Raw genomic sequence first — 576,716 nt, 5'->3', positions numbered from 1 at the left:
GTCTTGCTTGGAATTGTGCTTGAATCAGAAGACTTTCAGAGTTCCTTTGAGTCTAAATGCTTCTGTTATCCTATGATCTCAGTTATTCCACAAAGTGATAAGTGATCAGGAATAATAACTGGATTTTCTGAGAAAAGACATGGAACTGCAAGAGTATATGAGGATTGAACAGCAAAATCTGTTGCATCCTGAAAAGAAAGACTGAAAGAGAATAGAAGAGGGAGCATGTTGTAGCAATGATGGCTGCTGAGTTCAGAAATACATGGAAGTATTTCACATGCTGTGGATGAATGTGTGGAATTTTCTTCTCTGGGAAGTCAAGATATAAATTATTGAGTTGAAGCAATATCTAGATAGCTGTATAGAAAAGTTGTATTTGCTTCTGCATAATCTTATCAAGGTGTGTTCCAAGATTTACATTTGAAGGTACAAACTGATTACTTGCATCACCTTCTGCATTTAAGACACTAAATATTAGCCCAGATGCTTTTAGATATAAATCAGCAGAAGCTGAAGCGATGTGACTGTGACTGTGGTAGTTTAGCAGGGCTCTTGAGGGATTCAGGATTGTTTCCACACTGTAAGGGCTGATGATACGGAAATTCTCTTAAAATGAGTATTTCTGGGGTTATAGCATTTTTTCAGAAGTCAGTGGGCACAACATTCTCTCTTTTTTCTTCCAACTTGTTCAGAAGTGTCACATTTGAGAGAGATATCTGAAAAAGCTCTTGTGGTGCCAGGAGACATTTTTATTTCCAGTTCTGTGATAACATTTCTGGAAATAAATTCTGCCAACAACAGTAATTAAACAGACCTTCCAACTGTGCCTCAGGCTGCCCTTTCGTGTTTGTTTTCTGCTCAGGCAACAAAACTGGTCATGACAGTAAAATATTCTGCTGGCAATTCTCAGAGGCATATGTTCAGCAAAAAGCCTTGCTCAGTTTCTAGGTTCCCAGCTCAAATAATTAGCAGCATTTGCTATTAAACCAGAAAGAGCTGAAATTTATAATTTCACTTCAGATGTTTAAGGAGTGTATATTAAAAAGGGCATGTCATACATCCAACCCTAGTACAACACTTTCCCTGGGAACACCTTTTTCCCCCATTTCTGGCAGATCAGTGTGGCTGTCCTCACTGCCTAAGACGACATTTCAAAAAACTTCCAAGCTTCTAGAGTGGGAGCAAGTGCTGTGCCTTTTCCTCACTCTCTTGAGAAATAGACACCTTCTCTTCTCACTGAACTCCCTTGAAAGTATCCCAAATTATGATCATCCTTACCCTTCTCACCTCATGTCTTCTCACTGTGCACCCCTTTCCAACTGCTTCCCTTGATTATCTTAATTTTGCCTGGTAGTGACTCTAAACCCAACTGGAGCAAAGCAGAGAAGCAGACATTCATTAAGACTTGCTTGTTTCAACCTCAATTTCCATGACCTCTGTTAGAAACAACTGAGCAAAATTTAAAAAATAAACAAACCCACAAACAAATCCCAACACCATCACAACCAAAACTAAAACCAAAAGCAACAAAGCAAAAAAACCTCAAACAAAATCAAATCAAAACAAGCAAAAAGAAAAAAAAATCCCAAAAAACAACAAAAATCCCACCCAAATCCCAACACATATGTTTTTAGTACTGTGTGTGAAGTTAGGGTCAAAATATAATAAATCCCATTTCAAGAAAGAAATTTGTAAAATGAAGTTTTAAAAATAAAGTTTTCCACACTTCCTGATATTAGTTCTATACCTTGCTAATGCGACAGAAAGCGGTACAGGTTTTCAAGAACATCCTTTCAGTTCCCCTGAGACCTTTTTAAAAAATCTGAAATGTTAGCAGTAGAATAAATGTTATGTGGTCTGCATTTCAAATAATGATCAACACCAGGAGTAGTCCAGAACACCTTTTTTATACCCTTGAGGAGCACACGCAACAGCCAATGTCTTAACTGAGCAGCTCAAAAACAGATTGTGTAGGTTCAGCACAAAGTTTGAGACTTAATATATACAGCTGAGAACAAAATTCTGAGAGATGAAGTAATCTCTTCAACAGCTCTAATTGAAGCAGAGAAAGAAAACAAGAAGGAAAACAAGTTCAAAGCTGAGAGTTTTTAAATAATCAGAAACACAAGGTTATTTGCATAATGTTTGACTGGTTCCTTAAAAATGTAACAGAACAGAATATCTAAAAGATGATGCGTGCTGCAAGGTCAGCACTGATAGCAACTGTTTTCTTTAATATATTTAAAGCCATTTAAATCAATTAGCATTACTTAGAACTGACTTACAGAAATAAATATCAATATATTTTCAACTTTATACCATGGGAAAAATGACTAATGAGGTGTCTGTGAAATACAGTGGCCTTGTATGGGTGATTTATGTAATGGATATTAATTTAAAATAGCAGTTAAAAATAAGCTGTAGTTTTACTCTTTCTTCTGGAAGGAAAGACTTTGTTCAAAAAAAAGAAGAGAAAAATGAGATGGTAGGACTGTAGGAAAATTCAGTGTGAAAGGAAACTCAGGAAGTCATCCAGTTGAACCTCCACCTCAAAGAAGGGTCAGCCAGGCTTTTTCCAGTTTGACCTTAAAAATCTCCAAAGATGGAAACTGAAAAACTCTCTGGGCGGACTCTTCTACTACATGACTGTCTTTATGGTAAATAAAGTTCTCCTTTTAGCTATTTTGAATACCTTTCATTTTAACTTCTGCACTTTTTTTCTTGGCCTCCCAGCACTCAACACCATGAAAAGCCTGGCTTTATCTTCTTGTTGACTTCTTCAGAAGTTGTGTCAGCTCTCAGTAAAACATTTGTCTCAGCAACACTTCTTTGTTAGTGAATAGCAGACCCAACTGTGCACCACCCTTGTTTGCCACAGCAAGTGCTTTAATGAATAAATTATCCTTGACACACACCACGAATTTCCTTAACAGATTGCATCCTGCCATGTTGCTACTCCAACAAGGATCTGCAATTTATAGAGTTACTGGAGTCATTTAAGAAAGGCTTCTCTGCAAACTGTTCCAAGTTAACTGGCTCTCAGTGCATGTTGGTGCAGAAGGTTATTTCTCCGCATGTGCAGAGCTTTCATTTCCCTCTCTTAAAGTGTATGAGGTTTCTCTTTGCAGATTTCTCCAGCCTCTCAAAGTCCTTTTGAAAGGCAGCACAACCAACCACCTGGTGTATTGACCACTCTTCCCAGGCTAATTTCGTCTATGAGCTAGCTGAGGGTGGGCTCTGTCCCATTATCCAGGTCATTGCTAAACAGGATTGGACCCAGCAGCAATGCCTGGGGCACCCTGCTAGTGAGTAGCTCCTGTAGAACTCTGTGCTACTGATCACAATCCTCCTGAATTTTGCCAGTCCAGCCAGTTTTCTGTACACTTTCCTGCATACTTAACACATACCCTATGTCAGGACGTTATGGTTGGTTGACTGTGCCTCTGTGCCAGGTGCCCAACAAAGCCACTTTGTTGCTTCCCTCCTCAGCAGGGCAGGGGAGAGACAATAAAACAAAATGCTTGTGTGTTGAGATAACGGCAGGGAGAATTCTCTTACCAATTGCTGTCACGGGCGAAACTGACTCAAGTTGGGGAAATTAATTGAATTTATTGCCTGTCAAATCAGAGTAGGGTAACGAGAAATAAACCCAAATCTTAAAAACACCTGCCCTCCACTCTGCCCTTCTTCCCAGACTCCACTTCTGATTTTCTCTCCCTCCTACCCCTCAGGGGAACAGGGGCTGTGGTCAGTTCATCACATGCTGTCTCTGCCATTTCTTCCTCCTCAGGGGGAGGACTTCTCCCACTCTTCCCCTGCTCCAGCATGGGATCCCTCCCACAGGAGACAGACCTCCATGAACTTTTCCAACGTGAGTCCTTCCCATGGACTGCAGTTCTTCATGAAGTGCTCCAGTGTGGGTCTCTTTCCATGGGCTGCAGTCCCTCAGGAAAAGGCGTCTCCAGTGTGGGTCCCCTGCAGGGTCACAAATCCTGCCAGCAAACCTGCTCCAGCATGGACTCCTCTCTCCATGAGTCCACAGGTCCTGCCAGGAGACTGCTCCAGTGTGGCCTTGCTGTGGGGTAACAGCTTCCCTCAGGCATCCCCGTTATCTGGAGTGTCCTCCATGGGCTGCAGGTGGATCTCTGCTCCACCATGGACCTCCATGGGCTGCAGGGGGACAGTGGCCTCACTGTGGTCTGCACCATGGGCTGCAGGGGAATCTGAAGAACCTCCTCACCCCTCCTTTCCCACTTTGGTGTTTGCAGGGATGTTCCTCTCATATATTCCAGCTCCTCCCTCTGACTATAGTTGCACAGGTTTGTTCCTCCTTCTTAAACACTTTATCCCAGAGGTGCTGCCACCATCGCTGGCAGGCTCAGCCTGGACCTGTGGTGGGTCTGTCCTGGAGCTGGCTGGCATTGTCTGTGGGACATGGGGAAGCTTCTGGCAGCTTCTTACAGAAGCCACCCCTGTAGACCTCCTGCTACCAAAACCTGGCCACACAAACGCAATACCGGTTATTTTGGGAGGCTGTACTGAATGCTTTTCTATAGACAAGGCAAACAGCATCCACTAATCTCCCCACACCCACCAAACTTGTCATCTCATTGGAAAAGGTTGATTAAGCATGACTTTACCCTCATAAATCCATGATGAATACTCCAAAACACCTTCTTCTTTTTCATCTGTCTAGAAATGATTTCCGGAATTAGTTGCTCCATCACTTTCTCAGTGAGACTGGCAGATCTGTGTCTCCCTGGGCCCTTCTTTTTGCCCTTCTGGATGACTGGAGTGACATTTTCTGTCTTCCAGTCTGAAGAAGCTCCTCTGATTGTTGCAGCCTTTCAAAGGGAATTGAGAGTGGCCTTACAAGTATGATATTATCATAACATCAGCTGTTATGAAGTGTGTCATAACAGAAGAGCTGTAATGGTGTTATATAGGCTATAGCTTTTTTCTTTCTTTCTTTTTCTTTCTTTCTTTCTTTCTTTCTTTCTTTCTTTCTTTCTTTCTTTCTTTCTTTCTTTCTTTCTTTCTTTCTTTCTTTCTTTCTTTCTTTCTTTCTTCTTCCTTCCTTCCTTCCTTCCTTCCTTCCTTCCTTCCTTCCTTCCTTCCTTCCTTCCTTCCTTCCTTCCTTCCTTCCTTCCTTCTTTCCTTCTTTGCTATTTGCTCTTTAATTATTGGATTTTTAGACAATATTTTCAATACTTTTTGATGTGGTTGTAAGAAATGTATTGTTTTTAAAAAAAGAAATCGAAGATAATCTCAGACCTGTATGCAATCAAGGAAAAGTGGTTTCAAACTCTGTGTCATGTATTGTTATAGTTTGATGAAAACTTGAGTTCTGACATTGCTACTGCTTCACAAGTCAAATATAAGACTTCCCATTCACCCAAACTGGAAATTAATCTTTAGCACATTTATAATCTTTTCTCATCATTAAAACATCTGTTATTCAGACATAATATTGAGTTCACAGTAAAAATTCCATTCTAAATACTTTGAGATGTGATACTTAGACACTGCCTTTTATTCAGATATTTTTGAATAGTTTAAAAAGTAATCACATTTTATTGTGCTAACTGCTCGCTTTGAGCTCATCTAAATGGTAATAAGGGAGAAAATGAATGACTTTTTTCATTAATTTTTCATGGTTTCCATAAGTATTGAACCATTTCCTTAAAACTTTTCTATTGATTTGTGCACTCATTTCTGTGGATCATCACCATCCATGTATTGAATTAATTATCTTTGCAAAGTAGCTTTTTCCTAGAGGAAAATCTCAAAACTTCCTGGACTTTTCATATCAGTGAAGAGCAAAGCTGGCTTTTAGCCTCTTCTCTGAGATCATCTTCCTGTAAAATCTGCTTTCTCAGATTCCTAAGATAAAGCATTCACTATGCCTAATTTTGTACCATGTACCTTGTTAGTTTTAATGCCAGAGAAATACTTCTGATTATTAGCATCTCCAGTCCACTTAACTGCTAAATTGCCACTTCATTAAATCTTTTGCTCTTTGAGTCAGAACTATGGGAATTTGTGGCAAAACCCATTCAATTTTGAAATCTCTTTTTAAGAAGCAGTCTGAGATGGTATCTCAGAGATGCAGCTGGGGTTTTTCACACACGAAATAATGACTAATATACCAGTCTAAAATATCAACAGTGTTAGTTATAAAGTAATTACGATTGCCAAGCTCATCCAGCACCATCTCTAGCAGAGCACCTTTCAATAGCTGCCTCCCAAATTAGCAAAATTCCTGACTCTGCTAACCACACAGAGTAGCTGTGCATTTTCCGAGTGAGATCATTGCAAACAGTAAAGCATTGTGGCCCTTGGTAGGCCTCTGGAAGGGGTTTCGCTTTGGTAGAAGGAAAAGAGTAGAGGCAGAGGGCAAAGCCTCTTTTTGAAAAATCTATTTTTATCAGCTTGCTGAAGAGCCAACTTCAGAACAAGGTGAAAGGCTTGCTTCAAAGCTGACCTTTCTGAGATGAGATGTCATGGCTCATTGGGGAGCATAGATGCTTTGCAATTTCAGCATGGTTTTACAGAAAATACTGGGACATCTACAGGAAAGCAAGAGAAAAAAGAGTGAATTGCAGTATATGTGTATATATATATCACCTGGATTTAGTGAGAATATCACCAAGCTGTAAGCAGAGATCTCCACAGGCAGCAGAAGGAAGAGAACAGACCCATGAAACTCTTGTATGGATACTGAAGTGACAAACACTCTTGTATATGAGGCAATTCAAGCCAGAGAAGAAGCATGTAAAACCAGATTCCTGCAGTTCAGCAAAGTCACTACACTTCATCTGGGAGGCAGTGACTGGCTGCTGACCCACATTCAGTTCATAACCTTAGGCACCCAGAGAGATTTAAGACAATACGTTGAGCACCACAAATATAATAAGCTAAAAAATGGATTTATGGACTGTTTTGAAGCATTGAATGACAAGTGATGCATTACTGATTAAGTGAACTTGATCACTTTCTTGTGGTGACATGCCTGTGGTAAAGTGTCAGGCAAAAAAAAAAAAATCTTTGAACCAAAACATTCTTGTGGTCTTCCCAGAACATTTTTGTCCTTTGTGGAAGACCATCTTTGCAGACTGTTTTATTTGCACTGAAACCTGAGGTATTTATTAACATAGAAATTGAGTTAAATACAAATGGCTTAGCATATATTTTGGATTTTTTCCTATTCTAGACAATTTGGAACCTGATAGATTAAATTAACAATGAGGAATGACAGAAGAAACCATCTTAAATCACTATGGGAATTCAGTTACTACGATGATGTATCAGTCTTATGAAAACATGTATAATAATGGGTGCATTCTCTGAGACAGTTGCACGTAACTCTGGGGCTATGATTTGTTCACCATTTAACTTCTTCAAAACATTTGATTTGACCTTGGGGTTCTTTCACACTTTAAATATTCTTGCGTACAGTTCAAGTGATAAATTTATTTCAAAATTTATTTAAATTAAAGCATTTGGAAAAATGTGAAATATAACGTTAATACACTATTTCAAATAAATTTTATGTCATGTCTGTTAATTGATAAAGAAATTGAGGAAAGTTGGAACTATAAAAAGGAAATGTTTAAAACTGTTTTTAAAATTAAATTGAAAAATCTTAAATATGACTTCCAGACATATTTTGGAATGCCTAAAGAAAAAAAGGTAAGGCTTTCTGAACACTTAAAGAAAAAAAGTGAGCTCTACTGGGAAGCATGTCTCACAGATGTGTTGCATCAATTGGATCAAATTGGATGAATGGGCAAATAGAATCTATGCTGTAGATTACAAGGATAAGTAATGATAAATATCCTAGTTTCCTCTGAACTGTTTAAACAATGTCTAACATTTTGATATTGAGAAATAATAGGAGCTAGGTATACTGTAACGTACTTGCAGTGTACACTTCTCTTTCACTGCCTGCAGCTACATTGAAACATTCAGTCTACATTTATACCATTTCCACTGTGTACACAAACAGGTTCTTGGATCAGATGGGATAGAATTTCTCATAGCTATCCTTTTCATCATGTAGAGAGCCCTGACCAGGACTACAGAATCCTTTGTGCCATTATAGAAGAGAATGCCAAAAATATGTGCATGTATTTTAAACTCTTTTAGAAAAGGGCTGATGCAGCTTGCTGAAAGGGAAGGCATGGCAAAGTTGCAACGTTTGCCTGTTCAATGGTTCTGCACCTTCAACCACGCCATTTTAATTTCTTAAGTTTAAAACAGCATTGCTGGTGCCATGCTGGGAGCTAGCAATGCTGAACTGCCCAGCAGGCTTTTCGTGGGGCTGCCAGCATAGCCTTATGATACAGCTGAGTTCTGGCTGAGAACAAGTTCTTTGCAAATGCATACCCTGATTCCTGTCCCCTCTGGACTACAAGATATTTTCTCCTGGTCCTAAGCCATCACAATTAATAAGCACAGCAGTACATGTAACAGGAGTGCAATTTGCAGCCTGCCAAACTTGAAGTTTTACAGCCCAGTGACAAGAACATGGCATGTTCATAAGGGCATGGCATAGACTCTGAGCACAGAAGACATCACTGGCTATCTTAGAAGACTGCATTATGAAGAAGAGGACAATTTGGGACCAAACTGTAAAGCAAGGACCTTGGCAGAAAGCATCTTGGCAGAAAACACCCATGTTTCCCCACAAAAAGAATTAGCTGGCTTGGTACAAGTCAGAGCAGTGTGGGTGACCAGAAGATTAAGTGTCCAAACTGAAACAGGGAATGAATTAAATTGGCAAACAGATCTGAACAATTATAAAAATAATCTTCATTTTGAACACTAGCATTCGCAATCTATGTAAGCTTGGACTCCTGAGTGTACCTTGATCTGGAGAGAGAGGGGAATGCATGTGCACCTGTTATGATTCTAAACCAAGGTCAGTTCTGCTCAAGTCTCCATGGACACAAAATTAAGCATGCTTAAAACCTAGGCCCTACGTACTCAGGAGGTTTTTAGCTCCCTTACACCTAGCTTTTGGTGCTGCAAGTGACATTTTGGCATAATTATCAGTTGTCATTTAGGAAGGAGGAACATTATGTTTCTGTGCTTTCCTAGTTTGAAGAAGGTTGAACCACACCCTTTACATTCCAAGGAACTCATACCTTCATTTCAAGGATCTTGAAGTTCTCACTGTCCACAGATATGTGTATAAGAGTCATGACACTAAAGAGAAAAAGAAATTAAAAAAAAAACAAACATGGAACATGACTCAGGCAAAAAGAAAATTTCTTTCCTGGAGAGAACTGTGACTTGCTCTAGTTAAAGTATTGTTATAAGATATATCGTACATTGAAGTATAAAATCACTCATGAAAGAAAATGAAAAACACAAGAGTAAAATGTTTGAGAAACAAACACCTTATGGATTATCCTTACCTCAAGATCTGGAGAAAGTTATGGAGATTTCAGATTTCTTTTAATCCTAAGCAAAGACATGTGTGTTTTGATCATTGCTTTGGATATTTCATCCCTCTCACTTAGCTTCTTCATCCTTTAGTATTTCTATCCACTTTTACATAAACAAAGTATGCTTAATTAGATTACTGTAACAGCGAACTAGCCATGAAAAACCTCATTGTCAGAATTACTAAAAGATACTGTGACTTTTTAAATAAAAGAAAATTATTCTTTTTTTTTAACTTTTAATAAACATAGAAGTCAGATTAAATTCATTCACATGTTGCAAAAGTAAATTCTGATAATAATTAGGATTTTAAGTTGCTTTATTTCCATGCATTTATTTCCTCTCATCTGGAAACATTCCAATGTACTGATTAATTTAGTATAAAAATCTAATCTGGAATAGTCATGGAAGGAATTATAAAAATAAAGCTAACTATCATGCCCTCATGTAACATTAATTACAGTTGAAACATACCAGTTATGCCTATTAGCATGTAAAAATTCAATAATTCAAAAATACTTTAACATTGCAACATTTTGAACTCAATCATTATTTTCAACACAGAAAATTTTAGACAAATCTTTCCATATTGAAAGCAATGAAAAGCAGTTCCGTGCCCAAGGCAGGAATCAAAAAGTTGGTACATTTTTCTCATATGAACTATTTAATCTCTTAAGCTTAGAATTCACTTGAGAAAACAGTTATGAGTATAGCAAGCATCTTTGTCAATTCATGAATTTTGGATGAAATGGAACATATCAGAGTATGTATCTCTAAACCCAAACCCCTTCAAAATGGAAATGTTCTGCAAGTTTTCTGGTTAGAAACAAGTACATCACTAGGGATATTAAAAAAAAAAAAAAGTGGTGAATGAATTCTTTTTATTCTGCTCTTGTACGCAGCTTTTGCTTCAGTCATTAAATGATACTGTTGTGATCCATGAGTCTTCTTTCTTTCCTTCCTTCCATTTTCTTTCTTCCTCATGGGAGAGGGGAGTGGATGAGGGACTGGGTGGGTGTTTGGCTGCTGACCAGGGTTAACCCAACACAGTAGCCAGAGAGCCAATACAGCTCAGCACGCTGGAGGTGTGCACACTGAACTGTGGTCTGTATCCCAAACTTTTGCTCAAAAAAATTCCAGCTTTCCCTATTAAACTGTATTGCTGAAAAGGATTTTTCTTGGCAGAACCAGAATTCTGTGCCTTCTTTTCCAGTTGTAACTGGAGATGCTGCTTGCAGGGAAGCCCCAGGTAAAGAATATGTACATACAGAGGCCCCTCACTGATCTGTTCATGTCCCAGGAGGCCTCTGGGGCCCTGTACTACTACTTCTTTCCCACAAAAAGGCAGAAGAGTTGGATATTAAGAAAGCTGATTTACAGCCTACTACACCTGTGGCTATATACCAAATCACCCAATTGGTTCCCTACAGGAAATACCTCAGGAGTGACTATCATCTGGACTAAAGCCATAACACTAAATATGCCAACTGCATTTTGGTTTGCAGATACCCATATTCTGGATTGCATTAAAAAAAAACAAAAACATGACCAGCAGAGGTGTTTCCACCCCTCTGCTCTTGTAAGACCCCACCTGGAGTCTTGTGTCCAGCTCTGGGGACCCCAACATAAGTATATGGACCTGTAGGATTGAGTCAAGAGGAGGGCCACAGAGATCATCAGAGGGCTGGAGTATCTCTCCTGTGAGCACAGGCTGAGAGTTGCTGTTGTTCAGCATGGAAAAGAGAAGTCTCCCAGGAGACCTTTTAGCAGCCTTCCAGTACCTGAAGGGAGCCTAAAAGAAAGATGGAGAGGAAGTTTTTACAAGGGCATGGAGTGACAGAACATGTGAGAATGGGTTTAAACTAAAAGAAATTAGGGTTATATTGGATATGAGAAGAATTCTTCACTCTGAGGGTGGTGAGGCACTGGAACAGTTGCCTGGAGAAGTTGTGGATGTCCCATCCCTGGAAGTGTATTAGGCCAGCTGAATGGGGCTCTGATCAGCCTGGTCTAGTGGAAGGTTTCCCTGCCCATGGCAGGGAGGTGGTAACTACGTGATGTTTAAGGTCCCTTCCAACACAAACCATTCAGTGATTCCATGATTTTATGACTATGACTTTGAAGGCAAACTGGGAGCAAATCTCAATGATTTAGTGATACACACACTCTAATGGTATCTTCTGTTTGGAATATCTGCTTCTGTGAACTACTTAAAGATTTTACATTATGGTATCTCTATTTCAATTAGTATATTGCTGATTAAATTTTAGTGCCAACAGAAAAAAAGAGCTTTATGTTTATTGTTCTCTGGGTAGCACTTCAGGTTGAAATATGCTATAAAAATTGTGCTGAGGTTTCCAGGCCAAAAGAGGAGACAGAAATAGCAAAAAAGGGGAAATCCTGCCAGTCTGAATTTAGCAAAACTATTTGATCAACTACTGTCATCAACATATAAATTTTAATTCAGGACTTTGAAAGCTATTCAGAAATTCTGCTATATGAACAGTCACGTGGGCAGGAAGGAGTCCTTACACCTCCATCCTCTAACAGGGATCTGCTCCTCTTCAACACACAGGGTCAGCTGCATAATAATGTTACTGAAATAACAGTACATTTTCATATATCAAATTGATACACAACAGATCCTTGGAAACCAGTCAGAGATTGTTATTTAGACACAGCATTTGTTTTATTCTGATGTCATAACTGATGCTTTTGCAGAATGTATCTGTTCTCTAGGGTGAAGACCTTGGTAGGAATGAAGTATCTGGTGTACCTTTCACTCATCTCCTGCCCCTAGTTATTCAGGAAAATGCTTATGCCATTTTGAAGATTATATGTTTCAAAATTAAAATCTAAGTAAAAAAAAGCCTAAGTATCACATTAGGACACAAACAAACAAACAAATAAATATTACATGTGAATACAAGAAAGTGGTGTCACAGTTCGTTGAGGAAATTCTACTCAAATCAAGCTGTACAAATATGAGTTGTACAATTTTTTTGTTCGTTTTTCAGGAGAAAATCCTCGCTTTTCCTCTTGAAATGCCAGGACAGATAATTATTTCGGTGATCTACCTGAAGCGAGGAGCTTGAAGCTGAGGAACTGAACAGAAATGCACCTGTGGTTCCTGCCCCAGGGCTGCAGCATCCTGGCAGTGCGAGCAGGTGAGAGCTCTCTTGCTATCGCAGCACTCCTCCTGCTGGAGAGAAACCACCCGAGTGGGGCTGCATCACACTGATGGTGCAGGAGCCAACTTTCGAGGAGAGGACTGGGAAAAATGGCCTCATCAGGGAGACTGAAGCTGGGAAAAATCCAAAGAGTGTGGGGAAAATGGGAATAAAATGAAAAAGAGTTAGGTAGAGATGGGAGGAGAGCTTAAGCAGGAGGAGGTCATGGCCCAGAGGATAACAGCAAACGACAAAGGTGAGGAAAAGTGAGAGACTGAACAAGACTTAAGATCTCTAACCATGATAACTCAAGTCTGTCAAAACAGGTGTAAAGTCCACTGGTTGAGCTTGCCTTTCCAGTGGTTAAGTCAAAAAAAGAGGAAAACTGTTTTTTCTTGCCAGTCACTATTTTGGGACAATTAAAAGGGACCTCTGAAAAAAATCTAAAATTCCAAATCTGTTATCACCCAAGTTACTAAAGACATATCACAAGATACTAGAAAAGAAATTTCACAGTGAAGCTGTTTCAGCAGTGGAACAGCTTGCCAAGGGAGATGGTGAAATTTCCCTCATTAAAGATGTCAAAGATGTCCTCGTTTGGATGTGGCCGTGAGCTACCTGTTTTAGCTTCAACAGTGCACTTGCTTGGAGCAGAAGGATTGATGGAAGACCAGCAGATGTCTCTTCCAATCTATATCATTCTGTAAATATAATATGAATTTTCTGGGGGAGCTTCCAGTTTCTATCGGAAGAGAAGAAAACCTCAAAGTTGCACGCACAACAATCAGGCAGACAAAAGTTTGTCTTAGTCCTGGCATTTCTTATCTTCACAGCCTTGGTTTGATAGCTTCTAGCAAGAATTTTTGTAGACCCTTTTCAGTCACAGCCTTATGCTTCAGCCATGTGATCTGTGCTTTATTTAGGTGTTGGGTTGACTTGGGGCTGTGCAGCAGAAAATGCAGCATTGTCAATACCCTGTCCTGATTCATTGCAGCTACTCAGGTCAGTGAAGAAAGCTTTGTAGGAAAAAAAGAAGTTTCATTGAGGCCTGGAGAACTAGAGCTTATTCATGCTAGTCTCACTGACCTCAACACACTGCCTACTCAGGGTAAATTTTTACTTTCTTAGTTTTCAATACATACAGCTTCCCATCCAGGATATATTTTATGGAAGTGCTGGGCACGGGGCAACAAAGCAAGTGCATCTAAGAGTTTTTACACAAGGAGAAATTAAGTGAATTTAGTATCATTCAATATAGAAAAGAAATAATTGTGTGAGACAGTATAACAATGTCTGGAAAGTCATGATGCCCTAAAAGAGGTAAATAGGGAATAATTCACTATTTTCTACAAGAACCATAGTAAGCATCAAAAGAAATTATCAAGCTGCAGATCAGAAGCAAGCAAAGGACTCTTCCAAAAAAAGTGTAATTAAACTATAGAATTCTTTGTCCCAGAAAGCGCCCTGGAAAGCCATACATGCCCAAACTATATATAATCCATGGAAGTGATTAGACAAATCCAGAGAAGATCATCCATCAAAGGTTATTACAATGAAAAAGGCAGGTATAATCTTTGACTTGGGAAGTCCCTCAAAGAAGTGATTTAGCATGAGAATATCCATTTTGCCTGTTGACTTGAGTGCACCCATGCTAAATTTTGTCATCTATTCACAAGTGACTACATAAACAGTCTGGGCTGATAACAACTGGCATGTACCTAACAAATAGCAATGTTATCTCCTTTGACCAGATGCAAAGATAGATCCTATGATTTAAGTGCCCCTTCACTTTACACAAGGGATATGACATGTTGCAAAACACACTTACTGTATTGCCATAAATCCAGTCATACTGAGGACCAGCCCTTGGAATCCTGGAGCAGAGCCAGCAATAATGTTAAAAAAAAATACATGGAAATGTGTAATCAAAATAGAAGTACCAGATTAGGGAGATTGAAATTACCACTGCATCCAAAACATTTCCTGCTCTTTTTTTTACTGAAGTTACCACTTGGGTTTGGCTTTTTTATTTAGAGTGATATAACTGAAAGATAATGAAAAATGTAGTTTGTTTTCACATAACAAGTGGGTTTCCTAGTATTTGACAGAACAGTGTCACTCTGTGCTAGCCCTGTTCTTATTCTCTTTCCCCAAACTTTCAGTACTGGTTGCTGATGTATGTGAAACACATTTTTGTCTTCACAGTTGGAACAGTACCTGCCAGTTTTACTGAGGGTTTTCCATTACCACTAATCAAAGATTTACTAGCATCTCACAGAAGCAATTAAAATGCCTTCTCCTAACTATTTCTCTTCTATTTTGGGGTGGGAGAAGTATTGTTTTGCCTAAGCAAACATAGTTTTCCACAACTGCAAAAGCTTTTGCAACTTCAATATATTAAATTTTAAAAATTCCCATATTATTATAGATTATTTGGTATTCTGATATCACATTCAGCACTCTTGGTGCTACTTTGAATCATTGCATTGCACTGTCTCCCCAGCTCAGCAGCAATATTCCTCTTGAAGATGCTCAGGCATAACTGGGCTGTAGGGGTTAACAAAGCCAGAATATCTGGGACCTAACAGCTGCAGAAAGAACCTAGAGGGAGTCCGTGTCTCTACTCTGAGGTGTAAGGACTGCTTTTTAAAAGGGCGTGGGACTGTGGATGGAGGTCCATTGTCCCTCTTATTAAACAGTAATGCGAATTGAACATCTGACAAAGGAACAAAAATGAATCCCAGGAGGTACCCTTTTACATTTTTGGGCTCACATACCTTCTTGTGAGTGTAGCCCTAGGTGGCAAAAGGGCTCATCCCTGGCACTGGCTGTTCAAAAGTAGACAGATGTAACACATTGGAGAGACATGCATCCCACACAGGGATCTATAGCAAGCCAAGCACAGTAATCAGCACATCAATGACATCCCATTGTGCTGCTGACTGCAGTGCTGCTTCTCCTGCCATGCTTTGCACCCTGGCAATCTCCTTCCAGTGACATACAGATCTGGGGTCCTGCACAGAACCTGTTGCAGTGAGTGCACAAGAGGCTGCCAAGATGAATAGAGGGATGAAGTACCTCTCCTATGAAGAAAGGTTGAGAAGCACCTCTCCTATGAAGAAAGGTTGATAGAATTAGGATTGCACAGCCTGGAAAAGAGTAGACTTTGAGGTGACTTAATTGTGGCCTTCCAGTACCTGAAGCAAACTTACAGGAAAGTGGGGAAAGACTATTTATGAGGGTATGCAGTGACAGGACAAGGGAGAAAAGACTGAAAGAGAGGAGGTTTAGATTAGACATCAGGAACATTTCTTTGCTGTGAGGATGGTGAGGCACAGGAACAGGTTGCCCAGGGAAGCTGTGGATGCTCCATCCCTGGAAGTCTTCAAGGCCAGGCTGGGTAGAGCTCTGAGCAACCTGACCTAGTAGAAGATGTCCCTGCCCACAGCAGTGGGGTTGGAGCTAGGTGATCTTCAAGGTCCCCTTCCAACCCAAACCATTCTATGATTCTAAGATATGTTGCATTTTCTCTATTTAATTAAGCCATAATTAAGACGGACAGTAAACAAAAAAATATTATGTTAACAGCGGGAATGAGACAAACAATTTACATGTTACAAACAATTGAAAACATATACTCTTTTTGGTAGACTGTAGCCTAGGCAGCAAACTGTTGGTTGTAACACATTTTCTATTATTCTGTAAATTATCTGAACCTACAAGAGTACAAAATGTGATCCTCCAGTCTATGAGTAGAAGCTCTCAGGTGGAAATCTACTTGGATTCCCATTTTTTATGCGAAAAACACTTGCTGTAAAATACTTAAACTTTTATCAGAGCAGCTATTAAAACCATGTGAGCAATCTAACCAAGTGGAGTAATTGCTGCTCTCTGTAGATTGACAGTAAGTTTATTAAAGAGTCTTTTCATGTGATCAGAACTCCTTCCATAAAACCACTGTTATCACCTTAACATGATAGATGTGCCAATGTAGCTCTTCCTCAAGGAAGGCTGATGTACAGGAAGAGCTGAAAATCCTGATTTCGGTGCACTGTTGAAGAGTTAATTGACTAGGCACTCCCAGAGCAGGTTCTGAGAAAGCCAGCTCTTAGATTATAGCAGTTCCTGGTGCTTACTGGGTGGCACAGGATAAAATCTACCCAGGAAGGGTGCTTATTCCTACTTATCCTTACCCCAACCTAAATGAGCCCTTTGGACCATTACTAGTTAAAATCAAATGATGAGTAAATCTGACTGTCAAAATATTGTAGAAAGTTAGGATGAAACCAACAAAGAAGTTCAGGTATCTCAGCAGTTCAGCCTATTGTTTTGTAGGTAGCAGGGCTTCCTGAAGAGTTTGTCAGAACTGGGCTTAACTGCTTATGGCACACATTTCCAGAGCCTAATTCCCCATTAACCAGAGGAAAAAGGCAATGAAAAGAACCATTATAGAAGAACAAAACAATGACCATGGCCTCAGGCACAGGAAAACTGTGTGGCCCTGAGACATAACTCTGCCTTTGAAGCTCCAGAGCTGTCAGCAAATAAACTAAATTAGAACTTTTGCAGTGCAAGAAAACAAAATTATGTGCCATTTTGAGAGATATTTTCTTAAAAGGATATGATGATTTCCATCATTATTTTCTCTGTCTAAACCAAAATGAACAGCATGTAGAGCCCCAAATATTGACTAAATACTTAGGTCTACTAAAGTTAATATTATGGTCCAAATGTTTCACTTGATGCAATTAAAGCACCTGATGGAAGTTCACAAATCAATAAAATGTTATTGTGTTTCAAAGACACAAGGCAAAAAGAAATTCTCTAAGAAACATTTTACTTTGGAAAATATATATTAAGACACTCTGTTCCCAGTGCAGAAATAAATACATAAAGACAGACATATTCTGTTTTATTGGCACTAATTACTTATAGCTCATTTTCTAATTCAATAGGACATTTTCTGAGGACCAATTTATATACAAATATATGAAGTATGCAAACACAATCTAAAATGCAAGAGCTTTCAAGATAGCTTTAAGTATCACCCCTTCCCTTTTGCCTGGTGATTAGAAGTAAACCAGAAGTTAACAGACATGAATACAGGGTCTGCTCTGTCACATATGTTTAAAATAGGTTCTTCCTGAATAGATCGGGGATGGGATGCAAAATTTACTGAAATCCACATCATTGTCAGAAATTTAAAACTGAGCAACCCGCATCATAACAGAGCAAGTAAAACTGCTAAATGTTTTATATTAAGTGTTTTGTGGCCAACTCTCCAGTTAAAGGAACTGGGGAATGGCTGACATTTTTAATAGACTTTTTGGTCACTGTTGCTGACATCTCAAACTAATTGTGCACTTACTATATTGAAATCTCAGGTCTTGTCTGTTTCTATGGATCTTCACTCAGGCACCTGAAAACTAACAAGTGTATTTAAAGGAAACTGACAAGCACATTCAAAGGAATATACAAAAAATAACAACAACAAAACCCACAATACCACCACCAAAAAAAACCTTCCAACAAAACAACAAATCTCTTGTTGCATTCTTGTTGGTATAATAGCTGCTAATTATCTGCATGCATAAATGAATATCTATTCAAAGCAGGTACAAATATATCACATTAGTATGCCTTACTTAATGCAAGTTTTATATAAAATATACACTGTAGTGATCAAGACAACACTTCCTTAAGAGCTTCTGACTGTTCTCCAAAAATTAATTAATAAACACTGAAGAATAAAAGCAACAAAGTGAGACTTTTTTTACTCAATACCAAATTGATATTTAAAGTTTTCTGTCCTTTGATCAAGAGGATTCTGGTTTTATTACCCTTCACCTTCAGCTCCTAAGTATTTGCTATCAGATTTTGCCAGTTCTGCAATACAAAAGTTACAGACAGAGCTTGTATGAAACGATGTGACAAAAGAAGTAAATGTCACAGAAAACACAACAGAAGGAGAATCATTGCTGTCTTAGAAAAATGTTTGTTGTAGTAGAGGGTGACACCAGCAATTGTTTAAGTGCTTGTGTCCCAGCTAACAGCAGTGCCTGTGACTTGACTTATCTATGTAACCAGAGGCTCAGTTCATAAAGTAATCACAAAGTATCACTCGCTGATAAAGAGTCAGATGGACTTGTTATAACCAGTAAAACAATGTGATAGCACAGAATCATATTCTTTGGGACAATAAAATAGGATGTGGGTTTGGCTGCAGGAATACCTCAGCATGGATATGAAATCACAGAATAACTGCTGGACACTGAGCAAATGTGTACAAATGCCTTTTTTCAAAACAGTCTAGTCTTCTTACTTGGTTCCCTGCATGAAACACAGATGACTTCTTACCCCAGCAGATCTAGTTTTCAGAGGATAAACAATCCTGTGTTTTGTGAAAGTGCTCATGGCCAAAATCCTGTAGTGAATATACAGAATCATAGAGGAATGCAGAACAGAGGGAAATTCTAGACATCTGCAGTCTAGCCCCTGCTCTAGGCAGTACTGGAGTTTATCCAAGCATCTTCTGAAAAGTTCCAGGCATACAGATTCCCCATCTTCTCTGGGCAACCTGTGCCAGTGCTCACACTTGTGGAAGGGAAACCTTTCCTTCTATCCCTATGGAATTTTCCTTCTTCCAGCCTGAGCATTGTCTTCACTCCTTTCTTTGTATCCCATTGGGCAGCATAACACAGCAACTGGATTCCCTGACTGTATATCTGGATTCCCTGACTAATATTCCCCTCACTGTATATCAGGTGCTCCAGCCCCTCAGCCATCTCAGTCTGGCCCCTTGGTAGATTCGCTGCAGTTCTGTTGTGCTGCAAAGTCTACAGCAACCATCACCTTTTGATTTATTTCTGCCTCTTTCACTATCCAGCTGTGCAACTCTGAGAACACCAAACCACAGCAATTTTTCTTTTTCTCTTGCCACATTGTTAACTATGTCCTTTTGGGATGTGAATGCTTACAAGCAGGAATTGCTTCTACCACTTGTATGTACCAAGTGTGTTCCAAATATATCAGGATTCTGATCTCTGTTGGCTTCTGGGCATTGCTACAATAGAAAAAGCAATAATATTTATCCACAGTAAGCACAAAGGGAAAAATATTGCAACAGGACAAAAAGAAAAAGATTTTGCCATAAAAAGAAAGCTAAAGCATGAAATGAGGAATGATGATTTTTTTATTGTGCCCAGATGGTTATTTCACAGAGCAAAAGCAGAAGTCATAGAAGTTGGAAAAAACACCCATTTTTGCTTCACTATCTGGAGGCCCCATCCTTGTACCTTCCACAGTCACTGGACAAAGGTGTAGACCTTGGGAATCGTGTCTCCCAGTTCCTTTACACTGGAGTGCTTTCTGCAGGATGGGTTCCACCAGTGTCTCTCTCTGGTTTTATGCAAACAGAGCTTCCCCAAAATGTTGGCATTGTGCTGTCGTGGGGATAATGGCTGAAGATAAAATTAGGCTGTAGATGTGAAGTGTCTTTCAGAAGGTTCCTGGGATGCCAGATTTCTTTATCTCACTGTGCAAAATAGTGTGTCTCCTTTTTTCAGTGGACTCACTGAATGCAGAGTAAATCCAATGTTTCTCAAGTCCAGGCAGGATATCTGGGTAGTTATTCGTGTTGTTACACAAGTGATAGTGATAATCTCACTCATGTAAAGGAGTGGCCAATTGAAGAATATAATATGCCATTAAGTGGAAGTTAATGTTCCTCACCATATTGTTCAAGGTTAAATGAATTTTTATCACTAAATGCAACTTTACCTACATTAATAGTAATTTAGAATTTTTATAAGCATATTTATTTCCAATTTCTGAATGGAGTGAGCGTACAAATTCACAGCACAATGAATGGGAATATTGTTAGGTGTCACCAAACTTTTTCTCCCCTATTTTTTTTCCCAAAACTGTCTTTTGCTCCAAAGTGTTAAAGGCAGTTTTCCCATTTCCAGTTTTTAAATGAAATTTTGGAAGCATATTCTGTTTTTTATTTCCCAGTTTTGGAGGGTTGAAAATGCAAAAAGAAATTGTTGAAGAATCATTAGTGAAAATGCACAGGAATAAACCATCAAAATTACTGCTGATATAGAAAAATTTTGTTCACTTTCATTTTTTCCTCTGTTTCATAAATAAATGGCTTGGACAGTCTCTATGACTAAAGTCACAGAAGTGATTAAACAGTCACCCTCCATGTTGGAGTTCAAAGCCCAAGTTCTTGCTTTCTCTCATAGAGCTAACATATATTTAAACCAGTAGATTAAAAGACATAGAAAAATAATAGAATTCTCCTGGAACAAAATTGAAGATCAAATTACTGAAACCAAACAAACACAAAACCCAAACAGAAAATCCCATGCAATTCAATTTATTTGCTGTTGAGATTCTCTTAGGCAAATTCAGAAAATATGATTCTACTTCTGCCTATTTTAAATGATACAGTTCCATGGAATAGGGTAAAAATGATCTGTGGAGTCTCTAGGTCAACTGTCTTCCTCACAGCATTTCTTGACACAAAAAAGTACAGGATTCCTGACTTTCCTAATCTGAAAATTTTGTTTGCAAAATTTTCCTTAGTGTCTGGATAAAACCCTGCAGCTTTTCCTTCAATAAATAAATAATATCATACAGCATTTTTCCCCCTGGAATTATCTAGATTGCTCTAAAAAATTCCATTAACATACAGCAGTCCCTTTTAAATTAACAACTTTTAATGCTTCTCTGGTATGCATATGATAGAGTTGTCTGTTTCGTGAGATAAATAGTTCCATGGAAACATCAAATCCGTGCCCAGTGATGGCCAAAATCCATGGTAAGGGCTGGTAAATTATTAGAGAAAGAATAGGGAAAAAATGATACTGCTATGTTACTGCCATGCAGTTCTAAAACTGTTCCTTGCCAACTTCCTCCTCTATACAACTCAACTGCAAAAAAGGCTCTAGCAGGATTGGAAAACATATGGACAAGGTCAACAGTGGAGATAAAAGGTGTGGGAAGCCTCTGTATGAGAATGATTTGACAATAATTCTTCCATTTAGTCTGGAGACGACCGAGGTCATGGAAAACATACAAAAAAAAAAGCCAACAAAATCAAAAGTGCCCAGGAAGAGAGAGAGGATACAGGTCACAGCTTCTACCAAAAAAGCCTAGGAGCCATGAAATAAGCCTAGCAAGTGGCAGGTTCAAACCAATCAAAGGAGGAGATTCTTCACACGGTACTAAACTATAGAACTCCTTGCCAGCTGCTGGTGAGGACTAATTGTTTGCAAGGCTTTGAAGGGAGAAGAGATAGTGTAAAAGAGATACATCCAAGAAGTGGTAAAATACAGAGAAGTCACTTCTGCACTGGTAAGTTTCCAAGCTGTAATTCCTTGATGCTGGAAAAGTATTTGGGGCATTTATCACTATCTGCTTTCTCTTTTTGTATATTCTTTCCCTAGGTATCTGAGAAGGCCACAGGGAAAGCAGAGGGATGAGACCATCCATGCCTGTGTGGCAGTGGCCAAAGAGCTCCACTTCCTGCATAAGCATCCATGACCTTCAATCTTTCCTCATAGCTGAGGGTTTTCTCTGCCTTCTTCCAGCCACTGCCAAGGCAAACGTTTATCCCTGGCCAAGTTCATCACATTTTGACTTTCCCTGCATTCTGCATTATTCATGGGTTTGTACCAGCCATGCAGAGTCTCTCTGCACACTGAATTTATGCAGCTCCAATTCATCCTCTTCCTCTGAGCGTTGTTTAGAAGCCAACTCAGAGCTTTCTACACTTGCCCCAAATCTACCACTGCCATCTGTCTGTGCTGTCTGTCTGGCTCAGCAGGGCAGCTGAGCCTCAGGAGCACCTCAGTGGGATACTAGAGATCCTGCAGGTGCCATTGGGAAGAAAACAAAGGCAAAGTGAAGGGAAGGGAGGACATTTATTATAATCATGCCCATTGTGTGTGATCTTGCCAAGCTCAGACTGGTCCTTACTGGTTAGTGGAAGGCTCTCAGAAGTGAGTGTGATGTTGCCATTGTGTGCATTCCACATGCCAAGCACAAAGGCACTCTTAGGGCTCTGTGGACCCTGGCCAGAGCAGCAACTATAGCTGATCTCCCCAGGCCAACACCGTGGGTACAAACTGCCATCCCAGATTTTTGTCATTGACGTGATACAAATACTGAAATAACGGTCACTTCCTCCATCTGGAGTCACAGAATCATGGATTCATAGAATAATACTGGTTGAGAGTCACCTCTGCAAGTCATCTTGTCAAGAATGACATTCCTCATCTTCCTGAGAAAAAAAAACCCAACTGAATTTAGGCTCCAAGGTGTCATCACTCTCCTTGGCATTTCTTGCCAGCTCATCAAAGTTACTTCTGGCTTAGAGCTCTGGCTTCTGTTAACATTTCTCAGGTGCACAATGCTGCCCACGCATTGCATGGCTAAGCTCATATCTAATTCAGATTTGAAAATTCATTTGAATGGTAGAGCAGCCAGTGAGTTTCTGTCATAAGAAGGTTAAGGAGTGGATTGCAAAATGGTGAATGCAGAGTGTGTAATGCCCACATGGAGACAGGCTCTCGTCCAAGCAGAAAAGGCTATTAAATCATTTTAACACAGCAATATTTACAGCTATGGAAGGAAAAAAATATTCATCTCAATAGTTTTCCAATAATAGGAAGCCAGAAAGAATGCTCTGTGTTTTCTCTATAAGAAAAATACAAGAGCTCTTTTATAACATAAATTTATTTTTAAAAGCTCAATCGATCACATCATATGTGGCCTAACTGTAGTCTTCATAGACTACAGATTTTCTCTGACATCATATATTTTCTAAAAGGATTTTGCACCATATTGTGTTATTTCTATCTTCTATTCCATGTTATTTTTTTACCTTTTCTGATGGTTCATCTGGTGAAATTTTTACTTTTAAATCTGTGTTATTTTAAATGAACCTTACCAGTGAACCTTACACAATGTCATTTGTTACTTGTCTATATTATTGAGCTAGAGTGAATAAAATAAATTGAAATGCAGACCATCTCATTAATTTCTGCCCTTATGTGTCTTGTGTGAAGTGATACAGTACATGAAGGAAGGATGGGGAGGCAGAGTGATGTTCAGATAAAACAGGTGTGCTTTGGTTCCAGTGCCATATGGAAAGAACAGCCCAAAGTTCCTCAGACAGTACTGGGTTCCAAATTTTGTGCAGTCTTTGCACTCATTGAGTGAAAGGGACTGCAATTTATGGTTAAATAGGATTCCAGAAGTGTAATGAGAATAAGTAGAAAAGAAAAAATAGGGGGTTAAGTTGACCTATGCTGTAAATTTGCATTTTCAAAAGATGTTATTACTCTAAAAGTAAAAATATACATGATTTATTCTTACAAGAAGGTAATAATAGACAATCCTTCCTGGTGACTTTTGCCAGCTAGCTGGTGGTTCCCACTGGGAATGAGCATGAGAACAGAAGAGAACAAAACCACATCCTGTGTGTGGTTGTAGGGGTGGGAAGGAGTTGAGTTTAAAGCTCCTGGTTTATTCCAAAGGACTGAAATGTAAGTCTGAATGGCTGAGTATAGAGGAAAAGATAAAGGGACACTATCATGTTTTCTTTGTGAAGGGGAAGTACCTTAGCTGTTTGCTTTAGTCTTACTGACTGGAAATTTTCTATTTTCTGTTAATTCCTTTATCCAGGATAAATGATGTACACTATCAAGGTATTGTTTGCTAACTTACCTGCTATGGATATGTCATTGTATTTAGACTCAACTCAGCACCTGCAAGTCTGATGATATTCTGGGACATCAGACTTAAGCAGCAACCAGGTAAGTGCCACAATGTACAGAGTTATTTCTTTTATTTATAGATTTGATTATTTATGTTATTAAAATTAAAAGTATTGTAAAGAAAGCCTATCATAAAATGAAAGGCTACATTGAACTAAGATTACTGGATGCTGATTCTTGTCTACTTGTCACTCTGTCAGTTCTGATATATCTATACACTTTGGGAAAGAAAGTACACCAAAGAAAACTGGTCAGTAGATACCATACTGAATTTGTAATTTAATAATCCTGTTCAACTAACTCAACCCAATACATAACACTCCTTTCAGAAGTTTCCTGCCACTTATTCCCCTCTTATTCATTTTTACCTCCTGTATCAGACTGCCAGGATTGCTCCAAGGAGAAAATAATCTTCAGGTTATACAAATTGGTTGTAAACTTCCATGCTGATTAAAACATTAACAGCATTTATCAGAAGACATTACAACTTAAGTTTGGTAAACCATTACAACCTCACCCATAGTGTTACTATTTTAAAAACACATAAATGCTTTCATACATAGATACTACTAAGTTTCATGAATAATGATGTTCATGTTTATTTATTCTTTTTTTATTATTATTATTATTATTATTACTGAACAGCTTCAGCATAGGAAATTTCCTAGAATTCTTTCTTTTTTTCTTGTGGCACAGAAATGAGGCTATCTCACAGCCTGTCTGCATTCAGGTGTGAAAGACAAATTGTTTTGTAAAAAGGGCATTTATTCCACAGAAAAAGCACATGGGATTTAGATCTGCTTTTAACTGAACAATTTTACATTCTTCGTTTTGCATTCACTTGTCACATATGTTGTGCCAAGACATGGTCTGAAAGCTCATTTTAGCCAAGCATATGTTGGTTCCATGTTTGTTGTTTCAGATGCACCATTTCCCTCCTTTTATTATTAAATTATATTGTTTCTTTTGCATTTTTACACACTTCTGCCACAAATAACATTGATGGGAAGTAACACCATTAACTTGAATGCCTACAGGTCTGTACCTGAGAGTGGCTGCAGAATCCAGCATCCTTGACATGCTCAAGGGCAGGGCTAACATTCAGGGGAACTTGACAGAAGAACTATTCAGAAGACCTTGACAGGGTGCAGGGAGGGTCTGGAAGGATTCAACAACTGCTGTACATGGGAAGGAAAAACAGCTGGCAACAGCACAGGCAGGTGATGTTCTGGCTGGGGGAACAGCTTTGCTGGAATGGGAGTCCTGGTAGCAGCAAGCTGAGCATGAGCTAGCAGTGTGCTCTGGCAGCCAAACAGGTCAACTCCACCAAGGAGGGTATTAACAGGAGTGTAGCTGTCATACTGAGGAAAATTGCTGTCCCTTACTCCTCAGCGTCCATCAGACTGCATCCCAAATTCTGCACTCAGCCTTGGGCCCACTTATGCAAGAAGGACCTTGACAAGCTGGAACACTCTGCAGAGGCCACCAGGTCAGTCAAGGGATAGGAGGATCTGCTCTGGGAGGAGAGACTGAGGGAACAGAGCCTGTTTGCCTGGAGAGAAAAAGGCTTGGGATGGGACACATACTGCATAGCAGCCTTCTAAAACTTACAAGGATGTCATCAAGAAGATGGAGGAAGGCTTTCCACAGCTGTGTGTGCCAGAGAGAACAGACAAGACGTGTAAGTTGAAAGAACAGAGATTCAAACTGGATAGAAGGAGATACTTTTCCAGCATGAAGACAGTGAAGCAGTGGATTAAGTTGCCTAGAGAGGGTATGCAATCTTCATTCTTAGAAGTCTGGATAAAGTCTTAAATAATTGGTCTGACCTCATACTTGACTTTTTTTGAATAATGGGAAAGACTGGATCACCTCCCGAGGTCACTCTTGATGAGAATTTTCCTATCATCCTGTGATCAACAGAGAAACCTTCCTGAATTTCCAAAAGCGCAAATAAGTAATTCTTGCCAATTCTAACACTGTCCTAAATACAGCTATTAACACTATGCAAATAAGTAATTTCCTTTTGCACAAAAACTTTTCCTGTATAATCAGCTTCAGGGACTCTGTAACTCTTGGTCTACATCTAACAAACTATATTCAGTACTTTCTCCATGTGCATTCAGAAACAGTATGACAAAAACTATTAAAATTAATTCCTGTGAATCTATTTTACAAACTACTGTGGCTTCTGTTCTCCAAGAATGATCCACAATTTTTAATTATATTTGTCAGAGAAGGAAAATTGGTTTTGTGTTTACAGGCATTCTGGAGGAAATGAAATGTATTATTCAGCTCAACAGTTAATGCTTAATGATGGAATGGCAAAGTTGGTTTTTTGGTTTTTTTTTAAATTTGTTTGGTTTTGGGTTTTTGTTTGTTTGTTTGTTTATTGGTTGGTTTGGTTTGGTTTTTGGGTTTTTTGGGTTATTTTGAGAGGATTTTAACACACATATATCTTTCTCTATAAAATGTTTCCCACCCAGATCCTATACCTACACTGCAATAAGAAGGCAAAACTTTCAGCTGCATACTAATCAATTCTACGTGAAGTGTCAAACTTGAGTGTTCATTAATTAAATACATGTAATAAAGAGAAAAAACTATAAACTTATGGTAACGATGTTCATTCAGAAGACTGGACTTAGAGACATCAGTACTCATTCCAGAGATGTTGCTTCATAGAAGGTGGATCAGGTTCATTGAAAGAAATGGGTAGCCCCATCCTCCCCCAGAATAAAATGCTGGCCATTAAAATATCTTTCAAGGAGGTTGCAGATGTAGGATGATGTCCTGTGAAGAAATCATGGGTCTTCTAGTGAATGCTCTCATTCTTGACCTGCCAGCAGACACCAGCTCTTCCGTTTGCTCTGCTTTTTTGCTTCACTTATTATATTTCTTATTAGACCTCTCAGCTTTTTTAAATCTATCCCAGATAATTTATCTCTGGAAGTTATTTTTACCATTATTTCCAAACACCAATGCAATTCCTACATAGAAAAAGATAAAAGAAGTGTACAAACAAACCCAAGATAATTTCACAGTGTAATGTGTTGTGGAATATGGTCAGTCGGAGTCAGTTGTCCTGCCTGTGTCCCCTCCCAAGCTCTTCCCTGCCCCAACACTCACAGACTAAGAAACAGAGGAAGCCTTGATGCTGTGCAAGCACTGCTCAGAAGCTGCTAGATCCTTCAAACATATGTGATGAACTCCATTGGTTCTGAAGAAGCCAACACATGTGACCAGCTCTTTCAATGAAAAATATTCCAGGATGTTTCAGATCAGGGATGATTTCTTTGAAAGAACTGTCCTGACAGAAATGTCTTCAATCATGCTGAAACAGAAATAAGGTTTAAAGAAATAAATCCAAAAAGTAAATAGATACACATTTTCAGAAGCTCTATGCAAAATATTTGCCATCATAAACCAAAGAAAGTAAAAAAATTAGTACCATGCATGATCTATATACTTCACTCAGTTTCACAGATCATTCCTTAAAGCAGAAAGAAACTGTGGATTTTATGTAAATAAAAATCCACCCTCAGTACATGAGCAATAACTGTGAGTACTCACTGGAGAATTACTTGTAGTACAGGAATATAAAATTCAAAAATTAAAACTAACTCATGAAGTATTAATAACTTGATATCAAATAGCAAGAAAAAACATAAGAGTGAAGTAGTTATTTGTTCTTTGAAGAACTACATCATTCTAAGCACAATATCTTATTTTTATAATTTTTCTGTCATTCTGTCTGTGATGATGATGATGGCAGAGATGTAGTGCCTGTGTCCCTCCTGCAGCTTTCACCCCCTACATTCACAAACAATAGCATTCTCAGACAGGCTTTTTTAACATTGTTCTCCTTTTCAACAAAACACTTCAGAATCCTGCATGTGAAGAGACACGACACAACATCAAAAGTGAACCATTAGCAAAAGCAGTCAGCCATTACTTGATAATCACCATGCAGCGCTGTGCAATTCTCAAGTATCCATAGTGCACACTCCCTTGCTGTAGATGAAGAAAGGCAATCATAATTTCCCTGAACAAAGTAGCTTGCTATCTGGGAGTACCTGCCTAGAACTCTCAAAAAGAAGGAAATGTTCCCTCTTTTGTGTACGTGTGTTTTGAACAAAGTTTTGAAGCTTCAAATGCACTAAAAGCCCAGGTGACTAAATTGCTACCTCAAAAACCAATCTTCCTTTCTCAATTTTCCTGCTGAATATGGAAGCCCATTTTGAATAGAGCTTTCCAGACTTTCAGACTTGCAATGGGATTGTGATCACACATGACATGATGAATGTACAGCGCAGAACTTGGCTATCATTTCAGAAGTTGCCCTTTATTTACACACCTTTTATCGTAGGCTTCAAGGGTTAAAGAAATCTCATGTCATCACAATTAGCATAATCCAGCATTTAAGTTGAATGCTTGGCCTTATTTCCTGATTCCAACACTCAGGTATAATGTCCAAATGGGAAGTTGCCTAGTGTGTCAGCCTTGTTATTGACAGCCACAAAAAATCACTGAGGGGGTCATGAAACCAGAATGACAAAATACCTTATCAAGTTTTCCATGGTGATGCACTGTTTGTTTAAGAACTCTTTGTCTGTCAAGAAGTGAAAAGAAGACTTTATTTGTTGCACATATACTTTTGTTATACAGAAGAGCAGAACAATTTCTCTGATGGTGCTACATGTGAGTCAGTAACTGTGCTAATAATATTGAGCTTTTATCAATGAAGATTCTTGTCATTGTAATGTATGTGATGCCCATTTGCAAATACTACCCACAACCATCTCAAATGGTTTGGTCCACACTTACTGCCCTCTAGGCATTCCTTGTTTGGAACTGCATCTGTCAGCTCCATCATTCCTAGATGGGGGATAGCTTGAAATTAGCCACTGACCCTGTAAGGCCATTCATCTCAAGCTACACTGGCATTAAAAAGGTAGGAAGAGGTTGAAATGATTTATTTAAAACAACTGCACAATGTCACACCTGAAGAAATGAAATAAAAAAGCATTTAATTTTTTTATGCAAAAAGGTGCTTGTCCTACTGCCCCTATTCATCAAAGAAATTGTAGAAGTTTTCTTAAGGTGATTCATCACATATGTAATCTTCTTACATTTTAAGTAGCATCAGCAGGAAGATCTTATCTGTGAACAACACCAACTTTTTAAGAAGTCTCTTCCAGTACTCCTAAAGAGTTTTCTCAGTCTTTTTCCTCAAATGTAAATTTTCTTAAAATTTATTGAAGAAATAGCAGGCATTCTTGTCATTAAATTAAAGATTGCTCTGTATCTTAAGGGTTATCTATCTTATATTGTTAAACTTATGCAATATATTTTTTAACAAACATTAATGAATAAGGACTCGATGGAGACAAAGTGCAACAGTAATTACCTATCTCTGGAAAACATGACTTTGAGGTAAAAGATTTTAGAAATAGGTTTTCCAGGTCTACTGTTAAATTGTCCACAGATTCATGAGATCTTGTGTCACTCCACTGTGCCTATCCTGTCACCTAAAAAGAGGAAGAAGAGTTTTGGCATAGTCTGCCTCTTCTCTAAGCTCTCTTAGTATAAGGCCACACTGGTGTCACACTGCTGGCCATCAGCTTGCCATTACCTTTCTTGGGATTATTTGTTTTGAACACTGAGAAGATTTTTCTTACTTATTTCATTCTTGAATGTAAAATCTAGTGCTGGTGTAACCACCTCAAGTACTAAGTTGGGCTTTGAGAAAGTGACAGAATTCTTCTGTGAGTGAAATTAAGACACATCACTTTTTAAAATAAGGATTCTCAATGGGGTTATTTCTTTCCAGAATTCAGAAAAAAAAAGCTCACATTTACAGATAATTTTAAATTCAACTCAGTTTACTTCATCAGAGCTAAAAAAAATACCAAATCTAAAACCACCTCCTCACCTGAATTTCTCTAAAAGCCTAAACATCTTTTAGAAAATAAGCTTTGGGAAGATCTAATTGCTGTGTTCTTCTACCCAAACGGCTGCTAAAGAGAAAACAGAGTCAGAGATGCATGAAGCAGAGTGGAGACAACACTCAGAATGAAAAAGGGAAATTCCAAGCAGACAGAAGCAAAAATTCAACTCCACAAGACTGTCTGAGCACTGGCACAGGCTGCCCAGAGACAACAGGGAATCTCCATCCTTAGAAATTTTCAAAACATGCCTAAATAAATTCCTGAGCAAGACCTTTGAAGTCCATCCTGCCTGAAGCAAGAGCTAGACTCCAGATGACACTATTTATTTACTGTGGGGTTTTGGCCAGAAGAACATTCTTCCTAATACCCTAAATTCTAGGTCTTTTAGGGAAGAAAGATAGCCGTATTTCCGGCAGAACCAGGGGAAAACACAAGGTACCTTGGGACCAAAGCAGCCCTACGCATTTGCTCACCATCCACTGTCTTTTATTACCATGGCATTTCAATTCATTACAAACATGAATGCTTTTACCTCTTACTAGCCAAATATAATATTATCACCACTTCACAGACAGTGAATTAAACACACAAAGCAAAGCCCTAATTATCTTGGCCAAAGGTCAAATGAAGAAGCTATGGCAAATTCAAGAGCAGAAACAAGTCTTCTGAATACTATCCTAGAGACTTAATTTTAAGTATTCATTGTTTAAAAAGGATTTATTTAAGCTATTACCACAAAACGGCAAGGTAGTACCTGAGGTACCAAAGCATCCAAAGTACTGTTTGGTTCCTACTTCATGCCTTGTAGCATAAAAATGTGTTACTTGTGTTGGTAATGTGATTTCATGTGAAAACTAATACACAGTCCAGCTCTGCTGCTGGTCCCTCTCTTCCCAGCCCTCACCAAGTTTCATGACACTTGAAGCAGCTGCATATCTTTGGCTCTACCATCTTGTCAAACCAAGTTTAGAAAGGGATCAAAAACTTGTAGGACTGAATGAAAAGCTGAAAACTCACTCAAAATTCCTTAGAAAATTAGGAATCAAAACCATACTACTATTATTTTTATTTATATATTAATAACAATGCAGTGATTTAGAGGGAGTGTAGGATTTTATCCAGCTACACTGTATATTTTAATTAAAAGTAACACACAGAAACCCAAACAAGGCAGAAAATCTGTTCCCAGAATTCAGCCACTGGGAGCTTTAAAATGAATAGAAAGGCAGTACTGCTGCATCTAAAATAACTGTGGGACATCGTGATCTTACAGAATTTGAAGGATGAATGGAAAATGTGACTAAACCTTTTCTGGTTTATCTGATGGAAAAGAGACAAATGTATATACTGTTGATTAGAGTGCTAAATTCATTGAGGACAGCACAGATGTGTGAGTCATAATTGTCTACATGCTGCAAGCTTATGCTTTAAAGCCAATCTCCTAATCCCCTTGCTGCTGCATTTCCTCACATCAATATTTAGGAGTTTTTTAATGACTTCTCGCTAACAGCTTTTTGTACCAAGGAAAATTGTGCTTTCAGGAAAAACACTGCGTACAGATGAGTGGCCATACTCACCTGGTCCATTTCAATCTGTCTTCAGCCAGGGCATTTATTTTCTTCCATATTTTTTCTCAATAGACTAAAAGTCACTCAAAAATAAATGCGATTTTCTGAGAAAACTGCAGCAGAAAAATCTGGCAAAGTGTATGTGTGTGGTAGTGCGGGATGGTTTGGGGTTTTTTTGTGGTTTTGTTTGTTTGTTTGTTTTTTAATCTGACAGAATTATACCACATTATAATGGAAATATATATGAGCAAGTATAAAATGTAAAGAGTACACAAAACCAATAAATTTGCCTTCAAAACTGAAATGAGAGAAAGAAAGAGAATTTTTATTGAACAAATACCTAAAATATTTTTGCTCTAGGTATTAAAAGCAACCTCTTCAGGGAGGTCTTTGTCTTCAAGTGCACATTTACAAATAACCATCTACAAGGCCTCTTGTCCCCCAAGAGAGTCAACCCCTACCTATCCACTTCTACTCCTAATTAGCCACTTTTCCTATGATGGTGTCTACATGAATGGAATATGAGGACTTTGTGCACAAGATCCCCCACTTGATGATTAATATTTATTGTGTAAATCAGTGTTTGAAAATTATGTACTTGTGGAAGTCGTTTGTCTGGAACTAGTTTAAAATTGCACCTAAATGAGGTGGAGAAGAGATCAAGAAGGTCATTTTCATCACCCTGTCAAGAGCAGAATGATGACCTCAGTAAGGAGAGAATGAATCCCATATGGAATTTTTGCCTAAGGTCTCCTTGGGTATCAGATGGAGAGGAGCCTCTACCAGCTGTTTATAGGCCATAAGTGAATGCTTCTAGTCAGCTTTTTAAATAATTTTACATGTCCAGCTTCAAGCTGGCAGGCTGCTAAACACCACAGGGCTATTCACTCTTTTTCCCCCACCAGTGGTATGGGAGAGAAAATGAAAAGGGTAAAAGTAAGAAAACCAATGAGTTGAGTTAAAGACCATTTAATAGGGAAAGCAAAATCAGTGCATTCAAACAAAGCAAAACAAGGAATTCATTCCCCACTTCCCATGGGCAGGCAGGTGTTCACCCCTCCCCACAAAAGCAAGGCTCCGTTGCATGTAAACGTGACTTCAGAGGACAAACACCATGACTCAAAACATATCACACTCTTCCTTCTTGTCCTGGGTTTACACGTTGAGCATGATGCCATATGGTATAGGATATCCTTTTGGTCTGTCAGGGTCACTGTACCCCTCCCAACTCATTGTGCACCCCCAGTTTCCTCACTTGTGGGATGGAGTGAGCAGCAGAAAAGGCCTTGGCCCTGTGTAAAGGCTGCCCAGTGGTAAGGAAAGCATTCCTGTGTTACCAACACTATTTCCAGCACAAATCCAAACTGTGGCCTCATACTAGATACTGCGGAAAAAACTAACTCTATCCCAGTCAAAACGAGCACACTACACAAAGATGGAAGAAAACAAGGCAATAAACCTTTCCTTCCTTTCATCTATTGTTTAAAAAGTACAAATATTACAAACTCTGCCTTTTGAAAGTATTCAGCAATGTTGCACATCCAGGTGAGGTTTTGTGCCCAAATATCAGAGCACTTCCTATTGTGGACCATTTTTTATATATATATATATCTATTTATATATATCTCACAGAATCATATAATTATAGAGTGGTTTGGGTTGGAAAAGATGTAAAAGATCATCTAGTTCCAATGCCACTGCCATGGATAGAGACACCATCCAGTAGACCATGTCATGTCAGACCATGTCTGCTTAACACCAACATCTGATCAAATGTAAAATTACTTGGCCAAAATGGGGAGAGAGCATCTATCTGGATCACTATCTGTCTAGGAAAAAAATGAACAAATAATCTCAGCTGGATGGAACAACCAAGAAAGAACGAGGAGAAAAAATAAATAGACTGTGCAGAGACAGCCCAGTGGGGGAGAGCAGAAACAGTACCTGAGAGCACTGTGACATTTCTGTGTAACTTGTATTTAATTCTTGCTTTCTTATCCTCCTTCCACTTTTATTTCCAACTTTGTTGCCTAGCCACATATCCTTACATAAGAATATGAGACCTAGCTCACATCCCTAAAAATGCTCATCCCCTTTTTCTTTCTTGGAGCTCCTAATTCTTTTCATCTCCTCCAGATCTTCCCAATTCAAAGCTCAGCCACAGTTCGTCCCTGTTTCCCTGTCCCTCACTCTGTGAGTCACGTTCAGAGTCAGGCTTCTGTTGCTGGCTGCCTTCCACACATCTCTGCCTCCACACTGATTTGCAAACCCAGCCCCAGCTTGCCCAGCAGGTCCCATTCTCTTCATGGAAATTCAGCCCGGTGTTCTTCACACCTCTGCAGTGATATTCCTGCCCATGGCACACTTTTCTGCTTTTTTCCTGTTTGAATTGCATTAAAAATGCCTTGCTCTCAGCCTAACAACACTGTGTAACAACTCTGAAAGAACAAAACCCTTTAGTTTAAAGAAGAAGAGCAATATTGACAGTACTGTCTCTGAGGATTCTTATATCACTTTTCCAAATATACAAACAAAATGGTCTCAAATTTCAGCATCATTAAAGATGAAGGCTTGCAAGTACACCATTATCTTGTGTTTTACCACCATTTATGGCTCCATTAGACTGATGGAAGCTTTCTGACACTTTCTAGCTCTTTCCGACAACATTTTTTTCCCTTTTGTTATGGTGTGCTTGTATATAAAAGCAGAGGTTTAAAAAGACTGAATGGTTATCCCTGTTTTACATACTGGGAGCTATTATCAAGCCTCTCAAAGAGCTCTTTGTTAGCCACTCAATACTATGGAAGAGTGGTTAATTAATTGTAGTGATGTAGAAACACTTGGGAGCAGTAGGTTATGAGCAGCCCCATGAAGTTACTACTTGTGTTGGCTGTTTATGTTTTCTCGCAGCAGAGTGTTTCCAGGTATGCCATCTTCTCATATTCATTGTTTTAAATCCATTTGCACATTCACCTTTTGTTCTTTAGTCCATGCTCTGAAATTTCAAAGTGAACATGGAGTAACTGTGTTGTTTGAGCTATTTGGGCTGTGGAACAAAATTCTGTGCTCATTTGCACAGCTCAGTTTATGTATTTCCAATGACTGCAGATTTTACCACTGGAAAAATGAGTGTATCTCAAGAGTAACTGTGTGCAATGTGCCATGTGGTAAAGAAAATTGCAGAGTGTAAGTTTAACTTGGGCATCCACATCCCCAGAATAAAAACATAGCTCTTATTTCTGTTGTATTTCTGAAAAACCACATTCTTCCCTCCTTCTGGAGGATTAAGAATCCGAGTATTGGGTTCTTAATTACCTAGTATAAACATACTTCCCATTTCTATGTGAAAAGAGAGAAAAAAAATAGGAGTAAAACCTAAACCAGAAGATGTAAAGATTTTCTGGATCCTGACATATGGTATGTGTTTTGGTTGGTTGGGTGTTTTTTTGGTGGGTTTTTTTTTTGTTTGTTTTTTGGTTGGTTTTTTGTAGTTGGTTTTTGTTTTGTTTTGGTTTTTTTGGTTTTTGGGTTTTTTTTTACTTACATAGCTGTATTCCAAGATATCATTCTGTGGCAAAATGTAACAGCATTTTATTGTATGAAGGAAAATCTACTCAACTGTTCTTCTACCACACTTATTCCTCAAGCTTGCTGATAAATATTATTGTCTAATTTTATCTCTGGATATGTATCTAGTGATTTTATTTCAAAGCATGTTAATGGCTGTCTCAGTGTCAGATCAGCTACAGTCCATGCTACAGCAATAACCATTTTAACACTGTTGACCACTGTCATTACTGTCTCAGTGAACACTCTTAAGTAAAGAATGATAGCAATATACCAAATCAATATCTGCACCTTGTTCTTTATGGCTGCTTGGATATTGAAAAAGCATATTTCTTCTTGTCAGAATCAATAACTTTGATTCCTCTATACTTTAGCATTATGATTCAAGTTCCCAAGCTGTACGATGAGTAAAAACATATACCCACCAACATAAAAAAAATTCTAGCAAAATATGAGTTGGTATTGTGCACCCTTTATCTGAAATTGTGCTTAATTCCTGGGGGAATAATTCTTTATTTCCAAGAGAGTGTGTGAAAGGGAGACTCCATTTTCTCTATCACTCATGTCTCCTTGCCACAAAATAGCTTGTGCTTAATTAAGGGGAGCACAGTTTCTTATATGGGCAAGAGGCAAGGCAGAAAATACCAAGAGAAATAGAAATGGATGTGGATTGGAGAAAGAAAATGAGAAATGTAACACAGGAAGAAAAACACCAAATAAAACTCAAACCCACAAAAATAACCTTGGGAGAAGAGTTGGCTAGGGTGTAGTGATAAGTAGATGTCAGGATAGAAGAGACTAACCAAGAAGGGGCTGATGCAAAAGGTGCTCTGAGTGGAAATAAAACTTCAAGCAACAAAAAATGTGAGGATATGGTGGAGAGAAGACCAGGAACAGGATGAGTAATATGAAGACTGAAGTACAAGCATACAAAGACTACCTCTATTATGTCCTTATGATCTCCTTGACAAGCAATTACTTCTCTAGTAATTGTTTCGAACAGTGCATGTCTATCCTATCCATGGCTCCTCCCAAGAGGTGTGAAATGAGCAACTTCATGTTGCAGAACACCTGAAATAAGTTCCAGCTTGGTATCCGTTGCACAGGCCTTTGTATCTACTCACTTCAGAGGCTTATCTACAAAGCTATACTTCATGTTCAGCATGCATATGTTCTACTCACATTGTGTGAACACATTTCTTTAGCTTTATCTGGCCTGCTCAGAGTTATATTCAAAAAAACATTAATGGGAATTTTTCCTGACCCTTTCTTTTTAATTGGCAGGGAGATATCCTTGGTTGTGAAGAACTCCAAGTTCAATCCAGTATAATAAAAAGCACGCAGCTACGCTGGCCTCCAGTTTGCCTGTCTTTCAGCTTGAGACATTTTAAGGTGTTTAAGATTCAGTGTGTCTTTATAGGTCACTCAAAATAATCAGAGAATCAATTTTTTTTTTAGTTATCCTGGATTCTCATTTCTTTCTGCTGAGGATGTATGTTCAATGGACATGTTCTCTGCAGAGGGTATTAATATGCTATATAACATGTTGATAATAATATAATATCTACGCTTGGCATCTCTGCTTGGTATCTCATATATTAATTTAAATGTGATCATTCTTTTTGTCTTGACTGTTGTGTATCCCTTGGGACAGAAAGGATGTGCTAGGCTCACCTAGAATTTACTCCATAAAACCTTCTAGTGGTTCTAGCTCCAATATTTGCTTTCATTCACTTCCACTTTTAAGCAGACAGGAAATCCTTGTTCAGTGTTCAGAGAATAACTTGAATTTCATAGGTGTCATGAAGACTAAGTACTTGACATCTGTCTGAATATGGTGGATGAGGTTTTCTGGAAAATGTTCAGAAAGCTGAAATTGAAAGATGCCTTCTGAAGATAGGACTGTGCTAATAAAACCGTACAATACAAATGTCAAACAAAGGGATAAAGGAATTTCCATATATGTGTTCTCTGATTAACAATGAAACTCACAAAAAGCAGAGACAAAGACTGGTTTCTTGAGTGGAGAATAAGAATGCATATAGGGTTTACAATCAAGTTTTAATATTTGATTACCCACTTCATCAGGGCAAAGTTTTCATTATCCATACAAAATGCTCATGTTTCCCAATCTTTTTTCCACCCCTATTCCCAGCACTACAGTCTACCACCTGATAATGCACTCTCCTTCCTATCCTGGCTTGCAACATTGATACATGTTCAGCTCAGAAACCCATAGGAGTGGAACAGGCAAAATTGCCATCTTCTTGCTGACTTTAGGAACCCTCAAAACTTGGTCAAAGACTCGCCTTCGCAAGAGTTCCCTGGTTAGATGCTCTGATCAGGCTGCAGTGGTTTGAACTGGTGAAGTCTATGGGTACATTACTATTTTGGCTTAGTACAGGACAGTACTCTAAGAGTTACTGTGACAAAATTAGGCAGTAGTCACCACTTACTTTGCATTTATTCTGTTCACAGTGCAGTTTTCATAGACCCAAACTAGTTGCCTTTCAGAGCAATCTAAAATTGGAAGACCCTCTCCAAATGCATTACCAGGCAAGCCCCACCTCCTAAAGAGGAATGAAGATCCAAACCAATATGTTCATCACACTGAGCTGAACTACTTCAGAGTGTACAAACCATTTAACTATTAAAAACTCATGCAACATTCATGAAATTAATTTCAGCCACTGTAATATGCCAGATATCATACGCCTTCATATTTATAGAGGAATTCCAGCCTTGCATTATTTACAAATTCATTGCTTCTTTCTCACCTACCCACCCATCTTCTATTTCAAAATCCTTTCTCATCTTTACCTAACCTAACCTGTCTTTTTTTCCTGTGCCCTATCAAATATTCCTTTTACCACCTTCCATTTTCAGTGGTACTAGAAGAACTATAATTTCCTCCATTTTCTGTTGTTGTCTGCTGCAATGGTGTATCAAAACTAGAATAAATATGAAACAGAATAATTCGGGACAGCTTATTAATTCATGTGGAGTTTGGATGGAGAAAAATTGCTGCAAGAGCTGTGAGAAAGTCCATCTAATTCAGAAAAAAAGGAGCATAAGGAATAAAATAATCAGAAGGCGATCATAGGGCAATTCTCTGAGAGCAGCAGCGTGGATGCCAACAAATGATAGGGATACAGACCAGTAAATGACACCTCTGAAACCCTGTGTCTCTGAACTCGGTACCAGTGTGGACACCCTTATTCCCAGATTCACCAACCCTTTCACTCCAAGTAAATAAGAAAAGATTAGACAAGTATCTGTACAAATGATTTAGCTACACTTCATCTCCTAAAATGTAGAGAATAGACTATGAGACCCTTTGAGAGTCCCTCTGTATAACAGTGATACCTGAGTCAGTAGTTCTGATACTTGAGTCATATTATAATTGCCAAATATAATTGCTTTGCAAAAGAAATTACTGTTTAAATCTGAAATTTGGCAGATAAACTAACATAGGAAAATCAGAAATATTAATCAAATACGTTACTGTTGATACCTAAAGTGGTGTCTCTCTCTGTTTAGGAGGTTTCCTTTTCTTGTTTCTTTAAAATAAACACATGTGTTGACATAACAGATGAGACAAATAATACTTTTCTTTATATATGTGGATTCTGAAATTCTTAACCCTTCCTATTCAATTCAAATCCCATACATAAAAATGGCAAAATACCTCTCTTCCTATCCGGCTCACATGAATATAAATAAAATCCATGAAAACATCCCAACAGAAACTTTTCAACACCTTCTTTCACCTTTCACTTCTTAAGAGTGAGCAGCGTAGTAACAGTGAGCAGTGCAATAAAAAATAGCAGTGCAATAAACATCAGATGATTTTATTTTGCTCTTCTTTTTGTCCCTTCAGACTTCTGCCATAATTGGCAATCTCCATTGCCAATACAGATGTGTTGTGTGACATGAAAGATGAAATTTCAAGAGAAATTCGAGAATTTGGTAAACAGAATAACACATAGGCAGTGAAGATTAACATCTTCATGAGACTACTTACTTCATTGAGTTAAATTCTCTAAATATATTCAATATCTGTTCTGAGTTGATATGGAATAAATAAACCAGACCTGATTCTTTGATACAGTCTACTGAGCTCATTCCATTTTATGACTGAAAAGCACTTTGGTGACAACATTTCTTGTTTTCCCATCAGAGCAGTGTTACAGTAGACTGTGAAGTAAAAAGTATATTTTCTTCACACATCACTACTTCTTCCAAATGTTTTTTCTCTGAATGAATATATACTGCCTTCAGCACAAATGGTCAAGAACATTCCGTGTAGGAAAAGAGGCATATTTTGCTACCAATTAGCTACTTGTAACTAGCAGTTGAAAGACTTTTTTTTCTTCCTGAACCAGTATCTTTATCTGTTTAAGTGACTTGGCTAGAAGAAGGTTTCTGAAAATTTTGTGTTGTTTTTAGTAATTTGACATTTGCAAAGAAGCCATTATTTAGTTCCCCAAATGATTTCTTGCTATTTGACATTTTAGAAGCTGAAATTCCATTTGCATGCAACCTTTTGCATAATTAATATACTATAAATTATTATTTGAAAGAGGAGTGAACCTGCCTTCCCATACTATGACTGTGTAACTGAGGTCATAATTATCATTCATCTATTAGTTTTCCTCTATTCAATTTCACAACTCCTTACACAATGAGTCCCAGTTTCAGAGAAATGCTTTTTTGTTGTTTCTCTTTCTTTATCTGGTCTCAGGCTCTGACATGCTTCCAGTGTTAGTTTTGCTAAATGAGTTGTTTCAATAGCTTCAGTCATAAAAACTGAAGACAGGAGAAGAATGTTCCTACTGCAGATCAATCATTATAGATTTCAGGTTTAATACCTGTTGTAGGCACTGCATATCTATTTCTGAGGAAGAATCATTTAACTCTGCTTTGGCACTAAATTTCAGTAACAACAATGAATGCTGTACTTGATACCCAAGGCCCCTATGGAGAAATGGGCATAACATAGGAAAACATAGCATTGCTAGAGGTATTATCATTTGCCAGAGGGTTAAAGTAATTGTATGCATAACAATTATATTTTATTTATATCAATGCAAAAAAGACCAATGCAGGGAAAAAAAAATATTAAAGTTGAAAGTGTTAATCAGAATCATGTGGTATATATAGTATTTAGGCTCCTGGAAAACTTTGGGTACATTTTGAAGGGCTGTTCAATCAGCATTGTGTAGCCACACCTTAATCTGCGATAAGTAGTTTAGCAAATATTAGCTAGAGCTTAATGTTGAGCCTTTGTTATAGAATGTTTATCGAGGCAGAAAAAGTATAAACATCTCTCATGCAGAGCAGTGTCTAACCCAAAGAATATGACTCAGGGACAGAGCAAAGGAAAAGGCAGTAGATTGTTTTAAAGAATTTGTTGTACCTTTAATACCACCAGATATTCTAAGTTCTATTTGTAGATGACTAGGTTGTACTGTAGGACTCAATTCTAAACAACAACAAAAAAAAATTAAAAAAAGAATCACAATTCATAGCACTGAAGTATGTAACACCCTGTGAGTAATAATTACTCATTGATTAAATTTTTTTTCCTGTGTAAAACAATCTAGGAAAGGATTTTGATGATTCAGGACTGGGGAAGTAATGGAATAAATGGAAGCGGAATAGATGATAAACAATTCTTTACAATTGAAAGACACACAAGCAGTTCGAAGTTTAAGTTTAAACATAAATAGGTAAAAGGGAGATTTATAAAGACAAGGAAGAAAATTTCTTGCATTTCAGCATTCTATGATGTTTTTCTAGAATACAGAGTTCTTTTAAAACCAAAAAATTTTCTTTTAAACTCATGTCTGATTACTCCTTACCTTTTTTTCCAAAGTGTTAAAAATGTTGCTTTTAGAAAAGCCCTGGGCTTGCACTGAAACTGTGGTCTTCTGTGAGATGCATGAATGCCTGAGGAATGGGAATGTTGCAAAAGATATCTCACAAGACCAATGCCATTTCAGTTCAATTTCTTGCACCCTTGGCTTGCTGTTGGCAATCAGCCATCACTGTCAGAAGTGAAGCCCCAGAAAACAAACTATAAAAGAATATAGGGAAACAGGAATCCTCCTGAAAGCATAAAATGAATCAGATTTCTAAAGACAAGGAGAAAGAATAGCTACAAGAGGTTATTAAGAGAGTTAGAAAAATTAGGGCAGAACTAGAGAAACAGATAAAGGAAAGTGAAAAACTAATGATGTTAAGAACGCAAATGTGTTAAAAATCTTTTCTGTTTGCTGGTCTACAGTAAAATGATCACCTCGGGTTTATATAACTAACAAAGGCTTGGACAAGAATAGAAAGACAATAGGTTAGAAAGTATAAGTACTTGATGATTTGAAATAGGCATAATCAGATGGAATTCAGCTTCTGATACTTTGAGGATTTGGTCTAAGAGAAACAGTCTAGTTAATTCTGAGAGCGGATGAGTGGATGAAAGAGGTTCTGGAAGATTAGATATAGTGAAGTGGGAGTTTTTGTTTGTTTTTTCTTTGGGTGGTTTGCACCACGCTCTGCCACCAGATGATGCAGAGAATCTGAGTCTGATTCCCAAAAAACTGTTGAAACTGATGAGATAGGGAATTGAGAAAGGAATGTGACATGTGGCACAGCGTGGCATGAGAAACTTGGAGCTGGATTGGGGTGGTCAGGCTGGATATGAGAGATCAAGCACCAGAAGTGGACTTGAGGCCCCCAGTGTTCTCCATGGGCCTGGTCTGCTTCTGATGAAAAGGAATTTTGGAGGGGATAGAGAACATCACTTTTTTAGTTACTGGTGGTAGTGTTTCTTCACATTTACCCAATGTTGCAAAGCAAACTGCAAGAGACTCATCCACTATGTAATAAAAAAAAATTGAGCTCCTGCAATAAAACAGCTCAGATCAAGGATTTTTAAGATTTTCTGTCATACATGAACTTGTGATTGAATGACTTGTGATTTCAATAGCCTACTGACTCTGAGAAGATTTTGCTTTGGTGGGAGTCAAGAATCAGATGAAGTTCTGCCTGTGCCATGGCTTTGGTAGTTATTTGAAAGCCAACAGTAATCTAAGAAATGGGGATATCTGAAAACATGAGAGTTTCTTCTCTTTGTGTGAGGAACAGCTCACGGCAGTGACACACCTGAGCCTATCTGGTGGCTGAGGGAAGTTGCCCAAAATTAGATTCCATTTCAAAGTACACAGTTTATCAGTGTCTTCTTTTCATTTTTTTCTGAGGGGCCACAAGGTATGATGGGATAGAAAAAGGAACGTGGATTTTGACCTTCCCCTTCAGGGACTTGGCCACTCTCTGCTTCTGCTGCTTGCTTTTTGTGTTAGACTCTAACTCATGTGAAGGCACAGAGGAAAGAACACAGTCCACCATTTTTTTTTGTGCAAAGAATTTTAGGACGACAAGTAAGACCATTAAGCTCCATTTTGAATGTGGCTATGCCAAAATAAAGATTCTGTAACCATATTGGTTCAAGCTAGGGAGCATTTCAGTTATATAACAAATGTACAATGCACTGTGCCAAAAAATAGCATACAGTCATGTGGAGCTCCTCTTTGCCTGTTGATAATTTAGAAGACTGACACTAATGAGGTCCCTTGATAAGAAAAGGCAGAACTAAAAGCATCCTGACTTCAAAAGGATTTTGTGCTTCAAATATTAAAGGGATGCAGAGGAGAGAAAGGGCTCATAGTTGTGGAATCCCATGAGTTAAGTCAAACTGCTTGAAGATTAAAAGCCACATCTGACCTTGTATCACAGATATATAAATGATGGAAAATCTGTTCAGAGGAGATTATTGTCCCAATTTCTGTACAATTTCTAAGGGAACTTCCCACAGGGGACTGTGTGGCTGAAGTTTGATAAGGCCAGACATTGCTGAGGATCATGTGAATGATATGTATGACTTTGTGAGCCTCAGGCAGGAGTTTTTCCCACATGTAAAGCCTGGTAACCATCAATGGGGAAAAACATCAGTCATGCTTCAGTAAGGATTTTATGGAACTTGCAGGGACCATGATAATATCCTAAAAATTAAGCCATTGAAAAATTTAAGATACTAAACCAAAATAAAATACATTGGATTATATAAAAAACAAAGGCCAAGAAAAACAGAGTGATTTCCAGGGTGATATTTTACTACCCTAAAATTTCTCTGTGTTTCTAACTGCCTCTTTGCCTAATGCCAAGAAATCCTGGATGTTTATGCAGAATGTCTGGTCCCAGGGACAAGTGCTTCTTTGCAGGTATATCACTCATTCAGGTTACCTGAATTATCTTAGAAAAATATGGGCTTGGAGGAACCTTGGAAGGTCAACTTGTCCAGCCTCTATTAAAGCAGGGTTAATTTACATATCGGAAAAGACTGTTGCTGAATTCTTAGAGACTTCAGGATCCTGATCCAGGCTAGGGGAAGGTGTACAGATCCCAAAAGGGAAAGGCATGGGCTGAGCTGGCTCCTCACTACAACTTGCCATGCAGCAGGACATTAGCAGGAATTGGGAGTGTAGGGCACACCTCTTGCCTGAGTAGGTTTATGAGCTGTCATGGACACAGCAGGGATTACCCTTCAACTTCTATGCAAGTAGAATAAGGAGGCTGACTAAGACTATGGAAGTACACTTTTGCTAAACAGTTTTGAAAAACTTTATGTGGGAAAATATAATATAGAATAAATTAAGTACTGTGTTCAGCAGGAAGATGCCAAACTGATGGCGGAATTTTGAAAAGTTTGGCTGCCTCTGCACATCACCTGTTGAAAAATCATAAGCAATTTGGAGAAAAAAAATTCTAATTCCAGGGAAAATTCAACTCTGTTATTAAATCTTGAGTATCTCCCTTGGCTTCTTTTGAGGCTTCTCAAATTCACTTCTGTATCCAAGTTCCTGTTGATTTGTGTTGTGAACATATTTTATGAAGCTGACCAGTGTGTTGCTCGAATTAGAAGGAAATTACTGTTTCCCTGAAAGGGAATCAGAACATATTTTGGTTAGGTAGATAAAAACAATTTAAAAGAAACCCCCAAAAGACAAAGTATTAAGTGTTTTCTGGTAATAAAAGGTAGCTCTGATGTCCTAGATTTAGTTACCACATCAAAGAAACTTGAGGAGTGTTAACAATAGATCCTGAAGTGGTTTTGGTAATTATTTTCTTAAAAAATACAGATCAGTTAGCTACAATTTTCATTATAATTCTTCTGCCTCTATAGTAATTCTGAAATGACCTTGTCCTTAGAACATTTTCACTCCTGCTCACATAAAAATCTCGTACTTGAGAGTCCTGCAGACGATTGCAAATGGACAAAAATTAAGGGTTTGCACACCTACTTGTTCTATGTCTTTTCTTGGGAGGCCAGACTGCAGATGGAAAGGAGGCAGCAGCCGGGTGGGGGTCAGCCTCTTCTCCCAGGCAACCAGTGACAGGATAAGAGGACATAGTCTTAATTTGCCCCATGGGAGGTTTAGGTTGGACATTATGAGGAATTTTTTCACAGAAAGAGTGTTTGGGCATTGGGATGGGCTGCCCAGGGGGGTGTTGGAGTCACCATTCCTGGAGGTGTTTCAGGAAAGACTGGATGTGGCATTTGGTTCCATGGTCTAGTTGGCATGGGGGTGTTGGGTTGGACTCGATGATGTCAGAGGTCCTTTCCAACCCAACTGACTCTGTAATTCTGTGATTCTATGGCTAAGATGTCTCTAAATAAGCCACTTCTTTTTATGAGAAAGGAGTGGTTATGTGCTCAGGACTGGTCATAATGTTTAAAGGCATTAAAAGATGAAAGCCTCATGTGTTGCAGAAAGATAATGATGGTGCTCTATGCTCTGGAAGGAAACTATTTTTCTTGCTTTGTAGTTAGTTGTCAAAACCAGTGCACAGTTTTATTTCTTAGATTTGAGGAATTATTGTCAGTCATTTTTTAGGTTCTCATTTTTACAATTGTCTGTTTTTAATTTGAAAAGGGTAAAAAATAGAATTCAGAGTCTAAAAGCTTAGCATATATGGGTAGGATTTTCACTATTTGGAAAGTGCTAAATGCCTGGTTGAGGGTCAGTGTTTCCTTGGAGTTTGGAAAATCTTAATATCAAACAAAGAATTTAATTTCCAATAATATATGTGGCAAACAATATGAACAAGGAAATTCAATATCTAAGGGATCAAAGAGCTTGTGTATAGTGATAGATTTAGCTAACACATTGATAGCAAATTTGATTAGGGAAAATTATAATCACTGGATGAAACAAATGGGGCATAAACCCAAATAGAATTAGAAATGCTATGAATATTTGAAAATTGTTGTTACAACTTATTATATCTACTATTCACTTCTCCTAACCTCTGCTCCATCTCTTCTTCTTTCTGTATGAATAGAGGATTAGTATTCCAGATAAAGAAACAGACATGAACAAACTCACAGGAGTGGCAATAAACTCATATTTCCATTCAACAAATTGAGACAACTCCTGTTCAGCACAGCAAGAGCTTTTATTATTTAGTTAGTGTTGGCAAGTAGACATAAAATTCCTGCTTTTCTGAAGGACAAGGATCAGACCTCTAATTGGCTTCACAGTGGTCTTCCTCTGCAGACCTTATGTCTGCATCTGTGTGCTTAGTTTCTAACAAGAAGAGAAGGGAAAAAGAACTCCATGTAAGTAAAGAAACCCTTTTTCTTTTACTTAGTATTCACCTCCTGCAAAAGACCATGTTAATTCTTGCTGCAATGTTTCTGCTTCCACAGGAGGCAAGCAGGGCTTTCTGATTTTCAGACTGAATTGTTATCATACTGGGATCTCTTCAAGACATTACATGATGTAGCTACAGAATCTTCCTCTCTGATCTGAAATATCTGTTGCATTAGCACATCATTACCCCACAAACCAGAACACTGCTCTGTTTAATCATTGATATTGTAATTAAAAAGAAATAAAATTGTAGATATACCTATGCTAAAAAAAACTGGAGTGCATGTCTTTTTTTAAATGCCTGTTTTCATTAAACAAAAGGAGAAATAAACAAAAGTTTACTTCCCCCTCAGCATTTTCAAGTCAAGTATTTACTTTTATATATTTTTTAATTTCCACATTTATTAAAATAATTTCCTTTAATAAAAGCTTTGTGGATTTATGTTAAAAAATTAGTATTTACTTTTAATTATGCAATGAAGCCAAAATCCGGTTAGCTTTCCAGGAAAAAATCTCACTTGTTCTTAGTGTTAAACATTGTGTCTGTGCCACAGGAGAAATGCAATACCTTGATTTTCTGAACTGTATTATTTGCTGAAGGGAGGATAGCAGACTCTGTAACAAACAAACTCATTATGAGTGCAATAATAGCATAAATATACTCTAAAAGGATAAAAAAATATTATTTAACGTAACTGTTTCTGTCTTTGTAAAGAATATTGTTATAGGCATTAAGCCTTCCTTTCTCCGTCTCGGCATCTCCCCCAGTTTCTTTAGGATCAGACTTAAATTGTAGGAACTGAAAGAAAAGGGACATTGAAATATAGATTTGTTATGCCTGGGATGGTAGAAAGGAACACATTTGTGAAATAACTGAACTGAATTATAGCCTCCTTCTCTGCTGCTTGCATTAAGCCCTCTAGTTTATAAGTCATCACTGCTAAAAGTTGCAATCTAATAACAATGGTAATAACACTAGTACTAGCTCTAGAAGCTTCAAATGATGTTCCCTTCGTGTTAGGTATTTCACAAACACAATTGAAATGGAAAGATAAAGGGAAAAATAGATGCTATTATTTTTCCCATTTCACATCAATGAGTCACAATACATTTAAGCAAATAACCAATGTTCTCCTGAAACAGGGTTTCCTACTGGAGTGAGGGTTAGAGCATTCCAACTACATCTGAATTACTCTTTACTTGCACCCTGCACTGTCCCCTGTCTCCTGCTGCTTTGATTCTCCCTGTCAGCCACTTCTTGCAGTATGTGCAGGACAATGCCTAGCCTTTCTTTGAGAAAGAGTGTGCAGGAAATGGAAGAGGAGGTTGTAATCTTTGTGGTTTCACTTAAAATGGAAGAGGTTCAACAGGGAGCTGTCAAGGATTGAGTGCAGCTGTGTTTGTTCAAAGGTCCACCCAGAGCATCTCATCTCCAGCCCGTGATGAGAGGAAAGTGCTTATGGTGGAGTGCAAGAGCAGACAAGCACACTCCAAATAGTCACTTTGCTCTTCTAGCACAATTAACATCTCCTGTATTTCATAAGCAGTGGTGGTGTACTTCCCCCCCACACCAGAAAACTTTAAATGTCTTTTAAACCTTCAGGGACTCCAAAACCTCATCAATTCTTGGGGGAAGGAGCTATGCATTTTAGATCTACCTTTCTGTGAAGCATGTGGGGATTTTTTGGTTATGATTTTTAAAAATTTGTTCTGAAAGCCTTGCACCTAATTTCCTTTGATGCTCACTATTGTTACTGAAAGAGACAGAGAACAGCTTCCTAACTTCTGCAGGCCATGATTGATTGCATAGCTCTTTAACATATTTTCTCCTCAGTCACTTCTGCAACTACAAAAAAAATCATGCCATATTAGCTATTCATGGACAAAATCAAAGCAATATTCTGATAACGCTTATCTTTCTATTACGTTTTTTATTTATACCCTTCCTCAACCAGTTTGAACTTCACAAGTTTCCTGTTGGCTCACTTTTCTGGTTGTCATGGTCTCTCTGAGTGGGAGCTCTGTTTCTTAGAAATTCAACACTGCTTGCTCTTCCCAACACCTGCTGGCTCAGCATCATCCACAAGCTTATTAAGCATGCACACTGTCCTATCATAGAGACTGTTTATACAGATCAAAGCTGTTCAGTCACTTGTCCTCCTCTCCTAATTATTTTCAAAGTTTCAAAAGGTGTTTTCTTTTATCTTTCTCAAATACATAGAGACTTAGAGTTGTCTCGGGTGATTCTCTCTATAGTCTGCAATGGAATATTAAAATCATCCATATGTTGGAAGATTTTTCTATTTTATTTATCACCCAGTTGTAATTTTCATCGTAGTAAAGATGGAGGTGATGGAGGACAGTCCTTCCATTGACCAAAGGTTTGGATATGGCTTATCTTTCTGAGGTATACTGACTGAGAAATTCAGTAGAATGTAAAAGAAAATTCCATATCCTATATTAGGAAGTGGGCTCATACTCTATACCAGTATTGTAACCTCAGTTTTAAAGTGTGTTATTTTTATTATATCAGTTTTCTAGCAATGAAAAGAATAATTTGCTGCATTAGTTTGGAAAAATTAAAGGTATCTTGAGCTAAAAATTTCAGACCATTGAATTAAAATAATTGATGCATATTAAAAAGAAACTGAAAAAAGAAAATAAATATATGATACACTGAGAGATGTGCTTCCTTAAAATGTTCTTTGAATGTCCTCCAGTCTTCTTGTGCTCATCCATTTGTTTTGTATTATAAAAGGTCTTCTAACTACTGTACTAAACTCACTGATTGCCCCTTAATGTTCAAATGATCTTCCACCAAAAGAATCAACTTCTGGCACAAAGAATTTCTTGCTTTTGTTTACCACCCTTATATTTTACTTTTCTGCCAGCCTGTATCTTGTTAGACTCAAACCAATTTCTCAAGAAATAGAACAGAAAGGAAATCCTGTTATGTTGCTACATACATATAACAAAAAATAGATGAATTGAAGTGGGTGGCCAGAATTACAGCAATATCCCAGATGAGCTTGTACATAATAGCATTTGAATTAGAAAACTGGAAATAGTTTGCCTGATGCAGTTAAATTTTTACTTCCCTCTTCTATAACTTCTTCAAGCTGGTGGTTCACAGTCTGACAAACCACAGACAATTCTTTGTCCCATATCTTACAGCTAGTTTAAGATGAGGTATTGATGTTGGTTCACCAATAAATGATGTGAAACTGCTGTACTTTGACATTCAACACATTGTTGCATTTCTATTCATCTATTGTCAAACTCTTGCAGTTTGTTTTCCATTTCTCTGCTTTGACAAAGGGTTTTTGTTGACTCTTGAGACTTTCTCCTGGCCCCTGCTGTCCTGGAAGATCAGAACAAAAAAAAAAAATTGCTCTTTCCCTTGAGGACCAAGCAGGCAGCTCTGTATGCTCCACTCTACTCTGAAAATCTAGGTCTCTCACTTTCACTCTCCTTGGTTTTTACCTCCAATTTTTCTTTTCTCTTTTAATTTCTTCCCAAATCCATAGTTCTACCCCACGACTTTGCCAGAACAATGTTAAAACAAAGAAATACTCAAAAATATATCAGTTTTTTGTGGACTGTACTGTGCCTAGAATTGGCAGAAAAATGATTTCTTGAAGTACAGGAATTACTCTTTGTGATGACTACATACCTCGTGGCTTCCCTTGCAGAGCTGTGCTCACCAAAACCTATGTAGTCTATGTAAAGGTGGTTTTGTCTTGTGTTCTTTCATTAATCAACAGATTCAGAATTTGCTTGGTTTTTTTAGTTCAGTTTTTACTAAAATTTAAAACAACCCTGTATTGGTTTTTGCTAGCAGGTTCCTGACAGAAAACTCAGAAGTTCAATTTCAGCCAGTCATCCACAACAAAATATCTGCAGCCTGTAAGCATTAGCAATTTAAGTTGTACTTTTCACCTACAAAAGCAACATAACTCAGTCTAGGACTGAGGGAGCAAGCCTGAGCTTAAATGGAATTCTGGGACTAATGTGCAGAGCTTATGTAGGTGGAGATCAAGTGAGGCTGGTCAAAGCAATTTAAGTCTGTTAGTGCACTCACGGCCCTGCATTTATGAGTCACCTAGAAAGATTTCTAAAATTCTTCAAACAACCAATTCAAAATATTATTGATAAGCTGAAATTTTCTGCTCCATTTTGCCATTGCTTTTAACGTGCTCTTTTCATGCAAATTTCCTCTTGAATTTTCAGCTCCATTCATCTGATCTAAAATGAAGCATTAATCTGCATACATTCTAGAGCAGACACTGGCTGAAGTCACCACCTGCTTCTTGGCTTTACATATGATGTAACTTCAAAGTATGCTGTAAAAAGGGATTCCAAACCACAGTCCATTGTGGTAGCCAAGAGAGTTTTAGTAAAGCTGTCTCAGTCAGCTGCAGATACACATGACCTTGAAGGATCTTCCTCTGAGTTCATTGATGAGGTCAGATACAAGACACTTCCAAATCAGAAGCAACGTTGGTGCAATGCACTGGGAGTAATGGAAAAGCAACTCATCTGTCATGCTAAACTAGCCTGGAAGCAGTTTTGCTTCTGAAAGTATTCTCTCCTCTAGAAGGTGCTGATACTAGATTTTTCAATCTAGTAAATAAAGGAAGACAGGGTGCTCATTAAAAGCAGCGCTCCTTTCACCTTGACCATATGCTGTTTATAAGCAACTGTAGTGTATTATTATGCCAGTGACAGTAGTAAATCCTTGGAGAAATGTTCCTGTGAAAATACAGTCCCCATATGTCTGCAAAACTGACAATCTCTGCAGTGATTAACATACAGATACCCTTATGCTAATCCCTCAGTACAATTTTTATTGCATCAGTCTGCCTCCAACTCCGGAGAAACTTTACTTATGTATTAGTCTGAAAGAAAGCAAATAAAACCAATCATGTCTTATAAAAAGAAATGTTCCATTTCTAAAAAGAAGAAAGTCGGCAGAGTGCAGTTATTTGAGCTATACCAGACAGCTGATGGAATAATTTCTGCATGATGTAGGATCCACGTGCAGAGTACAGCTCAGTAAGCAGAACCTTGGCATGACAGATAATTTATGTCATTTGGCTCAGCATCAGCTGAGAATTGTGATAATTAGCTGGCTGGCCAGTCAGAATAAGCATGTTTCTGAGTGGCCAGCACACACCTTTCAGACTGTCAGCATGCCAAGACCCTTACCTGCTTTCTGTTTCCTGCTGCTTATAAAAGTGCATGTGTAGGATCTTGTCTCTCTGTGGGTTTGTCATGGTTTTGCAGGCAAACAAACCTGTTAGTCCATCGGAATATCACAATGCTGTGTTAAACAACCTTTTTTGTTTATTTGGATTGGGAAAAGGGACTGCAGATTTTGGTGTAAAGGGAAGTAGAAAATCATACTGTAGTAAAAAAAGGTGCTGCCCACTATGGATAAATTTAATAAGTTTAAAATTCACCCACTTGTTCTATTTGATGTGTGGGCTAAATTCATGCAGTTGTCCTTTCATTAGCTATAGATGGGTGACAAACAGGCAATTATTTCAGAGTTTAATAATTTCAGTTTTTAGATAAAGTGAGGAAACAGAATGTTTCTTGTCTTGACTTTCTGAACAACTTTGGCTACACCACTCATAACATTAGAAATTTCTTTCCTTTTCTCATCACAAAGCTTTCATTTTGATTAAATTCTTTCTTCTTGTAAAGAATGCACTTTTGTCATATGGAAATGTTAGAGAAAACATAATTTTTTCCAGTCCTTAAATATTCAAATGCATGCATTGCTATAAATATGGCTGCTCCAGACATGGTCTAATATGATGATTTTTGCAATTCAGCTCAGCTGTTCTTAATACATTCAGTGATACTTTAAGCAATCAGCCTTACATGGCCTACAATATGCTTGTGCATGGAGAAGAAAGAGTTCTGTTTTGGAACTTGCAAAAGCAATAGCTGATAAGAAGATATCATAGAATCATGGATTGATTGAATCTGTTTGAATCATAGATTTTTACAATGTCTGTGTTGGAAGGGACCTTTAAGTTCACTGGGACCACCTTCCACTAGACCAGGTTACTCAGAGTCTCATCCATCCTGGTCTTAAACACTTCCAGGGAGGGGTATTCACAACTTCTCTGTGCCTCATCACCCCACAGTAAAGAATTTCCTCCTAATTACTAATCTAAACCTAGCCTCTTTCAGTTTGAAGCCATTGCCCCTTTCCCTAACACTGCATGCCCCTCTAAAAAGTCCCTCTCCAGCTTTCTTGTTGGCCCTATTTAGGTACTGGAAGGTGCTATAAGGTCTCCCCTGAGCCTTCTCTTCTCTGGGCCAAACAACCCAAACTCTCTCAGCCTGTGCTCACAGGAGAGGTTCTCCAGCTCTCCAATAATCTTCATGGCCCTCTTCTGGACTTGCTCCACCAGTGCCACATCCTTATTATGATGGGGGCCTGACAGCCAGACACACTATTCCAGGTGGGGTCTCACATGAGTGAAGATATCCTCTAGCTGACATCTCCTACAGTCTTCATTTCCTCAGCACTTGGATGTATTTATTGTTATATCTGTATTTGGCATAATGGATGGCAGAAATCCCTGTCACGACACAGAAGATGGGAATGTGTATGTAGATGTAGACAAAAGACATAGTACAGAAATGAAAAAGAAGAGAGAAAAAAGTCATGATGAATGTGGTTAGGCACTAGAACAGATTGTCCAGAGAGCTGGTGGAATCTCTGCCCTTGGAGGTTTTCAAGACTGAGCAGGGCAAGGCCCCAGACAAGCTGATTTAGCTTAGGAGGTCAGCCTGCTTGGTGGCAGGGTCAGACTGGATGGCCTCTGGAGGTCACCTCCAGCCTAAGCCTTCCTGTGATTTTTCTGAATCAGGATAACCAAACAGTAACCTTCTACAGAAGTAAACTATCTTCTTCAGCAGAATCCCTAGCTGCTTCTTTCATCTCACTAGCTCCTAATGTGGTTCCTCAGTTATGCCAAATTAGCAAAATTAGCATTCCTTTGCACACAAAATTAGCCTTGTTCGTATGCCATAATTACTTTCACTTCCCACCTTGAAATTTAGGCAGACATCTCAATGATTAGATGTTATCATTCTGTTTATAGTGTCTGACTGTGCTTTTGAACATCTTCACGTCAAGGACGAGATATTGACTTCTTGTTCGCGGAACAATGCACAAGCATGTAGCTCAGTCTAGGGGCACTTCCAGTGAGTCAGGTTAATGGGAAACAGGAAAGAAAGCAATTTCCTCTTGCTCCTTGGCTCTTCTCCATTTTTCTTTATCTCCTCCTCCTCCTCCACATTTTTTATCAACTGCAGGCTTAAAATCAACCCCTAACCTCTTTGTTCTCGCTTTTCTTAGAAATTCTTAACCCTTTTTTCATTTCGGGGGCTCACTGTTTTGTTTTGCAAGATACACTTCCCAGAGGCAGCAGTAAAAATGAAAAAAAGATTCACAGTGATAATGCAGTTAGTTAAAAGGAATAAATCCTACTTAATTCAGTCAGGAGTTTTCTTGGGAAGCAGTAATGTCAGCTATCATATACAGCAATCTCTCAACTTCTTGCAATTCAATTTTTTCAGTTCTTGTTTTTTACTGAAAGACTCCAGATGGGTTTTTTTCTCCCCAATAAATTTCTGTGTGCTTACTCTCAGTCTACTGCAATCTACACAATTTTTGAAACTACCCACATTCTATAGATAATTGGGCTAATCAGAGATTTCAGATGAAACGACTAAATCTTGACAGTATGAATAAGGTTTCCTTCCACTACTAGATGCAAATGATAATTCGTGGGAGTCACAAGCCCAGTCAGAGCATTTTCCTAACTGATGGTATGTTTTTCACTGGTTTCCCATGCTGATAAACTCTATCAAATTATTTTTGTATTGTACAGTTATGTATGGCAACTGCATCATTGACACAAATGATGTTTTTAAACTCTACAGGTTGCACATCCTGGTGATCTGCTCCTGACATCCCTCCCATGGCAATCAATACAAACGTTCCCTTGTAAGTGACTGCTGAATGGAATCACTCTTAGAGTGCTTAACAACTCACATTTATAAGAAGACAATTTACAGGCTTGCAAATTCTATTTTATTGAATAGAATATGTTTCTATTGAAAGTGGATAGGATGAATGGGGTTGTTAGTCCTATATTTTCAGTTTCAGTTCACAGCTGGTAAAGCCTGTAGTTAGTGAAAATTCAGTCACTACATGAATGCTGCTCTTAAGCTCCCCAATATGAAGTCTTATGCTTTCTTTGACATTGGTCTGCTGTATAAATTGGGGCATCCTTCATATCTGCCTATAAAAATGTCTCAATTTCCAGTAAAGTGTCAAGGCCCAGAGCAGGCTTCCCTTGTTCTGGGAGTTCAGCTGACTGCACTTACGTCTGGCTCACTCATGGGAGTTGTACTGAAGAAACCAACAGCAGGACTCTACAGAAGTCTCCACTCCTTGCCTTGGGAGCTTCCTTCATGCTAAAAATCTCTGTCTTGTTCTCCAGCCCCAGAATTTTTAAGATTGATTTGTGCTTAACTTGAAGAGCCAGGGAAAACTCCTTTTTACCTGAAATGGAATGGGGAATTTACTTCAGTGTGGTCTTTAGGGCTCACCCTTTTCAGAGAGATGAGCTTTCAAAAGTCATGCAGATCGTGTTGTACTGACATGATCTATAAGCAAAACAAAAACATTTTAGTGTTATGTAATTTAGATTGCATGAAAATCAGCCCTTTGCACTAGTCACAATTTGTATGTTTGCCCTTATGTCCCAGCAGTGCCATTGGGTTTGTTTTTTCCTAGTTGCTGTGAGGTGTAATTCTTGTGCAGCCACTGGAAAAATTCAGCAGTTATATAAGACATTTAAAAAGTTTCTGTTTGAACTCTTTCTATCTGTCTTATTTTATCTGTTTGTAACTGGTAATTATGAGTTCATGCTGATCTACAGTTTCAGCTTCCACAGCAGTGCTTTTTAAAAGTCATTTGGTTTTAGTCTGTCTTATTCTTCTCTAGTAATATACTTCAAGTTTTGGGTGTAACACTGAAATATTCATAAAGTTCCTAACCAGTTGCAAATTTTTGGGCTGTATTATAGTAATGGAAGCTGCCTAAATGACAAATGAGGCACAACAGAGCAGAAAGAGGGGTGAAGGGAGAGCAAGAGAAAAGAAGGGGAAAAAAATACAAAACTGAGCACAAAGTAACAAGAGAAGTGCAGATTGTGACAAAAGAAAACCAGAATAAGGAAAGATCAAAAACAGTGGGAAGAGATAGACAGAGAAACATAAAAAATTTAGTATAATTCTTTGGTCACTGCCTAACAGATAGGTTAGCAAAATACCAATTTTTATATAATCTCATACCCATATGCTTGTCACACTACAGTTGCTGAAAGTCTAACATGCCAGTGTGATATTTAAGTTTCCGAGGAAAACAAAAAACTTGAGGTCAAATACCAGATGATAAAATGAGAAAAACTTGTTGTTGAGGAACTGCCACCCAAACAATTAGAGGAGTCATCTGAATGCAAATTCTTACAGATTAGAATTCACACTAGTGGAATTTTAAGAAGTGGTGGAGCCAGTACTTTCTTTAGGATCCATTTATTTGGATAACCACCCCAAACTGAATGGCCTGCTACGTTTGAAAATCAACTTTTTGTTGATTAACAGTTGTGTTTAGTAAGAGTTGCCTTCCTTCACAACCTGTTTATCAGCCTTAATGCTATTTCTAGTTTTCAGTTTCTGTGCTGTTGTATTCCATGGTTTCAGGGGCTTCGCTTCTATGTTTGTTTTCCCTCTGGGATTATTATCATGTAACCAGCCAATTGTTGCATCCGTTACCCTGTCTGGCTTTCTGCATTCCATGGTGGCACAACAAATGCACTCTCCAAGTCCTTGGAACTCCTTAGCTGCTGTGCCACTTATAATCAGCTGTAGCCTCCAGGCCCCAGCATAATGAAGGAAAAGTTTTGTATCAGTAGGGTAACACAGCTCCTTCACAAAAATTATCACTTCCTTTGTTCTGTCAGCATAAATTCACATGGAATATCCCTCTCTAAGACAGGTTTATGGAAACCATCCTAAGGATTTTTGACCCATTGAAAACAATAACAATTGAATTATTTAAGGTAAGGAAAAAGAGCTGGTTGCTGTGACTCCTTAGACAGCCAAAGTGGAGCCAGAATGTCACATCTTGGTGTGTTTTCAGGCTCCCCTAATGGTTAGTATTCCCATTTGAAAATTCTGGGAGCTGCACAAAGGATTTCTGCCTTTGGCATCTTCCTAAGAATTTAGGAGTAGGCTACTTGTTGAAAATTGCATCTGCCTCTTCGATTGAAACCTAAATCCAAGTGGCAGATTTATGATGTTCAGCCCTGAGATAACTTTATTATAGTGAAGAGTGCTTGTAACTACAGGGCAGTTTGCCTGTGTGTTCCTGTTTAATAGCCTTTTGGTTCTTTAGCTATTAGTAGTGAACTTCTGTGGAAACAGCACATTGTACTCACTTCACACATGTGATGTAGAACAACTTTGCCACATGATTTTGATCTTTGTGTCATATCAGACTTTTGCCTACCAGTGATCATGAATAAGACAGGAGGTAGATCCTAGATGACAGATATGCATTCATAGAGAAACAACTGTATAAAATGTCACTTGAGAATCTTCCTTCATATTTAGATGAACACCACTGTAATCCATGATTACCCCCAATAGCACAAAACTTTGAGTACCTCCAGAGAGCACCAACATACAATACTAACAGTACCCAGAGGTTTAGCTTATCTGCTAGAGTTTTGAAAAAATTGATAATTGATATTTCTCATGTATTTGTAAGCTCTGTGTGTGAATTTGTTTTTAAACCTCTAAGTCTAGGAATGGAAATGAAGGAATGGCAAAAAAAAATCCAGTTTGCTTTTTCTTTCCACATTCACTGGTGTAATGTTCTTCTCCAGAAGAATATGGATATCTGTGAACAGAACTTTTTTCCTCATTCCAAGCCTGCAATCAAAAGACATCATTGCAACTGGCTGGAAGTGGAGCAGTCAGTACTCACAGCCATGTTTTGCTTAAGCAGAGCATGGGAGAAGTGGCCATCCCAGGGCTGGCTCCAGTCTCAGAGATTGCCCTCCAGTAGTAGTCAGCTGGAAAATACTAAAAAATAGTGCTATCACTTGAATTCTACTCCATGTTCTTGATTACTAACTCAGGGTCATGGGTCTTGACCACTGTACTCTATCATCTCCTTAAAATAGGCCATCATGTAAGCTTGAAATAAACAGGGATCTCTCTTTTATTTTAAGAAGACCTCATTGGAAGATGACAAGCTATTATACTCCTGACCACTTTTCCCTACCCTCTCTCATCTCAGTCATTCATATATGGGAAAGCCAATCTGGTTTCCTTTCTCCCTGCAATCTCACACTCATATTTCTGTCTAGGGTTTAGTGTGTTGTGTGAAGAAGGAGGCACAGTTGGTCAAGAGAGCTGTATTCCCTTTCTATCGTCACTAGCTCAGCATGAACTTGTCCACACAGAACTGCTGCTGATCCAGAGACAGCAGGAACATCTTGTATTATATAGTTGAGAAACTCACTGGGGAAAAAAGGAGTCAGTTGCAGTCCTTTCAATGGAGGCAACTTATGATCTTTCACATAATGAAATACTGCCAATGGAACACAAACTAGAGACCAGGTCCTCTTCTCCCATGAGTACTGAATGTTAGAGATTTCATTACCTTGGCCAAAAATTTTTGAATGTGTCTGCGAAATGGGATAGTTTCAGCAAGAGTTGTTTCCCAGTCTGCTCTGGCTAATACTTTAGGCATCTTTTGGGGGCATACAATGAGCAGTAGAATCTCTTCAACACCATGCTGTGTACAGGAATGAAACAGACCTAGGTTTCTCACACTTGTTCTGAAAACTTAAAAAAATAATGTATATGTAAAAAGGACGAGGCGAGAGGTTTTTTTGTCTCCTCTTGTAGCTACAAGGAAAAAAATCCACTGCAAGAAATCCTCTCTTGCATATTAACAGAACTCAGACTGCATCTGCTTCAGCAAATCCTAAGACATTTAGAAGAACATTAGTCTTTTGTGTTAGCTACATACTGAACTGTTCAGATGTGTTAATGCTGAGGCATATCTAGACATGCCAAGAAGCAAAAATGTAGAGAACTGGGAAATACTAAGGGAAAAACAAACACAAGCAGTTACAGAGTTCTTATATTTCCAATAGCAGAAAGCAAAAAACCCAGAAATTTTAGGATTTCAATTTTGGCCATAAATAACTGCTACTTATGCCTTATTTCACAGAATCACTGAGTAAGTTGAATTGGAAGGGACCCTAGGGGATCATTGAGCTAAGCTCCTGGTGCTGCACAACACCATCCCAGGAGTCACACCATCTTCCTGAGAGCATTGTTGAAATGCTTCTTGAACTCAGTCAGGCTGTGCTGGGACCACTTCCCTGGGAAGCATGTTCCAGTGCTCAGCCACCCCCTGTGTGAAGAAACCAACCCAAACTTCCCCTGACACAACTTCATGTCATTCCTTCAGGTCCTGTCACTGGTTACCACAGAGAAGAGACCAGTGTCTGTCCCTCTGCTTCCCCTCACAAGCTGTAACTGCAGTGAGGTCTCCTCTCAGCATCCCTGAGACTGAACAGACCAGGTTCCCTCAGCTGCTGCTCATATGGCTTTGCCTCAAGGCCTTTCACCATGTTTGCTGCCCTCCTTTGGGTGTTCTCTAATAGTTTAATGTCTTTCTTATATTGTGGCACCCAGCTCTGCCCCCAGCACTCAAGGTGAGGTTGCCCCAGTGCAGAGCAGAGCAGAGCAGGACAATCCCCTCCCTTGCTCATCTGGCAATGCTGTGCCTGATGCACCCCAGGACAGGGCTGGTCCTCCTGGCTGCCAGGGCACTGCTGACTCATGTGCAACTTGCCACTGACCAGGAGCCCCAGGCTCCTTTCCAAGGCCCTACTCTCCAGCACCCCATTCCCCAGTCTGTCCATACCTCCAGGGCTGTCCAGTGCCAGGTGCAGAATCCAGCACTTTCCTTGTTATACTTCAAATGGTTGGTGATTGCCCAGCCTTCTAATTTGTCAAGGTCTCTCTTCAGGGCCTCTGCCTTTGAGGGAGTCATCAGCTCCTCCAGTTTTATAACATCTGTCAACCCACTCAGTATCCCTTCTGTTTCTGCGTCCAAGCCATTTATGAAGTTGTTGAAGAGCGCAGAATGGAGCCCTGCAGAACCCCACCAGTGACAGGGCACCACTCTGATGTCACCCCATTCACTATAACCCTTTGTGCCCAACCTCTGAGCCACTTGCTCACCCATCCCAGAGGGTGTTTTTCCAGCTCCATGCTAGACATTTTGTTCAGAAGAATCCTATTAACAGTATTGAAGGCTTTACTGAAATACGAACAGATCACATAAACTGGCTTTCCTTTATCAACTAGACCAGTTGCCTTGTTATAAAATAAAAATCAGGTTTGATAATCAGAACTTTCCTCTCATGGTGCCGTGCTGGCTGTGACCAGTGATTGCACTGTCTCTCAGGTGTTTTTCAATACCTCTCAGAATTATCTTCTGCATAACTTTAGCAGGCACTGATGTGAGACTGACAGGCCTGTAGTTTCTGGGGTCCTCCTTCTTACCCTTCTTGAAAACTGGGACAACATTTGCCAACTTCCAGTCAGATGGGACTTCTCTGGATTCCCAAGATGGATCAAAAATAATCAAGAGGGGGTTTGCTATGCCCTGCTTCTTGTTGTTTTAATCTGATGCTTTATCTTTTTAAGATTTAGTCCTATGGTTGATGATTCTTCTTGAAAATGTTTCTATAGTAGATTTTTAATAGGAATTTAATACATCTATTCTAAAGTCTTTGGGCTACAGCTTCTGAGATTTAGATGAATCTTTCAATATGCTCAGCAAGTTTCTTAGTCTATTCTGAAAGGTGAATTATTCTACATAAATTTTCCATGGAACAAGAAGACACTATTTGTTTCCATAGCAAAACCGTAGTTTCTTTTCCAGTAATCAGTTTACATATTTGTACTCATGACAATCTGTTTAAACGCATAAGAAATAAAGTGTGCTAGCCAAAATAAAAGTGAAGGACAGTCAAACTACAAATAGATTGCAGAAGATACAGAGGAGAAGGTACAAAGTAGGCTTTAAGTTTTAAAAACATCATAAGTGAGATTGTTATGATTTTTTTTAACTGATCAGTTTTTTTCAGAGAGAGACCAAGAATTGTCTGAAATAAACAGAATCGCTGATCTCATCCTTTGGGTGATTGTATTGTTTAAATCATTGCCACACTTTAGAACAATCACAGCCAAAAATTTTAAAGAACCACCCTTCTTTATGGAATGGAATGTAGCAAACTGTCGCTGTTGAGCCGCTAGCAGAGAGAAGAAGTCCAGGTTCTCAGTGAGGCATAAAGAGAGATTTTATTAATTAATTCCAACTTATATAGAATTTCAAAGGTCACCCAAATTGGTCAGTTTGAAGCCTCCCCCTAGGCCGATTGGCCAGGCCTGAACCGTCCACATCTCGAGAAACTGTTTTAATAACATCCAAACTTTATCTTTGTTTATAAAAACACAGGAAAAAGAGAGAAAAAATTCTCACAGGAAAGGTCTGTGCTAGCCACAGCAAACCAACACAGGCATTTTATTTTCAAAGTGAGTAAGTTCTCAGCAACTCTTCATTTGCCATAACTGTTGAATCTTTATTTCAAGATTTGTAAAATTTGAACATGATTATGAGCAAATAATGAAAGTTAGGGTCACTTAACCCTCCAAAAGCCTTAGAGCACCTGCTGTAAAGTACAAACAACAGGTACCCATTGCCAGCTTCTCAGAAGGAGCGACTGACAGCTCCAAAATGATATTTGACGTTACAGGTAACCCATGACAGATTATAACGTGATTCACCCCAGTCACACAAAAGACATTTTTTGAATAGTTACATTAGCTGAAATTTGCTGTTTTACAAGATGAAAAGCCCAACAGAAAAAGCCCCAGTGTGCAAGGATGCAGGCTGCACTAGCAGAGAACAGGCTCCGTGTTTGCAGCTGAGGGTAACACAGGCAATCTGTCACAGCTTTTGCAGCCAGCAGGTTTGCGTCAGGCTTGGCTTAAATTTACTGCAGGTCTGATTTAGGTCTGGTTTTGGGAGACCAGCTACCCTTTAGTTAGGAGATGTAGCACTTATTTAAACTATCTGCTTAATCCTTTCTTTTGAATTGTATTGTAACACACCTAGGAGGTGACTGAGGTGAGGATCCTAGCTTAGAGCACGACAGTAATGGATTTTTATAAAACACATTACAGTACATCAAAATAAAAAGCTTTGTAGGGCAGGAGAATGGGCTGGAGTCTCAGCCAGTTTGCTGACCTCCACTCACCCAAGCTACCATCAATCTTCCCTTGAGGCTATTACAAGTACAATCACTCTTATAATTGCTACAGAGATGTTTGTGACCAGACCATGCTTGAACAAACAAATGTGGAAGGAGGCCTCAAAGGTCAAGCAAGAAATAGTAATGATTTTATGGATTACTAAAATCTAAGGAAGGATTACAGGATCACAGGACTGGAAGGAATCTCAAGAGACCTTCTAGCCCATCCTGCTCCTCACAGCAGCTCAAAAGCTAAATCTAGGTCCCTCCAAAATTTTTTTCCCTAACCTGTTCTCAAGGAAGACCTGTCCTCTGCCTTCAAATGATGGAGATGTTATTTTGCAGTCTATCCCAGTTGCTTCACTATTGTGGTCACCAAAAGAAGTTTTTCTATCCTGAGTATTTCTTGCTACAGTTTACTTTGGTGCCTCTTTCCCATGGTATATTTATACAATTAATTATTCCACCCACAAAAGCCTTGTCCATATTCACTGTTACTTTGTAGTCCTGAGAATTAAGTATCTGATGGATTAGAACAAAAATATAACAAGTGTATCCAGTTTCCTTCATGCTGAGAACTTGTACTGCGCTGCTACCATTTATGCAGGAGTGACTCTAAGTAGCATATGCCTCCCCCATCTTCCCAGTGCTGTGCTTTACATTGGAAAAAGCAAGCAAACGAGACTCAGATGCATGAGTGAGGAAGTGGATCAGAGGAAATAATTTCAGGCTGATTAGATAGCAGCAACACATTGAATAGAGAAGAGGAAAAAAGAGGTTTTTTTCTACAGGCGTTCCAAAGACGATATCATTAAAATTGCAAAACATGATAGAAAAATATGATATATTTGAATTCACATAGGAGAACATCCCATCATAACGCAGGGATTGCCTGCATGTTTCATCACATGACAACCCAAATGATTCTATGATTCAGTGCCAATGGCAGTCCTTTCCTATGAATTGACATAAGCCTTTGCATGATTATTGTTCAGTTTCTTGTGGTGTGGGCAGGCAGGACAGGCACTGGTGCCAGTCAGTTCCTATAACTGTGGTGATTCCTGGTAACAGGAACAGGAGGATTAGAGCACAACAATTACCAGCCTGTTGTCACTTGTTGAATCGCACAACCAAGATCTTACTAGATCAACTGGAGTTTCCTGAGTAGCAGCCTTCCAGAACAAGTTGCGTTGATTAATGGGTTTTGCCATCTGTTGATCCCCAGGTATATGCACCTGCAAAATTTGATCAATGTGAAACTCAGGTTTTCTATAATTCTTCATACTTTATTGGGTCAATAGAGACATAAAGGCAAAGCATACATTCTGGGAAGACCTTGTTTCATCTTTTCAATTATTATAGGGAGCTTATAAGAAAGATGGAGACAGCTGCCTGTAGCAATCAAACAAGGGATAATGGTTTTAAACTGGAGGAGGGATGATTCAGACTACGTATAATGAAGAAATATTTTTTATGATGAAGGTGATGAAAGACTGGAAGTGGTTGCCCGATGCTCCATCCCTGAAACCTTCAAGGTCAGGTTGGATGGGAGTCTGAGGAACTTGAGATAGTTGAAGATGTCCCTGATCTTTGCAGAGGATTGGACTTTTTCAAAAGAAGTCCCTTCAAACCCAGACTACTTTATGACTCTATGATATTCCACAGTGGAAACAGATTTTATATAAAACCAAATAATATTATCATAATTTTTACCCAGCCGATATAAACCAAACAGCCAAGAGACAAAACTTTGGTGGTTCTTAGACTAAACAAGTCCTATGCCAATAAGTTTTCTGTCTTCCAAAACAGGGTTTCCTGACTCTGGTTCTTCACTTGCTTTTGCATGGATGCTTTATCACACTCTAGTTCCCAAAAGCCCTACGCTCTATGCATTTATGTTATCCGTTTCTGGGGCAGCACTGTGCCTCAGGATGTTGCCTGTGACTACAGGCTCACCTCGGGATGTTTCTTCTCATCCTGTTCTTGCTCTCTATGATCATGCCAGACAAGACTGGATGACTTCTCAAGTTCATGGCCACCGTGCCTATTCAGGGTGACATCTGGATTTCTGGCTCAGTTTTCATTTACTGTGATAAGACATTAATCTGAATTCATTTCAGGAGATTCTGAGTGAGAGATATGATCACCTTTCTTTCTAGGTAAAGTAAACTGTTGAAGTCAACTTTTTGTATCCCTAGGGAATTACATACACTCATGACAAATTAAATTAGATGCTCTCTTAACAAGAACTATTTAAATTCTGGTTTTTGTGTGCATGTGTGTGAATTATCTTTGTAGCTCTTATTATGCTTTTATATGTACTCTAGCAGTAAGACTGTTGCAAATGCTCTCTGACTGTCATCAGGGCTACTTTTCAGGTGTTTCGTACCAGCCAAACTGCAATATTATTTAATTTGTGCAAAAATGTTGATGGACTAACCCTATTTTTGAACCTGAGGCAGCAGGAGTATAAATTCTCAAATACATACACTCATACACCCTGGAAGGTGTTTTGTGTATTGTTGTCAAGCAGCACAGTGTATAAGTAATCAGGCAGTCGCAGTATCATCAATACTGAACTCCACAAATCTGATGATGTACAATTAATAGAGGACTTTTTCACATCTCTTCTCTGCTGACTTGACCCTCTTTCTTAATGTCTGTCAGATGTCTTTGGTTCCAAACACTGAAAACTCAATACATTTTTATTTTTCCAGACAGTAACGCTGAAGCAGGAACTCTTATAGGCCATGTTCAGCTTTCTGGTGGCAGAACATATTCTGTTGAATAGCTATGAAAATGTTCTATTGCTGTAGCAACTGTCTGAGAGGATCCTTTCAGAACAAAGAAACTCTACAACTATCCTAATCCTTAAAGCTGTGTGTTACCTCTCTCAGCCCAATTCTTGGCTAGAAACTGATAGCAGGAAGAAGTTACATGTAATGTAATTTCTTCATTCAGAAAAAATTGAAGTCTTCTTGGATTTTGTTGTTAAATTGAGAAGAGCAGAGATTAAATTTTCTGTTAGTTTTGAATAACTGTTGAGTAAAGCTATTCCTAACCTAGAATGTTTGCTATTTTTTAACTATTTGAAGAATGAAATATGCTGTTTCAAGCTTAGTAACCCTTTTTTTCCAGCACTGACTAGTTACAGATCCCTCACATATATATCAGAAAATCTTGTTTCCCCCCCAAATTTGTTTGTATACAACTGACCAGCAGCACCATCTATGCCCCTTTATTGCCTAAATCAGACTTCTGCTCTAAAACAGCTACCAGCTCCATTAACAATGCTTAGTTATTGCTAATAACTAGGGATTAGCAATAACTAGGCTGTCATTTCCTTAGGAAAGTATTATATCTGAGCTCAAGCACAGCCAGTGTTAGCATAAAGTCCTGCAGGCATGACTTTCTCCATGGAGGTTTATAAACGAGAAACTTGGTCTCAGCAGGTAGTTCATTTTCCATTAAATAATCTCTGCATGAAATGGCATCCTTTACTTCCAGGTTTTGTTCGTAGCTTGAGAGACTGTCTTAGCTAACTTGGCTATCTGTCAGGCAGACTGTCTGTTCACAAAAAGATATCATAGAAGTGTCACGGTTTAAAAAAACAAAAACAAACCAACCAAACAAACAAAAAAACAGCAAGAAAAACCTCCACAAGAAAAAACTGAAGAGAATCACTGCTCAGATAAATTAGTTTCCTGATCACTCCCTACTGATAGGAGCACTGAGGCAGGACAGTGCTATAACAACATGAGTTTTGATGACTTTGAGCCACCCTGGGATTCTATCTTGCTAAATTCAATTAAGTGGATTAGTGACATATACCCTAAAATTATTTCTTTGCCAGGGAAATCACTTATGGAATGAGAAAATTTGTATTGTGACTGACTATGTTAACAAGTTCCTTAGTAAGTAGGAAAAGGAAGGAACTCAATATAATCACTGCAGAAGTAGGCAAAAAAAAAAAAAAAAAAAAAAAAAGATGGTGGTGGTGCAGAACTAGACAGATAGCTCCATACAGAGCAGTTAATCAGACTTAGTCTGGCTGTCTTCGCAGAATGCTGTTTTGTGACTTCTGGTAAAAATATGAGACCAAGTAGTTTTTGTAGGGATGCAAAAGACTGAGGGCATAACTCAGAACCCCAAGACCCCAAGCAGAAAATTGCTGCTGTATGTTTAATAGCTATTATACGAAAGAGATCCATAACTCACTTGTTAAGTAAGTCTGTGGTCTTACAAGAATACTTGTTGAGTATGAAGCTGACGAGTCTCCATATCAGTTTAATTGCTGGATATTAATATTTTTATTTTGGTAACTGTGCCTACAGCAGTGATTATTCAGTCTAACAGAAAACAGATCCACTTTCACAGGCCCAGAAGGTGACAGGTACTAATAACTGTATTTAAAGGATCTTATTTCATGTTTCTTGTTATAAATGATATCATGTATTCCATTTTTTGCCATTTGCTGTTTCCCTTCCTTAAGAGGTCAAATTTCAAAATAGATAGGATATGTACTTGCATTGCCCACAAGTATTTCCAAGACTTTCAGCTGCCTACAGATTAAAATTCAGACTTTTTTGCAAAATTGCAAAATCAAACACACAGAGACTTTGCCTACTGATGATTTAGCTCCTATTATCCCAAAGCTAACAAGCGGAGAATAAAGGAATAAAATCCAAATCATGAATGTCCAGGTGCTGAAATATGTTTATATCAGCAGCTTTACCTAATTAGTTCAATTTAAAAGTCTCTATGTATGAGAGAGAATAAGAGTACCAAAGCAGTGTTTTATTAATTTTTTTTCTACTTGCTCTCCAATTAAGTCTTTGAAGCAGGACTAAGTATTTAATTTTATTTAGCATTGCACTAGAAGTTAAACCTCAAGGAAATTGCATGCAAAATGCAATTATAACTAGGTGTTAATAGGTTTCAGTAATCTTCAAAGAGGAATAGCCATGGATTTTCTTAGTTAAATATCATAAATAGTATTGAGGGATGGGAATGCATTACAAATTGCGTAAAGCTTAACAATGGAATCTGAATACTATGAACAAATTTTAAACAAACCCTTAGAAACCTAATGTTCTTTAGCGGAAATCTGTGTGTTACACGGGTCAATAACAGGTTTCAAAAAAACATTTACATTGTATCTTAGGATGTAACAATGTATATTCTTTAAAACTGAGTGAAATACAGTGCCTGTTTTACTTTACTTTCCTTCTTGTTATTAACAACTCCATATGTTTATGAATGATCACATTTTCAATGGCAAACATTCCAAGTATTTTGCAGACCCAAGAGTGCTGGAGTTGATGAATTATGTTATTGTATTCTGGGACATAGCTGTCCCACTGGGAAAATAAAACATCTGAGAATCATCCTGGCTTCTTCTCAGCCTCCTCAGAGAAGTGGGAGAAGAATCACGTCTGGACAGCCCCACTGGGCATGTAGAGTTCTAAGTTAGAGATGCAGAAGGAGGTGAGCAATCTAAGGACTCAGTACAAGTCCACAGACACAGCCTTTGTGCATCTTGCTCCTGCTGAAGGCCTACAAGGATCCAGAAGACAGGCAGATAGATGGAGCTGTGCTTATCCTAAGTTCCCAGCTCAGGAAGATGTTTAGGGTTCTCTCAGCACAAATTCAGGTCTCACAGCTGGCACTCCATCAGCAGTAAACAAAACACCTTGGGAAGATTCCACACACCCTCTTCCTAAGAGCTTTCAGTTTTGAGCACTTCTCTGGGTCCTACAACCTCATTCCTGTGCACAATGAATGGGTGGCACATGGCTGGGACCAGCTGTCTTGGAGTGTGTGCAGCTCTACTGGCGAGGCAGGCTGGAGAATTTTCAGTGATGCCAACTTTTCTCATTAGTCATTTGGGCCACTGCTTAGGTCTCTTTAATTGAGTGTCACGTCCTCTGTTGAATAACAGTGAACTATTAGAATCTGTGTGGGATTCTTATTGGAACTCTGTAATTTATATAAAACTCATACCTTGCAACTGGGATTGATTATATCAGGCTGCTCTACTTTTTAAGCTTCAGGGTTGATACAGAGCTCATGAATTAATTTATGCTACACTAATTATTTCCATACCCTCGATTCTCTACTAACTTTAATTAATTTACAAGGCTGATGGCCTTTAAGTATGTGTGCACACATACACACAAATATATTACATTTACATACACAAATGCACATCACTTCTTATGAAATAGTTTTTTCCAGCATCAAGTCTCATTTTTTTAATTCCTTCACCTATGCTAATATGTGTGTCTTTTACATACCCAAGACGAAAACAGACTATTCCATCTCAAACTAATCCTTACTTTGAATTTCCTACGTCTTTGCAATTTTCATTTTTTCCTTCTAGCATCTCTCTGTCCCCTCTCCTAAGGAAGTTTAGGTAAACATATTTGGAATATTTAATCTACTATAAAAATGGCTTTATTTTTTCTTAGCACCAAGAACAGTGCTGTAATCAAGTTTGATCTTGTCACTTGAATTACATGCTCCAGTGATGATGACTTACTTTCTGACACTGTATATGGACCGATCAACATGTAATATTCAAAAAGCTTGTTTTGTTTAGTCGGTACTTTAACAATGCAGAAATGTCTGGTTTCCTCCAAAGAATCTATACCATGCTCCTGAAAATGGACTTGATACTCCTCCATCATTTTTTTGGATGTGATACATGAATGTGTAATGTCTACCTGTTTTTTGTTCAGACATGAGATTTTTGATAACTCACTCTTTATCCCCAAGATGAGGGATGCCATGGTTCCCTTTTTTTTTTTTTTTTTGTGATTGGGAAGAGCTGTGGTAGAATAAACTCCGTCATTATTACCTGTGTCTTTGAAAGGGATGAAAAACCACTGTCACGCAACTGGTAATAGACAATCAATAAATGCAACAGAAGTTAACAGGAAATCCATTTTACGTTTTGTATCCAAGTTTCTTTTTGGTCTGTCAAGGGAGACAAATATCATGGATTGAATAAAGTTAGAAAGACAGAAATGGTTGGCAAGAGTAACAATACTATCAAATAGAGTAATGTATTATCAAGCAACCCACGTTTAGCGGAATATTTTAAACAAGTATCAATTAATTAATATTTAAACAACTATTTTAATCTTGAGTCATCTAAAATGGGATTTTGGGCTATGGCAAGCAGAACAGTCTAAAGTCAGGGAATTTTAGCTGAAGAGATCAATGACCACCTGTTGTCCTTTCCTTCTGGGTTTGTTCCTTCATTAAATATATCATCAGCATAGTGAAAAAGTTCTCCAGAGATATGGTTGCTAAGGTTTCATGGGCAATACCATGGCAGGTGGTAGGACTCTTTTCTTCATGGAGGCAGGTCATTCCCTGTGTAGAGCACACTGCTTAGGGAGAGGGAAAATGAGAATCTGGCTTCTCTGGCCAGAGATTTTAAAAACAAACAAAATAAAAAAGATATTTGCAACACCATTTGTAGCATAACAGGTATGTTCTTTAGCCTCTAGCTCCAAGAATGGTTGTACCACATCCAGAGCTACGGCACCTAATGGGTGTGACCTAGTTCAAAGGCAATTTTTAACCACTACCCTGCAATGTCCTTCTGAACAGGACAAACAGGTATAAGGCACACACATTTTGGACACAATCTGATGTTTTCTGAGAGAATCAGCTGATTTTGAAATTTCTCTGCCAGACTTTCAACTGGTTTGACACTACTTTGAAAAATGACTTGGTCTCTCAGTGATGTTAACTGTCTCTTCCTGAGTATACGTAGGCAGAAAATATATCACCTATTCCAAAGATCCAAACCAGTATTTTCTGGCATTTTGATTGCTTTGACCTCACGATTTGTGTGTGTGTGTGTGTGTGTGTGTGTGTGCATGTAATATATGTATATTCCATTATGTGCTAGCGCCAGTGAAATATAAGGCAAAAAGAAAACTTTGAATAGAATATAGAATTGCAGTAAGTGTGTGTGGAAAAGCTAGAAAAGTCAAACTTTTAAAGATTTCACTAAAAATCCCCCAACACCCATACAGCAAAAGGGATGTTTTCAACAGTGCCTGTGTATTTTTCTAGTTTGTGTAATGGACACTTTCACTCTCCTTTTTTAACATATTTTAGCTTTATTTTGATTGCCTCAGATTTCAAGGGTTTGTATCTGAGATAGCCGTTCTTTGCATCATTTGGAGGGAGCAAGAAGGAGAGTGTCCTACCCTGTAAGTGTGTCTACAATGGTCAAGAGAGTAAATCTCAGTGACAGCAGAACATCAGGGATAGTGGCTGTAGGTGCAGGGCTGCCAATCTCACCTATCCAAACCAAAGCTTTCTTCTTCCACAGTCAGACACTTCTTCCCACAGTGCTTGCCTGCCATGGGTCACAGCCCTAAGAGTGTGTCTCCAGCTTCCAGCAGCTTTCAGTTTCTTTTGGAACTGTGTTTGGGCAGGGACATGTGTGCCTGTGATTGGATAACATTTCTCTATGTAGTGACTAAAGTTTTGTATATGATTTTTGTTTTCCACCGTATTTTTTGTGTGCCTCAGGGTTGGCTGAATTGTTTCACAGCCTGTAACAGAGGCTCAGTTCCCTATGTCCCATGTCCCACTATTCCATCTTTAAAAGGAGAGGACTTAACTCTTCTATTCAAGCTAAATGTGTAAAAAAAATTTATATATATATATATATATATATACACACACATATTTTTGTGTGTGTGTATATAAAAATATAAAATGTATGCAATACAATTCACTGAATTTCACATCTATCTTGACCATTTAGGATAATACATCATATTCCACATTTCAGTAAAATGACTTCTCTGTTTCTCTTCACTTACAATCATCAATCAGTGCTCAGTTTTAAGGAACACATTGGAACTGATTTTCTCTAATGTTTGCTTGGGCAAGAGAAGGATTTTGCACCAGTTTAAGTGTGATTCAGTGTTTGGTAAAGATTTTTATAGCTGAGGTTTCTGGCAGTATTAATTAGAGCCAATTATTGTGTGATAGACAGGTTTTGCCAGTTTAAAATTCTTAACAGAACTCCCTCTGTCTCTTAAAAACCAAATGGAGATTTTGATTGCATTTGCATGCCTGAATTGTTAGACTCCTTGAATGTTAGACTCCATGAATACAATAGGATATATGAAAATTAAATAATCAGAAGTTTACTTCAGCAAATAACCAGATGTTCATGTGTGTGTATATAACATTCGGAATGAAAAAATATTAAACATAATAAATATTTTGGGGTTATTCTCCATGTCATTGTTGCTAACAGTGATTTTCAATCACAGTTTAAAATTTTCTGGTCAGACTTTCTATTATTAATACTTAAGTAATTTTTCAATTATTGCAGTTGGTAATTTCATGTTTCTATTTGATTGGAGTTGGTGCTAAGCTATTAATTGGAAGAATAAGTATATTTTTAATGAAGTATTTTCTGTCATTATCTGCTCCAGTGGCTTCCTAGATCCCAAACAAAGACAATTAGTGTTTCATTTTCTCTCTGGTCCAATAAATATTTTAATCAAACACAAGGAATAAGAGCCAGCAAGAAAAATTCAAAAATCAGCCAGCATATGTCCCTAAAGTACCTCATTACTTTGGTTACTTTCTCCACACACAGTTTCTTCATGGAAACCTAGTGTTGCAGGGTTTTTCTGAAACAGATGTCAAGAACTACTTTTTGTGTAAAATTGTTTTCTGGCCAACCCTACCACTAAATTACAGCTTCCAAAATTCACTTTCTTAAGTTAATCTTAGCACTATCTTATCATAATATCAGCAAGAGGAAATGTGAATTAGTTATCCAGAGAATCTTAACATACTTTTCAATAAAATAATTTCTTTTTCACATGCAAAGACATGTCCTTCAACCATGTATGGCATCTACCAGGGCCACAGAGTGACTGACATGCAGAGTGTTATGTCTGCTTTCTTCACATTCTAAAGGAAATGCTTATAACAAAACTCGTGCTAGACAGCATATGTAGACATAACAAGAATTATTCTAAACCAGTTTTCTGTGCAAAACCAAACCCAGATGACTAAAAATAGGCTTATCCACCTTCCTTAATTAAGCATTCTATTATTATTATTATTATTATTATTATTAATTGTTAATTATTACATCTTCTTAAACATGGTTAATCCGCTAATTTGACTTTGAATTTTTTGTATCCTGATCTTTTACACAGTTCCTGGGGTTTCCGAATCATCATGTTGAGTGTAGACATTGGCTGTTCCTGCTTCACCATGTGCACTGGAATACATTTCATCATATTCCATGAATGCCATCCCTAGAAGCCTCAGTATGCATAGACAAAAACTGGAATAATTAACCCTGTGCTTCTTCCATAATTTTCAATCTCGCAGGGCAGATCTATTTCTTGATGTCTCCTGATTCCTTGCAGATGCAAGGAATAGCTAAGCTTTTTTATATCAGTTCTTTTTTAGTGCAATTTACTTATTTCATCCACTGTACTATTGGTTTTAAACATGTGGACCCCTAATTCAGCTATAGACACGGATATTTGATTGATTTTTCATGGTCTCAAACCAAAAAAGTACTGTTTTTCATAGAGTTTATTCTTTGTGGCATTAAGAAACCTGGGCATTTGTTTCTTGAGATTTTAAATAGCTGGCCTGACCAAAACATTTGACCTATTTTTAATTCTGATCTTTGTCTATGTTTCTGACACAGGAATTTTAAAAAGAAATTCCTTTCTTCACTGACACACATCAATGGGATGCATTCAGGTATGTCAGATCCTTGGTTTCAACTTTTTACTGAGACACTCAATTCTGTCTGTGAATACCTTCAAAAGTGCATTCTCTTCTACTGGTCCAGTTGTCACCACATGCTTGATGCACATTATCGTGGAAATCACAACTACAAGACAAAGCCACTTCAGTGTAGAAAAACAGAGCTGCAGTCCACGTGGTAGCAGAGAATTTTCTTGAAAATGTTTGGTAGATCTCATGCACAGTATTATCTGTTCTACACTCATAACCTGCTCACCATCACAGTCCAGCAGTGCCCATGATCTCCTTCAGTCAGATCACTCACTGAAAGATCTCCTGGGAACATGGCAACACAGTGGAGAGCCAAAGTAGGAAAATGTGCAGTGTGGTTGAGGTGCTGGAGGCAGTGAAAATATAGTGACAATTATTGCCTGAGTGAAGCTTTCAGGAATGCCCCTTTACAGTCTGGGATCTTCTTAACCACTGGTGTTTCTCCCCCACCCTTAGACTGCCTTTGTTTCTTGTCCTTTCATGCCATATTTGACTATAAATCCTAGTGTGAAGCCCAAGTACAGAAACCTCTTTTTAATCTTTCTCTATCATGCACAGTAGGTCAGCACATTCAGCACATTCACATTACAACTGGACATTCAGCATTCACCCCTGGTATACCTACATTCAGAATTCTACAGGACTCATTGATTCTGTGCACTCTGTAAGCCAGGTGTAGATCTTACTGTGCATTTATACTTCTCTCAAACATCTGCATGAAATATTCCAGCCCCACATGCCCCATGATCTTGAACCAAGAAGGGTGAAATGCAGCTCTGCAGCAGAACTCCTTGTCGCGAATCTTCAGTCAAGGATGGAAAACACTGACTGAAAAGCCCATGCAGACCTGAGGGGCAGACTGTGTGCACAATGGAGCATTGTCTTGCATTTTGTGGTTTTGCTCCAGAGGCTTTCTGTGCTTTCCCTGAAGTAAGACTGCTAATTTACTGCCTGCATTACTTCAAAGGCGAAGAATAAATCAGACTCTCCTGATTGGGCTGCAATCTGAAATTCAGTATCAAAGAGCCACAGCTGAGAATTTTTACCCTTCACAATGACAATTTCACTCTTCCTTCATCTCTCTGCTTCTTTTTGTTTTGCAGACAAGTCTCTTTAAATAGTACAAAGCCACCACTGGCAAGCACACTCCCCTCCCCAAATGTAAGGGACTTTCATCATCTTCCCTCAATATTTCATCAGCCTGCCCCAATAATAAGAGTAGTGTCCCGCAAGAAAACCGAGAGCTGTATGAGAAGCACCACTCTGAGCTGCAGAAGCTGTACTGGAGTGACCTGGATGTCATCCCCACTGGGCCCTGCTTCCTTACCTCAGACATTCAAGAATTCACCAAGTAGTTCTGTAAATCTGTCATGCTATTTGCCACTCTTAAGGAGTCTTCTGAGGTGCGTCTGGCAGGACTACAAAGAGCAGTGAGATCTGAAGGCTGATTCATGAATTATTGGGTGGTAAGTTGAAAGAACTCCATACTTCTAAAACCAGGTTGGCTTCTTAATGAAACCTGTCACAGCTGTGCCCCAACTGCAGCAGTTATGTCCTCTGAGAAAAACATAAACAACAACAAAACCCCAACATATTTTTGGATGCATTTATTAGTACCTCTTTCTTCTTACAATGTGTTTTTCCTATTTTCCATGCAGATCACTAAGCTGTCTAGTATATTGCTTTAGGCAAGACAGACCATTCTTCCCACAGTTAGTTCCCCTCAATGACTTCAGATCTCCCATGGATTTTTCTTCACCAGTCTAAGGGAAAGAGCTGTACTGGTTTCTATTAAAAATACTAAGATTCTCCTGCCACCATCTAAGCTCAGGAATTGAGGCCTGATGTATGGGAATGAGCCAGTGCTTTAATCTCACCATGGCTGCATCCCATGCAGTTCCACCCATCCCTATTCTTCTCTGTGTCCTGAAGATATTGTCTTGGTCTTTTTAAGCTTCAAGGCTCGGTTGGCTTTCTGCAGTAGACATAGTCTGCTAAGAGGACATTTAAGGAAAGTGAAATGCAGCACTGAGTAAGCTTATGATATCTGGCTTTTGGGAGTCTATACAGATTGCCATGTCCTGACCACATGAAAAAATTATCTGTAAGGCTTTGAGAACTTGAAAGAAAAGAGATAAACAGGTGCAGGAACACTTTCTTAAGCCTCTTCTTTTACATGTCTGCAATATTCAGCCCATTGCAGGCTGATTTCTCTGGAAAAATTCAGAAGCCATAGTAATGTAATAATCAAATATTAATAATAATTGAAAAATGGGGAAGAATAGCAAACAGAAGATGTGGGTGCAAGTTTCCCAGTAAAAGAAACCTAGTGACCTATGTTTTTCACTGATATCCCTCCTATGACGTTCTTAGAAAGAATTCATTTGTTCCATTTACACAACTGTCCATCACAAGGAACTGCTGTGCTAATAAATCCCTGCCTCTCAAAGGAGATAAGATATATCTGTCATACAAATAATACTTGAAGTGAGTTAAAGCAACAGGAGGTTAAAAAAGGAAATTAAGCCAAGAGAAAACTTTAGAAATGTTAGAACAGCAAATCAGCATTGGAAGACTTCATCGTGTGCCTGGGTTAAAATTGATAAAATGGAAGAGTCTGTGGATTTGGGTTTTTCCTGTCAGATTTACTTCAAGAAAGCTTTCAAAAACATATTACTACTGGCAACAATAGGAAACTATATTTCATTTTGTTGTTAAAGCTGCTATGTTGCCGCCAGTGCAATGAGAATTATTTTAAGCTTCCTTTCAGTGCACAATGTTTTTAACTCTGTGGCACATGATTACAAGAGCAGGGATTGCATACCTCTTTGTGTGTGGATATGAAAGCAGGTAAGCATGTTGTCAGGGCTACGGTAGGTTCAAATGACCTCTCTAACAAACCTAGGATAAGCAACAAAAATACCATGGTCTCAACTGTAAAAGAGAGGTACCAAATTAGCTCCTGTGCTCTTCAGTGCTGTGCAATAGAAGTGGATTATATAGCTCATCTGTCCCCAAAACAGAAATGGGAATAACATAATGTAATTTTCATCTTTCTCTGCCTAAACACCCTGGTTCTTAAGTTTCCACTTCCTGAGTTCCAAGTTACTGTTTACAGCACAAACTCTCAAGTGTTCCCATCTCAAGTTCCCCAAATTTGAACTTCCATACTGTAACTATACTATCACTCTGCTCCTAGATTCAATGTCCTCCTAAGATTCACAGTCATAGGAGGGACCTTGGCAGGGACCTCTGGAGCTCATCTTGTCCAGCCCCCATTCAAGCAAGGTCCCCCAGTAGGTTGCTCAAGACCATGTCCAGACAGCTTTTGAATATCACCAAAACTGGAAAGTCCACATTCTCTCTGGACAACCTGTGCTTGGGCGCCTTCACAGTGAAAGAGTGTTTCCTGATGTTCAGAGGGAACCTCCTGTGTTGCAGTTTGTGCCCATCATCTGAAAAGAGCCTGGTTCCATCTTGTTTGCTCCCTTCCTTCGGGTATTTATATACTCTGATGAAATCCTCTGTGAGCCTTCTCTTCACAAGCCTGAACAGTCCCGTGTTTCTCAGCCTATCCTTGTATAAACAGTACTCCTGTCATTTAATCATTTTCATGGTACCTGACTCGACTCTCTCCAGTACCTCAGTCACTCCCTCATACTGGGGAGTCCAAAACTGGACCCAGGATTTCAGGTGTGCCCTCTGCAGTGCTGAGGAGAGGAGAAGGATCAATTTCCTTGACCTGCTGGCAGCACTCCCCTCCTAATGCAGCCCAGGATACTGTTGGTCACCTTTGCCCCAAGGGCACATTGCTGGTTTGTATTCAATTTGTTGTCCACCAGGACCCTCAGGTCTTTCTTCACAGCTATTTTCTGTCCAGTCAGCCCCCAGCATGTACTGGTGCATGCCCTTCTGACCACAGGGCTGCATACTCTTCCTCACCACCGTCCCTACATTTGTCCCATTATCTTGTCTCACCCCTCAGCTTGTGCTCCTCCATAGACCTCCCTCCTCGCCTTCACTCTCAGCCCCCATCCTCAGCCCACGTGTCTACTGTCTGCAGTTGCTCTGCAAATCTCTTTCTATTTTTAAATAGCTGACAATTCTTCCTTCCTCCCCCACCCCTGGACTCGGATTGCTCTCCAGCATCCATTTGTAATTGATTCCACCTCCATTTCTGACTTTCCCCACAAGAAAACCAGAAGCTGGATCCAGGCTGCAGCTATCAGAAATCTGCCTGGATGTATTCAGAGGAAAGAAAAAGAGCAGCTGTCTGGGGAATAAAAAAAAAATTAAAAAAAAAGATAATGTATGATAGCCTGTATTATACAAGCAGGCATTTTTTTACGAAGAAATAATTATTATCATCAAGGCAGAATCTGTACAAAACTGACTGGAACTCTTTCAATAAGGAATGAACGCCAACACAAAGTTTGAAACATTCAGAGATTTAATGTGATTTTGTTCATTTTGTCCTCTATCTATTCCTACAAATAAGTATTTATGCACTTGGACAAAAGCAGGAAACATTGCAGTATTTTTAACCAGCTTTTCTTTCTGTCTGAAGCAAATCCTGTCTGTCTCTTAAGCAGGGTTAGCAGATGTACTGTGTTACCTTTGCCTCTTTGCCAAATGAGCAAATCTCTCAACCCTGCAATTCACTTCTTCTCCAGCAGTCTGCCCAAGAATACTGCATTTAACATGAAAGCAAAGCATTACTGAAGGCAAATGTTCCTAAAGTTTAGGATTCTTCAGTTTCATTACATACTCCAAAAAATACAGATACTTTTCATTTAGCTGGTATGTTACTTCCATTTCAGTTTAAAAACAGGATGGTTTTCCAGACAAAAATAATCTCTCTTAAGCCAATTGGCTTAAGAAATTTAAAATACAGAATTCAGAAAAAGTATATTGCATATGGTCGTGATTAGAAAATAGCTTTTTCATCCAATTCTATTAAAAATGCAACAGTGGGCACAGGATTGTCAAGGATAAAACAGCCAAGGAAATTCCACAGAAAACCAGCAAATTTCACAGAGCAGTGCTGGCAGATCACAAGATTGTGAGTGAATTACGTTATATAATGAAAGGGCTGTTTGAGTCTTTCTCTTTTCGTGTTTTTCTTCTCTTGCGCAGGTCTAAGAAGCGCAGAAGGCAATATGGAAAGCAGAGGAGAGAACAGGCAGGAACAGACATGATGACTTCGTAAATGTCTGCAGAATGAGTTCCTAGCAAACCTTGAGAGCAGAGTGAGAAAGAGGCAGTGACAGGGAAAAGACTGAGGGACAAGATATGCTCGTAGTTGACAAATATATTTGACTTAGGCATATGTAGTGACTGAAACCAAGCAAGTAGATAAAATCAACAACAGATGATATGCAGATGGGAAAGAGGTAAGAGAACTTGGGAAGACTTGACAGAATAGAGAAAATAATGCTGAGGTTGGGGTCTGGCTGCAGAGGCACAAATAAGTTCAGAAGCAAGAGACCATAAGAAATTAATATATGTACCTTTCCTCGTTTAGTCACAGAAAAAATTGCTGACTTTTATAGGAGGAGACTAAAGCTCCTCCATTAGATGAACATGCATTGAGTGTTTTTGCAATATTTTATTTGAAAATTATTGAAATTACCAACTGCTTTTCTGTCTTTATTTTTAGATTGGCATTGAAAATGTTTACAAGGTGTTTCTTTGTCTTCCACACTTTCATGTCTTCTCTCTTCATGTAAACTCCACTGAAATAAGATTTCTTAAAAATGAAAATACTGTTGCCTGTTTGACATGAAGAAAATAGTTATGGAAGAAAACTGGTTACAGTATTTGATTCATCCCAAATCAATAGGTAAATGATATTTTTAAAGAAATCTTTTGATTTCTAGATACTCCCCATGTCCGTGAGATCTATTTAACTTTCTATGATGGATGCAGACTGAGCTTTCCAGTATGAATGCCTGTCATCAATCTGGATGATGCTCTCTTCTTCTCCTACACTCTGTTTTTAAAATAGAAAGTGTGATGATTGGGAAGAAGTAAACAATTCCAGTAATCATAGTCTCATAAAATCTCACGTCACAAAATCAGTGGCAATAACATCCACAAACATGCATAACCAGCACAATGACTGTACACAGGACCATTTTAAAATGTGAAGGTTTGTGTGTGTTTGGTGCTTCTGAAAAGGAGCACTTGCAGAGTTTGACATCTTCCATTTCTCTATAGAAGTGTTGCATGGCCACAGATGGAACACAGGAGCCTTAACAAAACTGACCCATTCTTGGATGCTGATTACCTGCTGTTCCCATCTTGGGAACAAGATCACATTCAAACTGAGGCTAAAAAGACACAGTTCTTTCATTTTCACCAGCATTGGGCATCTGGGTCTCTTCAGCATAGTACAGACATTCCCAGAGCTGCAGGCCTGCTGTGGTGATCCACAGTGTAACAGAACTGTCCAGAATCACTCAGGAGCAATAGCAGCAGAACTCTGGTTCATGCTGAACAGCACCCCTTATATATTTCCTTCACCATCATAACAGTGTGCTTTGCAAGTGTGACAGTGGTTGAGAATAAATCCTGTATACTTGATGCTTGGGGGGTTCCTGTAACTGGATGCAGACTTCCATACATGTTGGTTTGCAGTCTCGGTATAAGTGTTTGGGCAAGGAAAGGACAAATCTTCAGCTCCCTGAACATTGTGCTCTGCCCTCCTGCCTTGTGAGGAGACATACTGGCTCCTTGGAGGGAGAAGGGCTGTGCTTTGTACAGGAATCATCCCAGGGGCAACTGATTGGAGATCACCACTCCTTGTGGGTGGCATTCCGCCCAGAAGCTGAATTGCAGGAGTTAATCTAAACACACCTACATTCTCTAAAAGCTTTGAAAACTAACCTGCTTCTTCCTCCTCAGAGAAAGGCTTAAGTGAAAGGTAATAAATTACAAAAAGATATAACAAATGGGGACAACATAACCTTTTTTAAGATGATGCTTTGCTCAGCAGATCTGTTTTGAAACCCAGGTTCAGGAGCAACACTCAGCACATCTCTTTGCTGCCTGCTGCCTTTTTCACAATTACAGTGCTCTGCTGAAGAACTGCTGATGTGTGTTTCATTTTTCCCATTACTCCACTTCTATAAGGACAAATCTGACATATTCATTTGAATGTTAGGAGGTTAAAAAAAGAGTGAATTTGCTATTTATCAATAAGCTTAATTGAGGAAAGCAATTCCATAGCTTTTAATTCATCTGCTTCAACTGTGTTAGTTGTGATTCAAGATGTCATACCCAGTAACTGAAAAAAACACTTTATAATTTAAACAGTCAGAGATTCAAAAATATGATATACTGTGTCCTAATACAGAGGGTAAAAACAAGTGGATGTATCTGGAAAGCTAATGTTTTAAACTGTTTGACATAATACTGAAGAAATATTTAAAACTGGGTCATGAAGCTTGACACTTGAGTGCCAAAATGATTCAGTGTCCAGAAACTTCTGTTTTATAGTTTTGGATCCTTTCTTGTTTCATAATAGGGCTTTCTAATGCCTGTTCAGTGGTCTGTATTACTGTGAAAGATGCTGGAACAGTCCCATTTCTGTGCTCATGGTTTAATTTATGTGCACTCTGTGGTATGTCCTACTATAAAAAATGTGTCTCTGCTTCAAAGCAAGAGAGTGTCTCTTTGCTTTTTAGTGGCTGCCTTGCTCCAGACTGAACAGAGGCCTCCAGAGAGGAGGAAACACTGCTTCTCTTAGAGCACACAGAGCACAGGGAGGCTCCCAGCTTATTGCAAAGGGCAAGACCTTCAACACCACAGAGGTGTTGGGATGCTGGGGAGAATGGAGAGGAGAAGAGGGGTAAAGTCTCTTCTCTGAGCATAAGGTAGGCTCAGGCCAAGCTTAAGAGCTGGCTGCAAAGAAGAGGAGCTCTTAGAAATGCAAAGTGGTTGTGCATGGTGTGCTCAACCCAGTAAGATTCTGGAGAGAAGCTGGATGGCAAAACACAGCAGAAAGAGCTCCCTCACTCCACAGAGTGCCAGAGAAGGAAGTAGGTTCTGCGCCAGAAACAGTGTTTAATATTTTTGTCCACTATTGAAACCTAGCTTAAAATTTACAGGAATTTGACTTTTAGGTAACACCTTTATGGGAATGCTTCTGCCTCAAATTGATGCTCATCACGGCTAATTTACTTTCTGCTCCTGGCATGCATACTCATGAAACTGCATCTACATTATCAGGAGTATGATAATAGGAACATTTACTTGTCAGCTGAACAAAGTCAAAGGATTCAATGGATGTGAAAACTGAGCATGTTGTAAATGTAAATAAGGGCTGCAGAGGCTTGATGCACTGCTGGCATTTTGTGCCTGGCCAGCTGTAGCCATAAAGGGAATATTTGTGCAGAAGTACTATATTCACAGTACAAAATTAAATCTGAATGCATTTGTCCTAAAAAGTAAAATAGACTCCTCTTATTTTCTTTGCCAGAAAATCATGAGGGACAATTCTGCCTCTGAGAAGCTGAGCTGCCCTGAATGGCAGGAAGCTAAGGAAGGCTAAATTAATTCAGAAAGTGTTAGCTGTTTTAACAGTGGAGAGGATGGAGGGAAGGTAGCAGTGGTAGGCAGCAGGGAAACATGGTGCTGTGAAAGAAAGAATAGATTTGATGCGTGTAAACATCACAGATAGGAAGAGGCTTGTACATGCTCGTTGTAGAGTGTTCCTCACAGGAGATATTCAAGAACTGTCGGGACACAATCCTGTCCAATGTGCTCTAGGATGATCCTGCTTGAGCAGGGAGGTTGGACCATATGACCATTTTGGTCTCTTCCAACCTAACCCATTCTGTGGTTTATGCCTGCTGGCATGTCACAAGGTGTGTGATTCGTGGAGGGGTAACAGTGACATGGTTACCACCTGTGTGCTTGAAGGACTGTGTGCCATTGCACACTGCCATTAGTGATAGTTTCAATTAAGCTTTCCTTTGAGGTAGGGATAACTTAAACTCCCACAATTGCAGATCCTTGAATGGGGTGCTCCTTGAGACTGTCAGAAAGCAAATCACTGCACTAGTTCATCAAAAATGAAACAACGTAATGAAAAATCATACCTTTGCAAGCATTTCCCCAGTAGAGTACAGCCAAATATTCATTTTGCTATGTCTTCTGACAGCATTACTGTCTCTGTCCCAGAATTTTTAGGGGGCAATGAAGTTAGGAACAAGGAACTAAGATGAAAAGGTGTGTATTACAGAACCTCCTACTTTAAGAACATGAAATAAATTGTATTCTGACAGGACATTAGAAAATCATCTGAAGAATCTGCAGTAACCACTAACATTTGTATTCCTACACGAAGGGGCTCAGGGCTTAAATTCTTTATGCTACAATAGTATTTTCTCTCTTTTAACAAATTATTCCTCTATAAAGTCAAGAACATCCTTCCAACAAGACAGACACATATTCCAGGTTCCTTTTCCATTTTCTTTTTGAAGACAGCAAAGGAGTGAAACATGTAAATTAAATATTTGGCATCAGACAACCTGTTTGGGAAAACGGGGAGCCTTTGACAGACAAAACTCAATCTCTTTACAGGGACAATGAAGATTCTGTTCAGAAGTACACAGTTTTCTCATTTATCTCTTTCTCTTGTTATTCAAAAATAGAGCTGCAGAGCCATAGAAGAATTTAATTGGAAAGGTTCTCTGGAGGTGTCTAGTCCCACTCTACCTTTGAGCAGAACTAAATTAAAAGCTACATGGGGTTGCTTCAAGCCTTGTTCAGGTGACTTTTGAAACATCCTAAGGATGGTGACTGCAAAACCTTTCTGGATGACCTGACATTTACAAAGATACAGAAATAGTTTCCTTATTGGCATTAAGTGGAATAAATAATTGCACACTGATGCCATCACCACACCATTTCATTGTTTTTCTGATTCTTATTACTTACTTAACTAAGCATACTACTATTTTGATATATGAAATAGTTTGCAGATAAAAAATGAAGTAACCTTTTTTTCCTTTTTTAAACAAAATGAGATGTATCTGTGTCTTAGCTTTTACAAGTCTTCAGCTCTGCTTGAAAGAGAATTTTTCTCATAGCAGCATAGGTCACAGTGACAGATGGGCATTTTTTGAACAGTCTCAGATTTTCCAGATTTTTTTACCAAATCTTTTTCTTGCTGATGGTCCTCATAGGCCATCATTTGCCCTTGCATATGCTCTCCATATTTCTTTTCTTCTGGACAAGGGGCAAAGGTTTCAGTCATTTCCTTCTACCCTAGCCTATAAATAGAACACTTGTCCAGTTCTCTGGAAAAATTTGATTATTGTAAGTTATTTTATTTTAATAACATATCTTACACTTTTCCTGGTTCTTTTCTGCACTGTTTTATGGGTATAATATTTGTCAAAAAATGTCAATATTTGTCAACCAAACACAGAGACAAGAGAATGCCATTCACACACAATAGTTGGCTTCTCTCCTGTTTATTTGTGGAGATTCAAATACAACTCTTGAACAGATCTTCCACTTTCTAGACAATCAAGACAGATTTTTCTCCTGTCAGAAAATCCTTTGCAGCTGGAGCTCTCAAATAGCTGAAATTCTCCTTCCTGACAGAAAGAGTGGTGTCTGGAATGAGAAACACTCCTTTACAGTCTGTCTGAGATCCCAGTGGAAGGTTTCCAGGTGTATGCTGACCTGGATGTGCCATGATTTGAGCAGGAAGGGTTTGCATGGTTTATGACTATTTTCCAAAATTAAAAAAAATCAAGCCTCAGCTGGGCATACTCTGTTGAGATATACATAAACAAGCTTCTTTTCATTACAAACAGAATTACCACACAGTGTGATCTGTGATTTTTTTTTTTCAGGCAGGTCATTTTGAAAGTACTTAATGATCTTGACACAAAGATTGAACTGTAAATTGACACGATGTGTTACCAGGTGTAATTGGCTACAAGATGTCTTCTGAGACTGGAAGCCTGCAGGTCATTAGGCTGTGAATTCCAGACACTCTTTGTGACATCCATCATGTGCTAATAACAAGTTCTACCTGGGCTGCATATGATCTGTCGAGAGGTGCTAAAAGGGCCTGAGAGCTGGCAGCTGCAGATACCTTAGGTAAAAGGGAAAAAGTGTTTTATACTTATAAAAATTAGGCTACTAATGAATAAGGCTTTGTGAAAATGCATGACATTGAAGTTAATGTGTTTTGCTGAGCTTAACCTGACTTCAAAAAGGGTTGCTAAATCATTGAAGATTGCAGGGTTTTGCGACCTGCTATCTATATGCCATGTAAAACCATATTTGCTCATGAAGGTCACTATGTTCTCTTTTCTTGGAATTAAGGACAAATTATTCTGTTTATGGATGTTAGCATTTCCTTTAGTAAGGAATTGCTACCAATGCATATTCTTTCTGTTCAGACAATTGATCTTCATGCAGTGTCTCTGTCTCATACATTTATCACTCTGTTCTCCATTCTTGTGAGAGATGAGTTTCCTTCCTCAGACCTTGCCAACATTTACATTGTGAACATGCAGATTCTGTTAGTGCATCAGGTTAAAACTACATGAAGTTTTCCTTTTTATTTTGACAGAACAATCAAGTTGTATAATTTTAGAAGGAGAAGACATGAATTCTGTCCCAACCACCTACGTTTTGACAGAAATCCTGATGTCAAACAGGCACTCTGATTTGTGTCAAGATTGTTGTTTGTTTTGTACCATATGGAGAAAATTCAAATAATTTCACTTTGTAGTCATTTGATAGTTCTTGCATATTTTGCAATACTGATTCAGCGCTGAAACAAATGCCTAATTAAAATTTTAAGGGTGAAAAGTACATAATTATTTGAGTTCTATTATCTGTTATTAACTGAGTCCCATTTTTCCTTTCCTCTTTTTGAATGCTATTTATAATATTGCACATTTAAAAACCAGGATATTCATTTTTTTGTTCTGTTAGTAGAAAGAATGTGAAAAACCATTGATCAGACCTGTTTAGATAACATTTCCCATGACACATTTTACAAATGTGCATTTTAACAATTAACATCAGTTTTCAACTAGATTATGAGAAACTAATCAAAAAGAATTGTCTGAAAAAAGTTCTGCAATACTCCATTTCACAAAATTGTAATAACCATTTTAATTTTCAATTTTTTGCTTTATTATAATGCATTTAATATCCTAAGCCTTCAAAAGGAAATAAAGATGCATAAGGTAGAAACACCATTAAAACAGAGTTCTGTTTTCTTTTGAAAAAAAATCTCAATTCACTGTGAAATCAAGCAAATTATGAAATGAACCTTTAGGCAAATGCTTAAAATCAATTTGGTTGAATGGTGCCAACCAAAAATGTATGCATGTATTTCTATGCACAGAACTGTAGAATTTACAGGTAAGTGATATCAAGTTCTGGTGCTTGAATTTTCTTATTTTAATAGTCTATGAAAAGCTTCCTTCTATAATATAATAATTTCAGAGAAGGGGTCTGCAGAATCAGGACAAATGGCCAATTATGAGACACATGCACCATGATATTGTTCAGTCACCCTTTTGTAATTTCTTGTTGGGAGAGTTGGGCTCTGGTCTGACACAATAAATATGCACTCAGAGAAATCAGTGTTTGAGCTCTTCTCTTTTCCAATGTCAATACTGGTTCACAGGGACTGTTCTGGCTGACAGGACCACTGAAACACAGTGCATGTTAGTCAGAATGTATTCCCACCCCACTTTCTCTTAAGAGTTCATTGAACAAAATGAGGCCAAAAGCAGATGATAAAGAACCAACAGCCTCCTTATATACAGCACCTGGAGGTGTTGTTTCTACAGAGGAGTCAGTTGTTGACTGTTCGGGATAATTTTATTTTTGTATATGCTGCTTACCATGCAAGGTACAACTGAGGCAGAGCAGAGCCAGGTTCATGGCTGGTTGTTAATATAACTATTTGAAAAGTTCATGCCTTGCATTACACATTGCATCTATAAAGCAGGCCTTGAGAAAATATATTCCATAAAAAGACTTTTACTAGTACAAGGTGAAGGATGGTAAAAATAGCAAAGCTGTTCCTCCAGTAAGTGAACAGCCAAATACAAACCCTTCATTTCCTGGCTTTTGTATTCTCCAGTCCTTCTGCCTCTCTCCTTGGTTCTGCTGAAGCATCCAACGTGGTGCTATATAGCATGTCAACCCCTCTTCTCATGCCTCTCCATAAAAGGAATCTTCCAAAATCAGGTTTCTGAGCTATTCCAACAGGTGTCTAAATCATTGTAAACCTAATGTCTTAAGTTTAGAGAGAGTTCTGCAGTTTAGATGACACATAAATATTATTGTTAGTGTTGTTAATTTCAGGCAGCTGAATGATGTCACACTACTCAGAAAATTACTCTGTTATCTTCCCTCAAGAGGAAATTATCTTCACTACCTTACCAGGAATCATAGAATATCCTTAGTTGGAAAGGACCCAAAAAGATCATCAAAGTCCAGTTCCTGGCCTTGCACAGGACAGCCTCAAGAATCATGCCACGGCCCTGAGACTGTTGTCCAAATGCTTCTTGAACTTTGTCAGGCTGGTGCTGTGACCACTTTCCTGGGGAACCTGTTCCGGTACCCAGCCTCTGGGTGAAGAACCTTTTCCATGATATCCAACCTAAACCTCCCCTGACACAACTTCAGGCCATTCCCTCAAGTCCAGTCACTGATCACCACAGAGAAGAGATCAGTGCCTGCTCCTTTTCCTTCCCTCATAAGGAAGTTATAACTGCAATGAGGTCTCCCCTCAGTCTCCTCCAGGCTGAACAGACCTGAGCCACTTCTCATTCAGCTTTTTCTCCAGGCCTTTCACCATCTTTTCTGTCCTCCTTTGGACGCTCTGTAATACCTTAATACCTTCCTTACATTGTGTCACCCAAAGCTGCCCCCAGCACTGGAGGTGATGCTGCCCCAGTGCAGAGCAGAGCAGGACAATCCCCTCCCTTGTCTGGCTGGTGATGCTGTGCCTGATGGCCCACAGGACACAGCCCTGAGCAACCTTGCATAGCTATGAAGCTAGTCCTGTTTAGGGTAAATTTAGACTAGAAGACCTGCAAAGGTCCTTTTCTACATGAATTTTTCTATAATTTTTACCATACCACTTAACCATGGAAGACTGACACCGTCTGTCTATGTGATGTTAACAACATAATGCAAAACAGCAATGTGGAGGGGGAGGACTGTGAAAGGGCTTTGACAACTGCATAGGAATTGTACCAACTGTGCAGGCCTCTCTTTTAAAGTGTGTTCAGATAAAATTCAAAGTTAATTTTGCTAATGCTATTGTGTTCCTGGTATAGATATTACTATATTAAGGCTTGTAGTTAGGAAACTGTAAGGGACTAATGCAAATCTTTGCAGCTGGGGCATTCAGAATCATTTACTGGTTTATAATTACCGAAGTAAGCAATATGCCTTTTGTCAAATATTTTCAGCAACAATGAAAAACACATAAGCAAAAGAAAGGAGTTGAAGCTTTAAAGTCAGACAACTCCTATGTACAGCATTTGTTTAATGCAAAGAAACATATTGCTTCTCTGCAACAGATGCTATGGGGAAGAAAATAAGAATAAAAATATTCTCAGATGAGCAATAGCAGAGAGCTAAAATCGTATGTTCGAGGCAAAAATTATGCCCACAAATACAGCAATATCCCCTGAACATTGTGATCTTGTATAATTCATTGTAAATGTGGATAGGACCCTTTTTTTTCCTTTTACATACCCATATGAGCAACTAAGGTTCAACCCTAGTTTAGTGTCACTAATCATTAATAGGCAATGCTTTTGACACTTGAAGGCTAATTTCAGAGCATGTATTGGGCAGTAAATCTGTACTTGATGTTTAGAGATGCTCTCCATTATCTTCTCTTAAAAGGGTGCTGGGAAGGACAGCAGGGAGAAGTGTGGTTTCTTTCTCTGGATTGTTATGGAGGAGGGGGGAGTTGGGAGTCTGCAGCACAATGTGCACTAAGAAACTGCCTGGAAACAGAGGGCTGCTTCCTACACACCCAGAAGGTTAATGATGTTATCTACAACTGGAAATCTGATTAAATCTGTCTGGACAGTACTGGAAAGCTCAGTGAAAAGAGACAGTAGGTAGAGAGGAGGCATGTTTATAGACATTTTGTTTAAAAGCTATTTTGCTCTAGTTGCTCTTGTACTAGCCTAGCATCTATAAGTACTGTAGGTGCTCAGAGGAAGGAAATGGTGCATGTCAGAAGTCTGGCCAGTTCACTTTACCAGCGTGGGTAAGAAACAGTGTAGGGATTGCCCTAACATAACTGTGTTCCACTGGATGTCTCTGGAGTGCTGTGTGGTGCTTTACTAGCAGGGAAATCCCCTCTGTACTGCACTCCTCCATATCCATGGGAATATTTCAACATGTTGCTTTTGCCACAAGAAAGAAAGTAACCAAATGCATGAGCAGGAATGCAGTATTTGTGTGACCTTGTCCATGTCCTCTGAGAAGCATGTTCAAACCAGCCTGCAGGACAGAATTTATCACCTTTTTTGATGGAGTAAACTTTACCTTTGAATCTGCCTATAATCTTCTTCCGAAATCCTGTTTCCAATATACGTATTAGTGAATTAATTTTGTTTGCATTATTACATGATAAATAATACATTTCTCTATGCAAGTAAGTGGAAAGAAGAATCAGATTAGATCAAAATTCCACTAGAAAGACACCATCACTAAACCTAAACCATTTTTCCTCCCTTGTTCCTCAAAAGCAGGATAAAATTTCAAAAACCTCTCTAAAATCAGAGCTATTCAAAGACTTCATTCTCTGAGAAACCATTTGAGCATGGAATATACAACAACAGATCATCTTGGTGTCTCTCCTCTGGATTCACTCCAATGGCTTCATGTCCTTCCTGTGCTGGAGACCCCAAAAATGGAGGCAGTGTTCCGGGGGGGGGGGTCTCACTGGACTGAGGAAAGGGATCTTTTGTGTGTAGCTGTGCTGCAGCAAATTAGTTACAAATGTGAAATGCAACCTTCAGCTTTGTATAAAAAGGACCCAATGAGTCTGTAACATTGTTATGGTAGAGAAAAAAAAATCCTAAAGAGAATGACACTTAAAAGAGTGAAATACCAATGCTTCTTATCTCAATTGTTTTACTGATACAGTAAAGAAGGATAATTGAGCAGAAATCAGCAGAAACCGCAAGCAAACTGAGTTGAGATAATTTCATTCTCTCCTAGGATTTTATTTTCTTCTATAGCCTTGGTAGCAGCCATGAGTTTTTCTTTATATACATCTTGCAGATGTAAATATGTGATGGGCTAGTCTTAGTTAACACCCAAACTCTCACCCAGCTGCTCACTTACTCCAGCACTATGCTCCCAGTGGGACAGGGAGAGAAAATAAGAAAAAATAAGAGAAAAAAACAGGAATGGGAAAATTCACATGTGGCGATAAACACAGGGAGATTGCTTTTCAATTACTGACACAGGCAAAACAGACTTGACTTGCCAAGAGTTAATTAATTGCCAATCTATTTCACAGATTTAGGTGGTAAGAATCCAATCCCCAAACACTGAAACAACCTTTTCTCTCTCCCAAGGAGAACTTAATTCCTTTCAACTCCATTCCTTTAGACTCCTCTACCCCACCCACAGGCACAGGGGGATGTGAAGGATGCACAGGGGGGTGCCATGTACGCTCAGTAAATAACAGTAGGTCTGCTGTCTCCTCCCTCTTCACTCTTTTCCCCTGCTCTGGCTTGCAGTTCTCCACAGACTGACATGGATTTCTGTTCCACTCTGGAGCTCCTCCTTCTTGTCCCTGCTGCTCCTGGAGCTCCCTACCACCATCACCTCAAGACCTACATGCAATACGAAGTATCAAGGACATGGAGAATGCTCTTTAAAGAAACCAAGACAGAATGGAGGGTAACTGAGGGGTGAGCTAAAGACCAACTTTCTGATGAACAGAAGCTGTCTGAAAATTGTTCTGGATATTTGTATATCAGCCTTTTCACTGTCTCCAGCTGAGAGCAACACCTTGCCAGGAATTTCTGTGTTTCTCAGAAGCTGACTGCTTTTCCCATGGCTTTGCTTCAAGTTTTCAGGGAGAAAAAAAGAAATTTGGGAATTTTTGGTATGCTTTTAGCCATATTAATCAGGTAAAATCTAACTGCTGGGAGAGGGCTCTGTGTCCTTCACTGGTGCCATCGCTGCTGCAAATACAATGACAAGTCACTGTGTCTTTGGTGCTGCCATACCTGGCAGTGCTGAGCTGTGTGGCTCTGAAATAAAGAAGCATCCACTTCTGCTTGTGTTGGGAAATCATACCACTGTTTATAGCAATTGCCTTTCATTCTGTTGTTCTCCTGAAAAACTGCACAGGTGGGATGTGCCTTGGCATGCTGGTTGTGCTTGGGTCAATGGCTGCAGACATTGGCATCATCACATGGTCCTGGAGATACAGCATTTCTTCAATGTCACACCACTGAGTATTACTTTTAGTTGTCTTGTTCTTGGAGTGGGAGCTACAACCCCAAGTCAGTTGCCTAACACCAAGTCAGAGGCCATAAACAGGACATCCACAAATTTAGCACATCAAGGGATCAGTCGCATTCTCTGGGATAGGCACAGGCTGTCTCTTCAAATTTCTTCTGTAAGGCTGAAAACAAGATGAAAGAAAAATAATTTATAGGTTATGACAGAGAATAAATGAGATGCAGTGACTGAGCTGCTCAGCACTGGGTAGTCCTTGGGTTCTGTTGGGCCCTGGAGGATTTTCCTGGTGACAATTTAGTTATGGGTGGACTTGAATTTGCAAGTAGTGAGACCAAGTAAAGGGAATTCTTAAAAAGCCTAAGCATTAAAATCTTTTTCCTAGCAAGGCATTCAGCTGCCCAATATCTATCTTTAACAACACAAACCAAATTCTGGCTTCTCTCTGTAGTTAAAAAAGTGAGTTCTATACTTCCTAACAGTGACATGGAGGTGTACCTTATTGTATTTAGCATGGTCTCAAACATTCACTGTTGGCTACTACAGTATTATGTCCAATACGAAGTGTATTATTTCTGTCTTGGAATGAAAATTTTTAGGGAAATATGCCTAAATTTCTGCAAGACACAGCACAGGCTTACCTGTTGCCCTGCTAAAACAATGATGTACACAGTCAGCATATAAGTAGTTAAATAATGGTCTGCAAAAATAAATGTGAATTAGAAACAGCCATTTGAAAACCATGGCTCTAGTGAAATCTTGCAGAGGTAGGTTTAGCAGGGCTTCTTGAGTCCTGGCCTTGCCTTGCATAAGCACAAAATCTGATAATCCTCCTCCAAGACACTTGAAATTCTATTTGTAAAAGGAATAAATCTTGGGAACAGACAGATCTTTTTTAAAGGTGGTTCAGAATTTCACTGCTCTGATACTTGCTATAGACCTTCTTTTTCATCCAGTTACACTTACATATAGGCGGCTTTTATCAATTTGCTTTTATGGTAGTTTTATCATGTGGATTTTCTCTCTTTCTGGTATTAAACACTCTCCTCTATTAATAGAAAAAATTGCTTCAGCTAAGTCTTAATTTTGCAGCTTTAGGAAAAAAACAAGCTCCTCCAGTCTCCTTTAAAGGAATCTTTTCCCATGTCCACTTATGTCACTCAGTAGGAGTTTGTTCTGTGTTGGGGTGAAATCTGGATGGACACCCCTCTCTTTTCCCCCATTTCCTGAAAATGGAAAGTTCTTGGCTTGGGGTAAGCACTACTCAGCAACAACTGAAGCATCACTGTGTTATCTACATTATTCTCATCCTCAATCTGAAACACAGCACTGCCACAGCTATTGGGAAGAAAACTAACTCTACCCCAGCAGAAACCAGGACACTGCGAGAAAAAAATCAAGGCACAAAGGTGAAATGGAGCATCAATAGGATCCAGATGGTTACTCTTTTAGCAAGATGTAGGGAGAAAATATTAGGTCCCCATATCCACAACTTAAACATGGTTTTGTAGTTCTCTGTACATGTTTTGCACTCATATTTTTCAGCTCAGATAGTCAAGAGTTATCTTCCTGATGGAGTTGACCACTATCTGTTATCATGACATTAATATTTCCCCCTCTTTCCCTGAAATACTTTCCTCACACATAATAGAACTGCATTTGCTTTCTTTGGTGCTTAATCTTGATAGCTTGTAGTAAACCTGTAGCTAATTAGTTGAGATTACAGGTCCCATGTCTTGTCAGTTATTTCCAAGCAGGAACTCCCAATTTACACTGAGATGTGCAGTATTTTTCAAGTGCACTGCCTTGCATATAGCAATTCTGATTTTATAGTTATTTTCATTATTTCAGTCCTCCTGGTCTTTCAGTTATTGCAGTCCTCTTTTATGAGGACTCTGTCTTGCATCCTAGCCTGGCACATTAAGCATGCTGTCTTGGCATGCACCTTTGCTTTATGACAACATTGTTAAACAAAATATTGGAAAGTATTAGTTTCAGGTACTTAAAAAATACAGTACTTAAAAAAATACACCAACCACCTTCTGCTGGCATGGTATTTATTCTTTCAGCAGTATCTGCTCTAGTCACCCCTACAGTGAGCACCTCACCTGCCCTGCAGCTCGTGTGCTAACCCTCTAGTTCTGTTACTCATTCACATCTTTTTGAAACAGAGTTCCTCAAGAGAGACACACATCCATCTTGTATTTGGTACTTCTGGGAGAAAGAGAGGGGGAAGCATGCCAGTGAAAGATAAACAGACGTCTGCCAACCATTAAGTTGAAATCAGCTGTATAAATGCATAATCTTTGAAATGCTGTTGAGTGTTGTCTAAATTACTTCTATTTTTTTTTTCTGACAGTGAATTAATTCCATAGCTTCAATTCTATGTGGTATTTAAAGACACTACTCTTTTTTAGCGTCAACTGCACTATCTTTTAATTTAAAATTTCATATTCAGCATATCATGAACTCTTTTCTCCACATCATCATTCATAAAACGGATTGTTTATGACACATATAAACAGTCATTCACTTTTGCAAAATTTTCAGTAGAGAGAATCACAGACAATTCTATGAATCTTTCACAAATAAGGGACATACAGAAGAGAGAGAGGCTAACAGCCACTCTTGACAACATTTCTTTACAAATATAGACTGTAATTTGTTCTTTCATTTTTCAGAATTCTGAAAACTGCATGTAGTTAGTGGCCCCTTTGAAGCAGGAGACACTTATGTCAACTTCAAAATTAAATATTTTTGGATATTCAGACTTTTTTTTTGCTCAGAGGGATGTAAATTGGTGAAAGAAGATACGCCAAAACACAGTCCATAATCAACCTGTGAAACCTGCTGCTAAAAATATAATAAGTCCTTTACTGAGATGAAGAGCTTTGTTGGATTCAAGGCTGGCACATACCTGTGAATTCATGTTGGCCCCCTCTAATAGTCACTTCATGAAGTCAAAATTTCTTACTCCACTAATGTTTGGCAGCAATCTGAGCTGCTCAACTAAATAGAAATAAACCCTTAAGGGTTTTTCTGATTGCCCTCTCTGTCTCCCAGTTATCTCTGACAGACTCTTCAGACGGCTTTAAATTTTGACATTGCCTCTTAAACAATGAATGAAGTAGGGATTTGGATGGTCAGCTATCTCACACATTTTTCTCTAGTGGGCAGTTTATTTCTAAAGCAATTAACATCATTCACAGATGATAGAATATCCCAAAATCATTTCAGGATTTGTAAAAATGTCTGGGAAAAGCGAGTGCACAGAGAAATAGGCATATATTCCTTAACATGTCATGAGGGAGCACATGGTACCACCATCTCAGAATTGTAGCATGTCCAATTTGCCTTAGGGAACAGGGGGAGCTCAGAAAAGATTAGTGTGTATTGCAAATGGATCTGGAAATGCTTTCTAACTGGTTTCAGTAGGAACAGCTTTTTTGGTATACAGCCAAGGTACTAAACAACTGAATCTTCCATTGAACTTATTTTACCTGCCCTCAGTACTGGTTGGATTAGTAAAAGCTCTATTTGTGGCTGACAGATGTTCACACCCAAAGTCATCAGAGAGATGTCCCAGAGTCCTGCCTGCCAAAGAAAAATGTGTGTTTGGTAGTATTGACTAAATACATTTCATTTAAATGGATTGGAATGCATTTAACTTCTACGTATTGGCCTTATTTGTTCTAGTAGCATGGCTAAAGCCAATTTGAGATAATGTTCCTTCCAAAATGCAACTATTACATCCAGCATATTAAAGTTAATCTATTGTCATTGATTTTGGTTCTGTGCCACACTGGGGAGCACATTAGTCCCCATCTCAGAAAGCATGACACAATTCTTTGGTATCATTTAAAGAGCTTCTCTCAATCAAAATTTTTAACAGGGTATGTATTAATATTAGTTTTTTTCCTTAGTTCACCACTGCCATACTTGAGATTTAGCTGATTATATAAGGAAAACATATACATTTTTATCTTAGACTCATACAGATAATCCTCATACAGGAAGCTGTTTCTTAACAAAGAGGGGAAGAAAAGGAGATATTTTATTTTCTTGCAGTTGCATGTCGATACAAAAGAAACATTAATTTAGCAGGTAGTGAAGTGCACTGGCTTCATCTTTCTTGTACTCCTGACACAATGCCTATTTCTTTTTCTTTCTCATTCTGTCTTGTCTTGATCTCAGCTGTGCGGTTTCAGACATATAAGGCAAATAAAACCAGGAGAGAAAGATTTTTGTTCTGAGAAACCATGAGTTGCTCTAGTTGGTAGAATTTTAGAAAACAGTTAGAGCATCCAAAATATTAGCAATTATGTACTAACCCTACAGTGCCTTCATTATACTGCTAACAAAGAGCACTGCAGAGCTTGGGAGTGAAAAAAAGGAAAATGGATAGTGTTTTTCCTTCTGTACTTTAGAAACCTGTATTAGCAAGTCTTTGACATGTTTGTGAATAGGGAAGAAACCTGGTAGTAGAGGTGAGTATGGAGGAGAAAATCGTTGCTACTTAAAACCCAAACTAGAATTCTTACTATTACATGTAGCTTCCCTGAGGAGTAGGCAATTTCTTCTGTTTCAGAAAGCCAGATGGAATGGCTACATTTTTGGGGTTCAAAAAAGTCATCTCACCCTGAATTTTGACCATTCTGGCAAAATGTGTTGGAAAAAACAATTGTGTTCTGTGCTTACTAGAAATGACATTCATTCCACACCACACCCAGCAGCAGGAAAAATCCAGCCAATGAGCTCTTCACTGCAGGAGGCTCCAGGAGGGTTATCAGTATTCAGCACCACTCTGAGTTCCTTCATCCTCTCCAGCTTCCCTGCGTGTGCATCCTCATAGGCAATCTGAAGAAGGGAGGACCACAAACATGTCATTACTGTAATTCCTTATCAATATATTCCAGAGATGGAGAAAAAAGCATCTGTAAATGCAGGGCAAGAAATCTCAGAAGTTGTGGTCAGAACTGAGTGGTGACTCTCACATGGTGGATTCCTTACTGGCTATAGAACTGATTTGCAGGCTTGGGACTCTACTTGGAGACATCCTGCCAGATGAAGAACTCCCTCTGCTTCAAGTGATGCGAGGGAACAGCATCTTGTGCAATGGTTTATATCAGTAATTCAGCAATAAAAACATGTCTATATTCCATATATATACACTGAGAGGAACAAGAGGTGCCCAAGTGGGGCCATGAAGCATTAGAGACACAGTTCTCTATCTATCTGTACATGAGGTGTGCCAAGAGTGAGGCAATGACTGTTATACTACCCAATTAGAAGAATTAAATTTAATGCTCTTACCTACATCAGACATAGGCTTTTCATTTGCTCATTTTTACATTCATGTAGAAATTCTCCAGCCTCTTCCAGAGTACAACTAGGATGCCAACTGTTTCCCAAGGAGCCACTCCTTAAGCAGACTGACTGACCAGATGGGCAATATGGCCCTCTGCCCCAGAAAATAGGCTCCTTCTTCCTTGCCTGTATCTCTTGGCTTTGCAAATGGCCTGTAGAGTGTTGGTGTGTTGGCTGCATGGCCAGCTCTTGGCAGACATCTAGGTATGTTTTCAGGAGTCCAATGACATTGACTGTCAGCATTATTGCTTTTTTTTCTAGCAGTACCTACTGTCCTGCCCTGAGCCTGTTCGTGCCCTGGTGTGGTTATTTATCATTCCAGTGATGAGCCAACACTTCGTGACACTCTATGTAGCAGAGCATGGTTATCTTGCTTAGTGTTGGAGTGTCAGTGGTGGTGCTGACTTTTCCCCTGTAATGCCAGCTCTGAAATGGTTGTCTTCTAGGTGTCATGGGCTGGGTTGGGCCTTTAGTGGGATAGGAAGCTTTCAGGAGTTTTGGATAAGGGAAATCCCTTAATGTGTGAACTGGCTGCATTTGCTGTTTGATGGAGTTCATGGGACGTGCCATCTTCAGAAGTAGGGAGTGGGAATGCTTGCAATGTCTTTTGGAAACTCCAAAACTGAAAGACAATGGCAGAATAGGGAGTGTCCATGTGATGAATCATGCATGGCCTAAAGCTGTAGCACAGATGCCTAAGTATTCAACAATGTTTTTTTTTTTCACACTGAATGGGGCGCTGGGTGTTTAGGTTAGAGTCTGTTGGATATTTGGGGAACATGCCACCTCTCTCAGGACAGCTTCCCTGCATCTTGCTGTAAGAAACTCTTTGCTCTTTGTGTAACTAGAGAATTTAAGTCATAAGAATCAAATTGAAAGAGCCAGAGGACTTTATTTTGGGAGCTATGTGGGTCACCATGAATATGAAGACCTCTCTACAGCTCTTATTTTACTATTAAAGTTAATATTATGCTTAAAGCAGCAAAAAGAAGACATTTCTATTCAAAAATACTAAATATGTAGCATATATTTGCTACTATCTGTCTCTGGAATCTATACTAGACTCTAATTTTTTATGTTTTACATAGCTTTTAGGGAATAATAAATCAGTGGTAGCTGCAAAATTAATAAGCAGGTGAATTGAGAAAGGAAAAAATCCTGTCTGCTTCCGCTAATAAAGATTCACTTTGATCCTATTTTTGATGTTCAAAACTTCAAAGTGAAAATATACTGGCGTCTGTAGTTCTAGTGTAAGAATTCTAGTCCCACTTCCACTGTTTTAAGGGAGCTATTACTTTTTTTTAATTGGAACAAATATTCAAAAATCCAAGAACAGATTTGTTCAAAGGGACCCACATATGCTCCTCTCAGCACCAAACAATGAAGGTAGTGAAAATTCTACAGAGTGTTAATATCAGTATGCAAATTTGGGGCTACTCTGAAAATAAATAATGCACCACTAATTACTATTTTCTGACTTTAAATTTTCCAACTTTAAATTTTCCTTTTTTCCTATAGTTGTGTCTGGTATATGAAAGATTTATTTATGCTCAATTTACTTTCAGTCCACCCCTTTTTGAACTCTGAACTTCTTAAATTATGAGATGACTTCCTTGGATTTCCTACACAGTGTAGTTTCCCAGGTGATTTTTAAGGAAATGGGGCTGTGCATTTCCAAAGGAAGATGTCCATAGCAAATTTTGGTTTTGATAATCATGAAAGCATGTGAGGCCTTATTCTAGCCAAGATTCCCACATTCCACATTTCCAAGTCTTTACTTGGGTCGATAGATGCCTGTGAATCTCCATTCAAGCCAAGGATATATCCTAAGTTCCTAATGATGCTGTTGGGAGCTGGGACACTACAGATTCCCAAGGACTTTCATCTTCACATCGGGGAACCTTATTGTCTCTAGTCATAAGCCTATGATGCCAGATAGTTTAGGTTCACAGTTCCCTCTGGGCTTCTGCTTCTCTTCTTATTCCCATATTTTCATTCAGCCGCAGCATGTGCTTTGGAGTGTTTTTTGGCATGCAGAACAAAACCCAGCTATGGTTCTGGGACACATACCAGGCTGAAGTGAGGATGGGCAGTGTCAACTCTTGCTGCCACATGCAACACCTCAGCCACATGCAATGTATCAGCCAAATCTCAGAAGAGTTTGTGTCTCAGTTGCAGGATACACCCACAGTTTCACATTAGAAAATAACAATTCTGGTGGGCTGCAGCACAGCTTTTGCATGGTAATGACCAATGTCACAATGCCATGGGAGAGCAGATAGGCCAACAGAGACAAGTTCCACAGAAGACAGGCACAGTCAGTCCCTCAGAAGGAGATAAAACCCAGGGGTCCACTTGGGCAAGGGTTGCAATCTTCCCTTGAAACTGACACATTTAGCACTCAGAGCAGAACTGAAGCCTGTATCCTGTAGCTCTGGAGTAATCCTATCACATGGGTCACTCCAAACTATGTATTTCTTGACGCCCATCCTTCAGAAATGGCCAAGACTTCAAGCTTCCAAGCTGTTTGCCCCCAGAAATATTAGCAGACACCAGAAAGATCGACAAAGACTGGTTGAATTAACACACATACTAACGAGCTCACAAACTATGGATCCTGGATTCAAGAAGATATGGGCTCTTACACATGTGCTAGCACTTTTAAAAGAGAAACAATATTTCAGGCAAACAGCTCTGAGGTTCTTGATGTTTAATGCTACTGAAGGAATTATAAAGCTATGCTTGAACCTGTGTTCAAAAAATATTTCTTACTTACAAAAATTAAGATCAAAAATATTCCAGACTATTTGTGTGTGTAATGAACATTCCATTATATAAGAGTTACAGTTCTTGCAGTTGTAGATAGGTTAGGCAGGGCTCAGGGAGGTAGGAGGTGAGTACTTGTTAAACAGATAACTTCAAGATACATGTGCAATAATCATCTTTTAACAAACACTTCACCTTGTCAATTAATAAATAAGCTATTATGTTGCTGTTGCTGACGTATCTTTGCCTTGCACAAATCCTTGATATCAAAGGCCACATTATGATGTTCAACAGTGAAAAATTTAACAGAATTAGTCAGTAAATTGTATCTGGTCAAGTGTGTTCATTGGAATGCCCTTGAAATACTTTTTTGCCTAATCATATTTCCTGTTTGTTTATTCTACTTCATCATGCATAAGTTGCTTGAGCATTGCTCATTGAATATTTGATAAATGGCTTTAATTTCAGAAAGAATTCTTTGAAATTTAATAATAAAATTCTGAAGAGTTTCGCAATTTCTTTTCAGGACTTAAATTGATTTCATAATAGCTTTCAGAGATACAGCAAGAAATTTTTATTTTACTGATATTAGAACTATATTAAATTTAGATATAAATGTGTATGGTACATATACGCTCTATGTAAAGCTACAATGTTCAAGCTTTAATGAAAAAGGACAGGTATTTGAAAACAAGTGATCTTATTTTTCAAGACACAAAACACTCAGTTTTCTGGACTTCACTAACACTTACCTTAATTAAAAAGAGATCTCATGGTGAAACTTTGGTCATCCATCCTTGATATTTTAATATTAGTTAAATAGTTTTTTCATAACTAGTGAAGCTCCTAAATCCAGTTGCAGGTACTTATTTTAGCAGTCACAGTGAAAGCTGCTAAAGATTCAGCACTTCTGAAAATCAAGTCAGGTATGTGTCTAATTCTTGCATGTAGCAGTGATTTTCTTGTCAGGGTAGATTCACTGGCTGAACTGAAGTTACATTACCAGGAAATGTGTTTGCTGTGAATTGAACTGTCTTAGTTGATAGTGCTGTTCATTCCCACACACTGTTGTCATGTCACTTAGCCACAACCTGTATTTCCCAGGAGAAGAAGTTTAGTATGGATGGGACTATCTAGTCAAAGCAGCATTTCTCATTGATAGCAGGACTTTCACATAGAAATTACAATAACGCATAAACAAGAAATTTAAACAGAACTTCACTCCTGATTTCTTCCTATTCCTATTTCTCTCTTCCTATTGCTTGTTGCTTGAGAGAAGATACCCATCCCCACCCAACTGCACCCTCCTTTCAGACAGTTGCTGAGTTGTAGAGAACAATAAGGTCTCCCCTCAGCCTTCTCTTCTTCAATCTAAGCCACCTCTCAGCCCCTGCATTGCACAGTAGTTTCCACATAAACCTGATACAGCCAAGAAAGGGTCAGGTATGCTGTACATGTTAATTGCACACGAACACAGATTTACTACTGTTGAAAAACCATCTTTGCCACACTGCTTTAATTTTACTGGTTCTACTTGAACATTTAAAATCAGATTGAAAAATTACTTCCATGCCTCAAAGCTGTATCAAACCTTGTTGATACATGTTAAGAATTGAAATTTCATCTATCTTTCCAGAAATGCCAATTTGTTGACTCAAGTGTAGTATAACATATGCTGTACTTCCAGAGGGATTAATTCCATCGTTTTGGGATTTTTGCATTTCTGTCTCAGAACGTTCTGTACATCTTTACTAGATGCATAGCAGTGGCAGATGCAGTTTGAAAAATCAAGGGTTTCTGTGACACTTCCTGCATATTTGTTCTGTATATAATTACTTAAAATGAAGTAAGCTTTGCTTGTGGTATGGTTCCGTATAATATTAGGGAGGTAAGTGATTCAGCACTCCAAAATTATCATATAACTTGTGAAATGTAACATGAGATCACAGCCTTTGAAAAGTATCCATCACTGTCAAAGTCCTTTTATTTGAAAACCCTGAAGGTTAAAAAACTGTATTTACTTCTGCTGAGCTAAGGTTGTTCTCTGAATTAAGGTTATTTTCTGATGCATTCTAATTGTGCTTAGGAACTAGATACATTTCACACTAGCAGAAACTAAAATTTGTGAAATTTTACAGCTTTAGAGGCAGTGGCTAGGAAATCATTACCAGGATGAAAAGTGCAGGACTGCTCTTTTTATCTACAAAAGATCAAAGGAAGACACCTAAATGAAGACTGATTGTGGAAATGTGGCTGGTGTTTTTATTTCAGCTATAGTCATCCATTGACCACCATACAAAGGTTTCAGGTAGATGTCTACATTCACTTATAGTTTCAGGTTCTCGGTTTTTTGTCCATCCAAATCTGATAGAAGACTTCCGGACACATAGGCAAGTATACTGGATTAGGTTGCTAGACCTGAAGAAATCAAAGAGCATTTTTTAGTTTCTGTGGGAAAAGAGAGGAAAAATGGGTTTAACTGATACTATTTGTTCAAACTAAGTGCTGAAAAAAATGTTTAGGAGTTCCAAACCCCAGAGAGTGTAAATGGGAACAAGGGTGCAGGTGGGAAAGAAAAGCCATCAAGGATCTTTCATTCTTCCCCCTGGATTCTACAGGGCATGATGTCTTTGTGTAGGAGACATTAGTAATTTCTTTAAGAGCCTTAAGTACTGAAATAGGTTTTGTTTACTCCTGATAAGGTCTTCTTCTGTTTAGTCTCAATTGCCCTCATAATTAGCAGTTAAATTATGAAAGGAAAGAGTGGATTCATTGTCTTTCATTAGCAGTTGTGGATATATACTGTGTCTAATTATCACAGAGATCAAGTAGATCTAAACACTACAGTGCATATTTGTAGCACTAAAACATGTATTTTTCCTTCAAAAATATCAGTATTAACTAGTTTTTGTCCGTGCCTTTTTGCTAGAAAAATCAGTGGAGTTTTTTCACACCATTTCATATTTTAAGTCCAAGTACTCCACCATGCTTTACCCAGTATTGCATAAACACACATACTCTTATTAGCGATTCTACAACGGGAGGAAAAGTACAAAACATGGTTGGACTAGATGTTTATTTCTGTTTCATTGTTGTACAAAGAAGGTATTACATGACCATCCAATTCAGAGATGCTTTAGGCCCATACATGTGGAAAACTGTTCGGTTTTTGACACTGTTCCTGGTTCATACTGTCCCTGAAAAAATGTATTTCTTGAGAGGAAAAGAGTCTTCTAAATAATGCTTTTTGAGCGATCATATAAATCTTCCTCTTCCCCTGTTTTAGTGGTTGTTGTTTTTCTTGGCCTGTGAAAATATCTGTCATTTCCTGATGAGCGTGGGATTCAAAGTGACAGAACAGAGTTAGACAAGTCAGGTAGCAGCAAAACCCCAGAATTTTGCCATGTCTCTCCTAGATGTGTCTGAAGTTGAGAAAAAAAATCGAGTTCCTGCAGCTTTATTCTTGTGGGAACTGGGTTTATCTGCAATGTTTTTCTGTAATAACATTGTGCTTCGATGCTTACCATTATCTAGGTTTAATTGTTTTGAACTATTCGACTTTTGAGTAACCCTTTGTTCACCATTTATCTTGTCTTCTAACACTTCATGATCTTTTAAAATGTTCACCAATAAAATACAGGAGGAAAGGACCATCTTGGCATCACCCTAGATAAGGTGTGATCTGCAGGTGAGAGTCAGTGCTCGCTTCAGTCGCTTTCCTGCCGCTGTCACAGCCAGAGCTGCCCCTTGAGACCCCCTCAGCTCTTGCTCAGGGACAACTTCTCCTGCTCAGTGGCTTGCCTGGGTTGACCTGGCCACCACTCCTCACAGGCACACAGCTGTGCTTGCCAAGCGCCATGGACACACCCGGGTGTGACCCAGGGGCTGCACCCACACACCCTGACACTCACAGTGTACACACCTCTCACCCAGGACAGGCTGGAGAGGCATTTAATGGCAGAACAGTGACTATTGCTCTTTTCCTCTTGCTCCAGAATACGAGAAAAGCCTTAACTCATATCTAAAAGAAAGTATGCAGGTCAAATTATGATGGGGTCTTTGCAAAATGAGGCAATATGTTGTGTTTCAAAACAGCAAGTGCCATCAAGGTGCTATGCTGAATTTTATAATAATAATCCTGATACTTGAATAATGGAGGAAAAGGACAAAACCCTTTTAAGCTGTGAAGTTCTTTAAGTATCGTTTAAAATAACACACACCTCCAACTCAATTGCCTTTTTTTCTTGACTCTACCAGACAGCTTGTGTTTTTCTAAGTGAATAAAATTCACAGTTTAAAAAAACCCTCTTTTTTTTTTTTTTTTTTTTTTTTTTAAGGTGCTTTCTCTCTTTATTTGCATTATGTTTTCAACCCAGTTCCTGTTTTAAGATGAATTCTACAGCGGTTCCAAAAACCCCAGACACATACACAGCCACCTGAGCTCCTGGAAAACAGGAGACAGAGGAGGGGCATGGAAGATAGGAAGGGAATGTGAAAAGGAATGAGTAAGTTTTCACACTCAGACTAAAATCAGACCTTATTGGATTGGGACACAAGCCTAAACAAGCAAAAGATTAAGATTTTTTTGAAGAGTGATGTTATTATTTTCATTCTTACTGCTCTGTAGGTCTACTTTCCATCTATTTGTTCTTATACCTGTTTTTTTTCCCCCACAAACTTGAGTTTCATTGTAGTTCGAGCTGCAGGAATGAGAGGCTCCTCAACTCTACTGCTCATTCACATCTTGGAAATGAAAAATGGCTGCAGATTGTATGAACTATAACATTTAAAAAAACTTTTATTTTGTATCTTGTGCATATACAGTATAATGATTGTGGCACCATTATGCCATAGTAACTAATTTAATTAACAACATGTTCAAAGCTAGTTGTGTTTTGAGTCAACAAAGTACTGGAATTAGCACCTAGTGTAATTATTGTACTGCTGCACCAAAGTGCTCCAATCAGAACCCCAAAGCAGGGTAAGTAAAGAAATATCTTGTGTCCAGGAAGTGACATGAAAGTACTGTTAAGAGCCAGAAGCAAAGCTTTGCCTCCCATGTTTTCAAGACTTGATATCATGACCTTCCACTGAAGACCTTAAAAGGCTCAGGGCAGATTAGATTTGGTGCCTTATGGAAAAACCTTGGAAGAGAGAGTGAATGAGCCAAATTTATGTTTGTGAAAATAACAGGCATTGAGACTGTTTGATTAGTACAGTAGAGGAATGATATTTTACCCTGAACAGCAGCTGAGTCAAGTGAAAACCTAACTGAAATATTTTTAAATGAAAAATACCCTTTTTCTGCTATGTTTCAGCTCAATTTCTGTTTAAAACTTATTGCTGTTTATGAAGGTAAATGACCCATGGAAATATTGTCTTGGTGAACTAGAATAACCTACATCATTCTCTGAAAAAATATAGATGGAATTGCATCATCTGAAACATCAGTTTTTCTCCAAACATTATTTATCATTTCTATTAATTCAACTTACAGCATCTGGTTGGAAATCTAAACAGTGGATTTTCTGCAATTATGTTGGTTTAGATATAAATTTTAAAAGGTTTAAATACTCATCCTGCCTTTTATAGGGTAAATAGAAGGCCCTTGGAGGGATTTCAATAGCAATTAGAATTTTTTTTTTATTTTTTCTTTTGTGAAAAAATTAATACTTTTTCACTCTCTAATTTTCATTAATTTTCAAGCTTCTCTAGGAACTTTATCACCATTTAAATGATAGGAGTAATCATCTTAGTAAGTATAATATTCTACATCCATTCCATCCAATCTATCTCAAATCTGCAATCCAAATGGAATCTATTTTTTTTTCTGACACAATTGGAGCATGTTGGCAGGCCTGCCAAAGCATGCAGAGCATCCAGGAGGGATGCAAAGCTTGCACAAAGATGAGCTGTTTACACTCAGGTTTGTTGCTCCAGCTGACACAAATTAAGAACATGTAGCATGATATAGTGAATATTTTCCCTCTTAGAATATGAAACATAGTTAGTCCTTATACCAGCCGTGAAAGCATACAAATATGTTACTAGATGTGTCCTTGAAAGTGTTTTTAACATGCAAAAAAGGTCAAATTCCAGCCTACAAAGGGATTCTTCATAGAAAATTCTTACAAGGATGAAGAGAGACAGTTAATATATCAAAATATATAATAATTTCATTTATTCTTGGAAATTTTTCTTTATTACTATAAGAGGGGCAAAATAAATCTGCAGCTTTTTATAATCAAAATGGTCATTCTCCTTGAAATAAATCTGGTTTGGGGGGTTAGATAAACGTTTTAATGATAGTGCACATACAAAAGGAACCTCTGAACCTGTGAACAAAGGATCAAAAGAAGGAGATATATCTCATTACCATAAAACAAATGTGTAAATAGAGAAGAAGGGGTTTGTGTCACACCATGCACTCACATGATGCTTATAGGAGCTGTAATTCTTCTGAGATCCATCCTCCACATTCCCTGGAGGAGATGCCTGTGTGTGGCTGCAATTCATCTCCGCTGGGACAGATATCTTCTTCCCTTGTTTGAGGCTTCTGGGCTTATAGAGTGATTAAGCTCACTGACTTCCTAGATGGCATAGAGAGGTCACCATACCCAAAGTAAACTCACCACACCGCTTTTATGCTTCTGTAACTGGCATACATAATGCCCTAAAAAATTGTTATGAGGAAAAGATGTCGAATTAACTGACACTCCAGTGACAAAGGACTCATAGGACAGTAGGTTCACAGCTTTCCATACTAAAGAAGAGTCTGCTGAGGACAGCAGGTCCAACATGATGTTTTTGTCCACAGCACAAGCCAAGAGGGTAGCAAATAAAAGAAGCCAATATCTTGGCACATAGTCTTTGCCTAGTCAGACCATCAAGAATCCCATGCTGCTTTGTGTACTTTGGATGAATCACAGCCTGAAACTACTATGCTATACACTTAATCAGATTAATTATTCCTAAAAAATTATCAATCCCAAATGAAGCTGAATAATCCCTTTTATTTATGTATATATTGTTCGTGAAATTAATTTTAGAAAAAGAAGGTTGTATTACTGATTAATCTAGAAGAGTCTGCTCTGTGGAATTGGGGATCATCTGTAGCTAGTTGTATTTCATTTTTCCATGGACGAGCCTCGGTATAGACTCAGTTAGAACATTGTGAATAATGTACACAATGCATATAACACTGACTTTTGATATAAAGTGGCATGGTACAATAATTTCCTCTGTCATTTTCTTTCTTTTTAGCTAGCCTTTTACTAAATTTTGAACAGCATGAGGGACATTGACTTTACATGGATTCTTCTGAAGCTGATGTTCACATAAACAAGTAAAGATTACCCTCCTTTTCTAGAGGCTTCAGGAGAATCCATATGAAAGTGACAAACCAAAAATGACATATCAGATGTAAAATGGAAATTAAACTCTTTCCTGGAGTTTTGCTAGCTTAAAAATCTTGACATTCCAGGTTTCTTTAACTGTGGTGCCCAGAATGTTTATTTGTTTTTAATTTCACTGATTTTTTTTCCTCTAGGTCAAACATTTCATTATTTCCTATCTTTTTAGCTCATTTCTTCATTCTTGGATTATGTAAGGAAGCAAGACTGGTGCCACAAATCAAGGGCCGAATTGAAAGTACTTCTCCTCTGGTTTTAACAAGAGAGTCCCTTTAGCAAAATGCTTGTGGCTATTGTAGTGTCTGCTTTCATCTCAGCTCTAACACAAGGGTCACATAAATCATATTATACAAGAGCAATAAAATAAATTATTTGAGTTAAAGATATGGGACTTTTACCAGAAGTACCACCTGAAGTAAAACAATGTTCACAGCTCCTGGAACATGTTGAATCTGAAAGACTCAAAGCAGGACAGAAGAAAAACGACAGTGTCATCCAAATGAATGCCTTTGGGGACAACAGGAGAAGTGTCTGTGTGTACCTTCCAGTTTCTGAAAGTATTTGAGCATGTGGACAAGTAGCATGAGCTGTCATGAGACCAGAGGGACAAATCACGGCTATGTCAAGCTGGTTTTCGTCTTTTACTGCTGTTAAAGCAGTATTCCTACAAAGAGACCTGGAGGTATCACAGCAGGTTCTCTTCAGTATTCACTGATGTTAAAAATTATCTGTTCTGTTGACACCAGACTGTGCACATTGTACTTCTGTGGCATTATTCTCTTGCTGTGCAGTGGTTCTGGTCAGGAAAAGGACAGATGCTGGTTTACATGCAGCCATAACAATGATGGGGCAGATTATGTCTCTAGGCCAGCCCAGCTGTGGAGCAGGAACCTGCCAAGCTCCTTCACAGCATCCCCAATCAGTCTGACATAAGCAGGAATCGTGTTTTTGCTTGCAGAAAGAATTTAATAGTTATCCTTCTGTCTGCTGTGGCCACCACAGGTATTTTTCTGGTTGGACTGGAAGAAAACAGCCATAAGGAAAGAGACATTCGATTCCTTTAATCTCAAGCAAAATCTGTACACAGCAAATGTTGGATGCAAGCCTCAATCTGCTTACATGACATGCAACTTTAATGCATATATTGTTGGTTATTTAGTGTGTCAGATAATTACCATGTATGCTACTACTGTGCAGTACAAGGGATACAGTTTTGAGGGATATAGAGAACAGCTGGAAAAAACATTTACTAAGGCTTATGTGTGTAAACAGAACACGTTATGCTTAGAAAATGATTAGACTTCATACTTCTTCTTTCTTCTCCATGAAGAAGCAGGCTCTCTGAGTTCTACAGCTGTTTATTACTTAGCTGAAAAACAGACTCATATTAAGCCCCAAGATTTGAGTGCATGTATACACTTTTTAGCTACATTCCCCATCTTTTCCCTTCAAAACACCAGAAGTTCTGTATTGTCTAAAATACAGTCAGGAAACTCACCTGATCACAGTCTGGATGGGTATCACTGCTACCATTTTATTTTGTACAAGGTGAAAGAATTTGAGCCCTTGAGCCACTCTTACAAAAATATGTGCTTTCATTTCTGGTAACTGGTGATGTTTTCAGCAGCCCAGAGAAGGAGAAGAGCCCAAAGAATCAAACTACATTTTACTTTGTTAAGTGTCCTTTCCTGTTAAGTACCAAATGGTAATGCAGAACAACATGTGGAACTTTGCAGAGTTGTTTTGCATTAAATGCTTTTTCCACAGAGAAGGCTGATCCCTAAATTTTTCAAGTTGTCATTGATGTAAAGAATAAATCTGACACACACAAACAGAAGTTAGAAAATTATATGATTATTTTAAAACAGACTGAAGTCTAGCTAAAATACTTTGAGAGCTAAGCAAATATGAAGATGTTGTAAAAGTGGGTTCCTAAATTATGTTGGTTGCATATATGGAAAAAAGTATATTTTCTTTTAGCCTATTTTCACTGACTGTAGAGAATAATCAATAGTCTTTTGTGGTATGAACTACTGCAATGCTAATGATTTAGAAGATTAGTTTGAGATTGTTTCTGCGATCTGTAGAGCCATTTTAGGGGCCACTGTCCTTCCTCCATCCTTCCATTGCTTCTCATTTTTGCTTCCTATCTCAGTTTATGTTGCTGCAGCTCAGGGCTAATGGTGTGTTTTCATTATTGTCCTTCATGAAATGTTCATTGTATTATGGCCTTAATAAAACAGTAAAACAAGCAGCAGAACTAACCAGGGTTCTTATCTAAGATTGCAACAAACTCAGAGACAAAAGTAATTGGTAAGCAAAGATGTTATAGGATTAGCCCGACATTGCATTCAAGGTTGTCTTGTTTCTTAAATACAGGAAAAAATACAGTAAGCCAATTCTGAAATGAGTTGTTTTTTAAAGCTAGAAGGTTCTTTGTAGCTAAAATTAGAGTAGAACCCTGAAGACATAAACAGCAAGCATTTTAAGAAATAGGTAAGACATGGAGACTTTAACATAAGTGCATCAAGCTGCCCTGCAGGGAGGCAGGGTAATGAAATTGTACTGATTTTCTGTGGCTGTGAAGAATGTCACTGTATGTTACAGCTCTGACCGAGTGAGTCCTTGTAATGCTTTTCTGCAGTAATTTGCTTTGGAAGAGACAGAGCTTTGATTTTCATCTTGGGACAATGCAGCACATGCAGTTCAAATATTTTTGAATTATTTAATTCTTTGCCACACATGACACTGCAATGACATAGTCTAAATTTTTTTTCTCTGTTTATAATAATTTGTGTACAACTATCTAGGATTTCATTATACTTCTTTATGTTTGTCATCCAAATATTAGGTTATGTCTAAAATGTATAATCTCAGATACGAAATATTACCCTTAGTTTTTGTAGTGTTTATCCACTCATAGTACACATGCCTTTGTGCAATTAATTTAGAGGAAAATACTATTTTCACTCAATTTTTAAATTAGGTGAATAAAAAAATAATGTTTTCTTCTAAGCGCTTTAGATTTCCTCAGCCATGAATTAAAGGTGCTACCCACAAGGGAATTCTAAGCCATTACTACTGGTTGCAAAAGCATTTCAAAATAATTTGAACAAAAAGGCTGTAGAAATATTATTTTTACACATGTTAAATTACATCAGATGCATATTTTACGTATATATATTTATAAATGTTAGCCATTTTCAAATGAGCACGAAGTGCTTTCTTGTTAATTTGACAAGGTTCCTTTGTTAAATATTTGGACATGATAAATAACCTGTTAAGTTTAGCACAGCCAGAGGATCAGGACTCTTCACAAACATTTGTAGATCAATTTGTGTTTCCAGGAAGCCAGTGACACTAGCTCAGCTGCATGCCCTGTTGGCACAGTGTGCCTGCTCCCCTGGAGTGGAGGGAAGAGATTAAGGGGAGGCAAGGAAACACATGCTAAAGCAAGCACACCCTTGGCATAGGGGAGGCATAGGAAAGATGCTGGATGGGTCAGGAGAGGAATGGGAGCATCCGAAACCTCCCCAGCATGGATGGAGCACAAGAGCAGAGGGAAGAGCAAGAAATCATTGGAGCTAAGGAACAGGGGAACTGACATGGGAAGTTAGTGGTATGGAAGAAAGTCTGTGACTCAGCTGGGCTAAGCAACCTCTTTCCCAAGCTATCCTGGTCCCACAGCTGGGTGGAGAAGGGAGCTGGATAGCATCCCAGCCCAGGGGCTGCAGTACTGGAGCAGGTTGCTGTCGAGCACATGGCTCATCCCATGATCCACTGCCTTGCATCTGCAGATGTGCAACAATGCTGCTCATCAGCTGGGTGTCTCTGCCTTCAGGAGGGGTGTCTCAAATGGAAATTGGCAGAAAATTAATTCTAAAGCTGCCATAAATGATGAGCTATTCTCAGCGTTTTCTCTAATAGCTTAATCCGTATAATCAAACTCCCAAACAGTAAAAAGGATCGAACTTTGGCCTGGGATGAAAAACCTAGTTTCACAGGCACAGCCTATGCACAATTAATGGCTGACTAATCTGTCAAGCACTGTGAACAATTCCAGTCCTAGGTCTAAGGTTTCCACTGAAGCTCACTGGATTTTAATGCTAAACTGAAGCTAGAATATGAAGCTAATTATTTGCATCCATTTAGATATGAATTCCCACACAGGATTCAAAATTCTTATTAGTGTAGGACTTGTAAGAACCTAATTTTTTGGTATAATAATTTAATATTATGCTTATTAATATAGCTGCAAGTAAAAAGAGGCAGCACTCTAATTACAGATTTTTATACTGTGTGTTGGTACATGTTTGTACTAAAGGCTGTAGAAATTAATATATTAGTATATTATATCGTGTACAGTGAGGGGAAAGAAGCTTGCTCATAAATAACAGATACAAAAATAATATTGGAGGATCAGGTCTTCCATTAATGGCCATAGGATTTGGCCTAATTAATTCTCAAACTTGGTCTTACTCAAACTAAAAAGGAGTTACTAACTGAATAATATAGAATTAAAGGGAAAAATTTCCAAGATTATTGGAAAGGTAGAAGCATTGAAGGAAATGCAACTAAGCTATTTTGAAGCTCAATCAAGAGAATAGTTTTAAGGATTTCTATAATAAATTAATTAGATATTTGAACTATGTTTTCACCTTAAATGCAAGAGCAAAAATTGGAAAGCATGAAAATAGGTGTAGTGATATTGTTGATACTGTGGGTTTCTAAGCAAAAAAAAAGAGAAAAAAACCCTTAAAGAAATTCAATTTTTTCAACTTAAAATTTGTGCAAATTTCTCCAAAACCTTCAAATGTTCCTCCAAAAGGAATATTTTAAATTGTGTTATAAAAGGAGATTTTTAGCAAGTACTCTGTATTAGCATAGTCCCCATTCTATCTGTACTGAATTCTCCATTCTTCCCCAAGACTGGAACAAAGAATTGAGAAATAATATTTCCTTAAAGGTTTATGATTATCACAGTTAGTGGTTTCTTTTACACAACAGTAAGCCCAAGAAATCTGAATCAGGATTGTCACCAGTGAGCTGGTTTTGCATAGAATTTAAAAACATAGGCTTGATTACCTTTGAAAAAAACTCACTAGTCAAATAGTCATACCTCTCATCACTATTCTGTCTTCTTTATGTCTCTTGTGTGGACCTCCACATTAGTTTATAAGGACTCTGTTTTTCAGAAACAGATAATTTAAGAAACATTTTAAAATGCCTGACAGATGCTGAGATTTTCCTGTACTTCTGTTTAGTTTGGTTTGGTTTTTGAACTGAAGTACTGAAGGCAGAAAGTGTGCATTTGGCATTGCTCTGCAGCAAAGTTAAAACCAGTTAATACCCGCAGCCATGCCTCTCCATAATACCCTCCAGCATAACAGATCTAGGTTTCATATCATAACAAATCTTTGTTCTTCCTGAAAATTTAACATAAGCATGCAAAAAAGCATCACAGGAAAGAAACCTAAGCATTTGCAAGTAGGAAAAGAAACAATTGAGAAAAACCAGATGCATGACCAAAAAAACCGCTCCATTTTTGTAGCGTATGAAACAAACGTGAGTGGGCAAACATGCTTAAGGTGATATGTCCTGAATTTTATGTCCAGTTAAAATATATTGTGCTTGAATATCATCAGTCACAAATGCACTCTTTTTATTTTCATGATTTTTGGATACTGCTGTGATTGATACTGCTGACACAGCCTAAAAAAGGCTCATTTTTCATTTTTTGGCTATTTACCACCAGCAATTGACAGCACTTTGAGCCAGATCCAAAATCTGTCAGAGCCATGAATAATCCATCTCCTTGCTCAGTTAATAGCTTGTTCCCTTTCTCCTTTCTTGCACCAATTCACATGCAAGCCAGGGTAGTGGGGTAACTTCAGCAGCAACAGCACCAAGTGGTGGCCCCTTGAGGTCCTGTCACCTCCAAATAACACTTGGAAAGAGCATCTTCCAAACCCACTCCCCAGTTCATAAGGTCCCAAATTGTCTCTAAACATCAGAGCTGGAAGCAGACACAGTGTAAGAAAGTATTTAGCTTCTTTCTATCCAACCTGTTAATGGAAGCTGAAGAAAAGCCAAAGGGCAAGGAGAAGCAAAAACATAAGGTTCTTTCAGGTTGAAACATAAGGTTCAACCTGGCCAAGGAAAGCAGAGAGAAGAATTGATCCTTGATAGCCCCAGGAAAAGCTGTGAGCAGAACTTCAGATATCTGATCTGGCAAGGGTTTTTTTTATAGCTGAGGACTTGAGGATGCTTTTCAACAGTTTGTTTGAAATCCTAGCCTACAGCATTTGTAGCAACTGAAATCCTGTTCCTGTGTTGGGAGCTTTTCTTTAAGATCGTTTGGAATGCACTATTACCATCTGTTTTCTGTTGTTAACAGATCTACCAAGTTCTGTGTGGCTCCACATGGGATACTTTCTCAAACTCATTGAGGCATGCTGCAGATTGATATGTGCCAAGTGTTAGCCTTTAATTAACTCAACCTGCAAGTGCAGTGTTAGGGTAGGATTCAGAGCACACCCAAATGTGTGGAACGGGAAAGCTGGAAGCTGCCTTCTTTGGAGAAATGGGCAGACATATGGGGAGTAGACCAGTAGGTGGTTGGTAGCATGAGTTGCTCCAGGTGTGGGATCTATCTGCCTGTGGGAGGGAATCTTTGCTAGGCTTGCTTGGTAGCTGTAGGATGAAGATAACTTGGGGTAACTGAATACTCTGGGAACTGGAAAAATCTGCTGGAGGGACTGGGTGCTGCATTTGTTTGGCTTCTGGAAAACCTGGAGGTGGTGAGTGGAAGTGTTAGTTTTGCAGCTCCTGTAACGTTGTAACCACTCCCACAGAGACTGCTCTTGCTTCATGCTGCCCCTTCACAGCTGGGAACCACAAGAAAAACATCACTCTTGAGAAAAGCAGCAGCTTGAAAGCAATTCTGCAGCCCAGCACATGAGTTAAGATGTATGGCAGGCCGTGTCTGTCACTTGTGCATCACAGCAGGAACAGAGCATTGCTGCCAGTTCCTGTGCTGCAAAAAGCAAAGAGATTGGGAGGCTTATTGGCACCAATTCCTCCCTACAGTCATAAGGGGTTGCTTCTCTTGCTGCATAAAGACAAATGAACGAGGTGCCAGATCAAAATTTTTGGCCCTTTTCCTGAATATTTGCAAAACATATCTGAATATTAGGTTTTATTTTGCTTCAGAGAAAGCGTAGTCATTTTTCATTTTGAAACCAGGACAAAAATTTCTCTGTTTTGTGCCAGTTTTTGTTTCTGGATAAATGAATATCCTTGTTTGATATATTATACAGTTATTTTCTATATATTTTTTTCCCTCCTTGAGGGCTCCAAATCAGAGTAAAAAACTTGACAGATAGTTCTTTGCACCCACTAAACCCCATCAAGAGTCTTCCTAACTTGTGCAGTTTGCAAATTTAACTCCAGCCTTTTAATTTTTGCCTGGAATAGGGTGGCAAGTAGTACTGAATGGCACTGACACTGTGTGTCTTTAGCCCTAAATTAGATCTCTGGCACAGAAAGAGCTCTAGCCAGTGCAAATCCCTCCAGGGCCCCTCCAGTGCTGCAGGGGCTGTCCAGGCAGATGCTTTTCTCCATCAAGATCCCTATGCAGTGCTGGAAGGACTTCAAGAAAATTATTCCAGAGCCCAGAAATATGAACTGTAATGGTGCTGGTGGATCTAGAGATATACTATCTTTAAAGTAACAGTGTTTTGTTTGCATGTATTTGTCTTTTGGATGGGCTAATATGGAAGTTTCTGTGCGCTTTGGAAAGATAATGAAAATAACTTCAAAAAGCTCTCTCTCTCATCCTCCCCTCATCCAGCAGCAATGGATGTCTTTAATTTAATACATTTAATAAATGTCTTTATTAAACAGGGGGGGAAAAGATTATTTTTTTATTCATATATTTGAGATACTTTTAATGATCAGGCAATTTTTCACACTTGCAATTTAAACCAGTCACTGATATTTGAACAAAGTGAAACTGTAGTCAGTACTGCTGCAAGAGGGAACTTACTATAATAATACAGTCTTGATTTCTGATTTATCTCTCATGCTGGGTAGAAATGTTCTTATAGAAAAGTATTTCCTAGAACTCTAACTACTTAATGCAGCCATTATTGGTCACAATGAATGATTGTGCTGTAATTGTATTTTTTGCCTTGGTGCTTGGGTCACAAAGTGTAAAAGTTAGCATGTGAGTTAAGATCTCATACTGGTTTTCAGGTCTCATTTGGCTTGTTGCATTCTGATTTTAGATCAATCTATGACTCCACTCACTTTATGAAATGCCTGTTTAGGTCTGCTTTTCCAGCAGAATAAGTGGCTACATTACACAATTTTCCATTACATTTTCTGTTGTGCCGATTTAGACATGACATATCTGTAGGTGGTGTGTCCAGATGGGATGGCTCAGACCTACAGATCAGGTGTAAAATATAAAAACATTAGTTAAAAAACAAACAAAAAAAATCCTCAACAAGTTCTTCAGAAATGGTAAGATTTGCCTGAAATTAGGAAAAAAATCCAACAAAACCCAAATACTTTATTGATTTGCAATCCTTTTCATGGTCAGGAAACATTTTTCTTTTGGAAGGCTTAACCATGCTCCTCAAGCATGAAAGGATTTTGATCCTACTGGAAGAGTTCTGTTAATGCAGGCAGTAATTGAATTTTCCCAGTTTCCCAAATTCTGTCCAAATAATTTTCTGTTGTCCTCACCTTCTGCAGTTAAGGATTAAAAGGGTTGAAACCCCTCAGAGGTGTTTATATCTCCTTTCCCAGCATTTTCCAAGAGTTTTCTCACTCTTTCTCCTCACAGACCTGATGCTACAGAGGTGGATTGAATGAGAGTGTTCTTCACAGGAGATGGTCAGCTCTGCCTTCACCTCCACTGCTCAGATATTGCTGTATTCTTGAAAGGATCACAAGTACTGCTCTCTATGGTAAAGTGCTCTAGGAAGAAAAAACTTTTGGGAGACAACCTTTCAGATCAGAATCTCCTTCTACCAATACAACAAAATTCTGTGGGGGAATCTAATAAATTTGATGGAAATTTCTGAAAAGTTTAAGGCAAGAAATGTCAGAAATCTCACTTCAAACCTTTTTAAAAATCCTTCAAACTTAACTACTTCCTCCTGGCTTGGTGAAATGACCTGAAGTGTTTAATTTCAAGCTATTTTAATGTTAGCATTAATTTAAACTTAATATTAATCTGTCTTCCCTGGTGGAGTGTTACCCTTGAGGAGAAAGAGGATTACTAGAGGAAAAGAGAGATTCCTGATGTTTCAGACATCATGGCCACAAAACAGTGCTCACCAGACACCAAGAATCCCATCAATCCTGTGACACTCTGTGAATATTGTAGCCTAACCCCAAGAAAAGACTAGAAGGTGGAAGTACAGAACTCGAAAGGCAGCACAGAAATGGTTCTGGTTAGAATCAAATCAAGCTGAAATGAAGTATTTTGCTCTGAGATTTCTGATGGAAAATGAGGACTTAAAAAATTTACCAGGATGAACCACATTGGGTACAAACAGCTAGTTGCATCAGTAAAATATTTCATCAGAAAATCTGAGCTGGTTCTGGTCACATCTGCTGCATATATATTTTCTTGCTTTCCTCAAACAAAAACTAAACTGTCTATAAGGAGATGGGCTGCTCAGTATGCATAGGTATTTTGGAGGACAACTGGAAGACCAATGACAACATTTCTGAATTACTAATAGCCACAATTGTTCAAAAAATAGTGATTAAACATTGAGCCCTTTAGTCTATGTTTAGATTTTTGTTTGTTCTGTATTTAGGCACATTAGTGCAGAATCCAATTTTCTGTATATGCTGGATGAACATTAAGTTGCTTTTACTAATGCCCCAGGCGTGGGTTTCATTAAAATGCTGTTTATAATTTTTTTTTCTTTTCAGTAGGTCAGAAAGGGTCTCCACTTAAAAAACACTTTGTATTTTTCATCACTGTGAGCAATTGTTTACTACAACCCATTCTAGATGAAATTACATTTTCATAATTGATAAAATAATTAGTTATAACACAATATAAAATTTATTAAACACAATATAAGTGCTACTTGCTTCATTGTCACAACTCTTCCTGAAAATTTAATAGAAATAAGATGCATTTTAACTAAATTGCTGGCTTTTAAAATCTGGATCTTCTTATTTTAATGAAGAAAACAGATATTTTTAGTACAGTTAACATTTATAGCCTTGATGATCAAACATAGCTGCCCGCGAATTACCTGTTTGTTACCAAGGGATGTGCTAAAGAGTAGAATTACCATAATTTCAGGAGTGCAAATATCTGTATTGTCCAGAAGATAAAGAATTCAAGTAGACTGGTAGACTGTTTGGATTCACAATTAGCACAACCACAGCTAGTTTCATGAAAACTAAAGAGAGAGTTTGTAAATTTGCCACATTTTGTAGGTTTTTTTAAGAGAAGGGTTCTCAATATAGCAAAAGAAATTGTATCCAATTTACTTCAATTTAAGTGGACTGAGATAAAACAGCTTCAGAAAGAATAACTAAATGTATCAGATGTAGAATTTAAGACTCTCACAGGCCTTCTTTCAGGTCTGACTGAGCCTATATTTATCATGTCTGCTCTTTTTCAAGTAAAAAATACATCAGATTTGAGCTGTAATTTTTCTTTTTTCAGCTCTAAGAAGAAGCAAAGCACAGATGTGGTTCCGTGCAGAGCCTCTCTCCAGGGCCAGGTCATTAATATTCAGAAGAAGAGAATTAGTTTTTAGAAAGAGTTTGTTTCTTCTGACAAGGCAAGCTGATAAGAAACATTCCAGTAAAGGAAAGACAAAAATAAATGAAGGAGAAAAGATCAGATGGTGACATTTCATCCTTGAAAGCAGCATATTTTTACAGGGTAGCTATTATCATTAAGTTACACCCAAATAAGAACGGCTATTAACAAAAGTACTGAAAGTTTAATTAAAGGCTATGGAGAGCTTAATTTAGCAAAAATAGTATGCAGTTCTTCTCAAGCCAAAGGAGCAATGATCTGGGAGGGATCTGATGGAAGAGAGGGGAAGGAGAGCTGAGCAGAAGCACCTCACATCTCCTGCATTATGAAAATCACAATGCATCAGCTTCTAAAACAGGGTCTTGCAATGACAGAAATAGAAATAAAAAGCAGAAGAGAGAATAAGCTGAGCTTTTACTGAGCAGGAATGAGGGCTTCAGTTGCAGCTGGTTTGAACGTTAGAATGCTGGCTAGAAAAGAGGAGAGACTGGCATTTCAGTAGACCAGAGATTTCCAAGACATGTCTGTTTACTACATCACTTGTTCTGCCAGTAAAATACTCAGATGCTGACAGGAACTAATGTTTCCTGAGCAAATACACACTGTTGACACAGTGAATGCATCATGGACTAGCTAGAGTGGTAAACACACTGGCAGTCATAAACTTCTTTATTACATCATATGTATATTTATACCTCCAAACTAAGTATGTATTATATTTCATTTTGTTGTGAGTTTCTTTATTTTTTCATTGTCAACAATGTATATTTCACAATAAAATACAAATTTCATTTAGATTAATGTCCAGGTAACACCTGGTCTGTAAATATTGGTTTACCACTTCAAATGTAGTTTTACTAACATGAAAAAATCACACCTTATAATCAGAACAGCCAAGGTAGTTTCCAGATAGTTTTACTCTTTCTGGAAAAAAAAAAGAGAAATTTCAAAGAAAATAATACACAAGGATTGTTGGCCCTTGAGTATTCTGCTCCATGTGGTTTTAGCTTGAAAAATGCAAATATTGTAATTAATTTTTCATACAAATTTGTGTATTGACAGTTCCTGGCTTCATCACTGAAGGATGAAGGATTTTAAGTGTTGTCATGCATTTATTGCCAACTTTGTAACATCTGGTATTTGTCTTAATGCCTGGGTTATATGATTGCCTGAGAATATTAGCTTTTGCAGGTGGGGGTGAATCCTTAAATTGGAATTCTACAGTTTTTGAAGGAGAAGCCCGTATATAAAGCCTTTGGAAGAAAAAAATATTAGCAGGTAAACAAAAAATATCTTCTCTTCTTCATGTTAAAAAGATATCGTTTCAAGTGTATTTTAGAAAAAAAAAAACTATTTCAAAATCTATTTCTGGAAATACTGTGGGCGTGGATGCTCCAGACTGAGAGAAAAGAACAAACTCAACACTATCTTTGAGCCAAGCTTTCTCCAGGTCACTCCCAGAGCAGGATTTATTCAAAGGTGACTAAGAGAAAATGGAAAACTTGACTGTTTAAATTTTATCTTCTATCTGTAGTATAAATAGGAGTTGTGACTTTGCAACACCAGTTAAGAAATATTTTGATTTCTCATTCTGTGAAAGATGTTCTATGAAAATTGATAGTAACAGTTGTATTCAATCAACTTAAAGGTTTATTTGTGTACCACAGGGATGGCACAGTCTTTCTGCTGATTTTATTTTTGATGCATTCAATTCTTATGAAGGAAGAAGTTACATAAAGAGAACAAAACATATCTAGCTGTGCACCCTGACCCTACCCATTCCTTGGAATTTTTGTTGCTCCCAGTGGTGAGTCATTTCCTGAAGACCTGCGTGTGGCTGGTAAGTCAAATTGTTGTACATTCTTTCAGTCCAGGATTGTTTGTAACCTTTTCCATTTATTCCAACTACTGCTACCTTAAAGTCTTGCAAATGGAAAATTGCACTCTGAAGCTTTTTCTATGACAAAGCCTCTTTCATGACCCGAGGATAACTTCTCAAACAGTTCTCATTTTGGCAAGTAATGTACTAAGTGACATTAGCTGTGACTCACAGGCTCAGCCAAGCGCCACAAAGAAGTGCAGGTAATTGTGGGATCTGACCTGCAGCAGCACTATTGTATAATACATGATCTGGGGAAAAGCCTGGTTTCCTTTTTGAGATGATCTGATAGATCAAAGTAGAAGATCTAAACTGAGTTCACAAAGTCTGTGGGTATTTATATATCACCGTGGATGTCGAGATATCCAATGTCTTGGTTACTTCAAACAATACACAGAAGCTAACAAGGGGCTTCAGAACTGCTGTTGTGCTTGACTTGTCTAGCTGTGGTATTCTTCTGGGTTAAATTCTAACTCTTAATGAAGCTAACAGGATTTTACCACTGACTTTAAGGGAATAATGATCTAAATATCTGAAAAGAGTATTTACATTTATTTTATTACTATATTATATAATTATAATATAATATAATTATAATATAATATAATTATAATATAATTATAATTATATTAAATATATTACTCATTTATTTTTAGGAAATATTACATGTTTTCCCCATGATCTGATTCTAATAGGTTTTACCAATTTTGATGCTCTTAGATGGTCAATTACATTCTGCTGTTCCAGGTATTTATTATGTTTTCCTGTATATATTTAAACCAGAGTAGTGTGAGTCACAGCCTGGAGTGCATGTATATTTTGATTTGGGAAGCAACAGAGGAGAAAGAAAATTCAAAACAGATCAACAAGGAAAGCCATGAAATAAATGGAGTCAAAATTTTTCACTTCATTTTGAGAACAAACAGAACATTTCAAACATTTTTAAAAAGAGACTGACAAACTTTAAAAACTGACAAACAGCAATTACCACATTTGTTGAGATAGATAAAACTGCATCTAGTATTTTAAATAAGTGTAACATGCTGACAACAGCAACATGAGGTTTTCTCCACTGCTCCACCTGGTAATAAAACAAGTTATTTTTCACTTCCAGCTTATCATTTCTATGTAGTGACTGTTCATACCCTGCACCAAACACAAATTCTGCCACCTCCTCTGCCCTGGTTTGCTGCTGGAACTGATGGCTGGCTCTGGCAAATTGCTGCTCTGACACCTCAGATCCCAGTGCTGTGCAAGGGGCAACGGAGAAAGAGCTGTAAAATGATTTGCTGAGATCTCCATGCATTCATTTGGGAGCTGCAGTTAAGCTCAGGCCCTGAGCTATGTTGCAGCTGCACTTGTGTACCTTGCTGTCCCTGCCTTGGTGGCAAGAATTCCTGGCTTGACCATGGCCCTGTCTCATAGCTACAGCCTTCTGTTGCAGTCACAGGTTTGTCAGCAGAACCTTGTCCCTGCTTTTGCATGTGCTTTTCAGTTTTGGTTGGCGTGGGTCACACTCCTGGAAGGGAGGGGACTACATCTGTCTGCCTTGCTGTCTGTCACCCTCGGCTCACAGCTTGCCTTCCCCTGTGGAACAGCCCCATTTTGCTGCTCCTCAGAATGAGGTTTGTCTGAAAGGTCAGCACTGGGGTTTACATTGGGATTAATACATTTGTGCATTAGCCTACATTTATTGGTGTAGGAAGATGAAAGTCAGTGAAATGCAGTCTACAACTTCCTCATGAGGGGGAGATGACCAGTGATAGGACCCAAAGGAATGGCCTGAAGTTGTGTCAGGGGAGATTTGGGTCGGAAATTAGAGGAAGGCTCTTCACCCAGAGGTGGTTGGGCACTGGAATAGGCTTCCCAGGGAAGTGGTCACAGCACCAAGCCTGATATAGTTCAAGAAGTCTTTGGAAAATCCTCTTTGGCACATGGTGTGTCTCTTGGGGATGGTGCTGTGCAAGGCCGGGAGTTAGACTCAATGATCCTTGTGGATCTCTTCCAACACAGCTTATTCAGTGATTCTGTGAAATTAATTCTTCTCCTCATCTCAAAATAATAAAGTAGTCACAGTAAAAGATTATACAGGTGATCAAAGGTGTGGAGTAGTTTCTATACAAGGAACAACTGAAAATGCTAGGACTCTTTTTCCTGGAAAGGAAATGACTGATATGAAACAAGACTTCAAGTAGTGAATGACCTAGAGACCTTCAAATAAATGTAGTGTTGATGGATTTAAGAGACACAGAAGGACATGGTTCATGACATTTTGTGTCACTGGGTAGTGGAAATACTTGACAATAGGCTGTGGAGTCTGAAAGCTTATTCAAAAGAAAAAGAAGTATGAAAAAAGAGCTGGGAAAAAACTCTACCAACACTCACTTACTTCCAAGACAGTTTTTTCAATGATAAAAATCTCTGAGCTACAAATCACCAGATGTTTGAAGCATCATTATAAGCTTCTGTTCTCATACACTTTCCTAGGCATCCGCTGAGGCACTGCCAGACAGGATGCTGGGCTAGACGGATGTCTGCTCTGACCCGATACAATTGTTCTAACATTCTTAGCACCCCCGGTTGACACCAAGGAGTCATCTGTGCTGTCAGGATTTGACTGTGAAACAAGGACTTACTGTTTCGGATCTCTGGGGGGCGGGGGGTGGGGGGGGAACAATTCTTATTCCCATAAAGAATTCTGCCGAGCTTCTTTCAGTTCTGCAGTACCTGGAGGGTGAATGCAGAGGACTCTTTTTTAAACTCTTACCTACAAATTTGGGGTTTAATATAAGTTTTAAGATGGATATCTTCAACACGTCTGTTTTGGAAAATTATTCATATTTTAAAGTCATTTACAAAGTATCCTATCAATGACCTCAAATCTATCCAGGGTACATGCTATTTGGAGTATCTGAGGTCTGGAAAAGGATATCAGCACTGATTTTGTACTGAGATATAGCACTTGCTCTTGGCCCCTTCCCTGGAGTTCCAGTACTTCACTGGGCAGACTGGACACAGAATGAGGGCTGAGCTGGTCCAGCTTATTTGTCACTTGATTCTTTCAACTGTCCCTGCCCACACAGGAAGCAGAAGAGAGAGTGCCTGTAGAGAGGCAACAGTGAGAACCACCAGCCATGTCATCACCACTCCATTTTCTGTTCGAGTGGAATGCAAACTCCCAGCTTCCTTCTCTTTCAACTGAGTCATCCATCCCTGTGGGAGATCACACAAGTGTTTATAAGGTGGGGAGAAGCTCATTGGAAGAGATTATTAGATACCAGATGCCAGAAACATATTTGGGGGGGAAGGATTATAAAAATAGAGCAAGCTATCCAGGCCACTGTGACAAATATAATATATGGGAAGAGGCAGAGAAGAGGGACAAGGCAAAAGAGCAGTTTGGGTTGATTTAAATGAGTTTTTTAGAACACTTGAATCAGTTCTTGGAACATAACGTCAACAAGATACCTCCAGTGGTACTCAAATCCAGAACAACATTTCTGTATTTAACACACAACTTTGCTGTGAATGTTCTCTATTTGTACTCTGTAGCCCTGTGAGGTCAGGTTTTCTCATTACAATGTTTTATAATCACCCTGAGGCTTCTATATTCTGCACTTTACACCATTGCTGATAAAGAGCACAATCTCTAAAAGGAGAATTTTGAGTTGCAGTGACAAGTTATATGAAAAGATATCACTTAGCACTCCAGAAAACTGAGGACAACCCAAAATCTCGATTTGGGATACACTTAGGAGATGATTCTTGATAAAAATCCAGCTGTACTGCTTTACTCTGCTGGACACAGCAGAGTGTCCAGCTCATAATGGTGTGAATACCATTTTGGTTTGTGTGTATTCGAAGCATAAGAACTTGATTAGCTGTACTTCCCTTTCACAAGTGGAGATTGCCTACCTGAACATGCACGTAACAGGTAACCTCAGCTTGGGGTTATAGTTCAGTGCCTTGCACTCCTTTCTATAAAGACAAAAAGAAAGATATCTCCTATCCTTAAGCAGCATACACACACACACACCCCACACACTGTTTAATTAAAAAACCTCAACCTGATATAAATCCTGTAGTCCAGTTCCACTGGGTATGCTTGCACCTGGAAATTTCATCAGCCAGACTGTCTTCCATCTCTGTGCTATGTAGTGATGTCACATTAGTCATTCTTGTTAAAAAGAAACTGACAATAAAAGCACCTTACAAGCAGAGAAGCATAAAAAAAAAATGTTACTAGATACTGTGGCAAGGAGACATTTTTAAAAGAGCTGCATGGATCTCCATTGAGTAAAAAACAGTAGAAAAGCTTTAAGAAAAAGATGCAAGTAAAAGAACTTGTGATGATGAAAACTATGGGGAAGAGTGAAAAGCAGCCTTAAATAGCCAAATGCTGAGAAAATGTGTGAAAACATCAATCTTGAAACCCAGTGGGGAACAGCATAGCAATTCTACCATGTTTAAGACCAGCAGTTTAATACATGAAAATTAAGTATAAGCTGAGCATGAGTCAGTTCAGTACAGCTGCCTCATCCAAATGCTGCATCTCAGTCCTCAGAGGAAGATTAGACAGGAAATTGTTCATTTTGAAGCCACCAAACAGAGAGGTGGGGAGGAAAGCAGGATGCAGAAAGCCAGGTTTATGTGTTGGTTTAGGCCCTGAATTCCCAGTGTACGATCAGTGTGCCCAGCTCAGCCCTCCAGGCCAGGCAATGTGCATGAGTGGCACTGCTGCTGGTGGAGATTTCACGCTGGAGCAGGGAAATGTGGGATGAGGAAGGAGCAGCAGAGAGGAGAAGTTATGGGCTGGCTGCAGCTCCCTATTCCCCATCCCCTGCACTGCTTGGAGAGGAGAAAGTAGAGGAGTCGTGAGTGAAAGGCTGAAGCTGATCCTGGGAAAAAGGCAGTGGGTAGGGGGGAAGGTGTTTTTGTCTCTGCTTCTCTCCGTTCTATTGGCAATAAAGCACAGTTAGTTTTGTCCCAAGTTGAGTCAGTTTCGCCAGTGACAGAAATTGGTCTTTATCTAAACCCATGAGCTTTTCCATCTTATTTTTTCGGTGTGATATTCCAGAGGTGGAGTGAGAGAGTGACTGGGTGGGGTTTGGCAGCCAGCCAAGGTCAACCCACTCCAGTAATAATAAATTAAATCTACGTTTACCATGTCTGGGTTTATCACATCTGTCTCAGAATTTGTTTAAAGGAAGCACAAGGAAGCTCATTTTTCATCTGACTCCTCATTGCTGCTCTGTCACCTAAGAGGTAGTAGAACAAAATTTAGAAGACTGTTTGCCAAGCTTTTCACTGGGGTAGGGAAAGCTGCTTTGCTCACAGGATACAGGGTTTAACCTCTGTTTGGTGACTAACACCGTGTCACACGGCACACAGATGTGGCAGAACTCTTCAGTCTGTGTTACCAGGCAGAAGTGTTGTGATACTCTTAATGCTTCAGCCACGTTTTTTACTTTTTACTCCTCTGAGGTTATTCATGGCAAGGCAAAGTTAACCCCTACACCCCTACCTGCAATCAGAACAGGAAACAGTTTCCTGAGTAAACATATGTTAATTTAAACAAGCTGTTCATAGTTTCCTTTACTGGTACAATCTCATTGCTCACTCACCAACTGAATTAGTCATGAAAGCCAGTTAGAATCAAGAGTTAATGCCAAAATGCTTTGGCATTTCCACTTCCACATCTCATACATTTGCAAAGGAAATGATACATTGCCCATCCCTTTTTCTCAAGTTACTTCAAAATCTGTCTTAACTACACTGTATGAGATCTGATTGCTCATGGGCACTGGTCTGACGTGCAAGAGAACAGGCTGATGGCTGATAGAGTGGAAATAAATCTTAAGGAGTAGCTTACTTGGATTTTTTTAAAGTTTAATTTGCCAGAGATGATAGAGAAATTATTTCTGCTTGGGAAACAATCAGATAATGAGGAAAGGCCTGAGGCTTTTAAAGGCAGCACCTCTATTTCCCTCAGTGGAACTGATAGCAATGACTAGTAAATTTTTGGCAAGTTGCCTCTTGCAGGAATGTCATTTATTTGCTTTACAAAGGAAAATTTCTGAGTCCGGAGATGGTTTATTTTTAAGGTACTTTTAAATAATTAATAAAGAACTGGTACTTCTGTGGACATCAGGTTCTGTTTCCAGCACTAACTCCTGCTCCTGACCAAGAGCCCACGTCTTCCCGGCAAAAGCATCAGCAGCATCCTGCTGATGTCCCACTGGCAAGCAAGGAAGTGTTTTAGAACCTGCTCATTAAGACTATCCTCAAGTATCTCTCTGAGGGATTTGGAAAAAATGCACCTCTTTTGAAATCCAGAGGGAAAAAAGGAAAGGGAGTAGGAAAGCGAAAGGGAAGGGGAAAGAAAAAAAAGGGAAAGAAGGGAAAAGGAAAAGGAAAGGGAAAAGGAAAAGGAAATTACATTTCTACAATGTAATACTTTAGGATGTTGCCATCAAATACATTAAAATTGTAGAAAATCTCTACAAATAATAGAAAAAGGGAAAGACACAAATTTTGTTTCCTTTAGAAAACAGGATTAATTCATTGTGACGTTTAAATGCGTGTCAGATGTGGAAACACATTTCCCCAAGCTTCTTTAAGTCATAAAACACCTTCCATTTTATATTTTCTGTATTCTCTTGAATATCTTGAAAAGTTGACATTTCAGTCAATTTTGGACTTCAATATTTGCTTTCAGGGAAAGAAGAGCTGTTTAAAAAAAAAGACATGAGATGAAAGAAGTGAAACCAGAGCAAGGTTCTTTAGATAAATGACCTTTCAGCTTCTGACAGACATGATTATTATTTAATTGGCAAAAAGGGTAGATTATGAATATTTAATCAATAAAACTCCAGTGGAAACCAGAGCCTAAAACAGAGACAGGCAGATCTTTGTGATGATACTGGTTTTTCTCCTATTAATTAAAACTCTATTCCATGCTCTTTTGTTGTGTTTGTACTGACTTTTATGGTGACTGTAGTTTGGCTTTTCTGATGGAAATTTAATTTACAAATTTATAGTGTTTTATGCTGTAGTCATTCAACTCTCATAGATCCCAGTCCATATGTTTTGAATTTGATTCATCTATAACTGGGTGTTCTAAGCCCATTGGAGTGGCTAGAGCTGGAGTTATATCCCTGTATCCTTGATTGTGCTATCAAAGTTTTCTTGATAAAATTAATAATTCAGCACAAGTTTCTTTAAAACAGTGGAAGAAGAAGGGGATTTATTTGGGAAATGGAGAACCTTTATGCAGGTAACATCTCTTTCTTATCTATTCTGTTATAGTAAACTAATCTCTAGCTCAACATAAAGCTTCATGCTAGTCCACCATCAACAAAAACTAAAATTTTTCTGGAGTTGTCTCACCAACCAGTGGCAAAACAATTTGTATTGTTGTGCAGAGTCCTTTTTCATGTAAATTAGCCAGTCATTTCAACAATGAAAAATGAAACACAGCACAACAAGGGACATAAGTTAGCACTGTAAGTGGCTTCGAAATTTTTTTCAGTTCAGAGTGGATATGTTAGGCTTCAGAAAACTGACATCTTGCTGATTCACCTACCCAACAACCACCTTTAAAGTTACTGGGCTGCTTCTGCTCTCTTCTGTGATGAGTATGGCAGCTGCTTGTCCCTTGTAATGGTTGATCAAATAAATGGTGAAACTTTCTGACTGTTTTCCTAGCAATCCTGTATAGCAATGTGCTGCTCCAAAAATCTCACACACATGATGGAACCACTCAGCAGCAATCCAGGCTGGGCACCAACTGGATAGAAAGAAGCTTTGTAGAAAAGGAGTGGGGAATCCTGGTGTGCAACAAAGGCTTCAAGCAAACACAGGCAAGCTGTCTGCCTCTTCAGGGAATGGCCAACAGCTGTGGCAGCAAGAGCGTAGCCAGAAAGTCAGAGGAGGTGTAGAGCTCCTGTCTGTCTGGCACTAGGGAGTTCACAGCTGGACTGGTGTGCCTGCCTCTGAGCTTGCCAGGGGAAGAAATACATCACTGTCCTGCTGCAAGTCCAGTGGAGGCTTATCAGGAAATTCAGAGGGCTGCAGCACATGGTATATGAGAAATTTAGGGTAGTGAAGTGGGCAGGGTACTGTATTAAAACCAAAATAACAGCCCATGATGGAAAGCAGAATTTTCAAAGGAACTTTCATCTTCGTCATGGTAAGAAGAGCCTTATTTTATGGCACCTAAGATGGTTTATCAAAATTCTGGATTTTTCACTGTTGTTTCCGCCAAATCTCAAATATCAGTATAAACATAGATTTTAAACAAATTTGGCTGTGGATCTATTTAAGAACTGTCTGGATGCAATCCGGTGCCATGTGCTCTAGAATGACCCTGCTTGTGCAGGGAGGTTGGACCAGATGACCCCACTGCTGGTCCCTTTCAATCTTACCCATTGTGTGATTTTATGACATAAGACCTGCTCATGAAAACATCTAGAACCCAGAATTTCTGTGCCTTTAAGTATGTGGAAACAGAGGTAAACAAAACAACAACAACAACCCCCACCTCCAGAAAAACTCAAACACCAAAATGAGGACTTTGAGTCCATTATTGTATGGGCAACCTGTATTTAAAATATTGAGATAGGCTGCTGAGGGTATCACAGAATTCCAGATGAGTTCACTGTAATATTTACATACTGTAATAATTACATAGGAGTGACCTGAAGCAGCACATTTTTCTGGAGAAAGACAAAGCTTGTCTTGATACTTGTAATTCACAGAAAGAAAGTGAAAAAAAAAAGCAAAGATACAATGCTTGGCATTCTGAATGTCTCAGAATTACATTTCACACCATCTTGGGTGGAAGAAATTATTTTGTGTCAACCTATTTCACAGGTTATGGGCAATTACTGTCGGCCATAGCCTTGGACAAAAATACTGCTGTGTCACTGAGTGGAGCATTCCAAAGAAGGATGACATATATGGAAGGGAAGAGTCAAAATATATATGCTTCAGGTGCTTCATGGGTGCAGCAGCTTTAACAGAACATACAAAGATATAAAACATAGAATCAAGTAATATTTAATATTGAACAATATTTAATATTGGAACATTACTGCAGCAAACAGAGGAAATATTATAAGCAATATTGTTGTCATAAGCATTAGTTCATACATCACAGTTTAATTGCTTGCATAGTGAATGAATGTGAACTCTATTACTTTTTTTAAACTGTAATATAATTGCTATGACTTATTATTATTATTATGCTGCAGCTCCAATGGTAATATATTTGAAAGTGCTAATATTACTAGCACTGGTTTACTTGTATCCATGCCAATAATATTTCATACATAGTTATGCTCTGAAGTGTTTTTATTAATGGTCTGAAACACCAGACTGGGAGACAGAGATGGCTGGGATGAAGACTGAACTACCACCGGCAGAACATCACTCAAAGCAGTCTAAGCCACAGTGGCATGATAAATATTCAGAGCATTTTTAAAAGAAACCAGAGTCATATTATAGAGTACAAAATGTAGCCACCTACAGTTATTTTAAACAGTACCATCAAAGTAGCCACTGAGGCAAAATTAGTGAACAAATAGATAGCAAAGAGGTTAAGAACTCCTCTGGAAAAACAAAAGTTGGAGGGAGACATTGACAACTTACTGCAAACTTTTTAAGTACATTTTCCACAGAGATCTGAACATTTCAGAGTGAAAGCCAGACTGTGAAAAGATTAATGTGAAACGCAGGCTGTTTTTGCAGGAATGAAAGGACATCAGCATTGGAAAGACAGCAAAACATAAGAAAAGGCTCTTAAAAGTATGGAAATATTTTACTATGTCTCAGAATAAGAGGAACAAAAGCAAGATATATTTCTCTCAGAGCAGTTGTTTCAGCATTTGAAACATACAATAGAAAAATCCAGTCAGTAACGATCTTGTACACATTTTATCGGCTGCTGTAGCACATTTCACAAAGAAAATTCATCTCCTATGGGAGTTGTAAGTTTTAGGTTATGACAACAGCATCATTTTATTTGCTGGCACTCGATCCATGCATCTTTTCACAAGCACCGCCTGGCTGAGGAGGCTGCTGGAGGCTTTCCTAAACTCAGGGTGCCTTGGTCTGCTTCCCAGGGATCCCAGAGCTGCCAGGGTTGGGACAGAGGGAGGCAACAAGCAGCTGGGAGTTTGTAACCCACACAAGTTGCACATTGGTAGAGCCTTACAGGTGTGTGGCAGGTTTATTCAGAGCTGAAGGCTGCATGCTTTTCATCAGCCTGCACTGCTTTCCACTTGTGTTCACCTTCACTCCACAACCCTCGTTTGGGGTAGGTAGTCAACTAAAATACTCGTTGGTTTTGCAGCATATAGCACACTGTGGGAGTCAGTGTCATCCACAAGAGTTTCCCATGGTTTTACCGTTTATTCTGCAAGGTAGTAAATTTGACAGCTATTTTAGCATGTGACAATGGAAAAATGTTTGACCCCTGCCCCCAGGAAGAGGAAGCACAAAAAGAAAAATTAGCCAAATTTGTCAGCCATCCTAGTAGTCTTTGAAAGGTTTTAGGAGAACTTTCTTAATCTTTTCAGAAAATAAATATGTTCTCTTTAAAACACTCCCACCAATGAAATACAAAACTCAAAGACTATACATTAAAAATCATCATTCTGCCCTCAAGTAGTTGGCAAAAGTCCTTATTTTCTGTTTGAAAGTATTCCCATAGAGGTTCATTCAACCTCTATGTAATAGATAATGAATAAAAAAACATAAACTTCTGAAATTTATACAGAAAGATAAATATGACTTTCTTCCCCATACTTCATCACGCTTCAAAGATTAAATAGACAAATGAAGTCCATAATGAGCAGCTTTATTTTTTATGTGTGAGTTGCAGAGAGGAAAAAAATGAGACGGGAGGAAGGAGACCAAAGTACAGAACTTCTTTTGCCTGAATTTAAAAATCTGCTAGAATAAGAGGAAAAGACAGCCCTTCTGAAATCATGACTTCTAGCTTTGACCTTTTTTTGTCTCCTTAAATACATAGCTCTACCAAAAAACGGTTTATCATGCCTGAAAAAGTGGAACTATACCTGATGAAGCTGTGGCAAACAATACATCCTTACAGAAACTTTTAAGGGAAAAGAAAGTTGATTTTGGACTGATTCTTATACAGAACACCTACCCAACCCTTTATTAGTTTTCAGAAATTTATTGGTGGCTAAAACAGAAACTGATATTGTCTAACATGTGTATTTTTTTTCTATTTTCAGACAATATTTGAAGATGTCTAAGTGAAAAAGTAATGTTGTATCACAAAGCTAGGACATTAGGAAAAAACTAGATGCAGAATGAGGATCTTTGATTAAGAGTCTGTGACACACCACTCCCCAGAATGTACTGCAGTGACAGGTCTGTGCCCAGTAAGTAGACAGGTCTTTCGATTGCCAGTAGAAAGATCCTCTTAGTTAAACATTTTTCTCTATATTTTCCTTATGCACCTCTTTTTATATTTCAGAAAACATGTAGAATAACTCTGTACAGTATTTTGGTATTCAATATTTGTAACATTTCTGCAATTTTCACTTTATTTCTGTTTATATGCATGTTACAACTCAGCATATTTTTAAAGAGGCAAGTATTTTCCTTATTTCTTATTTATTCATAATAGAATAAAGCAATATTTTTTTCTAAAAATGAGGAAATTATACTGTCTACATTTTGTTGTTGCTTCACAGTTCTCATAGATCTTTGTCATTCACTGCCCTAAACAAATCTGCCCTTTCCAAATCCATGAAAACAACCCCTTCACACTGCTGCATACATTTCAGTAATTTATTAGGCTGTCCTTATTTGTTCAGCATTATCTCATTTGTTTGTCCTATAGGCTGTCAATTATTTAACTGTAGCAAGTCCAGTACATTGATTTAACATCTTGAGTGTAAAGGCTTAAGATAATTTCTTTTCACAGTGGAACAAGGCTCTGATGCTTCCAGTGTTTGATGCCTATTTCATCTGAGGCAGATGCTTGGAGCCTGTGAGTAATGCTTCCTTTTACTTGAATGCATTTGATTTAGCAGTCTTTCACAGTGGTTTAATTCATCCCAGCTAGTTAATGAACATTCATGCCACCAGTATAGATGTAGTTTTCCTCCAAATATCAGTAAAATGAATGTCATAAAAATGGTTTCACCAACACTTGCTGCTAAGATTCTTCAATGAAATTTGAAAATTAGTTTGGGAGTGAGCACATGTTCAGAAACAGTATAAAAAAGGAAGTACTTTACAGCAAAACATATCAGGAAAATCTGAAACAAAAGGCGAAGGCTACAAACTAGAGGAAACTCTAAATAATAAACTAATATTTATTTTCTAATTTGTGCTGCTCAGTCTACATGTGACAGTCTCACTTAGGTTCTCTTCCAACAAAATTTTGAGATTTCATATCCATTCTTTAGTGTTCAGTGTTTATTAACTGAACATTGATGACTGCCATATTTTTTTCTGACAATACAGCACAGCTCAATTAAAAACTCAGTTTACTGAAGGATGGGTTAGGCAAACAGCTTTTTGGGAAATATTTTTTTTTGAGCAAGGATGGATATCTTTGTGATCCCAAGGATGGGTGTTCTACCTCAAGGACATCTGTGACACAAGTTCCGCACTCAGCAAGAACAGCTTCTGCTAGAAAATGCTTTCAGAAAGAAGGACTATCTATAATTACCAGGCCATTCTCTGAGGGATACCCCACTATTAAACAGTAAAAATTATTCTTCATAACAATTACAGTAAGATAAACAAAGAAAAGTTATTCGTGATCTCCAGAGTGTTCTGATTTCTGCATCCATCAAAGTAAACATCATAGCTGGAAACATCTCACATTGTTGGTGGAGAAAAGGGAGACAAAAAGAAAAGGAAGCTACTTAAAGTGAGATTAGATATGAGACTTTTTCTCATTCTGTGGTCTCTACCTTTCACACCTCAGGGATTTCCAGTCTGCCCTGTGCTGTGCTAGGAAGAAATTTTCTCTAATAAGGAAAATCATATTAGCTTTTTACTGACAATGTCAGTCCTGCTATCACATCCAGACATGTAATCTTCCTTTATGAAACTAGTTGTTCTTCTTTTTCCATGACATGGCTTTGCCCTAATAAGTCAAGATTTTTCTGATATGACTTCTATGTTTTATACAAGTGCTGTGGGGCAGGAACAGACTATCAAAAGAAGAAGGATGAATCTGGAGCAAGATACATGCCTATGCTGTCATACAGAAGCTCATTAAATATCTTTCTGGGTTCCAAAAATGGTCTTAGTAGAAACATCTAACCAAGGTAACTTTGTAGTTCACTATTTGCAGCTAGCTACAGCTAAAACCATCAGCAATTATCTGTCTTAAAACGATGGTGTGATTACAACAGAATAGAATAGTCTATTTTAGTTGGAGTGGCCTACAACAAATATCCAGTCTAACTTCCTGACCACATCAGGGCTGACCAAAGTTTTAAAGCAGATTGTAAAGGGCACAGTCCAAATGCCTCTTAAACAGTGACAGGCTTTGGGTCTTGACCACCTCAGCAGGAAGCCTGTTCCAGGGTTTGACCGCGTTCTCAGTAAAGAAAGGCTTCCTAACGCCATCTGAACTAGCCCAAGAGTGGAAGCCAGAGGAACACTGCTGGTGACTGAGTGCCAGACAGACCCAGCCCCATTCACTACTGCTCTGTCAACCTTGTCCTTCAACCAGTTTTTCATCCATGCACTGTGGTCCTGCTCATCCCACAGCTGGACAACTTGCCCAGAAAGATGCTGTGAGGGACAAAAAGCCTTATTAAAATCAGAAAAAACTACATCCACTGCCCTCCCTTCACCCACCAAGACTTATCACAGAAGTATATAAAAGTAGTTAAACATTATTCTCCTGTTCTGAACCCATGTTGACTTTTATTGCTGGTGGCTGGCTCAACACCACATTTCTAAGCATTCCATAACATATTATTTGCAGTTGATGATCTGGTAAACCTAGATTTGCACTCAGAATTCCAACGGTGATATTTTTTCAAACTGGCAGCGAGAAAAAGTTGTTAAGTTATTCAGGCTTTCTCCGCCTTTTAGTTAATAACATTAAATTGTGGTCTCTAACATATGCTTATCTCTGATTATTTAAAAAAAGGGGGGGAGTAGGAGCATATGGCCCCTATTTTTGCAGCTAATCAAAAGAAGAACCATGCAGTAGGAAGCCTATGGACATATTGTAATGCAAAAGAGACCCATAAGGACAAGCAAAATGTCATACACACACCACACTTCTGAAAACTAAGTTAGAGATCTCACTCTACATGACTGAGACAGATGCAAAGCACTGTTAATTAAAAGGGAAACATAAGCTTTCTTGCTAGATCTAACTTAGGGAATATGCATTGAAGGAGCATAAATGGTAAAACCCCCTTGAAACACAGATCCTAGTTCTCATTTGTCCTTAATGGTATTGATGAGTTATAACTATGTACTCCTAAGTTTGGGTTTTTTTAGTCAAATAAAATACATCCAATTACATACCATTTTCTGATCATTACTCATTTTCTTTTACCTTATGAAGCTTCTATATTTGGCAGGAATTACAGAAAGAGTTTAAGGGTGGTATGATGTTACTGTTTTTCAAGCCAAGCCTATTTATTTGCTGGAGTTTTAATTCTGTTGATGGATTAACACTGTCTTATAAAAACAGATACTCAATTATTTTAAGATAACTGAGCATTTTTTTCATTCATTATTGTCTATGGTTGGTACTTTTACTAACAGCTGTCCCATGCCAGCTGTCAATTTCTTGATATTGTGTAGTGACACAGTTATTTGGAGGATTTAGAAGTTAAAGCTGTAACACAAATTTTTAATATTTTCTACTTACTCAAGTCACAATTCAAGGTATTTCTTACATCTGCTTTATTGCATTTCTTGTGTATCTTTTGCTCAGCAGACACCCCTGTGCTGCAAAGTCATTTTTCTTATTTGTGTTTCCTTGACGGCGTTTAAAATGTCATTTATTTTACATCATTGCTCTCCTTTTAGAGCTCCTTGTGATAGTTCCATCTCCTTGGGTTTAGGTTAACCTCTCTCATGCAAGATAAAAGCTGCGCTGGGACAACTTCTGTGAGGTTGGTCTGACCCTGCAGCTGTTTCATAAGCAGATTGCCAGTGGGGTGGGAGAAGGGAAAGAGGAGTGTAACTTTTTGTTGTTGTTGCCAGTACATCAAACCATTTGTTCAGTCCAACAGCTTATTCCCAACAGTCCCCGACGCTTGCCACATCGGATCACATGCATGGCAGCACTCTGTTTGATTGGGAAGAGTGCCTTTCAGGGCACAATTTACAAACAGTATCGGCAATTGGAAAAAGCAGCATTCAAACTCGTTCAGAGTTTACCTTCAGAACGAAAAAAGTGTTCTTGGTTTTTACACTAAATTGCTCATATAAATGTACACATATTTGAAATGTATGTTATGCAACAACATTATACCACTATTAGGAAAATAGCCTAAGGATTTAAATACTGCCAGAGTAGTTGCATGGAGACCTCCCATAATCTGAAGAGAAAGTAATTACAATACTGTTTGGTTCATTTTAGAAGTATGCATCCCCCTGTGTTTTAGTCTATTCCCAGTACAGTTTTACAGTCTTTGCAGTTTGGGTCTTCTATAGCAACGCTGCATGAAATTCTTCTGGCTGATCTCAATCATGTGTTTGGGAGTTAATTATTTTAAAGGAAAGTTAAGCTATATTTAAATAGAAATTTTGAAGATGTAAAGGTGCCATTTTGCACCTACTGTTTCAGGTTTCAATATTGTATTTGACTTAACTTACAGCAGCTGCTAGAGAAAGCTGCAATTTTGAAATAAACATTCTTCCCCAAAGCTTTATGAATTTATACCCAGTATTCCTTTGGCCAATGGTATATTTCCTTTGCTGCAGAGCTTTGAGGGAAGAATCTCTGCACAAAAACAAGCAAAGAATGCAGTTAATTTCTGCATAGGTATTTACAATAATTTCAGTATATTTTTAGTACTTATTATATCATGACCAAACCAGGTAAAATAATATTTTTTTTACTTACAGTTATTTTTATTACATTTCTTTCTTGCCATTGTACATTTCATATTGTTGCAAGAACCAACTTTGTAAAACGATCCTTTTTGCTAGAATGAAAAAAAGGATTTCAGAAGAAATGAGTTATTGTGAAATTCAGGTTAACTTCCTGATCCCTTGGGGGAACTTTGATTGCAGTAGGCTTGCAGGTTTTGAATTACTGTTTTCAGAAGCACAAGGCTGTTTTGCAGAAACCAGAGCATAATAATAAAGCACTGCACTTGAAGAATTACCAACTCTAGAAGACAGGAGAAGGCTGGTCTCCTCTTCCACTCAACCTGCTGATAGTTGCATCATGTGAAGTGTGAAGTTTATTTTATTCTCGTTCCCCAGAGAATATCACTATGAAAGCTTTTTATTGTATCACCAGGTCTTGAAACTTTCTGCCACTTCTGCTCGACTGCAAACTAACATTCTAAGGTGAAGTTTGAAAGAGAAAACACACACAAAGAGGTGTGCAATGTCTTTCTGCACAAGTGGAAGGAAACTTTTGAAGATTGCATAAATTATTTTAAATATAAAATTAAATATATTCAACAGCATCACTTGTCGGAAAAAGTCACCTTTAATGAAAGATAATTTTTAATGCCTTGTCTTTGTATAAATATGCTTAACATAATTTCAAACAGTAGATTCTGTCTATATACATGTTAAATTTCGAAGCACCTGATGCCTCATATTGTTTGGAAATCCTTACGAGTTACTATTGAAGACCCCATGTTGAGAAATGCGATTAAAATGTAGCTTTTTTTCTTTTATCAAGGCTTCTTTCACTCGGTCTGTGGTTAATTTACTCTGCAGCCTCATGCAACTGCAAACAATTATTGGTTTCCTCTGTGCAGAGAATTACTGCAAGCAGCCTCATCTATTCCATTACTGGCATAAAGTACTTTTGTACTTGTACTTATGTCACTCCTGACAGATGCCTGTCGATCCTGATCTGAAAGGACTTTAGCAGTGAAGATTTAACACCCACTCTATCCCACACTTCTGCTGTTCTTGGCAGTTGAATTCTTTCCTGAATATCTAATCAGAATATCCTCTGCAAAGGTCCACTACTTCTTGCTCTATTTGGACACAGGAAAAGCTACAAATTTTGCTTACTCTGACTCCAGTGAAGCTTTTGAAAAGAATAAAAAATTACAAAATTACTTAAAGAAAGTTATGAAATAAATTAAATTCAGCAGAAGGTGGTGAAAAGTAATCCTATGCAGGAACTATAAACATCATTAAGATTGGATGGGATGAGCTGAAGTGTCTCCCTAGCAATTATGCAGAAAAACATACAAGAGACTATGGAGGATGATGAGAAGACTGTGACATAACAATGTCAGGATAGTGTGAAAAGAGCTAAACATCACTCTGGAAAGTATAAACAGACAGGCTATAAACAGGAAAGTATAAACATGCAGGCTAGAGTTCCTTATCCTACTAGGAAAGCTTTATTTTCCAGAAGGATGTAAAGCAATTAATGGAACTTTGATGATAAAAATGGAAAGCAGCTAAAGTGTTGAACATATCATCTGAAAGGGTTGAACAAGCTGGGACTTGCTAGCTTAAAGACGAGGTTTAAGAGGAAGATGACAGCCTTCATCTAATAGGTGAACCAGAAGCAGAAAAGTATGTGATCATTTGAAGGGCTTGAAGCTGTTCTCTTTTCTTTTTCTAGCGTCAGGCTGCAATGATAAAAGTTTTCTGGGGGTTGGTCACATCAGGAATGTCAGGACAGATGTTGAGATTGACTTGCCATCCTGGACATGTTCATTGACCTGCTTTGAGGGTGTCCTTAGAATTGTCAAGACTTGGGTGAGTCCATCTTCACTTCCCTGTGTCCATCTTCCCTAGGGCATACACAAGTTTGGCCCCCTGGTGCCCTCAGACCTTTCCCATGGTCTGTTCTGAATTCTGAATCCTGAAGTGGATTGCTGTCAGTGGCATTGAGTTGTTGACTGGGTCACACTGACATGAATTATTCCATGATTTGTTGACTCATTGTGTGCAGTTTCTTTCTCTCAGAAGCTGTGACCCTGGCCTCACTAGGCTGAACAACTTTTAATAACACTTAAGACTAAACAGAGACACTGAGGCAAAGCTTCCTCAGCTTCCACACAGACAGAAAAATGTAATGTGCATTCTCACCGCATTGCTATGAAAATCAGTGTCCAGAATACATGCTGATCACTGCAACACTAGAAGTAACAACATAACTATACAAAGATAAATTAAAATCAATTTGTTTGAAATTAATATTGATAAATTATTCGAGACTTTCTGCAATGTCAGATTGTCGTGAGATTTATATCATCTGCACTGCATTCTCTCATTAAAATGGTTTATATGTGGGACCTGGGACATGATATTCTTATACTCTTCATGTGTGGATGCCCTGTCATCATAGTTTAGGAATGGCATGAAGTAGTATAGAATAACCTCAGGATCCTAGCCATGCCCCTCGTGGCTAATGCAAAAATTAACCCTGCCCTGGCTAGAACCAGGGCTATAACCCATGTTATAGGAGGAAAAAGGCCCTTTATAACAGTTAGAAAAGTAATTTTATACTTAGCTTGTTCTTTATATTATTTCACTGTATCTAGAGCAGCTGCCAATGAAATAAGGGGAAAAAAATCTTTAATTTGGTAGAAGGAACACCATGAAGATGCATTAGGGATTAATTTCAGCAATTAATTTTCATACTATTACCATAATTAATGATAGCTAACTATTGCCAAAACTAATGATGGCTTGCTGATTGAAGATAAATATTGTAATAACAAAATGTCCATGTTGGCCTTCCTTCATTTTAAAGCAATTATATAATTCTCAACAAGTAAGATTTGATTCCTTTGTATACTTCCCAGATGAGCAAGCTGCTGAATGGGGTTACTAAAAAGGCCAGAGATTTGAATGAAACCTTAGATAATAGAACTGGAAGGGGTCTAGAGAGCTCATACTATTCATCCCCAAATGCATGTTTAATATCATTGCTGTGAGAAATTAAGTGGAGAAGCTCACCTGAGTAAATAAAAGGATATAAGTCTATAGGTCTGAGAACACATTTTTAATTACTAAGCCACAATGTTTAATTTTTCTTAAGTAGGTTAAGTTGCTGATTTAAGGAACTCTGAACTCGGCAGCCATTTAAAAGCAAGAACTGCAAAAATATTTACCATTAAAAAGGATAAGAGAAAATGGGGGAAAAAAAAAAGAAAAAAAATGTCTTTCAAATAGTGCTTTTGTGCATTTAAATAGTAAGTATTCAGACAACCATGTGGGCAAACAAATTAACAGCAGTGCATTTTTTAGGGCAAGATTTATCTGTCTGGAAATTTGCAAATATTTCCCAATTGCTCAGCTGGATAATTATTCTCACATTTATTGCTGGATCTAGCTCTTATGGCAAAGTCAGCTCCAACACATGTGAGAATCACCATCATGGATACCTTTGATATTATGCTTTCATCTAATAGCTCTAGATTTGAGCTATCATTAACACAAGTGTATGTAAAAAGCTATATATATTTTAGAATGCTTTCAGTTGTCAGTAAGACATTTGCCTTACTCAAATGCTTGAAATAGAATAGATGTTCATATATATTATTTCTATTCTATAGCATGTTTAATATCAGGGCAGGATTCTGAATCCTTCTCTTATTCTGTTCAACAATAATCTACAAAAGCAAGTCCACCAAAAGCACTAAAAGTTTTTGTGAGACTTTCCTAGGGGTCTGGTAAATAATGTGTCAATCTGTGCAAAGACAGTGTGGCACTGGATCTGAAGCATCCTAGATTGCCTTAATATTTGAGAAAAACATCTGACAAATAATCAGTCAAAGTAAACCAATTAACACTTCTATACCTCCAAAATTTTAAGCTCTTATGATGACATTAACCATGACAGAAACAAACTATTTCCACTTTAGAGTAACAAGAGACTGCTCAGAAACAGCATTTTGATTTTTCAGGATTTGCTTGATGTATAAACTTCTTGCCCCTTTCAAACTACATAAAGCCATTTACCAGCCATTTCATTTCAAACTTGAAATTTAAGATCTGTTTTTTCTATGAAGACATACTATGTTCTGTCCATCAGTCGATCCTTAACTGAATCAATGTATAATTTTTGAAATCTCCTTGTCAGTTTGCACTACCTGATACAGTTGTTTTTCTAGCCTGCTTTCTATGTGAGAATCTTAGCTTGTTGCATATATCCAAATACTTATTTTCTAGATATCTATATCTATATCACCTAGACGAAAACATACAAGAGTTCAAGCAAAAGTGAATTGGAATACATGAATCATATTCAGTCAAAAGAATCAAATAATTCACAGAAGTTACCAATTTGAAAAAACACCCCATACCTTAACTCTTGAAGATAGAGAGTTCCACCCATTTAGAAGTCCTTAGTCATACAGCTCATGTAAATTTTAAAAAAATCTGTGAAACTCACTCCTCAGGTAAAGGATTACTCAAAAATCTGTGTCATCTATATCCTACTTAAGCAACAGTATGAGAAATTAGTTTTAAGCCATTTGGTAGGCTTCAATTACAGTCATGAACTAGTCATGGCCATTTAAATACAAGATATTTCATTTTGTTTTCTCTGTATCTAAAGGAATAAGATAACATATGCTTTAATTAATCAAATAGCACATATTAACTTATAAGAAGAAAATATTAAATTTGTCCTATGGCCAAATTGTAAACAGCTGGACTTACTAGAGCAATTCAGAAATTAACAAATATATTGGATGGTAGAAGGACAGAGTTATCTCTCAGTGGGAGTTTTCTTTGCAGTGAAATGATATCTCTGATATTGCTAATACATTTAATGGCCTACCTTGTACCTTTAAGAAACTAAGAAGCTTGTTTACAAAATTTAACTTGACAAAAGTCACAAAGGCTTTAAAATTACAGTGATGTCTTCCTTAACTTTTTAGGTCTTAATCTCTGAATTTTTGGTAGCATACTCTACTTCTATACCTTCTATTTTTTTTTTCTTTCTTTGTATTTTTTCCCATTCCAAAGATTAAATACATCAGTTTGGGTTCCCATAGGGTTTTAGGCATTGCCATATTGATCAGTGCCATGCTGGGGTCCCAGGGAGGGTCTGCTACAAAACTGGGATTTCCAGCCTCCAAGCAGGTTCCAAAAGTTTCCTGAATGACATCAGAGAGCTTGGTCCTGATGTCACAGAATGCTGCAAACTGATTCAGAAATGGTAAACTTGCTGACATAACATGAGGAAGCATATGCCATATGAGGACAGGCTGAGGGAATGGGGCTTGTTCAGCTGTCCACTATGAGGACAGTTGAGCAGTGAATGTGATTATATAGAAAAGTTGTGTGTTGTTTCTAGGCTAGGAAATTTTCAGGACCAGACTGGGAAAAGCCCTCAGTAACATGGTCTGACCTCACAGCTCACCCTATTCTGCAGTCAGCAGCTTTGACTCTGCAGGAGATGACCTCCTAAGATCCTCTTCAACCTGAATTACCCTATTATCCAATGATCTTCTTTTTTTTTCAATCTTGTACAGAAAATCTGATTGAATATTTATTGATCTGTCTATTTGCCATCTGTAATTTAAAGATTAATATGTTAATAACAAGGAATTAAAGAAAGGAAAAATACCCAGTTTCCATCCTAGACAGAGGTTAGAATGTAGATGCAACATTGAAAGGTGCTCTATATAAGTTGTTACTTGAAAATGAATTTGGGAAGATATTGGGAAGGCTGAGTTCAAGTTTTGTTTGCACTGATCATAAGATCTTGGCTTTTAAAATCCTATCTTTTAAAACAACAGAAAGATCAAAACCATGGACTTCCAGGTGTTAAAATTCAGTTTGTTAAGAGATCTGTTTAGCAAAATTCCATATAAAATTGATCTAAAGGAACTCAGGACAGCTGGCAGTTCTTCAAGGATGTCCTCCTCAAGGTCATCAACAGGTCATTCTCTGCACATACAGAAGGTCAACAGGAGCGAGGACCCCCTGATCAAACTCAATCCTCAAAAGAAACCCCATGACAGGCAGAGAGGTGCACAGACTACTGAGCAGGAATATAAAGATATTACCGAAGCAAGCAGTGTTGGAGTTAGGAAAGCCAAAGCTCAGCTGTACTTGAAATTAGAAACTTATGGAAAGAACAGCAATGAGAATTTCTGTATGTCCATTAGCATACAAGGGAATGCAAAGTGCCAACGTACCTAATGCCTTTTAATTGTCTGCATTTTCACTAAAAATGTCTGCTCTCAGGCTTCCTGTGTCACTGAGCCTACTGGCAGAATCCCTGGGAATACAGCATTCTCCATTGTTCAGGAAGTAATTAGGAAGCAATCAAGTCAGTTTTGCTCACGCAAATCCACAGCATCGGATGGACTCACTTGAGGCTGCTGAGGGAGCTGAACACAGTCATGGTGAGGCCCTGCTTTATCATCCTTGGAAGGTCATGGCAAATAAAGGAAGTTCCTTATGAGCAGTAAAAAACAAACAGTACACCCATTTTCAGGAAGATCAGGAAGGCAAACCCAAATAATAACAGGCCTTCAGTCTATCAGTCCACAGAACTGCAAACAAATCCTCCTGGAAGCCCTAGCCAGCCGTATGTGTGACAGGAAGGTGATAAGGAAAAGCCAGCATAGATTTAGCAAGAGGAAATCTTACCCACCTTTAATAATACCATGCCAGACTCTGTGAGTGTGGGAATAGCAAGTACATTACATTTACCTTGATTTTGGCAAAACATTTGATATAGTATCGCACAGTATTCTTGTAGTCCTTTTGGTAAGATATGGACTAGAAAAGATGAGGATCAATACACTGCACAGGGCTGCTATTAAGAGGGTGCTCAATGAGCTGGACAGATAAGTTGACAGGAAGCTCATGAAGTTCAACAAATACAGATTTATGGTCCTACAATTTTATGCGGAGTAACTCTGTACAGCAATTTAGGCAGGGTACCAACTGGTTAGAAAGCAGCTTTGCAGGAAAGGGGTGAGAAATCCTGGTGTATGAGAAGGTTGTTAAATAAACATGTGCCCCTACAGCAAGGATGGGCAACAACAACAAAGCAGGAATTTAGCCAGCAGGTCAAAGGTGGTGATACTTCCCATCTGGGCTATTCACAGCTGGACTACTGTGCCTGCTTGTGGGCTTCCCAGGAGAAGAAGGACATTGCTACCCTACTGTGAGTTCAGTGGAGAGTCATCAAAATGCTTACGGGACTGCAGCACATAGCATGTGAGAGGAGGCTGAGGCGAACTGGGTTCTTTGACTCTCAAGGGAAGAGAAGGGTGAGGAGACAACTTGTTGTTTTGAACTATCCAATAAGCACATGAAAAAAAAAACTGTGGCAGATTATTTTCAGAGACAGATGAGGATGGAACCAGCAACAACAACAGCAGCACAACTTGCATCTTAACAATGCTGGCATACTAGAGTGAGTCCAGTAGAGCAGATTAGGACTGGAGTGCATGAAGTATTAGGAGAGACTGAGAGAAATGGGCTTTTTTAGCCTTAGGATGAGAAGCCAAGAGAGTTTCTCCCTGCTTTTTTAAAGTTCTTAATAGAATGGCATAGAGAAAACGGAGCCAAGCTCCTCTCAAAAATGTGGAATGCGTTTCATAGGGGTAATGGACCTAAACTACAACACAAAAGATTCTGATTAGATTCAAGGAAAGCAATTTCATATGAAATCTGTTAAACGCTTGAACAAGTTGCCCAGAGAGATTGTGGAATCCTCATCCACTCGCCTGGCCAAGGCCCTGGGCAACATGATCTAGTTGAGTGTACTTTGACCAGGGACCAGTTTGGGTTAGATGACCATCAAAGTTGCTTCTAGTTTAGATTTTTTTTTTCATAGTTTTAGTGAAATTTTGTAAGCATCCTATATTTTTAATTAATATACTGTAATGTCCTCATTTTATAAAAGAGAACATTAAGAGGACAATGTAAATATTTTCTGTATTTAGAAAGCAGAATTATACAGTCTTCCAAAGCTTGTTTGGTTTGATTTAAATAAATATAAGTTATCTTTGCTATCCATGTAGCACAGAACACTTGTGTTGTTGTGCTGTATAATAAAAATTGTCCCTAAATGAATTGATCTTAATTGTTCTTTTCATAGTACATTCACAGAGCATGTGTTTAGATATTACAGCTGTATATGCATCACTCATGGATGGCAGCGTTTTGCTCAGAGGCTGTGTGATCCTTCTGTTGGCATATCCAGGACTTTGAAGGACAGAGAAACCAGTAAATCAGATATATTTATAAAATATACATACACACAGACATATATATATATACACATTCAGAACTTACCATACCCCTTATACAATCTGAAATCAAGCCTGCGAAGCAACCTTTTATACAATCCCTCTTTCCACAAGTCTTACAGCTACATCAAAGACTAAAAGAAATTCTGCCTCTGCAGACACTTTTGCACAACCCACAGACGCTTTCCCAAGACTGCCATGTGCCCAGGGGGTAGGGTAAGGCTTGGAAGGTTATGTGTTACAGCACCACCTGGTGAAATATTTTTAAAGTCTACGTAAGGCAGTGTTAGTAGACAGGCTAATAGTTGTGGATATCAAGGCTATGTTGAACTAAGCTTTGTCCAAAATAGTATTTCTATTTATCACATATTTCAGATTTGCCTTAAAGATCCCAAGTATTAGAACCAACCATTTAGTAGAGAACTTGCAATTACCTGAATTTCATGGTAACACCATTGCAGCAGTTACCATAGGACTGGAAGAGAAGACTCAAGAGGTCATTCAGCCCATGCCATGGTCCAGAACAAGAAAATTTACCATTGTTCATATCCTGTCAGCTGATCTCTAATTTGTTCCAGTGATCTCATAATCTTTCTAAACAAAAAACAAACAAACAAACAAACAAAACCACCCCTACATAGTTGCTAAAATCTTCCCTGTTAAACTTACAATTGTAGGTTACTTCTCTCCTTATCCATCATATGAACCAACTATTCCCTCAGTTTTAAGAAGTTTTCATTCTCTTTGTCCTAACTGCCTTCAGTGTTTTCCAGTCTTTTATTCAATCTGTTTTCTGTTATAGATTATCTTTGCTCTGGTATAGCTCTTCCTGCAACAGCAGTGCCAGGCGCTGAACAGAGCTCTCTGGCTCTTGCCTTCCCAGGGCTGAACGGGGAGCCAACAACCTTTAGATCCCTTTTTGCATGTCTGTACCAGACCAGATGCTTTTGTTTTCCTCTGTGAAGTGGATTTCTCTCACCTATAGGTAGCATCACGAGTTTCAGTCTGCACACCAGAATTCTACTTTTTTGTATCATATTCCTGGCAGCTTAAGTTTCATTTTCACTTCAAATACACTTGAGTCCTCTTCCTGCTTGATCTAACTTGTAGATTTAATAAGCCATTCTCTTCTCTCATCTCCAGGATACACATGAAAATATGAAAAAGAATTCAGACAGACTTGCACAGTATCTTTCTATATTGCTTCATTCAGTCAGACACTGAGTCAGAAATAGCTGCTCCCTCAGTGGAGACTTTCTGAATGTTAGCAATCCTACACCCAATCCATAATAATTTAATCTGTGGATTTTTTCCCTGGTTTGCGTATGAGAATACCATCTGAGATGGATTTTAGAACCTTAACTATTTTTTTTTTCTCTGAAGTCTGTTACGCTGCCATGGACAGAAATCAGATATCATCGACCAGTGCTTAGAATGAAATTAAATCAGGTCTAGGTGAATTGAAAGCATCTTTCTACTGAGATATTCCCTCTATTACAAAATGGACTCCTATTTTTTTCTTAATTATCTTTACTTTGATAGCTATCTGATTCCAATTGACTGAAAAAAATTATGCCAAATCTTCAGGCCTCTCCACAGGGCCTGTCATAGCATCCCCTCATATTCAGTAGGTCTTTGGCCTTGATTTTACAACACGAGCAATTAAAAGAATAATTTTTCACTATGGGTTTTACCATTACATTTCCTGTATATAATTTCATGGCATGTTTTTTTACCCTTCATATTATCGTTTTTCTACTCATCTTTATAAACTGGTCCAGATTTTTCTTCTGTGGAGAGCTTTTTTTTTTCCCAAAGGGAAAGTACATTTTCTAAAATTCATCACAGTTGATCCTTACAAAAAATGTTGTGTGTCTTTTGTTGGTTTTTTTTTCCACTGAGATGAGCTGTACTGATCCCAGCAAATACAAGAATAATTAAATTTGCTGTCTTTTCCTGTAAGTGCCTTCCCAGACACTAGGAAAGGGAATATTTGCATTATCTACATGTAACATGCAATTCACAACACTTCTGAGTCTACCTGTGTTACAAAATGAATTTATGCTTTCTGCCAAGTTTTACAATAAAACATTGAAGTTGCAGGGTTTACTCTTCCACAGCCCAGTAGACTGCATGGCACTTGATCTGTAATTCACACTACCATGGATTTTGATATCAACTGTATTTTTTTCTTCTTTGAACAATATTACTGCATGTCTCCTTCTTATGCAGCTATTCAGCACCAGTCTACAACTTCACTTTTTCTTCATTCCAAGTTAGAAACCCATTCACATAATAAATCTCGCTCACTTTTTTTTCCAGAATAAAAGCTTAAAGCACATTTCTCTTCTAAAATTTAAACTATTCTTCCCATATTCTGCTAATCTGCAATTTTTCTTAAACACGACATGCTTTCAAGATCACACAAATCTATAAAGCAAACACACTAAGGAAGAATATGCGTTCCATATATAGGTTTGTTATACTAGAAAAGATAATCTACATTGTTTTATAGTATGTTATGGTTTCCTGGGGATATAAATAAATACCTGGAGGATGGTTAAAGCTTTGCTCTGGCATTTTCTGCACTTGATTTTTCATCTTTGTGATTGCATTAATGCTATTGTCTTGCTTATAATAACAGTAACAATGTTATTATAATCATATCCCCCTCTTTAAGCAAAGTGAAACAATATTTTAAGTAATAAAAAAAAGGTGAAGCACTTATTTGTAGATGAGGGATGAAGAAATGGATTTACCTCTGGCAAATATGGCATGGAATATATTATATTAGGAATGCCTGACTTATCACAAGAATATATTTATCCAAACAGGATTTCAGTCAGGATAAATATTTTTCTGAGCTAAATTTTCTGGTTTCAATCCTCACATCTCCTGAAAAATGAAAAGAAGTTTTATTCTCACATTGAAGACTTAATGTACTTCACTTTTAATTTGTGTCCATGCAAAATCAGGATTCAGTGTCAAAATTCAAAGGCTCTGAAGACCTTCAGACTCAGCCATACAAGACATGGTTCCTCCCTTCCCATGGCTGATTTCCTCTGACAATGAGGAGGCCTTGCTGTGCTACAGGAAGACACTTAGTCCTTGTCCATTGGCACTGTATCAGATACATCATACATTTAGTCTTTCTCACAGCTTCTCTCTTACCGATGCTTCACCCTGGTTTGTAGCAGCAGAAAGCACACAGTGTTAATGAAAACACATTTCACTTAGTCGCTCCTTAAGCTAATAGGTATTTAGCACATTCTCTGTCACAATGGCAGCTAAAGTGTAATTAATATCATTAGTATGTTCTGTGGAGGGGGTGGTGAGTTGGTACAAATCCTCTCTCATAGCTAATTTTTTTAAGTCACAGATGCTTTTCTGAAAACATGTCCTTATCAGGAGGGGAGAGTGAGGAGTGTTAGAGAGTTATCAAGGACTGTTTATATCACTCACAGTGTTTCTGGTTTTTTGTCTATAAAATGGTGACATCTTTTCTCCCAGAAATTTCATGCATTTTAATTTAATCTGTTTAATGACTTGTGACATAAACAGAAGAAAATGCTTAATTACCTCTTCCACTTTAATTTCTGAGATTCTCTACTTTATATGGTATTGGCATCTCACAAATGTACTTTTTTTTTGTAATTATCTTTCTACCTGTTATCCCACCCATTGAAAAATTCTCAAACTATACCCTTGACATGGGAAATTCAGCTTTTCACTGTAATGAATGGCTGTGATCACCAAGAGCATATTCTCAGATATTCAATATATTGCAGGAATTCGAATGAACAAAGCTGTTAGCCAAGAAACACTCTAGGAGTTTACAAATTGAGTGTTACTTAATATAGAAGTGACATAAGTCCATTTGTAGTGCTCATGCAGAAGGTTTTATATATTTATTTTGGAAATTGGTATGGCTGGAAAAAAAAAAGCCACAGTGATGTGATTTTTCTTTTGATCAAGGGAGTTCTATAAATCACACTCCTAGGAATGCTAGGAATGCTGAACATCCCTGAAAGTGTTTGTATCCCAGAAATCATTTGTATCAAGGTGTTTGGTGCCTTTGAAGACTGAGACTTACTTCAATGGGATTTATCAGTATTTACACAGACTCAGGAAGTGTCCCAACAATAACAGAAGAATGAACTTATCTTTAAATTATGGTTTCTTGCAGTAATTGTGTAATTTAACTTGTTTCACCTCTAACTATTTTTTCATATTTAAAAGCTGCTGGCATAATGCTAAGACTAATATTTTTTGTGCTTTTTTATCATTGTTTTGGATGTCCGTCTTTTTTAGAGAAAAAGACTGCTCCTTTTGTGATGTAACTGGGCTTGTGCTATTTCTATACAGGAATCCGGGGGGAGAAGGAGGAAGGAATATCTGACCTAAAATTTTCTTGGACAACATAGTCCCTTCTTCACTGGCCAAAAGTCATCTGGTGAGTTTCAAAGGCAGTTATTTTTTAGCTTCTGGATGGGTTTCCCTTCACTAAACAAGGGCTGGGTTGTTTTGGTTCATCAGTTAATTAACAGGTAATTCCCTAAGAAAAGTAAAAGAGGGAAAGGATACAGCTTTGCAGCTCACTTTTGTATGATGTTTACATAGTACTGAATTTAACTCTTATTTTTATACAGCTGGAGCTTTGGATGAGAGTACAGCGTGGGTGAGAACTTAAATTGCATCCCTTGATCTGCTTGTTGAAAAGATATCTGTTTTCTATTACCAGTTTTAATGACTATCCTCTAAGATTTCTGAAACACTCCAGAAACTCCAATTATAATAGCAGGAGCATTACAATGCATGCAGATTGCTGCTCTCCAAGATAAAAAAAATTCAGAATGATTCTAGGAGAATAGTTTGGGTACTTCATGAAGATAATTTTTGCAAAGCCTCTTCTAAATAAGGGTCCTACTGAGAGAGATCCAAGGTCCATCCATCCCGGGAACCTGTCTTCAACAACTATCAGTGGTACATGCTTAGTATTATGCACAGAATCTCATGATGACCACAACTTATGTGAAGATCCATGACTGGACTTAACTGCTGGTCTAATACTGTAACAGTCTAATCAAATATAGCAACCACTTAGTCCATTTACAAGCACTTGTAATCCATATTTCTTAAATCTATTAAAGATCATTAGTAATATAATAAAATCAAAGTATTTGCCCTTTAGGCTCTCACCCTTCCAGTGGAATATCATAGCAAGTTCTCAATGACCTGAGATTTTGCTAAGAGGAAAACAGTGTTGAAGGTTCATTCCTTGGGTTTGCTCAGAGTTATTTTTTTCATGTTTCCCAGTTTCACTGGAGGTAGTTATACCATGGTTATTTAGGTTTGGTACATTTTATTGTCACGATAACTTTAGAAGCAGAAGAACTACATAGTTGAACAAAGCTATGCAATAATTAAGCTAAATCAAGCTGGACAACACCATACATAAAACAGGATTAAAACTACAGGACATGCAGCAACCACGTGGAAGCTGAGTAGTTTGGCTGCTACAGCTACAGCAACCTGGATGACAGTCATATGATCAGAGAGCAAAAGAAACTTTTTTGCATTTTTTTTTGTAGCTATGCTTGAAACCAACTTATAGCACCAAACTGTCTGGGCTATAAGGGTACAGCAGGAAGGTATATAAAAATTGGACAAAATGCGTAGTAGTGTCTCCTTTGAATCCCCTTTCAGACTTTGGTAACACTTGACTGTGAAAAACTAACTTTTCAGGAACTTTATGAAGTGAAAGTTGTTTCTGAGTCTAATGGCCAGCACATTTCCTCCATCAGCACACAACTTTCTCAAGTTGCTATTTGAATGCTTGTAAATATTTAGCATTCACAGAATCCTTTAACAAAGAGTTCTATACCTTGCTTATGCTCAATATAAGGAAATACCTCATTTAAAACAGGAAATTTTTTCCAATCGATATTTAATATCAATTTTACAGCTTTTGATCCAGACCTGAAAACTGATGTAGTTAAAACACATGGGCCTGAATGGTCTTCCTCTTCTCCCTGCTAAACCCTGTTAGTCTAATAAATTGAGTTTAAGATCAGATAGAGTCTGTGGAAGAATAATACGTTTAGGTCCTGATTTCTGTTATACTGTATCCTCTGTCTTTTTCTATAACTGAGATCATTAGCCTTATTGGAAAAAATCAGATGCAAGTCATTATTTCCTACCAGACCTGTGAATTTGGTAATAAAAGGGACACATGCATGACTACTTCAGGGAGAATGGTAGAAAAGCAGCTCCCAAGCTTAATTAGGCATCAACAGCAGACGAAACAAGTGCTGACCTTCCTAAACCTCATAAAGCACTACTCTAACTTTTAGTCAAAATATTTGTTCAGCTTTTATGGATTTTATTTTTTTCCCAAACAGTTAATGACTAGAACATATTTTATTGTAAAAGATGAGCTTTTCACAGATCCAGAAAACTCCTGTGTTTCTCTTTTGTTTAAATCATAGAACTACAGTGTAATAGCAAAACTAGGATTTCCTAGCCTATAAGGTCGTAATCATCACAAAAGATGGTTTTTTCCTTTTTTTCCTTTTATTTTTTACATTGAGTATATTATCATTCTCTGTTCCTTTGGATATTTTCAAATTTTCGGACCAACGCAATTAGTTTATGAATTCGATAAGACGGCATGAATTTTTTTCTTCTTGCTCTAAGTATATCAGCATGGCAATTACGACATTTCATGCTTTGCTCCTGGGAATTCTGATTGTCTTTTGAGATTTCTACTTGTACTTAAACTTACACTTAGGAAAGGAATGTCACTCTTTTCTAAATGTCTCAGCTGCATAGGTAATAGCCAACTTTTGGTTTGGGCTTTTTTGGTTTGGGGGTTTTTTTTTTTAATAAACCTGCTTCACTATGAAGGACCTGCTTTGTAACTGGGTATTTTCTGTAGCTGTATGACTTTATCCTAATGTTATTCACTATTAGATTGCCTTATAATTAATATACTTTTCTTTATATGTTGATAATTTTCCAAAATACTCCTACACCACTGTCACTGCTGCCTTTGAACATTTTCTACCGAGTTGTTTAAGTGTTCTCTTGTATTTCTTCATCAGTTTATTGCCCTCTTTTGACTTTCCTGCTCTGCAAGAGACTGATGCTGGACTTTGGACAAATGTTCCAAGCTGTGTGTCCAACCTAGGGTCATGAAGTTGATTAAGAAACTGAAGGATTTGTCTTACAAGGAAAGGTTCAGACTGTTCAGTTTGGAGAAGAGAAGGTTCAGGGGGATATAAGTGTGTATAAATACCTGACAGGAGGCAGAGAACAGAAAAGATGGAGACAGACTCTTAGTGCCACTCAGTGAAAGGACAGGAGGCAATGGGCACAACATGCAAAAAACCAAAACCTCTTTAGAAAAAGTTTGTTTACTGTAAGGGTGATCAAACACTGGAACAGGTTGCTCAAAGGTGTTGAGGAGTCTGCATCCTTGGAGGTACCCAAAACTCACCTGGACATGTTCTTGAGAAACCTGGTCTAGTTGACCCTGCTTAGAGCAGGGGGGTAAAACTAGACAATCTTTGGAGGTCCCTTGCTGCCTCCACTGTGAATTTTCTTTCAGCCCTAATGATCCAGAAAGCTCCTGTGAAATGGATAGGTCTCTGCTACTTTAGACTTTGAGATCTTGATCTCAAAAACTGGAAAAATTTAGACAAAGACCCTTAGTGATAAGACGGTGCTCAAATATCGAATATCTGAGATTGCTTTAGCAGCTATTTATAAGCTTCTCTTCCAAATACACATTGTGGATATGCAGTTGTGTATCCATTGCCTGGTTTGAAGAAAAATTCTAAAGCTGGAATATTTTGTTGATTAATATCAATACCTTTTCTCCAAAGCAACAAGAGAAGCATTCCCAACATGAGGTAGGTTTCATCAGCAAGGCACAGGGCTGGACTGCGTTTGCCAATGACATTTACTCTAGAGCTCCCCACTCCTTAGTGTTAAGTAGGGTTAGGCTGTGCTGTCAACTCACAATCTCTATGTTTAAGGTGTGATGCTGTGCCAGGACCTGACTCAGCCCACACACCCAAAGGCTCCCGTCAGAAAATCACTCCAGCCTCCTGCACTCCAGCAACCCAGTCTATCACTCATTTAATACCAGGGGATTTCATGGCCAGAGTGCCCTCTTATCCTCAGGAGCAGCTCAGTCTCTTCTGGCTTTCTCCAAAACCCTGGGATCCATTACTCTTGGCAGAACTCTGCAGACTTGGGTCCTGGAACATTACCAATTCTTACAGCTTTCGGCTGTCAGCTGGGCTCTCTTATCAAATATGCAGCTGAAACCATTACCTCACACAGCTTCACAGGATTCTGGAAGCCATCTGTGGTTAACATGTTTTTACTAAGGTCACTAAGTGGCAGAACAGAGGTCTGAAAGCAAGCAGTGCCAGCTCCATCTCCAAAGGGATCATGCAGCATTTATCTATCAGAACATACTGAAGCTGTGAAGAGAGAAAGAAATTCAGGACCTCAGCAAGCGTAAGAGAGACAGTATAGCCCTGGCAAGTGGAAAAATTATGGATAAAATTTACCTGTGATCCAAATCTGGAGTGATGTTCAACTTTTCTGTTGTTTTGTGCTTAAGTCCAGTCCAATTTAAATATTAACTTGTTGATAACATTTCCTAGAGCTTTCTTTTCTCAGTCTTAGCAAAACTTTGGTCATTAAATAAATAGTACCACAAGAATTATAAAAACATGACTTTCTTGGAACCAAGAAGACTGTAAAATTAAAAGCAGGAAATTTTTCATCTAGGAAAAATACTTGTCATTCCATCTTGCAAAAACCTATTTCACAAATTAGTTCCAAGTTTCAAAAAGTCTCACAGAAATCCCAGAATTAACATATATAGACTTTTGTTTGCTTTTAAGTATTCTCAGAACTCAGTTCATATCTTGAATTTTGCAGGATTGTGCCATTTATTTGCACTGCCATTTGCAGCCTCTGTTGGGAGAAACCTTCCTTTAGCATAACAGGTACTGAGGGAAAAATTGAAACAAACACAGAGATTTTGCAAAAATGATTTTTTAGACACACATGAATATGGTTTTCTTGGATATGAATTTACCTATGTGCACTTTTCTATTTCAGCTGCTCATTTTATATTTAGATTTATGTGCTTCTGTTCTGTAGTATGAGTTAACGTGATTAACCCGTATAGGTCAGTAAAGTGCCTTGTATCAGATTTATTCATTGGAATAATCTTGAAGAATTGCATAGTTATAGTTTTGCTTTAGGTGCATTTTTTTTTTCACTTTCAGTCGATTCTGCAGATGGAGTAAAGATCATCATAAAATGTCTAGAACCAAAATAATTTTATTATATATATACCTTCCTTATCGAAGGAAGAATATGTAGACTGTGCTGTGGGGTTCAGTGGTCTTTGAATCAATGGTCTTGCCCTTTATTCAGGAAATGAGTATTTCTTTTAATAAATTAAATTCATTGGAATACCATTGACTCCAGCTAAATGACAATAAAGAATAATCTATGCTAACAACCAGTCTTTGAGAATGGAAAAAAAAAAGTCACATCATTATTCAGCAGAAGATGCAAAAAACCCATTTTGACATAATGTGCCTTTTGTATTTTTTTATCTTTGTATGTATTGCCTTGCACTGATGCTGCTCAGAAAACAACAGCATCAATATTCCTTGTAATTTAAGTTGTTATTGGATAAAATGAAATCAGTTTTGCTACCCTGAAATTCTTGTTCTTAGAAGCCTCTTGTGACAGAGATCTGTTCTGAAAAATTAACTACCAAAGTGAAATAACATATGCCACTTACTAATTTTGCATTTCGTTCCTTTAATTTTCAGGATAACCTTTTTCTTAAAAAAGCAAACTAAAGAAAACATAAATTCCAAGCAGTCTTTTCCAAAGTAATGTTATATGCATTAGTATAGTTGCTCCTATATTAAGTTTCTGTGGATAACACTCCTATACATTTGCCAGATAGAAGAAACTCTTCCTTCTTTTTGATTAATTGTTCTCTGAAGAATTTGTCTCTAGTTCTGCAATGTTTTTATGAGATAGGGTAAGTAGGGTAATACAACTCAAGATGAAGCTTGTCTAAATGATCAATATAGGGATATTATTGAATGTTCTAAATTATTTATTATCCCTCATGCATTTGAAAGCCGTAAAAGTGTTCTGACTGTAGTTATATATTGAACAGGTCTTTCCTGAGCTCCCTATGGTACTTGTCTTTAGTTTGTCCAGTTAATTTGCAATTTTATAAAACTGTGTGAGCAGTTCCAAATTTCCAAATTCTTATTGCTTTCCTCCCACCATCCCTGGACCTCCTACCTGAAAAGAGAGAGTAGATGGTTGCCTAAGTAATACCACTAAGTTTGCACAAGTGCAAATCATCCCAATAAGAAAGATTAGGAAGTGTATAATTGCACCCTAATGTCTTGAAACTGAAAAAGTACAATATAATATAGAATTTGGAAACTAAGCCATATTATAACACTGAGTGTAAAGAATAGCGTGATCAAAATAAGAAAAGACAAGCTACAAGCAGAGAGAAAATTGATGCACTTCTGCATAATTTTCTGTTTGTCACATGCTTCTTGAAAGAAGACAACTTTGGAAATAGCTGACCTGCCTTTCAGCTAATAACAGATGGTCCAACACCTCTAAAAATCTGATCTCTATTTTGTTTCAATCTTTAATAAAAAGGTTATCTATGATTAGATGACCAATGTAGTCACCATCTGTGATGAAAACATGCAAGGAGAGAGGTTACTGAGACATCTTCAGATCATCTGAATCTCAATTAGTTCCTTCAATAACCTCAGAACTTATTAGTAAATACTCTTAAGAGTTTATGGAGGCTGAGAGAGGTCCAAAGTTGGATACTGTCTTCAAAAAGAGAAAGGGAGAAAAAATTATACAACAAATTATAGAACAGTCAGGCTGTACTTTAGCACCTTAAATAACAATGTTAAACACCTCAAGCAAGTCTGTATTAAAAGTGAATTTCACCTGGTTGCAGGTGTGTGAAATTCAATATATTTCCGTAGGAAATCGTGTCATCATTTTTTGAAGAACAAGAGTGGCCCATAGCTGCAGTATAAGATTTGAAAGAACAAGTTCTGTTAACTGAACTCACTAAAATGAATCCGGAACAAAATCAGTAAAAATTAGCTGTCTTCAGTGTTAAACAACAACAACAATAATAATAATAATAATAAAAAGTTATGCATCCCTAGTAGAGAAGATAGTGTTAAGTAATTACCCATGAGATTTTCTATTTCTTAGCCTATGGGTTTTAAGGCCACATGGAGTGACATGCTTCCTCAAAAAAAAATTAATACTAGCCTTCTACAGCCATGGTCAAGTCAGATGTATTAACATCCTGATCTTATGGCAGGGATGGCACACAGCCTGGAGTCTCCCCAGAACAGCCCTAAGCAAGGCTGGTTGACCTGGTTTTGGCCATGCTGCCACAGCCAAGCTCTGGAAGTGCCACTGAGGCACTGGCTATGTGGAATCTTACTGGCAGAGCAAGGTGTCCTGGCAGAGCTGGGCTGTGGCAGTACAGTGTCAAGGTGACACCAATGGGCAGCTTTGGTAGCCAGCTGCTGAGGGGGGAGCCTGACCACCAGTGGACTTGGAGGCAGTGTTTTGCTCAGGCCAATTGCTACAGCTCTTCTGAATGCTTGCTGTCTTGCAGAACTATGGGATTCAGCATCTTTCCCTGCAATTTATTTCCTGTGGTTTGGAATGTCCTACAGCTGAATAGAGTAGCTGAGAGCAAAGGATCTGTCTCTCTTCTCCCTCAGCTGAGAGGCTGTATCCCTGACCAGAACACTCATGCATAAGACAACAGGGAAGGGAAAATGAAGGAAAGAGGTGATGGAGATTGAGCCTGAGTGGCAAAGAGAGCAGTGTAGGGAACAGAAGGTTCTCCTGTATGTCCTGTTCCGACTTGCTTCTTTCCCTAGGACTTATCAGAACCCCCTTGACACTGGAAATAAACTGTGACAACACAGAATCACAGAACAGTTGAGGCTGGAAGGGACCAAGTTCTCTCTGTTAAGCTGCTACTGTAATGTGTAATGCCTCTGGCTCATGGTTGCTTTGACAAGCAGCTGTGGACTTCAACCTTTTGTTCTGTGTTGTTTTGCTTCTCCAGAGGGGTACAACAGATGCTTAGACACCAGCTGGCTAAGGAACAAATTCTTTGATGGTGGGGGAGTCCCAAGGGTACACGGGAGATAGTTTGTGGCAATCTTAAATGCTTAAATCTTAAATCTTAAAAGGGTACATGGGAGATAGTTTGTGGCAATCTTAAATGCTAGCTCTGCTTTTGTTCCCCATTTAGAGAAATAAGGTATAATACATGAAGTGGGTTTTTTTTCCTGAAAGTTCTTTGCTTTTCAGCCACAGATTATAGAATTCACTGTACCTTCCTTTTCCCTCAGGCACAGCAAACTTTCAGGTTGAGCCAAGAAAGGATGTTTATTTTTGGCTACCCAGGGTAATTGGTCTCTAAAAACATATGGCATTTCAACTTTCACAATGACATAATTGTCATTCAACTGCAATAACGTTCATTTAATTAAATGCAGCCTGTGGGGAGAAAAAAAATTGCTAATATGTTAAATAAAAAGTAGAGCATTCAAATTAGAAGATTCAAATTCAGATTTGGGTACTGCACAGTTTCAGTCACCTTGTCCATATATAGAATGTTTCAGTCATTATTTACATGACAGTATGGTGCTTTTTTTTCATTGGACTCCGCTTCTATCTAGAGATCTTCTCTAAGAACTGATGAGGGTTTTAGACATTAAGATGTGGGATATTTCTAGTCAGACTTTGAAGAAGTAATTGAAAGACACAGGTTTCTAGTTTGGAGAGGGAAAGTAGAGCAGGGTAGTCCATCAGCTGGAGAAGAAAACATAGAGTCCAATGGAAACATATCAGAGAATCACAGAATCATAGAATCATAGGATATACTGAGATGGACACCAGCCTGATATTACCCCATTCAGTGTAACTCTTTGTGCCTGACCCCTGAGCCAGCTGCTCACCCATCACATAACCATGGTGATCCAGCTATGTGCTGGATATTTTGTCCAGAATACTGTGAGACATATCACAGCTTTGCTGTGATATTTGCTCTTATCTTTTGTGAGATATCAAAAGGTTTTGTGAAACCCAAAAAGATTACACCTAATGGCTTTTCTAGATCAGCTAGGTGGGTTACCCTGTTGTAGAAGGAAATCAGGTTTGACAAGCAGGACTTAAGCTATGCTGTGACTGATTACTGCATTGTCCTGCAGGTGGTTTTCGATCCCTCCCAGAATAATATGCTTCATGATTTTACTGGGTACTGCAGTGAGACTGACAAGCCTGTATTTTCCAGGGTCTTCCTTCTCACCCTTCTTGAAAAGTGGGACAACATTTACCAGCTTCCAGTCAAATGGGATTTCTCCAGATTCCCATAACTGCTCAAAAATCATCAAGAGGTTTTGGGTGACATCAGCTAGCTCCTTGAGGATTCTCGGAAAAATCCCACCAGGACCCATAGATCACTAGGGATCCAGCTGGAGCAGCATATCTCACACAATTTCTCCCAGGGCTGACTGGGAGTTGATCATTCTCTCAGTCATGGTCCTCCAGCTCAGGGCACTGAGATCCCCTTGTTGCATCCACATTGAAGACTGAGGCAAAGAATGCATTCAACACCTCTGCCTTTTCCATGTCCCTGTTTGGGAGGGGACTATCCTCATCCTGTAACTGACCAATGTTATTTCTACTCTGCCTATTGCCATTAATATATTTGAAAAAGCTTTTATTACTTCCCCCTACAGCTCTGGCCAGCTTCAACTCTGGTTGAGCTTTGGTCACACAAATTTTTTCCCCACAGTAGCAAGCAGCACTCTGTATTCTTCCCATGTTACGTGACCTTGCTTCCACCTTCCTTTCCCATCTTATTTCTAAGAGAATACCCCTGTTCAGTGAAGCTGGCCTTCTGCCTCACCTGCTTGATTTGCAACATTTAGGAATTTCCTGCTCCTGCACCCTCAGGAAGTGATGTTTAGAAATTATCATTTTACTTCCTCTTGTTTCCATGTTACTTTCTCTTGCTCTGCTGTCGAAGCACCTTATGTCTGGTCTTTCAGAAGAGGCTTATACTTATCCCATTGTTTTGGAAAGGCATGAGATACCGCTGAACAACCTTTGGGTTAATTAAGTTTTTGCTGTGGAATTATAATTTTATTTCCTGAGAAATTGCATGAGGGTAATATAATGAGGAATTAGCTGTTACAGGCATAAGATCTTACTGAAATAAAAAACAAATGACATGATCATCATGGTAAACTCTTTGAAATGGCCTTTCCTGTTCAGGTTCAGAGAGATGGAAAGTGGTTGAAAGCTATTAAAGCAAAATCAGCTCGGGGAAGAAGACAACAAGTTCCAATATCTGTATTAACATACTAAGTTTCAAAAGCTTTTGCAAGGATGATTGTTGTACACAAAGAACACAGAACATGCTTCATTTTGCCTTTTCAGATATTTTGCATTTTTTTTTGCGTACATAAAGGATTATGGAATTATTCTTGAATTTTACAGAAGTGAATATGTGATATTGGTCTTTCCACCTTTGAGAGATCAAAACCTGGAAATACCAAATACTGAAATCTGCTTTTAAAAGAGGTTTTATGTTGTAATCCTGGTTTGTGTCTTGATTTTTTTAAACTCCCTATGCTTATCCCACTATATATGTGTGTGTGACAGTGAGGGTGGCCAACTCCATAATTTTTGAAGTGACTGCAAGTAAAGCCTTTTCATGTTGCAAAAATTCTCACACCCACCTCTACTAACTCCTTCCCAGCAATTAATTCTGCCAGAATGTTCTCCCCACATAGATTTGTGTTCATCCTTCAATCTTATCACTGCTGCTTTTGAGAGTTTTTCACCCTCTCTCTCCCAAAACAGTGGGTGTAGTTGTAACTTTCCACTTTTCCTCATATGTTCTGCCTGCCCCAGCAAGCACTTCAGGGCAAGGAAGAGTGAAAAACAAGCAGCTTCTCTTCCATCCAGCCAGCTGAGGGGAGCAGGGGGCAGGAAAGCTGAAGTCCAATCCATCTTTAAAACCCAAGCAATCCAAGAGGTGCAAATACATGGACAGGGCTTCTGAGCTATATATGCTATTGGTTTTTCTGCTTTGTTGCACTTGTGGATGATGCACCTCTTCTTTTTCTGGATAGAAACGTGAACATTGGCATAGAAATTAGGTGTTAAATATAAATTAGTTTACAGTGCATATAGTTTTGGTCTATCAGCCTAGTTACCTGCCTTCTCTTCCACCTGACTAATGGTCAGCCCAGTATTCTATGTCTCTAACTATTGACAACTTATGACCACTTACATTAGCTCCAGTTCCTCACCTGTCGTAGTAGCATAGTACTCCCAAGTCCCTTTTGTTTCTAACAACATCCCTCCAATCACCAGGAGACATCCTTGGGACATTCAGGTCCATTAGCATCTGTGTTGCTTTGCTCTTCCTCTCCTGGGAGAGCTTTGGCAGCCTCTATGAGTTTAAGGATGTGACAAAGCAACAACAGAGGCTAGAGAGTTGATGAGAAAGGGCAGAGGGGGACTTAACCTGTGGGGAAGGACATTCTGGGAAGCAATGGGCTGGGGAAGCAGAACTGCCTGTATGGGCTTACAAAGCTTCATCCAGTAAAAGCTGTGCATGACAGGCATGTAACTTTATTGTGTTAGATGTCCAGCGTCTTTCCAGTGCTTGCTTTGATAGGAATAACCAAGTCCTTTGGAACACGGTAAGCTGGGGAAAATGCATGTTATGCTTCTTCCCAACTTGAACGCTGGTTTTGACAAAAATTGAGGCATGATTTCTAAAAAGAGGATTCCGCCTCCGGAGAAGGTACCAAGTGAAACAGTCCTGCAAGAGCCGTCCGCCCGTGGGAGTAAATGCAAAGAAATCAAGCGTCTCTCCCTCCGGCGCCGGGAGGTGCTGCCACACACCCCGGGGAGCCGGGCAGGGCCGGGGGCGGGCCGGGAGCGCCACTCGCCGCTCTGCGCCTCACGGCCGCCTCACGGTCGGGAGCGGCACCTGCGGCCGCACCGCGCCCCTCCGGCCGCCCAGGGCTCCCGCCGCACGCAGGGGAGGCCGGGGCAGGTGGCCCGACCCCGGGGGCATCTCTCGCCGCTGGGGCGGAGGGGCGCGGGGCAGCGGCCGCTTTCACTGTCGCCCGCCCAGGCACCTCCCGCTGTCGCCGCCGCCCCGGGGCGCTTACTCTGGGCGGGCGCCCGCTGCCCTCCCCGGCGAGGAGGAGCGCTCCCGCCGCCCCCGCCTCCGGGGGAGCCGGGCAAGGCTTGTGCGTGCGGGGTGGCGCCTTCCGGAGGCGCACCAAGCCCCGGGCGGGCTGCGCGGCGGCCGCGGCATCCCGGCGCACCATGCCCATGCCGCCGCCGCCGCCGCGGCTCCTCCTCTCCGCCTCCCGCGCGGGAGCGCGCCCCGCTCCACTCCCCGGCTGCCTCCTGCAGCAGCGGCGGCGGCGGCGGCGCTGAGGGAGTTGCGGGCTCTGCCCGATGTGGCAAGAAGCGATGATGATGAGGAGGAGACGCCGCTACCTGCTGGAGCGGGCAGAGCAGGCGGGCGGCGGCTGCGGGGCGAGCGGCGAACAGTCCCGCTCCCGGGACTGGCTCTACGAGTCCTACTACTGCATGAGCCAGCAGCACCCGCTCATCGTCTTCCTGCTCCTCATCGTGATGGGCGCCTGCCTGGCTCTGCTCACCGTCTTCTTCGCCTCCGGGCTGGTAAGAGACGCCCTCCCGGTCCGGGACCCGCGCCATCCCCGGGTTCCCGGGCACCCCCTCTCTCTCCCGCCGCCCCGCTGGCATCTCCGCACCCGGCGCCCTCCGCTCAGCCTAGCCCAGCCGAGCCGAGCCGGACGGGACGGGACGGGGCGGCCGAGAGCCGGTGCTGCAGCTCCTGCGGCGGAAAGTTGGTGGCCGGAGGCGCCGAGGTGGCGGCGGGGCCGGGGAACCCCCGCCCGAACTTTGCTGCCCGATATTCAGAGGCGACGCTGGAGCAGCGGCTGATGGAGCGAAAACTGAGTCAACAAGCGCATCGAGTTTAATTCACTTAATTCCTTGGCTCCGCTCGCTTCCAACTGGCGGCTTGGCCGTGGTGGCTTTGTAGTGGCAGGGTTTGAATCGCTGCACAAAAATGCCGTCGGTACTTGTATCTGAAGTAATATTTTTAGGGCAAGTAAGCAGGGGCCGTGCCCTTCCTTGTTCTGTCCCTTTCCCTCGCCCACGATACCATTTTCTAGCGTTTGACCCATTTTCTCAAGAAAGCTTTTGGGACAGCACAGCCTTCGTTTTTAAGGAAGGTGAAGTTTGTTCGGTCGGATGTCTTTTCTGCATGCTCAGTGTGGGGTTTCCAGCCTTCGGGAAGAAAATGTGTCACAGCAGCAGATGAAAGCCGGTATCAGTTTATCTCCCCAGAAATGGGTGGCGTTTTGCCCTTGCAAAGGAAAAGCTGCAGAGGGCAGTAAAATTCTTGCTCCTCTACAGTTTCCCTGCTGTTAATGATTAGAGGCAGGCTGTTGGCATTGCTGTCTACTTCTGAAGTAAAGAATGGGGATTTGAGTGGTCTCAGACTCTTTTTTTTTTTTTTTTTTTTTTTTTTTTTTTTAAATAAATCTTTTAATGGCCTTCTGGAAAGCTTAATGTTTATTGAATAGAGCTAGTTATCTCCAAAGGCAAGGATGAATGGGTCGGTATAATCTAATGGATTCTCCTAGAGGCACTGCAGCTAGGGTTTGCTTATACAGAGAATTCTGCTTTCTTGCTTGACCAAACTTTTGTCTTCAAACCTGCAGGAACTGCCTGCAGGATTAGCTAAACTTTCAGTCAGCTGGTGGTTTGTTTCCTTTTCGTGTTTGTATCAATTGTATTTTGAGATTTTTGTTCAACCATTCCTACTAAATAGAAAACACTTGTAAAAGTGCTAATGTGAGGCCAGTAATGATGATGCCTCATAATTCAGTTGTTTCATGTCCAAGGGTTTCAATTCTGGAGCTCTGTGTGCAAAATACAGGTCTGACCACTTACTCTGGTGTGTTAACGTGGGTGCTTGTCTATCGGGGCTGAAGGGACTGTGGGAAGGTGGAATTGGAAGTCTGTCGGGCATAGTTGAATGTGGAGATGTGCACTATACTTGCCCACAGTTAAGGTGGCAGAATTTGGGCTTCACAGTGTTTAGCACGAAATTTTGTACTTTTCAGTTATGGTATGATCTACAGCTTGTTTACAAGTTGCATGTGGTTATTTTGGTAATTTAATTTCTTGAGGTAAATCATTCACAGTAGCAAAGGTGGCATAAAACTGTACCCACATGGGAGGACTGCTGAAAGTTATGGAAACAAAACTGTGAACTGGCTGAATCTTGCAGGCATTACTGCTTCAGAAAGAGTGAATTTAATAGTTCAGTCTGCATTTGGAATTCCAGACATACCGGAAGAGAAAAAAAATGCTTTTAAAACCGTTTTCCTGAGCCTTTTATCTTCCTGTCGCTAACAACTGGATGGGTGAGTGGAGAAAGAGGTGTGGTTCATCAAAGTTTCTAGTTGACAGATAAAAGTAACTTCAGGCAGAGAGAAAGCTTGCCTGTGTGGTCTTCCAGCCATAGGATGCTGGACAAAATCCTTTGGAGCCCTGCCAAAAATTTCACTTAAAAGTGCTTTATTTTAGTCTAGTTTCTGATTGCATTTGTGATTAAAATATTCCTGAAGGTTTAGATCTGTTTCTCCCACATCTGAATAAAGGATAACTCATTTTATAGAGCTGTAGAATCTTAGTAATTTTTTTGTGCCTGATGATATAAAAGGGTCGTGTGGTTAGGAGTATCTGAGCCACAAAAGCCAGGATTAATATCCTTATCTTTCATTTTGCACAACTTGTATGTGTGTGATTGTTTTGACAGAGACTTATTTTTGTAGGGAAGGCCCAATGGAAGTGAAGTGGGATCATTCTGTGTGGGTCTGTGCTACCCATTTGAAGTTAAAGGAAATATTTCTTAACAGTTGTTTCCTTTAGATTTTGTACAAGACAGTTAAGATTTCACTGAAAATTACTTAAGCCTGTTGTAGAGACAAAACACCAAAGTGACTCACTGTAACACTCAATTTGTATTTCTGGCCTATGCTTTTTAGAACAGCTTAGAACGTGGAATGTGGGATTGGACATTGTTAGGATGGATATTCATGAAGCATCAAGCATTTTTATATTCTAAGCTGTCTTAAATTCGGAAAATAATGGAAGTGAGAGGAGGCTTTCCTTCTATTTTAATGTTTTGTTTGGTTGTTAAAATACATCACTCTGATATGTATATATTTTTTTTGTATATGCCAAAGTATTCTTAAGTGTTCCCAAACACAGCCAGCCACACAGGGATGTATTCTACTTACTCAGCTCTTTCAACCTGTCAGAATTCGAGCTATAGCCATCCTGATTTCAGATGAAAAATTTATGAAAGCTGTTGCAAAATTACAGTAAACAAGATTACTTACAAAGTGTGCCTGGAAATCTGATTACTTTTCTTTCAGACAGTGTGGTGCAATTATTACTGGTAGAGGTTTCTTGGGAGATTCTGCTTTTGTTTCAGAAAACTATTGTGATTTTGACCTTTGGAATTAAGCACTCTATTTCCTCAAACACTAGATACAAAACTCCTAGAGTCAGCTTGAAAGATGACCATTCACAGCTTGCAGTTTTAAATAATGTAGTGATAATATCAACCTTTGGCTTTCCTGTGTCAGAGTATCCTCTGTATTTCTCTACCTGGCGTGAACTGCAAACAGGCAAAATGAGATCAGTCATCCATGTTTAGCTGCTGCTTTAATCGATAGAGAGTAAATTATTTTCCCAAACCTGTGAAAGCCTTTCAGGACTAAAAATGCCAAAGGTCAGCTTAATTTTCTCTCCAACTATTGTATTGTTCTTTCAATGTAATATTTAGGAAAAACTCATTATTTGCCTCTCTCACCCTTTTTAGTACTAAAAGCTTATGACCATTTTTAGTGGTATCTAGAACACTTTTGTCTTTGGCCAGAGCATATCTCTTAAAACTACAATTTGCAGGAGATTAAGAAAAAGCCACTTATAAATTCATAATGTAAAATACAAGTGTACCTGAAATACCTGAAATTGTGAATTTTTTCTTACATGGTTAAACAGAACTCTGACTGAAGACAGGGGTGATACCCAGATTGTACAATATATTGGAAGTCCATAACTTTTCTTTTTCCATGCATTTTTCTAGACATAAAGAGTACCATGTCCATAGACATAGGTTTCAATATAAACCTACACTTTGGGGATATCAAAATCTTTTAGCACTTGTGTTCTGAGTGGGAGAAGACCTAAACATATCAGGATCTTCTTTCTGTTCCTTTTCCGAAAACTTCTGGGTCACCAATCTGCTATCAGGTACATGTGTTTTCTTTTAGGCTGGCCTGGTCCCCTTGCTCAGGACCTGTAAGCCTGCTGTGTGGTGTTAACATTAATCTGCAGCCCTTATCTCCCTCCCAAATTCCTGCTGCCACGTGTGACCTTGTAAAGCTCTCAAGATGTGGTTGCTGCTGCGTTGGCTCTGGTGTGTTGGTGCTGCTTCTTGGGGGTGTCCTTGGCCAAGTGGAGCATGTGTTGAGTGGACAGTGCTTCTGCAATGCAGCATTGGGTTGCCTTCCCTCTTCCAAAGCACTGTGAGATTGTGCTAGGTCAGCCACTTAAGGACTCTCTGTGGAGCAGAGGTATTAGTTACCCCCTCAACCACTTCTTTAAAGTTCCTGAAAAACTCAGGGCCGTGCTGGTAGGCTCAGTTAAGATTCCTGAACCTTTTTATGAATTTACAAATTCAAGAAACTAAAGGCTGGCTGCATATCTATTTCACTGACATACTCAAATACCTTCTATAGTGAAAAGGGGGGTAGTCAATGGTTCTTAAAGAAGAGGTACAATTAACTCGGGAGGTGTACCTGCAGCATGGCAGATGTACGTTCTGCAGGAATTGGTTTTCTGGCATCAGACTGACAGAACTTACCATCAGCCGATCCTGCATGGAAGAAGAAGTAGCTGCCTCATTCTGAACGAATATGTGGACACTTTTTAGCTGCCAACCTGGTTGGCAGAGAACTGTTTCTGTGCAAGAAGAGGATCAGGAGAGTGCTGTAGGCCTCTTGGGGTTTGAACTGAGTGTGCCATTTCTTTGGGCCCTTGGTCAGAAGGACAGCAAATTCTCATTCCCTATAATTGGTGTTATTCCTGAAATAAATTCTGTTTCTGATAAAAGCTGGACATCAGCCAAGCCCTTCTAGATTTCCATGATCAGAATCTCATCCTGAAATGAAGGGGGAAAAGTCTTCTAAGTCCATGTGGAAAAAGTAGCTTTAGCAGACATGTTTCATAATTCCCTTTTCTGAGTTTCAAGTGATTAGGTGTCTGTGTAGGAGCATTTAACACATACCTCTGGTAATGCTCTCATCTCATCAGTCTAGATCTGAAGAAATCATGTGTCCACAACAAAAGGTCACCACACTGATGACACGATTTTATATCTGTATTCTTGAGATGATCTGTTATAACCTAATTGCATAGAATAATACAGCCATACTATAAGATCATTTGTACTCTCAATTTTAGGAAACCTTTTGAGATCAATCCTGTGTAATTTACAGCTTTTTTTAGTTTAAGAGTACCAACTGTTTTCCTAAAGTCCAAGAATACCCAAGCTCTGAAAATGTTCCTTGGAATCCTTGCAGACTGAAAGTAAGCCAAAGCATCTGCTATGGTGTTTTCAAACTCCAGTATATCCATTCCCCCAAGAAGAAAGCTAAGGCACAGCAAAGGTAATGAAGTAGGAAAATCCTCACTAATTGAAGGACATGGAGAGTTTTTTTTCATGTTTGATGCTATCACTGTTGTGGCCAGGCGGTATCCTACCTCTCCTTAAACTCACTCTGCCAGACTATTGGTACTACTAACAGGAGAAAGAATTCAAAATAAACATCAGTGTATTTACAGTGCCTTTTCTTTCCATAATTCCAGTTATAATTAAAAGTTCTGCTTTCAAGTCCGCTATTAAAACTTTTCATGAGGAATTCTCATGTTTCTAATTCTTTTTTCTTGTCTCTAAACACCATATAGTAATATATTCTTCTACCTATAGTTGCTGGTTATTTGATACAGTCTTAGGATATTATGGCCCCTGCCAGATGTTCCTTCTGATGTTCTCTGAGAGTGACTTTTGTGAGCCAGTATTACCTCTTCAGTCAGGCTGTTAAGGTTGCTGTATCTTCTTGTCTGAAGCAGGAATTGCTTGGCTTTCTGTCTGGCTTCATTCCTCAGTGCTACATCAGTCCAGGCTGCTGCTTCTTTCATTTGCTAATGACACTCCCAGTACATATGTGGTTACTTTTATGGCTGCTAAGAGCTTGTCTCATCTGCCAGTCCCCAACAAGCCTGGAAACAGAGCCATCAAGTTAATGAGGTGCTGGTGGCAACCTCACTTTGCATACCTCTGTTTCGTACTTCATGTTGAATAACCTAAATTCTGAATAAGAATTGGATAAAACTGTGGGTATGGCAGTGTTGGAAAAATACTTAGCCTTTAATTGTAATTGTAATCTTAATAAATTAAAGTTTTGTGAATACCTTGGCAATAGAAAACTTATTATTTAGTGTCACAAATTGTGACTTGAAATGGTGGATCCACAACTCCTAATCATTACTGCAGCTGACAAAAATGATAAATAACATACTGACAAGAGCTGTTGTTTACTGACATGCAATGGGAATAAGACAGATGATGGGTAGGGCTACGATTGTCTGCTGTCTTTATCAGCCTCAGGTCAGGTATGTGGATTCACAAATCCTCTACTGGCAACTTCATTGTGGATCTGCCATGGACTTCTGAATACCTATCTGCTTATCTTCCTTAAATTTTTTTAATTGGTTTCAAGTTCCTTGTTGTGGACAGATATATTCAACCCAGTTGTGGGGATCTTAAAACTCCTGAAAAATGGTGAATATGTTGCTTTGAGCATTCAAGAGCTCTTCTAGATTAAGGACCTTAACTAGAGATCACAGTCCCTATGCTTCCACTGTGATTAAGAAAAATTGTTATAACAGTAATGGTCATAATATAACATAATGTTATAACAGTAGCAGTCACTGGAATCTTCCAGGCTGCTCCATGCATGACTCCAAACTGATGGACACTTCACGCAGATAGATGTGTTCTGCAAATCTCTTGAGCAGCGGGGTATGCTGGCATCATTGGAACAAAGTGCAGCTGAACACCTGTAGTGTTTGATTCTTTGCCTACATTCCCAGTCATAGCCAAGCTGTGATCACAAACAATTATGTGCTGCCATAGTAGCTTCTGCATATTTCAAAAGAATTGAGTCAGCTCAAGCCATATTGATCTGTGATGATGATAAGATGCCAGCAGATTAAACTTCTGTTTTGGGGGATCTGGATCCAAAAATGAGGGAATTGGCACAGTTCTGCCCTTGTTTCCCTTTTTTTTTTCTTTGAACATCAATCCTGATGGAAAAAAGTAAAACCCAAAACAGCTCCATGCATTTTCTTCTCCATATCTTTTATATTTTTATCTTGAATAAGCAACCTTCAGACACTGAGCCTTATTCAGATGATGCTGAAAATTGAAGGGACTGTTGCACCATCTGTGCAGAGGAGTGTGAGGCTGTGTCTACACTTACTCTCCTGGTTGTCTGTTTCTCCAGCCTTCATAGAATCATATTCTTTATCTCATCTCTAAACAGAACTCTTGTTCTTAGTGATGCATACATGATATAAAAGCCCCTTCCTAGTTCTGGTGTGACCCTGTCCCAGGCTCGTGTCTAGGAGAGGCAGAGGAGACAGCACAAATCATGACCTGTTAGTCTGAGCATCCACTTCTTCCACCATCCATGGTTTTCATTTTGAAGCTTTTCTTGTCTGGAAGATGTGCTCCAGTGTGCAGGAGCAATGGCTTCTGGTTGCATACACCACAGAGCAGCTGGGATGAGAAGTGCTCTGGCCCAAGTAGCTTTTCAGAGCCACTCAGTAAGGTTTGCAAAGCAGTTAGAACTTACTTTTTTCCACCTGCCTCCTAACAACTGAACTTTGTGCTGTGGGACCTTTCAAAGACCCTAAATGCTACGGCTGGCACAGTGGATCTGCTTACTGACTGGATAAATGGGATAAATGTCCTTCCGTTCCAGGTAGAATTTTCATATCCCTGTCTCCAATTTGCTAGTACTTTGGTCAGTCTGACAGGAAAATCCTAAGACGACTAGATTCCCCTCAGCTCCATTTCCAGCAAGACTGATTTCAGGCTGAGGATTTGGACATGTTATTTTGTTTGAGAGAGGTGTCAGGAAAACAGATGCACTTTGAACTTGGCTCAGCACCTGCTTGCTAGTACTCCTGTTCCCATAGAATTGTTTAGGTTGGAAGGGACCCTTAAGGTAATCAAATCCAGTCATTAATCCAGCACTGCCAAGTCCACCACTAAACCATGTGCCTAAGTGCCACATCTACGTGTTTTCTAAATACCTCCAGACATGGTGACTTCAGAGCTTTCCTGGGTAACCCATTCACTCTTTTGGTGAAGAAAATTTTCCTAATATGCAATCTAAAACTCCCCTGGTGCAATTTGAGGCCATTTTCTCTTTTCCTATTGCTTGTTACTTGGTGAAAGAAACCAAGACCCACCTTGCTATGGATTTTAGGTAATTTTAGAAAGCATTAGGGTCCCTGCTGAACCAGATTTTCTCCAGGCTAGACACCTTTAGTTCCCTCAGCTGCTCCTCATAAGTCACTCCTCTTGCTTTATATACCTTGGCAGGTGGATGGATTCTCTTGCCTTGGTGCAGGTGCTGTGGTGATCCTTGTAGTAGCACAGAGGTCTAAGAAGAGTCTGCTCTGGTCAAGACCTAGGAGGTGGTAGGGTAGGTTTTCCAGAGCAGTAGCTTGTCCTGTAAATGGCACTGGGGATCCCCATCCCGCTATCTCGTGCCAGAAAATGGCCATAGTCTCTTCCTGGGGTTTGTTTTCAGCACCAGTGAGCTCTGGCAGTTTTTAAAACTGGCTGGTAGGTGGTGGGATTTTAGAAAGTTGTTTCAAGTGATGTTACATCTGATTAACAATAAAACAATTTACCAGATTGTTTTTGTTTGATTTTTATTTTCTTACCTGTGCTTTAGTGAAATGGGGTAACAGTACTTATGAAAAAGCCCTCAACTAACACAAAATAGAAATGCCTTTATTTGTGGAATCTGTTTTGGCCTGTTCCCTATGAATATGTCTGAAGTTTTACTCCTGAGATGTTATTTGGCAGTTATATTTTAAATGCAAGTTAACATGTTTGTTACCTTTATTTGAAATTTTATCATAATAGAAATAACAGCCATTGCAGAATGTGGTTAAAAATGTAATAAGAAATCTCTTTGGTTTGAAGTCAGTTGAACTGAGAGACATGAAAATGTGGAAAGTACCCTTCATGGAGTAAACTTTAAGAACATTGTTGTGATAGTAATAATGGTGTTTAGTATGTAATTGCACAACCTTAGGAAATACTTGAAAAGTAATTACAAAATGATACTAATGACTTTTCAATATTAAAACTATTTTTCATGCTACCCTATTATGCCGATATGTTAAATCTGAGGAATATTCTCGCAAAATGTATTTTTAAAAGACCCATTAGAGAGAGAAACCTAAGGGTACCTTTTTCTTCATTAAACAGGCATTTGAAATGAGCAGTTTCCTTATGTGCTGAAGATCATGTGCTTCCTGTTTCAAATTTTGTGATCCTTACTTTTAAGTGAGTTGCATCTTGACATTTTTCTTGATTACAGCCCGATTCTCAGGTCATCATGTCAGGAGTGAAGTGGCGAAGGAAAGCCACCTTTTTAGCTTCGATGTAAAAGTGACAGCCAAAATATGTAACTGTCAGTATTAAATTGCTCAAAGAGTCAAATGAGTACTACAAATCTGAATGAGTATTTCAGACTTCCACGAATCTATATGGCTACAAGAAAGGCCATAATTTCACTTCTAATACATGTTACAGTGCAGTTAATCTGAAAAACATGCCTTTGAGTCTTGTGAAGTACTGTATTATCCATAATGTGTAGCTGATGGAGCTTTTTCAATAGTGACATGTTTTGAATATATTTAACTACAAAATATACATTCTTCCTGAATGTTTTATTCAGTTTATCTTCCATGTATTGTGGTTTGCGTTAGTAGTAATTGCATTTATTGGAGAGTTTCTTTGAAAGTATTTTTATAATAGGAGGAAGGATTTTGAGAATATCTGAAAAACAAACTAAACTAAGTTATCAAGTCACCTTTTTTTGAGAGGAAGTCAGAACCAATGCACGTAGAATAAAGTACACAGGAAAGATATTTTGATCACTATATTTACATTAAAAATTAATAAATTATGTGATTAGGTTTTAATTACATCTGGAGCGTGAAATAATTAGTTTCATCAAAGTACAGACTTTTACTCACTTTTCTGCTAGTTGTATCCCCCCTCTTCTGAAGGGGACACTTCAGGGAGCAGAATGTAATTAACTTTTTGCTCTTTGGGAAATGGTTTATCTTCTGTGGCTGCCAGCTATTGCCATTGGGTGGGACAATTTTAAATGTACGCCAGCTGAGTGTTGTAGCCATTAGTAGCTGGGTCTGAGCATCCTGTTTTTCATAGCCTGTTAGGTGTTTTAAAGTAAAAATTTTGATAATTGCCAGCCTAAGAGAAAATTGAGATGCTGCTGGATGACCGAAAAGCGTGACAGTCCTGTTCATATTCCCTGACCTTGTTTGTGGGCCCTCTGAACCCCAGCTTATTAAACACATAGTTATATGCACTGTCAGATTTTATATGACATGTGGCTTACAAGAGGAGAAGATACCAATCAATGGAAAATAAATGAAGAGAGAGAAAACTGCTGACATGGCAAATGAGGCTGTATTAAAAAAAACACTCACTGTTCAGGTTGAGTACCTGGTGCTTGCATGGGGCATATTTATGAATATAAAAGATACAGGCACACACATCTTGGTTCTACTAATTATGCTTTTGGCAGGAATAGAAGTCTATCCTCTGTTCCATGGCCTATGATGCAGTAGGAATGGTCATGGGCTCATGGGGTTTCAGCTATGCCTTTGCATGCAGATAGCTCCAGTGGAGGCTCTTCCTGCTGGCCTGAGATGGACACTGCCTTTAAACATCAAAAGAGCTGTAAAAAGGACAGTTGTGCTCACTCCATGCAGAGGAGAGAAACCTTAAAACCAGGTGTTACTCCTTCAGTGTCTAGCCACTGTAGTGCAGCTTTGGCTGTCCTTGGAAACCTGTCTTCTGCATTCATTTGGAAGTGGTGATTGAACCAGAATCCTGGTGGTCATCGTGCATTGAAATGGCATCGTGATGTCCTCTCTTCTTTATTCTTTTCCTATGTTCAGCATTTTGGGTTGTTTTTTGACTGCTGGTGAGCACCTCAGTGATATTTTCATGGAGCTAGGTATGATAAACACCAAATATCTCTATTTCTAAGTATTAGTAGCCAACCAAGAGCCAGTTGTCTTGTGTATAAAATTAGGATTGCTTCATCTGAGCTGTGTCTCTTCACACATATCTCTGGTGCAATTCATCTGCTCTTTTCTTGCGCTGTTGTGATTCTTAAGAGATCCTTTCGTGTTGCTTCATAGTTGACCTAGTCATCTTTGCTAGACTGCTGTTCAGCCTTTTTCCCAAATTGCTTATGGATATTTTGAAGATATACCCTAGGATTCCTGAGGACTTTGGTACCTTTATTTTTATGAATTTTTCCTAAGATATATGCCAGACCTGCTGGTATTTCCCGTAGCCTTTGAGAGAGATCCCAGGAGAGTCTGGCATGACATCAGATGTCTGTCTTTGGATACTGTGGAACTTCTGGGTGCAGGTTACATGCTACTACAGTTTTACCTCTTTCTCCTTTGCATCTTATTAGCCCTTTCTAGTGAGTCCTGTCTGCTTGTAGTGATTTTATTTTTTTTACATTTCTTGTTTCTGCTTTTGTCTGTAATGCTTTACACTAATGCTCCAATTTGAGACAGACTTTCTGATGTGTTCCCCTTGCATAGATTATTTTGGAGTGAGAATTAGCCCACACTGAACACAGATACAAAAAACCACAACCAACTAACAACCAACAAAAAACCCAAACACTTTCTGCTACGGTCTGTTCTTCTCTAGTTCTTTTTAATACCTGCATCATCTGTTTGTTTGGCAGTCTTTTAGCAGGCTGCCAGCTCCTGATTATGTTTAAAGAAGAATTTACTACTTATTTTTATGCTCTTAAAAATAATTTCTCAAGCAAGCTCTTTTCTTGGCCTGCATTATTGCGTCTTTGTATTAATTGATTCTTCGTATTAAATCCTTTTTTATTATCCTCTTTAAGTTTTTCTTTTTCTTTTTTTTCCCTATTAAAGATAATTTTTAGAAGCTTCTCTACCTGGATGTTTAGGCATTCTGGTTGTATTTTTGTCTTTCTCAAGTAATTTAGGGGAATTGATTAGCTTTTGCCCTGTGCCTCTGAGTTTCACAGTGTCTTTAGGCTACCTACAAAGATTTTAATCTGTAAGCTTATAGCTCCCCCTTTCAATTTTAGTGTTTAGGTTTTGTTTTTCATTTGTTTGCTTTACAAGATTTGTCATTGTTATAAAGAAGCTCCTCAATAGCAATATTTTGTGAACCATGTTCTTTCCATTTCTGGAGATCAGATTGAGTGTTTTTCTTTGTATGGGTAGGTTTTTTGTCTGTGTACTGGTTTGTTTGGTTTTTCAGCAGTGTATGAGATACAGACTGTGGTCTCAGCTTCCATCTGCTGTTGTGATTCTTAGCAAGTCCATCTGGGAGTCACTAAAGTGTCCCTTGGCCTGTTGTGTTTTCTTCTTTGATAGCTTTCCTTATATCTGCATGATGACCAGGCCTCTAAGTAATTAATTTTTATAAGGCTTTGCTGTTCAGTCTCATTTTTGGCTCATAGCCACTTTATACTATTCATTTATTCTCTTAGACTGTGAATACAGGCCTTTCTTCAGTCCCTGCTGAAGTGCATGGCTTTTAGTGTTTTTCTACTCTTTCATTATTCTGCTGATGGTCTTTTTTACACTGGGTTTTCAGGAAGACTATTGTGTAAATAATGTTTCGACAACAGATATTTTAGTTTTTCCATCTAGCTTCCTAGGCTTGTAGGGAGGAGTCTATACTTTCATATGGGTGTCTTATTTCTCTGCCAGATTTTAAAAAGAGTCTGTTCTGCCTTTCCTTTGCTGTTTCCTTCTTGGTTGAGTTTAATCAACTTCTGTCTTTTCATTCAGTTGAGACTTGCTGGTCTCCATGACATTACTGCGTCTCTTAAACCGTGTGTTGTGTTTCTATAACAATCAATCTATAACATTCAATTTGAGTGTTCTCCTATGATGTTGGAAGTGTCAGCAAACTCATTATTACCTAATTTAGGTTAAGCTCAGCTACCTTCTGGAGACACCCTCCCTATCCCCAAATTTCCCAGTTTCCTTTATTTCCATTTTGAACATATTTTCTTAGTTGCTTATTGAATTTTTGCTTGCCAACAAAGCTTTTTTTGGGAACATTTTTGGGACTGCTACAATAGTTCTCTGCTTCTTCACTAGCAGCAAATATTTTGCCTCCAGAACTTTTCTTTCAACTTCTTATGTTACTTTTATTTGCACAGCAGCCATGGCACCTCCAAGGAGCCTTTCCAAACCCTCTGTGAGGTCTGATGTTTTTTGCATTAAACAGAGGAGTCTGTGATCTCTGGTATGTCGAGACTCTGTGTTCCTGATAATCATCGCTACAACACTGAAGCAGACAAGGTTCACTCATAGCTATCAGGCAAACTTGGAAAAATCTGGATACAATCATTTCCTACTGAATAATTAAGATAAGTAATATCTATATGTAGCTGGACTAACTAAGAAAAATCCACTGGCAAAAAGTGCTTGGCCTTGTAATCAGGCACATGGCTAGTCAGATGGGCATTCACAAAACCCACATGGTTGCTCACTGTATTATCCCTGTCAGTCCTGTGTGCTCACAAGGACATTGCCTGTAATGTCAGGGGATGGTTTCTGGTGGATAGCAGCAGAGGTGCTGCACTGTTGCAAAACTGCACACTTCTTATATGGGGAGCACATTTACAGCATACATTGTTCATTCATGGCTTTCAGGTCTGGGGAGAGGCTTCAGGTGGCCAGAATATCATCTGAAGGATTTGAATAAAACCGTGCTGCTGCAGTAATGTTCCCATGTGCTAACGAATACAGAACGGTGTAGAATACGGCCATGGATACAAAAATGCTTCTTGCATACAACATCACATAGCAGCTGGGCAGTGGTGATGCCACATGATCCATGGGGTGTGCAAATGGCTGGAGAGACACGCATCTAGTGTGGAGCTGTGGCTAGCACAGGTCTTTCTCATGAGAACATTTTGCTATGTTTTATAAACAAAGATAAAGTCTGGATGTTTTTCAAACAGTGTCTCGAGACTTGGACAGTTCAGGCCTGGCCAATTAGGCCTAGGGGGAGGGTTCTGACTGACCAATCTGGGCGACCTCTGAAAAGGCTATCTATATATGGAAATCAAAATAATAAATGCCTTTTCTTGCTACACTGAGAACTGGAAGCCTCCTCTCTGCTAGAGGCTCAACAGCGACATGGAGTCCGATATCTCTGTGTGCTAACAGCAAGTGTAGACTGCACATCAGACGCATTAATAGACAGAACTGAATTTCTCAAGACAACAGACATCATGAAACAACTGGATTGGAGCCTGATGCTGTTATCATTGATCTGCTAAGCCAGACAGGGAATGCTAAATCAAAGAGAAAAAAAAAATCAGGCATGCAGTTATATAGGGCCTTAGTGAAAATGAAAAGCTTCATTGACAGAAACTTCAGGACAGTTTGATTAAAAGATACAGTTCAGCTAATTTTCTGCTACTGTCCTTGAATATGTTACACAAAACTCAATGGAAAAAAAATTAAAAGCACATGAGAAAGCTTCTAACCACGCAACTAAGCAAGAAAACCAAGCAAAGTTTTATGTTCTGAAAGATAAATGGTGGGCACAAAAGGCAGGAGTCTTTCTGAGTTGTGGATCCAGAAAATATCATGTGGTCTTGGAAATAGCATCTGGCCTTGAAGACACTGCACAATTTCTGAAGTGGGGATGGACTAATACTAATGGAATTGATGGAAAAGAAACCTGAGACTGCTGGCCAAAACTTTTCAGTTGTTGTCCTAAATGATGAAATCCTAGATGAAACTGTACAGAGACTTGGCCAGGAGCAGGGCACAGCATCGCTTAATAAAATGGAGATTTTTCCAGCTGTCTAGCAGATGGCACACAGTGCAGTCAGCCGTAAGCAAAGTCGCTAAAATATAAAACCACAGGAGAGGGGTCACAAGTAGCCAGAAGACTTTTGCAGCTCTTGTAGAGAAATATTTTTTGAGATGTTAGAGAATTTAAATGCCGTCCAGTTTTCTGAAGAGAAGGGTGGTTATGTCTTCTGAAAATCATTGTCTCAAGTCCTGGAAAAGGTTTTACAGGAAAAATGGGCAGTTTTTTTTACAGAGACAACAAATTCTTTCAGTCAGTCTGGTTAAAGGAGGATGTTTGATTGAGAGGTCAGTAAGCTAGTAATCCTTGAGCCCTGTAACATTTCTTTTAACACTCCACATTTTTGAAAAGAACTGTGAAATTGAAGATACTGAAAATTGAATAGGTGTGTGAAATAAAAAATTAAATCAATGTCTGAAGAACATTGCTCACTTGTTTTTATATTTACATGTAGAAAGTGTTTCATTGATCTCAGCAAAAAATTATTTTAGTAGGAATTTAATGCAGTAAATAGTTTGAGTTAATTCAAAGCGTGTGATATTTCAGATCCCAGCAGGAGTCCTCTGGATATAGACTGCTGCTGAATTCCATTAAACAAAAAGAAAAAAGTGTCCAAAAAATGAGGGACCATGTTAAAAGATTTTATGCTAACACTGGCATTTTAACTGCTTATTTGTTCATTTTTATGGATTATTTCATCTGACTATGTTTTTAAATATAATGGTGAAGTGCTCTACAGCAGCTTTGCTGTTTAAAATTAAAGTGAGGGCATGACATTATCTGGGAAAGAATAAGATGTAGATTGAGAAAAGGTTGTGGGTTTTGGAAAGATGAGTGAAAATGACTTAAGATTTTACTGGTGATAACAAGATTATCACACTTCGGAGGAATTTGTGGGGGTTGGAAAAATTTCTAACAGTAGACTTTTTAATTTCTTCAGTAATTAAAAGACAGCAAGATAGAAAACACTCAGGGAGACAGAGCTGTCAGGTGAGATCCATGTATTGCAGGCTTAGCCATTATGTTCAAAAGTGTCATGCTGATATTTTAATTCCATTACCTCTGGTGTATTTTAATTTCTGAGACTAGCGGAGGGAAAAAAGGAAAGTGTTTGTGTTTGTTTTTTTTCTTCTTCTCCCCACCTCTTTGGGAAATGGTTAAGGTAACAGAACAGCTAACCTTCAGGATCTGTTTTTGCAACACCCAACCTGCTAAACACACTGATACTTGCAAATATTGATCAGGAAGCTTCAAGTTCTAAATGTCCTATTCTTAAAGTTGCATTTTTATAAAGATTTAGTTCCTCTGCAGTAATAGGAGAATATTGTTAGTTTCCAAAATAAACCTCTGCCTTACAGGGCCTGCTTTTCTTGACCTGACATTAGCAAGTATTTTAAAGGCAGGATTGTGAAAATTCCCTTGTACAAATTAAGGCTTTCTGTAAAGGATAAAACTATAATAAAGTTTATTTTCTTATATATTTTATAAATTGCCTAATATGTATAAAATTCTGTCTTTAAATTTCAGTTTTACTTCAGAATTTGTGCAGTGTATGGTGCAATGCAAGCAGCTTGTGACAGCAGAAGGATGTTGTCCTGTGTCAGCTCAGAGGTCACCTGTGCTCAGGAGCTGATACAGTGTGGTCCATTTTTTTTTCTCTGCGTGTATTTAAATCAAAATGTAAAATTGTGTAGTAGGCAACCTGAGAAGGGGAGAAAGCAAAAGTAAAATTTAAATTCAGTGATCAAAATAGCTCAGCTAAGTCTTGAGATCAGTGTACCATAAAAAGAGGAAATTGAGTAGCTGTTAATTTGGAACAAACATTTTGATGGATTGATCTAACTATAGAATATATATAAATATATGTAGCTGCATGAGCATACATGTACTCTAAACTGACATCTAAATATTGTTGATTTGTTATGGAGCTAAATACTCCCAGAAAGTACAGTAGTTTTATTATTTTTTACTGATGTGAAGAAGCATGCAGGTGAAGTGCATCTGGATTTTCTTGCTAGTATGTTTGTAGCATGATCCTTATCACTGAAATGCTGATTTGCCATCATTTAAATATGTGGTTTTCCTCTGCCTTGGCTTACTCTAGGAGCTTGTGGTTTCGTTTGGTGATGTGACTTGGGCTGTGGGACAGATGGTTCAAGGAAGTTAATGTTGTCCTGTTGCCTGTGACACCTGTCTCTTGCAACAAGAGTTTGACAATACCACCTGGAAATGCAGAAGTCAAAGGTCAAAGCTAAATGCTTTTCGTGTTACCTGAGCTGTCATTGGTTGTTCCAATTACTAATTCAATTAATTGAAACAAGTTTCAGAGATGGGATTGATCAAAAATCACAAAATTCATATACACAGTAGGTAGGTTTTATATTTTTTCTCTTTACTATGCAAGATTGCACATATCTTACTTCATGCAGCTCTGTACTCCTGCAGATACTTACCCCTGTGCTTAAATTTAAGCCCATAATTTTGTTTTCAGTGTGACTACCCAAGTGCCTGAAAGCCTTCATGTGTGTATTTGATATTTGGAAGCTTAGTGTTTGTGTTTCAGGGTTAGCATCATCACTTAAAATTTCTCGACACTTCTTTTGCTTATACCCTTATTGTCAGTGTTGCATTAACAATTGTTTAAATGTGTGACTTGGTAAATTTAAAAGGGAATTAAAACCAAGAAGAGTTGAAGGATGAGCTGACTTTTGTCAGGCAGGGCAGGATATATTGTGGTGTTGCCCTTGGTTTGAGCCTGCCAGGGTGGTGGCTGCTCCTGGGCTGGGCCTGGGAGCAGCTGGGTGTCATGGTCTGCAGTGCACATGCAGGCAGGGCTGCAAGGAAAATGAAGAAATGGGAACATCGAAGAGGGACAGATCTTTACAGCAATTATCGCTAGATATCAAGATGTAAAACTTACTAGATCAGGGAAAAAACCCCCAAAAAAACGAATGAAAAACCCCACTGCTGACAGTATTTGTAAATGTTTGCAAATTTACAAGTTTATTTGTAAATTTTTAGGTTTGATCTAATTGGAGCAGGTCTTATATACGTAAGAAAGGAAAAGAAAGTCATATTAAGATACGTCTAAGCAAAGTATTATGTATTTAAGGTGAAAACCCATAGATAAACAAGATTTAACAGGGCACTAAGGAAGCAACTAGAAATAACAGAAAAAGAAATGTTTCTTTGTGCTTAGATGTCTTACAAATCATCAAGTAAGTACTTTCAGGTCCTCTTGGAGATTTCACCAGCATGAAAAATGAATCTGAGGCTTTTCTGCATGAAGTGTGTGGTTACTGTTGCAGCAGTAGCATTTGGGGCCTGCTTTTGGGAATCCTTGTTGGTGCAAATGAGGCTGTTAGAATTCATAACAGCTGGGGAATGACTAAAGATCCTGTGACTGTACTTTGATATAGTGCTATTGTACTTCAAGCAGGCATACTTTTGTGCATATACAGCGATAGAAAATAAAATATTTATTCTTTTTTAATGTACCCATCATCAGATGATTTAAAGATGTTAGTGTAGTAGCTTCCAAGTAGGTTCTGTAAATAAATTTAAATATTGATTATTCTGAATCTTACTTCACGTCATATTCTAGTCCTTGCTCTGGGTGTTGTTTGTACATTTCAAAGTAAGCAGTTGCTAGGAGAAAATGTATATATGTAATCTAGAGTCTGTCCTTCCAGATAAATACTTTAAGTAGAAGCAAAACATACAGTACCTGGCAACTATCACTGTCAAAAAGCTTTTATAGAGCTATGGACATAGTTGATTTGTGAGGCATTTTGACAGCTGCATTGTTCAGGGTGATTTACAGTTTTCTCAATCTGCTTCAAATTATATAAAATCATAGAGTGCTTTGGGTTAAGGAGGGCCTTTAAAGATCACCTAGTGCCAGCCCTCCTGCCATGGGCAGGGACACCTTCCACTAAACAAGGCTGCTCAAAGCCCCACCCAACCTGTCCTGTATCACTTGGAGAAGGGAGTTACCATCAGTGCATTGCAGGAACTGCCTGGATTGCTCATGCCCTGCTGTGTTGCCCCTTCAACAGGTGCTGGGGTGGCTGAAGTCCCCCATGAGGACCAAGACTTGTGAACACGAGGCTGTTCCTGTGTGTCTATAGATGGCCTCATCTTCTCAGTGTTCCTGCTTGGATGACCTGTAGCAGATCCTGCTGTAGCAGACCCTCACTATTACATTGCCTATCTCTGCTCTCCCTTTTACCCAACCTGTAAGCTCCCAGTCAGCTCCTCATCCATCATCTGGCAGGGGATGCTCCATGCATTCTTACTGGTCATTGACATAGAGGGAAACACCCCCTCCTTCTCTCCCCTCTCCTTTCCTTCCTGGAGAGCCAGTATCCTTCCATTCCAACACTCCAGTCACAGGAGCCATCCCATCACATCTCTGCGATAAGATCCTATGTGCACATCTCTTGTTTACTCCCCATGTCCCCAAAGCCAACATACTGGATAGAGTGGCTGGAATTCCTTTTCCTGCTGACTTGCAATCCCCCTTAGATTCTGAGCATCTCTTTCTGGTAGTGGCATCAAACTTGTAGGAGCAGAATGGATGAGGTTCTGTTACCCCAGCAACTTTAGTTTGGTGAGCATTGGTGAAAAAACTACTTGTGTTCCAGAGTCCTTTACCATCACCCTGTGCAGTCCTTCTTGATATTGCCTGGACTATTCTTGGCTGTGTCACTGGTGCCCATGTGAAACTACAGCAGTGAGTAATCATGGGCTGTATGAGGCTTGTCAGTCTCTTAGTGACATCCCTGATATGAGCCCCAGTAAGCAGCAGAGCTCTCAGCAGTGTGTCAGCTCAGCACATGGGCGCCTCTGAAGCTCTCACAAGAGTCGCCTGCTGCTGCCACCCGTCACGTTCTCTTGGTTGCGTTGGATGTCACACACGGAGCAGATGGGGCTGCCTGGCTCAGCTCCAGCTCCTCTCCTGATGAGATGGGACTTTCCTGTTGAGGCTGCAGAGCAGTGATGAGGCTCTGCAGGGGCATCCTGGGTTTCAGGGGAAGCTTCTTCCTCCTGCAGATTCATGCTGTTGCAAGCTTCTGAATTTGGCCCATTCTTCTGAATTTGGCCCCTCTCCAGTCCATGTGTGCTGGCCCTGGAGCTGTGGGCTGGTTGGCCATGAGCTGTGGATCCACTGCAGACTGAGCTTGGAACCAGCTTTCCAGCTCAGCCTCCTCGTGTTGCACAGGCTTCTCACAGCCCACTGCAGCTCAGATGAGTAAAAAAAAGTGGTGTGCTGTTGTGGTTAATAGTTACAGTAGTAGTCATGAAATTGGTGCTCCACATAACAGCTTTCTTACCATGAAAGAAAACCTTTTTGATTTAATTCACTTTAGACATCCAGTTGTGTCTTTGTGGCATCTCCATGTGCAATAAGTTTAGAGTATGTTATTGATGTCTGACCTTTAAGTACATTAGATTTTAACTTTCTTTTCATTTTCTTCTGTTTCCAGGAAGTTGAAGACCACGTGGCATTTTTAATAACTGTTCCAACGGCCCTAGCAATTTTTTTCGCTATATTTATCCTTGTCTGCGTAGAACCAGTATTTAAGAAGCTGCTTCGTATATTTTCTCTGGTGGTCTGGGTTTGTCTTGTTGCCATGGGATATCTCTTTATGTGTTTTGGAGGAATCATCTGTCCCTGGGACCAGGTAAGACTGTCTTTATTACTAATTTTACTTTCATTGGGTACATTTCCAAGACCCATTCTATACAAAACCATTCACATTCATTTTTGTGGGACGTCTCATAAAATGTTTTTGTGACTAAGTGGTTGCATGCTGAGACTCCCTGCATCTGTTTTATAAATACCAGAGATGTGCATACTTAAAATATATTAGGAAATATTTGAAACATTTTGCTTTTATATTTTTAAGCTTCTTTGCATAACGAATACTTGATTCCGATCACCAACTCGTTTGTCGAGTGAATATTTGATTCTAGTGACCACTTAGCATGGCAGAAATGCTAGCTTTTTTCAACACTGCTCATGCTATCTTTTTCAGTTTAAAATGTTTGAGACCTCAGTGTAGGCTTTCTGTGGTCTTCAAGATTTTCTCTAGCAATGCATGAGAAAAAAGGACTGTGAGCTTCCTTACTTGCCTAGAAAAATGGATGAGTAGAGAAGAACTTCACATTTTTTAAATTTTGTAATGAAGACAAAGCAAAATATAATTGCAGCCTAATAGCAGCACTTCTGAAACATCAATAAATGATGTGCAATATCCAACGCTGTGTCTGATCAATTCTTCTGAGTTTGAGTTCTGCCACATTATTTTCTTTTTGCCAAACCACTCTACATGGGAATACTGCTCATATAATATTTTTAAAACTCTTCAAAGGATGGAAAAAAACTTTTAAACGTATAACTATGTCTTCTGAAAATTTCATGCTGATTCTATGAGTTTAACCTTTAAATGGTATTACTCTATCCAGAATGCCTTCTAGGTGCTTGAGATAGACTTGAAATAAATTCTCACATGTTGCAAAGACTTAGGCAAATACTGAACTTTAAGTAGTTCCTTTAAACTCTTTAGTATAAATTATTTAAATTACTGGTGTATGTTGGTAATAATTTTGGAGCCCTTATCTTTGTGGGTGACCTTATATTTTAATTTTCTTGGAAGGTTCTGGGATTAATTATGCAGGAAACCTCCTACCTGGTTCGTTTTTTGAGGGGGTTTTTGGTGGGATTTTTTTTAGCTTTTTTTCTTTTCAGTACTTAAAACTACCAAACCAAATCACACTTGCATGTAATAAAAAGCAATCAGAACATGAAATACTTTTCTCTAGATACAGATTTCACCCTGGGAGTCCTCGCATCTCTGTGATATCAGGTCTAGATAATTCACATGGCCTTATTTTTTGATTTGTTTTCATTGCCAGTTGCAGCATGTCATGCTAGAATATTCCAGACTTTCAAGTTCAGGTGTAAACATTTAGTTAGCCTTGTTATTTATTTGTTGCAGATGGTACTGAATTTAATTTTGGTATTTAAAAGACAGGATAATGATTTTCAAATGCACGTGGTCTGAAAGAGATCTAAGAGGGATACTGATGTCTCAGTCCTGGAGTTTTGTTTAGCCTGTGAAGATGACTTGTCCTGCCTTGCTTTCCTCTTAGGAAAAATGTAGGCATTCCAGCAGCATGCATCTGGCCCTGTGACAGGAAGGACTGTAGAGCTCTGGGAAAAGCCATTGTCTTCCTGCAGGTTGCCAGGACACAACTGCTCTGATGTTTCAGTCATTGCTTTGCTTGCAAGAGCTGCTTGGAGCAAAGGGTATTTGGGATGGAGCTGCCTGTCTTGCTCTGCCTGCAGCAGCCGCCTTGCCCAGGGCTTTGGAGGCTACAGCTGAGAGCAGGCAGGGCTTTTCCAGAATGCCTGGACTGGCAGCAGATGTCTTTGGCATCTAGTGGGAGAGGGGCTGTGCCAGAGTGGCCCCTAGCTGCTGCTGGGAGTCCAAGGTCGTGTGGCTCCCTTAGAAGGACCCTTCACTTCCCCAAACCTGCTTTTTTTTTTTTTTCCATTGAATAGCAGTGAGCTTTCATGGATTGCCTTTGTAGGTGTATTTTTGCCTAGTGTCAGTTAAGAGTAAACTGTGAAAATATGGGAATCTTTCTGGGAATTTGACACCTTACACAAAAGACTAATTGCAGGTTTGATGTTTTCGAACATTTGAAGAAGAGCAATAAAATATTGTCATGTTTGCCTGTGATGCTGGTGTTTTGTTTGCTTTGCATCGAGAATATGTAGGTCAATAATTGGTGTTCTTTCTTATATGTGAAAGCAAATATGAAAAATCCTCAGTGATCATAGACAGGTTCTTTTTTGAAATTGTACATTTTGTGAATCTTGAAAGCATTTTACTTGGCATATTAGAGTGGGTTTGTGGTTCCTTTATGTTTTTTATGAAAGAAAGGAGACATGATGTAAAATTGAAATTGGTTATGTTTCACATACATCTCTGCCAACATTAACTAATTAGAAAATGATGGAAATAAAAGAAAGAGTAATTTCAAGCACAGTTACTTACTAAGCGAGTGCTTTATTTTAATTTACTTCATGTTTCTATATGTTTACTTTAATTTACTTTTAATTTACTTTAAATTACAGCCTAACTTTTGTTCTGGTCCAGGAGAGTTTAAAAATAACATAACTTTCCTGTCCTCTGAATCTTAAGCTTGTTAAGAATATAGCATTTCTTAATTTTACTAGTAACCATTGAAAGACAGATTTTCTGCATACCACAGTTAATAGAAAGAGTTGTTATTGTGCCATTTGTGCACAGCCCTTTGAGTGACAACCATGCATCTTTTAAATTTTGGCTTAATGATTTTCATGTGCCTTTTGGCTGTTTGCAACTGCTCAGTGTAGTTTTTCTCTATTTTCTTAAGGAATCGGAGGTGTGAACTTTTGCAGCTTTTATTGTTTACAATAAAAATACCATTGGAGAGAGACTATTTTGGTTAGGAACTCAATATATATTTAATGCAGAGCAGTTCCTCCTTAACCTGCAGGCACATAGCTCAAATAACCCGCAATTAGTAGAGGGCTGGAAATGAAGTGGTTGGTCAGGGCCATTGTTGTTTTGTTTTTTATTTTATTAGAAACCTGTAGGGTGATGTGAAATAACTGCAAATAGTAATTGGTTTCAGCTATCTTTTTGCTGTCCCGGCAGACTACTTTTATCAGTCTCCATTTCCTTCACTCTTCTCTGGTTGCAGCTACAGCTTTGGAGAGAAAGCTCTTATCAGGTGGGTATCTGGCTGCTGTTTGAAAGGGGAGGACAGTGTGGCTGGGGACAGTTACTCTGTCCCTTGGGCTAGCCTGCCAGCTCCATGCTGGCTCCGTAATTGCCTGCTGAGCCTGATCCAAAGGCTGTAATTGTCACTGGACGGCCTGGGCATCATCACGAACCCATCTCTGAGAACAGCCAGCATAGTTGCACTATCAGCCTTACTAACTTACCTCTTTAGTTTGTCCAAACTCCCTTTAACTCCTCTGTGTCAGCAGTAGGAAACAGTGAGTACACTGATAGGGAGATGGAGTGTGCCTTAGGGAGACAGTGGGTGGCTTAACATGAAAAATATTGGAACAGTGATGGCAAAAGTCTTTGGTACCTGACAGAGTTTTTTATAGAGGTGTGGCAACCCTGCCTTACTGGTGTCAGCCCAAGTTCTTCTGGCAGTGGAGGCTCTGGTTTTCTTTGGTGGCCTGGGGAGCTTGGATGCTTTGTGAGAGCCTTCATGTGCTACAGTTTGCATGTGCCAGGAGGGTGACAGAGCTGCCTGCTCAGAGTCATGAGACACCTGCGTTGGTAGGAAAGAAGCAGAGCAAAGCCAGTCACGCTGAGCCTCAGAGAGAGACACTGTCTGCTGGCAACTTTCTTCCAAGTCTAAGGTGTGAGCAGTAATGTGTGGAGATGGTTTTAGTGAGAGAAGACCCAAGGGCAATGCTTACTCAGCAAGGTCCACAAGGAAATCTATGGGTGGTGTGTTGGTGGAGGGTCAGTAATGCAAGGCAGGCAGGCAGAGTAAGGAGTGCTGGTAAAGATTTTGTGTTAGAACTCTTCCTTACTATATGTAGTATGAAGCATCTTTCCTTTCAAAATGTAAATCCAGTACCTGTCTGTAGAGTTTCATGCTGGGGAATGAATTTAAATCAGTTTCCTCTTGTTTTGCTGACAGTGTAGTTACTGTACAACTGTTGCCTTTCTGTGTCACCCTCTGACATGTCTAATACTTCCTCCGCCTTTTGTACAGGGTCTGTGTAAATATGTCATAGTACATTGATATCAATGGGTAAAAAGAGCTCTTAAAGCATGCAGTGGATGGTATAAAAAAAGAGTAATTATGCAGCATTATACTAGTGTAATGAATTCTATCATTGCAGGATTTTGGTATTCAATTCTATTTAATCATAAATACATTTGCACAGCGCAGGCACCAGATGTGTTCCTCCTTCTCTATATTCAGTTACAGCACAGAAATTGCTACAAGCAGAATTTGGCACTTAAGGTTTAAAAAAAATATCCAGAGTGATGTGTTTAGAATATATGTTTGATTATTTTAGCCTAAATTCTACTTTTTGAGTTGAATTCAAAGTACTTCTTTGTTCTGTTTTACTGTGTTGATATAGAATGGTTCAATTCAGGCCTTGTAGCAGTCCTGGCTCAAGAAGTGTGGGCAAAACTTTATGCCCTAGTACTTATAATGCTCATTTTTTTGGTACTGTCTTAGCACCTGGGGATATATGTTGTGTGCTGAGGGGTAAGGACCTGCACAGAGTTTCTGTGGTTGTGGTAATTAACTCCTGTATGAGACAGTGTGGTAAGATAATGGGTCTGCAGAAAAGGAAGACTTGTCTTTGTGTGGAATTTTGTTGGGTCTGATTTCCACACCTTGCTTGGGACCTGCCTTATCTCAAGTCAGCTCTGCCCTAAATTATCAGCAACATATTTTGTGGCTAAGCAGTATGAAAAAAGAAATTGTTAGATATTTGAGGAGAACAGGCTGGGTGTCAGTGAAGTCCCTGCGGCACAGGAAAGTGAGGATGAGTTGATGCTTTACCACTTGTCCAGCATCCGGGTGAACATTTTTTTAAGTTTAAGATTAATCAGACTCTGAGAAATGAATATCTGGAACAAGGAACCAAATCTTGAAGGAGCATGGTTCAGTACCTTGTAGGTGAATAGTCACCTGAAAAAGAACATGAAGAAAACCAGGAGGGTTGTAAGAAAGGTAAGGATACTGCCAAGCAGATGATACTCTGCTTTAGGAATAGGTGTGATAGAAAAAGAAGAACCCCCCCCAGTCCACCAGTGTACCAGTATATGCCATATTTTCGGTTATATTAGAGGAAAGAGGACAGATGATTTTGATCCTAATGCTTTTTTTTATAGATATATAAAGTCACAGGCTTAATAGCAAGACATTTAAGTGGTTTTATCAAGTCTGGTATGGTTATATCTGTATAGAAGGCAGGAAAAAGATGAACTATTCGAGAGACCTGTCAGTTATTAAAATCAATAATACAGTAGGTTAATATAATATAATAATGTGCAAAGCCCTGAAATCCCAGTTGGCACAACTAACATGCCATTGTTAACCTTTGCAATATCAGGGCAGTGCATCATGAGAGCAGTTAGTGAAAAAGAACTGATTACTGTTTTAAATAGGGAATGTATTTTCGAAAGAAAAAAATCTGTTTTCATGCCAAATGGAAATCTAGGAGCCCTGCTAAAGGAGATGACCATAATTAAGGTAACTGTACATGTAGGTGAGGGGAGGTGGCAGGTAGTGTGACTTTAGAGGGCATCAGGCGGGAGGAAGATTTCTGGCTGGATTTCTCAGAGAGCTCTCTGGAGAATGTTTCCCTTTATTAGTGCTTTTTACTAGTGAAGGGGTGACTGAATGTCACTGCTATAATGAAATTTGTTGATGACCCAGTTCAAGAATTCCTAATACAGCAGAAGATCACAATGTTATGGGGAAGAAATCTTGACCTTGAGGACTGCAGTAATAGCAGCAAGATGAAATTTAATAATAGGAAATATGGGGTGCCTGCATTTGGGGACTAACAGCAGAAGTTACAGCTATAAGCTGAGTTCAGCAGTAGAAAAAGCAGCAAGGACAAGCAGAATGAAGAGGGGAAGCATTAGCTGATCTCTTGGTCATTTGGACGTGTGTCCAGAAAAGACTTGTTTATGATGGTAAAGTATCCAGCTAAAGATGAATCCTTGCCTCGATGATTACATAAACTTCTAGTCACCTTTATTCAAAAAGATAAACTGAAACTGGAATAAATGTAGAGAGCATCAAGCAAGATTACCAGGAGAATGGAGAGTTTTGTGAGAGGAGGTGAGAAGAGCTTGACTTAGGTATAGATCTGCAGAGGAGAAGAACACTGAGAGTGGTGTGACTGCCATCTACAGATAGTGCGTGGTTGCAGACAACAGATTTGAGGAGAAGCTACGGAAGACTAAGAATTAGTGACACATACACATGCAAAAATAAAAATCATCCATCTATTAAGGAAAATTAAACTGAAAATTAGAATGCCTCCCATAGCCATTGGGGCACTCAGTTTGTGGAGGTTAATATCCTCAGGATAATAAAGATTAAAATAGTGAATTGGTTTTGCAGTGGAATGCTGTCCTTAGCTGAGAATCAGTCAGTGTCTTCAATTAAAGAGGACTTCAGTGGTTAATTAAATGGACTGCAGTGGTTCAGGACCATCCTTTTAGTTCTTTCTCCTATGCACCACTGAACATCTGGAAACTACTGAGATGTTTTAAATGACAATTTATTTTGACTTGTGCCTGAAGTTCATCTAAAAGCTGAAGAGATGCATTTTCTGAATTTTAAAAGTTCATGGCTTTTTGCTATCTAAATATCTTTTATCCTTCCAGTGTTCTGGAGAAGTAGTCTCAGAATTTAAAACATCTGGGGATCATAATTTTGGTCTATTTCTGACCTCTTTGGGCATTCATTATAACATTTATGAGAGAAGTTTGAAGTAATACAAAGTAGAAGAGACTGAATGTGTCCTGGAACTTACTGAGAGAATCTTACAAAATTCTTGTTTCCCTGCTAGTTTATTTTCCTGGACTCCATTTCATGAAGTGTCTTTTTAATCTTGGAGGGGACAGATAAATACAAAGGCTGAGCTGATTGTAGTTTTCATCAAGATCATTGCATAGTTTACATGCAGTGTGATAATTTCAGTGCAAGTCAATGAATGACATTTGCCAAGGCAAATGTAGATATGAATGTACATACAAATGTACATATTGAAGCACAGTAAAAATGTAAGACTCAGATAAATGTGCGTGAACTGAATGTGGCAGGATTTTTGTCTCTGATGGGAAATAACATTTATCAATAAGAATATTAATATTTCTGAGAGTACTGAAACTAAGCAGTGCTCATTTTAAATATCATCATACTTTTCTGATGTTGCTGAAGTTGAGAGACCAAGTGATAAATGGAAATGAATAATTTAAGTCCTTCATATGGCTTCTTATGTGCTTAATAATTGATTTGGTATTAGGAAATAAACATTTAATAATTTCATAGTACATATATAGTTAACGATTGTTTGTATGATGGAGCTACCAGAGAACCATTAAAGCAGCTGTCCAGTACTTCTTGCTAGCAGGTTTAATTTAGGGGAGACGTGTAAGTTTACCATTCATTGGAGTTGTCTTTTACTCAGAAATATAAGTTTGCCTGACTTCCAGGAGGGAAGGTTCTGTCATGACTCTGCATTAGTCTGTTGATTTGAACTGTTTGGCCTTTCATACCAGCCTGCCAAGGAAAATCTTGTACATTTATATGGCCATTGCACATAACATTGTATGTTTTTATTTTTGTGAATTAGGTGCTGACAGGGCATGTCATCATAGTTCCTTACCTTTGGTCATTTTTTTGCCTTTTGTCTCAAATCTGATTCAGTTTGCAGGTTTCTTGTGCTGTAATAATTTAGCCAGTGAGCTATTGAGCAAAGAAATGGTAAAATAGATGGTGAAAATGTTTCCTACAAGCTTTGTAAGAAGACCTCAGTTTAGTTGTTTAAGGGTGTTCCCTGTTTCCATAGCTTTTATGGAGTTTTAGGCACAACCATAGTGCTAAATAAATGAATTTCAGTATTTGGATTGTCAGAGGATCATTTCTCTTTCACTCTAGGAAGCAGGTAACAGAATTTTTCCCCGTGTCCCTGCAGTTTGTAAAATGCTGGCTGTGACATCCTTTCAGTTTCTCTTGTCAGGATGCAAATTTATACTTATGCAGATAGTAGGAAACATTGCTTACCTTAAATTAACTAATATTTGAAAGAAAGCCATATGCTGGTTTGTTGACGAGCAAGGTGCTGTGTTTATAGAGTTTTACAAAAGTAGGTGATAAAGAAGTAAAAAAATACATTTGATGTAGTAAGGCTCACTCAATATGAATTGTAGAAGATGTATGTTTATGTTTTATATATTCATAGAAAAATATAATTAGTAAAATCTTTGTAAATTAATTTTTAAAGGTATCTTAAATACAAAAATATAATTAGGTCATAAGATGGTGTTATTGCGTGTTTTCAGGTGTGGTGAAGCTCAGATTTTTAGGAAAAATGCATAATTAAATGTACATAATATATAAATAATTTTTATAAATTATAAATTCATTGAGAGCTAGAAAATAGATGTGCTCTCAATAGATTATTCATGTTCTTTTAGTGACTTTTTTATTTTACTATGTGACTTTTTTGTATAGAGGCAGTGTAGGCTGTTTATTGGGACATAGCTTTGCTGTTCATGTTTGTTTAATTCAGCAATAGATTGTATAAAAAATCTAGAAGGAAAAATATAACGGACAAAGATAATAGTCAGTTCTCAGACAACATTTCATTTCAGTGTTGATGAAGAATGATCCCAGAGGTATTTATCTTTTATGATTCTCCCTTCTCTTTCAGCAATATGTGAGACTGATTTGGAGAAGGGCTGAGAACAGGAAGGGCAAGAGGACTTAGAAAAAGCAGGTTTCAAAGGCAGCTTTTCAAAAGGGAACCAGTAACTACTTGGGAGGTCCATATCAGGGAGAAGGACACATTTCCCTGCTTCAATATTGCAGGAAAGCTAAGCCTCCTTGGCCAGTGTCGCAGGAAGAGAAAAGCCTTTTCAGTCTATGAGGGGTAAAAAGCCCCACCTTCTGTCTCTACACATAAATGCATTCACAAGGCTTCAAAAAATAAATTGCGTTTTCATGCAGTGCAGCATCTGCTGTTGTGTCAGTTTGGGGAAAAGTACATTTCTGTGACTAGTCCAAAGCTGCATATTGATTTTACAGCTTAAAATAATCTTGCTGTGAAATAATGCATTTGTCAGTAGTGTCAATTTTGTTTAATCTCTGAAGTTCTTGGATTATATTGTTCTGGCAGATTTACTTTGAACTGTTTAGAACTTGACTATTAATTACATTGAATTCTAGATTTCATTTTTCTTATTTGGCTATTGTACATACCATTTTAGCTAAGTTATATATGTATAAAAATTCTGTATTTCACTTTTCAGGGCATTATCTTAGTTTAAATTGGCAAACCTGAATCTCTTCTTAAATGTTCTGATTTCTCTAACACTTTACTAATTTGCAAATATCTTTGTTTTCCAAGAACCAAAATTGCAGATGAAGTGATGACTTAGTAACTGGAGTCACCCTGTGTCATGTCTTCATGTGGCATTGCACAGTAATTTGCATTTGGTACTCTGCAGTCTCTTTACAGATTTGTGCTTTCTAGATTTCTTTGTTGTATTATCCCAGTTTGAGATGGGTCCTGTAATTTATCACTTTTCACATTTGTAGTATGAATGTCCTTTGACTATTTTCTGCTTGTTTTGGTTACTTCACAATTGCTTTGTATTCCTTTTTCAGCTCTTCCTTTCATACATGTCCTCCCAAATTTTCAACACCTTCTCATATTTACCATGACAGTGGCTTCCTCTCCCACTTACTAATGAAGACAGCCTTTCCTCAATTTAATATATTGTTATTTTTCGTCATTCTGTATTTTTTGCATTACAGCCAGCTGTGGTCTTCATAATGATAGTTCTTCCCTCATTCAATACAGATGAGTTTTCATAAATAAATTTTTTTAGGTGTCATTATGACAGTAATAGTGTTGCAAGTTCAGATACCTGAGGGCTCAATCAAGTTCTGTTATATTTCTCTTGACCACACTTGCAGTTCTGCTTCCCTGCCACCCCCAAAAAAAGGGGAAAAAAACCCCAAACCTTTGTGGCAAGTTGTTTTCTTTTCTTTTTTGGTAATATAAGAAAGCAAAGTATTACAGCTTTATCTTCCAGATTCTGTAATTTTTTTTTTTTTTTTTTTTGTAATTTGGGATGGAACTGATCCTATGTAAATGTGGTAGTAACTACTGTATGCATTTTTCTTTATTATGCTGTTGTTGGCCTTAATCTTCAAATCTTTTTTTCCAAATAATGTACAGTTATGAAGGAATTGGATTAAACAGCCTGTCATGTAAAAAAGGTGAACATCTAAATAGAATGTATTAAACATACACATGCCTGAAAACTTCTGCTTTCCATAAAGAGCTAAAACACAAAGGTATCTTACTGCTGTTAAATGAGGCAGAGATTCGAGTAAGTCTTTTTTTCCCACGTCACACTCTGATTATCCATTATGACTGCATATGTTATCTAATGACAGTTCCTGACAGTGTGTACATATTACTTACACACCTGTATAAACACATAAATCGGTGCTTTAAATGGCTTTCACATAGAGGAGATTATGGTCTTCGTTAGGTAGACGTGGATGCCTTTTAATTTCTTTGCAATAACCTGAATTTAATCGCCAGTTAGAAACTTACTGAAGAATATCAGTCACAATTTTGGGTCTTTGTTAGGTCTGATGTAGATAAACTGCCAAGTCTACTGGATGACCCAGGGTATTGACAAGAGAAGGAAAGGATGTGGTCTGAATGACATTCATTTGTATATTAAATTCCATTAAAAAATTAAGGTTGAGTTAGTGTGCAAAAAAAATTTTAAAATGTCATGTTTCTTTGGTCAGATGAAGACTGGAAAGAGAAATACTGGTTGATGACAAACCCTAAATGCAGAAAAATGCAGTATAAATGCATGTTATAATGTGTCAGTCATACTTATTTCTATATTATGATTTCCTCTAGATTAGCCCAAGAGTTCCATGCTCATTGATGATGTGGACAGACAGGACATATTTCTCCAGAGAGGCTAGCAAAAGTATCTGGGCTTTAGACCCACTAAATTTCTTTTCTTCTCACCTCTCCTTATTTACTTTTAATCACATTTCAGTAAGTACCACTTTTCTCCAGCCATGTGAAAATTCTGGAATGGCATTTTACAACATTTCAGGGACATGTGGCCACTGAAGCTAAAAAAGGAAAAACTTTCTGGATCCGTAGAATTTGCAGTTTCTGTGACTCATCATTTAGCTGATGGTTGTGATCACATAGTAGTGATTTCACATGATGTAGAAATGTAGAACAAAACAGCTTTGCCTCTTCTGCTCTTGCAGTTTGTATTCCATTTTATTTACCATGCTGAGCAACCACATGTCTTACGGATTTATAAATAAAATGGGATTTACTTTAATAAAATACCAGGCTTGAGTTTTCAGTACTTTTGCTATTTTGTTGCCATTCTTACATAACGTTTTCTTTGGTGGTGTTTGGCCTTTTTTCACTTGCTTTATCAAAAATGAGGTTGTCAGGCCTGATTTACCCTTTTGTTCAGGATGGCTGCAGTCTCAGGGAGAGTGAGAGAGGACCGAAGTCTGGACAGATCCTACCGCCACTCTGTCTGGCCTCTACTTCTCCCTGTTTTCTGGAGATGAGACCTGTGCCCACAGGTCGTTCTGTGTTCACAGGCTGAGCATCCGATGCAGCAAAAAGTGTTGGGAAAAAACCACCTAGAAATATGATGAAAGCTGAGCGCCTCTGCTTGTGCAGTGTGGAGATCTGGGCGTGCAGGCAAAGGAATGGCTCGTGTGAAGTGGAGCCTGTTGGGTTTCTAGCAGATGTTTGTTCACGATCCTCTGCTGTTTTCCTTTTCTGTGGGAGCTGTGAAAGTTGGTCACACAGCCCTGGACAGCACATAGTTCCTGGCCATCAGCATGAGTGGAGAATGGCTGAAGGGAAAGGTGAAGAAGGGTTGTGTTAAAACTGTGAAGGAAATAGTATCCTTAGTTTGGAGTGGGATAGTGTAAGCAGATGGTGAATAAAATCCCTGGCCGTGTAGGCATGGAGCAGTGTGCATTTTGTTTGTACAGAAAATAGACTTTCAACTCCTGTCATTTGTATACTCAGTGGCAATGGATAGAAATGGGATGGCAAACAGCAGGAGCTATAAAAACTGGAATGATTTTGAAGTATTGAAGGTCAACAGGATTGTGTATTTCAGGCTGCTGTGTCTTACTAAATCATTGAACTCTAGTAAGGTTTCTTGCTGTTGTGGAAATTGCTTCTTGAATACACCACACCATCAAGTACTTTACATAGGAAAATTTATCTTATATATTTTTAAATACAATTTAACACTTGACATCCTAATATTAATATAGCTCCCCAGGTGTTTGAAAGAAATTAACACTAGCAAGAGGGGGTGTGTGTTTTGAATAGACTTATTTTAATGCAGAATATGCATAAGGATGTCATTCTTCTTAGGCAGGGTCTGTTGTTGAAGTCATGCAATATGAAGTAATACATTAAACTTGTCACAGTTTTGGAATATATTTTAAAGCAAAGAGGTTTCTGGGCAAAAAGGATTTGTCTAAAAATGTTCTTATGAAATGTAGCTGAAAATGTTATGGCTTCAGTCTTTTACTGGTAATAAAAGCGATGTTCTTTGCTTTTCTCCCAGTTTAGTTTTCTGTATTTTGTTACACTCAGATTTCAGAAAAACAAACAAAAAAAAAAACGAGTAAAAAAGTTTACAAATAAAACACAATGGGATTTAGTGACTACTTTTTCAGTATTGCCTTAGGTGGCAAAGTATGATGATTGTTGTTGAACCACAGAGTAGCAAAATGAACTCCCAACACTTGTTGTTTAAAACTGCAGTGCTCTAACCCTTCCTTCATCCTGAGCAATCTTATCCTTGAAATCCTCCAAAAGAGGCCACCACCTAAACTGTAAATGCATATTGAAATACTCATAGCTGTGTCTATGCTATTAAAATATTGCTCTAGTTACGTTTCTTTTTACTGTTAAATAAATTGCTACTTTCAAATCCCATTTCTCAGTTCTCAGACTAGTGATACTTTGCTAATATCATTGTTTTTCTGACTAGTTATTGGAGTATTTTTAAGGTTTAATTAATTTTACAGAACTTCCATATTTAGGGCTATATATTTTTCACAAGCAAAGTTCTGAGTTAGGGAAGAGGCTGCACCTGGCAGCTGGTGAGGTGAGAAACCACTGGTGGCTGAGCAGCCCCATAGAGACCCAGGTCTTTGTTATCCAGAAATGTATCTGCTCCTGAACTCCCACCTCCTTTCCTTGAAAGCACAAATCTCTGCCTTCTCCAGCACACCCCAACTCCTATACCCCAGTTATGCAATACTGAGACATAATCACCACTGATTTGTGAGAGCTTCTTCCTGACCTGCTGCCTAGTAATACTATGATGGGTAGTTCTATTTGATGCCACAGGTTTGGGAATCACTGACAGTGGACCTTCTTGATGCAGTAAATGAACCCTGTTATAATATTGTAGTTAGTACATTGATATGGCCTCTGGTACTTGAGTTAATTTAGATGTAGCTGAAACATCTGACTATTTGTACATGCCTCACAGTGTTCAGGACCCCCAAAATGGGACAAATGTGATGTGGAACTGTGATTCTCTCCACCAGTTCTTCCAGAATAGCATCTCTGATCCAATCTGTCTATTCCATCTCCTAGTGAAAGGCTTTTTTCTGTCCCCAGTCCAGAAAATGGGTTTAATGGTGCAAAGAAGCCTCCTTTAAGATTGTTCTTGAGTCCTTAATTACAGTTTAAACCTCTTGCAGTGAGAAAACAATGTTGTAAATGTTGTAATTAGATTGCTATAACTAGAAATTCTCAGGCAATGCCATTGTCCACTTTGACATTTAGTAATTTTAATATTGACAAACTACCACAGAAGAGCTCAGTTGAGAGTATTTTGCAGTGCTTAATCCATTGTGCTTGGGCAAGCATTCCACCATGATTATCAGAAGGTATTTGCATGAATATAGACAAAGGTTACACAGCCTCTTCACACTCGGGGTAATGGCTTTTCAGGTTGCTCTAAGGGAAGGGAGAGCAGCTTAGGTACCAGCTGGAACAATTCCAATGTTTTGCAGAGCCTGAAGTCGAACAGGAAATTTTCCCTGGAGCATCAGGTCCCTTTTCTGAACATTCAAGACTGGCAAGAGTTCAAAGCCCTTCTGTGCAGTATCTCACACCCCTATTTTATCTTTCTTTGATTTCCTGAACCTTAGTATGTAATTTTTTTATGTAATGCAGTATCTGGTTTTGTGTTCCACATGCTCATTTTTATTTTAGATATCCGACTTTGGTTAAATTTTGGAGGCTACATCATGCCCCCATTTATTTAATAGGGCATCATGAAAGTAATGCTAAGCAGAGATCATTAAAGGGGATATTGTGTGGGACGAGTGGAAAGTTATTTTTAACCACAAGACTGAAAAGGAGTCTCTTCTATCCTAGTTCCCCAAAAGACAGGAATGACTCATTTACATTTCAAATGAGATACAGATACCGTCTGTTAGCAACTTCATTCAGATTTCTGATGAAGCCTTCAATAGATTGCTTTTGGATGAATAAAAAAATGACTGGTTATTAAATATTTCCACAGTAATGTTTGTTCACCTTTGATTACACTGGATTTCCAAGAGAGAATGTATGTTGCAAAATTGCATGCAGTATTGAAACTTTTTAAAAAAATGTTGTATTTAATCATATTTTTATTTTTGCCCTTTAAAAACAGTAAAGGGACACAAAAACTCCTTGGTCTCAGAAGCCAAGAACTCTTCAATTCTGTGCTTAGTATTTCAGCTTCCCACTTGAGGTATTTTGATGAATCAATTTACCACTTGCAGAATATGAAACTGAATAAAAGATTTTCTTTCTTCTCTGGAATAGTGCCCTTTTTGAGGTAACATGGAGTAGGTAATTACTTTATCTGGCATCTTTTGTATGTTTGTGTAAAAGAAGCAGATTGGATGGCTAAAATGCACTGTTTTATCTATGGTGGTAGTCAAAAGTGAAGGTTTAACAAATTCAGGTACTTAACACAACAGCTATAATTTTGGTTGAAGTACTGAAAATTCCTTCATGGGTCATATTTGTGGATTAGTGGCCATCAGAAGTATTTACCTCTCAAATTTTTCAGGGAGCCCTCGCGAAGCAGAATCGATTGCTTGTCACAGTGGCGTTTTGGCAACATCCTGCTTTATTGCAACTCAGTAGCAGTATCAAACCTCCTAGGACCACTTCAAAATGAATCAAAGTAATGCTGTGGATTGCTGCCAGGTGTTGATTTCCTGGGAGGGTATGCAAGGTGGCAAGCCTAGAGAAAGGAAGAAGCGGCAAAGATCATGCCGAGGTGGTGTGAAACAGGCTGAGGAAGGACTCTGTGGTGCTGGAGGAGCTTGGGCAGTGCTGATGAGCTGGCAGTGCTGTTGTACAACTGGTATTGCCACTGTTTGCCTGCCATTTTACTGGGCAGGAGCTGGCTGAAGGAAAAGCAGCAATATTCCAATTATCTGGTGTAAGAAATAGCGTACCTTTGTTGAATGAGGATGTGTGGAGGTAGGGTTTGGCTGCAGTCACTGAAGACAGACTTGTTCTTCTCTTTGCCCTCTGTGCAGGCTGCACCAGCCCTGAGTGGCTGTGCAGGAGTGTTTGGTTTTTTCAGTGTTGGTGGCTCATGGGAGTGCTGAGAGCTGCCAGCTGCTCTGCATGGTGCCCTGGGGGCTTGGTGGGGAAGGGGTTGCAGGGCATGACAGACAGCAGTGATGGGGATCCTGGTGTTTGTACTTCCTAGCAGAGGAAATCTTAAGCAGGATTTATAGCAGCAGCTGCTCAATCTAAAGATATTACAGTGGGAGAAAAACACATTTCTGGGGCTGTTTTTGCTGCCTCTGTATTACCAGCACTGATCAGTTCTCGCTGCTAGTGGAGAGTTAGTGAAATGCTCAGAATGTGGGCACTAACATGTGTAGCAACCCACAGAAGGTAATTGTACTTAGTTTTGGTTATGTTGAAGATTTCCCTTGCAGAATCCAGGCTATGACATTGACACCTAAGGAAAGGCACAGAGCGCCTATTGCAGTGTTGGTGAATGTAAGAATAATATCAAATCCTTGCTCAGTATGGAGGCATTCAATTTGTGTATCTGCCATCATGTGACAGTGGATAGTGATGATAAAAAAACACAGAAATAGCCATATGCATGGAATAATACATAGAGGTTTGGAACAGAATGAGAACCCCTTGCTCCTGTCAGATGCCCCTGAGCACCTTTCTTTCTCTCTCTGAAGCTTCAGAACTGTAAATACTAATTAAAGATTTCTTTCTTCTCAAGGGCAGGGAAGGGAGTCAGATGGAAGCAAAATAATGAATTGCCAGTTATTGTGCAGTTTTCCTGTCAGTGCCATATAAAGATAATACTTGTTTTGCTAGAGGTGATCTCTTTTTTTGAAGTAGGAAGGATGAAGGAAATTAGCATATATTTTGCGTTTATTGTCAGAGGTGTATGATTACAAGGAACAAGTTAAAGTAACAACAGAGAGAAATGTCTTCTTCAAATATGAAAAAAATGATTATGTAAATGGTATTTGGGTAATGCAGTTTCTTCCCCCATACTGACACTTCAAAGAGCTACACCAGCACTGCAGGATAAATGGGATGAAGCAGGCACATATTCAGATTTTCCTCCACCCACTGTCCCCCGCTTTACTGTTTCTAAATGTTCATTTGACTACTTCTGAATTCTCATTTTCATCACTGAACAAATCTAAAGCCCGTCCAGGAACTACTATCAAGATAGCACATCAGAAATCAGTCTGGAAACATACTAATAATTATGCTGCTGTGAAATCAGTGTAAAGTAGACTAGAAAAATTAATTTTTCGGGTTTCTCAGTTATGTCTGGTTAGTATGGTTTCACACCCATGTGAAAGAATTAGTGCCTAGGAGCAAGTCTTGTTGTGCTGCCTTATGTAACGTTGTCTGAATTGCTACAGAAGTGACAGTGTCAGAAGGTGCAGAAGGAAAGCAGTTGATGTTTCAGATGCCAATCTGAGTGTCTATTTGTAGCTTATAGAAAAGAGTTTAAAAAACTCTGGATCAGGGTTTGTAAAGCATTCTTGCTTGAATGCTTCATCTGGCAAGAGCAGCCACAGCTCTAGGATCCTGGAGTGTTTATGTGCCATTTGCTGTTCGGAAGCTCATGTTCTGGATTTGTCAGGAGTTCAGCTGATGAAAAATTAACAGTGAACACTCATGTTTTGATTTCGTAGCTGTATTCTTACTGGGGTGAATACACCTGGCCTTGTTCTGTGCTACTTTAAAGTATATAGCATCCATTAAAAAAACCTCTAAAAAATAGTATAAGAAAAAGAAATTTATCAGAGCTTTCAGTAGTTCAAAAATAGCTGGCAACTTGAAACACTAGAAGTATCCTGTATGACACAGAATTTTCTTCTGTCCATAAGCTGTGTCTTGTATAGTGTAGGATATTTCTTTTCCTGTATTTCCCAGTTGTGTTTGGTGGTCCTTCTGTCACTACAAGTATGATGGATTAGCATCACATCCTCCTATCTTTTTGTCCTAATTCATTGCAGCCTCTGTCAGGTGCAACTGCATGTCAAATTCAAAATATCTAACTGTCCATATAGATGTATAATGTCTAGATAGTTTCTAGATAACTGGAAAGATATCAAAAAGAGTCAAAGATATTCTCTGTCTGATGCCAGTTACCTTTAATATTCCCAGTCTTTTTTCTTAGCCTTGGGATATTCCATTCTGCATTTTTCTCCTAGGAGGTTGGGAAAAATTCCTGGTTCCCTTTATCATAATAGCTGTTGCTTAAGATGTTGTCAAAAGTTGAGGCTTTGCAATTGCCTTTTAGCTACTCAATGCTATTGGAAACCTCGTGTCAGAGAGAGCTTTTCTGGTTTACAGTTTTTAAACAAAAGCTGCATCATAGAATTAATCAGAATTAAATCATTCATAGGTTCTAAAGTTCATCATAAATGAGTCAATAGTGTTTATTTTAGGAAAAATAAACACCAACTCTCAAACAAGACAGAAATTATGACACTGAAAAACCAGGTTGGTTTCTTCTTTTGCTGTTTCTGGGTTTGTCGTCTATAGCTGCTCCCACAGACATAACTGGGCTTTATATACTTTATTGTGATGTAATATATTTTGTGGATATAACTTTTATCTGTGCGTCCACTTTATTATTTTACCTAATGATAAGTACTAAACCAACCATTAAAAAAATTCTTTGTATTATGTGATGTATGGGTTTCCTATTTGCATAGGACAGGTGACATTTTCTTGCTGATAACTTGGTCATTAATGAAAAATAGGACTGCTAAGGGATGATTTATTCAATATCTGAATTTTATCTTAAAAACTGCAAGAGAAAGCAACCAAAACTTGCCAGTAAGTCTGAAGGTTAAACAATTATTCTGTCTGACATTTCTGACTGATTTTAAATATCAACTTTTAGAGGAAAACAGGACTGCAGATACCATTTGAAGCCGATTTTAGAATGCCAGCCTTAAAATAGACTTGTTCCTAGGCACTTCTGTGAGGTTTTTGTGCATTCAGAGACTCAAATTGTTTAGAGAAATCATATGGGTCATTGATTTACCTGAATTTATATATGTTCTTTCATAAAACTGAGAGGCTAAATCTCTCCTAAGATGGTAGCCTATCCCGTCTTGCAAACCCCAACCCACCGAGGACCAAATTTCTCTGTAACAAAAAAAACAGTGTAAAATATGACTGACTTTGAAGTAAATATTTTACCTTGTATTTAAATTAATGTTGCATGAGCACTGAAGGCCAGACACCAAGTGTATTTAGACTGATATACTGCTGTAGCTTTGTTAAGTGAATACCATAATGGAAAGTGCTGAACTAGAAATGAAAGTCATTAGTCTTGAAAACCATGTCAGTCAAAGAAGTTGTGCCAAAAGCAAACCTTTATGGGAGACAGGCATCTTTTCATTCACCATGGGCAGCAGCAGTCCAGACAGCAAAATAAACAGAGAGAACTGTGTTAGTGCTCAGTATTTGCCTGGATAAGACTGACTCTGTTGCTAGTATATGTTGATTTAAATCTAGAGGACACAGAGGGAAGAAAAAAACAGCTAGGATGGATGAGGAGACTGTTTTAGAATTCTTTATGAATAATTCAGTAACATAATTTTATTTCCATCTGAGTGATTGATAATTGCTAATTTTTCCCCAAAACTCTCAAATTGTCAATATGCAGAAGTGTTACGCATATGGTTTTCTTCTGGACAAATACTGCCAGGCCTCATCTTGTTCAAGTTTATGTATAATCAGCATGGTTTTTAATTGCTGAATAAAGAGTAGAAAACAGTCGTATGTAGGTCTTTCCAAAAACCAAAATTGGGCTGAGCAGACTTTAAAATTTTTAAATATGATCTCAATGTTACTTTCCCATATGTAATCATGTCCTGAAGTTGATAGGGGATGTTTCACAGTTGGGAATGAATTTGGTGTCTGCAATTGCCAATGGGTGAGTAATGGCTTTGTGAGATAAACCATCCCTGTAAATGTATTGCCTCTATACTAGAGATGTCTGGGAGCTTTCAGCAAAGCACTAGATCTTCCTGTTCTTCTAGGAAAGCCTATAGGAGGAGTTTCTCATTTCAAAACAATTATCTTGCAAATATGGCTTTTAAAGAGAATATTCCCATGAAACTTTATGTATAAATTTATAGTTTCTTCGTTCATTTGCAGGCTAGCTTAAGGAGTAAGAGAAAATGTGGTTTTCCCTGCTGTTCACAGGATCATCTCAAGATGGATTACTTAGCAGAAAACAGTCTTTTTTACTGGATTGCATAAATGTGAATCAGGCAAAGAATTGAGCTTTGGTAGTCTTTTACTTAGAAGAAGACTGATCTGTGTTACAGATTTTTGTTATCTATTTTTTGTCAATATTGAAAAATAAGTGCTACATAGCATCAGTCCTCCTGTGAAACTGTGATCACAGCTGACATCAGTAATGGAAAGGAAGCAGAAGCATAGCAGGTATTAGCATCATATTGATCTTAAGGGTGTAATTTCTTGAATTGTGTTGAAAATAGAGCTTTTAGTATTTTCAGTGGATGTGGAGCTAATTTTTTTCCAGATTTTAGTGGAGTAAATTGATAGTCTCAATGGACATCTGTCTTTTGTGGGTAAGGGGAGGACTGGTTTATAAATGGTGCTTTTACTGCTGATGAGCACTTAAGTAGGAGGTTTCATATCACTAAGGCTAGGTGATTTGATGTAAATATTCTGTTTGGTCTGCAGGGTAATTAAAGATAATACTACTGCGCATAGGTGTTCCTGGCTAGCTAGTATGCTGTGGCTGATTGCAGTGTGTTAGCTGCTGAACCATCTGCCTCAGAGATGAGCTATCAACTTTCTCCCATTATGTTTCCTCAAACCTTTCCCCTCCTGTGTGGCCTCCTGGGCCCTCCCATGTTTGAACCATTTCATAAACTCTTTAGTTTTGGCTTTGAGAAGTCAGAGCCATTTTGACAACAGGTTGTCTACCAGCAGGTTAGCAGTATAACATAGTTCAGATTGTTAAAAGCTCTTTTGAGGCTACTTTTCCTGTTTCTGACAAATAACTGGCCATTATGACGTCGCTAACAATTTCTTAAATGGTCTTTGCTGCTTCTGTTCTTGAGCTAGAAAAAAGCCTCAGAGAGAGAGAGAGACAGGCGGAGAAAGCAAGTCAGGCTTTATGCTGTTTAGGTCTGAGAGACTGTATCTTATTTACTCTGTATGTCTTGTAGGTCTGATAGCCATGACCAAACCCTGGCCAAATGGCTGATTTCCATGAGACCTGGGTGCATATCGTTCTTACCACTTTGCCATTTCTTGTGGGAGGAAACTCAGACACAGGGAAGGAGGGAATTGCAGGGTGTTCTACCAGGAGGAATGGGTTTATCTTCCTAGGTAGGTTGTGACAGCTCTGGGGACCCATCCTTTCCACCCAGCACAGCGACTTTCACACAGTTGCTGTTGTGCATGCCCAGTAGCTGTTTTCCCAGATGGGCTGCTTGAGCTCTGTCTTCACAGTTCACACTGCAAACTGAGAAGTCACTTTGAGAAATGGGGAGATGCTGCTTCCTTCAGTAGAAGATATCACCAGAAAGGGAAAAAAAATCCCGATTTTGAAACATCCACAGTGTTGGGAAGAAAGATGCAAGGCAAGTGGAAGGAAAGTGCAGGTTTCTTTACAGGTAAATCAGTGAAGTAAAAGGCAAATTTAGAAGGAGGAGAGAGAATGTAAGTATTTTAAATTTTTGTGTCTTATGATTGATTTTCAGTAAAAGAGCCGTAGAATCTAGCATCAGACAATCCTAGCTTTCACCTAAAAAGAATAGATTTCTGGTCTTAATGAGTGCAGACAGAAGAGCTAAAACAATTCAGGGTGTAATCGTCTTGTGAGCAAAACAGAAATTGGGGGGAAAGTAGTCTTTTTCTGTCTGAAGCAAAGCCAATCTGAAAATTTTGGTTGGTTGGTCTTTCTTAGTCTTCTGGCTTTGTTTTCTGTGTGTTCATTTTTTGTTTTGTTTGGCTTGTTTTGTTGTGACTGCTTGACAAACAGTATGGCAAAAAGAGATAAAGTTTATCTTTGGTTTGGCAGCAGAAGGATTTGTATGAACAGAGCTGAGCCTCAAGATGGAAGGACTTCAGTAATGTGCTTGGGAATGGACTGTTTGAGAAGTAATCAGGATGTGCAAAAAGAGCCTGGTTTTTGGTGAGAAAAAACACCTTCCTAAACCCATCTGGGACCATTTTCCGTTCTCAATCAAGTTTCACTCTCTTTGAGTGTGAAAACTTTTTTCACAGGACAGCCTTACTAAGCATTCTAGTGCAACTGTACAGCCATACAAGGAAAACTGTTAGTTGGATGGATGAAAGGACCTTTTGAATTCCACACCCTGAAAAAGAGCAACCCTTCTATGCTATTGCATTGTTTATCTATTTCCCACCTTTCATAAAACAGAGCAAAACATAGAGAATTGCATCAAAAAGAGAAGATGGTGCCATGCAGCATGTTAAATCAAACTCCACAGTTAGTGATTTGTCTTTACTTCAAAAGCAAATCAGCACTTTTTTTCCCCATAAGTTCTAGGTAAGACCTTGTCTCAGGAGTGGAATAAGAGGAATATTTGCATTGGAATGAATTTGTGCTTGGCAGAGATGAATAGGGAACTTGCTGGCAGAATGAGCATTTGTGAATGCTGCATCTTACCTCCTTATTCCTGGAAGATATATATGGAAGGCAGCAATCTGAAAATGACTCTTCTTTCTAAGAAAATTATAGTGACATTTCATTAACGTGTAGGACTACTGCAATACCTTGATAGTTCTCTTAAGAAAGCATTTTACCAGACTTGCACAATTTGATTCTTCTTGCATATCAGTAGCAGCAGGCAGCTGTGCTAGGGTCACTAATGCCAGCATTCACAAAGTCAGCATAAATAAGGAGAACAATTGGATTGTCCAGGTGATCCTTTTCACTCTAGTGAGTGGTGTCTTCTCTAAGTGATACAGATGCACTAAATTATTCTTGCAGCCCTCACAAGATGATTACCCTGAAAGGGCACTTTTGGGAGGTTGTCCACTAGTTTTCCTTGCATATGTTAGCTTGGGGATATGCTATGGAAGAGGAGGACTGAGGGCTCTGGGAGGTGAGTTTTACCTCTGCTGCTGAAGTGTAAATACACCACTGAGCTGGCAGCATTGGGATGCTGCTGCTCATATTCACCCTGAGGAAAGGAAATTATTACATTCATGAAGGTGGAGTGATGACCCTCAAGCCCATTTAGCTCCCCTCCTCCTGGCTTCTTCTCTGTTAACTCCTTAAGTCTTCTTAACTCCCCAGTCTTGCATTTAGTAGGAGGTGGTCTTTTTTCTGCACATCTTCAACCCCAGGTTTTAATAGGGCTTCTGTATTATTTAGGCTTGCTAGCTTTTTTGAACAGGGAAGTATGTCAGAGAGTAGACATACTTCTTGTCTTCTTGTCACTGTTCTTATTATCTGTTTATCTGGTGAATGGAGTCCTAGAGAAAGATAAGAAAGAGAAAAATATGTTTGGATTTGTTTGAGCAGTATAGCCACTCTATTCAAAGCCAAATTTGACCAGTAAGACACTATAACACCTGTCTCGAATAATTTACTTTGAAGAAGTAAATTACTGTGAAGTTGTTTAAATGGGAACAGGAAAGAAACCCCATTATGTGCTGCTGGTAACTAATCATCACGCAATGTGGCTTTCTCTGGAAGTATTTTTAATTTTTTCAAACGACCTGGTGTTCTGAGAACAGTGCCATTGTTTGTCCTGGCTTCACAAATAGAAAAATAAATAAATAAATAAATAAATGAGAAAAGTATTGAGAAAGGGGTAACAGAGAGAATGCTGAAGAGCTGAATTTACTGTTCCTCGGCAGTCTCAGTTACCTTTTTAGCATTGCTGCCTCACATTAATTCTTCAGAGACAAAAACAACTTTCTTCAAGATTTCAAGTGTTGTAAAATGAAAATTCATGTATCAAAGGGCAAATCTTAAGTGATTTGAAAGTACTTGTAAAAAAGTTAGATTTTATAGAGAAAAATTTAAAGAAGAATCCTTTCAATAAAAGCAGATCTGTTTCAGGCCTTTGTTTGACATACAGGCTAGCATTTCAAGAGCATATTTTTATTTAGTGGAGATGTGGGTCCAGATTTAAAATGGACACTTTAAATCAAAAAGCTATTTACTATCCCCATTAAAAAATAGTGACCATTGATTTACACATTTAATAAAAGGAAAGTAACTAAGACATCAATTGGTAGCTAAGGAAACAGGCTGAAATCTGAGACAGTTTTCTGGCAGTACATTAATTATTATTTTTTCCATAACCTCCCCTGAGGATGGAATTAATGACACATCAGGAGGTGTGAAGTGTTTTATTTCTAAGGTTAGTGGACCTACTTATTTGTCTAAGGGAAGTGCTTAAAGCAGCACATGTTAGGTTTTCCAAGGGAAGCATTTAAAAGAACAATGCCATTAAAAAAAAAGTTTGAAATTATTTTCTTAGTTTATTATTGATATAATCAAATGGACTTAGTTTTGTAAACAGCGGAATTTTTATTTGGAATTTCATTTCCTTATTTACTAAGTTCAAAAGGAAAATTCGCAAGTCAGTTTGACTTTTGCTTGTTTTAATGGCTCATTTCAGTTTCTGGACGAAGAAGGTCACATTGATAAGAGTATTTCACCTTGAAAAGTCAAAACAATTTCTTTAAGTTTCTTTCTACAGCATTAGTGGGTACTCATAATTACTGAGCTACATGAATGAGACCTGTGGCTTTGCGCTTAGCTGTGCTTAGCTTTGCTTAGTCTTTTCTTAACATTGGTGCTCTTGTTGTATTTATTTCTGCTGGGTAAATCTGTAGTATGAGTTTTCCAATACAGAATTGCTCATTTGGGAAGTGAGACTAGCTCGCATGATCCAGCAGGAGGAGCTTTTTGTTGTGACTGAGAAACAAATACATTCAGAGCCCAGGAGCATCAATAGAGCACAGCTGGGGTGCAGACTTTGGCCAGCCTGGCACTCATTCAGTTTTAAGCTTTTCTGAAATTTAAATAACAGAAAAGTGGGGACGGGAAATGTTCCAAAATACTGTGGTTTAATAATTTGTTCTTAATTAAGTAATGCTGTGACTATAGGGTGATATTTGCTAGCTTTGTTTAGTCTCGTAATTAAATTACTATCACTCATTGTTTTCCATTTCTGGCCTTAAAGAAAGGCTTCTTGTCGTGTTTAGTTTGCATTTCACTGCACTCTGATAGTGCATGCAGAGGGATCTGTGTTGCAGCATATTTAGAAGAGTAGGCATTTTTTGTGATAAACAGTTCTGCCTAGTACTGACAGCTGTGTAATTCTAATAGGTTTGTGTGGGGAAGTGCTCAAGAACTTTTAATCAGCTTCCTTAGAAATAAGTTCAAACATTAGCAGAGGTATAGACTCTTGTAAATATGTATTTGCACATTTAATGATTTATAAATCCAGAACAGTTATATACAAATGATGTCAGAAGACTTTTTTCCCCCCACAAGCAGCAAGCTACCAATAACCACAGCTTCAAAGAGAGCATTTTGGGGAGACATATGGGGATATGTGGCATGGAATCACAGGAGAGGCTGTGGGATTCTCTGTCCTGGTCACAGTGGGGTCCAGATAGTGGACTGTGTCATAGTCCATTAACGTTACAGCTATTTCCCAGTTACCTACTTTCTTCCATCTTCTAAAAATTATTTCACATTCTTTTCTGGGGCTGTGGGTTCTCCCTTTGTTTTTAAGGCAGAATTAAGTGGTTTTAATATCCATCTGTGCTGCTGCCAAGCAATCAAAATCCCCAGTTTCCTCCCCAAGCTCCAAACCAACCAGTGAGTGGAAAAACCAAAGGCTTGATCTAGTCACAAAGGATGGACAGCACTTGGGAAGAGGGATGTCTCTCTGCTTTGGAGGCTTGGGATCTTCTCTGTCTCTGTAATTATTTTTATGATATTAGCAGGCATTTGGGAATAGAGGGTAGAGCATTTGGGATTAGAGAGCAGGTTTGTTTGCAATGAACATCGCAGTTCTTCATACTCTTACAGTGAAAATGCAGAGACATTTTCTTTATATGTAGAATAAGATACCAAAACTAAAAATAGTTATTTATCCGTTTGAAAAGTGAGAGGCATGTTTTTTTATTACAAATCAGGACCCCCATCTATCCATTGCAGCATTGAATGTATTGAACCTTTGAACTGTGATTGTAGATAATGATAAACCATCTTAGGGAGCTGTGAAAGAGCTATAAAAACTGTCAGTTCTTTGCCATTTAAAACTTCCACTCCTGTTAGCATATGCAGAATATGTTGAATATTTTAAAGATATTTTTCTGTACAGCATGTGAAATACTACAGTGTAGATGAAACAATTTAACACTGTAAGTTCCTGGAGTAATGTAGTCATTGCCATGATTCAGGGTGGATCACTGAAAGATTTACAGCTCTGTGGGCTGCTTGTCAGGCTTCATGTTAGAAATGGTACTGATACTCTTCAGTCTTTCGGCAGATCATCAGTTATTCTTTTGGTTAGGTGAAACTTGCATGTTTGGCTCAGTAATGGTTTCCAAACTAAAATGGGAAGAAGTATGAGGAGACACGATAGAAAATAAAGCACGCTGAGAATGTTCAGTTCTGCAGAAACCAAGGTAGTGATCATTTATTCCAGTGCCTAAGTCAGTAAGTCAGTGGGCCTAAGGTAAAAAGCACAGGAGAAAGATAAATGCATATAAGGAAAAAAGCACTGCACTATATTGCAAAATCAAAGCTTAGTTGATAAAATTACACTTGGGCTAATGAATGCTGTAATTTCTCATTCGTTTTAGACATACAACTTCATTTTCTCCCAACTGGTAATATTCTAACTTAAAAGTTTTGGTATCTGTTCCTCTATGTATTTGTATTCTGAAGATCTGGGGGTTGTGCCTCTTCTAGCTGCAATTTCACTGCATTTATGATTTCTCCAAGTTTTGAGTTTTTTTTAGCTATTGGCCAGCTACTGAAATTAGTTAAAGAAGAACACTGAAATATTCAAACTCAATAAATTAAAAAATTGTAAAATTTTAGGAACTTGTTAGACTTCCTGAATCGAAATCAGTTACTTACTTTTCAAACCTGATTCTGCTCTCGTAATCTTGTATATTAAAATTATCTCTCCTGCTATCAATTAGTATAACCAGCTGAAAACAGAAGTAAACTTGTACTTCTTCCCTCCCCAACAAGATTTACTATTCTGTATTTGGTATTAAAGTAAAATGTGGAATAAAAAGCCTTATCATTTAATGAAGAGTGGTAAGTATAGTATGGAAAATGCCTGATTATCTTTTTAAAGTAAGTCAAGCTTGTAAAAGAGCTTGATTATAAAGTTTCAAAGGGCATGACAGATTTGGCTTTTCATGCATGAGGGTGGAAGGGAACTTTGAACTCTTGCCTTCTCAACATTTCCTAGTCCTAGTCAATCTCATCTGGATTAAATTCTTTCTTTTTTCACCCATTATCTAGTATGGAAACATCTGTCAGAGTGTGGCAGCAACAGAGGAATGGTGCCTTTTTTTTCTCCTATGTGTGGGATGCGTGCTGTGTGAAGAGTCAAGTTTCTGTACTCTTTTTTTAAAGCTTGATAAAGATAAACTGACTGTGGGGGCATAGTTTTTGACAAACAAACCCAAACTCTCATGTTGATAACACTTAAGAAGAGAAAGGAAATCACTGAGAAAGAAGTACATTGTTGTAATTTTACTTGATAACAAGGGAAAGCTGATGTATTCCACTAACATTGTCAGGAGTTAAGAGAACCAGCAAATTTAATACTTTAGGCCATGAATCTTCAGGATGCAATCTGAGGGAAAATCCATGCACACATGTGTAGTAATCACTAGGCATTTTACTGCTGGCCTTTGATGCCAGGGGCTGGAAGGGGTTTCCAACTCAAAGAATTTGTGTGTTGGGGTGTAAAAGAGAATATAGTGTCTCGTATGAAGATGTAAATGAAAATGACCTCATCTGGAAAACAAACATTTACATGGCTTTTATATACACTTAAAAATGTCTTGGGAATAAAAATTACAATATCTGGTAAGAAAATTGTAATTGCAATAACAATAATTTCACGTAAAAATAGGCGAGGGGGATACATAAATTATCTTTTTATTCAAGTTCTGTACAGTGATGACAAATACTGCCTGTCTTGTAATTGTAGTTAGCTGTCTCTCTTTTCAGATAAGCAATGATTGTGAAAGGGGCCACTGAAAGCCCCACTTTTTATAGTGGTCTGTTTTTACATTTTACTCCTGTCATCTTTAATTCATGTTTCTTTCCATTTTTATCTAAAGCTTTCAGTAAACTATTCCTTTATGAAAAAGCTTCTTGCAGAGGTGGACTGGGTACAGAACGAGATTTGTCCATTAGTACTTCAAAGTGTAGAAAATTGCATCTCTGAGCTGTGGAGTTCTGCTTCAGATTTTTCCTGTCATATTGGCGAAATAATTACAGTGTCTGTAAGATGTATATAATTAGATGTTGTAATGGGTGCTCAGAAGTACTTTCATGAAGGTTTAGAAGTATGAGTATGGGGATGCTGGAGTCTTGTGATACCTGATGTTCTCTCTGTTTCCCTTTCTTGCCAAAGGCTGTCATAGCTCTTTCATTTGCTTTTAGGGTATACTGGCATAGGCTGCCTTATTTCAAGGATAATGATATTTATCTAACCTGTCTGTGACTCCTTGGAGCTTACGATTGCTAAGTCATGTTCCTGACACAGTTATGCTGCACCTTAAAATAGTAGCTTCTGTAAAAGTGGGAGATACTTAACTATCAATGGATTTGAACACCCAGTGTGTTAAAAATAATTGGACACTGTTTCCTGCATGGTATTTTGGTGCAGCTGTGTTGCTTTCATTGATGTCCTTAGCATGAAAAAAAACGGATGTGAATTATGATTTTTTTATGCAGGGGAATGGATTAAATAAACTGAATTATCTTCATAGGTACTCCAAACTTGCTGGAAGTCTGTTGGAGGTAAGGTCATTGCTCACGTGTTTCTGTACTTATCATCAGAAGACATCTCTGGCACACAAACCCCAGCTGGCCTAGTTTCCAAACATTTTATCGAGCATGACATTTCTTTTTACATTCTCTGGAGTTATACTGAGCACTGTGAGAGTATGAATCAGTATCTCATTTTTAAGGATTACCACTTTGGCAGGTATTTGCCAGTAACCTACCAATTGCCCATAACACAACTCAGATTAAAATAATTGTAAAATCAGCAATTTGTTTACAAAATGGGAATACAGAAAGCTACACAGTTGCAAATGTTTTTGAGATGGGATGCAGCAAGTAAAAGAAGATCACACCTAGATTGAGTTATCCTTAGGTTAACCTGAAGCTTCTCTCTTTCTATCTGGTTGTTTGCAGCATCCCTCTAATTGTGTGGCTGGGCATCATGTTCTTATGCAGAGGAAACCTGTTCTTACGCAAACTCTACATTTTTATTCATATAACAGAAATTTGATCTGGACATCTGTGTTCTCTTTACATCCAATCAGGCCTACAGTTAAGGTTCACATCATCATCGTTTTCTCCTTTCTTGCCTGGATAAAGCTGTTCCTACCCGAGGGCAGAGAATTATTAAGTCCCCTTTCACTGGGCTGTGCAGAGACACAGTGCTGTGTTAAATTATTAACCTAAAAACTGCCAGCCTGATGTGAGGTGCAACAGTCTGCTTCATGGTCATGGCATTGTTCATGCTCCATGTCTTTTCAGTCTTTGAATCTTACATTGTATGTTACAGCTGTAGCTTGCCAGTCGTGCTGTATCCTCTTGTTTAAGTGGAATTAATACCTGTGGCTCACTGGTGTAGATTAGACAGAGGGATTGCCAGTCTCTTAGCTGACTTTTAACCTGCCCCTGCAACAGTGGCAGACAGTTGGCATAATAATGGGGAGAAGAAAAAATATATCCTGTTGCTTCCAAATAGTTCCCTCCTTTTCTTTATTTCTCCATCTGAAAAAACACAAAGCAAAACAGAGGAAACATTTCCCTCTGACCTAAATGAAGCTTTCTTTGTGCTGGGTGTTTTCAGATTCCTCTCTACCACTGACCAGGAAGCTGTGAATTTATTCAGAGAGAAGGCAGCTTACTAAGATTGTATATTGGTATAGGTTTGTTGGTGATGGTAATGTGTACATCCTATGGATAGGCTGCTTCAGAAAGAAATGCGTGATGCAGGGCCGATGTTTAGTTTAAATTTTGATTTATTTCTCTGGCTTATTTAAGTGCTCAGGGCCTTGAACTGACTGCAAGAGTAGATTTTTTTTGCTTCAACCATCGAGAAGGTGGTGTCAAGTCCAGCAGTTTTTCAGGTACATGGCATGTTTGTTTTTTTTTTTTAATTAACTTTGTTAGCACTAAATCAGTTCGACAGTGACTTTGGATTTGATATAGTACAGTTACTTGGAGTTGGCCAGTCTTCTCAGAAATATGTGAGAATATCATGGGATGACTGTATTCTTCTACATGCCATGCATGTTTTCCATCGGTTTCTATATTATGATCCACAAACATTGACTAGAAGGTAGCATTCAGCCATGTCTGTTACTGTGGCTGTGGCTGTGTTTGCATCTATTTCTGTGGATGTGAGCAATCAGCAAAATAGGAGGGAAGGTCACTTCTGTATTGTTGCAATAACTGCAAGGAGTACATTTGTATTTCGCACTTTTGTTGCTGTGTCTCTCTCATTCCATTCCTGACAGTATCTGCAAATTCTTGCCTTTGTTTTCCTGCTGGTTTTTTTCATGGTCAAAGTTGTGTGCTTCCATTGAGACTGTGTGATAATTTAGGCAGAATGTGACCAGGTATTTTTTAACATTTTGTGACTCGTCTCCTCTTGGCAGTCTTTTTCTTTGAGTTGTATATTGAGATTGGGAATTTGACTGGATGTGGGGGTCTTCCTTGAGCAGTGTTTTGGGATTGGGTATTTCAATACAGAGATTAAAGGTATTATGCTCATTTTAGGGGAATTAGCTTGTTGTCTTCACCTGCGAAATTGAATATCATTATTGGTAATAAAAATGCTATTTCCTACTGTGAAAAGAACTATTAAAGAGCAGTTAGCATTTTTGTATTGTATTTCTCTCTTTAGTGTAACTTTTAATTAACTCATGACTCCATAAAAACACTTACAGTTTTGGGTACACAAGAATAAATTAATATAAGATTTATCTCTATTATATGAAGTAATTTGACCATTATCTGTCTTTGAAACCAGTCAGGAGGTTGGACAGGATGATCTTCATAGGCTCCTTCCAACCTAAAATTACTGTGATTCTTCTAAGTGAAGAAATATGCCAAATATTTCATTGTTTAATTCAGGTAAATTTTCTGGTAATGTGTGTGGTATACACTACCTAGAGAGGTTTTACTGTAAAAAGGTGGTATTCCAATTCTTTTGGAAGTTGTGAAATGCTTTCTGGGATTTTGAGTATGCTGGGTTTTTTACTTTGGGGATCCAGACTTGCATGCAAATTGTTCCACTGAAAACTTTTGAGGAGAAAAAGCTTTGTTGCGAAAGGTGTGAAATGGAAGTTGTGAAACAAGAAAGTCTTTGCAAGCAATGATGGAACCTTCTGTGAAGTAACATGTAAATTGATTGTTGACTAATTTTAGTACTTGCAGTTCAGTGAGACATGAAATCCTATGCTTGTTAAAAGAGATTGGAATGGCTTTTTCTCTTTATTCATCCTACTGGGATTAATTTAGTTTACCACATTTAACTAATCTTACAGCTACATAATGAATCTCTTTGTAATTAGAAGGTAGCTACATTTAGGAGTTACACATGGAATCACACCACTAGTTCACGAGTAGTTGGGCCTACCTTATTCATTAAATCAATGAACACTTTACAAAACAATTGCAGCATTTCAAATGTGAAGGACTCTGTATTTTAAATCAGGATTATAAAGATTAGGATCACCCATCTTAAGGAAATGCTCCACTGCTGCTCTCTGTTGTGAAGTTACTTTAAATTTTACATAATACTATTTTAAATACAGGTGTTACATTAAAATAATCAGTCTATATTTATTTACTTATATACTGAAATGACTAGTATTAAATTTTTTATTTCCATAATAAAAAGTGTGTATGTGTGTGCATGTGAAATTCATCTGAGAATTTCTCACTTAAAGACATTATCTGTATTATCATTTTGATTTACTTCCACATTCCTATAAGCACAATTCCAAAAAAAAACAAACAAACCCCACAAAAATATCTGGAGAGGAAGTCTGAGCTATAGTATGACAGTTTGGATTCAGAAGGAAAAGAAGCTCATTGTGTAAGATCTGGGATGCAGAAGGCATTTGACCTTGAACAGGACAGAGGCAGGCAATGAGAGAAGTTTGAGATGACTTGTGTTAATGGTGAATCTGCTTGACTGTCAGGTTAAATTCAAGCCTGCATGTAATTTTTGTGTAACCTCTGTCCAGTTTAATCCTCTTTCTCCTTTCAGTCTTTATGCAAAACAGGGTAAACCTCTGACAAATCTCAATGAAGGTTTATCTATGTTATTAAAACAGGTCAAATTTCTATGAATTACCATGAAATTATTTTTCCCACTTTTTTTCTTTCATTTCAATTGAAGTTAAATCACTGTAAGAGAATTAACAGTTTTGATCAATACCATGAATCTAGTAGGGATTAGTTTTCCCAAAAAAGGCAGTTTGAAAAATGTGGCAGTGGAAAATAAATGTACGACTACCTCTCCCTCATTCTGTTTTGCTTGGGAGAGTTTTGAGTAAAATATATGGAATTTTTACATGTCAAAACTGCAGAAGAGATTATGATGAAGGTGATGCTACTAATGATTTTTATTGCCATTGTCATTACTAGATTTGGTACAAGTGTCCATTCCTACATTGACGTTCAACTTTTGCATCCCGCACCTGTGCCTTTTGCCCTATGGAAAGGTTTGTCTGGAGTGCAAGAGGAAAGAAAACCTGGACTGCCTCTTTCACTACTTCCTTCCTAAGGAAGCAGCATCCAGGCTGCTAGCACTGTTGGTCCCCAGTGTTCATGTAAAGGCTGTCACTTTAGCGGCTATCAAAATCTGACTACTTCTTGAAGTTAGAAATCCCTTTGGAGGCTTCAGAATTTGAGGAGAAGACAATGTTGAGCAAAAGATATTGGGACAAGCTCTCATGCACAAAGATTTATTGGCAGGGTTTGTAGCTGATGGCATGTGTTGACTCTAATGGTGAGGAAAGAGAATCTAAATAGGAAAAAGAGAGAAAAGGGAAATGATAAACTCTTCCCAGTGGCCAGCTGGAAGGAGATGCATCAGGGGTACTCCAGATTGACATCCTTTCCTGTGTGTCCCCTCCAGTGCAGTAGGTGGCTCTCCCTGTGATACTTATCCTGTAGTGACTCTATGCTTCTCTTCAGGAGCTGCTTAGATTCCCAGATGATTGTTCCTGCGTGGGATGCTGGTAATGCTGACTGGAACACGCTGATGTCAGCAGCTGTTGAGATCCCTGCATGCTTGTGTTTGGGTCCCCTGCTATAAATCAACCCCCACAGCTGAAGAGGGGGAAAGAGCAGGGGAAAAAGAGGTGATACAAATGCCAGTGGCAGTCCTTTCCCATGCAGCCCACTACAGCAGCACTGTTTGTGGTGGCATGTGCAGCCCATGGGCAGAACAGCCAAGGTTGCATGTAGGAAGCTCTGAGCAATACGAAGAGCTGAGGTCCTAAAGGCACTGTGCAAGAACCAGAGTGGCAATTTAATGCTGTATTAAAGTCTTTGGGAAATTTTTAGCAGATGATTTGAAAGTGTTTGGGAAAGGCAGGTGTCACAGGGAAAGAGCACAGATTTTTGAGTAAGTGCTACAAAACCTGTTTTAGCCTCACGACAATTAAATGCTGTGATTTTTTCTTGGGTATTTTTCTCCCCCTCACAGTTTAGATTATTTTAACATGGTTTTGTCCAGTTTTTTGATGTCATACCCTTCTAGGCATGTTGTTTCTATGATTAATAAAATTTTCCAAGAGGGTGTTATTTCTTATTTTGGCAGCTCTCCTAAAGAAGAAATCTGTTTCCTTCCTTTCCCATAATTGTGCTACTACAACTCAGTACACAGTCACAGTATTTCACTACAGTCATTAAGAGGCTCCTTTTCTTGGCAATGTCTTGTGTTTCTTTTCTGTTTTGCCTAAAAAGATATGCTTAGATTGAACCATATTTTGCAAAAAAGCCATCTATTCAGGTTATTAGGTTTCTGTAAGCAGTCATATCAATTTACCATGTCTTTTTTTTGCAGCAGTTTCTGACTTGAGCTGCTTTATGAGACTATTGATCTGTGCAAAGGAAATCCAAATTTCCTTTGTCCATGCTCTTCAGTCGTCTAAATTTTTCTACCAGATATGCCCCAACCATGACCCTTTATCACTGTCTTGTTATTTTCCCTTCATTCTGACACCTGCCACAGCAAATGTCAGCTCTCCAGAAGTGTTGCCTTTTGCTGACACTTTAGTATCTCAAGGAAAGGAGGGCTTATGATTTGTAAAAGCTACTGTTACCATCGGTAAAGCTCCTGCTTCACTTCCTTCTTTATTTTCAAGCACTGCTCTCAGTGAGTTCTCTGACATTCATGAACAGATTTTCAGGGCTTCTCAAGGTGTTGTTGAGGCTACCCTGATGTCTCCAGTGTTCCTGTGGGTCAGTATGTCAGAAGCACAGGTCTGTCAGGGCTTATACTTCCTCAGGGTTTTGGGAGGTGCTGGACCTGGTTGTGTGATTGTGCCCTGGGCTGCATTAGGAAGAGCTACGTGCTTCGTAATGGTTGAGGGAGGTGATCCTTTTCCACTGCTTGGCACTGCTGACACCAAATCTGGAGTGCTGGCTCCAGTCCGGGGCTCCCCAGTAAAAAAGGAATACAGATTTAATGGAGTGAGTCAGGTGGAGAGCCACAAAGTTGACTGAGGGATTGGAACATCTTTCATTTGAAGGCAGGGTGATTGAGCTGGGGCTGTTCAGCCTAGAGAAGAGAATGCTGAGGGGGGATATTGCCAACATGGTTTCTTTCTCCTTTGAATTTTTTTTTTAAGATAGGGAGAAAAGAATTGTGCAAACTGTTCAAGAAATATGCACGCCATGGATTCATACAATGTCATCTTGATGCTTGATTCTCTATTCTTTTCCTAATAATTGCTGTCCTTTTATTTGCCTTTTCAGCCCCTGCTATCATTCATTTTTTCAAAGAGCTGTTCACAGTGAGTCTTGTATCTTTTTCAGAGGATGTAGTAACTAAGGTGAAGCCTACTTTTGGAGGTGTTTGGTTAAAGCTGTTTTCCCTGTTCCTGCTATTTTGCATCTGTCAGGCTGTATTTCATCTGCTGTTTCATGGCCAGTCACAGCAGTGCGAGTCACTTCTGCAACTTTTTCCATGTTTAGTTGGTTTTGAATACCCTGAACAATATTAAAACCCCATCAATCTTTGCCACATCACTGTTACATTCCCTTTTATGAAACATTTAGGAAGACATTGAATAAATTCTCTGAATCCTCTAACACAGTCCTTTCAGTGTAGAAGTTGACCATTTATTTTCTGTTTTCACTTCCTACTTTTACCTTTTACCAATCTAATTTTGCCTCAGTTCTCTGGAGCTGACCTGGTGTTTAGGAAGTATGGGAAATAAACATACATAATCATGAACTCTTATAAGATGCTTGAGCATGTTTTATTGGACCTGCTGCTCCAGAATGTCTCAACATTAGTATATGTGACTTTATATGTTTGTGCACTAATATATTGGAACATAAAACTGTATCACAATTATTGCTTAGCATGATGTAAACATACAATTTAGTTTCTCCCTTGACAGAGAACTGGCATTTTTATTTGATCATTCTGCTTTTCTTTTGTTGTAATTAACAGTTTTTACCTTCTCGTACAATAGTTGATAAAATTCGCTGTTAGACTTCTTTTATGCCTAACATGTAGAAAATACTCCTTGGATCTCCTGAAATGTGGTATATTCTTCTTCTGTCTTTACTAGCTTATTTGCTATTTTATTTCAATCAATTGCTGTCATTGCTCCTATTTTCGGTGTATGTGCTATATTTTAACACAGATTTTCAGATCTTTTGTAACCAGATTAGGTTCTTGTATATTTTATGTTTCTTTCACAGCTGTGTATGTTTCTTCATAGAAACTTTGAAAATGTTTTCAATGTATGTTCTTGTTAGACTCCTTTCAAATTTGAGGTATGGTGCTTGAGTGTTGTAAAATTACTTCCTTGATAGTCCAAGTGAAATTACAGTTTGTTAATACTGACTTGAGTCTGTTTACATATACTGTATAATTATTTGGATCTATCCAATTTAAAAATGTATTAATTTATTTGCAGTTTAGTCTTGTATGGCAGTGTTCTGAATTGGATACAGCATGGTCTAAACCAGAAATAAATTTGGTTTTACTTTTATGCTGACATAGAAAGACAAGGCTTTGGTTTTAAGAACATGCCATAATGCCTTTCTCAGTGTCCTTAGATTAAAAAAAAAAAAAAAATTAAGATACCATGAAAGAGGGTATCAAGTATCCTTTTTAGAGAAAATGCTTGCTGTCATGATCAGGAATTATTGCTGCAATTCTAGGTTTCTGATCTTAATATTTAACACAGGAAAACGCAGGAGGGAAAAACAACGAGGCTGAACAATGAATTCACTATGTCTGATGGTTTTCACTTGTCTCATCACTGAAGAAAACAAAGGCATGTCTTATTGTCATCTGGTCCAGTTTGGAGTCTCAAAGCATTGCTGAGAGATGCCATTGTTGGGCTGTATGGTGCTTTATGAAGTTGTCTTTATGCTTACAGGGATTTGGCAGTGGTGCAGCAGCACAAATCTGTCTTGTTGACCACTTAGGCTATTATGTGGTTGAAACAAGGGTGGAAAGATACAGTGGAAATAAGAGAATTAAGTGAGGAAGAGAATGATAGTAAAAAAACGTGTTAGGAGGTAAACTAAATTCTTTCTTTTCTGAGTGTGTTCAGAAATAATCTCAAATCTGCTAGAGATGATGGTAGCTTTGTCTCCTTTTTCCATAGCAGGCATGACCAAAAATTTTTATGGATTGCTTGGTCACTGCTGGTGTTCCTTGGGTCACTCCTTGCAAATCCCCTGTTCTTCTTACTGATCCCATTCAGTGTAAGAAAATATTCTGTGACACAGAAAGCAATCACACAGTAGACAGCACACAATCAGTTTACAATTATTTCAAATATGAATTTTCCTTCTTTTTCTGGAATTTTTCATCTTGTTGTCACATTAATATGTGACTTTAGGAGCACATTTGAAGGTCTCTTGTTGTAAAATTATTTTTAAATGTCCATTTTAATGCAATCAACTTGCTCTTATTCTGTCTCATTTTGCTAATGGTTATTATTAATTTTTTGGCAGATGCTATAATGACTGTTTCCTGATGACATTTAAACCCAGACCTGTGCACAAAAAAAGGGATTATTAATTTGAGAGTTCTCTGTGATCAAGAAAAAGCATGATTTACAGGGCTGTTTACTACTTCTATGACAATTATTGGAAAATAAAACTTTATATTTGGTAAAAATAGTGAAGTAATAATTTATTGTGGACATAATTTTGTGGAGTAAATCACAAACAAATCATCCTTGTTGACTTTATTATTGAGGTTTATGGCATACCAGGCACTTGAGACACATTGCTTTTATATAAATTAATATTTAGCTTCCTGTATGTTTTATCCTGTTGTTGCACAAAGTTCAACTTTGTTCTCACAGTTCCCTTCCAGCTCAGGAATAGTTGTACAATGCTCTCTATTCATAGTCTCACTGGGCTTTCAGTTCTTTTTCTGAATTGCCTTGCTTTAAAATAAAGTCAGCGAGGGTACTGTGTCATAACTGCTTTATCTTTTTCTTTTCCTTTGAAGCACTTTTGACTCTAGCACCAGAACACAGGAACTTCCTGCAGGGTAAGGCCATGGTCCATCTAGCACAGTAATGTGTCTCCAAGAATTGCAAAAGAAGCTGCTGATGAAAGGCAGCACACGAGTTTGACCACTTTGTGGGGTCAGTTTCCTTCATACCTTGCCCAGCCTCCACAGGTGTGTTAGTGACATCAGAGGGTACATTTCCCTGCCCTGGTTTTTTTTTATAGTTTGTTTATAGATAAGGTCTCCATGAATTTGTTTCATATCTTTTTGATCCTGATAGTGTATTACAACCTACTGTGTCAGAAAGTTCAAGAAGGTCACTTGAACCTTGTGTGCTTCATTTTCACCTTTTTTTCAATCAACCTTCTAATTTCACTGAGTGTCCTTTCTTCTGGTGTTTCAGGGTTTGGTGAATATTTCCACCTTCACCTATCCAATGCTTTCATAATTTAGGCCTTTTTATGGATGACTCAGAACAGAAGCTGATTTTAGTGCTCAGTGAATTTTTTTGTTTTATGTGGGTAGCTTGTTTTGTTCTTTGAACATTGCCCACCTTTTAGAAGTTTGGGGGCTGGAATTCTGAAGTACAATGGCAAAGAGCTTTACATATTTGCAACATTTACTCTGCCAACACAGAGTTTTAATATACAGTTTATAGCTTGTATAAATACTATTCTGACACCTTAAAACATACACTGTATGAAACCATGAACATAGTATTTGTAACTATTTTTTAAGATTAGTAGGTCATACCAAATGTTATGAAACTTAGCTGTTTCTTTAGAAAAGCTAGAGTGTCTTTTGTGCAATTGGGTATACAGACAACATTTGAAATCAGTGGCTGTAATATAAGTGTCTTTCCAGTGGAAAATTCTTCAATTAGCTGATGTTTTTTTTGCTACCTTTACACAGTAAGGGGGAAGCTGATCTTGAAAAACCTCTGAAAATAATCTTATAGTGGGCTGACCCACTTATTTTTTTTTGTAGTCTTAACAGATCAATTTTGGTGACATAGTGAAAAGCTAGCACTGTTGCAGTTGTCCCAAAGAACTACAGGTATTTTATTAGCTGTAGCCTCATTACTTCTGGCTGTGTCCAAAGCAGTGCTTTTCCCTAACTCATACTGAAAAACTACATTTACATTTGCAAGCCAGCTTCACTGCCAAGGTATCGTGCTCCTCAAAGGGAAATTCTGGTCAGAGTAACATTAGCTTGGGTGAATTTTACACATGCCAAGCTGGTTTTGATTAACCATCTTAACACAGTTTTCAAAAAGGCTGTCTAGATGGGAAATTGTGAGTCATTGTTTTAACATAATTTGTATAGAATGAATGATTAGTATGTTTTTTACAGTTGTTCTCAGTGCCAAAGCAACATCCCCTGTGATACCCTGTGTGCTAGGAAAAACAATTCTAATGTGTAAAATATGTTAAAATTTCTACTCCACATACTCTTTACAGTTAAGGCAACCCTGCTCAGGAGTGGAAACTGGTGACACAAGGGAGACAAGGTTTCTGAGAACAGATTGTGCCCACAAAAGCCAGCATGGATCCATGGCTTGGGTTCACTGTAGTTTGTGCCATCACAATCCGAACTAGTGACATTTCCAGCAGCAATGTCTGTGAAGTACCAAATATTATCAACTTCATGCCAGTTCTCCTAGGTTCCAGTCAACAGTATATGTTAAAGGCTGTAGTAGCCAATATACATCTGGAGGTGCTGGGACAAAACTGTCAACATGAAAAATCTTCAGAATAAGTTTAATTTAAAGGAGGATATACTTCTCTATCTTGTGCAGCTTGAATATTTCCATTTTGCATGATGCATGATGTTTACTCATATTTTTATGTTGTGTTCTGTGATAAGAATGAGCTTTTGTGAGTGTTCATGGTCATCACAAATATCCCACACCACTGTGTTATTGTACCATTTGATGTCCAACTCTCTCCAGTGGCATCACTACAGCAATCTGTATGAGAACTTTAGTTGCCCTTCTGAAAGCAGCTGCACAAAATATGCAGAAAAATAGTCTGTTACATACCCCTCTGGGCAGCTACACTATGGCAGTGCATCATCCTTTGAATTAATGTGGAAAAGAACTGCTTACATAGTAGATGTCAATGTGGCCCTACTGAAGTGTGGGAGAAGAAATACAGAGGGCAGAGCAGCCATTCAGAGTTTGCTAAGGTCTGACAGTCAAGAGTGATGGGCCAGAGTCCTGGATACCCCTCAGTCAAAGCAGAAAAGCCACATACTTCTGTGTAAGGTGTTACACCAGTGTTAACCAAAAGGGAATGCTACATGCTGTGATGCACCATCAGTGGCCAAGCACTCCCCATCTCCAAGGTATGGATAACATAAACTCGTGGTTAAAGTATCTGACAATCAAATTCCTAAAGCGATGTAAGTTCAGATCAGGACAAAGAGCGTGTTTCTGCTAGGCAGTTGTAGTGATGACTCACATGAAAGACTGCTTTCAACATAACAGTGACAGGCCTTGTGATTATGGCACAATTTGGTGGGAAAAGGCTACTTTTAGTAGTGTCAAAAATAGGGCACTGTAAATTAATGCTGTGTTTACTGACTAGAACACACACCAAGTGCAGGCATGCTGTGATCATTAGCATTAACAAACCTTGCAATAAGATAGTGGGGTCTTTCAGAACTTGGCATCACTGCTTTTTAATGTTAGTATCAGCAATATTCTGCCAGTTCTTACAAAATGATAATGGAAAGAGGCATTCATGATAAAGATCAATGGTCAGGTCTATTGACCATTCTGTAGACTGTAACTCAGTCCAAAAACCTTGTTCCTCTTTCTGCTTCCTCAAAATCCTATGAGTATTGACTTCTACAATATTAAGCTTAAATACACTGACATTTTGAAATATGTTGAAAGGTCCCAAATCTTACATACTATGTATATCTGCTATCAAGACGATGGGCAGAAGCATCTTATTTCAGGCTACGTGTGGAAAACACTCTTGAGCCATGATGAAATAAAAAAGCAACCTCTGTGACGAAAGGAGCTCTCTTGGGTCATTACACCCACTGCTAGAAATAGGAGAAAAGCAGTGTGACCAAGAATTAAGGAGCTATTGACAGGTGTCCTTTCCTACTTGTATTTTGGAGAAGAGTTCCTGTCTTAGCATGACTGATAGGTGTCCTGCATTGCAGTAGCATTCTCATACCAAAATTTAGAGACTGCAAATATATGCAACTATAACTATTTGAATATGTAGTGTCAAGAAAGGTTGAACCCCCTAATAGCGATCTCTGTTTGCAGTTGTTCAATGTTGAAGTTATCAATTTATTTTGGCCAAGGAAAGCAGTGAGGTAATTTATAGAACAGACATTTGTTTAGAGTTACAGAAGGAATTTGGAGCTGATACAGCTGATATCACTTGAAACATTGCAAAATGTCAAACTCCTGTTCATGTGCTTAGTAGCCTGTTTTATGTCAAAGTTCAAAAGCAACAACATCAAATTCTGTCTTACATCCAGTAATGAGTTTTGAAAAATACTTAGCATGTACCTCATGAATGAAGTGGCTCATTTAATTTGGCTGTAAAGTCAGATATCACAATATATGCAAGTTAAATTTTTTTGTGACAAGCCAGTTAAAGAAGACTAATTATTTTCTATTAATAAAATTTTTACAAATATGTGAATGCCACATAGGCAATGAGAAAGCTAAACTTGGAAACAACAGAACCTTGTTTTCCTGAAAAATCACTGAGAATGGGGGTGTTTGAAATCCTTCTTCCAGTACTCAGGTCCAGGACTCTTCTTAAAACTATTTTTCAGTCATGAAACCACAGAATGGTTTGGGTGGGAAGGAAATGTAAAGATCATCTGCTTCCAACTCCTCTGCCATGGGCAGGACCACTTTCCAATAGACCAGGTTGCTCAGGGCCCCATCCAGCCTGGCCTTTAGCTGGAAACATTTTAGGCAGCTGGTCTTACATGCTGGTTCATGTTATGCCTGTATTAGTATTAGAGGACCTTTCACATCCCTTGTTTCTGCCTAACTCATTGTTTGGGGTTTCCCATATACTGATGCCTGTTACCATGACAGAAGATGCTTTAACATCATTTGTTCTCAGCAAAATCATGTTGGCTACTACTTATGTTTTTCTTAACTTTCAGAGCTCCTGATTATGAATTGCTGTATATGCATTGTTGTCTGTTGCTACTATAGGAATTAAAGTAAAGCTGATGAGTTTTACTCCTTTTCCCAGCCTTTCAAAGGCACAAACTGTGTTTCTGTTTTCTCGCCTCTATCAGAGCTTTTTATGTCTTTCCCAAGTTTTAAGACTGTCAGTTGGTTCTGTCAGGATCACAGTTGATTTTACCTCAGCCAGGACAGTTTTAAAACATCATACTGGCATACACTTGTCTTACCTAGACCAGGTCTGTACACCCTTTTCTTTGCTGTTGGTTTTACCAACATCTGATCACTAAAAACTTTTAGGGAGAACTGAAACCAATCAGGTATCAAACACTTTTGTTTTCATGTGCTATCTGTTGGTAGATTGGCTGAGTACAGAGGTAAAGCTTTTGCTTTTTTATATTTTCTTATTATCCCTCATTTCGTGTGTAATTATCTTTCATTTCATGCCTTTGAACTATTGACTGTTGAGCATATGGGAGAGAGCTGGCAGCATTGAAAAGAGCATGAGAGATCAGGAAGGAGCTGGAGTGATCTCAGTGGAAGGACTGGAGAAAGATGGATGGAGAACAGAAGTGGACACCCTTCTCCATCCAGTTCTGTCTCCAGGATGGAAAAGAATGCCTCCACTCTCCTATAGGGGTACATAACTTAGTGTTCAGTTTTGATTGTGTAATTACCACATGCAGATGTGAAGAATACAGGCTTGCACTAAGGGAAGTGTGCAGCAAATTGCTGTTACTCATACCTTCCTGGGAGCTTTCTGAATTCTGTACTATGAGTATACTACTGCTGGGTGGTGAACAGACTTGCAAGGCAACTCAAACTGATGGAAAGCCTTACATGGAGATATAATTATATACAAGCTGGCATATTTCCAGAATCGCCTACTTGCTTATGTGTGAGCAAAACCTGTGTTCCAAGTCTAGTTACATTTTCTCAAATGTGTGGTGGGGTTTGGAACATAAGCATACTATCAAATACATATTTTTAATGTATAGCAAAGGCATCCCTTTTGCTGTTACAGGCTGGGCTGTGCATTTGGAGAGTTTGTTCCATAAGGTTAGTTTGGACACTAGTGCCCTTTAAAATAAGCTGACAGGAAATTCTGCATATGGACTGTGATTTTCTGAAGCTGTTTTTCATGACCAAATAAATGTATTACTACATTATTAAAATGTATTGTTTTTCTGGAATTTGACATAGGTCATGTAGATAGACATGAAATACAATCTTGTTGAACCAAAATACTTGGCTGACCTTGGACTTTTTTTTTTTTCTTCATAATGCATAATGTGATATATATTAAATTGTGATTTTTAGTGCATCAGGATGTACAAAATCTCTCTGTATTGAAATTAAGTCTCTGTGAGGGGTTTGACACATTGTTTTGTAATGCAGGTCACAATCAGAATTGACCAGTCCTGGGAGAGCCAATCTTTACTTGTAAACAGAGTATTAATAAAAACAAAGTTTGAACATACAAATTTGAAGTTAAATTTGAAAAGTTTGGAATATTCTTTAGGTCTGAAACCGTGATTTAGTATCTTGAAACTGCACTTCTAAAGTCTAATAGAATGTAAATTTTCCAACACTCTTAAAAATGAATTCTTCCTAAATCAATTTTCTTCAGTGGTAAGCAGTGACTTTCCTATGTAAAACTGGTGTATAACTTCATGCTGAAGACAGTTAAAAATGAAATGCTATTTTTTTAATGTTATTCTGAAGTGAATCTGACATGCTTCTTTTTCGTCTTGCTGTCTCGCCCAGGTATCATTTTTCTTGTTCATCATTTTTGTGGTGTACACCATGCTGCCCTTCAACATGAGGGATGCTATCGTTGCCAGCGTCTTGACCTCTGCGTCCCACACGATTGTGCTGAGCGTCTGCCTGTCAGGCACGGCTGTTGTAAAGGAGCACTTGGTATGGCAGGTAGGTGCTGTGTGGAGTTAATGATTAACTGTGCGTTGAACAGCCTGGTAAACGAGCCAGCAGTGCCTTTGTGGGTGCTTGGGAGTATAAACTTATTTCTGTCTTCATTCCTGAATTGCTAATTCACAGGTAATTCGCTTTCTAATGATGAGGGTGCCAGTAATGTTATGTCTTGCTGAATTACACACTAAAGTGGTGGAATCTACAGCCACGCAGCACTTAGCAATGTAAAAACTTAAATTGCTTGAAAAAATGTGATGCAGCTGTTCTGTGGTAAATGCATTACCCCTCTGGTTTGTAAACCACGTTGTTCATCTCCTCGCCTCATTAAGGCCTTTCTTCAAAGACCAAGGATTTTTTCCAAGCATCAAAATGTTATTTTTGGCTCAAAAAACCCCATTGTTCCTTTGAATACCCTCAGGTCTGCTGGGTTACAGATCCACCATGAAGACATTGCCCTCTATAAGTCTGCTGTAGGTCTTTCCACCTTCTGTAACTCTCAGCCATTTATAGGAATTTTACAACCTCACTGTGATTGGCGCCAATGATTGAGGGAGACTGGCTGGCTCCAGATTCCATGACATTTTGGGAACCCATCTGTGTTTGGAGTCATGTCGTGGATTGTAACGCAACTCTGATAATCTACCACATGACATATTGCAGAATAATAATTTGTAAAAATCCAAATATTAGGAATTACTTTTCCTTACGCTTTTACAAAAGATCTTTTAAATGGTGAATTATTACAGTTTTAGTTGTTGCACTGTGACAGTCCCAGCTGTCATTGATAGACATCTGTATTTTTAAGGAAAACATGAAATTTCATTCTGAAAAACAATAAAGGGGTTTGGTTTTTAAGTATAGTTATGCCATGTTAAGGAAACAGAAATATTTTAACTTTTGCGTCAAAATGATACTGAAAGATACAAAAACCATCGTACTATTTATTGTGACTAGGATTAAGAGCAAAGCAAGTAATAGTTTCTACTTACCTGTTAAGTTACTTATGGCTTACTTTGAAAAACATTGTGCCTCAAAGGATAATTGCAGTGATTTTACAAATGTCCTGCTTTGTAACATGTTGTTCAGGAAAATACATTTTATTTCCAGCTGTGGCTGCAGAACTGTGTTGTATGGAATATTGAAGTCTGGTAAACAAAAAATGTTCTAAGATGTAATTCTCTGTAGAAATTTTAAATGATGAGCAACGTAGGTTTTCTCTTGCTGATTTGGATTCGTTGAGTGTTTTTTTGTGGAGGTTGCAAAGTTGTGCTGTATGTTAAGCAAAAACTCTTTTCATCCGCAGTTAATATAGTATTTAAATGCTGTATTTGTAGTGGAATAAATCAGGGACAATATTACTCTTCAGTTTTTTGTCAACCTATGGCTTTTATTCTGGGCATAGATATACCACCAAAGTAGTACTAATGTTTGCCACTCTTTCTCTAAAACTGTTTTGGGTTAATGTTGCTTTTTGCAAAAATTATTTCTTTTCCCTGCCTATCTTTCTACGCTATTAACATTTGGTATATTTAAAACAATGCTTTCAGAAGATGTTGTATTTTTAGACACATCTACAGAATCAAAAGAAATAAATCATGGTCTGTGAGGCACAATTACTGTCTTTCATCTCTTCAGCAACTTCCTGTTTCATTCAGAAAGAGTGGCAGTCTTTCTGCAGTTTGTAAATTTGTTAGGAGTATTTAGTTTCCGGGTTGGTGCTTGTTTTCTGTTCTGTCTTTGTAAAATGTTTTAAGTGTTCTGAATAGCTTGGCAGTTATTGGAAGTGCTGAGTGCACTGCATTCTTGTGAATTTGTGGGAAAGGACTAAATGATGCTCCCTCATTTCTTTTAATTTGCCCTCTGTACACTTCTAGATTACTATTGTTTATGCTTTGGAGTGTAAGCAAAAAATGTTTGTTTTGTGTTCTTTGCTATTGAAAATTGAGACCACAAATTGGGTTTAGACTAGAGATACTGATTGCACTAAAAGGAGGAATAACATTTGTCAATGATATACCTTAAGTTGATATAGAATATTATAATATATATATCTTGTATATGTAGCAAGCATCCTTCTGTACAGAGCACTTGCATCTCCTTTATAATTACTTCTGTGTATCAAAAGGCTTCTATTATATCTACTCTGAGCTTTCTCTTGGCTGAACAAATATTCTTTCAGTCTTTCTTCTTATGTCAGGTTCTCCTGCCTTATAATGCTTTTGATAGGCCTCTGCTGGACACTCTTCAGTATTTCAGCATCTTTCAATGACTGATTGGCATCTCACAGCATTTTAAAAGTTAATCATACCTTCAGTCTATGAGTAGAGAAAAATCGATGTTCAGAAGCATTCATTCATTTTGAAGTTTGGCAGAGCCTATCTTACTGGTTTTGTCATTCCTTTGTTATCCTCTTTACATCACTTTACTTACATCAAAAAAGTGGCTTCACTAAAGCCAGAAAGCTTAGGATGCTCTTGACTATCCGGTGTCTGTTGCAATTAGAGATACTGAAATAAAAGCCTCCTGCTGGGATAAAGAATCCTTCAGCACTCTGCTGGTTACACGAACTAGTCTCGGTTTGACCTACACATCTTTCGGGGAGAGGGAATCCACCTTGGTTTAAAAATGGGGAATGATGGAAATGCACTTCCATAAGCCATCATAATTTTTTCATGGCTGCTGAGTGTCAATGTTAGAATTCTGTTCATGTCTTGTAGTAGGAATTTGTCTATCCTTGTCATCCAGCTTCTGGATCTCATTTTTTTGGCCGGTAGGCTGGCAGACCCAACAGGATCCAATTTCTGCTTCTCCCACAAGAGTGCTTCTAGACTGTCATGAATTTGCCTCATAACCTTTTTGTCAGTAAAATAAATTAGTGGCCTGCTTTTGCACTAGCTAAGCCTTTCATCACTTTCACAGTTGTTCTTTGAGTCCTCGCTTGTGCTTCATCAACATCTTTCTTGCAGCGTGGGCATTTGCCTTGGAGGAGTGAGCCAGGAGCAGCTGCAGCAGTGCCAAATGCTAATAGGGGCCAGGTCTACAAAGGGGTCAGTGTGCTGCCCTGCTCAGCACTGAGACACAGCCTCTACAGTGAAACACCCAGCTCAGGCTCCCCCTGCACCTCTGTGAGGAATTTAATGCACAGCTGTGGGATCTCTGACGGCAAGGGGGAAAAAGAGCCCTGTGTTCCAGCCCCAGTTTATGAAAAAAAACCCAAACTGTGTATGTATGTTTTGGGGATTCTTTCCCTCTGAAAATATTAATCCTAACCTTTACTAGGTGCACAGTCTGGGGTCTGGGACTCTGCCCACTCCTTCCAGGTGAGAATCCTACTGCCAAGCAGAGGATGTTCTGTCTGCTCCAGGACTGCTCTGAGAGAACATGACTCTGATTCTGGTGTTAAGGCATTTGCCTCAGAAGACTTTCACGACTTTAACATCCCTTTCAGTTATTCCTGGAATGGAAAGTATTTAACTGACATCTCTTGCTATAAACACATAACCTGTTTTTCCCCAAACCAGAACAGATTCTAATCAAATACTTGTGTTTTTGCCGCTCTCTTATCAACTAGTCAACCTGCCTGATCTCATAAAGGCTTGATACTATCATTAGAGGTAATTTTGTTCTTTATTTGTTAAAAAAAAGAGCTAACCAAAATAATTAAACATCCTATAAGCTTCCTTTTTTTCCCTATGATTTCTATGAGGAGTGGTTTTTTTTTTTTATTTTAGTCTTTTAGTTTTACTTTCTCAGGGAGCAATTTTGTTGCTCTTGCAATCATACTTCATGAGCTGTGGCTAAGTGTTTTCCAAACATCAGCTAAATCACTAAAAACTCAGTTTTTTGGTTTTCTTGGCTTTTTTTTTTTTTGGTGTGTTTTGTTTTGTTTTGGGTTTTTTGTTTTTGGGATTTTTTTTGTACGTACTGTTCTTTACCTTACAGGATTTTTTTGGCAGTTTCTTGTGACTCTGTAAAAGGGGTCGCTTTTAGAGGCACAAAATTACATCTAGGCAGAATGCATGTGTGTGTTCTATACATACAGCTTTATCTTGGCATTGGACTCTGTTCAGGAATGCATACAGCAAAAGAAAATAATTTTTCACAATTTTTGTGAAAGTCTTTGTTTGTGTGATCTCATAGCCTGGATTATTCTTAAGATAATATTCTGTTGTGGTGGGAGAAAATCAAATGCTAAATGAAAAATTTATTTTCAGGAATGTTTTAGCTGGGAAATTCCAAGGTTAAATCCTCAAGATCCTGTGCTTTTGCGATCAGCTAAGCCAAGGTCTCCTCTTACAAAAAAAAAAAATCAATGGCTATGGCCTATTCAGGAAATGACCAAATAAACCAAATAACAGTGAATTGAAAAAGGGAATGTGGCTTTATTAAAAAAAAGTAATTACCAATTTCTTCATCACTACACATCTTGAAACAAATTATACCAAAAGCCCATAATCAGGAGTGTAGCAGGATTTTCAAAGATGGGCAACTTTGACATGTCATCTATAATACATATTTAGATGTTCTAATCCACATGCAACATGCCATGCAAAAGGCATATACCTTTTGTTAGAGCACTGATTTAAACTCATCTGTTAAATGAATAACTTTAATAGGTGATGATATTTACAAAAACTGTTTTACGTAATAGAGTGGCACAGCAGAAAAATAAAAATAAAAAGCATCAGTATTCATTGGCTTATACAAGAAGAAAACGTACAGCTCTAGGGCTCAGAAATAGAGTAGGAATTGGTTTATGCTGTTATCACAGTGCAAGAAAAAATCATGTTTATTAAAAAAGTCTGGGAAAAAAGCCCATGTCTTTAAGTACATCCAGTGCTGTACAACCCCTGAGGCTGTAAAGCTGCTCAGTGAAAGTTTAAAGCAAATAGGAACTTCATTCAGTCTGAATGTCTAAAAACTGTTACTGTGGGCTGAATTAATCCTTTTTGCCTGAATACCTTTTTTTTGAAGGAGAAGGGGAAGGGTTATTCGTGCAGGTAATGCAGCTTAAACAACTCCTGTTTTCTGTTGCTCAGTTTCACAAGGTGAATTGCTGTTGTTCCTGCTGCAGGTGTGGAGGGCAGAGACTGCTGTGGAAGGAGGGAGTCTCTATTCCTTGTATTTCTTGTAGCAGCAGCTGCCACTGTCCTGTACCTCATGCCTTTTTCCCTTTGCTCTCCCCACCCAGCAGCAGTCTGGCTCAGCACATTGTGCAGCAGCTGGGAGCCACTTTGAGAGAGGAAGGCTCTGTCCTGCATAGCACTATGTTGCAGGCATATTTTTTATTATTGAATCTTTTCTTTGCTTCTTTTCTTTTGATTTTATGTTTAATCTAGGCAGATATTGAAATGCCATCTGCTCTGAGTTTTTAACTAAATTTCACAATCAGCAGAGGTACTTTGGGTTTCACTCATTCTTTAAGACAATCTGTACAGTTTATATGTGCCTATGAAGAGGCCACTTGCCTACCAGAGTATGCATATGTAGGAGGACATGTAATTGCATTTCAGACTATTTAAGCATAAACATGGAGAATGTGAAACATGGAGAATGTGAACATCTTCTAGAAAGTTCCTCAGGCTTTAATGGGGAGACCTGTAATACTTAATGTGATGGAAGATTCAGCAAAGTACTAGGATTGTATTGTGAAATGAAATCACATGTGTAGCTGGCCATGGGGGTTTTCAAAAGCGCCGTTTACCTGCAGCCCAAAATCAGCATCTAAGAAAGGCACAGAAAATAGTTCTGGTGAGATGTCTAGGAAATCCTCAAGCACAGAAGATACGTAATAAATGCCTTTTTTTTTTTTTTTAATCATGGAAATATGTGCATGAATTATCAGATAACTCCAGTTAGCATTGATTCTTAAGCTTTACTGAAAAGGTCAGATTGATGTTTGTGTCAACTTCATTTAAATTAATACTTTTACCAGTAATGAATATTTTTTAATCACTATCATAATACTTTAGTTTACATTTTTTATTCTAAAAATGAAAATTTCTTCTAGCAATTTTAATTTTCCAAAATATAAATTAATATGTTGAACAAGCCCCCACTCCTTCAGTATGTTCATGAAATTATAAAATGTCTATGTCAAAATGCTTAATCGTGAGGCTACTTTACTTTCAAAACCATAAAAAAATTAAAACAGATGTTTGGAAATTCCAGTACTTCTTGGCTGGAGCAGCAACTAAACAGTCACCCATACAGCATACCTTATGCAAGGGAGTTGTATTCCATATCCTTCTAAGGATGACTTTAATGTAAACTTACCAGTAAAAGGTTAAACCCATGAATTCTGAATTTTGTAATACTGTCCATCCAGATAATTTTTCTTGGGTAAAGAATCTTAGTTACCTCAGCTGAGTTAGTTTTGCTGGTTCCCGTCCATTTTCACAGATGTTGGCCAGCCTTTTCAGTTACATAGTACTTTTACAGATTGGTATTATTTATCAAATTTATTTTGAATTACTTCTTGTCTTATTGCAGCTGAAGCATTAAATTCTGTGAGTGATACTCCCTCTAGACATGATGCTTTGTCATTTTATGTACTCAAAGAGTTACCGTCTAACTCCGTGCGTTATTTGTAAGAATTCAGTAGAAGAAAAATGCCTTTCACTATCAATATGTGAATGTACTTCCCCATCCTGTCAGCCACTTTCAGTGCAGTATAAAATATGGATCAGGGGCACAAACACCTGTTGTTGTGTAGAGAAGACTTTGGTGAGTCAGAATCCACCCTGCAGTGGTTCAAGACCCCATCTATTTGTAGGTGACTGCATTAGGATGTGATCTTTCTATTTATCCTTTAAGCCCCTGCCATCCACCAGTGCTAAGCTGCTGGTCAAGAAGAAGTCATTCCTCTTCCAGTCATTCACAATTTGCACTCCTGTGCATTCATGGCAGTGTGTGCTCATGCTATCCCTATCAAGGGATAGCCCTTGTTTCCCTCAGCACACTTCTGCCATGTATTTCAGGAAAATGCTGGCTGCAGAATTTCTTTATTTACAGCCTCCAAGTGCCCAACTTGTAGGTGCTGTGTGTGGTGGAATCAGTTAATGTTCCCAAATAAGCATGTGGAGGCCAGAAGCAAATGAGGTAAACTTCTGCCACATATATTTTTTTTTCTTAGCAGCTACGGTGATGCTGCTGGCAAAAGGGGAGCTATTCTCTGGCCCTGGAGCTTTTGTTTACCTGCCTAAACTCCCACCCATTTTACCTTCCTCAAACACGGTGGTCAGGTGTCAACTTCTTCCAAACCATTCCTGATATATTCTGTCCTCTAAGACGGGTCAAGGCTTTGGGAAAATACTGCTTTGCCCAAATTGAAATGGTGTTAGCGAGCAAGGTAGCAACACAGAGGTGATGATCATGGAACTCAAAACTGTCTTTCACTCTGGTTTACCAGCAGAGATACAGCTAGAGGACATCACTGGCAAACCCTGTAGTAAATCTGGATCTGATGCTGGGTGATACGGTTGAGTAGAGTAAGGGTTACAGTACTGGGTGTGTCTCTTACAGCCCTTACAAATCTATGATTCTGTGCATCCATGAATTCCTAATTGTTCACAGGGATTGCATCTTTGGTAATGGCACTGCATATTCTTTCCCCTCTCAAGGTATCTGTGTTCCTGCATACCCAGTGAGTGGCATCACCATTGTTTGTTCTCTGAGGGCATGGGAAGGAATCATGTCTCTCCCGTGCTTCTCTCTGGTTATGTTTAATAAATCCTCTTTATCTGCCATCAGTTTAGACCTGGTTCTGGATACACCAAAGACTCTTTGCTCCCTATTTGCTGCAGAGGTCATCTGCCTGGACTCTGCTAGCTCTTACCTGTTTCTGAGTGGGGCAGTAATAGTTACAACTTTGGTTGCAGCAGTCAGCAAATGGCATAGGCTATGATTTATCAAACATAAAGTAATGTTCATGAATCTATCTGCAGTTTTATTTTCTTTGTCCCTTTGAGGATGTATTTTCTGACAGATGTGTGGCAGTCTACCAGCTCAGAAGCCACCAGAACACAGGTCTGAAGTAATCAAGCTGTCTCAGCACCAGGCTAGCTCAGGTCCATGGGATTTGGGAGTTCAGGCTGCTTGAAAGCACTTAGGGTGCTCTGTAAACACGAAGCTGTGCAGAGATCTGTCTGAATCTGAACCTTAGGCCAGTTTCTGTGGTTTTGGGTATATAATAGCACAGTTAATCCACAGCCCTCTACTGTGTTTTAACAAAGAATTAAGATTTACCAGTGTTGAAATAGTATAGGTCTGCAGAAGATTCAACTGCTTATGGGCGCCCAGAACTAAAGCTGATAGGTCATCACTGACTGAGGCCTCATCAGAGCAGGAAACAAATACCTGAGCAAAATCCCTACAAGATCCCAGCAGATCTTTGTTCTCAATGCTGAAGAAGGAGCTGGTGCCCTCCTCACCCTTACCAATTCTTATCAATCTGACCCAGAGGAATTTTCCTCTGTCCTAAGCAAGAATAGTTGGTTTCCTGGATCCTATAAGTAGGAAGACTTCCATGCATGCAAAATACTAGCTATTCAAGGTCCCAGTGCCTGTTATTCAAACGGTTGTTGCCACTATTCACTGCAGCAGAAGAAGATGCAAAGAAGGACTCAAAAAGTTCATTGGGTCAGTTTTAAACTGGGGGAAGTTATTTCAACATTAATGACTGCAGATGAGTAGGTCAAACTCTGTAGCATGAGATTTTGAGTCCTTCAACACAGACACACTTTTGTATTTTACACGCTCAAACTGAGTTTTGCACCAAAGAGATAAATCAAGTTTTGCTCTGAAGTAACTTGTTTGTGTAAGAGATTTCTAATGGCCACCTTTGAACAATCTTCTTTGTCCTGAATAATCTCTACAGTACTTTAGTAGCACCTCCATCCCAGCAGCATTTGTTCAGGTTAACCACAGCAGGATTGTCTGTCCTATTTACTAGTGTTACTTGCCATGCTTTGCCCCTAGACACATAGAGATGAGATCTTGCCTAAATTATTTTCAGACAGGAAGAGACTGTGTCCTGATAAGCATTTGCTCATATGTACTTTCAGTAACACGGTTGGGATTATTCAAGGAGGTTTGCAACTGCTTGTGTGAGAGAGTTTCACACTCTGAATGCAGATATGAGGTGTGCAATAATCCTGTTTCCTCCAGAATGTAGGTGATGAGATGGAGTTTTAGCTTCTGGCAGACGTGTGCTGGGGTTTTGCTGATGGTCTCAAAGCTGACTGAAGCTGACCTTCACGTACACACACACACACACACTCACTCTCTTTCTGAGAGAGACATTTTGGATGCTTGCACACGGCTTGGCCTGTGGAGTGAGTCATTAAAATTTGACCTGTGGGAGGAACAGCCCATAGTGCCAAGGAGCAATGCTCCCAGGTGGTCTGCCTGCTCCAGCCAATTCACACAGGCCAGCGGGCAGGAATGGAGAGAGGAGATGCTGTTCTCCCTGTGTGACACCCGGAGAGGCTGTTGCTGTAGTGACAGTGTCCCCTGAGTCTAGAAGAGCAGTGAAGTGGTGGCATTCCAACCCCAGTTCTTTTGCCCTAACAGGCTATTTACAATCACTCATTTATCATATTTAATTGCATAACATCAAGTCCACTCATGTTGGTTGAGATCCTGTGGGCTTGCCTCCTCCCTCTTCCCTCCTCTTCTTTTATTTTATTAAATAAAATAAACATAGGATAACAATTCAAAAGTCTTAAAAGTGCAGAAATGACCACAGTGTATCAAAAAGAACATGCAGCAAAAAAGAGGGGACAGAGAAGAAACACTGAATTATCTGTGTGAAAATGGAGACTAAATCATGAATGCTAATGAGTAGGAGGAGTAGAATCGTGAACAATTGAAAGGTGGGTAAGAAGGCAGCTTTAATAATGTTCTCTGTTATTTACTCTTAAGATTTTATGTTATTTGCTGTTCAGTCATTGGAGATGACACCTTTTTTTCTCTGCTATCCAGTCATTTAGACAGTAAATGTTTTCCTTGGGTATTTGGAACTTTGTCACCTCAGTTCAGTTTACTGGTGCTGCACCAATGATCTATGAATGCAGAAATTATTCCCATTCTGCTCTTACTGGTATTGACTTCATCACTTCAGAATCTCTTGCCCATGGTGCACACATAGTCCCTGAAATCATTATCTAGTTATTTTCTCTGAACTACATTATTTCAGCTTCCGTTGAGCTGCATTTGCTAAAAATATTCCTGAGTCAAATCCTGGGGTTTCACACAAACCGAGCTGGCCTGCCTGGGACAGTGGGGGAGCAAGCAGTAACCTTTGTAAACCTATTCTGTATCCTCCCTGGACCTACCTGTGTTGTCAGTCCTGGGCTTTGTCAGTAACCTTTAAGCTCCTGCAAGGTTACAGCAGAGTACAAATAGAGATCCTACTTTGCAACTCTCTTTTCCTCAGCAGAGTCAGTGTTAAAATCAGCTGTGCATTTGAATTGCCTGGTGCAGGTCTGGAATGAGAGACTGATACTGATGGGTCTTGAGTGGCAAAGCTCTGCCCCTTTCCCTCCTCTGAGAGGAGGAGACCACAGGCAGCAGAAGGTGTGCTGGAGAGCCATTTCAGCCCTGCTGGAACAGCCCCAGCAGTGACTCTCATCCTTCTTGTACTGGGATAATCATTGCAGCTGCAACCAGCTCATCCTCTCTGGAAAAAATGTGTCCCTATGCACTGGATTTGGATATTTTGGATATTTTCCTTGTCTCAGCCTTCGGCTGATATCCATTGTCTGTGCTTTCTAAACTCCACTGACTGTTAGATTGGATCAGCTTTTAAGTCAGTGTTAATTAAAAGCTAATATGAAGGAGCAAGGAAACAGTGAAAGAGGAACCCAAATAACCTAATCAGAGCAAATTGGACACCCAACTGACTATGGATGAGACGTTTAGGGGAGGAGCCAAAGTGGGAAAAAGGAGGGATCAGTGGCTTGGAGGAGGAACATGTGGCTTGACTGCTGGAGGAAACAAGGAGTCTAAGCCAGACCAGAGACAGACCTGTTTGTACATTGTATATATTTGTAAACAGCATTATGACTTTTGTAGAGGAAGTGGTTTTCTTGGTGAACTTGGTGAAGATTTGACTTGAATATCTTTACGGTGCATAACACAGAGACAGTTTCTCCTCTGGGCATCTCTTCCCTTCATATTCACGGGATGTGGTTAGCCATGAATCCATAAGCTGTGGTCATCATGGGAACATATAAAACTTCCATCTCTCCTTCTGGGATTTGCAGGCATGATGAGGTAGCTGATTTTTCACTATACATTTGCTGATCAGTGGCAGAGTTTGAGGCAACCATGATAGTATCAGAGTTAGAAAAGAGTAAGTGTGGAAATGCTGCTCCATAATTACTGAACTGATATGATAGCTGACAGTGAAGGATCACTGCAGGCAGTCGCTCTGGGGGTGCAGAGAGAAGGGAAAGACTTTTCTGATGCAAACTGCCTAAGCAGACAATGCTGTCCCTAGAGAGACATTGAGCATTCAGGTAGCAGAGCATAGTTTTTTTCCTCTTCAGTGCTACTGAAAGAAATGTAAGGATACAGAGCAGAGGTGGGCTCAGAATGTTAGTCAAGCCAGAAAGGTTGTTAAAATTTTTGAGAAAGATTGTGAAAAGGGATTTACAGTCATGAATGTGCTTTCCATCCCTGAAATACCTGACACAGTTCCTTCTGTTCTTATTAGAAATTTATATTTCCTGTTAGTTAGTTTGTGAAAAGAGCACAAGGAAGGTAGTGGTGTTGAGATTCTCATGCATGATGGGCTCAGTTTGGATGATTTGATCTGAAGCAGAGTGGGGTACCTCAGAGAACTGAGGAGCTAAGAGCTAGGGCAAGAGCTGGACTTAAGTGCTTCAAGGTGATGCTCCTCTGTGTCTGCAATGCTCTTTTGCAGTTGAAGTGAGTGCAGTTAAATTGGCTTCTTTTGCACTACAGAAATAAAAAAAAAATCTTCCCTTCTTGAGAACCAGGACTATTTCCTGCCATGTTGATAGCTCTGAAAGTGGCACCCTTTGGTTAGCATTGACTATAAACTAGCAAAAGTCAGAAGTCTGGAGATATTCAAGACCATCTGGACACAATCCTCTGCCATGTGCTCTAGGATGACCATGCTTAAACAGAGAGTTTGGGCCAGATGACCCACTGTGGTCCCTTCCAACTGTACCCTTTTGTGATTCTGTGAAGCATGCCATTTTATTTTAGCTTTCCATATTCAAATTGCTCCTTGTGAATGATTGGAAGTTTTCTTCCAAGATCTATGTCTTCTTTCTATTTCCCTCACACCTTGGCTTGGAATACATTTTTGCTCATTTCTTATTTACTCTGTCTTAAAAACCTGGTCTTTGCTTCTTTTTCTGAACTAGCTGGGCATTTAAGAAATTTAATTTATGTGGAGGTTTTTTAATCCTTCAGTATACTGCATCTTGTTTAACAGCTTCTTGTGACAGAATTCATTAGCTTACCTGTGTTGTAAGAAGAACCATCTTCTGCTTGTTTCAAACCTGTCATCTATTTGCATCCTCCAAATTCTTACCCTGGAAAAGACTGAACAGTTGAGTTCAGTTCACCCTTTCCAGATCATTTATGATTTTATAAACCTCTGTCACACCTCCCCTATAATTTCTTTCCCAGGCTGGAGAATTGAAAATTATTTATCTTTCCTTTTTTAGGAGCTATTCTATACCTTTGATCTTCCTTATTGCCTTTCTCTGATCTGAAAGTTGTCTCTTACACAGCATGAAAGCACAGTCTATAAGACAGAAAATCCATTAATACTGCATAACATGCTTGTTTAGTAAGGAAGTAGGTCACTGTAAATTCTGATGACCCTGAGTAAAGAGAAAAATTTGCTAGCCTGATGCTCAAGGCAAGCACAAATTAGCTGAAATGATACTAGTGAAGGAAATGAAAAATCTGACCTGACCCATGCAATCTAGAGGGGAAAACTTGGAACATTTTGCTTAACAAAATGCACATGATTCTGTAGTTTGTGAAGGAGGTTCAAAAGAACTGTTATGCATTAATTAGGGTGAAGTAAGAGAAATAAATATGTTCGCTTTTCATGTCAGAAGCTAAAATGTTGAGGTCTGCTTGTACTAAAAATAATTCTAAAGGAGAAAATAGTGGTACTGACTGTACTGTAATATTCTAAAACCTGAATAGCTAGGTTTGTTTCTGCAGGACTGTTGCTTATTGGATTATTACCCTTTTTTTTTTTGAACAATTCCAATTTAAGAGTTGTGAAGCTGTATATTAAAGAAAAGTATGCTTCTACACCCATATTACTAGGGGTGTGAGAAATGAAAATCTGCACTTAGAAGCAAAGAATCCTTCCTAGACTAGGAGGAAAAATTTGATATTTCTTTCTTTTCTAAGTGAGTCTATTCCTCTTTAAAAACCATTTATTCACCAAAAGGACATCGAAATTAATTAAAAATAATTAATACTGCTGTGTATCTAAATGATAATGCAGTTACTGTCTCATAACTGGATGCCAAAAGAAGACAGTGATAATTGTGTAGCTGCTGCTAAGAAAATTTTCAGAATGCATTATGGATGTTGTGCCTCATCCTGACAAAGTCAGTTCACAAAAGAGCAATAAGCACTGTCTCAAAGGAGTGTTATGTTTCAGATATTAAAATATTCCCTTAACAAGCATCCAAGACATGGATCAAAGTAGAACTGTAGTGTGCATCACTTGAAACTCATATTTTCTTGAACTCAGGATTGCAGATCTGTTCATATTTTGGATATGAGTTAATTCCAGTGTTTTTCAGGGAACGTTCACAGTATGTTATGTGGTATTCAGCATTTTAGCAGTGATAAAATGCTTTCCATTATATGAGGTCTTGACAGTATTAGTGCCTGTATGTGTGTATATATAATATGCACATATGTAATAATAATATAATAATATATAATAATATACATCTATAATATGTGTATAACATTATATATATAGTGTACATGATGTAGATAAATAGATATTTTTCTCCTCTTCTACACATTTTTTGAATAACAAATCAAAGTCTCTGGACTATACTGTTGTGTTTCAGCTGTGGTTAGTGAGGTTTTTTATGATTACATTTATGTCAAAGTACCTTCCGTTTCAGTTCAGTGAGTCCAGCTGGAATTAAACACATCTGAATATCACAGGACATTTTTACGAGTCTGAACCCAAGTACAGAAGCCTTCTTTCCACAAATTCTGTTTATTCATCAAGTTTGTGTACTTTGCCATGATGTGAGCAATGGATCATGATAGCTTAAATCACAGACCATGTGAATGCATTACTGCCTCTGTGAGGGGCAGAATAGGCTTGGGCAAGAAAGTCGTGTATATACCTCCTAGATAGATTGAGACTGTTGAGGTTCAGTTTTCTTTTGCTGCCATTTGCAGCATTTTAGGGTGGTGGAGAAAGCTGGGGTAAGAGACAGTGCTAAACCATAGTGTGTATGGAAAATGAGTAACTTATTTTTAAAAGGTGGTAAGTCTCCTACACTGTTACTCTTATATAAGCTCTTGGAAATAGAATATGATTAATACTGTACTGTGACAGCCAACTCTGCTTGTTTTGTTGTTCTGGGTGGTTTTGTTTACCCCTTTCCCTATAATGTTGTAGAGAATCAAATTCAAAGACATTTAGCAGAAGTTAATTCTCCTCTACTTTTATGAAGTTTGTTGAGCTGGATAAAAAAAGAAAATAAATCCAAAGCTATATTGAGTTACATAACTCTTTTAAATTCTGTGTTTTCCAAAGGTAGAGCTGTGATAACATTTCATCAGTGCCAAAGTGCCACGGTACATTGCCTTGGGATTCAGAAGAGCTGACCTGGGTCTCTCTGGCTTTGTCTCTTGAAATCTTGTTGATTTATTTGAAGTCCTTTGAAGTGTCATCTTTATGCTGTGTGCCTCCATTAATTCCATTTCCTTCTTGGTTAAATGCTGATTTTAATATGTGGGGTCATACAGTTTGGCCTCAAACATCCTAGGGTACATTTGTAGCATGAGGACAATTAATGCAAAGGAAAAGCTCCAATCTGGAGTGGAAAATAACATCTTGTATTTGGCCATGTTCTTGTCTATTCTGAACAGATCTGATGAATATCATTATGTATTTTAGGATCATTCATATGGTACATAAAAAAATCATCGTGCTTTCTTAAAGTTTTCAAAAAATTAATGTAACTTAATGGGTTTCTTTACTGTAATTTTGGTTTTTGTCTCCACCTGCACTGTGGGGAATTTAATTACTTTGCACCTGGAACGTGAAGTGTGTTGTATCTTCAGCATGAGCCTAGAAATCATTATAACCCTTACTTGTCCAGGCAGGGCCATAAGGTATCTTGGGATCTAAAGTGTGCTGTTCAAGCAGAAGTAAAGACTAATGTGTAGATTACAAAGCCAGAAGGAGCTGCAAGGATCATCTGGTGCCACAGTGTTGCTGAGATCAATATTTTGTTCCTCACCTGACAATTCTCATCAAGGTTTTTGGCTCCCTCCCCATGCAGCTAGTGTTGATGGTGATTGCCTTTGACAACCTTTGAAAGCAGCACAGAAAGAAGAAAAGCAAAATCTGTTTCTGCTCATCTATCACAGTGCTTCTAAAGTGCCTTTCTTTATCCACTTTGACACTGCTGTACCTGTGCTTAAAAATCCAGATTGATTTGTGTCTTTTAACTTAAAGGAAATTTGATTCTACCTTGTGAATGGATTTTCCCGTCATCATTAAGGCTCGGAGATGTTTGCCATGACCTAGGTCGTGCTGACCTTAATTAAAGACCAAATCACCATGTCTCAGCTAACGTCACACACTATTTTGATAGTCCCCTGCTGCAGCAGTTCCTCAGAAAGCTAGCAAACGAGCACAGCACAGGCAAGTAAAAGACATGCAGTTAACTTGTTTCCAAAACATCTTTATTCAAATGTGATTTAAATTTCCTCAGTTATGGAAACATTTCCCATGATATGATAGAAGTTCCTGTAACTACCATAAACATGCTAGATGGGAGGCAAATCTGGAGTATTTAATTTGTTTGTTTATTTTTAACAGCACTAACATGCGTGTCTCATCCAAAATGCAGCACATTAAACTTAGTCATTTTCCACCTACTCTCCCTTTTGTGGTTTTTTTTTTCCCTGCAGCTCCTGTATTACATGCTCTTTTGTGCAGCCTGTAATTTCTTCCTTGCCTGGGGACCCACTCTTGCATGGGATCTGGGAGGCTGCCTGGGGCTCACAGAAGAGAGTGGAATACAGCAGAGGCAAAAGCAGTGTCCTTGTGGGGCACCACCTTCTCCTACTGCCATCCCCAGGGAAGGGAGTGCCAGCCAGCAGGCACCACTGCATCACACGATTCAGAGCAAGATGGTTGGCAGCTCTGTAATTCGCTAATTTTGTTCTACTTTTCCTGTTGTGGACATGCCATTAATTTTCTTCGAAAAACAAGGATTGTGGAGAAGAGAGGTTGTTTAATGGAGAGTGGGATATAATATTTTTGGTATTTCAAATATCAAAAACAAGCAGACAATACCAAATGTGGGTAGCGTAAAAATTATTTATGTGCCACAAAGTATTAATCTTGGAACATATTTAGAATGTGGGATACATGTTGCAGCCTTGTCTATAACTGTAAGGGATTTTCTTAGACATGTCCATGATGCTCTTGGTGTTTTTATAACCACCTTGCTCAGCATGCTGTTTTAATCTGAGTCTTTAAGGCAGTTGATTTGCTTTGAATATTTCTCTTAATTATGAGTAATATAGAAGTTAATCTAGGGAATATAATAATTTCTGTATTTTAACATTTTATACATTTTCTTCTACTGTGAGATAGTTTATCAATAATTCCAACTTTTTTTTTTTTATTTACTATCTTTGTTCTGTATATTTACTTGGCAGTAATCTTTGTATTCTCTTTGTAATTCAGTCAAAGTATCCATCTGATACTACTCTCTAGCTGGGGTAGGAGATTAATTTTTTCTTTCATCCATAATAGAAATTTTCAGTGTATTTACAACTGTTGTGCTATAGTTTGTTTATTTTTGTATTTTTTTAGCATACGAAATTATAATTTCTTGGGTTGTGAGGTGGTTTACTATTATTAATTTTTGATGGAATTGACTACTGGTAGTTATTTGGATTTATCCCTTGAGCATTTTCAAACTGATCTAAGCATATTGGTTGTGATGAATTCTGTATTAAATAGTAAATTAGTGTTGAAAGACTGGTAGAGAATCATTTAAATATCAGACTAATATTACTTGCAGTATAAAATAGCAGGCAAGCCTCTAAAGAATTTATGAAAGAATAGACTGCTGAATAAAAGTTTGCTAGACCCAGCTAGATCTTTTTTGAGATGCTTTTAGAGTAAGTTTTAATTTGCTTTTAGTGCATAGTCATTAAATATATTAATGAACTGTTCTAACTCTGTTTTTATGTCTTAGTAGTTTAATTCCTGCTAACTCTGTGTTTGATTATTCTTTGATTATTGTGGTATTTGTTTAAAAAAATCTTATTTTAAGTGGCATTCATTTAATCATTTATTGAACACATATAACAATTATTCACTAGCAAAAAATGTTGAAAAGTCCTGGTAAAACTTACAGTATTTAAAAGCATGGAAACACTTACTGTCTTTTCAGTTAAGTTTGATTATTGATTTTTGAAATCTGAATGGATTTTGGTCGCCTCTCATCTGATATTTAGTAGGTGTGTGCCAATCACAAACACCAGACAGTGTCATTTCCATGCTTCTAATGTGCTAAAACTGCTCTTGGAACCCACCTAGTCTAATAGCTCTCTGTAAAACCTGCCTAACATCCCTTATTTTTACCTGTTGATTGCCTGGATTATCTGTAAAGAAAGCAAAACATAGAGATACTTCATTTAATAGCAGTGCAACTTTGATACTGCATGTAAACAAAGAGAATTTTACTCCAGACTTACTTTCCAAAGTCTAGTAAATAATTTTTTTGGGGTGGGGAGGTGACACAAAGTTGAAGCAATCTGCAGGGTGGAAGCGACTCCATGATGTCTATATGTACTTGAAATGTGTTTTACTGCCACAGTTCTACATTCATTTAGCAGACAAAAATTACTATTTTTATCTAAGAAAAAAAAAGATTTATAGATAACCCTTAACAAGATTATGAACTTCTAGGTATTGAAAACGAGGCAAAAGTAACTTTTTAGCATTTTGTAGCATTTTGCATTACTCTATTAAAGATGCTTTTGAGCTTTAAATACAGGAAATCCCAGGAGAAAACATTTGCCTTTGTAGCATTTGACTTACTTACATTCCTAGCATGCATGATGCAGAACCACTGCATCTACCTCTTACTTTTGGTGGGTAAGAGGAATGAAAATACAGACAATACAGAAAGTCAATACAGGTTTTGAATTTCTCTTGGTGCTCAGCACAGTTTTGGCAGCATGTGGCACAAATCTGAAAGAGTGCCAGTTGTGCAGCTGTATTTCAGTAGAAAGTGGCTGATCCACTGAATGAGGACATTTTCCTTAGACTGGCAGGGTACATTATTGTATCCTCACTGCTGCTGCACCTACATGTGCATGTGAGGCTGCATCTGTAGTTCTTTGGTTGAAGGTACTGCAGGTTGCCTTCAGCCTGTAGGCAGCTGGGTGAAACACCCTCCCTGCTCACTGTTGGGACAGCTTGCTCCAGCTGAAGGAGAGCATTAAGGACAATACTCTCCTTTTTCCACATGTTTTTTATCTTGTTCCACTCCTTTTGAAAGGAGCAGACCACTACTGTGTGTAATACTTGAGGTATGGTCAATCTGAGCTTTGTAAAAGCGATGTATTTGGTTCAGTGCTGTGAGCTACATCAAGCACTGCCAAGCCTTGGTAGTTTTCAGTGTGGCAGAAATGGGATTCAGGGAAACTACACTCATGATCCTGAAGTAACTCTTCTCTAAGACAGTTTTGTACGCTTCAGTGGTTTACCTCAAAATGGAATTATCTGACCATGGTGTGCAGCTATAGCTCTGTCTGAGAGAGGATAACAGCATCACAGCATGTTTTCTGTGACATCACAAGGAACATCTGACAGAGTTAAGGAAAGTGGTAATAGGATTGAGAGTTATCTGTGCTGGAGCAGGTGATTTAATTTGGGAAGGTTTGCTGGGACACTTAATGCTGTAGTGCGCTGGCAGTGATAAACAACCACTGCTTTGCTGTTGAGTTTTTTGTCCTTGGTCAAAGAAATTTATTCCCTGAGGCTTTAAACTTTGGGGTTTTGGGTTTTGGTCTTGCAGTTTTGTGGTTAGCTGTCTGCCATATAGATCCACCTTTAAAGGATGTGTGGTACAATTTGTAATACACCAGTGTCTCTGACATGTCAGTCATGCTCATTAGTTGCAGGCTGGGTAACTGATTTGCAGTGTTTGCCTGTTAGTATATGGCAGTGCAGCTCGGTGTTTGCTAAAATGATGTTTTGTTTAAGCTTTTACCAAACTAATAAAATAGTGCTTTTTTAAGCTGGTTGTGTTTTGATTAAGATGAAACAACCATTATTCATCAATTACTACTTTATATGTGAGTTGCTTCTTAGTATTGTAGGGTTTTTTCACAGCAGTGTTAACTGTTTGATCATTAAAAGATATTTAGGATTAGATGGCTGTAGATATATTAGATAGGTATTTTTGGTAGTTTTAGAATTTTATCTTTTCTGATATTAAATAGGTCATTTGTTTTTTCAAGCTAAATGTAGCATTCTAAATTCTAAATGTATTTTTATGTATAATAGCATTACCTCCATTGTTTGCAAACATACCATAAGTTATTTAGAAATTTGTGAAAGATTTGATGACTGTATCATTTTATATCACTTAAAAAGTTCACACATTTTGTAATTTTGCCTTCTTTGTGAAGTAAGTCTGAAAGTGAAAAAAATCAGCTTTCCTAGTCGTTACCACTGATAAATATCGAAACTGCACTTTGCTGAAGTTCTCAATATTATATCATCTGTGCAGGTTAGAAGATGAACTTAGTAGTACCTCATGTGGCAGTTAATGAACTTTTGGATTTTCACCAATATATGGGTTTACAATGAAAACTGTTTTACCTGTGTATGCTAAAGCTGATAGTTATGTTTATATTTTAGTATAGCAAAATAATTTATTCTGCAAGCTGATGCACAGATATAACTTGTTATTCATAAAAGCATATATGAAAGCAGTGATTGAAGCCCAAGTTTGGAGATGTTGAAGAGTTGTAGAAATGATGATATAGATGCAGCTCTTCAGCATTAATCCATGTGAAACGTTCCTGGTGTGTAATTACAGTGACTGGAAATTATGTTTTTAAAAACCATAAATGCTTCAATGGACTTTTATTCTGTAAATAGGAGATACTTTGATGAAACATGGATGAAATTTGATGTGTTAATTGACCAGAATGTTCCTGCTGATAGATTTACACTATGGAAAGTGACTAGATAGCATTGACTTTTATGTCCTCTTCCTGCCTTAGTGTGCTATTTTAATGTGTAGCAAACAGAAATATATCTCATGAATTCAATCTTCCCTGTCATTGCTTGTTTATAAAGCACTTATTATGTTTTCAGTACCTGAATCCAGTGAAATTGCTTGAAAATACTGAAGGCAGTGAACTGAAGTTCTTGGGTGAATCATATTATTTCAGTGCAAATTGACTGAATGGAATGGCATTTCTTTTCAGAGCTCTTTGCAAGGAAGCAGGTAAGAGACAGGGTGACAGAGCGAGGGTCTCACTGCCCCAATCCCAGCGCCACAGCACCTGAGCAAGGCAAGCCCAGAGATCATAACCAGGTTCAACCAAGAGACAAGACCGTAAGGCAAAATCGTGGCAAGGAGACAGGAGCAAGATCAAGCCAGAAAGCCCATCCATAGGTCAGGATCACATCTGGCAATTTCTGGGCACATCCACAGTGACAAGGCAGTGACAGGGCTGAGGTCAGCTCAGTCCACAGCTCCAGGGTGTCTGCGGTCAGGCGTAACTTAATTGGAGACCAGCATTCCTTCAGCATGGCACAGGCAGGAGCTAAAGGCCCCAGGCTGTGCTTGTGTAGAGCTCCCAGGCCTGGGGATGTCAGTAGAAGCCCCAGATGAGGCTGGTGAGGGCTGCTGGGGTTTATAAGTGTGCTGATACCCCTGTCACATCAACTTCTCTCTCCTCAGCCACAGAGGCAGTCATTTCACCACATAAACATTGTTCAGGCATGATCTCTGCTTCATAACTCCATGCTGGCTAGTCCCAGTCTCCTTCTTGTCCTTCATAGGGTTGGAAATAGTTTCTAGGAGGATTTGCACTGTCACCTCCCAGGGATCAAGGTGATGTGACCTTCCTTGAAGACAGGAGTGAGATTTGCTTTCATGCAGAACTCAAGTGTTGCTGTTGAGCAGCTAGTAGAGTAATGAATGCATTGGTTCTTAGTGGTAAGAAGGAATGATCTTTATTGTTTTGATTTCATCACATATATAGAGTTTTCAAAAGTTACTCAGATTGGTCAGTTAGAAGCTTTTTCCTAGGCCTGATTGGCCAGGCTTGCACTGCTCAAGTTTTGGGACACTGTTCCAAAAACATCTAAACTTTATCTTTATTTACAAAACACAAGAAAACTTTTCATGGAAAAAACTGTGCTAGCCACACTCAAGAACCTCTGCTGGTCCACATGAGTTTTTAAAAATACTGAAGAGCAGCCTTGTAATGATATCAGCAAGGTCTCTCAGCTCTTGTGGTTGCATCCCATCGTGTTCTTGAATTGGACTGTCAGCTGGATCTCCACTGAGATCTCTAACAATGTAATGAGAAAAATAGTGTTCTGAATCTTTTGCATCTGAGGCCATCTCTGGGCATTCTGATTTAGAAAAGATGATCTGATTCTGCGGTATGCAAACATGGAGAGAATATAAATCAAGAGATAGTTTTTGATGTAGAAATGGCAGATAGCTTTTTGGGAAAAAATCACAATTTTCTTAGCAGGAGAGAACCACATTAATTCCTCATATAAAACTGCTGATTTTGGTGGTGGTATAGTATGTAAGACAATGGCCCAGAATGCTTCTCCAGTTTCAGAGCTAATAAAACTCTCTTTCTGAGGTAAACCTTTGCTAATATAGAGCACACTTCTTTTGTATTCATTACCTTAGGATGAAGTCAGACACTAAAAGACAGTTTCCTATTATGTGAGAGTCTGTAACTTCCCAGTGCAGGTTGTGATGAAAGGAAGAATGTGGAGATTTTGCTGGAGGAAAAAAATACATTTCCAGGAAATAATCTCTGTAATAGTGCACTGTCATGATGTGTTGTCTTAAAACCATTTTTTGTTACTTGGAAAGGTCTGTGCATGCTGGTAACTGGAGTAACTCAGCCATACTGGCAAATGTTGGCAGCTCCATGAAACACCAATAAAAGGTCACACAACTGTTTTCCTTGTCAATGCATGAAGTACTTTTGATGAACATTGTTTCCAAGCAGGAACAGATGAAGAGTAACAATATTAATTTTCTGAGAAGCATGTATTTCTTTTCTATTCATTGCTGGTTTACTGTGCATGTGGGTCTGCGTTTGCCTTGGTAAAGATGGTGGCCTCATGCACAACTTGTACCTCTGTACTTTCCTTCCAGTGCTACTGTCTCTAATAGCCATGATATTGCTGCTCGTTGCTTCTACTGAAGAGTGCCTTGCACAGGACCACTTTGAAGCAATTCACTGTCCACTTTTGTGTTACCTCCATGGACACTATCTGCATTACCTGGTTAGTGCAAAGAAGGGCAGATGGAGGAAGATGAAATCTGTAGGAAGACTAAAAAAGTTACAAGTTCGAATCTATGCACAACAGCAAATCAAACACTCTTCAGAACAACCAACTGAAAAAATATAAGCAAAGTAACTGCATAAAGCAGCACAGATGCAACTCAGGAATTTTCAAGCCATGGCTAGAGGAAGCAAAGTTCCTTACTCATCGGAATCCTGTTCTGGCACTTTAAGCCATTACTCATTTTGTCCCTATTTTGGCATTTTAAGTAATGGAGTGTTGCGGTGTTTTCTGCCTGTCCTGTGACCATTGCATGCAGCTCCCCTCATTGTGGTTTGGGGCCAGCATTTAAAGAGTTCTCCTGTGAGCTGCTGATCATATTCTTTCTCGTGCTTATGCTTCAAGAAGTCCTGATGGCAGGGGCCAGACCCATCCTTGTGCTCTTGCAAAAGCCACATCTGCTGGTGTTGCCCATCTGACTGGACATTCAGTGACTGATCTACCTGTCAATTTTGAAGTCTTCTGAAACAATCAGCTATTTTCAGCTATTTATTAAGCCTCTTGTTTGCAGGCTGTCCCAGAAAACTGCTTGGAGAGGAGTTCTGTGCAGAGTTGCAAACTCGTGCTGAAATGAATTTGGGAGAGTTAGAACAGCTTAGGTTTGCCTGTGTTGTTTTTCAGCATCCCACGGCTCACAGAAATGCCTAATGAGCAGTGGGAGTGGGGAATGAAAGGAGTCAGTTTGTGTACTCTCTTAGAGCCATTGGATAACTGCAGGTTCCTAGCTGTGATTTTGTCTTTTCCTCAAAGAGAAAAGTATGTTGAAAACCCTTTTCTGCAGAAGGTGGTGCATAACAAGGTAGCAGTGTTTGCTGATATTCAAAGTAGAGATAATGAATGCCCACTGTAGAGAATTGAGAAACACAGACATGGATATGTTTGACTGGTTAGTAAAACAAAGTAAGGACTGCTGTACAGCCCCAGAGGTGAACACGGATAGTGTCCATACACTCAAATTCACTGACTTGAATTTGAGATAAATATTAAGCGAAGAAAAATTAATTTAGTGTCTATGTGAATGTACAGATTTGAGAAACTGTGTTTTAAACATAACATAACTGAAAAGCAAAGTAAATCTGCTATTCTGTGTGATGCTGAGACTTGCTTCCCTTAGACAGCACATTACTTTGCAACATATGGATGCTCCAGCAGCCTCCTCTGATTGTGAAGGGGTGCTGCATGAGAAATATTGCTTCAGGTTTTCTTTAGTGTAGTATTACTTTATATCTCCATGATGTATTGTCAAATCTTTCTAGTGGCAGGCTGTTCTATTAAAAGGTAGGTTTGGTTGCAGGGTGAAACTTACTTTGCTGTAAAATATTACTTGTATTAGCAGCTGAAACTGATGGGGTTTAAATAGGAATTTTCTTTTTGTACAGAATTATTTTTCATGAGAAAGATAAAAAAACAGTCATTCCATGTAGAAAAAGATCCTGCAAGTCATGTGCACTTTCTGCATTGTTCATATTATGGCTTATGAGCACTTATGATGTAATTTTTCTATTATCTTAGAACTTCCCAGGTTCAAAACAGGCATCTTTTATAAAGACAGGCAGGAGACTAAAAGCATTAGTGAGGAGAAATTGTTTTTTTTTTTTTTTTTTGCTGCATGTGCATCAAAATTTGCAAAATGTTACTGTTTCTAATTTATCCATAGTGTTCTGATAATATTCCAGTCACATTTGGGAATGAAGTCAGAAATTAATAAATGCAATATGGCTGCAATCATCTGGAAATTTTGTTCTTTCCTTCGTATTATTAGTAACTTCTCTTTGTACATAGGAAGGCCAGTCAGTTTTTTCAAAGTGTCATGATGTATTTCAATAATAGATTCACAACTTTTTGCTTCTAAAATAAGTAGAAATATAGTATACAAAATGCAAAGGAATTCATAAGAAGTGTGTTAAATGCAAAATCTGATAGTAAGGCAGAGGTGTAGGTAATAGGCAAGGTTATCATGGAAATACCATTATTGCCAGTTTAGTGACTTCTATATGTCTTCATGTTCACAGTATTAAACCCATGTGATTTTTGAAATATGTTATTTGGAAGCGAAAATTTTGTCTTGTTAACTGCCAGCATTTAATTTTCCCTCTCCGCAGTCATAAGCTAAAAGCTGCTTCTTGTATGGTGCACAAAATTTGTAGGTTCATTCACAAAGCAAAACCTCTAGGGAATATTTTGAACACAGGAAAGAGTAAACTAAAATATGAGCAATAAAGATATTTCAAAATATGTCAGAAGTTTATGGTAAGGAAATTAATTTTTTTACTTTGAATATTACATAATTATAAGCAACTTTAAATTGTTATTCAGTTAAAATAACATTTGCCTTAGATGCACGGTAGTCTAGCTATAAAATACCTTTTGGAGCTATCTCAATCCACCTTGTGATTGTGCCTATTGTAGTTGCAGTTTTTTCCTACTATTCATTCTGCTAATTGGCATGCTTTATCAGCAGTTTTGGAATCTATTTGCACCACTAAAGTTAATTAGCCAAAGTAAAAACATTTCATCTGTGCAAGTGTTTTCTAAAGTGTTGCAAAATGCCTTTGTATGCAGTTATACTGGTCAGATAGGAGTTTGAAGAACATACACCTAAAAGTACATAACTTGTTTTAGATAGCAGCTAGAGCTATGGCAGTTAACCAAACCACCCTCCCCTTCCCTGCATGCTGGATCCTTGTTTCAGCACTTGAGTTGCAAAAGGACTTTCAGAGAGTCTGTAAGGACATTTGACATTCAGGTTATAAAAATACTCAGGGAGCACAAGGCTATCTTTCTCTATGGAGAAAGAATTTGTGTATCCCTGTTCAGTGAAGAAGAAACTGAAGAAAATCTCACATTAAAATCCTTCGTGGAGGGATGGGGGAAGGAGAGCATGTATTGATTGATCTGAAATACACCTTGGTTCCTGATAATTGTAAAACAGAAAATGTGAAAATAAACTTTAAAAAAAGGTTCAGAAAAGGGTCAGGGAGACTTTCAGTCTATAAACTCAGTGTCTTCATGAGGCAAAAACCAAAGCTATAAGAATAGAGAATGAGATAAACGCATTCTATTTTGAAAGAAGCAAAAGGAAGTCTTTCCTTAAAAGTATCTTGAAGCTGACTGAAGGCATCAACAAACACGTAGATGAGGCCAATTTCATTGATAGCTCCATGCCTTTGAAGGAGTCCATTGCCCAAACTGTTCCAGTGAACTGAGAAGCTGAGAGGGAAGATCTGTGCATGGATAAATAGTTCCTTAAAAGACAAGGAACAGAAGGTAGGAATAAAAGAACAGAACAAGTCTGTAGGCATGGAAAATTTCTCTTCCCTGGGCAAGTACCTGCATTTGTTTGATCATTGCTCTCAGCTATTTGGAGAGTAATAGCCTATTCCTTACAATGCTGTGTAGTGTTTTAGGTGCCTGTACTATATATACTGCTCTATAGGGGTTGCCACTAATGCTGGTATGAATAGAAAGTGAAGGAGAAAAGGAGGTTCAGGGGAGACCTCCTCACTCTATACAATTACCTGAAAGGAGGTTTCAGACAGATGGCTGTGGGTCTCTTCTCCCAAGCAGCAAGCGAGGGGACAAGAGGGAATGACACCAAGTTCTGCCAGTAGATTAGATATTAGGAAAAATGTCTTTGCTGAAAGGGTGGTCAGGCACTGGAACAGGCTGCCCAGGGAAGTGGTGGAATCATCATCCCTGGAAACATTCAAAATTTGTGTAAAAGCGGCACCTGGGGACACAGTTTAGTGGTGAACACGGTGGTGCTGGGTGAATGGTTGGAGTTGATGATTTTGGAGATCTCTCGCAACCCTAACAATTCCGTGAATCTGTGATTCTGTTCTGTGAATTGCAGGTACTGTGCTAACTTTTGAGGTGTTACTCAGAATATATTCCCACAAACCATGTGGTTTAGAAAAAAACTGTTTCAGGTGTCCAAGATGCTTTACACTAGGGCTTTGGAATATAAAACCTGACCTGACATCTTGACAGTTTTGAGGCATGAAGGAGAGAAAAATGACATCTTTTATGTACAGATGGAATGAATTGGCAGCATGAAGAGGCTTCAATATTTGCTTCATTCCTTCTTGGATGTAAACCAAATTAAGTACTTTCTTAGTCCCACATTGCTGACTCTTGACAGCATTTGCCTGACAGCAGAAAATAGAACTTTCAGGTTTCCTGAGAGCAAATTTTCCTGCTAGATGACTTCCAATTAAGAAGTAACCCATATACTGATTAGAGATCTCAACATATTGCGAAATGGTAACCAAGCTCTTTAAAAAACATTACAACACTTGTAAGAGTGTCATAATTAATAACTCCAACTCTGAGGACTTTCTGGAATCAGTTTAATCCAACTCTGTAGGTCATCACTTTCCTCACCTCTACACCACTACCATTATCTTCCCTTCTGCTCCATACCTATCTCTGTGAAGTATGTAAGCCAAAGACCACTGATTCTTAACATAGACTGCCAAATTATGAAAAATGAGCTTGATAAAAAGTCATCAGACAAGCAGAAAAACTAGAGTAACTCCTATTAAAAAGCTTATCCATATCCTTATGAACACTGATAAACAAAACTACTACCTGAGAAAAACATGGCTATTTAAATCAGAATTTCATATGGAGATCATAAAAAATACAATTTCAACATGCCTGTCAAATATATTAAAGCACATATTGATTGCCAACTGTTTGCAATGCAATAGAAAAGTTAGACTGGATACATGTTCTTACTGTAATTTATCTGTGTAATCCTAAACTGTCCATTGATTTTAATTTCCATATACATTGATAACTGAGAGTATGTAGCATATTAATATGCAGTGCTGTTACATACAGTATAAACTACAGCAATCAGGGGAGAAATTTGAAATCAACATTAAATTTTTGAGGGTTAGGCATATCAGTACATGAATAACAAGCACATATGTGACTATCAGTTCATTTATCTGTTTGTCCTTCTGGTAGCTTTTGAACCTATTGATTAATTTCTGTAAAACTTGCCAGAAGGGGAGATGTTTAGAGATATATGGAGAAATTTCATTAAGTCTGGTAGATGATAATACAAAATAAACTTCATGAAGACTGATAGACAGTACAGGAGAGATATCCTAGTGATACTCTTGATGAGGGAAAGTAAGGAGAAATCTTCTGGTACACATTAAACTTGGCAGCATATTGCTGGTCCTGTAATGTAAATGCACTTAGATTAGAGATTTTTTTTTGTATGTTTGTTTGTTTGTTTTTCAAAGTAAACCAGATTAAGTTATTGGAAAAGACTGTAGGTATTTTAAAATCAGACATAGGATTATTTCTGTAGTATGTCAAAGATTGATGTATTACTCCAAAGATTTTATTTAGGGGGGATTTTATTGTTTTTATTTTATGGTCTTTTTTTTTAATTATTGTAGCACAGTAGTAGTCACCCCTGTATGAGATCCAGAACATAAAAATTAATCTCAGTCTTTTTGAGAGAACATTTTAAGATCAGTTTTGCTAGTAGAGAAATTAAATGATCCCAGAGGTGCCTGTAAACACAAAAGTACTCTCTGCAGGGAGGCAGGAGAGTGCAGTCACTGCCTGATTCCTTCTCACTGAAGAGAGCATGAGTTTGCCTCTGGCAAAAAAAAAAAAATTTACATTCAAAATATGAAGAGTCATTAATTAGAGTCGATGATATTGATTATATGTATTACCCAGAAGTGATCTAAAGGGACCATAACTCTGATTCTTGTTTCTAGTTTATTTTTCCTGTGTTTGATTAAAGAGCTTACAGTTTATGGTCTGTTTTTATCTACACTGGCATATAGATAGGGTCTGTGTATGCCCAGAGCTGAATAAAATAAATCCAGTCATTCCACAGCACAGCTTAGAGCTATGAGAAAGTTCAATCTGTAAAAATGATAAAAAGAAAATCACATCAAATAAAATAGATACTGCAAAAAAGGAATATCCTGCTGCTGTCCTCAATGCTATGATTGCAAAAGCTACAAAGAGAATTACACATACCAATTAGAAGACAACATCACAACTTCCTGGCTTGTGAAATGACATCAATTCCCCTTCCACAAGGGGACTCTTTACCAAATTTATTTTAGCACAGAAAATATGGAACTGTCTGGGGTACTGAGTAATTCACATCTTTATTTTTTTGTTGCTTCTCAGCTATTTTGAGAAGTCTTAGATTGGTGGGTTTTTTTGGTTGGTTTGTGGTTTTTCTTTTAATGGAGTTGTTTTTTGCAAAATTGCCACTTGTTTTTGTACTTAACTTGTGGTAAAACATTTGACATTCTCCTTGATATAGACAAAGGGTCTGAAAATACTGGCTCTTCCTGTTTTTCTCTTCATCTGTAGTGTGTTCCTATTGTGGCTTTCATAAGTATTTAACAATTCAAATATCTTTGACCTTTCAGACTATTAAAATAATTTTGCAGTGATTATGGAAATTGATTTTTACTTTGAATTCGTGAGGAAGTAAGTATGCAGTTGCCCATAATCTCTCTGTCCTTCAGCCAGTCATGTTCTGTACCTGAATAACTTTAATTCATAAACTTTTACAATCATCTCTAAAACAGAAATAGAAATCTAGGAGATTGCTCCATTTCTTCATGAAACACAGGAGCTTTCATAATAAAGACCCAGCTTAGGGATCTCACTAAATACAGGTAAAGGCTAGTTGTTACCTTCTGTAGCAGCAGCTGGTGGACCAGGTACCCCATGATCACTAGTTTCAGGCCAGCTACAAAAATTTTTACCCTGTAATTTTGTGTTTCCCCAAACTACTTGTTTTTGAAACAGAGGTTGCTCAATGGCAAAATGTCTCCCATTTTCCAATTTGCCATCCTATTTGTGAGCTATGACACAGCAATGGGTAGTGTTCACACTGGAATGCATTAAAATGTTTGACTTCTATAGGTCTGGAAATGTGAAAGAAGAAAATGTCAACATTGTATGACTGGCCAGAGCTCCATGTGCAAGAGTTTTGCTTGGAAAAGCTGGAGAACCTTTTGAACACATCTGATTAAAGTTATGGTATTTGGCACAGTTCATGGTGACCAAGTGAATGAGTAAATTACAATGGTGGCTAAGAATTTCCTTTTAAAATGCTGCTTTTCTGTTCTACCCAGCATTCACCCAGTTCTTTTTACCTAAATTATATCTGAGTGTAAAGCTGTACAGGTGCCAAAGCAGCACAGACTTGTTCCCTAGCTTGGCTAGTCACACCACAAACCATCACATGAAAGATCAAATGGAGGGAGAGACGATTCATCTTTGCAGAGCTAAAGAATTTGCATTATGGCAGTGATGTAAGAATTCTTTTTTCTTCTTTTCCAGAAGAAAAGTGAAATTTAACTATTGAAAAAGTTATTGTTTCTGTTGATTTTGTTGTTGTTGTTGTTGTTAAAAGCTGTTCATGCAAGAATTCAGGAAGGTTATGTACAATATGGAAGAGGAAATATATCAAAAGTGGCAAGGTTACTCGTAAACTGGAAACTTCCCGTGCAGGGAAAGTCTATGGATTTTATATTCAGTATTTGAGCAGCAGTTTCTAAGATATTTAGCAAATGATTTATGCTTTAGTCAGACTCAGCAGTCTATATTATAATTCTTCTATTTTTATATAGCACAGTACTTCTTTGTATGCATATACCTTTGTGGGCACCTTTCATCAGCTGAACTTCTATATGATACACTACATTTTTTTGAGCAACTTGTGAACTGTAGTACTCTCTGCATTTTCTCTCTTGAGAAATTAGTCATAGCTACTTAACTTCATCTTCATTTGCTTTTAAATACAATCTATTTTGATAGCGAAGCACTAGACATCTGATTACTTGATATTCACTGATCCTGAAAAATACCTGTGCTTGAATGTAAAATTGCCCCACTGCCTGGAAGTGCGCAGTTTTCTGGAGGTCGAAAGAGATTGAGGAGACATCAGCCATGATTATGTTCCTTAAGTGATTAGAGATACTTCCTAGTGGTATCTTGGTGTTCCTTGTATTAATTTTTGACTCATATTTAGCCCACCTTCTGTAGACAGTGAATTTATTCATCGATAAAACAGAAACTTCAGCACAGGGTGCAGTTAATGGATACATCTGAAAGGATGCAGATGGCCCACGAGATAGATTTGCCTCTCTCTCCACTCTGACTGTAGAGAGAGATGGGAACTTCTGCTGTGTTGCTCAGTCTTTCCATATGGTGAATTGAGTGGGAGCTTAGTAGAATTTATGTATATTGGGGGTTTTGGGGGTTTTGGGGGTTTTGGTCATGCAGTGTCTGTTTGTAAAGGGCGTGAACCAGGTTCATGCAACACTGTCTTTGAGGTCACCCTCGTCTTTTTCTGTTACTGAGTTACCATCAGTAGTTACACTCTTTTCCACAGCTCAGGCTTGTCCTCCTGGGAGGAAGCCCTAACCATGTTGTGCAGCCTATTCCTGAATTCTCTGCAGAGGTTCTCAGCTACAGTTTTATCTGCATAGTTATCAGAGCTGTCACAGAAAGATGGAAAATTTTTTACCAAAAGATCCACCACTGCTTTTCTTATCATCCAATACAAATCTAGGGCTGGGGAGATGCAGGTATGAGGAGGGGGAAAAAAAGGGGTGGGGAAAGAGACTGTAGAGTTCTACCCTAGAGAAATGACAAGGTAGAAGATTGGTCTGACTCAGGATTTCATTACAAGTGCTTTGGTTCAGGTAGGATTCACAGCATGGTGTCTTTTCAGAGCAGATGCCTGAACAGAAGAAACCTTTTGTATGATCACATATTGATTAGAGTGCTTGCTCAAGAAGTGGGAAGCTCAGTTCATTTTTTTGGACTGAGGAAAACTTTGAACCCGTGTCTTCTGGGAGAATGCCTGTGAGGCTTCGGAACAAACCTGGGGTGGAGCTTGTGTCCAGCTCATATATTAAAACTGGGCCTCAGTTCACAGGAAAATGCAGACTTGGGACAGGACAGATATTCAGCAAGAAGTATATATGTTGCTTATTTTGTTTAGTAAAGTTAATTGCACTTACTGTTGAACACGTTATTGACAGTATGAATTTTGCTAAATAGCAGAAATACTCATTCAAGCTAGATAAATACAGGCAAAAAAAAAATCTGTTTAGAAACCAGTTCATCCATTTCCTGAATTTCTTTTCTAAGTTAATCCCTTAGTGACATGTTTCTGAATGAACTCCATGTTAGCCAAAATAATTAAGGGTGTTTTAAACACAGTTTCTAGCTGCATATTCACTTACACATTTATGGGTTAGATCTACACCAAGTATGGCAGCAGCTGAGGTATCTTGCGTTGTCTTCAAACAGCTTAATTCAGGTACTGGAATCCATCACAGAGCTTCATGTGGGCTGAATTACCCATTGAGTATCTGAAAAGCCTGGTTAATTAGCTTCCTTGCCTGTCAGTCACTTGTTTCCATCTATTTTCTCACTTCAGCTAGTTCAGTCATAAAACTGTAATCTGTTTTTCTATGACTGTGAAGATGATACTCATAATTTACTCCTCCACCTACCCATTACAGTATATTTTTTCTAAATTTTGATTGATTATATTAGTGAAGTTTTTCTTTAAATGGTCTATAACTTCTTGAAGCTGGACAAGTTATTTAGTAAGTGTGTGTGTAGCCTTTCAACAGTGACATCTACTTTGAGATTATGACAGCACACTGTTGATTCCAGTTCAATTTAGCGATCATTTTGTTACTAAACCTTCCTACTACATATCTCATAATTTTCTATGCCCAGCAGTCTTTACTTTCAGGCATTTCTTCCTACTTCATAATTTCATTTCAAAACCCAGCAACTGTCAGTTGGAACACCTTACCCCTGCACTGTGATCTGTCACACAAGATCTTTGTTCACTAGTCCATGTCTGCTGACATCAAAGCAGCATCAAGCAGTTGTGATTAACAAAGAAATACAAAATATTTTAAGGTCAAGTGTTTTACTGTACACCATTATTTTGTATGTTCGTGGGGCTTTTTTTATTGGCTGTTGTGAAATGCTTAATTTAAACTATTTATTATCCCTCTACTTCATAACAGAGGTTCTTTGGAAAATGTTTTCCTCATTGTTTTTAGATTTATCTATTTTAGAAAAAAATTAAGAACTCAGATGTTGCTTTTAGAAACATTGTAATGCCATGATATTAAAGTTTTAGAGAAAGAAAAGTTCTATCGAATTGAAAACATCAATCATTTTTGCAGTAAAGGTGGATAGCTCCTGTTTTTAGCTTTGTGGAGCCATGAGAGATGACATGTCAGAAATGTCACAGATGGAGGAACAAGTGTTCCTCCATGTAATGATATTAACATTTGTGAGGAAAATAAAAGTATATATTTAAATCTTGCATTTTAAAGTTTCCATTTATAAAAGGAAAATTAAAACTCCATGTATTTTTTTGTGAATAAATGTATTCCACAAGGAGATGGATTTCTATTAATAGGACAATTTATCTTTTTTCTCTGAACCACTATAGCACATTGTTGGACTTCTATTCTGATCTGTCTCTTTCACTGCTAGCAATTCGCAAAAGATTGCCTGGCACATAGGTACACCAAAACCAACCCACAAATGATCTCCAGGGAAATCTATCATAAACCTCATGATTAGATCAGCTGTGGAGAATTAATGAAATTTTTGCCCCCTTTCTTCCTCCTTCCCTTCCAGACCATGAGTACTGCGACATCATGTAGTGTTTGTAATCCAGGGTCTATGATACACTAGGGTCTTTCAGATGGAGACAACAGAGACCTGCTCTGAGCAGACTGCAGCTGTATCTCAGCTTCAATTTAATATTATCTTTATTATTACTTTTATTATTGAATTAGGAATTGGCTTCATTACTTTACTGTGTTTCTTTTGCTCTGAGTGAGCTAGAATGGATAAATGTGTTTCTTTTATTTGCAGCAATAAGCTGGGTACAGTTAAAAGTATTAGCATCAACACACAGTACTGTGTCCTTTTCAAAGGTCAAGTGCAGAAAAGGCTTTGATTTTTTAAGCAAACTTATTTCTTACATTCGTGGGTTGTTGCATGCAGAGGGCATCTGACGCTGCAAGTGTGACCCCCTAAATCTTAAATCTTTGAGTTCTGTGTTTTAGGTAAATGAAATTATTTGGTAGTAGTGAAAAGTATATTCTAGTAGACAGCTGTCAGATCTCACTCCTTAAGCATTGCTTGTCATCACTGGGGTTACTATTTATAGCTGACTGATGGATAGCAGTGGATCAGGCTGAGCTAAAATGCAGGTCAGGCTTTTCGTGTGTGCAGGTGAAACTTTTCACCTCTTAATCATATGGCACTGCAAAATGAAACATCATGCCAAAAGAGCGTAGCAATAACATGCCTACTAATATTGTTATTAGGAGCCATAGCTATTGTTTTACATCAGTAGGTGATGATCCCACCTAATTAATACTCAGCAGTGGAGGTCTAACATAAGCTGATTTCTTTTTTCAGAAAATCTGTACCTCATTGACTAGGCAAACATGTTGCTTATTTTCATTGCTGTTTAATCCTAAATTAAAACAGTATCCAGCTTACTGATTCTGTGATTCTGTTATTGCTTGGAATTTTGCCACTAATTTTAAATGCTTTTTGAAAGGTTAACCTTTGCTAGAAAACAAACAAAAGCAAAGTTATAACTGCTGCAATCTTTCCTTGCAAGCTAGGATTAATTTCTGTTAATATATTCATATAACTTCCCTGACACTTTTTTTTTTTAAATCCCCCTAGATATTGGCCAATGTAATAATTTTTATCTGCGGGAACTTGGCAGGAGCATACCACAAGCACCTCATGGAGCTCGCGCTGCAGCAGACCTATCAGGACACGTGCAACTGCATCAAATCCCGCATCAAGCTGGAATTTGAGAAGAGGCAACAGGTAAACTAACACCCATGTCTGGGTCTGCTTTTCTGTTTTCACACTGTTCCCCTGTTCCTTGTTATGTAATGCAGCAGCTTGTAAATGGAAAAACAATTAATTACTTGAAATTAAGGAAATATGAAAAGCCTTTTGAACATGGTGGCACACAATTTCCGTCTGAATACAGAAAAATGTTCTAGTTATTTCTGTTGTCAAATTGTGTTTTTTCTGACTTGTTCTATGAAAATATTCTATGATAAAGAAAGTTAAAAATGCTGTAAAGATTCTGTTTGCACACCATCTCTTATGTTGTTCTCATGGAATGAGCTGTGAGAGGTACATGTGTGTTTTTGGAAATCTTCAGTTCTTCTTTCCCAAGACCAACGCTGAAAATCACTGCAAGAAGATATTACTGCACTGTTTTTAAAAACATTTGAATCCACAATACTTATGAATCATGTGATATAGTTCCAGGGGTCAGGTTTGTTAAGAGGAGCTAGGGGAATTGCATAATGATAATATCTGTCATTTATTGTAGCAGATGAATAAAAGAATTCTCTGATTGCTTTATATAGTTCTTTTTCTCTTTGCAAGTTCTGTACAGTGCCTGTCATCCTGACAGATAGGTGCTTCATTTAAGAGAATTTGAAATACAAATCAGTTCATCAAGTAGTAAAGAAAATGGGTGCATTTTGCTGTGAAGGTCACCAAGACATGAACTTCTATGAACTGTTAAGGATCAGGGACTAGAGTATTCACTGACAGGTGTGTGTTGTCACAAGAAGTGCTGATGTGCACCTCGTGTGTCCCAGCTGACCTCAACTGTCATGTCTGTCTCACAAATGCCTGTAGCCATTTTAAATTTAGGTTTTCAAGGTCCATCATCACCACTTTTTTCTTAGAAAAAGGAAATGAAAAGTCCACACCAGGACTTTAACAGGTTGTGTGTTCAGAGGGCTATCCTTGGTTGCATTACTGGCTGAAGTTTTGAATGAAGTTGCTACAAAACATTTCAAGTAATCCTTAGGAGAACAGTTTAGAGCAAAAGCAAGTTTTGATGATTAGATGCAAAATTTGCATAAGATACTGTTGCAAGACAAGTCATTTATGTTTCCACCTCTGCCTCCACAGATGTGTGCAGGGAATGGGTGGACTTCGTAACTGAGCACAGTTGTAAGGGCCCAGGTTTCTACTGTTTGTTGCTTTTCCTGGAAGCAGAGGAAATGCACTGGTTTATCTGCAAGAAGCAGGAGGGTTGTGTTACTGGACACTGAATTCAAAGGAGTAAGGGTGCTTCTTGTAGAAAGGCAGTACTTACAGCAGTCATGGTTTGAGCTGATGTTTCCTGCAAATGTGTATTATTTGCTAAACGTTGCTAGATTCTGTGCAAAGACAGAAATAAGTAGCTTTGGTGTACTGTCACTTCTGAAGGTCTTACAGAAATTATTGAGAACCTGACAGTGTAGAGAAGCAAAACTATGAGGAATTCTATGACAGATACTTCGTCTTTGGGGTTTGTAGGACTTGTGTTTAAAATATGCTGTAGCCTAGCAAGATGGAAAGAAGCAAAAACCATCTTTCCCTGATAAATGTTGTTGTTCTTATACAATAATCAAGGAAATTTTACATAATTTATTATATATGTATATTTAAATGTGTGTTGTCACACTGCCATTTTGATAGGAATAAATGAATCAAATTAGTTAAGTCATTTACACAGCTCTAAGTAGTGTATTGCAGGGCTGGGTTAGTAACAGATGAGTCAGTATCTTATTGGAGTCAGCACAGGAGTCAAGTATTCCGTGGATGTCAACGCTCTTTTTGACCTCCAGTGAGCTCAAAAAGAGCTCATTAGATCTTCAGATCTTCCTCTATAGATTTCTTTGGCCTTTATCCTCTCAACCTCACTATGTCCTTTATCTCCAGTCAAGGTTTTTCCAGCCAAAAAACCAAGAAGTGTACCTCCATATTATCACACTTAGGAGCATTAGATATTTAAATGTGAAAAGGTGAAATGAGGATTCATTTGGTAAGGTGGCTTTTTCCCCCCACCAAGGATTAACACACTTCTTTGTTTGCAGACATGAGTTCAGAAGTGGATGTACTTTAGTCTGTCTTTAAACACTGCTTGTTTTTCCAGGAAGATACAAAAGATCAGCTATGTTTTTAGTATTCAGGAAGCAAATCAATCATATTGGTGACTATTTTTAGAGAACTGGGATACAATGAAACAGTAGGAGCACCGTGCTTTTTTAAAAGCATTGGTTTTGATCAAAGCCTTTATTAGCCAGTAAAAGGTTGTAGCATGACCCTTAATTCTACATCTCTGTAACAGGAAAAAAATTTAATTTAGTTTAATTTACTTTACATAAGCCACTTTTGTACAAGTGCAGAGCGTAGGATGTGCTTCTAAATCATTAGGGCTCCAGGTCAAATTTGCACATTTTTCCAGATCATGGACGTCATGTCTTTTATAATTGTTTTTGAAAGATGTACAATTTATGTTTCAAATTATTCTGTGAATTTCCTTTTGTATTATTTGAGAGCAGGCTCAAAGTGTAGACAACTATTGTTTTTCAGTTATTTGGGCATTTTTTATGTATATTTGAATAGCCTTTGTGAGAACACCACTTTGATAGATTAGTAGAAAAGTATATTGAACTACCACTCAACAATTATACCAAAGAACACAAGAGAAAAACCAGATCCATTGTTTTCAAGTAAGACCCATGTACATTAGAATCTGGTGAAATAGGGGTGTGTGTGTATAGTGAGGTACAAGCTGCAACTGCTGTAGCCACACCACTGTTTATTTCTTCTGTTGGGCACAGGAAAGGCTGGCTGCTCCCAAAGGGACAGGAAGCTGTGGGTGCTGACACCTCCCAGTAGGGCAGGGGCCACTTTTGAAAATGCAGTATTTTCAAAGCCCACTTTGGTGTTTCTCACACATCTTTTATGTCTTTTTGGTGTTTATAAATTAGAAATGTGGAACTATTCTGACCTCTTTAATTTGCAGTCTTATTCCAAGATACATATTTAAAATAGCCTTTCATAATGTTATTTGTCTCCCTGATAAAAGTCTGGCTGACAGTTTGTAGGGGTAATGACTCACTAGTGCTGAGTGCAATATCTGAATGCTGACAGCAGTATAATTGCTCTTCTCTCTTTCTTCTGGGGCTTTGCATCATGAGACATGGGAGATATGCTGAGAGATTCTCACAACATCACAGGGAGGTGTTCGTGAGGTGTTGGTGTTCAGTGGGTTCTCTGAAACGCTGTCTTTGAGAAGGAGGCAGTATAATGATGGTTTTAGAAACAACACTCAGCTAGCAGATGAAAATGAATGAGGTTTCAAATCATTGAGTGGGATTTTAATTTTTTCACTGAAGCATGGTGAAGCAATGCCATTCATTAAAGGAACTGAAATATTTTCAAAATAGTTTTTAAATTAATCTAAAACAGAGAAGCCTCATACTTTTATGAGGCTTAAGGCTGTTAGTAAAGAACAGAAACATTGAAATGCATTGTCAGAAATTAATATATAAAATGTGTATTCCTGCAAGCCTAGTTAATGCATTTTAAAAGGTAAACTACTAATATTTTCATTACTATAGAATAGTTTTTCTAAGAGCTTCCCCATTTTCCTGTTCCTCATAGCTTCAATGCTACTGAACAGGAAAAACAAAAACTAGTGTTAAAATTTTAAATTTTAGAATCCTTTTTTTACTTCAGCAGTGTTTTTGCACATACACATGTGTGCGGTGCCAGTCCTTTCTGTTAATCCATGTGTCAGTACTAGAAATAAAGCCTGTTCTGAAGAAGTGTCAAGTTTTGCATGGAAGACCATGGGAAAGATGGATAGAATATGCAAACAGAAACTGGAGAGAGTTCACTGAAGGGTTACAGGAGCACTTAGTGGTGCTTATGAGAGATGATGATGAGCCTTGGGGAACTCAAGGTGTTTTGCCTGGAGAAGAAAAGGCTTGGAGGGGACAGCTAACATCTGCCTACTACCAAAGGAGCTAATACAAAACGCGTGGTCAGATTTTTCTGAAAGGCACACAATGAAGGGATGAGAGGCAATAGACATAAGCTATGACAGGAAAAATCCTGGCTGGAAGGAGGTAAAAGATTCTTCCCCAAGAGAAGGTTTAAACACTGGCAAAGGCTACCTGGAGAGATGCTGGAATCTGTATGCAGGGAGATGGTGAAGTCTCAACTGGACCAGTTGTTATGTTTCAATTCTTGTTGTGGACAAAAGAGAACACACTATAAATATAGAGCTCAGAATCTCATTAGGCTGATTAAAGTCTTAACAATCTAATGAAAATATAAAAAATAAAATTTAATATTTTAGTTACAATAATAATGACAGTCACAGTCCATACTATCTAATTAACACACAAAACCCCCATAAATGCAGCTAAAACTGTTATGCCTAAAATATTCAAGTATATCCCCTTTGTCCCTAGTATTACCCTCAGTCTTCTGTGTAACCATGTAGCCCCACAATACAGTACTGCCATTGCCATCTGCCTTTTACTGAGTTTGCAAGGCCACAGGGTTAAGGCTGTCTGAATTTTTTTGACCCTCCTGGAGCTTTGTTTTTACTTGAGTTAGTTTAACAGCAGTATTTCTAATGACAAGGTGGTTATAGCTAATTATTTGTACTTTTCTTATGCCACAGTACAAACATAGATATTATATAAATAATAGTAATGAACAACTACTCTGTGAAGAATGAAATATTTACAACTGTATCATAATGTGGAAATATTTACAACTGTATCATAATGTGGAAAAATGCAGCCCTGACGTGACAGTGGAAGCCTTAAGAAATGAACACGCAGAATGCAGTGGGGAGCAATACATGCATGTGATGATTGGAGATGGTACATGGGCTTGGCACTGGAGACTCCAGATCTGTAAGATCTATAATATCTATAAGTGACCAGTCAACTCTGATCACTTGAAGAAATACAGACCTGGACCTGGACACAAGTGTTTTTAGAGGGAGCTAAGAACAAGAGACTTGCAGACCAGCAAAGAAAGAGCAAGGTATAAATGTGTGTTATCAGATATCTAAAAGGTAGTGAAAAGAGGTCCTAGATTGAGGAAGAAGTAAGCATCAACATCAGCATCACACTCCTTCTCACAAAGGAATTCAGATACTGATGGCTTGCTGAAAGTCTCTCACCACCATTGCCAGGCTGAAATCCATCCCCACAGAACAGTTAAAGCAAGGGCCTTTTATTACCAGAAAAAGGGTTATAAACTAAGAAGTGTATGCATAACAATTAAAAACATATTATTACTATGAGGACTTTGTTAATATGGAAGTATTTTTTTCTTTATTTTGTTGTTTTCTTTTTTCTCTAATAATCAGTGCAGGAATAATACTGATTCTTTGATTAGACTGTTAAGATTTCAGTTATGCTAAAAAGAAATGTAAACTAACAATAAATTCTTAGCTTTATATGTGTGTCTGTGTACATTATCAGGTTTGTTTCCTTTTAGTCCATAAACAATATTTTGAATATTATGCTTCGTGTGTCCCTCTGGATCCTGAAGTGAGTGATACCAATGTTACTAGCAAGATGTCTCAAGTTCATCAGGAAGATGTTAATACTGGTGGTTTGTACCCACTTCCTCCTCAGTTTTATTCCACTCAAGGCTGTACACTGCTGTCCCCCAGCCCTCTTACCCCAGAGGGATTGTTTGTCCCACAGTATTGGGCCCTAGATGCTCCCAGAGCAAAGCCAGTGTAGAGAAGTGACAGACATGTCGCCACCAGGCAACTGCTGCCACAACAAAAACCAGGGCAAAGCAAGCTCAGAGAAGTCTGGAGACCCAGTGTTGAATACAGAGCTTGTGATGCTGTGGTGAAATTGTATTTTCTGGGCTACAGCAGCCCTGAGCAGTTTCATCTAATTTTGAAGTTAGCCGTGTTTGGAACAAGATACTGGATTATGAATCTCAAGAGGTCACTTCCAGCCTGAATTTTTCAGTGAGTCTCTAGTTTTCTTTAATGTCTTTCCTATAATAGAGTGCTATGAAATACCGGAATACTATGATTTCAGATAGAGAGAAATGAAAAGGTAAATGTCACTTTGAATCATATCCTATACTGGCAAATTAAATTTTTTGAATCAACAAAAAGTCGTATCAGGTACTACTGAAATTTTTCCAAGTTTCTCATACTGCCTCTGCTTACACAAATGTAATTCTGGGAGTAATGTAGCTATTTTTGCTCCTTTTCTTGATTATGATAATAGTAGTAATTTTGCAAGAGGAAGATATGTTTGTTAAGAAGAGTTGAGTGATTTGAAAATCAAATAGGTATCCCTTGTCACTTCCTTGTGTTCAGGTTGTCCAGTCACTGAAAAATCTGAAATGGGCTAAATAGTCATGATGATACTGCACTAAGAAGAGTCTTCAAATAATTTTCCCCCAAGGCTTGATATTTAGTAAGAATTTGAAACTTTGATTTCAAGTTTTATGTCACAACCAAGACCCATAGATCAAAAAGCCATAACAAAGGTAGGGTTAGGAGGTACAGAGGTTTCACAAAATGTGTGGCTGACCAGAGGTTTTGTAAAGTAGAGAAGATACTCAGTTCTTTGCCTGAAAAAGGCTCACGTACTACATTAGCAACCTGCATCTTTTTTATATCCCTGGAATTACTCTTTCATCATACTTCACAACTTACAAAGTTGCTTAGGAGCTTCTGCCCTGTGGCAGAGATGGGGTAAAGAGGAGGGGTGGTTGGCAGCTTTTCAGTTTCCCACTGCAGAAAACCCCAGAGGCCCAACAAGTGTGGGATACTTCCCTTTCAGTGCTTTTTCAGGGATCTGGGAAATGACCTTGAAATATATAGCAAAACACTATTGACAGAAGGTCACTTTTCCTAACCATTATTTTCCCAGTTTCGCTCTGTTAAGTTGTGTGTAGCACCTATGAGGGACTCCTTACGTAGAAATAAGGCTTTGTCACGTTTTGAGATGTTAAAATATGCCTTTCACCCCAGGGAATGTGTATTTCACTGTTAGGAGGAGAGATGCCAATACTGGAAGTCTAGTTAGCTACAAGAAGACACTCATATAGTCCACAATTCTGAAATTAATAGCTTAGCAAATACCTTGGACAAGTATCTACTGCACGGATCAATAGACACTGCAGTTCTTGCATGTAATCTTTTTCTCTACCTTAGGACTTCATCGTGAGAAAAGGTCATTTACCATTTTGCAGTGAACTAGATGAGATTTCAGCTGCCTCTCTGTGTGTTGATCTGCAGTAATTTATTACATCTAACATACTCAGATAAACTGATGAGTTGTGCTGCTTTGTTTTATGAGGAAAATGTGTAGTTTAAGCAGATACTAATTACCACATTTTCAAAGACATCCTGATAATTGGGATGAAATTCATAGCTGGCAGGCAAATGTTAATTTTTTGTCACGGCACCTGCAATTTTGTCTGCCACATTACAAAAACTAAAATTAATAGCTGAAAAGTCATTCTTTTTAGAAAGAGAATGTCTTTTGACAGCAAGTCCAATGTTTTCAATTATTACTTAGTCCCATAATGAATTGTCTCATTTTTAAATTGACAATTAATTTCAAGGTAAAAGTTATTTAAATCCAGCTATATCCCTTTGTCCTTACTAACCTTGCTATATCTTTTTCAGCTCTCCACATTAAACATTATTCTCTACAGACAGGGTTTACAGGATATTGGGCCTACAGAAACTACACATAAATCACACCGATTTTGATAATCCAGAGGCCTTTTTCCAGTCTTTTTTTTCCACATACAAATTGCTCAGTCATATCATAAATATTTTTATAATATCTTAAATAATATCTTAAACATCTTAAAAGATTCTCTGTAATGAGAATTTTCCAGGCATTTGTTCACTTGTGTGACCTTTTAATCATTCATGATTTCTTGCATCATTTTTAAGGCAAGTATATCTGAACACACAGTTGTCAATTATATTCACAATGAAGGTCCCATAAGGAGATAAAATCCATTAAAAACCTTTTTCTAAGTCTATAGGTCACATTGGCTTTGTTAGCAGCAGCATCATGCTGGAAGATCCTGCTCATTGGATTAAGTACCATGAACTCTCTATTCTTTCCAGAATTACTGCTTTCCAACAGGCTTGCTTCTTAATTGTAAACAGCTGGTTTCATTCTGAATTAATTTTCTTTGGGTATTTTAAATACCTTCTGTGTCGCTACTCACAAAAAGTTATGTATTTTTCTAACATCGTTAATAATCATATCATTTTTAAATATCTTCTTTATGTCACTCCTAGTACTTTTTGTTCTTTAAGTGATTGTCCACATGAACATTTGCTTTGGCAGTGTATATACACTAAACAATTTAATTTGGGGACATTTGAGCCCTATGTGTCACTGTGTTCTTCCCACTTGCTTTACCGTGTTTAGGTTATAATAGGAAGGTGTGGTCACTGTCTTTAAGGTCTTCTCAGCAATCTGACTAAATTGGGACTTTTCTGGAAGTTCATATCCTTGTCCATGGCCTAGTTAGATCTTCCTTCTAAGTCTTTTCAGACTGTAAATCCATGACCTTTCTCTTTTTGTAATATTCTCTTTCTTTCCTCTTCACCCCAAACCCTTACCTGAATTTAGCAATTTCCAGGATCTGAAAGGCTTCATACTGTAGCAAACAACATTGGGAAAAAATACAACTCTACAAAATATACTACCCCAGGTGCTTTCAATCAAAAGCACATACCAAGTGGTAGATGTCAAGTATAGGAGCCCCTTCTGCTACCTTCTAGGAGCTCAGCTGGTTGTGTACAAAGCCACCTTGTTTTTAAGAGCTGCCATGAAAGCTGTAAGAACTTACAATGCAGTCTCCTCACTCCTTCCCTTAGGAGCTGCTTTTTTTGATGGGGCTGTCACCCTTGGTCCCCACCTGAGCTGCACTGCAGTTGTGTCAGTGCCAGTGTCAGTCTGGACCCTGACCCATAGATTTGACTTTTTGAAGAAAAACCCTTTCCTTCCATTTGGAGTGGTCACTGGATTCAGCTGTTTGCACTCAAAGATGGTGTTAGGAAAATGAGTCTCTTCCTGTAGGTCACCAGGCTTCTCTTCAGGCACCCCCATTTCTCTTGTAAGTTTTGGTAAGAATTGTACATGTGGATGCTTAACGAAATGAGAAAGAAAAGCTACTTACTAGTAAGTAAAGGTTTGTGAACTGTGTTGGCCTGAAAGGTGCTCACAGCCTGTGTGCCTTGCTGACTCATAGAGCCATGTTTCATGTTTTACCATGTTTTGGTTTTCTTTTAAATAAAAGATCTCTCAGATTGAGAGGAATGTGAATTTATATGGGGTGGAAGGGGAGGTGATATGGCCTCAGTGATACTTTTACTCTTAGAGCTAAAAGGTACATGTCCAACCTCAGATGCTTGGGCATATACACACCTACAACATGGTTGTGTACCTCAGCTCTGAGCGTGTGGGGACACTGAGGCAAGTAATATTCTTGTTAAAAGCATTACATTTATTTGTTCTTCCAGATTATCAAGTAGCTTTCCAGAAACCTGTGATGTCTCAGGCTTGCTACACAAAATATTCAACACAAAAATGTGTTTCTCAGTGAATTGCATTTAGAAATCTGCCAGGAAGTTCGATTGCAAGCCATTCAATCTGTGCTACTGTGCTAATTTTTAAACCAGAATGTTGTATAACACTAAATCATATGTTTGTATAAATCTAAATTATCACATGAACAGTCATTATCGCTGACAAATGTCCTCTTGTTTAAAAAAAAAAGTCTGATTGCCGCATTAAAGGAAACAGACCCAAGAATTACAGCTGCATTTGTTCTTGAGGTAGTTCTGGTTGCAGTGAAGCTTTGTGCATTATTATAGGTGAAAGTAAATGTGACATCTTGATTAAAATTTAAGTTTTTGAAAATGTGGTAGTGGTGACAGTAAACACCCTCCCTGAACTTCCTCTCCCTGTATTTCCTTATTTCATGGAAACCTGACACTTGCTTTCTAAATCCTTACCAGAGCCACTAATGAATTCTTTCCGGCCTCCTCCTCCAGTTTTAATGTGTTTTCAGATGGCGGAGATTAAAAAAGAAATAAAAAGGAAAAGAGAAGTGAGAGAGAATGCAAAAGTGCACAGGTTTAACTACTTACAGCTTCTACATTCACCTCTTCTGTATCTACTGAAACCCACTTTGTGAACTTAATTTGTTCCTTTTAAAAAGAGGGATTTGTGTCTAACTGAAATGTTCAAAGAACTTTCATGAGCCGAAGTGGCATTGTGTACTAGAGCTGTTTTCAAAATACAGTTTTTAGAAGGCTTTATTCCTACTTCAGAATGTTTTTGTGCAATGTAGAAAAACAAGTCTCAAATATGAAGAGGTTACTTCATCCTTCTCCTTGCTTGGTGGTGAGACCCAGAATACTTGAAACATCCTCAGCAGGTGTCTGTCTTAACTGTCTCTACACAGCCTGGAGCTTCTACACCTTTCCTAGATTACATGTTCCATTATGCTTTTATCTTTGGGGAATATTTTCCCTTTTGCCCAACTTAATAAGCCACAATTCAGTCTAGGCCTATGAATTGCATTAGGTATAAATAAAGTTTATTCCTTTTCTCTTAGAACCTCATGTGCACCCGAAGGCTGTTGCCCCCTCTCAGTTATTGCTAAAGTGATAAAGTAAGCACTAAAATAAGGCACACAAACCCAGTTTCCTCCCCTGTGGCTTGTAGGACATGTTTTCCAGGCCTCTGATACTTTCTGTTGTCTAATTTTCTCCACTTGGTCCAGCTGATTTTCAATACTTTGGCAGCATTATGTTTCTTATTAAGTACAATTTGACATTTCAGAGGACCTTGGAACATAACGTGCTATTGTCCTTTCACCTTTGCATTTCCAAAAGTTTGTTTAAAAATCAAATTACTGGAGGTCAGATAGAATCCATAATTAAATCAGTTACATTGTCTACCAGTGCTGGACTGGAACTGTCCCCACAGTTTCATTGCTCTTTGATCACTCCTTTCTAGTGGTTTTCCAGCTTTTAGAGTGGAGTTTTATAAGCCACCATGCATTTAATTGAAATAGAGAAGTGATTTTTGCTTATGTGCCATAACCAAAATCTAATATAATTTTTTATTTATCTTATTCCTTCTAATGTGAGAAAAAGAAAATTGCCCCTGGTGCTTTGAACAACTGTAATTTAAAATGGTTTCATATTGTAAATAATATTAATACAATTCAGCTGTCTGTGTAGGATATTAAACTGATCTAAGAAAAAAACAAAATAGTTGCAACACTTATGCCCTGTAGACAATTACTGGGAAGTCTGCAAGATCCCTCAAATCTCATATGCTGGAATTGCAAGAAAGTTCTCCTAGCCTTTTTGTAACTTTAGATTCCTCCCTCTTAACACCATGTAGTGGGGGGGTGGGAGGTGGTTTTTTTTTGTTGTTGTTGTTTGGTTTTTTTGGGTTTTTTTTTGCAGCTGGTTGTATTTGAAGGCTCTTTCATAGTCTTATTCTGTTGGCTGTGTAAGATTCTTCTGCTTCCAGCCATCATTCATTTGTGGCTGCTCTGTATTTTAATAAAGTAACTATTGCCTTTCTCCTGCACTTTTATTTATATCCAGTGCATTGGATTTTGTATTTTACTACTAAGTAATGAAATCTGATGGAGCAAAGAATTGCAGTTCACTTTTTCCAAATTCATCACTTTGAGTACACCAAACCATCTTGTAAATAACTTCAAGAAGCATTTCTTCTCCTGTCATTTGCGTTTGTGCATCCTTAGTGTTTCTCAGATGTTCTTGTTAAAATGATCTTAAAACGCATTTTGTACTCTTAAATATCATTCCGTTTCCTTCTTTCATGTCTCTCTCTGCCAGTAAATAGGTGTCTTCTTCCATGCTTCCTTTCATCTTTTGGGACAGATCTTATATTCCTCATGTATATCTCTTCTTTCAAAGTACATTTTTTTTCCTGTACAATCTTTCACAGGGATCTTTTTACTTAGGAAAACTAAGACTGGTTTACTCTTTGAAAAAACAAGCAGTTTAACTCCTACTACTGTATTTATTTTGTGTGATTAATCAGACTAGTGCCTTTAAGTATTTGTGAATATCTGATATGCTGGTCCCATTCAAACTGTATTCAGCATCCTACCCCACTTCCCATTTTTTCAGATGGCCATTCAATAAAAACCTCAAAAATGTAAAACGACCTGGCTACTACTAGGCTATCCCTAGATACTCTGCATAAAGAAGGATAGTCTGTTTTGAAAACACTAAAATGCAAAAGCTAAAGTCAAGTGCCAGCTACTCAATATTCTCAGCCTCTCCTTGAGTATGAGGAGTTTCTCATGAAATACTAGAGATAGGAGACATGCGAGTATCTTTGCCTATGGCAAATTTAACAACAGCTGGAGGTTCCAGTAATGGGCTGGGTAAATATTATGGGCCATGGTGTGTTGTGGGTTGTGCTACAACAGGTATAAGCTTACTAGGGGCAAATTTTTAAGCTAAATTCCTTCTGAGTTCTTTAAGCTAATTTTAGAAATCCCTTAAGTAAGCCTTGATTTATTCCTGAATGTTGTTTGTGAGTATCCCTGCATGGTTAAAATGAGGAAGAAAACCAACACAAAAGTATATGCCTGTGAAAAACTGGAATAGATAATCTTAGGCATATGCTTCCCCAGTGATGTATCTGAGTGCAAGAAAATCTGTGGCCCAGTTACTTAATGAACCAGAATTGATGTTGCATTTGACCAATTTTGATACCCACAAGTCTTGTGGCACTCTTTTTCAACTCAACTGTGTAAGGTGTGAAAAATAATTTCCTTTTGGTTGTTGTAGTTATTGACTGCATAGTTCTATTTCATGACTGCTTAAGCCAGTCTCAGATAGTCTAAAGCTCAGATCACTGTGTGCCTGTTTTAAAATTTCTTCTTCCTTGCTACTTTCATTGGATTTTTCAAGTTCAGTAGTTACCAGATTTCTCTTTATAGGTCATCAAATGTAGCTGCTCAAGCAGTAAGACAGTACTAAATTTGTGTAGCCTTTTTTAATTTTCTGCTTTTAGCAGATAATGGAAAATTACTGTATTGATGACTTTACACAGGATAATATATTTTCAGGCTCTAATGCTGCCTAAATTTTTTTCAACATTGAATAGGAAGTTTCCTGTAGTATTTGGTTAAGAGTGTAATACTGAGGTAGTTTAGCCATGGCCCACAGCCAAACTTCTACCTAGCTACTCACTCACTGCCCCCCCAGCCACAGCAGAACAGAGGGAGAAAATAGGGAAGAAATCCCCAGGATAGAGAGAGCTTGTAGGTCCAGACAAGAAAATAATTTACTAATTACCACTGTGGGAAAAACAGACTTAATCTCCTGACAATAACATAGTGTTGGCTAGTTAGAAACAAAAGAGACAGATAATGAAGCCACATCTTTCCTTCCACCTTTCCCAGGCTCACCTTCACTCCTAGCTCCCCTACCCTGTTGAAGCACCATGGAGGGGAATAAGGGCTGCTGAGTACATAGGATAGCACATTTCTGCTGCAGGTTTCCTCACAGCTTTCCTCTGCTCCAGTGTGCACTTTCCACAGGCTGCAGTTTCATCAGGCATATCCATCTGGTCTGCCATTTTTCTCCATGGGTTACAGACCAGATATCTGCTCCAGAATGGAGCTTTTCCTCCCCTGCTGATCTTGGTGTTCCCTCTGCTGGATCTCACTCCTTTTGTTTCCTTCTCTCTCTGTCTGGCTTTTCCCGCCTTTCTTCACACACGCTTTCATGGAGATACCACCAGCTTTGCTGATGGACTCAGTAGTGTTTTGCAGTGGATCTGTGGCAGAGCTGGTGACCTCTTTCCCCAGAGGCCACCTCTGCAGGTCCTCAGCTGCCAAAACCTTGCCACCCATGCCTGATGGAAACAGAGGTCTTGCAGAAGGGGCATGGGGACTGTAATAGCTGCAGGTGGGGCAGGCTGGAAGGGACATCTTGGTGACAGCAGCTTGGTATTGTGTGTCTTGTGAAACTGTGGCCTTGGTCATCTGAGACCTTTCTCAGCTAGGCACAGTCCCATCTTTCTCCCAGTTATTACAAATAACTTTGTATCATCAGAAGATGCCCCTGATAATTGTTCCCATTCATTTTAGCACTTTGCTCTAAAATCTGTTCTACTCCAGCATTAGTTTGTATGAACTTCTTTGATTCATATCCCAGAATTATTAGCTTTGCATCTTTCCAATCTCCTCTTTTTGGTAGGAATGTAAAGTTATATAGTTTTTTACAAGTCTTTCTGCAGTACACTTCAATCTTCCTTTGGCTCTGCTGACTGTGTGTTAAACTCCTTGAGAACAAAAATCCTTAGTTTCTATTGCTCAGACAAATTTGTTTCTCCAGAACCTTGTTTTTTGTGCTTTTTAATGATTTTATGCTCTTCTCTATTCCTTATGTCTGAAAGGAATGCCAGGTTTGGAAGGGTGCCTTTCTCCAGTTACATATTTATGATCCTTTAGAAATCCTCTAGCCAGAGTAGATCCTGATGCATGCCTTCCTTCCCAACGCTGAGCTGTATTGGCTACTGTGATCTTTCAAATGTGAGAGGACTGAGGGGAAATAATGTTATAAATAGGTCTTGTTAAATTCCCTTTGCTTTATAGGTCACATCTGGTTTTGTTCATGAGTCAGTCCATCACAGATACCTTTAATAATGCCCTTTACAGCATTGAAGGGAGCCCTCGGGCAGCCTGGGGCTGATAATGCTGCAACAACTGCGGCTGCACGTCTTTTTTTACGTAATTAAGAAAAAGGCCTAGTGCTCACAGGGATTATGTGCAGCTGTAACACTCTCCACACTGACAACACTCCTTAAAAGCACAGTTACAATAAAGAGGTTTACTCCAGGTGAGTAACTCCTCATCACTGATTTCGCAGTGTAGAGATTGCTGGACAAAGTCTGTCTGTGAAGAATGGAATTTTAAATTGATAATAACTCCATTTTCTCTCCATATTTACAAAAAAAATTTGCACCAGTAGTTTTTCTGCATTTTAAATTATTTTAAAGGTTAATTTTAAGATACATCCTTGCACAGACACTACACACTAAGAAGGAACATTTGTTTTCTGGTACCATAGGGGAAAAAATATGTTCAGCTTGTTAAAGGAGGTATAAAAATAGGACATGGAAGTTAGTGTGCCTGGGGCTGTTATTGTGACATGCAAATACTTTGCAAATATGTCCAAGGATGTCTGAGGTTTTTATTGTTCTAACAAGACAATATAATCAAAATCACAAGCTTTTGGTTTTCTTTTTACATTCTTTTTTTAGGTTAAACCTTTCTTTTATACATAATTGTTTGCTACTCTATTAATAAATGCCTTTCTAATGAGAGTTGATTGCTTATCTTGTGTGTGTCTTGTGATAAAGTTTCTCTCCATTTTCCTCATTTTGTGTAAACTTTAGGGCTCATTTTTCTTTCCCATATGCATTTTCTGGAGTTCTTGTAAATTAATGTGTGCATCTTCTATCAGTTTGAGAAACAAACAGTATGTCACAACCCAATTTAGAATCAGTAGCATATGAAAAACATATTGCTCTTAGCTGAAGCCCCGTTGATTTTTGCATATAAAATGCAATTAAATATTATTGTTGTTGTTATGTTTTTGTTCAAACTCTGTGCAAGGATTCTTAATTATGCCAACAGACTATCATTAAAAAGCTGTGTAGTGCTATAAATAGATGTACTACAACTCACTCACATAAATCACTGCACCACACTTTCTTCCTAATTTTTTCCATTCAGTTAAAATTTTCATCTAGCCAGTAAAAGACAGAAGCATGTTGTTGCATAGCATAGAATCCATTAGCATTTTAAAGATATGACTGTCTGAAGGTGAACTGGTTGACAAGTATGAGGAGTATGAATGATGATGCACTGAAAAGGAAGTGGCAAAACAGTGGTATAATATGCCTGTAATGCATACGGGGATGCAGTAGGTGATTCTCAGGAAACTCTGATGACAGTTAAATAGAACCACGCGTATTTGGGATGCTTTAAAATTCAGGCAGTTGTAAAATATGCAAAATTTCTGCTACATTGTCTGGTACATACTATTAAAAAAAAGCATCAAGTCAGCTTGATGTTTGTGGAGACTTTGGTAAAAAAAAAGTATGTTGTATGAATATGTGTAGGAAAACAGCTATCCATTTTGAGAGAGACTTTCCTACATTATGGTGAAAATGTAGAAGCCACGTGATATAAATGTCTGTTAGTCATAGTGAGGATTTATGGTGATTTCCAGAAAAAGTATGCTATTATTTTCTATACTAGCAGGAGTAAACTAAGTATTCAGAATTGCAGTGACAAGGTAAAAGAATCCCATGCTATGGAAATAGATAAGGACTTCAGCCCTTTTGAGATTTTACATAATCCGTGAGGCAGGACAACAAGACAATTAAACTGTGGGCTGCAGAGAGCCATGAGAAGTATGGTGAACCTGTCTTGAATTTGGGATGGAGGGAGCTGAAGGAGTCACCACAATGTACACCACTACGGAAAGCACATTGCAAGTTTTCAAAGGAGATTCAATATCTTTTTAACCCCCAAAATCACATTAAAATGTGGTTCTGTTCACAGTTAAAATTAAGAAAGCCTTAACAGCATTCAGCATACACCAAAGGATTTTTATCCTCTACAGGTGTCCCCAAAGGTCCTGAGGATGACTGATCCTGACAGAGCATTATAGCAGATCCCTCAAACCTTGTTTCAGAAACCTTCAAGTTGATCATGAATTGACCCAGATCAGTGATACTTCTCAGATTTAAAAACGTGAACATGCAAACCACACTGAAAATTATTGAGACATTCAGAAAACCCTATTTAAATCCTAATTAAAAGCTGTGGTTTGGAGGCAAAGGGGAAAAAGACACAATGTGTGCGCACAGCAGACTTCAAAACCACTTTAGTCTGTGGTTTCAGATCTGGAAAGGCTGTTGCTGAGCACCTTTGCTTTGTATAGGATAGGTCAAATGTTTAGCCCATGAAAGTACTTGACCAGAGTTCCCTCAACTGCCTACTCATTTTTGCAGCATCTTTGTCCTCATATGCCTTCTTCCAAGGCCATTCTAGCACCTCCTTTTCCGGAAAGAGATTTACTGTGGAGTTCTCTAGCAATTTTGGGTTTTTTAATACTCATAAAAAATTCAATACAAAACCAGCATATTCTTCAGTCACTGACTTTCTCTAGTATAACATTTTTTAGAGAAGAGCTGCATTGCTACTGGATTCAAAGAGGGAACCATTGCAAAACTCTCCTGTCTTTTCTTGATCATAAGCATAGACTCTACATGCCATTGCTGCCTTTTAAGTGACTCACTGTCTTTCTTTCTTTCCAGGCATAATATCTGAAACTTCCTTTCATAAATTAAAACTCTTCACTCTAAAAGTATCACAACAACTAGGCATGTATCTGCAATGAAACACATTTTCACTGAGAGGAAAAAACGGAGGGTAATGTAACTGAAATTCTAGCATTAATTGACAAGAAATGCAGAAGGTCACTTGAAGTGCTGCATTATGGTGGCTTTTCTAGATGCTGGAATTTCAACCTGTTAATATAGCTAGGTAATAAGATACATTTTTGGGAAGCAGGAAAGAAAATAAAACAACTGACTTGATATGATATGAAATGATACGATATGATGCAAATTTTTCATTCCATGGAAATTTGTGCTTGAGTTGGTCATGTGATTAATTAGCCTAACTGTATCTTATGAATTGGTTTCTTAGTCTGGAAAGCCCACATATTAAAAAAAAAAACCCTCTAAAGAGGTTTTTATTTAGTGAGATAGGTTTGGTATTGGGAACATTCTGGCATCAGCTGCAGGGTAAGTGCAGTGAGAGCTTCTTCTGAGTCACTGACTGTGTTAACAGCAATGCAGGGTTGTTTACCCTTCAGTGAAAGATGTGCTCTTGAGCAGATTAACAAATGGCCCTGCAGGGACTGCTGTAACCCCACTGTGCCCATGACTTTGTGATAATTACAACTGGTGCAGTGTTGCCATTGTGTCCCCATTGCCACATTTTCCTATCTTGGCTTGTATCTGATGTTCCTGTGCAGGGCAATATCTATGCAGGAGAATATTTATCACAAATTTTCTTTATTCACAAAAGGAAGATTTTAGCCTTTCAGCTGTAGAGACATGGTGTTAGGTTAATTCCTCTTTTCAAAGGGAGTGGATTCAAAACCAGAGTGGTTTGAGTTGAAGGGACTTCAAGGATTGTGTATTTCCAAGCCCCCTAATGTGTATTTCCAATACAGGCAGGGACGCCTTCCGTTAGACAAGGTTGCTCAGACCCCCATCCAACCTGGCCTTGAATGATGTGGGATAACTTATATTTGAATGTTACGTGGCATCCTGTGTTGAAATACACTGTATTATTGAAATGAACTGGGTTTTTTAAATATATAGATGCATAGGTATTAAAAAAGTATTTTTAATTAATTACATCAGAATAAGAAGGTGACATGGTAGGATTTTGTTAATTTGTGTTTTGATTTCATTTTAGTTTTATTATGCAAGTCACAGCTTTGAGAATTTGGAAGAATACAGTTTTAAGACATTCTGTGTCCTTTGAACTTTTAAGTATTACTGTAATACTTTAAGTATTACAGTACTTAATTGTATAAATTACAAATAGGAAAAAAGTTAGGCACTTGCTCAGAAGGCTATCTGTAGTCATGCGTTTAACACATTTAATTTACCTACTCTTGTAGGTAAGTTTTGTAAGTCATCTTGGGTGAATTCAAGTACCTGTTGATAAGGAATACACATAAAAAGAAGTAGTAAATGTTTTAAAGGATTAGACTGTGTTGTGTAGCTTGCCTGCTTTGTTGTCTTGGAAGTTCATTAAAATGTTAAAAATCAATTGTAAGAAAGCTTCTCTCCCTCCACTACTGAAAGCAAAGTATTAATTTAGTTGATTCTAGAGCAGCTAGTTGTTCGCAGTCACAAAAAACCCCAAAAAGGTTAAAAAGAAAGGAATAGGAAGGCATTCAATTTAATCCATTCCTAATGTTTAATACTTTGTTAACATGTATAAAAATTGGTAATAGAGTAATTTTAAATAAGTTCAAAAACATCTGAAATTTTACTTAGATGAAAGGGGATACAAAAAAACAAAAGTATATTTTTTGAAAATTAAATTGTCATTGAGAAGACAAATGTTACTGTAAGTTTAACAATTATTAGAAAGAAACACAAAGTGTTTTTTAAACCATGCAGAAATTAAGTGATTTATCTTTTTCAGCGTAAGTTCATATTCAGAACTATGCCATGTGATTTCCCATAGTAAATCTGCTGAATACTTTTTTTTAATGCTTCCCTGCTCATTGTGGAGGAAAGGGGTTTTCTACACTTATGGAAGACTAATTGCACCATTTATCTCCTGGCGAAGCATGAGGAGGAGAGGTCAAGGAATAGCTAGATTAAATAAAATAAGTGGTAATGAATCCTCAGGTCTGTGTATTCAGGAGAGTGACCTAAAGAAGCTCAGGGATGAAACAACTGAAGTGCTGCTGGCGCCTCTTAGGCAGAGTCTGTCACCCAGAGTTGTGCTGATAGTTCAGGGCAAGAGAGAGGCAACTGTGATACCAATTTCTGCAGAGCTCCAAGGGAGACCAGGACTACTGATATAGAAACCCACTGTCTGGGCTTAGTAGTGGAAGTAGAATGTAAGATTTGGGTGAGGTTGATAGATCGAAGAAAAGTCAAGGCAGCTTTTGTAGAGGAAAAAAAAAGAGAATTCTCTGAAGATTTCAAATCTTATGGGTGAGAGTAATCCACTTGATATGGGCTGCCTGGATTTCTGAAAGACCAGATCCCTCACAAAAGGGTCTTGAAGAAACGAAGCAGGCATGGGACAGGACAAATATGTTTACATGATCAAATATTTAAAATTTTATTAGCTCTACCAATTGAGAATTTTTAAAAAAATGTATTTTTAAAAAAAAATCCCTCATTTCCCTTCAATTTTCTCTCATGATCAGGTTATTTTTAAGTAGCTTTCTGCATTCCTCTGAAAACTAAAAATTTCAGTGAAGGTTGCTTATCAACCATAAAATATGTACAAGTCCTAGAAAAAATAATTTGGTTTTGGAGCATTTGCCACCAGTTTGCTGTGTGTTATTCACAGAAATGCTCTGGTGTCACATAGTAGAGTGCAGTGTGAAAATCTGTCAGCTTTTACAGAGCTTTATGCTACCCAAAGGAAATCTGTAAATAAATTTGCTTTGTTATATAAGATATGTTTAGATCTCTGTTCATGTATAAAATAAAGCCTGAGTGTGCAGGTATACATATGGTAGTTTATTTTCAGTTCTAGATGATGAAAAGAATACTCAAGGAGTAATTTTACTGGAATTCATAGGGGGCAGATTTACAGGGCTTTCTTGTCACACTTTAATGTAACCAGATAGATTTGTTTGTGAAATAGCATGGATATTGAGAGTAGAGGCAATTGTTAGTATGAAATGAATAGCAGGCATCTTCCTTGCTTCTTCATAAAAGTGTTTCTGTCTAGTGTTTGCAAGCAGCACCTGTGTTTACTATTCCATTTTGCAGTTTTGCCTGGGGCCCAGCTTTTGGTGTAGCCCAACATATTCTTGTTGACGATTTTAAAAAAAAGGCAAAATCATCAGATTTAGATAATTGGAGGTATTTTAAATCTGGTCATCTGGCACAGACATTTTTCTGTCTCCTTTGTCACACTGAAGAAATATGATTTTTTGCTCATCTTTCAGGTCTTCCTGGGCCATATTTTGTTCCTTTCTGTTTACTCACTTTTTCTGCACTGGAGCAGAAACATGAAAATACTATATATCATATGTTGTTGGATTTCTGTACCACTTGAATGGACGAAGTACATCTGGGTAGTCATCCTTTCAATGTGCTGCTGTTAGATAGTAGAAACAAGCACCTGAAGAATGCACATGTGAACATATAGATGAGGAAAGTTAGCTGAAAACAGCAGAACTTGGTGTCAAAATGTCACCTTCCCCTTAGTGTTGAGAGAAAAACAAACTTTGAAGAAGTTGTGCTGGAAGATGCGAGTGACTGTCTAGGTAACTATTACTGCCTGGAATGCGGCGAATTTTGCCCTCCTTGGGAAAGCTGTGGGTTTGTGAAAGAAAGATTGAGCTGTTGCTCTAAAGCAGCTGCAAATATTTCAGTGTACAGTCTCAGACCAAAGCACTGGGCTTCCTTGGAGACTGCAAAAGGAAAACGATATGGGAGAGTAGCAGAGGAACTAATAACTCACCAGACAGATAGGATGCAGACTTTATCTGTCAAACATTAAATATTAATTGCCTTGTGTATGTTCAGTGTCATTCTTTGGACAGCAGTTACGAGCTAAGGGATGGGCTTCGGCAATGGAAGTTTCTCTCCAGTTGACCAAATACAAAATAACCTTTTGCCCTCAAATAATTTATAGAATTTGCTCACTGCGTGGACTGCAGTCCATACAGGAGTAGGCATAGCTGTAAAGGCTTCAACTGCTGGATTACTGAGAGAGTTTATTCAAACTTCAAACCACACTTGGTATGACAGAGCATGATTCATAGGTCCTTGGACAGAATAGCTGCCAATCTCAAAAAAAAGAGTTTTATTTACAGCAAAGATAACTTTCTTTGAATAAGTTAGAATAGGTTAGCTCTTTGGCCAAGAAAAGCTCAGAATTGCTGATGAAACAGAGGAAATACCAAACTTGAAAATAAATCTCGTACTGAGTCCTTGCAGGGCAGAGTTCCCTACATCCCTCTTCTAGAAAGCACTTCTAGCTCAACAGCTTCCAGTGTCTTCCATCATTGAAATAACCTCAGCAAGTCCTGTTGGGGACTCTAGGAAATGTTCCTGTCAAGAAACTGGGAAATACTGAAGTCATGTGCACTGCAGCAGGGTAATATCTGGCTTCTTTGTGCTGATTGCTCCACCCAGTCTTCTGAAAGGTTCTTTCTGCTGCATCTCTGACTGACTCTTATTTAGATGGATCCACTTGACTTAGAGTGAAGCATTCCCTTCCAGTCACACCCCTCAGAGAAAAACAAACAAACAAACAAAAAACCCCAGTTATTTTTTTCATACTGATATTGCAAACTACAAAGAATCAAGTTCTGCAGTGACCCAGAGTGAATATGTAGGACAGCCCTGATTCATCAGAGCACAACTGTGTATTGAGCACATGTTCTGTGGATTCTTGGCAGGACTCAGTATTTGAATGTTGCTAAGCTGTGCTTGATGTGGCAATACCTGTGCTGCTGAAGACAGCTGTGAGGCTCCATGGGGAGAAAACTGATTTGAGGTGTACCTTGAACTCAGGATTGAAAAAGAAATTAGCTCCCTCTTGCTTATTAATAAAAATATTATGGCAATAAAAATTAAAAAGAATATCTTATAGCATTTCTTAAAACAAGTGTCTGGAAACACACAGAAGTCTCTTTTTTACCATTTTCTTCAAAATGTAAATGGTGGGAACAGCAATGCCAGTCTAAAAAGGAAGTACAAAATCTGTAACTGTTGCTAATATCATACAGAAAGAGTTTTTAAGCAGTAAAAGAATTTCAACAAGAGAACTGGAGCAGGAGCCAAATATGGAAATAAATGTCTTTTTACACTAAAGATGTACATTATTTATTCTTTCTTTATAGGAATGATGGTTTCTGTAGCCTAAACAGTCATTATTATGTGCCTGTATGTTGAGGTTTCAGTGATGAATAATAAATTATGATCTTGTGAATTACATGATAAAATATTATCAGTTAGTATATATTACCTTCTGGTTTCTTGTAATTTTATCTATTTGAACAGCTACACAATCCTATTGTCAACATATTTTTCTGATGGATATATCTCTCAATCCATGTTTAAAATGCAGAATTCCAAAATGAATCAAATTAAATAAAGGCATGGGGCATATTGATGATGTATGCTGGAAATAATCAAAACCAATGTTAGGTAAAGAAGTCACAAACTACTCCCAAATTTCTAAAACGTTTGGAAGTTCTTTAAGAGCAGTAATCATAGACTAGATTTAATTAATCTATAACATGTTTCCCATTACAAATAATGATGCCAAAATCAATCAGCTGCAGCTTTGGTACTTTTTTTACTGTATTCATATTTACATATACAAATGTGCAGGTGTCATTGTGTAAACCAGGATTCCAAAACAATAGACACAGAACATAGAATTGGTAAGAACTGGAACTGTTTTAAACCCTTTAACATGTGAGTCCAAGAATTCAGACCTAATCCCTCAAGGAGACAAACTGTGCCCCATCTTTTACTGTGCTGAGGGACATTTGCCAAATGTCTGCACTGGATTGCACATCCCATGAGAGAGAAAGAGGAAGCAGAGCAGCCTTTGTGGAGGAGCCTGGGGATTAGTGAATTCACCTGGGGCACTGCAGAGACAGGAAATCTAGCATTTGCTTCAGTGATTTTTAAATACTTTCATTTGGGAGTAAATAAGTTTCACCTGAGAAAGCTGCTAGGGCTCTACCTCCAAAATAACCTCATGCTCACTGATAAGCATTTCTCTGTGGGGATAGGAAGAGAATTGAGGTCTCATTTTGGCAGAGGGCTGTTTTGATGGAGGGTCACACATGGAGTGTAACCTGTAGTTCTCCTGTTAAAGCTTGCAAACCTCTGGAGCTGACACCCCATTTCTACACATGTGGCCACTGTGGCTCCGTACAGAGCCTATGTTGGTGGCCACAGGTTGTAGGGGGCTGAGGTGGTCAGCTGGCAGAGGGGTCATTGTGAATCTCTCCATGCCAGCCAAAGCTGCCTCCAGCCTACCATGGGGCACACGAACAACCTTGGAAAAAACCTGCTTTGTCTGCAAAATCTCAACCATTGAGCATCGAAAAGTTATCTAACCAAGGACTAACAGTGCCTCTGCCCAAGCACAGCTGAGAAGGAAACAGGCAGCTTCTGGAGGCTGGAGACAAACTGATGTATGTAGAAGATTCTCTACACCCACATAAGGTGCCCTGAGGGGTTATGGCACATGGACAATCTGTGCTGGAGCACGGGCACACCTGAGGACACTGCAGCCCATCAGTGTCCCAGGCAGGAGCAGAGACTTGGAGGAAAAAGGCAACAGCAGAAACCTTCATGCATGGAGCAGCAGAAGTGGTTAAGCACACAGTGACAGAAAGAAGCTATCACTCATGCTGTCTCAGCTTCTTACCCTGCTTGTCACTTCAGTACAGGAATCTTGATGGACAGAGTATAATGCACAGCAAAAATAGGGAAAACTGAGACCAGGAAGTGCAGAGGATAGATGTTTGTGTACATGTCTGTCTCAGTGTTTATCTTCCTTTTTTTAATTATTTTTTTTAACTGCAATAAGCAATGAGAGGTTTGCTTTTGTTTACAGTAAATTAATTCTATTAAAATTACCTGACTCCAGACTGTTTTGCCCACAACACAGTTCCAAGCACATAAAGGTGCCTCCTTCCACCCTGGAGCTAAAGACCTGGTGCCTCTTTGTTCAGAATCATAGGCAGCACCCTCTTCTGGGCATTTTCTATTCATCTGGCCTCCTCCTGCAGATCTAATTTTTCTCAGTTGCATTTTTAGGATTCCAGTTTTCTTTTTGTGTTGCACACACAGACTTAGTGCCTGTCCTCCTGGGAAAGACTTTCCCTCAGTGACAAGGCACTTGGAGGTCTGGTAGTTACCACTCCTGTCTTTCTGTCATTAAGTCTGAGTTCCTATCTGCAGACTTGTATGTGTAAGTACTTCTGGAACATACCATAGAAAATACTTTGAAAATTGTACACACTGCAACATGGAAAATGTTCAGGAGTTCTAGAAAAGAAAACCAGGCTAATACCAAAGGCTTTAACCCTTGCTAAGATTTATGCTAAATTTTGTTTTGTGGTTAGGCCTAGTTGTGAGTGTTCATTAATAGTTTAGCATATATTTGCCATAGAGTAAATTCTTGCTTTTTCTCCCTGATCAGATTCCTCAAAATAAAGATAATTGGTTTTCAAAACTGTTTTTCTTGTTTATTTTTCAGTGGGAGCAAAATTTTTAATTGAAAACTTTCTCTTTTTAGTAGCTGGTGAATATAATCATAAAAGAGCAATTGGCACATTTCTACAAGATACATATTCTGTGAGAAGCAGAAAAGAAACTTTCATTCCTGAGACAGAAATATAATGCAAATCATTCTTGTTCCCTTTTATTTAGACCATTGTAAGGAAACAAAAGGTCTGCTTTATGAATGCAGTAACAGTGTATACCCTCCAGACATCTGCCTGTTCTTTGATTTCCACCTAGTGTGAGTCAGCTTCCTCTGTCTTCAAGGCTAGGAAGTGAGCTGTTGAATGAATAGTGGTGCTCAGAAAAGGTGTTAAAATACACAGCTTGCAACATTAAAATTTATCATCGCTGTTTCACCAGAAGTAGGACAGATCCTTACTGTGGGTTCACTTTTCATTAACTTATGGATGAAATAAACTCTTAGAATTAGCTTCTACTTGAATAAACTTTTATTTCTATTTAAACTGGCTGCTGTATGGGCCAAACCTATGTTTAGTTACCTCTGCTCTTGACTGAACTAATACTGAGATTGACTGTTCTGATTCATTTCTGTTGCTGAATTGACCTGCTTCTGACCACTCTGTCTGACCCACTTTTAAGGGTTTATGAGCTCCTGACAAATACAGCTGGGCAACTGATTCTTGGTTTTGATCCTTATTCTGTGTGGTGACTAACATTTGATCACTCAAATGTGTGATATCTGTAGAGTACCCAACAAAATATTAGCAAACCACCAGTGAAATACAGAAAGAAATCCATTCTTTGATGTTTAGTTGGCATTCTGTAAGCACATGGCTAAAACAGCAGATGCAATGTCAGAGGTAAAAACAACCAGTTCCATGCTATCTAGAAGAGGGTCAATGTGTTTCAGATGTGATCTTCTAACTTAAATGCAATGCTGTTCTAATGCTGTTCTTAGAAATGCTTTTGGTTTTGCTTGGATTTGATGCTTTCAACCACAAGGTTTGGCTCTAAACTGGGCAGATGAACAGGAAACTTCTGTCTTTGGGGATGGCATGGCATACACACCTTTCAAGAAGTACTCTGGAACACCTTCCCTGGCATGTCTCTTGGATGGTTTAGAAGAAGAAAAACATGTAAAAGGATAGATGTGTTTGGTTTTCTTCATTTCTACTGAAAAAAATAACAAAATTCTTCCCATCAAAATGTGAAGTGAGTTGTGCTGGAGTTAAAGGGTTTATTATTTAAAAGAAAGGTATTGAGCAATTGCCAGCACTGTGATACTTCACCATTATTAAAGACTGATATAGTAATAAACATGTTACTCTCATCAAACTGATTTTTTGTGGAATGCTGCTCCTGTCTGTTCATCAGTTCTTGAAATGTATGAAAATTAAAGGAAGAATCAACAGGATCAGACAGAAACAAACCTTGAAACTCTGTCAGTTAATTAAACAGCTCTGGCTGTGTATGTTGGTATGTTCTCTTTTACTCTATTGTTTTGCTGTTCAGTGACTCGTCACTTGAACAGCTGCAGGATAGGCACTGTTTTCTGAAGGTGTAGTGAGCATCGTTTGCAAAATTAGTCATAAACAGCCTGCATATGCAAACTGTAATCTATGCATAAACATTAAACATCCCCAAATTCCTGAAGGAATTTGTCTTTGCCAAATACGTGGTGAGCCTATGAATTTAAATGAGTTTTCAGTCCCCTGCACTGAAACAGTGGTGGAGCATAGCTTTAGTATTTTTTGGATATGGAGGTGACTGGTGAGAGGGCAGCTCTGCATTCCCAGAGCTACTCCACAGCAAAGGAGCTGGGCACACTGAGGATGCACAACGCTGCATACTTGGCCTGCAAACCCTTTTCTGTACTTCAGTTGAAAGCCTGCATTGGCTTTACTGCTTGTGTGAAGTGAGCAAGGCACGCCGCTGATGTTTCGCCATTGCAAAATTATCTGAAGACAGCTAGCCCCGTTCTGGAGGCATGGCTGGGGCTCAGGGGCAGACTGGGGAGGGCAGCTCCTCTTTCCCAGGCAGAGGGTCCCAGCAGCACCATGGGGGCAGATCCATGTCTGGCACCTCCGTGGGCTTCTCCCTGGTCCAGTCCCAGCCCCCAGGTGGACATACCTCGTTGCCATCTGGGCTGGTGACCTCGGTGGCCACCTTGGGCCTGAGCACTGGCAGCCCCCACTCAGGTCTCCCATTCTCACAGGAGCAGCTCCTGGACAACTCCAGCTTGTCTTCTGCAGAATACCTTCATGAGGGCATTTGCGTTTCATGGATGGGGAAGTAGTGAGGAATGAGAGGATGGTGCTTTCATTCCCCTTGTGTGTGTTGATTTTCTGGTGTTGATACTGTGGCTTCTGGCATTGCCACACTTGAAATTTCACCAAAAGGGTCATGAAAACAAAAAAATCTTGTGGTGTGCTTGGGGAAAAACCCGTTTTCCCCAAAAAATGGGAAAAAAAAATCAGAAATGTTAGCAATGGGGGGCTATTTAGGAGGACAGATGAGAGCAGATGAGAGTCCATAGTTCTGTCATCAGGAAAGATGTTATCTGTGTCATAAAGCCTGCACTAGCCACAAGTAAAAGCAAAAGCAGCAATTACATACATTAAAAAAAATTGTTCAATATGACAAAAATTGTGATACACAGGGGATTTCTAGATGTCAGGAAAAATCCTTGATCCTTGTCTGGTTTTGTCAAGGCCAATAAAGTGTTTTGGAAGTGTTCCCAGAAAAAAGCCATCATAATCAAGAAAGGAGCTGCCTCTACATAGAAAGAGTATGAACAATCAGTATGAAATAAAAGATGCTGCTGTGATCATTTGGTATTTGGAAAGAAATAGAGTTACACACTCAACAACATGGTAGGAAAACGAGTCATATGAAAACGTTTTTGAGTGTTTAATGGGAACAGGTTTGGGTTAAGTAACTTTCCAAAATCCAGAGATTTCAGTAAGATATTTGATACAGTGATGCTCAGCATAAAAGTACTGAACTTCCCCTAAAAGAGCACAGTCTAGTGGATTTTGAGTGGAGTAACTGGAAGTTATCAGTGGAGATGTTCAATTAATTGGCATGTGTATCATGTTCTGCAAGAGTCACATCTCATTGTTTAGGCTGTTAAGTATTTTGCATTAATGATCTAGGAGGTATGAGAAGACATTCATAGGCAATAATTTTTGCAGAAAAGATAAATACTGGTCTGATAGTAAATGTCATAATATAGAATGCTTTATAAACAATATTAATCAAGAGAGCTTATAATAACTGTCTGAAGAGATGTAATTCTAAAAGAGTATGGCCCATAGCTGGGATATTGTGAAGCTGCAACTTCACACAATATTTTGGAGACAATAGGAGACATGGAACAGCAGACAGGAAACTTACAGCAGAAGATTGCACAACGTAAATCATGGGCATATTGAGAGGAAAAAAGCAGAGGGAATGTGCATGTATGTCTTTGTTTACTAGAACCAAATTTTAGGATTTGTGTCAAAAAACCCTTAAAAATGTTTGAATGTTGTTGAGGGTTTTGAGAAGAGAGTGTAGAAAATACTTGGAGATTTTTGGACCTAAGTCTGTTTACCTGAGCAAAAAGACAGTTATCTGTGTTTACAGGAGTAAAAGTGGGGACATTAGGCTTGAGTTGAGAAAGATATATCGGGGCCAAGACTTCAAAGTAAGAAATAACACATTTTTAACAGTTTTTAACAGCTCAGCTGACTAACCACTGGAAGTTGGTGAATTTTCCATCTCTTGATGTCTGTGTAATCAAGATTGAATACCTTTCTCAGTGTGTATAAGTAAAATAAATTCATTGGCATCAGCACAAGTAATGAGGTTGATGGAGGTTATTAACATAGGCTAAATTTAGGGAGATAATAGCATGTAATTTTTAGAAATCTTCTCCCCTCCCACTTAGGAGTACAAGTTAGCTTTAAGAAAAAACAATTTATAACTATTTGTTCTTGTAGGTGTATTTTAGAGAATGATCATGAAGTCTGGGTAAACAGTATCTGAATTTGACAAACAAATACCCTGTTGATCACCATCTCTATCAGTTTGTTAACTGTTTCATCATTTTGTGATCAGGAAACACAAAATTCACTTCTTGTAGGTTATTTTTGTATACATTTCAAGGACAGCTGAATATTTGATGTTATTTGTGTTTATTTGTAAACTTTGTTATGAAGCAGGATGCATGCATAGGCTAATTGCTTCTTGAGCTCTTACTGCTGATTTACTGACCTGGTTTGTCAAACTTGCTAAACAGATGATTAGACATGTGCACAGGAATCTGAAAACAAAATCCAACCCACAGAAAAGCAGAATTCAACATTCAGTGCCCTAAATGACATTGAAAGGGACAAAAATATCCCTTTATAGGATTATAGGGACAAAAATATTCCTATTGTCCTTTACGGATCTACAAATACACAGTTTTCCTGCAGACTTCTGGAATGGCAGAAAAAGATTAATAGCAAAGATGGACATTTCCACCAGTAAGACCAAAACATGGACCTGCAGTTCCCTCCAGGGCAGACAACAGAGAGAGAAAGAAAGAGCACATTTCTCGCTCAGAATTTCAGTATTAGATTCTGTGAATTGCCTTGAAGAATAGTTTCTCTCCTTTGACAGCAAGGCACAAAGCTGATTTTAATGCTGTGAGTCCTATCAGGCTACCTTTGCTCCTCCTTAATGACATTCTGTTGCCTATACTATTCAAGAGATCAGACTAGGTGTAAGAATATTTGGCCTTTAAATCTATAAATTCTTTATGCTACAGTAAGAGGTTGATAGTGGTGTAATCTTGTACAAATGAGTGAATCAGAATTGGTAGTTTACATAAAACAGGAATGAGCAAAGAAATAGTGTTATTGCCTCAGGCCAAGAAGAGGTTGGTTTGTAAAACATGTAGTTTAAAAATGTCCTGTACCTAGTATTTGATGATACTTTGCTTGTTTGCTGCATAACAATGGCATGATACTGTGCAAGGTACTCAAATGCAATTGGCACCTTGCAGAAAACAACACAGTGCTATGTTCTACAAATGAGCTATGCTAACTTATTCTAGTTAAGCAAGTAACTAGAGTTTATCAAGCTTTAGGGCCGTGATGTGTAACTGAGATTCACTGCTAAAGTCATCTTTATGATTCAGGGAAAATTCTGACAAAGAAATGAACTTGCATGTGAGAGATTGAGAGAACAGGAGTTTAAATAACAGTTTGGCAAATACCACAGAACAGCTGGAGAATTCAGGGAGGATGTCTACCTGCTATCCTTCTACTGGGGTCCAGGTAGAGAAGAAAGAAGTACTTAACCCTACAGTACTGAAATGCACTTTAATGTTGTATTCAGTATAGATTGTGGGCTCCATCTTTTAGATGTAGGACTTAAAAGGTCTCAGCTAGAAGTGCCTTGAATGGTTGAGGGGATAGCATAGTCTCAGGGAATATGAAGAGTCAGGAAACAGTCTTGTGTGCATAAATCCCCTGCATAAGATGTTAAGGTCATGTTGTTAATATTTGGGGGAAGGACATTTGTGAGGAGATTTTCATTATTGTCATAGCACAGCAGTTTCTCTTTCACCAGAAGCAGGTATTCTTATTTTCAGGCTGAAGACTTTTAAATGGTACTTCTTGACCTGCATTCAGAATTACTTCAGCTTTTTTCTTTCAGACTGTGGCTCTTAGAGTGGCTTTTCTGTCTACTACAAATAACGAGGTGTTTTGTCTCATAGTTGCTGTCTTTATCTCAGTTCACCTAGGTTTTGATGTGTAGATTTTCTGTCTGTTTGAGAGAATAGTACAGAATGGAATGTTTGTCAAGCCAGCATAAGCAGCAGTCTTGATTTGTAGTGTTCTCTGCATTGTTCCAGTCTGCAGGAATTTCAGTGCACATCAGGCACTATAAGCTGATCAGGTTTTGATTCCTCCACTTTGTTCTTTTGAGGCAACAGTGATGACAAAACAGGAAGGAAGAGATGTACTTATGTGCTTGGCATTTCTTAGGATCTTTAGCTGATCAGCCCAGCCACAATCTTCATAAATAGTTAAGATTCACTTTCTTTCACAGCTGTGTTTTAGTGAAAGAAATTAAAATGAACAATCCACATTATCACAGGAGTGATAACTTCAGGATTGAAGTGTGAGTGTTTGCAGCCTGCACGATGGAGAGGGTGGCTGAAGGCTGTATGTGCTGCTGGGCATGGCAAGGTGTTGTGCAGTGTGCTTCACCTATTGCAGTTCTCCAAAGCCATCTCTGGTTGGAACCTTCTATTTTGTACCGTGGAAATGAAGGAAGGAAAGCATCCTTTGGAGGGAATTCTGTTGTGGTGAACCACTTCACCAGGATGTTAAAGCAGAAAGGAATAGTGGACTGGCCTGAAGAGAAAAAGGAGGGAAAATATTCCATCTCTTATTCTCTCTCCTATAAAATTAGGGCATTCTGTTTTCCCTTCCTCATATTATTCTTTAATTTATAGTTGATTTTACACTGCTTCCTGTGAAAACGTTTTCTCTTGTTTCTTCTCTTGCTTCCTTGAAAACATTTGTTGCTTTATGACATTTAGCCAGCTTCTCTGAGATTCAAAGACGTAAGCAGTAACCTGGACATTGAGTGTCTGCATCACTGTGTGTCTGCAATCATAACAGTCATAGGAAGATAGGGAACCAACTTGCATTTACAATCCATGCTACAAAAGGTGTATGGTGATGTAAAATTGTAGCTGAGAGCACTCACCTCTTCATTATCTGTGTAATTATAGTTATTAACAAGTCTGAACAATCCTGTACTGTTAGATAAAGAGCAACTTGGAAGAGTAAGTTTTCATTATGGAAAAAATCGATTGGTTGCACAGATATTATTTACAAGTTAGCAAAATACCTCCACTAAGGAGCAGTGGAAGTGAAACATTGCCAATGAACATAAGCAATAAAAATAGATTGGTCTCTTGGATGTGAACTTGCTAAAATGCCTAAACATACTAAATTAATCTTGCATTTAAGAAATAAATTACTAGTTCAATATTAATTAGCAGCAAGGCAAGATTCTGTCTTGATTCACTGAAATAGAAGCTTTTTGCCAAATATGTGCAGGATCAGTTTCGCAGGGCCTCATGTAATTGAATGCTATGCTTACAAGTGCACAAATGCTATGAGGAATGTGAATTTTTCATTACACTTGACAGAGATAGATGGCTGAGGTAGCTGCAAATATTAGAAGTCTATAGTCCCGTTATTGCCATGCTCTACTCAAGGTCATCAGACCTGAGCAGGAGTAATTATCCCAGGCATAGGATTGGATTAATGGCTGTACTTCTTCTGGTACCTTCATGAACAGAACTGCGAAGTCTGCAAAAATACTCTTGTGAACCAAAGAGAATGCACCATTCTGAGCAACATCTGAGGATCATGCACATTTTGAGGTCATCATAGTTTCTGGCATAGCTGTTTCTCTCTCTGACTCTGTCAGGGGCTTTTTCAGATGCCTTTCCCCTCTTCATTGCTTCAGCCTTCTGATTTTTATCCTTAGCCAGAAGTAGTCTCTCCTGTCTGCCTATGAGAAAATGGGAAATTCTTGTTCTGTTTCAAGATGGAGTATGACAAAGCAAGGATTTTTTTTTTTTTGCAGAGTTCTTGTTGATCTGTTTTCCATGGAAGTGGGAACTCAGGGTAAATCTGTCACAGTTAAAATGGACAAAATGAAAGTGTCACAGAGCTTTACAAGAGGAAGACCATAATATGAAATGATGGGGAAGACTCTAATACCAAATGATGAGGAAAAATATGTAGAGTATGGGTTTTTTTAATATTCAATTTGCTTTTAGATTAATTAAAAAAATATTTTTTTAAATGCCATTTTAAAGTAAGGGGAGACTATCCATCAAAATGCTCTGTAAAAGTTCAACATTTTCAGTATGTTCTGTGTCTGTATTTTGTCTCTTATTTTCAGTCTAACTGCTAAATTATGGTAGAGCATTTAATCAATTTGAAAAACAAACAGATGTAGCTTGTTCTTCCCTGAATCAGACTGCATTTCCCCGAAAGTCCTCTGGACTGGCTTTGGGACTCGTGTTTCATTTGCTGCATATTACTCAGATATTGAATAGATTATTGTACCTAATTTCATCAAATGTTAAGTTTAGCTTAAGCTTTTTCTAATATATGCAAAACCTTGAAGAAGGCAGGTATTAATTGGAAATGTGTATCTCTGTCACACTCTTCAAGGAACTGATTAACTTTGGAGTTCATATGAGGCTTCAGTGGAAGCTTCATCAAAATGTTCTGTAGTATTGACAATAGTGTGTGCCTTGCACAGTATTGATGCCATGCTAACTTTATTCTCCTTAAAGAAATTGTGGCTGTTTCATTTTAAATTTTAGGAGCGTCTTCTGCTGTCTTTACTGCCTGCTCACATTGCCATGGAAATGAAAGCAGAGATCATTCAGAGGTTACAAGGTCCCAAGGCAGGCCAGCTGGAAAACACCAACAACTTCCACAATTTGTATGTCAAAAGGCACACCAATGTAAGGTACTGTGCTGTAAGAAAATGTATCAACAACATTCAGAACAAAAATTGAAAGAAAGTGATAAGGAAGCAATTAAGAAAATAGTTTTTTTAATATGCTTTTCAGCAACCTAATATGTAGCATACCTTAATTTGATCAAATGCTGAAAATTCCTTGTTCCATAAGAGCCACAAAGGTGATAGATAATACAATGGAGTTGTTGAGAAAAAGCGCTACACAATAATAGGTTTTTTTTCCCCCATAATATCTTCATTTTTCAGGTTCGAGTACCAAATCCTGCTTTCATGTGTACTGGTAAAAACTACAGTTCATATCAGTGGTATCGTTCTGATTTTGAAATTTGCTTAACTGGAACAATTTCTCAGGATTTATATAATGTAAACAGAGGCAGCTGTATCATATATGTATTTTACACAGTACCTGCAATAAAATATTCTGCTGACAGATCCAATTTTTCATTAACTAAAAATTTCTAGTAGTTAGAAAAATAAAGCACCTTTTATTTCAAACATTTGTTCTTTTTCACAAGTTGGGGTTTTTCCTTTTTTTTTTTATTAGAGTAGTTAATTTGAATAAGATTATTAAAAACTGCTTTTTAAAAAATATTGCAGGACTTTTGTGGAAGCTGGTTTTCCCTTGTGAGCACAAATACTCTCAAATAATTATATTACCATAATTATATTGCTGATTTTTGACTTGGAAAAACATTTCTATTTTTTTAATACTGTAACAAATACAGGTATTACATACCTATAATAAAATGTTTATAAATACCCATGAATATAGGTATACCTTTAGAAGTTATATCTGAAAAGATAACACCTTTAAATATAGGTATATATTACCTATAAACACAACACCTCTAAAAGTAAATATGGGTTTACCTATAAATGTAGTTATATTTGTTGCTCTACATTTAGTAGTGACTGGTTTGGGTATGGACAGACCCCTGTGAAGTCCAGAATGCTTATTTTCAGGCTTTGCTGTTTACTGATGATCTGAGTCTTGCAGAAGGAAGCTGTGACCAAGGTTCTGTTCATTTCTCTTGCAGCATCTTGTACGCTGACATCGTGGGATTCACTCGCCTGGCCAGCGACTGCTCACCAGGGGAGTTGGTGCACATGTTGAATGAGCTCTTTGGCAAGTTTGACCAGATAGCAAAGGTGGGTTTCAAGGGGCTGCCACTGTTAATTTAAATAAGAAAGTCATCCTCAAAATATTTTTTTTTCATCCTGGGGACTTCGTGCAGCATTTCTGAGAATTTGGCAGGAAGATTGGATTTGAAATGTGTGAAGAAAAAAATCTGGCTGTGGTCTGAGTGCAACAGTGCATTTCTGCCGGTGTGACAGTGTGTGAAACCCAAGATAGCTCTCTAATAGGACCAATAGAGACAGCTCATGGAGCCCAATAAAGCTTAATAGCAGTTGAACAGTTCTTTGAATAGGTTTTTTAATAAGAAATTCAAGATAGAAAAGTGTTAGTCAGTTTTGTGATCTCAGAAAAAGCATTTAAGAGACTGAAGACGAGAGACAATATTGATCGAACCAATGTTAATTACTGACCACAGCCTCTTGATTTCTCAAGAAAAGAATCAAATACAATCAGAATTTTTTCTTCTGCTTATTTAGGTATCATTTTTATAAAAATTAAATCAAACTTCGTGTGCGAAGTTGAAATGAGAACCTCAGAACAGATAAAAATTTCTTTTGTTTTTATTAGTACAAAAACTATTGTCCACTGTTGGTTTTAAAAAAAATAAAAATCTTTACATGGCCTTAGATTAAAAAATATAGAAACAGTATCATGATTGTTAACTACTGGAAGTATTCCATATTACGTCTTCAAAGATGTGAATGTGGAAGACTATGTCTTTTGATTTCATATTTCAAACAAAAAGGCTTTATTTTAATTGAGGACGTGATAGTTTGGCTCAGTTCTTTAATCTCAGGTGTGAACAATCCTGCATATATATGTTTTGCAGTGAAATTACTTCCTGCTTTTTTCTGCCCATTATAAACCATAACTCATGGAGGGATCATCTGTACAAAACTCTCTCAGCATTTCTGTTTCAGCAAGCCATTCTCTACTGAAACAAGCTTAAGTAGAAAGATTTTGCTAATATCATTTAAGTCAGTCTTTGTAACAATAACCCTTAATTTGCATATTTCAAGTTGAAAGTGACCATCTCACCTTGCTTTTTTTTCCTCCAGGAAAATGAATGTATGAGAATTAAAATCTTAGGTGACTGCTACTACTGTGTTTCTGGGCTACCTATATCTCTTCAAAATCATGCCAAGAATTGTGTGAAAATGGGACTGGACATGTGTGAAGCCATTAAGTAAGTGCCAAACATAAAAAAAAGAAACTTAAAAACCAGTTTCCTTTCCCTAAAATTACAGTATATCTAGGTGAGCTACACTTGGCAAAAATATGTATCATGTGGAGGTCTGGGTATTTTGGTCTGTGTGATTTGTTTCTTCTAACCAGCTGTCCTTTAATATTAAAACTTATTGTGTGTTCTTCTCTAAGTTTAAATTCCAATTTTTTTTTGTTTTTGTCTAGATCACATTAACCACTGTCCATGTAGCAAAGTAAGAAATTGGCTCATCTGTGGGAGGCATATGTGTGGTGTGCACCTCGTCATGAAATGGATAGTTATGTTGAACGGTGTTAATGACTAATGAAGTAGCCATACAAAATTGTTCCTCTGATTCTGAAATACTACTCTCATATGTATGTAATTGTAGTCACAGGAGGGTTTTGGCTTTTAGTTATCTGGTCTTCTGATTCAGTCCAGGGTAATTACTGTACAGGTAGACTGATTAAAGCAAATTTGGTTCTTTTCCCTTTCAAGTGTACACAGAAAAGGTGTAGTATTTGTGGAAACTAGGATTTTGATCTCCTTTCTTCAGCAATCTTTTGTAAAACTAACCTCAGTACAGGAATTAGATGTCTGCATTCTCTAAAATGTTATTTCTTCATACACCTATGGTTGTATCTTACATAGTGTCCAAAGAAATCTATTTTTTAAATGGTACTTGGCATACTTCACCTTGCCAAGCATTAAAGTCTACAGGTTTGGTTGCCTTTCAATTGCTTTCACTGGATGCTTTTTCACTTAGATACTAGAACTTTATCACAATTAAACCATTTATTTCTCTATCATACTAGGAACTAAAGCTACCATCCCTTCTGTAGAGCAGATAGGAAAAGGGTGTCACTCCCAAAGTTCTGGCCTCCCCTTGTTGGTTGGCTTAAAAATGTTGAGATTTTTTCCCCACCCTTTGAGTGAAAATGAGAGCTTTCTGGTTCACATTTCAAAACATCTGTGCGCTGTGTGAGAAATGTGAGTTAAAAGTATTTGCACAGTGTTTCTGATCAACCTGTTGCTTTGTTACTTGAGAGAAAAAGGTATAGGAGGTTACAGGCTGGTGGAAAAACAATGCTAAGCTTGAGCTGTAAAGTGCCCTTCATGAAGAGCCAAAGTGTATCACACATCATAATGCAATGTTTTACTTGAGCTCAGAGAGCAATCTGTTAGTTCCTCACACTTCAGAACTTCCAATTTTCCGTGAGATAACTTTCTGCTCAAGCTGCTATCATTGTTAATGCTTTAGGATCAGGTTCTTGGTAAGAGCAGCCTTATAGACTAGAAAATTATATGTTAGCTCTAAAGCATATTCTGACCTGACTTTATTACTGTAGTCAGAAATCACAACTTTCCTGTAGACAGATGCCTGATTACCACAGCCTGTTTGCAGAAGAAGTGAGGAATCTGCACCCTCTGTTTTCATATCCTTTCAAAGTATTATGTCAAATGTCACAGCCTCCAGGTGAATGAAAATTGCTGATTATTAATCAACTCCATATTTTGTTGTGTGATTGCTGCATCTTTGAATGGAAGCATCTCCTGACATACTTCTGTGTGCTGTAAAATGAGAAGTAGTAATAGTCTTCCTGTTGGAAATGTGTCACTCAATATGATTGATTCATGCTATCTGAAATACCCTTTTTGTCAGATAGAAATTATTGTCATAGTCAGTCACTGAGGTGCAAACTTCCCCCTTGGTGTGTAAACTACTGAAATAGAGTAGTTTACTGTTTATATTAGTAGTTCTATATAGATTTTCCCACCTGAATATTGTTCCAGTTCTCTTTGAAGCAAAAAGGAGGAATTCTGCCAAATTGCCAGGTGATCTGTACTACAAAGTCTTACTCAGTTTTGTTACCTAATGATGTGTAGCTCCATTTTGAGCAATTCAGCTTCACTATGGTATGGATTGTTTCCATTTAAGCATGGATTGTAGTCCCACTGTTTAATTGCTCTGCTTCTCTGCTCTATGTTGGAACAAATCCAATGTTTCTTGTAGTCTGCAACCTGCTTGCCCAGGAGTGAGCTCTTCACTTTATCAAGCCACAAATGCCAGTGCTGCCTGTGATGTTGAGACCTGGCCACCCTAACTGGGTGCTTTAAGGCCAGAACTTATCTGTTAAGGCAAAATATGTTTGTGTGTGAATATATGTGTTGTTTTCATTCAGGTCAAACTCCACTCCCTTGTCTGTCTGGTGACTCCCTTATTTGCATTTTTCTCAGTCACACATTCTTGAAGACTTCCTTTGATTTGGTAGCATGAAACAAATTCAATTTCAGAGGAAAGTGAAAAACTGTAGGATATAAGATGGTTATACTATTTTGAATGCTAGATACTAAATAAAATAATTCTTTAAGGTGTGATAATTCTTGCAGGTCTGATCCAAAAGGAAACTATGCTGTTAAAGCAGGCAATTTACAAGGCACTAAATGCCTAAGGCTCACTCAATAAGTTAAAGTGTGTAAGGCAGGGTCAGGTGAGTCTTAGATACCTTAGTCCTGAATTACATATGAATAAAGCTCAGGTAAAGCGTGTAGATGCTTTCCTAATGACCTGAACTCTTGCTTGTATGGAGTAAAGTTGCTCCAATTCCCTGCAAGCTAACTATGCCTCTGAAGAATGTAGAATCCTTACAAACTCAGAGAGACGGGGGAGCAGAAAATGAAATAAAGGTGGGAAGTTTCAGATATACTTCTGTAGGTAAGGCAAACATCCTCTGGGGATGTGATAACCTACATTCTTGAATGCATTCAGTGCCTGCATTGTTATAGCAATTGTTCAAGGAGTACTGGAGAGAAGAAGTAGTAAACTCTAATTCGGTCCAGAGTTACACTGCTTATTTAATGTCTTCTGTGGTTTCTTTAATTTGTGGCACAGAAGAAAATATTCAGTTCTAGTACAATTCTGCTTGGTCCCCTGCTTAGCTCCTGAGAGCTTATTATAAAGCAGACTTTATTCTGCTTGTTCTGCAGAATGTGGAAAGGCAGTCTTTTGACAAGCACTCCTAGAGGATAAATGTTCCACTTCCATTTTGCCCAGTTTTGTAAAACACTTTTTTTCTGAAGTGCTAGGCTTGTGTCATATCCCTTCTGCAGAGCAAAGTGGTGTTTGTCATTTGGCAACTGCTTACAAAGGTCATTTGCAGGCGGTTCATTTTCAAGTGTGTCAGCTACACAAGAGCAGTGTAAAATGGCAATGTGAAAAGAAATAGCAATAAACACTTGATAGAGACTGAACGAATTAAAATACTTTCAGTCATGCTCCTGTTACTTTCATTTCCCAGAAAAAAAAACCCACTTGAGAACTAGTGCTTAAATGTAACATTTACCATATGAAATTAAGCCTGCTGTGGTGTTCTATGTTCCCTTCCAAAAAAACAAACAAACAAACAAAAAAAAACAAACAACAAAAACCCAAAAAGAAACCTGCCACCTTAATTCAATAAATTAGAAAGTACAGAGCTGATGATTCTCATCGCTGAGACTGAAGATGTTGCTAGAACTATGTATGCACCCAACCCTTATTCTGTTGTTGTTTCTTCCATTAAGACTCCGAATTTCTTTAAGTGTATGTGCATGTTCCTTATTATTGGCTAGGTTTTGGGCCTATGTAAGTTGGTGTTTGAATAAGTAAATCCAGTTATGACCTTCCCTTTTCTTAGACATGTATAAGGGTGCAGATACCTGAATTAGTTCTATTACTCTTTACATATGTCATTAGGTACCCATATGACATATGTCTGAAAATGTCCTGGTTGTTTGACATCCGTCACCCACGTGGGATTCAGAAGTGTCGCTGTTGAGCAGCTAGCAGAGTAATGAAGGCACCAGTTCTCAGTGGCAAGAAGGAATGACCTTTATTGTTTTGATTTCATCACATATATAGAGTTCTCAAAAGTCACCCAGATTGGTCAGTCAGAAGCCTTCCCCCAGGCCTGATTGGCCAGGCCTGCACTGTCCAAGTTCTGGGACACTGTTCCAACAACATCCAAACTTTATCTTTATTTATAAAACACAAGAAAATTTCTCATGGGAAAAACCTGTGCTAGCCACACAGAAGAGCTGCTTCTGTGAAGATAAATGCCTACCTTATGTGTAGGGCTCTTCTGAGATTTGGGCTGGGGTGAACAGATGCATAACTCTGTCACTGGAAGGGTCAAAGGTTTAGATGTGGTTTGGACAGTGAGGGTACCCTTGCATTCGCTGTGTAATGTTCTGATGGGTGCAGCATTCACTAAGCATGTGGAAGGCTGCTGAGTTTGTGTTCTCTACAGCCTGAATGGCACTAAGTCCATATCCCCAAAGAGTGTACAAGCCCCAGCCCACAGACCATCCTGAGGTGCTGTGTTTTTCGTCCTTCCTCTCAGATATGATGGATGTAAGGAGGTCTCAGATGTAAACATTAGGGTCTTCAGATAGAAGGATGTGCAGCAGTAGTTCCGGACCCCCAAAAGCTCCCAGTAGAACAAAAACAGTCCTTAGGTTCTACCATGAGACTAAACATCCTCACTGTTCATTGCAGCCCTCCCAAATAATTTCAGATGAATATAAAAGAAGGAACTTCAGACACAGACTTGAGAATTAATATTTCTACAAATTGTTGCAAATACAGATAATAGGAAAGGTAATATATAATCATAGCATTAAAAGAACGGAGGCAATGCTAAAAAGAAGTAAATGTTATTACTGCTGTTACTGCTAATTTCATATAATCATGGAATGATAGGATGTTTTGGATTGGAATGGCATTAAAGACCATCCACTTCCAGCTACCCTGCCATGGGCAAGGACACCTTCCACTAGAGCAGGTTGCTCAAAGCCCCATCCAGCCTGGCCTTGAACACTGCCAGGGATGGAGTATCCACATAATTTGACTGGTAAATTAAAAGAAAAAAAGGGACCTGTTATGTATTTTAACAGAGGCTTTATTCTCAACTGCAGGAAGGTGAGAGATGCGACTGGAGTTGATATTAACATGCGCGTCGGAGTGCACTCTGGGAATGTGCTTTGTGGTGTTATTGGGTTGCAGAAGTGGCAGTATGATGTGTGGTCCCATGATGTCACTCTGGCCAATCACATGGAAGCTGGAGGAGTCCCAGGGTAAGAGGTTTATGTCTTAACTTTTGGACACAAGGATTTTTCAGTCCTGGAGAAATACAGGCAACATCTCTTAAGCCATCAGCCTTCATGGAGATGCCTGAGCTTATTCTTAGGTGCTGTCTTGAGAAAAGCCAAACCAAACCAAAACTGGGGCACTCAGTATTTCCTGTGATTTATGTAGCTTTTTTTTTTTTTTGTGGATGAAAACCTTTGGATTTATGCCCATTACAACTTACAAAATTTGTATTAGAGGGACTATAAATGAAGTGGGCAGCCTATAAAAGATGTAAAAAAAACAAGTAAAAAAGGTTGATCAGGTTCAAATTATGCTTTTGATTGGTATTTGTGACTTTGTCATTCTTTTAAAATATAATTTCAGCCGTGTTCACATCACCTCAGTCACCTTGGCACATTTGAATGGAGCTTACAAAGTGGAAGATGGGGATGGAGATGTGAGAGACCCATATCTGAAAGAGCATAATGTTAAGACTTACTTTGTAATCAATCCTAAGGTTAGTAGTACTTTTATTTTGTGGCCAGTCATACTTGTTTTTGAGCAGGACCACTGATCTCTTTATTGAATAATTCACTACAATAAGATATTGGTGAGAGCTATTACTGATGCCTACAAGTATATAATATTTGCGTTTCAAATGTTTCCCGCTCTTTGGAAATAAGTCTCTGATATTTCACAGCAATATCATTAAGAATTGCAGGTTCTTAGCATCTCTCCATTTATAAGTCCCTAATCATGGAGATCTGGGGTGCCAGATGATGCTCTGCTGCTTCAAAAGGTCATGAGCACACAGTCTGACATCACCTTTTATCCTCTGTCAACCAGGGAGAGAAGCGGAGCCCTCAGCACCACATTCGACCTCGGCATACTCTCGATGGAGCCAAAATGAGAGCTTCTGTCCGCATGACGCGGTACCTGGAATCCTGGGGAGCAGCCAAGCCCTTTGCACACCTGCACCACAGGGACAGCATGACCACTGAAAACGGCAAGATAAGCACAACAGTAGGGGCCTACTTATGTCATTTCATACAATGTAGCAATATTTGAAAGGACAAAGTTGCTCACCGCTAAATATCTGGTTATTTCTGGTAGAAGAAGATACATGCATCTTCTTCTTACAGGGCGTAAACCCAGTGAAGCTGTTGGGAGCTTTTACACTGGAATGGGAGCTTTGGATTATAAGGAGTCTCTGAATTATAAGGAGTCTCTGAATTATAAGGAGTCCAGCATACTTCCTAAAATACAAAATTTGACTCTCTGAGCTCATACCCCCCCCCCAAGTCACAGCATAAACCGTGGCTGCTCTTCATCTTGTGGAAAGATATTTTGAACTTAATGCCAGAATGAAACACCTTTAGGAAGGAAGTCCTTTGATACAGAGAAATTCCTTGAGATTTATTGACTGTTTAGCTACATTCTTCATTTGGAACATGGCCAAACCTGAAGGAAAGGCTGTGAAGTTAGACTAATCCCTGTGGTACCTGGAGTGGACTTTATTAAGAGTTCTCCCTGAACCAAACCCATACTCAGTGTAACATCTACCTTTTGAAGGTTCACCTACAGCTCATTAGCCGTGGTTGAAGACCTGAGTTTTAGAGTACTGTAGTGTACAGTTGTATCTCTTACAGCAAACAGATTTGTTTTTAATTTTACTAACAATGTTTTACTGTTGGCACTAAGATGCTGTCAATCTACAGCTTGTACGTTGCATTATCTTCTACTTCTGAAAAGTGAATGCGTAAATTCTGACAGTTTTCAGCATTGGCATTCAGTTTTCTTCCTGTACAAATGAGACATATTCCTGTTCAATAAATATAGTTCATCAGACTGTGGATTGTGACAGGTTCATTACAGGAAGTACCCAGCCATCACTGTTAATCACAGGATAAATGTGGTTGTGATGGCTGCTGTTGCTATTAATTAAAAAATAATGACCATTGTCTGTATTTGGCCACTCAGATCTATTTTTTTCAAAAACACTTAAGGCTGGTTTTTGCTGAAGCTGGCAAGAGTTTGGGCTACATCCAAATGGTGGTGGCATTGAAGTCTTTCCAGTAAAGCATAACACTCTTGGATTCAGACTGTTGTATTGGTTTATACCGTGTTTATACTGATAGATGAGTTGTATTCCAGGTCACTCCATCTTCCACTTTTGGCTGGATTTTTCTTTTAGACAGTTTCAATCTAATGCTAGAAGTATTTACACTAGTAACTTTTCTCCTTACTTGACCCTGTTTTCAACACTATTTTTAAAGCAACTTAATATTATCATAGTCTATTGTAATTAATAGAGGTCTTCTTGTTTGTTTGTTTTTTCAGGATGTTCCCATGGGGCAATATCATTTTCAGCGTTGCAGAGAGAGGTAAATCAATCTTAAAAAATTGCTCATTCATAGAAAGTCCATATAAATAAATATACATTCATATGTTTTCAAACACTGAGGGCCATTTCTCATGCAGACTGGTGTTTTTATGTAAGAGCTCATACCTGTTACATAAAGATGGGTTAAGGAAACACATTTGACAGACATGTTACTTATGAATTGCAAATTCACTTTCTGATAAGAAATAGCTTTATTCTGAATTGGTATGTTGGTGACCTACTACAAACCAGGTACTCAGTGGGAAGAAAATTATATATAGGAAAACTGGGAGGAAGCCCAGAGAGAGGTAAGAAAAAGGAAGATGGAAGGGGCTGTTAATAATTTTTCTTACAACAGCCAATATTATGTACTAAAACAGACATTTTGTATATTTGTTTAATTGCTTTGTATTGTATTGTGGGTTATTATTTTAAAGTCTTTAGTGTGTTTGCAGTAGTAGACATTCAAAAGGTATTTTGTGGTCTTTTATAGAGCTCCTGCCATAGAAAATGTTTGCAAGATCACAATAGCTTTAAGTTTTCATGCTCCTTCTTGGTACTTTGATGACTAGGGCAAGATGGTAGTATCATAAATACTGTGAAGTCTTTGAATGAACCTTTTAAAGTTCTGTATTGTTATTGTCTTTGGTTCCTGTGCAATTACCTACAATATTGCTAAGTTCCAGAATGTGAACAAGTTCTGATTCAACATTCATGATCCTAATAAAAAGAGTCTAATTCTAAAACTGCACGTTTACATTTGGACAGTATGTCCAAAGAATTTCTGCCAGTCAATGAATTGGACTGTGGCATTTGGAAATACTGCAGTACTTGAAGATTCTGAGGTGTTCTTGGTTTTGTGTTTCTAAGAAACAAAAAATCTAAACCCATTCTGGTGATCCTCTGTTGGGTTCATGTTAAGCCCAGTAAAAAAAAAAAAAAAACAAAAAGCCATGCTTTTTTTATCACAGATGAGTTACAAGGCCCATAGAGAAACATAATGTATGCCTGAAAATAATTTCAGACAGTGCTCAGTTTTCTTATTGAAAATAGTAAAGTATTTCCAAGAAAAGAAGAGTTAGCAGGAATTTTGTAGAGAAGACCTATTATGCCTCAGTGCACTAATACATTGGGCTCATCATACAATTCTGACAAGGTTTTTTAAAAATAACTGCAAGAAACAGGAATGCTTATGCATTTATGAATGCTTTATGAATTTGAGCATATTCCCATTCTTTTTCATGAATTCATAACACAGTGGAAGACTTTCTTAAGACCAGAATTTCTTGAGCTCTCTTGGTTTTGGTTTTTTATTAAGTATTTGCTTGTGTTTGTATATAAGTGCTCCCTAATAGTTAAGCTCTAGATTTGTGAGTGTGTGTCAGACTGTAGCTTACGGTAGTTTTTTAAGAGCTTATTATGAAAGTCATTGTACATGATGCCTATAGCTGTTATTGCAGAATAAATGTTGAAAATTTATAATAAACTCACAAGTTTATGATAGCTGTTGTTTTTGAAGTAACTTCCCACATTTTTTGTTTCAGAACAAAATCACAGAAAAGAAGGTTTGAGGAGGAACTGAACGAGAGGATGATCCAAGCCATTGATGGAATCAATGCCCAAAAGTATGTTTTTATCCTCTATCCTTTGTTGTCTCTGTCCATTCCAACTTTGACATAAATCTGCAACAGAGGGCAGTGTTTAGTATTTTTTGCTCCCACATGCACACCAAGTCTGAAAACAGTAAAGGTGTCACTGGCATAGGAAGCCCTGCACGTTTTGAAGATAGGCTGCAAAATAACATTTTTTACTATATAAGACAGTGCCTGTGAATCATGGTGTGAAAGAGTTATTGACTTGTCTTGATCTTCCTGGCAAGGGGAGTTTGCTCTGTAACTGTTTGTGTCTGTGGACTCACGGCTGTAACACGACAGAGTTATTTTACCTGAGAGCACAGAAGTAAGACACAAGAAATAACTGGCTTGGGAATCAGACTGATGTGAAAATTGATGCTTCCCAATTGTCACAGAAACAATTCCTCAGAATCATAGTTTAATGTCTCTCTGTTTCAATTAGTTGATTGATTTCTTAGAGAATGCTATTCTTGATAGCATTTTGGAATTGCTGGGCGAGACAACCTGCCATGTATTTTTTTGTGTGACCTAGGAAGAGCTGGAGGCAGTATGATCTCCGTTTCCTGGTAGATAGATAAGGCAGTGAAAGAAATCAATACTAGCCCAAAATAAGTGTTCAAGCTTCTTATATTTCTCTGATGAAATAAGGGAATTGCCCTTCAAAAATGTGGACAATAATTGTGATAAATTATGTTTACCCCCCCGCTTCTGTTACTCAGAATATTCATCAGCTGAGTATTACACCTAATTATTAAATATTTGTATGTCACATTTCAGGGTTTTTTAATCTTTTATTTCTATTAAATGGTACTTGGATTTAGAAAAATGTTTTTCAGTAATTTTAGAAGAGTGTTGATAGTTACAGGTCATAGAAAGAGCACAGTGAAAAGGGTAGGCCACGTGATAGGCAAAGCCTTTTGATTATATGAGACTTGCCTAAATCAGCTGTGTAAAGTTTGGCATTTTTAAGTGTCTTTAGATACACTTGGTCTGATAAATGGATTTTAAAAATGATGTTTTGATGTCCAAAGTAAAGAATCTGTACAAACGCATTAAACACTGGTATGACTATACTGTGTGCTGTTCTATCTCAGAGAATCCCTGTCTTATCTAATCAGTACATAAAATTCAGAGAAATTTGGGGATAAAAAAAGTTTCTGAAAGAGCTTCAGCGCATTTTGTGAATTACAAATGGAAAATTGCAGAAAGATAAGAAACAATCTTATATATCAGAAAGGCTGAATTTCACCTTAAAAAACTAGATTCTCTACCCATCTTTGTATTGATTTGCTGAATGAATCTCTTGAAAGCTATGATTCAATTGATTAATACCTGGGAATAAATTGTCAAAAGTGCTGATTCCTGAATCATCAAGGTAATTCAATAATATTTAAACTCTGTGGAGGCTAAGCACACAGAACAGTTAAATAAAATATTCCCTACATTTAGGACACAAAACTAACCACATTTTTGTTTTCTTTATAACTGTGCATATTTTCACGCCTCAATTTTTCATCTCTAAAATGAAAATAACATTATCAGCTAGAGCAAACAAGCAGTTGTGAAACTAAACGTTTTGCTTCTGTGAATCAAGAAGAAAACTTTTAAGAAAATGTATGAGAAAACTGGCACTTCTAGATGTTTTTAAGTGTGAAGTTCAGATTGTATAGCAAATAGGTCTATGACTGAATGAAGAAAAGTTAAAAAAACCTTTTTGCAAGAGTGAGTGAGGAACAAAGAGCTCCTGTGCCTCAGCCATTAGGGTGTAACATCACACTTTCTCCATGTGTTCCTTCTCCCTGGATCTTGAACAAAACACTCCTGGCTCAAAGGGCCTGTCCTGCAAAGGCAGGGGATGAGCAGCCCTAGCTCTGCCATCTCCAGCCTTAATGATTGGGGAACTCCTGTAGGACATGGGATGGAGGGATGGCGATCTGCTGGCAAAATATATACCTACGGGGGGCTAAACTAAAGCCACTTGGTCACTGGTGAGTGGGTTGCTGTGCTAAAGGGACACGGTCTTTGCTCTTCTTTCATTTCAGTCACAGTGGCTGCTCTGTTCCATGCATAATTCCTTGCTGTACATTGCCAAGCAGCACAAGCCCTGTGAAACCACACACCTCTGTGGGTACAGGCAGAATTCAGATGTCTGTCTGTGTTGTTCCTGGAATTGCAGAAGAATCTAAGCCAAACTTTGGTACCTAGCTTCCCAGGAGACACATCTTCATGTACTTGCAAATACTTTGGCAGCTTTCAGGCTCACCACAGGGTCAGGCTGAAGGCAGAATGTCTTAGCCCTTATCTCAGTGCCAAAGGTGTGTGGCTTTGTGCTCCCTCTTCTGTACTTACTCTGCACTTCGTTTGTGTTGTAATGTTTCCCTCATCTCAGACCTCTCAGCCCCTTCTGCCTAAAACCAGTATAGTTTTTTTCTGAACTTCAAAAAAGAACTAAAAGCTTCTGAAAACGTGAGCTTGTAATGTGGATGATGAGGCAGCATGTGCTCTAAATGGCACTACTGACTTCCCATGTGATCAAGTGTGTAACCAAATTAGGCCCTTGGGAGCAGATCTGCAGAGAGAACTTTTTTGCAGTGTGCTGATGGTAATTAAATCAATCCACCTGTCAGATACCATAGAAAAAACAAGAAATTAGTTAACTGTTTAAGGAAGAGAGTTACTTCTTGTTTAATTTTTGTTACTAAATGGAAAAAGATTTGCATTTTAATTTTCAGTTTACCAAAAAATGTTCTGCAAACTGAAGGTTTGCTCCAGTAGATTACAGCTAGACACAAACAAAATTGTTCTGAATGTACACCAGCCTTGCAGTTCCCTTTCTTCTCAGAATCCTAACTATGATCATACATAGATGGGAACCATTGCAGAGCAAACTGGGAAATATATTTTTGAATTAAGCATTCCGAGAACTGAATGTGTTTACAGACTCTTTTTTAAATGAAACTGATTGCACAGAAGCAGGGACAGTCTACCAGGCAAGGAAACAAATATTTTTGATTTCACAAATTAAAGCTAATAGCTTACATTCCACTCTGTCCACTCCTGTTTTCCAGGATATTAATTTAGGATATGTTCCACTGTTACTTATTTGCATTTCAGGCTGTCAGTTGAGACATTCCCTTTTATTGAGGAGGCATGAGCTGCACTACTAGTTTAGAGCCTAATTTAAAGTTATTGCTGGAAATGTTGGAAAAAAATCTCAGGCCCTGCTGCTATTGTTCAAGCTCAAATACTGCATGTCCACAGACCTAGTCTGCCTAAGTAATTTTTTGTTTTCAAATTTGCATTGTGCTCTTGAGGTACAAGCAGCCCTCTTGACATTTAGATATTCTATATCTTTTCAAGTGTCCAACAAAATAAATGCAGACTTTCATATTAGAACATCTCATTTTATACAAGTTAGGTCAAGCTTTTGTCAAGATTCACTTAGTTTAAAATAGATTTGTTGTTTCAATGCAAGTGTTTATGCTATTTCTTATGGTAAAGCAGGGAAGAAGATACATAATCAACAAAAAGATTTACATCTACCACTGCAGTACAGGGCTGTGGTCGAGACCAATACAGTTCAAAGACAAACTCCCTCCACCTCTTTTAATGTTTGTTACATTTTTGTTTGCAGTAGGAGTTTGTGAAGTGCAATTTACCTACCCACCACTCCTGCATATTGTAGCAGTGTACTTCCTAAAGGTACCTTGAGAAGAACTGTTTTTGTCTCTGGTTCTCTGCTGCCTGATGAATATACTGCAGTATTTTGGACATGAGTGAAATACCACTGTTGGAATTACATCATATAATTCTAACTCTTGATTCTCTTTAGGAATGATCAACGGAAGAGCAGTTGTTCATCTGAGCTTTTGTTGCATGTGTACTTCAGCAACTGAAGTCAAAATTGAGAGGGGATTTGTAGTTTCCCTATTTTACTGTCCATGAAATTCACCATATGCATTGCAATACATATGACCTTGCATTATTTCAACTGATTTTCTTATTTTGCATTTCAGTAATATAAAAGGACAGGACTACTCTATTCCTGTGTCAGCGATAATGTTCCTTTTCTCTTCTAGGCAGTGGCTTAAATCTGAAGACATTCAAAGGATATCACTTCTTTTCTATAATAAGACCCTGGAAAAAGAAGTAAGTTATTTTCAATAAGTTCAGTAAGTCAGGCCTTTTCGTTTTTTTATGGCCCTTTGGAGCTTGAGTGAATTTCTACATACTGACACAGCTTCAGAAGGAAGACTGGGGAGTTGCCTCTTTCTGCTTTCTCATAAGCATAGGGCACCTGATGGCTGAACAGCTGTGCTCTCCTTCAGGGCAGCAAGAGGAAGGTTTGACCACAACTGGCTGTATAAATTAGTGAATTTGATGAGAGGGGGCTAAAGGAAGCATTACCATACTGTGCTCACACTGTCCAGCAAGTAACCTCTGTGTCCCACGTGGTGGTCAAATACATACTTAATTATTTTTGTAGATATCTTTCAGTTCAAAGCATCTGAAATGATTTTCAGATTCTTTCACAGCTCAGCAGAATAGTTGTTACAGCCAGCTGACAAAGGCATGTGTTGCTTGGCAATGCCTTGGGGTGGAAAAGGTTTCAAGGCTCCTGGAGCCTGTTTAGAAGACTTCATAAGAGAGAAGAAGCAAGACCTGGTGTGGTCTCATCCTTAGTGTTTGGGGGTTCACTGACAGGATCAAAGCTGTGCCTGGCAGCACACTGAGAGTTTAATGTAGGTGTTGCTAACCAATGAATTCTGAAAGAGAACTTGAGAGAAAAACATCATATGTGTACTTTGGACAATGACTTGGGAGAAAATTTGGGAGCTAAGTTATTTGGCTGAGTCAGTGTACTCTGTAGAAGGCTAATCTCCTCTAGATGTAGAATGCTGTGAAGCAGCAAATAGCTAATTGTTATTTTTGGATCCACCTTTTTAATACCTTTCTTTGCCACCTTTTAATGACTCGCCAGTCCAGTCTTGACTTTAAAGAACTTAGTGAGAAATCTGCTTTTGATTTAAACAGAAACTTTTCTGGCACTGTGGGATGTGAAAGTACAGAAAAATACTAAAGCAAAATAATTGTTTAACCTAAGGAATGAGTTGCCTGCCTTCATTAGGAAATGTCTGGAGAGGTGTGAAACACTGAAACAAATTTAAAAGTGGATTGGAATTCTGTGAAATATTAATAGCAGCCCAAGGTCCAAAACTGTTGAACAGGACCACAACGTATTTGACAGGTGGAAAAGCAGAACTTGCTGTAAATGTATCCATCAAGCAAAGACATATTTGTGCTTTGTAATTCAGTTAGATGAGTGATAAGAATTGCTTTTAATTTGTTACACAATGCAAAAGTGAAAAAAACTGCTGTGTTGCCAAAGTCAATTCCTACATACTCCTGTAAAGTTTGGTGCACTGGTTTCATAGGCAGAACTTGGCATTAAGCACAGACACACGTCTGTGTGCTTGTGGTTGGAATGCACAGCTCATGCACTTTCCATTTCCTGAAGTTTGCAACTCAAGCTCTTTGTGATAATAATCTTTGGTATATTTTGTTTTAGTAATTAAATCTTGAACTTTTATCCTTTGGGGGGAAAAAACTAGGATAGGGTAAGTAACTTTAATAGCTACTTAGATAATTTCCCTTTGAGTGCTTAATTGGTTTCAACCTAGACATATCTCTCTCAAATAGCAGAGCAACTCTGATAAATATTTCATTGCTTAAGTCTCATGTCTCTAGACAGACTAATTAGAGATAAATAGATTTTTCTCATGACGAAACAGATCAAATTGACTCTCTCCTAAGAATATCAAGTGTTTAGTAATAACAGTGGACATATGAGGCCTTTTAACAAAGACATAAAATATTTTAATTGAAGTAATAATATAGGTTCAGGAAATACCAGTGTAGTTGCTAGCCATGCTCTGTACCATAGCTTATGCTTTGCTACTTTTTGTGCTCAGAAGTTTCCTGTATAAATTAATGGTACTTTTTTTTCATTATTTCAGCTCACTCAGTATTTATCAATAATTGAAAATCAGTGCGAGGAATTAATCATAAAGAATTCTGGAATCAGTGAAGAATGGTTGGCAGTTCCTAAAAATGTTTTAACATATGTTTTCACTTTTTTTTGGTGGGTTTTCTTTTTTTGGGGGGAGGGGGATTATTTTGTTAATTAAACTTTTTATTATGAATTTGGGATAGTCTGTTTGGTGGAGGAACAAGGAAAAAGCATTTGACATGGCTGTTCTTCAATAAGCAAAAGGATTAACACTATGTCAGATAATCCCTAGCCCTGTGTGAGTGGATGTGAAGTCACTGAAGAACAGGAAATTTACTGTAGCTAAAATCTGCCTATACATGTGTGCATCTTTAAGCTGAAAATTCTGTTAGGTGATATTTCATCCACTTTGCTAATTGTGTTTTTTTACATTTGCTTTTATTTTCTTCTAGTATCGAGCAACTACTCTGCCTGCATTCAAGTATTACGTGACTTGTGCCTGTCTCATATTCTTCTGCATTTTTGTTGTGCAGATTCTGGTGTTGCCAAAGTAAGTGTTATTTAATGTCAGCGTGTTTCTATGTATACTTGCTCATTAGTGTTAAAAAAAAAAAAAAAAGAAGTAAAAAAAATTTGGAATTGTAAGATTACAATGTCAATTCATGGAAATTAAATTGAAAAGACTGGGCATTTCAGCCAGTTTTTAAAGTTAGGCTTGTTTCTAACTTTAGGCACTGTTAGAAGTGTTGTGCCAACCATTAGTATAAATTCTTCATTCCTTTTAGTTTTTATCTTTGCAATTAAAAAGAAATGTGACAGTTGGACATTGTAGTGGGAAAAAACGGATTATGGATCTGGAAATGTGATAAATGAATATATTTGACATATCACTGTGATAAAACTGCTATATTAAGCATGAAAAAAGAGCATTAATAGAAAGAAAGTATATATTTATAAAAATAATTTTAGAATATTAAAATCCATTTCTTGAATAATTCTTTTAACCCGAACTGATACATTATGAGATGATTTATGTTTGTGCATATTTTAGAAAGGCTGAAAACTGGAAGAAAATTCAAATAAAGGATGTTTTATTAGACTTCTTAAAATTAAATTTTGCTGTTGATTGTTTACATAGTGGAAAGTTGGTATTGGTTTTATAGGAATTGTTTCTAAAGCCAACACTTCATAGTCCCTGTCATACAGCATTTCTTAACTTGTAGTCCTTTCTTCTGTAGAGTACTTTTAGGATTATTATTTGTAACCACAGTTGATTGATTGGTCTTGTTCTGTAGTATTTACTCACATTTTAATTCAAAGCCAGAAGAAACTGTTAGGACATTATAAAGTGACTTTCCATACTGCAGACTTGCAACTTATATAAAATTTTATGGACTGCTATTCAGATGTTACAGAAGCAGTTTCCCAGCTAATTTCTAAAACGGAGGCACAAGTCAAGGGACACTCTTCCAAGCATTCAGCAGTATCTTGCATATGGTTGATTCTGACTTCGGGCATTATTAAAAATACAAAATTAAGACACATGCAAAATTTTATTTTACAGATTCATACTGTATTTTGATAAGCAAAGGAATTAATTCAGGGAAATTCATGTTTTGCCAGATCCCAAAAGCCAAAGGTGAATCTAACTACTCCTGTCCAGCAGTATGATGTTTGAATCTGTTTTTTGGTTTTGATTTCAGTCATGAAAATTAATCTAGATTTATCGTCTACCTTGCATGTAGTAAAATGCTCATTTTTTGCTTTATCCTTACTATGTCACTTAAACCAATTGTTTAGCTCATTAAAATATATCAGAGTATCAGTGAACTCTAGGGAGCTGTATTCAGCTAAAGAAATGTCCTCCAGCTTGCTAATATTTCTGGTATTCAGAGCAAAAAACATATATGCTTTATCATTTTCATTACCAAAAGATGTTAAATGTCTTACGATCCTTTTGTAAGGCTGCATACTAAATTGTAAAAGCAAAAGCGTAAAATCAGGTATTACCAACATGAATGGTATTCAGCTTCAGGTGGTTTGTGGATTATTTTAAGAGATGCAAAAATAGAAGACAGAAAGGCAAGGTAATATACAGGCACCTGCATCTTTTCTGGAAAATTGGTAGCATTGCAAATTTAAAAAAACCCAACACCACCCCCCCAAAAAAAAAAGTTGAAAGATCACCAGTGTATGTAGTCATCACAATGTAACTTAAATCGAACATACTCCGATGCTGCAAATGTTATTTCCTACTAAAATTCTATCTACCTTTTTGTTTTCTTCCAAAAGTTCTACAGGATTTTAAATGGTGATCTAATGAAGACAGGGAGATGAACTAAATCTGTCACTGGGTTTTATTGATTCACTATTCCACTAATCTGGTTTTGCAGTAGTGTAATATCATTGATTTCTGTGCAGGCACACAGCCTGCTACTTAAAAGTAGATTTGGAGATATTTGATGATGAATAACATTCAGCAAGTTGCAGGCACTGAGTAATATCTTCATGGTCACAAGACATTTTTTCAAGGCTGAAATAATTTATTAATGTTTCAATTTTCTTGGGGTCAGTAAAATGATGTGCTGCTTTAATAATAAGCTTTGTACAAAGTGGTAATTATAAATTTAATCAAGAAAACAATATCTTGGGGTGAAATGTATGATGAGGACTAGGTCTTCATTGGCATTGAAATGAAAGCAAATCTGTATCATTACATTTCCTTGGAAAAGGCCTGCAATTGCTCTCTAGAATTCTTGGTTTAACAAGTGAGAGAAGTATCTCTAGTAATTCACAACAGCCCTACACTCTTTATTTAAGCAAACAGGCAACTAACACAGAAGTGGTAGTGTTGGTTTTTTGAAATGCAAACTGGTGAATTGATGAAAGTTTATTTCTATTAAACAGGAGATACTTCTTACAGTATTCAAGCAAGGGATTTATTAGGGACTACATTTAAGATTCTTCCCAAGTCTTCACCCTCTGAGGCTGCTGTGTTCAAGAAACTCTGTCCTTTTGTCCTGAGTTATGCCAAAATAACAGTTGTGGTTAGGAGGCCTTAATATAATATTTTCGATCAGGCACAAGTGAATTTCTTCATAGGAAAGGTAGTACTTAAAAGTTTCTCCAAAAGTAGGCATGTAAGTTATCAGATGGTGTAAATGAAAGAAAACCATCATTACTAGCTATTTTTCTGCTGTATTTAAGCAAACAAACAAACAAAGAAAACCCAACAATTCAAGTGGAACTATAAAACTGAATTGATGTTGTTTTAACATTGAAACTGCCATACAGCCTCCATTGAATCCTTCAATGGCTTAGTGAAAGTATCAATTGCTTTAAGAAGTAAATAGCTCTTACTAGATGCCAAAAAGGTCTGAATTCAGTATTGGCTTGTAGTGGCTTCATCATTTGCAATGGTTTCATTATGGTTTTATCACCTCAAGAGAATTTGCAGTCCAATAGCTCTGAACATGGATATAAATTACCTGACAAGCTAAGGAAATTCTCTGCATCCCATAAAAGGAACTGTGCCATAAGTCACATATTCTCCGAAAAGTTACAAAACTGTAGAAAAAACCACATTCTTTTGTGCATTTTTCAGTATCTTCCTAAATAAATTTCTGTTTTTCAGTTAAATTGTTACCAACAAGATATAAATATGTATAAATACTTTTTTCCAGTCTTGTACCACTGATAAAAATGGATTCTTCAAAACAGATATTTGTTAATGAAACCAGAAAAATGCAAGTTTAGCTAAGATCAAAAATTATTTAGCCATGGAACTACCTGAAGCCTGGGAAGTTGTGATATTGTTTCCTCGGTTTTAAACTGTCCCTCTGTAGGTTATGGTCAAGGGTTGTCCTGTCTGGGTTTCTGGTGGGGCACTGTAGCAGAGAGTAGAATGAGGTCATTCCTTGAAGCACAGAAGAGGCAGGTAAAAACTTACCTGGCTTATGCCATATCAGGTGCTCTTCTGACTAAATATTTTGCCTGAATATGTCATTGTAATGGATTTGATAACTCTACACAACAAAAGCAAGATTAGTTTACTGTAAAGACCTGTACTGGTTTTGTAAAGTTCCAGTGACAAAAAATAAATCATGTTATGGCTTTCCTACCATCATTGCCTCAAATTAGACTCGTTGATGGTGGCACTTAATTTTTAGTATTTTTCTTCCCTATACAGCATTTTCAGCTCACTTCTTTTCTTCTAGGAGCAGCATGAAACTATTTTGTCTTAGCCCAACTGAAGCAGAAGTCCTGCTGTTCCCAGAAAAGTATGGGGTGTGAGGAGCAAAAATACTACTTGTTTTTCTCTGGTTTCACCACTCAAATCTGTATTCTAAGATACCACTTTTCATTATCCTCAGTCCTTTTCTCTTTGTCCTGTTCACCTTGCTTTGTAATTCTTGTGCCCCCTCAATAACATCATTGATTATGTGGAACAGCTACAAAGACCTTTTGTTCTTGCCTGTTGCCTGGGAGATTAAGCACTCTTTGCATAAGCTCTTTTTATGCCATGTTAATTTTATTTCTCTTGCTCTCCAGTTTCTCTCACAAACATCTTCACTCCTTCTTCTAAAAGGATGCACTACATACTTGACTGATAAGGTTATTCTTGTGTTGAGTAATTTTTTAGGGTGTGCAGGCTCCTTTTTTGTATTCTTCATATCAGAGAAAGAATAGCTATAGTTTGAAATGTAGGAATGGTTCCTTGAATGTTAATGAGGGATATATATGATTGGAAGTGTTTATGCATATATAAAAAACAAACCTTTTACTTATCTCCTGACTTTCTTTCTAGTTTCCTAGGGTTGGTTTCTTTTTTTTTTTTCTCATTTTCTTTCGTCTCTTCTGTTGCTTACAGGATTTTCAGTTCCTAAGACCAGAGACTAGTGCTAATACTTTGATATACAGCTTACTGTCTCACTCCTGATGAGAAAGTCTTGGAGAACATGCATTCATAAGCAATAATGATCTTCAAATGACTTCCAAAAGAAATATTTTTTCATAATTAATATATGTTGTGAATTGCCAGTTGTTTGTTTTTCATCAGCTCCCAAAATCTGATGCTTAAGACTTAACATATAAGAAATTCTCTTGATGATTGGCAGGGAAGTTCATCAATTACTCTCCAAAATGTTTTTAATGACCAGATTGGTTGGTGATGTTAATGATTTTTTGTTCTTTCCTAAAAATAGCTTATATAACACTGTTGTTAAAACAGATCAAAATGTTTCCTAATGTTTCCATGATATAATGTTTTATAAAGTAAGATGTTTGCTGATGCTCAAAGGAATAGAGAGATATTTTTTAATTCTGTTTGCTGGTGATCAAAGGAATAGAGAAATATTTTTTTAATTCTGTAAAAGTGTTAAATCTGGGAGTGAACCTGAAAACAGACACTCAGGTAAGGGACGTCATGACTGCATCTTGTTCCCTTGCTTAAACAACTCTGCTGATCCAGAGCTTCTGGTCTTCTCTTGGCATTCATTAAGCATAATTAGGTTGCACTGCATCTTTCCCTAGACAGATGTGCAAAGAAGCTCTCACATGGTGCCTGATGTAGAAATTACGCTCTACTATGGTATTTCTATAGAGAGATTTCCACGTCTGCAGAATGAATGAATGAATGAATGAATGCACAGATTGTTACTGTATCCCTGTGCACTGTGTATCCAGGGATGCTGCTTTGGCTAGATCTTCCTGTTTATAATACACAACAAAAGGAGGAACTGGAGCTCTGAGTAGGGATGATCAGCATCACAGATATTGCAGGTTCTGCTGCAAGACACTGAAAATGGACATCACTGGCCTGTGCTGTTTTTTGCCTTTTAGGGGTGAATGCACACTACCAGAAAATTTATTTTGTATATCTATTAGACTCTTTTATTATAAAAACAACAACATAAAAAAGTAAAGCAATAAGTATCTTCTTTAATATAGGCTTCCTAAAGTCAAAACAAAACAAAACATTGCTGCTGTTAATTTACTTTGTCAGTATATGTGTGGAAATTATTAGCTTCTCCATTATTGTAATCCATTATTGTATTAGCTTCTCCATTATGGTAATAATTTTGCAAAGTCAAAGGTAATACCAAATCAAACATTCCTGAATTGCGAAAATGGCAGGGGAAATTCCTGTCACCCCAGTGAGGATTGGAATTGGTTTTCCATGGTGTTGATGTATGGAAGTTGCAGCTTGCACATAGTAAATTCTCACATCATCAGTATTATAGACAAAGAAATGTTTTGCTACAAATGTGCAATAAGGAAATTAATACCTGTTTTCCATTTTTTCTAGAACATCTATACTTGGAATTTCATTTGGGGCTGCGTTTCTCTTGCTTTCCTTCATATTGTTTATCTGTTTTGCTGGACAGCTTTTGGTAGGTATTCAAGGAAATCTAACCCATTAGTTAATGGTTTCTTTGAAATAACGTGTTCTGATTTTGCTGAGTCACTCTGCCTTTGCAGAGTAGCAGTTAAAGGGAAAAGGCTCAGCACACTCAGCCTTCTGCAGACATTGTTTTGTCCATGTTGGTTTTCTGTGAAATGTCCTCATTTACCTGAAAAGCAGAAAATGCCAATGCAGTGGTTGTCTGTATTGACACTAATATTCTGTTTCTCATATGAAGCTAGATCATCTGAGAGATTTTCATTATTGTTTGATAGATTGCCTTTTCAAAATTTTTTGCTACTGTGCTTACAGGAGGTGACTTGTTTTATAAATGCTTTAATTTGCGGAACTGTGTGTTTGTTTAAGTATTGTATAAGACCATTTTCTGAGTTAAAAAATATTTCACCATAAAAATTTAGTTTGAAATATAAAAAAAAGTTATAATAAATTTCCAGTTGTGGCACTGAGTAGTCCAGGTGTTATTATAATGCCTATTAGTGTATGCAGTATTGCTCTGAATTTCAGAATTTAATTCAATATTTGCACAAACCATTCAGCATTTCAGCATGTCCCCCTTTCAGTTATTCTCAAATAGATCCAACATAGAACTCCATCTATAATAAGGAGTTTCAAGATTTGTAAGTGAATCCAGCCTAAATGTGGCATCCCCACTTCTCCTTCTCTGTCTTTTCATGAGCTCCCACAGAGAAAACTGAAAGATCTTTTATGAAAAAGCACATGGGAAAGACAATTACTTCAGTATGCAGTAAAACAGTAAGAAAAGGTAATTAAAGACAGAAACAGAGGAAGCAGGATTTTATAATTTCTTTCTCTTCTTTTGTGAGGCTTGTAATTAACCAGAATATGTTTGTAAGAAAATATAATTAATGTACATTTCTGTACATTAATCAGTTGTATTTCCAATAAGTTCGAGATGCTGCCACTTCTCAGGAATTAATCTCAAATATTATGCAATGATAGTCTTAACTAGTTTTAATCATTAAAGTGAGGTCTTAGAGGTATTGCTATTACTTAACAGCAAAAATCACTTCTCATGTAATGTTATACTTGATGGCTGTTTGTTATTGATAGTAAATTGAGAGTAAAATGATGAAGTCAGAATACTGCTCTTGAAAAAGGAAATTAAAAAAAAAATCCTTCAAAGAAAAGCCAGCCTTTTCCTGTAGGAAAAAGAGGTGCTAATGAAATGGCATCAAGAAGTGCTGGCATATACACTCTTCTGGGGCTTTTATTTATAGTGTTACTTAGGAGGAATACAAACACATTTTTCCGCATTAAAAGGGATGGCTGAGCAATACCCCAAGTCAGAGTTGTGGAATTGTGCCACTTGAATAATATCTAAGACCTATTTTCGATGCCTTATTGCCCATGTCACATAAGTACTGTGAATAGTTCCCAGGAATGGGGACATATCATTGCATTTCTGATGACTTGCCAGTTGTCATGTTCTAACCTAAATAAGTTGAAGAGGAGTTATTTATGTCCATGTCTTTGTGAGTTCAGCTGCTCTCATACAGAAGCTATGCTGCTAAGAAGGTTTCAGAAAGTTCGGACCATAGCTGATACAGTGTTGTCTTTGCTTCATGAGCATGATGTAGTTCTTGAGGTGATGGGTGAGAAGCAGCTAACAAAAGAAGCAGTAGGCTTTTCTTTCCCATGTTCTCTCTGCAAGATTTCTTCCTTCGTGTCAAAATTCAAGTATTGTTTTGCAGCTTTAACCACAGTGACACTCTATGTTATATTTCAGTAGCATATTTGTTACTCCATCTGATCCATAACTGTGAATGTTTTCTTTGTGGAAGAGAAAGTGTAAGATTTCCAAGAACCTTCTATCAATATCTGACTTTTCACACAACAGTGACAGTGTTAACAGAAATCAGGCTTTATCATCGTAAGGCTGAATTGGTTTGGGTTTATTTTGGGATTTTCCACACTTCTTTTTCTAAAGAGGTACATTTTGAATTCCCTTATAGAAGTCATGCAGTAAATGGGGATTTGCTTGTGTGTACATGCACCTGCACACAATTACCGAGTTTAAAATCACCAAATATCTCTCTTCTAAAAATGCACCAAAACATTTTTTGTGTCTGTCTGGCCCTGACAGATGAACTGTGGTGGCTTAGCTGTGGGTAAGACACCCACCCAGCTGCTCACTCACTCTGCCTCACTCAGAAAGATGGGGCAGGAAAATAGGAAGAGAAAGCTCATGGCTTGAGATGAGGCAGGGAGATCACTGACCAATTACTTTCATACAAAAAGCAAACTGAACTTGGGGATAATCGATGTAATTTATTGCCAATTAGAACAGATTAGGGCAGTAAGAAACAAAAACAAACATTAAAGCCACACCATTACTCGTCCCTATCCAAAACTCAGCTTCACTCCTCTGCTCCAGAGTCCTCTACTTCCTGTCAGGCAGCCCAAGTGAGTGTGGAGAGTGGTTGGTACACAGACATTTCTCTCTGCTGGTCCTTCCCTTCACATTTCTATCCTGCTTGATTTTAGGGTCTCCACAAGCTGCAGTTCCTTCAGGAGCACCGCCTGCTCCAGCACGTGTCCTCCGTGGGCTCTAGTGCAGTCGTCTGCTCCAGCATGGAGTGCCTACTCCTCCAACCTTGGTGCTCCCTCTGCTGCTTCTCTCTTTTTGTTCACTTCTTCTCTCTCTGCCCAACATTTTGGGCTGTTTCTTGCCCAGGGTGCCCAGCCAGGGTCAGGCCCCACCACCAACGTGAGCACTGGCACCTGGTACATGAACTTGCAGTAGTAGTCAAATATTTACAGGACTGTTACAAGGTTTATAGAGCGGGACCTGAAGTGCCAGTACAGACAGCAAAATCTAGGTTCACACTGGGACACCTGGCTATCACTGTGCTATGTGCTTGTCTTAGTGCTTTTGACATTTTGCACTCTCAGTCTTCACGTATTATAAATCGCCATTGCCACCACAGAGTAAGTCCCACAAAAAACCAAAATTGAACAAATTTCTCGGTATTATTTTCATTTCACTGGCAAAAGAAAAAAAAAAAAAACCATCCAGACTGTAATGCTAAAATTACTAGCTCTTATGGAATTTAATTACAATATTGTAAGAAGAGATTTATGCTCACTGTTTCACTCTGAGTTTATTAATTGATTCTGCTGTTCAGCAGCACTGCAGTGTGGTCCAGCTCAGTCTGGTGTGGTGATATCAGCCATTAGAGAAGAATAGGAATTTTTCCATCAAACAATGCAGCACAGTAGTAGTACAAATAAGGAAGTTTCAGACTTCCAGAGCCTGTCTTTGTGGTGTGTTGTTCCCTGCTGGTCCTGGGCACACAGGCCAAGGGCAGGGAGAGCTGACAGTTCAAACATAACAATAATTTGTCCATAGGCATTAAATCTTGCTCAATCCCAGCTAAAATGACATATATCCTGAAACTTGAAAGGAATTTATATATTTTATGTACTCATTACTTCTTTGGCCCTATTCATTTTTTTTGTATCCTTTTTTTTGGATAGTCACCATATTCAGAGTTAAGATTATGAGTATTCTTGGTCATAAAGATCCTCTTTGTCTTACGTTTTCATATTTTAAATGTAGGCTCTTCTTTTAAATTAATTTTGAATAGTTTCTTTGAATTCTCCTTGGGAAGTTTCCTTTCCGAGTAGAGGGATAGAGAACAGTGATTGTCCTTCAGCTCATGTATTTTCTGTTCTCTTGATCTGCTTGAAGTATAGGTGAGTTCATAGAATGCATGTGAAATGCCTCAGACCTGATGAGTGTTAAATGTGTTTTACCTCCTGCGGTGAATTCCGGGAAGCAGACATCTGGTACCTAAATGATACACTGGAAAATGTAATGTATTCAGTAGAAAAACAAAACAGCCTAAGCATGTAAAGGAAAGAATTTTGGGATAGCTGAGGTATCTGGCCAAAGAAGTATTAGTCTCAAGCAGATATTCCTTATGCATTGATGCAAGTACTGTCTCAAAAATCTCTTTACATTACCTGGGACATACATGCACTTAATTGATATGACATACTCTTTGTTCCAGTTAATTTCCATTTATATGAAGTAGGTTTTTTTATACCTTGCAAACCAATTTGACTACTTAAGCTAACAGAGAAGACAGAAGTAATACTATCTCATCTGAACGTGTTTATTGTCTCTCTTAAATACCGAATTGAGTAATGGAATTAGCAGAACACAATACCAACAGAACAAACAGAAGAAAGTAACTGGCTTCACAGCTGAGAAAGATGTTCTGATTTGAGGTCACCAAAGCATTTGATGAAGGGCAGCCAGTACATGAACAGTCCTGTCCCTGCCAGAAGAGAGCGCATTATTTACACCACACCAGTGTATAAATCTTTACCTTTTCTTGCAGTGATTTGTATTTCACTTTAAAGCAATTGGCACTCATACTTAGCAGTCAGAAGGACTCTGTACATTTAAGGTATTTAAATGCTCTGTTAGGAAAGGAATATCAGCACCAGCACTACTTGGAAATTATTTTCAATCTGGAATTTTACCTTGGTGTGAATGTCTCTTAATGCAGATATACATGAAAAATGTAGGCCCTTTAGTTCCTTCAATAATAAGACTTTGCTTGGAAATTAAAACAGGGATGGTGAGAGGCAGGGAGAACTTAATGAGGCACTTTGGCACCTACAACAGGGTCCATGAAAAAGGCTCATCAATCCTAAAAGACATTCTGATGAGCCTCTAGCACAGGCACTACAACAGCAAATCCATCACCACTAACTTAAGTACCATGTTCAGACTTCAGGAATTGTTATAAATGTACTGATTTCAGTAACAATAACCCTTTTTCTTACTCAGCTTCTTGAGTTAGATGTTTATGACATGAGTTACATGATTGAAACCAGCTGAAGAACTTGCCTACCTGGTGAAAACCACGAGTTCCTTATGTCTCCTTTGCCAAAAACTCTGATTAAATAATTTTTTTAATGCAGCAATGCTGCCCTTTAGTGTCTTTGTCCATTATGACATTGTAAGTTACTTTCAAATAAAGAAATACCCAGGTGTGCTTCCTAATAACAACAGTCTAGTGTGTGAAAAATTTTCCCCGCGGTTATTAAAAATGCAGGAAAGCAGAGAGCATCCAGATTGTTTTCAAGGGTTTTAACATGTATTACCTGAGAGTTGATATCCATGATGTGCTAGCATCTCACTTGGAGATCAAGACTTGCTCAACGTAGAATGTAGCATTCACAATTCCTTCCTTTAGTTCAGTGCAGTGAGCATTGTCCTTAAAATGTCATTCAGGTTTGATTTTTCTCAAAGCCAGCGGCTCTTTAAATACTTTCTGAGAAAAAGAAAAACTTTGATAGGAGGGACTGAGAACATCTTAACTTAAAATAGCACGTAACGCAGTGACTGTACATTTTCTTGAATGAGGAAAGAAGCACAGGAAGTTCCAGGACTGAACTCTGCCTGCCTAAAGATGTATTTATGCAGGTCACTGACATGTTGTTTCCTTTGAATGACACAGTCGAAGTGAACCATTTTACCATGACCCATTGTCATCATTTACACTGCCAAGTATGGTGAAATTAAAAATGTGATACTGACTTTAGTTTTTGCTGTTATTTCTTTGTTCAGGATTCTAGATTTTGTCCAGCCTGTTGCATGACATATAAATTGAGTATATAAATTCATTTTCACTTGAATGCATTTTGTATGGTTCAAAATGCCTGGCTTAGATTTACAGGTGCCACCATGGAATTCAAAAGCTTAGTGTTACAGTACTTATTTTAGAAGTACTTTGGTCCTTTTTGTTAACATTAGGAGCATTAGTAAGTATGTAAAGTAAAAGCTTGTGTTTATATAGCAAAATTCCCCTTCTCCAAACTCAGGTCAGTGTAATTGCTGTCGGCAAGTTGTTTGGGCCTAAACTTTGGTGTCTTCTTCAACTCTGAGTGCAAATGAGCATGTAAAAAAAATCTGAATTTTAGTTCTCTTGGTTTTATTATTTCCAACATCAGTATTGGTAAAATATTGAGTTGTATTTGAATGCAAAATGAAAAGATCAACAATAGAACTATAGAATATGTGATTCACTGGCTTTCTGTAAATAAGAAGTTTTCAGTGAAGATATTCCAACCTCAGCTAGCATGTGAAGGAGACGTGTGACAGCTCTTGCAACACTGTCTTTCATCTACAACATAGCTGTCACAATTAATTCTCGCACTGGTTCCTTGATCCCACTCAGAAAGACAGCATTTATTTTATTAAATGCTGAAGTAGGGTTTTGTGTGTGGAAAGACAACACAGGATACATTGTAATGTCCTGAATATTCAAAATAAGTTATTACTCATTATCATGCTGTGCTGTCATATCAGATTTAACATGTTCAGATTAAAAGGTAATACATTAGTCACCTCATACTACAAATACCTATTATTTCTAGTTGGGAAATTATAAATACTGAACCATATTCTGCCAGCTCCACTTAGAATAAACATTGTGATACTCGCTAATACTACTGAGATCTGATGTCTTATCCTACTTTCATGCTTTCAAGAACTGATTACTTTTGTTCTTCAATTTCGTTCTCCATTTTATTCAGAAAATTGCAAAGGAGGCATAACATTTACAACAAAAAATGCATGATGTAAGCTATTGAATCAGCAAAATAAACCTGCATATTTCTGGTTTTGAGAGTGAATTTAATGATTACCCTGCGACTCCAGTTCTGCTTCCAGGGATTCCCCTAATTTGCAGCAGTGTTAAGCTGCTGCAGTTGTACTACATTAGGACTGGATCTGGACTGCTCAAAAGTGAAATGAAATTCAGCAAACCTGTTAATTTACATAAAGAATTATTGTGCAGCAATGTATTCCTTCACATTTTCCAAGGAATATCTACTCAGCAACTTAATGATTTTTAGGGTTTTGTCACAAGTTTTCCTTTCAGGACCCTCACTGGCATAATAAACAAGGTGGGCATGGCAGTTGTACCAAATAAACAGGGGTTTTCCCCTCCAGAACTCAGAGCTGTGCATTAAACAGCCTGGTAAGAAATACATCACTCTGTTATGCTTCTGTTAAACGAGTGGAAATAACTGTCTACAACTTCATTTTTGAAGTTGCACTCTTACCATCACTCACATTGTTCTTCAGGTTAGAGCCAGCAGTGTCTGTAGTTTTAGCAGTAGCAATGGAAATAGAGGGGAGGAACTTTGTGTCTTTTTGTGTTTAATTTGATTAGCTTCTCATCAGTTAATACAAACACAGTAAAATTCATAATAAAATATATCTGGTTTAGACCAGATAATTTATTTTCATCATTAGCTTAGTTTCTTGGAATTTCTAATACTAAAGACTTTCCTTGAACAGTATAGCTCCCTATAATGTAATTCAGAAAGAACAGAATGTACAGCTTTATCTATTATTATTTATCTATTATAATTTCTTAACTATTTTATATTCCTAGTATTTTCTCAGTGCACTTGCCTAGTTTTGTGTCTAGTGCAACTTAAACTGTTCCAGTTGTTTCTAAATTTCCAATAAAATCACAGAACAATGTAGGCTAAGTTGTAGTAAAGCTCCAGGAGAACTCTAATAAGGTAAAGAGTAATTAAGGCACGATTTCATGACTGTTTTAATTTGCCATAAATCCATGCTCCCTGACTCATTGGGTTTTAGGCAGACTAGACAGATAACTGAATGATTCATTTTCACCCAGATCCATTCCCTTCATCCACTGGAACGCTCCCCTTCTGTAGCAACAGCAGCAATCAATGCTTTGTGTTTTCTACTATATTGATGGATGGCAATGGATGACAAAACTTTTCTAAAATCTATGTGTGGATTCAAATTATCTTGAAATTTATAGTGTATTTAGGGGTGAAGAAGAAGGTTGGGAAGTTCAAAAAGGCTTTTGAGCAGGAAATTTTGTTCAAAAACGCAGGTTCTATTGAGTTTATGTATTTGGGTAGGTGTTTAATATGAAGGAGGAGTAATGTGTATGTAAAAAAATAAAAAAGCTGCTTGTTTTTTCCCTTTTCTTTGTCCATCCTTGAGAATCCAACGGTTGCTTTTACCTTCCTAAAACTGAGCTCAGAAACTTTCCAATTCACTATGCAAAACTCCCTGTCATAAATAGAAACAATATATAAAAAAGCTCTGCATAAAGAGTGGATTTGTCCAAATAGTGTATAATTAGGAGCAAAATACTTATGTGCAGTATGAAGAAGACCTTCATGCAAAATACATCCCATGTGTTGGGTAGTGGTGTAATTTAGCATGATGTGCCATAGCTATTGAGCCTGAACAAATAAATCAGTGCTGTAAGTTAAGTCCTGTGTTTGGTAGATTTTTATGCTTGAGTTCTCATTTCTGAGACAGCTTGAGTTCTCATTCCTGTGCTTGTATCTCTGCTGATGTCTGGGGCTGGGGTGAAAACAATATACAAAGAAATCTCCGATAATATGAAGTAAATTGAGAAAACTCATTGAAAAAGCGAATTATTTTTGTGGGGTTGTCATGTTCCTTAACTTTTCTTTGCCTTTTTTACAGAGGTTTCCATAAAACTGAATTTGACATTTGGAAAGGGCACAAGATGCTTCTAGGCAACCTTATCTCCTCATTGCTAAAGTTTTGGGAAAATTAATGTTTATTGGATGTGTCACAAATTGTTGTTTATTCTTTGTGAGCCTCTTGTGCCTCTAGGCATTATGCATGTATGAATGGAGACTGCAATGTCTTCTGTGAAGCAGATTCAATGAATCAGAGTTTTTTATTGTTAATTTTTATTACTATATAAGAAAATTTTTCTATTCACTGAATACTCTTTGTGTCAAATTTTAAGTTCAGTTTCCTATGAAATGCTTATTTGCCTTCTAGGTAATTTTAGGGAAGGTTGATTTGCTTTGCTGAATGATTTTCCATCTAAAATTAATTATAAAACAAGACTCAAAAAAAAACCAAGAAGGAAAACCCTGGAATCTGTCCTGTTTTGTGGGCTGCCAGGGAAATATCTAGCCTTTATTCTGTGTCAGATTTTGCAGAGTCATTATTTACATTTTGAAGTTTCCAGAGGCTACTATACATGACTCTTTCAATTCAGTTGAGGCAGGTCAGTTCATTTTCATGGGTTTTGATGATGTTAAAGGCAATGACACTGCTGCCAACTCTGTATTTTGCTATTATTATAATATATATTGAATGTTTAATAGGGTACTTGCAAATTATAATTATTTAATGGAAGTGATATTATGGCAGATATTTAAAATAAATTTTACTTTATTTTCATGTTTAATCATGATCTGTAATTCTTGTGAGACTGTAAGAGTTAAATAGTTCAGTACAATGTTTCAAGATTAATGCTGCCCTCAGTCTTGAGATGTCTTAATTCTACCCTTGTTTATACTAATTAAATATACTAAAGATTTTTTTCTCTTTTCTAAACTGTTTGCACTCAGCAATGTAGCAAGAAAGCATCAGCTTCATTGTTGTGGATCCTGAAATCATCTGGAATAATTGCAAACCGTCCTTGGCCAAGGATCACTCTTACATTGACAACCACTGCTATAATATTAACCATGGCTGTATTCAACATGGTAAGGGAAAAAAGGGGTAATTTTTCCTGGGTTTTTGTTCATTTAAGATTTGTTGTTGTTATTCAGTATTTTTTAAGATGTTGAATTTGTGGCCTGTGGCTATGCCAGGAACCTATGTGATAAAAATTGCTACAGACAGAAAAGTAAAGCGGAGCAAAAAAAACCCATACTGTGTAATGGAGACCTCTGCAAGCAGGATGCTCAACAAGAGCTCAGACCCTGGCTACATTTGTTATTGGAGAATATTATATATGGTGAATAAAAAATCAAATCCCAGGTTTGAATTGTACATCTATGTACAATCTATGCATTGTCATAGTCATCTATGCATTGCTTAGAAGAACAGCACTGCTGAAAGAATTGAGTATCTCTTCACAGGATGTGTGGAAGACTTTGTGTGAAACAAGCTAAGCTCTATTCAGTTTTGTGATGCTCCTCTGCTGATCCCAAAATTATTATAATGTATACATTATTGATTTCAAGTGCCTGTCTTTTTTTTAAATAAGAAAAAAATTCAAAGTTACATGAAAACTTCAAAAGTACTGAACTACAAGTTTGTTAGGGTGTACATCTACTTAAATAATTTCAACCTCTGCTTTTCTCTCCTAACAGGGAAAATCCATGTAATTCTATTATTCATTTGCAACTAAAGCAATTATAGAGTAAATCTGCCGTTAGTGTGCCTAAAGCATGAATCTAAATGATCTCGTTTATTCTGAAGGGTCTGTTGTCTAATAGGATGAGAAGTATATGGGATCAAAAATCTTCCTTTGTTTTGTCCTGTTGGCTAAGGCAGATTCTGTTCATAAACCTGTGAAGGTGTTCCAGTTCAGTTCTGTATCTGCAAAATGGGAACTCTAATATTTATTTAAGTAATGTTTTCATTACAACATTAATGCATAGATATTATTCACTTTTCAAGTGAGTGAGATTCACATTTCAGTGCTTTTGAAATTGCAACTCTAATGCTTCCATGGGAAGCTGGTACTTTTGCTACTTAGGGTTCATAAAGGACTTAGAGATTGATGATATCTACACTGTTTTATTTGGTTTTCCCACATTTCAGGGGACCCTCAGTCAATCATGCGTTACAGTAAGTATTAAACTTGTCCAAATGATGTAATGTGAACACTTTAAATTTCTGGTAGAACATTCTCCCCATTTTTGTTGATAAATTTACCTAGTCTTGTTCATGTTGGTTTTCTGTTCCTTTTTTTCTCCTGTTTTTTTTGAATGAGAGGAGATAAACTCAAAACCAATTCAATTTTCAAAATATAAAATTCACCTAATTGAATTTAGTGTGTAAGGCTGGGAGAGAAGAAACTCAAGGAAGCAGTGTGTGGAAATGAGAAAATAAGCTGACTTTTCAGCAGTGAAAGCAGTTAGCAATGGAAACAATTTTTCTAAAAAGCTGTTGATTCTCCATTAGCTGAAGACTGTGCCTTTTTGAATTATAACCTTCAGCCATGCAAAAGTTATACAACGGGATAAAGCCCAGAGATCAAGTAACTTGTAAAATGAAGATCAGACTAGATTTTCTCTTATTTTGAACTTTGTAAATGTATAAGAAGACAAGGAAGAACCTACTTGGGTTTAAAGTATACTTTGAGTTAGACTTCATGCATAGGGTTATTTATTAAGTTAAAAAACGTAAAAGGAGATATGGTCAGCAACTGTTTTTTGCTTAGACTAAATTTTTACTAGTGTGTGCAGCCCACTTCAAAGTTGGCCTTCAAATAGTAAAAGATATTCTAGCAAAAAAACGTTGTTCAGTACATAATTTTTAGAAAAAGGTTTTAATTTTATTGGCTTACGTCCAATTTTATGTGGACTGAATGTATAGTAAAACCTAATAGGCTGTATTTTAAAGTCTTAGTGCCTTATCAGCAATGTTACATTGTTACAAATAATCATTTTCCATGGTATTCATGAGATGATAATTTTAAGTACAATTCCCACTTTGAAACTAAACCTTAATAGTTTGACTAGCAAAAATGACTCTAAATGTGATTGTGAAATTTGCATTAGCAAACTGTGGGAGAGACTCTGAAGTATCATTATTATATCTCCAAGCAACATGTACTTAATAGCAGAGTCCATTAACTGCATCTATTTCCATGAACCCTTTCAGTAGAAAAAGGCAAAATGTAGCCATTAAGATTTAATGTAGATAAAAAGTGTCTAACCATGCCACACCTAATAAATCATCATTAAGACCAAAATGTCAAATAAAACTCAATTTTCATGGTCAAGAGACACTGGAAAAGAGTGGGGGTGCAATTTTATTTCAAATTAGCTGTTTCAGAAGACATCTGAATCTCTTCTTCATGTTTGATACATATGTAGTCCTGTTCAGTGAAAGGAAATTAAAATCAGCTAGTGTGGCATAAGTATCAAATACTTCTGAGCTGAAGGGAGAGGGTAAGCATTAGGCCTGGTGATCCATTGAGCATTAGATCTGTTGCTCTACAGAGAGTAGGAGAACAAGCAGTGGCTGAGGAAAGCTGGTTTTGCCAAGCTGGCCTGCTTTAAACTGAACATGAGAAAGTGTGATGCACAGAGCAATTCAGGCATCCCAGAGAGACTGTAGGACTGCATGGCTGCAAAGGCTCAGTACTTGGAAGCTGAATAAATGACTGCATACAATACATCAAATGGTTGTGCCTCACCATCCTCTAGGATTCATGTGATCTCAAGGAATCACATAAAATAAAACAGTCCTGCAACAGCTCTTGGTGTCAAAGAGCTTCTGCATCAAATGCATGAATGTTTCTTGGCACAGCAACAAGATACTGTCCCACTAACTCTTAACTACTCTTAACTGTCAGCTTTAAGATTCAGGATCATAGAATCATAGAATAGTTTGGGTTAAAAAGAGTCTTAAAAGGTCACCCAGTTCAACTCCCCCCCTGCCATGGGCAGGCACATCTTCAACTACATAGGTTGCTCAGAGCCCTGTCTAACCTGACTTTGAGTGTTTCCAGGAATGGGGTATCCACCACCTCCCTGGGGAACCTGTTCTAGTGCCTCACCACCGTCATCATTTAAAAAAAAAAGTTTCCTCATATCTAGTCTGAATCTATCCTGTTTTAGTTTAAAACATTACCCTTGCAAAGTTTATCCCCATCTTTCTTATAGCACTTCAGGTTCTGGACGGTGCTCTGAGGTCTCCCTGCAGACTTCTCCAGGCTGAACAACCCCAGCTATCTCAGCCTGTCTTCATAGGAGAGGTGCTCCAGTCCTCTGATCATTTTTGTGGCCCTTCTCTAGATATTACCTGCTTTCCTGTCTTTTCATACAGAGATTTTTAGCAACTGGACTGTTTCCTCTTAAAGAGCATGTTTAGGAATGTGAAGACTGAGAGAGGTTTGAGTATTTTTGCTCCATGATTAATGTACATCTGTGAGCACGAGCTGCCTTCAATGATGCAAGTATTGGCCCCCTCTAAGTCATGAATGATATCTTGTGTTTAAATAATGACAAATAATTAATCAAAGCTGCTTTCATTTTCATAGTGGAAAATTGGTTTCTTTAATATACCTTCTTTTTAGTGTAGCTGACTCTGTTAATACAATTGCTGACCTTATATTTTTAATTGTCAAGCTCTTTGGCAGATACACTCTAATAATACGTCCTCACAGTGCCTGGCACATGGCAGACCCTGTTTTGGAGGGTGCCTAATGAATGTCTTTCAAGAAGAATAAACAGATACTGCCTAGAGGTTGTCAGGGTTTGACCCTGACTAAACGCCAGGCACCTCGACTCTCACTTGCTGCAAGAAAAAAACTAAAAACACACACCAATCTCATGAGTTAAGTGAGATAGGACACTGGTAGGAGGACGCACGGAAGAAAAGGGCAGACAGGCTCCAAATTTAAAGTTGCAAAATGTGATTTAATTACTTAACAGAGTTGGAGGATAAATGCAAGACAAAAATAAACTTTCCATACACTATTTTGTTCACTCACTCCCTCTCTCTTACAAACCTATTTTTATTCACCCCCTTTCTTCCTTCCAACTAACAGCTCAGGTAGGGGGGCAGGGTATGGGGTATTTTCTCAGTCCACAGAGCAGGTCCATAAATCTATTAATCACCACAATTCTACTACAAATACTCATTATGTCTACTTATTTCTCTCTCTCTCCAGACAGTTTTTCTGCTCTCATCCCCTCCCTCTTAAGAAGCAGTCTCTCTGCTCGCCCCCCCTTCCCTCTTTCCAAACCAGCAACACAGACAGGGGGCAGGGTGAGAGGGGTTCTTTGGTCAGTCCATCAGGGAGAGGAGTTCTCTACTTAGCCACAGGGTCCCTCCCATGAGAGACAGTCCTCTGGGAACTTCTTTGGCGTGAGTCCAATCTCACGAGCAACATCCCACCCGAATTCTGCTGCTACATGAGTCTCTTTGTCCATAAGGTGCTGTGCAGACTCTGCTGAGCTGAGGCCAGGCTGCTTCCATGCCAGGAGCAAGGCCTTTCTCTCTCAGTCAAGGCCTTTGCAGTTTTAACTCTTAAATGAGACTCTCACTGGTTCACAGTTTTCTCCAGGCATCCACCTGCTCCTCTGGCATGGGCTGTGGGTGGATTTCTGCACTCCTGTGTTCTCCATGGGCTGCAGGGGGACCTCCTGCTCCCCCCATGGCCTTCACCACAGCTAGCAGAGGGTTTTCAGCTCTGGCACCTGGAGCATCTCCTCCCTCACCTTCTGCACTGACCTTGGTGTCTCCATGCTGTTCTCCCTTCACATGTTTTTACCTCCACCTCCTCCTCCTCTTCTAACTACAAAGAAGTGCGTGCCTGCTTTGTTTTGATTTCTTCTTAAATATGTTTTCACAGAGGCGTAACCAGCACCTCTAATTGGCCCAAACTTGGCTGGCAGCATGTCCATCACCTTCAGAGCCATCAGAGATTGGCTCTGCTGGACTTGATGAAAAACTTCCAAAACTTTCACTCAAGACACACAGGAGCCATCTTTGTGCCACTCCCAACCCCTCAGACACCTCCCCAGGCCTACCACAACAGCTTCTGAGGGGTCCAAATTTCTCCTAGATGTTAAAAAATACTTTACTGATATTTTGAGCAAATCAAAACGACCACAAGGTTGACCTGGCCTGGGGGTTGGAAGGAGAAACTGGAATGTGCAGCTGAAATCATGTCACTTAAGTGGTACTTACAGGCTCCAGTCCAAATCTATTCCAGATCATAGACAGGATTTAAGAAACTTTAAAAAATCAGTATCAGTCTAGGTACACTAGATTAGCAGAGATGCACTAGCAGGTGAGGCACCACTCTGAAATCATGCTTACAGCAGTTCTGGTTTCTTTCAAGGGTGTGGGAAGAGACAGAGTTGTGCTGTCACTGCCTTTATAAGTGAGCATCACTCCATATCTGTCAAATACAGAAATCATGCTGTCTGAGTCTGCAAAGGGCCAGCAGGCTCCTCACCTCTCTTGTTGGCTGGAGCTTTGAACAAGGCAGTGACTTGCCCCTGAATACTACCTCTACAGGGGGCTGGGAATTGAATACATGATGGCACAAAGATAGTTATGCATTTTCACTTGGGACACAAACTTTTATAAAAAAAGAAATTTTTGTGCAACTTTATTTTTGTACATTTGAGTGTTAACAAAAGACATGCCACAGGACACCAAATAACACAGATGCATGAGCACTTTGATGTTAAGAAGTCTTGTACAAACCTAGAGGCAAAGTGCTCTAAAAATTCTGCTAAATGCATCTCAGTACTCTCTGGATTTTCATCATCCTTTTACAACTCAGCATCACCTTTATTTAGTAAAAAAATGCGTAATAGTCTTGGTAGAAGCTTAACATTCCAGGCTGTCCTTAAACTTCTCCTTATAAGCTTGTGAAGAGGGGGAATGATACCAGAATTTACAATTCTTCACACTATTCTTGGGGCATTCTTGTGAGGATCTGGGAATAAATGTCCTGACTCAACTGCCAGACCAACTGGCATTTTTCAAAGGAAGCTGTGATATGCACTCTACATCCAGGTACTTTCATACCTTAGTGAGAAAGATGGCTTCTTTTTTAATGAGATCTAAACTAGTTTATTATGTTGTCATTTTCAGATAACAAGAGAGATGCACTAATTATCCCATATTTTGGGGGGAGGGTCTGTCACCACATGGCTTCCACTGAAAGCAGGTATTTTCGCTTAAAAAAACTCACAGCTGAGGATTGCAGATTATGTGAACACAAGAAAAGAAAAAACTGTTAGAATATATGAAGTTAAAATAAGAATTCAATGGTAGCAGCCTCAGACATTCTCTGGCAAACATTGGTATTCATAAAAAATACTGCTTTCATTTGAGTCATTTGAGTAGGTGTGACTGCTTAGTAGGACTGAACCTACTCTTACAAAAAATACTATGTTGAAGAACAATATGTATCTTCAAAGCTTGATAGCAGATGTAGATAACTGATGAGAGAAAAGAAAGACAAGTGCAAACACATCATTCAGAAATCAGTGTTGTTTGGCTCATGGGAGGTGACAACACTTCCATATCTTTTTTTCCCTTTTTATATTTATTAATATATGCGTAGCTATACCATATTTCATATAGTGTTTTGTGTATGCAGGTAACATATATAGGTCAGAAATGCCTTGTACAAAATTCAAAACCAAAATTAAAATGCTTTAATATAAATTAATATATATATAAATAAGTGTACCATATTTGTTTCTGTAATATAATTGTGTTTGAGTTCTTCATGTTATATAATCTTTGCTCTGGGGACATGCATAAGGTGGGATTCTGAAACTAAATATTTCATGTTTACAGAAAAAGCGTATGCACTGTTAGTGGGATGTGGGAGCCCCTGGCAAATGCCCTGCTTACAAAAGCTATTAAATGCTGGAGGCAGGGAGGGGGAGTAAGTACTCAAAGCTCTTCCTGTTAAAAGAGGCAGGGGAGCATCAGCTGGCTTAAAAAGTAACCAAGTGACTTCAGAAAATTCTGAAGTAAAGAAGGAAATAATGTGAAAAGAAGTATAACAGAAATAGAATCACAGAATGGGACAGGTTGGAAGGGACCACAGTGGGAGATCTGGTCCTGCCTCCCTGCTCAAGCAGGATCATTCCAGAGCACATGGCTCAGGACTGGGGCCAGATGGTTCTTGAATATCTCCAGTGATGGAGACTCCACAGCCTCTCTGGGCAATGTAGAAACGTGTAACAGGAGGCACAGAGCTATGAGTGAAAACAGATGACTGTCAAAACTATTTTGGCCCTGTCACAAGTCGCCCCTCTGGCATCACATCTCTGCCTCAGCCAGCAAGAGCAGCCTCCCTGCCAGATACTGTGAGGTGCCTGCCGTGCAAATGGGCAGCAATGGCACAGGCTGGGACAAGCAGGGACACTGCTCAGGTTTGTCTCTGCCCAGGAGCTCACAGGGTGCTCTCTCTCCAGTGTGTGCATTGCAGGGAGCTGCACAAGTGTACATAAAACTGGAGCACCTGCATCTCCTTCCAGGAGGGTGTGCCAGTAGGGAAACCTGCATTCCCAGGAGAGGGAGTGTGTGCATTTCACCCACACATCCTGTGGGAAGAGGCAGATGTGCATATTACTCTCTGCATGTGAACGTCATTAGGGCCCTTTGGGATCAGTTATTAGAAGGATGTTTCAAAATCTGTAGGTGTTTGTTAACATTTTGTAGGGTCTATTTTTGTGGTTTATCTGTTATATTTCTGATCCTGATCCTGATCCTGGTCCTAACTTTGTAGTTCACTGATGGCAAGTTAATTATGTGTAGTTTCACATACACAGTTATGTTAGTGCAGGAAAGCAACCTGAAAGTGCAATGGTACAAACACAGGTGAGTGCCAGCTTGGTATTGGTAGTAGGTGGCATATTGATAACCTTCACAAATCCACAATCTTGGACTTCTGTTGAAGGGGAGTTACAGAGATAATGGTTTCAGACTCTTCTCAGCAGAGCTACTAAACTTAGCAAAAGGCACTCAGCATGGGTGGCGACATGGGAGGTTGGATAGTCTTTAGAAAGATAAAAGAAGTCACTGTGCATGTAGTACAGTGCTGAGACTGTTGCCAAGGGGGATTGAGGGTTCTCAGTCCTTGGAATTTCCAAGACTTGGCTGTACAGATCTAACATCGATAAGTCAATAAACCATTTTGACCCACGTTTAGTTGCTCTGAGTGAAGCAGTGCAGGTTTTCTTTGTAACAGTAGTTAAAGACAGAAATGGAGAAAGAATTTATAGGTGGGTTGCACATTGACTCCCTGCAGAGAACAGCATGTGAGAGGTAGGTGACCTGTGGAGCTCTGCTCTGGTCAGCCACCTATGGATTTTCGTATTTAGTGTTTAGAGAGACAGTGAAGTTCATTAATAAATTGACAGTCAATGTCTGTGAGGGAAAGCTTGGGATTTCAGAAAGTAAGATGTCAGCTGTGGATTTTAATAAAAGAACTAGGAAGAAATTTAGTAGCAAAAAGCTTAATATTATAGTTGGTCTGACAGATTAGTGACAAATTCTGATACTTGTTGGAAGCTCATCAGGTGGATATGTGATGAGTTCAGGATTTTAATTAATTTCATGGGTTTAATGTCAACTCAGGTGAATCACAATAACCATCCACGTGACTGCTTTTAACTCATGGTAAGTATAAACTGCATTTACCTAAGTGAGTAGCAATGAAGGAAAGCTACCTCACATTTGCTGAGCAAGATGTTAGTGGCTGGGCTGATATCCATGTGCACCATGTGTAAAGTTCCCATAACATCATGATCTCTCTGAGCCCCAGCTGCATGAAGTCCAGAGAGTTATTAAGGTCTTGTAGCTGTGACCAAAGGAGCATTGTTCTAGATATAGAAATTCAAATTTATATTCAATTTATTCAATGCATATAAATATCACAAAGGCAGATGTCTTGAGGATGGTGCCAGACTTTTCAGTGGTGCTCAGAGATAGGATGAGGAGCAGTGGCCATAAACTAAAACACAAGAAGTTCCATCTCAGCATGAGGAGGAACTTCTTTACACCGAGGGTGGCAGAGCACTGGAAAAGGCTGCCCAGGGAGGTTGTGGGGTTTCTCTGCCTGGAGCTGTTCAAAATCCGACTGGACACATTCCTGTGTAACCTGATCTAGGTGACCCTGCCATGGCAGGAGGGTTGGACTGGATGATCTCCAGAGGTTCCTTCCAACCCCAACAATTCTATGATTCCAGGATGTATGAAAACATATTTTCTGCCTATTTAGCATTATTGCTATTGCATGGCTCACTCATAATGTCTGGGAAGTGTGTTTGGAGTTTTGGTCACCCAGAAGGTTGAACTGGAAGAGATGTGTACAGAGGGTGACTACTAGAACAATTAGGGCAATAAAGAGCCTGTTTTCAGGGAAGGAATGAGAAAAAACATAGATTGAAGAGCACAATGAAGCCTGAGATGACACTAAATATTAGGACTGTAAATACTAGGGAGAGAAAGAAGCTATGTGAAAGCTAAAGGATGAGATAGTGACAAGAAAAAAAAACCATGAGAACTGGCCATGAATAGTGGTTAAATGTAGAAACAGATAAAATGTTGAGATTCAAACTACTGGAATTAATGACGTCACCAAAATCTAAATTGTTAAGAAAGCACTGGATCACTGCATCAGGGGGAGCTGTATGATGATGGTTTTCTGTGTGATTACTGGCTGAATTGGATGACCCAAGAGATACTGGATCCACTTTTCTGTTTCAATGAGATTAGTACTGATATTAATGTCAGCATTATTATATTGTTGCATCTGTGTAAACCAGCTTCAGTAAAGACTTCTTATTCATTCTTTAATTCTTCCTGTGTTTAAATAGGATGGTTAGTTGAGGTAAACCCGGGAATTATTCATATTGAATTTATTTCATCATTGTCTCTTGTGTATGTGAGCTTCTGATATATGAAAGTAACATAACAAAGAGTCTTTTGTCTTTTATTCAAGTGGAAAGTGTCAGATAAAAGTTAGCAAAATCATTTTTGTCTGAGAATGTAGGAACAAGTAATCATGTTATGTCATTTTCCTATTTCAAATTAAAATACAAAAGAATAGTGAAATACCAAAGTTAAATGGTTACTGGCAAGGCTTTCTCTGCTTCTCCATTTCTGTTCTCTATTTTAACCTTAAACAGCTGTCATGCTAATGGATCATATGTTGATTTTTTTTTCCTAGTTTTTCCTGGATAATGCTGTGATAGCTTTTCCCTCAGTTCTTAATTCATCAAATGCAAGTTTTCCTAATTCAAGTAATCAGACACGGTGGTGTATACAAAATAACTGTTTTTTCCTACCGGTAAGTTCATTTTACATTTCTTTGTTTGTTTACAACAATTACACTAAATTGACTGTTACCAGATATGCTTGAAGTTAAACACCCACTCGTTTTTAAGAGTGCAGTAAAAGCTTGATTTTTTTTTTCTTTTAGTCAGCTGCAACTGCATTTTAAGTAAGTGGGAAGTTAAATGAAATTAGTACTTCTGAAAATAGAGGTTTTAATGAATGTCAGATTAAAAAAAGCAAGAAACAGCATAAAAATGAAGAAGCTTAACTCACCCATACGAACAAATTACAAGATATCAGGATAACACACAGCATCTGCAAAGCAGACTGTGCACTGAAAGCCAGGTTAGGCTGCAGGCAGGTTTCTCAGGGACAAGTGGCTGACCTGAAAATATCCACCATTTTCATCACTGGCAGTAAGTGTGAAATTGTCCTTGCATATGACAGAGGTGGGGTGAGAGTGGTGGAAGTAAAACTCTCATGTACCACTATATAAACTGATTGAAAGATCTGAACTGATCTGAAGAAGATGTCTTAGTGTGAACAAAAGCACAATGGCACATGCAAGAGGAGGGGGAAGGACATTGCTGCAAAAAAAGTGGGAACTGTGTCCTAGAGAGCAGTGATTCTTAAAAAGATTGAAAAAGACTTGCAGTTGAAAATAAAAAGCCATATATTGTGTCAAAATAGGTCAGCTGGGTTTGGATGAATAAGCTGGTGGCAACAATAGAAGGGAGATTATTTTATCTCTATGGTAAAATAATGAGACTATTACCAAAATGGTGTGTCCTGATTTCCACACAATATGTTTTAAATGAAACAGCTATTCACTGTGTCTAACTAAACAATCCCAGGTACATACAAAAGTGAGATGTTAATTATGTATAGAACTCTCCTGGAAAAAAGCCAGTTGCAGTAACTGCAGCACTTACAGCTTTTTATCATCTTCTTGGTAAGGTACAGTGGAGCCTTAGTTTCTATTTCTCGTTTTCAAACTTAGCTAACTAAATACCACCAGCCATGGATAGGAGCCTACGTCTACTTTTGGCTCTGATATCGAGTTCTCCTTGTTGACAAAGGAATTTTGCAGTCCACCTCCAATCCTCTGCATGTGTTCACACTGACAAACACGTGGAAATAAATTGTTCCAGTGCTTGCTTATATTTGTTTCCTTCTTTAGTTAGCAGGTTTTCTAGTCATCATTTTTCTATTTTTTGTTACGGTTTTGAACATTTTGAAAGGTATTTTGTTCTCTTTTTTTTCTCCTACAAACATCTGAAGGACATGGTTTTCATAAATTTGTACTTACTATTAAAATTCAATCTGTTGTTCTTAAAAAAATCTTGTGCTTTTTTTGTTTGTTTTCCCATGTGTAAATATTTGTCAGCTCTTCTCATGATTAGCACAATTCCAGCAATTCAGGATTTACAGCTTTTAAAGTATTAAAACATACTCTCTCATCTTAGAAAGTTTGTCTTTGATAGATTGGCATAAAATGTTATGTTAAACTTCTGACAATAATAAATGAAAAATTTAAGTTAGCTAAAAATTTAAAAAGCTTTAAACATCCTCAAACATTGTTTTCATCATCAGACACTGCACATATTTTAACTTGAAAAATATATAAATCTTTTTGAGTAATGAATTTTAATTTTTTTTAATCTGGGAATAAAATTTATCTCTCTTCACTGTATAAGATGTTGAATACATGAGCTGACAAATGTTTGTTTTCTTAAATTAAAAATTTGTTATTTTTAATCTGTGTATTAGGTTTAATCTTTATTCCTGTCAATAAACTTCATGTGATTTATGATAGTGGACCTGACATGTATTGACTGTGTCATCTAAAATGAGTAAATAAGAGCTTCAGGAATTACTTTAGCCCCAGCTGAATTAAGTTCATTTTGAAGAAAAGCAATTGATTTGCCTTCTTCTCTGCCCCCAGAATAACTTTTTTGATTGCTATAGCTTGCTTTTTTAAAAGACTTAGCAAAGATTCCTCAGTAAATTATAGGGACATTTTTATGTATAGTTTAGTTTAGTTTTGCTATGATGTTTCTGTAGTTTCCATGTAATAGAAGTTGATGTGTATATCTATTCCTGGGACAAAATAAAGTCTGGTGTCATTGCTGCCACCTCTACATGTTAAATAAATAAAAGTTATAATACTGGCATCTAAAAGATGCAGTTGTGGAATATATTTTATTTGACTAGGAAATTTTTTTGCAAAGTGAACTTTGTCCTCAAGTTTTTCTCTGGAGACATATGGGAGTAGAATTCCTTCTTACTTCAGTAAAGATCTTTATACCTACTGAACTGTGGATCTTAAAGGAAGAGACCAAATGTACTGGGCTAGATCCTAAGTGTGTAGTACACTGGTGCAAGGCACCAGATCTGTGATCCCAGGAAGAAAGGCACTCAGACTCTGTACCCTTTATTTGAGCTAGAACAAGAAATAAAAAGAGGATAGATGGAGTTCCACCCCTTCAGATGCTGAGAAACTTGATTCATACAGCATGAGGTGCAAGTGCTGTCTGTGGGGAGGTTACCCAACATTTTCCTCTTTTGAGCTGTTAGAGGATTTTCTTAAAAGGAAACATTTTTATTCACTGCTTCAACTGTCAGACAAAAATGCCATCCATGAGAGCTTGCTGTTGCACTGATGGACAAAGCCAAGGCTGCAGAGGTGGCATCACACTGGTACCAAAATGGGAACTGCCTGCAGGCTCCTGGGTCATGCCAAGTTGGATGAGCTGGCTGAGGTTATCCTGTGTCCAAGGGATGCACTAAGCAGACCAGGAGCCTGCACCTGCTCAGCTTCCCTGCTCTGTGGATTGCCAGACTCTCCAGATCTCCTTGTTACTTACTGAAACACTGTATTGCAATGCAAGGTATCAGAGTTTGCATTCACAAATGTGTGGCTGTGCCACCCTTCTCTAATCCATCAATACTTGCCTGAAATCCTAGCTGAAATTTTCAATCTATTGTATGTATTCCTATGGAACACTGTCAGAGACTGTTCCACTTGAAAATTTCTGGGTCTTTGTCAAAAGGTATCTAGTTATGGATTCAAGACTGCCTTTGCTTTTTTCCTTTTGGAAAACTGATTTCAACAGGAGAATGCTTTATCAACTCAAAAATGGATGCTGCTATTTTTATGTAACACTGAATTTGGAGTGTGACCTGCTCTGAAATTCAGCCATCAGAGAAGTTTTATTTTTCAGGGATTCTGAAAAATAGTTCTATCTATTTCTTATTTCAAGCAAATTACAGTAGCAGCAGAGATTGAGATGGCAGATCAATTCTGTCTGATGGGTACTGTGAAAATTATTCTTCTTAGTGATCCTCCAAAATTAGTATACAGTGATTCAGGTTCTGTCAAAAGTACTGCCATCAACAAGTCAACAGTAGTCTGAAAATAGCATGTCTAGAAATAGAATGCTTTGTAGGTTCAGAAAAGAAACTTCCTTGCAAAGTGCAGGACTGTAATTTTCAGGAAGCATTTCTGGCAAAGGTGTTGCATATTAAAGACTAAGATAATGATTCTAGTGATTATTCTTAGCATTAATTTTGATGCCCCAATCAATTTCCAGAAAGTACCAAGAGAAAAATATTTTTGCAGGAATTTAACTTCAACCATACATATCTTTGTTGACATATATGACATAGGAAAGAAAGGGCCTTTTTTTAGCATTGGAATGTGTTCTTATATGGTTATTACTCCACAGGATTTGACAGAAGGACTTTTTTATATTTATATTATGAATAGGCCCTGTTAATAGCTTTGTATTTTTTCCTATTCTAGCTGCATTTCTAGAGTCTGTAAAATTGCACATCTATGAGGTTCATAGCAACTGTATATTGCATCAGTTTATAATAACTGCAAATTTGGCAATGAAATTGTTTTCAGACCTTTAGGCATTTTACCTTGACCCTAACACTAGCAAGACATACAGGGTAATTGTTGGACTCAAGCATGAATGAAAGCTGTACAGTGGAACAGGAATAAATCTCATGTCATTCTGCTGGCAGCAAACTCCTACATTAGATTTCAACACCAGCAGTGGTATCCCACAAATGCAGATGAGTAATCAAACGTGTCAAAGGGTGAAAATTAGGGAGCATAAATTTATTTTTATTGGCTGTCTGTAAACCATAGTGTCCCAGATTGTGATAGATTGCACACTTCAGTGGTCAGTTAATCAATAATTTGTTTTTTAAACTAGCCTGAGCATTTTATTATGCATGATTTCCTACTCAAGAGCCAAATTCTAAATATTTTCCATTTGATTTCTCTTTGCCAGTATTTTATATACAGCTGCATATTAGGGCTCATTTCCTGTTCTGTTTTCCTGAGGATAAATTATGAGTTGAAAATGGTAATAATGTTGATTGCATTGGTGGGCTACAATGTTATCCTTCTGCACACTCATGGGCCCATGCTGGATGACTACAGCAAATTTATGTATGCAATGGCACCTCTTAGAAGGTAGGTGGCTAACTCCAGTCTTTCTGAAATTAAATACTACCCATGGTAGTTCTTATGTCATGGAACATACGTGTTTAGCTATGTAATATCAGTCGCAATGTAAAATCATCATCATGCTGTAGTTGATACTTGATTTAATGTCACACCTCAGAGCATTAGAATGAAATTTGTCTGGGCAAGGCACATACTATAGGAAATAGAGTATGGTTTAGTTTGAGTTTTTGTCATAAAGGACATTATTATGAAGTTCATAATCAAGTTTCTTAAGGCCTCGGGCTGCACATCATTAAGGCTTTTAGAGCATAATTGCTGCAAGCCAAAGACAGTCAACTTCCCCAGAACTAGTACATAGTCTTAAACTTTACAAATGAAGTCTTAGCTATTGAAAAAAATTAGTACTACAACACTTTAGATCTTCTTTTTCTTCTCTTTTCTGTGCTTGTGCATTGGTATATTAAGTTTTTTGTGAGATTGCTGAAATCTGTGTTACAGGTGATAATATATATAACCAGAATTATTGCTGTGTAAAATAATTTTTGGACAGCTGTAATTTCTACAGAATTTTCAAAACAAAGAGGTGATTCTCTTTTGTGTAGGCCAATTGTATGGCATATGTGACACCAGAATGTTTGGATATTCAGAGTGTAGTTTCAATACTATTTTTCCTGTGCTGTAACAATCATGGAAAAGGATCTCAACTGAAAAATTAAAAAAAAAAAAGATGTAGGTTTTCTTTGCACTTAAATCTAAAGATTAAATAGCAACAAACTCATGTTTTTGTTTCCATTGCATTAGTGGAAAGGGCATGTGTCTGATGGTATGGAGAAGCAGCGGATGGGTTAGATTGAGCATGTGCTTCTGGCAGCTTTGATTTTGTCAGTCAAGCTCTGTGTCTGTTGGTATTTTCCTTCCTAAATCTCTCACCAAGGTTCTTGTTTCAGTGGCATGAGTAGGAGAGTTCTAGTGTGAACTGTTTCCCATTACCTCTAGGAACTTTTGCCAAAGTACAGTTTTAAATAAACTCTGTACAATATCTAGGTTGTTCCTCCTGTAATTCTGAGGTGAAAAGGTATCTTGGGAGTTAGATGGTTTAGTTTCTGTTTCTTCATATTCATTGGATATAGTCAAGCTCTCCACTATGGAAATAGTGTTATTGCATTAAAAATCTATTTCTATTCTGCCTGTATAGAATAAGCCACAAATGCCCTCCATTTGTAAGTAAACAAAGATATTATTTTTACCAAATCCTCATCTTATTATTTGACTTCAAAATGTAGGCACATTTGCACAGAAGATAATAGAAGTAATTAAAGCTACATAATATACATAATGCTATTTCATCAAATAAAAAAGCATATCACATTTAAATGGCCTTAGTTTACATACCAGAAATAGTACGTATAAATTGTGGTCTCATTTTTGTGCTTGAAGTAACATTGGTTTAACTTTTGAGCAGCCTGCTTTACTTATGTTTTTATTTTATAGGCCAGGAATACTGAAGGACCTGAAGACAATGGGCTCAATTTCCTTGTTCATATTCTTCATCACATTACTGGTTTTGGGTAGACAGGTAAGATGCACACTTCTGTTCACCTGCACCAGTGGACACAATGCCAGCCACCACACACAGCCTCTCACCTTCTCAAAGAAACACCTTCGTCCCGTTCTGTTCCATACCCTTGCAAAGGACTGTCAGGAGCATCTATAAAACTGTTTTCTTTATTACCTTCCAATATGTCCTTAAAACTCACCAATAACTATCATTGAGACATTATGCTGATAATGTACTATAACTATTTCTTGTCATTCTGACCGATACTCTCTCGTAGCTTCGCGGTTTGCTCCCATCTGTCTGCATCCATCTGCTGTCTCCCTGGTTGCTTAATTGCAAGCTATTTTCTTCACAGTTACTACAATTTGATGCAGACACAGAAACAATGTGGCTTGCCCACAGAAGTGAACCACATGCTGAGGCCATGGTTGCACTAAAACTGTGACCCAACAGGAAACTACTCTTTTTATTACCCATTTTGCTTTTTCAGTACAAATGGGATGTCAATGGTCTTACCCTGTACTAAGCTGAGGGAAGATGTAAGGGCAGTTCTTTCTCTAAATCCTCAGGTCTGTACAGGATTCATGGCTAAAAGCTGCAATTCCAGCCCATTGTGCCAGGAACAATGCAGTGCACAAGACAGGGCTCTGAAATGGAAGAGGCAATTCCGTATGAGATCTCATGAACAGCCTGTGCCTTCATGGACTGCAGCCTTGGAAAGGATTTTATCCCAGACTGTCCTTAAATCATTCATTTGCATTACAGTTCCTCAAAACATCATGACTGTCATTTAAATTGCCATGCAGGTTGCAACACAAAAATTCCTTCTCTGGCAGTTTCTGCAGTATTTACTGTAGTGGGGAACCTCCTTCTTGATTTAGAAACAGCATTCTTCACCTGCCTTGTTGCCAGCAGCACGGTAGAGTTTGTTCATTTGATGGTGGTAGAGATTGTTTATTTGATGACGATGAGAGTGGGTCTAGAACACAGCTACTTCCACTCAGAAAGAGGGATAAGTTCTTCATCACATCAATGGAGAGCCTTTAGTCCCTGTAAACCAAAGTGTCAGATGGAGGCAGTGGGTGCAATACCAAGAATAAAGGAGAGAAGGAATATCATCTTCAGTGGGAAATGACAGATTTTTTTGTGGCTTCAGTGACATCGAGAAGAAAGTTTGTTTTGCATAAAACTGCAAGTGTTCTCTGTCACACCAACTAAGAAATTATCCTGTAATGGAAAAAGTCTTCATTTTCAGAGCTGTAAGTCCAGGATCCTTGTCATGATACCACTTATTTATAGGTCTTCAGTCTTTTGCCTTTGATTTTTCTGCTAACTTATTCTCCCTTAAAGAAGGAGGAGAAAAAACCTGCATTTTCAAGCACTCTCAAGCAAAGTCTGAATATTACTGGAAAATGTTATGAACTAATTTTAATACATACCTGGCATAAGACCTGCCATTTTAAGTTACTCTTGGTGATGTTGATTGGTAGCAAATGCTTGGAAAAGGAACAGGAGAGGAAATCAACCTGCATAAAGTGACTTTTGCAGGGACATAGACTTCCCACATTCTGCTAGTTGGTATTTCTGTGGCCATGTTTAATTGCTGTTGGCTCTTACGCTTTCTGTTTCTCTGTCTGATCCGTTTTTAACCCATTTCATTTTCCTGGTGTTCCAAACACTCACGATGAATTTCAGTTTGATAAAAAGTCATGTGACAGTGTCTTTCTGCTTTTAAACTTCCTGTTTTCTACTTCCATTGAGTGGCACTTTCAGGATGCTGCTGAGTCATCTTGGCAGTGGAGGCAAACTCAAATTCCTCCTTACCCTTCTTCCACAGAGGGTAATGTACAAGTAATGTCTCTATTAGTTATTGCATCTTTTACAAATAATATATATTTTTTTCTTCTTTTTATACCTGATTATTTTAAAAATGCTAAAGGTAATAGCCACTGATGAAAAGGGTGGTTTTTCCACTTCTCTTAAGCTGCCATTGGTGCCTCTCTGTCCCCAGGGTGAGTAACCAAAAAGTTCATCCAAACAAAAAGTGGATGCTTTCCTGTACGCCTAGCTCTGTGAACCTGCTCACCACTGGTCAGAGATATGCCTGTCCTGATGCAAAAGCAGAGGTAGGGAATAAGTGCTTCTGGTTCAGTGGGGATGAAGAGAGGGAGAGTAGTATGTCATTACATGTTTTATGAGCCTACTTAATTCTTCTAGCTGCACAGCTAGCATCACTGCTAGAAGAAGTAGGTCTTCCCTCAGCTGCTCATTCTCATCCTTGTGTCTTCTCATTTGTACTGGCACAGCTTGCTGTGAAGAGGTATAGTGGATCAAAACAGGCATATGACCAGGCTTAAAAATTAACCCTGTAGAAATTGTTGGTTTTGAGCTAGATCTATATTCAAGATGTATGGCATGTCCAGAGCAATGCTTGTGCCAATAGAATGGAAGTGAACAGACAACAGCGAGGTGGAGAAAGCAAAACTGCTTTTTTTTGAAGGCTTGCCAGCACTGGCCACAACCATTTCCTGACACTGAGATGAAGTGACTCGTTTGATCCTTCATTCATATCCCGAGAGTTCCTTGATGATAGGCTGGCGACAGGCGGACCATGTGTTGAGAATAGCAACTCTTGCACCCTTCCCAGGAGAATCCAGATTGGTGTGGGCTTGACTGTGTAAGGAGTGTGCTCACATTTAAACACTATTAAGGACTAAATCTCTCTTGTGATCTGCCTTGAATTACCAGTATTGACATAGCCTGGGAATTCCTTTCTCAGCAGTACCTAAAATAGTATGTATCTCTTTACTCTGTAGGCTGGCTGTATATTTTTTCCATCATTATATTGTAGCTGTCCACACTGAATTTCACTGGTAGTTTTACTGCTGAGGTGCTTATGGCAGCTTCCCTCAGCTGTAAAAACTGTTTCTTTGTTGTCTCTGTTCTGTTTTTCAGTGAGCTTTTATTCTGTGAGGGGATTCTTCTCTTCTTGAAAAATGTAGTCTTTTCAAGAGTCTCTTCTGAAAGAATTCAATGAAAACATATTTCAAATTTCACTGCTAGTCACATGACCATTTTCTTCTTTGCAGTAGATGTAGGCATGTTTACAGAAAGAATTTCAACTCTTCCCATTGTATCAGCTTTAGCCAATATGTCTAAATAGCTCTTTTCCTTCGCATTCATTGGTTTTTTATGAAGTACCTTGCTCTTTTGTTCCTGCTTCTTTTCCAAAGACTTGCTTTATATCCTTACCATTTGTCAGGTCTCTAACACTGTCTGTTTTGAATGATCAGGATGTTCACCACAAGTTTCATATAATGAAAACAAACAAAATAAAAAAAAAACCACCCACCCATTACCAATTCAAAGTAAGTGAATAAGCTAGTGCAGTGAATAAGCTAGTGCTTAAAAAAAAAAAAGTCTGATATGGATTTTGAAATATGATATACTGACTTTTCTAATTTCAAGGCAAATTGTAGAATACATTGTGATTTATTTTTTCTGATCTCTGAGTTCTCTTTGCCCTTTTTTGTAGCAGCCAAAATTTAATTCAGTAAATAGTAAAGAAGTAAATAAATTATCAGTTTGATATTCCCTTTAAAAGAAGAAACGTAATTTTGAAAACTTCACTTAGCTACCACCTTTTCTTTTCAACACAAAGCTGGTACAATGTATGGATATCTAATTTCAGCAGGCATCCACTTTACTTTTGTCAATTTATGCCAATACTTTTGACATCCCAGGGTTTTATTGGATCTTTTCTGCATGAATACAGTTGATGGTATTTGAATTTACCATGTATGTGTATTTATATTTATACATCCAAGTTCTTGGATGTATAAATATCTAACATATGTATAAAAAAGACATTCTAAAAAAGTGACTGCATGTGTTTTGAATCAAGTGGACAGTTCTGAAAAAAACCCTATTCTGTTCATGACCTCAAACTTTATAGGAATGATAACTGCCATTTCATACAGGCCCAATGACAGGGCAACAATAAAATTCCAATTTCTGAGGTCCTGCAGAAATCTGTTCTTAGGTTCTCTGTACCTTCATGATTGTCTGTTCAAGTATTTAAGTCTCTGCCCACTCTTCATTTGCTTATAATTTGCAAATATTCTTTAGTAACATATCATTATTTAAAATATCCAGCTTGTTTGTTTATTTGACATTCAAAGTTCAGATTTCTGGGATGCAGCATGATCTAGTCTAAGATGTCAAGACCCCTTTTACCTTCAGAAGAATGTCACCTTTCAGTCAGAAGAGCCAGAATATTTCTTTTGCAGTACACTTGAGGTCTGCATTCTGTCTTTAGTAGTACTGCTATCAGCACAAAGAGAGTCTGTTAACAAGGATTTCATGTTACGGATGTTCTCTTTCAGGTTTTTAATTAAATATCTAAATAGTACCTGGCTCTTACCAACCAATTCAAAGGAAACCTGAGTGTATTTCTCTCTGTACGTTTAAGTGGAGGAATCATTTTCCTCTTACTGTTTTTTCATCCTACAATTATTTGGCAGATACATTTTTTGCTTCACCAGTTTTTACTTTCATTGCCTTTTAAAAGCTTGCCAAATCGTTTTAATACCATCTAATTTCAACTTTCTACTCTTATCTTTGGCTGTGATCTCAATGGAATGTCTATGAATCATTCTGAGCTGTGACAGCCACTGTCCAGTCAGAAGGATTTACTCTCATTTTTAATGTGAATCCTTACTGGCTGCTAATAACACTAGCTAGCATTTTTAGGTTTTTCTATAATAAGATTGCCATCATAATCGTATTCTCCTGGTTAATAACATAGTCTTCATTGAGATTGCCTGATAGTGTTGAACCATTAGACTGCATTGAAATAGCTCTTGATTTTTATCAGCTCAAATGAGATAGGCCAGAGGAGCCTTTACTGTAGAAATAATACTATAGAATTTATGACAAAACATTGACAATATAGAAAGGATGTGGAGAGAGCTCCACAAAAATGCAGTTTTATTAATCTTTCACCACCTTTCTAATGAAATTTGATCAGAAAACATACTGGTACTCCTAGAAAGTTACACATTTTCATATAGTTCCAGATGTTGTTGCAGTTGCTAGAAAGCTCTTATGAAAACTCTGGGACAGAAAGAAAAGCAGGATAAAGTATTACAGGAAGGAGTGTAAGAGCAACCAACCAACCAAAAAAAAAACAACTAACAAAACCAAAATTCAGCTGGGCTGGCCCAACTGACTGGGCCATTTTTGATAGTCTAATCATGATTTGATAAACTGAATGTATATTAATAGGCTGTTTTCTTTTTGCCAGGCTGGTTGCATGATGTAAGTTCAAGTTGGTAAACATTAGGGTCTTCCTGAAATGCCCATTATTTTAAGGGAAATACTACACTTACAAAATCATATAAAGTTGCAAAACTATAAATTGTTTCTGTTACTGTGTTTGATTTCTGGAATGAATTTCTACTAAAGTCTGACAGTAGATAAATTTTCCATTGTTTAAGGCACCTTGCAACTTTTCTTATTTTCTCCTGGGCCTTTTTGTTGAATTTGGTAAAATGTATGTCACATATGCTTGGGGGTTGACTTCTGTGGGATCTGGAATTACACTTGAGTAGCCAAATAATAGCATTGTAGGGGTTGTGTACTGTGCTTATTTTGTCTCTTAAACCTGTACTCCAGCAGGACAAGATGCCTATTGTTTCTTTACTTCTGTGTCCTCTTGTAACAGAATGAATATTACTGTAGGTTAGACTTCCTGTGGAAGAACAAGTTCAAAAAAGAGCGGGAGGAGATTGAAACCATGGAGAACTTAAATCGGGTGCTTCTGGAGAATGTGCTTCCAGCCCACGTAGCTGAACACTTCTTGGCAAGAAACCTGAAGAATGAGGTCAGCTGTCTCTGTATATCCTCTGCTCTGTAAGAAAGCAATGTATCCTGGAAATACCACTTAATGCTGTTATGAACAGTAGGTCCTTACAGTGAAAATACAGATTTACAGTCACTTTCATTCCCACTTTCTTCCTGTAAGGTTTGCTTTAGAGCACTGAATGGACCTTAATACCTTGAAATAAAAAGGTGGAATTTTCCTAAGTGGAAATGCACTTTGCCTATTGAAGGAAGGTTAAAAAAAAAGATGAGGAGGAGGCAGAGCAAAATGGTTGAATCAGTATTGGTTTAATTTTAAATCTCATGCATTCAGACACTTTTTGCTCCATGATCAGAGTGGAGTTGCAACCAGGTTCTGAATTTTCTTCTTTTCACTAGAGAACTTGTTTATTGGAGTGAAAATTAACCTTTTCCCTGAACCAGTGGCTATCTTAATTCTGGAAAGATGTTCTGAACACTGAATTACCTGTTTACTCACTGCTTACAGACCTAATTCAAGCACCAGAAAAATCACCCAGAAGATCCATCTTTACTTCGCTGGAAATTAGATCTGCTCCTAATATTCCTTTACAGTAATAAAAAAAAACCAACCAACCAAAAAAACACACAATAAAAACCCCACCACAAAAAACCACGACAAAAAAACCCAAAAAACCAACCAAACAAACAAAAAACCAAACCAAAAAAACCCATTTTGAGAGAGTAACAGCTGTAGACATCTTAAATGTAAGAGTTTGAATTACTTGTGCAGGCCAAGTAAATGTTCCAAAACTGACAAAAGAAGAGCACACAGGGCAGATTTAGGGATTAATTTTTGATCTCCTGAGTCAAAAAGGACAATGTCTTCCCTTTCACTGTGGTTTGCATTAAGCAATACTAATCAGTACTTCATATCAATATTTCAGTATTCCTTGCAAATATTCATTTGGTAGCTAACGTCAAATGAAAATTGCTGTGGGGTTCCTTTGAACGCAGTGAAGATTTTGGCTGGAAGCCAAGTTGACTCAGCTCCAGTTCTCAGTTTAAGGCATTAAACACAGCAAACCATCAGGAGATTGCTTGCTTGATTATGTGCTACTCCACCTCAGCTACCCAGCAGAGCAACACCATCTGGTTACCTTTGTGTTGGCAAGTGGATTTGTCTTGTCACTCCTCAAGATTCTTAGGTTGGAATGAGTTAATTTAAGAACAGAAATTGTAATGTTCTGATCTCTCCAACTCATCGTGTCAGCTGAAGTAAAAATGATTTGACATGATTTTAATGGTATCCATTAAAAAAAAAACCCCTCAAGTTGTTCCTTATTTTGTTTCTTTAAACACAGCTCTCAAAGGAAGGCCCCTTCAAATCCCTGAAAGTATTCAGGAATATGTGTGATGTCTTCAAATTTGTTTCATTGTCAGCTAGGTTGTGTTGAATGTAGAACATTCTCTATGTGTGTATGTATATACACCTAAAGATGTTAGGCCAGATCAGGCTTTTGTTTTCTCTGTGTGGATATGGAAGTCAACAGATGCCACACTGAAATTTGTCCACATTTTCCTTAGTTGTAAACATTCAAGTTAGTATAGTTTTACATATATTCTTTCCTGTTTAAAACAGATTCTGAGATTAAGATTAAACTAATGGATTAATACTCTGTTTCAAAATACTACTTTGCTTAGTATTTTATGCATGCAGCTGTATGGAGAAAAGGAAAAACAAAGCATGCTGCTGAAAAACAGGCAGAATATATGAAAAGGGACAATGTGAGTGGATGAATGCTAACTGGGAGCAATGGGACTGTAGTTTCAGATGACCAACAAAAGTATCTTATAACAGGAAATACAGTGACTAATGCTACTACGCAAAAAAGCAGAGTTCCTTCAGAGCAAATAATAAAGGTTTGTTTGCTTTTACCAGAGCCTCCGGAGCTGGGATTCTGCTCATAGTCTGCATGCTGGATACAAGACAGGTTACTTTCCAATTGAGAGAAAGCCAGGGTCAGATGTAAAATGAAAAGCAGGAAACAGGGCCAGGAGTAAATATATCTGCACCTGTCTTGTGCAGCTTTCTCCTTAATTCTGATACCATTCAGATTCCCTATTAGTAAAAAGTGATTGGGAGCTTTTGTGCTGCAAGCTAACTAGCAAGCCCATTCCTGAGCAGGAGGAATCCTGTTTCATTAGCTACAGGATGGAGCTAGCACCCTACTTATAGCAACAATTCTTAGAGCTCAGAAAAGCTGAGCACCATACCCTTCCAAGAGACAGAAATGGACCCGTTTGCTTTCTCTATCCCAAGAACATCTTCAGGCACTGGAGATGAGGGGACAGTAAAAGGAATATACTTGCAGAATTTCAGATGTTAATTAAGAGGAAAAAGGATTGAATGGAAAGCATAGGATGATTTTATTTTTGTTAAAAGAAGAAAAGCTGTTCTTTCCTAGAATGGTATTGCATTTAATTTTCTGAGAAACATTTTGGAGAGTACTGTTTCAAGAGAAGAACTCTCAAGAAAATCAACTCACTCAATTGTAACATCCTGTTTTATTATTAAGATCAAAATAAATTAGCTAGGCATGACTCCTTAAAATTCTCTGAAATTTATTGTGATAGTCACAATTACTACTCATTTGGTTATAAATAGTGCCGTTTGTTGTTGTTTCCACGTTCAATGTTATTGAGCATTACTGGGGATGGATATTGCCCTAGTGTTAGATGGGAAGGAGGAGGAATGGGTTGCTATTTTCAAAATGGAAATGAAGTTACAGGGAAGGCGACTTGAGGAAATAGAAGTAATGCTGAGTTAACCACAGAATGTAATTGCTGTACCTTGTTAATGAAATATTCACATCTAACCATCCAGGAGCCACTCTGGAGGTCACATCTGCACCACCTGAGCTGGGACCGAATCCCCTTCACAGTGGGCAGCTCCAGAGAGCAAACAGGTGCCCCACTTGACTTCCCACACACCATACACTCACAGTCAGACCAGGTTTCCTTACTGGCTTCACCCTTGGGTTTCCCACAGTAGAGTCTGAGAAATCTGGATTTAATCACAGTGCATTAACAGAATAACAGCTTGAGCTGTGAATCACAGTATATTCCATCCCTACTGCACACAACTGTGGTGGAGCTTCAGCAATGCTATGGTTATGGAATCCTTAGAAAATACAGGAGCACAAAAATCCATTAATAAATAATTTATCTCCTCCAGCTGCTCGTGTTTCTCCCTGTCCATCATTATTTTCATGTTTGCTCAGAAACTTCCCTCACACCTGTGCTGAATGAGGCAGTCAGCAGTTTTCCCATAGTTCTGTTATTTTTTAATTATGCATCAGCAGTAAAGATCCACTCTGTCTGTGCCCATCTGTGTACAGGCACAACACATTCTTCCAAAAGGACACACTGACAATCAAATTGCAAAACCCAAGCTTCACTAAGTAAAAAGGGAAGTAATATCTTATGCTTCTTGAACTCACAGAACAAATCCTTTTCACCTGAGTATTGAAATCCCTTTTTACTCAAATAACAACTTGAAGGTAGTTTTACATTAAAGTAGATAACAGCCTTTTTTACTGCTGTGTCTACCTCTGTGTATAGATACTATTGCTTTTCTTAGTATTAGTTTAGTAAATTTTCTTTCTTTCTCTCTTTGTTTGGGGATATGAATTTGTCCTGAAAGAAGAGATAGTCTAATGTTCAAGGGCAGTGAAGAGAAAACTGAAGGGGGTAGTGGGAGGTGGTCCTTTTTAGCACTAGAATCTTTCTGTGGAGCAGAGACGCTCTCATTTCAGCAGTCACAGAAAGCAGAGCAGACTGCCATAAATATGTTTCAATTCACATGACTTCTTTCTTTTTGCTTCAGCTCATTATGCAAAAGAAATTATAATTATTTTTTCCTATTAGGCATATTGTCATTTAAGGTTAGGAACTATCAATCAGGTTCATCTTGCATTATGCATTTGTAGTACATCAAGTTTGTGATTTTGGTTCAGATTTTAGTTATTTCAGTAACACAAACAGCTAATAATAAACTTGATATTGTTTTCTAAAATGCATTTTCAGCCATGCAAGCCAGACTAAATTCTCTTCATAAAAAGTCTCAGAGATGGGCCCTATCTAATAAATTAGTGAACATTTCATTTTCACAGAGTTAATGTTCAAGAAGAAAAAAAAAATCATGACAATATTTTTAACTGTATATGTTGAGTCTCTTTTACAAACAGGTTTATATATTGTTTAAAATTAATAAATGCAAATAAATGCAAAAAACATCAAACCACCATCTTAAGGCATCCCAACTACTGCAGCACCTTGGTTTTTAGATCCTGGACATTGCATGTTATTAATAAGGACACTTTTTTACAGCGGGGTATGATAGATTTCTTTTCTTTATTCTGTTTTCTTTTGGACAGGATCTGTATCACCAGTCATATGACTGTGTTTGTGTCATGTTTGCCTCCGTTCCGGATTTCAAGGAATTTTACACAGAATCTGATGTAAATAAGGAAGGGTTGGAATGTCTCAGGCTGCTAAATGAGATCATTGCGGACTTTGATGATGTATGTACTTACAGCAGTGATTGACATATGGTTTCAGTCTTACTAACGCATGATATGCAACAATCAGAAAACATACTTGCAGAGGAGAGTGGAAGAGCTGCCAGAAAAGAACTTTTGTATGCCTGGTCACATGGAAAATACTTACAGAGAGTATTAAAGGAAAAAGAAATTTATCTGACTGATCAGATACTGATCATACTCAATTGCTTTTGATTTGCTATAATGAGAATCCTATGTGTAGGATTGCCCTTTAGCTGCAGCTCATGAGGAAGTCACATTACATGCCATGTATTAACCACAGTCACATTTCATGCCATATATTAACCACAGGTTCTAAACACAAATGTCTAAAGTGAGATGCAGCTTTGTGTTACACCCGATCTGCACTGGTCTCAGTGTATGATCAGTTGATACACGAACAAATCAAAGGATTGTAAAAGTTTTAATGTTCCATTCTCTGAAGTTAGGAACAAGTAGAGAATATGACTACAGATGGATTGTGAAAAGGCATCTATAAAGGCCTCACTGAGAACAGTGTTTGTCTTTTAGGAAGTTACTAGTGATGAAGATACCAGTAAAAGGTATTAAAATCGTGCCATGAGTCAGAGAGCTCAGTCTGGATTTGTGGATCTGTGGCTATAGAGGGTATTTTAGCAGAAAACCCATTTGGGGAGCATTGGGTGTCCAATTTCCAAAACAAACTGGGATATGAACTAAAATCCTTGGATTTTAGTCCCACTGACATGGACTATTCCAGTGGCATGGAACAGATGCTTACTTTCAGAAAGCTGCTTAAAGTTTAACTGTTGGCTGGCATGGTGATCCAGTTCCAATATCATGAGTGCAAAGTCTACTGACTTTTAAAAGCTGTATGTACAATAAGGTGGAATTTATTCTCACTACTATAAATTCGATCCCTACACAGTAAAAAGGTATTTTAGAAGACAGAAATTCCCTTTCCCTGGAGTTCTGTAAACATTGTTTTATCCATCTTTAAGTCCTTCATCCTGTATATGTTTGTGAAGCCATTTCAGGTCTACACAGAAACTGTTCTACGACTTGATGCTCTGATTGGTGTTAGAGTAACAAGGCTGCTGATCTGAATAATGAATGACTGTTCTTGTTTTGCAGTTATTGTCAAAGCCAAAGTTCAGTGGAGTTGAAAAGATAAAGACCATCGGAAGCACTTACATGGCAGCAACAGGATTGAGTGCTACACCAAACCAAGAACAGTGTCAGGTACAGGAAAATGTTCCTGCTGAATAAAAAGCATATTCAAATGAAGGCTAAAATTCTGTTCATTAAGCTGCAGGTTATGTATAATAATGTGGCCTAGTTTTTTTTCTTATTAGCATAGATTGTATTGTACTGGACAAGTGTATACTTTAGTACTCTCTGTGAATTTTTCTTCACATTGCAGTTTGAAAATGCCACCTCCGTATTTGCTAAAACAGACCTTCTACTCTAAATACAGTACAGCATTTTATTCCTATATGCTGCAGTAGAGCTGGGGTTACAGAACGTACAAAAGACTGCAAGATTTAATGTTTTCCATTGTAAGCTGGGAGGGTTGATTTGCCTTACTAACTATACCCTTATAGAACCCTCAGAGTCAGCATCAAGAATGTATTCCTTTGTTTCTAGTTTACTTAATATGGTAGGATTAGGAACTGCAGTCAGTGGAAATTAAGTTCAGAGAAACAATTCATAACTTATTCAAAAACCTTGCTTTTGCCATGATCTTTAGAATACTACAGGTTAGTGACAGAGAGACAGCAATTCAGAATCAACAGAGTCTCTGCTAAGGATTAATGTGCTCTTCCTAAACTCATGTTCCTTCTAAACAGAAGCAATTATCACATGAACTATAGACCCTAAGGATCCTGAGGACAAAGGATTATTTTAAATTAGCTCTGACGTTTAATATGGGGAGGTGAAGAGGATGAAGAAAATGCAGAACTGCAGACTGAAGACAGGAAGACATAGAGAGCTCTCAATCACAACTAAATCTAGTGTATGCAGAAGAAGAAATTTATCATTTGAGTTATTTCCACCATCAGGAGATCCACAGTTTAGCATTCCGTTGGTTATTTAGTTCACATTCTCAAAAGAAATCCGCCAGAACTCAGCAGCCTTCCTTCCAGATTCCCAAAGATGCACAGATCCTGCAGTACCTGGTGTGGCAGTGAGTGACTGCTAGACATACTGCTGGGAACCACCCCCAGCTTAAAACAAGTATCCAAGGAAGACTAAGTGCCTAAGGAAGGGGTCTGACTATATCAGCTGAACAGGAAACCATCTGTTTTAGCTAGGAGTGAACTCCAAATGAAACAGGCTTCATTCATCTAAACAGCTGCTCCAGCAAGCACCACTACTGTCCCACCCTAGGCTGATGCATGCACTCTATGAATCATCTCTGAAGTTGTCATCTGTCCATCTCCTCTGTCACTTTATGTCAAGAAATGGAGAAGATTCAGTCCTTTCTCATAAAGATCAATGAGTCCATCTCTTAGGAAATCATTCACTTGTCAGGATCTTACCTTGGGCTGTGGGAGACCAAAATCAATTTTCTCATCAGCCTGAAAGGACTCAAAAGAGTACTTAGAAATCAGGTTACTTTGTTATGTATGAGGAGAGATTAAGACTTTAGCCTTTATATATGGTATAAGCTCTGAGCTAGTTAATAAGGGGGCAGAGCGGAGTTGCCCTCTTCCTCTTGTATTTTAGTCATTTTCAGGTCTGTTAAATGTTTCCAGAGGTACTTGCTTATCTGCCAGATGAGATCAGTGGAGCAATTCTTAAAGTTCTGAATTTCACTGGATTTTAAGCATTTTTATAAGGGTGCTGAGCTGTGCAATAGCAAGAGGGAGGAATCTCTGTGGGGCTGTCCACAAGCATTATTTATTATGAAAGGGAATAGAATAGAAGCAGACACTTAGAGAAAATGAATTAACAAGTCCTAGACAGACACAGGGTATTGTGTGCCTGTGGGATTAGATAGCAGCTAATCAGTCACTTGACAATCAAAACATTAAATTCAGCATGGTATGGATCTATCACCTCTAGACTGCCTGGTTGTGCACAAGTAAAATGCATCCTGTCTCTCGGCCATTGTTTGATCTAACTGATGCTGGACAGGGTACCACCTTCTACATTACTCTCCTGCATCTGCCTGCTGACACTGGGACATCCCTAAGGGGTGAGGTACTTTCAAGGGTTCAGAGTATTTTGGTTGTATTCTCACAGCAGCCAAGGCTCACGAGAACGATTTTACACTGTTTGTTTTCTGAATTCAGGAACCTGAAAGACAGTATATGCACATAGGAACCATGGTGGAGTTCGCATTTGCCTTGGTGGCAAAACTGGATGTCATAAACAAGCATTCATTCAATGACTTCAAGTTACGAGTAGGTGAGTATCACAGGATTCTTATGAGAATGTCATGGACAAGGGGGAGAATTCAGCATGAAGTACCAGCTGATTAAATAACAATAGTACTGACCAAAAGGGCCACGATAGTAAACAGCACCATTTTTACCCTGTTTGAAAGGAGCCTACATGGTATTGCTCATCTACCTCAGCTCCTGAGTGTTTCAAGGCAAGACTCAGAAAAGGGCAGTATTCCTACGTAAAGAATGGTTGAAAAAAAGTGTTTACATGGCTCTGAATGGTTCTGTGGTAACTCTGTAAAAATTATTTTAGAGGTTGTAAGATATATATATATTTTTTTAGTTTACAAATAGCAAGAGAATAGACAAGAAAACTCTAGAATGAGCTTTGCAAAACTATATAAATGGTTTTTCAGAGGACAAGAGCTATAAGGGGCCAGAGAGGCTGGAGTTTGAAATATTTTATGTATACTTAAATCAAGCAAACACACAAAAAAGCACTCTTCCCTTCACAGTGTTAGACAAGGGAGAGTATTTGTCCTCTGTTATTCAGATAAGAGCAAAGATGACTACTTACTTATCTCGGAAAGAGGTATCCCTTATGTTTAATTTTCTAATTGCTTCCACTTGTGCATCATTATATTCTTAAAAAGAAATAGACAGCTGCAGTTAGTAGTAGAAAGAATGAAGAAATAAATTAATTCAGAGCTGGTCAAGAACCATATGTTCCAAAATGTTTATTTCTTGATAGCAGTACACAGCAGTTTCACAATGCAATATGTAACGTGGAAAGTGTGAAATGAAAACAGTAAACAAATATTGAAAACCCATAATTTCTGTAAACGTGTCAGAAGTATTTGATTTCCAACAGTTATTCTCCTGTCTTGTCTTTTTCTTGCTGTGGTGCTTGCTTTTCCTTTCGGCTGCTCCTCTCAAGTCTATTTCACAGTGCCACCCACTGGAAAAACTTGCTGTCTTCTGACTTGAAATAAGGGCTTCTTAGGGCACTCCTTTGCCAGTATGTTTTGTATTCCCTGCTAGAGCTAAAAATGACAAAGCAAATCAGAAGTATGCTTCCTTCTCAGAGTGTTACAGAACTTGATGGTTCTTGCCATAGCTGACATGGCACATACTAGCAAACACATTTATATCAGCAGCTTCAGTACAGACAGAGGGCTGCTGGGTGCTGGGGCTACGTCTGCAAACTGCTTAAAGCAGCACTGAGTCCTTTCAAGTGGGGATCATGAAACAAGCTTTCTAAGGGGAAAACCACACCAAAGCAAAACACATACTTCGGATTTTTACAGTTCCTGCTAAAGATTCCAAAGAACTCCGACTCCTTTGTTTCATGAAATGAAAAATGTTTTAACTCTAAAAAGGAACACAGGCCCCAAAGTGGTGCTTGTGCTGCCTTAATCCAACACAGGCACCACTAGGATCTTTATATTCACTTCTTCTCCACTTCCCACCACCTGATGATGAAACTATCTGATTTCCATACTAATTATAGGCACAGAAACATTTTAACAACTACTTCTGACTTAGTCTCCACTGTAAGGACGTGTACCCAAACTGCTCTTTGTAAAAGCCTCCCTTGGCCAGCATCTAAGTCTGAAATTTTTGCAACTCATTAGAGGTCTTAGCTTTCATAATTTTCTGTGAGTGCCCAAAATGCTAGTGAGACTTAGGAGGCACACACTACATTGATCTTGTTAGGCAAGGGAGGGGAGCACCTAGATAACATTTTAGGCATTCCTCCCCGTCTGCAAGTTGAGGTGCTTGATTTATGAGACCAGCTCATATATGAGCTTTTGCAGCAGGTTTTGCACAGCTATTGCTTTCTTTCAGAAGAGAGGCTGCTGTGTTGTTTTCTATATAACTTCATAGTTAGAATGTCTGTCTGTGTTGTAGGTGATTTAATTTGGTTCCTGGTTTTGGATGAAGCTAGGCTATGAGCCCAGGCTGTAGGATACTTCAGAATGAGATATTCTCTGTCATTCCTGCTAAACACTATTGCATTTCATGGAATGATAAATACTGCTTTGGATATGAGAGAAAGAGACAGATGATACCACCCTCTGCTAGCATTCACCTGTAGTGAGAGTAGTACTTTCCAGCCTTGCCCCAATAAACATTCATGTACGTCATGCCAAAAAGACCCACACCAGCAGGAATGACATAGAACAGGATATCCCACAATGCTACAATGCTTGGGTGGCCAGAACACATTCCTAAGAGATACTGGTAGAAGTTTCCCCGAAGGAAGAGGGATCTGAAGGCAACTCTTGAGCCCCTGAGATATTAATCAAATCATTAGCAGCGGTGGTTCAGGAAGGAGGTAAAAAATAAAAGTCCCTTCCTGCCCATTGTATTTTGTAGGAAAGTCCCTCTGCAGTGCCCCAGTTTCTGAAGCATAGCCATACACGTCTCTTCAATATTCCCTGCTAGCCAGATTGGGCTACCCAGCAGATGGCTTTTGTGGATTCCACTCCTAGTTCCCTAGTGCTTTCTGCAAGTTGTATGTCATGAAGTGGAAAAACCCATCCATGGCTCAATTGTTAATGCAAAGTGTTGCAAGGCCCAAATGAGTCCCTTTGTACATTTAATCCCAAGCAGTTAGACAAATATATATCAGGTTCTATTTGTTATCTTTTAGTGTTTGCATATTTTCCCAATTTAACTTCTACAGTCACGTTTTCCAGGGTTTCCAAGTGGGCTGATAGTGTGGTTGCTAGCCTGTGCTGCCATGTTACATACTGGATGAGCCAGCTCTGAGATCCCTCTCTGTCCTACAGTCACACTTTCATTTTGCTGCATGGATATATCCCTCATGATGGTTTCTGTCAAGGAATTAGCAGTAATTAGTTATGATCTATTGAGATAATTTTAGAAATCCAAACAACTCACTTGTTCAGGGTTTATTTCTCACTAGGTCTAACATGGCTTTCCTGCTCATTGGTATGTACAGTTAAAATTATAGTACATTTGATGCTGGCTAACAGTAGTACTTTGGATTTTACCACCTGGTTTCTCTCCCTACTAGCAGAGTGCAGCTCACTCCCTTTACAGGCATAACATAGGTTACAAACTGACCACTAGATGAAAAATGCCCAGAGTCTAATGAGGAGGACTATATTGTTCTACTATATTCTTCTACTCTGTGCTTAATCAAATTATTCGGATACATTTATTTATATTGCAATTCTTTATGACCATTCTGTGGTCAATCCAGCCTTCACAACAAGGCTTCCAATCCTTTCAGCTCATTCGCTTTAGTTTATTCTGCATTTTAGAAGCAAAGAATGCTATAAAAGTAACTTGACTGGGCCATCAACTTCTGCAGAGAGGAGAGGCCCTTTTCACTAGAAGTAGAAATTAGAAATTTCTATATATTCTTGTATATGTGTTTTCCCAGAAGCTGCTGCTCACCCATAGTATGTTCCTCATGCTGCATAATAAAGGCAGCAGCAGGTTATTAGAAGGCCAGTGGTTGAAAATAGCATGTTACTCGGTATGGGAGGGAGCTGTAAACCTAAAATTAGATGAACTGACTTTTGGCATTTTTATAACTAATATTCTCCTGCCATAAATTGTTGATAAAATAATGGTAAATGACTGTTGCCACACTCATTAATCAGCGTGGGCCAAGTGCTTCATTCAGTGACTTGCTATATGCCAGATGCACTGTGAGTCCTTGTTTGGTGGATCTTCACAGAATCACAGAATCAGTTAAAGCTGGAAAAGACCTGTGAGATCATGGAGTCTGACCTATGACTGAACACCCCCATATCAGCTAGACCATGGCACCAAATGCCACATCCAGTCTTTCTTTAAACACCTCAGGGACAGTGACTCCACCACCTCCCTGGGCAATCCATTCCAATGTCTAGTCACCCTTAATGAGAAACAGTTTCTCCTAATGCTCAACCTGAATCTCCCCTGACACAGCTTGAGACTGTCATCTTATCCTGTCACTGCTTGCCTGGGAGAAGAGACCAGTCCCCACTTGGCTAGAACCTTCTTTCAGGCAGTTGTAGAGAGAAATAAGGTTTCCCCTGAGCCTCCTTTTCTCGAGGCCAAACAACCCCAGCTCCCTCAGAGGCTCCTCATGGGGCCTGTGTTCCAGGCCCTTCACCAGCTTTGTTGCCTTTATCCGTATTCCTAATGTTAAGTTCTGATGTTTTGCAGGTATAAACCATGGACCTGTAATAGCTGGAGTAATTGGAGCTCAAAAACCACAATATGATATATGGGGCAATACAGTAAATGTGGCCAGCAGGATGGACAGTACTGGTGTCTTAGATAAAATACAGGTAAGTCTTGGTTTTGTGCTAGTAGGCTTTCACTTAAAATGGCAGAATGGCCTGAAGTTTGGTTCACTGACAAGTTATTTGAGAAACTGGCAACAGCAGCACTGAAAGGTGATGCTAACATCTTACCATCATTTCATTTACACAGCCTTAATATTTGTAGAAAGATGGGAAGGCATGAGCCTACTGAAGTGAAAATAAACTCCTGAAGTTGAGAAAAGTGCTATGTGAAGAAGAGTGTTGTCCCTAGTTTCATTTATCTATTTCCAAGCTCTCTGTTGACAACCCTAAGTACAAAGTGGTTACACTAAATTTGATACTTCATGTAAGTGATTAGAATGGGCTTCCAGCAACAGACTGCTTGAAAGCTCAGGGGTTCAAACCTCACTTGAGACCCTTAAAGGCCTTATGAGCATAATAGCAAACCCCTTATAACTGAACAGAACATTATGTTATCTTCATACTCTGGAAAAACATCCTGCTTTGCTTTATCAACACTGGCTGTATTACTTATTGTTGCAGGTCACAGAGGAGACAAACAATGTCCTGCAAACACTGGGGTACATGAGCACCTGCAGAGGAATAATAAATGTAAAAGGAAAAGGAGAATTGAAGACATACTTTGTACATACAGAAATGACAAGATCCCTTTCACAAGGGAACGTGGCATCTTGAAGATGCTTGTACAAGTCATCAGTACCATATTTTCAGGAAAGTATCACGCACTTTTTAACTACATTTTGGCCCTTAACATGCGTGCTATTTTCTGGTATGTGGCACTTATTTTAATATGGCTGCAGAATAGTCCCATGAGCCATCATTTTGCACCTTGATATTTTTATGTTCAAGGACAGTTGTGATGTATGCTATAGGACTGGAAGATTGTACTGCTACTTGCACTGTTATTCAAGGACAAGAAAAGAAGGAATAGGAATCAAATGGAGGTAACACATCCTGAAAGGACTAAAGAGAGGTGTTAGTGACAAAGGCGGGGAAAAAAGGCAATAAAGCTAGGGGTGCATACTATTTTCTGATGCATGGTGTTTTCTGGAAAATACAGTCGCTCCCCAATAGCATCCACTAATCTGGTATTAAAGTATACAGTATTGTAAATAAGTTTACTCTGTCCACACATGATTTGGATGTGATCACCAGTTGCATCTCATAGCCAGGGACACGTTGGGTGGCTTGCTGGCATTCTTTCTGAAGAGAGAACTAACAATGCTGGAATAGTTTTGTACAAACGTGTCAAATGTTTTGAAGCTATTGTCTTTTGTAAGGTTAATTCATTAAAAGTTTATATGTACTTTGTCTTACTGTTGCTGTCTCTTAGTTTTGCTTCCTTCCTTGGCTTCTGTCACTCTAAAGCTGCGTGCTTTCTGCTGCTGCCTCTGCTTTTTATTCAGCAGTTAGATGTTGAGGCAGGCTGTGGCCAGCTATCTCAATAGCTTTGGTCAATAATATCTGCTAGACTTGCTATTGCCTTTCAGGAACTAAATCACCTCTACTGTCTTCAGTCATGGGTAGCATCCTAGGCACTTTGCAGTCATTTACTCCCTAGATGATACAAAAGACTGACCTCAAATCCATAAACACAAGCAGAGTGGGAGATATTGAAAACAGTTGCAGTGCTGCTACTTAACAACTGGACCACAGTGCTTAAACAATAACTAGAAGAAGTGGTGAAAGAGAAGAAAAAGTTCAGTTTCACACTTTGACAACCTCTTTTGCCCTTGCATGCCTTTCAATTAACCTTTACAGTGATGGATTTTGTCATATAATTAAAGTAATAATTTCATTTAACATTTAAAATATTAATCTCATTTATACTCATTAGGACATGAGTATGAGCTAAATGGTATTTTGTGGATATTTGACATTCATTTAAATCCCTTTGAATTAAACAGTATCACACTTGCAGAGTTTCATAGATGAGCCAGGTGATAGACAGTAAAAGTAGGTAATTGTACTATCTATGCTTCTCTGAAACACAGATAGTAACAATTAAGTTCTGCTTTGTTGTAATCAATTTTTTTGTCATAAAATTGTAACAAGAAAATAATGCTATTTACAAAATAGCATATAGTTACAAGATTTTTTTGGACTGATACCATATGAATATGGAAGTCAACTTACTCACTGTTACCTCTGGCGTGTTATTGAAATGTATAAAGTATTCAGATTGCTCATTCATGAAAAATACATATACATTTGTATAATACCGGTACCCTTTCAGAAGTTCTCAAAACTGTGGGTCACAAATACATGGCATCAGTCCACAGTCTCACTGAATGTGGCACAGTTTACTCACAGCAGTCATCTGCCTACTAGTGAATTGGAATGACAGCGGATTTCAAAGTGCCTAATTTGTTGTAAAACAGACAGTCTGAATTTTGATCCCCTTAGGTTAGTCTAAAAGCAAAGTGTAAGTTACTTCCCTTATGTTCAACGTGACACACCTAACTTTTCATCCAGCACTGGCAACTTTTAAACAGTAATTTTCAAGATTCAAGGTGCTCAGTCTAATAAAATCTCATGAAAAATTTTTTGTCGTCTTTATGATTTCTTCCTTCTAATTAGTAAGTTAAGATAAATGTTCTCCAGTGGAATGAAAGACTTTCCAAATGGCTCACATGGCCACAAAATCAATGTCCCAGTGATTGCGTAGCTGTCACTTAGCTATGTCACTAAGACTTCCAAATCCCTCCTCACTACTTACTATAAATTTGTCCTACGAACACTTAAAGAAATTACTGATCTCCTTCTTGGACCTTGAATGTACTCTGGGCCTTTAAAATCATTGTGGTATTACCACAGGTCAATGCAATAATTTCTTACTGTGGATGAAACCCCTCACATAAAGTTGTTTCTATTATATTGTCTCATATATGTGCAGCTTTCAGGTATAACCTGTGCATTCAGGATTTTGCTTTCATTTGTATTCTTGCACATCATTAACAAACCTTGCATCTAACTCCATAGCCTTGTTTCTGTGATTTTTATAAAAGTTAAACAATATTATTTCTGTAAGCTATGAAATGTTAAAACTGAATGGTGGGGAGCTGACTAGTCCAATGAAATATAAAGAAAGGTGTATATGTGCCCTCCAAGAGCATGTTGAAAATGCCCATGTTCAGAGCACTCATATTTCACCGGTGTTCTTCACTCATTCTGTAATTGCATTTAGATTCTTGCGGCCAAATCCTGCTAAAGAACAAGAAAACGGGCAAAAGATATATTTGCCCAGACAAAAAAAGGTGCATATCATCTGCTCTCTAGCCTTCAGTTGCTGAGTATTACTATCTTTCTAGTGCTGAGAAGCTATTTGTATTTAATAAATACCTCTTGTCTTCCAATGCATTTTACATCTACTGTTTATACTGGCTTATTTTTCCTCTGTCTAAATTCACTTATGAAAAGAAGTTTTTTCCTCCTCCTGCAGCAATTTTTGCCTCAGTAACTGGATATAACATCATCATCTATCAGCCCGTAACCTAAAAACTTTATGATAATGATGTAAATCAGGAGTTGACATTCCATATATTCCACATCACAGTAAGATTCATCAAATTCTACAACTTCCATGTCGGTGACGTAGTTCACAGCTCGTTAGTGAACCACAGAGTGGGACTTCCAAAAGTACAATGCAAATGCATTTCACACTGTGAGGCAGCAGCCAAAAGATCAATGTAAGAGTGATTCACTGTGGTCTGGGAAAAAGAAATTCAAATGGGAACACATGGGAAGCCTGCTGGAATTCTTTTCCAAAGTGCATGCTTTGCTCCAATTTATGGAGTTCTACCAAAGGACAGAAAGAAAGATTAGACTTGCAGATATTTTTATAAACTATGGAAATAGTTTGGATTACCTGTAAATTAATGCTATTTAGATGCTGTTTCTAAAGAGAGACATCAGTGTCTTATTTATGCTACGTGAAAAGCATTTTTCATTTTTTTATATTCCTATATGCTTCCTCCATTTTTTAAAGTATTTACAAACCTTCCCTTTTCCCACTCAGACACAGGTAGTTCAGTCTGTTTGTTTCTAAAGCAATGTAAGGGAAGAGCTGTTGCAAGTCTGTCCTGTTTTGTTTTTAAAACCTCGTATTGGGACAAATAATAAGGTGTGTTGTCAAGAGGCTTCATATAGCAGGAGATTTACTGTTAAAATATATTATTATCTTGTACTTTGATACATAGTTTTCCTTCTTACTGTGGTTATGTATGAACGTACATTAATTTTTCATTTTCAGATAGCAGATTCTCCATCACCAGGTGTAGATCGTACCCTTCAAGACTTTTTACAGGTGAACACCAGACAGTTTTAAGTCTGTGGATTCTTAGTTTTATTCTTCATTTCTTGTCTAAATTAGCAGAGTGATTCTGAGGAGGATATAAATGTAGAATGAGATATATGTGCCTTAAATAAAATACATAATTAAGAGATCATTTTTTGTTCTTTGAAGTAATTCAGATTTGTGTGGATTTGTCAAAAGTGGTATATAACTCAACATACTTGCTACATATTAACTTTAAGCATTTTCAAATTTAGAGGCAGGAATTAGATCAATTAAATTTTTGATATTTCAAAATGCAAGATAAGGGCATTTTATTAATGTTTGCAACTGTGAAGATATGAACCCCTTTATGCTGAAGGATGCCCTGCTTAAAACAAAGATTCTGCCAAGATTTGTTTGAAATTTTTTGGATGGAGTATTTTTCAAATCTATTTGGAGGCATTGAGATGCTCTTCATGAAAATCTCAGTTTTGACAGGAAAAAAATGCATGTACAGTAGTTTGAAAGGTTGACATTCCTGGACTAGAATTTTTCATGTTTGATTCCAAAAAAAGTGCTACAAATAGCAATTTTTATCAGTTATGTCACCTCATGTATAAAATTGTGTATTACTCTACTTACCAAGAAAGATATTGAACAGAACATTGATCTGAATTGGAGCAGATACCAGTCAGCTATACTGGGTTGTGTGGCAAGGTTTTGGCAGTGAGGAGAGGGGGACAGGGCTACACAGGGGTGGCCTCCATGAGAAGCTGCCAGAAACTTTCCCCATGGCCAACAAAGCCAACGCCAGGCAGCTTCAAGACAGACCCACTGGTGGCCAAAGCCCATCAACACCTCTAGGATGACATATTTAAGAAGAGACAAAAAATGAAGCAGAAACAGCAGCCAAAGAGAGGAAACATCTCTGGAAACACTAGGATCAGTGAGGAAGGATGAGGAAGAGATGTTCCAGGTGGCAGAGCAGATTCCCCTGCAGACCATGGTCAGGCAGCTGTGTCTCTGCAGTCCCTGGAGGTCCATGGTGGAGCAGACATCCACCTGCAGCCCACAGACAACCCCACACTGGAGCAGGCTGTGACCCCATGGGAGACCTGTGCTGGAGAAGGCTCCTGACAGGACCTGTGGGGCCATAGAAAGAGAAGTCAGTGCTGGGGTAGGTTTGCTGACAGGACTTGTGATCCCATGGGAAACGCGCACTGGAGCAGCCTGTGCCAGAAGGACTGAACCCCATGAAAGGGACCCATGCTGAAGCAGTTAATGAAGAACTTCAGACTGAGAGAAGGATTCACATGGGAGTGGTTCATGGCAGATTGTCTCCTGTAGGAGGGATGCAATGCTTCTGAAGAGCCTTCCTGGTTTAGGTGGGCTGTCAGTAATTAGGATCTACAAGAAACAAGCACTTCTGTGAAACAAATGGATTGTCCCAAAGCTATGGCAGCAGACAGGAGAGAGTTTTGGAGCAATTTTTGTTTCAGTCTCTTTCAAGGGCCATTGAATGGAACATATTTGGCAAAGACTGCCTCTTCTTCATGGCTCAGCTGAAGGTAAGGACCATATGGCAATCTGATACATGTTGAGGTAAAAAAGCTAGGACAGGAGAGGGCTTGCTAAGCCTTAATTTGACAGCAGGCAAGTTGTCTCAGCTCTAAGTGACATGAGTTTGAAACAGGTACCTCAGCTTGTAGGAAGAAAACAGCTACTGTTTTTTCCATTATCAATGACCTGTCCAGTTATATGTCATCTGTCCTCTTGTGTCCATCCCGTCTGCCTTCCCCTGTAATCATTGTCTCTTTTGTGTCCCCTCTCCCTGCCTCAGTTACTATTTACTTCATATTCCTTTTAGGAAGTTTTTTCAGAGTTATTTCACAAGCCAGTTTGACTTTTCAGAACAGTGACCCTGCCTTTGAGACACTTAATGCCTGTAAAAGTATGTACCAACATGTTCAAAACTCCAACATCTTAGCAGGGAACAGGGAACAGAGTATAACTGCTCTCTTAAAAGGCAGGGAATTGAATGTCTCATCGTTAAGACACCAAATTCAAAGCAACTTTTAACACTTTGGTCTCTCAGTTCAGCTGTATTTGAATGCACAGTTTTCAACATACAGCCTAAATTGCTCTGGTGTTTACATGTTTATATTGAAGTTACTAAGGAAACAGACTGACCTTCCATGCTATTTTATGACACTTAACAGTGGCATATTGATAAAGTCTGGTTGCAACTGGAACAAATCCCCCTGGGCATTCATATCCTGCTTCTGGGGAGTCTGCAAAAGGTGACCAGGAAGAAAAGCCTTTGTAAGTTTCAAATAATTCTAAAAGGATTTATACCTTCATTGGGAAGGAAAAATTAAGTGAAAAGCATAGTTTTTAATTTTTTCAAATGCAAGGAGTTAGGGAAAATCCCCCAACAAGCATCCAGCAAAATTTGTAACAATCTGTGTTGCATCCAGATGCTGCAATTCAATTTAATGCCATCAATTTAATGTTAATCAAAATGAGCTACATGAGACCAGCAGAAAGAAAACTGGAGAGAAATCTCTCAGATCTGACTTCAGAGCTCTTGCCTAGCTCAGTTGATATCTCTGGCAAACAGTTTCTTGTGGCTCTATTTATAGCTGCAGTTTCAGCTGAGCTGCTTTTTATAAATGGGCTCACTATCTCTCTGTGCTCGGACTAAGCTACAGAAAAGCACTTGCACAGTGGCAAGCAGGTCTCTGCGTAGGAAGCTGATGTAAGGCAGCTGTTGGGTTTTCAATTCCGCTGCTCGCTTACACTCTGCTAATTTGGCGCCTGCTACAGAAAGAAGAGGATCTTAATTGGTAGAGGGACATTATTAGATAAGCAGATGGAAATTGTCACAAATGATTAAAAAAGCCACCCACACCCGTCTGCAGATTATAAAGCCTCCATGCTCGACTCGCAAAGAAGCAAGAATCTGTGTTATTCAGTGGATTAGTGATGGGCGAGTGGCAGCTACATAAAAGGGATGAGACTTTTGTATGCCTGAATTATTGCCTGGCTCCAAGATGCCTGAAACAATTGAGTTGTGAAGATTTCTGGTACTCTGAATGTTGTGGGATTTTAAATAAATTTTGGATGTTCGGCAGAATTCAAGATGCCTGGGAGAGTGCTATTGTGAAAGTGCTTACCAAACTACAGTGGTAGCAATAATAATAATAATGCTGTGCCTACAGGACAATACTTCTACAACTGTGGTTACAGAAAACAAAGGTAAACTAAACCAAGCCACTTACAGATCCCCAAGGACCAGAGTAAGAAGCAGTATGGGCATAGTTACATATATGTATTAAACCAGGATAATCATGGGGTGAATATCAAAATTAGGAGCCAGGTGCTACTAGGGCAGTGCAGTTTTACAGTCAGTCTGAGATTTACATCCAGGAGACACTTATTTTCAGTGTTCCCAACACAAGTGTGTGAGAGAATTTTCCAACTGCATTGCCTGAAATGGCTGAGCATACCATGCTGGATTCTGCATCTGGGATGGGGCAACCCTGGATGTACAGCCAGACTGGGGAATGAGATGCTGGAAAGCAGTGCCATGGAAAGGGGTCCTGGGGGTCCTGGTCAATGGCAAGTTGAACATGAGTCAGCAGTGCCCTGGCAGCCAGGAGGGACAACCCTGTCCTGGGGGCATCAGGCACAGCATGGCCAGATGGGCAAGGGAGGGGATTGTCCTGCTCTGCTCTGCACTGGGGCAACCTCACCTTGAGTGCTTTGGGTGCCACAATTTAAAAAATACATGAAGCTTTTAGAGAGTGTCCAGAGAAGAGCAATAACGATAGTGCAGGGCCTTGAGGTGAAGCCATATGAGGAGCAGCTGAGGTCACTTGGTCTGTTCAGCTGGAGGAGACTGAGGGGAAATCTCATCACAGTCTACAACTTCCTTGAGAGGGGAAGAGGAAGGGCAGGCACTGATCTCTTCTCTGTGCTGAGCAGTGACAGGACTTGAGGGAATGGCCTGAAGCTGAGTCAGCACAGGTTTAGGTTCGATATTAGAAAAAGGTTCTTCACCCAGAGGGTGGCTGGGCACTGGAACAGCTCCCCAGGGAAATGGTCACAACACCAGCCTGACAGAGTGCAACAAGCACGTGAAAACCTGTGCCCGAGTAGGTGAGCTGCTGTCCAGAGAGAAGCCCAAGCGCCTCAAGGCACTGGATCCTTATTTTGGTGGCAATTCCTCGCTACGGTGTGATTTTACTCAACCACTTACAAGTGAGTTTGGGGATTAGTGCAAGCTGTCACAGCAAAAAACTCAAGTCCCTTTCGGCCAGGCTTTGCTCTAACCTTCTTCCCCAGCTTCCAAGGACACAAAGGAACAGGGAGATGGAGCCGCTACACAACACTGAGACCAAAACCCTACGCCCGAGTGTCCGGGAACCCACACTTGAGACTTGACAGGGCTCTGAGGAACGCCCCGAGCCCCTGCACACCATATCCCAGCCGGGCCCAGGGCCGGTTCCTGCCGGGCCCCCCCAGGGCCGGTTCCTGCCGGGCCGCCCCAGGGCCGGTTCCTGCCGGGCCGCCCCAGGGCCGGCGGCTGCGGACAGTGCTGAGGGCCGGCGCTAACGGCGGCACGGACATCATGGCCGCCCCCGGCCCTGGCACCCCGGGCGCCATCGGGACGCGCTTGGCACAGGAGGCGCTGGACACCGCGCCGGGGAAGAAGGGGCGTGCCCTCGCTGACTTCTCCGCCTTCAGCTTCGTCCCGCCCAGACGGGTAGGGCCTCCTGAGCTCAGCTATTTCAACCGGTCGCCCAAGGTGAGGGAGGGACGGGAGCGAGTCCGGGACAGGTGGGGAGCCTCGTAAGGCGGAGGGACAGACTGTCCCCACGGGTCTCTGCGCGGTGTAAAGACACTCTGCTCGGAGCCGGTGCAGCGGCTCGGCCCTCATCGTGAGGGACGTGGTCAGACAGGTACCTAAAATCGTTATAGCATCTCAGGATGGTTTGGGTTGAAAGGGACTTTCAAGGTCATCTTGGCCTCCTGCCGTGCGCAGAGACACCTCCCGCCAGACTAGGGTAATCATAGCGACATCCAGTCTGACCTTGAGTACTTCCAGGGATGGGACATCCACAGCTTCTTGGGGCGACCTCAGAGCCTCACCACACTCAGAATGAAGAATTCTTTCTGATATAGAAATGCAATGCGTTAATTGGTATCTCTAGGCTATGTGATGCTGAAATAACAGGTTTCACTTTCAGAGGCCTTTGCAAAGTATGCTTGCTAGTTGTGGATAACAAATGAGGGTGATGTCTTGCACTGGGTAACAAGAGAAGGCAGACATGGTTTGCCAAGGACTGAGGATGGACAGGCCAGTTGGTGTCAATGAAATGTGAGGCATTTTTACAGGAAACACTAGGAAAGGCATCATCTATCACTAGGGTTTGATGCAGCACCAGTGGATTTTCTCGTAACACACACTCTAGGGAGCTCTTTAATAAGAAACTTCTCCATTTTCATTTCAGGGAAAAGATTTTCAATGTGCATTGCATAAATTTTCTGCATGCTCAGCCTGCATAAAATCGATAGAGCTACTCAAAACAATAACATCAATATATGCCTCCATGACTGAATGCTTCCGAAGGTGGTACACTGCAGCTCAACATGTAGCATCTCAGTTACACTGGCAGAGAGTCTCACTCCTCACTCTGCTGCATTATAACACCTTTGTTCTTCATTCCCTCTGTCCTCATGTTTAAAATCAGAAATGAAAACAATCTTACACCTTCTGCCTCAGCTGAGCTACACTTCCTGGGTAGTGAACTTTTCTCTCTATGAAGTGTCATATGAGACATTGAACTTAACAGGCTTTTTTCTCAAAAAAATTAGCATATAAAATTCTGAAATATCTATCATGTCAATGTAATATAGCAATATTTTGGCAATTCATTACAGTAAACCATTAATCTGCTCCTCACTGAAGTGACAGGCTGCTGAGTGCACTAAGCACCAGGCAGTGCTGACTGGTGGTTTGTGAGTTTGCACATCCTGTGTCCCTGGGACGTGGGCAGGGTACAGACCACAGCACTGCACTGGGCATTAAAGGAACAGCAAATTTCCTGCATTGCTTGGGTGGCCCCGCTAAAAGACAAGTAGGTTTCTAATATTATGCTTTTGTGTTGGTTCCAGCCTTACCCTGGGAAGGTGATCTGACCCAAGGGTGAGCAGGCACAGTTGGTGCCATGCTTCACAAAACAGTAGGAGAGCACAACAGGAGTAAGGCGAGGGCAGGTCAGAGGGCAGGTGCGGTGCTCTTGGGGCTGGTGGAGCTCACAGTCTATCCAGTCTTCACAGAATCAGCAGCCATATATGTAGAACTTTTCTTTACAATATAGTCTTCTTTCACACTCACAACAGCCTGGTTTGCGAAAAATGCTGCTCCAGTGGCACGGAAACAAAAACTGATAGCAGCTGTTTAATCAATTTCTTCACAGCCCAGGCTTCAGCCACAGGGGAGGAAGTAGATTCAACCCATTCTTCTGCACAATTTGGGGATTAAAACATTTGTATATTTTTATTTATACAGCAAAAGGAATCAAATTCCTTTTTACAGCTTAAATACCTGAAACCCATCATGTATCAGAGATTGAAGCAGAGAGAAATAGGAAGAAGATGGGCTCATCACATGGTCAGAAACCAGAAATTCCTGCTTGTTAATCCCTTGGCTGACAGTTGCTCCCTGGATTGCTTTACATAAGTTACTGTAGCCAGTGTGCCTGGTGTTTCCTCTCCTGAGATGTCGAGAAAGCTATTACCTATTTTATGTGTGTCCGGAATACTAATGAATGCTTGCAAAGCACTTAGCTTTAGCAGCAGTACACAGAGGATGCCTACCCTGAGTGCACATTTATCATCAGCTCTGTGTGACTCACTTGTTCTGATGGGTTTAAGAAATAGCTCACCACCACCACCACCACCCAGGCCAACCAAGTTATCATTTATAACAAAGAGAGGCAGCAGCAGAAAGTTATCAGTGTAACGGTAAACTTTGAGCAAAGTGTTGTCTCTACACATCTTGAAGAAAATCTTAAATAGATCATCTGGGACAGATCTATTTTTTGACATAACAGGCTGGCTGACTATTTGCAAGTTCCAGAAAGAATTAATTATCTGCTCTGACACAACTAGCAAACAATTCCACATGAATAACAGCAAAGAGCACATAACATTTCTGGTGGTGAGCACAAATTAAATGCCCACTGAAGGAAACTGGTAGCATGGGGAGGAAAGGAGAAGGAAAGAAGCACAGAAATACCATGGAGGTGAAAATCTTGCAGGGTGCTCTTGAACATGACTGAAATCCTCTGAAGCTTGATGGTTTCTGAGAAGTGAAGGGATAAATAGGTTAAATACCAAATAATCTCACCTCTTGGTAGAACCAATAGCTTTACAAATAAAGCCTGAAATTACAATAGTGTCTCACGAGTGCTCTTAACTATGGTTTCCTTTTAATGGAACCCTTATAGCCTTCTTGACCTGCCATGACTTGACTATACTATGAGAATATTTGGAGAATACCATTGTAATATGAAAGACTCAAAATACATGAGATTTTCAAAGGTTAAATTGAACACACTGTAAAATTAGAGGAGAAAATACCCAACAACATGCACCACCTTTTTAGTCAGCCATGTACTAAACCAGTGATGGATTGACATGTTTAACAGAATATGGACCTTTTAATCATGTTCATTAACAACTGGCAGCGTATTTCAGTAGGGGATTTTGCTTTTCTTTTTTTCTTTGTTTTGAAATGGATTTGAGAACTTCTTGACTGGATTTCACAAATGCCTTTGCTAGCAGAACAGATCATTTATGTTGCTTATTTGGATGCAACTGTGTCAACAGTTATACAATAATATTCTGGCTTGGGGTGTGCTTTATTTTCATGCCTGACATATGTGTGTCATGCATACTATGGGATCGCAGTATTACCACTGTGGCACATTTCTTAGTTCTGCTCTAATCAGAAATTAAATAATGTTTACAGTGGAGGATATCTTTGTCTTTTTGAAAGCACCTGTTTTGTTTTTACATAATTGTGCCAGATCATTTGACAAATACACAAATTTGAGAAGGAGAATATTAAGTTCAGAAAATTAAAACAAAACAGTTAAATTTCAAAAGGTTGTAACAGATTATAGGGGAGGAAAATTGAAGAAAATTGACACAAAAGAAATTTCAGAGCTGAACAAAAATGAACAATGTAATGCGTCATTAGGTAATTTTGCAAACTATTCCAAAGGAGTGGCCCAAACTTCCTAATAAAGTCAGTAATATTACAATTGTCATCATCTAATGCAATATATGCACTGTTAAAGTATTGATTTGACTACATGTGTTCTGTAATCTGTAAAGTTAAGCAATTCTATGAATTAGCCATTTTTTCCCCTTTTCTCAAGACAGGAGAGTTTTTCACCTATGACGCCATTTTTAGACCACCAGAAGGTTATGATCAGTATCTTCCACGCTGTGACAGAAAACACGCAATGGGTCGTGGCCTTAAAATTGATGAGGAGGTAACCCTTTGATAAATTCATAATTATCTTTGTTAAAGGTGTTTTGTACTTTTTGACATGACTGGAAGCTATAGGCATTGTTTTACCCTTTATAGTGCAGCCTATATGGTAGAAAAGGAATTGGAAGGAGGACATCATTGTGCTCAGCCTGCAGGTTTAGGAGAAAGCATTATCCCATGAAGACACCCTAATTAGCTCTTGCTCTTTCATATCCTGAAGATTTCCAGGTGACACAACATATGCAAATTAAAGTAAGGGGGAGGAGGCAAATCCTCTCTTGCAGAGTTCAGAGTGTACTCTGAACCATCTGTGCTCCTAAAGAACTGTACTTCAGGTGGTTCCACAGTTATTTCGGTGGTGCTTGAAATCTCTTCTCCCTGAGGGGACTGGATTCAGAGGCCATGACTTCACTACTGTCCTCTGACACTCTCTCTATGCCAGCATTTGCTGTGAAAGCCCAAGTCCCTGAAGCTGATGAGTTTGTTAAAAAAAATCTACACCAGATTGCCCTGCAGGAAGGAAATTCTTAGGGAATTCTTAGGCAACAGTGTGGTCAATCAGAACACCATGGGCATGCCTGGAAAAGGATAGCAAAGTATTTGAGGCCAGCAGAGTCTGGGTTTGATGTGCAGCCCAGTAGGTAAATACAGGCATGGTTTTACACAGCTCCCTTGGAAACAGAAATGCTTTAATATGTATGCTTAAATGTATGTGTATGTATTTTTCCATGCAGCATCTGAATAATACACTTATATCTACAAATGTCTGTATATATAATTATATTCATACATACATACACAGAACTATACATGGACAGAGGTAGAGGCTTTCAAAAACCAAATAAAGTGTAACCTCTGTGTACTAATGACCTCAAAATCCCAATGGGTTAATGGGATGTAAAGTGATGGGTAGGCTAGGGAGAGCTGCCCACATTGATGGCTATATTTAATAGAGAAGGAAGAAGGAAGAGTGACACATGAGTTCAGATTACTGTAATTTCTGTGTAATAAAATTGGTTTTTTCTGACAAATCCCACTGCTTGTGATTTGTCTCACTGGCAGTTATATATGGCAGACATTTCAGTGCAAGTGTGTAGTAATGCCCTTCAGCTCCATCAGACAGTGCAGGAAGTATTAGATGCTCTCAAAGAAATCCCAGGAGTGCCCATTAGCATCACCTGCTCATGCCTAGTAACTCAGCTGCAAATCTGTGAGGCTAAAAGGTATGTAAATAAGTACTCCAACTAGAAATTAAACTTTTTATTTAAACAAAACAAAGGTAACCTCCCTCCCCTAGTACTAAGCCCAACCTCCAAGTGGGAAATTTGCATAGAAAGTTCATCAATATAAAGTTACTGCTTTTTACTGAGCTCATGTATCAACAAAACTCACTTTCCTATCAGTTTTCTCCCTAGAGCAAATTTGTGTGGGCCAAAATTCATACCAGCTCTGCTGGGCTGTGCATAGAAGGGACTGTCCAAACAGGTGTCCCTTAATCCAGCCCTTTAATTAGCATGGAGACACATCAACCCCACAGCTGTTCAATACTCTACAACATGATCTTGCTGCATGTCATGACACCCAACACTGGATGTAACCATAACTAAGTGCAGGTCACACACTCAATTCCTCTTTAATTATCACAATGGCTCTCTCAGACTTTATGTAATAATAACTAAATTATAAAATACAAGAAATGAAAAAACCACAAGTGACGTCCTTCTAGTACAACACTGAAAGCAGACAGGATGAACCCACCACAGTATACTGCTTTACTTGAAGTGGAAAAAAACAAACCATTGCAAATAAGCCCCTCATTTCCTGCAGATAGCCTGGGTGCACTCAGGGAATTCAAGAGTACAGTGACAGATACTCAGTTTAGCTACATGCAGCTGAGTAACTGCAGTGGAGCGTGTGCACAGGGCTGCCATTGCTGATTCCAAGTGCTAACAGTGCTAGAATTACACGCTGCGAAGGCGGGTAGCAGGATGCTTCCCAACCAACTGTTGGAAAATCTGAACCACGCTGAATGCCAAACCCACAAAGATGAAATGCCAGTGTGCACAGTCAGCACCGTGCTACCAAGGATGCCGAAACTGTATCTCATTTACTTAAAAAGAACACAAACTATTGGAATTACATACTGCTGCCTGTCATCAGCTCTGTAAACCCTGTATTGCTAGCAAAGTCTTTCTTGATGGTACAAAGATTTTTTAGTTTCTTATTTTTCAACATTTATCCACAACTAGGTCAGGGGAGGAAATGGTCTTAATTTTTCCTGCCAGTCTTCTTGATTTGATTTTCATTCTGCTGGGGTTAAAAGTTGATGTACTGAATAGCTTTTAATAGGGTGGAGTAAGGTAGGCAGGAGAACTGGGCGATAAATGGTTGTTTTGAAATGGGCTTTTCTGTTGAGAGGGTCAGTTAGCTAGTTTGTTTGTTTAAAAAGGGTTTACAGCATCTTTCTAAGAATGTGAGGTTTTGTCCATGAGGCTGGAAATGTCTCTTAGCTGACTGCCCTGCTATGAGATCCCTCCAATATGTGCTTCACCTGTGTCCTTACAGGACATAAGTGCTAATTTGCTCAGACTTCTGTCTCTAGTAGCAAAGAAGTAATTTGCTTGCACTTGAACTATGGTGTGGCATCTGCATTTTGATTCTCCTTTTAGATACTATTTATGTTATAAGACTAGATAAACACATTGCAGACCAAGGCTTACTGTTTTAGTCAGTGTGCAAACATACAAGCAGCCTGATAAATATGAGACCTTTGGCTAGGGAAAGAAAAACAAACAAATCCTGTCTTTCCCTTCTGACTCCATAGCTCCCTGTTGCTGTAGCACAGGAAGGAACTGCAGATTGCAGATAGTGATTGCACAGTCATTTAAAGTGCAGCTTACTAAGACCAAGCTTAAAATAATCTTTTCTTGGTCAGGTTAATTTTCATCAAGTCCACTGCCCATCATTGCGAAGCAGTTATTTCTGTAATCTTACAGCTAAAAGCATTTTTAGTAAAACCTTTCATTGTGCAGAAATAAAGTAGTATAGGCTTTATTTCCTTCAGGGAAAGCTTGCATGGACTAGTGGTTGCTCAGGGCTTTTCTTTAGGCTTTGATTTTTTTCATGCTGTGCTTTCACTGAATTGTGCGAGCAGGGTAGGTGTTCCTGCAACAAGGGGCACAAGTCTCTCCTGTTTTTCAAATGAGTCATGCAACTCAGTGCACAAGAAAAATAAAAATAAAATCTGTGCTTTTCTAGCATTTAGTTTGTCAGTAATCACATGGTCATCACATGTGTGTGTATGTATTTGTGTAAAAAATTATCAGTCTGCAGCTCCGTATCTTATAATTTTGTCATCTAGTGACACATTCATGGTTTATTAAGATACATAAAAAACTAGGGCAGGGACAGAACAGTAAGGGTGCTAAACAAATATACATCCATATAGCAGATGCTGTGCAGTTCTGTCATTCATTTTACCCCTGGCCACAGCACATTGAGCAATAGAAGACTGCCAAGTTTTCTATTCACTCTGTGATTTTCTTCTAAGGCGACTTTTATGTTTTCACAGGAAATGGCACGATCTGTTCCTGTACGGACATCTTCACAGTATGGCAAAGGTGCAAATAATCCCTTAGACCCAGCAACCAGAGAACATGTAAGGGTTTATAGTCTGCACGCAGCAATCTATGGGGAAAATAGCCGCATGCCTCATTGAAAAAAACTTCCAGGCCTGGATCCATGTTAAATCTCCTGTATCTGCCATAACCAGCAACATTTATGTGAGAAAAAAACACATTGAAAAGCAATATGGCACTTTCGCTTTTTTGTCTACATTTTAGTTAATGTGAATGATCTAGATTATAAATAGGGTGAAATAGCAGCTGCACTTTTTCTCATGCTAATTAAAATGCATGTCGTCTCCTTACATTCTCATAAAAATCTCACGAAGAGCAGCACCAACAAGAGCTGAACACTGTACACAGCAACACCGGGAATGAGACCTGTTGGGGCAAAACCTCTCTCTGCAATTCTACATACTGCTTCTATATAACTACTCACACCCCTAACATTTAAGCAAGCCTGCTTCTCAAGGTATCAGTGATCATGGATTTTTCAATCCTTACAGAAGTGCTAGAGAACTGTGAGGCATTGTTTTATGTGCACAAGAGCTGAAATAGAGATTCAGCTCAGAATTTTCTAAAATGGATGGGATTACTCATAAATGGGCAAAAAAATTATCTGACTTCTAGAAGTGCTTAGCAGTTTCAGTAGACTTCAAGTGAAACTTGAGTTAAAAGGAACTTCTGAGCACTTAGCATTTGAAGAGACAAAATCTGGGTTTAGCTGATTTCAGACATTCAGTTCACTGACTTCCACTATAGGAATGATGTCTGACTGATTTAATGAGAAAAATCATCATTGGTTCTGTATCCAGTCTGAAAAAAAGGGGAAAGAAGAAAAAGCAATACTAGCAGAACAAGCACTAAATAATTCGGTAGAGAGGATTGAAAAAACACAAGGATTTGAACAGTAGTAATTTAAAAAGCATGTTTAGTACAAATGTCTAAATCTGATTAAACATTTAATGCCTCGTATTTTCATGGAATCCAGTACTAAAATTTTAAGTTAATTTCAGGAGGAGTTTCCCCTGCAGGGTATGCATCTGTTTGGCTCTCAAGAGCCATTGATCCTGTTGTTGTTTAAAGCTGAGGCAGTATTGTTCAGAAAGGAACAGCCAGATTGATCATACCAGAACAAGGACTGGAAGTCCACAGCTGTAACTGACACTTGCTTTGTTAGGTATTTAGATACAGGAAATCTAAGTAATTTGTTAAATACAGTGAGACTCCTAGTGAAAGAATACCAGAAACAAAAATCTTCTTAAGCTGTGACCTGAAAAGGTGGTAAATTAGGCAATCAATAGCAATTGTTGGGCATGATGTGAGAAGCAGAGCACAGAGAGCAGCCCATTCTAAGAGGTGTTTGTTACTTTCATTATTCATGACCTGCAGTTCTTCTACACTCAATGGGCTATGGACAACAGCATATTAATTGCTACGTTCCTTTTCAAAAATAACCATTTCATTAAACAAATTCAGCAGCATTAAATGAAAGGAATCACAGTAAGAACAAAGGGAGAAGGAAATGTTTTCCAGTGCCACAATGCTTTTTCAAAAATCAGTATCAGAGTTATACCAGTAAAAAATGAGATGGAATATGGCCATATTCTTAGCAGGTTATTTTTACTTTGGGACAGTCAGTACAAATTGCTTCTTTTAAGCAGCCTTTCTATATTTACAAACCACCTGTGTTTGAAAAACTAATGGAAATCAAGTTTGTTTGAGAATACCACCACCTTATGGCCAGTGTGAGAAATAGGCATCACCCGTTCACTTCCACTGCAAAGTCAAACATGAAAACACCAGTTTGAGTTTTCCTATCTCATTTCTTGCTTATGTCACATCCTTCTCGTCCCCACTCACTTTTGAAGGTCTTTCAGAGGTTGTTTCTCCCACTACTTGTTTCTCATTCAGTTCTGAATGGTTCACTTCTTCCTTCAGTGCTCAGTGTCAAAAGAACACCCTGACAATTTCTTCTGTATTAGGGATAAGTTCCTTATAAATGTTTGCAAAGCCATTTCAGTGTCTCTCCTTCAATTTCTCTTTTGCTAGAATTACAAATTCTTAGGTAACTGATGTTCTGAGCTTACTATTGCACTGTTGGAAAGCGTCTCATTACCTTTTGGTGCTCCCTCACCTGTCAGTGTTGATACAGTACTGTGAGGGTTTTATATGTGCAACAAATTAATATGAACAGAATCGACGGCATGATACAATGTAAATCATATTTTGGATCTGGGTTTTGCATCCAGTAATCTCCAGAGATTGTTGGGGCAATGGATAGACACCTGCAACTCACAAATTATTAACAGTAGCTTTGGAAGGAAAAAAATGGCCACGTTCTGTATATACTGGTCAAATATGAAGAATGTCAATGATGTAAAAGTTTCACCGTTTTTGTATCAAAACAACAGTGAAAATCAAAGTAGGTGATGCTGGGAATTCTGCTTTGCTACTCATAAATAGTAATTCCACACAGGGAGGAAGCACAAGCTAACCAGAAAATGTGTTTTTTACATGGCAGTTCAAGTATACATGATCTGATCAGAACTAAAGCTCTGCTGTTTTCCATTCATCCATCTGCAAAGCAATGCACTCACCCAAGTTAAGGCACACTGGTTTCTGTTGGAGGGGGTACTGCTTCTGATTCTCAGTTTCAAAATTTTTGTTCATACTAAAGAAAGGGTTGCTATGTGACATAGTCTTTCTGAGCTTCAGTGTGTAGAGTTTCCGTAACCTGGAGGAACCCTGGAATGTATACATGACCCCATTTAGACAGTTTATCTGAAACTGCCACCAAAGGCAAAACTACATATAGAATGTATCTGGAACATTGGCTGGCCCCACAGAGACAGTTGTGCAAGTCCATTATCTTGTGGCAGCTGTTACTTTCAAAATAAAGCAAATCCTTTTTATTAAAAACGCTCTCATTTTCTGTAAGGCATTGCTATTTATTGAACAGCACTCTGCATCCCTTAAGTAAAACCAATAAGCCAATACTATTTCTGCAACTGCTTCAAATTTTAGTTTTATGAAACACTTGGGAAATTACATGAGCAGCTGTAAGTAAATTGCACAATTTCTTCTTATACTGTCAAGAAAAGCCCTGATCAGTAGGTATTCTGTAGGCATATTCTGTACATTCAGACTGGCCAGTATCCTTGAATAGTCATATATCCTTGAATGTGGCTCTTTGCAGCTGTGAATTAGAACTAGTTAAAATACAAGGGAAAAGCAGCAGTGACTGTTTGGCACTTTTATCTGTAAAATTGTAATAAATATTGACACGAAACTTAAGAAAATATGATGCTCTTTATTACACTGTACATGTTAATTGTTCCAAATATTGGAAGGTTTCACATTCAGAAGCTCAAATTTTCTGATATGGAGTTATTTAGAAAAAAGAATTTTTCTTCCATGCACATAATTTACATTTTGTAGTATAGAAAGCCTGTGATCCAGTGGTATTCTCCTGTGTCAGTTGCTGAATTCATATGTACAAGGAAAGATTTTTCTGCGTAGATATTCTGCCATTTTTCTGGTATTTTGTAGACTTTCTGTCTCAAAAAATGGAATCTGGAAACAAACCAGAAATGATTGCTGGAAATATCTTTTAATGAACAACTGGGTAAGACTGATGTTCAATAAGCAGATGCAAAATTACACATCAAATACATTTTTTGTTTTAAAATTAAAGACTTAATCCTAAATGTATTCTTGATCTGTAAATTACTTGAATAGATTACTGTAAAACAAAGAGTGATACCTGTTACAGTTTAAACTAAGTAAAATATTATGGTGTTAGGCTTACATAATAGGTGATGAAAGTGGAAAATAAAATCTAAAAAAACCTAAAAGTTACAGTTTTCATTCAAAGTATATTTAAAGGAAAAAACCTATTAATTCAACAGGCAAAATAAAGGTTGTACTCTGTTGTGAAAATATTGTGTACAATACAAAGCAGCTTTTTTTAAGCTCCTCTTTTTAAACTCCAAGTTCAAAGCTTTTAAAAAAGCATTTAATTAAAAATTCCAATTCTAATGAACTCTTACACAGCATTTTCCTTTAAGTCAAGATTTGAATCTTAATCACTGCAGAGAAGTACTCTTCCAAGCAGCAACTATGTGGCAAAAACCACAGACAATACACTAATAGATCCAGGGAAGAAAAACGAATTTCTGTACACTCTCAAAAAGGCAAAAATTAGGAAGAGAGGACATAATATAGAAAGGACAAGACTACATCTGCTTTAGCAATTACTTCAGACTTCAGTTTAAAGTACTGTGAAATAATTTTTCAGTTGTTAGCCAGAGCAAAAGTTAATCACTGTCTTTGGACTTTACCTGTACAACTTCATAACCAAGTAACTGAAGATGTCTCTGTTTAATAGCTTCTTCTCCCAAGAGATTGTGGCTATTAGCACAAAATCTGTTCTGACCATCAACACACAGGGCAATTCTAAAATCAAGCAAAAGTGTAGCATCAAAAAAAACCCCAACAAAACCACAATAACCAGTTATTCTAATCACCACAACTACTGGAGTTTCTAAGATGCATGAGACTACCTCCCTCTTACACCTCATAGAATCAGATGCAGGATGGGAGTTACCCAGTTCAGCATAATTTATTTAAATCACTCAGTGTAAGGGTGGGTGGGAGGTGAAACTCTGAACCTTAGTGAAACTGATCTGAAAAGATTTTTAATTTGTTCTGAACAAAAATTACCATGCAAGTTAATGAGAGTTTGATATGCTATGATTAGTAAACTGTTTTGAATTCTTCTAGAAGGAAAACTAAAAAGAATTTGACTCAGCTAGAAAGGAGGCTGGAGGAAGCCTAACCTCTTCAAAGACTTTTGCTTTATTCACAGAGGTGCAGTTGCAAATGCCACACAGGCAGGTTGCTTATGTGTATCCAAGACTTTGTATCCAAGACTTCTAAAAGTAACCCCTGTTTAACACACTTTTAAACATCTATACATGTCTCAATGAAAAAAACCAGCACCTGTAGCAAATATCCTTATTATGCAGGATTCCTTGCAGAAGTAATTTTGTGAACTCAAAGTGGCTTAAACTCTGTAAAATCTGTGCAAATATATGGTTAGAATTTAGTTTTAATTTGAAAATGAATCACAGAATATCAAAATACATTACTATAATCCAAATAAGGATCACTTGATTCTGACTGTCACTGGGTAAAGAGACCAATTGTCTGACACTGTATAGTCAAGTGGCAAAACAAAGAGCAAAAAGCAGATTGTTAATTTTGTCCTTTTGCCAGTGGTTTCAGTGTGACACCTAAACTTTGTTGAAGTCAGTGGCAAAACTGCAAATAGCCTAAATTTTGCCAGGTTTTCACGCTGGATGTTCTTTCTTAGTGTAAATCAACATTTTACCAGTGGTTTCTTTTATTCTCTTACCGTCTGTGTACCTCTTCAAGCTGGGCCGCAGGCAATACAAAACCTTCTTCATCTAGTTTTATCTCAACATCTTGTGTAGATGAAAAAAGAAGTGACATTAAAAGTCATTTCCTATAACAATTTTTTTTTTTTTTAAATCAGACACTGGCAAAAATTGTATAGACTTAACACAAATAAGTGGTATTTAGTAACAGTTCAGCCGTTCATAATGCTAACAAGCAAAGTAGTATTCCAACTCCACTAAAAACTGTAATGTAATTAAATGGCATTTTGCTCTGCTAGCTAGGGTCTCTAATCCTGAGGGCTTTGGGGAGAGACACACTCTTTCCCTCCTTGCTAACTTCAACACCCTCATGAAAGCTGAAATGCAGAACAATTCTGGAATCACCCCTCTTTTTTATTTTTTTTTTAAATCCCTCAGACATCCATGGTGTCCAAGATGCCCTTCCCTCAACATCTTATTATCCACCCCTCCTGGGCACACACCTTTCCTCATCGTTGCCTTCTGTATTTCCTTTCCTGCTGCACACAGCACTCTGCTTTGCTTACTCCTGTCTTAGAACCCACAAACCCCCACCAACTGTGTAGTCAGTAGCTTTTGCTGAGGGGAGAGGAGCTCAGCTGAGCAGGGCACAGGGCTGACCACCTTCCAGTCCTCCCTTTCTCTACTCACCACTAAAGCAGGGAGATCCGGCAAGTGGCATTGCCTCTTTTTGCTTTACATTATACAAATTGTTTAAAGGGTAAGGAGCTGATAATAAAAACACAGAATACATAGCAGCTGTTTTCAGTGCAGACTGGCTGTGTAAATACCAAGTAACGCTGCAGTGCTTTTCTCTCCATTTTCTCTGATTTAAAAAATGATTTACATAAAGTTTCCACATTTCAGATCTTCTACAGAATTTTGTATCCCAGTTTACTTTTTCTGTATTTGCAGAATTAAGAATACCCACGAAGGGAATGAAAGCTTTGGCACCAGACACACACTTTTAATTACTAATTCAAAGAAATTATACTTACCAACTACATAGAAATATGGTGTTGATACCTCTGAAGCAAAATATATTCTTTTTTTCAGTAAATAAAGTAATCCAGTCTTCACCCTTTTAAAGAGGTGAACATCAGGAGAACTGTGATGCATGGGAAAGGCCTTTACTTGATACTTTGAATGGAGTTTTCGACCCTACACAAGGACAGAAAACCAAATCAAACAAAAGAAACAAAGAGATATCATTTTTGTAAATATCTCATATTAATGTAGCAAAATGTATTTTGTGCATTTCAAAGCCAAGTCTATTGGGAGACCTACAGTCTGATGTATGATCTGCTGGAAACTTAAAATTACCCAAACAACCACCAGAACATCCTCAGGAAGCTTCCATGCTTCCAAGTTTCCGGAAGCTCCATGGTCATGAGAAACACACAGCTGTTTCCATTCATACAAATATATCAAGTCAATCAATCAGGTAGAAATGCTCCACATATTCATCAAGGAAAGCTGTTTGGTCCAATTCCAGGGTTTTTATGGGAAAGAAACTCCTCAGCTAAGTATAAACAGGGCCCTAATGACCTTATCACATCTTGTTAACATAATTTCTGGTTTCACATGTACTATACCTCATAAAATGGGCACTCCAGGGTGACAGTCAGAAAAAGCTGGGTTAGCTGTGACATAACTACTCCGTTCAAACCAGGTGGCTGAGCTGAAATAACAACATTCAGGCTTTCAGGTGTACCTTCAACAAAGTATCTTTACACAAACCATATGCAGAAGTTAGGAAAAACTGTTCAGTATAATGTGCAGAGAATTTACATTATCATTAAAATTCTCAGTAACTGTTTGGATGAACAGAAAGATCAGTGTGAAATGACATAGTTAGAAAAATGAGAACATTACTTACAGAAATATCAACATAAAAATATACAACTAACAAGATCTTAGTTAAAACTGTCATTTTCTTTCACCAAAAAAATGAGGAGCCAAAAGATGCAGGGCATTCTACAGAGTACAATAATCTCTATAAATTTGAGTTGAGGTCTTAGATAAATATATCCTTCTTATAATCCCTTTTCCCCAAGTTATAATTCCAGGACCTCATTGTTTCACTTTTTTTTAATCTGAAAGTAGTGGATAATACCAAATAATTTCTGGAGATTTGTCTGCTTCATAAAAATTAACTCCTTAAGGTATTGCTTGTTGTTGAAAAATTAGGTGACCAAAGTTTATAACCACTTTGAAAACTTTACCTTAGTTTTATTAGTACAGCCATCTTACCTGAAATCTTATGAAGTCAGTCATCTTTCTGGCATAGCTTACATCTCTCTATAATGACCCTAAGAATGTTTTAGTATCTAATAGAAAATTACTCAAAATGATCTGTTGTCCATAATGTTTTTTTTCCAAAAGCATTGGAATATGCAATAATTAGAGCCAAGAACAGGCTAGCATAGGGGGGATGTTCTAGCATCCTGTATGGGACAAAGGACAAACATGGGAACACCAGGTCACTGTTTTTTAGAAAACCAGAAGATTAACTGAAATGATTTTTTTAAGCAAATTCAAGTCTCTGTTTTAAGATTGTACAGTGCAATTTTCAAACTCATGCAAATGACATAACATGAAAGACAATGGCAACTGTGACAAGGAAGCAACAGCCTTTGGCCTCCTGATCACTGTTCTCCAGTCACTTAGGTCACTGTTGATTTGACAGATGAAAGTGATATGGGTGCTTGACAAGAGACAAACCACATAACAGAAAGAAATGTGAAACATCCCAGAAGAAACTCTTCCTTACCTTGAAGCTTTTGCAGAAAATAGGGACTAAATATTTTTGGCAGAAAATTTATTGGGTAACGCTTAATAAGGACACATGAGTGTAGAAGGTGCAGCAAGGTGTGAGGCTGAAAGTCCCTCAGGTGGGTATGCAGCACAGTTTCCAGCTTCCTAAACAAGGAAGAAGCACTTGGAGGCAGATAGTTAAGAGTCCCAAAGGGTATAATATAGGCAGCAATCTGGTCAGTGGTCAGTCTGTCAGCATTGACAATGAAACCTTCTGCCACTGCATCAAAGATAGGCTCTGAAAGGATCATCTTTTTGCAGCAATACTGCATGATCTTGCTGACTGTTTGAGGATGCATGGTGAGGATGGACTTGGGGACATGTGTTTCCAGTGCCTGGGTAAAAACTTGCACCTTTTGCCCAAAGTACAGGAAGGCTTCCAGTACATTTACCAGTTCATGATCTGTGAAATAGAGAACATGCTTCGCTGAATGTTTACACAGTGCAGTGACTAAGGGAACTGCCTGAGTCTGACAAAGAACCACCAGTGAATTCAGTATTACACTTACAAAGTTTGGGCTTAGCTGGGAAATGGTGCGTAAAGTGACACCGTTCAGTCTGTTTAGCAACTTTTGGCATTGTTTCCCTTCCCTGACAGTCACCCGCAGTATCTTATAAACCATCACTATTTCCCTGGGACTCCACCTCTCAATGTCTTTTTCTTGCATGTGGTTCACAATTTGTTCCAGCATCGTGCAGCTTGGGCCTTCCAACTCAAGCAAACTCTCTCCAAGAACACACAGATTTTCAGCACTCAGCTGTCCCTTACCAAGCCGCTCCTTGCTCTCTGAAAGCAAGCTTGCCATCAGTGTGCTCTGCGGGTCTATACGTAGCTTTACCAAAGCCTGCAATGCATTCAGCAGCCCAGTGTTTGACAGTTTCGAGGCTTCAAATTCAAACTGGAAGCATACTGCCCTGAAAACTTCATTCTCTAACAGTCCGGGGTTTTTAAGACCATTGTCATCCACCTCAACGTCAGAAATTCTCTGCAGGGCTCCTGAGGCCATAGTGTCAGACATGATCTCTAGAGAGCTAAGAAAGTAAAAAATCTCTTTTGATGTACAAAGGTTGTTCAATTTCTTGAAAAATAATTGTTCATCCATCCACACATTGTTTGATTTAGTACAGTTCCCAATATCTCCATGAAGAGGCACAGTTTCATTCACTGAAAGTGGCTGCATCTGCAGTTGTACATGTTTTCTCCTACAAAACATATACTGAGATTCTTTGACACACAGCACCGTCACGGCCACGGAGCTACAGTTTTGGGGTTTTTGCTGCCCACTGATGAGGCTCCACCTTTTGCTTAGAGTCATCAGAGCGGACTTGCTTGCTGGTGTGCTGGATGAACACAACTGGAAGCCTTTTCGGCTAATCAAAGCCATATCGAATCAAATGGCCTCTGAAATTATACCTGGGGGGAGAAAAATAGATACAAATTTGATATATTATATATATATATATGTCTGGAATAATATGCTATAAGTCTGGTAAACAGCACCAGGGTCACTAAAATGCAGAAGAACAACCCAAGCCTTTTGGTGGCTGGAAAGACAGGTACGATCCCTCTCCCACGAGCACAAGGCAATGTAAAGAGCAGAATCTGCCGGCAGCGACGAGCCCTGTGTGCCAGGCTGCCACGCTCCATGTCCCCGCGCAAGGACACCCCGGCACATGGACAGGGGACATTTCCCAAACACGGACGTTTCCCCGCGCAGGAGCTGCGCTTTGCCCTCCACCCCCGCGGCCGGGCGGCACCGGCGGGGCCCCTCCATCCCCCTGCGCCCCAGCACCTCCTGGGGTCGCGCTGGGGCCGCGCTGCTCCGCGCCGGGGGCACCCGGCGGTGCCGGGGCAGCCTTGCCGGGGCAGCCTTACCTCGGCAGCCTCACCGCGGCGGCCTCACCTCGGCGGCCATGACGGACGCGCGGCGCCTGCCGGGACCTTCCGGCGCTCTCCCGGCGCTCTCCCGGCGCCTCCGCTCAGCCCGCCCGGCTCTCCCCGCTCCGCCCCGGCCCGGCCCGGCCCTGCCTCCCCACTGCTGCTGCCTCTGCCGCTGCATCCGGCCCGGCTCGGCGCGGCGCGGCGCTGCCCGGGCAGCCGCGGGCCGGGGGCTGGCGCTGGCGCTGGCGATTTGCTTCGGAAGTGGGATTCGTGCCCGTGTGCGCCGCGACCTCCAGTGCAAGTACTGCCCTTTCCCTCTCCGGGGGACACCGGGGCCAGGCGGAGCAGGTGCGCGGGGCGGAGGGTTTGTGTTTCGCTTGTATATTTGTCTTGGCTCTAGAGGGAAAGTGGTTCTGAGCCTGTCGCAAGCTGTTCAAAAAGTGGCTTGGGAATGGCTGCGTGGCTCAAGGCATAGTCCCACAACTCGGTTTAAAGCCACAGAGGAGTGCATGACGCTCTTGTGGTTGATGGCAGAAAGAAGACGTTCTGCTGAGTTTCAGAAGGGCGAAACTCCTGCATGTGTGCAGTTTAGGTTAAATCACGACCAAAGGAGTTTATCCGTCTACTGATGACACAACTAACAGTGTGTGCGCTGACGTTTCTTGTTTTTCTCATCCTGTCCGTGGCCGCGCAGCTCCTATTTGACAGGGCAGCTCCATGCCGTGCGCGGTGTGGCCTTGCCGTGCAGCTGCGGCTCTGCCGGGCCAGCAGTGTGCTTCAGCGGCGTTCCTGGGGCAGCTGGCTTGGCTGCTCCTACACGGTGTCGCCTTAGGGAGCTGATGGAGTCCCTGCTAGTCTTCTCTGCACCGTTAGCTTTCTCACTATTCCAAGTATTGTGTCAGATGAGCTATAATTTGGAATTTTGTCCTTAGTTGCTGGTTGTTTTCCCAGCTTAAACATTGTTTTCTGAAGTGCATCTACCAGCACAACATGTTAAAGGCAGCTGGTGTTGTAATGCTGTTAAAGTTGGAGGGATTGTCTAGAAAGCTTGATAGTTCAAGAATTACCTTTTTTCCCCTATTTATTCCAGATTTCACAAAAGTGGAACTGTCATATCCTGTTTGAAGAGTGCACAGTGCAGCAAAGCAGGAGCAGTGTGGGCAGCATGTTCCTCTGAGAGCAAGTGTGTGCCTGGTTTGTGATTGTTCATCTGCAGGTAGGCATGACTCCTTTTTCTCTCTTTGAGCAGGAATCACTTAGCAGTTTGTGCACAAACATCTTATGGTTGAGCATAGAAGATGAGTTTGCAGGGTGAAACTCCTCAATAGTGCAGAATAGATCAAATCATGATCAAATGATTTATGGTCAATTGATGACATAATTAACAGGGAGCTAAATAAACTACTGTTGAATCAGTTAATTGAATTATATATTTAAGATTAATAGCAACAGGGCAACAGATAGGATACTAGGCAAATGTTAATAAATGCCTACAAATGTTTAAAGAGCTTTCTGTATCTGATTCCAAGGAATTGTCTAATTGTGTTCTCTGCCACTGCCACAAAGATGCATTCACACTGTTGCATGCATATTTGTGGCAGTACTCTCTCTCAGGAGGTCTGCATGTGCATCTCTAGCATCATCTGCTCTTCTGACTGTGGCAGTTGTCTTGTTTCCATATGCCATCTGTGGGAGGTGTGGTCACTCCAAATTTTTGTGTCTCTATGCAATCTCCGCTCCACTCCACTGCACTCCACTCCACTGCACTCCACTCCACTGCACTCCACTCCACTGCACTCCACTCCACTCCACTCCACTCCACTCCACTCCACTCCACTCCACTCCACTCCACTCACCGGTGCAAAAACTCCTCCCCAAGTTCACATATATGGACCAAAAATGTGTGTGGCTACTTTTTGCACTCTCTATTGCTGCTATTCTAGCTGGAGTAGAAAGCTCACAATGTCTTATGGGAATCCTGGCTGCTCTGCCTGACTTACTCAGAGGTCCTGGCACTGTTAGGGCAACATCTGACCATGTCAGACCACATCCTGACTGCTGTTCTTTCTGTTTCCCTCTCCATTCCCCCTACTATTGCAAATTTTTGTGCTTCTCAAGCATTAACAGCTTCCCAAGCTGTTCTAACAGACTCTTGTTGGGAATGTTGGCAGCTTAGTCCTTAGCTTTTCTTGTGCAGAAGGCTTTTGGGCTATGGTATGGTCTTAGTGGGAAACTGATTATCTTTCTCCCTCTACTGTGGTCTGACCGAGGAATGTAGTAAAGAAACACTGTTTCATCTGTACTGGTTTTATACATTTGTAGTCGGGCGATGCCACCTGCTGGCAAGAGAGTTAGGTGAAAACACAGTACATGACCAGGGTGAAACTATTTCTACAGGGATCTGAGGGTATTTTAATTGTATTTACGCTACTTTATATTAATCATAATTAGCACATTTCTTTGTATTTGTTTTGGAAAAGGAGAGTGAAAAATCATTTTGTGGCTTGTTTTACTGTGTGCACCTTCTGTACATACATGCACATGAAACCAGTTATGTAAAGATGACTGTTAAGGTAATTATTAATAATTTGAGGTAATGTATGTAATTAATTTAAAATGAAAACTAAAGTAGAAAATATAGCAGAAGAAAATACAATGAAAACCTCAAAAATTTCTAGTAATTACATTTTTCATGAAATTCACATGGGATACAGACACTCTTTAGAACCTATAACTTAGTTTTGCTACTTTTGAAGTATAATTATGCTTTTAAAAAAAATTTCTGTAGGAGAAACCTTCTGCAGTACTGTGGGGAGAAATTCTGTGCCAGATCAATGGAGTACAGTATTCTTACACAATTGATATATGTTTGGTTTCCCTTGAGAGAAAGAGAAAAGAGAGATAGCTCAAATTGTGTAGCCACAAGTTTCTATAACTCAGTGTGTGTGGCTATGACACTAAGTGCTTTCCATAGTTGAAGCTGTGTGGAAGCAGTAGGTGAAGTACAGCAAACTGGGCCCAGGCACATAAGAAGTACCTCAAGTTGGGAACTGAAAACGCTCAGTTGTAATTCTAAGTATTTGAGTTCTACTGCACCTCTTCAACAATGACAAAATATTGCAAGAAAATTTAATTTGTGATAGCCACGCAAAAGACATTCTCCTTCTTTCTGTTATTTCTGTCTCCTTTTTGAAATATGAAATTAAAATCAGCATTTGTGCTCCAAAATACAGACACACAGTAGACAAAAAAGCATCAAGTCATTCAAGCAAAAAATACTGATTTCAGAAAAGCAGAAACTGAGAATATTAAGTTTTTTTCTCAGAGTTTCTGGTTTGACTTCACCAGGTCTGTTGTTTTGTTTTCAGACAGCTCAGAAATGTGAACAAAGCAGCCACTAACTTGAAATGGAAAACATAACTGATGTAATGAAAATAGTGTGTATTTTCATAAAAAGCTGTTTTGTATTGTATTGTTTACAAACTAGATTCTTGATATTGGAGATATTGTAACATTACTGCAACATGAAGTTGGTACAGCACATAGGACCAATACCATGTGTCCTTTGCAACCTGATCCACAAACCTTGGTTGTGAGAAATGGCTTCTCTTCAGAGTAGATGCCTCATTTCCAAGTTAAACACAAATGCTACATTCTTTAACTAATCTCTTTTTAATGTCATAAGCAAAGTAAAGTCTTGCTGTTCTGCTTACCAGAAATTCACTTTTTTAATTATTTTTTTCCCCTGCAGTGTCTCTATGTAAAAAAACATCAAAAAACATCTGTTTTGGAAAATGTGCTGTGATTCAAAAAGGAGGTTTTTGCTCCTCTATGCAACACAAAAGGGGCAGGCAAAAGCCATAGCTGAGGAAATATGGCAGCAAGCAGGTGCCCATGGATTTGAAGCTGATATGCACTGTATAAGTGAAATGGATAAGGTGAGATACTCCATACTGTTTTGAAAAATATGTATTGAGGAACTGCATTCTTCTTCACATGCTTAACTGGTGCCTTGTGATCATCATGAAGGCTAGCAGATGCACCCACCTAAAATACACCATCTCGTGTCAAATTTTTGTTCCTTGTGAATCAGTAATTTCAACCAGTACTCACCATTGCTTAATAGCCTTCTGCCAAAGATACATCTTGTGATTCTTCTTATTAGAACTATAAATTAATGTATCTTTATATCTCTTCTAACAATTATTCAGTGACTTCTTGAAAACTTTTTATGTATGCAGTAGTGAATGGATTCTGTATTTGCAGGTCTGGTCTGCTGTTACTAGAAATTATGCTTTTTCTTCCTTTTTGGTTGGTTTGGGTTTGGGTTTTTTGTTCTGTTTCTTTTGTTCCATTGATGTTCTGTGTTCAGTTAACTCTTGGCTTCAGCATGGCCCAGAGCTTTTGTGGGTTTTCTTGTGTTGCTTAGCATATGCACTTATTTCAATTCCCACAGGACTCCATCAAGTTATATTCTAGAACCAAATTAAAAGCTTGGCTGGAACAAGGAAGTGGCTTTTTATTACTTGCTGTTACCCAAGAGTAAGAATGTGAAAACTTAGTTCTGTAACTAAAAGCAATATAGACTGTAATTTCCTTCACAAAAACTCTCAACTGTATGCCCTCAAACAAAAACATATAAAAAAAAATCAAAACTTACTAGCCTGGAATTTCATATGAGATGAGGAGAAAATAACATCTAAAAGAGTTTTTTTCATGCACTTGAAAATGTGAGACATTTTGAATGAATGTTCAGTGAGTAGGTAGCTGAGTGTTACAAAGAGACTTCTGTGCAGTCAGCAGGGAATGTGAAGATTGTCCTTATCTTCTTTCATTTAATTTCTTATGCTTTTGACAGGTTTGGAGATTAGTTTCAGGAAGGTGGTAGTCAGAACATTTCTAGCCCTGTTATTGGCCTGCCACTTAAATAAATATATTTTGCCAAATTTGGCGAGACAATTCAGAGCTGTGAATTAATGATGAATTGAGAATCTGAAAATGGGGCGTTGAAGAAAAAAGTAATTTCTGCAGCTTTGTAAGTTTTATCACATAAGCTGTTTTTTCCCCCTTTCTTGTCAGTTAGAAAGTCTGTGTTTATGTAGCTGTTGAGTATTTTCAGACCTTGTCATCACTTAAAGGGATCGCTGTGAAGGTCTGTGGATGGAATAGGTGGCTACAGAGTCAATAACAGTAATGTCATCCTCTTTCTTTTCGAAAGTGAATGGTCAAATACTGCTCTGGTCTCAGGAATATCAGCTTTTTCCAAGTAGTGTATCACCCCCACAGTCTCAGGGGTGGGATAAGGTCATAAATCTTAGGTTGGTTACAGTGATTACATTTTATGAAGACTGAAATGAAGTGGAAATGAGGTAGGAGCAGTAAAAAATGGGAGGCTAAATGGAGATCATCTTGGGTCACAGTGTGTGTAGTCAGCCTTGGACGAGTTATCCAAATAAGTACATTTGTCATGGTATATATTATTTTGGATGAGACAAACCTGGCAGTCTGATCCCATCCTCTTCTTTCAGCAACCATGCACAGCTTGAGCAGGCTGCTCACTGCTCTTGTGTGGCATTGCTGTCCTCAGCTGAGGAGAATGAAGAGAAAGAATGAGACAAACCTGAAACACAAAGGATATAGGAAGAAGTGGCAGGTAGAGTTAAAAGCTGTGTAGTTGTGTTAGGTTCTTGGTCATCTAGTGATGTAGCAGACCTTGTAGTAATTGGCACAAATTATTGCAGAACCTGTGTCACCAAATGTTGGATTTCCAAAAAGTGTCTAAGTTTGCAGATGAAAACCTGCAGTGGAGTAAGCAAGAATTCAGTGAGCTAATCATACCTTTGTTCTTATATGTTGCTTCATACTTTCTGAGCTCATATCTTTTTTTGGTTTTCTTTATGGACCTCATTTTAGTATATATTTTCATGTGATACCAGTAATCCCTTACTTCCTTTACTTCAGGAATTTGCTTTTGTTTGTGAATGCAGTAGTCACCTGTGGCAATGCACTGCTGAAGCAGTTGGGTCTGTACTTACCAAATCAGCTGTGGAAATTTTGAAAATCTGAGTCCTTATTGCAACAGGACTCTTAAGGCCTTTTTTTGTACAAGTTATAGTTCAGTTTTGAAAGTCTCGGAATTTTGTGAGTACTTGGAGTTTGCCTGAACTTGTAAAACACAAGACAAGAGCTCTGTTTGGAACATTGCTGAACCACAATTCATTGAAGTCTGGCAAAATACCCAGGGAATCTCTTTGCATGCTTATTCTGTTCACTTGTGCTTCTCTAGACATCTGCTGTAGGCCACTGTCAGAGGCAGGATCTGTTCCAGAGAATAACTTAAGTTTACCATGCAACTGCTTTTAGGTCTTTAGGAAAGATTTGGAAACAGTGCCAACAGCAAAACCCCTTTATAGTCTGTTTCTATGTATTCCTAGCATTTTTGTGTTGTAGGTGTCAGGTAATTTTTCACATAGCTTGACAAGGGGATAAAGTTTGAGTGATTTATTGAGGGAGGTGTTTAGAATATAACTCCTCAAAATCTGGAGTTTTGAATTGCAGTCCTGAAACTGCTCTGAGTGAAACACAGCACTTCTTGCAATAATTTTTTTTCTTTTCTCATAACTATTATTTTTATTAAACTTGGAACGCTGGGAGATAATTTAAACTGCAACCTACAGGGAGCAATAGAAGGAGCTTAGGTTGCTTATTATGGCAAAAAGGAGGCAAAGGAGTGATCTAGTAGCAGCCTGCGTGAGCCAGACTGGACAACAGGAAGCCAAATCCATTGAGTGCTGCCTGATAAACTCAGATTTGACACTAGTGGAGAAGTTCTGAATGGAAGAAGCTGCCCAGAAAAGGGGAATCTCTACCTTTAGAAGTTCTCAAAATTCAGCTAGTTGTAGCTGACCCAGTGCAGAGCTGGCAGTTAGTCCCACTTGTGGCATGGGGTGGGACCAGGTGGCTTCCAGAGGTCACTCCCAGACAAGGGAGAGGAGCTGTGTTTCACATGGGTCACTACCCACAGGCCACAGGGGTGCTGTGAGAGCGATTTGTGCAGGTGACCTGACCAACAGCACTCTGGCACAGTGCTGCAGCCTGCTAAAGATGGGATAGTCAAAAATTCTGCATGCTTTTTGCTTGAGAAGTAATTAATGGTTGCATGAGATCTGAATTGATGGAACAGACACACAGTCCCCACTACAGGCAGTTCTTGTCAACCTGATGTGATGGGAATAGCCCCCATGAAACTCTGGGAAGTGTAGGAGACTGGTATTAGGAAAGGAGAGAAAAGTGAATTTGGAGCAGGGTGAATGGGTCAAAATCAGTGACTGTAGAGCGTGGTGACTGATTCTCACTCTTCAGAGCTACCTTAGTTCCCCCAAAAGCACTGGGGGTTTTTTTTGGATATGATGATCTCCAAGGTCTTTTCCAACCTAGTTAATTTTGAGATGCTGTGATTCTGTAACATGGAAGTTATCAGACAGGACCAAATGACACTGAATGCAATTTAGAAATGATCCCTACAGTTTGTGTGGCCACACCCCACTTGTCTGAGTGAAATCATGAGGATTACGGCTGTGTGATTGTGATCATAGATACAAAAATACTTCTTACACTAGACAAAATACTGTAGGAACTGTGTATTTAAGCTGTCTGAGTGCAGTTGTGATGTGTTCTTTGTGTGTGTACTAGCCTGCTCATAATGCTGCCCTTGGACATTTGTATGTAGGATCATAGAATATTTCAGGTTGGAAGGGGCTTCATGAGGTCATATTGGAGCAAGGTCAGTTGAGATCAGAGCAGGTTCCTCAGGGCTTTATCCAATCTGGTCTTGAAAACTCCAAATAAGATCATAAGTTGCATCTCCAAAATTACTTGTAATTACTGGAAAGACTTTCTGTGCTTAAAATAGATAAAATGAGATTAAACGTTTTTCTGTGTACCCTTGGGAAGAGGAAAGGTGGGAGATAGAGTATCTTAGGTGACAAATATGTATCACAGGGCACCTTGTAACTGTTCTTGTTCTATTGCTCCTAGTATAACCTGGAAACAGAAAAGGATCCTGTAGTTATTGTTATTTCCACTACTGGGACGGGAGACCCACCAGACACTGCCCGCAAGTTTGTGAAGAAAATTCAAGACAAGACTTTGCCTCCTGACCATTTCGCACATCTCCAGTATGGATTGCTAGGTGACAGTATTTTCTATATTATTGCAGAACTTGTCTGTCAGTGAATAATTCTTATATTTTTTACTTGGGAATAGGTGGTTTGGGCTTTTTTAAGTGCTTATAAAATGCTTAAAAAGCATTTTTGTTTAATGTCATCTATGAGCAATTAAGGAAAAATGTCACAGAAATTATGTGAATGTAAGCTACCAACGTAATTTTTTACACTTTAATTTCTTTGCATAAAAGCCATATGATATAAGCTATCTGTAAGTATTTGAAGTTTAAATTTCATGTCAAGTTTCTACAGAGATTAGTAAACTAGATTAGTTTGCTTGACTGTGTGAGTCATTGGGCATTTTTCTCTAGAGGGAAAGGCCATGTAAAATGTATTTAAAAGTAAAAACCTTAAATCATCCCATCCTTTTAAATTTGCAATAATATTTTAGTTTTGAGTGTTGTACTCTTCAAGAGAAGGAATGTACCTTCAGCTTAAAGGTGAATAAGCAAAATACAAATTTGGCAAAATGCACACTATATCTTGAGCTGATGGTAAGGTTAGTTTGTTCAGTTTTTAAATTGCATTTATAAACAAACTCCAGAAATGTCTATTTAAATGTAGGTTGTTTTTACCTGACAAGTTTAAGTTGATAGATGGGAGTGAGAAAACTTCTCAAGTTTCTAATAAGGAAGGGACCCATTAGAAGGAAATTTCTACTGGATATATAAGGTGGGAGTCTGAATTATATGCATCCTAATTATGTAGCATTTGGAGAAGCTGTTATGCTATTGCCTAGCTGCACATTACAGTCTGTGAAATGGTCAAGTTTTTCATAGCTGACTGCATACATCTATGTATGTATAAAGATGAGTATTGTATTAACACTGAATTTTATCATAGCAGAAATTATTATGATGTCTAAATTACAATGTGATTCAAGTTTAACAAGTTACCAGCCTTCAAATGAATTCTTGGTATCTATCTTAACTGGTCCAATGAAATGTTCGCTTCAAGTACTGTACTTGAGGGAAAGCAGAAGTCCTCTTAAAAGGAAAAAAAAAAAGGCTGTTATAAGGAGATAGGAATGGTCCATTATTAGGTGGCATCATGATTTAACCCCAGCCAGCAGCCAAGCCCTGCCCAGCTGCTCTCTCACTCTTCCAACCCCTTCTTGGTCAGTTGGAGGAGAGAATCAGAAGAGTAAAAGTTATAAAACTCATGGGTAAAATTCCAATAGCAGTGGTGAACCAGTGGTGTGGATTATTTAGAGAATTTCTGAAGATGACCTAAAACCAGTGGTCTTTAGGATTGTTAGACAAGGATCTCTAAAGGATGATTGATCACTTTTAGGGTGGGTCAGTGATTTAGTTGAGCTCTTAAAATCTCGGATCTTCCATGGACATACCTCCTGAATCTGCTAACTGTTCAACTGCTAATAGAGAGCATCTTCCTCTAAAACATCTTCACAGCAGTTAGGGGGAAGAAAACCCAGTGCAGGTGAAACAAGATCTACGAAGAAATCTTGATTCTTGAGGAGGAAGTTGCTGGACCAGATTCCCTCTTGCAGATTTTCTACTTTTTTTGTGCTTAAAATCACTGCTATATTTGATCTCTTTTTTTTTCAAGTTTCCAATATTTTTAAATTTCTTTTAATACTCCCTCCTTTATGTTGCTGACATTATTAACAACTTCATTCTGAAAGTGAGATAGTTTTTTTTTGTAATTCACACATAATTTATCAGTTTTACTCCTTTCAATAACTTGAGTTCCTTACATTTTTCCTATTAGAGGAATTTTGTATTTTTTTAAAGCCTCAAACTAAAGTAGTATTCTTCTGAAATGTGAAATATTGAAAACAAAGTGTTTTCAGAGTATTTCTCTGCCTTACATTTGGGAAGGAGGAGCCACTTGTTCAGCTCTATTTTGGGACAAACACAATTTTGTTTGAAATTCATATACATATGTGTGTTTTTCCATGCAGCATCTGAATAATACACTTACATACGCAAGCATATCTATAGATATAGATATATAATTATATTTATCATAAAATCATAGAAGGCCTCTGTTGAAAGGGACCTTTAAGGCCATCTAATTCCAACCCCCCTGCCATGGGCAGAGACACCTTTTACTTGACCAGGTTGCTCAAAGCCCCATCCAGCCTGACCTTGAAAACTTCCAGGTATGGGGCAATCACAACATCTTTGAGCAACCAGTCCCAGTGTCTCACCACCTTCACAGTAAAGAATTTTTTGCTAACATCCAATCAAAACCTATTCTCTGTCAGTTTGAAGCCATTCCTCCTTGTGCTGTCACCACATGCCCTTGTAATAATCTCTTGTAAAAATCCCTTGTAAAAATCCCGTGTGTCTCTCTGGTAGGCTCCCTTCAGGTACTGGAAAGCCACAATTAGGTCACTCCAAAGTCTTCTCTTTTCCAGGCTGAACAAGCCCAATTCTCTCAGCCTTTCCTTCTAGGAGAGGTGCTCCATCCCTCTAATCATCTTGGTGCCCTCCTGTGGACTTGCTCCAACATGTTGGATTCTTCTGTTTGTCTACAAGAAAAGTATGTACTATCTTTGTGTAGCCTGGGTGGCTGCCTGGTTGACACAGTTCCTCTTTCCTTGAATTTGCTAGGTCTGGGAGATTCAGAGTACATGTTCTTTTGTAATGGTGGAAGGACAGTAGACAGACGACTTCAGGAACTTGGTGCCCAGCACTTCTATGACACAGGATTAGCAGATGACTGTGTAGGGTAAGGCCTGAGTGGGTTTGGTTCTATTTCTTCAAGTTGCAATATTTGCATAGGCATTTGTCGAAATGTTCTGACCTCATAGGAATGAGTTCTGCCTGAGCACAGTACATCTATTCAATTTCAATTGCCATTAAATAAAACCCCAATTTTAAACTGTGAGGAAACATTTGTAATGCCTGGAAAAATGGTATTTAACTGGTTTAGAAATTATATAAGTCAGAGTAAGTGGAGTGGTTTGAAAATGTAGTCTATTTTTTAATTTTTTTTTTTTCTCTTTTATTCTTTTTTTGGGTGTGGGTCGAGGATCACTTTAGAGAAATTATATAAGAAGATTTTTCTGTTTGGTGTAGAGGAATTATGTAAGAAAACAACTCCCTGTTCTAACTGCTCTTTCTGGCCGGTAGGCTGCAGTCTTGGCTTAGTTATTTTGAACTGCAGCTTATATTGATTCTGTGCATGATGATGCAAGGCAGTTGAACACAAACATTGTCATAACCATAAAACTTATCTCTTGTGTTCTAAAATAATAAAAATGGGCCATTAGTGTAAGCTATTGATGTTGCTGTTGCACAATGAAAAGTTGCATATTCTGCTACTACCATTTCTTCAACTTTCTGTCATAAAGTTCAGCATATGAAAATAAAAATGAGAAACTGAAAGAAGAGCAAGGCTGTTATATATTTTAGACTCTGTAAATTTACACAGTGATAACAGCTAAGTAATTTTTTTTTTGACAGAGAAGAAATCTTGGAAACAGCTGCAGATATATATTAAAAATGGAAAGTGAATAGTGTTTTTAGCTTTTGTGGTCTTTCATAATTTGTGAATTACCAGCCCAGGAAGTCACAATAATTTATCCTTGCATTTTTTTCTTTTTTTTGCTCCATTCCCAGTTTGGAATTAGTGGTTGATCCTTGGATTGATGGACTTTGGCTTGCCCTCAAGGAAGCATTGCAATTGCGGGAAGAGAAAGAAGTTATGAGCAATGCTGTTGATGCTGTTTCCAGCTCTCTCTCTCCAGCTCCCCATGCTGTGCATGAACTAAAGTTGAGCTCCGAAGTACAGAACTTGAAGCTAGAAGATGAGGGAACAAGGGGTTCTGATGCTCTGTCACAGAAACTGGATGACATCAATCTTGTGGCTCCAGCTAGTGACCCTGAACCTTCACTTGTTCATTCTGTCCCTCCACTCTCTCAGTCTGCTCTAAATATTCCTGCTCTGCCACCAGAATATATAGAGGTGCAGCTTCAGGACACCCAAGGTGAGGTAAGGACTTCACTCTGAGTGATGGAAGCCTCTAGCTCTCATAGGAGTGTGAGTGTATACTCTTACATATGGCTCAAAAGAGCAAGTGGATACTTACATAAAGTAGATATGTCCCTGAATACAGGAGATTTTTGAATTTTAAGTAAAAGGTCCATTTATATTGTGAAATTGTAGCTGCCAGCATATGGGTTATGGACACCTGTGTGAAGATATAACTCAGCTAAATAGTAATTTGGTATTGCACTGTCAGGAAGGCAAGGATTTAAGTCCTCTGTGGCTTATGTTACAACTGTGAAAACATCTTGCTGTAGTGAGGAGCATGGTACACATTCTGTTCAAATTTTTAGTACTTTCAGGATGCACTAAGAGGCTCCAAAATTGCTCAAAATCTTGCTGTACACTTAACAACAGACAACCATGTCGTTGTGAAAGCACGATCATTATTTTACTATGGGAAATGGATGATGAACTGTAGATCAAAAGCCAGTATGCTTTTTGTGTGAAGCCATGCTGAACAAGGACCTGCTGTACTAATAGAAGAATTAGCATGAGCTGGGAATCATCTCCAATTGGCAAGAATGACTCAGACTTTTCTGGTTGCCTGCAAAGGGCAGATGTTCCAGTTATCCATGCAAGGAAGCAGTGAAGTCTGGCTGCTCCTTAAATGACAGGGAGCCAGGAGCTGAGCGTGGTTACACAGCCTGCATTGTTGCCCACTACCCAAGCAATGCAAACCAGGAGGTGGCAGCCAGCATGAGCCAAGAGTGCAGATCATCAGGCAAGTTTGTGGGAATCAGGCAGCTCTGGGCCCAAGACAAGAAATTGGTCTGAAGCCTGGATCAGTAGGATCTGTGTCTAGTCATGGGCATGGTTGTGGTTGAGCTGCTGACCAGCACTGCTGTAATGTAGCTCAGGCAGGAACTGCAGAACCAGTACTGAGCTGAGATGGGGTTTTTGGGACTAATCCTCTGGTGTGGCTGCTCATGATCATGAAAGCCCTTTACTATCCTCTGGACTCTGACACTCTCTATTGAGACTGTTAATGGAAATGCTGAGAGAGTCATGTAGTCTGGCTAATATAATTATGTAAGAGTGCGTGGATTTAAACACTGGATAATTTTGCTTTTCTTTTAAACCTCTTATTGTAGTTGGTTTTGCTCAGGTTGTTGAATTTAATAATTCACATTAAATTATTGGAGATTTATGATTTAGAGGTACTCTTCTGTTAAAGACTAATAGTTGGGTTGAATGTGCTGGTACAGTCCTTAAAAGAGCCCATTTTCTTAAAGACAGCATATATTCAGACTGATCTCTGAAATAAGTCATCAGGTTCTAATACTGATGCCTTAACTTTTCTGTATGTACTCAAAGAAGTTCATTTTGCTTTTGAACAGCTAATGGATAAAACTGAATCTGCTAATCTGGAACTCAGTGACATGTTAAAGATTATAGTCCAGATTTCAGGTATAAAACAGTGTGGTTGCCTTGAGCCCTGGAACGAATCAAATACATGTTTGTGGTTTTTCTCTTTGGCACTATTTTTGACATAGTTGGGCAGACCTTGTCAACAAGTAGGTTCTATGTAGGATCATGTTTGGTTTTGCAGGTATCGCAAAATTCATGTCCCTTTTTTTGGAATCTCACATTACAACAGAGAGCAGCTGTGGGTATGTTTTGCCAAGCATAGCTGAAGTTGGTTTGTTTTGAAATGCATCAAGCTGAGGTTTGGATCTCTCCAAACAGAGACTCCCTGCCATCTAAAGAAGGCCTGGTACACAATCTCTCCACTTACTTAAATGATCTTGTCTTGGGCTGTTGAGTCTCAGGGTTGAATTAACAAGCTGCTGCATACTAACAGCAGAGCAGCAATGGTATTATGCATTTGTGGGAAGTGTAAGATAATACAATTTACCTTAAATCTTGATTTCATTATGCCTTGAATTTGACTTGGAGGGAATACAAATGTAGACAATTACCACAGTCTAGCTGATGCACAATGGTTTGATATGGCCCAAGCCATTAATCACCATGTCAGAATTTTAAGATAACAAAGAAACTTCCAACTGTTGGTCTCAAGTGATTCTCTTGTCTCCTTTTATAAATAGAAAATCTTCAGATTAATGATTATTCTCTTATTGGTAGGAAAATTCCTTTACATTTGACAGTGTATTGTTACAGACATTTGGTATCTCTTCTGCCTCTTTTTATTGTTGCCTGCATGGATCTCTAATGAAACTTGCTGACTTGAGTGCTGGAGAAATGAGGGCTGTAGTCTGATCTTCAAATAACAGCCTCTGACATATGTGATCTGGAATTATTCTTGGTGCCCATTTGTCATCCTTGTGGCACATTTTTACCTGTGTACAAATGCTGTGTTATAACATGATGCTGTTTTGTAGTGTGGGGTTTGCTGATTAGCTCTAATTTAAAACTCCTCTTACAAGTTGCCTGTAATAGTACCCATATATTAACACCAAAGTCTTAAGCTGTAAACCTGCAGTGATGTAACTTCTGTTCTTACTTTTTATGTCCATTATATACACTTAGAAATCCTTTAATTAGGCAGGAGTTTTCTGGGGTTTAACATAAGTGCCATTCCCTAATTGGCTATTTTCAAGGCAGTTCTTGAAAAATGAAACAGTTTGCTGCATTTGATAATAATGTAGCTCCATTAGACTGTTAAAGCCTACTGACTTTTTATAATTGAATATATGCCTGTTACTGCTTAGATGTGATTTTTTAAAAAAGAAGAGCAAAACACCCTATGTATATAGAAGGTTCATGTTTTTCTGTATTGTTTTGTTTTCCAAGATTGTTTAAAAAAAACCTGTACCAACACCAATTCCTGTATGTCACAGTAAGATGTCATAAAGCTGATTTGCATTTTTAGTGTAATTTTTGTGTCATCTTTTTCAGAATCCACATCTGTCTTCACTTGTCTCAGAGGGAGCCTTTGAAGTGCCGGTTACAAAAGCAGTTCAGCTCACTAGAGGAGATGCGATAAAAACTGCATTGCTCTTAGAGCTTGATATTGCAGTAAGTTGGTGATGGCTTTCTCTTTAGTGGGTTAAAATAAAGGGTGAAAAGCATGTGTGTTATCTGTAATAACTGAGGGGGAAAACTATTTATTTGACTGTTTAAAAAGAAAAAATAGTTCTCTATACAACAGGATGTCAGCTTGTGATAATCCATTTTGTAAATGTAAGGTTTGATTTATTCACTGAAAAGTAAGACTCTGTGGAAGTTAAAACAGGAACAAAGTGCCAAGTTAACTTCTTTGTTGTTCTGTGGATATTGTATTGACTGAAATACCTTTATGAAGGGAATTTGCAGTGGAGAAAGGCAGGGAATATTGAACATCTTTCAGTTTATAAGTACACAACATGAATATATGGAAACTGTATAGTAAATTGTGACTGTTCCTTATGGTGGGTAATCTATGCAAGTATTAATTTGCCTGATATTATCAAGTTATAGGAATTGTTAGCTCTTGAGCACTGTTTCTGCCTCTGACATTCATTTGCTCTGACTTCTTAACATGCTACTCAAACTGTCAACCTCAGTTTCCCTCACTTAAAAAACTGGTTTAGTTTCTTCAGTGAAGATCATATTTTGTACACTGGTTTGAAGATGAAAGGTAGGCAAAGAGTGCTTGATACTACTTTATAAGAAATCTTTAAAAGGAAAGTATGTTGCTTTTGAGTGGTTTCCCAATTTTATAGAATATTGCCTTTGGGATATTGTGATTCTTGGCAGTAGCTTCTGTTGGACTCTCTTAGCCTAATCTGTCTCAACATACATGAGACATCTTTAAATCTCAGTTATAAATAGATTCCATTAAGTTTTGACCAACTTACTCTCTGAGCAACATGGTTTTTTGTATGTATTTGTATGTATAAATGCATTCGGTCATCAGCACCCACAGAAAATGTCTATCATTTTCTTTTTTTTTTCACCTAGCATTCTTATTAGTCTGTGTATGCAGGTTGCTCACCTGATGCACAAGGGAGACATAATGATGCAAATATCATTCTGCATGTTCATTTAACAGGAAAAAGTTTGCGTAGCATTTTAGCAGGTGCACACAAGAGTCTCAGACAGCTAAGTAGAATCTAAGTCTTAAGATTTGAATTTTTACTGTGCTTTTAGCTGGCTATTTTTCTTTTTTCCTTCCAGAAAATAAAAGCAGTAGTCACAGAGTCACAGTTCATCAAATAGTTTAACCAGCAAATTTTCTCTTAGTGATGATGTATCTGTAAAAAATTGCATTAATTATGAGGACTTCATTTCTCTGCTCTTTTCAAACCAGAAAATGTAGTACATCAGTAATTAATGATCTGGGCTGATTATATAACACAACCTCTTAATACGTATTTATTTTCGTTCTGTTTGGGCTGCTCAGCAGTTCTCATTAAAGAGTGTCCAAACATTTAAACCAGATAAGGAAAGATTTTTTTCTAATTAGTAAGGTTAAGCCTGGAAAGAAAATATGACCATTTAGTTTCTGATGTGCTTCAAACAGCAAAGTATAAATACAGAATAAAAAAAATATAACTTAATGTAAGCCAAATAGTAGGAAGACAATTGTCAGGAATGGGAATGCTGTTAGCTGTGGTTTGTGATATGAATTAATAGAAATGTCTCATGTTTTAAAACAGGACACAGTTTTTGAGTACCAACCTGGAGATGCCTTCTGTGTAATATGTCCAAACAATGCCAGTGAGGTGGAAGAGCTTCTACACATCTTGGGGCTTTCTGAAAAAGGAGACAAGTTTGTTTGTGTTCAGGTTAAGCAGGGCACGAAAAAGAAAGGTATGGTGTGATGCACTGGTCATGGACCAGTGCTTCTTTCTGTGTTGGTGGTGGTTGGTGTGCACACTTCTGAACATTTTTACCTTTAGTATGGAAACACAGCTATCTTTTCATGGAGACATGTTGCAAGTCACAGCAATGTGTTAAAAAAGAGGGTGCGTGCAAATGCTGTCTGGGAACTGCAGCCTGGCATTGGCATTCATCCATCTCATCTTACTTTGTGCTCCTTCATGTTTATGGAGATAAGGCTTTAATCACGTAACCTTACAATCCCCACTTGAAAGTAAAATCTCCTTGCACAACACTGCATGTCAATCTGTTTTACATTCTAAGAGGGCTGCACTCCTCAAGGACAAGCCTTAGTGCTGTTGCAAGGTGCCTTTTAAGAGGCTTGTAGGTCTATAGATGTGTTCTGCTGAATCTGATGATTCCATGTTTCAAAAGGAGTAGCTGCAGGTTCAAGTTATGCCTGTGTAGTGCCAAGCTGGACCTGTGTGAATTACTCCATTCTTGCATTGCAGTTGGTGTGTTAATAGTGTTGCTGAGTTGTGCCTTGATTTCCACAGGGCTCTTTATTGTTCTGGTTTATAGGTAAATTCATTCTCAGGGTGAGATTCCCTGCATCTTTGAGGGCTACACAAGTTTTCCATTAAATATCAGATGTGGGATGCTACTTTTGTATATTAATAGATGCACATTTTCTTTGTTTTGTTTTTTTTCCCCTCCCACTGAACTAGGAGCATCTCGTCCACAACACATCCCTGAAAGAAGCACTCTCAAATTCCTTCTAACCTGGTGTCTGGAAATAAGAGCAATTCCCAAAAAGGTGTTTATGTGTTTTTTATTTTAAAGAAAAATCAGTAATTCTATGCTATATGGGCTTTTACGGGTTTGTCCTTGCTTTGTGTGTAGTTAGTATTTTTCTTGGTGCATAAGGATTGTGAGTTTGTACGCTACTGTTTATACTTTACTCTGAGAAGTGTCACTTCTGGTACTTTATCTGGCAGACACTGCTGTCCTGCAGTGTCTTGATTCATGACTATTCTGGAAGTAAATAGAAAAGTATTAGATAACTTGGTGCCAGATAACTTAGAAGGCTGATTAAACCTGGGCCCATAGTCATTTTAAAGAAAACATTCTTTCTAATCAGAAGGAGCCACATCTGTCAAGTTCTGTCGCTAAAAAGACAGATACTGCTGTATGCAAATACACCACAGTGCCCTAAGTTGGATCAGTTCACCAGAGCATGGTGCTAGCAGCCCTGTGTGAGCCATTCACTTAAGAGTTGGAGTCAATGATCCTTGTGGGCCCTTTCCAACTCACAATATTCTGTGATTCTTTGAAATTTTAAAGCTTTTCTTTAGCATTTCAGTAACCTAGCAGAATTCAAAGAAAGATTTCTGTTTGTTCTCACGACATGTAAATATTATTTTCCTTTCCTTCTGGGCATGTACAAAACTCAAAGCTTGCAACTGAAGATGCATCTGTACTGGTATTGTCAAAACACATTTTAAAGATAACTTTGTATGAAGGATGAAGCTAAACGATTGTATGGTTGAGTCTCTGAGGGAAATCAGTTTTTGGAAGGACCTTTTTACTCAGTTTAGTGGATTTTGCAGCAGAAGAGAATCTTTCTGTTGTTTCAACATTTTCAAAACCACATTTAATGGTTTATAAAATTTGTCTCAAAAATAAAAGTAGGCAGAGAGTACTGACTGGGGAATATCACTGAAGCCAGTTTTATATAACCTGTCTGCTGTATTAACTGTTCAGCTTGAAATGTGCTTTATGTAACTTCATACCCAAAACTATTGTCTGGAAGCTGGGTGGCTGAGTACACTTACATTGCTTTCCAAGTATTCCTTTGTGTAGAATGTGTCATCTAATTGCACTTGGTGTTTTGTATCTCTTTTCTTTTATGCATTCTTTTCTATTGTCACCTTTCTTTCTGGAAGAAAACTTGTAATTGTTTACATGTTATTTTTACTTTATCTTACAGTGATCAATTTAATTTTCCTTTAAGAAAAGTTTACAGTACCATTATGTAGGCATAAAGTATAAAATAAAACACAACAACATTTACATGACTCATGAAATACCATACTTTATTTATAGTAATACCTCTTCTAAGATCTTTATTATTTGTTTCCTGGCTTCTGTAACTTAGCAAATGGTTTTATGTCTTGAATTAAGTTGTGTTATGGAGCTGTTTAACTAAAGTGTAAATAGGGGCAATAAAAACCTCTTTCCAAAATGTGGAATTTTGGGGGAATGGCTTGTGCCTTTTTTTTTGTCTCTTCCCCACTCAGGCTAAGTAAAATTTTCTGACCTGCTAGCTTGTTCCAGACGTAAAAAGAGCAATCAAAAAAAAAATAAATTGGGAAATAGTGAATTATCTGTTAACCTAATTCCTGGCCCCAGGCAACCCAAATTTTTTGCAGTTTTGTGACCATTTTCCGAAATGGACAAGTTTTTTTTCACTCTTCACTCTTTTCTTTCTTCCCTACAGGCATTTTTGCGAGCTCTTGTAGAATGTACTAGTGATGTGGGAGAAAAACGGAGGCTTCAAGAGCTTTGCAGCAGACAAGGAGCCTCTGATTACACACGCTTTATTAGAGATTCTAATGTTTGCCTCCTGGATTTACTTCACGCTTTTCCAAGCTGCAAGCCTTCACTTAGCCTGTTAATTGGTAAAAGACTGATTTAGATTTAATTAGATTTGGTTTCTGAAAATGCATCAGACTAAATGTTCAATTTCCCAAGAAAGGGGAATAACTGTTGAATTAACTGCTTTAGGAATATTACAGTTTCTATAGTGATGAAGCTGAAACTGTTGTTGGGTAACAAAGCTCTGTTCTACGGTTTGTAGTCTTTGGCCTTCATTCTGCAAACACTCAGGTTCATACCAATGCTTGAATTGACTCTGGATTACTCCTGTGCATAAAAAGTAAGCATAAGGTGCTTGCAGGATTAGGGTTTTTATGAATCAGTTCATCAATTTATTACAATTAAAAAAGACATATTCATACAACTCGTAATTTCTCTGCCTACGTTGTCTTTTCTTGCACTTTTACCTGTTAAAACAGAATGGTTTTCCCTGTATATTTGTAGTTATGAAATGTCTAACACACTCATTGGGTTCCTGATGTAAAATACTGAAGGGATGAGACTACAACTGTAACCATGTCAAATACATCTGAAATCCTGGCAGTTATTTTTCAAATTAAAATCCAGAGTTTCTCAATATGTTTCATAATATGAGTCAAAGAAATTGCTTTCTGTGTTCTTGCTGTCATCTTGTCCACACTTACCAAAATTGCTGAATGGTTTTAGTGTCTTCTTTAAGTGATTTCACTGCACTAGCTTTTCTTAACTCTGCTGAGCAACTACCTTATGTAGCAGAGCACCTCTAAAATATATGAGGGTGTCCATGTACTGGTAAAAAGGGTAGTTCTGTTTATGTACATACATATGTAGGTATAAATGTGTGTGTGATATATAGAGATATATATATATAGTTATATAGTTTTATATATATATATATATATGTCTTATTGAAAAAATGCCCAGAATGTTGAAAAAATACCTATATATGTTATATATAGGTATAAATGTGTTTGTGAGATATATATATGTCTTGTTGAAAAAATGCCCAGAAAACTCCTGTGTCTGTTGATTTTTTAGATGAGATTTCAAAATTTCTCATAGGTAATCATAGTGATTTTAAACTGAACTGGCACATCTGCTTCTTGGACATATATAGGAAACTTTCAATCAAGCAATCTCTATTGTAAGAACTTTTAAGCTCATAGAGGAAAGGTGGGGAAAATTGAATTTCAAGCTTCACGTCATCTGCTAGCTACTGGCTTCCTTTCTGTGCACCTTACAGTTTTTTTTATTTGACCAAGAACCTCATAAATTAACTGTTATGGTCTCTTTGTATAGGATCTCTAATTAATGTTCCACAAAGTCTAAAACAGTCTCAAAATAGAGTTCAAGCCTTAATTGCTTGTTTCTGAACCACAAACACTGAATGTTACTAGAATAAAATTACAGTTAAATTAAAGTACCTTGTAATCTGTTGTAGTGTAAACACTCATTATATGATATGTTCATTGGGGTGAATCAAATAAGTAATACTTTTTTTTTTTCTGTTCTTTAGAACATCTTCCTAAATTACAAGCTAGATCCTATTCAGCGTCAAGGTAATGAAATATTCAAATTGTATCTTCTTAGTTATTTAGGTATAGGGGTTTTTTCCCATATGTGTTTGTGTACATTATAATCTGAAGAAGAAAGAGAGGAGTGAAGTATAAAACGTAGTGGTGACCCTATTGCAAAAAACATTGACTATTTCACACAACATTTGTGTGGCAAGGCTTTGATAAAGCTCTCAAGAAGAAGGTCACACACATGAATCTGGTAGGAATTTGGATTCCCTTCTGTCCGCTGGCCTCTGAGTGCAGCCTTAAGACAATTTCTAATTAAGTACAAATATTGTGCAGTTAGGTGAATACTGAAAATTTTGATTCAGCTGAAGTGGTTTGGGCTGCACATGGACTAGCTGCAAGATTGTACAGCTGTCTCTCAGGTTTTGGGTTGGTTTTTTAATATTTTTGTCTTTGCAGTTCAAACTTATATCAGCCAGGGAGGCTGCGCTTTGTATTTAATGTTGTGGAGTTCCCTGCCGGTCCCTCCAGACCAGTCTCACGGAAAGGAGTATGCACAGGGTGGCTTGCTGAGTTAGTTGCACCTCTACTGCACCCTAGTAAAAACACTCTGGATGCAAAGGGAGAAAGCTCAACTGAAAAGGTATGAATATTAGATCTAAAGTCATTAACTGTTAAATTTATGCATGTTAGAAACAACTGAGGGTTTCTTTGTTTACTGTTGTGATGTAGTGCAAGTGTTTTGGCATAATACACCTTAATTTTGCAGTTCTACCCTACTTCTGTATAACATGTCCAGGACTTCATTGCTAAGCACTAAACTTAAATTTTACTTATCTATGTGTACCTGAATTGTGAAATTTCCCATTGCTGAAAGGGAAGAGTTGTTTTCCATCCTTCTGTAGTACTAAGTGTATCTTGGAGGATGTTTCCATGGACTGAGCTACCACTGTGCAATTAAGTGGCTATGAGTGTTTGCGTTGCAAGAGAGAGGCACTTGGTCATTTCCAGGAAAGGGTGGCACATAACAGGGGAGAAACTGTAAAACTCACACTTCTTGTCAGGTCTTCCAGAGTTTGCAAACGCCAAGTTACTGAATATGACACAGGGGATAGTCATTCGTGGTTTTTTCTGATTTGTATCAATGATTGTTTGGCAAGGTGGGTGTTACTGGGAAAAGGCACTTTTTTCTTTTTTTTTCACCCCTTTTGCTTTTGTGGCAGATACTCTGTGTAATTAATCGATCTCAAAGTTATTAGGTGTAAGCTAATTATTAAAAAATTGGCATTCTACTATATAATTGATATATGTGATATACATACCTTCTCTCAAATAGAGCTACCGACAGCCTAATCTATATTTGATTATGAAAAATGGAAACAAGCATAGAATTTGGTTGAAAGAAAACTGTGCCAATAATTCAAGGTGTCAGTCTGACAAAATGGAAAAAACACCATACAAGTTATCTTCATTTTTAAAACTAATGCAAAGATTAATATGTGCATCATATATCTTATTCCAGTGTTCACATCTGCTCTTTACTTAAATTATAATTGATTTGAAGTTAATTAAAGATCAAACAAGAAAAAGAGGTGGCTAAAAAGAAACAAAAAAGGTTTATAAAAAAATGAGTCTGGATGAAGTTTAGAACTACTTCCATCTGCTGCACAAGTTAGAATTCAGCATAGACAAATGTGTAGCAATGCACACAGATTGTAGAAATATATGGAATAACAAAGCAAAATAGATGAGTGTGATCTTATGCAAAAATACATTAGATAAATTGAATACACTTTACAGTATAAATGTGTTTACTGTTTGCAGTCTGTTTTGAAAGAATGACCAGTTTGGAATCATTAATAGGATAAATAGCCTCCTAACTCAAGTGTGGTTTGAAGTATATATATAAGTACTGTTCCTCACCAGCAAAAATTACACTATTTCTTCCTCCTCATGGAAACAGGAAAATAATACTCTTTAACATTATTGTGTCTGTATTGAATTAGAGTGTAAAAAGATGAGTAGTGCTAAAGCATTCAGATTTACACAGCTAAGTTTAAGTAACTTGGTGTAGTGCCTTACTCCTACTTTAAACTTTAAAGTAAATTCAAGTCCTTTCATAATTAATGTGCAAAATAAATTGTATGTTTGCTTTTGACTTTAATGGATGAAGCTCTGCTATGGCTGCTGTTGAGTCCTGAATAGTCTTTTAAAATTAAACATAGTCATCTCTTGTTTTCTGTAGTTGGCTGTTCTCAGAGGATAGGTATGGAGGTCCTATTAAAATATTACTTCCTTTCTGTCACAGATATGAAAATGATAATTTCTGTTTGTCAATGGGAATATATAAAACATTTTCCAAGATATTTGAGCTGTTACGTGTCTCCTCTCACGCATATGCACTTTGGGAAATCATGTAAAACATCTATGAAAATTAAGAAAGTAAGCTCTTTACCAGTAGGCTTCCATTCACTATAAACAAATTCTGACCTCCACTGAATTATTTCTAGATGTAAAAGAAAGGCTGAGTTGCCTTTAATACCAATAAGCTAGCTTTACTTCCCTCTGAATGCCAACACTAAACTTTCTGTGTGCATTCTGTAACAGTAATCTTCAAATTTGTGGTGCAATCAGTTTTCCTATTCGGAAACTCATGTCTGTGTGGTTTATCCCAGTTTTCCTCCAGATGGATTAATAGGTTTGTAAATATGGTATGGTTTTCCCCCCAGAAACTTCTGTGAGGTTTTATTCTAAATGTCTGCAGGGCATTAAAGATGAACTCTGAAGCTCAGGATTTGGAAGGGTGTGTGGATACATATGCTGTGTAAATATCCTGAAGGTTCTAAAAATGTCATGGTGTTTTCACTGCTTGAGAACACTCTTCAATTATATTTTATCTAATTTAATTTTAGATATCTATTTTACCTCGTCCAAACAATGCTTTCCACTTACCTGCAGACCCATCTGTCCCATTCATTATGGTTGGTCCAGGAACAGGAATTTCACCATTTATTGGATTCCTACAACACAGGTATGTACCAAGTTGTTACCTGGAGAGCAGCCTTTTTATGTTCAGGAGAAATACAGCCTAAAGGTTTGAGTACAAATGCAGTTAATTTTTTTTTCCTTTTTGTAATGGTGGTATGCTGATTATAAGCAGTCTTACTAATTTTAAAGAAGCATTGCTTGTGTATTTGTTTGTTTTTCAAATTAGTAAAACTTACATTTTCATCTGACTATATTTGCTATTCATACTACATTAATGAGAGATTTGGGTGAATTGCAGAAATCATAATAAATTAAATGCTTTAGGTGTGTGTTGCTGGTGAAATTCCTGCAAGAGGATAGTTTTTATAAAGTGTTGATTGGCTTTAGTTTGTCATTCAAAATCCATTTCCTTGAGAAGTGGCATTTATATTATAAGGCATGATGAATGTCAAGTTTTCTCCCAAATTCTCTTATTTCTCTGGTTTACATTTTGATGTTTTAAGATGAGGAGCTTGGCACCAGAACCTTCAACTCAGCAGTACTCTTGGTGTTTGGGAGTTTGTGTGTGAGGGAAAGTGGATCTCTTTCCTTCTCCGAGTCCATTTGCGTGGCAGAGAGATATTTGTTCAGAAAGTGACAGCACATCTCTAAGAATATGTAAAAATGATCTTTCTGAGGCAAGGAAGAACAGGAGGTGTGTAGTATTAGGGTGGGAATGGTTCTAAGTTAAAGGTAACCAACACACATATTCCACTGTGACTCATTAGTTCCAGCAAGATAATTAAGTTTCTTAGGTTCTATTACAATTATTTTTAAAACATTTTATTTGAGAGAAAAGTGAAGTTTTTACATGGTATTTCTAACTCCATGCTTCTGCTTTAACCAAATCATTACGTACTATCGTTGCTCCTTAATTTTAATTCCCAAATATAACTTTGTCTCTTAGAAGTATTTTGCATATTATTTTAAAGTATAAATGAAATCTCTCTCTAAAAAAGTAACTAGAAAATTGCAGCTAAAACTCCTTTAAAGTCATATTTTCAGCATTATTTGAAGAAAATGAAATAATTTTTCTGATGATATGGTAGTTGATAAATTGTTATTCATAAAATCTAGCAGGTATCTACAGCTAAATGGAAAGCCTTATAAAACTGCTGAGTTTTTCCAGGTGGTTTTACAGGGCTTCCAATCAAGGATAAAAGGTAGCGATCTCCTTATTCAGCAGTCAGGATTATTTTGTGAGATGTTTGAATGTGTCAGTCTTGACTATTCCAATATGAAACTGTCACAAAAAAAAAAAAAATTAAGTTGATTGATTTTGAGCTGGTCCCAAAGTGAGTAGTCAAAAAAATCAAATAAACAGGGTTTGACTTTGATTTAACGTAAGTAATTTCACATTTCTGTCAATCCAGAGTTTTTTCAAAATACTACTTTAAATGAAAAGTAGGTTATAGATGTTTTAGATTCTGCACTTGATACAAAAGGATTGGAATTTTTTTTTGTCTCTTTAGGCAAAAGCTCAGAGAACAACATACAGACTGGGAATTTGGAGAGACATGGCTGTTTTTTGGTTGTCGGCACCAGGATCGAGACTATTTGTTCAAGCAAGTTCACTATTTAACATTCATTTTGAATTCATGAGGGAATGTTCATCTCTGAGCCATTGCTAACAAGTTTTTATTACCTTTCAGAGATGAGCTCAGAAGTTTTGTTGAAAATGGAACATTAACCCATCTTAAGGTTTGTTTCTCGAGAGACTCTTCAACTGCAGAGGAAGCCCCACCTAAATATGTGCAAGATGTCCTTAGGCTTTATGCCAAGGAAGTTGCCAGAGTCCTGCTGAAAGAGAGAGGTTACTTCTATGTATGTGGGTGAGTAGCGTGGAATTAAACTGTTCAGAGAGAGCAGAAGTTTGAGTCTTTCTAAAGACTTAGAGCTGTCTGAAAGAATGGACCAATATGATGCTGAAAGAGCCTGTCTGGATGGACATCCCTATGTCCTTTGTTTTCCAGCTTGTAATCACACAGTTCCACTGATTGTTTTAGTCACTTATTTACTTTCCTTTTTTTTGTTCAGTATTCAATTAAGTTATAGGAGCTTTTAAGTTATAGGAGGTTTCAAGCTAATAGATTTCTCTTTAGAAAACAAGATGCATGAATACACATGATGAGAAACTGCTTGACTGTGAGATACTAGCAGTCTTCTGCTGTGTTCCAGGTTTGGGTGCTCCAGAATGCTAAAGCTCTGTCATAATAAATTTTACAGTGGGAAGTTTTATTTGTGAATGCTAACTTACCTGGAGGTTAAAGATTTTTAGAAAGTTTGTTAATAAATGGACAAACTGTTTGAGTGTAGGGCCCAATGTTATGGTGTTCTCCTGCAGGTATAAATGTCAGCTATTTGTATTAAAATAAGCATCATTAATAAGTGAGGGGTTTGGTAGCATTTTTGTTGTTTTTTTTTTAATACTGAAACCATGTAGTGATATAATAATAAAAGCTCATTCAGCAGGTCCAATTCTACCTAAAAGAAACCAATTATTCTCGGACAGCTCACCTAGGGTTGTAAGGTTTTATACTTACAAATTACAATATGCTGAAAACTTTGTAGTGTTTGATTGAGAGAAACCCTAGTTACTGTCAATGCTCATCTACATGAAAACTCTGTGAGAATCTTGCTCTACAGTATAAAAGTTAAATTCTTGTTTATGATGTTTCTAGTGATGCTTTCCTATATTGTCCTGCCACTGATGCTATTGATAAGTGGAAAGATACACTGTTATGCATTTTCCTCCTCCATTTTTTATTTTTCAGCGATAAGAAGCACATGGCTGATGATGTAAGTGATGCAGTAGTAGACATTTTAAGCACAGAAATGGAAGCTGACAAATTGGAAGCAATGAAAATCCTGGCCACTCTTCGAGAAGCAAAACGATATTTGCAGGATGTTTGGAGCTAAATATTTAGCTTTTCCTATGCCTTTATAATACAAAATTCTTCCTTTCACTCATATGTTTTTGACTAAAAGGTATTGTCAAAAGTTTTGTCTGTAGTCGCACAATGGTTAACCTTCTCTGTTGACCTTTTAAACAGGAACGTGAAACCTTTTAAATGACAACAAACCAGTCTGGCCTTTGAAATGTATGTTTTTTTAGAGATGTTACATAATGGACTGTCTCAGTGCCTTGATTCTCTTGTCTTAAGACTGGGTTGCTGTATAAACTAAAAATTTCTGCACTTGTACAAGCATAATTGTATGTTAACATCACATCATGTATCTTTTCCTATAATGTATACATAAAAAAGCTACGGAGTAAATGTGTTACACACTGATGTGTGCATCATGAAATGCATCACCGACTTGCCAAGATTTATTTGAACACTTCCTAGATACTGAGACTGCATATATTTTTTCATCTTGCACAATGACAGTAACTGCCAAAAGGAGTGAATGTCCAGGATGTTGCACAGAAAGGTTACTGAAAAATTTCAACTCCAAACTTCTCGTCGAATACTTAGCTTTTTCATTACATCATGTCTCAAAATTTGCAACTCACCATTCTAATGCTGATTAAATCTTCCTGCATAATTACTATGAAATTGTTTTCATTCCTGTCTCTGAAATGTTTGTGGTTTAATTTATAAGCGAACTCACCACTTGTGTTGAATTTGGTTGATGGAACAATACTGCTTAGGGAATACTTTCTCAGATTACTAAATTAACCTTTTTAAGTTGAAGACATAGTAAAATACAGTGTTACAAAATTAGTTGCCCTTACATATGGCCACCCACTGCAAAAATCAAGGGGCTGAAAGCAAATTATTGAAGTGTCTGGTCTTCTTTCTAACAAGGGACAGTTGGAGAACAAATTGGTGGAAGAGTAAAAGTAAGTCATTCATGATTCTCTTCAGAGCCCTGCTCTCTTCACTCTGTTTTTTCTAACTTCTAAACATCCATGTTGTGTCCTCAGTTCAAAGTCGTGCTTAGACCTCTAAAGTATGAAAGAATGTTTTAGACAAATAATTTTTTATTTCCTGGGAAGAATTGTTTTGCTTTGACTTACACATAATCAGAACCACATCACTTACTGCAGGTTTTGTGGTTTTCTAGTGATTATTTGTTAATTAGTAGGTAAATTAAAAAAAAAAAAAAAAAGAGAGGAAAAATTTGGTTGATCAGTTAGAATAAAATCAGGTTTAAAGTGAAGTGCCTGGAATTGAGGTTGCAGTATAATCTGTGCAATGATTATTTAAATAACCTTGGGAGAGATCACCTAAAGTTTGTGCAGAAGTTCTTCAGCAGAGTGGTTATATCAATCTTGGTCAAGTAATCGCTACAGAAAAAGCTCCATGGGGAGAGGTGGCTTACAGTAACTGCAAACTGCATTTCTTTATCCTTGGCACATAAAGAAGAAAAGTGCTTTTTTTTCAAAAGTACTCCAATTTTAAACTTTTATGGAAATGATGAAGACAATGCAAATGTCAACATTTTGCATCAGTGAATCAGCTTTACGTATTTTTGAAAATTATTAATACAAGAAAAATCTACCAGTATTGAAATAATAAAGAAAAATCTTTAACTACCTTCTTTTGGCTGGGGTTTGGAAGAAGCACTTATATCACGTGCATTCTCAGCTAGGATTTAGCATTTTCTGTTCCGTTTGGAAGTTCTTGGAGACTACAGAATAGCAATGTTTTTCTGACTGCAAGTTGCAGCTTTCCCCATATTTCTTGCAGGTATTCATTTTCATGCCACTTACATCCCACAGTGCAGGAGTTGCAGTGACCATTTTGGTGATCCTGCAGGTCACTGCATGGCACCCTTTGGGATACTGACAGCTGAGTCCTTTTCTGATTGTGTGTGTTGCATTTGACAGGGTCTGATATACAGCTGCTGTCCATGCATTTCTAGTCTCCTTTATTGATTCTCTACAAAATTAAAACATTTGGATTATTTAGTGGTAATTAGTTAAGCATGTGAGCTTTATTATGATCTCTTAAAACCACAAATAATGGTGGCAAGTTATTCTTAAATTTATAACTGCATAGTGCAAAGCCCAAACAAATAACCCAAACAAACACCACCATGTGTTGCCTCAGGAGAAAGGATTTCTTTCAGTGACATTGAACAAGGAGGACTTCTGAGATACAGGAATCATGGAGATGGAAAAGGCTTGCAGTAAAAACTATGTTTTTCTTAATTGAATTGTGTCTCTTTGTAATTAGATAATGCTGATTTATGACTCCTCCTCAGTGTTTCTTTTAAAAAAACATACAGAATGCATTTTACTTAATTTCCTAAACCTAAGCAGGGGATTTTTTTTAACATAGTTTATTTTTTTTTCTGTTAGAGAAACATGTATGTGCTTTTCATCAAAATTACAGAATATGTTACAGAATACCTTTGTTGTTTAAAAGAAGCAGTGAACATTGTGTGCTGTCACATTTAAGATGTTTGCAGTTTTTATGCAACTAACAGAGGCTGGTAGTTGTGCTAAAGCTACTGTTCCAGAGCATTCCTTATGGCCTATTTTCTCATTAGTTTTTTAATTGTATTCTGAATTTGTGAAATAGGGTTGATGTTGAAATTTCTCTTTTAAACTACAGTTTGAAAAAGAGGGTTAACTTTTCAAATTACTAAAGTCATGCCAATTTTTTTCAGTTTGCTGCTTCTGCTTCTGTGTTACAGCTGACTTTCCTGCACCTGGAAGCAGTAGTATTGAAGTGTTTCTTGCACCTCTTTTTCCTCTCTTTTTCCTACCTCTTCTCTCCCACCTTTTCAGGAAATCTAGAATATTGGGAGAAATAGAATGAATGGACTTTTTTAGCAGTTTCTGAAGATACTGGGCATCTTGAGAAGTTTCTTTTGAAAAATTACAAAGCCAGAATAAGAAATGGAAAAATCACAGAACATCACTCATGTCCATTTTAAGGGTTGCACTCACTGAATGGCACTTTAGATATTGAATGACACAGGGATGAGGGGTTGGGGAGAGGTTAGTGGGAGTAAAAGTACAAGTTGATTAAGTCTCAAAGCAAGATAAGCTTCTGGAGTAAGGTGGGGACTGTGTTGCAAACAACAATTTGTAGGCAATTTGGAAATAGAGAAATAAATTTTTCCATTCACTAGTTCTGGTTATCAGCAACCATGATTTGAGATGAATCAGTGTTTTACACAAAATGAAATGTTTTGTTCTAATGAGGTTTAGATCACTGAGATAAAACTTTCTGAGTAGTTTTCCAAACACTGGTTTGTTTTAGTAAAATTGGCTTGTCATCTGTAAATACTTATTCTGCCCAATTTTGTGAGCAGCACAATGTCAACTGGTGTGTTATGCATCTTGAATCTGTTTTCCACAGAAGCCTTGTTCTATTTTTCATCAGTCTTGGAGAATGTGTGGTGTATTGCTGTCTGCTTGTTTCCTTTGGAAGTTAAGCCCTAAAGCCACAGTTTTTGGCTTAACTGTTCCTATTTTACTTCTGGAACTGGAAATAGGGAATAAGAGTATTAGTTAAAGAGAAAGTAGGTCTTACCAGTAGTGTAATTAGGAATGATGTGAATAAGTCTCTTCCTTTCTGTCTTTGGTTCTTCTGTTACTCTGAGATCCTAAAGTAAAGAAGGAAATGAACAAACCCTCTCAGTTCAGATCACTGCCTGATACAGATTGGCATATATGTGTATACCAGGGAATGTTTGCACTTCTAAATGTATTTTAAAATAAAACCCCAAGCCTATATTTTCCAAAACTTAGTGTTTTGTTTGTCTAGTTTATCTGAAGATGAGGCCACATATGGGAATGTGTATATTTTAATATGGGTGAACCCACACACAGATTTTGTAGCAGAGGCCTTGTGTCTGCTCCCCCAGCCCTGATTTCACAAGTGACTGCACATGTGGATGTATAGAAGAAGCAGAAGTTCTGCAAAGTCATGAGCCATTTCTTACTCCCATGATAGCCTTTTTACTCTCCAGTTACTCTCAATATAGATGTACACCTGATAATTAACACATCAGCTGCTGCTTATACCCAGGAATGTGGTGAAGTTATGTCGTGGGGTTTTGTTGGTTGGCTGGCTTGTTTTTTTTGACAAGGTGTATTTTTTGTTGTTTCCATCAACTGCATCCACTGGTAGGTGTTAGGTTCAGATACATCCTGCTTTCAGGGGGACTCACGGGACAAAATGATTTCTATCTTCCTTGCCCCAACAGAAATGTCTGTGTGGCTGTTTCTTCTGATGGAAGTGTCTTCCTCACCCCTTCATTCTTCTGTAATTATTTTAATATATTTATCTTGTGCTTTCAGATTGCTGGATTATTTTTCAATAGGGCCCAGCAATCATAATTGGTTTCCATTAAGCCTTTTAAGAGCATTTACTGGGCAAGTTTTGTTGTTCAGTTTTTATTCAACTGGTTAGATCACGACAGTGAAAGTGTTGCTATTCCAATGTATTCAATGAAAAAATTATCTTATTTCTGCTTGCTGGGTGTTCTTCAGTTTCCTGCTTGTTCTTTGCCATCATTCATGTTGCTGCACAGGGCAGGAGATGCATGGAATGCTGAAGTTAGTGGCAGCAGTGCAGGTTTGATGTGAACTCTTCCATTAACTGGTGGCTCACTGTGCTCTTAGCTACTATATTGTATTTCATACTCAGAAAATGCCATCTTTTTTTGAAACCTGCCCTGAATGTTATGCAAATTCTTTTCCAGCAATAATATTTTATGTGGCCTAATAGCAATTACTGTCACCATGCAAAGATGTGTTGTCACATAAACCATATGGAAAATACATACTGCATATTTTATCTAAATGTGCTGTGTCCTTACTAATGCTGCTTCCCAGATGATAATATTTCTGTGCTGTTGAGGATAGAGTATTTTGTCCATGCTTAGCTAAAGTAGTGTCCATGGTAGATAGCATATCAGATATATATATATATGAAGACTGTACTTTTTAAAACCTTGGCCAGCACCATTACAGAGATAATTTAAATGTATGTAACTCACAAATACCCTTTTTGAATGGACAAATTCAGCTGCAGGTTTAGGTAGTGCTGAATTGTACTAAATAGATCTATTCAGTCCATTGTTCTGTAGCTGAGTTTTTAAAAAGAAGAATAAAAGAACACTTACAGCAAGCAGATATGAAATGACCTACCTGTAACTCAGCTTTGAGCTTTATGGCTCCCACAAAGTCATATACTTGCAACTTTTATTTTCTATAAAGTAAAAATTGATGTTCTCATTGCATATTTATGCATTTAGCAGTTTGGTATGTTGATGGCTTTGCACAACCAATTTATTAGTGTTGCAGTTTCACTGGATGTCCCTTGTATAAAAGGGACTTTTTTTTTTTTCTTTTCTGAATAACTCTGTCATTCTGCATCTTAACCTGACAGCTTCAGATTTTGGAAAAATGGAAAAAACTTATGCTTCCATATCTGGATCTGTTTCATTCACTCTAGTTATGCATCATCTGGCTTGGGAAGACCCAAACTGAATCCAGTAGTCCAATTCCAGACATGACAGTGATTATGTAATAAATAACAACAATATTTTTGACACAATTTTATATTCTTTACTGGGTTTTGGGGTGTCATGGAGGAATGAAACTGGGAGAATCAACGTGTGCCTGCTAGTGATTTCATCACTGAAAGTTATGATCTGGGAGCCCTGGTCAGTTATGGTAAGTTAAGAGATGAATCTACATTGGCAGAGTAATATGAACAATTGATTTGGATCTTAAAATTGTGCTTTTTGATAACAGTGGCCTAATAAAAGAGCTACAGCCAATTTTAATGAATCCTGAGAGCCTGCTCTCTAGCTGAAGAAAATGTGTAAATATAAAAAGCTGCTCAGTATTATTAGAGTTGCCTTGCATAAAGAAATCAAAATGCTTTTAAATTGATGGCAAAAACAGTATATCAATTTGTTTAGTCTCAAACCCTATTCAAATATATTTCATATTGAAAGAATCAGAGTTTTATAGAACAGCAAATTACAGTCTTGAAAAGTTGATTCAGCACCACTACAAATTACATTCACTTTCATTAGCATTTGAATAAATGCTTCACTTGTGGTGGAAAAGGTCTGTCACGTTGACAAAGCACTCCAAGCCAATTGTGCTTATTAAAAAAGAAGAGGTTCTACTGTTGGTTTGAAAACAGCAGTTTTGTAGAGCTCCATCAGTCAGGAATATTCATTCCTAATCTGCTTTTAACTCAATTGCTTGGATGATTGATTTGGTTTCCTTATTTATTTTTTTTAAATGCATTTTATGGTAACTTGCTAGTAGATCAACAGGGCTGCTTCCAGTACTTTCTCCTCAATGTTTTCAGTTTTTCAGGTGTTGTGAGAAAATGGTGTCAGTTGCCCTTGATTTATGAACAGCAAACCAAACGAAAGCAGAATTATGGTGCTGTGACTACTCAGCATTTTTGGGTGGATGCAGATGTTGAAGCAGGCACTTCTGTGTGCATCTGTACATCCCATGTGTCTGTAAAAACTTCTCTGCTTTCCAGACAAATGCCAGCTTCCTGCTTGTGACTCTTACAGATCATTACTTTGAGGGTAAGATAATACTGCAGTCCCTTTCTTTTGTTTGCAACAGGTTCCTGTAGATAAACCACTCTCTATGTCATCTTTTTGTGCTCTGTAAGGATGAGAAAAGAGTAGTGCATGAGCTACCAAAACTGCAGTCAGATAATATCTTGTGGCACTCAGAAGACACTGTTTTAAAGGCAGAATCTCTTTCCCTTTTTCATCTTACAGTTCCTACGCGTGCTGGGAAGGAGTGGCATTGCTGCCAATGGAAGCCACAGAGGCACAACTTAATTTTTATAAATTTTTATATTTTCCTTTCCTAAAACAGCTAGAACAAACACAAATAGGAGGGAGAGAAATGAATACTGTAACATTTTTTCAATAAATTATTGGATGCCCAAGAATTTCACACACATTAGTTTTTAAAAGATCTGTTCCTATGAGAAGCAGAACACACTGATATTTTAAGTTATTGTTGAAAAATTCTCAGACAGAAAAGTAATTCCGAAGTAGAAATGGCTGTATTATCTACCAATGGGCAAGTTTGTTAAGGCTCTTACAACTTGGGATACAAAGAGTATTGCATTTTAAGGTAAATACAAACATTTTTCATGTTTGTAAAACTTCCTGCAAGTCCATTCAGAACTCATAGGCAATGGGAATAATAATTCTCTGAGCAGTTTGTAGTTGCTTTTTCTTTTTTAGTGGGGTGTGTAAAACCTCTTTGTTTTCTTTATACACATGCATAAATATATCCAAATTTTTTTTTTCAAGTATAATTATATTTTTTTATATATGCATTGACAAGATCTCCATATAGTTTTTGTCTTTGCTTTACAAGTAAGACATATTTTGAAATACCTGTCTGGATAACTGTGTCCTTCAGTTTACATACCTATATTATACTATTAAAATATATGTAAACCTTTATTCAGAAAAGGTCAAATGAACACTTCCAAGAAAAAATAGCTTCCAGGTAGTTTCCTCCATTTATTGGTATTAGGAGAATATAGGATTTTCATTTTTCAGAGATAAAGAAACTTACGAATGCACAAATGGTAAATAAAAAGGAGAGCTTAAATCTGTACACTGCTCTACAGATGTGATTGATATATTTACTTCTCTCATTTATCATTTCTTTAAAGGCCTGTAGCATGCTAGGGTCTTTCAAACACATGAAGAAACACAACTGATCTTGTTCATATTAATCTCACCAACTGTAAAGGCTTTTGTAGAGTTTCATTTAACCACTGACATTGCTGTCAAAATACAGGGGAATGTGAGAATCTGTTTATTCTGTGAATACATTATTATCCAGTGTTTCTATTTATGTATTCAACATGTAGATTGTGAGTCCACCCTAGATAATCTCTGAAAGGTTGTGACAATCAGGAGAGATTCCTGAGGGCTGGAGGAAAGACAATATCACTTCAAGATGAACCAGAAGGAAGATCTGAATAAGTGCAGGCTGGTCAGCTTTGCTTTGAACTCTGGGAAGGTGATAGAGACAATCTTGCTGGAAACCATTTGCTCTCCTGACACTTGGTGCTTTCTGAAAAGCTCAATATTGCACGTTTGGACGGGATGGGTTGGGGGAGGGGATTTAATGGACCACTGCAGCCATCTATCCAGTAGAACTTTTTCCCTGATATTTGCTTTAAAAATTACCACATTTGTTTCCGAATAAAACTTTTTATGTTGGAGTTCAACAGTGTTTTTCCATTATAAGATTTTCAGCAGCAGCATCTTAAGTACCGGTATGTGACTACATGTGATTTGTGCTCCTGCTTTGTTTCGGGCCAAAGCCAGATTAATCTCCTAAAAGAAAATACTCAAGGCATGGTGTGAACTTCTGCAATTCAGTACATCTGGGCAAGTTTGTCCTCAGCAGAGCTAAATTAAAAACAAACCAGTTGCCTCTGAGTCAGGCTGCAAAAAAAGGGTGCATGCAGGCTTCAAAAAGACAAAGTATACATGCCAGCTGGCCTAATAAAACACATTTTGCTGTATATTTTTACCGCTGGGCTTGTGCAAGGAATGATTACATTACTATTTTTTGAGTCATTTATTGAGGCTCTGCAGCACTGGACGATAGTCAGCTTTGATCTGAAAGGAGATCCAGGTAATTGTGAGTTTCAGATGACCACCTATATTTAAATTTCTAATGTATCTGAAGAGAATGGCGGATAATTAAATGTGACATTGATGTGCAGGGTAGGCCACATGTTTTTCTGGTTTATGGCAATAATACCAATGGCAGCATTGAGGTTGGAATTCTATCTTTCTTTTCTGGGACTTCTGTCACGTAAAAGTGTAAAGCAGCCGGAAGTCAGCAATGGAAAAACCGTTTTTCTGTGCATTTCAGGAATAACTGCTGTAAAATCCCCATTTTTAATAGCATACTTTATTTGTCTCTTAATTAACTGATTTTTTTGTCTCTGAACTTATACTGGGGAATTTCTGCAGACTCTGGGTTGTCCTCTGCAGAGGATGTGCCTTTCTTTTTCTCTGACAGACCATTCAGAATAAAGAGATGGAATATTTTTGTTTTCTGTAGCACTGATACTGGCAAACTCCAAGTGAACATGATGGAGATAGCCATGTCATCCTTTGGGTTTGTTTAATTCCAGGCTCAAAAACTGTCCTGTCAAGGGAAACAAAAAATATCCACGCATGATATATACACCTCCAGCACTGGTTGTGAGTAAGATGACAGAAGAACGTGTGTGCAGCTTCTTTCTTATCATCACCCATGCAGGGGCTCTGTGTGTAAATCATGCCTAGGCAAGCCAGCAAATAAGCAATCAGTGATCAATGTAGCATATACAGATTTTTCTTGCTGTGAATCTGCCCATGGCATATTCATCAGTGGTTTTTTTTAAGAAAGGAGGAAAAGGATCATTAAAGCAGGTGTAACGAATATTGGTTTTCAGTATACATGGTTTTCATTCTCAGGCTTTTGTCTCCTTGCTGAATGCTGGGGTTGAGAAGATTCCTTGACAGGTTGCCTCTGATTCATTGCCTGCCTTGTTCAGAGTAAACACAGTGTGTTTCCTGAGACAGGCAGCCCTGTTTATCTCTGCTGGCAAACTGTAGTAGAGGAATACAATGAAGGCAGTTCTGCCACAGGTGGACTTACTCTCTGAGCATGCAGAGGATGCTTTCACTGCTGTCAGGTGCTGGGGGCTCTGCTGTCTTGCAGTCAGCTTTAATTTGTAGTTGAAGTTAGATAAAAATTCCACCAAAGTCAGCAGTATGGGAAATGTGCTGAACTAACACACTCAGTCACCTGCTTTGAAGGATGAGTGCTTTCTGGCCAACTTATGTTCCTGGTGAGATACTGTTTTGGAGAGTGGCATGTGCATCTGCCTTCTGTGATTTCTGTGACCTCTCCAGGAGAGTGTGTCCCTGTGTTGCACACTGCTGAGTATATCAACAGCTCTCTGCATCCCTCAAACATCTTCCCATCGTACACAAATACAGTATCACTGATCACCCATTGCCAAGGCCATGGGTGGTTGCAGCACCAGAGAAAATATTTTGATGTTTATAATACCTACTGCCTTTAAGGTGGGGAATGATGTAAAGAGCAAAATGCTTCAGGAAATGGCAGCCTGTGTGATGTTATAAGAAGTTGTCTGATGTTATCTTATAGGAAGAAAAAAGCTAAGGAGAGCAGGGGGAAAACATTCTGATTACTTTAGAGGAAATGGTTACTCTAATTAAAATAAGGCAAAATATGAATATGAGAAGTGAACAGGGATGGAAATTCTGAGCAAATCATACTATCAGTGAGCAGAAATTTGTGCTTGGATACCAGTATGCAGTCCTTACGTCCTAAATTAGATTGTGAGTGGATGGCACAACCTTTCTGTAACTCAAGTCTTTTGTGAAATCATTGGTGAAAAAATTATGTTAAGGGTGAAGCATAAAAGAAATCCATTGTGTCTTTATTACAGATGACTAAATACATTATTTGCAGTGTCACGTCCTCATTGTGTCATGATGAATAATTATTGCTGTGATCCATTATTTTCTGTTGTGTGTGTTCCAGTCTAGCTGATACCTGAGATCCCATTTCTGCAATTTTTTACATTCAATCTGTTCTACTTGCCTGCCATTAACTATATACTCTTCTATTTTGTTCTCACATTTTTATTTTCCCTGATTGGGTCAGAGAAAGAATACAGGAGCTACAGCTACTTCTTCTCTTTTTATTTTTGTGATTGTATTCTTCTGCTCACGTGGACACGCCTCAATAGCATCTATATCATACAGAAAGAGAACAAATAAAGACATACCCATTGGGATGACCTTTGTAAGGAGAGTTGAAAGTATCACAGCAATGTTCAAAAGTAAATAAAAGATCACTTTAAAATAAAACAGTAGGAGCTAAATCAAAATGAGGCTGTCCATTGATTTAAGTTCAGAACCATTTTAGAAGAGCTGAAAGTGATTGCAAGTCTAGAGACTGTTTAACAAATTTAACCTCAAGCACTTCCATTTATCATTTTTGGCTGGTAGAATTACCTTCATTTCAGAAGCAATGACAGATGGACTTCTTGATTTATGATATATTTTAGCTGAGGCCTGAAATAGCTTCTCAAAACTCTTGTAGCAAAAATCTTTTATATTGACCTATGGGAGGTTTGATCTCCAAAAGAAGGTAAGGCAAATTCCTTATGTAGCCAGTAAGTCATATCTTTTAAAGGAGATTCATCAATTTTGATTCCCTGCTTATTGTTGTTTTTTTTAAAGAGATATAATCTTTTGTAGTGATAATGCTGTTAATAAGATGAAAAAAAAACTAACCCAACCTAACCATCAATGATTTTGAAAATCGTGTAGAGCAGCAATTTCTTTTCCAAGACTGGTCATTTTGGTCCAAACTTGGATCTATATGTTTTAGTATGGCTTAACTGTAGTGTTTAACAATGGCAACAATGGCTCAGAAGCCAGGCAGTGAAAGAGTTTGGGACCTGAAATTCTGGGCCTCTCTGGGAAATCTTTATGCACATTGGTCCTTCTGCTGTCCCAAAGATAAACACATATCAGAGCTTCAAAAGATTTTTCAGTTGAGCTTAATTATTTACACTTCTAATTTTCTTGGGCACAGGTAGAAAATGGACCCTGTTCTTAGCATTTGAGCATTTGATTTTATCTGGTTATCTTTCACTCTCTTTCCTTTCCCACCTACTCTCTCCCTTTGCTTTTATCTATTAAAATATGTGCTACATTTGTTTTTTGGCACAAGCAAACAACAAAGGAGGATTTTAGAGATCTTGCCCACTCATGTAGGAATGCCATACAGGAAGTCAAAGAACATCAGGAATTAACATTTTGTGAGCGATGGTGAGGGTGCCAAAAAACCTCTAAATCACTAGCAAAAGGCTGATCAAAGAAAACACAGTCCTTTGCTGAGCAGGGCAGGTGCTCTCATGCCATTTGAAACACACTGGGTTGAGTAATATTCGGTTACTGCTTTGCCTCAGTCTTCAGCAGCAATGTCTTCCAGTCCTCTCTCCTTAAAGAGAAGGAACTGCCAACAGTGGATGTAGATCAGATCAGCTCAGGAATCTCTTGAGACCAATTCATTCAGACCCAGAAGACTGGAACAGGCTGCATCCAAAAGTGCTGAGAGAACTGGCAGGTGTATGTCATTGTGAGGATACTCTCATCTTTGATGTGCTGAATAGACTGGGGAAGATCCCCAGAGGCTGAAGGAAAGCAAACACTGGACCAGCTTCATTTCAAACTGAATGGACAACTAGAGAAGTGACAGACTGATCAGCCTCTCTTTGTTCTCTACCAAAAATCATATAGTGAGTCTCCTTGGAATACATGTATGGGCAAAAGATTGGGAAAGGCAGCATGCATCTAACAAATGTACAGCATGTGAATTCCTTTTAGAATAACATGACTGAATTTGTAGATAAGGAGACAGCAGTAGATGTTTTTACATCTACTGTACTACATTTACTGTGGATGTTTTAACTTCAGCAAGGCTTTTGGCACTGGCCTCCACAATATTTCTGTAAATAATTGTTATAGGTTGACCCTGGTCAGCTGCTAAGCACTGCAAAATCCTTCTGCAGCAGGACTGGAGAGAGAGCAACAAAAGCAAAAGTCAAATTTCATCAACCAAGATCAACAATGTAACAAGTGAAGGAAAGAAGTGGGTACACCACCCCAACACCAGCAGTGCAAAGGCTATCTCTCACCACCTGCCCAGCACAGCAATGTCTCCCAAGCCTCTGAGCCAACAGCAGCCTCAGGAGACTGAGCTGGGGGAGAGCAGCTCTGCAGAGGAAGAACAGAGGTCTTGGTAGACCCAAGCTAAATATATCAGTGTTTCCTGGCAGCAAAGAATGCCCAGCAGTTTCCTGGGTTGTTTTATCAGCCAGGAGGTTGAGTGAAGCAGCCCTTCAGTTAGCACTTATAACACCACGTCTAGAATATTGTATCCAGTTTTGGCCCCTTAATTCAGGAACAGCTATGTTAGGGAGACCTAATAGGAACGTCTCATACTTAAGAGTCAGCCAAAAAAAAAAAAAAACCCAAACCCAAAAACCATCAGGATGCAAGTGACTTTAGACCCCTATAATGATATTAGTACATGGAATTAGCTATGACTTTTCTTTCATTATGAGGAAAATGGTTTGCTGAAAAGCGTGGACATGCTGCTACCTAAGCCAAGCATTGTTTGTTCCCAGAATACCACCTGTAGGGAATTCCAAACTACCAAGGCAAATCAACTTTGATACACTTTAGAATGCCTCCTGTGTGCCATTAGGCAGCTAGAGACTGTCTGTATTTTGTTTGATATATGTTTGCAGGATTGCTCTGGGCTAAACAACCAGGCATGATACCAGCTGTGAGTGCAAAAAATCTCTATGTACCTGCTGCACAAAAGCATTTCAATGCTCAAACTTAAGCCTGTTTGCCTACATCTGTTGCTTCTTTCGTGAGAGACAATAAAAAGGATTTCATATGTGTGTTTGTGTTGCTTTGGTTTTCTGAATCCAGTCAGTCAGGATGCACAGCAGGTTGGATAAAACCCATCTTATAAACTGGTGAGGTAGTACAATGTAATTTTCTTTAAATGAGGAAACCAACTTGCCTGATTTTTCAATGTTTTTGTTTTAATCCTTGGGAAACAAAAATATGAAGGAAAAAAGTGAGGCATGAAATTGAATAAATTACTAATACCTTGCATTGCATTTCTGCTTATCTTGGCATGAAAACAAGCAGCTCTGGGGTGCTGCCCTTGCAGGAGGCACTGCTTGAGGCAAGGCTGGTCAGCACCTGGGGTCAGGTCTCCAGATCCCAGGTTACAAAAAAAAGACTGAATATTCATCTTGTTACTGAAGTAAAGTGTCCTCAGATTCCACCCTGGGGAGGTTTCTCCTTTGCCTCCAACAGCCTAAAAATTGTTGATTTTATTACTGCCCCTGAGAGTTGGAATTTGAAGCATTCCACTACAGAAACTGGAAAATACCAACAGTGTACCAGATATTCTGTATTTTATTTGTCCTATTTATCTTTCTTATTTCGAGAGAAAAAATGATGAACTAAACAGGTTTCCTGACGGTGGGAATTCTTTGGTTGGTTGGGACTTAAGGATGGTACAATTCTTACTTCACATCAGTACTTGCCTGTCAACATAATTAATCCATGAAATTCTTGCTCAGGGTCCTAGGTAGAAGGAGCCCATTAGGTATAACCAGGAAGAAATGTATGTGCAAAAATTGAATCTCTCTGGTATAGACTGAGTGAGTTGATATTAAGTCTTCAGGGAACAAAAATATTATTTATTCTGGCTTCAGCATGAGAGTCATCAGGAGCTGTACATCAAACTAGTCTGCCCTGACTTATCTAAGCTGAATACAAGGGTCCAGCCTTTTCACTTTGCAAGATCATAATTTTCAGTGAGATTACTTCATAAACGGAGGGGAAAACAAGCCAGCCATTAGTCATTGACCTTCATTTAGTGAAAAACAAACCATGGCCACCTCTGCTGTTCCCCCATAGGAAAGAACAAATTTACCCACAATGTCTGTTTCCACATTTTGAGTAATAAATGGTTGTGCATGTCTATTTTTTCCTGTCTTCAGTAACATTTTAAGAGCTCTGTCTTCGCTCTTAACAGTACTGCACTCTTCTGCAAGCAAAAATGTTAAAATCAACCACTAGCTTGTGGAAGAAGTTTCTGCAGAAGAACATCAGAGGAATAATTTTTGGTCATATTTCTTTGCATAGGAAAATCATATGCTTTCTGCCTGTGAATAAAAAAAACCCCAAAAATGACAACAAAACAACCCAACAAGAAAAGGCACCCCAAGCGAAAATATTCAGTTACAATGGATCCCATTATCTTCTCAGCTGTGGTTTTGGATAATACAAAAAGAAGCAACAGGTGATGCTAGAAAATCTGTGGACAATTTAGAGAGAGCAGTACCTTCTTAAGGTGTACATATAGTTTGAGTACTGGGAAAGAAAATTCTAGATTTAAAATGTATTCTAGTTTTATTACCTTTAAGTAGATCAATCTATTTTATTGCCAATTGTAATTGTTAAGGGTCATCTGCCTTCAGATACTTGATCAACTTAATGGTAATGGTTTTTTTACAGTGTACAATTCTGTAGGTTTCAACACTGAGCAGAGAGAAGTTTTACATGCATAGATCCTTTTTTTTTGAGAGTGACATACTCACTTCCTTGAAATGTAAGAGATTGGGCTGAGACCCTGAAGGAAAATTACCCTTGAAACTCAGAAGCATTCACATAATCAAGACTGATTTAATACCACTTGGGAAGTTAGGTGTTCTCAATTATTTACAAAAAACTAAGTTTGGAAGTGTTAAGCATAGCTCTTGTTGTAAAGCTTATAAAGCTGTTTTCATTCGCATTTAGGATGGGAAACAAACATGTTTAATATTTGGAAAAAATAATTTTGAATTTTATGAGGGTAAGAAGGGCTAAATACTGGTGTGTGTATTATAGTGAAATTACTGCACCCCTTTAAATTATAACAAATTTAGCTAAAATTCAAAATTTGAGTCTTGGCACATAATAACCTCAAGCTATTCCTCAACATTTTATTAATTTGTCATTTCTTTATTGTTTCTATTTTTTATGGCACATGTGTTAGTGAATGACATTTCCCCCTTTCTTATTTGCTGACTATGTTTTTCAGACTTTGAGTCAGCACTGTTTAAATAAACATTTTGATCTATCAATGAAATAATACTTTGCACACTATTGTGGTATTAGCAATATAACACTCGACTTGGTCTGTGTAAAACTGTATGTGCAAAACCTGATAAATTAAGTAAAAACATTTCCTATCCATTAAAGTAAGATGCAACTGAATGGCAGATGAGCCCATTCACCTATTATGGTGCAGGCTGATTCTGAAAGCAGTGAAGTTTGTTAACTGAGCCAAAGCTTCAAGCTTTAGAACACCTCTGTTCTCCTCAAATATTCCTCAAGTACTCCACAAAAAGCCTAGAAGCCTCAGACAGCATTGAAGTGGCTATCTTCACTTTAGCAGTTCTAGTGTGGAAAAGGGCTTCTTGGACATTCAGTCATACTATTCTTGTGAAAAAAGTCTAGTATGTAATGAAAAGTGGCATCTCCTGCAGTTTTTCTTTCACCCAGAGGAGCAGTGAACAAATGCAAGTGCTAAAGTTAGAGCCCCACTGGAGGTCAAGGCTTCAGCTTTTAAGTCTTAAGCTTGTAATTTCTTCTAGGAGCTTTCTGCTACTCAGAGTTACTGTTTGAAGACTGTCATAATCACTTCATAATCACTTAATTTGAGTCCTGGAGGCTGATGAAAGTAACTGTGTGCTACCTGAGTCAGACACATTTCACAAAGCAACTCTTCAAGAAATCTTTGGACACAAACAACTGTAATAAATCTGGTTGCTTCAGTGCTGGCAGCCTGCTGCTTCTTCCATTTCCATGCATATGATAGCTCATCCAAAAAACATATCTCAAAATTTTGCATTTTCAGACTCGTAACAATTTATTAATGAGGACTGTGTGCTTTCAACTTGTGATGTCTTTTTGATTTCTACACATTGCAGAGAAACACCAAAACTGAATAAAATAAATAATAAAATATCCAAGAATTAAAGTTTTTACAGCTGTGGCTTGTGGTGGTCTTATCTTAAGACATCTTCAAAGACAGTTTTTAGGTGTTTACTGCAATGAGAATGTTATGTTAATATTTGTAATACGGATGGCAGACACTACTTCACAGGAACAGATTGTGAGGATTCCCTCTCATCTGTTTACTAAGAATTTACCAGCCTTTTTTCTGGATTAAAATTTTGCCATAAGCCTGCTCTTCTGTGCAGTTGTCAACAGTCTCAAGTGTCAACTTGCTGCTGTCAGTGATTATCAGCAGGCTTTACTGCTGTTTAGTTTGTTCAGGTTTAGTATTCGGTGTTATCAGCCTACTGGATCGACAAGTGTGATAGATGTTGTGTCTGTGCTTGCTGCAGCCATAGATAACCACATAGTCTCTGTAATTCAAGGGGAGATAGCTCCATCACAAGATTTTGTTCTGTTCAACCCGTTTTCTCTGGAAAGGGAGAATTTTGCCAATATTTACCTCAGCATAACATTCACAGTTAATAACAGGACTAATTCGATGCCATGCTGCAAAATAATCACAACATAATCTCAGTTTATAATTTTCAGTCCTTTTGCAAAGTCTGCATGAAGCAGTCTTTTCTCTTGCAAAGTGACTGGAAATCTTTACAAGATAATAAAGAGAAATTTATTTTGAATGCTGTTGTTAAGTGGAGGTTATTGACCCATGCCTTCAGGCCTGAGATAGAAACTGACACAAGATTCCTTCTTCATCCATCTGGGTGCTCCTTTTTGGTTTGCAAGCTAGGGGACAGAGATCTGTTACAGCCTGGTTCTGTGATTCTGTGTGGGCAAGGGAAATATGACTGTGAGTGGGGTGTCTCAAGTGCTGCTGAGCAGTGGTGGAAACTCTGTTGGAGATTTTTGGAATGTTCATGAACTGGACCTTAAGCAGTTTGAGCTTTCCAAGCTAGCCTCAAGAGACTAAGAGATAATGTAGATGTAGAGAGAATATGTATGACTGAGCATATGACTGGGCATATTTCTTACCAGCTGTCATCACTGCTGTGGGGAAAGTAGTTGAGGCTGACTAAGACAACTCTGTCAGGGTTTCAAGAGTCTGTCTCCTAAAGTGAGGAAGTAGGAAGCACTGCTGTTTCCAACAACTAAAGGGCCAGCTTTTCTTACCAAGTCTTTTTTATTCCTTTACAGTTGGAGTCCATTTCCGTCATGAGTTACGTAGAAATGTATAGTTCATAGTCTTTTATTTGCAGTGTGGTGCACACTAGAATGTTTTTGAAGCTAACACTTTGGTCTCAAAAAATTTGTGTGTTTAAATGTGAGCTTTAATTTTATTCTGTATTTCTCCCAAAGCATAAGGGATTTAGTGAATTCAAATGATTAACAAATATTGGCAGTCAGGTCTTTGTTTTCTCAGCTTGCATGCTAGGTGTTAACATTATTCAATTTAAAATGGTTGAGATAATGATCTCTCTCCTTGTAGCATGTTACTTTATCTAGCCTGTACAGCCCACGTTTCTCTCAGTCTAGTTACATGCCACGGGAGTTTTTGACGCTGATAAAAAATGAAATTGAAACACTGACTGATTTCTTTGTACCTATGGCAAATTCAGCTGAAAAAAAATTCTTGGATTTAAATGAGCAAGTGCAAATTTTTCAAGTGCAAAAACTGATAAGGGTAGGGAAGAATATGTGTCTATACATTCATCAGTATAACTTTTCAAAGTCTAGATTTCCATTCCATAATAGATTTTATATTTCCATTTCAAATTGCAAAAGTATTACAGTTATACAGAGATAAATAATGTAGGAGAGTGAAGATGGTCTCTTTTTAATAAATTCTGTTTTAATTTTAGGAAGTTTCACAGTTTTGGTCATGGTCTTCTAACAGGTTGTTCAGGATCAGTTCTAAATCCTTTTGAAAGCAGCAAGTATCAGGGGAAAAAGCAGATTCAGATGCAGTCAGAGCCACCTGCTTTAAGATCAGCAGAAATTTTCCATACAAGTACATTTCTACCACAGAGTGCTGATGTGCTGAAGGTGAAACACCCTGTGGAAATGTGTCAACACTAATAAAACTTTCAATGAATATTAAAAATATTTCTTCCCTCTTTTTGGCCAGTTTGGCTGCCAGCCTCTTCCCTCCTCAGCAGATCACCCACAGGCTGCTGCAATGCAATGCTTCCAGATTTTGGAACCAAACCCACAAGTAGCAGTGTTTCACATCCATTAGATTTTCCTTTAGCCTCTTGACATTTCCTGCTCTCTGCTAGACAGGTTTGTCTCGAGGTTTGCAGGTAAGCAGCAATTACTTTCTAGAGCAGGCCTTGATCAGAGCTTCTGTGGGAAGATCTACCCTACATGTGTGAAATCGATAGAAAGAGGGAGAGGAGCTGCTTTCCTGTGTTTGTGGTGTTCTGCCTCTTCTCAGGCATGGAATAAGCACTGTAAAAATTGTGCAAGATGGGATGTGGAATGAACCTTGAGTATATTGAACCAGTCAGGATATAGATACTTTTTAGAGCATAATTCTAAGCCTTGGAAACAGGAGACGTTTTTGAACGTAAAGAAAAAGTGTGCTTTTAGGCAGGCTATTTAGTTAGCAAACAGGAGATAAACTAATTTACAAGAGTCTGTAATATTTCTACACTACTTCTTATGTGTGTTGACACTACTTCGTATGTGTGATTTCTTGCCTGTCGTTCCAATGAGAACAAAGTTTCATGAAGGAAGTTCTCATTATATATTATTCAACTTCTATTGTTTTAATATTTAAATATCTCTACAGTGTCTTGATTTATGTGAAGAACTAGTCTTAAAAGTGTTGCTTATTCTTAGGGAGCACTTAGTGTCTATTGTGTCTCCCGTTTTCCATTTCTTTCTGCAAATATTACTTTAAATTTTGTATTATCCCATTCTTAATATGTACTCATAATCTTAATATGTACTGCATAATCCTACATTTTCCCTACCTAAAGAATTGTAGTTGTTGGAGAATAATCAACAGTTACCATCTCTTGCTAAACTAGAAAACATTAATAAAAAACATGCACAGTGGCTCAGAAATAGTCCCTTTTAAATAATAAGTAAATAATAAGAATATTAAACCGATAAAAGTTTTTGTGATGGATGGGGTAAATGTTTTTTTTGGTAGTAAGATGAGAAAGATGCGTGACAACAAATTGTGTAATAGCCTGTTATTAGAATGTGAAAACTTGCAGACTTGTTTCTGGTATTAAGACAATATGATTTTCTAAGATGATCTTACTCTTAGTACTGTATGTGGAAGTAACTTTTCTGATTTAATCAAAAGCAGGTTTCTTTTAAGTCGTTGGACACCTTCTTGACAAATTCCAGTTTATCCACAGATCTCCCTTTCACAACAGATTTCTTTGCAAATTTCATATCCTATTATCTGTAAAAGTTTACAGGAAAACATCACATGGGAAAGAAGCAGGGACTCTCTGGCTGCAGTTACAGGCAGAGTTATGGGTTCCTACTGACATCAAAAGGACTATAATGGCACTCTGAAGGTGTTTGGGAGTAGTCAGCATAGATTTATGAAGGGGAAATAGTGTCTGACAGTCTGACACAATTTGATGACTGACTTGGCAGGTGAGGGGAGAGCATTGGATGTTGTTTATCTTGAGTGGAGAAATGCTTTCAACATTGCCTCCTATAACCTCCCTCTTGGACAAGCTGATGAAGTGTAAGGTAGGTGAGTAGACAGTGATTGAAAAGCAACTGAACTGCTGGGCTCAGGCTGCTGTCGAAAGCAGCACAAAGCCCAGCTGGAGGCCAAGCACTGGTGGTGTGCCCCAGGGGCCAGGGCTGGGTCTGGTCATGCTTAGCATCATGAATGACCTGGATGATGGGGCAGGGTACTCTCAGCACGCTGATAGATAACACAGAGCCAGGGCAGGGAGGTTAGTGATTAGTTAACAGGAATGTCCTGCTTTCACAGGGAGCCTGATGAGCTGGAGCATGAAGCCAGGAGTCTCATGGAGTTTAGGAAAGGGAGATGCCGATTACTCCCTGCACACTGGGAGAAATAGTGTCATGATATTTAACAACAGGAAATACAAAGCCTTGAACACCAGGAGGAACAGCCCCATGCAGCAGCATAAGCTCAGGGCTGAGTGGCTGGTGAGCTGCTCTGCGGGCAAGGACCTGGGAGTCCTGATTGAGAACAAGATCAATGTGAGACAGCAGTGTGCCTGTGCTGCGCAGGCTGCATTGGGAAGGCTGTTTCACAGAATCACAGAATAAGCTGAGTTGTAAGGGACCACAAGGATCATCAAGTCCAACTCCTGGCCCAGCACAGCACCATCCCCAAGAGTCACACCATGAGTCCGAGAGCATTGTCCAAATACTTCTTGAACTCTGTCAGGCTGGTGCTGTGACCACTTCCCAGGGGAACCTGTTCCAGTGCTCATCCACCCTCTGGGTGAAAAACCTTTTTCTAATATTCAAATTAAACCTCCCCAGACACAACTTCAGGCCATTTCATTGGGTTGTGTCACTGGTGACCACAGAGAACAGATCAGTGTCTGCCCTTTCTCTTACCTTCACAAGGAAACTGTAGACTGCAATGAGGTCTCCCCTCAGTCTCCTCCAGACTGAACAGACCAAGTGACCGCAGACACTCCTCATTCAGCTTCCCCTTGAGGCCCTTCACCTTCCTCATGGCTCTCCTCTGGATGCTTTCTAGAAGTTCTATGTCTTTCTTACATTTCTTACACCCAGCACTGCCCCCAGCACTGGAGGTGAGGCTGCCCCAGTGCAGAGCAGATCAGGACAATCCCCTCCCTTGCCTGGCTGGCCATGCTGTGCCTGATGCCCCCCAGGACAGGGTTTGCCCTCCTGGCTGCCAGGGCACTGCTGATTCATGTTCAACTTGCCATTGACCAGGACCCCCAGGTTCCTTTCCACAGCGCTGCTTTCCAGCATCTCATTCCCCAGTCTGTCCATACATCCTGGGTTGCCCTGGTGCTTTCCCTTGCTGTACTTCACATCACTGGTGACTGCCCAGCCCTCTCGTTTGTTGAGGTTTCTCTGCAGGGCCTCCCTGCCTTGGAGAGTGTCAGCTGGTACTCCTCCCAGATTTGTACCCTCTGTGAACCTGCTCAGTATCCCTTCCAGTCCTGCACCCGAGTCATAATAAAGATGTTGAAGAGCACAGGGCTGAGGATGGAGCCCTGCGGAACACCACTAGTGACAGGTTACCACTCTCATGTCCCCCAATCTACTCTAACACTTTGTGCCTGACCCATTTCCAGCAGGCCAAGGAAGATGATCAGCACTGGTGAGACAGATCAGGTCTGCTGTGTCAGGTTTTGGGCTCCTCGGCTCACGAAGGGCATGGACTAACTGCAGGATGTCCAGCAAAGGGTCATGGAGTGTGTGTTGTAATAAAAATAAAAATAGTATCTGATTTACATAATATTTATTTTGTTTGCTTTGTTTGCTTTTATGAACTGTTTTTGTTTATTGTTTGTTTTGATTGATTTATTTACTTGCAAATTTAACTTGCAAAATAAATTTTATTATGTAAAACAATAATGTCTCAAGCCAAAGCAAGATGTAGAAGTAGAAATAACAGTGATTTTGGTTTTAATAGTCCCAGCTGTTTTGTCTGGGACATATGATATTCACTATTTTTTTAAATTTCAAAAAATGATGAAAGACTTCAATGTTTGGAAAAGTGAAGGGGGTTGGCATACCTTAGGAACTACCATCAAATAATCTGTAAAATCCAAAAGATATGACACAAAATTTTATTTTAGAATGAGCTGTTATTACAGCAAGATTGAGGTAATAATAAAATAATAATGAAAGTGGATATTTCATATTTTTGATATATAGTCAAAGAATAATTTTAAATCATATAAAAATATAGGTTTCCTAGGGTGTCTGTGTCGGAAAAGCATTTCAGGGAAAGATAGGGTAGAGTTAGGAAAATGAGAGGTATAGCAGACTCCTAAATGTAGTTTCCACACTAAGCAAATAAACCCCAAGTTTGTTGTGCCCTAAAGCCAAGTGTTAAGCTTTAAGTTTGCCCTCAGGTGGCAGCTAAAAAGAAGCAGCACAGTTTTAAGACACAGGATCCTACAGGCACAGCTCAAACTTATCAAAAGTGATTCCTTGTCCTTCCCTGTCTCACCCCAGGTCAACAAATAAAGTGAATCCTAAATTAAGTGACCTGCTTCTGGCAATACTCCCTGTCTTAGGATCAGACTGTACTGAAAATATTTGAATTAGAAGGTCCAAACATAAATGTTTTATAAACTGTGTGAAGAACCTTGTCCTAAAGAAACAACCTGTTTTGTTCATTTGTGATGAATAGCTGCAGACTGGCCTCTTTACAGCTGTATATTTACGCAAAGAACGAAGCAAATTTAAAGTGCCATCAAAGTTCTCTTCATTATGTGCTAGAAAAACCTGACCTGGTATGTGTTTGAGTACCCTGCTGTGGTACTCAGATTTGCAGTCTGCCGCTTCTTCATGATAAGCATACAAAAAATAGATTAGACCCATACTTTTCTGGAAGTAGAAAGCATCATGGTCTCTGAGACTTATTTGCTTTCCCTCTCTGGTGCCTGTGGACCTGGCTGACTGCTCACTTTAAAATCTGTGCAAAAATTGCCATTGTGGGGAGCAGCTCTGGATGCAATTGTGCTTCCATCTTCATTTATGCAAGTAGCTCTCCTGGATACAGGGTAGGAAGGGACGCAGAATGAAAGAAGGGATCCTCTCTGAGACCCCCAGCAAGTCACCATAGAATCAGTACTTGGCAACTGCAGCTGAGCTGTGACATGTCAGCATTTTGAATTCCATTCCGCTCACACCACACTATTTGTGTCTTCTCAGATTTCCAGTTTCATGCAAGTCATTGTGAATTTGGTTTTGAGCGAATTGATACCAAATAGTCAGGCCTAAGGACAGTAAGAAAGACCAGGTAGGTCTTTGATTATGCCTCATCTAAGTGCTAAAATGTTAGCTGAAGTGCTTCATGAGCGTTAGAAGGGCACAAATGGAGCACAAGGAGAAAAACATGTGAAGCAAAAATACAGATGACAGATAGCAAAGGCTCAGAAACACCTCAGGAGGATAAGTGTGTGTAAAAAAGACAGCAGAGCTCCCCATCTTAGGCTGTTACTGACTTATTTGTGCAAAACAGTGCCCTACATGTTCTTGAATTTCTGGAAAAGTGCTGTTTATCTAGTCATTATCTCCCATTATCAACTGACCAGAAGAGACCTATGGTTGCTGTCTGAGCCTGTCTCACTTTTTCACTTTTCTTTCAGTTCTTCAGGTCTCCCTCATTTTCCTGGAGAAAAAGACTGAAGCTTGTTATGCTTCACTTCATAGGCACTGTCTCTCCTGTGCTACTTTTTCACATCTATCCCAGAGGTGATGAAGTGAAAGATGCTTCAAAGCAATAGGAAGATGGAGACCTCAGAATAAAAGTAGAAGCTATCGCAGAATAGGTTTTTTTTCAGTATTATTTATTTAGTGTATTAATGAACTTCATAAAGCTATCTTTACCTATATGCCACCTTTTTCAGATAAGATCATCTGTTGGTTCTTGGAGACAATCTACTTTATCTGGCAGCCCAAGAATTAAAAACCACAAAATCCCTCACATTTAATTTTAGATTCAGTTGCCTTTCTCCCTATATCTAAATAAATAATTTGTTTGAATGATATATGTTTTGGAATAAGGTTATCCCTACACACAGAGGCTTTATCAAAGTAAAGCATGTGTATTTGTATTAATGGGATGATTCCCTGGCAGGATTTTCTGTCTAGTGCCAGAGCTCTCTATCTTCAGTGATTATTTCTGTCATCACATGCTTTACTTATTTATTTTTTGGCTGACCTTTTGTAGGCATCATCTTTCGTTATTAAGTGTTAGTGAGGTAAATCCTGACTTGTAAACTGCACACTCCTTCAGTACTTGCAAGCCATCAAATGCTGATGAAAAACAGAGAAAACATGAAAGAATAGCTTTGTAAAAAGCTTTTGTACAGGATTCAAAAAAACCTGTTTTAATTTGTGGTTTTGCCACACATTTCTTATGTGGCCTCTGGAGAATTGTGTAGGCTCAGAATCCAAGCTGTGTAAACATGATAGTGATAATTCCTCCACTTTATATTTACCTCGCTCTTGCATTACAACCTTTTCAGAAAATGCTGTCAGTTTTACTACATTTGCACAGTGTAGAACAGTGGCCCATGGGCTCCTTTGAGTCCACAGTAACACAAAGGATTGTGTCAGAAGCAGCAGATCATCCCTCTTTTTATGGATATGTTCAATGGAAAACAATAAGTGCCATGCCAGGACTTGTCTTGCAGAGTCATACTCACCAGCTATTTCTAATTTCCTATGATTTGTCCAGGGATGGCTCTAGAAATATGAGAAAGACAGTGAAGAAAACTTTTCTTCATCAGACTCATTCATAAATATTGGTGTAATAGATCTCTATCTGAACTGGCAATTCTTTATTAACTCTTCTTCAGGGACAACATGCTAACCCCTGGACCAGGACAATGCTGTAAGAGTGTGGAATGAGTGGAAGACTGAAATGAGTCCCTGGTGCACAAGTCTGGAGAGAGTACTTAGAAAGTTTACATGCATTTCATGAAAATTATGCCCAGTGTCAGAAATCCAAGTTGCAAAGATTATCAGGTTTATTGAGAATTCCATAGAATTCCTCCAGGAAGGAAGGGATCTAACACCTATCTGTATTAATTCCATCTGAAGTTTCAAAATGAAAATTAATCACATTCCATATATTTTTTTCCGTAGTAAACATGAATAAAATTGTGTTTGTGTCACTAGAAAGACATGGATTTACACCCAAAATGTAATTCCTCTCTTGCCAGGGAAACCTCTCCAAATCCAAAGAGGAAATAAACCAAATCATTTCACCTTCAAGTTACTTTGAAATACTTAATTTGACTGTCATGTACTCAGAATCCAGCACTGCCAAGAGCTAATTTCCAGAAAGTAATAAGAAGACTGGACAGTTATACCATTCCCTATACTACCCACTACTGGGTAGAATGTCCTGTCCTGACCTCTGTGAAAAGTTAGCATCTGACATGAAATAAAAACCCTGCTTCCTCTGTTTGGATATTCAAAAATACTGGTAATGATGCCCAGGATTTTGCCCAGTTTTACCAGAAGGGAAGATTTCATGCTGTTCTCCCTGAATTTGAAGAAATCCCTATGGCTGCTTGTTTAGAAGATCATTCAAAGCACTTGCCTGGAGAAAAAAGTATTACACATACAGGCTAAATATTGGGAAGCTTCACACACAAATCAATTTTGACAAGAGCAGACCAGAAACAAATGCTCAAGTTAGTTTAATATTCCACTCTGGCAGCCCGTGTGGAGAGCTGACAACCACCTGCCTGGCTTGGACTACTGTAAAGTGTCAAAGAATCTTCAAAATTTGGCAGCACTTTGTGCAACAACAATCATTGACCAGGACCTGAGCCCTGGTGGTTCCTAAAGGAGACTCTGCACACCAAGTCATGTTAGAATGAAGGCTGAAGCACTTACATATCCGATTTAAAACTTGCAACTCTTAGTGGTGCAATATTTAAAACTTCATGTTGTTGTAATTGAGGACCCTTAGGGAAGCTGCCACAAACTATTTTCTTTACCTGCTAAGAGAATTCATAGTGTAACAAAATTATTTGACACACATGTGATTCTACTTTTCGAAGGGTTTGTTGCATGTTTGAGAATTTTTTTCTTTTTTTTCTGCTGAAGGAGATTTAAAGCAAAAAAGCTGCTGAAGTATGTGTTGTGTAGCACTTTGTCAAATCATGCATGGATAGCACTGGAGTTTCTCTGGTTCTGTCTAACTGAGGTCCTCCTAACTGAGGAGAAATCTTGACCAGAGAAATCTAAATCGAGAAATCTAAATCGAGAAATCTAAATCGAGAAATCTTCTGGCACCTGTAGCAGGAGACAGAAAGGAGACTGGTCAAGGGAGTGACAAAGCATAAGGATTTAAGGTGTCAGCCTGAACTTTAGAAGCATTGGCAGGAGCTGAAACAGCGCCAGCATCTAAAAGAACACACACTGAACCAACATGGGGAGTCATGCTGCACAATTTCTCATTTGTGGTCTTTGGAGGAGAGAAAATTTTTTCAAGGGAGCTACAGAAATTGTGCAAATGAAAATAAATGTTATTAGGTGTTATGCTTTGACATTAACTTTCTATGGCTACCTAATATACCTGAAATGTCCATTTCCCTACCTTTCTCTGCTTTGCAAATCCAGAATAGTTCTTTCTAGCTTCAGTCTGTTTTTAATGCCACGTTTCTTCATTCTTTATTCTCTTCTGTGTTGTTACAATCCTCCTGCTGCTCCTTGATAAGCTTCTTTCGTGAGTCCTCTCTTTCCAGCTCCATCCATCCTTCTTGCCTGCCTGGAGCATTGACAACTCTGTGTGCTGTTCCAGGTATCCCCAGATTATTGTCTTACATGTCTCCTGTACCGAGAACCATTCCTCCAATCCCTTCCACTACCCCTCAGCACATTTTGCATGTCTTCCCATCACTCATTCACCCTGCTGGACATGATGCTTGACTGAGGCTTGCAGTGGGTGAGATTACAGGCAGCAGTGAAAGCCAAGGCAGCCTGGAGAACAGAAATTGCAATCAAGGTGCATCTGGCTGTGATTCTTCCCTAATCCTATAAAGTTTTCTGTCAAGCTGGAGGGTGATGGCTCTGCTGGGAGATGCAGTGTGCTGTGCCAATAACTTGGATGTTCTGGGATCTGAGAGGCTTTCAATGGAAATGATGCACTTCAGAGTACTTGTAAGTGCTATTACTGAGAGCCTGACAAAACTAATTTTGATGAAATGACCATAAGTTTAAGACGAAATTAATAAAAATTATAGGGAGGGAAAAAGCATCTGAGACATTTTCCCAACTACATGAGTCGATTCTTCTTCCCCACTCCCTGGCCAATCTAATCTCCAGTTCCAAACAATTCAGTTCTTAAAGACAACATTGTGCAGTTTCTGCAGGTATTCTAATATTTAATGAAAATAAATTTCAAGGGAAAAGAACTGATACCCTTCAGGCTGCTTTACATCTAGGCCCTGCTAAATTTTCTTTCTTTCTGGTCTCGTCATGACCATGCATAACAATAATGTCCAGAAGAAGTAGCGGAAATTTACAGCATATTTGATCCAAGAATAGAACACTTAGATGTACAAAAAGGGTTTGATCTTTATTTTAAGCTTTACTACAATCATTCTCTTTGCTTTCAGGGGTGTGCTGTCTTTTCCAAAGATAACAGTCCAAGTGAGAAATAAAAAGTAATTTATCAGATGCATATGATGGAAGCAAGATAATTCAACTCAGTTTATTGTATAAATTATTATCAGCAGAATGTAGGAGGTAAATGTTCATTTCAGACAAATCATCCTCTCAGTAAATAGTTATTTCTTACCTCTAAGAAATAATTTTAACTATAACTAATTTTTTCCTATAAGGTTTTACTATAAGGCAGAAGACACAATTTTTTTTAAGCCCCATGTGAACATGAAGAATAGGGAACTATGAGGATTATTTATTTTGGACTGCTGTGCAAATTGTATCCAAGGGATTGCAAGGTGTAATGGAGAGCATTCATTTGGTTTTGGAGGGGTTTTTTTTTCAGTTTTTGTGCTATGTGCCTTCAAAAAAAAAAAAAAATAAGTGGATCAGTCCCTCCAGTTCAGATTGTCCTTTCTTTTGGAAGTAGCTGGAGCTGTTTCTGGAGGACTTCTGGAGCCCACAGGCTGGAGATAGAGGCAAAGAACTGGAGCCTGCATTTCACAGGAAACACTACAGGGAGCAGAAAAATCACACACCTGAGGTATGACAGTGAAACCCCAAAGGCTAAAGAGGATTGTGTAGTTTCCTGCAGTCCAGAAAGTTCTTGATTACACTGAAATCAAGACTACAGTAGATAGCAGGGAGTGTGGTGTATGAGCTTCTAAATTTTCTAGTTTGCCCATTTCTATAATTTAGGCGTTTTTTTGCCACCTTTTATTCTCTCTGTTTAGAAAGTAAAGTATTCTACATTCTTGGATACAAGATAAAACCTACATTCCTTTCTTTTTTCTTTTTTTTCTTACCTTTTCTTGGTCTCATTTTAAAACATGCCATTCTTACAAAAGTTCACTGTGAGCTCATTACTGAGATCATTCAAAACTGTACCTGTTTCAGAGTACTTTTACAGAAGTTAAGAGCACTGGCATACAGCTATTTCTCTTACCTATTCTTCAAATAACTCAAGTATAAATAGCACACATTAATGAAAAATATAATAAAACATATATAAAACCAAAAAAGTAAATAAATGACCAATGCATTAAAAAAAATCAACCAATATAAAATTCTTGCTGATTTTGCATGTTTCAGTCTGCTGAGTTATTACAAGGCACATTCTGATTTTCCAGCTCTAGCTGCCTGATTGATCATGAAGTGTGCATTCTGCAGTCTCTCCAACACTTTGTAGGTCTCTGGCATTTTAACTCACTTCATTCCACTGTCTGTTTACTGATACAGTAACATAATATTACTGTAAGAATTCTATTGGTCTTATTCAGGTACTGTGAAGATAATGTCAGACTGGAAGTGGCTTTGCCTCCTGTGTTGGGTTTCTGAATGCATTCATCTCCAACAAATTCCCAGTTACCAGTCCTGGCAGGAAATGTTGATTGGCATTGGCAAGATAGGAAGTCTTGCATTTGTAGTAAACTGCTGTTTACATGTTAAAGGTCGTAATGAGCACAGCCTAATAAAGCAGCTGGGAATTTGCAGTCAAGTCCAAACATGTGATTGTTGTATTGTCTAGCATTCTGTATCAAGGACTCAGAAGATTCAGGCATTTGGCATCAGAGACTTGAGGCTTTCAGCCAAGTCTGGGTTGTTATTCCAGCTCTCTGCCCCCTCCTGCACAATCCATTCACTCAGCTGTTCTTGATCCCATAGCTCTTCCTTCCTCAGGGGTTCTGCTGCCTTGCCTCAGCTTGTTCTCTCTCATCATTAACTCGAGAGCTCCTTGTTTTATCTCAGTGAAGGAGGAGTTTTATATCTTCATTTTTATGTTTGAATGGACTTTTGCTGACCTGGTTGTTGAGTGAAAAATCTGTGAAACAGCTGCCACAGCTTAGTGCAACTTGTTGAGGCTTGGACAAGCCCTTCCCTGCCCTACCTGAAGGCACTAGGAACAGAAATAATGAAGTGACCTTTTTTCCATCATAAAGTTTTCTGATTTAAAAAATTTGTTTGTGGACCAATAATTATTAGGCAACATCTAAGAAAATAATTCCCATTAAGACAGACAAGTGGAAACAGAACTTTCTATTGATGCATGAAATCTATTAAAAGGAACTATTGATATAAAAATTACTTCTTAGGCATTTTCTGTAATACTGTCCTCTGGTGTCTCCTGGTGATATTAAACGTACTGAAGCACTATGCTAAAACGAATATTTACAGGATCTGTGGTCATAGTTACAGATAAACTGCAGCACAAACTTGTTTCAGGTGTCGAAGAATATATACCTGATAAATATGATATCTGTTAGAAAATCCCTTAATAGACATTTATGTATTTACTGTATGACTCCGTGTGACAGAAAAACTCACATTCAAATAAAGAACCACACAGCGTACTTTTTTCCCATGTAAACTACTATTTCCAGAAGCTGGATTTTTCAGAGGACCCCTAGTTAATAAAGGTTTTTTTAATTGGGTCTTTAAGGTTGAATGCTTTTTTTTCATCTAAAAGAACTGGCTACTGCTGGTGCTGGGAATAAATAATAGCAGCGATGCTGTGTTTGCTCTTTAATCCCTCTCTGTCTTAGTCATAGAAAAGATGTCTTATCATGCACTGGAAGAATGTAAGTTCATTTTTCTTTGCTGCATAGTGATGATAAAACTTCTTGAGACAATACTTCTGGTAGGTCTCTAACTCAGAGAAGCTCTTAATTGTGAAAATTCCTCTCTCTCAAAATTCCCATTAGAAATAAATTGATCAAGAATATATATAATTGAACTTAGATACAGGACTTTTGAAAAAATACTTATTTCTTCTGCTAATTCAGATTGTCTGGAAACAAAATCTTTGCTGACAGCATAGAGCAGCTGTGTGCATTTACTCATTGTGACTCGTATTTCCGATCTGCTGGACAAAAATTTCTTGCATTTAGTTGCAGTTACCATGAGTCCTCCTAGCTCTATGGTGTTTTGGCTCCCCTTCACCATTCCAGATTTCCCTCCTTCCTATTTTGTGAGAATGTCATACACAAAGGATGCTTCTTGCTTTCTTGCAGGAGTCAGTCCTCAGGAAAGCAGGAACAGCTGGCCTTCCAGCACACCACCTTTTGCCTGAGACAGAACTCCTGTGTTGCCTTGTGTGTGCCCATTTCAGATAGCCCTTTCTTGATCCTGAAAGGGTCCAGGTGCTGCTGCATGAGCTGGGCTCCTGCAGGAATCTCTCCTTAGGTTACTGAAGTCAGCCCATCTTCCCTCACTCCCCTCTGTGGCCAACAGGACTTGCTCTGTACAAACAGGCAGCAAAGCAGAGCAGGTTTAGAGGGCTCTGGGCAGGTTTTACGATCACAGATGTCATGTACAGAAATCCCTGCTTTAGCTTTTGTGGAGGAGGGCCAGTTTTCATGTGCCTCTGCTTACTCTAAGCACTGGTTTAAAGTCATACTTTGACGGAAAAGATTAGAAGATATAGGTCAAATCACTGTAGCAAATCAACACAGTCCTTGAAATCTAGTGGTAGAATTTACTTAATACTGGAGGATTCATGTTTTTCTCACTGAACTGGATAAGTTAAATCTCTCTGAAAGGCAGTATTTCTGAAAGATACATGAGCCTGATTTCCAAAAGCTTCTTGAAAGCTCAAGAAATACCAAGATCATGAGAAAGAGCAAAAACCTACTTGTCAGTGCAAATCCCATCAGCTGCAGCTTGTTTTTTCTGTCACCTTGGATGCAAAGGTGATGAGAAGGCTCACAGGCCTCCATTTTCCATAACAATATCACCTGAAGCCCTCTCCAGTATTGTGCTGCATAGCGTTTGAATGACATGAAGTAATTTTAACAAGATTCATCAGCAAAATTCAAGCCCATTGCGCTTTGAAGATCAAAAGACTGTCACAGATACGATCATTCCAATTTTTCATGTTATCACACTCTCCATTTTCACCTTGTACTTCTGAATGACAGCAAATTCTAGTTTTGATAACTTCAGCTGCAGCACCTATGACTTTTATTTCATACCTTTCAGTCCTGAGACCTTCAAATCTAACTAACTGCATCACTTTTATCTGCTCACTAATGACTCTCTGGCTGACATGTTGTTACAATAGACTGAAGCTTAAAACCACCTCCGTGGGCTTTAAAGGTTGATCATTCATATGGGGGTGTTGATGAATACAAGTTTTGTCTGTGAAATTTGAAAGTGAAATCTTTTCAGGATCTATGTTACCACAAGCCCTTTCCAGATTTTTCATCGCCAGAACAGAACTCCGAAAATTGTCAGCCCATCAGGACTACTGAAATAATAAACAAATACAAATGAGACCATCTGATAAAGCACCCCATTCCCCCTTCCCCACACGCAGCACATGAATACTGCTATATTAAAACCTGGCATTTCAATCGCAGCAGAGGCACACTGCTGCTATGAAGGATTGCCTAAATGGAATAAATGTAAACGAACATTTTCACAGCCAGACATTTAATGTTCTATGTGTGTGTATCTGGACCACGTGTGAGACAAATATAAATGCCATTAATCAACTTTGGAGTAGATTTTTCCCTTTGCATCTAAGTCCTTTCCTTATTTTTAACAGCTAAAAGCGCTTGGGGGAAAAGGGGCAAAAGTAGTCTCATTTGCTGATGAACTATAACACTACAAATCATCAGGGAGAGAGCCCTGGTGTCTGAGCACTCAGAAAAATAACAAGGGCTACTTTTGACAGCAACATAAAACACCACATTTTTCTCAGTAAATTAACCACAGTAAATGAAATGATGGCTGAAGGCTGCATCTGTGGGAGACAAAAATGCTGCTTTCCTCTTACCTAGACAATAGAGTTTAGACAAGCATGCAAGTTGCCTGCTGGGTAATTGCTTCACAGCCTTCACGGGAGGTGCATTTCTTCTCTAGGTGAATTAACTCTGTGGTGATGTAAAAATGGTCATCAACTTGCAGCTGCATTTAGTACTTGGAAATTCACATGCAAGACCCACTAAATATGGGAGCTGTGGATGCTATTAATGCCTGTGCAGTGCTGAATTCCCAGATGCATTGATACAGTTCTTTGAAGGAAGAAAGATAGGTGAAGATGTAAGCAGCAACATTATTGTGTTTCTTGGAATCTGCTTGTTGAGCACTGTCTCATGGTGCAGAGGAGGCTACAGCCATGCTGGCTGCATTTCCTCAGCATGGTGGAACCATTGGTCAGTGCTGGCTGCTTGGGCTGGGCTGCCCAGGCTGTCCTTTTCTCTATAGTGAAAACCTTTGAAAGGAGCTTTGAATTCAAATGGCTTTTTCTGTCAGGTTTTCTCTCAGGGAAAATTCAGAGCCTATATTGAATGGTGCAAACCTGACCCCACCCATCTTCTGCCACCTTGGCATGATATATGTATTCTCCTCGCCTCCACAGCCTGGAGGTCCTTGGTTCTCTAGAAGGCTCCCAGCTAGGTAGATATTTGCTACCTTGTCTCTTCCTCTGTCCTGCTGGACTGGAAACATCATCTCCCAAGCACCACTGCTCCAGAGAGCACCAGAGAGTGTTGTGCACAGCAGCTTGAAAAAAGAAATCACTTCCGTCCCTGCAGAACGAGCAACCTACAGGAACTGTGAGTACAGACATTAATTCCAGAATTCATCTGAAATAGTAGTGGCCATGTTCCTTCATGAACTGAAATTCAGAGCTTGTGACCTAGTCGTTCAGGTACCAGGAAGCTGCATATCAAAATAGTCAATCTGTTACGTTATTCTGTACCACTTTTTGCTCTTTCGGAAATGCTGCCTACCAAAAAAAGGTTACTTCTTTGATATTCTCAAATGATCAAGAAATGTATGTTTTCCTCTTCCAGATTAATGACTTACAGATGCTGCATTTGTTATTAACTCCATCTATGGTAAAATTAGCGTGGTAGAGTTGCTAGTAGCTCTTAGACTCACACAGGAAAACGTCTCATGACACACTCACGTCCTTACATGTACATGCCAACCTACTCACAGCTAATTTAGTTGAAAAACAAATCAAGAAAAGATTAAATAAGGAGAGTCTCTAGTGACATTGAATTCCTACCCACAAAATATTGCTTCCTTAAGTGCAGTTTGAAGCCAAATGTAAGCATTTGTAAATGAAGCAGCTAATTAACTGCTCCAGTGGAGGATAATGGGTGGAAGCAGAGTTTTAAGCAAAATCAGTGTGCTCCCTAGCATAATAGACAAAAGCAATGTATTAAGAATTCATCAGGATTTCTAAATCCATGAGCAAAAGACATCTGAGTTTTAAGACAGGAAATACTGGACAATCAAGTCAACAATTTCCAGTAACCATTAGCTTTCAAAGGGCGTTCCAGATTTCTCTCAAGATTCCTTATTCTGAATCAGCTTCTCACTTATTTTTTCTTCCCATTAGTGGCAGTCTGTTGCAAAGATAATGAAAACAAGAACATCCTAGAAATCATGTAGTGGTTCTTACCCAGACCTCTGCTAATGAATTCGTATCTGATTAACTGTTAGAACTGTCAAATTAACCTCTCTGCTTGGAGGCTTGTATTGACTTAAAATACCTCACAGATCAAATGTGCAACTTCTCTCTGATTTGTTTATTACACCCAGCAGTACAGAGTCTAACAGCACGAAAAGGGGTTTTTTTGTTTTATTGAAAGAAGAAATATTTGCAGAGATTACCATCTGAGCTTCTTGTACTCATGCCTTGGCAAATTCCCTGGAGAGGTACACGCTGGATAAAAGCAAGGAAAAGCTCCATTTTACAGACCTGATCACATCTTTAAATATTTCTCTTTGTGCTTTTGTGACATTACCTTCCAAAGGTACGTATGAAAAGCCACTGTAGAACTATTTTCAAATGTAATTATCACTAGTACCTAGTGCACATGCTAGAAGCTAAATCGTATGGTCTACAATCACAGATACAAAATTTGCCAGAAAATAAAAGGTCAGTATAGTGCAAATTAGGCCCATAGGTAAAATATTTCCAGATACTTTTGTTGACTTCAGTAGGCTTTGGATCCCATGTTAAACAGTTGTTCTTTTCTAGATCAGGTCTTGTAGTGTTTCTGGGTAGCAAGCTACACTACTTGTATGAGAAGTAACAGTTTTTAATCTGCTAGAATAATATAAAATGATATTGATAATTTGTTTGAAAAGTGCTGTTGATTTAAATTTTGCCTTTAGATGTCATGGCTAGCAGGCAGAGGAGACCAGAAACCATAGAATTTGCATTTTGTTGGGTAGATTGGATGCTGAAAGTACTAACAGAAATGCCTTTTCATAAAGGCTGTTCTAGAAGTGGCTATGCTGTTAGCAGTTACCCTTTGCTGGGTTTCTGGAGAATCAAACATTCCTGAATGGCTGCAGATTTGCTTTTCAACAGCAGCTTAGGTTCTTCTTAAGTAAATAAGTACTGGTCTCCATCAGAAGGGAAGGGTTGAACATATTTTTAAACATCACTTTATTTAAATGAAAATCACCCTGGTGTGTATGTTGTGTGTTATCAGGTTTTCCAAAAGGAATTTGTGTTGTTGGACTGAATTTGATTAATACCTGTCACAAAACTCTATTGAGTGTCACAAGACACTATTGAAAATTCAATTCAAGATATACTATAGTTCAAATTATATTTCTCATGTTTTTTATCCTGCAATATAAGGCAGGAACACAAGAAGTTAAAGGCTTAAGACTTTGCTATTCAGAATCACCACAATGCATCTAACTACATTTTTTTTCCTTTCCTTTCACCAAAACCTGAACAACTGGGCAAGGGGGTATACACAGCTCTGTTCATCAAGGTAAAATTACCTTGCTTCTGTTGGATTTGGTAATGAAGTTATGTAAAGCACTCATTAATTGCAGGCATTTTTCTCTTTGATTTAATAAGACAGGAAGTCTGAGCCATGGGAAAACAGTTAGGAAAACAGAGAGAAATGTTTGAAGTATTTTGAAGCCCATTCCCCGCCTTGGTTCCTTCCAGTCATTGCCACTTCTCATTTTATTTTTTCTAGATAGTGTTGATGACTTACAGTGATCAGGCATATTTCATTGAATCACAGATATTGTGTGGCTGGAAGGGACCACTGGCAGCACCTCATCCAATTTCTTGCAGCAGAGTCATGGACAACACAAAGCCAGGTCATCCACATCCCACTTATTTTGGAGAATTGTTTACATAGGACTTTGTTTTTCCATTCCACTGATCTCCTTACAACTTTTAAGATGGAGTCACAAGAACTAGACTATTTTCTACTATCTTAAAAGCACCAGCCTCTTAAAACTTTCCACTTTTTCTATGCTTTCTCTATATTTTTCACTCCATTGATTATAATGTCACTTACTTTCAGAAGTCTCCAAATTAAAAAAAGTATTTCTTCTGAGATTTTCTGAAATGCGTATGGTTCAGTCAGGGTGTTAAGTGTAACAAATTCATCTGCATAATGTGGCATGTGGGATCATAATATGAGCACAACATCTGTGATGTGACAGAGCACAAGTCAGCTTCTGTGATGCAAAACAAAGATCTGTAATGCTTGAACACAAAAGACATCCTTAATTGTCAAAATTAATGCAGCTTTTGTTTTACAGACAAAAGCATGTTAGACACATATTAGATATTACTTTTAAAAATCTGGGGTATTTCTTGAAACATTGCTTCCTTATTGATGTTTCAGTATCAGTAATTCTGTATGATATGTCAGCATTGCTCTGACTTTGGATTTTATTGGCAAGCTCATAGTACTCTACTGCCTGATGAAAAATATCTGTTTTGTTGGTTATCTTTCTGCTGTCAACTCTATTATGCCATCCCAATTCTCAGATCTTCTGATGCGTCTTGCATGTGTAACAGCAACTGCAAACACAAGCTAAAATTCACAAGCTAAAAGAAGCTGTGGACAAAATAAAGGCATAGGCTATTGTGTCTGTCAGTGTCCAGTATGAAAATGCTCATAGATGAATATTCAGTTTTGAGGGCAAGGGGTAAACTGAACAAAACAGACAAAAACACTTTGACAGGAAATAATTTCTACAAATTTCTACAAACTGTGGATAAAATCTTAGCACATCAATATATATGTATCTTTGAGAGAATGAGAAGAAATTACGTTGGAGAGAAAGGAAGAATTTGTTATGAGTGTCATGAGAAATAGTGTCAAATATCTTGCTGAAATCAAGATAAAGAACTTCCACTGGTCTCCCCTTGTCCACTGAGCCAGTCACCTCAGCACAGAAGAGTAGCTGGTCAGGCATTTCAGCTTCACAAACATATGCTGACCAATCCCAGTGACTGACTTTTGCTTAATATGGTTAGAAATGGCTTCCAGGATATTTTCATGCATCACCTTCCCAGGAAATACAAGTGAGGCTGATTGGACTGCAGCTCTCCTAATCTTCCTTCTTGTTCTTGAAGACAAGAGTGCTGCTGCTTTTCTTTCAATGCTCAGGAAACTTTCCCCATTCCCACAACCTTTCAAATATGATAATGAGTGTCCTCACAATGGCAACTCCCTTAATACTCAAGGATGTGTCCTGTGAGGTCCCATGGACTTGTGCATGTCCAGTTCATTCAAATGTTTCCTGAATTGATCCTGCTCTATTGAGGGTATATTTACGCTTCTCCAAACTTTGTCATGGATTGGAGGGTCCTGGTATTCCTGAGGACAATTCTAGCCAAAAAATAATAAAACATGAGTAAGACGTTCTGTACCTCAGTGTTTTCCTTGCTCCTTATCATCAGGGCTTCCTCCCAGTTCAACACTAGGGCATTCCTAGCACTCCCCAGTTTTCCCTTTGCTGCTTATATTCCAATGAAAGCCTTCATCATCTGTGCCCAGTCAGAGCTCCATCTGTTCCAACTGCTCTCTGCTACAAAGGACAAGTCAGAATCACAGAATCACAGAATAAACTATGTTGGAAAAGACCTTTGAGATCATTGAGTCCAACCTGTGACCTGACATTACCTTCTCAGCTACCTGAGAGTACCTCATCAAGTCTTTTTTTAAACACCTCCAGAGACAGTGACTCAACCAGCTCCCTGGGCAGCCAATTCCAATGCCCAGCCACTCTTTCTGTGATTAATTTTTTCCTCCTCCTCCTCAGGGGGTCTATATCCTTCCTATGGAGCATGTATAAAGCTGCCTCACATTTCTAGTCAAAACACAATTTCAAGATTAGTGAGCAAGGCCAAAAGGCAACATGGTGTTCAAGATTTCAACATGGGAAGGACAGCTTAGCTGCCCCTGTTTTACAGTCTTTGAGTGTCACAGCTTCTAGAATTTAAGCGTCTGTGTGCTTGACCAGCTTTTCATGCAATTCTCCTACCTGGGAAAAAGTTAGTGACAGCAAAGCTGAGTAGAATCTAAGTGTTTTTTCTGTATTCATAATAGGTAAACAAGCCTTTGATAAGGAATTGTTAATATAATACTCTTTTAGCCCTTGCATAGAAAGGAAACAAACAGGCCATAGTCAGATAAAACTGGCTCAGCACTAGGAGTTGATTAGAAAAACAAATTCTTTGCAGTTACTCTGTTTTTCCTGCCATTCCTGTCATTACTTTTGCAACCTTTTCCCCTCCAAACAATTTTTAGAACAATAAAACATAGGTATGTATAACAGTATTATATGCAAGTTCTCACAGAAATATTCTTTTATCCTAATACTTGAATTATTTATATGTACGTGTAGGAAAATGTTTTTTTTTCAGTCTTGAATGAAAGAAACTCACATCTTCCCAGTGTTTGAATCAGGTATGTGCTGCACAGACCACAATTACACAATTTTCTGACATAACATAATAAAGCTGAATAATCTGAAGGTGTTAAAGTAGTAAAAAGCTTTTGGGTAAAAGTACATTTGAAAAGCCAAGAAAGGCAATTTTATGATACAGTGTCTCTTTTCCATAGCTATATAATTAGTATAAAATTTTACAAGTGAAAACATTTTAATGTGCCTTTCATATGCAGAAGTGATTTCTGCTAATGTTTTGTTTCAAAGAGACTTTAAAAGAACTACATTAGAAATGTCTTTCATGTACTATGATTTATGTGCAGCTAAATTTTTTAAGATATGGTTTTGTTACCCACTTTATTTAACTTTCTGGGAAATTAGGTTTTCTAGCCATCTCCAATTTTCATTCTGTGCTTGTCTTTATCTAGACTACAATTCCCAAGGAAAGTTTGATGTCAACAGCGTAAGGCATTTCTCAACATAACGCAGGACTTTGGGAAGCTTCCCACTGACTGTTGGGAATGTCAAATGTCAGAATCATAATAACACCTAGCCTGGTACGGCAGAATAATGAAACCCAGTGATGGGACGTTGGTGATTTTTTTGATTCTCACGTAGAAGCATGAAGGCATAGATGTTTTCACACTGAATATTAAACAAGGGTTACCGGTGCAGCAGTGAGTTTGCACTGACTCAGCACTGCAGTATCAATTACCTGGTCATGCAAAAAGGTTTTGGCAGAAAACACACAGACACACTTTTAAAAAAATCTCATTTACTAATGCAAATTATATAGGAGAAGAAAATAAGATTGTTGTGACTACAGTAATGAAATGTTGTAAATGGCAACTCAAAAAGCAGTGCTTTCATTCTGCCAACAGGAAAGGAACTTGTTGGGATTTAATCAGTGGTACACTGCAGAAATTCCTAGCTATTTGTTCTTCATTTGTTCCTTTTTCTCATAGGGACTGTGACTGTCCTTTACCCCTTTTCTATTATCTTCTTTGTGTTTCCCCCATACAATATGTATGTTGTATATATATTCCATTTTGCCTCTGCCATGTCCTGAAATTGATTCTACCTAATTCCCAAAGCTTCATTCCTTCAGTAAACAGTGACTGAGCGTGTGTTGTCAAGCACAGTTAAAAGGTTTTCTTTAGCACCTTCTGAGGTGGTCATCTACTGCACAGTGGCTTGCAATGAGAGGGTTTGGCAACCTCTGTCAAGAGGATGTCAGGAAGCTGCAGAGGATCCAGCAGAGGACTGCAGAGTCAGGGCACAGAGCACACAGGTTGTGAGGAGCGGTTAACAGAGCTGGGCTTGCTTAGTTTGGGAAACAGGAGGTTAAATGGTAAATAAACTCACAGCAGCCTAAAACTGCTTGAAAGGGACTTGCAGAGACACTCTTCTTGGTTGTGACAGGCCATGTAAGGGATGAAAACCACAAGTTGCAGATTGACATTTCTTCCAAGAGTCACAGGGGGAATTGTGGTAGAATCTCCATCTTTGGGCATTTTCAAGACTTGTCTCAGAAACAATATAGAATCTTTTCTGAGGAATGAGATTGAAAGTGGATGTAAAGAGAAAGGATGGGAGAAAAGGAAGCTGAAAGATTTTACAAAAGGAATCTCTCAAGCATTACTGACTAAGGCCAGTTCATCCTCTGATGTTTTAGTTTAAGAATCTGCCATGGAAAAATACAAATGACAAAAGCTGGTCTCACACATTCATTAGAATAACAATGAGGGGTTTTTAAATAATGAGGGGGATTTTATAATGAATTTTGTCTTTTTTGTCTATTTTAGTGTCTATTCCCACTGTCTTAGGAAGTTCATGATCACAAGCAGGAAACTGCTGTGACAGTAAAAATATGTTTCTTCAAAGTAAATGTCAGTCTTTCAAAAGAAGGCATATTAGAGAATGACTGGATTTAAACTGATAAGTGACTTACTATTCTTGTCAAGGCTGTAGTTAGAAACAGGTTAGTAGTGAAAAAGTTATTATTATAGACCATTTGGACCATTTGGAAAAGAAAAATATAATAAATTACATTTTATATATTTATATATAAAAGTGTATATATATTATATAACTACATATAACCATTATATTTTACAAGCTTAAAGAAATTAATGGCTTTACTAAATTAAACATAATAACTTTTTTCTCCCGCCTTTGTCAGCTGACAAATTATCAAACACAACCCAATATTCTTCCAACACTAGAATTGCACTGAACTACCATCTTGATAAACCCTTTCATATTAATCGACCTCTGCATTAATATCTTCATAGGATAAAACTGAGGTTCAAGTAAATGATCCTGAATTTTGTGCTTTTGAAAATCACAGGAAGTGTGATTTTGGTAAAAATAGCTCTCTGAAGACATTCCTTTCTGTCATGTCTTTGGGACTTTTTTTAAGAAATAAGTTTATCTGATAAAAAAACATTGGATCAGCATAGTTTTAAGCATCTGCTCAGAGATGTATTAAAAATCTAAACCCAAAACCTAACTTTTGAAGCATTTTATCTGTTTTTTTTAACATTTTATTCTTTGATAACTTAAAGATTAATTTCAATAAGCATTTCCTCTTAAAATGAAAAATTATACCATTTTTAAGTAACCAAGGGATATACTAAAGCACCTTTTGGTCCTTTCTATGAGAAAAGTGGAATTAAATTTAATTTTTCAATCCCCCATGACACATTCTCTGATGAAAAATAAATTTGTATGATTTGTAAGTGGGAAGTGTATTGATATGGAGAGTTCTTTCCTTTTAGTGGAGAAAATATATCAGACTAATCTTATATGAATGCTGCCAAAAATATCTTGGTGACAGGTAGCATAAAAGATGATTTACCTAATCCATTTTAAGGTTTACTAATTCCTGATGTGATTTTAAAAACATGTTTGGAAGTAGTTCTGCAAAAGGAACAATTTTTTACCATTTTATATAATTTTACTGAAGTTTCAAGGATTTTCCCACTGTGGAGTAAGCTGAGCCAAAACTTGGAAAAGTTTGCAAAAATGAGTGCCACAGTGCAGAAGACTTGATGAACTTCAGAAGAGATGTCTCAGTTGGAATGTGATGGGCTGGTTCGGATTTCTGTTTTGCCAAATTTGACCCCTAGTCTGATACCTAGGTATTCCTGTTCTCATGAAAAAGACTCAGTCATGTAGGTATTGGCCAGCCAGGGCTGTTTACTTTCTATTGTCTTTTAAGACTTCCTAGATTCATTTTCGGGTTGGGTTTTTTGTTTGTGGTGTTTTGATTTTTTTTTCGTTTTTTTGTTTGGTTTTTTTTTTGTTTTCTTTCTAATATTCAATATACCATTAACTAAAGCAGATGGTCTGATCTAGTTCAGTTTTATTTAGGTGAATGCTCAAAACCCTAAACTGTGCAATTATTAACTGTTGCCCTATTTCTGATATATCAATATTTTCCAATATGTGAAAAACGCCATTAAAAAAAAATCACATCTAGTTCTCTGTCAAGCTGACGTTTGGCTAGTTAGAGACCGTGATGATGCTATGAGTTTTGTAGAGGACATTGTGGTATTACACTTTGTTAAATTTTTAGCATCTATTGCTTATGGGCATATTCATTTGACTGCAATTTCAGCTTGAATATGACCAACAGCAAATGAATCCACTAAGGCAAATGCAGGTGTTAACAGAAATTATTTTCATTCATCCTTGAGCCTGCTAAAATATTTGTCTCGGTGCTGTTAATGAAATATTCACTATAGTTAGATTACTACAGTTAAGCCTTTTTGTATTAAGTCTTTGTGAATATCCTTTCTTAAATATTGTTTATAGTACTAATGGAACAAAATATTATATCTTACTTCAAAAAGAGTAGCATTTTGTTTATTGTTATACAGATAATTCTCCAACTGAAATACATTATCTTTTTTGTTTTGAATAATCATGGATGACTGGAAGTCCTTCCTTACAGTACTGTCCTGGTTTTGTCTGGTATGGAGTAAAATTTCTTCCTAGAAGCTGATACAGGGCAGTATTTTGGATTCAGGATGAGAATAATGTTGATAACACACTTATGTTTTAATTGTTGCTACACAGTGCTTAAACTAAATCAAGGACTTTTTAGCTTCTCACACCACTGCACCAGTGAGGAGGCTGAGGAGCACAAGAAGCTAGAAGTCAGAGCAGTCCAGACAGCTGACCCAAATCAGCCAAAATAATATTCCATACCATATGCCCAGTTTATAAACTAGTGGGAAAGCTGGCTGGGAGAGCTGCTGCTTGGCACTGGCTGGGCATCAGTTGGTGCATGGTGAGCAATTCCATACTGCATGACTTTTTCTTTCTCTCTTTCTTTCTTTCTTCCTTCCTTTCTTTCTTCCTTTCTTCTTCTTCTTCTTTCTTCTTCTTCTTCCTAATTTTCCTTCTTTCTGTCACACTACATTATCTTCATATCAAGCCACAAATTTTACTTATTTTCCCCAATTCTCTCTCCTATTCCCCTGGTGGGGCAGGTGGAGGTGGAGGGATGAAGACTAAGCAAGTGACAGGCTATGTGATGTTTACCTGCCTGCTGGCTTAAACCAAAACAGTGCTTTTTAGCACCCAAAATGAGACAAAAAAGGTTGAGATAATGGCAGATCTTACCAGAAGCTGTTAAACCAAATTTGTTATAAGCATTCATGATATTAGTTTAGCGGTCACTGGTAAGAACATTGCCAGTAGAGAAAACTGCAGCTTTTGCTTCAACATTCCCATTGGAAGTCATGATTACCCTGGTCCTTCCTAAAGCACCAATTGTTCTATTCCTACCTGGCACATGGGAGATTTAAAGACACAAAGATCTGTCTGTCACCTGTTTTCTGGTTTTCTAATATGAAAAAAGAACTTACTAAGGAGAGTGCCAAATTTGCAAATATTTTCTTTGAATATGTTTATTTACATAGATTCACCTCTTGGCCTAAGTCAGATTTTTAATTCTGTGCCACCTGCCTTGATTATATTAATACAGATATAAATTTAAATTTCATTTTCTCTTTTTGAAGGATACGTTGTAATGAGATTATCCATAAACTGATCTTTGCTGTTTGTCTGCCCCTGTTAGCTTCTTACTGACAGGTAACAAATAAATATATGCATTATCTATTGAATTTGTGTCAGTGTGAACTCATGAACATGGTTTGCCTAATAATTTTATTCTGAGTGGTAGCCTTTTCCACCATTTAGCAGTTAGGTTTTACTTAATATTCACTATTATTCTTCTTTGTTGGTTTTTTTTTTAATGGGAAATGACAAAAACTAAGAGCCAGGATGAAATTCTCATATTTTGATAATTCTCATGAGTTCAAAGAAATAACCAGCACTTGAAAGTAACCAGCAATTAAAAAAAAAAGCTTAAAAATGGTTCAGCAAGTAGTTGTGAGCTTTCTCAAGGCTTGTTGAACGTAAGTCTGTATTGGGAGCAACTATCAGGAGTTGTGAATCCCCCCTTGCAGCAGCTGAGACCTGGAGAGGCAGTGAGTGGGCTGGAGGTGCAATGGGGAGCAGAAATGCTGGGGGAGGAGCAGAGAGGCAGATTGCTGTCCTTGCTGTGAACCTGCCCAGCATGGACCATGACTGGGACTGCTGTGAGCCCTACCAAGTGCTGGCCTGTGCCTCCCCCATGTGCAGGCAGTAGTTAAGCTTCTGACCTGAGAAGTCTTCTGCTGACACAGCATTTTGTAGGAGCTGTTGGTCGTCTTAGGTCCTGAAGGTGCACAGGAAAAGCCTGGAAGACTCTTCTCATCCTGATTCTGGCAATTTTAGGAGCTGTAGGCTGCGGCATCCCCTGGGTTGAGGATCTGGGAAGGGAAGAAGTGTAGATTTTAACTTCAAAGCTAAATCCTGTTACACAGTATCCTGTACAATCAAATAATGGATATGTCTTTTGACTATGCAGAAGTGTCCCTTAGTTGATGTAACAGTAATTGGCAGCAGGTGTGGGAAGTTTCCTTTTCAAATCTGCATCCGATAACTTTGAGCTCAAAAAGGATTTTATCCTTTTTTCTTTTTCCCTTTTTTTCCCTGCAGATCACTTTGGGACCATTTTTTTTCCTATTATCAGAAATGTAGTGGCAGAACTGTCACTTAGCAGTTAACCTGGGACACATCAGCTGCCTCTGATCTCTCCAGCACTTTCCCAGGATACCTTAGCTCTTCAAAGATTTTGCTTTTTGTAAGAGAATTTATTAAGTTTGTTATAGCAATGTTGGAAGTGTTTTTCATTTCTTAGATGTGGGTGAAATAATCTCTTGGCTTTCTTACTGTATAATTCATTACAAACTTAGGGGGAAGGAGACGGTGGAGAACTAGAAACCTAAACTGCTGCTGGCTGATAATCATGTGAGCCCACATACAGTAAATTACCTTTTTGTGGGAAGACTTCCAGGAAAATAATGGGAGCTTTGTGTTGAGTGGTTTTGTGACAGCACTTCAAGCGAAGTTCTCTAAACTTGTCCCTTACTCTGCATGCATCAAAACACTAAAGAGGTTTTAAAACTCGGGGGTTATTCAGAAACAGATCATGGGATTTTCTAAAAGAGAGAAAGCACAAAGCCACTTGAAGAAGACAAAAAAATTGGACATCATGGACAAAGCTCTGTCTGTGTTGCCTTTGCAGGAATTATCCTGTGTCCTGGATTCTTTTAAAAACTCTCAAACAAGTGTCTTTCTAGGTGGCAGCAGAGCACAGTCTCTCTGCAGGAATTCTGTCCTTCCACCCCTATGGAGGTCTCATGGAGTGCCTGCTCTTTGTTCCTTTGAAGCAATCTGCATCTGTTGCTTTGTAAAATACACTCCTGGGACGCTCTCATTTCTCACTGCACTCTAAAAGCTTCTGTTAGTGGACAGACAATTGGATGTCTCCAGGCAAAATGTATTTTCCCCCTTTCTTCTGAAAGGCCCACGTGCCCCAAAGTGTAGTAATAAATAGTGGATGATCTGCACCTTTACCTGAAAAAATCCAATTAAACACTGCATAACAAACTGTTATGCAAGTGCTGCCTTTCAAAAACTAGTAAAGGCTTTTATAAATATACTGCAAAATGTATACACATGGGTAGATGATGATTCCTTTAGTAATTAGGAACCATATTTTGTTGCTTTTATTTACCAGCCAGTTTTCATTTACTCAGCCTTTTCTCATGACAGCCTTATGGAAATGCAGTACTGAGAATTTGGGAACAAAGCAAGATTTAAATTAAAAGTATTTTATACAACTTTGCTTCAGAGCTTCTCACAAGCATCCCTGAGAACCAGTGAATTGCTAACATGAAAATTATGTGGAATTGCACAACCAACATGCTTTTGTTGTCTGAAAGGGGATATTTTCTTTATGCATGTGTTATAAAGTTTCTGCTTTTGAGTCAGAAATATCTGTGCTATAGAGGATAAGCTGTATTTAATAGTTCTTTAATCACTGAAGCTGAAGCTGTACTTTCCCATTAATGACTTCTGCTGGATAGCTCTCTAGCTACTGGTCCTGACAAAATTGAAGGAATTTAATTTTTTTTACACTAAAATTATTACTTAATATGGTTATCTACTATCCCTTTGACATGAAGGATTAATGAATTAAAGTATTTTTAAATTAATTGGGAGGTAAGAAACTCCAGTTAATGTGATCCTCGCTTCTCTGGCAGTGATGCTTCAAAAATGTAGAGTTCCAAGTTCTTATGCCTTGAATTGAAGATAGGCTGCTAAACCTCCTTAGAAGTCTTTAATATAGCAATGTGTTCAATGAAGCAGTATTCCTTAAGGAATTATCTTTTTTTTGGTGCCACACTCAGCTATCTTGAAAAAAATTCTAAAGAGAAGTGAAATGTTTGAATGGTACTAGTAATTTCCACTGATTATGTTACCATTATTGATATTAAACTGTAATGAATAGGCCAACTACAGTACTGAGGTTTTTTGAATTTGTTTCGAAATGGGACTGCAGCACAGCTTTACAGACAATGAGAGAGAGCTTTTGAATTCATGATGTTTAATTGCTGAAAAAACAGCAGTGGCAGAAATTGCAGCACTTGTCACAGGAGAAATATGCAATAGTGTTGCTCTAACATCACAGCAGAGAGCTGTTGTTTATATGTGAGCTTGCATTTTCTTCTTTAACCCCATTTCTGCTTTCTCAAAACTTCCTCAAACCATTATATTCTTAGTTGAAATATCTTGTCTGGTTTCAGTTGCAAAGAAAATGACTTAATTTTGAAAAGTGTAGGTTAAAAAGAGAAAAAGTGTTTTCTACACAAGCCATTCTGGAACACACTCTTGAAGCTAAAAATCCATAGAATAAGGTTCAGAAATTTTATTTACCTGAAGAAGTTTCCTTTTTAATGTTTATTACAAAAATTATCTTTTTGAAAAATAACTTACAGATTATAGTAATGTTCCTTGAAGACTGTGAAGCACAGATTTACTGGAGTGGGTATCAGAATTTGCAGACATGTCAACTGAGAAATCATTGTGAACAGGATTGGAAGAGAAAAGAAGGAAAAAAGAAATGAAAACTTCTAACTTTGAATACTGTATTACAGTACAAGACTATACATCAGTTGCTTTAGGATTTACTTTGAGGATAAACATATAAAATAGTACTAAGGCAAGGAAGTTTTGAATAATGGAAGATACTATAAGAAGAAAGAATTTTGTGCTAAGCAATCTCATGAGGATACTGCAAATAGTTCTTAAAAGGAAGAATGGGACTGCAGCAATAAAATTCTCTTGACTGACCTAGAGGTTTTATATTGTAGAAAATAGAACTTTGTTATCTTGAATCTGGCAGGAACCATCACAAGCAGCAGCTGAAGACTCAGTGATTGGACCAAGATATTCTCAAAGAACTAAGTCTATACTTAGCTTCCTATGTCATGATATGTAGACTATTTCCAATGACGCAATGAGTTTTGGTTGGGTTGGTGATTTATAGATGTAGAATTGGGATGAAAAACCTACTACTTTGGAATAGTAGGTTTTTAGCTGCTGTTAGAAGAGATCTGAAAGATGGTGGAGTAAATCTGAGAATTACAAAGAATTTATTATGGGGAACTATAATTGTGGTCATGTTTTTTGAGCCCTTATTAAGAAATTATAATAATACACATTTTTTCTACTTACCATACTCATACTAATACTGTTGATGACTTGCCAGAAGTCTTTGGGATAGAAAGAAGTGAACAGACATGTTGAATAAGCCTTGAATCAAGCTAATGATTTGAATCAAGCTCTTTCTTTACTGGCAAAGAAAGAAAATTATTTACAGTCTAATGACAACTGTGACATTTTTGTGTCCAAACTTCATGCTTGAAAGGGGAAATAAGGATTCCCACTTTCAAAGTGAAGTCTCATAATATATGCTAAATATTATTTAGGACTTCCAAAACCTCCTTTGGACTCCTGAAACCAATGTAAAACAAAATGGTATAAAACTGAATGGTATAATTATATGAAACATAGATCAATTAAACTGGGGTTTTTTTTGGACAGAGGGGGAAGAGTTGAGTTGATTTAATTTGTTTTCCAAATTTTATTCTAACTTACTGACAGTGGTCAATGACTATGCATAGGAACAAAATAGTGTAAATTTGTTTTGTGTTTATCTATAGAAAACTTATTTGTTCACTTTACTCTAAATGTTACATATTCTGCAATTTTAAAAAGCAGTATATATTTTAAATTAAATTGTGATTTCATGGTTCACTATGTGCGAATAAAATAATATCTCTTTCAATCCAAGACACCACATGAATCAAGGCACATAATATTTACAGGCATTTTATTCAAAGTCTAAAAATGGATATACCTGCAATTTTTTTGTTTGAAAGGAAAATATTGGGAAGTGGAAATAAAATCTTAGCCTGCTTGTATTTGCATTCAAAACTACATTGACATACAAACCCCATAATTTTTAGAAGTGCTGATAGGTCTAATTGACATAAAGCAATATAAAATCAGAGAATATTCCTATTCCCACCTCTACTTTTCTCATTCTATTGGTTTGGTTCTCTTTGACATCTGCTTTAGCATTGTCTGGATGGCAACTTTAAGATGTTACAGCTAATCCAGTAGTAGGAACTCCAGTGATCCAGGAGTAGGAACTCCAATTAGAGTAAAAATTCCCTCCTTATCCAAGTGTGTTTTTTTGAGAATTTCCTCATCCTTGAACTTGACATCTCTGAAAAATGTGTATTTTGTTCTCAGGTAATATGAGGTGCAGAGGCCATTGTCTGGCATTTTCCCCTTGTGATTTCCTTGCAATTTGATATACGGAATACTCAGCCAAGGCTTTTGACTGAAAGGTTGAGCAGGAAACCTATGAAAGAGCATGGACACTGCCTAAGATTTTGTAGACTGATACTTTGGACAAAGAATTATACTTAGCTCTTAGCAAGTAAATTATCATTCCAATTTCAAAATCAAATGTGAGACATTCAATCCTCTTGGGCATTCTGGCACCATACAGAGAACATGAAATAAACCCCTGCGACTTCTCATCAAATACAGTTTTGGATTTGACCCGCTCTTAAGGCTGTATGAGGTGATTAATCCAGTATCTTTCTTCTCTCTTTAGAAAGACAAAGTGCTTATGCAAAATTATTTCTGTATTTTTATGTTGAACTAATATGACTTAGCATTTTAAAGCACTTGGAAAAGCAAATATTTGCACTTGGGTGGTCCTCAAAACTGGAAATCTACATTTAATAGCAAATGGGCTTTGTGACATTGCAGCAACCTATAATTTTTTTTCCCATAATTACCCTAAACATGTAGAAATCTAGTTGAGTGTTTTTTCCTCAGTCCTGTGTACACAGTAGTGAATTATAGCTGTACACCAACATAGCATTTTTCATGACTTGCACAAGATATTTCATCTTTCTTATTGTTTTTGTTTACTTCAATTTCATATTTCACATTTGTATTTGAAACACAACTGCCAGTCCTCTGTGAATCATCAAAATAATTCTGTGTATTCATGGAGATGCAAGTTAAATAGAAATTTAATATTGTCTTAAATAAAGCACCATGTTTCTAAAGTGTGTTTATTTCCCCTGAGCTGTATTTGGTCCTATATTTTCAGACCTATGGTTTTCCTACAACACATTTTAAAAATCAGAAAATATTCTGCTAAAACAGAATCTGCACTGTGAATTAATATGATTACTAGCCCACTGCATGATTATAATATGCTGTGATAATATGATAAATATAATTAATATGATATAATGAACCAAGATAGATTGTCTGATCCTCTTACAGTTTGACATAGAAGACTGTCCTACAAGCCACAAAATATTCATTGTGGTGTTGCAGATAAATGTAGTGTCAGACCAAATGATGATTTAAGTTTCCTGAGACAAATAAGAACACGTATAGAAACTTTTTTCTGTGTTAATTTCCCTTCACAAAATATCACAAAAAACTTTTCATAGAATCAGAGATAATCTGAAATTGGAAGGGCCCCATATTTTTACAGCCATTTTGGCACAGCAGATAATTAAGGATAGAATGTTTGATTAATTAACTGACTGTAATGGTAGAACTTGGTTTTTGATTTAATAATTTATTTGAAATTTACTCTTTGTCATATAACTAAGGAAGACTAGAACAGTTCTGTAGATGCAATTTTGAATGGATTGGCAACATGTAATTTGTGATGACTTTGCCATCTTGAATTAGTAAATTCAGTTTATTTTGACTGTTACAGGACATAAATAGCAATAACACCACTACGAAGAAACTCCTCATAAAATCAGTGATCCAGACAAATAAAACCTTTTATTAGAATTATTAGACTTGCTTTAAATTACTATACAAAAATCTGTACTTAATGGATATAATGCTTCACTGTAAAAATGCCTTATTTCTGTATGCAGGTTTAGGTATGAGAATGTTTGCTGTTAGGCTGTGTCAATTAACTCAATTTAAATTTATTACCCACATCCAAGTAGTAGCAAAGAGGAAGTGCACTGAACACTTAATTCTGCTCCATGTCTCCTTTCTCTGACAGCCTCCAGAAAACTTACAAGTGTTTTTTTAAGCAGTTCTGTAAGGAATCTGCTACATATCTCCTTCTCCTGTGGTGCTCTCAGATTATCAGTTGCCTCACAAGTTGAATGCATGAGTTAGAGTTGGTCAAATACTCTGAGCTGAAATTGTCTCTTCTCATGAAGCCAGATGACAAAAACCCATTCTGGTGTGATGTTCTGGGAACCTTTTAACACTCCCTGCTGGAAGCCTGCTGTTTATCTTCTTGTTGAAATATCTTTATTGTTTTATCCTTTCAAAATGCAGCTTTTTATTCACTCATGGGGTGTTATCTGTCAATCATCCAAGCTTCATGCTGCTTTGGTAATTAGCTAGTTTTTGATCTGAGGCCAAGAAATAAAAGGTGAACCCTGCCATGAAATGAAAATGAATTACGGATGAGTGTTGGAGACCTGATTCTCAGCTGCTCAGGGAGACAGCTTCAGCACTATTGGACATACTCAGAGCGTACTGACCAGGAACCTAATGTGATCCTAACTTGGGGCAGCAGGAGGGGTGGAAGTATATAGGAGATATATTTTCCTGGGTTGAGGAGTACTACAGACCATCACTGAGATAGTCTCTGAAAAAATCAAACTGTATGTGACTTTGCAGAATCCATACCTTTGTTCTCTAAATGAGAATGTTTTTCTGCCTCTGATATCTTGTCACTGGCATCTTCCCTTCTGTGTCACAGATGGTGCAAACCCACCTTGCACAAATAATAAATAATAAAAAATAATAACAACACACAATCCTCAAAAGAAGTTTAAAGAAATTTGATAAGGATTATTTCTGGATAAAGTTAAACATTATTTTATTTAAGGAGCAAAGAGGTGGAGACACAGGATGTTTTAGGGCACCTCAAGAAAGAAGGCTCGCTTAAATCAAGGTTAGAGGGTGATGGAGTTTAGATTACATAAATTAGTTAGAGGCTTGTTGAGTGCATTCCTAAGAAAATAGATCCAGCCTTAATACTCTGAATGTGTGCTACCAGGATGCTTAATATTTTGAGAAGACAACAAACACTGAAAAATTGATTGTATCTGTTACTCTTCAAACTGGGGAAGAGTAACTGCAGTTGGAGTCCAGTGATTGTACTCACAATCTTCCCTGTAATGGATAATCCCACTGAAATAAAATGTAGTTCTCAACATGAATAATGCAAACAGTGTGTTTTAATTTATACAAGCTCATAAGTCTGGGGATTTTTTGGTAGAATAATATTTTTCAGCCCATGAATAGCATTAATATTTTAGAGAATTCATGAAAGTTGAGAATTTTAATTTTAAGCTTTTATGGACTGTTTAATCAATTAAAATGCACATGGGATGTTTTTTCATTTTAAGACATGGCAAACATTCTGAACAGCAAGATGACATGGCCTCCCTGTAGCTCATGCATAGTTTTTAAAGGTGTTAGGCATGCCTAGGCTAGTGGTGATTTGTGTAAACTCTTTAAACATGCTTCATCTGGTTTGTGTATATGTATTTTGCTAGAAGGCAGCACTACTCTGCTATCTCTTTTTGAAAAAACTTTTTGGGCTAATGCTCCTCAGAGGTTTAGGCTACTGGAGATTTAGAGTCAGGCAGTATAAAACTACCAGCCCAAAGGCTGTCAGCTTCAGGGCTTCACCAGCGAAGAAATATGATCATTCTGGCTAATATGGAATATTTTCCATCTGAGGGGACAGGATCTTAAAGAAGGTCACCTAGGCAAACAACTTGCCCAGAGGACAGTTGTTCTGAGTTAGTTCTGATAAAGAAGTCATCCAACTCCTATCACTTGTGGGGCAGTAGGAATATTTCTTAAGATCTAATTAGTGATTCAAGCCCAGAAAAAGCCATTGAGTGTCTGCATGGATTCACGTAGAAGGTTCATCTAGATCAATATCCTCTTTCTGTCAGCAGGCTTCCCCAAATTGTTCTCCTGACACTCAGGAGACAGTGCAGTGACACTGAGGTTACTGGAATGGAGGTAATTTTTGTTTTCCATATCCCTCAATGGATTTTTCTATCATCCTTTACAGAGAAAATGCCAATATTTTTCACCTTCAGTTTCTTCAGGAAAGGAGTTTCACAGCTCATCTGTGCATTGCTTGCAAAGAAAAGCTCTTCATTTTGGCTTGTGTTGTAAGGCATATTTGTTGTCCCTGGTTCTTATACCACAAGTTATACCACCCTCTCCTTGTCACACATGACTTTATAGCCACATCATTCTTGCCTCTGTCATCTCTTTAGCCAGAAGTTAATCTCATTAATCATTACTTTGACAGAATTCCTTCCAAATCTTCCAAACTTAAGTGTTCATACCACGTTGTTTTTCCTTTCAGATTCTATGTACACATTTTTATGGAGAGACATGAATCCTACACAGTATCTCAGAAAGTGGTGCACCATGGATTTATACTGCAGCCTAATGGTGCTTTCTGTTTTGCTCTCTGTTACTTTCTTCATTGCTCCTAACATTTAATTTCCTATCTTGACAATTATTGAATAGTATTTCTCAATCCAAATATATATTCCAGTCCCACAGCTGCATCAGATCAGAGCACAGTACTCCATGAAGAAAGTCTGTGCTGTTTTTACAAATGTGCCTAAATTTCGTTTATCTACATTGAATTTCATATGCTGTTTTATTGCCCAGTTTTTCAGTACCAAGTTCTTCCTCATAATAATTTCCAATCTTTATTATATTGAATAACTTAATACCATCAGCAAAAATTTCAAAGTTGACTGTTCATCTCTTTGCTACTTTTTCATGAATACATTACACAGCACAAGCAAGAACAAATGATAACTTCATAAAATGTATATTATGAAGAGCATTTGGGAAATTTAAATACGAAATTTAACTATTTAGGAAAACTAATCATGGGAGTATTTTACCATTTGATGGGATCTTCTAAGGATCTGTAGGCAGGACAAGCTTTTTTAGGCACAGTCATTGTTCTTTAGTAGACCTGCTAATATTCTTGAGGAGGAAAAATTACCTTGGACATTCACCCAAAGTGCCTTCTGGTTCTCAAAATAGAGGTAGCAGTTTTTGAAAAAAACCCCAAATGTTAAGAACAATTAGTCAGAATTACTTAATTATACTTCAGCTAAACCATCTCTGTAAGAAGTAGATATTGTTACCCAGGAAACAGAAGGAACATTGGGAGGGTGAAGATCACTGAATGGAGAGGAAAACACAGGTGGAAAGCAAGAAAAAAGAAGCTGAGAGAGGTGGATACTGATCACTTAAAGGAATGAGACATGCAGTTTATAGTCTGTGGAATAGGGAGAGGTCAATGCTGAGGGGAGACATCATAATATGCTATAAAGAGAGTTCTGAGGTTTTCCTATCATGTTTCCTTTGTGGAGATGAAAATATCTCTGCAAAGATGAAGGGCAAGGATTGTTTTCTGGGAAATGCCTTTCACTGACAGCTGGATATTTCTGTCACACACAGCTTGGATATATATGAGTTCATGCTAGTGTCTAATAGTTGCTTATTATCAATTTCCTATATGCCTTGATAACCTCTGGTGCACTGGGTGAAACCTTCTATGTTTGTCCAAGTGTAGCAGCCAGAGCCGCTCAGGGGTCTGGTGTAGGGAATTTCATTGTGATTAGTACAGACAAGTTATAGGTGAAGTCTGTGTTCAGTGCTGCTAGGATTATGGGGAATTTGCTCCTGTTGGTTGATTTAATGAGATTGAGAAGCTGCTTAAAGTCTGAGGAATGTGATTTTGGCAAGGTTTACTTCCAGCATTTTTTTCCAATTCTGTTTAATGGCTTTGTATTCAAGTTCCAGGATAGAATGGTATGTGCTAAGTAGGATTTATTTTTTTCCTTATAGCTAGATAATTCTTCATGTGGTGTTCAGGAGACTCTTAGAAAAATGATCTATTTCTCTAAGTATTTTTGTTGGATGAGTAAATAAAAGTCCTCTTTTATTTACTAAGTGGCTATTGCAAACCAAATGCAATGGCAGAAGAGACTTCATCTTGACCTTTTAGCTTTTGTTGTATGTCTCAGAAGGTAGGTGCTTTATACAGATAGGGATTCTGGCATGCAGGTCTTCCATGTATCATAGTTTGTAAGTTGACATTGCTTATGCTGACTGTGCTGTTTAGAAAAGTGAGATTTGTGTAATAGTATTTTGGAAATAAGTAGACAGAGCATTGCAAATAACTGAACTTGTGGGGAAAACAGTAATTTCTGAGCCAAGTGATAAAGACTCTTATGTATCTTAGACTTTTTGGTAGTGCTGTTGTAATATGCTTCCTGAAGATAGCTCATAGGTTTATTGACTGTGGGCCTATTATAGTGATGGTCCCACAAATGACTGCTTGACAGTGACACTGGACATTAATTTTCCTGGGTGCTGTACTGATAAACCTCTAAATTTTCAACTTTTGCAGCAAAATTGGAACTGCTAAGTTGGAGGTCAGACTCTCCATAGAAGGTACTGAACTTTCCTTTTCCCGGAGAGCTCCCCTAATCCTATTGTTCAGGAAAAATTATTTCCCTTGAGAAATGTGTGCACATGTATCACCTGCCCATCAGAAAGACAACCACATGCAGTAAAATGGAAACTTCCTGTACTTCTTCACGCAGTTCATCTATGTGTAGTTGGGTTAGATGGGTAATTGTTTTCTTCTGTGCCCAGATAACTCCTGGCCTCTTTTATGACTTGCCTTCAGAGATGGACAGCCTGCTGATCTCCTTCCTACAGCAGCTTAGAGTCTTCTTTGCTCAGTTTAGTTCTGGGAGGCTGTTTGCCCCAAGCATTTTATCTGTCAGAGGCCTATTAGTTAGAATCTGCATGCTAAAATGTATCTAAGGATCCACAGATGGAAGAACTTTTCTTAGTCTCCATTTTGATCTTGCAACAGAACAATCCGAAGGAAGAATTTGACTTGTGCATATTTGAATATCTGTGCCTGAGGCAGTTGCTTATATTGCTTTTGTAGAAAGAGTAAGACTTGAGATGCATGATGCATCTGATATACTTCAAATGCCTACCTTGAGATGAGATAGAGCAGCAGCTCTTTCTTCCACTTGTTATGGAAGAGTTCTAGGAAAGTAAGTTTTTTTTATCTTCTGCTACATGCATGAAGTAGATGTAGTTTTGTGTACTGACAGTAAGACCATGAAACTAATTTAAAACATATAAATAAATATGATCCTCTGAGATGAATCCTAAACATTCTTTATTCCTTTTTATCATCAACTAGTAATTTTCAATTTTTACAACAAACCAATAAACAAGGCGGAAAAATAAAAAGAAAACAATAAAAAGAACTTCTGCTCAGAAACCCCAAGCAAGGAAATTGACTGTATTTAAACACATGCTTGAGTAAGTAGTCATGAAACAATGAGTATTGTCTAACACATTCAAACTGTTCACAGATGGAAGGAAGAGGAAAATAAAATTTTGGATTTTATTGAAATTGCTAATGCTTTTGTTGAAACTTTGAGTAGCTGGCTATCAACACCTGTATTGTAATAGAAGATCTTCTCTTTTTATTGAGAAGAATGGCTGTTGGAAGCCAAATTCTTTATAGTGACTATAAGAACACTTATCTGAATATGATTCTGCACTTACTTGCTGAAATCTACCATCAATATCAGTTTCACTGTGTCAGCTCTTTCATCTTAATATCACAGTCCTTCATTCTTACAGTCATGCAATTTTAGGCTAAGCATAGATTTCAGGTTACTGCTTCAAGCTCTAGTATTTAAACAGTCTGTAAGATGGAGATAAGCAGCCTTAGACATTTTTAGAATATTTGGTGCTGGATTAAAGGAAGAAGTCTTGTCAAAATGGCTGCAGCATAGTCCCTTTTCAGTTTTTTCAGGGAGGTTCCAGCAAATCTGAAATGAGAAGCAGATTATGCTATGATAAGGAGGTCTAGAAAGAGGGGATAAGATATCAGTCCTACTTCAGCACTGTAGGAACTGGCTGATACCAGGCAGTTTGGTCTTCAGCTCCAGTAAGACTGTCTCAGCAAACTTATACAGAGATCTCCTTTTCCTCTGCTGGAGTGTCTCCTGCTTGTGAAGCACAGTGGGAGAATGTGGAATCTGAAATATCAGCAAGCATAAAGGTGAACTCTGGCCCACAGCTGCAAGTCTCAGGCCCTCTGACTGCAGAGACATTTAGCTTCAACTTCGCCCTGTGGCTACTGATAACTGAGCTACAGAGAAGTCTTGTGCTGCATAAAAAAGCAGACAAGGTTTCTACGCTGCTTTACTTTTGACTCAACTTTCCATCCTGATTTTATTTATAGTGTGTGCAAACAAATGTTTTGGAGGTTTCAGAAATCATTGTTTCCCAGACCTATATTCAGTCAGCATATATCTTGGATGTTGTAGAGACAGTCTTTTGAAAGGTGTATATTCTGGAGCCTTCCTGGGAAGTATGTCCAGTTATGTGACTTGTTTTCAAAGCAGAATGAGGGCTTCAGCTAGAACTGTGCTTACAGTGGAATAAGGTGTCTGTAAGAAATTTGAATTTGTGTATCATATGTGCTAAACCCTAGGGAACAATCCAGCACTGGCCAAACTGGTAGCATGGTAGCTTTACAGAAAAAATTAGAAAATTACAGATGTCCATAGATTTGTTGAGTCAATCACTGCTAGATTTATAAATGCAATGGTAGTAACCCAGAAGAAGTAAGTCCTACTCTTTTCCAAATGGAATGATAGAGAATGGATGACTGGGTTACCAGCTCAGTAACCATTTCCTGTGAAGACTTTTTGTGCTAATGCATTGATGAATTCATGGAAAGAAGTGCTCATATAAATCAAATTTATAGCCTGAAATATCTGTTTTTATCTGTGCAACTAATATATTTTTATCTACTTCACAATTTAGCTGGGCCATTACTGGGCAATTGCATCATAAGTGTGTAATTGCAAATACAAGCAACTGTTTTCCTTCACTGAATTTCATACTGTCGCAGCTTGTCTTTTATCATTGTTTAGTATGATTCTAGTTTATTTCTACTTATTTTCTCCCTATGTCCCCCTCCTTCTTCCCTCTGTTGGTCTACATTTTTTCACTAACTCAGAAAAGAAGAGAGCAGCTATAAATCATGTTATACAAGAATATGAGGAACCTTTTTTTCATCAGACATCAGTCGGTTGATGAATTTCTTGCAACAGCTCTAATTTAAACTAATAGCATATGCTGGAACTAAGACAAATTCTGGAATGTCCAACAAGTAAGGTAGAAAATGTGATCATGAGCTGAAAAACAGCTTTACAATGCATGTGATGGATTAAATTAATTGTGGCATTCAGGCAAGTATGAAAATTTCTGCCATGTTTTGTAGGACTGCTGTAAATTAAATGATGGACAACATTCAGATGAATACCTGAAATAGTCAAAACTAGGAAAAGTATTAAAACAAAAAGTTCATGAAAGAAAACTTGCAAAATGAGACTGTGTGGATTACTTGCTCCTCCCCTGCCTCCCCTCCTCCCCCAGAATAAAAAAACACACCAAACCCTCCCAGTAAAACAAAAGAGGGGGTGACTAGCCAGGGAAACATGAATCAGCCCATGAGCTCTCAGGAGAAGGAACAATCAGAATCTCTGCAACCTGAGTGAGAGGAAAAGAGAAGACAGTGGAGATCTCTCTTGTCAGCTAGGTAGTAGTCTCTAACTCTGGAAGTCAATTATGAGAAATATGTAACTGAAAACATTCTTTAGCAATGCAACAGAAGAATCATGACATGCTGCAGAACAAGCCTTTAATGAAGGGGATTCTGGTATCTATACTATACAAATGATTGCTGATTTCTATACATTATTCACATATGCAATTGCCAGATGGAGAGGACAAAGCTCTTGCTTGATGCATATCTGTCATGTAGTCTATTTCTGCTGTTCAACATTTCCACCCTTCCACTAAAACATCTCATTAATTGCCACTGATATTTGATCTGAACTTTTCTGTAGATCTGCAACTTCTGTGGTAGTGAATAAAATTTGGACCTTTTCTGAGCCACAAATGTGCTAACGAAATCTAGTCCCTGTAACCCCAAAACTAGGTGACCACTTTTTAACTTGCTGCTGGAAACAGACACTTGTCCATTTTAATTCCTGAACCATAAATGGAAATTGTTCTGGGGCGTTCTACTTGACCCTGACCAAAACTATGCCAAAGACCAATTTAAGCAAGGTTACTCTACAGTAGTTTGATTCTAAGACCTATGAAAATTTCTTGAGATTCTGTGACATAATAGTATAGCCACAGCATCCAGGCTAAGCAGAAAGGATGTACTTACAGGCTGAAATCCACATTGCACTTTCTGCCTGTAAAGGAGTTACCTAACTCAAATTGGGTAAAGAGCAATTATTGAATCCTGAGAGAGGGGAAATAACAAACCTAACACCTTTCTGTTCAGTAATATTCATACAGCCTTAGTAAGCCAAATAAAGTAATGCAGCTCTGCAAGAAGTGGCAAATTTGCACTTAAGTGTCTCCACTGAAAACCAGAAAGTCCATATAAGCTGTCGTTTCATGGACAGACTGTCCTAAACCCTAACCAGAAGGATGAAGAAAAATCTGTGAGAAAGAATCTAGAAAGAAATAAAAATTACAGCACAGTAGTTTTACTTTATGGATTTCTGTGCCAGTTTGCATGATAGCACAGATGTTCTCACTTTGGTGAGACGTGGTGACATAATGCTTTAGGCATGTGATTGGTATATGTATATGGTGGTCTCATACAATACATTTAGTCAGACAGTTTCTTCTTGAAAAGAAAGCCAGTGAATGAATAATAGAACTGTAGGACGAGTGAGAAGGAGAAAGCAGGACAGCACTGCCAAGATGCTGTAAGCTTGTCTCTGAAATAGAAGATCATGTGATGGGCAATGGGAAACTAATTACTTACATAGCATGTGGATATGTCAGAAATCAATAAGAGGATAATACATATGGTCAATCTTCCTATTCTTTTTCTTCAAGATTTTTGTAGCACTTATCTATTGGGATAACATGACAGAAATATAATTCCCTTAAAGGAAAATTGTAACTGTGCTTATGAATTATTTGTTTTAATCTGGATAGAACTGGCAGCTTTTGTCTGCTGCATATCCTAATCCTAAAATATAAAAGCCTTTAATGTCTTTCAAATAAGACAATGACTGTCTTGCAGAGCACATTCTTTGCTGCTGACTTGCAACATGGTTTCCTCTTTCAGCTAGTACCAATAAAGTCACATTTGCTTCAAGAAATTACTTTACTCTGATATGCTTAGAAAACATTGTATTCATTTTTAACTTTATGTATGATCACCTACAGGAATGTTTGAAACTTTTTAATCAGGTTCTGAATTCAGGCCTATTGCTGAAGTGACAGATTCAGCAAGACTGCTGATCTCATTGAAGAGATTGGTGCAAAGACATAAAAACAGGCAAAATTTCCCCTGTCAGTGAGAAATAGGTTATAGACAAGACTGGAACTAGACAGAATAAGAGACTGAAATAGAGAAGGGGTATGTTGGAAGGAAGCTGGGAAAGAAGTTAGGTAGATATGAGTAGCACCTGTGAGTGCAGAAGAGACCTGAACTGGGCAAACCAAGAAATAAATGCAACATTCCTGCCAGTGTCCTCTTAGTTGAGCTGTCTGATTGATGAGAAATGAATCTTCCAGAATAGAGAATTCTAAAAGGCACACATTATTTTTTTAATCATCATTAAATTATTTGTGGTTGAGAACTGAATATTTTATAGCTTTTAAGGATGCAAAATGAAACAAGGGTCCTTTCACTGGTAGCTGAGAACTGCACCTTAAGAACTGCATCTGTATTATAAAAGGTAAAAAAAAAAATTCCTCAAACCTGTTCCTTGGGTTTTCTGTGACAGGGTAACAAATCCATTGCCCATATAGCATGAATATGATTATTTAATATTAGCACCTGCCCCTGAGTTGCTTAGCATAATCATAATGTGTCCTTAGGGGGTTTTAAAATTGCTAAAAGTTTAGTCAATGTTTCCCTCTTTGCTTTATGCAAATGCATTATATTATGAGCAGAGAAAAAATGAATCAGGACATGAACTTAGCTGCTCTTAATTTAGCTAAGCAAATTAAAAAGGAAAAACCCAGAGACATTTTATAGAGATGAGTAGTAGTCAATTTTATTAACACCACATTTGAAAAATTAAAGTAACTCAGACTGTCGCATTTTTCAATATCTCCAGAGAAACCATCAGGTGGAATCTGCCAGAAAGTCTGCTGAAACGTGTTTGAGGAATATATGCAGGGAACCAAGTTTCATAAATTCTGGGTTAGATGGGAGAGGAAGGGAGATTTTGGTATGCAAATTTAATGTAGATTTTTCTAAATATTTGTTGCATTTGTCAGCATATAGCATTTCCTAGTGAAGGATTGCAATAATGTTCAGCTTTATAGAATTTTGCAGCTTTATTTGAGTTTAAAGATCCTAAGCTGCCCTTCTGTATTGTATTTTAAAGAAGGGAGAAGTTGAAAAACTGCTGTAAACCAGTTGCTGGTCATACCTTAAGCTCCTTCTTCCTCAGCTACAGGAAGATCCATAAACACTGTCAGCAGTTTGGGTGCATGTGGTAATTCCAAGCTGCAAACAGCAGAGTCATCCATGTACATAAATACATGTTCATTTTGTCTGAGCTATTTCACACCAGAGCTGATTAATATTGCCCATTAGAGATTAGAGGAAATATGCCAGGGGTGAAAAGTTCATGTTGCTAGTAAGTGTCTAATTGCTACATCATGTGTCTACCTATAACCAATACATACATTAAAAAAAAAAAAAAAGAAAAAAAAAGGGGAAAAAAAAAAGAGAATGAGAGAATCAGGGGGAGTGGGAAATTCTTTAAACATGTTTTCTGGAATGGCCAAAAAGAGATTTTATGGGAAAAAAAGTTTCTAAAATTCCCTCTAATTTGGGAAGTTAAGGAGAACTGCTTCTAAAATAAAACTGTTCATGACTTATTTTGGAAGGCAGCATGAGACTGATTTTATTAATGTTAATTTTCCAGAGATAAATGATAAAAACCTGCATCCTGGAACAAATGGTTGTTGATTACCTAGACTAACATTTACTCACATACCAAATTAATTTAAAAGCAATTAGCTCAGAAGAAAAAAGGAGGCTAAAACACTAGATGACTGGGAATCATGGTAATTCAGAACAGCAATACCAGAAGCAATATTTGATAGGACACTTACTTTCAATTTATATAGATAATTAACATATTTTTATTAATACTTGTTCTGGAAAATATCATATCCCCCAAACCATTCTGCTTTAGGTTGAACTCATGCACATAGAAGTTTAAAAATCAATGTGACGCATACCATATATATGGTCATGTATTTCAATATTGGCTTTTAGTCTGCACTCATTTCCCCTGCCTCATTAAAGATGAGAGGAAGAGATAGTCAAATACAATTGGGATATTTTATTTAAAATAATACATTAAAATATTGCATGTCAGATAATATTGGATCTCAAATTTATAAGAGTGCACCTGTTGCCTCTGGATTATGACCTTATTATGTATAAATGCATGGGACCAGTGTGAGGCACTCTTTAAGTACAATTAGTGTCCCTGATTCTCCATCTGTTTGCTCCACATGTGAGTCTGATTTGAAAGTATTCACTGGGTTACAATTACATCCTGAAATATCAATCTAATTAAGGATTTTCCTGTGTGTATGGAACACTTTTGACCACAGAAGTGAATAGGAAAAATTGGACAATCATAAACTCAGATGGCCTATTAATACTTATGCATTCTCTGCTGGTTAAATGGAGCTTCCTGGTATTCAGTAATTGTATTTAAATCTTTTTTTTGTAGAAAAATAATTTGGTTTACCTAGAGCCCATGTTGTGTAAAACAGAAAGAATTCCAAAGATCTCTTCTCTCTTTTCCAAAACAATTTTACAATCTTGCATTTTTCTTTGATGGTTCTCTCTTGGCAGTCTGCTTATCCTAGAGTAAAAGGTTTGGGGGGGGTTGAGGGGTGTGTGGTGATGTGTGTATGTGGGGATTGATTTTAGTTAGCATACCAACTTGGAATTAATTAGATTATAATAGCTGAAAGAAACATACCCATTCACTGATGGTAAGAAAATATGTTTGTGTTTGTCTGGTGCCCAAGAGACCTTTTCCTGGATTTTTCTGTCTTCAGAGGGTCTCTGGATGCCTAGCTGAGTCAAGCACTGATAGCTGGATGGGGTTTTTAGATTCAAGCAAGTCCTGGCAAAGTAAGCCATCAGTCCATTCCTGTATGAAAAGCTCGAGGAGGAGCTATATTATCTCTCTCTTTTCCTTTTTACCCCTGTTGAGCAACCCGTTGTGAGTATTGTTTAGGGCCTTACTGAAAATATTTAGGAAAGAAGATTTCTTTTAATATTTTCAGCATTATCACTCTTTCCATCATTATCTACATGAAAGAGCTACATAGCAGAAAAGGTATATTTAGAAAAAAAAATCCCAATCCATATCTTAAATCTCATTACTTATTTCAACTTTAGATGCAAAACATTAATGTTTGGAGCATGTTCTAGCTTATTTTGGGGGTTGGCCTAAGGCTGTCATTAGTGCCCAGATATTGAAACATGTTTCACAGAAGGAACATCTTGTTTTCTTATTACAGAAAAAGATAATTATTATTTATAAAAGCTTTGTAGTAGATCAGTGGAGTTGAGATGAGAGTGTTGCCCTTCTCTCCAACCAGGGGTAACACTGTCCTTTGAGCCCAAGCCACAGCAGCCTTTTGAGTACTGGGAGGATGACTGGGAGGATGATGACATGCATACAGAGGTTTATTTGCTTGTTAAATGACGTTTTTAGGTTTTCTGATTGAATTGACTCAAAAACAAATAGCTCAGGAATGCCGTGTCTTGGCGAACTTTTTGACTGAGGTAGGTATGTGGGAATAATACCCATGTTGTCTTCTGAAACCACCAATGAAAGTCTTATCAAAAAACAAAGCAAGCCTGCAGCCTGAAGCTATCAGCTTTGTGGTATGGTGTTTACAATGCACAGTATGTCTCCTGCATAGCAATTTCAAAAGCTTGTGTCTGAGCTCAGCATTCTGTGCAAAATCCCTGTGGGACGGATTTATGTTGATCTTCCCTCAGCTTTGCATTATAGAGCAAGCACTCAAACCTAGTTTTGCTTGGTGATTTTGATAAAATGACAACAGCTTGCATTCTAAAATAATTAACATCTTGAAATGTGAAGGTTAATTTTAATATAATGAAAATAAGATATAGGAAATTACATAGTTTAAGAAATACTTTCCTTCAAGGATGCCACATAAAATACACATGAACAGAGAGATACAACCTAAGTATCTGTTTCCAGAGCCATGTGAAACAAACAGCCTATTCTCTATGAAGTTTTCAAATTTGATATGAGAGGCAGGTGCTTCTGAAATAGCAGCTTACTACACAGTGCATTGGTTACTGCGCTGTAATGCTGAATTCAGCAAAGTATACATACATCAATCAAAGTTTATTGAAAACTTAACTGAGAATAAATAACTGCAGGCTTATTGTTGCTCCAGCTGAAGTCAGTGGCAGAGCTCATTTAAATGAAAAGGGTTCAGCACTGAATGCCCTCTAAAGCTGCTCCTCAGCCTGGTTTTTTTCACTTAATAAGAATGCTATCTTTCTATTGAAATTGTATTAGCATGGTTAAGACACTAAATACTTATTTTTAGATACAGTAATCTTGGAATACTTTTTGAGCTAAAAAAGAGTTGATTTTAATGTAACACATGTAGAACTAATTTATATGGAGAGAGGCACTTGGAGCATAAATGCATAAAAATTTACAAATAGTATGGCAGCTGACAGGTGGAACTGTTTCTGGCTGTTCTTGATTTTTTCAGCACAAAATTAGCAATAATCACACCACTACAGAAAGCTGTGTTTGTATCACAAATTGCCTTTAGCATTCATTTCTTATAATACCAGAAGTTTCCTCTAAAAATGTTTCAAAATATTTTTTCAAAAGCATTACTGCTTTGTGAAGGCACTAGAGCCATGCAGAGTTCAGGCATGATTGTCAGACATTCCTGGAGTAAATAGAGCTTCTGGTAATAATGTTAGCACCTAGCAGAGTGAAATAATTTGGATTTGACAATCTTACAGGTCTTTTCCAACCAAAACAATTCTATGATTATAAATACCAGAGTTTAACTCTGTGGTCTCCTGCAGTTTAAAGTTCCTTAACAAAAAAATTGATGTTCAGAAAGTGGACTTTAAAACTCCAGACTAGATTTTACTTGTCCTTCTGTATTAATTAATAATATTATGACTATATAATTCTATATAATCTCTTCTATGACCTATAAGCTATTTCTCTTTCACATTATTGTTTCTTCTCTTGACATAAAATAGGCATATTTTTTATATGAACATGTGCATATACTTGTAAGCTGCATTTATTCCTAGAAAATAGATGGATTAATACTTCTGAGGTGTTTATTAACTGAAATTCCTGATATACTGATCTCCAGCACCAAATAACTTGCTTGAGTTCTCATTTTCTCTCTAAAAACAAGTAAAAATATTTTAGGCAAAGTACAGCCTTTTCATCTGATGTTTCATTTTGTTTCTCAGGAACACTGTTTACTTCCCTCCTCTAAATATATATTATACATATCTATTGCTGTTAATGTCTGTTCATGCCCAAAAATCAGAGTTCCATCATCTTTATTCTTTTCAACTGAGATGGATATTGCTGATTATCTGCTGGTGTTCTGTTGCTGGGTTTCTGAGTACTGCCCTAAGCAGAACCTAGTAATGTGTTAGTTGCTATTGCATCTTAGGGAATTGGCTTTATTTCTTCTCTTTGAGAGGTGTTAGCAATGCTGCTGGTGCTTGTGGGCCATTTGCTTTCAGGATAATAGTCCATTCACTTTGTTTTCCTTTAACTGTTCTTTTATCAGCTATTTTGATGGCATCTCTTTTCTCCTCTTGTCCCTGAGGTACTCCAAAATGCTATCCTTCACTCTGTTTGTCCCACTAAGTACATTATTTCTGACAGTCCATCCATACACATCTGCTCGGTGCTGATTTATGTATTTTCTAACCGCATGCTGATGGTGGCACTGCCAGTATTCCACCCGGGATGAGTCATCATCATTTAAAACTCAGTACAACTGAAAATCAATGCCTTAACTTTCTTTCATAGCTTCTCTTCCCCTCCATCTCTGTTCTAGCTGACGATTTTGAACAACCAAACCTGAGGGCTGTGTTTTGCTCATTTACATCAGATAACCATGAGATGTCCCTGTGCTGCTGCATTTTCATCTTCAACATTACTCTGGTTCAACTTGTTTTCACCACTTTATTCCAAATTTCCCATGTAAGCTCACATATTATCATACAATGAGTATCATCACCTGTCTGCTTCCTGCTTTTCCAGATGCAGCCATCACCAAGCCCTTTATAAAATTTGGTCTCTGAGGCCCTGTTGATCTGCTTCTCTCATTTCCTTCCTTCATATTCTAAGGTTCTGTAATATCTGTCTTGGTTTCAAAGCCCTGTGTGACTCTTTGCAGTGCCTGACGCCTTTTTTTTCTGTGTGTTTATGCTCAATGCAGAATTCTTTGCCTTTTTTTGGAAAGGTGAAAACCCCACTGAAAAAAGTGAAGTGTACATTTCACTCTAGGCTTGGGCAGGCTTGCTTGTGAGGCATGTCTCTGAGTGGCAGCTTTTTTGTGCCTTCACTGAAATGTAGATAGTGGATAGTTTTCATCTGACAGATGTCTACATTATACAAGTAGATATTATAACTGGCATTGCTGTCAGTTTGGCAGCACCTTCAGAGGTCAGGCATTGAAACAGTTTTGAGGCTAAATGATTTTGTCACTTCAAGACTTGGTCATTTCAAAGCAGGCCTGAAGTTGCTGATTTTGTTTTCTGTGTGTGACTGAGTGCTGAGGACTTCAAGCACCTAAAGGGGGACCGACGAGAGAGCTGAGGGACTATTTACAAGGGAATGTAGTGACAGAACAAGAAGCAATGGTTTTAAACTTAAAGAAGATAAGTTTCTATTAGATATTAGGAAGAAATTCATCACTGTGAGGGTGGTGAGGCACTGGAGCAGGTTGCCCAGAGAAGTTGTGGGTGCTTCATCTCTGGAGGTGTTTAAGATGAGGTTGCATGGAGTTCTGAGCTTAGCCTAGTGGAATGTGTCCCAGCCCATAGCAGGGTGGCTGGAACTAGATGATTTTTTAATGTCCCTTCCAATGCAATCCAACCTGTGATTCTATGACTGACCTCTCTTGTGCATTTCAATCCAACCTGGTTCAGAAATGCTGTGCTGACTTTACAAGAGATCGCATACCTAGAAAAAGTCACTGTACAAATCCTGACAATCATAATTTTCTGACAAAATTGTGATAATCTCACCTGTCAGCATTTGTCCTTTCCTTACTTGTGAGAGTCACTGACGTCTCTGTTTAGGCCATTAATCCTTGTCAGTAACATACCTTAACTTTACTTTTTTTCCCCAGCCTTTGCTGTTTGTTCACACTGCCTATTTCTGCCCTTTAAAGCATGCCAGCTTTTTTTGGATGCCCTATTCCAATGCTGAAATAAGAAACATTCTGGCCACTTTCTAAGTATTTTCACACAGTTCAGGCAATTAGAAATTGAATCTTACAGCCAGCTATACAAATTTATGATCCAAGGTTCTCTGTTGCACGCACTGAGCTCTCTGCAGGATCAGGATCCTCAGAACACATTGCAATTTGATTTGTTTCTAATGTATAAGGGATGTAATGACTATTTCTCATTATCACCTTAGCATTCTGACTCATGCCATTCCTGAATAGATGCTTAGAGAAAGGCATGAGTTTGTATGTCGATGGTCTTGCACATCCTATTGACAGACACTTTCCAAGGACTTTCCTCAGATTGGAATAATAATGCACTGAACACCTTCACCAAGAGGACAAAGGGTTGACGGGTGTCAAGGAGAGAGGGAGGCTGATGAGACATCTGCAAGTTGAATTATGTACCAGCAAGAAAACATGACTAGCTATATCACAGAAGAAAAATGTGAGGTTTGATGAGGTGTAACTCATTTGTGTTTCATACTCCTGGGAAGCAGCAGTAAGAAAAAAAGATGTAGTTTCATCTCAGTGAGCAGGAGAATGGTGATACATTTACAACAATAAACAAGACAAAATTAATAAAGACATTAAAAAAGACCTATTAGAGCTGAAGCTGGGAGCAAACACCTCCATGAAGATTTATAGTCTGTAAAAGTGATATGAATTGTATATATAATTACTATTTCTGTTAGCAATTCACACCCTTTATCTTAATTTCAAGGTGATTTCTAGCAAATAGCTGAATTGCACTTGAAAATTATTTCAATGAAAGAGAAGTGGGATTTTAACACTTTTGACTCATCTTATTGTGCATGAGTGCATTGTGCCCTTTTTTTAATTTTGAATGTATCAGCTCTAGAGCAAAAACTCTGTCTTTTGGATTTTACAACACACAGCACACTAAGACCTGATTCTCACTGAGCTTGTTATTGCAAAGGGCAACGTGAACAGTAGCCAAGTGCAATTAAGAGCCCTGTGCATTTTTCCTCAGGTGGTAAGGGGCAGAACTTGACATTAGAAATGTAGAACGTGACATTAGATTCTGTCTTCTAACACTATTGAAATGAAAGTTGGAAAAATTGATGTAAATTAGTCCATTTTTAGCACCACTAACTTTCACCCTTCATCTTCTGGTGTAAGACTGCAGAGAAAAATGTGGAGAGAATGATAACAGTATGGTTCTTGAAGTCCCCTGCTGTCAGGGGTGAGGTGATGCAAGACATTGTGTATCTTAAAGTCTTTTTTCCTCACTGATATTTAATTTCTCGAATATAAAGGCCTTGCACCCCCATTTGTTCACAGACCCACTCCAGTCTTCTCTCCTGTTTATCTTTCAAAACGAGTCCCCACAGGGATAATGAACAATGATCAGCTTCTTTGCAGACTTATGTCTATGAGACATGTCTCAGATTTTTCCATCCTTGCCCTCAGCTTTTCACTGGAAAGGACAGCTAGACACAAATTCATTTGCTGAAACATTGAATATTTTTAGGCATTTTCATTAAAAAGTAAAGATCTGAATGAAATAGCAATATAGACATATTTATGTATAGTTACAAAATAGTGCCCTACAGAGGCCTTGAAGAATGAACACGAGTTGAGTTCTGGAAGCAACTTTCTCTCAAGAACCAATAACGTCCTAACTCCAGTGCTCCTCTGACAACATCTATTACTTTATGTGAGGTGTGAGGTGAACAGTTTACACATTTTTTTCATACTATGCATATTGAATTATGTCAGACCAGCACAACCCTTTGGAGTCATGGATTTATTTACTTAAGGTCGACAAGATTTTTTGTTAGTATTCATTGTAAATCATCTCAGGAGCCTCTAGCCTCTAGCAATTATTTAAAGTTTGAGATGCAGTCAAAAACTGTCAGTTTTATTCCAGGTGTTTATTAATTTTCTCCTTCACTTTTATATCATCCTACTTTTTTAATGATGTTAGATGAACCACTCAGCTGAGCCTTCATTTTACTTTCAAACTGGATTTTTTATTTCCTCTGGTCCAGGAGGTTTGTACAGCCAATACATCAGTTTTAATTTTGTCCTTTAAAGTGCTCAATAACAAATAACTTACACGGTGATCAAACAAAGCAGTACACAGCTGCACAACTGCCACACTGTGAGTTAGGGGAGCAGAAAGACCCAGCTGCTCTCCAAAAGATCGTGACCCAAACATGGTATTAGGGCAGGACAGAGACCTTGATAGCTGAGGCTCAGCCTCAGCACCCCAAGACAGGCAGGACTGACCTGAGAAAGCTGATCAGGTCATGTCAAAGGTCCAGATAACTAGGTGAGACCATGGGGAAAAGGCAAGTCCGAGGTTGAGCTGTGAACTGAAGTCAGGATCAGGTTAAGTGATGGTAACCATGGCCATGATCATCATATAAGCCCATGGTGATGAGGTAGCTCTGAGGTGAACCTGAGAAATTAGTCCCAGGGATCAGGATCTGGACCAGTGGGATACACAGCCAGGCACAAGCGGAGCTGAATTGAAGTGTTTATTTTCATCATAAAAAGGAGAACCCTCTGTGGCAGGACAGACACCCCCCCCCCCCTTCTCTCTCTCCCTGATTGCTAGCCAAGATCGATGGCTCAGATTAAGTCAATGGCTTAATCCTGACTATCAGTGCTGGCGTCTGGAACTCAGAGCGAGACACTGAGAGAATGTGAAGAATTTTCAGGTGACCGCAAATACACACTCTTTTCCCTATAAAACACCACGAAAAACTCAGTAAAATCAGAAGCTTTTCTACATGGATATCGGAGCGTGGAGAAAAGTCTCTCCCCTAAGCTTGGACGCAGGCTTTGCGGTTACTTCCCGAGGGATTGAGTGAGGACGCTGATGTATCCCCAGCTCCAAAACTGGATTTGGTGAGATCATTGAATTTCCTAAATTGTATTATTCCGGCTAACTTATAGGTACCTTTCTTAACTTGCATTTCAGCTAGCTCAAGCAAGCATTTCTTAACTTGCATTATCGTTCAAGCAAGCATTTCTTGCGTTTTTAACTATTTTTATAGTTCAAGCAAGGTTTTACCCCATAATTGCATTTTTAGCTACCATAGTGTTGCAATTATGTATTCATTGTGTGTCTATGTGTGTCAATCTGTTCTATGTTTGTATGTTTGTTATGTTCTGTGTCAAATAAATGGTATTTTTAGACAAATCGGCCAGATATCAAAGAATCTTGCGAACGGGACTAAGTCTTGGGGAACTAGCTATCTTAAAGCCTGTCAAACTGCAAAAGCACATAAATCTCCTCTCTCCCATGCAAGACACCCTCCAACAGCTAGCTGAAGATTAGATGTGTTCTTAAATTTAACTGCCAGCCCTAATGAACAAGGACCCTCTTTATTTTCAGCATGGGGCTGGATAGAGGATTCATATCACTAGAAAAACTAAATGATGACAGAAATTTTACCATTTGTCAGTTTTTTAAAAATTACAAGTATGGATGGTATTGCTGTGCACTGTTTGCACACTAGGATGGAAGGGAGAGGGAAACAGGATTGCTAAAAAACACTGATCTGGAGAATGACCCCCTTCTGCAGCCATTTTCACAGATGCTCAAGCAGAGATTGAAACCGGTCTGCACCAGTACAGGGGTGAGAGAAACAGTGCAGGTTCTTTCTTGAGCTCAAAGATACAGGCCTGGAAACAAATGACTGAATAAAACAGATGCTTTAGTAAGATTCCAATAAAATGATAGAGTAAAAAAAAGGGAATATAGATAACAAATAAATCTGACTAACTTAACCTCTATGTTCTGGGAACCCCACTTTTGTGCAGCCTTGGATGCTGCACAGATCTTATCTCTGGAGGGCTTTATTTGTTGTTGGATCAATGTGGTGAGCTAGGAAACTGACATGGAATTACCACAGCACTACATCCCTGTGGATGTTGAGAGAAGTTTAGAGAAGCAATTGGTAGGACAGGGCAGAGGAAAATGAGATCTAAGTAGTATCTAGATCTTGCATTCAGTGTTTGTGGGAAACCTACGATGTGAGTGAAAGAAGTGAAGGAACTTCCAAGCCCAGCTGGCAAGTTTGGAGACCCATTTGCACCCAAATAAATTGGAAGCCCAGTGTAAATAGAGAAAACGTCTGACTTTTTCTCTTCTGTCACAAAAAAAATCTGAAAAAAAAAGGCATGTTGATTTGTTTAAGGTGTTCAAATATTGGACACTTTTATCAGTGTAATAATGACCTAATTTATACCAATACACAGATGTTTGTCTTTGAAATATACACCTGGATATTAAAGTGGTTTATGGTGTAATGGGTAGAGACTGAAATTGAGACTGAAATTTTAGTTCCACAGGAATGTAGCTAAGAACAAGATGATAGTAATAATAATAATAATAATAATAATAATAATAATAATAATAATAATAGAATTCCAATATTCTCAGTATTTTTTTCATTTGTGGTCTCACATTTTGCAAACATTTTCTTTTCAATCTGTTTGTAAACAGCTTTATAAATCACAGTAGAGGGTTCTCTCTTGATGCTGTACAGCCATAGCAATGTAGATGTTATGCAGTAGTCACACATTTTTTGTCCTGCTTTTCCCTTACAATACATTAATTTCATTAGCTAAAGAGACAGTGTGATACAAAAAAGTGATTACCCCAAGAAAGTACAGTTTACAGCTCAGCAACGGCTGGGAGCCACACTCTGCTTCCTCCTTGCTTTAGAGAAGTTGCCAATTGATGGGTAGGCACTGATCCCTCTGGTGAGCAGTGACAGGACCTGAGAGAACCTCATGAAGCTGTGTGAGGGGAGGTTTATTTTAGATATTAGAAAAAGTTTTCCACCCAGAGGATGGTTAGACACTGGGATGGGCTCCCCTTGATATGTCATTGTTCATCGAGTGGTGCTCTAAATTTTAGTTTAAGAGTGCATTGTCCCTGGTGGAGGGGACAGCAATGCTTTCAAGGGCAAACAAACCCTTTCTGTAACTTGCTGTAGATGTTATGAGGCAAAGATAAAAGGTCTACTCTTTTCATGTCTGACATCCATCTTTTAAGTATGTTTAAATGTTTTTTAATTCAAGAGGTAGTCACCCTCTGCTATGAAGAAAGGACTTATTAAGCTTAACCAAATATATTAAAATTAATTGTAACCACTCTGTGCATACTAAACAGTTTCTCATGTGACTGTAGCTTGCTGGAAAAATGATGAATGCTCAGAATGTGCTTCTGTTCATTTGTCTTGATTCCAGTGAGCATGTGAAAGTAGTAATTCAGCATACATTAAACTAACTCAGCAAAAAAATCTGATTTCTTGAGCTGGCAAAACCAACCTCCTTCAAATTATTAATCTTTTTCATCAGCAGACAAACATCAAGTATAATGTACAAAGAGGTGTAGCAAAGGTCAGTAAAAGAAGTGAATAAGACAGGAAACTTGAATTGCTCGAGACAACCCAAATAGCACCTTCACTTGCAAGAAATTATTTTAATTTAAAAAAGCAATAATTCTCATAAAAGAAATGTAGATTTGAAAAGAAATTACACATTAATTGTACTCATATGTTTTATCTAGGTGAGTTGGCTAACCAAAGTAATAGGAATGTTGTAACTTAATGCCAAGCTGTTCTAAAAATGGTTGAGGTCAAGGATCTGAACACTGAGTAAATGACAAAGTTTACTAGTTTCTCTACTGTCTGTTTATGACAAATGGAGAATTTTCCCAGGTGTTACTCACATGGCAACATTTCAGTTTCTAGAGCATTTTTTTGGTGAGGTTTTATTCCACTGAAATGGTATTTGTTCTCTGGGTATTTTGTATGTGTTTCATTTGCAAAACGATTGCATGGTGTGAAAAACAGATGTAACATTTCAATGTGAGGGGCCCAGTTTCCATAAGGAGACAGGTGTTGAGTTACTGATGTCTTCAATTTTTGGCAGTATGATGCATATTTCAAAAAACATAAAGGTAAAAATAATCCCTGAAGTTTGTTAGAAACCTGCCTTATTAAAGATTAGGTTAAAATTGAAATTTTACCCAAAGACTTACTACCATTTTTGTTCTCAACTTTGAAACAGAACTTGTGGTGATTGTATTTTTTTGCAGCTATGACTAAAGTACACTCTTTGGTTTTGGGAAGGTTTTTTTTGTTGTTTGTTTTTTGGGTTTTTTAACAATTCAGTAACCAATACCTCCAAAGCAATGCCACACAAGCCTAATTTTCATAAGCTTTCCTGGTAATTTTATTTTTTTTCCACGTGTCCAGGTGCCATTTAAAGATATTTTTTGAAATAAATTGGGTAGAAGAGCTTGGATTAGGGTAGTTTTTCAAGTGCAGCTGAGCCAGAGGTTGGTAATCAAATTATTTGTATCCTCCTTTGTGTTTTCCAATTTTTCTTTTCTGTTGTTAGTGCTGTGAAGTGATTCATGTAAGCATATCCTACATGTCTATTGAAAGAGAAAGCTCCTCATCTTGATTGGCAAAGATACTTGGTTCAAAACAACAGTTTGAATTTGGGTCTTTAATATCTCAAATGAGTATCCTGATGCCTTTGAAACATACAATTTACCTTGTTTATTTCTTTCTGATGCATTCTAGGGTTATCTAATGTTTTCCAGGGAAGAATGGAAACTTTTTTTGTATCTAAGCATATTCAATGAAGAAAAAAAATCAAACCACAGAATGTTTAGTTGATTTGATCTAAAATTATTTTGCTTATTAATTTCTTTCCACTGCTTTCCATATCAAAGCATGTTCAGAATTAAAAAAAACTATTTCATTTCAGGTGAAAGAAGCTATTTCCTAAACATCAAAATATTTCCCTACCACTTCCCAGTGGATTATCAGAACTCAAAAAATAACATTAATTTCACACAGAGAAGAAGCAGATTTTCACTTTTTTATGAAGCTTTAGGAAATATAAAAGCATTTATTAATGCTTCTTTTGTTTGTTGTTTTTTTTTTCCTATCCTCCACTTACATTTCTATTCAAAGAATGTCACAAAATGGTCCTAAATACTTTGTTTCCTAGTGTATAACTGTGTATTCTTCACTTTTATGTATTTGGCTTCTGTAGTTTGTTAGACTGAATTCTGTCCCAGGCAGAAACAGCCAACAGGACAATTTTCTAAGGTTTATGGCCTTTCAGAGTTTTTGTTTAACTGTTTCAACACAAGTATGTTTGCACAGTTTAGTGCAGTAGAATCAGATTCAGGCTGTACACAGTGGTTAATCAGGCAGAATCTTTCCTTAAGATGAGGAAGAAATACTTGCACTAACACCCTTGGGGTTCAGAGTCCTGAAAGAGATCTGCTCCAGTGACAGGGCTGACAGCCCTGACGGGCAAGAGTTCTGCTTGTGCAAACAGCATGCTGTCGACTGCTGCGCACCAAGGGGATGACATGAATGCACTACCTTCGTTTGTTCAGGCACCCAAAGTGACACAGATTGGCACCAGGCACAGGTTCTGAGAAGTTCATAAAGCTGGATGTGGCGGATACAATGGATTAATGTGACTCATATCTACTCCCACTCAGAGATATGAGTCAAGGCAGAATTATAAGTGGTAAGCTGAAAATTTATGGCAGTGAGGAGGAGAAAAACTGCATTTTTGTATGATTGAAAGGACTACAAGGATGAAAGAAAGACTTCATACAACAGATTTTGGACAATACTAGTCATGGCCTTCACAGAAACCTGAAGACACCCAGAATTATGGTATATGATAGTCTTCTGAACAAGGCAAAGGTGGACTTGAAACCCATCCTTGACTTTGATCCACTTGTCCCATTTCATGTGGAAGCTGATTCTAAATAACATGCTGGTCTTTGGATGCTCTGTGCTTTCCTTGGGGTTTCCTGCAGCAACCCATCTCCCTTGGGATGTTCTTAATTACCTGTATAGTCAAGTTCTTGAAGAGAACTTAAAGGTTATAATGATCCTTCTACACCTTTCTCACCTCCCCAGTGCAGAAATCAGCAACATCCTTCAGCTTCCAATGGGAGAGCCTCTAACAAACAGGAACTGTAGCTCTAAATGTTTGATTGTATCACAAAAATTTTGCTCCTGGAGGGCAAGAGAAAAGAAGCAGGAGGAAAGGTGGCATTTAGGTGCCCAATCCCTGCAAGTCCATTTGTGGGCACAGAGCTATTAGGCTAAGCATGCTCATCATCCCAGTGAGGTGGCTGAAGATGTCTTTGCTGGCCAGACAGGAGGTGAAGAGTTCTCTTGATGGAAAGTAGTTGCTGCTGAGTTGCTGTTTCACACCAGCTCCAGCCAATATCAGCTACCCTGAAAACTCTATTTGATGACTTGATAATTCCCAGTCAGGTCCCAACTAGACTGTACGTCCTGATTAACACTGTTTGTTTTTCTTTCTCTTTTTTTTGATCTTGTATCTTTGCATGATGATTTCAACCTTGAAATGTTGAGATACTGCTGATTCTCTCTGAACAATCCAGACTGCTCAATATTGCTGTGCTTTCAAAAAACCACTGTATATTGTAAGAGCAGATCTCTACCTACTCTCTTGTTAAATACACGAAACAAATCACTGAAAACTGCATTTCTCCTGTGAAGGTTGTTTCACAACAGACTAATAATACCCTTTTGAGCCTGATGTAATAGTTTTAGGCAAGTTCCCATTCAGCAAATTTTATATTCAGTGAGTGAGCAAGGTGCATACTTTGAAAAATGCTAAAATTCCTAGGGCATCTAAAGGTGCACACTAAAAAGGAACTCTTTCGCAGTCTAGCCATTTTACTTCTAAGTTTTGTATGTATACAAGCTAGTTTTTTGATTCATATAGTTTAATTTACTGTGTTTAGGAATTTTTTAGCTATCTCTCCCAATTCAAGTAAAGAAAATCCACATATTTACTGAAGCAGAAATAGAATCAACCTCAAGGAGGTTTTTGATTTTTTTAAACTGAACATCTGGTATATGGATTTCATCTATATCCATGATCACATATTCAGAGAAAAACACATTTCAACATTCCTTAGGCTGAGTTTCTATTTTACCATGTGATATTCTTCCATAGACAAGTTTTTATCAATTTTTCAGCCAATATTTCCTATTTGATTTTATTATTTTATTTGAGCAACAAATAAAAAATACCGCAGGATGAAGAAAAAAAAAACTCTTTAAAATAAAGTCATATGCTTTGGTAATAACTCTGCAACACATTTAAGTAAATTGGAATGTGAAGTTCTCCAAAAATATTCCCAATGTCTTATATGTCCAATATGCTTTCTAAACTTGGAGACACCTGGTTTTGTTGTATTCCAGTTTATATATAATACAGTCACGTCTTACATTAATATATTGAAGAGAATCACAGAAATGTCATCTGCCAGTACTTCCGGTCCTGCTTCTGTTGAAATTTTTACCATTCTTCCAGAATGTTCCTTTTTCAGCAGTCCTATAATCTAAAAATATACATTTTGAGGGTTATATTTTTTCAATTATCCTAGAACCTTCTTCTTCATCTTCTCATTGCTTTGTTTTTAACTTTCAAACCAGAGCCACTTCTAGCAGTCAAACCTTTTCTGTCTTGCCTGTTTATACCAATCTTGGCTATTGTGACATAGCAAATTTTACATAAAGGCTCAAATTTCCTGTTACCAGACAAAGATAAGTGTCCTTTTGCTCTGTTGGATCATGAAATGGAAGTCTGACACAATTTGGTGCAGCTTTCAATGACATTGGAACTCCTTGTGGCTGAGTTAGGTGACACTTGGAGCTCCTGGATGATCCCTTCCACAACAGACAGAGAAGCTGTTCTGGAGTGCAATATCTATCTTTAGTCAGAGGGTCTGTTGGAAAGCAACTTTCCAGAAAGAAAAAATTGAATTACTCTATATATCTTTTAAGATAACCAGTATGTTAATTAAGACTGTCTGAACAAATCAGAAATGAGTAACAGAAGAGCCTGAGTTGGAAGGAACCCAGAAGGATGATCGAGTCCAGCTCTTAAGTGAATGGTCCATATATAGATTGAACTCCCAACCCTCTTATTAGCACCATGCTCTGACCCACTGAGCCAAAATGGAAGGTAGTAGCTTGGAAAGCAGTGTCATCAGAAAAAATTTAAGGAGCACAACTGATGGACAACTTACTGTTAACTCCCATGTTGTAAAGTGACAATTTAGGATAACACAATCCTTGGCTGCATGAGAAAAGAACTCTGAGATGACTTGCCTCTGCACAGCATGAATATGAAAGATATTCTTTTACTTTGGACAGGAGGCTACCTTAGGTAATCCCCTACCTTTTACTTTTCTTGATTGAATTAATGTTTTTATCCCACAAGGCCAGCATTTTGACTCCTGTCCATCTGCCATCACCTCAGGTCCAAGTTTTGATCTGAACATGCAATTCAGCTGTTTTTAAGAGATTATTTAATTAGCTAGTGATGACTAGATTTTGGGATGCAGAGGTGGTCAACTGTGACTGTATCAACCACTCTTCTGTCCATCACTTAATTAAAAAAGCAGAAATAGTTACACAGCTTGTAATAGAGAACACAACACAGAGTGTGACCAACACAGAGTATAAAAACTGCACAACAAAGAAAAAAGACTTTGATGCGAGTGACATGTGATCTGCATTCTTGCCATATATACCTTGCCAGCATCTGAGGATAGCAAGCATATTATTGAGAATGATAGTTCTGTGATTCAGCTATTTATTCCAGCTGTATACTCTGATTATTTGTACTTGTGTTGTGATTAAAGCGTGTTGCTGTCACCTTGAAAAATCAAATTTCCATGTAATGTCAAAAGAGATTCAAATCAGTAAATCTGATTTTAAACTTCAAATCCTCCACGTGTGGAATAGCTAATACAAATTGGTCAGAGTATTGGACTCTGATGCTAATACAGGTTTGTCAGGTCTTCATCATAGTTTGCTTTGTTTCCAGTATCTATGTCTTGTATTTGACCTCTCATTGTGCATGGCTTTTTAAGCCTCTTGAATGTGGAAATTTCCACAGGTGAATGTACTTCATTTATAATTCACAGCAATTCCCCTCATCTTTTCAGTGTTTTCTCCAAAAATCATCACTCACTGAGCCAGGAAAACAGATGCATATAACAAGGATACATTGATATAACAGTCTTTTGCCAAATCTTGTAGATTAATAATACATAACTTTTCAGTATACCTGTATTTGAAAGACCTATAATTCCAAAATATGAACTCCAGCACAGAAGGCTTGTACAAATAAATCTGCTATCTATATTTCACTAAGAGTGCTGAAAAAATAGCAAAAATTAAGAGATACACAAGCAGTATTTGTGGGTTAGAGGAAATAACTTACAACAAATGGCTTAGCTCAGACTTTTTTATCTTTTCCAGAAGATTTCAGTTAACTTAGTTGTATTGTATAAATACTTGAAGAGGCAGAAAATATTAGTTTCCAAGATGATTTTTAACCTCATGGAGAACAGTACAGTAAAAACCTAAAGGTAAGGAAGCTCGAATTAGATATATTCCATAAATAAGTTTAACTGTGCAGATGGTCATCCAAAGGGACAAATTCTGAAGGCAGCACTGCACTTCCAGTCTTTTAAATTCCTTGAACTGAACTCAGATAGCTACCTAGAAAATGTGTTTTGGGCTAAGAAATTTTATTTCACTCAAGAGGGAGTTAGCTGAAGGAAATGTAATGGCCTGTGACTACAGGACACCAAACTAGGTAACTGAATGTCCTCTGCAAGCTCTGTGCTGTATGAATCTATTTGTTATGAGGTAGAGGGATGCATAAACTCATCATATAAAAAAATTGAGGCAAATCTGACTTGCTCTCCCTTAAACATTTTTCTAGCATATTAAGCATGGGACCTAGAACTGTAATGGGCTATGAGTTCGTAGATTCTAGTCTCCTGTTTTCACATGTTGCTGTATTTTATCACAGTTTTGGAAATAGCACCAACTATTCCAACTGAAAGGCTGTTTTCAGAGCCTCACTGCTCTGCTGACAGAATTTCCATTCCTGATCTATTCATGGCCAACTTACACCTATTCATTCTCAGGATGTTTACCTTCAGCTTATACTCCTGATCTATGTAAACATATTTGTGTAGAGCAGTCATAGCTCTACTCAATTTTCTGTTAGATTTGTGAAACTAAATTTTTTAATTTTTGTTTTGCCCTTTCCTGTAATACATGCATGTGTTCTCCTATTTACCCCAGCAGTACTTCTCTACATTTGTTCTGGTCAGGGTGTTGAAAGATACTTGTATCCTTTGCTGTATTTTATTCCATTTGTTTTCTCCATTATTTCTCTGCTGTTCCTTTTTCATCCTTCTCTGTTCTCCATTTTGGGATCTGACTTATTTTTCATTTTTCTATTGCTTTGATTCACTTACGTTTTTCCTTTTTATCCATCCACTCTGGTCTGGTTCCTTATCAGTTCTATCAAACTGAAGTATTAGCGGTGTCACTTCAGGATAAATCAAAATGCATAATTAGGCTGGAATCTTTTCTCCTACAGTGGCCAGTGACCATAAATACATAGTTGAAAATATTTTGTTATACTGCAGAATATTTGTAGTATGTACTGCAGAATTTTTCCTAGTGAATTAAGATTCTTGAGTAAGAAATCTCTGCATTTCTCAATGCAATCAACTTTTCTTCAATGTATCAGCCATCCCTTTAGTGAACTGTTGTCAACTTTACCACAACATTCAACAAGAAAGTGCTTCCTGAGCTTAAACATATATTGTATTTTTATATTATTTTTAAATCTAGTAATATTTTGTATCACCTTGTTCCCATATTGGAAGAGACACTGAACAACTCTTCACAACCCTGCTCTCTCTACCAAACTGAAGAGTACTAGTCTATTTAATTTGGTTTTGCACTGAGTCTGTTTCACTTGTTTCGGTATCCTTCTCACTCTTTTATTTTTTAAATCTACTCCATCCTTTTTTGTAAGACAGATATTGGAACTACACAGAATACTCCCAAACAGGTAGACATTTCCTGTGTACATTAATACTCTCATGTTTTCTACTCTGTTTTATTTTACCCTCAGAGCAGAATGTTGTGGTAGTCTATTTTTATTCTTTTTTTTTTTTCTCAAATGCTTTGAAGATCTTTTTTAAGTCCCAGTAATCAATTACCTCTCTACACATATGCAGAATGAATCACTCTGTTTACAATGGTGGAGTTATTTTTTCCTCTCTGTCATTTTGCATCCATTTTACACTGAACATGATTTTGCTCCTTCACTCTTCTGTATCAGTCAATCTCATAAGATCTTCCTGTACATTGATTTGCTGTTTTTAAAATCCCAAATACCAGGTATCAAATTATGTCACTTTAATATCCATCAATATGGTGATGCAGACTGTACTCCACTTGCAGCTTCCATATATTCCGAAAACTGATAACTGATTCCAACCTTTAAAGTGTTATTCTGTCTTGTGAAGGATTTGCTTCTTATCCCATCATAAAATAAGTTTTTGAAGAGCATTTGATGACCAGCCTTTTTGAATACCTTTTACAAGTCTACATAGATTTTGTGAATTGTATGTCTATCTCTCTAACTCTTTATATAGGTTTTTCTAGAGATAAATTATACATAATTTAACTCTACAAAACTTTTCTAGACTTCCCTAGTGCCTGGTATCTACCTATAACTTCTCTAATTCAATTTTTTGTCATGAGTGCCAGTAATTTTACTGTGTAAGCATGAGATGTTTGGTCTATTAGCCGATATCTCCACTAATATAATTAAAAATTAGCACTATTTCCTGGTTTTCTGGCCATTTTAAGTGAGAAGTTACAATCATGGCTTACTTGCTCAACTACTTTTCACTTTAGTTTTTAAAGAATGTCTTAGCGAAAATTGTCTGGAGCCAGTAATTTGATATCACCACCATTTATTTTTCTTTGTATATTCTATTAACATTTAAATTTAAAATTTATTCTTCTGTGACATCCCCCATGCCATGGAAAAGCACTCTGTAATGACAATCTTCACTTCAACATATAACCGTAATCACAAGCCCCAGACCCTATTCCAAACTCCAATCACTAACCCCATTATAAACCATATCCTAAGAAAAACTCAGCCCATAGTTAAAACCCTAAAACCCTAATCCCAAACCAGAACTAAACCCCTAGCTTCTAATCCCCAGCCCCTCATTCATGCTGTAGCACCAAAGCCCTAAATCTAATTTTGGGCTTAGAGTTAGGATTCAGTTTAAGTTTTTTTTTGTGTTAATGCTTCACTTCAAACTGAGGATTTGATTTATTGCTGGGGTGAAGGTAACAGGGTGGCCTAATATTATTGCCAGGTTGAGTATTAGGGTTTGAAATAATAATTATGGGTTTGGGCAGAGCAGAAGTAGAGTTTGCATTAGGATTAGATTAAGAAGTTATGTCTGTGCTTGCAGACAACAATTTGGATTGTACTTTGGCTTTATGTTTAGAGTTCAGAGTCAGGGTTACTCCAAATCCTCAAAAAAGGACATTTAAGGTTGGAGTTATGATTCACTGGTATTATTCAGATTTAGACAGAGTTCAGTGATTGAGTTTGCCTTTAGCATTTTCGTAGGGTTTAGGATTAAGGTTGTGCTTAAAATTTAGATTTTATGTTTTAGTGCAGATAGGTTTAGGTTGATAAATGGGATTAAGGCTAGGTTTAAAATTTGGTTAGATTAAGGGTTTGGGTTACAGTTATGTTTCGGGCTTTATTTAATTTTAGGAGTAGGGTAAGGATTAAAGATTAGGGTTCCTGTTTTGTTTTGGTCTGGCATTAGGGTTTATTATTAGTGTTACTTTTTAGGGGTATTTATGATGAGAAATTATCTATTTTAGCTATTTTTTTTATCCCGTCAATTTAATCAAGGCTATACTGAGGTGGAATTTTTCTATCTCTGGATTGACATACATTTTGAGCCAAAAAAGCAGTTAAAATATTATTATGAATAAGAAAGTCATATGTATGCAATTTGGTTTGAGCAAGACATTTCTCAGTATGCACCCAGGTGCTGTAAACACTTTTGTCTATATTTTCCATTAGGACCAGTTAATGAAAAGTTTCAGCAAAAGAAGAATAACTTTTGGAGGCACTGTGTATTAAAGAGTGGATGGTATGATAAAACCAGCATCAACTCAGAAATGCAAGTGATGGCAAGGACCCAAGCAGACCATATGAAGTTTAACCAAGATATTATCCAGCCTGCAGAAATCTAAGCTACTCCCATGAAATTCCTTCTGTCTTCAGGAGGAATACAGCCAGATGACAGCAAAACTGAGGTCATGGCCAACATAAACCATCAGCCACTAACATAATCAACAAGAACATAACATTTCTGGAGACACTTGTAAACTACAAGAACATAGCATTTCTTGAGATACTTGGATTGACTAAAGTTTTGATGTAGTACGTACTATTAGAAGAAGCCTGGATTAGCTTTACAGAATTGATTTGTAGCACTACAGTTTGGATAGCAGTCATTAAAAAATGCAGCAACAAACACAGGTCACACTCCTAATTAGTCAGGATATATGTTTCCAGAAGCCTAGTCATCATTCAAACAATGAGAGTCTGAAATGGATTAGAAGTTTACCTACTGAAAGATCAAAGCCCTGTTTCATGTATATGCTGAGATTTCATGCCACTTAATTTATTATCAGGGAACCCTGGCTACTGCATTTGCAATAGGTGGGGTTTGTTCCTCGTAGAGAATGCAAAAGAACAGATTGCAGCACTGTCACTTAGCAAGCATTGCTGCAACCCCCTAAATCTCTAACAGCTCTACTGAGCTTGAGGCAAAATACAAGAAATGCTATCCACAATTGAACACCATTTCCCCTTCAGATTTACAAGGCATGGAAATAGCTCACCATGATATACAGAAAAAATGCTATCTATAAGTCAAGAGTAAAAGTGGAGAATAAGCCTCAGTTTTTCATAGAGTGTTAGGTTTTGCAGAAATATTCTTCTTCATGCAAAACTGCACCTAAATTTTCCTTGCAGATGTATCAAAATACACACATAAGGGAGAGCAGTGGCCATATATGAACCTCTGGAACTGATGCTAATTCCTCTCCAGAATGCAGATTGTACAAGTATCAGAGGATGCTGATACCATGCTGATACCACACTTGGTCTGTCTCCACACAGATGCTGAAACAGTGTTGATGACTTACCTGATGCAGTGGATTATGACTTCTGGTCCACACAGACCTCTTTGACCTGACTCGAGGAGCAAACTATAGTTTAAGTATGACATTTTTTCACAGTAAAGGTTTAAGAATGAATAATTATTAATTCTATTTAAGTATTTAATATTTGTCAATTAACACTTAAAATTAATTCTGTTTGCTCACCAGAGAATCTTTTCTTAGTAGAGCTTTTTCATACAGTGCAGCATCTTGCTCAGGGTCTGGAATGCTGAAATTTGTGTACAGGCTGGAGTAATTCTGTGTCTCATAAGCAGTGTTCTGGTTCAGCTTGGTGGTCAGGATGCTACTCTGTGATCCTGGTGTGGCTGACACTGCAGGTATAAGAAAGCTCACTCTTGGATTTACCCCACATGATTGCAGAGAATCCTTCCTCTTTCTTCTCTTATTCACTTTTGAAACTAAGGTTATATTTCTGAAGCAGTTTGTGTTATCTCTCATGATAGTCAGTACTTGCTTACACTACCCAATACAACACAAAACAAAATCTGCAAAGGGAGCACTGGTTGAAACAGCATGTGTGGAATTTAGCATTGCATTTTTAGGGCTACTGTTTTGGGCAACACCATGACTCCTATGCTTTGCTTGAGTCCATAGGGAAAGCCCATCGTTTGCAGAAGACACAGTCTGCAAACTTCCTGCAATGTTTCAACTTTGTTCCCTCTGATAGGTCCATCCTCAAAGATTGTATGGTGTGCTGGGAATTGAAGATAAAGGTATTCTGACCTCTATTGATACATACAATATTTTGAGGTGGAAGAGACCTGCTTTCGTACTGGTTGCCACAGACATTCTGCTGATGTTAATGGAATGAAAGAGATTCTAAAATTATCAAATTCAGAGAAACTCTCTCAGACAGATATTCATGTGATTGCACACAGATTTTTTTCGGCATTGCAGTGTTCATTACAACAATGCAGTATTAGACTGTAGATGTCTAATACACTGTTAGTTGTTTGGACTCCTTTTATTGTTGGGTATAGAAATAGAGAATCTCAGAATTAGATTCTTCTTATCTGAATGTGGGTTTCCAACATAAATCAGATTGCTTTTGAAAAGCTGTCTGAAGTTGTAGCAGATGAATCTCAACCCTGATGTTTCCAGGATGTTCGTTAATACTCTGCCTTATTTAATTTTATAAAGAGTGGTGTGACTGGCATTTTAAATTCCTAATTTATAATTCCATGTCTTTGTGGCATCAATTAGTTTCTCTGTGTTAAACTGTGTAAGACACCACAGGAGTCATCTGTAGTCAGAGACGGCATTTTGGTGAGTTGCTCTTTTTCTGTTGAATGAATTGCTAAAAGAAAAACAAAAGCATCTTTCAAATGCAGATAGTCACAGTTGCAATTAATCTTTCCATCTGCCTACATGCTATCTTCCACTTGTTACACAGTGATGTCTTGTGTAGGTCAGCTTATGATGATAATGCTTATGATTTGATTCATTCCCAAATTAAAAAACAAAACAAAAAAACACTTCATATTGATTTAAACCTGGGTTTATGTGTCAGTAGAAAAAATTTTCACAGTGATTTTCCAAGTGGAGTGTCCCCCTAATTTATTGGAGTTTCACCATCCCAGAAAGTTTTTATACTGCTGTGTAAGATAGATATCCTCTCCTATTTTGGCTGTACTCTTCCACAAACCTCATCGCAAAAAATATGAAGCCTAATGGCATTTTTCCAAGTCACTGGCCTAGTCAGATTTTACTAGTAACTTTAGGACAAGTCCTCAAATGATGACAGCCCATTACACTGCAATTGTCCAAGATAAGTTACTACACCCGTGGCCAATTTTGTAAGCATATGTTTTCCTGGCTTAGAATCTGTAAGTTTTTCTGCCTGAGTGAAATCTAATTTGCTGTTTCAATTCTACACAGAAGGAAGCATCTCATTCCAGTTGTGTGTCCAGTGTGACTGTCAAGCTAATTTTAAAGTAATTATTTTGGGTACACTTAATTAATCTTCTACTTCTACTGATTTATATCAATGCTTTAAGCAAAGTTTAATGGTTTCAAAGGTTTTCTTTTTGTAGTTGGTTGATGTGAGAGTTGACCCTTATAATTCCAGTGCGTTGTCAGGTTTGAAGTTAGTACGTACTCCCTCTACTCTCACATCAGCCATGTGTTAACTTACTAATGGAAAAAAGGAAATGTTTTTTATGTTTTTAACTTGAAATGAGGTATAGGAGCAACAGCTGTATGGACTCAGCACTCATTAACATGCACTGTAGCTGTTGGACTGCAAAGCTGTTTGAGCAGTCTGGCCTGGGAAGAAAAAAGGAAAAGAAAAGGGCAGTTGTGCTCTATTTTTTATGATTTTCTCTTTTATCTAGGGTCCAGACTTACTTTTAGTGATTAATAATAATTAGCATGATGGTAATCACGTGGCCTTTTCTTTTCAAAGTGTTTATATTTCTCTAAGGTAAGAAATTTCATATACAATAGTCATGCCACATTTAACACACTCTGGTTTAATCTCCTACCTGAGCTGCTTACAAATGGAAGGTACTTAATGTGAGTACTAGTTAAAATATTGTGATCCTATTTACACCAACTTTACAAAGTCATCAACAGTGAGAAGGTTGTTTCTGAAATTTCTATTCTTTGCTCAGGATCAATGCTCCTTCATACCTTATCTTTCTTACTGTGTTGGGGTTTTTCTTACACTACTTATTATTAAATTATTATTAATTATATTATTGTTATTATTAAAGATAGTAAAATAACTCATGCAGAATAAGCCATTCAAGAATGATAGCTTTTGTTTTCATGTTTGAATGCAGATATGGTTTGTAAGTGCAAAATACATGAGTTATTATATTTTTGTGGAATTCTTGTATATTGTTGTCTTAAACTATTAATTTTCTTTTGTGTGTAGACAGTCGCACAATGTTTCCACTTTTCTCAAACTTTTCTCTCTGTTGGAACAAGTTAAGCTTTCCAAAACATAAGCAAGTAGCATGTAAAGAACCATAGCTGTTAACAATTGCATCTTTCAAAGAAAGCTGTGTGCCAAAGATTGTGAAATATCATGAGTTCCTCAGTTATTTCTATAAGTTGATGAACCATCATTCAAATTAACAACTGGTTCAAACCATACCCATACATTTTTTATGTTCACTCATGGGAAAATTTATCAATCTGTGTAACAGATCTCTAAAGATGTAGATATCCTGAACAAGCACAATGTAATGATTTTTAAAGAGTAGCACACATTTGCTTTTTCTTACAACCACCAAAATACCATAGAAGCCAAACTGTGTGGTGCCTCCAGACTCCTTTTGGGTTAACCAAGCAACCACCCTGTCATTCCATGAAGTATAGATACCTCATTTAGCATAAGATAAATTGTCTCTGGTGTTAAGTCTGTCTCCACTAAGCGTGAAGGTTTCCCAGAGGATAAACTGAATGGTGAATGCTTTTTGACAGATAGAATTGGGCAAGATGAATCCCAACTATGTCATGCCCCAAGATATTCACAACAGATATTTGTTTTATAGGACTCCTGCAGCTTCACAGCCTCTTCAGCAATTCCACCTGGTGCTGAATATTAGAAAGGATTCTCTTTTTCTAACATACAACTTGCCTCTCCCTTTGCTATGGTTTAACCTTCAGGCAGCTCAACACCAGAGAGCCCTCTGGTGACTCTGTACCCCAGAGATGAGGGAGAGAATAGGAAAAGAGGCAAAACATGTGGGCTGACATACAATTTAGTAGGACAGAAAAGGAAAGGAAAATGTTAATAATGATTATAAAGCAATATACCAAACCAGTGATTCACATTGCAATTGCTCACCAAACACTGACCAATGCACAGTCTGCCCCAGCAGTGGCACAGTTTCCTGGCCAGTTCCCTGAGATGAACTGCTCAGCATGATGCTTTGTGGTGAGGAATATTCCTTTGTCCAGTTGGTGTCAGCTGTCCCTAGCTTTATCCCCTCCCAGCTTCTTGTGCAACTCCAGCCTACCCAGTGGCACTCCAATTATAAATATGTTTGTGCCTCATGCCTTACCAAGTACACCAAGTACTGTTTACTGCTTTTGCAGGTTGTACTCCTATTTGATTAGGGTACAATGACTTTCAGAGCCTTTCCTAATGGACCTTACCATGCAGTGTGCCATTGTTTCGTTGTATCTAGATGCAATTAAATTGCATTTTTTTAAGGCTGTGTCTCCATTTAATCAAAATCAGCAGTTCCTTGTTTTCAGCTCTCCCTAGTTTGGCACTGTACTGTTGCAGAGCAGAGTGCAAAGCTATCTGCCTGGGCAGACTGAAGACCAATCACTGTTCAAAGAGGAAGAAATCAGTTCCACTTTTTCTGGAATCTCCCAGTTTTTCTAGCAGAAACAATTTTTAGCTATTGTTTCTTGCCTGATGAATTGGATGATTTAATTTCAAGTTCTTTCACATCATCCCAATGAAGACTGGCATCCATTACTTCTACGTGATCTTTTGTTATGACTTAGGATTCACATCTTCTCTGAAAATTCTAATAAAAGACAGCAACAGAGGAAAACTGATTTCTGGACCACTCTGAGACATGTAAACGAGGCTGAAAGGACAATAAATAAGAAGCAATTTTTTTCAGATGCCAGGATGTTATTTAGACTATGGCAGATGGAGGCTTTTCAGAGTCCCACATGTATCTGGTCAGGTAGGCAGAAACTATGGCATCATGTGGGGCTCATTGCTGATAAATACAAGTTTCAGTGGAATATTGACCACCAAATGTATTCCTGGATTCTAGATTAACTGTAAAAGGTAGAAAGAGATGTGGATTACTACAAGTTATAAATGAAAAGTCCTAGCTCAGTGAAAAACATGAGAATGAATATAGAGAGCAATAAACACAGGAAGGTTAAAACAACATAAAACCATTAGGTACATTGAGAGAATACATTCACATTCTTCCCTGAGGTTACATGATTGCCAAACAAAAGAGATCCAAGATGAATAATGAACCCAGTAGAAACAGAAAGACTGGAAAGCATTAAGTGTTCACTCTTCCTTACAAATCAGGAAAAAGAGACCAATTCACATGATGTGATCACATTGCTGATTAGCAAAAATATTTATAACTGTGAATCTTAAATTTTTATACTATCTTTTAGTCCAAAAGTTTACTAGAAATATTTATTGACCTTTTGGATGTGAATATGCATGGTGAAAAAATGTACAAATTTATCTAAAATATTGTTTATAAATCTTCTGCCTGAGGGCATAAACACAAAGTACATTAAGAAGGACTTTCTCATCAGACAGCCTTCCCAGTGCAACTAAGCATCCTTTTAAAAATGTATCAAAAATTAACCACAAGAGTGAGCAAGACTCAGAAAACCTTTTAAAACAAAAAGTTTTCATCAGCATTAGTAAGTGTAAAATACTGTAGTCTGGACCAGTAAATTATTTTACACAATTACCAAAGTGTTCACACTGTTATAAATCAAATTGCTGGAAGGCTCTGCAGCAATGTATTTCTTATCTCATATAAAACCACTGCAATCAGCCAGTATTTCTACAGGAAGCTTTGGAAGAGAAGATGAAGAGACTTAGAGAGGTATTTGCAGAAACACTGTGAGATCTGAGCTGAGGCTGAACTCAGTCCTGTGAAGGTGAGGTAGCAGCGATGACAGTACAAAGGAATCTGCTAATGTGATGCAAACAATAGCAGCCTGGAGCCTCTGACTGGTTCCAGCTGCCACTGCTCTGTAGAAGCTGACTCACATCTAAACCCACCCACATCCTGAGACAAGATTAAGAGGTTACCAGCATTTCCATCACTGGCACCAGAGAGGAAAGGGGTGTACAAAAGTCTCTGCAAAGCAGGAAAGAACAGATACCAAATTACATCTCCCTCTGATACTACAAAAATCTACCATAGTTGTATCAGTGTACACATCCTCTTGGCAGCACATCTGTTGCTCCCTAAAGAATTTAGATTTCTGGGTTGCTGTGGTTTGCTGTAGACATGAATCTTCATTTAAAATGAAGAATCACTGTCTGATTAATGCTCAGGAGATCACTGCTCTGTATAGAACAAAGCGGAGATGCTCTTCCTCACTTTCATACCAAGGGAAAAAGCCTCCACTCATCCTCCCTAGCACAGGCAATGGAGCCATGGTTCCTTGCAACTACTCCAGCAGTACCAGCAGCAGAGTTCTTGCTGGAAGCAATTTAAAAAGAACTGGAAATGGAGCCCCTCCACATAGCTGGTTCATTTTTCTGTTCCTTTTCTCAGTCCTTTTTAAGGAACAAAGGTTTGGTTTAATTCGAGAAAATGCTTTCAGGCCTTTTTCAGCCAAGACACTGTTAATCTGGAAGCTGTTGGAAGACTGGAGAAGTCTGTTTAAAAGTTGGGGGTTTTGTGCAAGGAAGGCAAGGGAACTTGTGTTGCCTCCTCTTATGGCTGAGAAACAGTGGCACTAGTGATGGCAGCTGGATACCCTGCAGTTGTATACACAGTTCAGCAGTGATTGGTCACTTTCTGGTGACTAGAAGAGGCAAGTCCACATTCAGCACCCAGGACTGTTCAATAATCCACAAGTTTAGTGCCAAAAGTGAAAGGAGACAAGAAACAAATCCCTTCATATTTGAGGTACCATGACAATTGCAGTCTAATTTATTCCTAGTTAGCACAACATATATATTTACAGGGTACATTTTTTAGTTGGAAATTGAGAGTGGAAAAATATAAACCCTTCTCTGATACTTAATTTTCTTCTACTCAATTACATTAAGTAATTTTGCATATTGTTGGAAAATGAAAAATAGCCCTTAGTCTTTCGCTACTTTGATTCTCTGTGCTATAGATGAGGATTACAGCTCTGGTAACTGGCAAAGGAGCATGGATTGCTTATTTTTGGTCAGTGGAGTTTAGAAGTGACTGATCCTTCCTGCATCAAAACTTTAAATGTCAGAACAAAAGTGACTGAAGTGTCTTCATAAACACATAAAAAATGGCTGTTAAAATTCACTCTGCAAACATTACTGACATTAGTGGAGGGGAGAATACTATAGTATTTGTTGACATTTTAGAACCTTTAAGGATGTTTTATTCTGTGTGAACACTGCAAGATTTTCTGAGGTGTCTTTTTAATTAAAAAAACCCTCAGCATATGGCTTTAGCAAGAGCCAACCAAAATAATGTGCAAATGTGTTTATGTGTGGATGGCTGTATTCCAAAGTTCAACAGTGCTAAATTGGCAGTATTTTCTGAAAAGATAAGATTTACTGTTTGGAAACAGGATTAAAGTTTAAGCTTTGCATTCCGATTTCTAGCTAAAAAGAGATCAGTTTGGTTTCCATTTGCTATTTTAGCAGTGCTTTATTTATCTTTATTCCTTTGCTGCAGCTATGTAGGCATAGAGTAATACTGTCTTCAACATGTAAGAGCTAAAAGTTGTACAAATATGAAAGCATTGGAGGATGAAAACTTCAAATATGTGGGTCAGAAAAGTGATGTTACTCCTATTGACAAAAACTGCATGTTTAGGCTCTGGAAGAGCTGTGTAGTTTAGGTTTGCTGAGGGCTGTTGGTGATTCTAGACTGGATTTGGTAACCAGTATGCACAGCCTTTGATAAAAAGTAGCCTCTGTTTCCCAAAAATCATGCTGTTATATTAGTATCTGTTACACTTGGTAATGCCTAATGCAAACTGCTGCACTATACAAATAATGAGGACATATTATGCTAACAATTAGATTGTCTGCAAAATGTCCTAACTCCATTTGCATGGTAATGAAATGGCCCACAAAAAGCAAACACACCAGAAAATGAGACTTTATGCAAACTGTCTGATGCTATGTGCTGGTTGTGGTCCTTAAAGCAAGCAGTTTTTGAAAATGGCTAACAACCTTCACCAAGTTAAGGACCATGGATAAGCATTGCAATGGGAAACAGAATATGTAAACATTTATAAATCAATCAGGCAACAAAAAATGATTAGTTTTTTATAATAAGCCAAGAATGTTAAATCTGTAGAATTGATTCTACAAGAGGAAAGAGTGCTTTGTTATTTTCCTTGTATGTTGAAGGCAGACCAGCTCTCTTCTGGACAAACAGCTGTGTCACTCCAGGTGCTGCACCACCCAGTGATGTTAGGTGGATCTTATGACAGAAAAGCTGCTTTTCTTCCCCATGAAATTTCTTTACTTAGGCATTATTAACTTGAAAATATAGGCACTCTCACCCTTCTAAGTGTCCTAGCATAGGAAAACCTTCTTGTCTGTATTAGAGAACAAAGGGATTTTCTAAAGTGTTTCTTAGTTTTGTCAGTGATTTCTTGGAGGATAGATGTCACTCCTATTGCTGGGGCAAAGAACCTTTTAATGCAGCAAGGGGCAGAGGCTTGAAATACCCAAAGTACCACTGAATATAAAACATAACATTATCTTGCTTACCTTACATCCTAATTTTTTGGCTGATGTTACACTTGTTGCCAAATTCACCAATTAAGAATGGACTTTATCAAAGCTTGTGCAAAATGCAGCTCCCTCTCAAAGAGCTTATCTCCATAAATATACAATTACCTTGGATATAAACCCAAAAAAGTAAGTATTCTGAAAGCATACCTGCAAAATTTAACACCAAAAAGCTAGAAAGTGTCTGAAGGATGAGTCCCTATGTAGATTTCACAGCAAGAGTGTCTGGGCCGTGGCACAGGCTGCCTGCTGGCTTTAAAGAGATCATTGATTTTAAAAGCACCGGAGGAAAATATCCTGAGCAGCCTGTTCTAGCATTTAAGTTGGCCCTGTTTTGAGCAGAACATTGGGCTGCAGGCCTTCAGAGGTCCCTTCCAAGCCAAACTATTCCATGATTCCAGGAGCCTTCCTGTTTGTGTGAGTATATGTTCTATGTCTATAGACACGTTTTGCTGCTAATTTTAGAGCAGATGACTTCCTCGCCAAGAGTTAGTCAGCAGCTGAGTGCTGTTAGCTAAAACCTTTCTGTGGCAAACACTAACTTTGGATTATGGCCTTGAAACACAGAATGGATCTGCTCAAGGGAGGAACCAGCTGTTTTATATGTCTTTTTGTACTCATCGAGCATGTGGCTGCACGCTTTGTTTACTGAATCCCATCCAAAACCTCTCTGACAGAAATAATTAAGTCCTTTTTTTTTTGGTACATGTATTACTATGATATTCAAATGCTTAATGAATTCATCTTTATAAGCTTTAAGTGACATCTTTATACTGTGACAGGGATTAGCAGTATTGCTTCAAAATTTTTCAGATGGGAAGGAATGAATACAACAGGACAACTCACAGGTATAAAGTATCTGCTCAGAGACCTTACTGATGGATTTGGGTCTTGAGTCCATCAAGCTGAGATAAGCAGCCTTAGGAATGAATGCCTTATCTAATCTCAGGATCTGCACTGTAAGGCACATCTTTCTCTTTTTCAATAGGATCCAGGAATGCTCTGCAATGGTTTCACTTAGAAGAGCTGTGCCATTTCACTAATTACCTCATCTTTGAAATTGTTTTGGCCTTTTGTGAACTAGCTCAGGAAGATCTGTGAGTGGCATTCTAAACGCTACAGAAGATCCATTATATTTCAAGTATCTAAAGTGGAATTTGTATTTCTTTGTTAAATTAACATTATTTGCATTGGTGGGTTAGAAATAAAAAAAATAGAATGCTGCAAAATGAAGAGTATAATTTTTCACTCAATTTGTGAATATAAAAGTCTGAAGCAGTGACACAAATCAACATACTTTTACCAAATGATGCATTTTAAGTAGTCCTCTCCAGATGTAGGGTTCAAAGACATCAGTATATGATTTCTCCTTTCTTTACCAGCCAATATCACTGAGAAACAAAGGTATGGGAGAACCAGCCATTATCATGATAGTATGAAAAACTGTATTTTAAGTTTAGCTAAGAGATATGTGTAAGACAATGTTCAACCTATCAAATTCTGTTTTCAACTGAAGCCATCTTTCAATTTTTAACTTCTGAGAACTCAAAGATGTTTAGAGATGTTTGTGGCACAAATCAACTTCTTGTAAAAAGCATAGGCAAATGGAAAGGACTATGTTTCTCTTTTCACACACATCTGTATTCATTGACAGATGTTTTTGCCTTGCTTGTTCCATCAAAGAGCAGACCAGAGTGCCTCCTGCTGTGGCTGGGATGCATGTTCCTAAAATCGGTGTGACTGAGAAGCACAGAGGGGACATGTGGAAATTATTGAAATCAATGGCAAAAATTTTGATTTCCATGGAGTCTAATTTCATAAATTAAGGGCAGACAGTTAAGTCTAAACACGTAAGAGGAGAGGGGAGAATTGGGGGAGAGGAAGCGGACATAGGAATATGCTCTCCAGGAGGTGGAGAGGACTAAAGCCCCCAAAATTTCTCTTGCTCCCACTCCAAATAAATCCAGACCTGCTTCCACCACAGGAGTTGTTGCAATAAAGCCTTCTGTTTTATCGTTAAAAAAAAAAATAATAAAAAAAAAAAAAATCTAAGGGCCATTGACTACCTACATATGGTTTAGAGCCTTAACTTTTAGATCACGGACATATCACAACACAGCCCAAGTGCATTTCCAAGGCTACTGGAAATGCGAGTGCCTTGATATTCTAAACTTAATTGGAAACATATCTGAAGGCTGACTTGTCATATCCCAAACATTATTGTAGCTTTTCCACATTCATGTTTTAGCAATGAAAAAAAATGCAGAGAATTTGAAATTACCTTCTTAGCCATTCCCTGTTGTTCCCTTTCTCTTGTGCTTTTTTTCTGCTCCCTTTCACCATGAAATGTTGGTTTATATCCTAGATAATAAAGTGTGAATGAAGAAGAATATTTCCTTAGTGTTTTCTCCACCAGCAGTCACTGTTGACTAGCAGAAGTTTCCATACATCACTCTTGCAGAAACTTGAAGAGTTACTTCAGCCACAGAGAGAAACAAACATTGTTAACAGGAAAATAAGACAACTGGGAGTATTATACTGAGCTAAATCATCCTGCTATAACAGTACTGTGGAATTGCAATTCAGCATCAAAAATAATAAGGGTATTATTTCATCTAGTTTGCTTTATTTTCTACCTACACAGGGCATTTTTATTTCTTTGTGGTGTCTCAATCTGATCAGGAAGAAAGTGTATGATCTGCTTGGCTCTTAAAAAAAATAAAGAAAAAATAGGGATATTTCTTTGTTCTTTACCATCTTTAGTGCATTATTTCTGTGCCTATGCTGCTGACACTATTCATCTTGCAGAGTTCTCACTGCCCTTCTGGACTGGTTATGTAACTTCATTCACGCCTGTATTGCTGCAAGCACTCTAGAGAGAAGTGCCATATCCATATTGCATTGCACTTGAAGGCATCTGTACCACATGACAAAGAGCTTTGTGTCTTCTCATGCAAGTGCCTCTCTAGTGTAATACACAAGGTGCTGGCTGCTCATTAGCTCCCTGTGTGAGGTCTGACTGCTTCAGTGACCGCCACACAGGGGTGCAGCCAGCCAAGCTGTATCTGCTGCCCACCGTAAAGCCAGGCTGCCTGTGTCCAGTGCTGTGTCCTCCACTGCTCTGCAGGACACTAGTAACTCTGATACTTTGGCCACTGCTGCATTCTGCCCGGCTGATTTGGCACTTTTGCAGGCCATTGGCAGGACTCTCATAGTCTGCAGTGGCATCAGGCAAATTGCTTGCATGTCATATGCACGAGACATGCAGGGGGTGCAGGCTAGCCAGCAGAATGGCTGCCAAAAGTGCAACGTGGCAATCATGGTCAGCAGCTCGAGTCTGGTGTGCTTCCTGAGTTGCTGTGGCCACCAGTTTTCCCACAGTGTGGAGAGATTTGGGAGCTAGGAAACCAGTATCCACTGCTCTGCAGATGGGATAGGCTGGAAGGGCTGAGGATCATACTGAGCTCCAGAGAAGCAGCAGAGAAGACAGATAAACATAAAAGCCCTCAATTTGTGGTTATGTGCCTACAGTAGCCTGCTCACTCATTGGCACAGCAGAAGGCCATACAGGGGGTTCACCCAGTCCCCACAAAGCATATAATACAACTCTTTACATTACTTTACAAAAATGTACCCTTCTGGAAATCAAAGAACACATTAAAAAAACTACTATTGCACACAATGCATCCTGGACTCCATTTGCAGACCATTCATGCTGATGGATTATTGTAAGAGCATGGGGAATGTAAGACCATCTGCTTCATTAATTACCTGGCTAAGAAGTATTTGTTATGAATTAAATAATAAATAACAAGAAAGGTGATAAATTGAACACCCAGATACACAAGTCTGACGGGTAAGTGATAATTGAGACAGTAACGAAAACCAGAACTGCTCAGACAGTGATTAATAGTTCGCTGAAAAACTACTCAGGCGCAGTCTTGAAGAGGGTCAAGCTGAACATTGTTACAGATAAGCAGGTGGAAACAAGACTGAGTATTGTGGGATGCTTGAGGGGCCCTGTGGACTTTGCAAAACTGATTATGGAAAGCCTAAAAGAAGAGCCAAAGCCTGAGAAATTATGTTGAGGGTGGATCTAGGAGGAATAAACTTGAGAAAACAGGGAAAAGGTAGAAATATGGGCTGTTTAAACAGTCTGCTGGTCATTTAGCTTGTCTGAGCCCTGTTCTTGATCAGTCCAGCCAATCTTCCTTTTAAACCATTTTCCTTAACAAATTTTCTTGTATAAACCCACTTCCTATCCTATGTGTGAGTCCTTCAGGGTATATATGTCAGTGTCTGGAGACACTCATATGCAAAAGAGTTCTGGGTGTCTGCAATTACAGATATAGAGACAGAAACATCTGTCATCATCCCTTCAAGCCCTCATGCAGCTTCCATGCATGGCTGGATGTTATCTAATGCCTCCAATTACTGTTTTATTATGATGCCATATTTTTATGGGGTTGAACTCCCTGGAGCAATACTGTGAGGGCAAATAAACTGGCTGGCATAGACTGAGAGGACTGTGCCAAGTGCAGCAGAATATACTTGAGCAATCTCAACCTTACCACCTGTATGGTGGGCTTTCTGGAGATCCTTTCCCCACAACTATCCCAAGTTTGGACCCACAGGGATATGGTTAGTTCACTCCAAAGCAGGACTCATAAGCAGTCTAACAATGTGAATAACTTGGAGCCATGGGTTTGCATTTGCTTCCTTTGTTTGCAGCTGAAGGATGCCAGCAATTTAGTGCAGTGCCATTTAAAAACAAGTGTTTAAATACTAGAAATAGTGAAGGATTCTATTTTTGATGTTGTAAAGGTTATTTACAAAGACAGCTGCAGTGATAAGCCAGAATAATGCTGCATGACATTGACATATATTGCACCTCATTTGTAATAGCTGCCATGAGCAGGCCTGTTGAGGTAAATGGTGAATGCACCTTGGCATTTCCAGCTTCAAAAGCCACGGTGAAGGATTTATAACCACTGCAATTTTCTAACGCTGCTCTGGGAGGAGGAAAAAAAAGAATAGTTTAAATGACATCAAGATGGAAGTATTCTGTAAAGAGAAATAAAGTTATTAACCCATTCAGTCTTTCCAGAGGCTGCAGCAGTCAAATAATGATCCTTTCATACAGTCTGTATGAGCACACTATAACTCAGAGAAGCTGTTAAAAACATAAACAAGGACATACTCTGTACTTCAAAAGTCTCCCTGAGAACAGCTAGCACACAATATAAAAGTTTAAACTAGCTCAGTGCCATTTCTCTCAGCTAATTACAGAGTCATAAATACAGACATCTGCACATAAAAAATTAATTTCTTAATGCTTATGCCAAAAAAAGTGCACCAAATTATGTAAATAATCACTTGAATAAAAAGATTTTATTTTTAGAGATGGCATGTTGGAGCTTAAAAGTACCAAACTGTGTGAAGAGATGTGTTCTTTAACATCATTATGGTGGTATTGTTTGTCATCCACTCATTTTTCTTGAAGATGTATAATTCTTGTAATGAAATGAGACCGTCAGCTGTTCCTTCAGAAGACACTCCTTGATCTTTAAAGGCTTGGTAACATGCCACCATTTCCAAATATGCATGGTAGAAATTTGTAGTGTCTTGCAGAACAGGGTAAAAGACTGGTCAGATCTCTGAGCTGAGCTCCAGAAAGAATCACTGAATAGGAGACCTCCTGGTCCATCTCCCTGCATACAATATGTTTCATCCAGCTATATCTCAACAATGTCATTAAAGTCTCTGGAATATCTAGAATCGTGCTGGTCTTCTAAACATAACCTTTCACACCAGGACTTTAGGAGAGTCAGTACTGCAGAAGCTTTTTTAGAACAAGTCTGGGTAACTTGATGTCACTTGCATTGCCAGTGGGTCATGAGTAAAACCAACCTCCACTCCGGGAATTTCAGTGAATTTATTTTATTTCCAAAAAACATAAACTTTTAATTTCTGATTCAGGTACTGAGATACAGAATGGTTTCTTTCTGTCATTCCTTGCTCCTTACTCCCTTTTTTTTCTGCTAGTACTTCCTTCTTACTCATTTCCTGTGCTCTACCATGGGTCCTCCACTGGCTCCAGTCCCTTCAGGCTGTACCTGCTCTAGTAAGGAGTGCCTCCTTCCAAGGCAGGGTCTCTAGCTGTGTCCCTCAATTTATCATCTTTCACATCCCTCCTCCCGTATCTTCCTTTGTGTCCTTTCCTGTGGGTGTGCTCATGCCTCCTGTGTCTCCTGATGCTAGCAGGAAGCTGTTCTCTCTTTCCTACCCCTGTCCCTTAAAAAATATATTACTTCAGGATATTCTTCAGGATTTCTCCCATCACAAAGGCTTAGTCTGTAAATGTATATTACTTCTTCTCATAAACAATTTGTATTCTAGAGGCCATTACTTTCTGTTTTATAAAATTACTTTAATTTTGGTGGAAAATGGATATTTGATGAAACTTGGAATTATGATCTCTCTGCAGAGCAGTGACTGTACTCTCGGCTAGTCAGTAGCTTGATCATAATATCCTTGTAGAGCAGCACTGCATGCAAAACTCATTTCCCAGGAAGGTACCAGCACCCTAGGAATCTGCCTGACACCATAATCTCCTTTCATAGAGCATGTAGCCTGTCTTTTGTTGATAATAACTTCTCATTGTTGTTATCCTGGCTCGAATGCAAAGCAGTGATCTTTTAATGAAAGACTGTTTTCTCTTATCAGACCCAGGAGCCATTCCAGCTTCCATCTCAGAAAGGATGGTGTTTAATAGCAATCATTTAATTTTGTAGATTTCTATAAACAATCTTAATGATGTCATTAGAATTCTCAAGGCTAAAAGGTAGCACTCCCACTTCAAATTGTCACATTGAACACACATGGCCTATTCCAACTAATTAAATTAATTTCCTGTTTCAAGAGAAAACAAAAAGAAAATATTTTATACCTGAGTTTACTTATGCTGCTACTATTTTTAGTTTGGATTTCAGAATTGAATGGACCCACCAATTTTTCTGACTGGACTTCCTCTTTCCCCTGGACAAACAGTAAATTGGATACAAATATTTTCTCCTGTCATGTCCCAGTCTTTTAGTAAGTTTCAGCCAAGTTCACACTATATTTTTAAAAGGGAATTGTTTTTCAAGAGTGGAGAGAAGTTCTTTCACATATCTAATTTAAATCATCCTATTTCAGTTTGAAACCATTCCCCTTTGTCTTATGACTGCATGTCCTTGTGAAAAATCCCTCTCCATCTTTCTTGTAGGCCCCCTTTTGGTACTGGAAGATGCTATAATGTCTGCTGGAGCCTTCTCTTCCCCAACTCTCTTTGGTCATCTCCAGACTCTCTCCAACAGGTCCATGCCCTTCTTAATCATCTTCATTTATTCACTAGTAATACTCTTGAAAGTCATTATGTTGCTTGCATGACGAGGTTGAATTATTTGTCAAGGTGTATGGAGTAAAGCCATGGTATTGCAAAGCCATTAAGTTGCTGACCCTTCCTAGTTAATTTCTTAAAGTGGCCTTCAAATACAGTGTTGATTACCTTAGAGTTAGGCTGTATAAAATAACTACTTTTTGGGCAAACTGATACAAACTTGGAAATAAATTTTCTGTAGATCAGAGAAGCCAAATGCATAAAAAGCAGCAATCCAGCAGTGCATGATTTGAATTTAAAGCTAATTTTAACTGTAGTGTGTGCTCTGTATTTCAGGAAAAGAAAATTGCAAGTATTTTTTTCCATTCCTCAGAGCTTTCTTAAAATATAAATGGTATTTTAGACTTATAGTTTCAAATTAGACTCATTGTGAAACTATACTACTAGATTCAAGAGCAAAATTAAATTATATATATAAAATAATCAATAATAAATTGCACTGAACCTCTTGAGTTTAGCCAATTAATTGTTGTAGCAAAATAAATCACACTTTTAATAGCTTTGAAGTTATTAATTTTACATCAGTGAACAGCGTTCACATTTGTTGTCAGTCCCACAAGACCAAGATACACATAGCCCCTGCTGGTTGTAAAAAGAACCATTTGTTTCATATTTTCAAAGACATTACTGGAGAGCATTAAATTAATAGCTTTCATATTGTGCTAGCAAATCTGAAGGTCCAATACAGCACCTTTAATCCACAAGTTATTTTCACTGCAGTTAGGATCTGATACAGCTAAATAAACGCTAATTTGGAGAACCCCATGAAGCCACAATCAGAATTTATCATTGCATTATCAGGTTTGCTCCCATTTTTCACCACACTACTCAGCATTACTGCTGGCAATGTCAACCTCTCTCAGTCTCTAGACTGTAACTGGCAGGACTTGACCTTCTGTAATACCTTTCCAAGATAAAATGTCTATCAATCTGCTTCTGGCCAAGACTGAAACCTGGTGGTGCTGAACTTTTCAATGCAGAAATTAGAAAGCTGACACATTGATAACTGCTCACTGATGCTGTGTGTCTCAGCACTGCTTGAGTTGCCTGCATCAATTCACCTGGAATATTTACTCAGCTTCCTGCGCCAATTTAGGTTGTATGCCTTTTGGGCCAGACATTGTCACTCTGTGTATGGCTACATGACCTCTAATCCACAGTTTCGGTACCAATGCATGTCATCAGTGCTACGTGTAATCATACATTACAGCAGTTTAAATTGACACTTAAAAGTGAGAAATACAGGTCCTGAGTCACCTGATCTGACTTTGAATTTAGTCCCCTGCAAGCTGGCAGTTTGGCCAGATGACTCCAGAGGCTCTTTTCAACTTAAATTATGCTATGATCCTGTCATCTAGGGTGTTCTCAATTTTACGTTTACTTGCCTATAACTATACTCACGTAAATTATATCCATTGCTGAAAAAAACCCAGCTTATTCATATCTCAGCACCACAGTGACTGAAAAGTGCTCCTAAATGTGCATTACATCTCCATTAAATAATAGATGTGCTACTACTTTGTTAGAAATCTACAGTGGTAGAAGAAACATCTTATCTTCCAGTCAAACAAACAAATGAACGAACAAACAAACAAATGCACACACACTTGTTTAATGTCTCTGTACATATTAGTAACAGTAAAACCACATCTGAAGTTGGGAGAGCTAAGTAAGATCTCTTTCCACAGAATGTCACAGAGTTTAAATACCGCTTTGCTTCAATTTTCTTTCATACTGAATGGAGACATTGTACTTTTTCACTAACAGCGCCTGACATTAGCAAGAGAAGTTGGTGAACATTGTAGAATCTGACAGTAATATCTTCCTGAATTTCTGAGTGTATTCACTTCTGCTGTGTTTATATATTGCCGTTCACACGTGGTTTCTATAAACCATAATCATATGTACATAACATATGAGACTCCTTGGAGACATCACAATGAAATTACAGCCAGCAGTACTTAAAGTACTTAACTTTATTTAAATCAATATGACTGCTTAAAAAGAGTCAGTTTCACAATCAGGTATCAATATGGTTTTAGATATCTTAAACAAATCTTAAATTTTAGGCATTCTCAGTAGAAAATTTTTCATAATTGTCACATAAAGAAAGCTGGTCACGTGCTTCCACATGTTCAAAGACAGGTAGTAAAGCTTTTTGAAGGTCAACCACTGGTAAATACTCTCCAAGTAGACTAATTAATTTGCTTGTACAAGGTGCTCAAAGATATTATAAGTATTCATGTATGTTTTGAAAAATGGGTGTCGTGGTTTAACCCCAGCTGGCAAGTAAGCTCCGCAGACCTACTCATTCACTACTCCCTGATGGGATGGGGGAGAGAGTCAGACGAGTACAAGTGAGGAAGCTCATGGATTGAGATAAAGCAGTTTTATAGGGAAAGCAAAAGCTGCATACTCAAGAAAAGCAGAACAGGAAATTCAATCTCCACTTCCCATGGGCAACAAGGACTCAGCCACCCCCAGGACACACACCCCAGGACTCTACCATGAGCAATGGTTGCTTAGGAAGACAAACATCATCACTCCAAAGATCCCCTCCCTTTCTCCTTCTTCCCCCCACTTTACATACTGAGCATGATGACATATTGTATGGGATGCCCTTTGGTCAGTGGGGGTCAACTGTCATCAGTACACTGGGGAAAATTTAAAACAAACCATTTGTTGCAGGTTAATCTGTCAGCTTATGACTAAAACCAGAAGCAATTTCTAAACCAATCAGATCTTTCATCATGTACAGAGATTTAATTTTTCTATTATTTGGAGAAAGTCCTTTGAATAATTTTGCAATTAATTTCATAGAATTATAGAATTGTAGCATCATAGAATCATAGAATATGCTGTGTTAGAAGACATCCACAAGGATCGAGTCCAACCCCTGTGCAGGACACCCTAAGAGTCCCACCCACATGCCTGGGAGAATTGTTCAAATGATTCTTGAACTCTGTCAGGCTTATGCTGTGAACACTTCCCTGGAGACCCTGTTCCAGTGCCCAGCAACCCTCTGGGTGAAAAATCTCTTCCTGATATGCAATCTAAACCTCCCCTGACTCAGCTTCAGGCCATTCCCTTGGGTCCTGTTACTGGTCATCAGAGGGATCTGAGTCTACCCCTCCTCATCCCCTCACAAGGAAGTTGAAACTGCAATGAGGTCTCCCCCTCAGTCTCCTCCAGGCTAAACAAACCAAATGAGCTCATCTGCTCCTCATGTAGCTTCCCTCCAGACAATTTTATTTCTTTTTTATTAATACAGTGTTCTAGCTGAGATCCCAAACTAACACAGTAGCAGAAAGATTTTCCCAGTTGTGTGGAACTTCTGTGAAAGTCATGTGAAGTGACTCATTTGGAGAACAGAATCTTGAGCTACTAAGTCAGTGCTAAAGCTGCAGTCTCTTAGGTATGCTCTCCAGGGAAATTCACTGCCCACAGAATGCAGGAAAGAGCTATCAGTTTCACAAACCTAGGGTTATTCCTGAAACAGTAAGGCTCCCCCCGTCCTCCCTGCCTTGTCTTAGTAATTTGTTTCTAACATAGGCTGCAAAAGATAAAACAATGTTTCAATTAATAAAATATAAAATTTTATTTTATATATCTGTACATATATGTTTTTTGAAATTTGGTGATTCCATGCATTTCTTGGTATGCAATAAAGGTGTCTAGAAAATAGGAGCAAAACTCTGAAAGAGATTTGGATTTTTGCCAAGATTCTGAAAAGGGTTTCTGGGTTCATGTTACCTTTGGACAGACCATACTAATACCTTATGTCCTTGAAACTTCACATATAGTCTAATAATGTGATTTGAAGTGCTTACAACCTAAAAAGTTTTTAATTCTTCAGGCAACTGTTTGATGTTTGTTTGCATTGGTTTTATCTTTATTTGCTGTTCATACAGAAGATTTTAGTTAGCATAAGCAAGACCCTAGCTTTATAAAAGTACTAAAGTAAAGCTTTGATATTGAATATAGGAAAAGAGCGATTTACTTTTGGCATAGCACTTCTATTTGAATAATTGAGGAGCTGGGTCATCAGTCTTGTGATAAGCAAGGTTGGAGGGGCTGTAGAATATTTTCATTGTGTTGTGGTACAACAGCTCAGCTATAGAGGAAAGAAGGAAAACAGACATTCATAGCAGAGATCTGGAAGAAGACTAGCTGGTTTGACAATACAGAATATAGACAGGGTTAAATAACACAGTGATTTAATGCATTAGAGCATGAATGAATTAATGTAAATATAAATGAAATATGTGAATAAATTAAAATTAAGGTGAGGCTGTTAATGAGTTTCTTCCTGGACCTAGATCCAGGAAGCAAGCAGTGCTTGCCTTTCATCCTGTGCTGTAGTTCCATCATTGTTTCATAAAATGAACTATTTTCATTGCTGAAGTAAAATAAATTCATATTCTGCTTGCTTTTGTGGAAGTACCTTCCCCCTGCAGTAATTTTAACAGCTTTTTGGGCAAAACTTGATGAACCATATGAATCCAAAAATAAACTATGAAAAAAAACTCCATTAAATCATACCATCATAAAAGCCCCCTGTATTTCCTTTGTCAGAAACTGTCTTTATTTTAATGTGTTAGAAAGAGTCAGTTATTTTCCTTAGTTTTAGAATCAATTGTTAACATCATTCTTCATCAGTGTTGCTCTGTTAAAAAAAAGGAAACATCAGAGATACATTTAAGGTGTCTTCCATATTGAATATCAATCTTTAAGTACCATATTTCAGATAAGGATGTAATTTTTAAAAACCTATCATATTTCAAATTAGCAGACTTTTTTCATTGAAATATTTTTGGCAGCAATTGCTAATGTTTATACAGCCATACCCAGAAATTACCTCCTCTGGGTAGATTGCTAGGCATCATAGTTAATTCCTAACATCAGAAAAAGTTCAGATTTTAATGCTCCAATAATCCATTTCAAATTATTTCTCTAACCAAAGGAGTGTTTTCTGCTGCCAATACACAGAGCAGCCAGGCATCTAATTCTGCAGAAAAATCACTTGGGCTTTTTAAAAGATTTTTCTGGTTTCTCAGTAATAAATTTCAAAGTACCTGTGAGATGAACAAGAAGTATAATGGGATTTATTTTTACTACTAGTTAGGCATAGGGAGTACTTCAGAGGTCAGTAGATAAAGGTATTTGTATCCAGATGAGAGCACAGAAAGGAATCACAGTGGATTCTAGGTCGTGTCACCAGGGAGAATCACCAAATCCTCTGGGTAGATCAGTAAATACTAGCAAGCATAACTAAATCCCAAAGGTGTAAACATTTGAAACTGGAAGCTGAAGTGGGGTTGTGGCTGCCATTCTTCAGTTCAGGGCAGGATGAAGCAATGATGTTGACAGGCAGTCCCTGATGATGGAGATGTTGCACCTCTGCTTTGACAACACCAGCTGATCTGCTCTGTCCTCTTGCACATCATTGTGAAGGCTGTGACAAAGCACTGAAAACACCCTCTGTGTTTCTGCAGGGGATTATCCTGAACTTTTGAAAACCAGAATGGACAGAAAGGAGCAATATGGGGGGGAAAAAAAAAATGGAACTTCAGAATAAGAATCAAGTTAAAGATTCCTTCATGACCAAAATAAATAAAGATTGATTTTCAACCAACAAAGGACTCTATAGAGAATAAGGAATCAGTCAAAGTCTGTAAACAGAGAGTGATTTAAAAGAAGAGTAATTATATAGCAACAACAAATGACCAAACAGATATGATTTCATATGAGAGACAAGCAGAACTTTAGTGTCCAGATAGTAACAAAATCCTGCATAATTTCTCTGGTTGCTTTCCTTTACAGTAAGAATGATCTGTTTATTCTTTCTGGTTGTTTTCTTTATTTTAAAAAGTTATTTATCCCCACAAGTACCTTTCATTTTATTCCATGACTGCTTAATTTCCTTGAAAGCCTGTAGGTGAGGTGCTTTGACAGAAGTCTTTCAGAAATCCATTTTGACTCATTTATCCTCCTGTTTGTTTAACGATTCAAAGAACTGCAGGGATTTCTTCTAGACCTGCCTTGCTATTTTAAAAAGCTGTGTTGACTTTTGTTTACTAGATAATGTTTACCAGTGGTCACCATTTCTCTGCTTTATTAAATTTCCTGCTATTGGGTCCTTAGAGACATCAGGTTTACATATCTATTGTTCCCAGAGCAGCACTGGAAAACCCTTTAAAATTTGATGTCAGACCAAGAAAATTTCAAGTAAGAGACCCTATGCTAACCTTTATAGTTCTACATTTGGCTCCATTCATTTTTTATAACTCTTGGATAAATGCCATCTGGCTCTGGTAATTTTTTTATTCTGCATTTTGTAAATTTGTTTCTTACCCTCTTCACTCAGAGCAAAAGGGATCAAACATGGGAATTTTCGTAGATTCTGTCATGGTAAACACAGAGAACTGATATTTTCTGAACCTCCTTTTTCAATGTTTTTCTCCAGTTAGTCCAAGTTACTTGCAACTAAGATTTCTGCTCCTAATACACTGTCAGGAAAAGTTATTATATTTTATTCTTTCTCTTAACTGCTCTCCAAAGACTTACTGTGATTTTGTATAAAGATATTATACCACCATCAACATTTAATTATAAGGTAAATAGCCTAGGAAGCATTTTAAGCTAAAAAATGTAAATTGAGTACATCTAAAACTTGATTGGTCAGAGATTTTAGAAGGGAAAATCTAAAATGTAGTTTCTTTTAAAGGAGGTGTTCAAAAGTTATATACTGTTACTTAAATAAAAGCATGCTGTGGACACTCACAATTCACAGTATCTGTGAACAATCCAAAGGGTAGTTTCTCATTAGATCAACACCTAGATCATGACTGTGTCTTATGCATCCCTTAGGCATCCCTGATGCATTATTGAGGAAGATACTAAGGAAGAAGTCCCTTCCAGCCTTACCCACCCTTTCTGTGATTTTGTGAAAAGATATTTATTCACAAGAAAAGCAAAATAAAAGCAGTTATTTGCAAAAAATGCAAATATTAAAACTCCCTGCAAAATGTGCTGAGAAATTTCTGGGGGGAAAAAGAAAAGATGAACCAAATTATTTAACTAAAAATAATTATAATAAAAGAATCTAAAGTTGTCAGCAAATGAGAACAAATTAATCATTGGGAAAAAAAAAATGTCTCAGGTAAAAAAAAAAAAGTAATTATTTACTATTGTTTTACAAATGTCCAAAGTCTGATTGTGTTTTAGACATCTCATGAATTTGTAGAAAATATTCAAATCCTACCATTTTATTTCTTATAGTTTAAACCAGTCTGAAAATTTTCCTTCTTTAAATATCAGACCTGCCCAAATACCTTAAAAAGAGGTGAAGAGAAGGGGAGGAAAAAGAAATGAAATAATTACAAAATAATGAATGTAATGGTAAAATTTAATTCTGAATATGAGAAAATAAAGGTCTTGATATTATTTTATAATGCCCACCAAAAAATGTTGCTTGTGTATTACCAATGTTTGGAAAAGAAGAGGAAGTTTGTGCAGAGAAAGGGACATTCTCTTTGTTAAACAAGGCACAATGTGTTTATCACTTGAAACAGCTGCTCCCTTAATATCTCCGGTATCATGGTAGTGCCAGGGGTGTGTTAACAGTACTTTTAACTAATAATTCCTTACCCTTACATGTTACATCTATTGAATTTCAAGTGCTTCCTAGAAGGAGGTTAAGACCATTATTTCTATGGCAAAGAATAAAAGGTAAATATGTGGTGAAAAACTAATAATTCTAAAGTTGAGAAATCACAATGACAGTAATTTATGATCTTAAGCCAATTTTTGTCCTTAAGCATTCATATTTCCAATTTATTTCTAGTGAAATGTAAATAAAACATATCCACACACTTGTGAATATACACATACTCTTTTAAAAACATTGTTTAATAAACCATGATGATCTCTGTCACAGAAAAACAAATCAGGTGGAGCTATGATGTGGACTGGACTACACTTTTTGCTAATAGTGAACTCAAGGTCTGTCTGTAACTCCAAGAAAACTTTAAATCCAAGTCTATATTAACAGAATGTGAAACAGATTATTTAACATTTAGGATAGAGAAAATTTAAAATGACTAAGGAGAGAAAAGCAGGTTTGATAAATCAATCTCTTCCGACTGCTGTACCGTTAGAGGATGTGCCTTTGCTCTTGTGTTTTGTTTCTGTGAACTCAGTGTCTTCCTGGGAAGGAACATATTCCATGTGCTCCTCTTCAGTCCTCACAGAGATGCTACTCATCCCATAGCCGTGCTCCCTCCTTTTCATCCTCTTCTCTTCAGTCCCTGCTCCTCAAGGAAGCCTCCCCTTTAGACTTACTGTGTAGCGTCCACACTTTCTTCTGAAGAACGCTGGTTACTCCAGGGGGTTTGAGCAATCTTACTCTCCTTCTTTCAGAGGTTTGCCTGCCCCAGTCCTTCTCTTCTTATAAGAACATGTTTCATAATGAAGTTCAAAAAAAACCCCAAACAAACAAGCAAACTACATGCTACACACTATTTTAAATAGCATTTAGATAAAGGAAGTTTGTCTAATAAAGGAAGTTTGTCTCATAAAAAAAGGCCCTCAGTCACAGCAAGAGCACATGGGATAGTTATTTGGTGGTTTTGAATAATTTGATACATTTCATAAGAAGTGCTTTTTTATTTCCTAATGTGATTCTCATAAGGTTTTGTTTGAGTTATTGATGCATTGCCTTCATGGTGTTCTCATAATATTATATTTTAATTTTTTATTTCAATTACTTGATGGCTTTCAGCTTTCTGCAGCTGAGTTTGAGATATAGATATGTATAGCTAGATAAATGTATAAATACGCACAGAGATAGTTACATGGCTTCTCAAGCTAAGATTTTACAGTTTAAAGAAAACTGGTAGTATGAAAAACAGCAAAGCATCAGATAAGGAGAAGACAAAAATACACTGTTTTAAATATTGGTACCCAGAGCAGAAACAGGCTACTCCTTCAGCACATCATGATTATGGCCTTGATCCTTGCAGGCACTCCATGAAATTAACATAAAAGTGCCAGTTTTTTACCAAGAGGCAATTACCAGGAATTTGTCTGTTAATTTACTCCATATAGAATGTATTCATCCCTATCCTGCAGGGCTAAAGCCAAGCTACAGCACAGTATCAGCACGGTGGCAGTTAGGCCAAACATCATTTTCCTTCAAAGGCAAAATCCTCTGTGTTCTCTCAAAGTTGCATGTGCACTACAGTTGTACTTCAGCCAAGCAACAAACACAGACCAAGTGAAGGGCAGGCAAAAGCTACAGTGTAAATCAAGTTTCCTGAAGACTCACTGTGGGTGATTAAAGCAGTGCACACTGTTTTGTCAAGAGATCTGCATACATAGCCATAACAGGTGTGAGCTATTTGCAGCTGTTTAGGTTATACATTTTTGAGAAGGAGCTAAGTGATACAGCAGGCTGGAACAGCGATGGTCTGGTAAAATCCTCTGATACATGATGATTGTGTAGTGCAAGCAGGGAATAAAGAATGAGTGCATCATATCAGATGTAAAAGAAGTGAACATATGTATTAAACAGAGTGTAGAAACAGCTGGTCCTTCTACCTTCCTTTTATGCAAGGACAAGGATTTGTTCTGAGGGTTTTCAGTCTTAGAGATGTTCTGTGTAAGATCTGAACATTTTCTTCCATCTTTCCATGTATGATTAAAGCACTAACTCTGTGCAACAGGAGTACTGTGTATCCAGGAGAGGGCCATCTGTGTTTCTCACTTTCAAACAGCATTCATTGCATGGTCTGATTCAGCTGAGATTATCTCACTAAACAGTATTGGTCAGTATTACATTTTATTTTAATGATTTTAGAGACTGAGAAACAGATATTGTTTGAATACATTTCCACCTCTAAAGAAAACATTTGCAGTGATATGCTTATCAGAAGGGGTGGAGGATAACTGAAATCCAGATTTTTGTTCTGTTTCTTATATTTAAAAAGACTTAGTTTTTCATATGAATATACTGAACAACACATGAGAAGCAGCTGGCAAAGGCAAGGAAAACTTAGAAGAGCTAGGGTTATATGTTCTTATGAGACACTATAAGTCTTAAGCCAAGTATGCCTCTGTGACCTACTACCTATGTATCAGTTTATGTCCAATCTTGTATAGATAGATGAAGATAGAAATGTCCTTGCCATTGATTCAAAATACTGACTAGACATGGAGAAAACTGCAGGTCACTAAAAATAGAAGACTCGCATCAAATATGTTTGAAAATAGGAATCAGAAATGTGGCTCCAAGTCTCCAGGATATACCAGCAAACAGTATCAAAATTGGTGTCAGTGGACTTTGAATTCTTATAAATTAAAAGGGTTTACTGACAAAATAAAAGGCTAAATGCTGTAGATAACACAGGAGGAAATAAGATATGCTTATTCTACCCATTGTTTTAAGAGAAATCAAACTCTTCCTCCTTCCTTATTTATCTGAATTGTCAACAGTTTTATGGGTAAAGAACTGATATTAAAGACTTTCTTGAATTTTCTATTGATTTGCGGCATCATTGTGCACCTTGCTCTTACATACACACTTAAAAGCAGAAAATAATAGAAATATAATTTTGTGCATTTTGAATGTCAACTCTGTTTTGTCACACAGGAGCAAACACTCAATAAAACTGTGTGGGAAGTATTCGGATGTAACCCCAGGCAACATATCTGAAAATGTCAGATGGGTACATCAGTGTTTCACAGCAATCTCCTGCAGTGAAGGTTTCCTCATGTTTCATTTAAATAGACAGTTTTGTTGCCATATAAAACATTAAGAATACTCAGAACTTGAATTCTGCTTTGAACAGAGAATCTTTGCAAGGATTATGGAAGAATTCTTATAAGAGCATCACAGAGCAGCACATAAAATATATACACATATTATATATACATATGCACAATTCTGTATATATTTAGTGATAACCACACCATAATTTTGAGCCTGATATATTTTTTGATAGAATCTGTAAAAGAAGCTTTCACTTACCATGTCTTCCAGCCATACTGATGTAGATGCAAATCAGATGACTGTGTGTCCAAGTGCTGCTTAAAAATATTTTTGGTTTTTTTTTTGTGCAAATACATTGCAACGTGTTGCTTATTATCCTGCTGTTGACAGAAAAAGGGGAAAAGCCATCACAGACATGTTAGAAAACCAGGTAAGTTCATGAATGCCTTAAAGCCTCTGAGGAGTTCTACCTTTTTTTTTTTTTTTAAGTAATGTCCTGAGTTTAGCTGGGATAGAGTTAATTTTCATCACAGCAAGTCATGTTTTGGAATTGTGCTGAAAACAGCCTTGTTAACTCAGGGAAGTTTTAGCAATTGCTGAGCAGCACTTACACAGAGCCAAAGCGTTTTCTGCTCCTCACCCCACCCCACCAGGGAGGAGAATGGAGGTGCACAAGAATTTGGAAAGAGTGGGACATCTGGTCCCTACTGACCAAAGGGACATTCCATACCATATGGCATCATGCTCAGCGTATGAAGAGAGGGGAAAAGAAAGGAAAGGGAGACATTTGGAGTGGTGGAATTTGCCTTCCCTAGCCACGATTACATGTGATGGAGCCTTGCTCTCCTGGGGATGGTTGAACTGCTGCCAGCCCATGGAAAGTGGTGAATGAATTCCTTATTTGGCTTTGCTTGTATGTGTGGCTTTTGCTTTACCTTTTAAACTGCCTTTATATCAATCCATGAGTTCTGTCACTTTCATTCTTCCCATTCTACCCCCATCCCACAGGGGAATAAGAACATGAAGGGCTGCCATTTGCCCCTTCTGCTACACAATTACCAAATCCTGCAGGAAGACAGATTAATTATTGTTTCTTAAACAGAGAAAGTGTGAACCCTTAGTTTCTAAATTAGGTAAAACACACAGTGGTTTGTAGTGAGGACCAGCTATATTGGCCTATCTGTGATTTCACACAGAAAGTGTGAATTTTAATATTGACCCTTTCTTATTAAAATTGAACTCATGAGAGGAGAAATGACTGTGTGCACATCTTTACCTTGAAACAGAGCATAGATTGCTACAAGTTATGCAGCAAAATGAAATAATCAGCCAACAATTGTGGTAATTGCTTTATGTTCTGTAATGCTTTGCACTTTGGTGCCAGATGAACACTAACGAGATTTATCTAAAACAAGCTAGGAGGAAGAACAAAAGATTGGGAGTAAAGAAAGGAAATTCAAAAGGATGGATTTAGACTTCAGAATTCATTGGGTTTTTATTTATCTTTCAGTCCTAAACACAAAACTCATCATTACTCAGTTGTTCATGGGGAACAAAATGAGCATAAGAATCATTGATGCAAAGATACCCAATTCTTGTGTAGTTGAATTACCATGTTTCTGTGCATTCCACGTTTCTGTGAAGAGTGAGCCATTCTGATAAATCTCTCAAATAATGTGCCTTGCTAACAAAAATCATTGCCACTTCAGTTGCTTTTGTTAGCAGAGCTGACTGAAAAACAAGGCTTTTGATCCATAAGAAAATGGCTTTTTGTTTATTACCCAGTAGTGGAAATTCCTATATCTGTATACAGTGAAACTGCTATCTGCAAGGGAGCCTTGTGGTAGGATTCCACACTAAAATAAACAAAAAGCAGGGATTGCCCTGTTTGTAACGTCTATGCTGTTATAAACCTCATTTAATATCTAAAGCTGGATTGGATCAAAGTCCACTGGAAAAATTACCTCACACCTCTGTCTGGATTGAGGTCCTTTGACAGGGAAGAAGGAAAGGAGATCAGCAATACAGACCCAGGGACAGGTGCCACCAAATAGCAAGTCAATGATCAGTGATTTTGCTATGTAAAATACCTAGATAAGAGCCAAAGCTATTGTGATGAATGATGGATGTTATGAATGGTATCTGCCACAGTTCTGGGCTGTACCTCAGCAAAATCTGAAAATGAATATGGAGAAAAATGATCAAAAAGTCAAGGTGCTGAGGAAGCAGCTTCTGGGGAATAAATAAGTGAAAAGATGCAGGTTTTTTATGGGGGCAACACTAAATCAGGCAAAAAACTTTTGTGGAAGATTGGTATTATGGAGTGAGAAGGTTAAGTCAAGGTATTTCATGAGAATGCAATACAGATGTGATTATATAATAGATTAAATTACCACCAAACATCAAGGACAGGTAAGAGGCAAGCTGACTATGGACTCCCCATACTTCTCACAAACCACAAAGAGAAAAATGAGAAAAATTGTTTCCCACAGAAAAGTTCTGCATTTGCGGACAGTTGTGCACAATGTTTAAAGGCTTTCTACCCTCCTTTGTGCTTTAGAGAGGAAGCTTATTTTACCCCAAGAGTTATTCTAAAATCAAAATAAAAATATATAATTGTTCTAGAGCATAAGGGCTTTGTCAATTCAGGGTAAGATAACAACAGCTGAGCATAGTTAAATATTTAATATGGAGTTGCAGGGAATTTCCTGAAGTGTGCACTTTCTGAGAATTGTTTGTGCATTGCTTTTGTTCTGTATACAGACATTAGTATTAGACTTGTATGACTACTTTGAAAATATAAATAAATATTGGCATTCTCTGTAATTTTTTCTCTAGACAGATGACAAGAGCTACACAAGTGCTTGAGAGGCTAAAATTTAAAGAGGAAAAATGACCACATTGTGTTCTTTTGAAGGAATCTAAGTTTTTGGCCTTTTCATATGTTTAATTCTATATAGTATTATATAGACTAAATATTAACTATATTGACTTATATTAACTAAACTGTATGTAATTCTATAATATTCTATATGAAAATATATTTTGGAATCTTGTGTTTCTGCTAGAAACTTAAACCATTCCCCTTGTTCAATGTTTAATAATATTTTGTTAGATTCTGCTCAAGATATCACTAACTAAGATGATATCTGGCTAAGATGATCCAATTTTTGAGTAGTTTCAACTAATTATTGTAATAAATCTTGGTACATTGAAACTTGAAACACCATGAGGATACTCTAGGGTAGTCTTTTATTGTGTGCTAGAAAGTATTTGCTGGTTATCGAAACTTCTGAAATTATTTAAGGTTTTATCAGAGATGTAATGCACTGTTTTGGAAATTATATTAATTTGAAACAGGGATTGCACTGGTCTGATTTATACTATCCTTTTCACTGCCGTGTAGTTTTTCCACAGAGCATACGTTGTATATGTTAATTACTGGAAGTGGTTTTAAGAACCTGATTAACTTCATTGACTTTATGTAATCCAATAACTGTCAGTGCTTATATGGCACTGCTAAAAATGACCTTGAGATCTAAATTCTTGGTACCATTCATCTACAAACCAAAGTCCATGGCACATCAATTTCATGAAGTAAAGTCTGGAGGCAAAATACACAGGAGGGTTGGAATAGGGAACATAATAAAATGAATAATTTTGAGGGTTAGATTTAAATAATCCCTATGAAATTCAGTAGCATAAAGACCAGCTAGCTTATTTAGCACAGCACAGTGAATAATGGGTAAACACTTTGGTAGTGAATAGGAAGACCAATGATTGAAATTTAAAAATATTGAACAAAAGATATAAAGTCACTAGCAGCAAAGGTAGCTTGGAAATTGAAGTTTATTTTGAGATAATTCTATTTATTTTATGAAGAGATGATTTTAATCAAAAGAAGCAACCCAGGAGGCCTCTACCTGGATATTTTTGTAATTCAGAAAGAGAAAAGTAATACATACTTTGAGACAAAAGAGCCACAATTGTTCTGAAAACACTTCTATGAAGCATTCTACAATATACTGCTTGAAATCTTCCAAATATTTATTCTGTGTATAACAATCAACACTCTTGTCTATCATTCTACCTCTTCTCTGATCTTTGAACTCCAATATATCTACATAACGCATATCTGAGCTTCAGAAAATAATCATGAACCATCTGACCACTGATAAAGAAAGTGGCAAAAAAATTCCTTTGATGCATCTTTTCCAGCAATATACTACCACGTGAGAATTTTCATTCAGCTGTGCCATAAATCAAAGTATTTCAACAAACAGAGGGTGGTCAATAGTATATAATTGCTGGGGAAAAGACAAATGTTTCAATTAGAAATACTTGCTCTGGAGGCATTTATAAAAGGTTCTTGGCATCAACTCCCAGAGCAGAGAAATAAATCCTCCAAAATCAGCCTGAATCAATGTCATGGCATCAAGATCTACTCTTAGAATCATAGAATAGCTTGGGTTGAAAAGGACCAGGAAATTTTGTCTAGTCCATCCCCTTGCAATTAGCAGGGACATCTTGAACTAAATCAGGTTATTCAGACCTCCATCCATCCTGAACTTGAATGTTCCCAGGGATGGAACCCTCTGGGTTGAGAGGATGCCACCTCTCTGGGCAACCTGTCACTTTTTTTTACCACAATTGTGACAAAAAATTTCTTTATTATGTCTAGTCTAAATCTATCACATTTTAGTTTAAAGCCTTGCCCTTTCACAACAGGTCCTACTGAAATATATATCTTCATTTTTTAATAAGCCCTTTTTAGGTACTGAAAGACCACAAGTAGATCTCCCTGAAGACTTCTCCAGGATGAACAACTCCTACTCTCTCAGTCTTTGCTCACAGAAGAGGATCTCCAATGCTCTGGTCATCTTCATGCCCCCTCTCTGGACTGTCTCCAACAAGTACTTCTTAGGTTGGAGGCTCTAGAGCTGGACACAGCAATCCAGATGGGGTCTCACCAGAGGCAGGATCCCCTCCCTTGCCCTGCTGCCCATGCTGCTTCGGATGCAGCCCAGGACAAGTTTCACTCTCTGGGCTGCAAATGCACACTGTCAGCTCATGCTGAGCTTCTCATCAACAAAATCCTTCTGCTCCCAATCCATCCTCCACCCAGCCTGTGTTTGTTCTTGGGATTGCCCTGACCCAGGTACAGGACCTTGCACTTGGCCTTTGTGAACTTCATGAGATTTTCATGGGCCCACCTCTCAAGTTTGTCCAGGTCTTCCCTTCTGTCTTGTGTCAACTTGGTGTCACTTGGTCCCGCCAGCAATCTTGCTGAGGGTGCACTCCATCTCACTGACTGTGAAATTGATGAAAATTAAGCAGGACTAATCTCCATATGAACCCCTGAAGGACACCACTTGTCACTGATGACCCTCTGTATGCTGAGCTTTTGACCACTACCCTCTGGATCAAACCATCCAAATAACTCCTTGTGCCCTGAACAGTTCATCCATCAAATCTATCACTCTTCAGTTTGGAGAGAAGGGTGATATGGAGGACTGTGTCAAAGACTTCACAGAAGTTCGGATAAATGACATCTGTCACTCTTCCCTTGTCCACTGGTGTAGTCACTCCATCACAGAAGGCCACCAGGTTGGTCAGTCAGGACTTGACCTTGGTTGAAGCCATGCTGGTTGTCTCAAATCACCTCCTTGTGCCTTAGCATAACTTTTAGGAGGATCTGTTCCATGATCTTCCCAGGCATAAATGTGAGGCTGACAGCTGGGCAGGTCCCAGAGTCCTTTTCTTGAGATGTGATGGAAATTACCATCAATTAAATGAACTGTTCAAAAATGAGAAGTTTACTCAAAATAAAACTTTTTGTTTTCTTAAAAAGAAAATAAGGCAAGGTCTTTTAACATCATGTGTGTTGTAAAATTGTGGGAGTATCTAACTCAATATTATTGAAATAATAGGTCGATTTGGTGTAATTTGAGATTGCAAAGGGCAAATAATAGGTTCAAGTCTAGTGTGAAATATTTCTGAAATGAACATGTAGCAAGCATAGGAAAAAAAAACAACCTATTACCATGAGATATAAGCTAAACTCATACAGTTATAGCTGTGGTACATAATTTTCACATTTTAATTTGGTAATGCAGTTAATGTCCCATATTCTTGTTCTATTCATTGGTTGTCATTGTTATGCTCAATTCTACTTAGTAAATTTGCCATGACTCTTAGAATTATGACATGTGACAGTAAGAATTTTAATAGGTGTAGTAACATAACTGGCAGCTCATTTGCAGCTTCCAGATTACAGTGCTCTGTGTCAGTCCTTCAAACAGAGAAGCATGTACAGATGTTAATAACTCCACACAGAGAAGGAGAATTTTATGTGATATCTACTTCACTAAGTGCTGGGTAGCAAACTTGGGGTCTCATAATCTTAAAACAGTGATCAGTGTTCATGATTACTAGAGGTTAGGGAAAAGAGTGAAAACTTGTATCCTGGTGCAGGTAAGGCAGGTAGGGTAACATAAGCCATGCAAGTTTGACTGTAAGGAAAATAGGTGTCCCTGTTACTGCGGCAGCTTCTCTGTGAGCTGTAAGAGGGTTTAGGATGCCAGTGTCTGGAGCACAGAACCCCAGATGTGTGCCTATGATCAATGCAACCAGCTGCTGTTTTCATTACCTGGCTTCTTTGACACGTTCTATATATTGTCTGTATGCTATACTTGATATGTTATGTTATGTTATGTTATGTTATGTTATGTTATGTTTATATCATGTCATATTATTTCTTGGGGACTTAGTGTACTCTTGACCCCAAATGCCTTAATTCTGCAGACTGTCTGTGGGCTGGGAATTTCCAGGAATTACAAGGCAACCAAACCCAATGGGACAGGGCCCTTGCACACTATGATAATGCTGGCAAAGCCACCAATATTACAACAGTTTGCATCATCTGAGAAGCTGCCCCTGCATGTGGAGGTCATGGTCCATGAACCACTATGAACAAAGCACCTCTAGCAATAACATGCTGTACAACTAATTCTAAGACACTTGCTTACCTAGAAAAATGGATTTCAACATGAATTCCTCTGTACTGGTGTGTTAATTGAAAGTGCTTACAGTATCAACTAATACCTTCTTCTAAGGAGCTGTATTTAAAAAAGCTATTACAGTTTCTAAAGTAATGGTGCAACCATTTTCAGGGCTGTTTATATCTTTCAGAGTAACATCTTTATGTATTAGTTTTACAGAACTAATGGGTTAATTGCACTGATGTAATTATGTTTTATGTGACTCAGGTATGCAACAGATGTTGACCTTTTTAGTGCCACCAAACCAGATAAGGCTGATGCATCACAAGAAGAATAGTTCATGCTAAACATTTTTAAAGTGGATAAATCATAGTAATACCTCATTAGCCTTCATTCTTCCATACACACTCATTAAATAAAAAAGCATGTTACCAAGACTGCTCAAGGTTAAGCAACAGCTACAAGACCATAAGCCAACCTATAAGTGCATAAATGAATTTGAAGCGGATCAAAAAAAAGTTGTTATTGGTTCCTATTAAGAAACATTCTTACTGGGATTTTATTCATTATCTTCCATTGGTGGCTGTCTATGCTACTGCAACATGCTGTAACAGCAATTGTCTATCATATATGCTTAATACCCCATCTCCGGGTTAAAAAAATGCTGTTACAACCATTTTCAACTCTTTTTGGAAATGACACTTGGTATAAGCCTGTTCTGTAGGTGAAGGATACTGAGATGTTCTATAAGGAGAGTTTATACCGTACCTAATTTTTACCCTATATTTTCTGCAGTTGCCAACTGAAAACAGCTGTATATTCAGTGTGTGTTTTGAGGTGTATGGATATCCAGTTGTAGCTCCATGTATTTAATTTTAAAATTTTTTTCAGAGTTCCCTTCCTGCAGCTTCATTGATAGAAGTCACAGAAATGAAGATAAGGAAATGGCCTTTTCCAAGAGATGATCTAGTCTTAACCCCATTCCCTGAGGAAGGAGAAGACTATTCTTGACTGACATTTGTCTATCTCATGCACTGAAAAACTTACCTCGTTTTTCCCTAGGTTTTCTGTTTCAGTCCTCTACCATCCTACAGTAAAAGAGCTTTTCCCATCACCCTGCTAACAAGTCTTTTTGAAGATTACATTCCTTTTTTCAGTCACACCTTTCTGGTGGTCTCCAATGCCAATTCATCTCTGCTGATAGCCTATATTTCTTAAATAAATCCTAATCCCTTCAAACTTCAGACTATACAAAGAAAGCTCACTAGACAGTTTGCAATTTACATTAGTCCAAGCTGAACACGGAGCCAGTCAAAACTGGACACAGCTTCAACTAAGACTTTGAGGGGAAGAGCAGAGTGAAGTCCCTACCACTCCAGTGCCTCCCTGCTGGTGCTGTGTGTCTGACCTCTGGGGCTTTCTCTCCAAACTGCAGACTCCATTCCTGTTCTACCCCCCTGTGAGGACACTTTGGGCACTAATGGTCAAGGTAACAACTGCTCTAGAAAAGAAGCAGGAGGGCTGGAGGGCCCTTTGTCTCAAATCATTCTTAGATGTAGTTTATATTTTTAAGTTAAGGTGGTTAAAGTAAGAATAGTTGGCAGAACTCTGCTTGCAGTCCCTTTATTTCCTTCCTGTTGGATATTACACCTTGGTTCACACAGACTTCTGGGGAAAACATGGATTCTAAATGTCTCCTGAGTGTCACTGGAGCAATGCAAGTGAAAGAAGCTCCAGGGTGGAGAAGGCAGGGGAATGGTGCAGACAGCTAGAAGTCAGTGTAATCTGCAAGCTGGAAGGCTCTGAGAGAGGCAGAGAAACCACACGCAGCCTGGAAATGAGGTGACTGGCAAAAGATTTGTCTTTAGAAATGAGTGGACCTGTGCAGAATGTGCTCAGCCCTCTGAAGTCTGCCAGACTGGAGGAAAGGCTCTGTATTAAAAGGATTCATCAGTGGTCAGAACAACGGCTAGTTTTCAACTAATTTTATTTAGTGCCTCAGCTGAAAAGTAGAGTTTTACTGCTCTCCTTCAACATGCTTATGAATGTGTTCTCTTGTGTTGTTGAAGTAATTAGAGAAAATATTAACAGGAATAAGGCTTACATTGAATCCTGAAAATAACTGGGAACCAGGGCATGGTGCCTTACAATTAAAGACATGGTTCGATAGAAGTACCTGATTTGATTTACCACTCACAGGAAGGTTGAAAGACTTCCCTAGATGACTGACTTGAAATTAGGTGATTGAACATACAGCCACCCTAAGAATAAAGTGTTTGACAAATTGTTAAAGGAGCTTCTGAAGAGAATTTTTGACAGTTCAAGACAATTTCTTGCTAAGTCAAGGCCTTTGTTTTTTATTATTATAATTAATTACTGAATAAAATCCTGGATTGAAAATCTGGCTGGCCCAGAGGTTTCTATTCCTGTTGCAGGCATAATTCCATTGCACATAGAAAATATAGCTTTAAATAGTCCACAAAAACTGTTTCTGCAGAGGTGGGCAAGAGAGACTTCAAAAAAAATAGTCAGAAAGGGACCACCCCAAGCATATTTCCCCATCTAAGAAAATGCACATATGAAAATATTATGGGGAAAGCTCTCAGTTTTGGCTGGTGTTTGCTCATTTGAAGCTAGAATGGAGAACAAATAAGAGAATTGAAGGACATAAATACTTAAAAAATGATGCATTTGCACAAGATGAGAAAATGCCATAATCTCCACTCTGTGTACAAGGGCAAGAAAGAATATGATCTGTAGTGTTTTAGAAGTTTGACTGCCAACTTGGGCTACATAGATCCCAGGTGTTAATAATATTTTAGATTAACAGGCATAAAAGGATACACTTGGTATTATATAAGAGCATTACAACACTTTTCTAGCCAATACCCACTAACTTTAACCCTCTTTTATTTTCATGCAATTCCTCTCTCTTTTGTTACTAAACCTTTAGCTTCTGTAACAAAACAGGCAAAGATTCTACTGATAGACACTTCCTTCCTTCTTTTTACTAAAAAGACAAAGAGTCAATATGACAATACTACTTTGTGTACTGAGTAAGACAGGGTCTTAAGGGAAAAATGCTCTGTGATCATGTAATCAGAGATTGTATTGCAAATCACATCTAGAAGAACATATAAGACAATGTTGAAGAAGCAGTGTTCCTGCAATTCCCACCTTTGGTTTCATACTTCCTGAATTTTTTGTGTATTTTCTTAAATTTAAGCACTGGAGCTGCTGGGAAACTTCAATTATAGGTAGTGTTTTCCAGTCCCTGTACTACCAGTAACAAAGGAATCTTGATGTTACATAAATCAGGTCATGGATCTTCTAAACTTAGACATATTAATGTTCATAGCCAACTGCACAAAAAAGGAAACTCCCCAAAGCAAAGCTGTCAACATAAGCAAAGTCTCTATGTTTCCTGGGAAAAATGCAGTTGAACTGTGGGAAGGTGTTTCGTGAATATCTGTCAAGTTACAGGGTAATCCTGATACATTAACCAAAAAGTAAAAACTAGTCTATAAAAAAAAAAAAAAGAGAAAGATAAAAAGGGCATGAGAGTACTTCAGATTGGTAGGATTTTTTAAGTAGAATGATGCATCAAACTTGTGGGCATTTATCCCGTGTGAATGATGAAAATTAACATTAGAAAGTTTGGCTACACAAATATTGGTTTAAGCAAATTGACAAAGTTACATTTTCTGTGTCTCTTCAATAAATGGGGAGTAGCTGGGGAAATGTCAGAGTTTAATGGTACTCCAGGGTAATGAAATGAAAACATAGCAGTGATTCCTCAGTTTCACTTTTGTTTTTCATGTTTCCTTTGTTTGATTCTTAGAGGGTTTCCAAGCAGAGGTTGATTTGGACTGAAATGATCTCCCAAGTTTCCCTGACTAAAATGTAAAGGATATAATGCACTGTTTAGAAGAGGTTGGGAAGATGTCAATGCCATCAGATCTAGCATGAGCAATGACACAGTAATATTTCATCTGATCATCCAGGTGTTTTCCTGACTGACAGGTAAAGTCTCTGCTCCATTTCTCTTGACTGTGGAAATATTTTTGATGTGCGTGGCATGGTCAGAGCAACAGATTTGGTTTGTTATTCTGCTTTCCCTGCAGGATAGGAGTGGGGCTGTCTCATAGGTAACCCCAGAGAACACCAATAACATATGATGTTTTTTAACCCTTTTCCATTATTTTTGATCCTCCTTTTCACTGCTCTTGCTCCATTCTTTCTATACTCCAGCATTGTCCCAAATAAAAATCCACTTTTAATTACTACCTTCCCCTTGATCCTGATTTTGCTACACCCAGATTTTGTATTTCTGATACTTTTACCCTGAATCTGGCATAAATTATATTACTAATATGCTTATCTAAGTACTGTCTGCCCACATTATGGCTCCACTCCCCAAAAAGTCTCTGATATTCTCCTTCCACGATCTGCAAAGTCTGGCTCTTTTTCTCACTTGAGTTTTCCTTAGAAACCTGCAGAGTCCAATCATCTTTCACAGTGTTTTACCTAACTTTTGGCAACTTTGTATCCTGTTATCTGTCACATCAAACAGGTTCTACTATCATATGCATTAGTCCTCCATGTTCTTTGGGTTAACCTCAGCAACCTAATCATTTGAAATATTCACAATTAATGTATGATTTAATTGGCATAATACTCTGGTGAACAAACAACAAATTTTGCTGGAATTGTCAGGTAGAATGAGGAAACAATTAACTGTCTGTATGTTTATTACCAGGCAAGAAAACAGGAAGCCATCAGACTAGATACCAGTGAGCAAAATTTCCAGCACTGCTCTTAAGAATAGACAGAGGACAAGGGCCTGGTTTGGTGTGGTGGGTGTAGCAGTCATGGAGCAAACACTTGCAAGATCTTTGAAAGGTGACCCAGACAGAAAACTGAGAGCATAGCAGAGTTTTGAGAATCTCAGCAGAGTTTTGAGAACCTGAGTACCTATTTCTCATCTCATGAATTCAAGAAAAGTGATTTTGGAATACCCTCTTTTGTACATAAACAGGGTTGCAACTAGCCGTTTGTGATGCCTCTGATAACAATTCTCTCAGGTGGTTTATTGTTTGTCAGGATAAATGTGGGTGGGACAGGTCCTCAGAGAGGTTTGCTGCCTCCCCTGTGATGCTTGAGAAGTAGATCCTAATGGTAACTAAGAAAATAAAAACAAGTAATGAACCTGGACTTTGAGTAGTGTCAATATTTTATCAGTAGAGATGCAGAAAACAACTTCCCATCAGCAATACTCAGCACAAACAGCTTGTAATTAATCCTGTACCAGGGTACCATCAGGGGATTGGAAGAACCATTGAAGATGACTCATCACCAGAAGGGGATAAATGATGGGCACAATGTCTTCCCTTTTGGGGAGTAATCAGATAATACATCATCCTGGAAGCCACTGTAAAGTGGATTGTTTTCGTTTTGCCATTGTTTAATGTCAGTGTAATCGAAAATAGTCAGTGTTGTGGAAATTTGTCATTTTTTGAGGGTCTGGATAGCTGCTTGGTAGAGTAGGGAATTTAGTGAGGAGAAGGTTTTTGCACAAGGATGAAAGAAGGAAAAGGGAAGAAGAACATGGATTTGCAGCTGATGCTGCAAACTATGGGAAAAGACAACAGGTGAGGCCACATTGAATTTTAGGACTTTTATCAGCACATAGCAGCATCAGAAGAGGCAGCTCCATTTCTTTCCCTTCCTGAAACACGGTCAAAATTGGAGTGGTGAGTCTTTTAGATCCTGTTATGTTCTAGGTCAGGGGGTTGAGGGAAATAAAATTGTTGGAGAGAATACGAAAGAAGCACTAATTTCAGTACAAAGGTAAAAGTTGGATTAAGGATCAGAACCTTCCTATACTCATTTTGCAGAAGCTGACAGCCCTCCCTGATATCCCTCAAGCTGCCAAATATTTTCTAGAGGTTTTTTCACATTCCTTACAACGGTGTCAAGGAGATCTGTCACTGCTTCAAATTTAAAATCTGTAAGAGTCCTGGAAGAAAAAAAAAACATATAAAATGTTACTGAGGAAGGTGGCTTCATTTAATTTCTAATTAAGCAGATGTAAACTTTCCCTGTGAGATCAGCATGTTTAAAACCCAATGAATTACATTAGTACTAGATCAAATTGGGATGTTCTGCCAGCATTCACACCCTTGGGATGCAGCAATAAATGAACAGAATTTGCCCATGATTATGTTTTGCTTGATACTTCATATGACTTAGCAATAAGCCTTGAGGCTCCAAGCACATGCTTACAACAGTGAATCAATATTGTGGCTGCTGCTGGATTCAAGTTGCTGAGATGATATTTCCTTGATAAGGTCATATTACTTGTTGCTTAATATTTGCCTCCATGTTCAGGTGGTTTAACCTGATGATAGAAGGGGCACCAAAGTAGAAAACAGGCTGACCACAGATAATCAAAACCATTGATAAATCTTCTATATGCTAGCAGTCTGGGGACAGTTAAGAATGACAAATTTATGAGCATTACCTGGGAAGCCAAGTGTATCACTCAAAGAGGATAAGAGAAGGCTTAATGCAGAAGGTGACTTATGATGGAAATCAACACCATGTCAAATCACCTGCACTGCTACAAGACAAACTGCAGGCATGATGGAAAAAGGAACTGGATATGGTTGTCTGTTGACTTAATTTCATGCCAACAGCTTTCATTTGTGATCAGATTTTCTTCTTTGAAGGCAAACACAGTCAGAATCAAGAATTAGCTAGGCACATCCAAAAAAGGCAATAGGATTCTGTATCTCTTTAAGGAAGAAGGAATTAAAGAGCAACCAGCTGCTTCCCAATATAAATACCTTTATCAAGAAGTTGGTTCCCTAAGTAGTTGTCTTTCTTTCCTTTTTTTACTCCTCTGTTGTAGATCAGTGGGACAGTAAATATTTCTTTTTTTCATATCAGTTTAATTCCAGATAGCCTTCAGATATGATTATGCAATAGAAATAAATATTTGACAAGTTGGTCATATGTCTGGATAAAGATAAGGGAAAAATTGTCAAAAATAAATGAAAATTATTTAACACTGGGAAATATTAACCAGAGAATCTGCGGAATCTCCATCCTTGAAGATCTTTTTGAGGTCTGAGCACACTGATACAGATTTGAATTCTAACATTCTTGGAGAAGAAGCTTAAACTCCAGAGCTACCTTCCAGAATAAATCTTTCCTTGGTTGTCTGATTCCAGTTATAAACTGGTAAGTGAAAGCATAACTTACCTTTGGCTGAGAAACAGTTTCTTTTGTTAACATTATCTCTTACTTTTGAAGTTATTGCAAATCCAGCCTGAATATTTGAGGACCCCTATATGAAGAAGGTAAAACAGTCTTCGATACAAACAGGAAAAGAAACACTATAGCCCCTGAAAAGCCTGACTTCTCTGTAACAAGTTGTTAGCAAATAATTCTGAAGTATAGTTTCCAGTTCAAGACTGTAATTTCAACATCTGAGACAGCAAAGAGATTTCATATTTCAGAACAACCCAAAGTTTGCAATCCTTCTCAACATACTCATACTAATAAAGTTTCACTACTGACAATATAATTGTCCTATAGTTCAAGATCTGGTCAGTCTTATTGCTGCTATAATGTTCTTTGCACTAATGGAAAGGTAACACAGTGAAAAAACAAATTATATCATTGCATACTGAAAAGACTTTTAAAATACTCAGTTAAAGAAAATTTTCACTGTTAACACATTCAGTAAGTTAAAGTCTTTGCTTGGTTGCCTACCAAGCAGAAAAGAACAAGTACAGCTTGTCAAGAGTTTGTCATGGATCCTTGAGCTCAGTGTAAATTCAACCAGCCTGTGCTGACTCTAATTGACTGGAGTGGGCAATTAAAAGTAATAAAAAAATGAGCAATTAAGAGTTAATTGCAAACAATTCATCACTTCCTCTCCCAAAATTGAAAGCCCAGAGGTTGGTGAGAATTATTAACGAGTGATCCACTTTTTTTTTTATTTGTGGATATGCTATTCTGAAGGATTTGTCAGCAGAGAAAGTGCATGCAGCGTTCTCTTTGCAGAGACAGGGCAGATAAATGCAACACAATTTTGGCTCAGCCATTAAGCAATAATTAGTAGTATCCTCTTTCCACTTTTCCCCTAGTATAGTTGATAGCTGAGAAAAAAGGCCTGAAAATAGAACTGATTGCCTTGGAAATAAAGTAATTATGAAATTAGATTATAGCAAGGAATCTCTTTTGGTGTCAGGCTCACTCACTTTCACTGCTTGTGTTTCCTAGTCAGAAAGTTATTCTCAAGAGGTCACCTCAAGAAGAAAATAACAACGTTCAGAATGAGATTTCTACACCCTGAACAAATTAGAGACTAATATGAAGTGCCTTTCCACTACATGCAAGTGGCAGCTAATGAAAGAAGAGGAAGTTTTCAGACACACTGGTATGTGGATAAATCATGCCAGACTAATGTAATCATCCTCTACAACAAAATAATATCTTCTGTCAACACTGGGAGAGCAGTGGATGTTGTTTACCTGGACTTGAGCAAAGCATTCAACATTGTTTCTGACAGTAATCTCATGGATGAACTGATGAGATACTAATTGGATGGGTGGTTTGTGAGATAGGTTGGAAATTGGCTAACAGGTCATACTCAGAGAGTGGTAATCAGTGGGTTATACTCAGGCTGGCAGCCTGTCACAGGTGAGGTCCCCCAGGCATCAATACTGGATCCCACACCGTTCATCATCTTCATAAGCAACCTGGCTGACGAGGTTGAAAGCACCTTCATGGAGTTTTCTGATTACAGCAGACTGGGTGGTGAGGTGACCAAATCAAAAGGGTGAGCTATCTTACGGAGAGGCTGGACAGGCTGGAAGAGTTGGCTAATAAGAGCAGTTCGAAGTTTAACAAAGATGAGTGCAAAGAGCCAAGAAGCCCAGTGCAGGCCTGGGTGTGTGTGGCAGGGGAGCAGCCTTGCTGAAAGGGACCTGGGACCCTGAGGAACAGCCAGAGGATCATGAAGTCAGGCCTGTGCTGCTGCAGCAGCAAAGTTGAATTGGATCCTGGGCTGCTTTCACGGGGACATAGCTAGAGATAGACATGATCAGCCCACTCTACTCAATGCTTGTCAGGCCACACCTGGAACACTGTGTCCAATTCAGGTCCCCACAATTCAAGAAATACATGGGCAGACTGGAGAGAGTCCACAGGAGGACCACAAAGATGATCAAAGAGCTGGACCGCCTGTTTCCATGAGGAAACATTAAAGGAGTTATATTCTTTCTCCTTGGGGAAAAGAAGGCTCAGAGAACACCTCATCACAGTATCCCAGTATTTAAGAGTGGGTACAAAGGAAACAGTGGTGCTCCTTACACATGAAGTCATTGGGGAAGAAAAGGAACAGTAAAAAAAAAAAGAAATCTCCTGTTGGATATAGAAAGGCAGTATACTCTTTTCCAAGAGCTGGCTGATAGATAAGTTCAGTGGATTTTTTTCATGTTTCTGAGTCTTAAGATGTTTGTTATGAGTTGCTCTAACAAATTCTGTGTCCAAAAGGAAGTGTTTCATAACAGACACTTGAATAACCTAATACTGTACTACACCAGACATGTAAAGCTAAGCCTTATTTTGCATTATGACTTCCCAAACTGAGATCACTAAAGATTTACTATTTCTTTTCCAGGTTTCAAGACAGATTGCGGTGGTACTTAGCTTCAAGTGTGGTTTCACATTGCAATGAGAGTATAATATCTTTGAGCTTTTACTCCCTACTCTTCACAAGTACTGAGAAGTTGATATTACATCTCTGGTTGCCAATCACATTCTATTTATTTCTATTTGCCATTATTCTAACTAGGCCATTCCTTAGGTTTTCCAAGGTGTGACCTTGTATAGAGCATAGAATATTGTATGCTATAGACTTTTTATGCCTTGTATAGAGCATTATTTTTTATATAGAAAGAAACTTGGAAGGGAGCTGAAAGATCAGCTAGTTCTAGCCTTCTCTCCTCCAGACTGAACAATCCCCAGCTCTCTCAGCCTGTCTTCGTAGCAGAGGTGCTCCAGTCTTCTGATCATTTTCATGCCCTTTGTCTGGACATGCTCTAACATAGAGAATGTATATAAAGAATTTTAATTGTACTCATGAATGTCTCAGGAATACCTTTGGAATGAATTTTGAAGGTGTGTAGAGCAAAGTTCCAATGGTTTTCAGCCTTACTGGCCTCTGTGGCTGTGGCTGTGTGTGTGCATTGCATGTATATGTGTGTGTCTACAGGGGAGTATAGGCTCAGCCTCACTTCAGGCTGAACCTGGGAAGACACAACCTCAGGGATCTGGGACAGGAGAAGTCTACTAAAAGCTTCACTTTTAGCTCCACTGGACCAGACAGGCTCACAAAGTCCATCGTATTCTATTGCATTTCGCAGAGAGTTGAGCCCTGGGACACAATAGAACTGGTGCCTTATATCTCTGTGGTACACACAAACATCTGTTATGTAAACCAGCTTACAAGTAACATCAAGGAGTATTTCTGTTACATTAAACTGAACAGAAATTATTTCACAAAGGAATGTCAGGTGGTTTTGAGAATGTTTGGATTTCAAGTACTCTTGTGAGGTAGGTAGATATTTCTACAGGTTTCTTTATAAACATAGCCCTTTGTGTCACTTCATTTCCCCATCAAAATATATAGTTTTGCTAGCAGCAGTCTCTACACGTAAAAGGAAAATGAATTGACTGTTATATGTTTTTGAATATAGGTTGAATAGCTTTGCATGTTTGAATTTGTGATTAGTATTTATGGAGCAATGCTTTGTGCCATCAGAAATTAAACAATATAAATGGCACAATATGCGGTGAAAAAGTGCTTTCAAATACTTTGTATAATATTTTATACTTCTGCTTTACTAAGGGCTCTTTGTCATTTCTCAGCACATGATTTTGGGAGTGTAGGACATTAAATTAAACAGCATTTTCTCCCAAAATGAAGAGATCATAGGAGATGGGTTTTCCATGTAAACGAGTGGGTCAAAAATTCATAACATGTAGGGTATCAATAGGAGGTTGTCTAATATTAAAAGTAACTGATAAGGAACAAGTCATCATGTGCAAAAATATAATTCCTGTTGAGGGGAGAACATCAACTCAGCTGGTATTCTCCCTTGAGAGAGAGGTTGAAGCTGATACTCTAAATGAAAGTGGACTCTTGGGTAATACAACAACCTATTGTGAGATGATAGACTGTAGTAAAGTGAACTTCTTTCCTGACTTCTACAGACAATTAACTTCCTCCCTCCAGCATGGAGTTTAATAACCTGTGTCATTATATTTCCTTACATAGCCAGAATGCTAATGCTATTAATATTAAATTCAATCAGAGTGTTAAGTTGAAAAACTGCTTTTCAGCATGTCAGGACCTGTTCAGTTCACTACAGACAGACAGAAATTACTCTGTCATATCCTATTGACAGGCTGATGGATAACACCTTCTGTCAACACATGTTGAGAAAAATAACATCAAAATAACTTCGCAAGAAATTAGGTGATCTGCATTAAATGATCTGATGATTAAAAGCATAATAAGCTGAAATTATTGTTTAATCAAATAAATAGTTACCTGTACTACTGCTGAGAAGCATATGGAGATATCAAAAATGTTCTCACCAAAGTAATTTTAAAAGACTGAGGAAAAACATCCTTTTCTCTCCTGGTTCATTTTGTAAAGAAGTGGCAATACAATGTAGTTCTCAACCTCAGTCTTCCCCTCACTGACTTCAGAATTTGCTGTTTCTCTGAAAAATTAATGCAGTTGTTCTAGATGTGCTTTAATACAGTGACAGGTGCTTTTGTGGACTTGTGATACAGTAACCACAGCATTTTCATAGTTAAATCTGGAAAGAAGCAGTTATTTTTTTTCCACAATAAGACTGGAGACAGGTTTTCTGATGCTCCTGCAAACTGTGAAGTGAGGGCAAGATCTGGGAAACCTGGACTGATTAGCTTTCTTCTCCTCACAACCAGCAAGGTCTTGGAAGTGATCACTGAAATAGCCTTTCTAGTTTTGTGGTACTGCAGGCACAAAGAGTTAAGATGTTTTCTCAGAATTGTTTTATTTTTACCTGTAAGAAATGATTTCATTTAAGTTTTACTGAACTTGAAAAAAACACATTGAAAAAAAATTGAAAGGTACATCTTTCTTTTTGAAAGTGTCCAATACAATACACTTCAGTCTTCTATTTGTATCTTCAAATAAGTAGAGACTTTTTATGAATTTCTCTTTTTCTCTATATTTTCTTCATTTTTTGTGGTGTTGAATAGGCCTCCTGTGCTTAAATGAATCTTGGAATTCTTATAACCATGTAGCATCCAGAGAAGAATTTGAGCCATCAGTGAAGGAATATGCTTTACTGATTCTCTGAGGAGTTACTGTACTTTGCTCTTTCTTTCAGTAGAGGCTTTTTCAGTTTTCTTTTCTATTTCTTATGAGTTTGTTTATTTCTGAAATGTGTGGCACATTGCATTTAGTGATATGAGAGTGCAGGAACACGAGCCTCTCCAGTGGATGACAGAATCCTTCCTTCTGCTGTTTTTGATAGAATATATTCCTATAAATATCCTAACACTTCATCTTTGCAATATTTATTTAAAAATGATGGAAAAAGAACTCAGTTTCCAGGTGTTTTATTATTGTTCTGAGTGCTGTGTCAGCTTGTCAAATATTGGCTGTAATTTCTTTAAATCTAACTGAACCCTTAAGTACTCCCAGGGTCACACTAACAGTGTAAGGCAGTGTTATGCACAGACACCATTCCATGCTTCCTTGCTTTTCCACCAGCCAGATTTCCATAGAAGCTTATACCAGGCCTACAAAATGCATCCCACTTTCCCAGTGAGATTGCTTTGGTAGCAGACCTTTGACACATCTCAAGGAAGCCACAGTTTGATTTCACTACTGAGAGAGCTTAAGCTAGTGATCATGTCTCAGTAAATCTGCCAAGGACACAAGATGGGAACTAGTAGACCTCTAGAAATACTTCCACTACACTTTCTTCTTATCTTCCCTTTGAAGCAGGTCTAAAACCTTGTTCAATGTATATTAATTGGGGCCACTGGCAAACAAAAAAAGACATTTCATCTTTAGCATCTGTGAGAAGAATTAATAAAGGTCACTAGCAATAGAGTTATTATCTGATGATATTTTGTGTTTTTTCCTGCCAAAGAAGAATAGCCCGGCAAGGTGAAGATGACTGGATAGGAAGAAAAAATGTGGCTACAATAAAAATATCTTATTGAAAGAAAAAGCAAAACAAAGGTGAAATATGGCACAGATTGCCTAAAATAAATACCTAAGCAACAACAGCAGAAATACTCCAGAGTTTTCAAAGGCCCCTTTTTAAAATTAAAAATAAATCCAAGAAATTCTTTCTTTGTTATTTAATGCCTTGACTATCTTATGAAGCCTAATTATGTGAAGTCCTTAACACAAATTAGCTGTAAATCTGAAAACCAAACCATACTGAAATATGCATATACCATTACATTTTGTAACAAGGACACATTTTAATTACAAACCACATACCTCCTTGTTCTTGACTTTACAGGAAGGAGCCAATGTTTGTTTTCTAAAGAATATCCTACTGATTTTCTTTCTATATTTTCCAGAGCTTTTTAGGCAAAGTAACACACTTAAACAATTAATTATAGGCATGACAACATTAGTGAAACCTTGCTGACTGTGAAAGTCTCCTGATGTCTGATATAAGTGAGACAGGTTTTCATGGGATGAGAGTTTTCTGCACAACTTACCTCTACTACATCTTTAGGAAGACATCTGTTTTAATATCTTGAATCAGTTCAAAAAGTACTGGGGCCAAACATGCATTGCAGTTATAGAGTGTAATTGCTTGGGAAGCTAAGCTAATATCAGTAATGTAGGTGTCTGCCACGAAAAAAGTCTTTTTTATATTGCTTTTTTTGCTGCTTTTTTTCCCCCTATTGTCACTTCTTTAAAATGCTGCAATCTTTTCTCATCATTATTAAAGGAAGCTTAAAAAAATACTAGAACAAAAAAGATCCTATGTGACTATTGCAAACCTTTCTCTGACATTGTGGCGTTACAGAAAAGGAGATGGAATATGTGACCTTTATAGCGTCAGTCATTTTTTAACTTAATTGGAAAAATCTCAGAATAGCTCCAGAGAAAAATTCTTTCAGAGCACTTTATGACTAGACTTTTAGTATTAAGTCTAGGAAATTGATGCATTTGAAGAATGAGGTCACAAGTGAAGGAGAACTTGCAGATCTGCATGACTGTAAGCTGCAAAGACATATTACTCAGTCACATTAATCTTTTCAAGTGACATGAAATTATATGAAATCAGGTTTGTAATCATAGTATTATAGTTCAATGATCAGTAAATACTCTGGCAAGTGTTCTTTGTAAAGCTGAAGTGAATACGCTCTTTAAAGAATTTAAAAACAACAGATAAAGAGCAATGCAAACAAACAAGTCAGTGATGTACCAAAGGTATAAAACAGGTTATGTAGGTATAGCCTTGTTCTCAGTATGGTAAATGGTGAAGTTCACACTGTTTTTTTTTTTGTTAACACAAGACAAAATGTCTCCATTACAACATATGACCAGTTACTACCTCAGGTCAGGGCACCACTATACAGTCACTCAGAATGAGATTAATATGAAATACAGCAAATGTTAGTTGAAAGTCACACTGTTCAGATTTTTGTTATTATTAAATGAAGAAAATGGAAATAAGTTGAATGATTCATTTAATATCTCTATGCTCTTTTTTCATAAATATATTTTTAAAAGACATGTAATCTAATCCTTATTTGCAAAAAAACTACTTGCATCATTGAATATTCCTAATCCACCAAAGGTAAGAAAAGCCTATATTCTCACCCGTAAGACAGCAACAGGTTTACAAATTTTGCTTCCAGCAGTAGAACTGTTTTTAGGGCATAGACCAGATTCTCTGAAGTATGATGATTTACCAGAAGACTCTGAATCAGAGAAGGAAAGTTATTTCTTGATTATATAGAACCACAAAATCTGTAGAATTTGGATTTTTTTCTTACTATATTAGTAACGTAATTGGTAAAAAAGGGTACTGAACTGAGGGGTAGGAAGTGTGCCATGTTTAGCACCCTGTCAGTCTTGCTTGATTCTGTACTGCACACTATTGCAAATTTTCAATGTGGCCATGAGCAGATCATTTAGGACCAGGCTGTAGTGTGGGCACTGGACTTTACACAACAAATGACTGGGGTTGCTTTGGGTACAGCTAAACGACACAGACTATGCCTATGTGACTACCACAGTAATTATATGGCTTAACACAGTAATTAGACCTATTAAGATGTGGAAAAACTTCGAAAGTCCTAAGAAATTCCTTCCCCTTACGGGGAATCTAGCAAAGATTTTCCTCAGTGCACTGCCAACGTTGGCTAATTGTGGAGCAACTACTGATCACTATGGGAGAGGAAGGACTATATCAGCATTCTGCATAAGGTTCAGCACAGAAAAGGAAGTAGAAAATTATCCATACTGTGTGTCATTACAATGTGTTGTGCTCTCCAAGGAAAAGAAAAACATTACAAAGGAGCATGGCTTGTATAAACAGCTGTTTCAGCATAGCATATGTATTCTTAATACTACTCTTTACTCTATTGAGTAACACTGAACTCTTCTTATAGCAATGCAGCAGAGATCCTCAAAAATTTCTGGGTTTGGGACTTGTCTTACTATAACCAAGAAATCCTTCTGCTGCAAAAGCTTCATAACTAGCTTAGCGAAGACCTTTGCATACAATGAGAAAAGTAGTTAAAGGTTTTCAAGGGCAAGGATGTTGTGTGAGCACAAAACCAGAATATGAAAAGCATGTTAGTCTGTTTTTCACTCATGTAAATAATCTACTCACAGCATAAGGACTTGTCTGTGCTAAATTAAATGAAATAAATGAATCAAGACTTAAGTAGAATGACTTACCTTAGTTTAAAAGATAAAGAGCTTTTGCTGTAAAAACAGGAATCCAAATCCTGTCTCCACACAGGGCAACCTGTGAGTTAAACCATTTTTCTAAGAGCACTGTTTGAGTGCTTCTTGAATACTGGAAGGCTTAGGGTTGTGACCTCTTCCAGGGCAAACTTGCTCCATGCCCAACCACCTTCCAAGGAAGAATTTTTCCAAATAGCTCATCTAAACTTCTTCTGATGCAACTTTAGGCCATTCTCTTGTGTCCTATCACCAAACAGCAGAGAGAAGAGATCAGCACCTCCCTCTCTGTTCTCCTTAGTTAGGAAGCTGTGGACAGCAATGAGGGCACCCCTTGGTCTCCTCTAAGCTGAACAAACCCTTAGTTTTTCTTTGTCATTCATGTCCTCTATTCATCATCTTTATTGCCTTTTCTTGGACACATTCTAATGAGTGTCCTTCTTATGTTGGGAAGCCCAAAACTGCACACACTACTCAAGCTGGGGCAGCTTGAGTCCCCAGTAGAGTGGGACGACCCCATCTCCTGCACAGTCAGCTATACTGTGCTTCATGCACTCCAGGCTGTGGTTGGTTGGCCCTTTTGGCTACCAACACAAACGTGCTGAGCTAACAATCAATCCAAACCTCCATATCCCTTTCTTCAGAGCTGTGCTTCAGCCATGTCTCCCAGTCCATATGCACATGCAGGGTTACACCAGTGCAGATGCAGAATCCAGCATTTGTCCTTGTTAAATTTCATATGGTTGGTGATAGCTCCATACTCTATCAAGATCGCTCTGTGCAGTCTCTCTATCCTTGAGGGAATCAATGACTCCTCCTGAGTTAGTGTTGTTGGGAAATTTATTTTAGTGTGCACTCAACTCCTGTGTCCAGGTCACTGCTGATCTCCATTTCATTCTGAGAATTAGCTGCTTAAAAAAATGCACTAAGTCAGCTGAAAAACAAGGTGGAAGTTATGCTAGCTTTATATTTGCAGCCACATCACTGTGTCTCATTATTACTACTAAATCAGCAATGGATTAAGGCATAAATCTGCAGATGCAGGAGAAGGATTCATTGCAATGTTTGCAGAAGCTGCAATGACATCCTAAACACAACACTTTAGAGAGTTCATGTCCTTTGAGACCACAGCTTCAGGGAACATCACTATTTTCCTTTGATGTTCAGTAAATATTCACAGGAGACAGGACAAGAATCAGTGAAAAATACACCTATTTTCACTTGAAATAAAGCTGTGAAGAGGAGCATCATTAAATGGAATTGTCGACAGTGTGCTAAAAGCTTCTCTACCTAAATATCATTATTTGCATCTGAATTTTCAGTAGGGAAACCAACAAGGTTAGACAGACAGGAAAAGATAAATATTAAGCTGTATTATCTACTACAAAAAAGCTGAACAATATTTCTCTTCATTTTTTTTCCTTGTGCAGCCTGTGCCATGTCGGGCTACCCCTTTTAGTTCTGTTTCATTTGGATTCAACTGGATTCAATTAAGTGTATTTTTAAAAATTTTCTGTCCAGTGTTAATCGTTGCTGAGTTACTTATATCTGTGCCTAACCAACTGAATATACATGTTCTCTACAGTACACTACAAATTCCAAGGGGCCCAAAATATATAAAAGGGGATTTATCTGTGCAGATGAGATAAGGGGGAGGACATCTTCTATTAATACCCAAAATGTTTACCTAAAATTGATAAGTAAAATAGGATGGTATTGTTTTAATTTTTAAGATGTTTTATTTAATAGCTAAGAAAATAGCCTATGGCTACTTACATGATGTTAACACTCTGCAGGAAGTAAACTGTATTAATAATAACACAAAATTATATGTTTAGGCAAATTCACTGTTATTCATGAAGTGCTGGCAGTAAGTTCAACGTTAAACATAATCTCCAGCTGTGACGTAGAGATCTAGTTTATATATTTACATATTGGCTACAAACTTGGAGCCTCAGCTTCAGGCCTTCCACAGCTACCTGAACTGACCTTGCAAAGCAAGTGTAATAAACTGTAACAAAAACAAAAGTCTAATCCTGTGCCAGCTATGGCACCTCCCCAGTCCTAAACAAGGAACAGGAACACCATTGACTCTCAGTGGGCAGAACATGAATAATAAGATGACAAACAACATCATAAACCTCCTACACAAATCTAGTAAACTTGTGCTAAATCAAGCTTGGGAATAGAAATAAAAATTTCTCTTAGCCTTGGAAAATATAATTCCTTTGAGTATTGTTGTATCTTGATGCAGAGACTAGGGAAATATAACGGAAAATTGTCTTGAAAGAGAGTAGTCCTGGTCTATTCTGTCTCTTCCCTTATACTTTCTATGAGTTCCTGGACTCTCTCTGCATAAGATCCAGCTTTCTTTCTGCCAGATTTATTTTCTGGTACGCCAGTTAGCTGAACACCATCAGTTAACAGCTGCATAAACGCTGTGTAGCCACTCAAGAAGGATGGCTGAATCACTAAAAAGTAGGGATGTACCCTGAACTTACCTTAATTAAACATCTTCATAGACACTTGTGTAGAAAGTACAGCTGCTTTTGATACAGAAGTGCTAGAGAAGGAGACTCCCATTGACCTACCAACTTGATTCACAGACATCTTATGAGTTCCTACCACATATTCAGCTCACACATGCAAGTTGAAAACTGCTGATGCATTTGAAAAAGGCATTTTGTTCAGAAAGACAAGAAGATAAATACATGTCAAGATCAACACTCTGTAATCCTAGAGAGGATGCAGGACCTTTACAGGGAGGCAAATTAAGTTTTGTCTAGAGAATAATCATCTGGCTGGAGGAGACTGGCAGCTGCTGAGTCAGCAACCCTGACTCGCTCATATATCAGACCTAAGTTAGTTCTGTGGAATGTGAACTCTAGATGCTAAGGTAAAGATTACATGCAAACATTACATAAAATGTTTTATGCTTAGTCCTTCAAGTTAGTTCTGTGTATCTCTGATGTGGTGTTTCTACCTTTCTAGCCCCATCTTGCCTGTTCCTCAGATCATGCACATGGTATTATGCATGTCCCAAAACACGAGCTGAAATGAACATTTGTATGCAATAAGGTTTTAGAATATGTATCTTTTTAGGGAGAAATTTATACACAACTGGAATATTACATTAGTGGTGCATGTATCTGTTTAATTATGGAAATGAGACTGCTACCTCTTAAACAAAAATATAAGATGAATACAATACCACTATGTTTATGCTGTTTCATGCAGATTTGAAAATTATCTGTAATGAATCTTTTAATTTTGTAGTGCATGAAGTTGATATGAAATAGCTGTACTGTGCCAAAGGAAATGCCACAAAGTTAGAGTTATCTATAAAAGATAGATTTTCTTAACTAAAATCATTAATCTTCATCAGTTCTTCATGAAGTTAGACTCCAGAAGGTATAGAAGGGAAGATTAGGCAAAAAGAAAAAAGAAAAAAAGAGAGAGACACCAAAAAAAGACAGAACTCATACTGCAGCATAAGTAATTTAGGTGATATTTTGGAGAAAATTGAGTCAAATTTTGTGGGAACATTACAAAGTCTTTTGTGGAGGGCACAGAAAGATTGTGTGTTGTAATTTACCTGGTTTCTACCCTAGTCCAAATATATCCAGCAAGTGTTATGTTATGAAGCTGAAGCTAGAGAGTAATTTACTTATTTTCCACAAAGGACTAGGGGACAAAATTAAACCAAAAAATTGTAACTGCTTTGGATTGTGAGTCTTGTCTCATATGTGTTCCACACTGGTCACTGTTCAGATCACAGGCTGGAAAACCAGTATGGGTTGCTGTGACAATGTAGTTGATTTCATGTCTAAGACAGGAGCATACTTGTATTTCTATAAAAATTTAAACACCATAGAAAAGAGGAACTAGCATCACTTTTGAAAAAGAATGTAGGTTTAATGGTCAAATATCATACCTGCTACAATTGAGCATGTTTGTTCTTGTGTGCACTTTTCCACTATCACTTTTTAGCCACAGGCTCCTGCAATGCTCTTACTAATCAAAAGATTCTTTCTCTTTGTGTGTATGTAAGGACTATGATTAAGAAAATTATTCTTCTTCTCTTTATAAAACACTGGAATATATATTTATCTAAATATTTCCCAGGGATGTAATCATTCTGATTTCTTCAGCTCTTATCGAGCTACCATGTATTCACATTTGTCTTTTGCTGTGAAACCATGACTGTGCTCAACATTGGCTGCAGTGCCAATTTCAGATGTAAGGAACTCAGGCTGCTGCCATTTGAGATTTCCATGTTTATAAATCAGAGTATTGCTTTATTCCTTTGGGATAATCATTGCATTTGGAGGTGTTGTAGTAATCCTGATAAAATAAATTGGGCTAGAAGAATAACAGTATCAGTTTAACCAGTTCATGTACAATATTAAATTGTTGTATAGCATTTATATTAAATGGTTAAAGTAACATTTGGTGTTTCAAATGCACAGAACTCAATTTGCTTAGTTGCATAGCAACTGGTAATTTTTTTTTTAGAATTCTCTTCAGTAGAGAGGCAGATAAATAAAAGTTTATAATAACATCAAAACAATATATTAAGTGAAGATTTCTTTATAAGACTCCTTATTATTACTTTTCAAGGAAGACAAGGGTTTTGCAGCCTTTTGATGGTATTAGAGTAGCTGTAATTACTCTTCCTGCATAACAAGGAAGTCACTTAAAAATAAGCTGAGTATTATTTTCATGGTCATCTTAAAACTCTGATCTTGCCTTTTTTACCCTAAAATAAACATGCACATAAAAGCAGAAAACCATGAACGCTAAATTAAATATGCAAAGGGGTCCATCTGCAACTTCAGTTGTACACCTTCACCTTTACACCTTCACCTACAACTTTAGTTCTGGAAACAAAGGTCTTCTGAATTCTGACAGATTTGTCCAAAGATGCTTTACAAGATATTGTCTTTTTCTGTATTCCTAAACAAAATAATAATGTAAGGAATGAAGTCCTTCACCATCTGAAGTAGGATTTTCATAGTGGGGTGCAAAAAGTGTGAGATTGAGAAAACCACGAGAAATAAGGAGAGGAAGTAGAAGGACCTGAGAAGAATGGAGTGACAAGAGCCAAGTCTCCCTTCACATGTGGAGTAGGGGGAAGGCAATATAGCATACACTGGGTTTTAGATCTTTGTCTTTATTTCTAGCTCTGCCTGTGGTAGCCTAGAGTTCAGGTAGTTGGCTTAGCAACTGTGAAGGAGTTGACAGGTTTCTGTCAACTAAGTCAATGTTGTCTGGAACTGATGTCAATCTATGCTGTTTCCAGAAAACACAACCCCACCTGAAGTCTCCCTTAACAACCCAAATTATGTAATAAGAGAAAATCTATCACTAAGTTTTTCACTCATTTGGCTATTTTTAGTTTTCTTCCGTTTGACTCTAGGTTTTTACTTTACCATTGGTGCTCTTGACAACTTGTAGGAATGTTAATCTGTAGGGTTCAGCCTAATTCAGTTAGTCTGTCTTTATCTTCATACATCTCATTGAACATCATTACACAACAATGACGTATAGACTTTTTCCAAGTCACAATGAGGTTTATGAAAGTTTACTACTCCCAGCAAGGCTTTCTCAGAGACAATCTTTACTGCCAGGTATCCATTGCAAACCTTATTCCTTTAAATAACTTTGACTTTGTATTTAGCTATATTGAAACTCAGAATATTTTGTCTTGCTAATTTGTTCTCTCTTTTATTTACAATTCTCTCAGTTTTATGTTATCTGTAAACTGTATCAGTAATTTATTTTCTGATCATTGCTAAAAGTGGTAAACAACTTTAACTTCAATAATTCTTCTGCTTTTTCTGTCCCATATTTAAGTCTTCCTGTTAGAAGTGTCAGATGATTTGAGGAGAAAAATCCATCCATTGTCTCATTCCATAAAAATCCTCATGATCTGGACACACTCATCTTTAAGGACTGGACATTGCAATATGAAATGAAAAGCTAAGACACAGGCTATCACAATGTGTTTCATTTATATTTAGTTTCTTCAGGTTTTAGTTTTTAACTGAGACTTGTAATGCTCTTCCCTTTTTTTTTCCCCTAAGATGAATGTTGAGCTGGCAGAACTACAAAAATCTTATCAATTTCAGAAATACAGAACTACTGATGCTCGCAGGGTTCTCTGGAGGTTATCTAGTACCAACTTTCTTCTCGGGTAGGGCCACTTAGATCTAGCCAGTTAACCAAGACCAGTGTCCAGATGGCTTTAGAATATTTTTAAGGACAGACCCTCCACAACCTCTCTAATCAACCTGTGCCAGTATTTGCTCACCCACAGAGTAAAAATCTGTTTTCTGATCCTCAGGGGGAACCTCCTGTATTTCAGTTTTTGCCTATCATCTCTGTTCCTGCCACTGGGCACCACTGAAAAGAGCCTGGCTCCATCTTCTTCATTCCCTCCCATGAGGCATGTATACATGACATCAAGATCTCCTCTGAGCTGCCTGTTGTCAAGACTGGGCAGTCACAGATATCTCAGTCTGTCCTCACTATCACACTCACTGGGGACCCAGAACTTAACCCAGTACATCAGACATGGCCTCACCAGTGCTGAATAAAGTGGATCACCTCCTTTTAACTGCTGGCAATGCTTTGCTTAAGGTAGCCTAAAATATCATCAGGACTCTTTATGACAAGTGCACATCATGGGCTCATTGATTTATTTAGGCTCAACCATTCAACCATTAACACAGCAACCATTAACACAGCACTGCCAAGTACACCACTAAACCATGTTCCTAAGTGCCACAACCACGTCTTTTAAATATCTCCAAGGATGTGGATTCAAAAAATTTCCTGGTCAGACATGTTCAACTAGGTGTTCACCATGGACCCCAGATTCTTTTCTGCAGAGATTTATCCAGCTGGATAGCCCCAGTATGTCACAGTGCATCAGTTTGCTCCTTCCCAGGTGCAAGACTTTGCACTTTCATTTCTCATGCTGATTATGCTCCTGTCAGAACATTTCTCTTTTCTGTCTCTCTCTTTCAAAATGCGATCACAGTGGGTTTTTTTTATCTCAGTCTTTTGGATCATTACCAGTGTTCCAGGTGCTATTATAAATCAACATCAATACTGCAAAGAGATGCTTATCCAGCATTTTCAAACTTTTGCATTGAATCCAAGTACATGTGATTGCAACAATTCTTTCATGTAACTTTCACTCCGAGAATTATAAAGCTAGCTTAAATTGTCCTTGTTTGGGGACTGATTTATTCTAGCTCTGCTTTAAAAATAATAGCTTTTGCCATTCTGTTCAAATCCCAGAGAGAGTAAATTGTCTAAGCAACCCTGGAAGGATCTGCTGACAGTAAGGACTTAGTAGAAGAGAGGTCTTCCAGCACTGTGTGCAAGAGCAAGACTCCTGAAGGGTTTTTCCAACAAATAACAGAACCAATGTCAGTACAAGATCAACCCTGCCTGGAACAAGCCACATATTTTGTAGCAGTTATATGATGAATAGTCTCAATGTGATATTCATTCATAGCAAGCATTTTCTCTTTGTAAGGAAGAAATTATAAAAAAATACAAGCATTTGTTGTGTCTTGATTCTGCAATAAATAAAGTCACTGTAATATAATGCTATCAACAGGACTTGCATGGTCTAGCTAAAAAAGGTCATATTGAAGGAATCCTCTGAAAGTAGCAATATAAGCAGTTTCACCCCATTACCCTTACTGTCATTGTTCCACTGAGCTCAGTGTATTAAAAATGGAAAATCATTCCCACATTTAGCTTATTCCCATAACTAATTAGATCAGAATTGGAATTTCTGTTAGATTAGTACCTCAAAGGTATTAAAATATCACAAAATACCATACATGGTTTTTCAGACACTACTGCACTGCATCTTCCATACAAAACAGATAAAATACAGTAATCCAATAGAGGGGGTATTTAAGCTGTTAAATAGCTCATCCATCTTGTATAGACAGACCATTTTCGATGATATTAAAGTAAATTGGCTTCATCTCTGCCTAGAGATACTGATTGATCAGTACTTCCAGTGGCATAGTGAAACCCACAATCTTAGGATTTCATTATTAGATATAGCACTTAAATGTGTTAATGATATCCAAGAAAATGGAATAAAATCACTGATATGTCAGAAGAAAGTAATTCATATTACCTGTAAGACAGTGCTTGGAGGCTGAGTGCTGGTGCTTAACTAAATGTTTTAGTACCATAAAATTTCATAACCTTTCTACAAAGTGCAGTCAATACAAATTAGATGTTGGCAGCAGTAGATTCTTATCTCAGGTGTATCATGCAGAATCAGAAATACTACAAAAATTGTTAGATAAAGAGGCAAGTGAAGCAAAAGTTTTAATGTGACATGTTGGCGGACAAAATATTGGAATTTTAAGAATTTAAATAAGCATATAAGCAACCAACTAATCACAAGAATATCACTCTGTAATATGCACAAAGACTGTACTTCCATTGTGCTTTTGCTAGTTAATTGCTGGGTCCTCAGAGCACATCCTTCACTTCCTTTTCTCTTTGGCTCACTGCTAGATGAAATGGGGTGGTCAAAGTGTGACAAAAAGTAGGTTCTCAATAGGAAATTTGAGCATAGTTCTCAGATGAAGTCACTGTATGGAGAACATTACCAGTTCTTTGAACAGTGCTTGACAGTAATGATTCCTTTGATCCTACCTGCTTAATAATTAATGTTTGAAGTCATGCTTACTGCTGTTCTCAATTCCTTTCTCTGGTCTAGTGCCTTTTGAATATTTGAACAAAAATCATCAATTTCAGTGCTTTCACCCGGAATGGCCAACAGCCTTTGAGGATATTCAAAGAGTGAATTTAAACTGTATCAAGTTGCAGGTGGAGCTGGCTCTGTCTCCCTTAACCTTGACCTGGAATTGGTCAGGATTTTCCTAGTGGAAATTACTTCGTTAAGATAGATCACCTTTGTAAATTTAAATGTCAGTCATGGCTGGATCCATATTATGTTTTGACTTATATTATGGATTTGTTTCTAAGAGCCTGCTTTGCTTAGGTAGTGTCAGTAGCTCAATTGCTATGAGACTTGTATTAATGACAATATTAAAATAACAAATTCTAAAAATTTCCTTCTTTACCATGTCTCACCAGTCATTTACTCAGTATTGCCGTGAAAGAGAGAATGTAGGGTAGCAGAGTTATGTTGCTGTGGCTTTCAGCATTATCGCTGTATGTTTAAAGGACAAAACAAACACCACATTTTAAAGAATGTGCTTCTCATCATTAACTTCTTTTTATTGCCTTGGATGTCTAAGCAAAGGGTATTATCTTTGAAGAATTTTAAATTTATGCACTTACTTTTTGAAAAAAAAAATTCCTTGATTAAGGTTTAACTGCAAACACTTTTCCCCATGAATGTGATAATCTGATATTAAAATTTCAAGATACTGCAGTATGCTGTAGCTTATCTAATAAGAAATTTGGAGTTGTATTAATTTTACATCTATTTTACAGGAAGAAGTAAACTATTAACCAGTCTTTCCACCAAAGATTTAAGCACTTTTTTTTTCTGTGTCACTTTCTTCATGATTTAGCTGTGCCATCCTCAGATTTTTCCCAGGGTTTATACAAAATGGTATCATTTGGTTGTTCTTTAAAATCAAATGCCTACTGAACATAAACAAATATATTCAATTTAAAATGAGTCTATTTTTTAAACTTATAGGTCTAGTTCTGCTTAAAGATATTCATTGCCAGTGAAATATTGAAATGTAGGGCAACATCTACTCCTTACAGAGAATCATAAATAATACAGTCTCTGCCATTTAAGTTTTGTTATTCTGTGGATTGAAGCAGTGTCATCAGTTTCAAGTCAAATCACAAAACCAGACTACTGGCCCTACTCCCCTGCTCTTATTTAAGATGCAGCAGTCAGATACTCTGGTATGACAGGTCACACCCCTTTAAAAAGCTGGAGTTCATAAGCCCTATTAGCATTCTCTGAGCTGTTTCTTCTGCCCTTCTGGCTGCTATCCTTCTAAAAACATGCTTTGGCAATCATTGTAAATCTGGAAAGAAGCAAGGAATAATTAGCTTGGTCAAACATGAGCAATCACAGGAAAAAGATAATTGTGACTATCTTCAAACACTTAGATCTACTATATTTTCAGTTACTGGTGTGGTAAATTATTATGTAGAAAAGACTGTGACATAGTGAGCAATGTGTTGACCTTTCAGTTCTGAAGTACAGAAAGAGAGAAATACTAGGAGAGAATGAATAAATCTTTTTATTATTGAGATTAAATTTAAAACTTTGCAGTTTGTATTTAACTTCCTCACTTCCTCAATTTTATTTCATAAGAAATAATTCATTTTACAAGCACATGACTGCTCACCTACATACATTTTCTCTCTCATATTTCTTTTAGCACACATCAAAATGGATTTGTTTATCAGACAGAAAGATGTGCTAACAAGGTAATATTTCTCTTCCTTGTTACACAATTGAGAAATAGTAAATTGATGAAACAAAGAACTTCAATAAGACATTTGAGGGAATTTGAGAGACAATTCTCTGTTTCTAAAAATCTGTCCTTTCTTGGTAAAGGAATTATTAGGAATGAAAGCAAAACACTTTAATCAGTGCTGTTCCTTCAAGTGCAAACATCAATATTTTCTCATACCAATCCTTATGTATGGAGACATGTTTAATGACCCACGGTTTCTCTGAGATATGAATATCCAGCTGAGTTCTATTTGGCCTTTAGGAAAGCCAACCAAGAGAAGAAAGTGGTGAAACCTTTTTGATTACTATATGGCTGCTGATGGATGATCTTAATACCTTATGTTGCTAGGGACGTTTCATGCACGACCGGTAGAATGATTTATATTTATATGAAAAAACCCTTTGTATGGGTATGAGTTTAATATCCAAACCAGAGCTAGCTCATGAGAATGGGAAATCCATGCAATTTACAATCATTACAAGACTTTGATATTTTTCCTCTGATTGAAAATACTTTCAGCAAACTTGATGGACACCATCATCCATGTGCAAGTGATTGGCATCCTGTGCCTCTCATTTGGCTCAACACATTGTTGTTCACTCAATTTGTTTCCTCTCCTTTTTCTTAAAGCTGTCTGGATAAGGTGGAACATAATAATAGTAATACATGAACTCTTTTTCACTGATAAACTATAAATATTGTTTGTTTAAACTCCAATGTGAAAAAACATAGGCCACTTTCATAGTTTTGGTAAACATTTGTAAGTCCCTTCAGATTCTCTAATATGCAGTCATTTTCATTGTTTGAGATTCTCTGACATTTTTCCTGTTTTTCGTTGTATTTTTAGTATCCATTTGAAACCCTTTGAAGACTAGGACAAATGTATAAAAACAATGAAGAAACAGAAAGACTAATCAAATCTTTCAAAATTTTAAGAACATTTGTCTTACATCATTTCTTGTTTTAGACAAGCCTCTTTAATTATCCCTGTGGTAAAATGAAGCATTGAGCTGAATTCAAATGCAAATAGCCTCTTAGGATGATTCAATCTACTTTAGTAAATAACATGCATGTGACACATAGTATGTGCAATAATTTATCAACCTCTTAATTCAAAATTTTTAGCCTCCTAAATAGGTACATTTCTTCTGTGCAAATTTTCCTCTTTTGCTGCTTTTCTATCCAAGTAAGTTCAATATATTTTTAATGAAAAATGAGATTTGTCCTGAACTTGAAATGCAAGAGTGAAATAAAATAGTTTAAACAGAACCTACAGATAGCAAAAGATAGCTCAAAACTGTGTCTTTGTAAATTATTGAGGAACACAAAGACAGTCTAGAATCAAAGAAGGAGCTTAGGCTCCACATCTAATGATCTTAGGCTACCAACACAATAAATTAATCCATATTTTTTTTCTGAAACTTCCAATTGGCATAAAAGCTAATTATTTTCAAATTTAAGCTTATGAAGGTAAGGCTCCTGGATTGATAGTGAAAGTACTCCTGGAAAAGAGAAATAGTAACTCACTTGTTGAAACAGCTGTTGACCAACAGTCAACAAGAAGGGGAGACAAAGTTGTTCCTTTGGGCTCCAGATTTTGATCACATAGATTTGTGCCTATTGGTTAGGAATAGAAAGGAGGACCCTGGGAACTACACAGCTGTCAGCCTCACCTGTGTGCCTGGGAATATCATATTGTAGGAGTTAGACTGAAGTATATTGAGGTGATTTGAGACAACCAGCAAATCTTCATCAAAGGCAGGTCCTGAGTAACAAACTGATGGCCTTCTGTGATGGAGTGACTGCATCAGTAGACAAGGGAAGGGTTATGGATGTCATTTATCTGAACTTATGTAAGGCCTTTGACAGAGTCCCCCGAAATATCCTTTCCTTCTTATTGGAGAGAGGATTTGATGAGTGAACTGTTAGATGGATAAGAAAGTGGTTGGATGGTTGCATCCACAGGGTAGTGGTCAAAGGCTCAGAATCCTGAAGGACATCAGTGATAAGTGGTGTCCCTCAGGGATTTCTGTTAAGTTGTATTTAATATCTTCATTTAATGACATAGACGAAGGGATTGAGTGCACCCTCAGCAAATTTGCAGATGACACCAAGTTGAGTGGTGATGTTTCCACACCTGAAGGACAGGATGCCATCCAGAGGGACTCAGGTAAGCTCTAGAAGAGGCCCATGGGAATCTCTTGAGGTTCAACAAGACCAAGTGCAAGGTGCTGCACCTGGGTCTGGGCAGCCCCTGGTACCAACCCAGGCTGGGGATGAACAGATCCAGAGCAGCCCTGCTGAGAAGGAGTTGGTGATGATGGATAAGAGGCTGGACATGACCCAGCCATGTGCACTCCCAGCCCAGAGAGCCAAACGTGTCCTGGGCTGCATCCAAAGCAGAGTGGGCAGCAGGGTGAGGGGGGGATTTTGTTCCTCTACTCTCCTTTCATGGGATGTCAGCCAGAGTGCTGCTTCCAATGCTATACGGACAAATCAGCAGTATTGCTGGAGAAAATGGAGAAAATCAGATGTAAAATTAGAAGCATTTTCTGTAAACTAATATACTACAGCAGAGAAATACACTGCCTGAATTACTGACTTCAAAAGCACACTGTGACATCCTAGAAGATGATATATTTTTCAGTCTCACTAAAGTAGAAAAGGTAATCAAACACTTATTACATTTTAGTTATGTAGACACACTCAGGTATTTTAGACATTTTGGGCTTACTATGTACTGTACTTTCAAGGGTCTTTTAGTTTCCTTATACTCTTCTAAGTTTTCATGATTTCAAATGTGTATATCCTCCCACCAAGATTCATCTCATAAAAGTAATTTACAATGCATGCTCTGAGTCTTCCCATTCCTCGGTTTGAATGACTATTTCTAACAGGAATAGTAGTTTTTACAGAATCCCTAATCTTTTACAGTACCAAGGTTTCAGTACCTTTAATTAGCAGTTGAATAATCTTATTAGGTAGCAATTATGCTTATAGCAAAAAGGTTTTATGGATCACGTATTTTGCACAATTTGCTCTTTGCAGAAAACTCAGGTGTAAAATCACAGATTTCTGTTCCTTTAACATTTTAGACAAAAATATATGAAAAGCATCAATAAATAATATGGGAGTGCATTTTCATACTAAATACTGAAGATTTATGGTACCATTATAGCTTCATTTCAGTAAATTTACAGTGCATAAATTTTTTAGCCATGCAGGTTTCAGTGTAATTTTTGATGGCAAAATGGAAGGTCTATATTTACAGACTGTAGCAATAATTGGGACAGACAAAACTGCTGAGTGTAAGAGAAGTTTATTACAGGCATAATGGGAATAGAAACATAACTTCAATAACCTAATCATTTTAAAATTTGTGGAGTAGGAAATAATGTCATTTTAGCAAGACTGTTTAAGATGGAAGATGAGTAAATAATTTACTCAGTTAAATTAGCTTCTTCTGTTAACTGGCTGTATGTAAGGAGGATCACAATTTTTCTGTATTTATCCACCATTCAGGTTCACTCCAACCTGTAAGATTTTTGGGGTTTTTTTAACAGCTCTGTGAAACCTCTGCAAATATGCAAATCCATATTTCAAAGAATATATGACTAGCATATTCAAGTCACTGCCTACCTGTGACTCATTCAAAATAAAATAAAGGTAGTATCATTTGATCTAGACTTCCTAGATAGAGTAATTGTTGAAAAAATTACATTCTCTTAATATCTAACTAGGAAGATAACATTAAAATACATTTAATTTTTGAAGAACAATTGGCAAACCCCTGTCGTCAAATTGGAATTTTTTATTTATTCTTCACTTTTATTTTTGTATATTTTGATTTGTGATTTTCATATTTTGTCTATTTTATGAACTCATTTGGCAGAGCTAATATATATATATATATATATAGGGGACAAACATTTTAACTGCATATTATAAAATAGTCAGGAACTAGACAATATTTAAAAATGTAACAGAGATCTTATTTTCTTTATCCTAGTGATTTTTTTCGCTTTTCTCATTGCACTATCACTTGAGACAGTGACTGTCTTTTTCAAAGCAGCTTGAGCTGACTTTACAATTGCTATGAGTGTGTTATCTAAGTCTGTCCTATTAAACCTGTTCTCATTTGTTCTTTCCAAATGAATGGTGTCTGCAGATATGGAGGTCTTTTAATCAGACAATTAATTAAAATTGAAAGTATTGAAGATTTTTTTTTTCTTTAAAGTTCTAACTCATATATTTTCTGCATTTAGTGACATTCACTGGAGGGTAACTGTATTCAACTACAGAAAAAAACCCACAAATGGAAGGAAAAATATTTTTACTCTTTTCACCAGATTTTTGGTAAAAATCTATGTAAAGGTAGAGCTGTCCATAAGGATACACACCATATACCTGTAATTTCTGTCACTGATGATGGAGGATGCAATGTTTTGTCTGTTTCTCTGTGAAATGGTTATCTCTGGCTTGAAGCTACGTAGCATCAAATAAAATAATTGACTGGCTACATGCATATGCAAACATTTCTTCCTAGTAAGCAGTTAGGGTGACAAGAGCTAGTTTCAAGGCTATTTTTATGTATAAATACTTTTCAGTTCTTGTGGTGGGTTAGCCTTGGCTAACTGCAACATCTCCCTCCAGCTGCTTGCTGACTCCACCTCTCTGTGAGGCATCCCATGCACTTCCCTACGGTTATTCACCAAAAAGCCAGAGCCTGGCACTGGAGCTACCTGTAACTCTGACCTTTGTTGAATGCCAGAAATTTAAATAATCTCTCTGCGCTCCCATTCTTTGTGTAGTACTAAAGGAAAAATAATTTCAATTGATTACGGAAAAAAAAGAATAGGCAAATATACTGTACCTCTCTGGCTGACTGGACTCTTACATAAAATTAGAAGAGGTCTGTCTAAATTTTGTGAAAGTAACTGATAACACAGAGAAATTGAGAGGTATCCATGAGATGCAAAAACCAGGCTTGTGGTGTATCCTTTTTAAGGCGTTTCACATGGAGGTGAATTCAGCCTTGCAGTATTAGTAACATTTCAATTATATTTGGAATGGAGGTGAAAGAACATGATTTGTCACATAGCAAAGCAATACCTTCATTCAGCTATATGAAAGAATGATTTTGTGTCAACATATGTTTAACAATAGAAAGTATTAAAGTTTGTCCTTCTCCCATTCTGCCAAAAGTTTTGAACATATCTCTTGGTATAATAACATACACAATGAAAACATACACAACATGTCTTCCTAAGACTCAAGATTTGGCTAGAAAGAGAGATCAGAGGGAAAAAACACCACTGGATAGTGTGCCTTCCATTCCTAAATATCTCTTGAGAAAGGCATATATCAACGCATTAAAAAGTAAAATCAAGTCTGGTAATGAAATAATGCCTGAAAGGGCTCTGTTAAAAGAATCATTTACCTGAATCTGAAGGGCTGGTTCATCCACTTAAATCCAAGAGGTTGCAACTCTGAATCTACCTACCCCAAAAATTCTCAGACTGGAATTTGTGGCTCTGGACTAAATGGTTGAAGGGTTAAATGGTTGAAGTATCTGTAATTTTTCTCTGTCGTTTTTCCTACCACATTGCGAAAAGTGAATAACATGTCAGTAAAGAAATAAACAGAAAGTAAATTGGTTTGTTACGCAAATAATAACAAAACCCCACATTTAATATCAGTGAGAGCACTGACTGTCTAGTCCAATTTGGTCCACACATTCTCTGGATACTTCAAAAGACACAGAGACATTTTTCAGTTAGTTAAAACAGTTAACCTTGAAGAGGAATCTGAAAAAAAGATGATAGCATTTCAATTGCACACAAAGGCATGGATACAACTGTAGGGTAAATAGAGCTGAAAACTGTCCAGTTCAACAGGCAGTACTGAGAGAAAGCATTTTGTGAAATACACATTGCTCAGTGCAAGACACTGCAGTGACAGCTGCACTGAAAGAGAGAATGCAACACAACCAGTAGAAGATATCCTAATAAAACCAAGAATGTAAGCTCCTATTTTCTTGATGATATTGCTATCCATTTTCTGACAATCAATGCCAGCAGCAACAAAGGTTGGCCTGCTGACCCATGAGACCACATCAGTACTAGCAGTTGTTCATTGCCCCTTGAGTACACTAGATCAGATGAAATAAGATGGCTTGAACATTTGCCCAAACTCAGGCTTTTGGCATATGTTTGATAGGATTAGGGTAAAAGGAGCAGGACCCTTTCACATTTAATGTCTTAAAAACATTAAGAAATTGCATTATGTTTTTCCACTTAAACCTGAAATCTGCAATTCCTCATTGCTTATTTTTCACAAAGAATCTTTCGGTTGCTTTCCCCTGTGTCATTTGTGAACACCTCCTACCTAAGTAGATAAACTCTATGAATGCATAGAATGTACTGTTCTTGAAAGAAGTATTAGTTTTTCCTTTGATCTTGTGTTGCATGTGGCTACTCTTTAACAGTCAGGAAAGTGTGAGAAAACTAGAGCCGCTAAAAAGATAGGAGGAGATTACCCTTGAAGATTGTGCATATCTAATTAATTATTAGCTTCTATATTTCTTTCCAAGTCTTAATATAAAAATATGTACATATTTTGAACTGGTTTTCAATACAGTTTTGATTTAATAAAACATGTTCTTGACTAGTGTATTATACAATTACCACCAACTCCCAAGTTTCAGATGCATAACAGCTGTGGCAATAATGCAATAAATAAGGCTAATGATTTCAAAGCTGTCTAGAAATTTACAACTTTACTTATCTGGTTGTAACATTTGTATGGTTAGCTAGTGGTTTATATATACAAGGAGCATTGAAGAGCTCTTGTAGACATCGATTTGGGAATTGGAGGTATATTAACAGATTATGAAGCTGGAAGTGAATTATTAAGGATGGAATACAGATACCAGATCAAGTGAGGTATAAAGAAGTGCATATACAATGTTAGTATTGCAAAATAAGAACAGATGGAGACGCTTGAAGCTGTAAATAATTCATTCCACAATTTCATGTTTTACTGCAGGGAACAGAGTAGAACTTAGTGCATTTTCCCAGGTGACCTAAAAGACTTGATTTGTTTCAAAGCCCTTGTGAACTGATCCTTCATAGATCACTGAAATTGTATTACTTGAGTTATTCAAGTATATACGAGAAATTCCAGGCTTTCCCTCTTTGACTTTTCATATTAACATATATGTCTTCCACAGAGTCACTCAACAACACACACTGGCAAATGAAGAATTTCATTGATTGTACTGTAAGATAATCGAGTCAGACACTCCTTTTTCTGTTTTACATTACACAGGACACAGTTCTGTGTTTGGTTCTCTCTAGTACTACCCCAACATAAACACAAACCAGAATAAATATAATGGTCAGATGAATGTCAGATGACATTCAGATCATACATCAGTAGAGAAATTATATTTACATCCTTTCCAAAAGGTGATATTCTGCAACAAGCAGAGGTTTTGCATAAGAAGATTTGCAGGAGATAGGCAAAATGGAAAATGAAGTTGGAGGGTTTTGAAGATTCAATTACATGGAGCGAAGCAAGACCAAGTTTTCATTATGTCTGTTAATTGCCTGAAGTCTGAAAGCCCAAATGTGGTAATCTGTGACTTCTGGACACCCTTTGTGTCATCTTCTAGACTGAGTCAAGAGTGAGTATATGCCAAAATATTTTCTGCAGCACTGACACCTTGAGCAATCCTGAGCTTGGACCCGCCTAGAGAACTGTAAAGCATCTTTCTTGTGACTTGATCAGATTCCATTCTCTCAAAAAAGCAAGGCAAAAAAGAGTTTGTAGGCAAGATGTTGCTTGTAATAGTTTTGGTGCACAGTGAGGATGCATGTGCCTGGCTCTGTGTTTGGAGGTAGCTAAGGTGTGCCGCCAGTCACAAGTGTGAGTGATGCTTGCTCAACACTGGTACAAAAGCAGAGAGCTGTAAAACCTATCTCACTTATGCTTGTCAGCATTCTTCTACTACAAGGATGTAGCTAGAACTTTGCAAGGTCCAACATCCCTGTTGGTCTGTTGCTTTCCTAGTGTGGGGAGGATGTCTCTGTGGGGTGACTTACTCATAGGACCTTATTGCCCTCTACAACTACCTGAGATTATAGTAGGTGGTTGTGGGTCTCTTCTTCCAAGAATCAAGTGGCAGGACAAGAGGAAATGGCATCAAGCTGTGCCAAGGAAGATTTAGATTGGATATATTTCTTCACCAAATCAGTAGTCAAGCATTGGAACAGGCTGCCCAGCAAAGTTGTGGAGTCACTGTGGAGGTATTTGAGAGATGTGCAGATGTGGTGCAAAAGGACATGGGTTAGTGGTGGACTTGGCAGTGCTGGGTAATGTTGGACTTGATGATCTCAGAGGTCTTTCCCAACCTAAATGGTTCTGTGATCCTATGATTTTCCACAAATCAGCTTCTCCCATCTGTGGATTAAAAATGCGGAAACACATTTTAATGTCTTGGCTTCAAATTTATTCTTTATTCCTTAAATACTTGAAAGATTTTAACACGAGTGAATATTTCCAGCTAAGAGAGAAGTAAAATATTCTTTTTATAAGGAAAATTTTTCCTGCTAGTAAACTAAGCACCTCTATAGCCTGTTAAAAAAAGAAAACCCTACTTTACAATGGAAAGGACAATTTGAGTTTAGAGTCATTGTCTTTTAATCACATTATTTTAACTGTACTTTTCAATAACATTTAGTAAGTTAATAATGCATTTTATGTACAATAATCTTCAAAGAGAAATGGCCTAATGGCTTTCAGATAATTTACTCTGTTGGAACTGCAACAAAATTTTTCATATACAGTATTGCTTTCTTTGCTTTAATAGAAATAATGATTTTATATAGTGCACATTTATTTTATATAGCCAGTCTTCCGAATTGAACAAATTAATTTACAGAAAGCATTGTAAAGGTCCGACTAAGAGATAGGATAACCCAACCAAGCGTGCCTTATATGTCTTTAAGCCACAGCCAGCTGAGAAGCAGCAAAGGAAGAAGTGACTAAGTATCAAAACTGGGTAATATCTCATGAAACCAGAGAGACTAAAATGTACAGTTGTGACTTTTAACACATTGTCATGCATAGACTTTCCTTTACTGGTGAGACTTGCCATCAAGAATAAAGTGTATTCTATTTCTAGATCAGAAAGTGGTGCCACTTTGGTGCTTTGCAGGCTACTGTGAACTGACTGCCTTTCTCCCCACCCTTGAATTCAAGGTTTCGTTTGTAAGTCACTCAGTGATCCAGACCCCATAAAAGGAGATGTACAAAAGCTTTATGATAGCAGTCAGTAACTTTATGGGAACATCCAGTACCTCCCTTCAGGCACAATGTACTGTTTGCAACAAGGACTGAAGTCATCACTGAGATAACAAAGCACTGTGAAGGGTTAGTCCCAGTCCAAGTGTGGGCTGCTTTCATTCTAGGAGAGCAGTAATGACAAGATTGATCCATACAGGACAGATAAGTCATGCCACACATGCTGAGTTCTGAGTCCTCATCAGGTAGAAGGTAGCATGAGAAACTAAAAGATAATGAAATAATAGGGTGGCTTAAGCTTTGTTTCGTATTTCTAGCACCCATGCAAATGCAAAATTTATCCTTGAAAATTCAATATTATTTTCTAGTTTAATCCTATGTGTAGATGCATTGTGTGAATAACAATACATTTCTATGAAAATGTAGCCCTTCAAAATTAAAGAATTCTTGACTTTTTATCCAGAAAATATCAAGAGTTAATATGAAGGGATTTGACTCACCTTTAGCTGTTGTCTCCTTGTTGTCCTCTTACATGACAGAAGTTTTGTCTTTCCCTGTTCCTTGGTGGAATTTTGTCACTTCTCTTGTCCGTAGGCTGGTGTCTGAACTACAGCAGTAACAGTTCTCTCCTTGGAGGTCCAAAATGTGTTTCTTCTTGCACTGTTATAAGTGCAATCCATGGATAAAACAGTCATCTCAAAACAAAAATTCTCTTTGTTTTTCTTATTTATAGCGGCAAGTCGTTAGGGAAATGTTTTTTTTAAAAAGTCTTTCACATGTCTGCTATAAGAATGGACATGTCAAAACTTTTAGAGATACTTTTGAGAGGGCTCAGATTTGAATCTTGTTCCTTCAAAAATTGGTTCTATTTTACTGCCCAAAGTTTTCCTCTTAAATTAACCATAGTTTCTTTGATTTTTGTCATTCATCGTGGGCTTCTTCTGTTCATGGTTAAAATACTGTTTTAGGCTGGCAGTCGTGGAGGCCAAATATTCAATGCTGGTGGCTAAACTGCTGTCAAGCAGCTACTGAGGAGGGACATAGCTTGAGCTGCTGCTCTCTTCCTGTTCCTTGCCCAGAACAATCATTTGTTGTCTTGAATAAAATAAGTGAAATAGAATAATAAAGTTCTCAACTAACCAGATCTAAATACAAAAAATGTTATACAGCAATACTATATACATAACAGATGGAGCCACAAAGTATTTTATCTCAGGTACAAAATGCCAAAGAAGGGCACAAGAACGATCCACTGCATGTGACCTTTGAGTGGGTGAATGCTTGCAGAATAATTAGTTCTGGTTATTAGCTGACACTTTCATTGAATTTAAATAGATTATAAACCCAAAGTTTGTTACTACGCCTTTTGCATGACAAATATTAATGTTAATTTTGATGGTGTCAGGAAATGAGTCATCAGTCTCTGCCTATTATGTGGGATAAAAGTCTTAGGATTTGTTTCCTATCTCAGATGCATCTGGGGCAAAGTAGAGCTATTAAATATTGCATCCTACACTGTGTTCATCTTTCAAAAACATATGATATTGCTAATTGGTCTTCACATAATTGATTGAGTTCTTCACTCTTCTGGGAGTCACTATCATCTATCTCAATAGGTGTGTGGGGAGGATGTCCTTCTAAAAACAAAGGAACCATTTTCCAGACAGAATTTAAAATAAGAACATACAGAAATACCACAGCAATGTGCTGATATACCTCTGTCTTTATTTTGACATCTCTCATTTCTATGCTTGCTTCAGTGTGATTGTTTTAACTGTGTTATATTTTCATGGTAGAAAAAAGAGTAGAAAACTTGAAAATTCCATTCTTTCAAATTCAGTTAATATTTACACAGGTGACTGATAATTGACTTGGACTTGAAATTTTTTTAGTAATTTTCTAAAAAGGTTCGGTTGTGGCAAATGTATTGGCATAATATGAGTATTATCCAAAAAAGAAAAAATGCTCCTGTGTTAGATTTAATACTGAAAATCTTATACTGCTGTATAAGCAAAACTGTACTGAATTATTGCACTCAAGATGTTTCTGCTCAGAAAATGAGATAATAAATTGAAGCTTGAGAATTTCGAATCATACTTCAAATTGAAATATTTGGGAAGGGGGGGTTGTTGACATTACATAATCTTATCAAATAATTTGCATGATAGCCTTTATTATAGGTCAGTTCTCTATCAGTGTAAGGTCTGGGAACGAAATTCTCAGTGTTCTGCCTGAGGCTGAAGAGAAGATTTGCTTTTATATTCTGGAAATGAATCATGCAAGTAAGTCCTGACAATAAAATGATGAGAAACATGTGCATTATTAACTATACCAATATTGGAACTAAATAATAGAGTAGTTACTTTTTCTTTGCTCATGGATATGCTTTTTCATGGCCCAGTGGAAAACAACCCAAAGTTAATTTTGAAAATTTCAGTTCATGACACTCCATGGATATTACATAGAGTATATTGGGCAAAATTTCTACACTTTTTCCATGGATTATGCTTTAATCCTTCACAGATCTTTATTCTGACTTAGTGACTGCATGTTTTATACCTGCTAAACAATGAACTGATCCATAAGGGTAAAGCCTGAGACCCTCGTTTCTACTGATGCCAAAAATCTACCATCAGTGACAAAAATAATAGTAATTGTAAGGATTCTACTAGGATGATCAAGGTAGATGTCAGCATGACTGAATCACTGTGTTTTCCTTGTTCTTTTAAGGATTTGTGATATCACACACAATATTTAAAGAATATCAAGTCTTCAAAGCTGAGTATCAAAACCAGAAAGCTTCAACATGTCAGGGCCCTATGTGCACAAATGTTCCTTAACCCCCCTGAACGGTCTCACCTGGAGTGTCCATGCACACCTACTCTGCATGTTGGTCTATTTAAGTTCACACCTGACCCTTGGTTGCTTCCCCTAACCATGCTGTAAGTGTACTTATCTCCAGACCTTGGAGTCTCCAGCCTTGTGTCCTGATGGACCTTGGCCTGAGCACGCTATGTAAGCAGCCTGTCTCCAGTCCTGTCTCACACATAGACCTTAGCCCTATGTCATAGCCTTGCCTCCACTCTTGTCTCCACTCTTTCTCTCCTTCTGTCACTCTTGTTTTCCAGCTCAGCCCCCCATGTGCAACCACCCTATCTTTGATGTTCCCTGAAAAGAACCCAGAGATTTCCTGTGCCTTTTAGACATGACATCTTCACCAGGAATAATCATTATCAGTTTTGATAGCACTTTATTTTAATCACCTCTTAGAACTTCTCTGAAGATTTATCCAAATCCAAATATCTGTTCTCGTGCGGTCCATTTTCCTACTCTTTTCTTCTTTCACCTGTTCCACTGTTTTCCCACCCAAATCTAGTTGTAGTCTACTTCCAAACAGGTCTCTCCCAAAACATATATCCCAGTGTCATAGCATCATAAAATCATCGAGGTTGGAAAGGGACACTGAGCATGTCTAGTCTTGTCTTTGTTCTTCTTTGTCTTGGAACAGTTGTGTTTTGATTATCTCCAGCCATGGAGACTCCACAGCCTCTGGCCAATGCCTAGGTCTAAATGGAATTTGCTGTATTTTAAATTGTCTCTTGCCATTTACCAGGAATGACTGAGAAGGGTCTGTCTCCATCTTCTTTAGTATCTTTCATCGAGTACACATACACATTGAGAAAATTGCCCAAGCTTTTGTTTTTAAAGCTTGGACTCTCTTGAAGTATATGACTTCATGACCTTTTAGATACAAAAACCATAGTTCTTCCTTCTATCTTATTATGTATCAGTTTTCTTCAACCTTAAAATTTCCAAGGAACAAGTTGCCTACAAAAAAATTCTGTGTGTTGCATCATATCCCAAACAGCTCAAACTCAGAAAAGACAAGTGAACAAACACAGATAATAGGAACTGAGACTGAAAACCGGAACTAAGATATATTGCTATTGCTTGAATGTTGTCTCAAAGTACTGCCTTGATATTAACTGCAGAACATGAATACATAGTGAAAAATGTACCTCCTCTAGTAAACAAAGATTTTCAATAAGGTTGTGTTTTCTTGCAGTAGGGTTTCACTTTCCCAGTTATCTTTATATTTTAATTTTTTTTCCTTTTTTTACCTGTGCTGTTTTTGAATGTTGCTGCTTTTTTTCTCTTTCTCCCTTTATCCTGCTATTTTAGCATAGTCTTTCCTCAGTTAATAGTTCTTTTCCCCTCCTGCTCTTTTCCTTTTGCACAAATAACAGGTTTGAGGTCAGCCCCTGGCTGCTAAAAGTCAGACATTTTGAAGCACCAATTTCAAACATGTCAGCTGAGGAGACAGAAAATTGTGAATCACCTTTTGAAAGTGCAAAATATGTAATTTAGAATCTATTGCAATTTAGCATGGTTGGTCTTTGATTATATTTCTTTGGCACTGTCTGATAAGGTTGTCGACCCTCTTAAAAAAGCTTTCCAAATGGCATAAACTCCACAGATCTGACAGATGTCTGAAGAAAAATGAGTAGCCCATTTCAGAGTTCACTCAGAACTTTACTATGAAGGACTAAAAATGACAGCTGAGGGTAGGAGGCAATTAGACGATGTATTCTGAGGGTTTGAGATGAAGAAAACTACAGTTTGGGGAGTCTGTTCAGGTCCTGAATTCTGCTTCTAGCTAGATTCCTTTATGGGCTGATTCATCCGCCTGGAGAGTCAGTGTGGGATAATTTCATGGCATTAAAGGAACTGAGGGGTGGTCTGGAGGTCATCTTGTGCAGCCTCCCATTCAGAATGGGCCTGCCATGTTCCCAGTTATCCTTTTAAATCCATGATACAATGGGATGTCAAAAGATAGAAGATAGTTCACAGTTAATGTAGAAGTATTTTCCTTTTTCTTTTTTTCAGAAAAACTTTTGTCACAGGGAAGAAAACTGTTTAGTGAAGTCACCTCATAATGTTTTCTGCAGCTGGTCACCTCTTAAAGCTTGCCAGGAGGGCAGACAACAAGAAATAAGGAAAGTTTCTAAATAGGTTTTCAATTACTTTTATTAGTTGAAGACAAGCAGAGCTGTTTTCCCAAAAGCAGGGTAAGATGGAATAAAAGGTGTTGTGTTCAATGTATTGTAAAATTAAAGGATGTATTCTCCAAAGTATGTTTTTGCCAAACTGTGATGAGCTCAAGTGCATGGGGAGAGGCATTTGCATTTTAAATGAGAAGAAACAGTTTTAAATGACTGTGCGCATTTCCATGAAATATAATATGTCTTTAGCTAACCAGGGCTGAGTGAGACCTGAGGGAATCTGTCCAGCTTTGTGCTAGGGAGTTATGACTTGCACAAGGCACCTCCAAACTCGTTCTGCTGTCTGATTGTTTTTTTTTTCTCTTGTGCTTTCAGCATTACCAAAGGGAATATAATAGGTACTGGTGTTTAGCTGTCCCATTGAACTACAAAAAATGCTCTGACAAACACTGGAATACTTCCTGGACATTCAGGAAGAGTGTCTTACAAACAGGTCTGTTTCTGTACATTAAAACCCAGCCAAACAAACCTGTGGCTCCAGACTCACTGCACAGGAACTGATTTTAGTACACAAGTCATGTTCTTCGACAACATCTCTCATAGCTCTTTCACTTTAGAAGGCCTCCATAATATGGAATAGGTCAATGAAGTCTTGTAGCCTTCTGTCTCCATGCACTTCTCTCGTGTAACTGCAGGGAAAGACTTATCATTCCTGCAGGATTCTCAGTGGGGGCTGTGTGCTGGCTCTCCAGATTACAGCCTTTGCAGAACTGCGTCTCAACTTCTAATAAGACATGGAGGATTTGAAAAAGAGAACGAAAAAGGGATCTTCTCTAGCTGCAGAAGAAGCCTGTCAACAGTAATCCACTGAAAAAACAAGAAGGGAAGAACATTAGAAAATGTACTGAAATGCGTGTTCCTACTGCATCAGCATTCTGTCTCAAACAGTGGTGGTAGGAGATACAGTTTAAACATAACATATTTTAAGCAGGGAAGTTACATGGTTTCAATGACAATTTTAGATAAATCTTGCTAAAGGAAGGCATGTTGTTATCCACTTTTGGCATATACCTAGAAAAAATTAAAGCAGATCTGTAGGAGTGGGATTTGGTTCAGTAGAAGCAGCAATGGAAAATGGTTGGTTGAAGGAACTGTGATGGAGATAATGGCAAAGTGTAGGGAAAAACTAACATTCTTGATGAAAAATACTATTACTCTTCAGAACAAATTATGCACCCAGTGTTATCTCATAAGGTACAGTCACGAAATGATGCATGTAATTTTTTTCAAGATTTTTTTATTAGCTGAGATGCCTGTGTTACTACTTCCTATTTACTGCAGATACGCATGGAGATTCAGCTAATTAGTATATCTGCAAAATTTTCAAAATTACATACCATGAAATAGTTGCATAGAGCATAATATGTTTTTTTCTATATATATATATAGAGCATATATATTTTTTAATGTTGCTTCAAGGGTTGCTCATGGACACAAGTACATATGCAATCAATTGCTTTTCTATTGTAAGATGCAAAGAGTATTCAGGATTGTGTATTGACTTTTTCCCCCTCCTAGGTGGAAGAACACTGAGATCTCATTCTTTACAGATGCTCTGTTTCTCCAAAGGGATGAGGTGACAAGGTTATGGGTTATTCAACCACTAGGGTTGCCTGTTTCTGTGGCTGTACAAAGTACTCAGAAATTCCTTTCAAACAGATATCTTTAAAATATCTATGTCTATATCTTTTAAAAATCCCTAGTTTTGTGTCTTTGATGAAGAGAAAGCATGTGAGACAGGATTATAGTAGGATTTTTTTCCTTGTACAACCTGTGGCTGATACATGAGTTCAGTGACTGCTCAGGCTGAATGTAAAGTATTCTCAGAAAATAGAGATGGGGTGTTCCCCCCACATATTTTTACTGCATGTCTAGAAAAGGCTGTTAGGTACAAGTTCCAGCCCACGGAAGGAATGCAGTTGCAGTGCTTTAGCGCACACCACAAAAATGGCTTTTGTCACAACCCGTGTCAAATCAACCCAATGCACTGTCAGGAGCAGGTATTGGCTTTATCCTTAAAATGCAGTTTATTACCTGAGGCCACAAGGTGAACAAAGAGTGAAGAGGAGCTCTTGGGAACCTTTAGTTCAGAGACTGCACCAGCAGGCAGTGCTGCCTATTCCCCTCATATGCTTTGCTTCCTCACAGAAGCCTTCAGTGCCAGAAATAGGCTTAAAATAATGCCCAATGCCTCCAGGCTTCATAATGAGATGTTAGCCACTAGATGTTGCTCACATGTTACTCATTCTCCTGCTTTCCTCTTTCCTACTTCACTTTGCTCAGGATGGTGCTGACTTTGTACATTTGTCTATTTCACGAGACTTAAAAATTCATGAATATAAAGAAATGTCATTAGAAGAAAGAAAGTTTGCATTAAAATGTTCATCTATCATAATAGAAATTACCCAGCTATAACCCCTTTGAAAATCCTGTGCACACAGGGAGCACTTGACCCTAGTGACTGGATTTATTTTACACTTTGACTGTCATGCTTAATTTGCTGTTCTCATTAGCTAGATAAAATGTTTTTAGTCCTCCTATGTGTCTGTCTTTCATTAAAAAAATGTTTATCAGCTAGTGGAGAAATTAATTAGATGAACATTTTGACTTCTGAAAGTGAATAAATAGCAAAGAAATTATATACAGAGTGTTTAAAATTGTAGCAGCATCTCCTCTACCAGCATATTTTTCCTTTTTTATCCTCTTTTTTTTTGTTCCAACTTTGCATACTTCCTTATTTTATTTCTCTATCACAAGTTATATTTAACAGCAACTGCTTTTCCCATGAAAATTCAACTATAAATATCTTCAAAATAATAGTAGGAGTGCACAAAGCTTTAGCACTGAGGTCATATTCTCTTGCCATCTTTTGCTACATCTTCTCTCTAAAAATGCAGCATTTTAGTATTTATAAAAAATTATAATTGCTAAAAGCAGACACTGTGCTTGTTGTCATTGTGTTTCCATTATAATCCATTTTTAGTGGATTCCAATTCAGCAGTCAATGTCATGGAATATTCCTGAATCAAATGGGATTTATTTGTGAATCATAAACACAAGGTTTTTTTATTCCAAATATTTCTAATTTTTGAACTCATTTTGTTCTGTTACTTTCCTCAGGATACTGTTACATTGGTATAGATGGCAGCTAGTCCTTAGTAGCTAGTGCTGTCTTGCAAAGAAATGACAGAATTTTAGTCAGTGTGGTTAATTCCTACTCTTACATGAATATGAGCATCTGTTGGTGTCAAACATTTGGAAAGGTGAGCTACATAAACCAGTAGGGCAGAAGACTGTATTAGACTTTATTCCAGTTATGGGAATCCAATTATTTACTTAAACATGTACATACACACACGCACCCACACACTCATATTTCTATACTTTTATATATAAAATTTTAGCCCTGCATTGAATTAGTGATTTGGACAATTGTCTAGCAAGAAATTGTTTAACTCCTTTCCCAATAGCGTCAGTATAGATATGAAAAAAAGGCTAGAGCCTACACAAACACAATGCAACCAACTGTAAATGTTTTCCTGGTTGCACAATAAAATAGGTAAGAAGAAGTATCTCAGTTTGAGCCTCTTAGACCAGGCTATGGTTAAATTAATTGCATGGAGGGAATAGAGTTTAGAAGGAATCATTATTGACTAATGCTAAACATCCTTTTTCTCAGTTGTTTCAAGCTTGATTGCAGGGCAAAGCTTCTTCACATGCACTAAAACACAGAGGAAGTAGGATAAAAGAGAAACTCAGACTGATCTGAGTAAATGGAGAGCAAATGGCAACAAGAGGATCAAACTTGCTTGTGTTAACTTTAATTGCCATCTCACTGCAGAGATCTGTGTTGGAAAAGGGACAACCCTGACTGGCTCATGGGTTCCTCATAGGAAAGGATGACTGAATGAAACTGATCTCAGACAAGAAGATTTGACAAATGGTTCTTTTAGATGACATTACATTATCTTTGCCTCTGTGTCTGTAGTAGGAAGGTAACAGAGACCATGAATTGTATTCATTCATGCCCCATAAAGGGAAACAGAAGTTGGATAAATAAAGATAATCATAGAATCATGGAATATCCTGAGCTAGAAAGGGCCATCAGCATCATTGAGTCCAACTCCTGGCCCTATGCAGGATACTCCAAGAATCTTAGGCTGAGTTATATGACTGAAGCAAAATAAAACAATCAGTTAAAAACAAATTAGGTTGATTCTCATGGAGCAAGAGGTGAAAATTACCAATCAAAATAGACAAGAAAGAGACACAGAAGGAAAAATTAGATCCTATTTGTCTTACTGCACAATATTTTGCAGATCACAGAGGTAATAGAAGGTACATTTTATGTACTGGTTAGTCTGTGTTGTAAAATAATATTTGAATGTGGTTGACCATATGGAGAAAATAAAGCTACATTTTAAAAGTATATATATGTCTGTGCAACTAATTCCCATCAGAAAAGGAAGCACTTATTATCATCTTGAAATATATATTTGCCTGATAAAAAGGGTAGATAACTCTAGAATTGAAAACACTTAGAAATACATTTACAAAAGGAGATCACTGTATAGGAGCATGCACTAAAAAAGAAATGAGAGTTCAACTGGAGAAAGCACTGATAGTCCTCAGCCTCCTCAGTGCAACCCAAAATACTTACAGTATTTTGGTAAACAGAGCAGGCAATATCATGTTAAAGCACGAGCAAATGCTTTAGTTGAGGTTTTCCAATGCATATCAAAATAGCCTTATAGAATTCTTCACATCCACTAAAAAAGAGATCTGGAGGCACTGAAGCAACTGATCACAAAAGTACAAGAAAATATTTTAATATTTTTTTAAGGTGTATATAGTACAGCCGAAATAGAAAAATGCTATGTATGGAAGAACCACACTTTTGCAAAGCAATATAATTTCCAAAGCTGACAAATGTGTTTATTTGG

At 38.1% G+C, this 576,716-nt stretch overlaps 4 protein-coding genes across 6 annotated transcripts; 3 read left to right on the top strand and 1 right to left on the bottom strand.

The window, feature by feature from the left end:
- The first annotated feature begins 159,075 nt into the window (after nt 1-159,075).
- Nucleotides 159,076-361,261, top strand: ADCY2 (adenylate cyclase 2). Its single transcript, XM_085052161.1, has 25 exons — nt 159,076-159,438; nt 179,602-179,799; nt 223,461-223,622; nt 258,229-258,378; nt 291,859-292,007; nt 293,057-293,168; nt 294,216-294,343; nt 299,318-299,476; nt 299,856-299,988; nt 300,318-300,494; nt 301,812-301,855; nt 303,399-303,479; nt 307,568-307,637; nt 309,951-310,048; nt 315,806-315,890; nt 325,352-325,489; nt 335,677-335,796; nt 340,088-340,272; nt 341,758-341,842; nt 347,550-347,708; nt 352,105-352,251; nt 353,383-353,490; nt 355,548-355,662; nt 359,829-359,953; nt 360,473-361,261. Exons 1-25 carry the CDS (start codon nt 159,211-159,213, stop codon nt 360,623-360,625), a joined length of 3,309 nt encoding a protein of 1,102 aa, XP_084908287.1. The 5' UTR covers nt 159,076-159,210; the 3' UTR covers nt 360,626-361,261.
- Nucleotides 361,262-368,779: 7,518 nt separating this feature from the next.
- On the top strand, nt 368,780-379,720 carry CFAP90 (cilia and flagella associated protein 90). The gene is made up of 3 exons (XM_085052167.1): nt 368,780-369,036; nt 372,680-372,796; nt 376,367-379,720. The coding sequence occupies exons 1-3, from the start codon at nt 368,860-368,862 to the stop codon at nt 376,511-376,513; spliced, it is 441 nt and encodes a 146-aa protein (XP_084908293.1). The 5' UTR covers nt 368,780-368,859; the 3' UTR covers nt 376,514-379,720.
- On the bottom strand, nt 379,712-386,678 carry FASTKD3 (FAST kinase domains 3). Of its 2 annotated transcripts, XM_085052165.1 has the most exons (7): nt 386,553-386,678; nt 384,633-386,090; nt 383,455-383,540; nt 382,858-383,020; nt 381,838-381,907; nt 380,762-380,876; nt 379,712-379,994 (listed from the first exon to the last, which is right to left on the bottom strand). In XM_085052165.1, exons 2-7 carry the CDS (start codon nt 386,059-386,061, stop codon nt 379,896-379,898), a joined length of 1,962 nt encoding a protein of 653 aa, XP_084908291.1. In that variant the 5' UTR covers nt 386,062-386,090; nt 386,553-386,678; the 3' UTR covers nt 379,712-379,895. The 2 variants fall into 2 exon arrangements, with proteins under 2 accessions (XP_084908291.1, XP_084908292.1); XM_085052166.1 differs by lacking the exon at nt 380,762-380,876 and having other exon boundaries at nt 386,553-386,674.
- Nucleotides 386,679-386,787: 109 nt separating this feature from the next.
- Nucleotides 386,788-414,314, top strand: MTRR (5-methyltetrahydrofolate-homocysteine methyltransferase reductase). Of its 2 annotated transcripts, XM_085052164.1 has the most exons (15): nt 386,788-386,906; nt 387,649-387,774; nt 394,596-394,749; nt 397,363-397,480; nt 398,374-398,746; nt 401,663-401,782; nt 403,405-403,558; nt 404,296-404,384; nt 406,068-406,248; nt 407,721-407,763; nt 408,187-408,370; nt 410,640-410,758; nt 412,227-412,319; nt 412,407-412,586; nt 413,529-414,314. In XM_085052164.1, exons 4-15 carry the CDS (start codon nt 397,383-397,385, stop codon nt 413,671-413,673), a joined length of 1,779 nt encoding a protein of 592 aa, XP_084908290.1. In that variant the 5' UTR covers nt 386,788-386,906; nt 387,649-387,774; nt 394,596-394,749; nt 397,363-397,382; the 3' UTR covers nt 413,674-414,314. The 2 variants fall into 2 exon arrangements, with proteins under 2 accessions (XP_084908290.1, XP_084908289.1); XM_085052163.1 differs by lacking the exons at nt 386,788-386,906; nt 387,649-387,774 and adding an exon at nt 390,305-390,496.
- The last annotated feature ends 162,402 nt before the right edge of the window (nt 414,315-576,716 follow it).

The sequence above is a fragment of the Lichenostomus cassidix genome, chromosome 2, assembly GCF_008360975.1.
Source record: "Lichenostomus cassidix isolate B80296 chromosome 2, HeHo_3.0, whole genome shotgun sequence".
NCBI lineage: Eukaryota > Metazoa > Chordata > Aves > Passeriformes > Meliphagidae > Lichenostomus > Lichenostomus cassidix.
Note: the sequence above shows the minus strand (reverse complement) of the source record. Positions and strands in the feature narration are given on the sequence as shown.

Bases quoted from the DNA above. Each gene is read 5' to 3' on its own strand.
- ADCY2 (XM_085052161.1), top strand. From the start codon at position 159,211: ATGTGGCAAGAAGCGATGATGATGAGGAGGAGACGCCGCTACCTGCTG. The intron at 292,008-293,056 runs GTACTGTGCTGT...TTTCTCTTGCAG, and splicing joins AAAAGGCACACCAATGTAAG to CATCTTGTACGCTGACATCG. The intron at 299,989-300,317 runs GTTAGTAGTACT...TCTGTCAACCAG, and splicing joins ACTTTGTAATCAATCCTAAG to GGAGAGAAGCGGAGCCCTCA.
- CFAP90 (XM_085052167.1), top strand. From the start codon at position 368,860: ATGGCCGCCCCCGGCCCTGGCACCCCGGGCGCCATCGGGACGCGCTTG. The intron at 369,037-372,679 runs GTGAGGGAGGGA...CCTTTTCTCAAG, and splicing joins ATTTCAACCGGTCGCCCAAG to ACAGGAGAGTTTTTCACCTA. The intron at 372,797-376,366 runs GTAACCCTTTGA...ATGTTTTCACAG, and splicing joins GCCTTAAAATTGATGAGGAG to GAAATGGCACGATCTGTTCC.
- FASTKD3 (XM_085052165.1), bottom strand. From the start codon at position 386,061: ATGGCTTTGATTAGCCGAAAAGGCTTCCAGTTGTGTTCATCCAGCACA. The intron at 383,021-383,454 runs GTATAGTACATG...GTCCTTGTGTAG, and splicing joins TGGAGTGCCCATTTTATGAG to GGTCGAAAACTCCATTCAAA. The intron at 380,877-381,837 runs GTAAGAGAATAA...GCTTGATTTTAG, and splicing joins CTTGAAGAGGTACACAGACG to AATTGCCCTGTGTGTTGATG.
- MTRR (XM_085052163.1), top strand. From the start codon at position 390,353: ATGTGCTGTGATTCAAAAAGGAGGTTTTTGCTCCTCTATGCAACACAA. The intron at 394,750-397,362 runs GTGACAGTATTT...TGAATTTGCTAG, and splicing joins TCTCCAGTATGGATTGCTAG to GTCTGGGAGATTCAGAGTAC. The intron at 406,249-407,720 runs GTAAAAGACTGA...TCTGTTCTTTAG, and splicing joins TTCACTTAGCCTGTTAATTG to AACATCTTCCTAAATTACAA.